Source organism: Lissotriton helveticus, chromosome 6 (genome assembly GCF_964261635.1).
Source record: "Lissotriton helveticus chromosome 6, aLisHel1.1, whole genome shotgun sequence".
In the NCBI taxonomy this organism is placed as follows: Eukaryota; Metazoa; Chordata; class Amphibia; order Caudata; family Salamandridae; genus Lissotriton; species Lissotriton helveticus.
In genome coordinates, this window is record NC_136067.1 from 815046326 (window position 1) to 815623041 (window position 576716).

Here is a 576716-nt window from a genome sequence, read left to right on the forward strand (position 1 = left end):
AGGGCTTGTATGTGCACCACATGTGCACCCATGCTTATTTCAGGGGTGCAACAGGGTGTCCTTTGGACACCCCTGCACCCTTGAAATTATTCTCAATTTGCGATTTTCAAATTGCGAATCGCAAAATTGAGAATACCTTCCCATTCATTCCTATGGGCCTCCTGGCCCATATAAATGAATGGGAAAGTATTCCTTAATTGCGATTAGCAATTTGCTAATCGCAATTAAGGAATACTAAGAATTCGCAAAAAAAATGCGAATTTGTACATACATACCAATTTGCGATTCTGAAATAGCGATTTCCTAAAAATCGCTATTTCAGAATAGCAAATGGGTACCTTCATACTTATGGCCCTTTGTCACTACAAAGCTTTACCCGGTAGCACCAGTTACATCTGGAGAACATGCTGAAAAGTTGCAGACCTATTAGCATTCATGCTATGCACTTGTGCGGCCATGTTCACTGTACTTTATTTCTCTTTAATAATTTTAGGACAGCTTAATATTATAATAGTTTGCACCCCACAGCCACTTTCATCAGGACTGTCGTTCTGTGCTAGCTTGTCCATTTAAATTTTGTTGAGAGCCTTCAGACCTTGCATTTATAGAATCCACAAAGTAAATGCCCCGTACTTGTGGCTAAGGCCCCGTAGTCATGGTGGGAGTCCTGCACTTGGAGCAGGACCTTCTTTCTGCAGTTACGTATTTTGGAGGTCCCGCCATGAGTGCGACCCCTCCACCATGACTTCCCCTCAGTGATGCACCTACCAGTGAGCACAATCATGTTCCACTCTATATGTAAAGTGTCACAGATGTGTGCCCCACCCCCTTTTCTCCCCTTCCATTCAGCAAGACAAAGAGTGCAATACCACCCTCCTGGTTGGGTGATCTTTTCTCACCCACCAGCTGTAGTTTGCTGGTTGATCATTTTCATGTGGATGCATAAGGCAAATGCGATTATATATATATTCACAGAAAAAACCATAGGTTATAGACCATATATAGTTAGGAATTAGCATTTACAAAACCTTGAAAATTCACTGAAAAAACCATAGGTTATAGACCATATATAGTTAGGAATTAGCATTTAGAAAACCTTATTTTACTCACACAAAACCATTGAAATTCCATATATAGTTAGTTGCACTAACTATATATCGCGCACCCGCAATCCACTGCTGATGATGTCACATATTACATCATTCATGACATGGTCAGTGACATCACTGATGACATCACTGATGACATCTCAAATGACATCACTGATGACATCACTGATAACAACATCCAGTGATTTTTTGTTTCTATAAAGTTTAAATATGTCTTACATATTGAAGAATGAGTGGATGTGTAAGTGTCTGGACGAAGGATTTAGTAGGTGCATGACTGACTGTATGAGTGAGTGATTAAATGTGTCTCACTGACTGCATGGGTTAGTGACTAAACTGTCTTAATTTGTGCATCATTATGTCTGTTGTTCTGTAAACTGCTGCATGTGTTGATCAGTAGCTATATGAGTAACTATATGGGTTATTGATTGATTGCCCAAGTATTTGTATGGGAGACTGAGTGTGTGTGTGGCTAGCTGGGAGGTGTGTGACTCTGTGCAGATCAATCTGTACTTGTATCAATGATTGTATAAGAAGGTAAGTATGTGTTAGTATATGTTTGAAAATGTAAGGTGCTCTATGTTTAACTGTATAGACAAGAAAATGGAAGTGTCATTGATTCTTTACAGGACTGACTAGGTGTGTGAGTAACTCCATGGATGAGTGGCAGACTGTGAGTGTCTGTATAGGTGTATGAGTGCATATGATAGTGTTGTAAAGATGAGTGATTGTATGTATGAATGATTGTATGGGTGAATGAGTGAAGGTGTGTGTAGACGTAGCAATCAGTGAGTGCGTATGTAGTAACTAGTATTGGTGTGTCAATGGTTTCAAAAATTATACTCTCTTTTTAACACTGGGTGAAACAGAGGTTATATTAAAATGTGAGGAGATGCATTGTATTGTCACATGAATGATGTAAATGTAAATGTGCAGGAATTTATATAGCGCAAATCACCAAGCGGTTTCTAAGCGCTTGCTTAGGGAACCCGTCCTGGTATTCCCCTGTGAGATAACCCCGGCAGGGTATCCGCAAGGTGAAAGCCAGGCATCCCACCGCGAGGGGCCGTTGTGGAGATTAAGCAAGCTATTGCCCAGAGTCGCAGAGTGTGAACCTGTGAATCGAGTAGGCACCGGAGCGAGAATTGTCAAGTCCATGGACATTTTAGGACTCTAGACCCCGCCGAGCCGGGAATTGAACCCTGGTCCCGGGCTGACCTCTGCTTCCAGGTCTGCCTCCTCTAACCAGTGAGCCACACTTCTCCAATGATATCATCAGTGATGTGGTCATTGATGTCAAATGAGATGTCATCAGTGATGTCATCAGTGATGTCATTTGAGATGTCATCAGTGATGTCATCAGTGATGTCACTGACCATGTCATGAATGATGTAATATGTGACATCATCAGCAGTGGATTGCGGGTGCGCGATATATAGTTAGTGCAACTAACTATATATGGAATTTCAATGGTTTTGTGTGAGTAAAATAAGGTTTTCTAAATGCTAATTCCTAACTATATATGGTCTATAACCTATGGTTTTTTCAGTGAATTTTCAAGGTTTTGTAAATGCTAATTCCTAACTATATATGGTCTATAACCTATGGTTTTTTCTGTGAATTTCATTGGTTTTTTAACAGCTAATATCTGTAGCTGTAAAATGTATTCTTCTTTAAATCCAAAAATATATTTTATATGTTTATGAATAATTTTTTTTTAAAATATTTTTTTTTCTTCGTTCCCGCTTCGCGAATCGGGAAGCTTCCCGTTAGCTGACCTTGATGCCGCGAAATAGACCGCGAGCCGGTAAACGTTTCTTTACCGCAAGTGCCGCGTTAGAAAACAACATCGTGACGCCTCCCGTCCGCATGACGTTTCACGTTGTCGCGTGATACGTCATATGACGTGCTACGTTAGCGAACTGGTACGCGAAGCGAGTCGCAAAGCGCAGGTTTCTGGAAGCAAACCGGGAGGCCCTGCAAAGCGCTTAACGTAAACACAGCAAGTCATGTGACTTGGTAATAACACTTTTCATTGGTTCATTTCACTTTTGGTTTCCTAATGATGTAAGACTAGGTCATATAATCTAAAATGAACACTTTTGATTGGTTGAGAACTCTTGTTTTTCCCAAATGATGAAAATCCCTCCTTCTTTCCTCACTCTGACTTTCATCATTGTGAGAGAAAGACCCTTTGTGATCACTGAGCAATGGCTTCTTTAGTAGCTTCAGCTGGTGCTTCCCCACCACCTCCACCACATCCAAGGAAGAGTGGACCACCTGCTCAAGTTATAATTCAACAAGAAGAAGAAGAAGAGGAACAGGACGACGAGCACGAAGAGAGGCAGTTTTTGCCTGAGCAGCCCAGGACGTCTCACCGGAAAGAAAACTTCATTTGGCAATTTTTTAAAATTCCCAAAGGTCAGAAAAAAGTAAATGCAAGATACGTAACTTGCCTTATATGTCAAGATAGACTGTCCAGAGGAACCGAGAAAAAATACAGTTTCGGAAACTACACAATGCATCGCCATATGACTAGGTGGCATCCTAACAACTACAGTGCTGCACAGTTTCGGAACGACCTAGATAATCTCCCTATTATGGCCATAAGATCTGTTGTACCGGAAGTAACGGGACCAGAGGGCAGGGAGATGGTGCCAAATATACAAATGAAATTTGGTGAAGTAAAACACATCTGCGTATTTTGCGGTGGATTCATTTCCTACGGAGAAAAAAGCATCACTCTGATCAACAGAGCTATTGACTATCATATGCAAGTTTGTACGAAACGCCCAAAATAATAAATACTTCTTTTTTTGTTTTGTTGCTCCTGTTGAGCCCTTTACAATGAATCGTTTTCATTGCCCCCTCCAAGAAAAACCCAAAAAAATATAAAACTGTTCAGAAAAATTCAAAAAAAGTAAAAAAATGTTCCGAAAAATAATAAAAAAAATATAAAACAACAAAAACAATAAAAAAAAAAGTTCTTTTCAGAACTACCTCCCCGTTATTAAAAAATTGGTACAATATTTGGAACTGTGCCAACCTCTATTTCTCTTAGTTCGCTTCCCAGTTCGCTCGCCGGTACGCGAACCAGAAGCGAACCAAAAACAGTAAGTATAAGGGAAGGAAACAGACACTTATGTTAAAAGAAAGACAGCTATAGGGGAGTAAACTAGAGATACTATTACCCGTAATCCACTGCTGATGATGTCACATATTACATCATTCATGACATGCTCAGTGACATCATCAGCAGAGGATTGCGGGTTTTTTGGCAACGTGCCTTATCCACGGTTTAATAACGCTGCCTTTTGCTTTATATAAGTTTTCAAATTGTATGAAATATATACCAATAGGTCGTTATGAACCTTTAGGTAGTGCTTTTCTTCATGAGGTCTGGTCGCTTCCATACACATACAGATGTTTCAAAGATGATCAAGAAGTTTATCTGAATGGAGAGGAATGCACTGAGACGCCAGATCATTCACTAATGTGTAGGCACATACAGTTACACGGTTCATGCAACAAACACCGACCAAATATGGCTTGCGTGTTGCAAGGCACGCCAGTTCCTGCTATCATCCCCACGTTCAAGTTGTTGGAAAATGGTAGTTATTTGATGCTCAATAATGAAGATTGTTCTGAGTTAATTAAAAGTATTCCTTTTATCGTAACAGTAAGTGAACGGGTTATTTGCAGCAGAAATGTTCTATTTCCTCCCACACATGAACATAGGGAGTTTTCAATCTGGCCACAAATACCAACCTTGGGACAGATTTCAACGGCATGGCAAGAATAAGAGCTCTTTTGTCTCAGAGAGAGGTGGCCTTGAGTTCGGCCCGTGAAACTTTCGTGCTTCACATAGCGAACACCCGTACAGAGGTGCAGACCCTTTTCAATTCAGATTTGCCTTTCAATTTCAGCAAGATGGTTCCGACTATCTTTAACACATCCTCCACAAAGACCCTGGCGCACTTTTTTAAAGTTGTTACCAGTGGTCTCGTGACTTCATTTGAGAAAATCTTTGGAGTCATCCCTGCTTCCTTTCATTCTATTTTCTCCACTCTGGTTCGTGGATTGGCATTTTTACTTGCATTACCAGCGGACGCTCTTGTGCTTTTTTACATTTTTAAATATGGATGTCCCTCCTATGCAACCTCCCACCCTGCAGCTGCTGACACTGTTCCGCAATCGCATGCTAGAATATTATGGCACAATGCCGTTGGCGATATTAAGCACGGCATATGGATTATCTTTTCGATTCTCCTACTTCACCTGTGTCCAGCCTGTATTTCACTGCCTGACCTGTGATTTCGATTGGGCCATTGATTTGTGTCTCTGCGGACCGGTTTCTCCTGACGTCGACTTTAATCAGCTGATGACTCCTATCATTACTCACGAGTTGGTTTGTCCTGGCGAAAGGATTATGGCTGTGGCATTGATGCATGGACTACTTGGTCCCTGGAATTTACTGGCGGCAGCACAGTCTTTCTTGGAACAGAGCTTTCTTGAAAACCCACCGAGCTGTCCTCTGATGGTGATAGAGGATCCGGTGCTGGGAGAGCACGTATGTTCTTTTCCGCTTTTAAATTGGATGGCTGAACTGTTTTCGGATGAAGACGGTGACTTCCTATTGGAGGCTGTTGCAGCTTATTTTGCATACACAGTTATGTCATAGACCTTTTTCATGTTTGATATGCTGAGTACTAGCATTTCATTGACAATTCATTGACTTATTTGTCAAGTTTTTATTATTTACCTTGCCTATTGGCTTAAGACTCGATAAAGTACTTGGCTGTTTTATTTTTCTTTAGCATTAAATTTTCCTAGTTTTTAATGCTTTACCTTGCGGACCGTCCACATATAAACTTGCAATCTGCTCTCATGAGATGGCACTTCTATTATCTTATTCAGTTTGTTTCCGGATCATGGGGAGGTGTCATCTAGGTCCTGGATATCTTTACACCGTGTTAAGTTAGCATGGGCTCATTACCGGTTTAAACGCCATTTTTCCTTTTTTGCAACTTTTGCACACGACACTTAGTTGTTGCTTTAGCTTTCCACCTAGTAGTTCATCGTGGTTTACATGAGAATAATATGTTATTGCTCTACTATCTGCTTTGCTTGTTAAACTATATCTGTACAGCGAGTGCTAAAGTTTCAAGAACAACACGATACAGAATTGTTATGAGGTCTGATCTCCACGACTTCATACTCATAACATAAGTGCAACTTCTGCCAATTCTGGGCATGAGGCGGGTTTTATATTGCTTTGCCGAACACACATACACAACAGTTGATGCGGTTCACATGAAGAGAGAGCTGGTGTATGCTGATGTGATTCCTTCAAATCTAAGACACTAAAGTATGGGCACGCCCTAAACCAACACAAAGAGACCTTCTTAGCAAATAATATAATATGTGTATTAGGGAGGGTGAGATATAAGCAGCCGCGGGCCGTGGAGGGAGTTACGGTGAGGCAGGGAGGCGGGGAGGGGGAGAAGCAGGGTGGAGCCCTCTCTACCTTGCCCCTCCCCCTCCCCGCCTCCCTGCCCCACCGTAACTCCCTCCACGGCCCGCGGCTGCTTATAAGTGTTGCTAACTCTTATTCATTTACAGCATGTTAACATACTGTCACCATTCGCTTTTTATGTACTAGTAACTATGCTGGTAATTTTGCTACTGATAATATGTGTACTTGTATTCTCCACCCTGCTTCTCCCCCTCCCCGCCTCCCTGCCTCACCGTAACTCCCTCCACGGCCCGCGGCTGCTTATAAGTGTTGCTAACTCTTATTCATTTACAGCATGTTAACATACTATCACCATTCGCTTTTTATGTACTAGTAACTATGCTGGTAATTTTGCTACTGATAATATGTGTACTTGTATTATCTAAGATACTACGCCTGAGAAGACGGCATTAGTAAATAAACATTTCAAATACACATGTGTTCTTCTTAACTCCATGTTCTGGTTTCTAAGAAATATATAACGACCGACTGTTCATGAGTTCCACGTATCCTGAGGTACTATAAGTTCATATTCTGGATTGTCTAAACATTGAGAGTTTGTTATATCCAATGTGACACTGTACCTAGCTTGCTAAGGAGTTTTTGATTACTAACGTGAGTTTTGGGACACCCTAATTCGCCGAGGTTCCAATCCTCTGTCCACAGTTCTGTGTGAGAACAGAAACCCTGCGACAGGGGCACCCCCGACCATTGCTGGAGCTTCATCACACTTGCGATACAACTCCAGCAATGCGCCACCTTTACGGCACAGATACATCACGCATCTGTGCTGTTTTTGCCCCATGATGCGCCGCATTGTAAATGCAGCACACCATAGGTGACGGAACAGCGGCACAGAATGACTAACACATCCCTGGTGATGCGCCAGTCATCATAAATGTATCCCTATGCTTCTTATCTTGTTAGAGATGAACCGCCATATGTATCATCAAAGTTTTTTGCATTTCCTAAATAGCGAACTTTAAGGAATAAATAGCGATTCTTTACCATTCCTAGTTTGCGATTAGCTATTTGCTAATTACAAATTACCCATTCATTTCCTTCATTTCCATAGGGCGGTTGGACTCACTTTTAGCTCGAACGGCTGAATGGATTTCCACGAAACTTGGCAAAATTGTAGGGACTGGTAGCCCGATGTGCCTTTGCTATGTCTCAAGATATATGCTCCAGTGGTTTTTACGAAAATTAACTTTGAAAAATATATATTGGGCTACATTGGCCTATATATATGTTGGAGCCCAAATGTAGCCCAATGTAGCCCAATGAAGCCCAATGTAGCCCAATGTAGCCCAAAGATGGCCGCCAGACACACAAAAAAACAAATGTAGCCCAAATATCAGCCAGATGTAGCCCAACTATAGCCCAGTGACAGAATGACCAATCAGCTTCGCAAACCTCCGTTACGCGAAGCGGAGCGCTGTTACAGATATATATCTTTTTTTGAACGTTAATTTCTCAAAATCCACTGGAGCACATATATTGAGACCTAGCAAAGGCACATCGGGCTACCAGTCCCTAATATTTTGCCAAGTTTCGTGCAAATCCATTCAGCCGTTCGATTATTATTATTATTATTTTGTTTTGCCCCGCGGGGCCCTTTTAAAACCTCCACATCAAACCTAGGGGGTCAGCGAGGATCTACTATGCCCCCTTATAGTTATTTCCCCCTTTGTTTTGACCTCCTCTTGTCTCTCGATCCTACCGAGAGACAAGATGGCGGCCGCTACGGACTTTTTGGAATGTTGACAGACGCCGGAGAACCAATCAGCTTCGCTTCACAAAGCTCCGTTGCGCGTAAAGTACGCGTCCTGGGACGCTGCCAGGTCCGCTGTTACAGATATATATCTTTTTTTAAACGTTAATTTCTCAAAATCCACTGGAGCACATATATTGAGACCTACAAAAGGCACATCGGGCTACCAGTCCCTACAATTTTGCCAAGTTTCGTGCAAATCCATTCAGCCGTTCGGGCTAAAAGTGAGGCCAACCGCCCTATGGAAAACTCAATGTTAAAAACACGTTTTGGGACCCCCCTTTTTTCTCGGCCCCCCCTTGACAAACCCCCCCCCCAAATTTTCAAGGGCTGCTCAGAAACAAAATGTGCCATTTTCCTGAAAATTTCAGCCAATTCCGTCCACAAACGCCAAAGTTATTAGACATAGAATTTTCAAAAATCCCGTAGAGAAAAAATCCTAACTATATATACCTACTGGCGACCGCCAGTAGGTAATATATATATATATATATATATATATATATTCACTGAAAAAAACATAGGTTATAGACCATATATAGTTAGGAATTAGCATTTAAAAAACCTTTTTTTACTCACACAAAACCATTGAAATTCCATATATAGTTAGTAGTACTAACTATATATCGCGCACCCGCAATCCACTGCTGATCATGTCACATATTACATCATTCATGACATGGTCAGTGACATCACTGATGACATCACTGATGACATCTCAAATGACATCACTGATGACATCACTGATGACATCTCAAAGGACATCACTGATGACAACATCCAGTGACTGTGTATTTCTGTAAAGTTAAAATATGTCTTACATATTGAAGAATGAGTGGATGTAGAAGTGTCTGGATGAAGGATTTAGTAGGTGCATGACTGACTGTATGAGTGAGTGGTTAAATGTGTCTCACTGAGTGCATGGGTTAGTGACTGAACTGTGTTAATTTGTGCATCATTATGTTTGTTGTTCTGTAAACTGCTGCATGTGTTGATCAGTAGCTATATGAGTAAGTATATGGGTTATTGATTGGTTGCTCAAGTATTTGTATGGGAGACTGAGTGTGTGTGTGGGTGGCTGGGAGGTGTATGACTCTGTGCATTGGTGAGTGAATGGATATCTCAGTGCTACATGTCAAAGTAAGTACATATGTAAAACACAGTACATGTGAGAGTTGGCATATATAAATAACTGTGCATAAGAGCCAGTGAATGTGTGAGTGGCTGTATGGATGATTGTGAACTTGTATCAGGGATTGTAAAAGAGAGTAAATATGTGTTAGTATATGTTTGAATAAGTAAGGTGTGTATAACTGTATAGTTGAGGAAATGGAGGTGTGATTGATTCTTTGCATGACTGACTAGGTGTGTAAGTAACTCCATGGATGAGTGACAGTCTGTGAGTGTCTGTTTACACTGAGTGTATCTAAGGTTATATTAGAGTCTGAAGAGGTTCATCGTATTATCACATGAATGATGTCATCAGTAATGTGATCAGTAATGTCAAATGAGATGTCATCAGTGATGTCATCAGTGATGTCATTTGAGATGTCATCAGTGATGTCATCAGTGATGTCATTTGAGATGTCATCAGTGATGTCATCAGTGATGTCATTTGAGATGTCATCAGTGATGTCATCAGTGATGTCACTGACCATGTCATGAATGATGTAATATGTGACATGATCAGCAGTGGATTGCGGGTGCGCGATATATAGTTAGTACTACTAACTATATATGGAATTTCAATGGTTTTGTGTGAGTAAAAAAAGGTTTTTTAAATGCTAATTCCTAACTATATATGGTCTATAACCTATGGTTTTTTCAGTGAATTTTCAAGGTTTTGTAAATGCTAATTCCTAACTATATATGGTCTATAACCTATGGTTTTTTCAGTGAATTTCAATGGTTTTTTAATAGCAAATATCATAAGCTGTCGAATGTCAAGTACGTGGTAAGAAAAAACATTTTCGTGTTTATGCACACTGATCTGCTTTGAATGCTGCCCCCCCTCATTTCTATTAGGAGTACTCTCTCTTTGCAGATAGTGAAGGGTAGTTAACGCAGGCCTTTGCCCCCGTTGTAATCCGTCGTGCCTGCTTCTCTCTCCATTTGATTGATTGTTATCCAAGCATTTACTGTTTTAGAATTGGTTCTCTTTGGTTCATTCTCTATTTACAAACAAGCACAGAGTCGCAATACTCTGTTTAGTCTTTGCAGATAGCGAAAAATCGTGTAAAAAACCAAAAGGAATCGAGCAAAATCAGTAGGCCACTAATGGGATCTCTTTTTGACCTCGCTAAAATAGAAACATTAGGAACAACCCCTCATGACAAATACGAAACTAGTGAGATGAACTGAACTCCACACCATGATGGCTGCAAGACAGCTTGGCTCCGCCACCCACCCCGCCCAAAATAACGATAAATTCTATGCAAATATATACAACACACCAGCAAAGTAACAGGGTAAAACATTTTATTAAACAACTATTTACATAACTATTTTAAACTTTTTGTTGCCCGATCCGGCTAGCTCAATCGATCGAGCATGAAACTCATGCACTCTGATGATTCAAAGTTTTGAAGAGTGCTTGTAACACTGTCTGAAGCCTATTTGCACTTGCTTCATCTTCACTATTCTAAAAGTAAGTGGGGGCTGTTTGAGTACGTTACTGCATTTGTAAACAATGTGATGCGGTGCCACCCCGAACCGCTTAACGGAGGCCCCCGAGGGACGGTGTGATGGCGCGGACTCGGAGGGGGCGCTTGGCTCCGGCCCCCTCCCCAAGTCGTGTTCTCCTGGTGTGGCCTGAGATCGCCCCCGACATAGGTGGCCGGCTCCCGGGATCAAGCGGAACTTTTTGCCTTTTGGTAACTCTTCCATTCTTGACCTTGTCCCACAATCCGTTTCACCTAAAGACACGCTGTAGTGGGGCGCCCCTTTACCATTTCAGTTGCCATTCCGCCCGCTTTTGCTACACGGTGCCTCTTCCGCTATTCAGCTGTTTACCGCCCGCTCTTTCGACTACAACGTCTCGCTCACCATGTAGTTGAGTTGCTCCCGCTCTTGCGGTGCAGCGATAGGCGGCTGCCACAGGACTCTCAAAATGGCGGCCGGCTCTTCAGATTTGGGCGTGGTCCACTAAAATGGCCCTGCGACACCTTGGAAATCAGACGCTTGTCTGCTAGAGCTTGGGCTCCATTCTCGAAAGCGTCCCCTCAGCCTTGAAGATTCTACAAAAGTCTTGGGGGCCCCCGACTCCCGCAGGCTTCTGGTGGGGAGCGGCTAGCATGATTGCTCGTGGAATGGCCACGACGGAGCTACGAAATGGTGGTGCTCTCATGCTAACGCCAGCTTCAGTCTGAAACATCCAGAAACTCTGTAGACTACCAATTCGATCAGTTCCGGTAGCGCCCCAACGTGACCCGGTAGAGAAGAACTTGCCCTCCCCTCTTTGACTGATGGTTCTTGTTGCCTGTCCCTTCTGTTGTCATTTAACAGAACTATTTAGCCTGCTGAAAGGGGTTGTGTTCCGACCGCTGGTTGGTGGAGACATTTTGACTATATTCTGGACCTGCGTTGTCGCCTAATGCGTCATATGACGCGCCGCGTTAGCGCATCCGGAAGTGACCTGGGGCGCGGCGCGCAGCGCGTAACGTAAGCATAACAGATCATGTAACTTGTTAAAACTTTTCATTGGTTCATTTTACTTTTCTTATTCTAATGATGAAAGGCTTGGTCATATGACCTAAAAATTACGCTTTTTATTACTTTCGAACATTATTTTTTCTTAAACATATGTTATAATGTTCCAGGCTAATGTACTTTCCCGGAAAATTTACAACTGTCCTGCAAGTAAAATATATTCCTTTTTCGAGAAAAAGGGCGTTTCTTCGTCCCATGACGGAGCCGTTGAGCAAAAGAGGGTCGGCCTGCTGTCTTAGTCGCCGATACGCCAGAATATCAGATTCTTATCGATCACTTTATGTTGCAGGAGTAGAAAACACAACAACCCTTGACCATTTATCTTTACTGTGTTCCTGCGTATTATACCTTTTACCCTTCATGTAATTCGAATGCTTTATTTCACTTGCCTTTTACTGATTCTAAAACAGTGACTATTATTAAAAACTTTACCAATGTAAATACTACTACCATGTTTTCTTTTAAAAACCTTTATTGTGAAAATGTCAGTATACAAATACGGGCCTATAACCACGTGGGCCGGCCACGGAGCAAACTGTAATCGTATATGATGAGTAGACATTTACACTGTAGAGGAACGTAACGGGCGGGCCATTAGGTTGCAAGAACTAAGGTGTCTAACAGTTGCGGAATCGGTGGACGTACATTTTATAATTAAAATACGACAGGGCCAGTTACAATAAAATTATCTAGATATACATTTGCGGGCAAGTACCATGGGTGACGTTAATTCGACCTTTCAATAGTACAGTAATCAATAACACATCAGAACTTAATATCAATAGGGATGTCGAAATATTCAATCAATTCTCGTCCCCGCCCGCCATGTGCTTCAAAACTGCATACGTATCTCGTGATTTCAATGTTCTGCAACCAGTACACAACAAGGAGTTACGACTCCCATTTATTCTGGCGCCATTTTGGGCGAGGACGGGCAGGTCCAGGATATAGTCAAAATGTCTCTACCAACCATCGACTATGATGATGTTCATATGCTGTATTTATTAGAGTAACACTCATCTGTCCACATGAAATTAATTTGCCACAATCTAAACATGTCATTTTAATCTTTCCAAAGTTCTTCTAAATATTTGGGACCGTTTCCCTTGCCTCTGATGCTGTCAGTGCCAGTTCTTTGATGAATGTACTGGCAGGTCGGGGGTTCTCCTCCAAATCTCTCTTTTATGCAGCACTATAATTAATCGGTGCCACCTCTCCATATGACGATGCATGGTATAGTTACCCTAACTATATATTTTTTCGGTTCCTCTGGAGAGTACATCGTGGCAGATGAAGCGTGTAACGTACCGGGAATTTACCTTTTTTGCATGTAGAGGAAAGGAAAAAAAATTCGAGCGTCCGAGTTCTAAGGTGTCCCAGGGCCATTTTAGTGGACCAGGCCCAAATCCAAAGGACAGGCCGCCATTTTGAGAGTCCTGTTGCAGCCGCCTGTCGCTGTAGCATCAAGAGCGGCCGAAACTCAGCTGAATGGCAACTGAAACGGTAAAGGGGCGCCCCACTACAGCAGACGAGCCTCCACCTGGGAAGGCCCGTTCACGCCGCCTCCCCCCCCCCCCTTCGGGCACCCCACGCCGTTATTCGGAGCAGGAATGTAGGATGGCCACACCAATGCGGCAACTTGCTAGACACCACCTCGGTGCCAACCGAATCTCATCGCCTTGTGGTGTCTTCTATTCAGAAAATATTGTTGTGCTGCCTTCGACCTATTCGCCGCAAGTGCGCACGCAACTCAGCTGCATAGCTTGCTAGACACCACCTCGGTGCCATCCGGATCTTGGCGCGTTGCGCTGCCTTTGGCCCCATTCGCACATCGGTCCGCTACTGACGCCACCTCACAGGCCAACGGGGCGCCCCACGCCCACTTTCAGCATTGTAGGATGGCCACACCAGTGCGGCAACTTGCTAGACACCACCTCGGTGCCATCCGGATCTTGGCGCGTTGTGCTGCCTTCGGCCTATTCGCACATCAGTCCGCTACTGACGCGAACTCACAGGCCAACGAGGCGCCCCACGCCGACTTTCAGCATTATAGGATGGCCACACCAGTGCGGCAACTTGCTAGACACCACCTCGGTGCCATCCGGATCTTGGCGCGTAGTGAAGCTGCAGCAGCTGCAAATAAGCTTCAGACAGTGTTACAACCGCTGCTCAGAACTCTCAACTATGACACCACCTCGGGCCATCCGGATCTTGGCGCGTTGCGCTGCCTTTGGCCCCATTCGCACATCTGTCCGCTACTGACGCCACCTCACAGGCCAACGGGGCGCCCCACGCCCACTTTCAGCATTGTACGATGGCCACACCAGTGCGGCAACTTGCTAGACACCACCTCGGTGCCATCTGGATCTTGGCGCGTTGTGCTGCCTTCGGCCTATTCGCACATCGGTCCGCTACTGACGCTGCCTCACGTGCCAACGGATTTTCTACGCTTTTTATACCCTATGCCGCATAACAGGTCATGTGACTTGTTTATAAAACTTTTCATTGGTTCATTTTACTTTTGGTTTCCTAATGATGGAAGGCTTGATCATATGACCTAAAAATAACACTTTTCATTGGATGAAAACTTTTTTTTTCCCAAACGATGAAAGCCCCACCTTGTTTCTGGATGTTTCAGACTGAAGCTGGCGTCAGCATGAAAGCACCACCATCTCGTGGCTCCGTCGTGGTCATTCCGCGAGCAATCATGGCAGCCGCTCCCCACCGGAAGCCTGCAGGAGTCGGGGGCCCCCAAGACTTTTGTACAATCCTCAAGGCTGAGGGAACGCTTTCGAGAATGGGGTCCAAGACCTAGCAGACTAGCGTCCGATTTCCAAGGTGTCCCAGGGCCATTTCAGTGGACCAGGCCCAAAAAGGAAAGAGCCTGCCGCCATTTTGAGAGTCCTGTGGCAGCCGCCTATCGCTGCACCGCAAGAGTGGGCGCAACTCAGCTGAATGGCGGATTTTGACACAGTGGACCAAAAGCGGACGGAATGGCAACTGAAACGGTAAAGGGGCGCCCCACTACAGCAGACAAGCCTCCACCTGGGGAGGCCCGTTCACGCCGCCTCACCCCCCCCCCCGGGGCGCCCCACGCGGTTATTCGGAGGGCGGCAACTTACTGGACATCACCTTGGTGCCATCGTTCTGCTGCCTTGGAACTATTCGCACAACAGACCGCTACTGATGACCCAACCCCCGCGACGCCCCACGCCGGATACCGAAATCAGTGCGGCTCCCAGGCAACATCACCTGGGTGCCGTCCAGAAATCTGGACGTTGTGCTGCGTTGGGACTATTCGCACAACCGACCGCTACTTCCTTCTTTTTCCCTAAAAATGTTTAAATGTTTTTACTGTTTTTGTTTTGTTGTATATATTTATAAGTTATTAAAGTTTTATAATCCTACTACTTTGTTGGAGTGCTATATATTTTTAATGTGACACATAATTGTAAAAACTTTGATGTACAAAGAGGCATCCCTGGAATCTTCCGCTTCAGGCTCGGTCCCCTCCCCAATCACAATACAGAATGGTTTTCAGATAGTAGGAACGCGTGTGGTGTGACGGATCTCATCGGTGTGGGCCTTGATCTACTATAACTCCTTTGAAGAGGGGTGATTCTTTACAGCTGGGGCCATAAACTACATCTGCAGGGCTAGCTGATAGCCTGGGACCGGCCTAGACAATCGGACACAGAGGAAGAGGAGTGTCAGAGGGTGCGGTAGTGAATAGGGCGAAAGGGAGGTGTCGGACAGGCACAGGGTGTGATTCTCAGGGAAGAGCAGCGCAGATGGGGGGAGGTTTATTGCCCATGCGTAAGACAGAGAGCGGGGGTGACCAGTGCCTGGGGGAGATGCTTGCGAGGGTGGGGAGCCATGCTAAGGATCGACAGCGTGCAGAGAGTGGGTCTGGTCAAGGCATCTAAAATGGCTGCCGTGCACGACAAAAGTGTGGCATTTGAAAAAAGGCAAGATGGCGCAGACAATGTTTATCAACACTTCCTGATTTCCTTCGAATCGAACGTTAACAGACGTTATCTCTACCACACTACCGGTCCCCCTGGGCTTAAACGCCGAGATGGTAGGGACTGCATCCCGTGGAGATAGGCCGAGACGTCACTCAGCAGAAAAAAAAGAAAAAAAAAAGTCTATAAACATACAATAAGTTAAAAGTCAATCATTCTTGTTTCCTTGTAGTACGCTCCCCAGGCCCGCGGGGCCCTTTTAAAACCTCCACATCAAACCTAGGGGGTCAGGGAGGATCTACTATGCCCCCTTATGGTCATTTGCCCCTTCACTTTGGCCTCCTCTTGTCTCTCGATCCTACCGAGAGACAAGATGGCGGCCGCTACGGACTGTTTGGAATGTTTACAGACGCCGGAGAACCAATCAGCTTCGCTTCACAAAGCTCCGTAACGCGAAAAGTACGCGAAGCGGAGCGCTGCCCGGTCCGCTGTCACAGATATATATCTTTTTTTGATTGTTCATTTCTCAAAATCCACTGGAGCACATATATTGAGACATAGCAAAGGCACATCGGGCTACCAGTACCTACAATTTTGCCAAGTTTCGTGCAAATCCATTCAGCCGTTCGATTTTTTATTTTTTTGCCCCGCGGGGCCCTTTTAAAACCTCCACATCAAACCTAGGGGGTCAGGGAGGATCTACTATGCCCCCTTATGGTCATTTGCCCCTTCGCTTTGGCCTCCTCTTGTCTCTCGATCCTACCGAGAGACAAGATGGCGGCCGCTACGGACTGTTTGGAATGTTTACAGACGCCGGAGAACCATCCGGTCCGCTGTTACAGATATATATCTTTTTTTGAACGTTAATTTCTCAAAATCCACTGGAGCACATATATTGAGACCTAGCAAAGGCACATCGGGCTACCAGTCCCTACAATTTTGCCAAGTTTCGTGCAAATCCATTCAGCCGTTCGGGCTAAAAGTGAGGCCAACCGCCCTATGGAAATTAACATTGGAAAAACGTGTTTTGGGACCCCCCTTTTTTCTCGGCCCCCCCTTGACGAACCCCCCCCCAAATTTCCAGGGGCTGCTCAGAAACAAAATGTTCCATTTTCCTGAAAATTTCTGCCAATTACGTCCACAAACGCCAAAGTTATTAGACATAGAATTTTCAAAAATCCCATAGTGAAAAAATCCTAACTATATATACCTACTGGCGACCGCCAGTAGGTAACTACTGGCGACCGCCAGTAGGTAATTACCTACTGGCGGTCGCCAGTAGGTAGTTATAGTTAGGATTGTTTTCCATAGGAAATCCGCAACATTCTATTGGGAATAACTTTGGTGCAGATTGAGGGATCTGCCTGTAACTTTCCAAAATTAAGGCCAGCTCCGCTCTGCTCCTTCCCTGAAAGGTTCGGGGGGATTCGTGAAGTGGGGGCCGAGAAAAAAGGGGGGTCCCAAAACATGTTTCCCCCCATGTTAATTTCCTTAGGACGAATAGACAAGGCTACAGCCCGAACCGCTGAACGGAATTAGACCAAACTTTGCAAAATTGTAGGGACTGGTACGCAGAAGTGCCTTTTCTATATTTGGTGAAAATTGTTCCAGTGTTTTTTTTTTTTTAATTAACTTAAAAAACACATATATATCTATATGCGCGCTTCTAGCGCTTACCGGTACGCGTACCGGGGAGCGCACCCTGCTCGCCACGGAAGTGCGCGAGGGGAAAGCTGATTGGCTCTTGGGTGTCTGTCAATATTCTAAACAGTCCGGAGAGTCCGATATCTTGTGTCTCGGTAGAATCGAGACACAAGAGGTGAAAATAAATGGGGGGAAATGATTAAAAGGGGGCAGGGTAGACCCCCATGACCCCCTAGATTTTCTGAGGGGGACCTAGAAGGACCCTGAAGGGCAAAAAAACTATTTATTTTTTTAAAAATTTTCGCGGGGTAAGCGCTGGGTGCGTTCCCATGTACGCTTCCAGGTACGCGTACCCTGAGCATAGCACAGGGAAAAACAGTGAAAGAAAATAGTGTAAAATAAGAATTTGGAGTGCTTAGAGGTAGGGTAGCTCTAAAAAGAGCTGTTGTGTTATGTGGGTGATTTAAGTACCTACAAGTAGGTACCGATGCAGAGTCTAAAATTCAAGAGAAAGACTCTGTTCCCCTCATCTGAGAAATGTACACCGTGTCCTCTGTAGATATCTTGCATGTTGTAATGCAAGTTATTGTGGTATATGGAACTCATACCATAATCTCTCAGGAAAGCAGGAACTGATCCTTTTGGGACCGCCTGAGAAGGCCTAGGGGGTGAGGGGTACTCTACTTTGCCCCCTTTTCACGTTCTGAACTATTTTATTTTACTCTCTTCTGTAATTACACAAAATGGCAGCGATAGGATGCATCAGAGACAGACAGTGAGAGAAAGGAGGCCGGAGATGAAGAAGAGATGTCAAATACACATTGGAGATAATATAGTGGGAGAAGGGAAATAAATATGAGTAAACTTACTATGTAACATAAAAATGTTGCACTCTATACTATAAGTCTCATTTTATACTACAATCACTTTGCTACAACCTCATAAATTAAAACTAAAAATGAATAATGTCTCAAAAATTTTTTGATTTCTAAATATAAATTTATTCTTCTGAATTTTCATAATTTGAAAGAACTAGTAACATGTCCTCATCAGGAATTTCCTCTTCAATCATCTCATCAGGAATCTCCTCATGAAAAGTCTGCAATGATGATTCTTGTAACTCTATGGTCTCCAAACATTCGATAAATTCGCCGTCAAGAGATTGATCAAAAAAATCATTCAAGTCATCTCCTCCTTGTGAGAATATTTCATTATTGGTGCTGTCAATTTCAATAAATGTAGTGGATAATTCAAAAGAAATTGCCACGGTCTCTTCATTGTGATCCATTTTATTTTGAAATTTCTTGCTGTAAATTGCAGAAAAAAATAATCACTTTCATTTATCGTTTTTAGTAATACATAATATAAAACTAACTTTATCAAGTATTTAGTATAACAGAAGGACTGTAAATAAATAACAGAAAACATTTTTCAAATTATCTTAAAGTGTACAACATAGTTCCCCTTACAAATTAACAACTCACCTTTTTGAAAGTAGGAGAAGCGTTAGTACTGTGTAAATCAAACACCAGAAATTGAGCACCAAAAATTCCTCACAAATGTACCTCAGACAGTAGTATCACAAAATGGCTGTGGTTTCCTCTCATTTTAGATATATACATAACCAATTAACTTTCATCACACACAAATACAAAACCAAAGTAACATTTTAATTGGTTCTAAATTTCAACACTTTCAAATGTGTTTTCCCCATGCAATTTTCCATAGGACATTTAGATACGTCTACAGCCTGAATGGCTGAACGGAATTACACCAAACTTGGCAAAGTGGTACATCAAACCTAGGGGGTCAGGGAGGATCTACTATGCCCCCTTATGGTCATTTGCCCCTTCGCTTTGGCCTCCACTTGTCTCTCGATCCTACCGAGAGACAAGATGGCGGCCGCTACGGACTGTTTGGAATGTTTACAGACGCCGGAGAACCAATCAGCTTCGCTTCACAAAGCTCCGTAACGCGAAAAGTACGCAAAGCGGAGCGCTGCCCGGTCCGCTGTCACAGATATATATCTTTTTTTGAACGTTAATTTCTCAAAATCCACTGGAGCACATATATTGAGACATAGCAAAGGCACATCGGGCTACCAGTACCTACAATTTTGCCAAGTTTCGTGCAAATCCATTCAGCCGTTCGATTTTTTATTTTTTTGCCCCGCGGGGCCCTTTTAAAACCTCCACATCAAACCTAGGGGGTCAGGGAGGATCTACTATGCCCCCTTATGGTCATTTGCCCCTTCGCTTTGGCCTCCTCTTGTCTCTCGATCCTACCGAGAGACAAGATGGCGGCCGCTACGGACTGTTTGGAATGTTTACAGACGCCGGAGAACCAATCAGCTTCGCTTCACAAAGCTCCGTAACGCGAAAAGTACGCGAACCGGAGCGCTGCCCGGTCCGCTGTTACAGATATATATCTTTTTTTGAACGTTAATTTCTCAAAATCCACTGGAGCACATATATTGAGACCTAGCAAAGGCACATCGGGCTACCAGTCCCTACAATTTTGCCAAGTTTCGTGCAAATCCATTCAGCCGTTCGGGCTAAAAGTGAGGCCAACCGCCCTATGGAAATTAACATTGGAAAAACGCGTTTTGGGACCCCCCTTTTTTCTCGGCCCCCCCTTGACGAACCCCCCCCAAATTTCCAGGGGCTGCTCAGAAACAAAATGTTCAATTTTCCTGAAAATTTCTGCCAATTCCGTCCACAAACGCCAAAGTTATTAGACATAGAATTTTCAAAAATCCCATAGAGAAAAAATCCTAACTATATATACCTACTGGCGACCGCCAGTAGGTAATATATATATATATATATATATATATATATATATATATATATATATATATATATATATATGACTTGGCATTAACATATGTTGATGCATGCGTTATAAGTCAAATATCTCATCAATTATAGAACATGACTTATTTCTTTCACCACTTGCACTGTTTTCCTTCTCATTCCTATTGGTATTGAGTAAAGTACTAGAATACTTAAATGCGGGTGCTCATCTTTCTTTGCTCTCTCAATGATTTCTAAAAAGTTTTACTACTGATTTCAAATCTACCACATTTGATCTCTGGAAAATATCTCAGCTTCCAACAAAATTGTTTTTCGGCCAAATAAATCAATCAGTAGAGCTCAACCAATAATTGCCTCCCCGAGATTCACCATTATCTTCTATTATTTTGTTACTTTAGATCAGCCCACCACTGGCTCAACTTTGCAATGAAGGAGTTAATCTGCATCCAAGGTTACTATGAGCCATATGTATCAAAGAAGAGTTTTGCGAGTCTCAAATTGCGATTTTTAGCGAATGGCAATTAGATAATCGTAAAATGCAATGTATATAGGATTTGCTAAAAATTTTGCCAAAAGGACAAAATATGCATGTGTGAATATTTTTCGCACATGCATGCCCTAAGGGCATGTATGTACGACAAATGGCACTTTTAAAAAACCAAAAAATGTTTTTTTTAAAGAAAATCACAAATTACCACCAACTTGAAGTTGGTGGTAATTTGCAATTCCTTAAGGCCAAATAACACATTTCTGGTGCTTCCAGGATTGCATTTAAGGAATCGCAATTTGCAATTCCTTAATTGCATTAGCAAAATAGAGAACAGCACATTTTCCAATTCTCTATTTTGCGATGGCCTTTTGGGATGATACATCCCAAAAGGCTTTTTCCAATACGCAAATGGGCCAATTCTGAGAATTTTCCCATTTGCAAATGGAGAAAGGCTTGATACATATGGCCCATTATAAATACATTATTGGCGGTGAGTGAGTGAGAGAGTTAAATGAGGAGAATCCATAGCACATGATTGTCTCAAAGGGCTATCTGAGGTACGCCAAATCTAATCCAAAGAGAGGTGGGAGATATAACAAGCAAAAAAATGGTACCCATCCATTGTTCAAGTGAAACAATACTCTTGGTTTTCTGCAGCGTCCACTGTAACATATATTTTAATGTCACAAGCTGAAAAATGATATAGCCCTGATAGAGCGCGCAGGTCACCCGACTATATAATTTCCATACTCAACTGGGCCCATAATCAATCAAATATAACTTAATAGGGTAAACTTTGGTCTACTACCAGTTATTTTTATCTACTAGGTCCTGTACCATTAGCTTACCAATCCTTGTCGCTGGTACCTGTAAACCTATTGGATCAGGGAGTTAGTTTGAAGAAAGATAGCAAAAAATAACATTTGCAATCATATAATAACTGCAAACTCGGGAAAGGTTTAAACTCTTTATCTAAGTTTCTTAAATGGTCATGATCCAAAGATTAAACACCTAAAGACTTGAAGATCAGAATCAAAACGTAACTATGCAAAAGATGTATTAAACTAATTTCAATCATCTAGCAATAAGGATAGTAAAGAAAAAGGAACATGATATGCAGACATGCAGCAATTAAACATGTAGCGATTAGGAAGGGTAAGAGAGGGAGCAAATCAATGACACACTCACATAGATTTTATATTTACCCAGAATAGTGTGACAAACTAACCCTGGCCACAGGACAGTTTAAAGGACAGAACCCCGAAAGTTGCAGTCGCCAGTAGGCTAGCAGGGGCGGATCAGAATCAGGACAGGTAAAACCAAATTGGATCAGGACAGGACCACCAAAGGTTAAGACTGGCACCCGCAGTTCAGTTGCAACGCCTGCGCTACTCCCTCTCTGCAGCAACTGCCAGAACCCCGATTGGGATATCGATTTCCCTGAAAAAGTGCTTCGCCAGCACTCCAGCTCTTAGAACCCCGTTTGGATTATCGAATCTTCTGACAGAGTGCTACGCTTCCCTTTGCTCTTGGTCACCTATTGAGTGCATTGGGTCTGTGACAGGTCAGCTATTCGGACAAGTCGGACAAATTAACTAGCTAAGCCTACCCTAGTTCTACTATTTCCCAGGTCCCTACCACCCCCCAATGTTGCAAGTGTAAGGATCCTCAATTTTGAGTGGACAAGGAATGAGGAGAGGTCATCACACCATACTAAAATGAAACTTTTTTTTTGAATATTCTATTAGCGTTCCCGCCCATCAATTTTTATTTTCCCATGTATATTTTATTCCACCCGACAATGAATGTTCCAATATTGGTTACAATGTAGTCCATATTTTTAGTTTAGCTTCCTTAACAGGGGTCATAAGTTGACTTTCCCAGGAACATCTTCTAGCAAGTCTTGACTTGGCCGAGTTTCAATGACAAATTACATAGCTCCTTCTGGAGTTTGACATGCGTGGTGAGGTTTTCCAAGATGGAGTAATAGCAACTCTCGGGCCCAAAGATTACGATATATGAAAAGTAAAAAAGAAACAGTTTTAGAACACGGAATAAATGAATGCACTGTATACCACTTATCTCTACTCTATTCCCATTATTTTATTTTTAACTATTGCGTTAAGGTTAAGCAGAACGAACAGCTTAGCAAAAGCAGCAGTGCAAGCTTCATGCATGCTGTAACACAGAGCAGCCATCTTAGTTTTAATGTGCAGAAGCAAAAGATTCCCTCGAAGCAAAGAGTACGTCATGTCACGTGAGTGTGACAGACACATGCGCAGTAAGAAATCCCGCGTAGCAGCGGCCATTTTAATGTAAGCGGATTAACATTAGTAAAAGCACATATGCAAGCTTCCCTCAGATGTTGTGTAATGCGATATTAGTAATACAAACATGTTGATTAGTGTATTAATGTTATGTCGAGAGGATTGAAACCAATTAAGTCGCGTTACATGCGAATCCTTGTTCCATCAAACCCCTCTTTGATGATATTTTATATCATCACCAATTAATGAAACAGATGCCAACCTTTCACAATTCACCCAACTCAATTGCTTCAATCTTTCTTCTAGGATTTTTCTCATTATTTAAATGAAAGTTTTGCCATTTAACTCTTCAAGCTCCATTTCATTGCGGTTTATTTTCTTCCCTCTTTCATTTATTGTATATCTCTTTCCGTGTTTACGACACTTGCAACATATCATTATCCCTAAAATCAGTAGGCCTATTCCCACTATTGGAATCAGTATTCTACCTACAAAACTTCTCCCTACGTTAGAAATCCAACTACCTATTGAGGAGAGGTCATCAGTCAATCTCTTCCATACACTATCAACCTCCAGTGGTTTGAGCTCTTTTTCCAAATGTGTAATATTTCTTACATATCCTTTTATTTTGAACACTTTTGTCAGGTATGTAAGTACAACAATGTTGCGTTTTCAACATTCTACAGACTCCGCCCTCTTTTGCTAATAATGTATCAAGAGCAAGTCGATTTTGTAAAACCATTGATCTGATCGCCACCAATTCGGTATTGACCATCAAGAACCCTCCAGCAGTGTCAGTTGATAACCGATCCACTACTGTTGACAATTTGCAAACTCTTTGTGTATTCAGAGCCACTCCCACTGTAGGTATCAATGCACTAAATATATTACCTACTATTTCTCCAAAACTAGCTCTTTTCGTATTAATCCATTAGTTTTTTCATTGTTTCCAGTGATTTTATTTACATGATATATCTTTGGGAAAACTATTCCAAAATAACAGCTCCCATACCAATGATCTGGCAATTTGTAATAAGCCTTATTTCCTCATATAAAATAAATTCCAGGAAACATAGGTTCAGTTCCATCTTTGAAACCCCAACCCCCAATTACCTTATAATTGTGTTCACATTCACTGGAACCAAAGAATATATTGTTATAATAACTAGTTAGTTCCCTATGGAGACAGAGTTTCCCTTTCTTTTCTGAATACAGCAACATAGCAGCATGAGTCTTGCCATTTGGGGTGAACCCTATATTCTCAGCCCATTTAGGAATTTTATGATTCTTATCATTTGCTTTTCTTTGGAAACTCTCTCTCCTTTTCTCAACCATATTCAAAAATATTTTCTCTTTTTCTTGTAATAAGCATGTAAAATTATTCTTGTGTGATTCAGCTATATCTATTGTATCTATAGTTAGAAAATATTCATCCATATAACGTGTTACATCACTCTTAGTATGTACAGGATTCAGGTTACTACGTATAGGAAGTTCAGAAAATATCACATCTGAATTTGAATAGTAATACTGCAAAGGTCCTTTCTTATAAAAAAAAAACTAGCTAAGGAGGAGGAGCCAAGATGGCGATCGGGATGGTTGCATAAACGCTGGGCTCCGTGCTCCCTCCCGCCCTGCACGTATATCCTGGTGCTTCTCCTGAGCAGCGTTTGCTAATTTGAGTAGGTGAAGGGTAGCGTTCACTTACCGTCTGCTTCTGAGGCTCCTCCGTGCAGTAGACCCGAAGAACTGTCCCCGATTGTTTAGCGGCATTCGAGGTGTTGAGACCGGGACCTCGAGTGAGGAGAGTGTCCTACCGGAAGCGCACTGCCAACGGCCTCTGGTTGCGCTGGGAATCCGGTCGGAGGGAACCTGAGATCCGTGAGCCGAAGGAGATGAGATCCACCCACTCCCCATAGTGGGTTGCCCGGCGGAAGGTGTGCTATAGCTGGGCCGGAGAGAAACTCGTGATGCCCAGCTCCCCTTCGGTGAGATACCCGGTCATGTCCATGGCCCACCCCGGGTACCCGTGGATGGCTCCTGAGGAGCTACGGGGGCTGGTTTAGCCTTTTGGTGCCTCTCCTTTCTGCCGCCAGCCCCGACTATTGAGATCCCGCTGTGAAGCCTGCGGTGTCCGGGTGTTGGGCCCGATCCCGCGGTGAGGTGGAGGGCAGAGAAACCGGAATGGCTGAGATGGCGGATGATGCCCTCCTGCGTGCCCCTCGCCCGGGCAGGGAAGCCAGTGTGCGAGAGAATCCCGGGGTTTGGCAACATGAGAAAACACCCACTCCCAGAGATGTCCTGGCTCCATTAACAACTCTGCAGACTTCCCTGATCCGGGAGGCCCGAGACTTGGGGAACAGGATGGCCGCCCTTGTTGTTCCGCCATTTTGCGTCGGCGCGGATCGCTCTCATGGAGGCGCCGCTGTGTCTGCCTTTGATACATTGACGTGTTCCCCGGATGCATCTGCACTCGTGGAGACAAGTGTAGCTTTGCTTCATGTGCTGGCTGTGGATACACAGGTTACGCATCTGATTGTCTCCTTGGGGCCTATCTCTAAAACGCGAGTGGGGGAACAGCGTCGATCCATGGTTTGGATGAACCCGGCGTGGTTTCAGCGCTTCCTGCTTCGTGTGATTCCCTTTTCAAGGATGGCGGGACTGTATCCTGATTTGAGACTGTTGGCGCTGTTGATGTTGACACGGTCCATCTCCCGCCATACATCATTGGCGAGACTCCGGTGGCATGTATCCTATGGAACGACGGCACTGCCACGTCCTCCCGGTGTGATCGGACCTTCTGTGCTACTTTGTATCCTGTCTGAGGACTGGTTCAACGTTGGTACTATTGACAGAAGAGGCCAGGGGTGACTTTGTTCGGGACATGGAGAGACTGGCTTATGGTGCTTTACGGCTTACTGGCTTATGGTGCTTTACGGGTGCGCTTCGCGGAGCTGTAATTGATTGCGTTTTACATGACTGCCGTTATTTGTGTTTTTCAACTGCTGCCGTTTAGACGTTTTTTGCATGCGGAGGTAGGAGGGGCTGGGACACTAGATTGAGGGCCCTCCTCCCGTATTTTTTCTCTTTCTTTTTCTCTTTTTCTTCTCTGTATTTTGGGTCTCTTATTTAGGGCGACAGGCACGCTGCTAGGGGGGGTAGGCCATAGCCTTCTGCAGGGGTGCAGGGTTGGGGGTTGGGGGATGGGTGTGTTGTTTTGTTCTCCCTTTTTGTTTCTATGGCCCTTTGCCCTTTTCTTTTTCGATGTCGTTGTCTTTCATGTCTCCCATAGTGTGTTTTGCCTTGATGGGTGGGATTGGTTCGCCATGATTGCTTGGTGCTTACTGCGTCTCTCCTTGCCCTGCTGCCCCTTCCCCGTCATTCTTGATCTTTATATATTGCTGGCATACTTTTTGTTATTCATTAGCTGTGCTGGGGGTGTGTATGTCTCTGCGACATTGATTCTATTTTATTTTTGTTATTGCGAAATGAACCGTCTCTGATCCTTATTATTGCGTGGTGATTTCAATGTATGGCATATCCTGGGTGTTAATCAACGTTCGACCCCCGGACCGCTGCATTTTGTATGTTCTACTGTCTTTTCTCCTGCTTTGCGTAGCGGCCGGCCGGATTGGTTGTAGGCCTATGGTTGTATTTCTATGCTGCAACAAATAAAGGTTCTAAAAAAATAAAATAAAAAAAAAACTAGCTAAAATGCTACATGAAATACCATATGTTTGTGGTAAATGGTGGTAGGTAACACCTTCGGCTACTGAAGTAGGTAACTTCATACAAACATAGCAGTCTTCTATTTCCATAGCTTCTACATAGTGTACTAATAGGTTTGCAAATACATTTAAGTGAGTTCTGTTTTTAATTCCAGTATAATGTAGTCCTTCCTCATCTGATGCTTCTAAATCTACCTTCTATTGTTTAATGCTAAGTGCCTTTTCTTGTGTATCTATTCTTCTAGGTGTATCTATCGTTTGTAGCTCATTAGTATTATTCTTCATGTCTCTACTCATTATGTAAGGAATAGCTATCGTCAGTCCTAACCATACTATGAGTACTGTCGCTATACTACATGTGCATATTCTACAGCATGTTTTCAATCAGTTTCTCTTCGGTCATCCATTAACAGCACGATCAGCCATTTCTGACTAAGGAGATTTAACCCCTCTTTGTAGCTTCCACACAGTCTTTCCCCCTTTGAAATTTTCAAGTGGGTCTCACTTCTCCGTCAGTCTGATCAACAATCAATTCATCATCACTTATTTCTAGGTTTTCAAAATCTTCAAGAACAATGTAAGTCCATTCAGGGCCTCTGGATTTATTATTCAGCATTTTCAGTTGTGGACTTCTCCTTCTTGGTTGTATTACAGACTGCTCAGTTTGACTTGTTATTTCGTTTACTTGTTCGGATTCTTCATGTATGGTCTTTAGACCGAATCTCAGTCTTTTGACAAACCTATGCCATTTGTCTCCTTTTCTGAGTCTTTTAGCTGGCACTGTGCTCTGGCCTTCTTCCAATGCTCTCTTATTTTCATTCAGTTGTGGCACATCTATCTCAATACTGTCTTCTGTGTCCCTCTCTATCTGACTAGGTCTAGGTCTTATATCTGTTTCTTCTGCCTGGTTACTAATCTGGCCTTGTTCAGGTGTTTGCTGAATTTGACTTTGATTTGGTTCACCTTCTTCTTCCTGAACACATTTTTCTACTCCTATCTGGTCCTGCTCAAGCTCTTCGAACTCTTGATTTTCTTCTGCTCGAGCTTTCGCCCTATTTCTTATCTGTCCCTCCTCAGACTCTGGAGCTATGGCAGGTATTTGGAATGTCTGAGTATATTGATTTTCCCTTATCTGATCCTCCTCAAGATTAACATTGGCTTAAATTTCTGTAATCTGAGTACGTTCTTCTAGACCTATCTCATCCTCACTATCACTTTGACTGTCTAGATAAGTTTGACTTCTAGTTCTTACGTATTCTGCAGGTATCTCAACTACTGGAATCCCATCATCTTGACTGGTGCTTGGTTGTTCTTCTTCAGCTACTTCAGGATCGACATCTTGAGACCCCTCAGCTGCACAACCTTCAGCTTCAGTTTCATCAGGTTCAGTCACTCTTTTTGTATGACTGGCATGGATCCAGTGTGGAACTCCTTCGCACTTCACAGCTGTGGTGGTAACCAAAATTACTTGTCGTGGTTTTCCCCACCTTAGTGCAACGCAAGATTTTCGAGTGTGTTTCTTTAGCACTACCCAGTCACCTGGGTTCAGGACATGTGCTGGAGTGGCTTGTCTGGCGACAGCGTCTTCCCCAACCTGGTGAGAGATAGAACGCACTTGGTCAGCCAGTACTTTGCAGTACTCCAGTACTAAATCATCATCAGATATATTTATCAACTTGTGTCCCGGCACTCAAGCTTGCCTCATTGCTCTTCCCATTAGTATTTCATGACGACTCAAGCCTGTGTTTCGATCTGGAATACTTCTGAGTCCCATCAGAACAAGAGGTAAAGCATCTGGCCACTCCAATCGGGTAGACTCATACATCTTCCCCAATCTTGACTTGATTGTGCCATTCAGTTGTTCTACCACTCCAGAAGCCTCTGGGCGGTATGCACAGTGCAGTTTTTGTTTAACATTGAATGCTTCACAGATTAGGCCAATTATTTCATTATTAAAATGGCAGCCTCGGTCTGATTCAATTGTTACTGGAAAACCGAGCCTCGGGATGAGTTCTATGAGTAGGAGTTTGGCTACAGTGATGCTATCATTCCTACGTGTGGGGTAAACTTCCACCCATTTTGAAATTAGGCAGACAATGACAAGAATGTATTTTAGTCCTCGACAAGGGGGTAACTGAATGGAATCAATCTGTAATCATATGAAGAGACCCTCTGCCTTCCCAATCTTTCCTGGTAACACTACAGTTTTCTTTCCAGGATTCATCTGTTGACAAAATAAACATCTTTGGCAAAGTGCTTCTGCTATGTTCCTGAATTTCGCATTGAACCAACTCTGTCTGAACAATCTAATCATGGCATCTCTTCCCAAGTGGGAATCTCCGTGGAACATCCTAGCCATTGGAGCAAGCTTACAGTCTGGTAACATAGGCCTACCATCAAGGTAAACAATGACATCATCTTCAACCCTTCTCTGACAACCCATCTTTCTCCACTCTTCCTTTTCTTTTGGTTCTTCTTCATTTTGCAAGTTTCTCACTTCTTCCCACGTTCTCACACCTTCAAGCAACATAAGTTGGCAGCTATTTTCGCTTACTTCAATTTTCTTGTTAACAGCCATTCTAAATTTGGCACGATGTTGGGCTAACTGGTCAGCATATCTGTTAGCAGCTGTCACTTTGTCATTTCCAGAGATGTGAGCAGCACACTTGACCACAGCCACTTCTTTTGGCAATTGAATCGCTTCAAGTAAATCTTTTACATAATGTCCATTTTTGATTGGAGTACCTGAAGAAGTCAGAAACTCCCCTTGGGTCCATAATTGGCCATAGTCGTGCACAACCCCGTAACCATACTGGCTATCAGTGTATATAGTTACTTTCCAATTTTTTTCAATTTTGCAAGCTTTTGTCAATGCAATCAATTTGGCTACTTGTGCAGACTTGACTCCAGGTAGATATGATGCCTCAATTGGACCCCCCAATGTACACACTGCACAGGCAGCACTTAAACCTCCTTCCTCATGTCTCATGCATGAGCCATCTACAAATAGCTCATACTCAGAATCAATTAGTGGCTATTCTCTTATATTCTCTGTATTCAGTCAAGTCGATACAATCATGTTAGACTTCTTCCTTTACTTCTGCAAAGTGTGAATTAGGTAGCAATGTTGCTGGGTTCAAAATATTACACCTAGCAATAGTTACATTTCCTGCACCTACAAGAATACGCTCATACTTAGTCAGCCGACTAGGAGTCAGGTATTGAATTTTTGTTCTGGTCAGTAGTATCACAACTGCATGTGGAACATACACTGTTACAGGATATCCCATAATGATTGACTCGCTTTGCTCAAGACTCATACAAGTTGCGGCTACTGCTTTTAAGCATCCTGGCAATGCAGATGCCACTGGGTCTAATGTGGAAGAAAAATATGCCACAGGACGTCTCATCAGACCGTGAGTTTGGGTCAAAACTGAAAGTGCACAATTATCTGGAGTGTCACAGAATAGTGCAAAATCTTTCGAATAGTCAGGCATTCCTGATGCTGGAGCTGTACACAGACATTCTCATAATTTCAGAAAAGCAGTCATGCTTTCATCATCCCATTCTACTGGGTCTTTTGCTCTTTTCTTTGTCATCTGTATTAATGGTTTTGATAGGACTGCAAATCCCACAATCCATTGCCTGCAGTAACCTACGACTCCAAGAAACATTCTGATCTCTTTCTGAGTTTGAGGTATATTCATGTTTCTGATTATTCTGATTCTCTCTGAGGTAACCTTTCTGACTCCTCCTTCTATCTATTGCCCCAGATATTTTTCTGATGTGGTACAGAATTGTAATTTTTCAGGTGACACTTTATGCCCCCCTTCACCTAAATGGTTCAGTAAGGCAATGGTATCAACAACACAGTCATTTCGATTTTTAGACACCACCAATAGGTCGTCTTTATACTGGACTAGGACTGACTGTCCGGGTAGCACCAATGACTCGAGGCACTTTTTCAGAATCTGATTAAAAATCGTATAGATGACTGTCGAATTAAAAAGAAAAAAGAAATTTGCTATCTGGGTGCAATGGAATTGAAAAAAATGCGTGACACAAATCAATCTTGGTGAACCATCCAGCCTCCCACGGTATCTGATACAGAATCACCAAAGGCTTTGGCACAACTGGACAGCATGGGACAAAAATGTTATTAATTTTGCGGAGGTCTTGTACGACCCTGTACTTGCCACTCGGTTTCTTTATGCCAATTATGGGCGAATTACATGGACTGCTCATTATTTCTTGTAAAATGCCTTTTGCAACCAAACGTTTTATTTCTGCTGCAACACCTGCTTTTATTTCTGGGCTCATTTTGTACTGTCGAGTATTTGGGTAACTCACTTTCCTTCAATGTCACTTTTATCAGATCAACATTTGCCATTAATCCTACATCTTTTTCAGTAAAATCCCACACTTTAGGATCTACAGTCTGTCGTAATTCTTCTGGTAAGTCTTCTATAGTTAACTTTTTATTTTCAGTTTCCTGTTTCACTATTATTAATTTATAAACTCCATCTTCGTCTGGGGTTAGAATTTCAACACCACTTGGAGTGCAAAAGATTGTGCAATTCATTTTGCACAACAAGTCTCGGCCTAACAAATTTACTGGACTTGAATCACATACAACAAATCTATGCATCTCTTTAAAATTACCTATTCTGATTTCCATTGGTTCTGGAACTGGGGTACTAATTTGTTTATTAGAAACGTCCACTACTTAGATCTCTTCTCCCGAGAGAGGTAGGTTTGGAACGTCTGCTGTTCTCACAGTAGAACGGGTAGCACCAGTGTCCAATAGAAAGGTGACATCATTTCCTTCAACCTTTCCTTCAATGTATGGACCTGACTGATCTACCGTCAAGGAGGCGCCAAGTATGCACTCCTTGTCCTCCCCTCTCAGGCACCGTCAGTAGGTGTCCTCACTGAAAAACGTATCACTCAAAAGAAATTGTGATGTCGCTGTGTCTCTCTTTTCACTTCCCTCCCAATTTGTGGTGTCCACACTCTGTTGTGCTTTGCTCCTATAATTTGGCATAGGTGCTAGGGGTAACTGGCTTTGTATTACCTGCTGCTGTTGCTTTGGTGGCACCTCATTCTGCGTCTGTGAATTCAAATCATTAGTTTGCATATTACCATTTTGCATAGCCTTACACACGTTCTTCCAGTGCCCCAACTTGCCACACCGGTGACAAGGGAACTTCTTTTTTGCTTCTTCTCTTTTGAATTTTCCCCTTGGCTTACCCCCATTACCATCACTTTGATTCTGATTATTGTTTGCTTGACTCAATTGAAGCTCTTGTTGCTCTGCTAATTTCACTTGTGCCCACATTACTTTTTCTTTTAATTCTTTTTGTTTATTGTCTAGGTCATCTTCACAATACTTTGCATATTTTAGGATTTCATCTATCGGCTTGGCCTGCCAACAAGTTTTATGGTCCTTTATCCATTGCGAGATTTCTGGCCTTAATCCTGACACAAACCTGAAATGCGTCATATCCTTCATATCAATGTTGTCCAAACCACTGTACTGTTTAAAGACCTGTAGCAGACGTTTCATAATACGCATGCACAGATTCATCTTTATTCTGAGTGGTTCTATCTATTCTAGTCCAACTTGTCTCCTTAGCAGGCACCTTCCCTTTGACGTAGAGTATTACCTGGTTGTACTTCTTCATTACTTCATCAGAAGGTGCCCCTGTCTTTGGGTCTCTAGGGTACTCATCACTAGGCCAATCAATAGCTATTTTGCATTCTGTCCACAGATCTACAGGTACAACAATGTCAAATAATATATCCAAATCTTCCAAAAGACATTTTGAAACCTACACAAATCTCTTGTCTTGTCTGCATCATTCTTAAGGTTTTTCTCGAAGTTTTGGAAAATCATTTGTAAATGACAAAATATCCTGTCGAGACCCTGGGACATTTACATAACCTCCACCTGGTACTTCTCTCATGGGACACAACCTTTCCACTTTTTCTGTTTCTTTTAAAACATATGAAGATGCAATTTTTGATCAAGCCTCTTCTTTTTTCTTTGCACATCTAGTTCTCCATTTTTTAATATCACCCCATTTTTTTAAATAAGGTCAAAAGCTCCCTAATTCGTTCTTTTCTTCCTGACACATTCATATTTTCCAAATCTTTGTCAGAAAATTCATCTCGATATGGTTTCTATAACACTTTAGACTTGCCAATGTCAATTCCCATATTAGCAGCCATATCTGTTAGTTTTTCGTGCACCACTCTGGTATTTCTAGTAATGATTTTACATATGAATAATAATTCATCTTCACTGAGTGTATTTAACCTGTCCAATCCCACATTCCCAGCCATCAATTCTTCTAATTCGACTCTTAATTTATATATATCTAATACTTTTGGCTGTGACTTGGGTTTCTCTATTTCTCGTGACCATCTCTCTATTTCTTCTGGGGTTACTACTGTGGCACTTCTTGTACCTGAGGATGTCTCAATCTGTACTTCTCTAGAATTTGTAGGAATGGTTTTCCTGACCGAGTCACTCACTGGTTCTCTTATTGGTAAATCCATTAGGGAAATCACTGATTCACATTCACTTGCTTGATCATCGACTATTAAAGGCTCTTTTCTTGGCTGAGCCACAGGTGTAGTTAGAACGGGAATTTTGGGACTAGCCTGTTTGTCTCCCTATAATGGAACAACTGGGCCAATAGTTACCGGAATTGTTAGGGCTTCAGGACTGGTATTTAATTGGGACATTTTCTGAATCAACTCACTTCTTTGTTTATTCAATGCTTCTCTTTCTTTTTCTTGTAATACCTTTTCTAATGAGGTCTCATGTATTACTTGTGGTATCAAAGGCGGTTTTAGAAAAGGAGCTCTAGGATTACTCGTGCTTGGCTCTGTATTATAGGGTGGTGGATTTTTCATTAACAAATCCTCCAAATATTCATCTTCTGGATTATCACCTATCATTAGAATTCCTGCTTTGTTTGTGCTTTATCTACCTGACGGATTCTCTTGTGTAATTACAGGATACAATCCTTCCACCATCATGGACTGTCTCCATTAGAGAACTTTGTACAGCGGCGGCTATGACGGAGTTCCACGCCTCGGCGTAGCACCTGGGATCCTCGCTCCTCCTTGCTCCTCCCTCCCGTGATGCTGATGGCGGCTGGTAGCTGGCATTCCTGGTGCTCCTGGCTCCTTTGATTCTGAGAAGCAGCAGCCTGAGAAGCGTAATCATTTGCAGCGTATCCCCTTGTGCCCGAGTCCTGCTGACCCACGCCTTGCCTGTAAGCACCCTGACAGAGACCGCATTTCAACTTTTATGTCGATTCGGGACTGCAGATTTCGGCGGCTACGGATGAGTTTTTCCAAAGCGCGGGGGCAGCAGCCGCAACCAGCATTCACGGCGGCAGGCTCCAAGCTGACCTCACCACAGCATAGGCAGCCGGAGGCGCGTGAAAGAGTGAGACGAGCCGCGTACTTGCTCAAGGCTCTCTTAAAGTTTAATAGCAGCCGCGAACAGGAATCCAAAAGCGGCAGGAGCCTGACTTGAGCCCCGAAGACGCAGTGAATGAACACTCTTAAACTCTAATGTTAGAGCTGATTTTTAGATGAGAGCATAGAAACTGGAAGAACTGCCATAGCGCGGCAAACACACAAACTTTTCTTTTCTTATGCAACCAAGTGAGCCTTGTTTCATCTAATCAATTATACTACCAACTTCTCAAAGTAACAGCTCCATATAATACATCAACCTCATTAAGCCAACGGCTCCTTAAGCACTTCGGGCTGCACCCTTCAACACAATAGATTCTTGGAGCAGGTATTCAAAGCGGCAGGAGTCGTGAAAACTGAATCTTAAAAGCAGGTCTTTTGATGTGGCACTCACCTGACTGTCGGGGGCATTGTGAAAGCGGCGGAAGTGGCGGCACAGCTCTCGGCTCTTGCGAGGCTGAACGGAGGCATCGTTCCCTTCCTTGGGGGTCAGGACTAAAATATCCAGCACGCCCAGGGTTGCTCACTTTGACCATTATCATCAAGCGGAGGCACTTAAAACAACGCAGGCGCGCCCGGAGGAGGCTGTTTTTTTTCCCTCTTGAAAGTAACGAACGAACTTGTTTGTACTTAAACACTCTCTCTCTCTTTTGGGGGAAAGGGGAGTGCAAAGACCGGACAATATGGGCAAGCTTCTTAACGCACGGAAGAAAGCTAAGGAAGCAGAGGATGCTGCTAAGCTGGCTGATAAAGATTCTGCTGAAAGTTCAGATGAACTAGAGAGATCCTCCACTGAACAGCTTACTCAAACCGGCTCAGGAGAAAATACGGTGTCGGGTGAGACAGGGAAGGTGAACACTGGTTTGGAAGTGGCCCATCCTGTCCAACCTCTTCAAGATGGCCAAAATGATGTTAAAAAGGTTCAAACGCCTGGTGTGCTTAAGGGCCCAAAACAATTCCCTTTGTTTGTAAAAAAAAACAAGCACACATTCTATAAGCAGCCCTGCTCAACCAGTAACTCTTCTGGCACCAATCCATTTTCCTGAAACATCGGCCATCACGGATTCTTCAGGAAACTCTGATCCAGCGCCCAACGTTGTGCCCAACTCTATCTCAGTGCCTGCTAGGACTTCACTACAAGGCCAAAAGACATCGTCATCCTTAGTACAAAGGGAAGATGAATTGGCATACGCAGCAACATCACAAGGATCACAAAGATGTAATCAATCGAGTTCTGGAACTGTCACAGATTCCAATATTGGTCAAGTAATATTTAGTAGGCCACTCTCACCTTCTGTGAATACCCGATCTACATATCTCACTGACCCATTCAGTCCCATCTTAGATATGAACACCGAGACAGCGGGTGAAATCCAGATGTCAGTAAAGGACATGCTGAACTTAATTTTAGATGAGATGCGGGAGCTGAAAAGATTTCAAAAATCCGAACGGGCCTCAATCCATCAGCTACTGGAAAAGATCGAGGATTTAGTCTCCACCTTCCCACTTCGTCTCCAAGAAGCTGAGACTCGAATTTCAAACCTGGAGGACCAGATGACGGAGGCTAAAAAAGATGTTAAAGTGATTTACAAGAGTACACGGGTATTGGAAACGAAATTGGATGATCTGGAAAATTATAACAGAAGATCTAACCTCCGAATAGTGGGGGTCCCTGAAGGGATAGAGGGATCTAACACGGTGCAGTGGGTGACTTCTTTTTAAAACAGAAAGTGATACCAGAATACGGAGGGGACTTGACAATTACCAGAGCACACCGGGTACCGGCCCAACCTTTCCCTAACTCCACTCTCCCCCGTACAATTTTGCTAAATTTTTCAGATGTCCGGATAAAAGAAACTATTCTATCCAAAGCCATTCAGCAAAGACAATTCGCAGTGAATGAGACAATCAAGTGTCTAATTTTTTCTGACATGTCCGCAGCTGCGGCTCGTAGGAGGAAGGAGTTTGTGAAAATTCTTCATCTGTTTAAAACCAATGGTGCCCAAGGCATGATTTCTCAGCAGTCTAAACTGAAAGTGTTGGTGAAGGGCACATTTTATATGTTGTCAGACTTAGATGAAGCACACGATTTATTGAGGGAAATTTCATATGGACAGAAGGGGTAAAAAAGGGGGGAATACCAGTAGTAGGCCAGTAGGGGGAAACAATATACTTCTCTGTTTCGTACGACGTTTTAATGTCTAAGTAGTGTTCTCTTCTAAATTTGAGTTGTGCTTGGTATGGCGAGTTTCGATTGATTAAATTCTCTGGAGTCACATGGTGGTCACTAGGGGGGTCGAGCTGGGGAGGAGGAGGTCTAGGGGTCCCAGGGCCCAAGGGGTGTAACAACAGGACACCCTAGTGTTAGGGGGTAGGGTTCTGTGGCTGGCGTGGGGGAGGGAAGAAGGGCTACAGATTTGGGGGGTTAGGGGGGTGGGAGTCACGGGTAGGTGGTGGAGCATGAGGGGTAGGGAAAGGGTTAGAGGGGGTGGTGGGGGGAAAGTAATGAAAAAATTAAGTCCTTGGTGTTTTTCTGTTTAATTATTTTGCTTTTGACAGGTTCATGGCTAATTGTAAAATGTGAAAAGAGAGATTTGGGTGGAAAACATAGAATTTATTCTGAATGTCTAGTAGGGAGTACCTGAAAATAATTTCTTTCAATGTTAATAGTTTAAATAATAAAAAGAAAATGAGGGTCATAGAAATGTAGATTAAGACTGAAAATCCCTCCGTAATATTATTACAGGAGACACATATTTTGTCGTCAAAACTCAATGAGTTTTCAATGTTTAAAACATGGGCCTCATATCGAGGCTTTTCCTCGATTACGGAATCTCAGCGAGGGGTTGCGATATTTTTAAATAGAAATATCCATGCTGAGATTATACATACTGAAGAGGGTGGCTCAGGGCGTTGGTGTTGGGCCACCTGTAAAATTAAAAATAGACAGAGACCTATTACTTTCGTAAGCTTCTACGCACCAGTAAAAGATAACTCTAGAGCCTATGAAGATCTGTTCCATTCTCTATTGACGGTGGTAGGGGATATTATTATTGGAGGGGATTTTAATGTCCTCATTAATTTAAACTTGGACTCACCTACCCAATTAAGAAAGCAGCATAAACCAAAGTTATTGAAAAATATCCTTAACTATAAAACAACGTTTGACCTCTGTGATCCATGGCGTACACGTTACCCGGCAAAAAAAGAATTCACATGATGGTTAGGGAGATTTAAGTCCTCCTCTCGGATTGATTTTTTCCTCGCTTCCTGACAACTTAACTTGTATCAGCAGGGGACTCTTCATAATGGGTTCTCCGATCACGCAATGTTAGGTATTGAGTTTGTTTTAGAGAAAAATTTAAATACTCCTAAACATTGGGTGTTCAATAAACAATATTTGAACGATGAAGCATGGGTTGACTCATTGAAATTAGAGATTAGAGATTTCATATCTCGCAATATTGAGGCAGCTCCACTTAATATTGTCTGGGATGCTTTAAAAGCTTTTATCCACGGAGTCGTTATAGGTAAGGATGCAGCCTTACTTAAAGCAGTTAGATCTAAAAAGATCTCTCTGGAACAAAGAGTACAAGTGTTAAATAATTTAAGGCAGCTGAATCCCTCAAGAAGCATTCAACATCAACTGGATGAAGCGAAACGGGACCTCGGTGCAAATTTCTATGCCCAGAGCGAGGAGATTTTCCGTAGACAATCCCAGAAAATATATGAAGAAAGTAATTTTTCCGGGAAGTTTTTAGCTTGGCAGGTCAGAGAGCAAGCTGCTGCTAATTTGATCAGAGGTCTAAAGTGCCCAGTTACCCATATTGACACAGTAGATCCATCTGAAATAGGGAAGATAATGCTTACCCATTACAATAATATTTATAGTCAGCAGCATAACATAGACCAGCAAAAGTTAGCAGAATTCTTAGAAAAGTATGAATTACCCTCTCTTTCTCAAAATGAACAATTGACAATGGCTAGCCCATTTTCTATGGACGAAATAGAATTGGTGGTTAAGAAGCTCCCAATTGGCAAGGCTTGTGGTCCAGACGGTCTGCCTGCGGAGTTTTTTAAAGTCTTTTTTTGCGCCTTTTCCGATATTTTGTTTACAATTATTGAACTCTATGTTGGAGGGTGGCCTGATACCCGATTCCTTTCGGGAAGGTACGGTGGTGAGTTTTTTGAAGAAGGGGAAAGATGCTAAAGATCCAAACTCGTATCGACCCATCACCTTATTAAATTCCGATTATAAAATTGCCACAAAACTACTATCAACGCGTTTTAATCAAATTTCGACAGATATGATCCACCCAGATCAGAATGGTTTCATTGCAGGCAGGCAACTGATCACAAATACGCATTATTTGATTGAAGCTTAAGATTATTTTGAGACACGAGGGATTTCAGCGTTAATTTTGTTATTTGACGCAGAAAAGGCTTTTGATTTGGTGGTTTGGGAGACACTTTTTATTATTTTGGAGCATTTTGGTATTCCGGATAAAATAATAACCCTAATTCAAAATCTCTACACCAGTGCCAAAGCTAATGTCATCATAAACATGGCAATGGTTGGGTCAGTCTTAGTCAAGCGTGGCACGAGGCAAGGCTGCCCACTGTCGCCAGTTCTTTTTGCATTTTTTATTGAACCCTTAGCAGTTGCAATAAGGAATTGTGCAGATATTCTTCCCCTGTCCCTTCAATGGCTAAGATTAAACTATATGCAGATGACATCATGCTTCTAATTCAACCTGGATTACGACCGCAAGTGAGAGTACTCCAGATCTTTGAGGAATTTGAAGCCCTGGGGGGGGTACCGTATTAATGAAAAGAAAACGGAAATTTTGGTATGGGGGTAGACACCCAGAACTGCATCCTGATATAAGCTGCTGCAATAATACTAAACCTAAAAGATACCTTGTTTTTTTTCACCATCAGTTAAAGACTTGTATAGGTTTAATTTTGATCCCCTTCTTCAAAAGATTAGAGTAATGTTTGCTTGGTAGAATTCACTGCCATTAACGATTCTGGGTCGGGTCGCCCTGATAAAAATGTCCGTTCTTCCTTTATTCAATTTTTTATTCTCCACTATTTCTTGTTTTTTGCCAGGAGTCTTTTTTTCTAGGGTAGAATCTTTGTTTTCGGCCTTTATTTGGGCAAAAAAGACACCTCACATCGCAATAGGTACTCTTTATGAGGAGTCGGATCAAGGAGGTCTCTCTCTGCCAAATCTTAGGGACTACTAAAATGCATATTTCGCACAGTATTTATCAATATTTAAAAGCCAAACCCAAAGTAAAAATTTATTTATAATTTTTTTTTTTAGTTAATCTGTCTCGATAGACAGGTACCTCCTCCCTGCAGGTACTTAAATCTCCCAAATTAGTTTGTTATAAGACACTGTTATGGTTCTTTAAAAAACGCTGTGCTATGCTTAAAAGATATTCACTTCCCCTGATAAACTCAACAACTTTATTGATTAGCATATTTCCGTTAATGGGGATCAAAAAAGGGTCAGAGATAGCGGGAAATTGGGCCAGGGCAGGATTTATTAAAGTAATCAATTTTTTGAAAAATGGACTATGGATAACCCCGAAAGAGATGGCACATTTAATTCACAGGAATTTCATCTTGTTAGGGTCCTATAATATGGTTTATAAATTTCTGGTGCAAATGGATGCCATACAGCTCAATCAAACAAGCCAATTGGCTAATGACCTTTTCGTGAATGAACTCGTAAGGAAACCTGGGGACTGGAAGCGTTGCTTAGTGCAGAGTAGGGAGATGGATTTAAGCCAAAAAGCAATCAAAAAATGGCAGGAACAGGAAAACCATGTACTGTCTTTGAATACCTGGACGACCATTAACAAATTTACTTTCAGCACGCTGCGAGGCGCCAGCTGGCGTAGAATGTTATTCTTTGGTAAATGGTTGTTGTACCGTACACCCGCGGCTATTTCTAAAATGTATGTAAGTCATCCATCAAATTGTTTTAGATGTCTACACCATGCTCCGGCTAATTGGTCTCATGTAATGGTCCACTGTACTAGAATCGTGGTATTAAATATTTGCTTTTTTCAAACTCATTATAATATCATGATTTCTTTAAACGTAAAATTGATGCTTTATGGTTTCGACTCGGATCTTAACCTCTCAGATCAGCTAGCCAAATTAGTGTACATTGCAATGGCAGTGGCCAGATCTTTGTTATTGCAGCATTGAGGGTCAGAACAGATCCCATCCATGCAGGAATGGCTACAGAAAATGAGGAGTGTTAAGAAAAGTGAACAAATGTATGCATTGTGGGTAGGGGGATTAAGAAAATTTGATAAAATTTGGGGATCTTATTTTGATTAAACTATATACAGGATACTGAGGAGGGAAGCTAATTGTAATTCTTTGTTGTATTTGAAGGTTTGATTTTCTTTTTGTTGAATTTTTCTTTTGCTTTGTTAATCAGTAATGTCACTAAAGGACTTCAATAAAAAATGTCAAAAAAAAAATGGACTGTCTCCATTGTTTCATTTGTTTATCTGTAGTTTCTCGTGGAAACTTGGGGTAGAACTTACTCAACGTTTTGTCACTTCTGGGTCTGTCTCGTTCAAAAGCTTCAACATCCCATTGTTCTAGTGCCTCATACAGCGTTAGTCTAGGTCTGGGGTCTAATTCATTCATACGTGTTCTTAAATTAAACAAAACTCTGCCATTGAAAGTACTATGTTCGGGAAAATGCTAAAACTCCGTCATCTTTAGTGTATTCCACCCAATTTTCTAACCATACACAAGTGTGGTAGTTCCTGTCAAACATCATGTATGATGCGGGCGTATTTGGTGGTGGAATAATAATTCCTTCTCTAATTTTAATCGGTTTATCTTTCTTAAAGAAGTTTTTAACTCTCTTAACAAATGACATTTTTCTTTCACCTCCGTACATGATATAAGGTCTGCCCCTTATCATCTGTTCTTTAGCAAAACCTATGTATCTTCTATCAGGTCGATTCGCTATAAATCCTGGATTTAAATGCCACATATAGTTTGGAAATGTAAACGTTTACGATAACACTCAGTTGTTTACAAAATAATTTCAATACCAGCGTGTCTTTTATTTTCCTGTGACCAATCAAAATTTCGGATTCAAATAAATCCAACCAATAGTTGTGCGGCTTCTCTCGTGAGACTAGTTCTCATGTTCCTGTACTCGCCCCTCCTTTACAATTATTACCTCAGCGACACACCCGCTGTTTCAACCAATACCAGCGCGGTTCTGAGTGACGTCAGCGCAGCTCCGTGACTGACTCCCTCCTTTGGAAGGTAATACAAAACTTAATTTCTTTCACTTTTAATGCAAATTGTATTATTCAACAACGTAAAAACATTCGCCACTGTAACTGAGTGACTAAATCAAAGGAAAGATATATTTGCTTACTATGAGCAAATCCCTTACGCTTACTCTTCATATACTACGAGTAGATCCCTTCCGTCTACCCTTCACGCAAGCATTAGAGAACCTGCTACTCCTTCAGACTTATTCCTATGGGATGTACTAAGGCCAAAGTTTCACTAGCGAACCCCTTTGCTATCAAGCAAGCTCAGACAATCCTGCTACTCCTTCCGTGTGACCCTTTCTAGGTGATATCACACCAAACTTTTTGCTAGCGAACTCTTTGCTATCATTTATTCATACATTCATACAGAAAATCCCTAAATAGTGCTTCCGGTTCTACCTAACCATGCACTTATTTCCTACAGGTAAGTGACCTCACTGCAGTGTGGCTTCCATTTACCACCCGCTATTCTGCCCCCGGGGATTTCAGACAAGACATTTAACAGGTACAAACAAATTTTGGTTAATACATAAATCAATACAATCAATAATACAATTTCACATATGCAAAAATATGTTTCATTTAACTAGCTAACTATGACTACCTACCTATCTTAACCAAACCCTAACCATACTACTGCTACCAAAATAATATAATGATAGAGCACGCAGGTCACCCAACTATATAATTTCCATACTCATCTGGGCCCATAATTAATAAAATATAACGTAATCGGGTAACCTTTACTCTACTACCAGTTATTTTTATCTACTAGGTCCTGTACCATTAACTTACCAATCCTTGTCGCTGGTACCTGTAAACCTATTGGATCAGGGAGTTAGTTTGACGATAGGTAGCGAAAAATAACATTTGCACTCATATAATAACAAAAAACTCGGGAAAGGTTTAAACTCTTTATCTAAGTTTCTTAAATGGTCATGATCCAAAGATTAAACACCAAAAGACTTTCAAATATGAAGATCAAAATGTAACTATGCAAAAGATGTATTAAACTAATTTAAATCATCTAGCAATAAGGAGATTAAAGAAAAAGGAACATGATATGCAGACATGCAGCAATTAAACATGTAGCGATTAGGAAGGGTAAGGGAAGGAACAAATAAATGACGAACTCACATAGATTTTATATTCACCCAGAATGATGTGAAGAACTAACCCTGGCCACGGGTCAGTTTAAAGGACAGAACCCCGAAAGTTGCAGTTGCCAGTAGGCTAGCAGGTGCGGATCAGAATCAGGACAGGTAAAGCCAAATTGGATCAGGACTGACCACCAAAGGTTTAGACTGGCACCCGCAGTTCAGTTGCAACGCATGCGCTACTCCCTCTCCGCAGCAACAGCCAGAACCCCGATTGGGATATCGATTTCCACAACAAAGTGCTTCGCCAGCACTTCAGCTCCTAGAACCCCGATTAGGTTATCGAATCTTCTGACAGAGTGCTCCGCAGCCCTCTGCTCTTGGTCACCTATTGAGTGCGTTGGGCCAGTGACAGGTCAGCTATTCGGACAAGTTAGACAAATTAACTAGCTAAGCCTACCCTAGTTATACTATTTTCCAGGTCAGTGTACCACCCCCCAATGTTTGTTTTTTTGGGGGGCAAAATGTATGCACCGGGCATAGTGCTAAATATCTCAGTGTGCAACAGCTGTAACAGAGAATGCTAAACAATCATAGACTTTATACTACAAATTTTGCAAAAATATATCTTGTTTTTATTTTTATTTCAATTTTTTCATCTTAATTAATGTCAAGTATAAAACAGACACATACTAACAATTACTGATCATAAAAAATGCATATTGAATCTTTCCTTATATATAAGTTACCACGGAAGTCTATTTGAGGTGTGGTCAAACCATAGAGTGCTAGTGGCTTCAACAATCAGACATAAAGATGATCACACATGAAGATAATCACATATGTTCAAAAGATCCACGACCCACCACCACCCGCAACAGGTACCTCAGAGGAATTGGAGCAAGATCACCGCAGACCAGCTCACCACCTCCCTCAGCCAGAGCCTACCCGCCAACACAACAGACCCCAACGAAGCAGCCCGCAACTTCACACAGTGGCTGACCCCCTGCGCCGACGACCTCGCGCCACTAAAGAACCCTCCCAGCAGACCCAGAAGCAAGAAGGCATCCTGGTTCACCGACGACCTCAAGGACTCCAAGAAGACCTGCCGCACCCTCGAGAAAGCCTGGCTCCTCGACCGGACCACCGACAACATGACCGCCCTCAAACACGCTACCCGCAAGCACCACCAGCTCATCCGCACCACCAAGAAGAAATCCCTGAAGGAACGACTGGACAACAACGCCCACGACAGCAAAGAGCTCTTCACTATCGTCAAGGAGTTCTCCAACCCCAGCACCGGCACCAACAACATCACTCCGTCACAAGACCTCTGCGACTCCCTCGCCTCGTTCTTCCACCGCAAGATCGCCGACACCCACAACAGCTTCGGCGCCCCACCCACGCACCCAACCGTCGAACCAATGCCCCCCACCGCCACCCTTCGCACCTGGACCACGGTGACCACCGAAGACACAGCCCGCACGATGAACACCATCCACTCCGGATCACCAACCGACCCCTGCCCACACCACGTCTTCAACAAGGCCGACTCCACCATCGCACCCCAACTCCGGAACATCATCAACGCCTCCTTCAACACCGCCACCTTCCCGGAGAGCTGGAAGCACGCCGAGATCAGCGCCCTCCTGAAGAAACCTACAGCGGACCCCACCGATCTCAAAAACGTCCGCCCCATCTCGCTCCTCCCTTTTCCTGCTAAAGTCATCGAGAAGATCGTCAACAGACAGCTGACCGCCTTCCTCAAGACGAACGGATCCCTTGTCCCCTCGCAGTCCGGCTTCAGAGCCAACCACAGCACCGAGACTGCCCTCATCGCAGCCACCGACGACATACGGACCCTGCTCGACAAGGGGGAAACAGTGGCCCTCATCCTCCTGGACCTCTCCGCTGCGTTCGACACGGTCTGCCACCGCACCCTAGTCCAGCGCCTCAGCAACATCGGTATCCAAGAGAAGGCACTGGAGTGGATCATCTCGTTCCTCGCCGGAAGAACACAAAGATTCCGCCTCCCCCCGTTTCGCTCTGAGGCCACCGAAGTCATCTGCGGCGTCCCGCAAGGATCTTCACTCAGCCCCACCCTCTTCAACATCTACATGAAACCTCTCGCACCCATCGCACACCAGCACAACCTCAACATCATCTCTTATGCCGACGACACCCAGCTGATCCTCTCCCTCACCAGAGACCCCGACACCGCCAGAACCTGCCTACACGAAGGGATGAAAGACGTCGCCGAGTGGATGAAGGACAGCCGCCTGAAACTGAACTCGGACAAGACGGAAGTCCTCATCCTGGGATCTTCGCCCTCCGCCTGGGACGACTCCTGGTGGCCCCCAGCCCTGGGCACCGCACCCAAGCCATCCGACCACGCACGCAACCTGGGCTTCATCCTGGACCCCTCCCTCTCGATGACCAGACAAGTCAACGCCGTCTCCTTATCGTGCTTCAACACCCTGCGTATGCTTCGCAAGATCTTCCGCTGGATCCCGACCGAGACCAGGAAGACTGTCACCCAGGCACTCGTCACCAGCCGACTGGACTACGGAAACGCCCTCTACGCCGGAACCACAGCCAAGCTACAGAAAAGACTCCAGCGCATCCAGAACGCCTCCGCCCGACTCATCCTGGATGTCCCCCGACGCAGCCACATCTCCAGCCACCTGAGGAACCTGCACTGGCTCCCCGTCGACAAGAGGATCACGTTCCGGCTCCTCACCCACGCACACAAGTCTCTCCACGACCTGGGCCCCAAGTACCTCAACGACCGCCTGACCTTCTACACGCCCACCCGCCAGCTACGGTCCACCAGCCTCGCCCTCGCAGCCGTACCACGCATCCGAAGAGCCACCGCCGGAGGAAGATCCTTCTCTTACCTGGCTGCCAAGACTTGGAACTCCCTCCCCATCCACCTTCGGCTGATCCAGGACCATCTCGCCTTCAGGAAACAACTCAAGACCTGGCTGTTCGAGCAGTAGCATACCCCTCCCCCCAAGCGCCTTGAGACCCTCCCGGGTGAGTAGGGCGCTATACAAATGGCATGATTGATTGATTGATGTTTACAATGTGTATTATTCATTTGCATAATCACTTTAACAATAGGTGAATATCGCTCTTATTATCTTATTATCTTATTATTATCTTAGTATCTTATTACATGCTATGTAAAACACCGGTTAATGTCACCAGCGCGTTTCGAGTTTTAGCCTTCCTCAGGGTGTTCTCACCAGTGGTAAACTAGAAATAGAAAGAGATTTTATATCAAAAATGTTTCTATGTTACAGCTGCAAATGCACTAAACAAATTTCAAAACAATACTGATGGACCCTAACCCTGCATTTACTAAGAAACTTGAATTCAAGAATTCGATTCCGCCATTACGCGCACTCTCAGTCATCCATCCATACTGCAAACACACACATCAGCACAACGTTCAAGAGAGAGGATATATATACATATTGAGGTCAATTTATTGTACCACCCCCCAATGTTGCAAGTGTAAGGATCCCCAATTTGGATTGGACAAGGAATGAGGTGAGGTCATCACACCATACTTAAATGAAACTTTTCTTTTGAATATTCTATTAACGTTCCCGCCCATCAATTTTTATTTTCCCATGTATATTTTATTCCACCCGACAATGAATGTTCCAATATTGGTTACAATGTAGTCTATATTTTTAGTTTAGCTTCCTTCAGAGGGGTCAGATGTTGACTTTCCCAGGAACATCTTCTAGCAAGTCTTGACTTGACTGAGTTTCAATGACAAATGACATAGCTCCTTCAGGAGTTTGACATGCGCGGTGTGGTTTTCTAAGATGGAGTAATAGCAACTCTCGGGCCCAAAGATTACGATTTATGAAAAGTAAAAGAGAAACAGTTTTAGAACATGGAATGAATTAATGCACTGTATACCACTTATCTCTACTCTACTCCCATTATTTTATTTTTAACTATTGCGTTAAGGTTAAGCAGAACGAACAGCTTAGCAAAAGCAGCAGTGCAAGCTTCATGCATGCTGTAACACAGAGCAGCCATCTTAGTTTTAATGCACAGAAGTAAAAGATTCCCTCCAAAGCAAAGACTACGTCATGTCACGTGAGTGTGACAGACACATGCGCAGTAAGAAATCCCGCGTAGCAGCGGCCATTTTAATGCAAGCGGATTAACATTAGTAAAAGCACATATGCAAGCTTCCCTCAGATGTTGTGTAATGCGATATTAGTAATACAAACATGCTGATTAGTGTATTAACGTTATGTCGAGAGGATTGAATCCAAGCAAGTCGGGTCACATGCGAATCCTTGCTCCATCAGCCCTCCAAATGAAGAGATCAAATGGAGCAATGGTGTCATGTAACTATTAATCCAGATAGCCAAAAGCATGGACCATTTGCTCCCCGATCTAGAAAGCTGTATCCCACATATATCTTTAATGGAAATCCCTGATTCCATTGACCTTCATTAACTTAAATTACAGGTGTCAAAGGGAAGTATGAATTTGTTCATCAAACACAGAAATGTAGACCTCACTCACATAGGTAGAGGTGACCCTAATCCATGATCCATCATGGTCTCACACATAGAGTGGAAGCATGTCTGAGATATCAATCAGGGTTTAAAAAAAATCATCAGGGGTTTCAATGGCGCGCTACTCACCAGTGTGGGTCTCAAGGCGCTAGGGAGGGGGAGCTGCAGCTCTTGGTCAGCCAAAAAAACAGGTCTTCCTGAAGGTGTGCAGGGTGGGGAACCAATTCTGGTTCTGCGGATACGTTGGGTCGTTGCTAGGGTGAGGTCGGCGGTGGTCGGCGGAACGGAGGCTTCTTTTGGGTGCGTGAAAAGAGATTCTTTCATTGAGGTATTTCGGTCCGATGTTGTGGAGAGATTTGAAGGTGTGGGTGAGTAGCTTGAAGGTTACCCTCTTCTCGATGAGGAGCGAGTGGAGGTCTTGCAGGTGTTGGGTCATATGCTCATGTCGTGGGGTGCTGAGGACGAGTCTGGATGCGGAATCTTTAAAGAAGACTGCTGTTGATCAAATATTTTTTCAGATGATTGACAAAATAGTGATGACCAATGTTTGATAGAATCCCTCACTCCAGGGTGGATTTATTAAGTGATAGATACATTAGGAATTTTAATGACTTTGTAGTGCCACTTGAAGTAAGAATTAAAGATTTTCATGAGAAAGGGCTACATTCAACTGAATAGGGTGGTATTACCAGGCTGAGATTGTACCTACATCATCCTCTTAAGGTTTCATCAGTGGCTGCCTAAATTTTACTGGGGGGCACATATGCACACATACACCTCACACACCAATTAATTTGCACGTGCACACACACCCATTCTTAACACTGACTGACAAATATACATAAATTCATACATACACGCACGCATGCACCAAGCAAAAAATTACATAAAGCTTACCTCAAAGGCAGCTCTTCGACAGGGAAGCCTCAGCAGGCCCAGGAAGATTGAGAAAGCTGACGTACTTCAATGAGGGAAGGCAGCTGTCCCAATATCGTCACACAGTGGGATGAGGTCACTGAGACTTCTCACCCTGCCCCACGCTGTGACAAGATGTCACTGATTGACACTCGGCCCTGCCTAAAACTCAAGTGCCCTGGTCCAAGGCAATCGGTGTTGCTCTCCTCCGTCATGAGGGGGTGGGCTTCAAGGCACTTTTGCCAGGCTGGGGAGGTCACGCCCACAGGGCTGTGAAATCCTCATCCTGACAAAAATCAGTTCAGGCTGCCAGGAGCCTGCGCATTTAGCACATGTCCAGCTCCTGGCTGTCTGACCTGAACCAGAAGAGTGTCTGTGAGGCTGACCTTTGTTCATCCTAACGGACACTCTTCTTGGCTAGAAAAATGTGGGGGCGTGGCCCATCAGCCCATACAGATGGGCCGCTGCTGCGTTTGATATATAGAAAAAAGGTCACAGATCTTGGCAAGCAGTTGGTCATGCTTCTTTGGAACGAGGGGTGTGGGGAGAGGAGAGAGCGTACCTTCCAAATAATTCACAATGCATACTGGTGAGTCAAGTCAATTAGAATCTTCCGATGATACATAAGAACTTGGTTCAGTCCATGCTCTAATAATATGTACTAAAAAAAGAAGTAACCAGATCTTCAAACAATGTTTTAGAGGTCTCTGCACCATTTGTAAAACTTCCACAGTCTGTAAAACATATGTAAAGCTACGAATACCTTTCATGGAAAGCTCTGTTTGTTGAACATTAGCAGGCTGACATTATCCAAATATATCTCCTTCTGTTGGGGTTTGATGCAAGCTTAGATCATACTAATCAGGTGTTCTGGGAAAAGTGTGTGTAACATGCCTCTCAAGTCATCTTCATAGGGTCTAGTTAAGATATTTTACTTTTATTCTCCATGAATTGGTTATTAAATACCACACTCTCGATGGACCAGAACATGAGCATATATTGCACAGGGGCATCAACAAGTAGGGTATGAGCTTTAAATTGCGTTTCTGTGAATAGGTGATTAAAGAAATTACAAGGTATGCCTCATGAATGTGTTCTATGCACACAAAATAAAAATATATTGTGTACAGTTTGAGGAGATTTCTCCAAGTCAATGCTGAATAATAATAACTTTGTATAATGTCAAATTGGTGTACAGTACTATGGCAATGTGAATGCAACAGAAAGGTCGCAGTTCAAAAAAAAATGGGAGAGCTAAATAACTGAAAAAAATCCACAATTTTAAATGCTACTACGTTACCTTTGCAACTACACAGTATAAGAGGGCAGAATGCGAAAATGGGGCCAGATGAATTGATTGGTAAAAGAAGCAAATAGCACAAATAGAAAGACATTACCTAAAAAATGAGGGGCATATTTATGACAGTGTTGGGCCACCCATGCCCCAAGGGTGACGCAACAATAAAGTAGGATTTGTCAAGCCACACAATGACACCTTGCGAGGCCTTGCGTGGCTTGATCAATCTCGAATAACGCAATACAGCACAAATTGCTGTATTGCATTACTCTACCCCAGAGAGGCTTTCCAAGGGTGGAGCGTGGGTGTTCCCACGCATCCACAAATGGATATTAGTGCATTTCCAGATTTACAATTAGTGGTAGCCCTGGGAACGCATCAAAATGCTATGCCTCCCGAGTTGAGGCATAACAAGCAGAAATATCTTTATTTCTACTTGTTTCTTCCTCTTTCTATGTGTGCTGCACTTTTCAGCACCCATGAAAAGTGGAAAATGCATCAGAGGATTGTTTTTGTACAGGAAGGAATTCTTCCTGCACAAATAAACAATCCTGTCTACATCGCAGGCACCCTTGCACCATGGCACAAGAGTGCCTGCGTTGGCACTAGGCAGCCAAAAGGGTGGCAGTGCAAGGAAAGGACGGGAATGCACCATAATATGTTAAATATGGCACATTCCTGCCCTTTCCCTTTTCACGCAGCACAGCGCAGTGCAACAAGGGGGCATGCTGAGCTACATGAAATAAATCTGCCCTTGAGTATTTTGTCTAAAACTGTAAAAAGTAATGAAGCACTTGCTTAGGACTGCAAAACATACAGGTGATAATGAACGACCTTGAGTAAAAAGCAAGATTAAATGAAAATACATTATTTGTAAATTATTGTTTCAAGAGTCCTGTGTTTAATTTTCACATTCCTGTTTACAGTTGGGGTGGGAGCAAGAGGAAGTTTTAATCCCCCCACATATCTGGCTGAATTGTACCCTTTGCAAAGAAGCTCAGGGCCTCATTTATGGGGTTTTGGTCTAGGGCAGTGCAGCATGTCAGCTTGCTGCGCTGCCCTACATCAAAGAGAAAGGGCAGGAATACACTGTATTGATCCAATACAGTGCATTCCTGTCCTTTCCCCCTGCGCTGGAGCCATTTTGGCAAGCTAGCACCAACACATGCACACATGCATCATGAGGTGCCTGTGCATGTGCTGTCGGCAGGATTGTTTTTGTGCAGGAAGGTGCCCCTGATGCTTTTTACTCTTTTTACGTGTGCTGAGCATGCAGAACACATGGAAAGAGGAAAAAACAAAGAGAAATAAAGTTATTCCTCCTCGTTGCGCCTCACCTGGGGAGGTGTAATGTTTTGGCGCATCCCCAGGTTTACATGGTTTTGTAAATTTGGGGAAGCATCAAAGTCCCTGGGTGTTGCATGGGAACACCCACCCCAACACCCATAGAATGCCTCTCTAGCGCAGTGTGAGGCATCTCAGTTTTTTGCGCTGCCTTGCCTTACTCCATATCTATGAGGCCATTCAAAGACACACCAGGTCACGCTTGAGATACCTTTACAGTGGGGTAAGCGCCAACCTCCCACGGTTCATAAATGGTTCACCAGCATGATGAATTGTGATACTAAAAGCTAACTGTATCGTTCTCTTTAACCTCTAGGCTGAAAGATATCTGGCAACCCGTGTGTGACTACCTGCTTTTATTCACTGAGTCCTCACAGGGATCCCGCAACCCCACACCAGAATCTCTGCATTGTGACCAACCAGCTGATTCTTCCCCCCAAAAAACCCGCCTACTCTCTGTACTGACTCTCCTTAGGGGAACTATATGCACTCGGTGTTCCATCCCCTTCAGCTGTGTTCTCCCCCTCCCTTCTTTTTTCTTGTTTCCCCTTGCTTTTCACTGGTATTGCCTGACTGGCATGGGGGTATGCTTATACTCCTCTACTGTATTATGATTGATTGGACTTCACGACTTCTAATGATACTACAGCAAAAACTGCTTGACTTTTGGTTTTGTCTTCTTGTTTATTGTTATTATTGATATTTGATATTGTTTATTGAGTGTACACGGATTGTCCACTATTTGAAACCAAACACTACTCTTCAACTGTGTTACGATATCGATCATAACATATATCCTATTCTCTCAGTCCGCACTTGGCATACCACAGACATGTTATTGTTTATCCAGAAATTGTGTCTAAAAATGCATATGCATACCTTAACATTGTGTAAACTGCATTACTATACAGTGTATACCTGTGCATTTATGTTTATCAAAAACGAATGAAAAGATTATTAAAAAGTTGTTTTATTTGACCTGATAAATATGATTTTGAAGTTTGTACCGCCGGAGGGCCACAAAAAGTATTGCTCCAGTGGCATCAATAGGCCCCTCAGAGTTTTCTACATTTTTCTTAAATCTGCAATAGTTTAAGTTCACACATCCCTGCAGCTGCATTTCCCAAAAAACATGGACTGGCACCAGGATGCAGGGACTTTCTACTGCCATTGCTGCTACATAAAGGAGCCAGGTGAAGGGCCTGGGGTATGGAACTGGGGAATAGCCGGTGGGTGGATGTCCTCCTGCCTGCTCATAGTGTACACCATCCCTGCCAATTGATCCCCATGGGCGACCCTGGAAAGGCACGCCTTGAGAATGATCAAACAAATAAGGCATACCCTATGCTTTCATGACATGTAGTAGAGTTGGATTCACCAAAATGGCGTAGACATCAAAAGTATGGAAGGTGCAGAAGCACCGCAGATCAGGGATATGAGGGGCCGTTACACTTCTATTATGTTTTTTTATTTTAATTAGGGAACAGTTTCCTAGCCCATTTCCCTTGCTTACATTATGGGTTATGCCCATTGGGTTGATTTAGGGCAATATGGCTGTGTCTGGGTTTCTGGTGTCGTAAGACAGTTTAATATTCTCTTGGAGAGTTTTCTGAGTTCTTCCGACCTTGTTGTCATGTGAAAATACCTTAGTTGAAAAGGGGCCACAGGGCAGGCATAAAAGGTCTTAATTATATTATTTCTACACAGGCATGTTGTTCCAGTTCACCTGTCAACTATTTTTTGTGCAATTCCATTAACTAGAGCTTTATTTTTGTTATTTAGCAAGGCGCCTTGTTATGTGTTATTCTTTCCTTTTTTCAGTTTTCACTGCAGAGCGCTTGTGTTGTGCTAGCGAAATCTATTGTATTGAATATATCTTAAAAGGGGATCTTACAGTTCCTATACCGTGAAGTACGATCATCCGCTCTTGTGTGGAACTTTTTTTTATGCAAGCCTGTTTGTCGGCAGCATATTTTGCCATTCCTTCCTCCTGGCCGCCTCTTGCTGTAGCTTAAACGGGGGCAGGGTGGAGAATACCACTTAAACTAACTGCTACTTCTGGCAGAAACTTGGCAGCATAGTGAGATTATTAGGAAAAGGCTGGGATGAGACTGGTTTTAACTAATGTTTGCGTACTTTCATCATGGCAGCAGCAGGGCTTTATTTCTTTGTTTCGCCTTTACTTAACTGTCCCTAGTTTCACACTAAAAGTTCCCTGGTTGCACGCATTTGTCCATGGGGTTCACTTTTTAGAATCTCTACTTGTTTCTTTCTTTGCAACTCATTGTCAATGTAGGGATGAAAGAGAGCGGAAGTGGAGAATGGCAGATTTAAGATGTTCGTCGCGTCATCATTTCTCAGAGAAGTCTACCTTAACCAAGATGGGGCATCACAGCACTGAGGGGCATATTACCAAGGGTGGCGATAGGCAATTATCGCCGGTTTATCAGCCGTTTTTGTCAGCTAAGCGGCGATAATTCTATCGCGCTATTAGCAAGCTGTCGTTAACTGATGTTAGTGACTGCTTTTAGGCGATAGCGAGAGGTTTGGGGCCCGCTTTGCATGTCAGCGATTTATCGCTAATGAAATGCAAAGTGGGCGTACCCAACCTGTTAGCGACTGAAAGCAGTCGCTAACGTTGCTATCGCCTATTAGCAAGGCAGGTGTAGCGATGGAAATATTCCCGCTATTGCCAAAAACCAATGCCTGCTCAGACCAGTTCTAAGCCATGTTATCCAATGGGAGGTGGATAACATGGCTAAGAGCATTTCGTCGCTAATGCGTGAATATCGCTGTATTCTCAGCGATATTCACGCATTTCGCCTGATTTTTATCGCTTTTGAGATAAACCTTGCTCATAGCAAGTTATCTCAGCGATAAAAACCGGTGATGCGCGGCGATTAAAATATTGCCGCTAACCCTCCTTAGCGATAAATATCGCTATTTGTTGGTAATATGCCCCTGAGTTTGCAGGGTTTCTTTCAGCCTGCAAAAAATGCCGGTGGTAACAAAGTTAGTGAAATGAGAAATTGCCTACAATAACGGAGTTACCGCAAACTCCCTCTAACTAAAAATCTGGAGATGTGCAGTACTGACATTATTAACACTCTAGCTTGTGCACACTAGTCGCACAAACCCCTTACTGTATTCATTGCATGTGTTTGTTGTTACCACTTCGCCAGCTGCCGTTCGGTCATGTCACTTGCCATTACTTTTCCATATATTACAGGAGTTTGTCGCTACAAAGCTTCTCCCAGTGGCAACAGCTACATCCGGAAAACATACTGAAAAAGTTGCAGGCGTATTAGCATTCATCCCCCTGCCCACGTCACCGCCCTGCAGTAACTTCTACTGCCGACCGCTACTGATTCATGCTATGCACTTGTGCGGCCAGGTTCTCTGTACTTTATTTCTCTTTAATAATTTTAGGACAGCTAATTATTATATTAGTTTGCACACTGCACAGCCACTTTCATCTGGACAGTCGTTGTGTGCGAGCTTGCCCATTTATATTTTGTTGAGAGCCTTCAGACCTAGTATTTCCATAATCCACAAAGCAAGTCTTAACTTTGGTTAAAAAAAATAGAAGAATGAAGCACATCATTTCCGTTGCACCTCTGTTGTCTTTTCTTCTGCGTGGAGTGGTGTGGCTCACTGGTTAGAGGCGGCAGACCCAGGAGCAGAAGTCGGCCTGGGACCAGGGTTCAATTCCCGACGCGGCAGGGTCGTGGACCAGGGTCAGCGAACTCGACAATTCTCGCCTCGGTGCCTACTCTAACCTGGGGTCCCACTCGGCAACTCTGGGCATTAGCTTGCCTAATCTCCACAACGGCCCCACCACCTTGGGGATTCCCAGTAGGGACCATCCCACAGGGAAAGCCAGGACGGGTTCCCCAGCGGTATACAGTGCCGGGACGCCCCTTTGCTGGGGCAGCTGTGCGCTTTACAAGTATACAACATTTAACATTTAACATGTTAGAAAACTTGAAATGAGTCTTCTTGGCTGGGGATGCATGAATTTCAGTCGAAATATTGTTCTCATAGGTGCCATTTATATTTTGTGTCGAATAGGTGCGACTTTCTGGATGTAAGCAGTGAATTTGCAGTGAGCTCAGTCGTGCTCAGCAACCTTCACAGAAGGCACAAGTGGTTCTGCTTTGTTCTGTTTAAAGGTCTCATGTAAAATGAGTAACAACAGAAGCAGCATGTTTCTTTCTTGACAGGACGATTTACCATTAACTGGCGAAAGAGCCAGCAGGCCTATGACTTAGAACAAGAAGTCAGCATGCCTAAGACAAAATAGGAAGGCCATTGTGAGACTTGATGGTTTTCTTTGTGCCTGCTACTCAAAATAAACCTGAACACGACTCTACTGCAGAATAGCTGGCCAGCTGGCCAATTTAGATTAAATAATAATCTGCACATTAGGTCCCCTCTTCTGTGCATAACAGAGGTACAAATTGTTTTACTCTCTCCATTCCTGCCCTTCTGCCACCCTTCCATTGTAGAGTCCATCCCTTCATTGCATGGCCAGTTAAAACGAGTTAGGAAAATCTCACTTTCGTTCATGAACTTGCTAACTTTTTTAACTTTTTAGGTTTCGCCTGCACTGTACTTGCGCTGTGCTTGTGAAATCTATTGTATTTAATATACATCTTAAAAGGGGCTTCAGTAACTTACATTGCACAATTGCTCACCATGCCACAAATTACAACAAAAAACAGCTTATTATTAATCACAAAAGCGAAACATATTGCATTTACCAATGCATGTTATTACATTGTTTTGGTACATATTGCCAGCGGTATAATTTATGTGATCGCTGAACTGGGATCTCTGGAAGTACGTATGCATACCTAAAATTTAGACACTCAAGCCTGTATTGCTAATTTACATGTTGTTATTGAACTGTTGTAGAGGAGAAATGACGAATATTGCAAAAATATTAATGCACTATGTGCTAAGGAGGAAGGACAGTGTACAAAAACAGTACAACCTCAGATACAATCAAATGCAAAAACACTCATAGGCCGAATATTAATGGCCGCCATATTTGTGGCGAAGGCCCCGTAGTCATGGTGGGAGTCCTGCACTCTGAGCAGGACCTTCTTAATGCAGTTACGTATTGCGTAGGTCCCGCCATGAGTGCGGGACCCTCCACAATGACTGCCCATCAGTGAGGCACCTAACACTGCACACAGTCATGATCCTCTCTACATTTAAAGTGTCACAGTCATATGTTCCACCTACTTTTCTCACCTTCCATTCAGGAAGACAAAGAGCGCAATACCACCCTCCTGGTTGGATGATCTTTTCTCACCCAGCAGCAGATGCAGTTTGCTGCTTGATAATTTTCATATGGATGCATAGGGCAAATGCAATTATATATGTGACTTGGAATTAACATCTGTTGATGCATGCGTGCGTATATGCGTTATATGTCAAATATCTCATTAATCATAGAACACGACTTAATTATTTCACCACTTGCACTGTTTGCATTCTCATTCTTAATGGTATGAAGTCAAGTACTAGAATATTTAAATGCGGGTACTCATCTTTCTTTGCTCTCTCAATGATTTCCAAAATGTTCCACTGCTGATTTCAAATCTACCACATTTGATCTTTGGGAAATATCTCAGTTTCCAACAAAAGTAGAGCTCAACCAATAATTGCCTCCCCAAGATTCACTGTTATCTTCTATTAGTTTGATACTTTAGATCAGACCACCACTAGTTCAACTTTGCAATGAAGGAGTTAATCTGCATCCAAGGTTACTAAATGAGTAAGTTATTGGTTGTTAGTGACTGAGTGAGTTAAATGAGGAGAATCCATAGCACATGATTGTCTCAAAGGGCTAGGTTAGGTATGCCAAATTCAATCCAAAGATAGGTGGAGATTTAACAAGCAAAACAATTTTACCCATCCATTGTTCAAGTGCAACAATACTCTTGGTTTTCTGTAGCTTCCACTGCAACATATATTTTAATGTCACAACATGAAAAATTATATAGCCCTCCAATGAAGAGCTCAGATGGAAAAATTGTGTCATTTAACTATTAATCCAGATAGCCAAGAGCATTGACCATTTGCTCCCCAATCTTACTAACAGTGGATCTAGAAAGCTATAACCCACATACTGCTCTAATGGAAACTCTGACTCCAGTGACTTAAATGACAAGGTGGCACAGTTGAAAGTGTCAAAGGGCGGTATCAATTCATACCCCAATCCATGATCCATCATAGCCTCACACTTTGAGTGAAAGCCTGAGTGAGATATGGATCTTTAAAGAAGACTGATGTTGATCAAAGACATTTTTTTCAGATGATGGACAAAATAGTGATGGCCAATGTTTGAAAGAACCTCTCACTTCAGGGTGGATTTATTAAGTGATGGATAAATGAGGTTTTTTAATCTGTCTGCGCCACTTAAAGTAATAATTAAAGATTTTCATTCGAAATGTCTAAATTCAACTGAACAGGATAGTATAACCAGGCTAAGGTTGGATCTACATCATCCTCTTAAGGTTTCATCGATGGCGGCCTAAATTTTACTAGGGTGGCACATAGGCACACATATACCTCATTAACACCAATTCATTTGCACATGCACCCCCACCCATTAACAACACACACTAACAAATACACATACATTCATAGGTGCAAGCATGCAACAAGCAAAAAACACATAAAGCTTACCTCAATCAATCAATCAATCAATCAATCAATCAATCAATCATATTGTAAAGTGTGCTACTCAACTGTGAGGGTCTCAAGGTTCTGGGGGGGGTCAGCAGTTCTGTTTAGCTGAAGAGCCAGGTCTTGAGTGCCTTCCTGAAGATGTTCAGGGAGTTGGCGCATCTGTTGTCGATCGGGAGTTGGGTCTAGGTCTTGGCCACAATATGGGAGAAGGATCTTCCCCCTAATTCGGATGGGAGGTTTCTTTTGGGTACGTGGAAGGTGATTCTGTCATTGAGGTATTGGGGTCTGGTGTTGTGTTGGCATTTGTAGGTGTGGGTAAGTACCTTGAACAAGATTCTCTTCTAGACGGGGAGCCAGAGGAGATTCCGTAGGTGTTGGCTAATGTGCTTGTGTCGAGGAATCCCCAGGACAAGTCTGCCTCGTCTGGATCTTGAGGATTAGAGACTCATTTATGCCAGTGTAGAGGGCGTTTCTGTGGTCCAGTCTGCTTGTAATGAGTGCGTTGGTGACTGTCTTCCTTGACTCAATGGGGATCCATTTGAAGGTCTTAAAGAGGATGCAGAGGGTGTTTAAGCAGCTGGAGGCGACAGCGTTGACATGCCGGTTCATGGAGAGGGAGGAGTCGGCAATGATGCAGAGATTTCTGGTGTGGTCCCTGGGGATTGGGGCTGCCGAGGGTGGTGGGCCACCAGGTGTTGTTCCATGCCGATGGGGTGGCCCCAAGGACGAAGACTTCTGTCTTCTCTGAGTTGAGCTTCAGTCAGTTGTTGCTCATCCAGGCTGGGACGTTCTGCATTTATTCCTGGAAGTTGAATGTGGTGGTGGAGAGGTCCTTTGTGAGGGAGAGGATGAGCTGGGTATCGTAGGCATAGGATACTACAGTGAGGCCGTGCTGTTGAACGATGGTGGCAAGGGGGACATGTAGATGTTGAAGAGGGTGGGCTGAGCAATGATCCCTGGGGCCCTCTGCAGTTGATTTCCGTGGGTTCAGAGAGGAAGGGTGGCAGCCTGATCCTTTGGCTTCTGCCGGTTTCCGGATTGCGAGGAGTTGACGATGGCGTTGTCCTCGATTAACATTGTCAGTTCTGCGTTGACAGGGAAGGGGAGGAGCAAGATGGGGCTGTAGTTCTTGAGATTGGTCGAATCTGTTGAAGGCTTCTTGAGCAGGGGCCTGACTTCTGTGCGTTTCCAGTCATCGGGGAAGATGCCGATCTCAAAGGTGGTGTTGATGACACATCTCAATTCTGGTGCTATGGCAGTGGCGGCTCTGTGATAGATGTGTGGTGGGCAGGTAGTGACCAGTGACCAGGAGGAGATGGTGGGCTGGCTGGCATTGCTGGATGGCGGGCCGGTTGTTGAGTCAGATGTGTGACCGGTGAAAGTAGGATCTGAGATTGTCGCAGTGGTCCTGGGAAGGGGTGATGTCCATGGCGTCGCTGGGGTTTTGGTGAATTGCTGGATGACTCTGAATAGTTCCTTAGAGTTCCTGGAGTTGGCGAGGATTTTGTTGTAGATGAAGGTCTTTTTGGTGGTTCTGATGTGTTGGTGGTATTCAGTCTTGGTGTTCTTGTAGGCGGCATAGTTTTTGGGTGTCTTGTTGTTTCTCCAGTTCTTCGCCAGGTGTCTGCTGGAGTTGCATAGAGGGGCGAGTTTGTCTGCCCAGTTTGAGACCCATGTGTGGAATTCCCTGGCTGGGAGGTTGGTGTCAGTTGCAGAGGTGGGGGTGTTGTGGTTGAGGGTGGAGTTGAGCTGTTCCTCAGTGACTCTGCTCCAACTCCTTCGCAGGGGGCGCGGAGTGAGTTTGGGTAGCTTGGATTTGTCGACGCTGAAGTGTACGCAGTTGTGGTCAGTCCACGGGGTTGCGTGGTGTGGCTAAAGTGGACGCTGTTTCCTCCTGCAAAGATGGGGTCGAGGGTGTGTCCTCCCTTGTGCATCGGTGTGGTGACAAGTTGTTTCAGTCCGATGTTGGCGAGGTTGTCTCGGAGGGTTGTGGAGTTGGGGTCGCTGGGGTTGTCAAGGTGAAAGTTCAAGTCACCGCTGAGTATGTAGCCCATGAAGGTGATGGGGTGGGGTGCGATGAGGTCGGTGATGGAGTTGGCAAAGGGGGCCCGGGGGCTGGGGGGTCTGTAGGTGAGGGTGCCGCAGAGTGTGGAGTTGGGGCTGGTCTGGACCTAAAAGTGCAGGTGTTCGGGGTGGGGAAGGTGTCGCTGGAGGTGGAGAGGCAGAGGGAGTTCTTGTGAGCAAAGGCGAGGCCTCCTCCTGGGTGGTTGGGTTTGTCCTTCCTCTGGATCTTGTACCCATCGGGGATGGCAATATGGATGTCCGGGGTGGAGGAGGCGTTGGTCCAAGTTTCTGTAAAGAAGGTGATGTCGGGTGAGAGGGTGTTCAGGAGGTTCCAGATCTCCACGGCGTATCTGTGCAAGGATTGCACGTTGTGGAGGACACATCTTAGGGTGTCGGCGGGGTTGGCAGCAAGAGCGGTGGTAAAAGTCTAGCGGCAGTGGCATTAGGAGAATTGGCCGTGGGTCGTGTTCAGCATGGCCTACTGGCAGTTGTTGTTTCTTTCGGGGTTGAGTGCAGGGAGGGCATCTAAGTCATAGCGGTGGATGGTAGGAGATCCAGGGACCCAGGCGCTGATCACTGTCCGGTTGCGGATGGGCGCAGACTGGCTTGTGCAGCAGCCACCATTAAATAGGGAGGGAGGGACGTGAAGCTGTGAGGTGGGTGTGGTAACCAGCAGAGGGGGAGGGCCACAGTTGCAGCAGCAGCAGGCACAGGGAACAGGCAATTGAACCTGAGGGAGTACCGGACAACAGAAGAAAAAAAACAAGAGTCACGAGTAACAGGCAACAATAAAATAAAGCAGGCTGACAGAAACAAAAACAAAAAACAGGCAACAATGGGGAGCAAATTTAAGGCATTGCGAGGTGCTCACTACGATCGGCACAGAGCACAGTGGCCATGATCACCTAGCAGGTAGAGGCGAGCGGGTTCAGCGGCGAGGCACAGCACAGCGGAGCTGCTGGGGAAGAGCAGATCTCAGACCAGACCTCAACAGCAGCTCTATGAGAGGGAAGTCTCAGAGGGACCAGGAAGATGGAGACTGATGCCTTCCCTCAATGAGGAAAGGCAGTAGTCCCAATCTTATCACACAGTGGGATTGGGTCAGTGAGACTGCAAAAACAACTGGCAACAATGGGGAACAAGTTTAAGGCAGTGCGAGGTGCACACTACAAACGGCACAGAGCACAGCGGCCTCGATCACCTAGCAGGTGGAAGTGAGCGGGGTCAGCGGTGAGGCACAGCACAGCGGAGCTGCTGGGGAAGAGCAGATCTCAGACCAGACCTCAACAGCAGCTCTCTGAGAGGGAAGTCTCAGAGGGCCAAGGAATATGGAGACTGATGCCTTCCCTCAATGAGGGAAGGCAGCAGTCCCAATCTTGTCACAAAGTGGGATTGGGTCAGTGAGACTGCTCACCCCACCTCACTCTGTGACAAGTTGTCACTGATTGGCACTCGGGCCCGGGCACTTCAAGACTTAAAACTTGACGGGCCAGGTCCAAGGCAATTGGTGTTGCTCCCCTTCATCATGTAAGGGAGGGCCTCAAGACACTTTTGCCAGGCTGAGGAGGTCACACCCACAGGGCTGTGAAATGCTCAGCCTGGCAAAAATCAGCTCAGACTGCCAGGAACCTGTGCATTTAGTGCATGTCTTGTTCCTGGCTGCCTGACCTAAAACAGATGGGTGTCTGTGAGGCTGACCTTTGTTCAGCCTGACAGATGCTCTTCTTGCCTAGAAAAAGGTGGGGGCATGGCCCCTCAGCCTGTTCAGGTGTGCAGCTTCTGGGTTTTATATATAGATAAAAGGTGAAAGGTCTTTGCAAACAGGTGGTCATGCTTCTCTGGACCAGGGGTGTGGGGAGAGGGGTGGACTCACCTTCCACAGAATTCAATATGCATACTGGTGAGTCAAATGAATCAGAATCTTCCACTGACATATTTGACCTTGATTTGGTCCATGCTCTAATAATATTTACTAAACAATGAAAGAAGTTACAAGGTCTTCAAACAACATTTTAGAGGAAATGATGCGTTACCTCAAAACTGACACTGAATATGATCTTGAATCACTGACAACAGCTGTAGAAATAGATTTGATATTAGTTGTATTTATTAAAACTCTATCTTTCTGAGGCAGTGGCATTATGGAACAGTGAATTTGTTTATGTGAGCTACTTTGATCACCTAGGAATATCCATTTTTCATCATATATCACTTCTGATCATTGCTCACATTACCTGGTATGTGTGACATCAATCAGGTTTCAAATGTAATGTAATCTAAACAATGGGCCTTTGGGTGCAACAAAAAGAATAAAGCAGTAGATGCAATCTCTTGAATGCAAACTCTGGAATAGAAGCTCCAAGGAGGGGTCCAGAATTCATATAATAGAGATCCTTACTTCTTTACAAAGTTGGTCCTATCTTCCATTCCTATGATATCACTGGAGCAGATAGAGAAATAGAGAGTTTAAGAACATACATTCTTTGAATCCATCATCCTAACAACCATCATGAATCATATGACATGTTTTGCCTACAATTGCCAACAATCTAGGAATCGCAATAGATATGCTACAGCCTCCTTTCATTACAAGGCACCAAACAGGTCTATCAGAGCCTCAATTATTACATCAGAACTTGTATCAGAAGTGGATTTTTGATGCTGAACAATATTAGGGCCTGACAACAGAAGATCTTCTGAAAACAGAGCATAACTAGTAGTAATGCCAATACACCCTTAATCAACTGTGGTCCTCTTTCACTTTCTTTGACCCAGGATACAATACAGAAATTGTCAGATGTAACCAGAATAAAAATTGGGACTTTTTTAGAGGGACCGAGTTTTAAATCTTTTCAGAATGTTATCATAGATAAAGATCCTCATAGGCAATATTATTATTTAATGGATGCCCAAATAAAGCAGCCTTATACAATAACATCAGGGAGGATATTAATGACTTTAGGAAGTGGGTGAAGAATTTCCTTAGGGAGGACAGAGTTATCTTTTCACTCTGATTCTGGTATCAAGAGCAGTCCTCCAGTTCAGATAAATTGTTAGGTGTGATGAGAGCAAATTTGAAACATTGTACTGGGATAGGTGTAGACCAACGATTATGGGAGTGGTATATTGATCTGAGCCATTTATATTAAAGGAGTGCAAATTTACAACGAATGGCATTCTTCAATGGCTGGATGCTATATTTTACACCTCAAATCCTGAATAAAATGTTCTGTCTTTAGGCATTGTCCCAAGTATGGACAAGAAAGGGAATGGCTTTACTTGTTCTGGTCCTGTGGCACTTTAAAGGAATTGTTATTGAGGAATAATTCAAGTGGTTAGCACGTCAATCCAAAAGAATATTCCTTCTTCCCTGAGAGGGCTCTCCTAGTCTTACTAGATAATCTGAATCTAGAAGATCAGCAGGCAGAGAATTTTGTTTTTATAGCAATGTTAATTGCTCAGTCTTTACTAACTACATACTGGAAATCGCCAGTCAGTCTCAGTTCAGGTGAATAAGAAGATATAGAAAGTTAGTCAGTGGGAGGCTTAGTATTATTCTAAGCTGAATAGACAAGCTGTTTACCTTAGAACATTGAGAGACTGGGCTTGCAGGGTGTAGTGATTATTTGTTTCCCCTTGCTTTTGAAAAGCTGTTTTTTGCATGGTCACTCACTTTACAGGCAGTTTGTAGGTAGCGTATGATAAGTTTTCCCCTTAGGCTCTAGGGTCTTGTCATTGTTAAGGCCGAAAGCGGGATGGCTAAGCAGTTGGGAAAAAGGTGAGCATTAGCACTTGACCTTGCATGGTAATTATATATTGACGGTTGCCTCCGGTAAGGGGGTTTGAGGCGGGGCTAAAATGTCATATGTAAGTATATGTTAGAAATGGGGTTACAGGTTTACTGACTGGGGTGTGATCCCTAGACAAACAGCAACCACAATCCTACTCAAGGTAAGGCATAAAAAAGAAAGCTCCACATTAACCCTTGCTCCATTCCTCAAACTCCAAATTTACATTTGCTCAGTCCCCTGGCAGCTTTGCACAGAGCAGTTAGCCTTAATTTATAGGCAATGTATAAAGTATTCATTCAACACTTCAAACAGTAAAATAGTGAAAACACCAAACAAAAAGATCCCACACCAGGATAGACAACATGGAGCAAGATGTAATAAATAAAACAACACCAAAATGAAAACAATCCAATCAGTAGAACCAGAGTTATGAATTTTGAAAGAATACATTCCAATATACGGCCTAAAAGCATAAAGCACTAACCGTGGCTATCTGATCGCCTTGCACCTGGTCAAAGTCAAAGGTTCAAGCAAACTGCGATGCAGTGTGGGTTGGATACAGTCCCAGATTAGTCCATGTGAAGGTTTACCTTCTCAAGTTTTGTGCTAGGTTACCCGTTCACATTGGAGAAGATCGAGAGGCGCAAGGAGAGCGTTGCTGGTAGCTGTCAGCGTGGCACAAGGAGAAGGCCGGGTGTGGCTGAAGGGGGGATGTTGCTTTGCTCTGACAGTTCCCCATGAGCGGTCAATGCTCCTGTGTGAAGAGACTGGCTGGTGGTAGCTTGCACTGATTTTCGTGTGACCAGATTGCTTCTGGTGCAAATGGGCTCATTCACAGAGCCCAAAAGCTTGAATTAAGAGCAAGCTGAGCCGCTCAAAGGGTCCAGAACCTGACGGGTCCCTCTTGGGTGCCAGGAATTCATTACAGATGGGTTCCGGAGCACGGGGGAGCCTGCTATGTCCCTGAGGCTCAGTACAGGAGACCAGCACACTGGCCTCCTGATCCCTATGAATCCTAGGTTCAAGATGGGTTCCAGGTCCAGTTCTTCCTTTCCAGGCAAGAGGCAGGTCAGCACAACAAGGCAGCAGCTCCTTCAGAGTAGCAGTCCAGCAGAGTGGCAGTCCTTTCAGCATCTCAGTAGTCCTTCCTTGCAGACTCTTCACAGGTCCAGAATTACTGAAGTGGTGATGTCTGAGATGCTTCTTGTGTCCACTGGTGCACCGGTCCTGGAACATTGGAGAAGCTTCTAGTAGACCACAAGTCTTCAAACATTTGAATGCCGAGGCTTCTCTGTCAAAATTGTCAGGCACAAGGACCCCCTCCTGACAAAAATTTCTACAACTTGGTACTCCTCACCATCAACAACCATAAATACCCTCAGTTCACATGGCAAAAGATTTGTACTGTGGGTGACTATTTTTAAACAGTGTTTAGCAAATCAAAGGTTTGTCGGTGACTGTGGTTCAGAGTCAGAGGCTTACTACATAGTACAAATAGAAAGTCTCCAAAAAGAATTGCCCAAAAATGCACAATGTTCTTTATTTTTCCCAAACAAAACATAATTTGACAAAACCTATTTGGATGATAAAACATTTCTGTACAAATGTGATGGGTGTGCTTATTTCTCCCCAGAGAGACAGTGAATTTGTGGATGTATTCTTGATACTGCCATCCTCAGTTTGTTATCCACCTCACTCTTGAACCGTACATCGTCTTTCACACTGCCAATGCTGAGGACCCAATCTCACATATATATGATGAGCTAAAAGGCAGAAGACCCTTGACTGCAATTTTTGATAAACATTAATGTTCTTCAGACATTTTCAGACAAAATTCCCCCAATGAGATTTGGCTGAATTGCATCTGAAGAACGTGGTCACTTTGGACTTCAATTAGGTCTTCCTGAAGGTGCCCTGGGAGATGAGTACCTGCATCCAGTAGTAAATGTTGAAAGACCCAGCCATTGTTATGATCAGTGTCCTCAGGAATGTCCTTATCTAAACTTCTCCTGAGAGAAGTCATGTAATTTCTTAAGACCTCAGCAGCACTTTCATCCTGTGTCTTCAGCAGCTTCTGCTAAACACAGAAATGTCTCGAGCAGGCCATCTTGAATTACTGTCTTCCACAACTCCAGCTTCTTCTTGAAAGCAGACACTCTTTTGTACATGGTGAAATATGTACTTTCAGCTTATAACAAAGGCATATTCAAGGAATTTAATGTATCAAAGATGAATTCAAGATATGCTAAAAGCACAAGCCAACGGGGATTACACGGCTGTTCTGCTTTGTATGGGTCCAAATGGAGAAGGAAATGTCGCATTTCATTCCTCAATTCAAAATGCGATTCAGAATCTTCCCTCTGGAGAACATTAGGAATTCTGTATGGAAAAGCAAATCATCATGTTCAGCTCCCATTTATGCTCACAATATTGCAAACAGATGAGCTCTAGTGGGGTGAGCATTCATGAAATTAACAAGTTTCATAGCAGATTTTAACACATCTCCAAATTCTCTATCCATGTTTTGGTCTGCAAGGGTTTCCTAATGTTTCATCCAGTGGGTCCATAGAATATGAGAAGCAACTTTTAACAATTTGGCTTTTAAACCTTCCCTAGGCCTACACATGGAAGAAGCACCATTCGTACAGATCCCAACACTGCTGTCCCATTTTAAGTCATGGGAACATAGGAAGCCATTCAGAATTTCAAACAGGTCTGATACTGTTGCCTGTCCCTTGATTGGTTTGCAAAATAAAATTTCTTCCAATATTACAGTTTTGTGGCAGTATCTGACATAAGAAATTAAATGAGCTTCCTTAGATAAGTCAGTCACTTTATACAATTGCAAAGCAAACTCGATTTCAAGAGTGCAATGAGTTGTCGGTGGATATCCTCTCACATTTCAGTGATGTAGCGGCAAAATGTTGTGTCTGAGAGGGGTACCATTTTCAACTTCCCCACTGCTTTTTCACTAAGCATTGTCCTGGCCACGTCAAGATTTGCTGGAAGTATCACTTTTCCCCCATCTGTAAAAGGCTTTTTGTTTTTGGCAATGTGGTACGCCTCTTGGTAAGATGCGTTCAAAGCATTTGTTGGTGTGGATACCACATTTTTCACACCATCTTTTTAGTGGATGAAATCTTCCAGCTTTCTGGCAAAAAAAAATCTGTATTTCCAATCCTTCTAGTGACCCGTGTTTAGTTTCCAAGTGGCACTTTAATTTGTTTAGTTTCAGACTTTTGTTAGCCAAGGTCGTGCCACAAACCACACACTGTGGCCTAATTTCACCATCTATGGTGACGCAGGTGGATTCAAAGTCCAGGTAGGAGGTATCATGCTTCCTAATTTTTGCAGCGCTTTTCTCACCATCTGTTTCGGCCTTTTGTTTGAGTGGTATATCGGCTTTTGGCACTAGGGAATGATCCATGACAAACGTGTGCTTGACCTATCATACAAAATTCCTAAGTTCAATATTAATGACTAAAACAGACTTGCTGCTGCAAGCAGTATAGTTGTTTTTTTGAAAAAAAAAAACTCTTTGCAGTTCTAAAAATGTATTAAAAATCGTCTTATCTTCTGTAAAATGCAAATAACACATTGGGGGGCATATTTTCAACAACTAGCGATATTTATCGCTAAATAGGCTTAGCGAAGTTTTTTCTATCGCCGCGCATCGCCGGATTTTATAGCAGAGATAACGTGCTATTAGCAACGTTTATCTCAAATGCGATAACATTTCCGGCGATAGCGGCTTAATGCGTGAATATCACTGGAAATCCAGCGATATTCAGGCATTAACGCCAATAGGTTCTTAACCTGAATATACACCTCCCATCGGATATACAGGTTAAGAACTGGTCTTAGCAGGCGTTCATTTTCAGCAATATTCACGCTTAGCGCAATTTTTTTAATCGCTACGCCTGTGTTGATAATAGGCGATAGCGATGTTAGCGACTGCTTTCAGTCGCTAACAGGTTGGGTACACCCACTTTGCATGTCATTAGCGATAAATATTGCTGACATACAAAGCGGGCCCCAAACCGCTCGCTATCACCTAAAAGCTGTCGCTAACTGATGTTAGCAACAGCTTGCTAATAGGGCGATGAAATTATCGCTGCTTAAAGCGGCAATCATTTCATTTCGCCTGCCTTGGTAATATGCCCCTAGGTTCCTTCCACATGCTTAAAACAGAAATTGCTGCTGGCTCTAGCTTCCTTGCGTGGGCAGGCACTGTGGGCCATTACTAAGGTTCCTCTTCTCTTGTGCGCATACACATAGATAGCAATAGGTATCACAAGTGGATGATATGCCTAGAAACCACATCTTATCTGCTAATGAGATAAACAAATCTGCTGTTCGTGCCAAAATTGATTACTCTAGTGCTCTCTATGGATGATCTCCTAGCACCTTCATTATGAAAGACAGGATAACAAGGTTGTTGTCCTTGTTGTAATTTATCTCAAAAGGAAGACCACTGCTATCCAGCAAAAGCGACCCTTACGGTGCTAACTTGGAAACTCTTCCAGACAAGTGTTGGCTGTTGTGTTAGACTCTTTGTTACTCAATGATATTCCTCTATTGACATTTTTGTCTTTGCTCTCATATTCCTTCTCCTTTTTTCATTAACCTCTCTTTCTCATCTCTCTTTCTCTTTTCTTGTTTGGAACAAAAGTCCTTACATGCGTAGACAATGGTGGCATTCTGCCATTTTGTTAGAACTTCTGGCTCCTCCTTTTTGCCCCAAAATAACTCATAATCCATTTGAAAACTTTAAGACCACAAGGGTGCTCTGTATGTTTTTGTTTTGCTTTGTCAACAGTGCACGAGGCTCTGCTGCACTGGAGATGCACTAAGAGGCCACTCACACACATAACAGAGGGTGGTCACAGGACTCAAACAAATACTGCCTAAAGGTTTGTTGCCTGATTCAAATGTGGACATGGAGAATGTATGAAGTATCAATTATGCTTCAGATCTTAAAAATAATAGCATACAAAACAGATGGTTGTTGCCTCAGTGGGGGGGAGGGGTACCATCCAAGATTCCCAATACTTGGAGCAGCCCTTAGTGCTGACAACTCTAACTTTGTTTTCTGATTCCCATTTGTTCACTTTCAGTGAAGAGCTCACTTTACAGCCATAAGACATACCTAAAGAGTTTTGATTACCTGACTTTTCATTAGCACACTAAGTATTGGAGGAAGAGGAGGAGCTACGCCGCTGCGAAGCGTTTGGGAGCCGTGGGAGCTGTGTTGGCAGCAGCCGCCGTGAGCCGCGAGCCGATCACGAGCCGCTCTGAGCCCTGAAAAAACAACCTAAATTGAGCGTGGCCGAGCCGGGCCGGGCCGGTGGAGCTTGTCGAGTTGCTGCACTGCCGCAGGTACCAAACACCAAACATCGGTTGCCGCATTGAGTCGGAGAGGCGCTCGAGATGTTTGTGGCACTTAAGTGCTGGGAGGAGTGGAGCTTGGCTGTTACCGGCTGTTACCGGCTGTTACTGACCCTGCTAGTTCAGTATCCAATGGGGTTAACCCAGTATCCCTATGAACCTGGGCAGTAAATTAGTATTATAAACAATTGGTTCATTTGGGTGCAAAGTATTTCTTTTACTGTCTCATAAACATATGTAGCGTTCAAACATCTCTTTACTCAAAAATAATTCCGTCAAGAAATGTTTTAAGAAACAGAATCCGAACCATCTATGTATTTATGTATCGTTTTATAAATTGTAGTCATTCATAAATACTTCCAATGCATGTCATTTACAAAAAGGCTGTAAAGAAGTGAACAATAAGTGCAATTCGTGACTTTTAGTGCTCTGTGCTTTCGGCGCAAGTGTAACATACAAACTATACACACATTATTTACAAGGGGGACACAAGAAAGGTTTATCGTGGCCTATGCTATTTCAACTATCCGACTGTACACTGCAATTGTCAGTATTAAATACAGGATTTTCATGCAATAGGTCCACTATATTATTCGTCGATGTTTCGACCCTCTGGAAGCGCACATGGGGGGTCTAGGCGGGTCTTCCTCAGTACTGTGTGGGGTGGGGGACAGCCTAAGTGATTTAAAGGAAGATGGCTTTAGGAGTGGATTCTGATAACGGACACAGGCCACAGATTGCCTATAATATTTTAAAACACTCACCTTCTCATAAACCCAGCCGGGCTTAAGGTGGAGATCGAACTGTATACATCTGTTCTGTTGAAAAGAGGAGCCTAATTAGTGCTTCATTAAGAATTTTAGGGCATGTGCCAGCCGATAATAATCTTAGGTTAGGAAACTCTACTATAAGAAGTGATTCAAATCAAATAGTTATGTCCGAGGCAAACACCCCAGAACTAATAAAGCAAGGACTAACAAAGCGACAAAGGAAACGAGAACGGAAGGCCAGGAATAAGAAATGTGATGCAGCCTTACAATCAGGCATTGGGTTATTTCCCATTTTTCTAAATTCAAAAGCAAGAATAATAGAAGAAGACCGCATTATGGATATCCAATCAGATGCAATCAAAAATGACTCCAACACCGCCAATGAAAGGCCTACTAATAAAAGGGAACTTAAGAGCTCCCAATCATCTCAAAGCATGACAATCCCTTTAAATGCAGCAACAAATAAGCAAGACACGCTGCGGAGAATACATCATTCGCCCACTACTAGTTCCAGTAATAAGCCCAGCAAAACTACAAACTTGAATAGAAATAGTGATCCTCACTCTAATGCAAACATGCAGTTGAAATCAACCAGGAATAGGATACCTTCTCAAGATATAATTCTCCCTATCGAAAATAACAACACTGAAGTGCATATAATACCTACAGCAATAAAAATTGATTTAGTGCCTGGAATCCCCCAAATAACAAATCAAATAGCAGAAAAATCTGGGGTTCCTGACAGTACCAACAGTCAATTATACCCGGATCATCGAAATGAAGTAGGGGAACAATTAAGCTCTGCTTCTTCTTCACAAACGGTACTAGTAACAGGAAACCAAGAAAAGGTTGATAACTCTCGGCGTGACAAATCAAGATCGCTTTTTGGAATACATAGCAGCTTGACTCAGGGTAAGTTAAGCTTCAGTATAACGAATATAACGCACTCAAACCAAATGGATGGAAAAGAGCAAAGGACTCCAAAGCCAGGTATCGAATGTCAGCAAATTATCTGGACACCGGAGTATAAGACTCAGGGCTGCCATGATATACTGAATAGGGGTAATATCCTGAAATTAATGGCCGAAATTAAGGAGTTAAGAGACATTAAATCCAAAGATCTAGAACTAGTTCAATTTCTAACAGGGTCAAAGGACTCAACAAGTGAACAGACACTGACCACCTGGTCAACCCCGGGGATCATACAAATAATACTAGGAAGATCAGACCTATTCCAAACATGGGGTATTCACCTATCACAGCCCGACACTCCTCGCTATCCATTCCTGTTAAAGAAAACTTGTAGTTTGCAACCCATTAGGTTACTGGCTGAATTGGCTCCCCAATAGCCAGTCTATTTGATCCTATATAATGCCAAAGGTAGAAGTAATGCAGTCCTCACCCAGGAAGGAGTGGAAGCAGAAAGAGGGTGGAAGCAAGATCTCCAACGGAGCTCCGGAAATGGCTTCCCAGTATGTTAAATGATAAGCAGAAGAACTGACCGTATAGAGATATTGTTAAGCAAGAGGAAAAAAGCGGTATACACGTTCTATCATGGAACATTGCCAGAGCTAAAAGATTGCTGTAGGACGGATCACCTTTGGATGAATGGGCAAATTGCAATATAATCGCTTTACAAGAGACATGGCTGCAAGAAGAAATTGCGTTGGCCGGCTTCACGCACTATTCAGTACGCAGAAAAAAGTTAAATCCATGGTAGAACCATTGGCGGTCTCTCAGTCTACATGTCGTCAGCTTTAAAAATTAAGTCTGAACAACTCAATTCTCCCGATCCAAGTATTCAATTAATCAAACTATCGGGCTCAATTGCAAGCAATAATATGACAACTATTCTGATTAATTATTACACGCAACCCAAAAATCGGGTGAAAAAGATAAAAAATGCCATATTGTGCGATGTAATAACGAAACTACGCAGCACTGAGCCATTGTGGAACATAATAATAAAAGGTGATTTTAACTCCAACCTGTTATACTCCGTGGAGGAAGATGACATTTTAACTTCGGATAACATGCACTGGAGTGTTCCGCAACAGATACAAGGCGGGCCAAGGACCCGTGTGGATCGGTTAGGCACCCAATTGGTGAGAGAACTGGAGTATTTAGGCATGCGCATCCTGAATGGAAGGACTGATGAAGATCGACCACCTAAAAATACCTTCTATGGTCCGCATGCCCAATCAATACTGAATTATACAATTGCAAGTGTCTCACTGTTTCCTCTATTAGATCGTTTTTATATATGAGTGATCATGCAATGCAACACACCATATTTAACTTGTGTGTGGAAAGATTCCAACCCTCATACATACTTGAGGGCAAATTATGCACAATCAACCAAAAACGTATATTCTGGTCTAATTCAAATAAAATCGAGTGGTTCTCGATAATTGAGAAAATAATGAATAATCTGGGAGACACACAAATGAACAGCATACAAGCATGGTCTCTCTTTTTAGAGAATTTAAAGCTCAAAATGAAATCGCCCAATGGGAATGGCAATAGTTGCGGTTCAAACAGCAAATTGCCAAAGGAACTGAAAGATTTAAGAAAGGATCTGCAAAAAACACATAAAAAGCTGCAATTGAACGACAAAGACATATCTCAGTTGGACATCTTTCTCTCTCTAGGAAAATTGTATAAAAAGAAGATCTGGGAACATAAAAGAGGAATATACGAGAGTTTTTGGACTAAATTGCTTTACAGCTCCAAACTTCCTAACTCAATTACATTTTGGAAAATTATAAATCAACTAACAAGACCTCGGAATGTATTAACATCAAATGTGCAGGAAAGCGAATGGGGTACTTTTCTTTCATCAAAATTCAAAGAAAATACAATAAAATCTTTAGGGGATCAATTTACTTCGCAACTTCATCATAATAGGATTAAAGTGGTATCGGTTGCGACGCTCGGAGCTTATACTGCGGAGGAGATAACAAAAGTAATTAAAAAGGGTAAAAACAACAGGGCCCCGGGACCAAATGGTATCCCGCAAGCTGTTTTCAAACACGCACCCGAATATTGGAGCACACCTCTTGAGAACCTCTTTTCAGATGTCCAAACTTACAATCAAGTGCCAGAAAGCTGGAAGGGCTCTATAATAATGCCTATATATAAAGGTGGCGATAGATCTAGTCCACTTAACTACCGACTAATTGCACTGCAGGACGTGGAAGCAAAATATTTTGGTAACTTGGTCTGGAGAAAGAGAACTGATCCCAATCAACCAAACAGGGTTTAGAGAGGGGATCGGCACGATTTCAAATATTTTATCCATCACCATGATTGCTGAAAAATGTCAGCGCACAAAACAGGAGCTGAACTTATGCTTTATAGTTTTGCAAGCCGCATTTGACAGCGTGGACCGGGACCTATTGTGGGCAAAACTGAGAGCATGGGCTATTTCGGAGAGCATATTGCGGGGCCTGCTACTCTTTTACACAGATACATGGACACAGGTAAAATTAGGCGATGGTTCCCGTTTATCAAGGAAAGTGCTTACAAAATCTGGCTTAAAACAAGGCTGTGTTTTGGCTCCACATCTATTCAACTTATTTCTCTCGGATCTTTCCGGCAAATTAAACATCTGTAACGCTCACTCACCAAAATTAGGCAATTTGCAGCTTAGTCACCTTGCATATGCTGATGACATTGTCCTCATGAGCTTAACCAAAGTTGGTATGTCTAGGTTGCTAACCGCACTCTCTGGTTTCTTGTCCGTAAATACATTGTCTCTGAATTTATCCAAGACTAAAACAATGCTAATCACCAACCAACGCTCAATCGATTGAAATATCTGTTTTGAAGGGAAAAGGCTGGAAAGAGTATCAAACTACAAATATCTGGGATACTTCATTGATGAAAAACAAGCGTTAAAAGACCAGAAAAACTATTTGACACACAGAGCTGGAGCCTTAATCTTTGCACTCAGCACCCTGTCAAAAAAATTGGAGGGTCCCTCTTTTAAACCAATAATATCTGTAATTGCCAGCAAAGCACTTCCCACTTTAGCTTATGCTAGTGTTGCAATGCATAGTAAGGATTCCGCTCTTTTAAATAATTTAATCACCAAAATCTACAAGAGGGTCTTCCAACTTCCTAATTCTGCGTCACCAGTGCAAGTGCGCTTAGAATTTGGTCTTATGAAGAGACAGTGGGTAGACTGTATACATGCATTAAGGTATGGTACCGGATTAAGATGTATGCCATCGACAATAATTTAAACAAATTTCTATGGCAGAAATTTGAAATACAAAAAAAATCTGAAGCAAACAAATTTGTGTCCAGCGCATTGAAATTAACATGTACTGTAGAGCTTTGGGATAAAAATTTGCCATTTACCTCTTTCAAACAGGCAATAAATAAAGCTGCCAAGTTCGATTCATTGATAATAGATAAGGAAATCTTTTCCCATCGCTCCCACGCTTGGGCCGTGATTAACAGTTATAAATCACTTACTCCATCGTCTTATTTGGCTTCTATTTATTCAGTCTTTATTAAAAAAAGGTTGATGGCCCTAAGATTTGGTAAATATCCAACGATGGCAGACGAGCCTGCCTGGAAACTATTACCATCTGTTGCCTGTCGGCTCTGCGGATATTTCAAGGAAGACCTAATTCATATTACATGTCATTGTAAGAAGCTGAATCAAGAGCGAATGCACTTTTTAAAGAACTGCTTTTTGGTTAAGAGAGTGCGTACATGCAGGTCAGCAGTCATTTGCTGTCTGGATTCAATGTACCCACAAATAAATTGCAAAATGATAAAGTTCCTGCTTGCTTTTGAAAAACGCCTGAAAGTAATTTAATATTTTAAAATGTATTATGTTTTAGGTTTCTGTATTCTTATATCTAAAGTTTTATATTCTTCTGTTTTTGGATTTTATTTCTGCTGTAATTTAATTATTGTTATTGAATGATGAAGATAGAATCATCTATCTTCGAGGCTGAGCGCAAAATCAACTTAGAAACAACCAGGTTTCTCATCAAAGTTCCATGAATTTTATTTTGCTTTCAAATGCTTCAAAAAGTGAATTATAACATCCTTTGTCAACAGAATTTCTTTGCATACATAATTACATTCTTATGTAGCGATGATGATCAAATACGTGTCAGTTTTCAATTCACCCAATGCATTTCGGGTCATACAACCGTGACCCTTCGTCAGGGGTCTGAAACAAGGGACAGACAGGACCGGATTAAGCACTCCAGATACATATATAAATAGTAACAATATAAAGGAATGAGCATGCTATCACTACCAGGTGATAACCAAAAGGAAACGAAGATTAGGAGGAATAATAGGTGAAAAAGCGTGCTGAAAGTAAAAGAATGATATACGCCTCCAAGTGAGCTGCACCCGTCGTGCTCCCAGTGCACTATTATTTAACCGAGCGACGTGGGGCTATGCAAGAATAACCAAATTACCACACCAATGTGACATAATATGATGAAATATACGAAATACACGGACAACAAAGTAACGAAACTTACGAGCAAACGGACGCTGACGCGACTCGAAGAGTTCAGCTGGATACCGACATAACTACACCCGTGCATATCATAGGCTGATTCAACGTCATGTGATCGGAATGTGAACCAATAGTAGAAAGGGTACACAAACCAACCCCCGTCATTGCGTTGTATACTTCTATCCCACACAAAGAGGGCATTGAAGCACTTGAATGGTGTTTAATGAACAGTGATCTTGAAGAGTATCAAAAAGTGTTGATTCTGGAACTAATGCAATTTGCATTATATCACAGTTATTTTGAATGGAAAGGCCAGTTCTTTAATCAGTCCAACGGGACCTCAATCGGTTTTGGGGGGGCCCCCTCATATGCGAACATTTTCATCCATAAATTCGAGACAGACCATATTCTAAGCAATCCTATTTGGACTGAAGGATTAATCATGTTTAAACGCTACATCGATGACATCTTTTTAATTTGGAGAGGATATAAAGAACAATTGGAAAGGAACATAGAGATATTAAACTCTCAAAGTGAAAGGATCAAGTTCACTCATACCATCTCTAAAGAATCCATAGCATTTTTGGACGTACAAGTAATGCTTAACAACAATGACATCAGAACTAAAGTTTTTCAAAAACCCACTGACAGAAATGCGAGCCTTTTATTTCAAAGTTTCCATCCTGATGCTCTAAAAAAACATCTTCCCACTTCACAATATATCAGACTGAAGAGGATCATATCTAGTGGAAATGACTTGCAACCCTCACTCAAGCAACAAACTGTGAAGTATGAACACAGAGGTTATCCTCCTGACATTTTCCAAATGGCTTTGGAAAAAGTGCGAAACATCAGCAGAGAGATTCTATTAGAACGCAAGGTCAAAAGCGTTGAGCAAAAAACAGTCTGCGTGATGAAACATTCTACTGATTCGAGCAAAATCAAACGCATCGTCAATAAACACTGGCACTTAATATAAAATGAACCTGATCTGCATAATTTATACTGTGATATAGTCACATTCGCATTCAAAAGATCCAAAAACCTAAGGGAGCTACTCAATACACCTAAAAAGGAGAAACAAATATGGAAAGGCATGTCAAAATGTTTAAATTGCATTCACTGCAACAATGTGATCACTGGCAAAATCTTCATGCATCCTACTAAAGGTTATCCTATTGAACTGTACCATTCCAGCACTTGCGATACCTCTAATTGTATCTATTCCATCAAATGCCCATGTGGCAAAATTTATGTGGGACAAACCGAACGCAAAATTAAAGTCCGCATCACGGAACACAAAAGTAACATCAGACTTGCAAACATGAAATCGTCCCTAGCATGCCATTGGAAAGAAGCTGGTCACCAAATTTCTCAATTAAAATTCATGGTTCTCAAGACTATCTTGCGACGCCAAGACTTGGATCCAGTTAAACAAAGATTAAGAGCCGAATTCTATTGGATCAAAAAATTGAATTCTAACCATCCGATTGGTTTGAATGATAGAGTTGAACATTCGTGCTTTTTATGATTCAGTACCCACATAACATTGACTTCTGAACAAACCTGATCCTCCTTGACCTACTAATATTGATATGTCTTTTTTCTTTGTAGGAATGTTATCAAATTGGGCTCATTATGTTGTTGTTTTTTGTTTCCTTATGTATGTTTTACCATTTGCGCATTTTCGTGCATGCTACCATCGTTCTCGTACCACATCACGGCTCTTTAGCGCAACACATTTCGGTTAGCTCTGTATTTCCTTGTGATGATGTCTCTATCCTCTTGTCACATGACGGGGTTGGTTCGTGTGCCCTTTCTACTATTGGTTCACATTCCGATCACATGACGTTGAATCAGCCTATGATATGCACGGGTGTAGTTATGTCGATATCCAGCTGAACTCTTCGAGTCGCGTCAGCGTCTGTTTGCTCGTAAGTTTCGTTACTTTGTTGTCCGTGTATTTCGTATATTTCATCATATTATGTCACATTGGTGTAGTAATTTGGTTATTCTTGCATAGCCCCACGTCGCTCGGTTAAATAATAGTGCACTGGGAGCACGACGGGTGCAGCTCACTTGAAGGCGTATATCATTCTTTTACTTTCAGCACGCTTTTTCACCTATTATTCCTCCTAATCTTCGTTTCCTTTTGGTGATCACCTGGTAGTGATAGCATGCTCATTCCTTTATATTGTTACTATTTATATATGTATCTGGAGTGCTTAATCAGGTCCTGTCTGTCCCTTGTTTCAGACCCCTGACAAAGGGTCACGGTTGTATGACCCGAAATGCATTGGGTGAATTGAAAACTGACACGTATTTGATCATCATCGCTACATAAGAATGTAGTTATGTATGCAAAGAAATTCTGTTGACAAAGGATGTCATAATTCACTTTTTGAAGCATTTGAAAGCAAAATAAAATTCACGGAACTTTGATGAGAAACCTGGTTGTTTCTAAGTTGATTTTGCGCTCAGCCTCGAAGATAGATGATTCTATCTTCATCATTCAATATCATATTTCAAGGCACGACTTGACTACGTGCGACGACCAGAGCGCATTCTCTATATATGGAAAATATCCAACAGCAATAATTGTTCAATTGGAGTGCACAGGGATAACATACTTTCTCATTGTTCATCCAGTCAAATCCATCCCTGGTTGCACCAAAACTCTCAAAATGCAGTTAGACGACATAGCGCTTTTAACCACCAACAAAGCCGAAACTTTAGGTTACACCGCAGAAGCAGCCCAAGAAATCTACGGGCTCATACAGGAGACCAGACGAATCACTCCACAGAAAACCACAACAGCCCAATTATTGAGACAATTCGAATACATGAGCAAAAATGAAATAAACCAAAGGCTGCATGCAACCACACTTATTCACTATCACAAAAATCAAAGAATACCCCGGGGACTCAGGATAGCTCTTAAGCCAATGCTTTGCAAAAACAGCAAGAAATTTCTCGAAAAATGGTATCAAATACTAAATAAATGTTCCCTTGATTTGATCCTACTGATAGTAGAGGAACTTTCAAAGGTGCTCCTTGAGATCGAAGAAGAACTCAACAGTCTTAAGGCAGAAATGAATAAAATCCCTGATCTTGATAAAACATTGGAGGACATCAACCAAAAGTTAGACCGTTATGCTAAAGAGGTGAACGAAAGAAAGGTACGAAAATACCATCGTGACACTCTGGACTATAAGCTTGAGAAGGTGTATACTTGGGCGGAAATTTATAATCAGAAGAAATGGCAACCTCAGCAACAACCTCATAAACCTGGTACAGCATCTTCACAGGAAAGTGTCGTTTCTGATTCCGAGATTGCACAATCTAGACCACCAATCAGTACCATCACTAAACAAATCCCTAAACCATCTACGAGCCAAACTAATTCACAACAACCGTCTTTTTTAGCCATAAGTCCGGCAGCAAATGCCCCCCCGACAACAAACAAAGAACAAGAAGGGCAAAAAGAAACAGAAGAGGAGGTAGCCAAAAGGACCAGGAGTCAGATGCAGAAAACAACTTAGTAATAAATATTTCATCAAAACAACTCACTAAATCACATATTCAGCTTCTGAATAAAGGCACTACATTCGTACCCACATATAGATCTAATCCTGGTGAGACCGAAATAGCACTTTTCAAATACTTTAGAAACTTGAAACTGAGATATTTCTTTAAGGATAGTGACCAAACAGGACTATCAGAATCATGGGATAAGGATTTCAAACCGCCCAGTACATTTTGTGCACCTACATCACATAAAACAATCGAAGCATTTGAAAGAGCTGTCATGTCGGAAGTGCAGAAAATTTTGTTCAATAAACGGAACAAGACGAATTTATCAACTAAAGAGTGGAACACGCTCAAAAATTTGAGTCAAGACAAAAGCCTCACTTTTCAAAAAGCAGATAAGGGCGGCGCTCTTATAGTTATGGACACTGAATTCTACACAAGGAGTGTTAACAATCATGTTCATAATCAGGCCATTTATTTACCATTGGAAGGAGACCCTACACGAGATTATCAACTAGTCTTGCAACAAATATTGGATCACGCATTAGTCATGAAATGGATTAGTCAAAAAACACATGCTTTCTTCAATTTGAAATATCCCAGAAGACCGCAACTATACATGTTGCCTAAGATCCATAAGAATCCCACAAACCCTCCATTTAGACCCATTGTCTCGGCGTGTGGGTCCATCTCGGAACCTATCGGTAAATTAATTGACAAATTTTTACAACCTCTGGTGCAGACCAGTGAGACATACATCAAGGACACTACAGCCTTCTTGAACATGTTGAAAACTGTTGTTTTACAACAAGGGAATACACATTGGCTTTGCACCATCGACGTCATTGCGTTGTATACTTCTATCCCACACAAAGAGGGCATTGAAGCACTTGAATGGTGTTTAATGAACAGTGATCTTGAAGAGTATCAAAAAGTGTTGATTCTGGAACTAATGCAATTTGCATTATATCACAGTTATTTTGAATGGAAAGGCCAGTTCTTTAATCAGTCCAACGGGACCTCAATGGGTTTTGGGGGGGCCCCCTCATATGCGAACATTTTCATGCATAAATTCGAGACAGACCATATTCTAAGCAATTCTATTTGGACTGAAGGATTAATCATGTTTAAACGCTACATCGATGACATCTTTTTAATTTGGAGAGGATCTAAAGAACAATTGGAAAGGAACATAGTGATATTAAACTCTCAAAATGAAAGGATCAAGTTCAATCATAACATCTCTAAAGAATCCATAGCATTTTTGGACGTACAAGTAATGCTTAAGACAATGACATCAGAACTAAAGTTTTTCAAAAACCCGCTGACAGAAATGCGAGCCTTTTATTTCAAAGTTTCCATCCTGATGCTCTAAAAAAACATCTTCCCACTTCACAATATATCAGACTGAAGAGGATCATATCTAGTGAAGATGACTTGCAACCCTCACTCAAGCAACAAACTGTGAAGTATGAACACAGAGGTTATCCTCCTGACATTTTGCAAATGGCTTTGGAAAAAGTGCGAAACATCAGCAGAGAGATTCTATTACAACCCAAGGTCAAAAGCGTTGAGGAAAAAACAGTCTGCGTGATGAAACATTCTACTGATTCGAGCAAAATCAAACGCATCGTCAATAAACACTGGCACTTAATACAAAATTAACCTGATCTGCATTATTTATACTGTGATAAAGTCACATTCACATTCAAAAGATCCAAAAACCTAAGGGAGCTACTCAATACACCTAAAAAGGAGAAACAAATATGGAAAGGCATGTCAAAATGTTTAAATTGCATTCACTGCAACAATGTGATCACTGGCAAAATCTTCATGCATCCTACTAACGGTTATCCTATTGAACTGTACCATTCCAGCACTTGCGATACCTCTAATTGTATCTATTCCATCAAATGCCCATGTGGCAAAATTTATGTGGGACAAACCGAACGCAAAATTAAAGTCCGCATCACGGAACACAAAAGTAACATCAGACTTGCAAACATGAAATCGTCCCTAGCATGCCATTGGAAAGAAGCTGGTCACCAAATTTCTCAATTAAAATTCATGGTTCTCGAGACTATCTCGCAACGCCAAGACTTGGATCCAGTTAAACAAAGATTAAGAGCCGAATTCTATTGGATCAAAAAATCGAATTCTAACCATCCGATTGGTTTGAATGATAGAGTTGAACATTCTTGCTTTTTATGATTCAGTACCCACATAACATTGACTTCTGAACAAACCTGATCCTCCTTGACCTACTAATATTGATATGTCTTTTTTCTTTGTAGGAATGTTATCAAATTGGGCTCATTATGTTGTTGTTTTTTGTTTCCTTATGTATGTTTTACCATTTGCGCATTTTCGTGCATGCTACCATCGTTCTCGTACCACATCACGGCTCTTTAGCGCAACACATTTCGGTTAGCTCCGTATTTCCTTGTGATGATGTCTCTATACTCTTGTCACATGATGGGGGTTGGTTTGTGTACCCTTTCTACTATTGGTTCACATTCCGATCACATGACGTTGAGTCAGCCTATGATATGCACGGGTGTAGTTATGTCGGTATCCAGCTGAACTCTTCGAGTCGCGTCAGTGTCCGTTTGCTCGTAAGTTTTGTTACTTTGTTGTCCATGTATTTCGTATATTTCATCATATTATGTCACATTGGTGTGGTAATTTGGTTATTCTTGCATAGCCCCACGTCGCTCGGTTAAATAATAGTGCACTGGGAGCACGACGGGTGCAGCTCACTTGGAGGCGTATATCATTCTTTTACTTTAAGCACGCTTTTTCACCTATTATTCCTCCTAATCTTCGTTTCCTTTTGGTGATCACCTGGTAGTGATAGCATGCTCATTCCTTTATATTGTTACTATTTATATATGTATCTGGCGTGCTTAATCCGGTCCTGTCTGTCCCTTGTTTCAGAACCCTGACGAAGGGTCACGGTTGTATGACCCGAAATGCATTGGGTGAATTGAAAACCGACACGTATTTGATCATCATCGCTACATAAGAATGTAATTATGTATGCAAAGAAATTCTGTTGACAAAGGATGTCATAATTCACTTTTTGAAGCATTTGAAAGCAAAATAAAATTCATGGAACTTTGATGAGAAACCTGGTTGTTTCTAAGTTGATTTTGCGCTCAGCATCGAAGATAGATGATTCTATCTTCATCATTCAATATCATATTTCAAGGCACGACTTGACTATGTGCGACGACCAGAGCGCATTCTCTATATATGGAAAATATCCAACAGCAATAATTGTTCAATTGGAGTGCACAGGGATAACATACTTTCTCGTAATTTAATTATTGAACATTTCTCTTTTATGCAATCTTATTTTTAAACAGTGGTTTGTGAAATGAACAGGAAACTTGTTATGGTTTTAATTAACTAAACAATAAAGATTAAATAAAAAAAAAAAAGATTACCTGACTAGATCTACCTGAAGATAGCTTACCTCTGCTTAATGGTTACTGACTTGTCTGGGGCACAGTTCACATTCAGTGGTCATGAAAACTTCCCTGTTGTATTCTAGAAAAGACTAACTAGCATTCATTAATACCTCACTCAAAGAGTTTGTACTCTCTCACTGGAACTTCACATTTCCCTGACACGTTGGTGCCTGACCATCCTCTCCTTTGAGATTTTCTGAGATGAAAGCCTGTAAAAATTCTCCCTACTTTTGTCACCTTTAGTTATGATTTCTGAACCAGGCACCTATGTGACACTCTGTGGCTTCTGCTAGTGCTACCAAGTGTCGCCTCCCCTTCCCCTCATCACTGGAGCTCACTGAGCTATAAGGGATATTGGGAAGAGTGGACAGTGAAGTTTTCTGCATGTGAGTGCAGCGTATTTAAGATCTAAAGAAGGGGCCCACATTTGTAAAGCAGGACAGTTTTAAGCTTGTAACGGCCGAGCCATATAGGTGTTTTGCAAGGCATGGCAGACTGCATGCATTTGTGCTTGATGCAAACAATATTTGTGGTACTAGCACATAAATCAATATTAAAAACAGTCCACCAGACCCTAAAATAGGCCAGAAAGTAGCCAAAAAAGATCCCACACACTGACCTGACTGCGACCCCATTGGACTCTGCCAGACTGCCCTATAGGCAGGGCTACTGGAAGCAAGGGAGGACCTAATTATTCACCACGGTCGACTAAATTGTATGGTAAGAAAATGTAAATAATGTTATGTGATGCAGCAGATTTTGGGATAGTATTGCTTCCTTATGTTTTTATGCATGGTAGTACTGGACAAAGATTTCACCTTATTAGTGCCAGTCCAAAATAAAACTACTGCAATAAACAACAGAAATATGTCTAGTCAACCTTTGTGAAGGGTCTTCTACTCTCCAGGAATACGTGTAGCCACATTTTAGAAACTTTTGATGTGATTGAGCCAGAAACAATGTTGTTGGGTGAAAATCCTCAGATTATACAGCAGTATTAGGCACTGTGGAAAACACAGTGCCAACAATATTGCATAATTCTAGTGCCCTCCCTTCCTATAACCAGGGCAGTCCAAGCCTAACCACCACTGCTCAACCAGGGTCCTTCGCTGTTCCCTACCAAGCCTGCATGCCAATCTACCCTCTTCCCACTGCTCAGTGCCCCATCCTTTGGACCCTGCAGTCCTCTTCACACCTTTAAATGAAGCCCCAATTGCTCAATGCTACGAGCAACCTTTCAAAATATACAGATATCAAAACAAATATAACTGAAAATGTTTGTTTTCATTTTGGCTGTATTTGTTTTTTCTGCCTCCAACTACATCCATACACTGATTACAGATCCCATAGCTCTGTGGGAACTCCAGGGATAACATTAGCTCATTTCTTTTGGTCCTTCTAGTGGTGCAGGTGGTAGTGTGACTGCTTCCCTACTTCTCCCGTGAGAGCCTGGGACAGCCTATGTAGGCTTTGCTCAAGCCAGCACAACAAACGGAGGCAGGAGAGCGGCAACAGCTAACAGTGGGCAGAGCAGAGGAATCCCAAAGACAGGAGTGGGTGTAAAAAAATAAAGGTGGTGAGTGTAGCAAAAGAGAGATGGTTGAAATGCAACCAGTGTCATCAGCAGTAAAAAGCATTTTTAAATAAGCTCATCCGCAAAATATATATAGATAGAAATGTGTGTGTGTGTGTGTGTGTGTGTGTGTGTGTGTGAGTGTGTGTGTGTGTGTGTGTGTGTGTGAGTGTGTGTGTGTGTGTGTGTGTGTGTTGTGTGTGTGAGTGTGTGTGTGTGTGTGTGTGGGTGTGTGGGTGTGTGTGTGTGTGTGCGATAGGCGAGAAGAAGCCAGGGCATGGTGAATGGGGTGGGAGGAAGGGGGCGAAGCAGCTTACTTACAAGCTCTGCAAAGCTTCGGCTGCCTTGGAAACCAGGAAGCAGTGAGGAGATGCAGAGGCAGCCATGAGGAAGAAAACTAAACACAACTCACACCCTTTAATACACTGCTGTTTGGTAAAAAGCTACTAAAAGCGGACGCATGGGTTGAATACATCATGATCGGTAAAGGGTTTAACTAATTAAACAAACAGGGAGAGATGTTAAGTGGGACATGCAGCACTGTGACTGCTTTGAAAACGGGGAAGAATGAGGGTGGTAGCAGCATGTTGGGACTGAGCGATTTAAGCAGGAGGTAACGAGGGGTGTGTATTTCATGTCTTAAGTTCAAGAAGTAAGCTGTTGAGGGTTTGGCAGAAAGGAAGGGTTTCGTTTATTTAAACAAAATGACCGTTTTTTTAGCATAACGTTGTGAAATGTTTGAGTATAAAACAACAGAGTAATGACAGTGATTGTATTAATTGGAGATTGTTTTTATTGATTGCAGTGACCCCTGAAGAAGTGCTTTTTAGCACGAGATGCATTGGGTTTTGATGAAATAAATACTTACCTGAATGAAGAAATGCTTATGTCGTGTTATTTCAAAGAGGTCCGCATGGGCACAGTGGGAGCACCAGAAACTTAGGAAATTGCATGATCACTCCGCCAGTGGAATCAAAGCATTACATAACTAAAAACAATGAGTAAAATGAAAGAGAAGAAAGATGAAAATGGAGTACGTTTTTGAACTAATTGCTGAGATCGGCACAACTAAGATGTGCGACTGGTTGGGGTAAGAAGTCGCCCCATTGTTATGGTAGACCATATATAAGGCATCAACCATGACATGTTAATTGACATTATTGATGACATCGGTGATGAAAGCATTCTGAGGTACTAATACTCTGCTTTTGACTGTGCGCAAAGGAAATTAGCAAGCAGCCAAATCCGCTCTAAACAGTATTCAGCTGTATGCAGCAGTGGCTGTCTGCAGAGTCTGACTTGTAGCTTACCCAATACCCAACCCTTAATTGGTGACCAAACCCTAGAGCACACAGGTTTTGTTCAAGTGCAGTAAGGTTTGGCCTCAGAGTCCGGCCTTCAGCCGAACAGCTAACCCTCCATGGGTGATCAAACCCCACTATACAAGTCCTTGGGACATGCAAAGTGGGGAAAGATGCAAGACCTTCTTTGAAATGCTCATATGCTCATGTACATGGCCTTCAGACCTGAATAGTAGGGTGAGTCACAGAGCCCCGCATAGAATAGGTACTTCAAAAAACCCATTATAGGCAGCTGATGCCACTGCCTAAAGGTTTCGGCCATGCTCAATGGGACTGACAGCAAGACCTACCCTTTGCCCTTAGTCCAATCGTGTGCCTTTATTTTGTGACAAGTATTTGCAAATGCTCTATAGATTTTGTAAAGTCATAGAGGATCAAGATATTTAAAAAATGTAATCTCTTTATGCCCTTACTAGAACACTTTTTAAATGTTTATTTCTCAGACAATGCTGAACAGAATTACACCAAACCAAGCAAATACACTTTTGTGTGTAAACATCTATTTACATGGCATTTTGGTATTATTTCCTTCATCTGTTTCTTTCTATATTGAAGAGTAAAGAATTCTATGGAAGTTAACAAAGGAAATGTGGCTTTTTTAACCTCTCTTATTTCGGACCCAATCAGATGAAATTTGCTTTGAAGACCTACAGAGCTAATGGTATGTTGATGGCATGATCCATGTAATGGAAAATAGAATGAATGTGCACGCTGGAGAGGTTCTGAGGAAAGATCTGACAGTTGTAACTCGACAGTGGAGCTGAAGGATACTTATCTATAAATGAAGATATGTTTCAACAGATAAGAGCACCTTGTGTTTTTTGAAATATTTTTTTATTGGCATTTCAAAATCCACATCATAGGAAATATAAATGATCACTACAATCATAACAAACAACCTTTGGAATATCAAATGTTGTTAAGGCCAAGTGAAACAAATGAAAAATACTAACAAATAAAATAGCAATATGAATCATTGCAGGCTACCAATGTGCTCAGCTCATTGCAGAGATCGTCATCTAAAGAACACATGTATCATAGAGTAACTGCAGCACTTCATCGGACTATGTGAGTCTGTGGTATGACAATACTGGAGCCAGGATACTGGTGATAATTATATTTATTTATAACAAGAAACCACCCCAGGCAATAAGGCAAAAGTGGAGCACCAGCCTCAGGTAACACATAAGAGTGAAAGTTAAACCCATATTTGTAGAATCCTGACTTCACACCGCATTCCACAAGCAGAGTCATGATCCTCAAAGTAGTGTCTCGAGTGGGTGTGAAGTCTAGGATACTACATTAGTTTTTAACTTCAACCAAAACAAACAAAGAGGTATAAAAAAAAGAGTAGAGAATATATATATACGTATAAATAAATCTAAATAAAAGTAGAACATAAACGAATCCAATATAATAATACAGACCTTTCCTTAAATTTCTAAACATTCTAGAAATTACCTTGAAAACACTGACTGAATAAAATTAAGGCAGCACAAAATAATGTACCTAACACGTATGATCACAAGAGAGTTTCTGTTATGACATTTTAGATAGAACCAGGAGCTTAAACAGCTATGAGAAAGATTGTTGAAGGATGTGAAACCTTCATCTATACTTGACCGTAATTGTATATTGGCATACAATTCTCTGTATATGAAAGGATTTATTCTCAACAGTTTGGGAACCATCAGGTTCTTTGTCATTCTGTGCAGAACCATCAAGTACTTTGTCTTTCTGTGCAAGCAAATGTTTTACAGAAGTATCTTGCTCCACATGAGTATATGAACTACACCATTGGGTAGAGACCCTAACAATTTTAGAACAGTTCCATAAATGGCCACCTTCTACTCAAACAACTATGCCACAAACTTTGTCTACTTTTACAAGCATTGTAAATTTTGAATCTCCTTTCCTGACATGGGAACTTTTCTTTATTCTCACATGGCCAACCACAAACAGCAGATTTGGCCACCACATTTTTCCTAGTATCATAGTGGAAATTGTGTTTACATTGAGCAAAATACACATTCTTCCTCACAAAAGTATCCATATTTTTTACATCAGCTTTTTGCTTTAACCATTTTGAGATCCATGCAGGCCTGAAATCAATAGCAGGTTTCCTACCCTCAAGTAGTTCAAAAGGAGAAACCAAGGTAGAGGACTGAGGTGTAGTACGATAAAATTCACAACATGGTTTGGATGTCCATTCTAAAAATGCACTTGTTCTGTAACGCCCAACGTACACACTCACTCAACACTCTGTTGCAACGCTCAAGAAGGCCATTCATTTGAAGATGGTACAATGAGCTTCTAAGATGTTTAATACTGCTAGTTTAAAGGAATTTCTGAGCTTCAAAGAGACAAATTGTACTCCATTATCTGAAACTAACCACTCCAGTGAACCCTCCCTCATGCACACATCTTTCAAAAAATGTATTTGTTCTCCAATGCATCTTACATCTGGTCAGTTAGCGGCATATGCATCAAACCTATGTTTTGCGATTATCAAATTGTGGTTTTTATCGAATCGCAACATGCAATGCATCAAAAAATGTGCATAATTTTTGCCATTCAGTAATATTCGTAATTGCTATTTGCGATATAGGTATACCGAGTCGCAAAAAAGGTGAATTTGAAATTGCCGAGTCACAAACAGCCATTTCCATAATACCATTAACCATGATGATGTCAGATTCAGGAAGTGGCCACACCCAAGCTGTTACCTGTGTGCTCAGAGGAAGCAGACTTCTGGAAAACTGCAATTAAGAAGAGTTTTGGATTTTTAAACTGGTGCAGACAACAGCATGGCTACAGAAACACCCCTGAAGGAGAGAAAAAGGCAAAGGCAGTTCAATGAAAAGCAGTTGGAGTTACTAATCAAAGAGGTGGTGGGGAGCCATGACAAATTGTTCAGTCACTGTGTCAGAAAAAACATAACTGTGGCTGGCAATGCAAAGGAAAATTAATGCAGTGGGAGTTGCTAAGCGCAGCATTGGAGATTTGCTCAAAAGGTGGTATGACCTGCGTAGTCGTGCCAAAGAAAGGGTTGCAGAAAGGCTTGCGAAAGCAAAAAAAACTGAAGGTGAGCCATCAACCCAAACATCCCCACAGCCATGGAGGACTTGTGGAGTCCACCCTACAGCAGGAGGAACAATGGATTCCTCTGCACCACCCACTACCTTCCAAGGTAAGATGTATGACACTTTATATCCACATTTCAGTGTTAGCAAACACACAGTGTAAGTCGATCTGGCTTGTGCAGGAAATAGTATTCCAGTCCATGTTTTACTTATAACACACTAATGCATTATGGGAATTGTGGTCAGAAAAACCACAAGGGAAGTCTGGTGGCTAGCATACAAGATCAGTTAAAATCTAATGTGCCAGGGAGTCAGTCTACACACAGGTCGATTAGGATGGCGGACGGAAATGGGTACTGTCCGCCATGGTCGGTGAAATTTTACTCCCGGCTGCGCCGCGGAGATTCCGTGGTTGGGATTAGGATAATCATGTCACGAAACTCCGACCGCGGCGGACGGATCATAACCAACACCGTCCGCGGTGGACGGAACACATCCAACTCCGTCCGCGGCGGACGGAGTCCAATGAACAACCACTGCCGTGGACGGAAATGACCGCGGAAAATAACACATGTACCGCCATACCTGTGAATACTCCGTGGCCGCAATTAGGATAAATCCGCCCGTACCACGGAACGCACAGCCATCCACGTCCGCGGCGGAAAGAATGCAACGATAAACACTGCATCACTGCGGAAGGCCAACACGCACAACATCCCTAGCGGCAAACAAATGTTAGAAAGTGTACCGCAAGTCCAAAGCAAACATATGAACATTGACAACACCCCCCCCCATACACCAACACCAAGCACAAGCCACCATGACAGGTCCCAAGTATCCAATAATGCACACTAGTCAACACGCCCACCTACCACCTGACTGCCAACAACCATTGAGACACGACTATAAAATGACACCCACACACTACCACAATCCTTTGCATCACAGCATTGCTGCTAGCAAGAGGCCCAAATCGAGATACTGCTAACTCACATAGAAGACACACAACCACCACCCTACCACACCCACCACACAAAGACCCACCACACAATTCCTACACATCACACACCACACACCTGCACCCCCCAACTCACTCAACTCACACACTGAGCACCACACAGCATGGCACCCAAAAAAAAACCTAAATTCACGGAGACCGAGTTGAGGGTAATGGTAGATGAAATAATCCGTGTTGAGCCCCACATCTTCGGGGCCCAAGTCCAGCAGACGTCCGTGGCGCAAAAGAACCACATGTGGGACAGGATCGTCACTCGGGTGAATGCGTCGGGGACTGTGCCGAGGACGAAGCATGAAATTCAGAGGCAGTGGCATGACCTGAAGACCAGGGTGAAGGGCATCCGATCGAAAAACAATGCAAGAGCCATTCTTACTGGCGGTGGAACACCCCCGGAGCCCATACCCTACACCGATTGGGAGCAGAAGGTGCTGGTGATACTACACCCAGAGAGCCTAGACGGACTTGACGAAGGAAAAGAGGCTGGTAAGTACAAACCAAGCACCACGATCAGCACGACATGGTCAGGCTCACACAACTGAGAAGAAACATCTCCTACGCCCCAACCCATGCACGTTGGACACCAACTCACAAACATGTACATGGCTCCCAACAGGCCCCCATGTTCACGGTGAGGGTGGTGGTGGTGGAGGGTGGGGTGTGTGAGAGGCCCAAACTACAACTCCCAACAGGCCCCCATGTTAACGGTGAGGGTGGTGGTGGTGGAGGGTGGGGTGTGTGAGAGGCCCAAACTACAACTCCCAACAGGCCCCCATGTTCACGGTGAGGGTGGTGGTGGTGGAGGGTGGGGTGTGTGAGAGGCCCAAACTACAACTCCCAACAGGCCCCCATGTTCACGGTGAGGGTGGTGGTGGTGGAGGGTGGGGTGTGTGAGAGGCCCAAACTACAACTCCCAACAGGCCCCCATGTTCACGGGGAGGGTGGTGGTGGTGGAGGGTGGGGTGTGTGAGAGGCCCAAACTACAACTCCCAACAGGCCCCCATGTCCACAGGTAGGGTGGTGGTGGTGGAGGGTGGGGTGTGTGAGAGGCCCAAACTACAACTCCCAACAGGCCCCCATGTTCACGGTGAGGGTGGTGGTGGTGGAGGGTGGGGTGTGTGAGAGGCCCAAACCACAACTCCCAACAGGCCCCCATGTTCACGGGGTGGGTGGTGGTGGTGGAGGGTGGGGTGTGTGAGAGGCCCAAACTACAACTCCCAACAGGCCCCCATGTTCACGGTGAGGGTGGTGGTGGTGGAGTGTGGGGTGTGTGAGAGGCCCAAACTACAACTCCCAACAGGCCCCCATGTTAACGGTGAGGGTGGTGGTGGTGGAGGGTGGGGTGTTTGAGAGGCCCAAACTACAACTCCCAACAGGCCCCCATGTTCACGGTGAGGGTGGTGGTGGTAGAGGGTGGGGTGTGTGAGAGGCCCAAACTACAACTCCCAACAGGCCCCCATGTTCCCGGTGAGGGTGGTGGTGGTGGAGGGTGGGGTGTGTGAGAGGCCCAAACTACAACTCCCAACAGGCCCCCATGTTCACGGGGAGGGTGGTGGTGGTGGAGGGTGGGGTGTGTGAGAGGCCCAAACTACAACTCCCAACAGGCCCCCATGTTCACGGGTAGGGTGGTGGTGGTGGAGGGTGGGGTGTGTGAGAGGCCCAAACTACAACTCCCAACAGGCCCCCATGTTCACGGTGAGGGTGGTGGTGGTGGAGGGTGGGGTGTGTGAGAGGCCCAAACTACAACTCCCAACAGGCCCCCATGTTCACGGGGAGGGTGGTGGTGGTGGAGGGTGGGGTGTGTGAGAGGCCCAAACTACAACTCCCAACAGGCCCCCATGTTCACGGTGAGGGTGGTGGTGGTGGAGGGTGGGGTGTGTGAGAGGCCCAAACTACAACTCCCAACAGGCCCCCATGTTCACGGGGAGGGTGGTGGTGGTGGAGGGTGGGGTGTGTGAGAGGCCCAAACTACAACTCCCAACAGGCCCCCATGTTCACAGGGAGGGTGGTGGTGGTGGAGGGTGGGGTGTGTGCGACAGGAAACAGAAATGTCTACAAATCTATATGACCATGTAATGTCCACATTACTGACCAGCTCTATCTTGTCCCTCAGGTGATCGTGAACTGACTGGGGAAACCAGTACCCGGCCGCCAGCCTCGCCTCCCACACATACAGGACTCTCTGGTGACGAGGACACAGGCAGCTCCGGTGCGGAGGATGGAGCGGGACCAAGCACACAGCCAGGGCCATCTGGCTCACAGGGACTCCCGGGACCGACCACCGTCGCATGTGTGACTCCAGCGACACCTGTCTCTGTGATCTGCACAGTCCCCACCACCACCAGTAACACCAGTACCAAGAGTACCACCAGTACCACCAGTACCACCAGTACCAGGACTCCTGCCTGTGCCACCCAGCCTAACCCAGCGCACGACGCTGGTCCATCGGCCTCACACACAAGCAGGGTGAGTGGGCCACAAAGAGAGGCAACGGGACATCAGCCAATCAGGCGACCCACACACCGCCGTTCAGAGGAAGGACAGCTACCCCATCCAGTGGCAGAGTCCCTACAAGCCCTTGCCAGGTGCCAGACATCATACGACCGGTCCCAGGCAAACGCTGATCGTGCACACCAGGACTCAGTGGACAACACCAACATGTTGCGTGAAATCTTTGGGTTCCTTGGCCAGATGGTGCACATCATGGGCCAGCAGGCAACGATGTGGAGGGAATGGTTGGCCAGAACAACCCCCCCCCCCTCCACCAATTGTCGTAGCGCCACCGCCACCATCACCTCCACCTCCACCGCCACCATCACCTCCGCCTCCACCGCCACCGTCACCTCCGCCTCCACCGCCGCCACCACCACCTGTGCCCCTGGCGACGGATGTGGCCCATCAACAACCTGCCCCCCCAGCTGCCTCTGTTCCACCTCAGAGACGGAGGGGCCGGCCGAGGCAGGAAGTGGCTGAGAGCAGTGTTGGAGCGCCATCCACACGCTCCAAGAGGGGACGCCAATGACAATGTCACTGCCTGTGCCAGACATTCACCCTGCTAAGTATCCTGTCCCACATAGACAATCATTCCCACTGGTCTGCTGGACTACCCTGACACCCCCCAATGTGGTGTCAGCATGGACATTTCATCTGCCATTACCTTCAACTCCAACTCCCTCCACCCCACTTACTTGTAAATATTCACCAGCACAAAAGCACAACCTGTAAATAAATTTCACTTACACACACAATGATGTTTTGCCTCCATGTTTATTCACATGATTGTCTTCAGAAACAGACGTAAACAGGTTCAGGGATCATAGTCGTACATGATCATGGCGCTGCGGGAGTGACCTAGGGAAAATCAGAGACAGCAAACACACGTCAGGAAACAGATTGACACATATCACAACACAATGCACAGCAACATTACACAAACTACAATCATCACAAAAGCATGGGATGAGAGCACACACATCATGGAGACTTGTATGTCCAAAGAAATGAAGACACACATATGCAACCATCACAAACAACACACAGCTGATGCACCCCACATCCACACAACACCAGCAAACATACATGAGGCATTGTCAACCGCCACTAGAGGTAGTTACTCACATTCAAGGGAAGTAGCGATCTATGAGCTGGCGCCTCTGGTCCACACCTTCCTCCTCACCACTATCCTCATCAGTCGACATGGGTGGGATGGGAGGCCGAGGAACATCTTCGTCTTCAGGGTCCAAGAGCAGTTCAATGTCATTGCGTACTGCCAGGTTGTGGAGCATGCAGCAGGCAATCACAATCCTGCATACTTTTCCTGGTGAGTAAGGCAGGGCCCCTCCGGTCTTATCGAGGCACCTAAACCTAGACTTTAGCAGTCCAAAGGTACGTTCGATGACTCTCCGTGTCCTTCCATGTGCATCATTGTACCGCATTTCACCCGCTGTTGTAGGATTACGTAGGGGACTGAGGAGCCAGGGCCGGTTTGGGTACGCCGAGTCGCCTATGTAGGGGGATGAGAGACACAAACATCACAACAAGATATGGTGGGTACCCCATGCCACACAGAGATCACAAGAGTCCCCACTGCACACTCACCAACAAGCCACGCTTGACCGGGTCGCAGATTTGCCATAAGTCGTGGGACAATGCTGCTCCGCATGATGTGGGCGTCATGTGCGGAGCCAGGAAATCTTGCACACACATGGGAGATGATGTTGTTTGCCAGGCACACCACCTGCACGTTCAGCGAATGGAAGTGTTTGCGATTCCTAAAAACTTGCTCACGTGCCCGTGGTGGAATGATAGCGATGTGTGTGCCATCAATTGAACCCACAATGTGAGGTATGTGGCCCAGTGCATAGAATTCAGCTTTGACTGCTGCCAACTCTTCCGGCCGTGGGAAATGTATGTAGTCATTCTTGTACAGCATCATAGCTGTTAAGACATCCCAAAGAACCGTGCTGAACATGGCCTGTGACATCCCCCCGGCATGTCCAACTGTGTACTGAAAGGTGCCAGTAGCAAAGAAATGTAGTACCGCCATGACCTTTGCAGTGGGTGTAATCGAACCAGGATACGTCCTACGTGGCTGCAGATGAGGAGACAATTGAGCAACAAGCTCCAGCAACCGACGTCGATCCAGCCGGAATTTCCTAATCACCTCCTCGTCAACCATATCCTCCAGCACAGTGTATGGCCGATGCACATTTGGAGCCCTCCTGTGTGGGAGAGAGATGTAACTTAGGTCACCTTACAAACGACGCATACTTGTACAACTCCATCACATGTGAACCTTACTGACAAAACGTCAGTCTTCACCCTAATGTTTAGTAGCCACATCACAGACACACATGCAACTGCATGCACACAAACGATAATGATACACACGCCATGTCATCAAGCACCAATGCCAACACCAATAATGTTGTGCATATGGTAATTACATGCATGGTGACACAACGTTCAAAACACATACACGGAATGCATGTGTACCACCACCACTGTAGTCACCTCGCCAGAACCACACACTGACAACAGATGCATAATTTGGCCATACAGCCGTGATGTACTGTGTAGTTGTGAAGATGTAATAACGTCTGTAGGGTCACACCCGACGTCAACACGTCCAAATGCACATCTGTTGCCCATTGTGTGCCGACCGATGGGCATAGTATGGACACACATGCTATATTGTATGACATATGACCTTTCCCTATCACGCTCACAACCCTCATGACGCAACTGCACACAACACATCACGGTGCAGCGTCTGACAAGATAACATAATTGGCGCCGCCATGGCGGTGCACAACTTCCGCTACTTCCCAAAGGCCATACGCGGCCAGCGTCCCTCTTCCCATTGGCTGCATGTGCACGGACCGTCACGGGCACACATCGGCAACCGCACGTGCAAGCTTCAGGCACGGATGCTTCAGTTGCAACAATGTTCTATCACTGGCGCCACCATGGCGGTGCACGTACTCAGCGGGGGAGGTGCAGGCCTATACACCCTTTGGATGTACTCAATGGACATGCCAGTTCATGTCCCCTCTTACAGTCACATTGCATCATCCACCGTACACCGGCCGGAGCGGCCGGGCCAAGGACGGCCGTGCCCGGCCATGTACACACCCGCCGTGCCCGGCCATGTACACAACCACCGTGCCCGGCCATGTCCACAACCACCGTGCCCGGCCATGTACACAACCACCGTGCCCGGCCAAGTACACAACCACCGTGCCCGGCCATGTCCACAACCACCGTGCCCGGCCATGTACACAACCGCCGTGCCCGGCCATGTACACAACCACCGTGCCCGGCCATGTACACAACCACCGTGCCCGGCCATGTACACAACCACCGTGCCCGGCCATGTCCACAACCACCGTGCCCGGCCATGTACACAACCGCCGTGCCCGGCCATGTACACAACCACCGTGCCCGGCCATGTACACAACCACCGTGCCCGGCCAGGTACACAACCGCCATGCCCGGCCATGTACACAACCACCGTGCCCGGCCATGTACACAACCGCCGTGCCCGGCCATGTACACAACCACCGTGCCCGGCCATGTACACAACCACAGTGCCAGGCCCGGCCTGGCACGGCGGTTGTGGACATGGCCGGCCACGGCCGTCCTAGGCCGGGCCGGGCACGGCGGTTGTGTACATGGCCGGGCACGGCTGTTGTGTACATGGCCGGGCACGGTAGTTGTGGACATGGCCGGGCACGGTGGTTGTGTACATGGCCGGGCACGGCGGGTGTGGACATGGCCGGCACGGCCGTCCTTGGCCCGGCCGCTCCGGCCGGTGTACTGTGGATGATGCAATGTGACTGTAAGAGGGGACATGAACTGGCATGTCCATTGAGTACATCCAAAGGGTGTATAGGCCTGCACCTCCCCCGCTGAGTACGTGCACCGCCATGGTGGCGCCAGTGATAGAACATTGTTGCAACTGAAGCATCCGTGCCTGAAGCTTGCACGTGCGGTTGCCGATGTGTGCCCGTGACAGTCCGTGCACATGCAGCCAATGGGAAGAGGGACTCTGGCCGCGTATGGCCAATCGCAAGTAGCGGAAGCAGTGCACCGCAACAACAGGGCCAGTCATTGGCCCATTTCACGAACACGCTTCCAGGGCTGACCAATTGCTGGCGACGTATGCCACTGACACGTGCTGAGGGCCCTATATATGTGTGTTGGCCTAAATGACACTTCCTACCCTGGGGACCAGTGCTGCCTGTTCACCTCGACCTGCTGCTGCTGCTGAGCTGACCACCGACTGCTGCCTGTGACCATCACCTCGATCTGCTGCTGCTGCTGAGCTGACCACCGACTGCTGCCTGTGACCATCACCTCGACCTGCTGCTGCTGCTGAGCTGACCACCGACTGCTGCCTGTGACCATCACCTCGACCTGCTGCTGCTGCTGAGCTGACCACCGACTGCTGCCTGTGACCATCACCTCGACCTGCTGCTGCTGCTGAGCTGACCACCGACTGCTGCTCTAGTGCCATACTCCGTGATCTTGCCATGTCGAGAGGCAAAGAGATCCAGTCTCGACCCTTCACCGCCGCGGAGCTTGATGTCCTCGTGGACGGTGTACTCCGCAACTATGGACGCCTCTACGGCGCACCAGGACGGGTGGTAAGTGCAGTGTGGGACATGTTGGTGTGCATGAGGGGGCCAAATAATCAGGCCTATTTCTATCTTAGCTGTGTAGTGTGGGCTAGACATATGTTCCTGATTGTGCATGGCTGCTGACAGTTACGTCTTGCCCCTATGTGTGTGACAGGCCAACTGTCCACTGACTTAAACCCTTTTGTCTCACATCATGGTAGGTCAAGCTGCACCTTCGCAAGGACCTGTGGAGGAGCATAGCACAGGAAGTACGGGCATTGGGGGTGTGCAACAGACGACATACACACTGCCACAAACGCTGGGACGACATTTCCAGGCTGAGCAAGAATGTAGCGGAAGTAACACTGGGCATGATTCCAAGGACGCCCCGTCTGGCCCGACGCTCCATGACCCCTCTCATGCACCGTATCATTGCAGTGACGCATCCTGAACTGGCCGAACGTCTGAGTGCTGATCAACAGCAAACTAGCGGTGAGCATACTGTCTGTGTAGGAAACCTGTGAGTGCTATGCATGTATTGGTGCACAGACACAGTATTGAGTTCCGTGTTGCGTATGTATCTCTGTGATGCCATTTTGGTCCCATTGGGTGGTTGTCATTTGACATCCAGGTCCGCCATGTTGACACGCCACTTGCTTAGTAGTTGAGTGTTGAAGCACATCCCCTAGTGGTCCATGGCCCCATGGCAGGAAATGTGAGGATGACTGGTAGAGGTGGGCCGTGTGCAGGATGGGGGCTACTAAATCTTTGTCAGCTATGGAATTTGGCAATCCTGGTCCTTCTGTACGTCAGTGTGCCCATGACTCACACATCTTTTATGTGCATTTCAGCTATTACAGAGGACACTCAGCCACAGACGGTGGAGATTAGTCGAGGAAATGAGTCCGGCTCAGACTTCGCACACACGCAGACTGACACAGAGGAGGCCAGCGCCGGAGAGGGGGACAGGACCGTCCCTGAGGACTCGCATGTGGAGACACCATCGTCCTCCTCGTCGGACACTCTTGGTGAGCCTGCACTGTTGTCACAGACTGGGAGTGGGCAATCATCACCTTCTGTCGGAAGACAGCACACAGGGCCCACACTTCCGCCAACTGCACCATGTACTGTTCGTGGCCGGAGGAGTAGGGGGAGCAGAGTGGCGTTCGGTGCAGGCACCGCTGCCCCTGCCACGGTGAGCCAAAATGCACTGTGTGCTGAGGCCGTTGATCTGCTGCGACAGCTGTGTGTGGGGCAGACCAATATGACAAATGCTTTCCAGGACCATGATAGGAAGTTGGGGCAGGTGGTGGCATTCATGGAAGGGATGCATGGCGATCTTGCAGGTCTACACAGGACAGTGCAGTCATTGGCAAGCAGTGTGTCGTCTGCAATAGTACAGTCGCATGAACAGGGTGCTACTTCTGTTTCCCCATCTACACCACTGGATGTCTCAGGGGGTAGTGATTATTCTGAGCAGGACTCAAATACAGGTTATTGCACTAGAAGCAGCGTCAGACAGCACGTCAGGGCACGCAGGGCACAGACCCCATCCCCTAGATCAGCTAAATCTGTTCACGTAGACAACGTCAGATACACTGGAGTACACACACAGGATCCACAAGTGTTGTTGGGGGACATGCCTTCAGGAGCTACACAGGCATTCAACACAAAAGGTACTCCCAAGGCAAGGGATACTCACATGTCCATGGACTGTACCTTGGACAAGGCCAGTCAGAAGACAAAGGCACCTCCTAAGAGCAGGGAGACTCCCAAGGGCAGGCCCACAACAGAGGAAAGGGACACTCCCAAGGACAGTGAAAAGACAAAGGCACCTCCTAAGAGCAGGGAGACTCCCAAGGGCAGGCCCACAACAGAGGAAAGGGACACTCCCAAGGACAGTGAAAAGACAAAGGCACCTCCTAAGAGCAGGGAGACTCCCAAGGGCAGGCCCACAGCAGAGGAAAGGGACCCTCCCAAGGACAGTGAAAAGACAAAGGCACCTCCTAAGAGCAGGGAGACTCCCAAGGGCAGGCCCACAGCAGAGGAAAGGGACCCTCCCAAGGACAGTGAAAAGACAAAGGCACCTCCTAAGAGCAGGGAGACTCCCAAGGGCAGGCCCACAGCAGAGGAAAGGGACCCTCCCAAGGACAGTGAAAAGACAAAGGCACCTCCTAAGAGCAGGGAGACTCCCAAGGGCAGGCCCACAGCAGAGGAAAGGGACCCTCCCAAGGACAGTGAAAAGACAAAGGCACCTCCTAAGAGCAGGGAGACTCCCAAGGGCAGGCCCACAGCAGAGGAAAGGGACCCTCCCAAGGACAGTGAAAAGACAAAGGCACCTCCTAAGAGCAGGGAGACTGCCAAGGGCAGGACCACAGCAGAGGAAAGGGACCCTCCCAAGGACAGTGAAAAGACAAAGGCACCTCCTAAGAGCAGGGAGACTCCCAAGGGCAGGCCCACAGCAGAGGAAAGGGACCCTCCCAAGGACAGTGAAAAGACAAAGGCACCTCCTAAGAGCAGGGAGACTCCCAAGGGCAGGACCACAACAGAGCAAGGTCCATCTCCCAAGGGCAGGGACACACACAGAGAGCAGGTGTCTACTGGAGACAGGTGCACCACAGACGACAAGTCTGCTGGCAGGAACAGGGCGGCGACCAGGGCACAGGCTACATCCAGAGACAACACACCACCTAAGGATAAGGCACATCTTACGGACAAGGCTTCTAGCATGGACAATGGCAAAATCAAGGACAGGCATACTTCACCCCTGGCTGCACTGAGGCTGATGTTTTCTACTGAACGCAAAACAGATGTCTCCGCGGCGGAGTCCCCCCATACCTCCACTCCCATCCAGGCCAGTCAGAAGCAGAGGAGGGTGTCCCCTGTTGTTGCATCCCCCATTACACATGATTCAGAGTCCAGGCGGCAGGCACACAGCAAACGACAAGCAGGCTCCAGCACGTCCCCAGAAACCCGATCCCCGGCTGCAGATGCTCCACCTATGGTAGGTGGTGATTCTTTAGAGTCCCCACCACTTGGCAGTCCTGTCCTGTCCAGGGTGCACTCACACATCCCTAAGAAACGCAGACACACACCATTGACACCTGCCAACCCCGATGTGGCTCAAGGTCAGCTATCCCCAGCTCCCAGGCCCACCCTGCCTCCTGGCCCATACAGCCCTGTGGCTCATCATTTCAGTTGTCCCAGTGGCGCAGGTGCAGTTGACTCTCATGTATCAGATGGTGGCACTGTGTCTGTTGTTGGCTGTCATGCATCATGTAGTGGCACAGTCTCTGTTGTGCCCTCTCCTGTTGCAGGTCCTGGCAGTCTATCTGGGTCTATGGCTCACGTGTCAGTTAGAAGATCTGTGGCTGTGTTGCACACTCCTGTTTCTGGTGCTGGCAGTCTGTCTGGGTCAGTGGGTCACGTGTCAGTGACTACATCTGTGGCTGTGTCTCACATTCCTGTTGCTGGTGCTGGCAGTGTGTCTGGGTGTGTGGCCCATGTGTCTGTCACTCGGGCTGTGGCTGTGTCTCACACTCCTGTTGCTGGTGCTGCCAGTGTGTCTGGGTCCGTGGCCCATGTGTCTGTCACTCGGGCTGTGGCTGTGTCTCACACTCCTGTTGCTGGTGCTGCCAGTGTGTCTGGGTCTGTGGCCCATGTGTGTGTCACTCGGGCTGTGGCTGTGTCTCACACTCCTGTTGCTGGTGCTGCCAGTGTGTCTGGGTCCGTGGCCCATGTGTGTGTCACTCGGGCTGTGGCTGTGTCTCACACTCCTGTTGCTGGTGCTGCCAGTGTGTCCGAGGCAGGTAGTTCACGCAGTCCCCCTGATTCTGTGATGTGAGGTGCTGAACACTTCACTCAAATGTTATTTCACATGGTGTGTCCATTGAGAACTGCGTGGCACTCTTGTGGTCCCTGTGACGGGTTGGTAGGGACACGTACTTGTGCTGCCTCTGATGTACCTGCTCTGTACTCCACAATGCCCTGTTGATGCTCTGATACTGCATTCTGCCCTCTCGTTTACTGCCAATGATGTAGCTGCTCTGTACTCCACATTGCCCTCTTGCTGTTCTGATACTACATTCTGCCCTCTCGTTTACTGCCAATGATGTAGCTGCTCTGTACTCCACAATGCCCTGTTGCTGTTCTGATACTGCATTCTGCCCTCTCGTTTACTGCCAATGATGTAGCTGCTCTGTACTCCACAATGCCCTGTTGCTGTTCTGATACTGCATTCTGCCCTCTCGTTTACTGCCAATGATGTAGCTGCTCTGTACTCAACAATGCCCTGTTGCTGTTCTGATACTGCATTCTGCCCTCTCGTTTACTGCCTATGATGTACCTGCTCTGTACTCCACAATGCCCTGTTGCTGTTCTGATACTGCATTCTGCCCTCTCGTTTACTGCCTATGATGTACCTGCTCTGTTGGGCACAATGCCCTGTTGCTGTTCTGATACTGCATTCTGCCCTCTGATGTGCTGCCTCTGATGTACCTGCTCTGTACTCCACAATGCCCTGTTGATGTTCTGATACTTCATTCTGCCCTCTGATGTGCTGCCTCTGATGTAGCTGCTCTGTACTCCACAATGCCCTGTTGCTGTTCTGATACTGCATTCTGCCCTCTCGTTTACTGCCTATGATGTAGCTGCTCTGTACTCCACAATGCCCTTTTGCTGTTCTGATACTGCATTCTGCCCTCTCGTTTACTGCCAATGATGTAGCTGCTCTGGTGCCCACTTTGCCCATGCTCACGCATACACTGTGATTATACCCCTATTATGTACAATAAAGGTAGTCTATCAAGTCTCGTGGTCTGTCGTTGTCATTCCTGCTTGCGTACTACAAATGTGTATTCGTATTTGCTTCTCATCAGTGGTTTCGGTAACATGACACTCCCCCTCCCTACGTCACGACCCTTGCTGGTATTCCCCTCCAGACAGCCAATGGTTTGTGCCTTACCTGCGTCGTCGTCGATAGTGGGCCATGACTAGGACGTGGTGGATCGCGAAGAGCATCGGGAAAGCGTGTAGCGCTGGGTCCATGGTGGTGATCAGCTTGCGGTGGGTATCTCTGCTATGTCACCTATGTTCGCTGTGGGGATTCCGCCGTGTTCAGACAGGTTGTTTTTCCGCAGCGTTTTTATGTGTATTTTCCGCCATCTTGATTTGGGGGACCGTCTTAGGCGTCAGTACGTACGGCGGAGCCTCCGGATGTGTTCCGTTCGCCGCGTGGTCGTGTGTAGTTCGACGGCGGTGCGTGCTTTCCCGTCGCGGACGGAAATTTGACACGTTTTCCTATCCTGATATGGCGGACGGAGTATCCGCGGCAGGCGGACACGGAAAAGGGTTTTTCCGCCTACTCCAGGGCTGCAGTGGCTCTTCCGTCCGCCATCCTAATGAGCCCCTATGTGTATTTCAAAATAACTTTATTGAACAAAACATTGTACAAAAATGAAAACATGTCCAAAATGCTAACTAATCATGCACTGTTCCACATCACAGATGCACATGACCAAGAGTCTGAGGACAGTGATGGACATGCACCACCAGAGAGTGTGTCTCAGTCAGAAGAAGACACAGCAGTCTCATCAGCACCCACCGCTCCAGCTCCAGAAAAATGCAGGACCACTGTGGCACCATTGCCAGCATTTGAAAAAGGGGATGAGGGGCAACCTGAGCTCATAATAGCACAACCAGTAAATACACCCACATCTAGACCACGTGGACAGCTGCAAAGTGGGAACATGCGAATCAGGAGAAGCAGGGCAGCTGCACTGGTGAGATCTGGCAAAGTTGAGAGTTCCACATCGCATGATGGTCTAGAGAGCGCCATGTTTAGGGTACAGTGCCTGCAGGTGAAACACATGCGGTTAATGCAGGGAAACCTTTCCACTCTTGCATGCAAAATGGGGGACATGAGTGACAGTATCGAGCATCTAACAACAGCTGTTCAGGTAGGTTGCAGGGAAAGCAAAGAACAATTTGGGGAGACGCCTGTAGCACTCAGGGACCTATGCAAAGTTTTGATAGATGATCAGGTGTCCCATCGCAAAAGACACAACCAATTACTTGGACACTTGGATGGGTACACTAGGGCCATCAACTGTCTTAGCACTGCAACTGCACAACTATCCCGACGTGCAATAGCCATGCAGTTGGAACTGAGTCATTGCTGCAGAGATGTTGCCGGGGACTGATCCAAGTCACAAATGCCATGGAGCAGATGCAGACCAATGCTGTTGCGAGGAGTAGTGTCATGGGTGGGGCGGACAGTGAGGATGCCTCCAGCCACAGTAGCAGCTTGGCACCAGTGACGGAATGCAGGAGGCGAAGCACACAGAATAAGGCAGGATCAGAGAGCTCATTGCTCATTGCCCCCCAGAATGGGCAATGGGAGTGAGAGGACGCATGAAATATTGTGGCCATGTCCACGGCAATTGTTTCTGGTGAAGCAACCAGAAACGACATTTTTCTGGACTGAAGTAAAGTACCATGACATACCATTATGTGTAGATATCATTATTTTCAGGCTATGCATGTGTGCATTAACACTATAGTTTACGTTGTTTTAAATAAATCTATTTGGCAAAGTAACAGTGTTGTGTTGGATTTAAATTAATACTCACATCAAAAATAATTCTGTATGATATCTGCACGTCGCGTTCTCCCTCCACCTGCACTTGCTGCACTTCCTGCTTGTTGTGGGTGTATGTTATCCTCGTCCTCATCGAGGTCACTATCCGATGTTTTTAGAGGTACGCCTCTTGCAGTTGCTATTTTATGCAACATGGCACATGTCGCAAATATCTTACAACAGATGTCTGGCCTGTATTGCAACAGTGAACAAAAGGAGGTTATGGGTCCTATCCCTGACCAGCCTGGACCTCAACAAGCGCTAAACAGAACAAGTTGGCTGGTCCGGTACATTATTTAGCAAAATGTAAGCCCTACCTAGCCTATTAATGCTACGTAGGCCACTTTTAATTTTGGAAGTTATTTATTCTCAATTTTTTTACATGTTTTTTGTTGATTTCTCAAATGACATGAAGGACACAGTTGTAAAGCAGTTGAATCAACAAACAGTCATCGGTGTGCACAATATATACAAGTGGCAAATTAATTCAAAAAGCAAACTCAATCACAAAAAGTTCTCAGAATTGAAAACACCAAGTACCACATTGTTATATACAAACATATTGAGACATACCAAACATTTCATAAAAGCAACACAGTCCATTAAATTATGTACCAATGGATAGGCGGAACCTGACAAATGATACAAACTTCCTGCCTATCTCAAAGCACTGTGAAAAGGTATTTTTTAGGATTGGACAGCTGGGGCAAGGTCGGTGGTACTATTTATTCCCTGCTGCACCCTTCTTCCTTATCACAGGTTGGGGGTCAACGCGTTTCGAACCGGTGATAAATTCAAGGTTCTCCTCAGGACGTGGACTGTAGGGGTCCTTTTCTGTAAGAAATGGGACTTGGTGTAAGTATTGTGTGACCCTAAAAGAATTTTTTTGGGTGACCTCTCTGACTGGTCACGAGACAATAGAAAGGGTTACCTGTGGTCAGCGCACTGGGGCTGCTGGGCAGGTGGAACGTGGACAGGGGCTTGTCGCAGTGTTGACTGTCTGCAAAAGCAAGAGTGGTTTAAAAAAATGCTATCGATCAGTGTTCATAGTATTTGTCTAGAATAACCCCAATGTGAGGGTGTTGGTAGCACAAGTCCTACCTGCCAATACTCTTGACTGTAGGCGGACTGAGGTTACCCCGGCCAGTATTGGCTCCGGGGTCGACAGGATTGTAGATTTACTTTCAGGGCACGCTGTTTGAAGAAACGCTGTTTGAGAAAAACGTGCGTTACTGCCAGGCGTGAGAGTTACTCATTAATAATACAAGCGGAACGGGCTGAATAGAAAAATGTACTTACTCAATTTCAAAAGTGCTTCACATGGAGGCCGCCGGCGTCTGTCATGAAGCGCCGCGGTCTGCCTCCGTTGTTATTATTTTACCGGGAATGCTGGGATGGCCATGTAATGGCAATAGAAAGCGGACTGGATAGTCTATGTCGCTCGATCTGGGAGTGGTAGTTCATACCGGGTTACTAGACTTGTGGGCCCGCACACGGGTCATGGGTTATAAACCCTGAAAAAATGAAAGTCACCATGGGGGTGGGTGCGAAACAGGGATGTGCCCTACCTCATAATTTAAGACGCATCAAGTACGATGCCTGTGGATGACCTGTCTTTTAAAAAAAGTGTTTGAGAAAACAAGTTTGAGAAAAGCCCCTGAGAGTCAATGGATATTAAATTCCAGAACACTGTGGAAGTTGCAAATCATATACACTGAAGGCCCATATGACACGTATAGCAGCGGACGCTGTGATTGACAGAGTAAGTTGGTAATTGTTGTACAAGTGATGATAGATGAATATAAATACATAGCATGCATCAGAAAAGGCATGTCTCATAAGACATATCAGGTAGAATATCTGAAGATGTATCTACTCCAGCAGGGCGGCAGAAGCAAAATGCTCAAATGTTGCAGGCACAACTAGGACGGTGGAGGGGCACCATATTAGATATTTATTAGGTTACCTGCTTCAGAGAGTTCGTTCAAGCCTGAGTTGGCTGTATCAAATTTAAGGATGAGGTAAGCCTCTTTCTGCAAGAGGCGTGCGTCTGGATCGCCACTCCCGCCCCTGATTACAGCCAGCACTGTCCATCTGATGTCATTCACTGAGTGCTTGAGTCGTAGGAAATGGGACACCAACGGGGCTGTTAGATTTTTATTGTTGATCCTCGATCTATGTTGGATAATTCTTTGACGGATTTCTTGAGTGGTCTTGCCAATGTACACCATATTGCAGGGGAACTGGATGGCGTATACTGTATTCTTCGTTTTGCAGTTGGTGTGTTCATTGTGACGCCAACATTTGCTGCCATGTGAGAAGAGGGTGCCCTCCATTGTGAGGTCACAGACGGTACATGTCCCACATTTTCGATTGCCCATGACCGGGCTGGCACCGAAAATGGTGTTTACAGTCTCTTTTTTGGCCGGAGGGCGAGTGGATGTTATCAGCTGGCCAATACTCCGATTCTTCTTCAGGGCAAAAAGTGGTAGACCGACATCCGGTAAGATTTCTTCGACCAGATGCCAGCTTTTCCTGATGATTTTCTGCAGGGGATGAGTGTGGGGGCCGAAGGTAGACACACACACTATCCTCTGAGTTGGCAGTCTCGGTCGTTTCTCTAAGAGGTGCTCCCGCGGGGTCCATCTTGCTCTCTTCATGGAGTGCTTCAACAACTTGCGAGGATATCCTCTTTCCTGTAGTTTTGAAATCAATGCTTGACCATGTATGTCAAAGTGCTGAACTGACGAGCAGTTCCGCCTGACTCGGAGGAACTGCCCGTAGGGGAGATTGTTTTTTAAACTTCTCGGGTGATAACTGCTGTATTGCAAGGCATCAAAAGAATTATGAATACAGCGAAAATGACTTTTCAGCAGCCCAAAGGTCCTCTCAACCACATTTTGCATTGTCCTGTGTGCTGCATGGAACCAGTGTTGACTAGGTGTGCTTGGATGCAGGTATGGTGTCAAGATAAAAGGACGCACAGCATATGCGCGGTCACATGTGGAGAAACAGCATATATATTAGTCACAGATATGTTTCACATTAAAATGTAGATATGCATGAGAGAGTGAAATATGTTTACCAAGCAGGAATCCTTCTCCAAATTCACCCCCAAGAAGACGTGTATGTATGCTGTTGTGCCTAAAGATATAGGAAACATGCATACTACCTGGGTATCTTGCCACTATGTCCGTGATTATGTACTTTGCCTTGCATATCACTTGTATGTTCAGTGAATTATATGACTTTCTTTTCCTGAAGATATACTCCACTGAGGGTGGACATATGGCTACATGTGTCCCATCTATGCAACCTATTACGTGGGTGATGTTGGCTATCTGATAAAAGTCCATTTTAGTTTCAAACAATTCCGGTGGGGTAGTTGGGAATCTGATGTGTTGGTGCATCCGCAGCAACATAGCGTCCATTAACGCGTTGAAGAAACACAAAAGTGAACTTTGTGACACTCCGCCAGCTGTAGCTATTACTCCCTGGAAGCTACCAGACCCTAGGAGGTGCAAGGAACACAGGACCTGCACATGGGTGGGGATGGCATGTGTCCTGCGAGATTGATGCTGCAGTAGTGGGTTCAAATCTGCAATTAGATCATATACCATTTCTGCATTTAATCTATACTTCTCATAGATTTCCTCCTTTGTTTGACCCAACAGAGTAACGCGCACTCTCAAAATGCGCTCCTGTATCCTCCATCTCCTCTCTGCTGCTGCTCTTAGTCTCATCCTCCTCGCCATGACGTAGAGCGCTGCCATTGTGAAACATTATGAGGCCTTCTAGGCCTGTTTAAATACTTTCCAAAATCTTTCCCACCTGTTTTGAGTGTTTTCACCTGGTTACTACCTAGTTTGATTTGGTGGATTTTGCGAATGTGAAACTGCGATTCCTTATTTTTTCGCAATTTACTATTTTTCATTCATAGCTTTGCGAATACGCAATTGCTATTTGCAAATAGGGGAGTTTGCAAATGTTGGTAATCGCAAAATTGGTAATCGCTAAAATTAGCGAACACTTGGAATATTCTGCAAATTAGATTGATGCATTGTTAATTGCTATTTTGCAATTGCAAACTCTAATTTTTTGCGATTCGTACTGTTTGCGATCGCAAAATAGCTTGATGCATCTGGCCCTTAGTGTATTAATCAATGAGCACCAAAGCAAACCTGGAATCAGAAGGAAAAGAATTAAAAGGCTCCACCAAATCAAACCCAAGTTTACCCATGGTCCCGAAGGAAGTTCAATGGGAGTTAAGGGAGGAGTGGAAGCTCTCAAAGATTTATTGCCTGTGGAAGCCACAACACAATATTTGACTAACATGTCAATATCTTTGTCCTTTTGATGCTACCAAATTGCATACCATATCAGGCCTTTTGTAAAAGTAGCACCTAAGTGACCTTCATTAGCATGTTTCAAAATGAACGTTCTCATAGTGACAGGGGGCACCAGTTTGTCTAGTCTTATGAATAACCCATCTTCTAAGTGGCAACTCTTCAGCCACCCTGCTGAAAGGTTGGATACTTGACACCAGCATTTTTTCGTCAGGCCAACCCTCCATGGTAATTTAGAGACTTTTCTCAAAACCTCATCCTCAAGTGTGCCCGCTTTCCACCTATACTGAGAAAATGGTCCCTCCTTCCCCAGTTCAATTGAGGCTACTAAGCAACTTTTTCAATCTCATGATTTTAGAGATCACTATCAATGGTGTTAGCTTTACAGGAAAACGAGACAGATAATCAGCTCTTCCATTTTTCCCTCCTGGAATAGGTTCAACATCAAACTTGAATTCTAACAAATGAGCTGAAAATCTCACAATTCTAGGTGTATCGTTTTTAATATTGTCTCAACCATGAATGTACACTTATGGCTTGTGAGCAGTCTGAAGCATAAACCGAGTTCCCCACAACTAAGAACAAAACTTCTCAATAACCCACCAACATGGCGACAACTATTTTCTCAATGACTGAGTAGTGATGTTCCGGTTCACGAAGAACCCTTGGTGCATAACCAATGGTATTCTCAACATTCCCTGCTCTTTGGGTAAGAATAGCATGCAGACCAGGGTTGCTAGCATAGACTGCCAGCACACACTAGAGTGTAGGATCATATGGTTTGAGAGTCTTAACACTTGTCAACTGTGACTTTCTCTAGTCAAAAGCAATTACACATTCGCCACACCAAACAGACTCCACCTCTTTCTTTCGGAGATTCGAGATGGGTCTAACCTTGGAGGCAAAATCTTTGATAAACCATGAATAAAACGTGCAGAGCCCCAGGACACTTTTAACACCACACTTATCCACAGATGGGGGTACTTGGAAAATAGCACTGATCAGCCTCAGTTTGGGACTGATCCCAGAACTTGAGATCACATGGCCTAAGTACTCCACATTACATTCCAAAAACTCACTCTTCTCTCTCTTTAATACCACTCCCTGTTAGAAGAATTATGCAAAAACCTGTCTAAGTGTGTTGTCATGTGTTTGGCGATCATATGCAAATATGAACACATCATCCTGGAATATAGCCACATTCTTAAACTCTTTGAGCAGTGTCAACATCAAACTCTGGAAAATGGAAGCTGCTGATGCCAACCCAAATGGCATCCGGCAGCACTGGTAAGTTCCCCTTGGTGAAACAAATGCAGTCAAATGACTGGATTCTGGCCCCAACTCTATTTCATGGTAAATTGGAGCTATACCCAGTTTAGAATTTGATTTTGCTCCTCCAACCAAAGACAACACCTTGTGGGTTTCGGAAATGGGATGGAAATCAATCCAAATCTCTTTGCTGAGGGCCCGAAGGTCATTACATACCCTAAAATCTCCATTCCTCTTATGTGCAACCATCAATGGAGATAGCCACAGTGAAGACTACACCTGCTCAATAATTGCCTTTTTAGGCAACATATCTGGTTCATTTTCCAGGTCATCATGCACAATAAAAGGCACTCCCATCAGCATATATTTTACAGGAATAGCACTCTCCTTAACCTTGATTTGGTGCATGAACAATTTTATCTTTCCCAGTTCACCTAAAAAAACTCTGGGGGGATGATTTAACAAATCCTCAACTATATCAGAATTTCTTATGATCACTACATGTTCTCTGGATCCAGGCTTCAACACCATACCAAACAACCCTTGGTTAAACTGTTGTAAACCACTTTAGGACACTACTGTAAATTTCCTGATTCATGCCCTTATATAGGTATAAATCACCATATCCTTATATAGGCATCAGAATCATAACCATATTTAGGCATAGCTCATGCAGTCCAAATACGGCAGGGCTACTTCCACTAGTTCCGAAAATCTACAACGATTTCTTGGAAAAACCCACCTTCAGCAGTCAGGGACTTCCCCTTGCTTGAGTATTGATTTATCCATGAACTCATGGAGTTTTCAAAGAACTGACACTTTTTGATGACGTTATTATGTCCAACTATATGTAAAGCTCAGCACCTTCAAGGTATAAATATGCCCACACTCGCCCAAGCAAACACACGGTGGTTTGGAGCAGTTCGACTATCTACTTGCCCAACGCGCCCTGCTACAGCAAGTGCCAAAGGAAGCTGACCCTCCAGCAGACGCACTGAGAGAGACGCTGTCTTTTCTCTTGCTGCGAAATCCAGCTCCAGTGTTTCCAAGCTACCCTTGTGGGTTGTTGGGAAATCGAGCCCTGAGACCGACCTTCTCCCTTCTAAACTGAGGTACGGTGCTGATTAGACCCTTAGACAAATCTTGGGTAGATTCTTGGCAAAAGAATACTAAAACTTAAGCTACACCTCACTTACTTCTTCCCTCGTACTAAGCTTAGGTTAGGTACACCGGGGTAGGCGCATTTTAGACGCACCAGTTGAGTACTTTTAGCCTCTGTTATTTATGTATGTAGTTTGATGATATGGTTTAGGAACCATACAATGCTCTTACAGTATTATTTTATTCTACTATTTATACTGTACGCATTATATTTTACAAACAGTTTTACTATTGTAGCAGTTCATTTCATATGCTTGAGAAAGAAGACTGTTCAATAAATCCTTTTATTGAAAACGCCCGTCTTTCTACTTTCTCTGCACCTCTAGTGAAACGAAGCATGCACAATTGACTGAGTGAAATATCTATCTATTGTTTCCACGACTCTGAAGATACGTTTTATCTTGGAGAAACAAAGTTGGCATGTTTATGCGGTTGTCAGAGACTAATCCCTTCTTGTGAATTCGAGAACGTTTCTAGTGACCTTTGAGCTAGCTAGCACACACAATTAAGTCTAGAATATTCAATAGAGACGTAGTCAACCTCAGTCCTACGTCTAATCTGTAGGATATACTATTCCAATGCGCAGAGCCTATTGGGAATATAGGAACTACACTACATGGCGCCCAACGTTTGTTAAGGCACTAATCTAACGCTGGATACTAGAGTAACTAAGTCGTGCTTTTCACAGAGACCCCTTTATCCCGTAAAGACTCCAATAGATGTCTGCAGTGGGTTAATTGATCAAATATCCGCCTTAAACTGAGAAGGACAAAAAATCCTACGTATTTGTTTTTGGTTTTGTTCAACGTTGAAGGATACAGTGTTCCAAAATATTGTGCACCTTATCTTTATTTCCTTGAAACTTGCTCTGCAAACCTTCATAAAAAATGACGGAGAGTGACGAAGAGTTGGCTAGAGCTGCAGCAGCAGCACTTGCACAAAACCTAGATACTACAGGGTTTAATGAAAATGACCCGGATGTTATACACATCCCGGCAAATGTAAGGAAAATTATAACTTACAAACTCAAAGATAATGGAGTATCATGGAGAGGTGGTAAGGTAATATTTGTAATAGAGGCACATGAATATCGGCAGGCAGAGGTATTCTATTCATGGATTGTCTTTCCCCAAGCAAATCCAGTAACACATGAGTTCCAATTCTACAAGATGGAGGAACATCCAGCGGAATACGTTCCTTTCGAGGACATTGAAATTCCACTAACTTACCAAGAGCATCAGCTCTGGTTTAATGGCACCCTACAACATCAAAATCACATTACCAGGCTCGGTCCACGACCAGGAGCTACATGGCCGGTATTAGCCAGCTTAACACCACATCCTGACATTGAAAGAATGACAGGACCAGAACTGTTAGCTCAGCTAAAACAATTAATTAAAATACATAGACAAACGGTCCAACCTGCTATTAGAATTCTACAACACACCCCTCAAAAAAGGAACAAATTCCATTCTGGTTAGCCCAGAAAACTACTCAAATAGAGGCAGTATTTCCCGATAGTACACCTCATGAGAAACACAGGATTCTAACAATCTGTTTACCAATGGGGATTGCACCACAAGTAGAGGACTGTGACACTTGGGGTACAGTCTTTGCTTCAATCTACACAAAAACACATGGCGGTAATGCCAGACGTTCTGAGACAGATTCAAAATGAATACGGTCCAGAACCGGCCCTGAATCTAGGTATGAAATTACTGAAAGATTTCAAACAGGTCTCAGCTATCTTATTAGCAAACATTAAAGGTGAAGCAGCATCAGTGGCAATCTGCCAAAAATTAAAAGAACTTGATATTACTGAGCAACCGTATGAACTTGCCAGAAACATTGAAAAATCCTTGGAGGAACTAGGAAGAGATAGTTTGGGAGGGAAACCTGTAAAGCCTGAACTAACAGAAAATCCTGAAAAGGTTTTTATCAAAAACAATCTAACTGCTCCTAAAAAGAAATAGGAAAATATTAGACAGTCACTTCCTAAAGAGAAGCGTTCTCAATCCAGAGGTAGATCTCCTCAAAAGGAGCACTCTGAAAAGAGATATACCCTTAGAAATAGGGATAATTTGAGAAAACCTGATAGATATCAAGATACTGATACACGATCCCCTCTTACCTTTCAGACTTCCTCACAGAAATCAGGTAGAAGAGGACGATCAGAACACAAAGAAGAACGCGTGAAGTCCAAAGACGAACAACACGTTCCAAAAAATAGGAAAAGCCAATTCACCAAGAAAAAGGTAGCAGGTCTAAAAAATCAGACATGCCGAGGATCTTGAGGACACAATTCAAGAATGGGGAGTGGGCCCAGACAATGCTGGACAGCGCAGCAGAGGTCACCATAGCTCACAGGATCCTGAAAGATCATCTGGAGACAGTGGATCTGAATGAATACCTTCAGGTTGAAACAGCCGACACCAGGGTTAGTGTACCCCATAAATTATATGAAGTAACACTCCAGATAGAAGGGGACATAACTCGAAAAATAGAAGCACTCTTTTGGGAAAAACTATCTAAGGGTTATGACATCCTTCTAGCTGAAAAAGACTGGGCACCTGAATTTGTCAGGGAGTGTCCACATGGCGAAGAGATCATTATGCCAGCCTTCTCTAAAAACACATATGCCAGAAAATGGGCTGTTGCCCAGGCTCCAGCATTATATAAAAATCATATGGGATGAGGACTCTCCTCACCACAAAATCCAGTTAAAAAATCAACCTACTGCTCGGAGGTAGTATCCAGTAAAGCAGGAAGCTAAAAAGCAAGTCAGGGAGATCTTAGATCACTTGAATACCAGGGGGTGATTGAAACATGCACCTCATCAATGAATAATCCTTTGTTTCCTGTCTCCAAACCAGACAATACATATTGTCTAGTTTTGGACTACAGACATTTAAACTCTTGTAGCAAAACTTTTGCAGTACACAATGCACACAGTGCAGCACTGATGAATAACACCGTGCGCAGAAAATACAAAACAACATTAGACATTTCAAACGGTTTCTTCTGTCAAAACATTGCACCAGAAAGCAGGTACTTGACCGCTTTCTCAATAATGGGGACACAGGGTTAATTTTGCCGTCTCCCCCAGGGATTCAAGAATAGTCCAGGGTTATTTTCAGCCAGAGTAACAGAGTTACTGCAAATGTTTGATGATGTGGCATTATCTTATGTCGATGACATCTACCTTACAGATGATGATTTGGACAGGCACTTGAACAGAGTGAATACCATAATACTTGGCTTCGCTTCTGAAGGGTACAAATTCAATTTTAAGAAATCACGAATTGCCCACCTCAACGTCCTATTCTTGGGATACAAACTTTCAAGTGAAGGCAAAACCCTGGCAGCAAACTTTCCAGAAAAATGTGCGCTGCTCCAAACTCCGAAAACGCTGAAAAACTTACAGTCAATTCTAGGATTCCTAAACTTCGGAAGAACTTACATTCTGAATTACGCAGAAAGGGTTAAACCTCTCTACGAATTAATCAAACCTGATTTCAAACCAACTAATTGGACTCAAAAGCACACAGAAATTTTGCGTTCAGTACAAACAGACATGTTGGCATAAACACAGTTACACACACGAGACAACGTACGCAATCTTGTAATCCGAATCATCCCAGGGAGATGCGGATTCACACACCTAACCTTTAACGAAGGTGAAAATGTACCAATAGGTTACAAATCACACTTGTACACACAAGCTGAGATGAAATTCACTTCAACAGAAGAAATTCTGACAGCGGTTCAGACTGCTGTAGTGAACGAGAGAGCCCTCGCACAGGGTAAACGCTTAAAAATAATTACACCTGTACCTGCCTTAGAGGCAGTGACAAAGGCAAGCATTACAAATGCAAAAGCTCTAAATCCTAGATGGATACAATGGGTTAATTCTCTTGCTGCAACAGACGTTGAATACGTTTTTGACCCTTACTTGAAGACACAAGAATTTCTCCAGTACGAACAAGAAAGTCCTCTACTTACTGAAATTCTACCTCTAGAACATTACGGCTGTATAATATATACAGACGGATCGGCACAGCCCGCGATTGGGGGCAAACAAGCTTACAGTGCTGCGTGCGCGATTGTTAAAGGTCGCTGGCACGATGGTAAATTCATACCTACGGTCACAAAAACTCAATCTCTCTGAGACTGTACAGCTCAGCGAGCTGAACTCCAGGCATTCAAGTTGGCGCTTGAAAATACCAATCGTGAATTCCCCACACTCATAGTGTGCGATTCGTATTACTGCGTCCAGTCTTACAATGAATATCTGCAGACCTGGGTTCAAAATGGTTTTAAAGACGCAAAAGGTGGCACGATCAAGCATGAAATGCTTTAGGAACAAGTATTTCTTTTTGAGAAAGAACTACAAAAGACTCACGTGAGCCATTCACTGAGTCATCAGTGTGATGGAGTTCACGTTGAAGGGAATTCATTGGCTGATGAAGCCGCAAAGGCAGCTGTACAAACGGCTTCCGTAGCTGCAATTACTCGTTCAAGAACGAAAGAAGACAGAGAAATAATGCAAGCAGTCACTGCTTCCATAAAAGACAGTGGTAAAACACTACCGAAGGGCTTTCCATTCAAGTACTCATATATAACTGATGCGAACAATGTTCCTTTTGCTCGGATCCCTGAAGTGGGGAATAGGGCAATCCCAAACATGGAACACAGGTTAGGACTAATCATAGCAGCGCACAAAGGTCTTGCCTCTGCAAAAGCAGGTGTTTCTGCCACAGTTTCATTATTAAAACAACGATACTGGTGGCCGAGCATGAGGAAACAAACTAGAAACTATGTTTTGGAATGTTAAATCTGCCAGAAAATGAAGGTTTCTACAGTGAAACGCCCGGCGCGGACGCCCCTTCTGATTTCAGATAAACCACTCGCGTGTGTTTACCTGGACCACTGTGGTCCCTTACAAAGGGATGGCAACTATAAATATATCATGGTCGCAGTGGATTCATGCTCGAGATTCATTTGGATGTGGCCTCAGCACTCAGCTGACGCCCGAACTGTTATAAAAGATTTGCGAGTCTTTATCCGCACATACGCAATCAGCATGCTACATTCTGACCAGGGTCCTGCATTTAGCTCTAGGGCTTACAAGGAGGCCATGGCCACTTTGGGCGTTGCTTTGCGATTTTCAAGTCCATTCCATCCTGAGGGAAATTGGGTTGTGGAGAGAAAAAAACGTGACATAAAGCAATCTATAACAGCTAGGTTATTAGGTTTGGGTGATGGGTGGGTCAAACATCTAATAAATGTCCAACGTAGTCTTAATAACCTGCCAATAAATTCTCTGGGTGGAATCACTCCATATGAAATCCTTTTTGGTACTAGAATGTTGATTGAGGACCTCGATCATCACATTTCAGTGGTGGAACAAAAACCCTTTGATATCAAAGATCGTTTGGCTGTTTTACAGGAGTTAAATGAAACAAGAAGAAGTCTAAGCAATACCAGCAAAAAGCCAACGACCACTGAAGAAAAAACACCTGTCCAAAGCAAGACCTGTCTGGATTCCAAAGATTGGGGATATGGTCAGGGAGAAAATAGTGGATAAGAAGGAATTTAGGCCTTCTTATAGAAAACCAATACCTGTCATAGCAATCAATGGAACAAGATCAGTGTTACTGCCGTCCCTTGCTGGAAAAAAGGAGAACCGAGTCTTGTCCATCGACCGGGTCAAACCACACTATGTGGCCGATAATAAGTAGTAGGCCCAGTGGACTGCAAAGATGTAGCAGACGACCAAATCTTGCTACAATCCAAGAGGTTCAAACTGAACAACTTATCCCCTTTGATAAACCTGCAGTGAGAAAAGAAGGACTATGCAACAAAGCCATGGAACTTGTGCCTCTTAATACCCAAATAACAGTTCGTCAAGAAACTCCCGTCTGCAATGATGTAGCTTCTGACTATACTAATATGTCAAGGGAACATGCAGCTCCAGCGATTTCAAAAAATCCAGATGGAATACCAACTATTGACAGAACTGCCTCTGGCTATTTTATCAACTTCGATAACTTTTCTGAGGATCCCAGTGAACCTGAAACTATGCCAGCAAATAAACCTTTCAAGGAAAAAGTAAAGGAACTTGGTCAAGAGCTTACAAATACATATCTGGTTTCACCATGGGTTGAACTTTGGATTGTGTTAGGTGTACTTTATCTCCTGTTATGGCTCATTCTTATTTTAAGTCTAGAAAAGCTGATAGATGGAAAGCACATTAAAATGGACATAGCAAGTAAGAACATCAACTTGCTCCTGAAGCCACACAAATCATCTCATCGTGAACAACGAGACCTGTCATCAGTGAACATCACAGCGGTCCCTCTACCTAGTGGAATAGCATGGGATACAACTGATTATGACATTTATGGCCCTGTTGAGCTGCTAAAGATTCTTCATCAATTTAAAGTTTCCTTGAGTGATTTCATTTCGCCCAGCACATTTCTGATGATTGGGTCTTTGAGACTGTTAATAACATGATGGCAGACTTAGAAATGTCAGCAAAATTTACAAAACATGAATACTTAGAAGGTTCATCAAATTATGAAGAAATGTATTCTTTTAATCATTATCATAAATCTGCAAACCCTAGAAATGTTTTTACTTATAATCAATGGGAACATGTCCTACACCTCCAAAAGGTAGTTCTAAAACGTTTCTTAGAAAATGTCCATATTTCACAGGTTTTAATGTTACAAACATAGAGAGTTTTTACTTTAAAAATGTGAATAAGACATGCATGAAAAGTATGTTGACAACCGCTAAACAAATGTATTCTGCTGCCTTTTATGCTCAATTGTCCACCTTAGGCTTTGACTTTTGGAAAGACAACATTGAGACAAAAACTGTTTGGGGCACAAAAAACTGGCAGGTACAAGGTTTAGAAGCATTGTTCAGAGCCTGCATCATCCCAGAACAAATGATGTTCCTAAATGACACTATTCAACAGACATCTTGTCTTGGCATTGTTAAGATAAAAGATTTAAACAAACCGTCCATACCTAGGCCCACACCTGATAGTAATTTAACTTCAGATGAGGAGGTAGACGTAAATTATATTTTACAACAGAACAGAACAAATCCTGAATGGAAAAAATGGTTAATCTGGCCCACAGACACGAATAACTGTCAAGATCAATTCCTGAACAAGACACACAGGTTCACAGTAACTCGGCCTAGTCCAAGATATATCCAAAGTCAACATCCAGGGATAATAACAACTTACAGTGTAAGAAAACTGAGCCTTGAATCGCTACAAAAATCCGCACTTCCAGAAATAAAACAACACTTATCTTTGCTTAAAGATGTCGTTGATTTGCGAGAATTCTTACTTGGACCTCGTAATCCACGTCATAAACCTTTCATATACGCTGGTATATACGCTGCTTAGAAAGTCACGCAAATGGAAACCGCTGAAAGAATACGAGAAATTGATCGTATTCATTTAGTAAATCACTCTCTGTAGTTGACAATGGGTTAACAACTCTGTCGTCCAGAATTTATTCTTCAGACAGCATTGTATCATCTGCCATAGACATAATGGAACAGGACTTGCTAATGCTACAACATGGCCAGTCTCAATTACGTTCTATAATGCTATTAGGCTGGGCATTGCAAAACCTTTGTTCAGGCTATGTGCCTTGGCGTTTAATCAACACTACGTCACCGTTTACTGTATTTAACCTTACAGATAAACAAATCTCGTTGGCACAGAGGGGAGCAGACTATACGGTGCTGAGCATTGAAAAGCTGGAGAGATTGCCATTGACCGTTCCTGAGAAACAATCTGTTGAATGGATAATACATGGCACCATCACGATACCAGTGACGACTTTCCAGTTTCAGTATTGCTTAAAACATATACCAGCAGGCCTGTATGAAAGGTTGGGTAAAGAATACATTAAGTCGACCTGGGATTTACCATACACACACAAATGTTGGAGTGGGGGAAAGGAAGTATTTCTTAGTGGTAAATATTGTGAAAACTCACTAAGCGGTACACTATTGTGTCAAGGTATTAATTTACACGGAGCCTGCAAAGGTTCTTCCAATAACCTTTATTGCCACCTGCAGGGTTCGCCCACAGCGGTGATAGATTCAATTTTCAGGCAGCTTTCCAATGGTAGCTACGTTATGTTAAATGATCACAGCTGTTGTGGAATGATGCCAGGAAAAAGCTATCTCATTACTGTGTCAGCCAGGGTCACTTGCTGTATGCAAGTATTGTTTCCTAAAACTAAGACAGACGGGGAGTTGCCACTATTGCCTACACTGAACATCTCTTCTATACGAATTGATACTTTAAGCAGAATGAAAGCCATTCTTTTGCAAAAAACGGTGCCACTGACCTCGTCCAAAGAGACGTATGATCTGTAAGTTGCAAGGACTTCTGCAGAGATACATGAATGATTATCAACAAACTGCCCATTACATTTCGCAGAAATGTTAGGTCGTATCTTTAACGTGTCTGATACCAACGGTATTGCACATGTATTTAAGACGATTTTTTCAGGACTGTTAGCACCCTATGAGGCAGTCCTGGGCATTTTTCCTAACTTCGTCCACTCTGTGTTCGGCGGATTGCCTCTCATTTTGAGACTCGTAGCAGGGATGTTATTTTTATTCCTCCTGCTCTTTTATGGCAAATCCGGCCACCAGTGATACCCAAGTCAGCATGGAAAATGCTCTGCAGGCTATGAGGTATCGTGAGAGAACAACACAGATCCTTGGCTTGGCTCGTTTGAGAGATCTGAATACCAGATGGTTCCTGTCATTCAGGCCAATCTGGCAAGATTGCATCTTACCTGTTCTACAATGCCTGCTTTGTGGAGAGGAATGCGTGTTAGATGTCTGTCTAACACTACCATCGGTTATGCCAACGGATGCTGACGCATTACTGGGTCCGGTAACGGCTCATGTGTTGAGTTGCCCCCAACGGCTATCAATCTGATGACGGCACTCATTGAGATCTCACCGGCATGTCCAACTGGAGGTGAGATACGCGGACCATCAAGCACACAGGTACATCTGCTATGAACATTGCTAACGCGGCTGACGCTGACGGCGATGCTTCACATCTGTTCGCAATTGACCTCTTAATGTAGTAGTCGAACTTTCATCCACTGTGGTAGACGATTTCTTTGCCAGCCTTGAAGACTTAATGTTTTCTTCTGACACCCAGAATAACTTTTGAAATTAGCACACAGCGTTCTTTTGAACTCTGAAATTCAACCTTCACATTTTTCAAGATAAATGCTTCCATGGTTGGAACTCTATTTCACTACAATTTGATTTGATTTTTTCCAAAACAGACTGAACTTTGGCAAAAAGTAATCTGCTTAAAGTAGAACTATTCTTAGAGAACAAGAATTCCTTGACCACTTCCTAAAAACCAATATTAGCCTAATCCACAAACAATAAATAGTTTGTATATTCTGCTATGGGATGGTCTCAACCTTTTTCTTTTTTCTGTAACTAAGAGCCATTTCATAAATGTAATTTTTGTGATTCATTCAGTTAGCATTGCTAATATCACATCATATGCTTACAATGAAGTAATTTCCTTTAAATGTGTACTGTACAATAATGCTAATTTTTTTGTGTGCAACCATTTCAAATGCATTTTCTATGATTGTTTGGGGGTTGTAAACACATGCTCTAGAATATATGTTTTAGTGTTTACTCTTAGATGAACATAATAGCGTGGAGTGGGTGTTGTAAACCATTTTAGGACACTATTGTAAATTTCTTGATTCATGCCCTTATATAGGTAATAGCAGCCCTTCCCGACGTTGTCCGGGTATGAAATAGAATGTGTGTAATGTGTGTATTTGGCAAGGGCAATTTATTTTAAAATCTCACGGTAGACAACATTTTTTGTTTCATTAGAATAGGGACGGAGAAAGCCCAGCTGCAGCCCTGGTTGATGTTAGAAGGCGCGTGTAATTGGTGTAGTGATCCGCCGCCTGAGCCCTGATACAGCCCTGGTTGATGTTAGCAGGCGCGTGTAATGTCGTTGAATGAGAGAGTTATCAGCCGCGGGTAAATCCATTTAATGAGAGAGTTGAGTGTCAGCGAGTAGGAGAGGCTGCAGTAATTGTCCCCGCAGACACGCTCATTTGCGTGTTTACCCGCTTGAGGCCCAGATGCAGGCCTGTTTGATGTTAGCAGGCGCGTGTTCCCCCGCTTGAGGCCCAGCTGCAGCCCTGGTTGATGTTATCAGGCGTGTGTAATTAGTGTACTGATCCGCCGCCTGAGGCCGGCTAGAGCCATGGTTAATGGTAGCAGGCGCGTGTAATTTCGTTGAATGAGAGAGTTCAGTAACAGCATGCAGGAGGAGCTGCAGTAACGTTACTTACCAGGCCTCCAGGTGAACGCGTTTGTCACGCTCCCAGCACACGGCCACAGCAGACGATCTTCTGATTAATGTACGACCCATATGGCATGAAGGGCGGAACGTAGCACACGCCCCCAGCATTTCTCACGCCCTCAGCGTGCCCCTTGATGCGGCGCAATTGCATTCACATGGCATGAAGGCTGGACACACACCCCCAGCGTTTCTCACTCCCCCACCGTGTCACGCCCCCAGCGTACCCTTTGATGCTGCGCAGCAACGTAATTGGCGCTTGTATGTACGACTCACATGGCATGAAGGGCGGACACATGCCCCCAGCATTTGTCATGCCCCCAGCGTTTGTCACGCCCCCAGCACACGCCCACAGCCCACGATGTGATGGCCGTACCACACGTCCCCAGCGTTAGTCACGCCCCCAGCCCACGCCCACAGCACAACGCAGACACGCCCACAAGGGACTACTTTGCTGGCACGGTTCTTTTACCTTTCAAATGTATAGAGGAGTCGGCCTAACGGCTAAGGCGCTCGACCTCGGACCTGGGGATCAGGGTTCGAGTCTTGGTAACGACGCCAAACATCCTGTGATTCCGGGCAAATCACTTAATCTCCCCCTGTCTAACAAAAATTAATGTGTGTCCTCATGTAACGTAACTGGTGCTATGTAAAGCGCTCTGATACCTGATTCAGTTCGGGTCAAGTTCGCGCTATAAAAAACTCTGCAAAAAAAATAAAAAATAAATATGGTGGCCATCTGCATAGCCTATGTCCTTCTGCTGCAACTGCCCTTTCCAACGCTGTATTGGGTGTTGTGATTAATGCTGTGGTTACTGAGATTACCCCCTCAAAGGTTTGGGCTCTCTCTTTATAATATTAGTATGGATAAATTACCACATCCTTATATAGGCATAAGAATCATAACCATATTTAGGCATAGCTCATGCAGTCCAAATACGGCAGGGCTACTTCCACTAGTACCGAAAATCTACAACGATTTCTTGGCAAACCCTCCTTCAGCAGTCAGGGACTTCCCCTTGCTTGAATATTGATTTATCCAAGAACTCATGGAGTTTTCAAAGAACTGAGACTTTTTGATGACGTTATTATGTCCAACTATACGTCAAGCTCGGCATCTTCAAGGTATAAATATGCCCACACTCGCCCAAGCAAACACACGGTGGTTTGAAGCAGTTCGACTATCTACTTTCCCGATGCGCCCTGCTACAGCAAGTGCCAAAGGAAGTCGACCCTCCAGCAGATGCACTGAGAGAGACGCTGTCTTTTCTCCTGCCGAGAAATCCAGCTCCAGTGTTTCCAAGCTACCCTTGCGGGTTGTTGGGAAATCGAGACCCGAGACCGACCCTTTCCCTTCTAAACTGAGGTACGGAGCTTATTAGACAAATCTTGGGCAGATTCTTGGCACAAGAATACTAAAACTTAAGCTACACCTCACTTACTTCTTACCTCGTAGTAAGCTTAGGTTAGGTACACCGGGGTAGGAGTATTTTAGAAGCACCAGTTGAGTACTTTTAGCCTCTGTTATTTATGTATGTATTTATATATGGTTTAGGAACCATACAATGCTCTTACAGTATTATTTTATTCGACTATTTATAATGTACGCATTATATTATATTATTGTAGCAGTTCATTTCTTATGCTTGAGAAAGAAGACTGTTCAATAAATCCTTTTATTTAAAATGCCCCATCTTTCTACTTTCTCTGCACCTCTAGTGAAACAAAGCATGATTGAAGGAGTGAAATATCTATCTATTGCTTCCACGACTCTGAAGATACGTTTCATCTTGGGGAAACAAAGTAGTCATGTTTATGCGGTTGTCAGAGACTAATCCCTTCTTGTGAATTCAAGAAAGTTTCTAGTGACCTCTGAGGTAGCTGGCACACACAATTAAGTCTAGTATATTTTATAGAGACCTAGTCGACCTCAGTCCTACGTCTAATCTATAGGATATACTATTCCAATGTGCAGAGCCTGTTGGGAATATAGGAACTACACTACAAAACCACGCAAAAATATTTAGTACCTTGACCGCCACTTAAAGTTTGCACTGAATGCACATAACATCTTCAAAGTATCCTAACAAACAGATTTTTCTTCCTTCATAGGATACTGTTGAGCGATCAGGAGGTAGCAGGATTTTGTCATCCCAAATAGACTGGAATAATACCTTAGTGATCATGATAATGTGGGCACTTGAGTCAACCAAAAGATGCAACTCTTTATCACCCACCTTAATATATACATAGGGGTCAATGCAATCAGAGGGGTCACCACTTTTCACTTCACTTTGATCAACTGCTAGAACTATATCTTGCATTTCAGAGACAAGATTTTCAGCAACAGTTTGCCCTTCATCAGCCACAGCCACACGTTTAACTTTATAATGTATGGTAATTTGGCATACCTTAGCAAAAATGACCAATTTTATTGCACAATCTGAAGGATTTGTTATTGATAGGACATCATCTTCTTGCCATTTTGTGACTAGAATTACCACAACCAAAATAGTTTTAGATGGACTAAAGAATTAATTGGATTGATTTGTGCCATACAATTGTGCCATTCTTATCTTCCTTATACCGAATAGAATTGTCTTGTTCAACACTGTTATAATCAACCTCCATCACAAATTAAAGGAGGTTCCTATACTGAAATCCTGATACATTCAAAAAGGACAACAGCTTCTGATGTATAGTTTTATGAGTGCACTGACAACAATACAGGTCCCTAATGAGCTGATCACTGAAATTATCTAACTCTCAATCAGCTACTAGTTTCCGTAAAGGTGAGATATAATTACTCCAAGTCATCAGTAGTGGTCAATGACCTTTTGAAGAACTTATGACTGGAAACCACTAAGTTTCAAGGAACATCAAATCTATTTACTAGTTTATTTTACAGCTTCTTGAAAGTCATCTAGTTCTTCATTATCCTGGCCTGGAAGATCTGGTAGATGTTTAGACGTTTATCTACTTAAAACCCTAGGCAATGAAGCATTAAAAATGTCTTTCCTTTCAGGTCTGAATCTCATAGCACCAATTGCCCCATAAAACTGTTTGTCACCATTAGGAAAAACCTGGTGGTGAGGAATAGAAAAAATAATAATGACCCTCATGCGCTGGGAGAATACTCCCAGGGTGTAGCGTTCGTTAGGATTTTAGAAGCAAACTCCAGCTTTGTGAGTTTGTTTCGGAAAAGTAATAAAAGTTGAACGTTTACTGAACGGCCTTCAAAACTGATGGTGGGTGTCCACCAACAATCTTGTACCTTTCTGGGAACCACAGTGATGCAGTTCCTTTCAATGTAAAGAGATGACTGCTAGGCCAGCGGTCGGCCTTAAATGTGATGGGTAGAGTACTATGGGGATGGCAGACTTAATGAACTTAGCCATTATTATTATTATTATTATTCTGAGTTTTGTATAGCGCCTGGTTACCATTAGGCATCCCAGCGCTCACCAGAGAATGAAACTACCAGAATAGTGCGGAAGTTAAGCAGAGAACAAAAAAGTTTTTAAAAGTTTGCGGAACCGAAGAAGGCTAGCTTCCGAACGTAGATGTAGGGGAAGAGAGTTCCACAGGGTGGCCACGTTTATAGAAAACCTTCTGCCACCAGTTCTTGCCTTCTTCACCCTCCCTACCTGCAGAAGATGTTGATGGTCGGATCGGAGAGAGCGAGGGGCCTTATAAGGCTGAACCATCTCCCCCAGAATAGGTGGACCTACCCCCTGCAGGACTTTATGAGCGATACAGAGTGACTTAAACTTCACCCTGTCCCTCACAGGGAGCCAATGCAGCGCCTTCAGCGCGGGGCAAGCAGACTGATGCCTGGGGAGACCTGTCAAGAGCCTGGCGGCCGCATTCTGCACTTGCTGTAGTTTGTTCAGGGTGGCTTCTGGGGCACCCAGGAACAGCGCGTTGCTGAAATCCAGCCGCGAGATGATAAGCCCCTGGATGAGAAGTCTCCTAGTGGCCGCTGGAAGCAGAGGTAGAATCTTCCGAGCTGAGCGGAGCAGGCCAAAACACACGCCAGCAGTCTTTTTAGCATGGGTTTTAAACGAGAGGTCCTGCTCAAGCCACACCCCCAGGCTCTTAATCTCCTGCTTGGGAGTGGGTGCTGGTCCAAGGCAATCGGGCCAGCTGCTGGGGGACAGAGATGGAAAAGAGTTCCCCAGCAGCATCAGCTCAGTCTTGGAGCCGTTGAGCTTTAGTGCCGAGCTGCACATCCATGTATAGATCTTCTCCAAACACGAGTGCAGCCGGTCAGGATGGTGAGCCGACTGGGAAAGGCCTACCACCAGCTGAGTATCATCAGCATAACTGATGATTTTAATACCCAGCGGCAGTACCACACTCTCCAGGGGGGCCATGTAGACGTTGAATAAAGTAGGGCTCAATGAAGAGCCCTGTGGCACACCACACTGGAGAGGGATTGAAGATGATTTTTCATGGCCTTCCCACACCTCGAATGTACGTCCTTCCAAGAAGGAAGCAAACCACTCGAGGGCCAGACCAGTGACCCCCACCCCCGCCAGCCGTTGGAGAAGCACCTGATGGTCCACGGTGTCGAAAGCAGCACTGAGGTCCAGGAGGATCACTGCCACTGATCCCCCCAAATCCAAAATGCTCCTAGCATTCTCCACGACCGCCAGCAGGGCGGTGTCGGTCCCCTGACCAGGGCGAAAACCCGTTTGGGAGTCGCCTAAGAGGGAGTTGGCCTCCAAGAAGTCCGACAAGCGGCAATTCACCACCTTCTCCGCCACCTTACTAAGGCCCGGCAGCAGGGAGATAGGCCTAAAGTTGGCGAGGTCGGCGGGGTCCAAATTAGGCTTCTTTAAAAGAGCCTTAACCACCGCCCCTTTCCATTATGATGGATGCTGCTCTGACCGTCAAACAATTCAGGCCTGCAGTGTCTTATACAGATGATGTCTGTTAAGGGAACTAAGTGACTCTCATAAGGGATAAATATAGTGATGCAAGAGACTTGGTACACCAGAAACTACCATAAGCAAGGAGAACCACATTTCCAAATATTAGCCTCAAAGTACAGTGCAGGTTGCCTAGTAGGCAGCTTATGCACTTGGGTGAAAACATATCTAGATTGTAACATAAAGCAAACTGAAACAAATGTATTAGAAAAATGAAATGACAAACCAATTTTATAACAGAAGTGTAAATAAGTGTTGGGAATCACCTGCTCTATGCTAATTAGAAGCTGTTTTAAACACACATGGAAAAGACTCTGTAATAATCATTGGGGGTAATTTTTATAGTACTTTTGAACTGTCTGGGCTGTTGAGAGAGATAGCTAAAGACGAAGATGCCTATTGGGGCATCCCTGATTTAATAGCCCTGACACACCCCTAGCTTACTGGAGGGGCCTTGCAATTCATTGATATTTCATTAGTATACAGTTTATGTGCGTACAACGGGTTCTCTATTTCAGACAACCAGGCCGCTTCAACGTTTAAATGAAGTTAATGTAGGAGCAATATTGATAATATTTTGTTAAATGTTCCCCTAAGCAGAAAACTCATTGATATGGAGGTTTCTTCTAGGTATGAACGTGCTCATGACCATCTGGTTCTCTATCTCAAGGGTTCATTGATAGAGGGTAAAACAGATGGTTTATTTAACAAAAGTAGTGAACTAGTTATTACTAACAACTGGAAGAATGTGAAATGGGGAAAGATCATAATGCTCCCCAATTATTTAATCTATCTATAATAATACAGCTTCAGCGCTGGAGTATTTTACAGAAACCTTGGCTAACCCCTTGCTACTCATGAGAGCCATAATCCTCTATTTGAGCAATGTAGGAACTTCTTTGTAAACAAGGAAACATATGGTTTAAGAAGGATTGTAGAACAAGGTAGTCAAATCATGTGGTTGCAAAACAATTAGGGGTTACTGAAAAAATGAAAGCTTCCATGACAAATTATAGGCAGGATTTGCTAGACGCTGTCAGGTGCAATGATAAATAAACATTTTGACACAAAGTATCTCATGTTGATTGAAATCATTCAATGAAACCAGAGGTCCATGTGTAGGCAACTGAATGGGCTATGGTTTTCAATGCCCGGCACAATGTTCTGTCAATAAAGGATTCCTTTAATCTTTTAGCCAGATTTTGCTTGGACAAGACAAATACGAAATTGGTGTACACAGTCAATTTTTCCGCACAGGAAACGGTGATGGCTATTAAAGCTCAGAATAAGGCCAAAGCACCTGGCTTTGAAACAATACCCCTGGCCATTTTTCTCTCTGATTTGGACATCTGGGTCCTCTACATAAATACCAAAACATACCGATGGGGAAAGGGTCTGAGGGAATTTTAAAGACCTAGCCTAGTTTAGCACCCCCTTAAACAGTATATAAACAACAAAGAAACCTAGGGTTCTAGAAAGGAGGAATTATCTCAAACTGGCATCAATAGTATTTAATACATTAATGACTAACATCTAGTTTCGACGAGTGGGACAATAATAACAAATACAATGTCTGCGGTGATTTGTGAGTAGAACCCAAAAGGTATTCGTAGGATTCCCATCAAAATCTTGTGATGATCAATGTTATAATTTGGCCATCCAACCAAGGTAATAGAGTCTCTTGATCATTGAGACCATATTCTTACCTTGTACCATAGTCGGGTCACTGCCCACAAACACTTTTTTCCCAAGTGATATCAAGCTGATGGTTTGAAGTGCAGTGCAAAAAAAATCATAAAGGTGGTGAATGTTAAAAAAGGATAGAGGACACGAGAAATGCATTTATTAGGGATCTGGCCTCTTCCTAATTAAAAACGAGAACAGTGCAAGAAAGCAGTGTTAAGCAAATAACTGCATAGGGGCCAACATGTTTCAGCCTAAATGGGGAAGACCCAAAGCTTTCTTCAGGGCCTCTGTTCTGAACGTTGCTACTGCAAAGTGATTATGTCACACAAAAAAACTAAGGTGACAGAAGAAATAATAAAGTGAAGAATCAAAAAGGATACGATAATTCAGTAGCATATCCTCTGTGTCAGTAGATGATTAAATGCATCTGTAACACAAAAAATAAAGCAAACATAGTATTCAAAATGAAACATGTCCCACTCATACTCCTCCTAGTGAGATAGATGAAAGTTGATAACACTCACCCAGCACGACCGGGGATTTTGCCTCACCTCACCTGGACACATACTCAGGAATGATGAGGCCACGCTCTAGAAAAGTAAGGATTCGGGTGCATGATGCAGATAGGTGAAAAAACCTAATTCCACTCTACTCTGCGCTGATACGAACACTCCTATCGTTATCCGTAACTTAATGTTCAATAACTATTCAAGTAACCTTGAATTACTACGGGCTCACACCTCTCACGAGGTCTCTAAAACAGTGGCCTATAACTTAATAAGCCTGGTCCTGGAAGACTAGCCGGTTAAAAAACAACCTATATTTGATTGCCAAATTCACAAAGTGTAAACACTTGATTGAAGTCTCAAGCACACATCTATAATAGCAGCCCCACTCTTGTGACAACTGAGCATACCTATCCATCGTTGCCTCTGGCAGGTCTCGAGTTTAGGGGGAGGCAACGAACGGAACAGTTGCAACAAGTCAAATAGAGTGCAATGCCAAAGAAGCGGCCAATCACTGACGCGCTCTCTAGTTCAAAATTCAAGACGGAAAACGTCTTTTCACACACCTGTAACTTCATGCTCCTTGTAATGCCTTGGCCAAAGACTGCCTTGTGCAATGATCGAATATGTAATATAATGCCCGAAAACGACTTACCCAAATGAGCAACGGCTCACTGTTTACTCAGAGCCGGAAGACCGGGTCAGGGGCGTAATCCCACGAGACTCGTCAAACTACAGGATGATGTCATCCTGCTGAAAGGAGTAGTTCGTAAGCGAGGCGCATGCGTGCACTGATAGTACAAGCCTCCGATGCAACCAAAAGTTCACGTGCCTAGTTGGATTTCTCAAAAGTAACACCATGACGTCATTGTTGAAAGGAGTGACTCATTAATCGTTTCTAACTCATGCAGATGCTAGTCATGCACATGTCATGGTTATGATATATTTATCCAGATGTACCCCGCCCAGATATTGAATGGCGACATTAACCTGCAACAAAATGGTGAAATGTTATCTAGGTATATAATGTTCACACAAGCTTCACATGACAACAGAGCCTTATATGTGTGGCCTTTATACAAAATAAACGCCAAGAACAACAGTCTGTAAGCAGACTCAATCAGTGTACAACAGAGAACATCTCATATTTACAAGAACGGCAGTGTCATAATGCCATATACAATTCTAAGTGTCATATACAGTTCTAAGTGATGTGCCCACCTGCAGTTGTTGCGTTTTCAGAGAGTGGTCCAGGGTATTTCGTCATTCAAACCGTGGCAATCCGAGCGCAACTTGTATATCCACCTTTGTTCTTTCATAAAGAGAAATGTGGAAACATCCAAAATGTGAGAGGGGATCAACGGTTTATCCAGGACAGTCCAACTAAAATCAGTTTCCTTATGACCATACTCTGAAAAATGTTTGGTAAGTTTAGACACGCTCTTCTTGCATCTAAATGCGCTCTTGTGCTCCAACATGCGTGTACGCACCTTGCGTGTAGTCATCCCAATATATCTCTCATTACAGGGACAGACCAACTGGTAGATGACATGTGAGCTATTACAATTGGAAAAACGTTTTAGTACCCAAGGGCGATTAGTCCCTATGTCAATATGGGTTGTTCTACAGGTCTGGGCACAAACAGAGGACCCACCACAAGGATGAGGTCCTTGTATTGCTGGAAGATCCCAGAGAGTACCACTGGTCTCCGTTAATACCTCCTTGGGAAGGGTGAGTACCAGACAGTCCCGAAGATTCTTAGAATGTTTAAAAGCGAACAGTGGTTGCTCGATCTTATCATTAGTACAGTTCAGTACCCGCCAATGGCGTCTTACAATTTTCTGAATCTGGTTAGATTTGGCATTAAAAGTACTAACAAAAGTCAAGCGAGTGAGAGGTGGCTTCACTACCGAGGGCTCTGTAAGCGCCTCGCCGTTGTTATTGCTGGCTCGTTTTAGGGAACGTTTGATCAGTTGTCTCGGATAGTGTCTTGCTTGGAGTTGACCTGTAAGGTTAGCCGCATGTTTCAAAAAGGTTTCAGTAGTAGAGCAGTTCCTTCGAACACGAAGGAATTGCCCATATGGCATATTGTCGCGGAGCGACTTGGGATGTTGGCTGTCGTAAAGCAGGAGTGAATTCCTGGCCATAGGCTTCCGGAATAATTCACTCTGAAGTCCCGTGGGGGTGGCATATATGGAGAGATCTAAGAAAGCAATTCTCTCTTTGTTCATCTCCACTGTGAAACGTAAAAATCGATTACGGGTATTCACCCACTCGTGGAAGCGAGTAATCGAATCCACCTCACCCCGCCACACCACCAGGATATCGTCAATATAGCGTTTCCACCAAATTATTTACGAAAAGAAACGGTTACTGGCTGTTAGTACTTGCTCTTGTTCAAAAGCATCAACATAGAGGTTCGCCAGACTTGCCGCAAAAATGCTGCCCATACTCATGCCCGAGATTTGAAGGTACAGCATGTCCTCGAACCTGAAATAATTCTCTTTCATGGCGATTTTAGCTAGAGACATTATGAAAGGAACAGGAGTGATAGTGTTCAGGTCCGTTTCTCCAGGATGGAACAGATGGTATCTAAGGTCTCATCCTGGGGGATGGAAGTATGCAAGGATTCAACATCCAGTGACACCAGATGGTCTGTCTCCTGGTTAAACTCAATCTCCGGAATAACTCGTAGGACATCTTTAGTATCCTTGAGGTAAGTGGGCATGGTCTGCACTATAGGTCTGAGAAAGTGGTCAACAAACTCAGAAAGGGGCTCCAGAACCGAGCCCTGCCCAGATATTATGGGCCTACCGGGAGGTGGTCTTTTAGCTTGTTGTACCTTCGGCAAGGTATAAAAATAAGGTGCAAAAATTGCGCTTCCAAGGGTGTGATCCAGCCTTCCAACAAAGCTTCCTCCACTACTGATTGGATTTCGCTCATCAGTCTCCTGGTGGGGTCTACTGAAAGAGGTAAATAAGCTGACCTGTCACCTAGTTGGCGTAGACACTCATTACTGTAAGTGTCCATATCCTGTATCACTATGGACCCCCCTTATCAGCAGGTTTGATCATGATTGAGGGGTCTTGTGATAAGGTTTGGAGTGCCTGACTTTCCTGTCTGGACAAATTGCAATAACCCTTCTTTCTTGAGTCCCAAACTTTGTCAATTTCATCTTTAACTGCCCTCTCAAAAGTAGCTACCTGAGGCGGTACAGTGTGAATGGGAGGTAGGAAATTAGATTGAATCCTAAGGCCTGTATTCTTGTCCAACTGGTCGTCGTTGGAAGTCTCTTTGTCTTTGAAGAAATAATGCAGCCGTAGCTTGCGAAAGAACTGAGCAAGTTCAATTTGCATCTGAAAAGGATCTCCATTATCAGAGGTCACAAAGGCTAAGCCTTTATTTAGCACTATTTCTTCAATGGGTGATAATTCCTTCTTGCTGAGATTAACGACCAGACTAGGTACAGGTTGCATTAAGGTGGTTGGGCATTCTTCGCAGTGTGGCTGCGGGTACCTGTGTGGGATCCGGTAGGGTCTTCCCAATGGACCTGTGCTTGTGGGCCTCTTTTCTTGCCCCGTGATCTGCGGGGGCCAAACCCTAAAAAAGGCTGGTTGACCTGGCCCAGGTTGTTGTCCCCTGAAGTTCTGGTAACTGTGAGATCTCCCACGACCCCTGGTTGGATGTAATGGAGGATTTGTGGTGTCTGAGTCACTATGAGGATCGGTACTGGACCCTGAATAATTAGATCCGTATCTTTTCCCACTATTTCTAAACTCAGGAGCTTTGTAAGAGTCACTCATGTAAGGATACACATGATCTAGTTTGAACTTCGCAAGGTCCTTTTTAAATGTTTCAATTTTGGTGTGTAATATAAAGTCTTTAAAGTCTTTCGTGTTCTTATCAGACTCTTCTTTTGTTTTTTTTAAAAACCGTCGGGTTCACTGTAGTTCTAATTTGTGCCTCTAAGACCTGGATTTCAATTAGGATAGTGTCTGCGATCCTCTTGGCGGTGCTGATGATCAATATAAGCCAATCGCGGGTACACCGCCAAGCGATCAGAGACCAATCCTTCAGAAAGGATTTGTCTGTTAGAAAAAGGCGGGGTATATCTGGATAAATATATCATAACCATGACATGTGCATGACTAGCATCTGCATGAGTTAGAAACGATTATTGAGTCACTCCTTTCAACAATGACGTCATGGTGTTACTTTTGAGAAATTCAACTAGGCACGTGAACTTTTGGTTGCATCGGAGGCTTGTACTACCAGTGCGCGCATGCGCCTCGCTTACGAACTACTCCTCTGAGCAGGATGACATCATCCTGTAGTTTGAGGAGTCTCGCGGGATTATGCGCCTGACCCGGTCTTCCGGCTCTCAGTAAACAGTGAGCCGTTGCTCAATGGGGTAAGTCGTTTTCGGACATTATATTACATATTCGATCATTGCACAAGGCAGTCTTTGGCCAAGGCATTACAAGGAGCATGAAGTTACAGGTGTGTGAAAAGACGTTTTCCGTCTTGAATTTTGAACTAGAGAGCGCGTCTGTGATTGGCCGCTTCGTTGGCATTGCACTCTGTTTGACTTGTTGCAACTGTTCTGTTCATTGCCTAAACTCGGGACCTGCCAGAGGCAACGACAGATAGGTATGCTCAAATGTCACAAGAGTGGGGCTGCTATTATAGATGTGTGCTTGAGACTTCAATCAAGTGTTTACACTTTGTGAATTTGGCAATACGGGATTGAGTTTAACCAGGAGACAGACCATCTGGTGTCACTGGATGTTGAATCCTTGTATACTTCCATCCCCCAGGATGAGACCTTAGATACCATCTGTTCCATCCTGGGGGAGACGGACCTGAACACTATCACTCCTGTTCCTTTCATAATTTCTCTAGCTAAAATCGCCATGAAAGAGAATTATTTCAGGTTCGAGGACATGCTGTACCTTCAAATCTAAGGCACGAGTATGGGCATCATTTTTGCGCCAAGTCTGGCGAACCTCTATGTTCGTGCTTTTGAACAAGAGCAAGTACTAACAGCCAGTAACCCTTTCTTTTCGTCAATAATTTGGTGGAAACGCTATATTGACGATATCCTGGTGGCGTGGCGGGGTGAGGTGGATTCGATTGCTCGCTTCCACGAGTTGTTGAATACCCATAATAGATTTTTACATTTCACAGTGGAGATGAACAAAGAGAGAATTGCTTTCTTAGATCTCTCCATATATGCCACCCCCACGGGACTTCAGAGTGAAATATTCCAGAAGCCTATGGCCAGGAATTCACTCCTGCTATTCGACAGCCAACATCCCAAGTCGCTCCACGACAATCTGCCGTATGGGCAATTCCTTCCTGTTCGAAGGAACTGCTCTACTACTGAAACCTTTTTGAATCATGCTGCTAACCTTACAGGTCAACTCCAAGCAAGACACTATCCGAGACAACTGATCAAACGTTCCCTAAAACGAGCCAGCAATAACAACCGCGAGGCGCTTATAGAGCCCTCGGTAGTGAAGCCACCTCTCACACGCTTGACTTTTGTTAGTACTTTTAATGCCAAATCTAACCAGATTCAGAAAATGGTAAGACGCCATTGGCGGGTACTAAACTGTACTAATGATAAGATCGAACAACCACTGTTCACTTTTAAACGTTCTAAGAATCTTCGGGACTGTCTGGTACACACCCGTCCCAAGGAGGTATTAACGGAGTCCAGTGGTACTCTCTGGGATCTTCCAGCAATACAAGGACATCATCCTTATGGTGGGTGCTCTGTTTGTGCCCAGACCTGTAGAACAAGCCAAATTGACATAGGGACTAATCGCCCTTGGGTACTAAAACGTTTTTCCAATTGTAATAGCTCACATGTCATCTACCAGTTGGTCTGTCCCTGTAATGAGAGATATATTGGGATGACTACACGCAAGGTGCGTACACGCATGTTGGAGCACAAGAGCGTGTTTAGATGCAAGAAGAGCGTGTCTAAACTTACCAAACATTTTTTGGAGTATGGTCATAAGGAAACTGATTTTAGTTGGACTGTCCTGGAAAAACCGTTGATCCCCTCTCACATATCGAATGTTTCTAAATTTCTCTTTATGAAAGAACAGAGGTGGATATACAAGTTGCGCTCTGATTGCCACGGTTTGAATGAAGAAATACCCTGGACCACTCTCTGAAAACGCAACAACTGCAGGTGGGCACATCACTTAGAACTGTATATGACACTTAGAATTGTATATGGCATTATGACACTGCCGTTCTTGTAAATATGAGATGTTCTCTGTTGTACACTGATTGAGTCTGCTTACAGACTGTTGTTTTTGGCGTTTATTTTGTATAAAGGCCACACATATAAGGCTCTGTTGTCATGTGCAGCCTGCGTGAACATTATATACCTAGATAACATTTCACCATTTTGTTGCAGGTTAATGTCACCATTCAATATCTGGGCGTGGTATATCTGGATAAATGGATCACTGACATAATATAGAATGACAAAATATAGACTTACCAAAATATAGTCACCAAAATATAGAATGCCAAAATATCGAATTCCTATCTACAAACAGGTAAGTACAAAAATATCGAATCCAAAATATAGTCTGTAAAAAATATAGTCAGTCAAAATATCGAATTTTTTTAAATGTCTTAAAAGTAATTTAAAATTAATGAAATAATAAATATAATTAATTAAAACATACTTAAAAATACTCAAATAACCTTAAAATTAGGATATAATTAATTTAAGTTATTAATAAAAAATGTGCAATATTTTACCGTAGGATAGCAGGAGGGTAGCATTTATTATTACCACTCCAGTGAGTTCAACAGTAGGGAAAGCGTTGGATAGCGTAGGGGTAAAAAATACTATTCCCACTCCAGAGAGTGCAACAGTAGGGAAAGCGTTGGATAGCATAAGGGTAAAAATTACTATTCCCACGCCAGAGAGTGCAACAGTAGGGAAAGCGGTGGATAGCGGGAGGGTTAAAATTACTATTCCAACTCCAGAGCGTGCAACAGTAGGGAAAGCGTTGGATAGCGCAGGGGTAAAAATTACTATTCCCACTCCAAAGAGTGCAACAGTAGGGAAAGCGTTGGATATTGGAAGGGTAAAAATTACTATTTCAACTCCAGAGAGTGCAACAGTAGGGAAAGCGTTTGATAGCGTAGGGGTAAAAAATACTATTCCCACTCCAGAGAGTGCAACAGTAGGGAAAGCGTTGGATAGCGGGAGTGTGAAAATTACTATTCCCACTCCAGATAGTGCAACAGTAGGCAAAGCTTTGGATAGCGTAGGGGTAAAATTACTATTCCCACTCAGGGAGTGCAACAATAGGGAAAGCGTTGGATAGCGTAGGGGTAAAAAATACTATTCCCACTCCAGAGAGTGCAACAGTAGGGAAAGCGTTGGATAGCGGGAGGGTGAAAATTACTATTCCCACTCCAGTGAGTTTAACAGTAGGGAAAGTAATGATTTAATATATTATTAAAAATAAATTAAATATCAATACCAATAAAACATTAATTGAAATTAATAACCAATTTAATATTATGTAATAATTAATTAGAAATACAACTACATATTAGGTATTAAAAATTAATAACCTATTCATAATTATTTAACAACTAATTAGTTTTCAATACCAAAAACTTATTAATAATAAAAAGTAATACCTATTAAAAATTAACAGTAAATTAATTCTCAATACACAAAAAGTATTTTTAATATGTAATTAATTACAATTACATTACTTCCCACCCTATTCCCCTATAAACCCACATCCCACTACAGAAAAATACATTAATACAATTATTATAAATATCAAATATTTAATTAATACAAAATAATTACCAATTAATAAAATTAATTGCCAATTATTAGAAATTAATTACCAATTAAGAATTAATTAACAATAAATTTAAAATCAATACCAATAAATGAAAAAATTTATTTACTTAATTACAATTAAATTACTTCCCACCCTATTCCCCTATAAACCCACAACCCACTACAGAAAATACATTTAGAAAATTAACATAATTAACAATTAATCAATTAATACAAATTAATTGGCAATTAATAAAAATGAATTACCAATTAAAAAATAACAATACATTCAAAATGAATACCAATAAATAAATAAAAATATTTAATTAATTACAATTAAATTACTCCCACCCTATTCCCCTATAAACCCACAACCCGCTACAGAACTAAAAAGCTAAATTTTATTAAAAATTAATAATAATTGCTAAAAATTAATATTTAATTTAATATAATTAAATTATTCCCACCCTATTCCCCTATAAACCCACAACCCGCTACAGAATTAAATGACGCAAAAATTAAATAACATAAAATTCATTACTTAAATACATTAAACATACATTACAAAATTAATATACACTTTTCACACATATACTAACATACAAAACACTTTAAAAAATTGAAATTATTAAAAAATTTATATTTTTAACCACTATATTGTGTCCATTCGATATTTTGTCCATTCTAAATTTATTTTTACTACGATATTATGTCCATTGTATATTTTGGAATCGATATTATGACTTTACCCTGGATAAATATATCATAACCATGACATGTGCATGACTAGCATCTGCATGAGTTAGAAACGATTATTGAGTCACTCCTTTCAACAATGACGTCATGGTGTTACTTTTGAGAAATCCAACTAGGCACGTGAACTTTTGGTTGCATCGGAGGCTTGTACTACCAGTGCACGCATGCGCCTCGCTTACGAACTACTCCTTTGAGCAGGATGACATCATCCTGTAGTTTGACGAGTCTCGCGGGATTACGCGCATGACCCGGTATTCCGGCTCTGAGTAAACAGTGAGCTGTTGCTCAATGGGGTAAGTCGCTTTCGGGCATTATATTACATATTCGATCATTGCACAAGGCAGTCTTTGGCCAAGGCATTACAAGGAGCATGAAGTTACAGGTGTGTGAAAAGACGTTTTCTGTCTTGAATTTTGAACTAGAGAGTGCATCAGTGATTGGCCGCTTCGTTGGCATTGCACTCTATTTGACTTGTTGCAACTGTTCCGTTCGTTGCCTCCCCCTAAACTCGGGACCTGCCAGAGGCAACGACGGATAGGTATGCTCAGATGTCACAAGAGTGGGGCTGCTATTATAGATGTGTGCTTGAGACTTCAATCAAGTGTTTACACTTTGTGAATTTGGCAATCAGATAAAGCTTGTTTTTTAACCGGCTAGTCTTCCAGGACCAGGCTTATTAAGTTATAGGCCACTGTTTGAGAGACCTCGTGAGAGGTGTGAGCCCGTAGTAATTCGAGGTTACTTGAATAGTTATTGAACATTAAGTTAAGGATAACGATAGGAGTGTTCATATCAGCGCAGAGTAGAGTGGAATTAGGTTTTTTCACCTATCTGCATCATGCACCCGTATGCTTACTTTTCTAGAGCGTGGCCTCATCATTCCTGAGTATGTGTCCAGGTGAGGTGAGGCAAAATCCCCGGTCGTGCTGGGTGGATGTTATCAATTTTTATCTATCTCACTAGGAGGAGTATGAGTGGGACATGTTTCATTTTGAATACTATGGTTGCTTTATGTTTTGTTGTTACAGATGCATTTAATCATCTACTGACACAGAGGATATGCTACTGAATTATCGTATCCTTTTAGATTCTTCACTTTATTATTTCTTCTGTCACCTTAGTTTTTTGTGTGACATAATCACTTTGCAGTAGCAACGTTCAGAACAGAGGCCCTGAAGAAAGCCTTGGGCCTTCCCCATTTAGGCTGAAACATGTTGGCCCCTATGCAGTTATTTGCTTAACACTGCTTTCTTGCACTGTTCTCGTTTTTAATTAGGAAGAGGCCAGATCCCTAATAAAATTAATTTCTCTTGTCCTCCATCCTTTTTTAACATTCCCCACCTTTATGATTTTTTTGCACTGCACTTCAACCCATCAGCTTGATATCACTTGGTCAAAAAGTGTTTGTGGGCAGTGACCCGACTATGGTATAAGGTAAGAATATGATCTCAATGATCAAGAGACTCTATTACCTTGGTTGGATGACCAAATGATAACATTGATCATCACAAGATTTTGATGGGAATCCTACGAATACCTTTTGGGTTCTACTCACAAATCACCGCAGACATTGTATTTGTTAGTATTGTCCCACTCGTTGAAACTAGATGTTAGTCATTAATGTATTAAATACTATTGATGCCAGTTTGAGATAATTCCTCCTTTCTAGACCCCTAGGTTTCTTCATTGTTTATATCCTCTACATAAATGCAATTTCTACTGGTGCTTTGATCCCAGATGCCTGGAGAAAAGCTGAGGTAGTGCCAATTCACAAGTGGACACTCTCATTGATCCTAGCACCTATCAAACTATAAGCCTGATTAATAACTTGAAGAAAATATTCTGAAAGCAGATATTGAATAAACGTTCAGCCTGGGTGACTGACAATAACATATTGAGTGAGATCCAGGCGAATTTAGTTTCAAAAAAGCACCATCAGCCAGGTCTTTTGTTTCCTTTGCTAAGGTAGAAAACAATTGATATTTCTAGAGGCAACCTATATGTCACTTTTGAGGTCCTTTGAGCTGTCTTCGACGAAGTCCCAAGTGTAATGCTGTGGGAGGTTCTATTTGAACTGGGAGTTCCTCAACGTCTGTTGGATATATTCCGAAGCTTAAATATAGACAACTTTGCCCAAGTGAGGTGGGTCCAAAATAGAGAATTGTCCAAAAGGTCAAAAAGAGTGTCCACAAAGGCTGTGTCTTGTCACCCCTCCTTCTTCTTCCCTTTAATAATGCCTGCACTGACTATCTAGCTAACTGAGAATAAGATGCCTGCTCCTTTATTCGCAGGTGACTCGTTATTTATTTCCAAAGCACAGAAAGATTTTGAAATTTTACTCCAAAGTTTTGTCATTTTTTGTTGTTCCCACTTTACAAATAAATACCCATAAAACACATTTTTGGCTTTTAACCTGCACAAAAACTGAATAACATTGGTTAATACTTTTCTTGAAAGACTAACCAAATTTGACTACTTGGGAATTAGGTTATCAGACGTTAAAAAGCACATCACTATCACTTTTAAAGCATAGATCATAGATCAAGTGCCTTAATTAAATGTGTTAACCATGGCATGACTTACCCAGTATTGCTAACTCTCGAGATTTAAAGAACCAGGCTAGTAGTGCAGCTCTCTATGGCTCAAAATGATGGGGATATTTTAATATGGATGGTATTGAGAAAGTAGAAAATGGTTTTGTAAAATCTTTATTGAACCTCCCAATGAGCTTCCCACTAGTCAGTATTAGACTAGATTTAGGCGTGAAACCAATTATTGGATATGCTGAATTACACCCTTTCCTGTTTTGTATAACAGTATGGTCAACGGGTGAGTTTAAAGCTGATAGACAGGACTTATTCTATGTAATAGAATGTCCAAACATTCTAAAGATCCTATGGTTGAAATATAAAAAAGGCTCACTTATTAATGTGGGGTTTGGGGAGTGTTGGTATCCATTAATAGGCACACCTACTGGGTAATTAAGGAAAAGTACTGATATTGTGGACTCGAGAAAGTGTTAAATACACATAAGGTGGGTCATGTTAAAAGCAAATCTATATCAATGAAGTGGGAATTAAGATTTGAAGTATATAAGTATTATATACCATCTCCCAAGGAGAGAAGTTTATATATATCAAGTTTAGGATGGGGATTGTACCGTTATATTGCCTTGAGAATATGGAAGTCAGATACAAGTACCCATATTGTGTTTGTAATTATTGAGTATCTTCAATCAGAATGGCTCATAAGCACCCCAGAATTATCAGGATTGTAATTTGCTTAACTGTGCAAATATATTTCATGGATTGGTTTTTAATGTTTTTTTAATTGAATTTAAGTTCATAATGTTAATGCTTTTGTATAGCACTATTTTAATGTGTTTGTGCCATTGGAGTTTTTGTATTGAACTCGAAAGAAAGATAAAGATTGATAAAAGTAACAAGGAATGTGAAGAAAAGATAAGGGAGAGGTATCTCAATGTATTCACAGTTAAACTGGGTTTAGTGATGGTATTTTCACATACAAATGTGCTATGGAAAAATGCCACACTAATAGTCCACAATGTTGAAAGTACCCTAACATAATGGCAGAACTATAACATAAGTTAGATGAATTTCTGAAGGAAGTAAATATCAAACCTATCAAGCCTTACTAATAGCTAGTGCCTGTAATCGTATAATAAAAGAAGGACGAAATATGGTCTATGCATTAATCTGTGTGATTTAAATAAGAACATATGAGTCAACAGAAAGCTTATTCTGAACATATCTGAGATGTTCAGTGCTGTGGGAAATGGGGTTGTACTCAGTGTAGCAAACATGTCGGCCACATATCGCAGGATACCCTTCAAGCTCACTTTGGCCACAGCAGTTTTTCAAAGAGTAATGAAAAAATATTCAACTTTATAAAAACACAGGTTCTGTGTTTCTATAAATAAATTCTTGTTGTTGGAAAAAATGAGAAAGAACATGATGGCTTATTAGACTAAACTGATGGTGAAGTTGGAGATACACGGACTAGCAAAAAAAAAAGAAAAATGTCAACTAAAAAGACCAACGTTGACTTACTTGGGATGTGAGATATCCTGTAGTTGAATTGGACCTAAAATGAGCATTGTGGTGGCAATTCGAAAAGCCACCAAGACCGGCACACAAAGAACAATTGAAGTCATTTTTAGGCTTAACCGCATGCGTGCGGCCGTTTTCCCCGCGGTATGCGGCATTTTTTAATTTACCGCGATACATGACGAGCTCAGCTCGTCATCAGCACACGGTAGGTAACGCTGATGACGAGCTGAGCTCGTCATCAGCATGGAAGGGGTAATATTTCATGAACTTTAGTATGAACTTTTCAGAGATAGTGGAGCATAGCGAAGTGTTAAAAATAAAAGCTATGGAATGGATAAGTCTATTAGAGAAAGGACGTACGAGTCTGAAGAAATGAGTATTGAGGCACTGACAGTGGGCAATTTCAATGTGAAAAGAAAAACAGGTATTGAGGAGGTGTTAACACAAATTGTGGCGGGAGAAGAACCAGTTATCTGATTTGCATTGAGTTGTTGACAATTCGCTGTAATCTCATGCTCTGTTATAGAAAGGGAAGCCTTTGCGTGCTGCTGCAGTTATTTGCACGTGGGCTACCTTGCAGAGCAAGCATAGGTCATACGCCTTTCAAACTTCTTTTCAAAGGGCATAGAGTTTTAGAAGGAAATGTGACAAAAAAGATTTTGAAATGGATGTAATCTGAAATGGAATAGACATTTGAAAGAGAGAATAGGAGAGCGCTAAAGATTGTAATAACAGATTGTTTGCTGAGAATGAACAGAAAGTACTGAAGAAATGCTGGAGTTAAATGAAAGACGTTATAGTGCGCAATCACAAAGAAATAGCTCTGGGTCAATGGTTGTTGATTTTTTTTTACTTCTGTGGACACCCATTGAATCACTTCTAAAAGCCAGGGACCCCAGCTTAATCACTATCTACAATGTCAACCTCAAAACAATACTCACAAATATATAACCAAGTGAGCAATAAACAAATTCGCAAATTATTAAATACATCATTTAATTCACAAGCAAACAGTTTATAAAAAACAGCATGTTAATTTTCATGGCTATATATGAACATTTCAAAATGTGGCTTTATTTCTAAAAGACAAACCAAAATGCTTCACTCTTCTACGTCACAATGTCTATATGCTCCGATTGCATGCTTTCTTTTTGTTGTGCTTTACTGTGCTTCAATCGATGTCACCATTCATCCACAGTAGATTCTGTTTGTTATGTGTGTGCTGCTCTCTTGCATTAGGCTAAGAATATCAACTTCATTTTCAAGCTTCAAATAAAATTCCTACACATTTATAGAGCTTTTAACATTTTCAATTTTGTTTTTAAGGCTTGTGTCTATATTATTGTGCTAATGTTATTAAAACATTTTTAAATAGTTATGGACCCCGTGAGCAGCTGTAGTGGACCCAAAGGATCTGTGGACATATGTTAAGAATCACTGCTCTGAGTGAAGGGGAATGGTAAGTAGCTGTGAGTGATTATTCCACACAAAAAGAATTGAAAGGGAAAGTGAAGAAAGGATGGAGCAATAATATGAACTTCGATGAAAGATACAATCATCTTAAAATGAAGAATGGGCTAAGTATTCAATACGACAAGTTACTACTCAGTCAAATAGTACCACTGCAGAAATTGAGGGCCTGAATAATCAATATGGCACATGAAAGACACCCCGGTCGTAGTTTGACAAAGAGGAAAGTAGGAAAGTGTTGGACTTGGCCCTCTCTGCAGTGTCATGCCTGAGAGTTATACCTTCATTCCGCCTATTTTGCTGAATTTGTTTTCATTGACCTTAGAACTCTGTGTACTTTGCCACTGCTAACCTGTGCTAAAGTCTGTGTGCTCACTTCCTTAAACATGGTAAAATTGACTTACACCTGAATGTCACACTCAATCTACCTATAAGTCCCTAGTAAAGTCTTATACCATATACCCTGGCCTGTAAATTGAAACCAATTAGTGGACATTTGTACCACCCACCACCCACTTAAGTAGGCCCTTAAAACATGTCCCTTGTCTGCCATTGCAGCATGAATGCAGTTTTAGACTGCCAATTTGATTTGGCAAAGTTACCCCCTTGCTTGCCTTAATATTCCCTTTTATAATGTTTTTACATATGTCACCCCTAAGATTAGCCCGAGGTAGCCTACAAGATAGGGTGCATTCTAATTAAAAGGCTGCACATGCACTTTTCAGTTTTACATGTTCTGGAACTGAAAAACTCACAAATCCGTTTTTCACTACAGTGAGGTGTACCTCTCCCATAGGATAATATTGGGATGACTTATTACATTTATTAAGTGCTACCTTCTGATTTGGAACACATAAACCTTTCATGTTCGGTGTCTAGGAAAATGTAATTTAAAACGCTCTTTAACCCATTGGCTGCGCCGCCCGTTTTGCGGAAGTGCCGCATTTCCGTAAAACGGGTGGAGCCGCGTCGGCCATTGGCTGACGGCAGCATGGATAGGGTTAATGGTAAAATTGACTTTTAATTAACAATTTTAAAAAATTGCGCTTTATAGAATTTGGCATTTTCCTACCCAAGCTTTTTGTACCTGCAGCCTGTTGCTGGGTCACATGACTGGTTGTAGTTGGTAGTTGGACTTTGTTTATTCTTCCCAGACAGCCACACAATTAAGAGATAAGGCATGCCTGCATAGGCTATCACTGGCAGAAAGTGGAGGCGGAGGTGGGCTTAGCTCCACTTGCAACTCAATAGGCTGTGCTCTGCCTTCAGACAAAGGACTTATTACCACTGCATTGTTCAGGCAACTAGGCCGTAGCTTGCATGAAACTTCAAGCACTTCAAAGGGAATTCTCTAGAAACCTCTTCTACTTTGAAGAAGGACCCAATATAAAAACAAAACCCTCAGGCTCATTTTTCAGTTTACTTTCAGGAATTGCGGAAGGACTCTCAGAGGACTGCCTGTTGCTGTGGCCTACTGTGCCGATGTGTACTTCAGAAGATGGCTTTGCTGCACATGGAATGACTGACTTGCTGCCTTAAGCCATCTTGAACCCTCAGATACCTTCCTTGCTGCTTGTGCCTACCTCTTGAACTCATGACTAACAGAGTGACTCAAAGAGGTAGTTGGGTGGCCACCTAATCAGAAATAGAAACAATCCAACCATTTTGAACTCGGACCTAGACACAGCCTAAGTGAGTCCTAACCCTCAAGTGGTGCCCCTCCAGTCCCAGGCCATTGGGAATGTCTGACAAAATGTCGACGACAAAAAATTGACCTACAAAAATATCGACACAGAAATATCGAAGACAAAAATATCGAAATCCTATCTACATAAAGGTAAGTACAAAAATATGGAGAAAAAAAATATTGTTGTCAAAAGTATTGATGTTAAAAATATTGTTTAAAAAATGTTTTAATAATAATGTACAAATAAGTAAATAAGACATATAATTAAAAAAAATATTGATATCAATATTAAAACATATTTAAAAATAATAACTAATACATATAATGTTAAAATTAATTAAACATCTACATATAAATTAGTAAATATACTTACTCCACATTTTGCAATATTAGGGAAATCGTTGGATAGTGTCAGGGTAAAATTTACTATTCCCACTCCAGAGAGTGCAACAGTAGGGAAAACGCTGAATAGCGTAGGGGTAAAAATTACTATTCCCACTTCAGTGAGTGCAACAGTAGGGAAAGCGTTGGATAGCACAGGAGTAAAAATTACTATTCCAACTCCAGAGAGTGCAACAGTAGGAAAACACGCTGGATGGCGGAGTGATAAAAATTACTATTCCAACTCCAGTGAGTGCAACAGTAGGGAAAGCGTTGGATAGCATAGGGGTAAAAATTATTATTCCAACTCCAGAGAGTGCAACAGTAGGGAAAGCATTGGATAGCTTAGGGGTAAAAATTACTATTCCAACTCCAGTGAGTGCAACAATAGGTAAAGCGTTGGATAGTTTAGGGTTTAAAATACCTATTCCCACTCCAGTGAGTGCAACAGTAGGGAAAGCGTTGGATAGCATAGGGGTAAAAATTACTATTCCCACTCCAGTGATTACAACAGTTGGGAAAGCGTTGGATAGCGCAGGGGTAAAAATTACTATTCCCACTCCAGTGAAAGCAACATTAGGGAAAGTGTTGGATAGCGGAGGGGTTAAAATTAATATTCCAACTCCAGGGAGTGCAACAGTAGGGAAAGTGTTGGATAGCGTAGGGGTAAAAATTACTATTCCCACTCTAGTGAGTGCAACAGTAGGGAAAGAGTTGGATAGTATAGGAGTTAAATTAACATACTTATCAATTAAATATGTTTTATAAAATAAATAACATATTATTAAATATTTAACAAAACATTATTAATAAATACCAATTAAAATAAATTAATATTTACTTAAATAACATTAAATTACTTCCCACCCTATTCCCCTATAAACACACAATCAGGGCCGGACTGGCTACCGGGCATTTAGGCATTCTACAGAGCTGGGGGCTGATGTCACTGTGGTGGGGGCTAATTTCGTAGAAGGAGACCTGCGTGTGCCTCGAAATTAACAATGCAAAACGAATTTCATTTTGCACACGCAGGTCCCCATCAACGAAATCAGCCCCCAGCACTGTAGAATGACAAAATGTCCGGTAGCCAGTCCGGCCCTGCACACAATGCGCTACACATAAAAAAACAACACATTAATTGAATTATCAATTAATCAATTAATAAATATTAATTACAATTCTAATTAACAAAAAATAATTAAATTAACAATAACAAAAAATAAAAAGTAATTATACATTAATGATAATTAATATACTTTAAAATGAACAATTAATAATTAATTAACAATACATTCATAATCAATAACAATAAATAAAAACATATTAATTGATTAATTATATTTAAATTACTTCCCACCCTATTCCCCTATACACCCACAACCCACTACACATTAAAAAAAAACATAATTAATTTAATTATCATTTAATCAATTAATAAACATAATTATCAATGAATACATTTACAATAAATTAACAAACCACAATAACTAAAAATTAATATGCATTAATTATAATTAATATAATTATAAATTAACCAATTAATAAAAACTAATTGCCAATTATTAATTAATTAACAATACATTAACAATCAATAAAAACATATTAATCAATTAATTGTAATTAAATTACTTCCCACCCTATTCCCCTATAAACCCACAACCCGCTCTAATACTAAAACGCAAAAAAAGTTTTAAAAAATTACTATTTTCTGAACATTTCATACATATATTTGAAAATAATGAAAAAATATTAAAAAAATGTTAAACATACATATAAAATACATACTAAATACATACCACTACAAAAAATCTATAATATTGACAAAGATATTTTTGCTAACGATATTATTTACTTAGATATTAAATAAATCGCTATTACTTACCTTGCAGTCGATACTCTGGTCAAAGATATTCTTGACTTCGATGTTCAGTCCCTACGATATTAAAAACTCGATATTAGTGTAGGTCGATATTAAAATTTCGATATTTTGACTGCTCACCGGCCATTGGTGGTTGCGTCGAAGGTGCCCAGATAACCAAAATCTGCATGTCCTCTAAATTAGGCCTGACTGCTTTTGTGCCAAGCTATGAGAGGGTTAGGCACAGGTTACTTTAGCAACATTTATGGTTTACTCTGACAGGGATTGTGGCTGTTGCTTGAGTAGGGTTAACACCCCACTTAACCAGCAACATTTCTCATACACAGTCATTTCATTTCATTTCAAGAATCTTTATTCGGTGATTAAAAAACACCATAAAAGCACACATATATATACATAGATAAGAAAACATTAAATCTTAATCAAGATCCTTGTACATGAATAATACGATAAAATCCCAACATACAGGGCCATAAATTTAAAACATACAACATAAAATCCCAGGTCATTCATTCCTCTCCCCTCGTCATCCTTAATCGGACCGCCACCTTGATAAAATTCATGACACAACATAAGGTTAGCGGGTCGGCAGCTTGTTGCAGATAGACTAAAGCATCCCTGGCATGTTCCAATTTGGCTTTTTTTAATATGTCTACTAGAAATCTACGCCTGGGCATAGAAAAATAGGGGCAAAGCAAAATAAAATGAAGGGAATCCTGCGGAGACAAATTGTCGCAGCCGCAGGGTCCCTTCTGCTCGATTGACATAGTAAAACCTGCCGGAATAGCCAACATAAAAGGAAGCAAGTTCAATCTGAAACGACACATAAGAAATCTGTCCTGTGCGTTATGTACAAGATACAGGTAAGGCTCCATACCCTCCACACTCTTCACCAAGTTATAAGCCCTCACGGACTTTTTCTCTCCTTCAACCTCCGCACGACATTGAGTTTTCCGCTCTAGGAAAATTTCCCCTACTTGTTTCTTGTGCTGTGCTAAGATGGTTGTGGGATTCCTGAAGAGATTTCCAAACCCTAACTCTTCAAGAGTGTTTCTCACATATTTGAGCCAAGGGATGCGCATGCAGTGAGTCCTACCCAAGCAGTCCAATAGAATTTCTCTGCTTAAATATGCATCTGGGTTTGCCCAAATTTTAAGCCACGCCACAATTGGCCTGAGTTTTAATGAGTCAACCAGGTGTGGCCTCCCTAGCTCCCTATGAACTATATGTCCAGCAGTACTAGGTGGTACCCTCAGGATAGATTTCATGTATCTATTTTCTTCCTGTTCAATTCTAGCAGTGTTCACAAAGCCCCAAACTTCTGCCCCGTAGCTTACTTTAGAACATGTTATGGAGCTGTACAGGATCATCACCTGTTCAGGGCTCCACCTGCCCAGCCTCCTGCCATAACCAGCTATAGCCCCATTGGAGGCGATCATTTTATTGCAGCGTTCTGCCACCAAGGGGTTAAATTGGAGAGCACCATCAAAGGTTACTCCAAGATAGGAGAACGTTTTAACCTCCTCTAAACGATGGGTACCTATCGTGTAAAAGGATTTAGAAGAAGATTTTTTGCCTGCCACGAGCACATAAGACTTACTTAAGTTGACAGATAGGTCCAGATCACTCATAAACTTAACGAACCCATCTATCAAAGTTTGCAAGCTTCGGGGTGTACGCGCAAGCAAAACCGCGTCGTCCGCATAAAGCAGGACAGGGATATGCCGCGACCCGACCCTTGGAGAATCTGTTTTTAAACCCAAGAGAGACTGTTCCAAATTATTAATGTAAAGGGAGAACAAAAAAGGGGCAAGGATACAACCCTGTCTGACTCCACTTTTACATGAAAAGGAGTCAGACAATCCCCCCTCCCTGTTAAATCTTACTCTAGCCGTGGTGTCACTGTGCAGCTCTCTTAATATGGTGATTAGACCACTCTCAATCCCCAAGCCTGCCATCATGTCCCACAGCTTCCCTCTATTGACGTGGTCAAATGCTGCTGCCAGGTCCATGAATCCCATATAAATGGGTTCATCACTGGCCAGGGTGTATTTGGCAGTCAGCATATATAGGTTCAGGCATTGATCGCTAGTGGACCTCCCTGCCCTAAACCCATATTGGGTATCCGAGAGGATGTTATTCTCTTCGGTCCACTCTGACAATCTATTCAGAATAGCCCTTCCCAAAAGTTTGGCTGAGACGTCAATCAGGGAAATAGGCCGATAACACCTAGGGTCATCCTTGTTGCCCTTTTTAAAAATTGGCACTATAATCGCTTTAGACCATGATGGGGGGAGACCACAGGAGATAGCGGTGTTTAAGACCCTAGTCATCAGGGGGGCCCATAGGTCTATATTACTAAGAAAGAGGTCAGGGGGAATTCCGTCCGGGCCCGGGGCTTTGTTCTTAGTTAGGCTTTCCATCCCTGCAATAATCTCTTTAAGAGTGAATGCTACCGGGGGAGCCTGACTTTGATTTACTGATGGCTCTACAAAGATACCCGGTTCGTGGTTATATAAACTCCTAAAGTGGGTAACCCACTGCTCCGGTAGGATATTGGCCCCTATTTCCGGAGAATCATTTTCTAAAAAGGTTGGTTTATTGATGATACTCCAGAACCCCGCTAGATCCCTTCTTTCCCCTGCCTCTCTCAGATCTGCCCAAGCTTCTGCCTGCAAGGCGAGTTTCCTCCTTTTAGTCTCTTTTCTGTATTTCTCTCTACTTGCCCTGATTTTTTGTGGATCCCGTGGTTTTGACTTAAGAGAGCATTTCAGTTCCCTCAGTGCTTTAGAACAATTCTGATCAAACCACCGGGGATTGACCAGGTTGCGTGTGGGCGCATTGGTCCTTAGTAGCCCATCTATTAAATTTACAATATAGTCAAACGTTTCCAATAATCTTGTGCCCTGTACTTCAAGGTCCAGGCAGTCGTTTATGGGCCCCAGACCCTTGTTGCTCAAGTTTTTATAAAATGTTACCCCATCTATTCTAGACCACTTCAATCTCCTGCCTTGATCAGTGACTCTCTCCCCTATTAGACGGTGGACATTAGGTCCTGGGCCCGCCCTATATATAAGCATTAAAACAAGCGGGTTATGGTCACTGAAGCTGTTCCAGTCTATCCCTACACTAGTTACTTTATTGACCAGGGATCTCGAGACCAAGATGTAATCTATAATAGATGAACAGCCCCTGCCTTTAAAAGTCGGTGGGAGTGTGCCGTCCGACTGTGGGCCCATCCTATTGATGGTATGCTCTAGGTCGTACTTAAGCCGAAGCAACCTAAGAGCATCCCCGGTAGGTGAGTGGGAAAAATGAGGCCCCTTCTCAATTGGGCATTGCGCCCAATCTGTATTTGCTTTAATTAGTGCCGGACAAAGATGACAGTTAAAATCCCCCACCACAAGCAACCCATGGGATGGGCCCTTATTCTGGGATACGATTTCTTGACCCAGCCTTTGGTCGAGTTCAGTCAATACCGGGGTAAGGTTATTTGCTGACTCGGTATTATACACATTAAAAACAGAAAATCGTAGCCCCTTTCCATGGAACCGAACTGCCTGGACCCCATGTGAGGACCAGTCTGGGAAGGACCAGGTGCCTGGGAGAACTAGATCTACATAGAGGGACAAACCGCCCATTGCTCTCCCAGAACTAGATTTTCGGGCGGGAACAAAAAAGCACTTGTACCCCTGCAGATGGTGATTATTCTCCACAGCCCATGTCTCCTGTACGCATATAATATTAAATTTTCTAATGTAGTCAACCCATTCCTTATTATGAAATTAGCCCGCTATACCAGCTATATTCCATGAGATAAGTCTCACCCCCTCTCCACTCCATACAGCGCCCCCCGGGTCCCTTGAACTTATTTCCAACATTGGCCTTTGCGTTGCCTGTTCATGTACCCCTCCTTCATTATTATTTTTAACTATTGCCTCAAATTCTGCGCACATTGAATCCCCCACGCCAATCGCCGGGGTTGGTGGAGCCTTAAAACTTTGCCCCTCCAATATTTCAACCAGGTCGCCCTTTTCAATACAGCCCTGGGGGGTGTTATCTTTATGTCAATCAACCCCCTCTAGTCCATACAAGCAATTGAACTGATTGTGGGAATAAAATGGTTGTTCCAGTCGACCAGCTATCGGTCTGGGATGTAAGGCCTGGTGTCTCCCCCTCCTCCCAACCCTCTCCCAAGTATCATGGGTTTGGGGTTGCTGAGATGGAACCGGGCTAATTGGAAAAAAGAACGACACATGGAGGGTTTGGATGGTGGATTCCCTAGAGCTATTTATGCCCTGACAAATGTACGCCACCGTGCCTGTGTCTCTGAAACTCACTAGTATACAGTCCCCTTTTATGGATTTTTGTGTTCTCCCCACCCATGGTACCCTTCTTACCATTATGATCTCACTATTGAAGTGTGTCGGGAGGGGTCTGTTTATATTTAACCACTTAATTACCCTGCTTTTCAGGGCACAAAAGTCCTCCATTTCGCCTGCCTCAAGTGGGGGGACACCCGCCATGACTACCGTAAAGGCGTTAGTCTCTGGGGGTAAGTTAGGTCTTCGTGGTCTCAGGGTGAGCTTCATTAAAGGGGTCGGGATGGTATTACCTCCCACCTGTGCCGGGGGTACAGGTCTTGGCGGTTGGTTGTGCGTGTTCGCAGGGAGGGGTTTAAATATAACAGGCTCTGGCCTTAAAGGTTGTTGTGAGGGTGCCACATTCGCGGCTTGTGAGGGGACTGGATTGGCAACACTCTTTGCCGTCGGTTGGGGCACTATGGTAGGGAGAATGGGATCTGATTGCCCTCCTTGTCGGCCAGCTTGAGTTTTCAGACTACCTAATGTCGCCTCCAAAATTGTTAGTATGATCTCTATCTTTTTAATACTCTCGCTGATCGGCAATAGCAGGGACCTTAGCAGGAATTCTACATTTCCAAGCGGGACAACAGACAAGGGGATATTAGCAATAACAGCTCCTGTATCTTTTATCGTAGCAGGAGCAGGATCCTTATAAGCAATGGGTTTTGGGTGTGAATCCTCCGGGGGGTTTTCTACTAACACTGGGGTTTTTAGGGACTTACCAAAGTCTGAATGTAGGATCTTGGGTTGGTTCTTTCCTTGATTACCCTTTGATTTCCTCCTACGTTTATTGGGAGGGGGTCCGAAAACTACTTGGGTGTTAGGTGGCTTAGATATGGCTTTCCTAGGTTTGGGCGCTGGGGGGAATTGGGACACTAAATCAATTGTCGCCCTAGTTGGACTAGGACTATTAGCTGGTGCTGTACTCATAACTGCCCCTGGTGAAACATTAGTACAATCCCTCAGCAGTAATGGGACATCATCAATTCTAGACAACTCTTCCCTAGGTGTAATAACTTGATCTCCAAGGAGGGTATTTTTCATGTTATCAATTGAGCGTCTCCGTTCTGCCCTTAACCTGGACAGGTTACACTCTTTATCCCCCTCCCCTACTGCCCGGGAAAAATAGTTTTCAAGAGTCCGGTTTTTAACCACGCCCGGTTTAGATGGAGTGCTCTCTCTTACCGGGGACGGCATGATGTCCGTAGTGAGTTAAACTCTGCCGGGGATCTCAACCAATAGTTGAGCTCAAAAGCTGTGGGCACAATCCAAGAGAGTAGGCCCAGCCCGGCCTCCTTCGGCCCCGGACGGCCACAGACGGTCCCGCCCTTGTCCCGGGCTTCTCCCGGGACGCTCCCGCACGCTCCCGCGTAGCGGGTAATGACCTTCACTGAAATAGGAAGTCCATAGGATTGAAGGCGGGGCGTGGTGATGGCCAGGGAGAGCGGCCAGCTGGTCAGAGGCGCGGTGTGCAGGGGCTTCTGGGATTGGAAGTCCTGCCCCGCACGCTCGCAGCCCTGGTCCTCCCACGCAGGTGTGTTACAAATTACCCTCGACCTCTGGGGCGCAGCGGGACCCGCGAAGCGGGTTCCGCAAGTCGTGAAGGGCTGGCAGGGTCCAAAAGGAGTGTCCGTAGGAAGCAGCAACAGGCAGCAAACAACAAGGGTCTCCCACGTCGGAAAGTCAGTTACCGCCCTTTGAAGGATTGAGGCGGGGCGTGGTGATGGCCAGGGAGAGCGGCCAGCTGGTCAGAGGCGCGGTGTGCAGGGGCTTCTGGGATTGGAAGTCCTGCCCCGCACGCTCGCAGCCCTGGTCCTCCCACGCAGGTGTGTTACAAATTACCCTCGACCTCTGGGGCGCAGCGGGACCCGCAAAGCGGGTTCCGCAAGTCGTGAAGGGCTGGCAGGGTCCAAAAGGAGTGTCCGTAGGAAGCAGCAACAGGCAGCAAACAACAAGGGTCTCCCACGTCGGAAAGTCAGTTACCGCCCTTTGAAGGATTGAGGCGGGGCGTGGTGATGGCCAGGGAGAGCGGCCAGCTGGTCAGAGGCGCGGTGTGCAGGGGCTTCTGGGATTGGAAGTCCTGCCCCGCACGCTCGCAGCCCTGGTCCTCCCACGCAGGTGTGTTACAAATTACCCTCGACCTCTGGGGCGCAGCGGGACCCGCGAAGCGGGTTCCGCAAGTCGTGAAGGGCTGGCAGGGTCCAAAAGGAGTGTCCGTAGGAAGCAGCAACAGGCAGCAAACAACAAGGGTCTCCCACGTCGGAAAGTCAGTTACCGCCCTTTGAAGGATTGAGGCGGGGCGTGGTGATGGCCAGGGAGAGCGGCCAGCTGGTCAGAGGCGCGGTGTGCAGGGGCTTCTGGGATTGGAAGTCCTGCCCCGCACGCTCGCAGCCCTGGTCCTCCCACGCAGGTGTGTTACAAATTACCCTCGACCTCTGGGGCGCAGCGGGACCCGCAAAGCGGGTTCCGCAAGTCGTGAAGGGCTGGCAGGGTCCAAAAGGAGTGTCCGTAGGAAGCAGCAACAGGCAGCAAACAACAAGGGTCTCCCACGTCGGAAAGTCAGTTACCGCCCTTTGAAGGATTGAGGCGGGGCGTGGTGATGGCCAGGGAGAGCGGCCAGCTGGTCAGAGGCGCGGTGTGCAGGGGCTTCTGGGATTGGAAGTCCTGCCCCGCACGCTCGCAGCCCTGGTCCTCCCACGCAGGTGTGTTACAAATTACCCTCGACCTCTGGGGCGCAGCGGGACCCGCGAAGCGGGTTCCGCAAGTCGTGAAGGGCTGGCAGGGTCCAAAAGGAGTGTCCGTAGGAAGCAGCAACAGGCAGCAAACAACAAGGGTCTCCCACGTCGGAAAGTCAGTTACCGCCCTTTGAAGGATTGAGGCGGGGCGTGGTGATGGCCAGGGAGAGCGGCCAGCTGGTCAGAGGCGCGGTGTGCAGGGGCTTCTGGGATTGGAAGTCCTGCCCCGCACGCTCGCAGCCCTGGTCCTCCCACGCAGGTGTGTTACAAATTACCCTCGACCTCTGGGGCGCAGCGGGACCCGCGAAACGGGTTCCGCAAGTCGTGAAGGGCTGGCAGGGTCCAAAAGGAGTGTCCGTAGGAAGCAGCAACAGGCAGCAAACAACAAGGGTCTCCCACGTCGGAAAGTCAGTTACCGCCCTTTGAAGGATTGAGGCGGGGCGTGGTGATGGCCAGGGAGAGCGGCCAGCTGGTCAGATGCGCGGTGTGCAGGGGCTTCTGGGATTGGAAGTCCTGCCCCGCACGCTCGCAGCCCTGGTCCTCCCACGCAGGTGTGTTACAAATTACCCTCGACCTCTGGGGCGCAGCGGGACCCGCGAAGCGGGTTCCGCAAGTCGTGAAGGGCTGGCAGGGTCCAAAAGGAGTGTCCGTAGGAAGCAGCAACAGGCAGCAAACAACAAGGGTCTCCTGGTGGCCCAGCATGGAGCAAGAAGTGGAAGATATGGGGAGAAATTGGTATACATATCCTAACAGCGATAAAACCAAAGTGTTGAGGCAACCTCTAATGAGGTGCATATCATTTCTTGTTAAGGCATGGGAGAGAGTGGTGCCTAATTTTATTTGGGCCCGGTAGAGATGCTAGGTTCCAAATATAGGTATAAACTGATACTGATTCATTATCATCCCAAATGGTTTGTTGTCAAAACTATGGAACATGTGAATAGTTTAAATGTGAAATTGTCATGGATGAAGGTGTTCCGAAAACAATTGTTTTGGATAATTGCGTCCAATTCCTTTCCAGAAACATGACTGAATTTGTGACTAAGATGGGGAATAAGCATGGGAAGGTGGCCTTATTCAGACCAAAAACAAACAGTCTGGTTAAAAGAATAAATCACCTAAGTCACCTAGTAATTGAGAATATGCAGCTATAAATGGCTAATGGACCCCATGAGGGAAGGGAATTGAAAAAAATATTCTTGGCATAAAGGATAACACCTCGTCCAGTAACAGGTTTCTCATCATTTATATCTTTTGAAACAAGTGAACGGCTATGAAGGAAATTCTTGTGTGGTTGAACCAAAAGAGTTGTGCGCATGCATTGACGAGCTGGTAAGAAGGTAGTCATGGACGAACAAGAGAAATCTAAAACATATTACAATATCAGGATGGTAGACAATGATGTGAATATTCATTTTTTTAAAGATTGTTATGCAGAAAGGGGGAGTAGTCAAGAAAGGGAACAGTGGGCTTTTGAAACAATATAAAGTGTCAAAGGTGAAATATAATGTGGTGACTTTATATATTGGAAGGGTGTGGAGTTTAGGAAGTATGTGTAAGTTGATCAGTTATCCTAAAAGTGATGGCTTGAAGGTGGAAGGTGTAAATTATTGTATATAAAAATGTTACAGAGAAAAATACTTTGATTGTGATCTTGATTAAAAATGTATATGAGAATTGTACATGTTCTTCGTTGATTAGACATTTAGTGAGCATTATTAAATGAAGATGTGTTTCATTATGTTCGGGTATAACCTTCATGTATAATATGTATTTGCTATGCTATCTTAAATATAACGGGGTAAAGATGTGTAAAGATTCTGTTATGTTGATTGAATGGTAGCATGTGCTGGAATGTAGAATGTGTAAGAAGAGTAGAGAGGCTCAGAGAAAAAAGCTGACTGTTGAAGCAGGATGGTGGAGCTGAAGGATGAATAACTGTGAATAAAGATACTTTTATACAGCTACGGAGCACCTTAAGATACTACAAGAGCCCGCAGTTGCTGAAATTATTTTTGAAAGTTTCATGCAGATTTATTGAATGGTGCAAAAGTTATTAGTAAGACAAAACATGCCTTTTCAATGGACAGTCTGATTTATTTCTAACTAGGTGGTAGTGTTGCCGTTGTTATCTATTTGGTGCAGAACTGTTAAAAAAGAAGTACATCGGGTACTCAAGGAGCTAAGTGCTGTGATTTATTCAGATAATGAAGAGTTCATTAAAAGGAATTGCTGACAAATTTCGACTGTTAAACAGTCTTCTTCATGCCCAACATGAGTCCTTCCTATCTTTCCTTATTTAAGATATCAAGGCCACGGTCCATGCCCATTAGAGAACAGTCAGCACAGTGCATTGTGGGTTTCAAAGTTCCACATATAAAGTATTATTTTTAGTATCCATGTGTAAGGCATATGCAGAGTTGTATATACGTGAACCCAATTTCCTTCTTATCAAGAGTGAAATACTATTTTTACACTAAAGAGGACTGCTTGTCAGTCATTTTCAGTCAATTACCAAAATAATGCCTTATTAGACAATGAAGGGAGGAGAATCAGACATTGAATTGAGGAGGATGCAAACAGTCTCATATAGAATTCCATTATGCTTTTTTATCGATGAGCTGGTGATTAGTTTTTCTGAGCCCCACTATTTGGTGAGGTGAGAAGGTTTCTAGGTGAGGTTAACCCCACTTTTCTGTCCCTGATAAATCATTTAGCTGGGTTCATGACAGCTACATGCAGAAACCTCACACTTCTTTGGACTTCTGTTGTGGGTACTTCATATTGGAGACATAAAGTGGCAGCTGGTCAACTTAGAAGAGAGTAGGTTGTAAAGCCAAATTCTAAATTTGCCTCCACCACCAGGGATCACAGCGGCCCTATGCATGACTGCAAGGGTGTTTGATGAAAGGAATACCTGCTCACAATTCCATGTTCACCAGTGCCAGCTTTAGCACCGGTGGTGCCAGGCCAACAATCTTTTTTGGTGCCCCCCCTCTCTTGTGACCTCCTGCATCATGGATTTCCTCACTACCCCCTCCAACAATGCCCCTTCTCTCTCTCCATAGGCGCTCTCTCACATACATTTCCTTTGTTTTATAGCACTACTCATAGCATTTTAAGGTGTCAGAGCAATTTGCATCACACACATTATATTGAGACAATGGACCATACAGCTGTAAATCAGTATATAAGAAATGTTACATAATAAAATCAGGACTTTAAGGTGTAAGAGTCATATGAGTGTTTTCATTGGAGAATCACACATTCAGGATTCAACATGTACCACAGTTCATGGGTTTGGCTCTATTACTAAGAATATATTTCTACCCAAGCACCCCTTTTTTGCAACATTATGATAATAAAAGTCAAGACCATGTTCTAAGCTATGCCACTCAGTTTGCATGCAGCTCTTTGATAACAGTTTATACGTCACTGTGCTATATTAAGATTATAACCTATGAGATGTGAGTGAGAAACAGATCTCTGTGGCAAAAGGAGTAACTCACTGAGCTACCCACTTAAAATGCAGTTTGCATCTTCATGGGACAGGTTCTTTGCAGCAGGCACATTGGCCCTCCGTGTTACTTTATGGTGAGTCAGAACTGCCACAAGACAAAACTCCATCTCTCTCCAGCGGGAGCATTATTCGCCAGCGTCATCATAGCACTTTTATTGCTGCTTGAAAATGGCTGGACTCATAACAAACTCTGCAGTGGGTGCATTTACACCCTTAAGTTATTTCTAAGGCGAGCATCAGATCTCAATGCCAGGTGCGGTAAAGCCAGCCCTGACTTACCATAACGATATATAATTTTAAAAATAGAATACAGACATGAACACATCAGACTGTAAAAACATCTGTTCAAGCACAACACATGTGTCCAGTGTGATTAATTTTATGTAACATTTTTTTATTTTTTTTATCTTTGTGGTGAGTGAACATGGTGCAGCAATGCATCAAAAGGAGCAGAAATCACACAAGCATGCCCCCAACTCTGCAAGTCTTCCACTGGGACCAATTAGAGACCCGTTTCAAGGTCCATTTTTTTCTTTGCACTCTTGACCCAAACATCAGCTTGCAACAGCTGTGCGCTCTTATCTCCTTCGTTCACAGCCGTGCATGCACCCTGCACACTTCCCAACACCTATCATGACAGGGTGGGGCCACGGAGGCTTGTCCCCAACCCACCCAGTGATGAGCTTGGAAATGAATGGTTTTGCACTGGTACACAGTGCAGCCTCGCTGACTGACAATCAGCATCAGGAAACCCGGGGCTTAAACTTAAAGTGCCCTGGCTGTTTTCAATAAGCGAGGCTGCACTGCATCAAAGGAGACAGTTGGCCTTTCAGTCATCCACGGCACTAGGGGCCATATGTATCAAGAAGTCATTTTGCGATTCTCAAATAGCGTTTTTTTGCAAATCGCTATTTGAGAATCGCAAAATGCTATGTATGTAGGATTTGCAATAAATTTTGCGAATCCTACATATTCCTTAATTGCGAATCGCGAATTGAGATTCGCAATTAAGGAAAACCTCCCCATTCATTCCTATGGGCCTAGAGGCCCATAGGAAAGAATGGGAAGATGTTTTCAATTTGCGATTAGCAATTAGCGAATCGCAAATTGAGAATGCAATTCCAAGGGTGCAGGGGTGTCCAAAGAACACCCTGTTGCACCCCTGAAATAAGCATGGGTGCACATGTGGCGCACATACATGCCCTAAGGCCATGTAAATGCTTCACATTGCACATTGAAAAATGCAAAAAAGTGCATTTTTCAAGGAAATCGCAAATTACCACCAACTTGAAGTTGGTGGTAATTTGCGATTCCTTAAGGCCAATTAGCATTTTTTTCTGCTTATTACATTGCATTTAAGGAATCGCAAAATGCGAATTTCGGCGTTTGCGAAGGCATTAGTGCTTGATACATATGGCCCAAAGTACCAAGGCTGAAATTAGGTAAACCCTGTAAATCCTGCGATGGCAGGCGCATGCGTCCTGGCACATGTGTCTTTCTAAAGAGCCTGCTTTTGCCTGCTCTCTCACAGAGTGACGATCAGAAGCTCCAAACAAGTTTCCACTTTCACATTTTTTTAAAATACGTTGAGATAAGAACTGTGGCAGGGGGTGCAGCACTTTTGCCCTAATAAAGCAGCTACCGCTGGAGACATCCAAAGGGATGCCTGCTGTGAGCAGCATCACACTATGCAAAGGCTGTGTCTAGAGATGAGCCTGAGGGATAGACTTGAAAAGGTGAACAAGGCCAAACCAGGTCTACAGTTTAAGACAGTGGATTCAAAACTCCTGTCTAGAAGTTGTGCATGAAAATGAGACACAAGTCATCCAACTTTATTCCAGTTCCAAATCCTTTATGAACAGTGAAGGTAGTCCAATGTAGAGTGCTCAAAGGACTGCGGTGCATGCAAGGCTGGTGTCTGCCTGACAGCCAGTCTCTCAGAGGAGATGTGACATCACCTGAAGTCTGTACTTTCTGCTTGAGGAGCTGTGAATCACCTAGGAACATACCTGTCTGCTCTAAGAGGGAAGGACTCTGCCAACACGTGCAGAAGAAGAGACTGTCCAGGAAGAGAGAGGCCCACTGCACCTCCAGTGGCTTTGGGACCACCCATGGAGAGCTGATAGTACAAGAGTGAACTAGGATGAACCATGTGTTCCGTTGGCTCCCTAGTCTTGATCCACAGTTCCTGGCATGAACCGCAACTGTATGATCATTATAGGTCCACGTGGGACTGCAACTGCATGAATACCATAGGCCGGGATGCAGACTGCAACTGTGTGATTACAGTAGGCCCAGGTGGGGCTACAGCTGTGGTGATTGACAAAACCCGGGATGGGAGCAACAACTGATTAACATAAGCCCACTACATGTGATAATGTGATGTTTATTCATGCCTTGGTTAATTAAAACCATACATGGAAGAAGAAATAAATACAAGCATTGCAGCATCGGTTAGCATTGAAAATTCCCTAAAAACTACATACATTCATCATTAAACAGATAATGATTTGATCAGGTATGAAAACAATATCAAAGGAAATCCGATCTGTTAACAAAAATGATCTTGGGTTATTTCTTATCAATCGAATGGGCTGTATGTATGGTCAGCTCTGAATTTTATCCAAAAGCTATGAATAGACATAGATACAATGATTTAACATCACTGATGCTGCGGTGTGGTTTTTTTTAGCGCCATGTTTGCAATGTGATGCTAGAGCCCTTTAGCGTCACTTTCCACTGCTAGCACAATTTATTTTCTACACCAGTTTGGCTAGCAGCACTTACCGAAAATGATATGTAGAGTAGGCATTCCATTATTTGAAAAAAAAACACCGCAAAGCAACGCTGCCATATGTACAAGGATTTACAGCAACTCCGCAATTTTTTCAAAACTGCCTCTAGGTCACATTAGTGACAGGTATTTACTGCTTGGGAAAAGCTGGTCTTAAAAATGATGCTAGCACACTTGTATATGATCAGAACAGACCCAAATCACTTTGGCAAGCTCAACTACTCTACTGCTATTGCATCTAGAAGCACCAAGGAGATCCCCACCACCACCACCACTGCAGAGGCAGCAAAGGTGAAGGGAGCGAACATACCATCATAGGATAACCCCCATTGACCTCAGGGAAGAAGAGGTAATTGTCCATTACAGGCTCAGGAGATCCATTGTTCAGCTCCTGCACCAGATTGCTCCAAGGCTGCAGCCAACATCACAGCGCTCCACCAATATCCCTCCACAGGCCAAACTACTGGCTGTACTCCACATGCTGTCATCTGGAACTTTCCAATCCACCACTGACAGAGTGGCTGGAGTATCCCAGGTATCCTTCTCCAGGTTCCTCCCCACTGTTCTGGATGCAATCATAGGCCTCACAACCCAGTACCTCTACTTCCCCAACACAGTGCAGCAACAGAAGAACAAACAAGGCTTTTATGCCATTTCATGATTCCCACATGTATTGGGGGCAATGGACTGCACACATGTGCAACTTGGGCCTCTTGTGGCTACATCCCATATCTACCTCAACAGGAAGGACACCAATTCCATGAACGTGCAGGCAATCGTCGACCATCTGGGCCTCTTCTTAAATGTCCTTGCGAAGTTTCCTAGCAGTGCTCGTGACTCCTGATCTTCTGGCTTCTGCGGAATGTGACCCATGGGAAGGGCCTACTGGTTGGTAAGTGCACCTCAAGCACCATGACAGACCACAATTCACACAATAATGTAGGAATACATTGACATATCAGTCTGGGTTGAATGAGACATTGCATATTGTTAGTGTGGCCCCAACTACGTGTCCCATACTACATGGCATATGCACAACACATTTCCTACAAGTAACACATTTTCACACTTCCTAAGCCACTGTGGCCCACATGTACAAGTCAAATGGACTGATGGAGTACCACCAATCATGATGCCCTGGTGAGCAGCTACCCAAATCATGTCAATGTTTGAAATGTCTGCATTACATTGAAAGGCCTCATAGGTATGCAGTAGAGCAAGCCACAACAAAGTGCATCTTTAATTCATCCTACATTAAGGATGTATACCATGGGCATTGTGGTGGCCTTTCACATCCAGTACCAATGAAGATCACGCATGTTTACACACATGCTATGTACAGGGACCCTGGGACATGGTACAATTTAATCAATAATCACTTTGTGCCCAGCATTTCGGGCTGGGCCTTCATCAGGGGATTTCTCCCCTGATGAAATGCTTACACCAAAGCATGTCATTATTCACCCTGAATTACCGCACTTATTGAATTACCAGGTGGTTTGCAGTTTCTAAGTTTAGTAAATCATTATATTTGCAGGAGAAATCCCCTGATGAAGGGCCCAGCCTGAAATGCATTGGGCACGAAGTGAATATTGAATAACTTGTAAGGTGAAAGTAACATTACTAGCTACGAATATATAAGGAATGGAAAATAAATAAAGTAAAAAACATCAGAGCATTAAGATTATGTTGAATTATTTTGAATCACTCTGGATTAAAATGAATGAACTTTTAAAGGCATGAGCACAGACTGGGGACATTTTTCACAGTATGAGGAACCACATGAAGTAGTACAAATGCCGCATGAGGACCTATGTAGGCATTTAATTGTGTCAAACACACTCACATATACAAAAAAAGTACAATGAGGCTGCTAAAAACAACATTGAACCACGGCAATCCCTTGGTGAAGTCTGTGTATCACATGTCAATCCCTTGGGCAAGATGTATGAATATATATCACACATCTGTGAAACTGATAAATATGGCCATATATAAACCTCACTGGATACACACAACTATGCTGCATCGCTTCTCAAATCATATACACACATCACATCCACTGTGCACAACGTGTATACGTTTTTGTTGCAGAAACCATTACAGCTGTAATCCAAGGTGCCAGACTGTGCAGCAAAGTACCCCCGATGCACAAACTACATTCACCATGAGAGGCAATAATAGTTTTCACTGAAATATTGTACTGTCATGGAGATATGCTGCAATGCATCTGCCTGCGCAGACACACAACCAATGGACACTTAATCACGTGGAAGATATGATCTACACTGTCCCCAAGATGAGTGGCGCTGTAGTGTACACAGTCTACCTGTTACAATGTACAGTACAACATTACCACACATCTACTAACACTTGTATACAGTCACCATTGTTCATTGAGTTGTATATACTACCATGTCACATATTCAGATGCACCCATTATCCTTCCAATGCTGATGCATAGCAAAATGTTTACTTAAATTATCAATACAAAATATATGTGTCTGAAGAATACATATCACCAGCTACTGTTACTTGTCTGATTGTCTAGAAGCACCAGCACCCTCCTGTTGAAACCTCAAAAACTTCAGAAAAATAAAACCATCAACCGAGGTTTCTCCAGATTGGAATCTGGAACTCCCTGCCCAACTGAAGTCAGACTGAACCCTTCAAAAAAAGAAGACAAATTGCTCTTAATGAACAAAACTCTACCCTGAACCCACCGGCTCGTTTACCTCGATACTGATTTGACGCAGTTCTCCAACGAGAGTCTGAACTCGCCGACTTCGTCCTGGTTTCTAACTTACTGTCATTCTCCTGATTTGCAATGGGTTTTGTCAGCATTTATATTTCTTGATTGTCTTGTTTTCTACTTACCAAAACATGTGTAACGAGCTTTGATGCCCTTCTAGGGTCAAGTTTGTCTACATGAAACTTAATAAATCAAAATAAAATACAAAATGTAGAAATGCATCAGTTCAGGATAGTGACACATGAGAATACTCAATGACAAAGAGACTAACCTCATTGTTGACAAATCATCACCTGCATGGCATTTCCACTCATTTGAATGGCAAATACTAAGCATATAACAGAGGACAGCAGCACACTTGCATGTGTAGCTCTGTGTAAACCATTGCCAAATCAAACTTGCCTGTATGCCACACATTGACATATCATGTTCAAGACAGTTTTCAAGGTGAATGAAACAAGCTGTACACGGACCAGAATGGAAATAAATGTTGGTCTAACCCTCCTCCTGAGTCATGACTAAGGGGCATATGTATCAACATCCTGATTTGCGAATCTAAAATAGCTATTTTTTAGAAATCGCTATTTGAGATTTGCAAATAGGGATGTATGTAGAAAATCGCAATTTTTTTGCACTTTCATAAAATTCCTTAATTGTGATTAGCAAATTGTGAATCGCAATTAAGGAATAATTTCCCATTCATTTATATGGGCCAGGAGGCCCATAGGAATGATTGGGAAGTTATTCTCAATTTGCGATTCGCAATTTGAGAATCGCAAATTGAGAATCATTTCAAGGGTTCAAGGGTGTCATAAAGACACCCTGATGCACCCCTGAAATTCACATGTGTGCGCATATGGCGCACATACATGTCCTAAGGGCATGTATGTGCACCACATGGCACCTTCACAAATGCAAAAAAGTGCAATTGTGAAAGAAATCGCAAATTACCACCAACTTCAAGTTGGTGGTAATTTGCGATTTCTTAATGAAAAATCGCACAACTTGGGTGCTTCATACATAGCATTTAAGGAATCGCAATTTGTGATTCCTTAAATGCTGACACAAAATTAAGGAATTGCAAATGTGGCGATTCCTTAATTTTGCGATGTGATTATCCTCATACATACCGTTTTGTGAATTTTGACTCGCAAACTCTGCTTTTTTGTGATTCGCAGCGTTTGCGAATCAAAATACGTTTGATACATATGCCCCTAATACAACATATCCTTTCTCTTACTGCAGACCAAGGTTATGCACTGATGCTGTGGGTCATGTCTACTGTAAAGATACCACAAAATAAAGCCCAGCAGACCTACAACCATGCCCTAAGCCACACCAGGTCGATCGTTGAATGGAAATTCGGAGTCCTTAGATCACACCTCGGAAGCCTTGATGTATCTGGGGACAGATTGCTCTACTCCCCACCTATGGTCTGTAAAATCATCTTGGTCAGCTTTATATTGCATAATAACATATGTGTCAGGACCAATGTGCTGTGAACATCATCTGGTACAACTGAAATAGTGTGCATGACAACAACCTGTAGCAGATAGTCCGCCATTGCCAGCCATAATGACGATGGTGTGGTAATGTAGATAGTACCCAACAACTGTGTGTGTGTCTCTCCTGATTCTAGCCATGTGTTAGACCTCTTACCGACCTCATACTTGTGGCTGAGAGTAGAGGCCGCTCTTTGTACGATGACTTTGCAGTGCTCATGGGAACACACTCCCTAAACTACAGTATACACATGCTGCAAAAAACTAACTTAGCCACATATTACATCCAGAAAGTTGCCTCACTTTACATATAGAAAATATGCATATCATATTTTGGCAGTGCCAGAGTGTTGCATGTGTACACCCACTGGTATACATAAGCAACACAATCTTGATGCATGGTGTAGGTATGGAATCAGATCGTTGCCTTAATGTCAGCTAAATGTTGGAGGATACACCAAGGCGTGCATGGTGACCTACCATACCACAATCAACATGAATAAGGGTCATTGTGGCCACAAATGATGACACTGTCACTGTCCTGTGCAGAATGCTCCTTGGATGCGAATGGCATTTATGCAAACAATAGAATAGCCCCACCCACACGTCCCCTTCCATGTGTGTGCAGGCAATAGCTGCACACTTTCATGTTTGAACTTCAACCTGATGCCTCCACTGTCCGACATGGTGCTATTTGGGTTTGGACAGACTAGTCGTAGATGTGGTTGCACTCACCTTCTGGCAAAGGTAGGCTCAAGCAACCTACGTGGAAGCATATACAGTGTCAATGGTAGACATCAATAACTTAGCACACGGAGCACCTATGGGAAAGAGCACCAATGTGCTACCACAGTGTTTGCGCACTATGCATAGTTTGATCCATGAACCGGATGATTCCACACATGAGTATACTTTATTACACACATATGACACATGTGCAAACAGTGTAAACAGGTCAACTCTACCCATCACACAGACAACTACATTCACTGTCAATACTAACATGAACTACACATCTCAAAACCTAAAACCAAAAAAAGTAGAGCTCTCACGTCAAAAATGTAAAAAATGACGCTACACCATTGTGGGGAAACAATTTCAGCTGCTGAGTATATATAAAATGACCCTCTTCCGTGGACGCGCAACATCAACATTTTTTCCATTGTTAGGCCTTTAGTGAAATAGATGTAATGAGCGTTAGTGTAAAATAAAATGACTCATAGGCAGAAAACGTGGCACATCCGCATAGGAAGTGAAGTAATAGATTTAGGGAAGTGATGTAATGGATCTTGCATGCTGCAAACCAGGAACTGTATAGTTACTTTCACTTTTACAATCAGTCACAGTTTTATTGTCTGTCCTTGGCAGTGGTGGTGTTTTGATTGTGCTGGAGAGTGGTTTTGGAGATTGAGGATTTTGTGCGTCAAGTCTGATGTCCTTGTTGTTTGCATTAAGCCCTATTTAGTGTATTGTTGTTGTTCATTCTCCTGTAAACTGCTGGGTTTTTGTATTTTGGGGTATATTTGTTATAGGGGTATTAGGCTGTTTGTAGGGGATTTTATAGTAGTAGGATTGTTGTTTGTGAACAGGATCATACCAGGGCAGAGAAGTAGTCTGCCTACGAATGTGCAGCAGTTGGGGACATTCCTGTGGCTGATAGCTTTTTAGGTTGTGTGATCCAGGGCTACCCTGTCAAGGTCCAAAAGCAAACGTGATAAAGCATCTAGGAACAGATGCAGCACATCCATGGCATGGACCATGACACTCCACAATTAAAGCATTGCTCGGCAAATGTAGTTGGCAGGAAGTCCAACCACTTGCAGTATGCGGACATCGAAGTTGGTGGACCAACATGTAAGTAGACATAATGTGTCTGCTCCTTTATGTTTCTCATGTACCCATTGATGCTTTTTGGAACCATTAAATATGGCTCACAATAATGTTTTTCACTAATTAGTCATGCCCCCATCCAAAAGAGGCAACTGACATTCATGTAGTGCCATTCCTGTAGTGCTGACACAATTTGTGACTGTGTAGCCCATACTATTGTCACTATTACAGTAGGTGACAAAGACAAGACCAATGGAAGCAGGGAGTTGATGTACATTGTCATAGGCCGTCCACACAACTTATGTGATGACATGGCAGGTAGTGCAGATGTGCTCCACAGCTGCTTATTTCTCAGCAGGTATTTGTCATGTCCAGGTGTGATGGTGCATCATAAAGGGGCTAAGGTAAAAGGGACTTGAACTGCTGGCATTTCACTTCTAACAACATCAAAATATATTCAGAGGCTGTGTTAGAGCCTTGTAAAGAAACGCCATAGTGATATGCCAATGATACTCCTTAGCTTACCTTCCCTGAGTTGTCTATCATCAATGAGGCTTGCCATGGCTTATACTGCTTAGCTCACCTCTGAATGTAATATGTTGTCATCTGCTTAAGGATGCATGGAACCTAAGTGTACAGTAGCATGCACTCAGCAGCAATAACAGGTACAGTACACAAGTTACTTAGTGGACCAGTACGCATGAATTGAGACGTATGCAGCCTACTTATTTACTGGTGTCTGCTTTTCGGAGGGCCTCTGAATACCATCACTTTACTGAGCATGGTACATGAATTGTGGAGGTGCACAGCATCGTCCAAGTCAGCTACCATTGTGTAGTTAGGTAGTGATGCTGCTCAGCACATGGTTATACTAAATGGCCAACATGTGCATGTGTGATGCATTCAGATGCATGTTTGACTCAGCCAGCCTCAATAATATGTGTCATCCAGCCATGTAAACTTTGTCAACTGAACACTTACAACCTGAAAGGCTACAAAGTCAATAGCCTTGCATATGTATTGTTCTGTTGTTGCTTATCAAATATATGTAATGAGTTAAATTATGTACTTTACTTTCTGTGTAGCTAGACAACCCACATACACGGAACCTGAGATTGTCAACCCCAACTTCGCTGGTGAGTGCTTTAATCTGTGCTATTTGTGTAGTGCAAAAAGTGAGTGTAATGTCAGATGATGTGGGAATTGCCTGATTCCGTGTGCATCCTTCTCACAATTGAACTTTTGGAAGGTGAGAAATAGGCCATGGAAAGTTGTGGTGACGTGTTGCATGTGTATCAGTCTCTGACTACTATGGAGAACACTTTGCCTAGCTAGGTAGGACAACATGAGCTTGAGAGGGGAGCCATGATCCTAGTGTCAGACAATGCTAATATATGTGGTAGTGGTTGGACAATAGATAATGATGTGGTTGCGAATGCTACAATATGCATCTCATTTGCACATGCCATGATATTTGGAGCATGTACTTAGCAGTGGCATGGTCCACCATTAAATTGCTATAGTTCAAATATGAGAAGGCACATTTTACTCTGTATGAACTGATGTACTTTTCCAGCATCTATGCATGTCATAACTATTAATTGGTCTGTATAAGTAGCAATGTGTCCTAATATGGCGCCTTCCCTTATCAATTACTGAATGTTGTGAGGCAAGACGTGTGCTGTCAAGACATGACACTTCTGAATGTGTTCAATGCCCAAGGCATCAAGACCATTTCAGGATGCCCAAGATTCACTACTACACAGTGACGGTGGAAATGTGTACCATTCAATAGGCACCTAGAATGTATATTAACAAACATACGCTGTACGGAAATGGTCATAATTAGATCTGCCAATGGTGTTGCAATTGCAAAGTCTAACAATTGGTTTTCCTTTGCAATTAGGCCTAACAACATCAGATATGCTAGGTAGAGATATGTATATAGTCACTCGAAGCAGCAAGATGAATGTAGGGTGTAGAGGCTCCTACCTTTGGTGTAATGTTAACTAGGAGATTTTATGATGTTGATACCTGTTCCTAGTCAGACTCTGAGTGACATAGGTCCTGTTTGTTTCAACGGGAAACATCCTTTACAACGGAACCGCTACAACGCGGTACCATTACGACGCAGTTGTAACAACGAAAGTCGTTACAATGACTTTCGCTAGAGGGCGCTCTAGGATAGGGGATAGTTTAATTTACTATCCAACACCTTCCCTACTATCCACGGGGACTGGTGTTGGAATAGTAAATTAAACTATTCACTATCAGCGCCCACCCCCCAACGCAAGTCGTTGTAACGACTTGCGTTGTTAAAACTGTGTCGTAAAAGGGACGCGTTGTAACGGTACACGTTGTACCAGCATACATCCTTTCAACGGGAAACATCCTTTACAACGGAACCGCTACAATGCAGTACCGTTACGACGCAGTTGTAACAGTGAAAGTCGTTACAACGACTTTCGCTGGAGGGCGCTCTAGGATAAGGGATAGTTTAATTTACTATCCAACACCTTTCCTATATCCACGGGGACTGGTGTTGGAATAGAAAATTAAACTATTCACTATCAGCGCCCCCCCCAACGCAAGTCGTTGTAACGACTTGCGTTGTTAAAACTGCGTCGTAAAGGGACGCGTTCTAACGGTACGCGTTGTACCGTCATACATCCGTTTCAACAGATAACATGACTTTTGATGAACTGATCAACTTCAACTAGCTTAAGGTGTGTTAGCACAACATTAAAATGGTTGCAAAATCAACCTGGGCCATGAAGCAGGCAGAAAATGCCCTGGGGCAGTGGCCTGTCTTTCCCAGGGGCCCACCAGCCACCACCACTGGAAGCTCTGCCAGTCATGGACAAGCTACTGCAGGGGCCTTTTAAGCAGTAATTCCCAGTACTTTACCCAGTGGTCCTTTTCAAGCACCAGAACCCACACCTCAGACCACAGGAGGGCCCTCAAAATTTGAGATTGACATGAGGAAGGACATGTTGGACATGAAACATCATATGGCAATCCTTGAAAATAAGGTAGACCAGACCTTGTCCCTGCACCAGGACATTGAACAGGCAGTTGGGCAGGGCAAGAGATGAGACCCACTGGGACCCCTTCTGCCATTCAGCCTGCTTGACCGGCAGATATAGGTTAGTTTAGGTTAGAGTAGTTTTAGTTAAGGATCTTTTTGGGTTGGGCTACTTTGGGCTGGTAAGGGGGTGGTGGGTTGATATGTTTTATATGTATGAAAAAAAATATTTCAAAAAAATATTATTGTTTAGCTTTCATATGTAGGTAGTTGATGCTTAGGTGTAGTTTCTGTTGTCCTGTGTAAAAATGTGACTTCAGAGTGGTAGGAGGTTGATGTTTACATTGTGGTGCGAAATATATAGGTTTATCCAAGCTAATTTAAGGCAGTTTAAATTATTAAATAGGCTAAGTTAGTATAGGATAGGGTCGGATAGGTAATTAGCAGAGGGTAGATAGTTTTAGCTATTTAAACTTTTATATTTCCATTAAATCTACTAGTTTGTTACATACAGATGTACATCAACCTCGTTAACAAGTAAATGGTATTTTAAAGACCTGTAAAATACTCAGGTGTGTGCCCAGGAAGCTTTCTCAGCCCAGGCTGAGACACACAATGGGGGGGCTATAGCGCCTGGTGTACAACATGATTTACTGCTTGGGAGTGCTTGTGTGTGCTCAGGAGAAGTTCTGTACTTGCATTAGTCTTAGCTTGCAGTGTTTGGCAACATGTGTGAGTGGGTGGTTTAGTTATGGACAGGGATCTGTCAGACTGCCCATGGCTTGACATGGTGTTACAATCAGACATTATTGAGCAGTGGACGTGGCATGACTGGATGAATGATGACACAGATCAAATTTTGTACTCACATATTAGATCAATGTATGTGTTGTTAATGCAACATGCCTTGGAGGGATGTTGCGCCCCTTAACTTTTGCACAGTTAGTTGGTATTTGGATTCATACAGTAATGGCTGCCATATAACCTCTCAAACTTGCAGCGTGTACTTGTCAACCCAATGTAGTATGCTTGCTACTAACCATGGATGGATCCAACACATTGACTGCATTACACCAGTTGGACTAAATTCTAGCCACCTGAGTATGCACTTACTAGTCATCATACAATTGGTGCTTCCAATAAATGATAAACTCTCACTGCCTAGCATTGCCCCAGACTCGGCAAAAACAATTACGTTCCTTTGGATAGTATTCGGTGTAGTAGCCTCACTGATTAGCCAATGACGAACCCATGCCTGAATCACATAGACACACAACACACAGGTAGTATTTATTAGTCCATTTAAGTGCTAATGTTGTAGGAGTTCACACCTAAAGCTGATTGGACAACAACCCCAAAGGATGTTTACAGCCAGTGGATGTTCAGACAGAGTCCATGCGGGGAACATTTCATGGGATATGTTGAGGTGAGGAATGCTTCAGCCAGGAGGATGACCGCAGTGTCATTAGGGAGGGTAGGACACATTATCAGTCCACAAATGTACAAGGTGAACAGTACTAAGTCAAAATGAGAATAGTGACAGCAGATGTTCCCTGCCACGTTGTTTAGCACAGGGCTATGGATAAACTAGGTTTATGACACAGATGAATGCTACTGGGCACTTCTTCTTTGGAAAGAGGTACCGTCCACATCTTTCTCCTCTGATGTGTGTGGTGTCTCCTATGAGGGTAGTCTTGTAGGTGTGACACGATTAGGGCCACCCGGGTCACTCGTGACCACCTCTCAGCCTTCCATACAAATGAAGAGTCAGTCAGACAGTAGAGAATACAAACCAAGTATATTTATTCAGGTACACTCGAGCGTAGCCCATTCTACCCAGTCTCTAATGATTGCAGCAGAGGGACTGACATTCGAAAACATGGTGATACATTATTTATGATTCAGAACCAATGAAGACATGCCCAGACATGACATTTCCAGAAGGAGGTAGCTACACAAAGGAGGTACAGATGGATAAGTTTTGATCCTGAGACCAGGCACATATTATCTCTCTTCCAAAGTCGTTCTGCCTGCTCCCATCGCTGGATTGGTGGGAGCAGGCCTTTATCTAGTGGGAAATGTTAACGATAATAAGAACAGTGTGTTCATTAGTGCAGCAAGGCTAAAACTTGGAGGAAACTAAAATTACTGTAGCTGCTTCTAGCAGAGACAGAGAGAGATTAGTTTCAATCATGACTCAAAATGGCGGACAAACATAAAATGGTGCAGCGAATGCTAACTTATGCAAAACAATTTATAAACAGCACAGATAAGACATTTTCATTCTAACAGACCCCCTTTTAGCAGAAGCTAACTATTTTACGTTACTATGAAGAAACGTATATCATGTTGCAAGGATAAGAAACATCACTATGAACTGGGTCTTACATAATCAGTATTCAAAGTCACCCTCGTCGATCTGCAGCATGTCTTTAATGTCTCTCTGAAGCATGATCACAGCTCTTGTATAATGAACTGATATTTTCTGTTTAGGGGTGAGAGAAGTGACGCCATACATGCAATAAGCTGGGAGACAGTGCATACAGAGGCAACATGTAAAAATAATACTAGCAACCACAATCAAAAAGATTAGGATATTCCAATCCCATGTTCTTAATATATTCCAGACCCACCCCGATAGGGTCTAGGTACCTGTCTCCTGTTGTATGTCAGACAAAAGTCTGTGCATTTTTTGTATCCCTGCATATACGCTGGGAGCGTGATCAGGTATGTAAACATAACAGCTGCTGCCAATGATGCAACAAGTCCCACCCGTAACCGCAAGTATGACGTCCAACACTATCCTGTTCTGCAAAGTGACTAATCTCATAGCCTGAAGGTCAGCAGTGATGTTTGTCAGTATTCCAGCAGTTGTATTAGTAAACCCCTCCACAACTCTTGTTAGCCGATGAAGTTGAAGACTATTAGCCATGGGGCCCCAAAAAGATAGCAGACCCTTTATGGCATACCCAACTGTTATGCAGTGATATCTGTCTGATCTATATCCTTTATGTCAACAACCCTTCTGACTCGAGGCAAACATGTACTCCTATGCTGCAGCTGATGATCTTTATGATAATTGGATGGAGCAACATACACAGGGAAGGAGGAAAGAGATATAACATCTGCCTCACCTTCCCCTCAGAAGCCAGACATGAGCTTGGGATCCAGAGACAAAATAGACATTATGGGGTATGACCAAGGGCGGACTATTATTCGTTCTCAGTCTGTAGGTGAAATTGCATTTGCTCTCCCCCACTTTTACCAACCCAGTCCCCTGGACACAGAAACTAGCTGTTGTGTTGGCCACGGACACCGGCATCGGTTTGTCCTTAGTAATATTGCGAGCTTGAAAAGATTGAAAATACTCAGAGGTGTTGAACTTTTGGAAATCAGCCATTTCCATTTGAAGCCATGTTTCATTCTTCCCTTTTTCATGCGTGCTCATACAGGATTTTGGGGACAATGTACCAAAGGTCCCTTGTCCTGCCTGTCCTCTGGGAGTAAACCTGTGATGAAAATGTATATATTCTACCATTGTATGAAAATCAGCAGGTGTCATGACCAGAGTAGAGAGTTGGAAATGGTAGTGCATAATGAACAATTCAAACCAACCTTCACAGCGTCCAATATATGACAACGGCATGGACAACAAATTGTCGCTCTTATGAGTAACTGTGGGGAGAAATCCACAAACATAACAATTAGTTGTACTGGACACATAATGGGCTTGATGCAACATTTGTATAAATACATTGTCTGTGTAGGACTTTCAATGTTCTTCTTTGTGAGGGGCCAGAAGTAACAAACACATGCTCAGGGGGAGTGGGCGTTGTACCAACCAAGGAATGTACAGGATATTTCACCTCTAGAAACCAGGATACTCCAAATATTGTTGTTAGTGTAATCACAACAATTAATATGCACGCTATTTTACTCTTTTTCGACCTACCCTTCATTAAATGCAGTGGTGCAAATAGCTGTTCCTCCTTGTCAGGTTCTGATTAATTTTTCAAACAACACAGGAACAGATTGAAGCCTTTTCCCAACTCTCCCCTCAGCACTCCTCCGCTAGGTATTTGTTAAACCGTTGCAGGTAAGTACCAGGGGGGGAAAGGGGGAAACATCCTTTAAAACGCAACTTTTACCACGCAGTGCCTTTACGATGCAACCATTACAACGCATGTCATTACAAGGCATTGCGCTGGGGGGCCCTCTAGGATAGGGAATAGATTTAATTTACTATCCAACACCTTCCCTACTATCCACAGGGACTGGAGTTGGAATAGTAAATTAAACTATTCACTATCCAGCACCACAAAGCTCTATGCATTGTAACAGCATGCGTTGTAAAAACTGCATCGTAACAGCATGCGTGGTAAAAGCATGCATTGTAATGTCATACATCCGGGGAAAGGGAAATGGGATAGAGAAAAGACTGCCCTGTAATCTTCGTTATTCTCTGCCTCTCCTTCTTCTTATTATTGTAGACTGTGAACAAATGAATGCATGTAATAACTTGCTTATCTTTCGCTGTATACAATTTATACATTAAATGTTTATCTTACCAGGAATCTTCTTAGGGTTTGCCTCTCTTCTAAGTAAAAATGTTTATTCTTATTTACGTGTTTCTCTTCTTTAATCTTCAGGTTTGACGGAGTTCTATTGTCGCTTCTTAAAAGAGGAAGACAAGGTAAGTACTTTTTTATTTAACTATCTCTTAATGTCTATGGATACTCTGACCTCTCTTACTGATTAATGCTTTAGCCTATACTTCCAAGTTTGTGTGTAGAAATATGACCAGGGTGGTTCTTGACAGCTTGCTCAGAAAACGAGTCTTCAAACTTCCCAAGAGACTTCTGAGAGGTAATTATGCTAAGTGATAATTTCTCACCTGCACTAAATAATATTCTATTTATTCTCACAACCTTTTACAACTAGTTGCCTATAATGTGACTCGCACCGAGTCTTTCTTAACTTAAAACGTTTGAACACAACTCAATGGTCTTTTCACACGTTAGGGCAAATATTGTTTCTAAATAACACTGCACTCTCTGACTTATATATTCTTAAATATTAAACTGAAAAATCTGCCCACAACTAATTCTGCGCAGTTCCCTAAAATGTGATGCTTCTCTATGAAACTGCGCACAACCTCTCTAACCAAAACAGGCATGCGCTGAATTCAGACTCTAACCTGCTATTTCTTCGATTCAGGAAATCCCGACGTCGAAGACCCGACGTCACACACACGACGAAACCTCGCTGACTAACCACTACGCATTTCAGGTAGGTCCTACTCCGGTTAAGCTCTTGGTGAAGTGTGCCAGAGAACGTTGGAGTGCGCTTCACCTGAGCTACAAAATTAAGGGTCAAGAAACTAGACCGCTAAATGGCGGATGTGTTGGCGGCCATCTTAGATGACCATCGTCGCCAGCACACTCGCCAGCTCCAGGAACAATAGGCTCTGGAATTGGAGTCTTGTAAGGAAGAGGTTGATACAGGAGCCAAAACAGGGCTGTGGGGAGGACACCTCCTGTGAGCCCTGACAGTACCCCCTTCCAACGGGGTTTCCTCCAAACGTGGCTTAGCAAAGAACTTAGTATGGAACGCCTTGATTAGTCGAGGGGCATGTACTTGAGAAGAGTGTTCCCAAGACCGTTCCTCAGGACCATAGCCCTTCCAATCAATGAGATAGAAGAGATCACTGCCAATCTTTTTTGAGTCCAGAATGCTCTTGACCTCATCTTCGACCTCGCCGTCAACAACCACTGGTGGAGGTGGGTGTGTTTGTCTTAGGGTAGGATGGACTTTTTTAAGCAGAGAAATGTGAAAAACTGGGTGAAATTGAGCAGTACTTGGAAGGGTTAACCGGAATGTAACTGGATTGATAATTTCCGCTATAGGATAAGAGCCAATAAAACGTGGTTGGAATTTGCGAGTCCCTTGCAATCTTAGATTTTTAGTACAAAGCCAAACGTTGTCGCCCACCTTGAGTTCAGGCTGCGGCCTACGTTTTAAATCAGCGAAATGTTTGTACCAATCTTTAGCAGATGTCAAATGTTGTGTTGCAGAGTGATGAATTCTACGTAAGTGATGAGCTAGATCCTGAACTGCTAGGACGTTTACATTTTCAAACTCAACTAATGTATCGGGGTGTCTGCCAGTGTTCATAAAGAAGGGGGAATAGCCAGTAGAAACATTTTGTGCATTATTATGAGCATACTCAGCCGTCCTTAGGTAGTCTGGCTAGTCTCCCTCTTCATCCAGCAAGTATAGTCTAAGGTATTGTTCTAACTCTTGATTGATTCTTTTGGTTTGACCATCAGTTTCTGGATGGAAACTAGTAGAACATCGATGATCAATACCGAGACCTTTAGTATGCGCCTTCCAAAAGTGAGAGAGAAATTGTGAACCCCTGTTGTGATCAGGACTTTAGGAACGCCATGTAGGCGAATGATATCATGATTAAAGAGTGTGGAAAGTTGTTTTGCTGTGGGTGTGCCTTTATGAGGAATGAAAATAGCCATCTTGCTAAAAGTATCTATACAGACCAAAATAGTGTCATAACCTTGTGCAGAAGGCAGATCCACTATGAGATCCATTGACACTATGTGCCAAGGGTATGGCGGCGTTGGTAAAGGTTGCAAAACCCCTTAGGAGCCTGCCGTTCTGATTTTCCCCGTGCACAGATCCCGCATCCCAAAACATACTGCTGCACGTCTCGACACATACAGGGCCACCAAATAAGTAATTCTTCAGTTTTTTGGATTCCCTTATGACCAGCCATGGGATGATCATGACATTCTTTTATTGCTCGTTTTTGGAGATCTTTTGTAGGCAAAAACAATGTGGTTCCTTGGTACGGTACACCTGTGCGAATAGTACGTTGAGGATCCTCTGCTGCCCAAGTCTCCATCTCTGTAACAGTCATTGCCCTTCGGACTTGATCCTCTAAAGAGTTTTGATTTATAACTCCAACAATCTTGTCATCTGGATTTATTGGCTGAACATCCACAATCGTTTTTTCGTTATCTGTATCCAGTCGGGATAGAGCATCAGCCTTTCCATTTTTTACCCCTGGTCGAATTGTTATGACAAAGTCAAAGTCTGCAAAGTATAGCGACCAACGTAGTTGTCGCGGGGTGAGGGTGCGGGCAGAACGTAAAAATTTCAGATTGCGGTGGTCAGTGAAACCGGTTACTGTATGCCTAGCACCCATCAAATAATGCCTCCAGTCCTTAAAAGCATCTTTAATAGCCAATATTTCCTTCTCAGTGATGGTGTAGTTGCATTCGGCTGGATTTAATTTGCGTGACCGGAAGGCAACCGGGTGAAGTTGTCCCGTATCTCGATGTCGTTGAGAAAGTATGCCTCCAATAGCTGAATCCGAAGCACCCGACTCCACATAAAATGGCTCAGTTGGGTCTGCATGGAGCAAAACTGGGGCTGTGGTGAAACTTTTCTTCAATACTTTAAAAGCCACTTCAGCTTCCTCTGACCATTTAAATGGAACCCCCTTCTTCAGTAATCGTGTTAATGGAAGAATGTTTTGGGAGAAATCATGGATAAATCGTCGTTAAAAGTTTGAGAAGCCTATGAAGCTCTGTACCTCCTTAATAGTTGTCGGAGATTTCCAATCCATAACTGCTTGAACCTTTGATTGATCCATAGTGATTCCGGCTGGAGAAAGGACAAATCCAAGAAACTCTACAGTGTCAGTGGTGTTAAACAGGCATTTCTCCAACTTTACGTACAGGAAATTTTCTCTCAGACATTGTAAGACTGCTTGAACCTGTGTCAGGTGTTCCTCTTCATTATGTGAATAGATCAAGATGTCATCAATGTACACTATCACACTTTGATCAATAAAGTTGCTTAGCACATCATTAATGAAGTATTGGAATACTAGGTATTCGTAGAGACCGTATCTAGTCCTAAACGCCGTCTTCCACTCATCACCTTCTCGAAGATGAACTAGGTGGTAAGCCCCACGGAGATCTAACCGAGTGTAGACCTTAGCTTGCTTCACTTGATCGATGAGTACTGAAATACGGGGTAAAGGATACCGATTTTTATTGTTATTCTGTTTATTCTTCTGTAGTCTATGCAAGATCTGAGATCCCCTCCTTCCGTTGGAATGAAAAAGAGTGGAGACGACACCGGTGATTGTGATGGTCTAGTGAAGCCATTTTCTAGGTTCTTCTTCAAATACTCTTTCAAATGAAGATTTACTTTTTCAGTCAGAGCATAAACTCTGCTGCAGGGTAAATTAGCCCAAGGTTCCAAGTCTATTCGGCAATCATAAGATCTGTGGGGGGGTAATTTTTCATCTTGGACTTCATCAAATACATCTGCGAAATCTTTCAATTCCTCTGGTAGTTTGTTCGTTTGGATCAGGCTTACAGACACTCCATCTTCACAAAGTCGAGAAGAAGCACTGGATTTGGACTGAAATTCTCTTTCTTTAAAACAATGTTTGATGCAATATTCAGTATTCAATTGGATTGTCTTGGCTGCCCAGTCGATCAGGGGATTATGCTCAGTTAACCAAGGCAAGTTGAGAATTAACTGAAACTGTGGGGCGTCAATAAGATTGAATTGCAAGAGCTCTTGATGTCCATCCATTGTTATTAAAAGCACTTAACCAAAACAGGCATGCGCTGAATTCAGACTCTAACCTGTTATTTCTTCGATTCTGGAAATCCCGTCGTCGAAGACCCGTCCACACACGACGAAACCTCATTGACTAACCACAACGCATTTCAGGTAGGTCCTTCTCCGGTTAAGCTCTAGGTGAAGTGCGCCAGAGAACGTTGGAGCGTGCTTCACCTGAGCTACAAAATGAAGGGTCGAGAAACTAGACCGCTAAACGGTGGTTGTGTTGGCGGCCATCTTAGATGACCATCGTCGCCAGCACACTCACCAGCTCCAGGAACGATGGGCTCTGGAATTGGAGTTTTGTAAGGAAGAGGTTGATACAGGAGCCAAAACAGGGCTGTGGTGTGGAAATCTTCCGTGAGCCCTGACACTCCTCAACCACAGGCCAACCAAAACGATGCCTTATTAGGCACGAAGAGAAATGCAACGAAAATGATAATGAAGGCAAATGTTCCCAGTGGCCATATGAGCCTCACTGGTACAGGCTCCTATTGTTCATCAAACGTTGGCGCTCTTGAGCACTGGCCGTGGAGCTTGCTCAGTCCTAAGCTCAAGATGAATCTCACGATGATCAGGATAATGTACCCCCCTCCTAGGGAGCACATTCGGTCTATCCTGTCCAATGTCAGAACAGTGCACCAGTCTCAGGACATCCTGAACTAACACTGTTGGAACTATAGCAAAGTACACCCTACCTTACACAGTCTATCCCTGGCTAATTTGACTTCTCCTTTGGTGCAATATCCCTTAGCACATTGTACCTGGTAACTCCAGGCACAGAGGGGTCAACAAACAGCAGCTCCTTAACGGCTCAAATTTCTGGAGGGACCGCTGCATTTAGCACTTCATTGTTCTCAGCATCCGTTTGGGTTCATGTTCATTTTGGATCTCTGAAGGGGATGAACTGAGGTACCTTCTCACACTCAGTGTCCCCGATCCAGTTCTTTCGGCCAGCGACTTTCACGGCTGTTCTAGTGGCCAGGAGGACCTGTTCAAGTCCCTTCCAATGGGGTTCCAAGCTCTTCTTCTGCTGGAGGTTCATCACTAATAAATAGTCCCCAAGCCAAATATCGTATCCGTGCCCCTCTGGTGTGGGTGGAAGGGACTCCCGGACCTGATGGAGAATTTTCAGTTCACTGGCAAATATAGTCTGTCAACAATGGCTACTCAATATCTAAGAACTTACGAGGGCACGGGATGCCCCAGACATTTGTAGGGCGTCCAAAATAGTCCTTGTAAGGTGACAATCCAGTTCTAGTATGTGCTGTTGTTCTTGTTAACAAAATGGCCAATTGTAAAACATCTGGCCACTGTAACCCTGTTGTCTCCTAAATCTCTGTCAATATCAGTTTTAGAGTACTGTTGTAATTTTCAACCAAACCTGCTGACTGCGGGTGGTTTGCAGCATGAAACTTCTGTTTTATGTGCAAACCATCACAAATTAACTGAATGACCTTGGCAATAAAGTGACTTCCGTTGTGTGCAGCAGTTTTAGAAATGTTATCATTTTGCCATACAGGGTCTAACAGCTTGCAAATACCCTTAGCGCTGATATGGGCTGGGCCATGGGCCATGGTGACTACGGAAAGAACATATGGATCTGGCAACATCCATCTCTGCTTCCCTAACTTGTTAATACAACATCCTTCATCATTCAATTGTGCTGTACTTTCTTGCCACACTGTTAATCCCTCCACTGTGGACTCACTTTGTATCTCTTTCACGTTCCCAAGAGTTTCCTCAAACATGGTGACCTCGGGCATCCACCAGCGGGACCTGCTATGAACATTCTTTTCATCCTAGTCCGGGCTGTTTCCTTAGCTGTCTGATCTGCAAAAGCGTTCCTTTTACCTACATCATCAGTAACTTTCCTATGGGCTCTACACTTCACTATTGCCAATTTCTCATGGAGAGTCAGAGAGGGCAAAAGCCTATCTATAGGTGACCATGCTGAATCTTTCTACCTTATGAAGTAAGAAACCTTTTCTCTGCCCAGAGTTGCCCGGAATTATGGGCGACTCCAAAAGCGTACTGGCAGTCAGAATAAATATTAACAACTAGTCCCTCACTCAATTTGCTGGCTCATATTAGGGCAACAAGCTCTGCAGCTTGGGCTGACTGATAGGGAACTTGTGATGTCTCAAGAGGGAAATGACCTTTACAACGACTCATTCACAACAAAGTACCTGAACCACGACTCCTTAACAACGACTGAACCTGAATCACGAGTCTTTTAACCACTAATGAATTAACAACTACCTCTGGCCAGTAGATGGCACTATTGGATTGTATATGAAATATGTATAACTATTGAAAAAATGGTGTCTGGCTGTATTTTATATGGTTTTGTAGAGTATTTTGGTAAGTATTAAAGGTACGTATTTTGTGTAATATATATGTATATATATATATATATATATATATATATATATATATTTATACATATGTATATGTATACATATGTGTGTAGAAACATATATATATATGTATGTATATATATATATATATACATATATATATGACGCTCAAACTCTTCGCGTATAGCTCAAAGAGGCAGCACTCACAAACCAAGAGGTGTCCAAGTTATTTATTCGGGAACAAAGAAGCACAGACGCGTTTCGGCGTTAGCCTTCGTCAGTGTGTCACTTGTTAATTTCAAAACATCCCATAGAAATACAAAAGTTTGTAAATGTTGACATAAACATAGGACTATGACCCTTTGTGCCTCTATGGGCGCCATATTGGAAGGGTGTATATCCAAATATTGGATCTGGTACAATTCATCTATTGATGCTAAGGTGAAAATAAAGCCGTGGATCGGCTAATGTCCTATGTTTAGAAGTGAATGTCATATTTACAGAAAAACAGTGCAGAAAATAATAACAATAACTATGGTCTCAAACATATAAAGAGAACGTTCAAATGCAGGGACGTAAGGAAAAGAGTTACATATGTAAGTACGATGTATCTAGAGTGGTCAAATCATATATCAATATATAATCAATATATATATATGGTTATATGGTTGCAAGGGTATTTTTAATGGTTTCAGATGTGTATGAGTTTTTGGGTGGCACGGGAAATTTGGGGATTTAAGGTGGGTATGGGTTTTTGGGTGGGGTAGGTATGGTTTTTTGGGATTGCAAGGGAAATTTTAGGAATTAGGGTGGGTATGGGTTTTTGAGATTCAAAGGCATTTTTAGGGTTTAGGTTATGGATGGGTTTTTGGAAGGAAAGGGATTTTTTAGGAATTAGGGTGGGTGTGGGGTTTTGGGTACAAGGGTCATTTTAGGATTTTGGGTGGGTATAGGTTTTTTGGTGGTAAGGGTAATTTTAAAAGTGGGTATGGGTTTTTGGGTGGTAAGTAAATTTTTAGGGTTAAGAGTGGGTATGGGTTTTTGGGTGACAAGGATAATTTTAGGGTGGAATGGGTTTTTGGGTGGCAAGGGTAATTTTAAGGTTGGTGTGGGTTTTTGGGATTGTAAGAGTATTTTTAGGGTTTAGGGTGGGTGTGGGTTTGTGGGTGTATAGGGAATTTGTAGGGTTTAGGGTGGGTATATATGTTTTTGGATGGAAAGGGGATTTTAAAGGTTTGGGGTGGGTGTATGTTTTTTGGTTGGAAAGGGATTTTATAACATTAATAGGGAATAAAGGGGTGCATGTGGGTGTGTAGATAAATAAATATATATAAAAATATATATACATCAATATTAACTTTACAACGCATATGTCTTTAGCATGCAAGCCTTTACCACGAAATGCAAGTGTTTTACAGGTACATACAAACCCATTACAGATACATACATACATACATACATACATATATATATATATAAACATATATACACACACACGTTTATACTTACCAGTAAAATAGATACATTAATGGGGTAAAGGCAAGCGAGTAAAAGGCATAGTAGTTGTAAAAGATAGTTGTTGTTAATACTGTAGTGGTTTAGACTAAGTAGTGGTTAAGGAGTATGTAAATAATGACCTATATTCTCTCTACATGTAAAATTGTAAATACTATTATGCTACAACTTTTTAAATCTCTAATATAAATATATTTATGTTTTGTATTCTTGTAGTTTGTTGTCCTGTACAGTATACACGCGAATGACGGTCACCTGATGAAGGCAGAATGCCGAAACGCGCGTAGTGTCAAAACTCTCCGCTTTTGCCTACCATTATAGACTATCGACCGATTTGTCTCTTTGGTTTTTCGTGATATATGTTTATGTTTTCATGTTTTTCTTTCTATGTGTATACTTCTAGAAAATGTAATATACAATTTTGTATTATAAACATCCATTTATAAAGTCTATATAGGACAACTAAAAGAATTAGGTAATCAATGATATGAAATAAAAAGATTTTTGTATATCAAATTATATATCTCTCTGCTATTATATACATAGAGAATTGTGTGATTGTTGTAGCTATATACGTCAATATATGAGTGAGAGGTTTTGGCATATAATTATCTGTTTGCTATAAGTCTTTTTCAAAACTGTTATTTCCCTACCTATAGCAAACCTATTTGCGTAGGGGTCCCCTGTTTTTCAAACTGTGGTTAAGGAGTAGTTCTTTAGACTGTAGTTGTTCAAGTGGTAGTTGTTCCATCATACAACCGTCTCAAGAACCATATGCAGCTTAGTAATAGCATATGCAGTAGTTGTAGTGCCATCTGGTAATTTAAAGCAAGAGCCATCAACATATAGTTCCCCTTGGGGATCAGATAAGTGAACATCAGTCAGGTCTACTCATCCTTTCGTCTCTTCCATCTTGAAGATATAATCATGTTTCTCGTTTTCATAATATTCAAAAGGGAGGGGTAGTAACCTGGCTGGGTTCAGAGTGGCACATCGTTTGATCGTAATATGCTTGGCAAAGAGTGTCAATTCATAACCCACCAGACATGCACTGGTGAGGTGCTGTGTCTTATTCAAAAGTGTATCCAGAGCATGGGGTACCATGACTGTGTGATCACTGTCAAGCACGAGTCCAGCCGACTGTCTTATCGAGACGGCCATAGGCATGACCGCTCTTAGACAGTTTGGGAGGGCTCTTGTGACTGGATCAAGCACAGCAGAGAAGTAAGCACATAGCTGTTGCTTGTTTTCAAAGTATTGTGTTAAAACAGAAAGCGCGCAACCGGCCATCTCATGGACGTACAGCACAAACTGTTTAGAATAGTCAGGGGTGACAAGTACTGGAGCCGAACAAAGTGCAGTGTTCAATTGCTCAAAAGACTGCTGACATTCAAGCGTCCAGAGCAGAGGTTCAAGCACATCTTTTAGTGTTAAAGCAAGCAGGGGTTTGATTAACAGTGAATAGCTAGGTATCCACTGCCTAAGTGATACCTATGAAAGCGTGCACATCTTTCTGAGTTTGTGGCACAGGCATTTTAACAATGGTACTGATTAGCTCAAGGGTCAATCTCCTACCCTCTCTCGACATGAGGTGACCTAAGTAGGTGCCCCCCTATTGACAATACTGAGATTTAGCAAGGGATACTTTATGGCCATGCTGAGCTAAATGCAACAACAATTTAATTGTACTGTCTTTGCAACCTTGCTCTGTATCTGAGGCGATAAGCAAGTCATCAACATACTGAAGCAATACATTACCTGTAGGGAGCGACAAGGAATACAGCTGACCTTTCAATGCCTGACTATAGATACACGGACTCTCTGTTTAGCCTTGAGAAGCGTGACGGAATCTAGAGCTTCTACCACCTACGGTTAACCAATACAGATACCTGCTGTCAGGATGATTGGGGATATTAAAGAATGCATTTTTCAAACTGTTAGACCTGGCACCATTGGCGTGGGTCTCCCTTCCATTTTTTGCTGTTGCCTCCTGTGTTTTTGCTGTTTGTTGGACTCAGTTTTGCTGGTCTAGATGCTTAGGGCACTTTGCCACTGCTGTTCAGCACCAAAGTGCAAGTGCTCCCTTTGTATATTGTTTTTATGGATTAGTGATTCTATGATTGGCATATTTGATTTACTTGTCAGACCCTAGTATAGTGCATTGTGTGTGCCCAGGGCCTGTAAATCAAATGCTGCTAGGGTGCTGCAGTAAATAAAAAGTAGAAAACCCAATAGACCCTTGGAGGCCTGGGTCATGTATCAATTAATAGGTAAGCGTGCCTACAAGGGATTTATTTCAAGAGGATTGAATAAACACCAATAACATGAGTGAATCTATTGTTAAGCCCTCCAATAGTGACTGACTAATGAACAATCACATTTCAAATTAGCTAATTTGTATCATGATGAATCTTCAAATTAACAATTTAAACACAGGTGTGCATATTTTAACAACCCAAGTTATTTAATGTAAGCAAATAGAAAGGGTACAAAATAATATAACTACATACAAGAAGGGTCAAGTATGTAAACATCTGTTCCAAAATATTGTTATATTGGAAAACGAATTTGAAACAACAGAAAACAATTTCCAAGAAAACCAAATGACTGTAGAAATAGATGAGCTGGTCGACGTTTCGGTCTCCGTGGCATAAAAGTCTGTTAGACCATCTTCAGGACGATGAATAAAAAGTTATTAATTGACTCTTGAGTCTGGTCAAGAAAATGGTTTGCTGAGCCAGCCAAATCCCAAGTTATTTAGACTTTCAGGTAGCTAACGCAGGAATAGTAATTAATAGTCCAGGCCTGATGGCGTGATTGTGTCATAGAAATCCAACGGGTTTGCTGCTGATATTGCACGCTGTTCGTCAAGCAGCATCAGACGGATTTGCTCCTGCACTGTTTGTGTCACCCACAGAAGCGGCCTGTAAAATGTAACTCTGGCCTGCCACTGCAGAGCCTGTGTGCAGTCTGGGACTGCTATGTCAACTTGGCAAGTGCACACACTTGCCAGTCCCTAAACCTTCCCTTTTCTACATATTAGACACCCCTAAATTAGGCCCACGGTACCGATGTGGGCAGGTTGCACTGTATGTTAAAGGTAGGACATGCCCTGATGTGTGTGACATGTTCTGATAGTTAAATACTGCCAATTTCGTTTTTCACAATTGCAGGGCTACCTGTTCCCATAGGCTAGAATAGGGAGCTTGTTTATAACATCTTATAAACATAACTGGACCTGGAAACAAGGTAGATAAATAAAGTTTAGTATGTCCTGCTGTGCGGCTGCAAGAATCCAAGCATCGTCCCAGATCATCGCATCGCATCGAAGTGCCAACGTTTGTCTCATAGGTGGAGACGCAGTGAGAAACAGATGCATCACCTCATCTCCGGTAAGGAACAGTCGCAACACCTCCCCTGCACTGCAATAAGGAACCAACGCATCACCTCCCCCAAAGCAAAGAACCAACGCATCACCTTCCCTGCGGCCACTTTGTTTGTTTTGCGTGACGCATCCAAGGTACTTTGTGGGAAAAGTGTTGCATTTACAACTTGCATTGAACTGAACTATTTCTACCATTTGAAAGTCTTATTTTTAATACTGTGTTGTGGATTTTTGTTGTTTGGTCTTGTTTTGGTTTAGATAAAGACTACTTCTTTTTCTAAACTGATGTGGTGTCCATTTGTAGTGTTTTCACTGTATTACTGTATGTGTTCACAATGCTTTACACACTTCCTCTGAGAGAAGCCTGTCTGCTCATGACAAGCTACCAAGGGGGTGAGCAGGGGTTATTTTAGGAGTGTATCCCCCTTACCCTGAATAGAAGCAAGGGCACCTATTTAGACAAAGGTACCTACCTCTGCCAGCCAGGGACCCCCATTTCTTACACAAATCAATGACAGAAAAGAATGTAGCACAGGAAGGAATCATTGTCAAAAGAGTGGTAATGTCAGGAACCACTGGAAACTGGGGAATCACTATTTTATTAACTTCATGCAAGTCAATCACAAAGCGATAAACATCTGCATGATCATCAGAGGAACCCGAAGGTGTCCTTTTGAGAATGAGAAGAATAGGGCTATTACAAACATTAGGAGTCGTCTCTTCAACCATGCCTTTCTCAATCAAGTCCTGTACAATTTGCAATAGAGCTTGCTCACTTGCCTGTGGTATTTTATACTGAGGGATGCAAAGGTAAAATAGCATTATTTTTAACTTGAATCGAAACTGGCGGTATCTGTTACAGTCCCACATCTCTGTCACCTGTCTCCTAGAGAGTGGGTGGCACATCCTTAAACTCCACAGGAAGAGGCGCATCCTTGGACAGACACTACGTAGTGCTCACTACATCCGTGCCCATTGTCATCTAAACACCTGCCGGGAATAAGCAATCCTAGCATGCAATTTCTTCCACAAGTCCAAACTCATCAAATTTTCCCTGCAATTATACATCAACAAAAATGGCGAGTCCACAGTGAAAGGACCAATAGTCAATGCAAGGGGTTTCAAAATGGGGCTCACAATCGGTACACCAGAGAAACCTACTGAAACATTATTATGGCCAGAGAGAGCCGCCCCAGGGACCAAGGAACGACAAATAGAATGGTATGTTGCACCTGTATCTACCAAAAACTCCTTAGCCGAACCATGCACATCTGCACTAACATACGAACCGCGTTAATCTACAGGTTTCAGAACTGGTCCCTCACTCTGTCCCTGTAAGACATCTGTCACCTCATCCATTTGATAATCATCATGATAATAGTGTTCTCCCCAAGGGTCATCAAAATAATTTTGATCAGAACACCCCTGCAAGGCCACTGCATTCGGAACCCTGTCCTGACTATGAGCTCCACGAGAACCCCGTCCTCTCAGGACCCCCACCTTCTGCAAAAGCACGGGACACTCGCTGCCCCAGTGTCCCTCCTCCTTACAATATGCACACTGATTTGGCCCTAAAGGCGTGGTACTTGTAGGCCTACTAGTGCATGGAATCTGTTGGTCCAAACCACCACATCCTCTACCGTTATCCCGTAGAAGCCTGCTGCAACAACACCTTTGTCTTCAAATCTTTGTGCTTCTTCTCCATCCCCTCCTTATCCTTGTTTTCCTGGTATTCATAATACTGTGCCAAATTCAGAATAACAGAAGGGTAAGATGTGGACCAGGTTATCTCGGAAGCCTGCAATTGGGTCGCTATCTCAGGAAGCTAATTGGAAATAAATCAATTAACAAACAATCAAACACAACCTTCGTTCAACAAATCCTGCCCACTATAATTTAGAAACACACCTTTAAACCGGTTGAAAAAATCTGACACACTCTCATCTTTCTTCTGATGACAAGCCGATAACTTGTCCCAATCAACCTTCCTCGGAGGATTAAGAAAATGCATATACGTTATGATAAGGCCAGGCAAAGCAAGTATCTATGCCCTAGGCTTATCCCCAGGCTTCCTTTCCTGATCCCATACTTTAATTTGGTCCCAGGTACCACCCAATTCTGCAGCATGATCTTGTGTGTGTACCTGTCTTCCAAATATCAACCGGAACTAGTTAGCCAAAAAACATTTCAATATCAGCAAGTGTCATCACTGTTGAAGAGGCAGCTTCAGTCAATTCTTTATACTAAGCAGTTGGATTCTTTCTAGGATCAGGTAACTGAGTCTTAAGAGACACAACTTCACTCATTCTCCATGGAGTAAAAACCCATTGCTCTTGGAATTGGGGTGCTGCCCCATGTCTAGTAAAACCATTATACTGATCCCTCAGATCTGGTATTTCAGGGTGATAAATAGGATGAACCTCCCACATTAGAAACTGAGATACCAGGGTGGGGCTCTTCTCAAGCAGTCTACCCCAATAAGGAACCAATGTTGAAACATTACTAAAAACTTGACCAGGCGCCATATCAGTAACGCATACATGATCATTAATACCATATAGAATCTGCACTGCTGCATTGCTAAAACACTGCTCCCAAAGACCGATCAAAGTAGCAGACATATGCTCAAGGTATGCTGTTGTACAAAGGGCTCATAGTCGGTCATCACACATAGACTACTTATTTTTGCAGACAACTTCTCTTGAAAAAACACCATTTTTTGTTCTTTAAAAGTGCCCGTCAACGGCCACTGCAACTCAGCATTGTCCCTCGTATATTTGTGCCACAGCGTACTAAACATAGTAGGGCCAAGGCCATGCTTCACATACATATCAAAGTTTGGAGTGCCTTCTGATGGCGTTGGCTGACTTTCTTCCATCTGCAGAGCAACAACAACAACAAGAAATGGCTAAATCCAGGGATTTTCAAAAGTGAGTCAAATTTGTCATGTTGCCTGACAAAGTATTCGCAAACACTTTGTACCAAAATCGGTCATCAGATCAGGCCAAATACAAACCAAAATGGTACCATATCCACAAAGAACCAAAACAAACTCACCTGATGCACACAGGCCAAACAAATGTATTCTCCATTGCCGACTCTTTGGACCAAATGGTCAGATCCAAGGGTTTTGCCATTCAGGACTCCAGTCAGGATGACTGCTGGGCGAGGCCCCGTTCGGCAGGTCAGAAGGGTCAGTTGCGAGTTCAGGAACTCTCTCGTGCAGGGATCCCTGATCCATCCATCTGACCCGATGTTGACCCATCAGCGCCACCCGTAAGCGGGAGGGGATGGGTCAGTAAAGAATAGAAACCAAGTATATTTATTCAGGTACACTCGAGCGGAACCCAGTCTACCCAGTCTCTAATGATTGCTGCAGAGTTACTTACATCAGAAAACATGGTGATACCTTATTTACAATTCAGAACCATTGAAGACATGCCTAGACTGAAAATTTCCAGATGGACATAGCTATACAAAGGAGGTACAGAAGGATAAGTTTTGATCCTGTGACCGGGCACACACTATCTCTATGCCAAGGTCATTCTGCCCCCACCCATTGCTGGACTAGTGGGAGCAGGCCTCTATCTAGTAGGAAAGGTATACGCAAATAAGAACAGTGTATTCATTAGTGCAGCAAGGCCCAACCTTGGAGGAAACGAAAATTACCAAAGCTGTTTCTAGCAGAGAGAGATTACTTTCGATCATGACTCAAAATAACGGCCAAACAGAAAATGGTGCCACAAATGCTAACTTATGCAAAACAATATATAAACAGCACAGCTAATACATTTGTATTCTAACAAGCCAAGGGAGGCACATATACATCAAGGGTGGAAGCTGTGGATACTGTGCCTGCAGCAGCATTTATCTGTGCCAGTACATGAGGCAGCACAGCAGAGAGGAGGATCTGCTGGTTTTGCAACACAGCAGCAATGTCGCGGTGGTTGGCAACCATGGCAGCCATGTGGGAGTCCTGCTTCCGCTCTGTTGTCTTCTAGATGGATCAGATAGCCCACACCTCTCTGGCCACATCACTGGTGCCACTTTGGCAGGGCAGCTGTTGATGCTTCGGCCTCATGACACAGGTGATGTCAGCCAGGGAATGCTGGAGCCTACAGAGTGGGTAGTAGGTGCCTCTGATGGCGGCGGAGTTGTCCCTATTGGGACTGAGGCACCCACGGAGCCCCTCTAGGGTGGCCACCACAGTCTCCATCCCCACCCCCACCTGATCTGCCAACTTCTGCTGGACTCCTACAAAAGTCCGTAGGAAGGTAATGGTTGGGTCCTTGGAGTCTAGGGGCATGGCTGTAGTGTAAGTAAGTAAGTAAGTACATTTTTTATTGTCTTAGGTTAATTAAAACCATTACAAAAAAATACATTAAAAGCACATATTATCAGGTTAAAGATTATAAGAAAGATTTTAAAAACAAGAAAACTTTAGTTGTAAAAGTAGTAGTGCTAAAAACAGTTTTATATGGGAGGTGAGCGTTGTTCATAGCGTCTTGTCTTGGCCATAGTTCAATTGATCTAGTCAGGGCCCAATTCATGGTTTGTTAGTTTCAGCTCCAATAGTTTCAGGAATTTCACCAACTTCCCATTTAATGGCGGAAGACCATGGCTGTAGTGGGAGGTGGGGCCTGTTGATTGTGCTCCATGGGTCCAGAGATTGATGTCTCAATGAAATCCAGGAGCTGTTGGAGTGTGTCATGGGTGATGGTTGGCACGTTGGCATCATCACTGATGTCTGTGACAGGGTATTGGCCTGGAGGTAAGGGTTCATCCTCTGTAATGAGATGGGTAAATACTATTGTGATGTCTTCCACATATTGACATGGTTCAAAGCAGTTGACAAACAAAGTGCATTACCTGACACTTTCAGTTCTTCGATGATGCCTAGGACAGCTGTTACGCTAGGCTGTGGATAGCAGATAGCACTGTCTTTTAATTTCAGATGACAGGACCTTAGCATTGTCATCAGTACCACTGTATGCCTACTCTGCGTAGATGGGACCTGTCCTAGTAGTAAGAATCTAATCACTGATGTTCATGTCATTTCAAAGTAACTACAGTTGCTCATCTGCAGGGTGTCAGACATCTCTTTAATTTTGCCAATGCATTTATATTTGCCCATTGACCCCTCTTGCTGTTTCAAAATAGTTCCTGGCAGCTGACCTACTGCCACACTGTGATGGAACCCTGATCATACAAAGACTCTCCAGTGCCTACACCACATGCATCATTCATGGTATCTCCAATGAGCTGCCATGGCAGGCTGTTATTGAGTGTCATGTGCCAGGCAGCACCCCAGATGGTAGAGTTGCTGGCAATTGTGACATGTACCTATCAAGGGGCATGTTCACAGTGCAATGGCACAACATGATGCAGCAAGCACATTCTCTATGCAACCCTGCGTCATTGCACATACAGAGGACAGCACCGTATTCACAAGGATCAGGCACACCACATGTGTTTACCCTTGCATTGTCACTAATAATAACAGTCAAGCACCAACACAGACAATCTTGTGCCATGGTGTAAGACCATTCAGTCGCTGCAATAAGGGATTGACACTGGATCTGTATCTTTTGTTCTCTGATGGAAAATTCAACACCAATATTGTTAAAGTGAAGATAGTAGAAGTTTTTAATGATGATTATACAAACCATACTGCATTACTAATGACCAAAGAAGCCTTGAGAAAGCCCAGGTCAGACTGAACGCAGAGGGCAAAACTTGTGTCAGCTGGTGCATTTCTAGTAATGTGGTGTTAAGAAATCTATGAAAAACAAGGGTGTTATGCATGTCCTGAACTTCACAAAGCACTCACAAAAAAGAAGAATCAAAAACAGTTCTTTAAAAGGAACTGAGAACTCATTGTGTTTATTTAAATACAAACAAGAAGGAGGGGGTCTTACTCAAAATCATTACCCACAGTTACGATTTAGAAGCTGGAAAGGTCCAGTGCCTCGAGTGAACCCCCTCCCCAAACCTACCCATATCTATACTGGGCAATACCATCCGAGAATGGGATCCTTGGACCTTCCAAAACTAGGATTGGCCATGGTGCAAGAGTGCCTGTGTTGGTGCACAACTGTTCTTTTTGCAGCAGCGCAGGGGTGTGCACAGGGATGGGAAATAATTCAGTGTATACGGCTATTCCATGCATTTGTGAAATGATGCATGTTAGCACTGCCCATATGGATGCATCAACACCCTGAACCTTTTCACTTTAACTATGGCCCCATGTTCCACTGGTGTACGTAGGGTGTATTCACCCCCACAACCGGTCATATACATGTAGATGAAAGGAGTTCAGTCATATATTTGTAGATGAGAGGAGTTCAGGAGGTGCCTACCATGGCAGCTGCCACGTGTGGTCTGAGTCTATATACCAGGGCAGCTGCTTGCCATGTACTGTGTTCTAGGTGAGTATGAAGTGACAATATACATATCCCTATGTGTAAGCAGCAGCCATGGCCAACAGAACCCCCATCCCTCAGGTGAGTTGTTGATCCTGTGAAATACCAAATGCATTCTAGGAATTCGTAGCCTAGGTTAATGTGCATGTGCCCAGGTATGACATAGGGGCATCTTTCATAGACATGTGGTGCAGCTCAGTGAAAATGATCATCTTTCTGAGACAAACTGTGTGAATAGGAAATTGCAGGCTTGCACTGTGTTCAGGACAATACAATGTGTCCCTGTGCTTTCCTTTCTGCTGGTGCACATTCATCTGGGTAGGGCCAACCAATACAGGCTCCCTTGAACTATGGTGCAGGTGTTCCTGTATTGTTGTACATCTACTATATATGTCCATGCACATGCAGTTTCTACAGGAATGTGCTGGATCTTGTAGACACAGCACATTGTTGCTCTTTCAATGTGAGTTAAGATAGCCCAGCTATAACGCTTGTGACACTGCCCTATGCCAACATGTGATCAAAACTCCCTTACGCCTTACGTTGATGTAATATCCAAGCATAGAGTAGACAGGTGGGTGCTATTTGACCTGCAGTCAGTGTGGCAGAGCTCTGGGACATAGATGGCCAAACAGGACAACATTATTTATTTCCCCCCATTGTCCCTTGTTGGTACTTACCCTGTTGCTGATATAATTGATCATAGTCAGCACGGTTGTATGACGTTACAACGCATACTTTTACAACGCATGCCTTTGCAACGCATTTTTTACAACATCCTTAACAACACATTCCATTACAACGAATTGTCTAAAAACTACCTTTACAACACATTCCATTACAACACATACTACCTTTACAACGTAAGTCCAATTGGTCGCACACTGCTTGTCCTATCAGCGTGTTAACCCGGGACATGTATCGGGTCTAGAGATTCATCAGTCCAACAAGTACCGACTTGCACCCACCTGGGTGATCCACGAAAGAACGGCAAGTACCAGAGTCCAGAGGGGCGATCCGGAGGAGGGGCTAGCGGTGTGCGCTCCATTGATGACTAAACACAATATGGCTCCCTTGAGCTTTGGGCCGACGGGCTCTTGGACAACGCACCTGCGTGCCGGTTCTGGCATCGAGGCCTTTGGCTGTTGTGTGGCGGCCTTCTCTTCCACCCCTAACGATCTTTCTCTACTGATGAGGGAAGTTATCCCGAAACCCGAGACATGTCTCGGGCGATATCCTAAAACCCGGGACATGTATCGGGTCTAGAGATTCATCAGTCCAACAAGTACCGACTTGCATCCACCTGGGTGATCCACGAAACAACGACAAGTACCAGAGTCCCGAGGGGCGATCCAGAGGAGGAGGGGCTAGTGGTGTGCGCTCCATTGATGACTAAATACCTTAACAACGCATACCATTACAACGCATATCATTACATTGCATGTATGGTAAGTATTGGATAGTATAGGGGTAAAATGTACTATTCTAACTCCAGGGGGTGCAACAGTAGGGTAAGTGTGGGATAGTGTAGGGGTAAAATTTACTATTCTAACTCCAGGGGGTGCAACAATAGGGTAAGTGTTGGATAGTGTAGGGGTAAAAATTACTATTCTAACTCCAGGGGGTGTAACAGTAGGGTAAGTGTTGGATAGTGTAAGGGTACTATGCGTTGTAATGGTATGCGTTGTAATGACTGCGTTGTAATGACATGCGTTATATTGTATGCGTTGTAGTGTCACGCGTTGTAATGGTTGCGTTGTGATGGCATGCGATGTAAGGGATGTTGAGTTGTAATGACTGCGCTATAATGGCAGTGCTTTGTAAAAGTTGCATTGTAAAGGTTGTTTCCCAGTCAGCACTGTTCTGTCCCATTACTCCAACCACAGACTCCTAAGAGATAACTACAGACACCTGCTCCTCCAAGGTAACAAGCTCCTCCGGGGGTGCTGGACTACCACCTCAGGTCTGCAATGCTGCCTGTAGATTGGTTGCTGGTTTCTCCTTAGTTTTGTGCCTCGCATTGTGCTAGCGCTTCTTACAGTCTGTCACTGTCCTCTTGACTTCAACTACGCAGTTAACTTGTTCACTATGGACTGCCATATGACCTTTTTGGTACCAATAACAGTTTGGAGCTGACCAAGAGCCAGGGTTGATGGTCCATCACCTCTTCATTCAAGATCTCATTCTCCTCCTGATTGAACCTGCATTTCTTCTTCCTCTTCCCCTTGGTCTCTGGCTGGCCATCCTGGCTGGTAGTAGGATTGAGGGGGTTGCTGTTATGTGCTGTGCTCCTTCCTGGCTGTTCCATTCTTCATTCAGGTAAGTGTAATTTTGTTCTCCTTACCAACGTTTTTGGGGGTCGGGTTCACACTAGGCACAGAAAAGTGTTGTGGCTGAATGTCATTGTTGCATCATAGTGTGCATTTTTTTAACTAAATAAATGCGGGTATTCTCATCACTATTTTTGGCCGCTAGCTCTTCCGAACACCATGTAGCGCCGTATTGTAAATAGGATGCTAGCATGGAATTGCCATAGGGCAGTGCAGTGGCGGTGCATCCATTAGGGGTGTTGGGGCCACATTCTTGCTTGTTGAAATCGTGCTGGTGGAGTCAGTCAGTAAACTCAGCATACGTCGCTGAAGATGGTGGGCGGGGCAGCACTGCAGGGTTGGGTTTGTGTTGTTGACTGAGTGACAGCAGCATGACAGGTCCAGTGCGCATGTTCGGGTTTGGGCTGATCATTTTTCTGTTCAGCCCGAACATGCATACTGCAGTGACCTGCATTAGGAGAGCGAGCGAGGGCGAGGGTTTCCAGTGGCCAGTGGCCTCTTCTCTGGGCCGGGACAGTCCCTGCTCAAGCCAATCCTGGTACTGCCAGAGTTGAGAGAAGGGTTGCCAGTGCCAGCGCCGGACTGGGAACCAAAATCGGCCCAGGCAAAGTGCTCGGCCTGCACCCCGGGGGACTGGGGGTGCCGCCGAGCTCTTTGCCGGGGCCGGTTTTCGGCCGATTTTGTTACAGGGCCGATTTTGCAGCTATGCTGCAAAAACGGCCTTGTAACAAAAAACGGCCCCTAGGGGCCCAAAACCGCCCCCGCCCTTGCGGCGCACCAGGGGATTGCCCGGTGCACGCAACGGCCAGTCCAGGCCCGGCCAGTGCCACCAACAGCCACTCACACAGAAGACGTCGAAGGCGCCAACCCGGACTCTGGCCCAGGAGCAGACAGCAGAGGCGGCGCGGACGCGGACCCGGTCAGGTAAGTTTTCCACGTTTTTTACTTTATTTTTAATCCCACCCGACCCTCCTGCTTCCCCCTCCACCGCGCATTTTGCGAGTGGAGCCGTGACTGGTAGAGTAATCCCACATGACCGAAGTATAAAAAGCCCGGAGCAATCACTCTGCAAAATGTCCACAAAAGGATATATGCGAGGCATAAAAGTTGAAAATGAGTGCCCTGTGGTGAGCTAACGTAGTGAGTGAGCCAGACTATCATACAAAGCCCTCTGGGGTTCACCCTCAGAACTTTTTTGAAAAACAAGTGGGCAAATGGTGCATTTTCAAGCAAATATGAGAAAGCAAGATGGGTAATAAAACAATTTTGAAACTGTAGTAATGACATCAATAAATATATTTCATGGTAGCTGTTTATTCAGTATATTCAGAGAATTGCTATGCTAACTCATTGGCCTGTTCACAAGAACACAGTGCATGCTTTCCTTTGCAAATTGCCACTGGTGAAGCACAGGTTTGCGAAGCACTGGAGAGGGAGGGTAAGCACTTTGGAGCTGGTCATGAGACTAGCAGTAGTGCTACCCTGTGCCTCACCCACGCCAAGGTCCATTCTACCATCCAGTTTCGAGCCTCACTGCACATAAACACCACAAAAAAATACAATCCTGTCTAGGTCAATAATCCGGTACAGTGCACACACAAATAAACTGAAAAACATAACTATCACACAAAAAGATGCACAAAAGCGTAATTGGCTTGCCCGCTGATCAACCGTGTTGTTATAAATCATGTGCACATTTTCTTTTCCTGACCTGAGGTTCACTCCAAATAAATTAAATGAGCGATTGTCATGAAATTAGAATTCCAAATCTAAAGTCAGAATACATATTATTATCAACAGTTCTCACTTCTCAAGAATGAGTGCGAAGGAGTGCAAAAGTTTAGAGTGAGAATGAACGATTGAGCATGAGAGAGAGAATATGTGTCAGTGAGTGAATGTAAGTACGAATAAGAAGGTGATGAGATGTTTGCAAGTTTGTCATTGGCCTTGGCATACTGAAGGTCATTATTGTCCTTTAGAGAAACACAGGGCAAAATATTGGGTCTGGCATACTTGCAGCAATTCCTAGCATGACAAACACCAGTGACAAAATACTGGCACTGGTACACTGTGGGTAATTCTTACCATAGAGGGCACCAATTTTAAAATACTGGTAGAGTTAATTCATGGCATACAGAGTACTCGTGGAAACATACCAGAATATTTCAGGACATTTTTGGCATATGAAAACCAGTGGCAAAATGCTGGTACTAGCACAATGGAGGTAATTGGTGCATACAGAGGGATGATTTTGTATATGGCAGGGTGTCAAACAAGACAAAATTCTGGCCCTAAAATAATGAGGTCATTTTTGACATTAGGGTCACCTAAGGTATATGGGTGTATAAATTGCAAAATTCTGGCACTAAAAGATGTTATCTCATTTTTTATATAAGGGGGCACCCATGGAATATGGGGTCACCCATGACACAATGTTGGTCCTTGCACAATGGAGGTAATTTGTGACATCAGGGGGTAACCCATGCCCCCTTTTGGAATAATTGGTATCAACTCCTAGAGAACGTCAGATTTCACTGGCTTGGCACACCTAAAGTTAATGAAAATTTAATGAGTGTCCTTCCAGTGCCTAGAGACTTTTAGCAAACTTATGTGAAATTTGTGCTTTAAAATACACAATTTCACCCGATTCTTGTCAAATTTTTTCGGGAGAAAGAAACCTCCTACAGAGATCTGCCCCTACATGCCCTATGGCCCCGGAACGTTCTCTGATAGCATTACAAATTAAACAAATGTGTTGCTGTGGGACATAGAATAAATTGAAATCTTGTCTTGGCTCTAAAGCATAATAAAATCATTTTTTTTCTTTTAGTAATGCTTGTGAAGTTTGAATTCTTCCAGTTTAATTTAGAGGTTAGCAACATTGAATTGGCTTTTGTCAATTACTTGTTTTGAAATATTAAAAATATATACTCATAACATAGGTGTATGCAGTTAAGGAGCATTAATTGGGTTTTTTGATTAAGGTATACACCTATAAGCTTATTTGAGAGGGGATGTGACAAAATCAGACATTCATACATCTTCAGGATGAGTAAAAAAACAGGAACATTTATTTCTTTGCTCAGAAGCGCCCATAAACATATGCATTAACCAGTTTTCACTCATTACTATTAAATATTGAGCATACTCTTCCTGGAAAGCACACTATTGATACATCTTATTAAATTGGTAATGTATGCAGAGATGTCTTGTTCTTTAATCAAATGCTGAGGGCTAAGATTACCCTAATCAGGTTTACAGTGGCAGGTATGTCACATGCCTTCCTAATGTCATCTTCATTAATTTAAAATTACGGTCTGACAAAACTGCTGATCTGTTATATTCTGCTACTACATAATCTTTAACCTGAATAAGCAGAGAACATTTACTTTGAACTTTTATTTTCCATTAATACTTGTTCCATGATATGTATATATACCCGTTCACTGAAAAAATCAAAGGTTACAGGGACGTTATAGTTATGCTCAGGATTCACATGTACAAAACAAGTGAAATTCAGCCATTATAGTTAGTGAGCTAACTATAACTCACGCCCCCACAGTGCACTGCTTATGAGCTCAAATATTACATCACTCATGTCATTGTCAGTGATATCACAGAAGACTTCTCAAATGACATCACAGATGACATCATCCAGTGACTGAGAGTGTTTTTAAAACGTTTATGGGTGTTAAATATATATACCAAGGTGTATTGGTGTATCAGTCAGTGTATGAGTGCCTGATTGGATGATTCAGCGGATGCATGATTAACTGTATAAGTGAGTGATTAGGTGTCTCAGCGAATGTATGGGTGAATGACTGGTTGTATGAATATCTGTATCAGTCTGTCAGTGGGTGTCTAAGTGGCTGTATAGGTGTGTGAGTGGGTATGTGAGTGGCTGTATTGGTGAGTGATTGGTTGTCCGGGTACATGTATGGTTGTCTGAGTGTCTGTCTGGGTGGGTTAGGAGGTGTGTGACTGCCTGTATGGATGAGTGAGTGAGTGAGTTCGTGGCTGTATGGATTAGTGAGTTCATGTGTGAAGTGCAGTATGGGTGAGTGAGTGTGTTTATGGCTATATGGGTGACGAAGTGGATGTGTCAGTGGTATTTGGGTGAGTAAGTGGATATGTGGAAGGCAGTATTGGTGAGTGATGGGTATATGAGTAACTGTATGGGTGAGTGAGTCAATTTGACAGTGGATGTATGGTTGAGTGTGTGTTTGTGTCAGTGACTGTATGGGTGAGTGAGTATATGCTCATATATGTATGAGTAAGTGAGTGTAACTGTGCAGCAAGTAAGCAGCTGTGGGATTGACTGTATGGCTTAGTGACTAGGTTTGTTAGTGGCTGTGTGGGTGTATGAGTGGATATGTCAGTGGCTGTATGGGTGAGTGAGTGGATGCATGTGTACATCTAAGAATCAGTGAGTGGGTGTGTAAGATCAAGTATGGGTCTGTGAATGGGTTTGTGAATGGTTGTATGGGAGAGGGTGTAGTACCGATTCTATGGGTGTGTGAGTGTGCATCAGTGATTCTGTGGATGATGTCATCAGTGCTGTCATTTGAAATGTCATCAGTAATGTTGTGAGTGATGTCACTGATCATGTCATGAGTGATGTAATATGTGGGGTCATAAGCAGTGCATTGCAGGGGGCACGCGTTATAGTTAGCTCAGCTAACTATAACTGCTGAATTTCACTGGTTTTACATGAGTGACCTTTGATTTTTTTCAGTGAATTTCTAAGACGTTTTTAATTCCATTTCCTAACTAAGTATAACATCCCTGTAACCTTTGTTTTTTCCAGGAATTTCTATGTTTTTTTTAAGTATTAATAGTATTTGCAGAGTGGTGGAGAAAGGAGGGGGTCTCTGACCAGCTCTCAGGAATCCCACTGTGTAGGACTTACAGAAAGTACCTGGAGGGCTTCTTGGCATCCAAGGTAACTCAGCATTCAAGAGGAATTCATTCCCCAAACAGAAGTGCGCCCAGAGATACACTTGCAGAGTGGTGGAGAAACGAGGTATGGCCTCCGAAGACCTCTTAGCAATCCCACTGTCTGTGCCTTAGTGGAGGTAACAGGAGGGGTTGTTCAACTCCAAGGACCCTCAGCAGCCAAGGGGACTTCATCCTCCAACTAGTAGTGCATCACGAGGCATTTTTGGTGAGTCGTAGAGAAAGAGATCAGGTCACGAAGACGTCCCAGCAATCCCGCAGTGTGGGACTAACTGAAGGTAATTGGAGGGATGGTTGGTCCACAAGTCCTCCGGCTGAACTGAATTATACCAAATTTGGCAGAAAGCTATATGTTTGTCCAGAAAGTGTGCTTTTTTGTGATTTTGTGTAAATATGTTCAGTAGTTTAAGAGATATTTAAGTTTGAAAATTATTGATATCTGGGAACGCAAGTCCTTGCAGTGGACTTGTGGATCCTATTAAAGTTTGTTGACTGTCAACACTTCAACCAGGAAGTGTCATCTTTTGACTCTGCTTGAAGCTGCGTCCCACAAAAAAGTTAAAAAATAAAGAACAGTGGGAAGGGTAGGAATACACTGCCCCCCAGCTATAATAAAATAAAAAATAAAAATGTTGCCCCAAATCTGCGTGTGGACAACAGAAAAAAAACGATGCATGGATTCCCATGTGTCTTTTTTATGAAGCCCAGAGTTGGTCCAAATCACGGGGGCAGTATTCATTTAGTCGGAAGTGCCCAAGGGACAGCCACTGCCCCAAGGCAAACAATAAAATTAGTATGGAGGAGGACTGTATGACCTCTCCCACAGCCCCGGGGACTGTCACCTCCCTGTGGCTAATGTTTTAACAAAGCTGGGGCCACCTGGACTCCCCCACATCATCAGGGGCCGCCACCTCCCTGGGGCTTTAGCTAAATTAATGTGAGGGGGCCAAGCAGCCCCCACAGCCCAGTGGACCACCATCTCACAGGGGCTTTAACTTGATTAATAGTGGGGGCCGCGAAGACCCCACAAGCCCCAGTGACCGCCATCTCCTGGGGCAATTAAACAGAAAAATATGGGAGGGGCCTGCTGTCAGACCAGAAAGCACCACTAACCTGAAAAGCCACAATCCACAGGAATGAAGATAGACCCCTAATCTCCCAAAATGCAGTGCTCCAATGAGGCTAAATAATAACTCAATTGCAGGCCAATTGCTTCTGGGAGAGAGGAGAAATATTCATGTGAAGGACCACCAGAAAGGGAGACGGGACTGCATAAACTAACTAAAAAGCGAGAGCCCTCCACCCTCTACATGTAAGGACAAATGTCTACATAGAGAAAAAACAGTTAAAGAGAGAGATAAAAAAAGGAAAAACACTTTTAGTCTTATACTGCCTCCATGTGTGTTTTAATATTGCCCCCCTTTCTTGTGTGTTCTCCGTGTATGACCAAATATTCACTTAACATAAATCTCCCAATCGACAAGTGAGTAAGTTCAAGGAGTTATTCTCACTCCTACAAGGATTCTTGTAGCACTACTATTTTCCAGAAATGCCAATATGATACAATCTCCAAGTAATTAAATCCACTGCAAGGATATATATATAAAATAAAAGGTATTCTTCGTCAGTGCACTGACCTTGTAGGATTTACAGCGTCACAGGTCTCTCCCGTTTCCAAGAAACGTAGCTGTGAATACAGTCACAACAGAAGATAAAAATTAGGATTCTACAACATTGTAGTCGAATCAGATGTGAAGTAATTGGTGCACCACTGGTGGAGCATTTCAAGCAAGCTGGTCGATCTCCTGAGATTTTCAAGTGGATTGTCCTTGAACGAGTTTCCTTGGGCCTTAGAGGTGGTAACATTGGCCCAGTACTGAACATCCGTGAATTAAAATGGATAACATTCTTTGACTCCGTCCGCAGTGGGCTTAATGAATCAGATAGCAGATACACCCAACTGGCAACACTGTAACCAATTTAGAACTATCCTTCTTTAACTGAATTTCCTTCTTCACTCAGGCAATGTCCTATACCAACACGTCTTTACCTTCAAGCTTTGAATGGTACGCAAGTTTGGGCTTGGCATTGACTTTTTCTTCCTTTCCTACTAATAAATCTGACCAGAGCACTGGAGCGTTTTACCACCCTGTGTGGTAAGTAAGCGCCCCGTTCGTGTTTTGACATTGTTTGCACAACTTTGCCTGACCTCTCAGCGCTTTTACCACCCTGCGCGGTAGGTTCGCATTTTAAGCCAATAATTGCATCAATATCTCTTTGGGGCTCTTGTCATCCCAACAGATTTGATGCGTTAAGTCCTCTTATGTCACCCAATACTGGTACCCCCATGCGCCTTTACCAATATGCTTGGCAGGTACGCGCTTTTAATGCTTAGGGGGTTTTGTCAAATTTAGCCAACCCTTCCTTTAGATATGAACAGTGCCTCACAATAATCCTTTTAACTCATTACCCCCAGAGATTGGTTCTTTAGAGTTACCATGGTTACTGATGACTCATAATCCGAGTCATTCTACCATTTCCATCACAACGTGATGCATGTCTACGTGCATACGCTCCCGAGGCACTCGTACAAACATTGCCTGTTTCATCCTGGCTACAGCTCTACAGCCGTTAGCCATGGACACTTTTGGTGGATTCATTCCTGTCTTCAGGTAGAAATTGTAGTTTTTCACTCCGTTTGTCTATTGTAACCTACGCACATTCTCTTGATTACTCCATCGAGTCCTCCTGTTAACTCGTGGTTCCCCAGATCTTTTTCAGCTAATTGCGGTCATTTTGACCGCTTGCCGACAGAACAACTACAAGGTTTAAGCCCCGGTCTCCTCCGCTTGATTTCTCCCGTTTCTAAGGTAATTCGTGTTGTGCCTTGTCCTGTCACGATTCAACCTCCAACTCTCCATAAGACTAACACAAGGTTTTTCCCATCCTTATAGAGGACCGCGGTATTTTTTGACCGCTTCCCGGCAGCCTGATTCCCATTATCCAGCCCGACCATCATAAGCAGTAAGGGCCATATGTTGGTAAAAGTCATTTACCGATTTTAACATACCGATTCATACCGAATCGGTATTCTGAAATCGGTAAATGATATGTAGAGAAAAAAAATCGTAAAAATACCGATTCGGTAACAATCGGTATCGTGTAGATACCGAATCGGTAATGGCAATACAACCGTATGGGCCAAAGGCCCATAGGAAAGCATTGTCAAAACCGATTCGGTATTTCCCGATTCGGTATTTCCCGAATCGGTATTTCCCGAATCGGTAAATACCGAATCGGTAAATACCGAATCGGCAAACACGTGATCGGCAAACAAGGAAGTGAAACTAATGAAAGCCGCCAATGAGGTGGAAGCACCCTCCCCCACCCTAGCAGGGAGTGGCTACCCATGCAGGTGCAACTCAGCAGAACTTTCTGGAAAGGAAGCCAGAGCTGAACAGGGAGAGTGAGCAGCAGAGAGAGTTTTGGGAGTACTGTGTACACAGTCAAAATGGCAAGCAGCTCTGAGAGCCAGAAGGCTGACAGGAAGAGAAAGGTCAAGTTCAGCAGCTTGGAGCTGAAAGTATTGGTGGAGGAGGTGGTGATGGTACACAGGCAGCTGTATGGGAGGCTGTCCCTTACAGTCCCAGAGTCAACGAAGAGGAACCTGTGGAGTGCCATCAGCGAGAGGGTTAATGTAGTTGGTGTGACCCCCAGGTCCATGGATGACCTCAAGAAGAGGTTCTATGACATCCGGAGCCTCACCAAGAGGAAACTGGCGGAGATCAGCAAGCAGGCAGGACTGACCGGTGGCGGCAGGAACCCCGCGCCCCCCCTCACTGAACTGGAGGAACTGGTATCGACAACTATCGAGAGGGAGAGTGTGGTCGGAGTGGGGGACCTGGACAGCTCAGCCAGAGCCAAAGCTAAAGGTAAGAAGCATGCACAGCATGACACACCCTACCAGACACCTCCCCATTGGCCCCCATGTACAGCCAAACCCCAGTCCAGTACTGCTAGCAATATAAATGTGCAATGCATGATGTGAAATGTAGCCAGCTAATGTAGGAACATTTTACAGTGCACATGACACTGCAATGCACCTTAAGAAATAATCTGAGTAATGAACTTGACATGTGCAATGCATTTATTGTAGTGACAGGAAGACATTTCCACTCAGTTGACAAATGCTACTTTATTCCTAGGGCCACCATCAGGTAGTGGAGCAGCAGCTGCACAAGCCTCAGCACCAGCAACAGCAGACAGTGCGGTGGCAGGGCCAAGCAGCATGGCTGAGTCGCAGGAGGTGGAGGACCGCAGCGAGACTGCAATTGAGGATGACTCAGGACATTCCCTCTTGTTTCCACACTCCCCCCATTTGTCGCAATCCCCAACACTCCAGTTCTCCCCAGAGGACACACCCACACAGTACCAGCCAGCACCTGCCACAGCTACAGCCAGGAGGATTAATGTGGCCCCATTGTCCATCATGGAGGGAGATGCGGGTCAGGCACCAGATCCCACACCTGTCACACCTGTCACACCTGTGGCACAGCAGCCCATACAGCAGACCAGCACTGAACGCCGCCGTCCACGCACTTCCAGCAGTGGCAGTGCTATTCCATCACGGGAGGGCAGCGTCTTCCAAGGGCTAGAGGGGAGCATGGTCCGGATACAGTGGATGCAGGCCAAATCCATCCTTGCTTGTCACCGCCAATTGAGACAACACAACCTGCAGATGGGGGAGTTGACAAAGGGGATTGTTGACTTAGTTGCAACCAACCGGGAAATAGCCACAGGTATGGGCAGAATGACAACTGCCATGACACAGCTGTGTGCAAAGTTGGACCAACATGAGCACATACGGCGCAGGGATGCCCGAGTACAGAACCGGGCAATTAACAGGCTTGCGGCATCAACAGCCCTGCTATGCCGCCAAGGGGCAAATATGGAGGAGTGCCTCACTAATAACACTGCTGAGATGACCAGGGGCATGGCCCGCATCACCAGTGCCATGGAGGCACTAATTATTTCTAACACTATTGTGAATCATGCCCTGGACGTGGCAGAGGCTGGGGACAGCAGCAGCCGCAGCAGTCCTGCCAGCGCAGTGTCCGAGCCGCGCCGGAGCACCAGGCGCTCGGCAGAGGCAGCCGGACATGCAGAAGGGGGAGGCGCAATCCAGTGGGTCTGCAAAGCGCAGCAAGAAATGAGACTGCCAGTGTGGGTGAGGCAACCCGGCCCATTTCCTGACCACATATTGTTTTTTTTTTCTCATTTGTTGCACATCAGTGCTGTGACGTTATACCGAAAATTAAAAATGGCATTTCTTCACATTCACAACGTGTCTGTGCATCTGTACTCACTCAGAAATAGTTGTCTGTTATCTCCTCACGTCTGTACCTCCCATCACTTGGTGTAGGCACTCCAGCAGGTTGTGTTAGTGGCACAGCTATGTCATCGTCAGGGTCCTCGTAGTCAGACAACTCTACCTCTGTGCCCTTCTTGACCGCAAGGTTGTGCAACATTGCACATACAGCAATCATCTTGCAGCAGGTGATGGGGGTATATTGTCTTGCACCTCCGCTCTTGTTCAGGCATCTGAACCTGCTTTTCCAGATGCCGAAGGTCCGTTCTACTACATTCCTTTGGCTGGGTGTTGAGGGGTTGAGGTAGGGGGTGAGAATGAATGAGCGGAGGGCATATGCACTGTCGCCTAGAAGAAAAAGGGGTAACATTACTCACATGCATACATGTACTTCACACTGCTATTTAGGTTATGGGGGTCTGACACTGTGTCTTACCTAGGAGGTATCCTTCCCCGAATTCCCCTGCCGTCAGCCGTGCATAAATTCCGCTATTTTGAAAGATATAGGAGTCATGGGTACTCCCTGGAAATTTTGCTACCACGTCAGTGATTACACACTTGGCATTACAAATCACCTGCACATTTATGGTGTGCGTTGACTTCCGATTACGGTATATGTATTCCGTGTCAGCAGGGGGACAAATCGGAATGTGTGTGCCATCTATGCAGCCAATGATGTGGGGGAATCTTGCCATCTGGTAGAAGTCTGCTTTTGTCTGTACCAGTTCTGCATGGGTTGCAGGGAAGGAAATGTATTGGTCCATCCTTTGTATCATGGCGTCTAGGAACTTGTGGAAGAACCGGGACAGGCAGCTCTGGCTCACCCCTCCTACCACAGCTACTGCACTTTGATAGCTGCCAGACGCAAGCAGGTGTAGGCTGCATAGCACCTGCACGTGCACTGGGATTGCGTGTGCCCTTGGGGTGGGGTGCTGCAACAGGGGTTTGAGGTCCCTAATGAGCTCTAAGATGGTCTCTGGGTCCAGCCTGTACCTCTGTAGGATCTCTGCTTCTGTCAGCATCAACAGGGTGATACGCTCTCTATACACCTGCTCCTCTCTCTGCCATTCCCTCTCTCCATCCTGCTGTAGCCGTAGCCGTCTTGCTATGACATAAAAAGCTGCCATGGTGCAAGCAGAAATGCATTTTGGGTCCTTTTTTATAGGTTGCACCTGGTTACCACCTGATTCCAATCTATGGTAAATACCGATTCTTAAATACCGAATTTGACGCTAAATCGGTATTTCAGAGCTTTCCTACATCTCAATCTTCAGTTTTGCACACAGAATCGGTTTTATACCGATTCGGTAATTTTACCGATTCGATAAATTTACCGAATCGGTATTTTTTTTCCGATTCTGTGTTTTTCCGATTCGATATTCTACCGAATCGGTGAATTTTCCGATTTCATATTTTTTACCGATTCGGTTTGTTACCGAATCGGTATATTTGCCGATTCGGGGTCATTTCCGATTCGGTATTCTAACGAATCGGTAACTTTTCCAATTCGGTATATTCAACGATTCGGCCGGTTTTGGGACTGCTACATCCCGAGGGCTCGATACCGGTCGGTAACGGCCGAAAATACCTATTTTCGGCCGTTACCGACCGACCTACATCGGGCCCTAAGTTCCCTTCCGGTTGGCCCCCTTTTTCTGCCCTACTTCAGTAATGCGATTCATTTCACTGTTAAACAATGTGGGTTTGTTTGTGTTTTTATTTTTTCTGGTTCACATCTGTTTTAAAGTACACTACCATTTTGGTAAATACGATATCTTTTATAATAATGCAATGTTCTTGTCAGTACATTTACCCACGCTAGCTACTCCAGCACTTTGTGAAATAGTCTATGATGCATTAATGATCGTCTGCTCTCCACCCGTTCTTCTGGGATCCCATATGAACCTTCTAAACTATGTGTTTATATGCCCCCCCTCTAGGAAACCTGCCCAACACTCTTTGCCGTCCTGATAAAGACCCGTTTGTAAGGGAGCACTTACCCTACACCGTTCAGGGTCGAAACGTGGACTACTACCCCCGTACCAGCTTCTACCCCTAGCACTTATTAGACTGCTGTTTCCAGAAGTTTGGTTGCTTGAAATCTTATGAACATTTGTTGTACCAATGTCTGGCTCCCATGGGAAGCCAGTATAAATTCTGTCTCCCTTGTGTTTGAAAATAAGTATGTTTGACCTGCACCACGTTCCCTTCTTTGCACCATTTCCTACCACTTCACTTTTTCCCTCCCGCCCCTTTCCTCATTTTTGGGCACAAATATATGTCAATTGATATTTTTATGTTATGTACACCAAGATGCAGTAGAGTACTCTGTGAATAAATGACACTGTACTCTATATCTACGTAAAACATGTTGACAATGTTTTTTCTTGATATGTGTGTTTATCTGTCCTCCCGTTCTGGGACCCCTCTTTCTATACTACTGTATACCCAGGCACCAGTGACTTTCTTTTAGGTTGACCCTATTTTGTAACGTGAATACAATCACATCCGCTGCTCAGCTCGTCTCCAAACTGCCGACAAACAGCATGAGGAGGAACTGACAGATGAGGTGCGGACAGAACATCCGGCTGTAGGCATCTAATGGGAACAGAGACACAGAGTCAGCCGCTTCGTCCGCATAGCCTGAAGACAGTACACTGAAGTAGGAAACGTCCCACCACAGGAGTTATACAGGAAAGGAGACGTGGAGTAAGCTGACTCAACAACGGAGCCTGAGGACAACGCATGGAAACAGGCACCAGGAAAATGGCTACCAGATTACATCAGGAAATTCTGGAAACAGAAGACGCAGCACAACATCTTCATAAGAAGGGGCGTGGTCCCAATCCAAAGCAGGAAATGTAAGCCCATCACCGTTTCTGGGCTAAGATGTTATTTATATATGATTCCCCAGGTACGTCAGATAAAGTGTCACAATCCTATTCACAGTATTGGTGAGATTCTGGTCAAAACACAAAGAAGGCACTCTACTCTCCAGGACAAAACTAATATGTACCTTACCGAGGAGCTTACACACATTACAAATGTGTGTATCTGCCCCATGTGATGGTATATACCGCTCGAGGTGTAACACCTGTGCATGGCCTGCCCCCTGAGACCGCCCCCTCCCCAGGACAAATTTGAATAAAAACGAAGGGAGGTCTGTCCTGGATCCCTGGCCCCGGGAACCACCACGTCCCCGGAGCAATACAAAACAAAGGAAGGGAACCCGAACACCCACAAGGCCAACTCCTGCAACGTTCCTGGGTGCCCACCCCTGGGACATTGCAGTTTGCTATGGCTTGGTGGGAGCTCTGCTCCACTTACATACAAACAAGAGCAAGTAAAATGCTCTCACTTTCACGAAGCAGAACAGAATTGCAAAAGCAATGCTGGCTACAGCAGGATGTGGACAGCTGGCAAGAACTGTGGGGGCCTTCAGGCTCCTCCAGCAGTCCCTAATGTGAGAAATTGGGTGCCAAGGGCGGGACTAAGGCACCCACTATTGTGGCCAGGCCTGAAGGATGAGGTCCTTGGATTCAAAATCAGCCTGGGAGAATGATTGTGGCCCCTCACCCATGTTTTAAAGCAATATTTAAAAAAATAAAGGGCAGGCCCTAGGATTGGGGTCCCAGAAGCGAAATGTGCCCCCTTTGTTTGTTACAAAAACTCACAAAAATGAAAAAGCTGGGCTCCTAGGGCTTTAATCGGCTTGACTCAGGGGGCTGTGTGGCCACCCTCCCCATTCTAAAAATACCTGGCCCCGGGAGGGGGGGACCTCACTTCCCCATTCCGTTATAATAAAGAAAACAAAGAAAAAGCTATCTGCATGACGCTGGAGGCACTGCCCACCTTTCTGCACCACTCTGCAATTGCACCTCCAGGTGAACTACTGGTTGGGGGATGAAGTCCCAGTGGTACCTGAGGGCCACATGCTTTTAATGGTCTTCTTCCCCCAACCAGGAGTGTGCCTGGAAGTGGTTTTGCAGAGAAGTGGAGAATGGTTGCGACCTCACATATTACTCATGACATGGTGTTAGATTACAAACTGTTCACATTTGCACATTGCCCTACATAAGCTAGCATCCGCTGCGCCATTTTCTTTGCAGGTGTCATTTTAGGTTCTTCGAAACTGATCTAGTTTGTTTCCGAGAAATGCTCATTATACGTTTTTTCTGCCATTTAGGCCTGTTCCCGTAATGCGTACACTGTCCCTTTTAGTGCATACCTTTCTCCCTAGATAGACGCCCTCTCCCACTTGGCTGGTGGAGGGCCTGAAGGGAACGATCTTGGACTTTGTAGCGTTGTGTAAGATATGAGCGTTGATGCCGTTTCTTTCTGTTTATTGTATTCCACTGCTTAGGTGCACCTGACTGGAAAATTCCACTGTGGGCATGCTTTAGCCCAGTTACTAATTGTACATAATGTATCTTTATGCCTGTTGATTTCAGTCCTCTCTGCAGCACTCCCAGCAAATGGGCAGACCGGGCTCCGATCTGAGTGTATAAGAATAAACAGATATTGGTTTGTATTCTCTACTGACTGACCAACTCTACATCGTCGGGTCAGACTGATGGCTCAGGGATCACTGCAAGAAGAGTAATATTTGCTCGCAGCTGCCCCTTCTGTCCTGTCGGATAGTGCCTTGCCCAGTGGTCATCCCCACTGAATTCCAGAATGGCAATATCCTTGGATCTGACCATTTGGTCTGAAGGGTCGGCAGTAGAGAACTGGTCCGTTTGTGCTACTGTTATTAGGTGAGTTTGTTTTGGTTCTTCGTGGATATGGTGCCATTGTGATTTCAGTTTGGTACGGTCTGAGGATTTTTTTTATAAAAGTACTTGCAACTACTTTGCCAGGTCAAACTAACAAACTTGTTTCCCTTTTAAAATGCCTGGATTCAGGAAGATTTGGACTTTGTGTTGTTGGGGTTGTTCTGCAGATGCTTGATAGGAAGAAGCTCAGTCGGTGCCTCTCGAAGGCAGCCCTAATTTTGATATGTATGTGAAGCATGGTCTTGGCCCTATTATGTTTAGTACATTATGGCACAAATATACGAGGGACAACTCCGAATTGCATTGGCCGTTGACAGGCACTTTTGATGAACAAAAAATTGGGTTTTGACAGGAGCAATTATTTAAGAAAAGAAGTAGACAGTCAATGTTTGATTCTCTCAGAACTTGGCAGAAGGAGGCCAGACAGAGGTGGTTGAAGATGGAGAGGGATGCACAGAAATGGGAAAATGCAAACAGTGACACAGAAAGCTGTGGCATTTGATAGAGAAAAACAAGAGTCTGGAATTGAATAGGAAGATAGGAGATTTGGGTTCCATATTGATAAGTATTATTTGGTCAAAGAAGACAATGATACTTTTGTGGAGGTGTTGTTAGATACTCGACCCCGCACCCTTATGCCCCGCAGAGGATATATCCTGCTGTTCCGTTACAGTCCCAGCAGCCTGTCACGTCTGCTCTGGCTGGTCCCGTATCTATGGCTGTTATTTCGATGGCTTTGGTTATGGCGCCTCCTGTTCCTTCTTTGCCCATGCCATCTTTGACAATTGTGACCCCTAGCACATCTACTGTTTTAACTCCTCCAGTGCAAGCGTTAACAACGATTGTGCCTGTTACCTCTGTTGCCTATGCCTCTATGGTCTTTCATCCTCTAACACCTTTGAATGCTGAGACACCAGGACGTGGGTTTGAGGATAGAGATTGGATGAAACTCAAGGAGTGAAATGGCCCGTTAGTGCGATCCGGGGTGGGGGATGAAGAGAAACAAGTACTAGCTGACCAGGCTGTGCAGTGGGCTCGTAATGCGATTTATAGTGTGGAGGATGTTTGGGAAGTTATGTGAGATTTTGAACCCTTTATACAGCAACATGCCCTTAAGCATATGTCTGCTACATTGATTAGTGTTTGGAAGAAACACATTGGGACAGAAGCGCCTCACATTTTATTTGATATTAAAGATTGTGTTTATTCTACTGCCAGGCCAAGTATTTGGGAATGTTACAACTTTAGTTGCCCAAAGGGGTAGACTACATGAGAGGAGAACTACCCAGATAACTCAGTTTCCGATTCGGGAGGTTCACCCCATATACAACCTAGAAATACCAGAGATAATGGATCAGCATGGTAATGTTACTAAGACGGATGTCGCATCCCATGTTCAGAAGCAATGGGTTTATACTCCGTGGAAAAGGAGTGAGGTTTTAGCCCTTAAAACTCATTTGCCTGATCCTAGGAAAAATCCTACAGCTTATTACAAAAAATTAACAGAGGCTGCCTCTTCTACTGTAATGACTCTTGTTGATATTGAAATGTATTTGGTCTTCTCGTTCCAGTGGAAGTTTGGAGATAGGTTCATACTCAAGATCATGTCGGGAATTTGGTGGTACATTGGATGTGATTAAGGGATGGGATCAGGAAAGGAAACCAGGCGATAATATTACATATATGCATTCCCTTATTCCACTTAAGAAGGTGAGCTGGGATAAATTGATGGCTTGTTGACAGAAGAAGGATGAAAGTGTGTCTGATTTCTTTACCCAGTTTGAAGATATGTTTTTTGGCTATAGTGGGCAGGATATGTCTATCGAGGGAGGAGTTCAATTGCTTGTTGAGAGATTTGTTTCTAACCCTCTTCCTGAAATTACGACTTGTTTACAGGCATCTGAGAGTTCTTGGTCCACGTCTTCTTCCTCTGTTATTTTTGAATATGGCCCAGTATTATGAACACCGAGATCAGGAGGAAAAGGATAGGACTGATTAGAAACACAACAAGTTGAAAACAAAGGTGTTGCAACAAGCGTTTAGGGTAAATAGTAGGGGATGAGGGGGACCTTCTAGACAGCTTCCATGTACCAACAGGCAGACTTCCATGACACATTTAGGGCCAAATCAGTGTGTTTATTGTAAGGAGGAAGGCCATTGGCGTAGCCAGTGTCCTGTGCTTTGACAGAAAGTTGCAGCTCCTAGAGGGCAAGGTTCTGGTGGAAGAGGTCATGGGGCAGAGAGCTCATAATTCTACGGTTTGACAAGGTTCTGATAATAATTACTTTGATGACCCTTGTGATGGCCAGTATTACCATGATGGTTACGATATGGATGAGGTGGCAGGTATGTCTTATAGCTAGGACAACCAGGGACAGGGAGTGGGACCAGTTCTGATACCTGTAGATCAGCGTGGTCCTTATGTCACAGCTGATTTGCAAGGCTGGACTAAGGAATCTTTGGTGGGCACAGGTACGACAAAAGTTCTTTTTTCTCGACATATGGTATCTGGGGCAGCCCTGTCTAGCCACAATAATGTTTCAGTTGGTTTTTCAGGTGTAGCGGTTGTCAGCCCCATTTCGCACCCCCTGGCATTGACTGTTGGTCCTTTTACTGTGGAATCTCTGTTTTTGTTGACATCCAACTGTGCTGAGAATCTGATGGGTTTGGATTTGCTGAAGAAGTTGCATGCTACTATGGATTGCTCTCCTGGGTGTCTATATTATTATTGGTCCGGATGTGAGTACTAAACAGTGTTTGTCCCAGGATGCACCCCTCCCAGCTGAATTTGCCGATGTCCCACCCACTCTGTGGGCTACAGGTGACACAGATGTAGGGCTGTTGCATATGCCACCAGTTTCTATACAAGTTAAAGAGAATGTTGTTTTGCCGCACATTCCTTAGTAGAAGATACAGCAGGCAGGAGAACAGGTTCTTCTTCAGATTATTCAGGATTTGATACAAAAGGGAGTGGTTGAGGAAACGTCTGCCAATATTTCTAATAGTCCTATTCTTCTTATTTTTAAGAGGGCACCCTCAGGCTCTTCTGAGGACACTGATAATGTTTATCTTTTTGTGATCGATCTGCGTGAGGTTAATAAAATAGCAGTTCACAGTTCTCTGTGGTTCATGATATTACTATGCTTTTTACGATGATTCCTTCTAGTGCTCAATTCTTTTCTGTTATTGACTTAAAAAAGGCTTTCTTTAGTATTCCTATCCATTCAGACAATAGATATTTGTTTGGGTTTACACTGGCTGGTAGGAGTTTTAGATTCTGTCGAGCTCCTCAGGGCTATACAGAGAGCAAGAGTATTTATAGTCGAGCATTAAAAGGTCAGTTGTATTTCTTATCTCTTCCTCCAGTTAATGTATTTAGGCAGTATGTTAATGACCTCCTTATTGTTTCTGATGCAGAACAGGGTTGCAAAGATAGTACAGTCAAATTGAGGTTGCATTTGGCCCATCATGGACAAAAGGTTTCCCTTTCTAAATTTCAGTATTGTCTACAGGAGGTCAACTATTTAGATAATCTGCTGTAGAAGGAGGTTGACCGCTGAGCACATCAGTTCCATTGTTAAAATGCCCATTTCACAAACCAAAAAAGATGTGCGCATTTTTATAGGTATCACTTCCTACTGTTGTCAGTGCATACCTAACTATTCCTTACTAATTTAACCTTTGCTTGCAGTAACAATGAAAGCAGTGCATGAACCTTTGCCTCGGATGCCCGAATGCCAGCAGTCTTTTGAGCAATTGCGAATGGTAAACAACCATTACTTCGCATCTTTTACTTCACACTTCTTTTACTTAGCATCTTTTACTTAGCATTGTCTTTTACTTCGCATGCTTTTACTTAGCATGCCTTTACTTTGCATATGCCTTTACTTAGCATATGCCGTTATTTCGCAGGAGAAGAGTGGACCACGGGCAGAGAGAGGTAAGTGGGGCAGTGTAGTTAGGGTAGTGTAGTAGTGTATGTGTAGTGTAGGGGGTTGTGTTTTAGTGTATGTGTAGTGTAGGGGGTAGTGTTTTAGGGTTTAGGGTAGTGTTGTAGTGTATGTGTAGTGTAGGGGGTATTGTTTTAGGGTTTAGGGTAGTGTTGTAGTGTATGTGTAGTGTAGGTGGTAATGTTTTAGGGTTTAGGGCAGTGTTGTAGTGTATGTGTAGTATAGGGTATTGTTTTAGGGTTTAGGGTAGTGTTGTAGTATATGTGCAGTGTAAGGTGTAGTCTTAGGGTTTAGGGTAGTGTTGTAGTGTATGTGTAGTGTAGGGGGTATTGTTTTAGGGTTTAGGGTAGTGTTGTAGTGTATGTGTAGTATAGAGGGTAGTGTTTTAGGTTTTAGGGTAGTGTTGTAGTGTATGTGTAGTGTAGGGTAGTGTTTTATGGTTTAGGGTAGAGTTGTAGTGTATGTGTAGTGTAGGGTAGCGTTTAGGGTTTAGGGTAGTGTTGTAGTGTATGTGTATTGTAGGGGGTAGTGTTTTAGGGAAGTGTTGCAGTGTATGTGTAGTGTAGGGGGTGGTGTTTTAGGGTTTAGGGTAGTGTTGTGAAGAACTCAAATCTTCATTCTCAGGGGTACTTGATAATAAAAGAAGTTGGCACAGAAGCTGAAATATGAAAATACATCTTTATTAAACTTAAACAAGTGAGACTATGTCACACAGAAGCCTTAGCAACTGAATGAGGCAGTCTAAAGAGTACAGAACAAAGAGGCCTTTTATATGCTTAGGGTTACAAACTCAGCATAAAAGTAAGGGGCAGTCCTAGCTTTTGCAAGCATGCAAAATGCCTAATATGGACATACAAGATCTGCTAAATATTAGTGAATAGGAAAACATTCAAAACAAGGTATCATGTAACCAGAACATCCCCCTTGAATCGTGCTTTTGCCCAACCCGAGAAGTCAATCAATTACATCACCTGTAGGTCAATCAGTAATGGCAGCACATGTCTGTATGCTTCAAAAGAAAGGTTGTGTATTAGGAAAACACAGGGAGAGAATAGCGAAGGACAAACGATAAGATACGACAAGAGAAGAATACTAAAGGCTAACAGATAGTTGATACAGGGATTAGATAGTCCAGACAAGAATGAGTTAGGCCAGCTGGTGTCTGAGATTGGTTTCAAAACAAGGACAGAGGGGGTTTTCAACACGTTGCAGTCCAAAGGGCAGAGACACTTCGTGAATCTAGCAGCCTGTGTAAAGGCAACACAAAATGATGACAAATGTAAGATGGAGTCAACATTAAAGAACCTCAGTTGTAGTGTATGTGTAGTGTAGGGGGTAGTGTTTTAGGGTTTAGGGTAGAGTTGTAGTGTATGTGTAGGGTAGTGTTTTAGGGTTTAGGGTAGTGTTGTAGTGTATCCACATCCTCCACACACAGCTCCGAACTCAACAGCCTGAAATGCATCCTACTGAACACCCGCTCGGTCCACAGACATGCAACCGAACTCTGGGACCTAATCGACACTGCGTCACCTGACATCGCCTTCCTTACTGAAACTTGGATGAATGCTTCTTCTGCCCCCGACATCGCCATAGCCATACCGGACACTTACAAGATCATTTGAAAAAACCGCACCAATAAAACAACTGGAGGAGGCATCGCCATCGTCCACAGAAACACCATCAAAATCACAACCACCTCCGACGACAATCTTGCAACCGCCGAACACCTCCACTTCCAGATCCACACCGACCCCAGGACCACCCTTAGAGGCACCCTCATTTACAGGCCTCCAGGCACCCGATCACAATTCAGCGACGACATCACAGACTTCATCAGCCCGCACGCCCTCGCCTCCGAGAACTACATTCTTCTAGGAGACCTCAACTACCACCTTGAAAACACACTCGACAACAACACCACCACCCTTCTGGACAACCTGTCCAATCTCGGACTCAAACAACTTGTTGACTCCCCCACTCACACAGCCGGACACACGCTCGACCCTATCTTCACCTCCAGCAAGCACATCTCCTTCGATCGCACTACAGCTCTCCACTGGACGGACCACAGCTGTGTTCACTTCAACTACAAAACCACCCTTTCCCACAACCGTCCACAACCCATTCCCCGGAGAAAATGGAATAAAATTACCACCGACCAACTCCTCACATCACTCAGCCAAAACACTCCCACCCTAGCAACGGACCCAGACCAAGCGGCCACCAACCTCAGGCAATGGATTACCCACAGTGCGGACAAACTAGCACCCCTGAAATACACCAGTTGAAATCATCCAGCAAAAAGGCTCCCTGGTTCAATGATGACCTTAAAAAATCCAAGAAGACATGCCGCACCCTGGAGAAGAATTGGAGAAAAGAACCAACCCCTGACAATATGGCCTCCCTCAAGACAGCCACCCGCAAACACCACCAACTGATTCGATCCGCCAAGAAATCAGCATTCAAGGACCGTCTCGACAACAATTCTCATAACAGCAAGGAACTCTTCAATATCGTAAAAGAATTCACCAACCCTTCCGCAGCATCCAACGACATCACTAACTCCCAAGACCTCTGCGATGCGCTATCCTCCTTCTTCTACAACAAAATTGCCGACATCCACAACAGCTTCAAGAATACTCCCAGTGACCAACCCGCCCCACCCCCTTCAGATCCCACCCCTCCAACTAACAACCTCAGCTCCTGGAACCCAATCACCATTAAAGACACCATTCGCCTCATGAACTCAATCCACTCCGGCTCGCCCTCTGACCCCTGTCCCCACTACATCTTCAACAACGCTGAGTCCATCATTGCTCCCCAACTCCGCGATGTCATCAACTGCTCTTTCAACTCTGCCACCTTTCCAGAAATCTGGAAACACGCCGAACTCAGCGCCCTTCTGAAAAAACCCACAGCAGACCCCTCAGAACTGAAAAACTACCGACCCATATCCCTCCTCCCTTTCCCGGTCAAAGTCATCAAGAAAGCCGTCAACAGCCAACTCGCCGCCTTCCTTGAATCCAACAACTCCCTGGATCCTTCACAGAACGCCTTTCGAGCCAAACACAGCACCGAAACCGCCCTCATTGCGGCGACCGACGACATCCGAGCACTCCTAGACAACGGAGAAACAGTTGCCCTCATCCTACTCGACCTCTCCGCCGCCTTCGACACTGTCTGTCACAGCACCCTCATACAACGCCTCAACAACATCGGCATACAAGGAAAAGCCTTGGACTGGATCATCTCGTTCCTAGCCGGGAGAACACAGAGAGTCCGACTCCCCCTTTCTACTCAGAGCCCACCGAAGTCATCTGCGGCGTACCTCAAGGTTCCTCACTCAGTCCCACCCTCTTCAACGTCTACATGAGTCCTCTCGCCTCCATCGCACGTCAACACAACCTCAACATCATCTCCTACGCCGACGACACCCAGCTAATCCTTTCCCTCACCAAAGACCCCAACACCGCCAAAACCAATCTTCACGAAGGTATGAAAGAAGTAGCCGAATGGATGAAACAGAGCCGCCTAAAACTCAACTCAGACAAAACGGAGGTGCTCATCCTAGGATCCTCCCCCTCAGCTTGGGACGACTCTTGGTGGCCTTCCGCTTTGGGATCAGCACCCACACCCACAGACCATGCACGTAACCTTGGCTTCATTCTAGACTCCTCTCTCTCAATGTCCAGACAAGTCAACGCCGTATCGTCCTCTTGCTTCAACGTCCTTCGCATTCTCAAAAAGATCTTCCGCTGGATCCCCCTCGAGACAAGAAAGACGGTCACCCATGCACTGGTCACGAGTCGGCTAGACTATGGCAACACACTTTACGCCGGAATTACAACAAAATTGCAGAAAAAGCTCCAGCCTATCCAAAACGCGTCAGCGAGACTCATATTAGACATCCCGCGCCAAGAGCACATCACCGGACACCTAAAAAACCTCCACTGGCTTCCCGTCAACAAGAGAATTACTTTCCGCCTTCTTACCCACGCACACAAGGCCCTTTATAATCAGGGACCCGAATGCCTCAACACCCGACTGTCCTTCTACATTCCCACCCGCCAACTAAGATCATCCAATAAAGCCCTCGCCGCAGTCCCGCGCATCGGTAAAACCACCATGGGTGGCAGATCATTCTCCTTCCTGGCTGCCAAGACCTGGAACTCACTCCCCACCCACCTTCGCCTTACGCAGAACCACATTTCCTTCAGGAAAGAACTGAAAACCTGGCTATTCGACAAATAGTGAACCCCTCCCTCTAGCGCCTTGAGACCCTCTGGGTGAGTAGTGCGCTATATAAATGCCCGAACTTGAACTTGAACTTATGTGTAGGGTAGGGGAAGTGTTTTAGGGTTTAGGGTTGTGTTGTAGTGTATGTGTAGTGTAGGGGAAGTGTTTTAGGGTTTAGGGTAGTGATGTAGTGTATGTGTAGTGTAGGGTAGTGTTTTAGGGTTTTGGGAAGTCTAGGGGCGTTGGTGTGTAGGGAACAAAATGTAAAAAAAATCTTTATCCGTAGTAAAATCCTAGGATGTAAAGTACTGCTAAGTAATGCCAATTTAATGCTTTAAATTGATTTTGCGAAGTAAAGGTATGCGTAGTAAAAAACTGCTAAGTATAGGCATTTGCGAAGTAAAAAATGCGTAGAAAAAGCATGCTAAGTAATTGCATGCTAAGTAATGTCATACATTCATTGAAAACTGTACTTTGTTCGGCTCCAGTGCTTGGTACAACTAACTATGGCAAACTGTTCGTGCTCTATGTCGACGAGATGGCTTGCTGCACTCCTTCTGTCCTAACTCAAAAATGTGGGGATACGCAGAGGCTGTGTGCGTATTTCTCTGCTGTGCTTGATCCCGTCTCAAGGGCACTCCTGAGTTGTCTGAGAGCAGTCGCGGCTGTGGCCACTTCAGTGAGTCACATGGCTGGACTTGTGCTTCACAGTTATGGTACCCCATGCTGTGGATATACTTTTGAATAAGACAAAAACACAACACCTCACCAGTGCACCTCTCCGATTTTGAATTGACACTCTTTGCTATGCATATTATGATTAAAAGATGTGCCACTCTGAATCTAGCCACATTACTACCTCTCCCTTCTGAGAATGATGCAGTTGACAAACATGACTGCATCTTCAGGACGGAAGAAGAGACAAAGGGATGGGTAGACCTGATTGATGTTCTCTTATCTGACCTCCAAGGAAAACTATATGTTGATGGCTCTTTTTTGAAATTACTAGATGGCACCCCGACGGCAGCTTTTGCTGTCATTACTTTGCACGAGGTGGTAGAGACATTGTGGGTCCCTTATCAGTTGCCTCAAGCTGCTGAGCTTGCTGCTCTTATTCGAGCTTGTCAGTTGAGCGAAGGGCTGGTTGTCAATATTTATACTGACAGCAAGTATGCCTTTGGGGTCGCGCATAATTTTGGGTGACTCTGGGCTGAAGGAGGGTTCCTTACTTCTCATGGCACCAAGTTTCAGCATGGGCACCTCATATTGAGACTTTTTCTGCTTTAACGCTCCCTAAAAAATTGGCCATAATTAAATGTGGTGCCCCAGGAAGGTTACTAATGATGTGGGTGGAGGAAATGCTTTTACAGATCAAATAGCTAAGGAAACGAACCGAACAAAGATGAAACCCATGTTTGTAGCAGGTCCAGCTAGGTGGGTCCCTGAAATTGTCATGTTTGAGATTACCCTTGAAAATGTAAAGGAGATACAAAGCAAAGCCACAATGGAAGAATTAGCGGAATGGCAGGAAAGTACAGCACAGTTGAATGAGGCAGGATGTTGGATCAATAAATCAGGGAAACAGAGATGGATGTTGCCAGATGCATATGTTCTACCTGTGGTTACTATGGCACATGGTCCAGATCATATTAGTGCCAAAGGTATTAGTAAGCTGTTAGCCCCTGTATCGGAGAATGACAATATCTCTAGGACGGCTGCGCATTTAGTGAAATATTGCATGGTCTGCATGCATGGGCTGTATGATGCATAATCCATGGAAGGGTACCCCAACACCACCTGGTAATTTAGCACCACCTACTTTTCCTTTTGAAGTCCTTCAAATAGACTTCAAAAGGAATTAGAGATGCAATAATCTAAGTATGTTTTGGTTGTTGTGTGTGCATTCAGTAAAAGGGTTGAGGCTTACCCCACTAAAGATCATACAGCCATTATGACGGCAAAGGAACTCCTGAAGGAGTTCTTTCCTCATTTCGGCTTGCCCCGAGTCATCTGGAGTGACAATAGAAGTCATTTTAATGCGAAAGTGACTCACTTGATTAGTGAGGGTCTCCATGTACAACAAAGATGTCATGCTGCCTATCATCCACAGTCATCTGGTTTGATTGAGAAGTACAATGGTACCCTCAAACTGAAATTGGCAAAAATTCAGGAGACCACAGAGTTAAAATGGCCGGATGCTTTACTATTAGCTCTTTTTTCAACAAGAACAATAGCACATTCTAGGACAGGATTTTCTCCTCACCAGGTCGTGTATGGATGCCTGGCAAACATCTGGGGCGTCCCGCGTCCCCGTAGGTTCTCTGATATTGAGTATCATCTGTTGCTTTATTACCTTGGCCAGTTAACAGAAAGTTTCCGTTTTATTCGCCAACTGGTGTGGTAGTCCCTACATTCTACAACAGAGGGACCCAGCCACGATAGCCAGCTTGGTGACTTTGTTTTACTGCGTAACTTCCAGAGGAAGAAAGCTTGGAGCCGCACTGGAAAGGTCCTGGGTAGGTTTAATTGGTAACACATACTGCCATGAAGGTTGCTGGCCGTAAGAACTGGGTCCATGCCACCCACTGTTGAAGGATTCCTTTACCATTACCCTACGGCCAATGGGTCAAAGAAAGCATTGGGGACACGGAGTTTGAGCAGGTGCCCAGGTTTGTCCCTTTCAATGATGCCCAGCTAACCTGGACACAAACAACAGATAAAGAAAATGAGAATGTGTTGAACGAGGCCATTTCTCTGGAAATACGAGCTGTCCAAGAGCCTTTGTTCACTGACCATACAGTGCCTGGGGCTACCTGGTACAATATGTGCCCTCGGTTGAGGGACACTGAATTTAAGGAGAAAAAAGAGTAGGGATGGACTGAATAAGATAGGTTGTACTGAGTTATGGTACCAACAGAATCTGCTGAAATTAGTGAAGGATGTTTCTGCTTACTGTATTCTAGTTGTTTGAACATTAGTTAGGTATGGCCAAAGTATACTTTGAAGGTATACCATCTTGATTGATGTGGGATACATTAAAAGAGCTTAAGACAGGCAAGTTTCACCACCGGTGTTCAAGAGCACCAACTTATTCAATGACAATAGGAGCCTGTACGACTGGGGCTCTGATGGACAGCGGGAACGTGTATATTTCCTTTGCATTTTGCCCCCTTTTTCCATCCGTTATGCATCCCTTTGGAAGACAGGTTGCTGAGGAAGAACAGCTAGTGATTCTTGTTGCCCAACATAACGAATATGGCTCATTACATCATGCTGTATTACATTGTGTGCTTTTACAATGTGGTCGTTATGACGACCCCGTTGTTAGTAGGTGATGCATTTATATCACAAGTCATTACAATGATTTGCACTAGGGGGAGTGCTGGACTTAGGAATAGTAATAATTACTATTCCTACTCCAATTTGCGTAACAGTAGGGAAGGTGTTGGAATTTATTTCCAATACTACAGCGCCCCCTAGTGCAAGTTGTTGTAATGACATGCGATGTACTCATTGTAACCAGCGCGTTGTAATAGTAGCGCAATGTAATGATAGCATTGTAAACGCTGTTTCCCAGCATAACATGGTGTAGACCCGCAAACAGAAAATAGCACATGTTGCTCTTGAGGTTTTGTTGCTAATAATATTGTTTGGGGTGTCATGGGTTTTGTTAAAAGATCAGGATGTATCTTTATGTAACAAGGGTATTGTTATTCCTCCGACAAGAAAGAGCAGTACAGCCCATTGTAATGTATTTCTAGACACACACAAAAGACTCTTTGGAGAAGAAACAGCATGCTACCCCACTGAATCTGTCACTAATTTATGGAATGCATATCCATTGTCACTTGTAAATTATACATATACTCATCTACCGCAATTTATAGAAGTAAAGGGAGTTTTTGGCTATCCAGGACCTTGTTTATATTATAGAAATACATGGGAAATGGGTTATCCAGGTACTGTTAACAACACATATTGCAACAATTTTTATATGGAAGGCTTGAATGTCACTTTGATAAGATGGCATTACAAGGAATTGATAGTTACTCTGGAGGCTGGTTAATATCCTGCTGTTGCCCTATCGTGAATAGCACAGACACTTCTTTGTACATCAATTGTTCTGGAATAGTGTTGTACAAAATACGATCCTTTTAGTGAATGACAAAGATCCAAGTACTTTTGGAAAGAACACCAGATATGCTGCAGTAGATTATGAAGGGCTGATTTATGCACACCTGGGGTTTTACTGTTTCGTCTATTGGTACATATTCCAATGTTCATAAAGGTACAGACGACGTGGCTCTTGGAATGGTATTGCCCTTAGATGTGCCCTGTAAATATGCTAAGCCTAAGGTCCGTTGGGTTGAAAGGACTTTAACTAAGGAATTCTGTGAGGGAGTGACCAATATAGAGGTCAATAATAATAGTAATGGGATAACTTTTGGATGCATCCCTTCTTCCATTTTCACTTTGGGTGGTACTACAATGGCCAGGGGAGACATCACCACTCAGTTGGAGAGTATGCAAATATATTCACAACAGACTAGGTACGCCGTTGATTTTATCTTAGCGAAGAGTGGTGGTGTGTGCACAGTAGTGGGAGATCAATGTGTGGTCGGGATCAGGAATATGGAAAAGAATATCACCAAGCACATTCTCAATATACTTGGGAATGTCATGGGAATGGAGAGTGGAAATTGGAGTTGATCTCTTTTGAGTAGTTGGAGCCGGATTCTTGAAAAGGTGATTTACATGATTGTGATATTGTTGCTCTGCTGTCTTATCCAGTGTCTTCCCTTCTGTTGCTCCTATTGCACCACGATTCCCACCCCTAAACGGAAAATATCGATTCATGGGACCAATGCTACAATAATGGTACAGAAAGAAATAGAGCACCTCATGAATATTAATGAGGGCACTTGCACTACCACTGAGTCATACTACTTCTAACATATTATGTGAGCGGCTGTGTGGCAGTATGCATTCTTGTGTGTATGCGTATGTAAGGGGCAGTATGGGTGTATAAGTGGGTGTGTGAGTAGCTGCATGGGTGAGTGACATGCTGTGTGAGTCGCTGTATTTGTGAGTGAGTGAGTGTGTCAGTGGCTGTATGAGCGAGTGGCAGTGTGAGTGGCTCTATGGATGGGTATGTGGGTGTGTAGTTACTGTATGGGTGAGTGAGTAGGTGTCTGAATGGCTGTATGAGTGAGTGACTCAGTGTGTAAGTGGCTGTGTGGGTGTGTGAGTGGCTGTATTGGAGAGTATGTGTGAGTGGTTATATGGGTGAGAACTTGTAAAGATGTGTGAATTGGTAAGTAAGTGGTTGTGAGGGTGTGTGAGTGAGTGTGTGAGTATTTGGGTGAGTGAGTGGCTGTGTTAAGAGGCTGTATGGGTAAGTGAGTGGGTATGTAAATACCTGTACAGGTAAATAAGTGGGTGTATGGGTGAATGTCTGGCTATGCGAGTAGCTATATGGGTAAGTAACTAGTTATGTAAGTGGCTGCATTGGTGAGTTAATGGTTGTGTGAGTGGGTGAGTGAGTGAGTGAGTGGGTGTGTGACTACCTCTATGGAGGAGTGAGTGAGTATATGAGTACCGGTATGGGTCTGTGATTGGGTATATGAGTGATTGCGTGGGTGTGTCAGTGGGAGTGCAAGAGTTCTATTGGGGGTGTGAGTGGTTCTCTGGTTGATGTCATCAGTGATGTTATCAGCAATGCCATTTAAGATGTCATCAGTGGTGTCATCAGTAAAGTCACTGACCATGGCATCAGTGATGTAAAATATGAGGTCATAAGCAGTGCATTGCAGGGGCGTAAGTTACAATTAGCTCAGTTGACTACAACAGCTGAATTTTACTTGTTTTGTTCGAGTGACATCTCAGCCTACCTATAATATCCCTGTGAACTTTGCTTTTTTAGTGAATATATATATATATATATATATATATATATATATATATATATATATATATATATATATATATATATATATATATATATACACGGTCACCAGTAGGTAGTTATAGTTAGGATCATATTTCCATAGGAAAATCATTTTATGACTTGCCTATAACTTTGACGTTGTTTGATCAATCTTCTTGAAATTGTCCCAAAAAAGTGTCAGGGTAGGTTCTTGTTATCATGGAAAGTTTGGGGGTGATCCGTGCAGTGGGGACCATGAATTTGGGGTGAAAAATAAGGGTGCGTTTGTAATGTTAATTCCCATAGGATCTTTAGCTACACCTACAGCCCGAATTGTTGAATGGACATACTCTAAATTTGGCAGGGAGGTGGATGTTGGTTCAAGGAAGTGCATTTTGCCTAGTTTGTGTAAATCTGTTCAGTAGTTTTTGAGAAATGTAAGCCCAAAATTATAGTGATATCTCTGCCTATGGACATTTTGTGACGGTTTCGTGATTACTCACAAATGCACACACCTAATGGAAATGCTGTGATTGGCTGGATGCAACCTGAACAGAAAGTTGCAGCTGCCATTTTAATCTTTTGGGAATGGTTCCTAGGGCTTAAGATTTGTGTAAAAGCCCACATAAGGGGTCAGAGTGGAGATTCTATGACTCCACGGTTGAGAAATGGGGGTGTTAGTGACACAAGTTATGTGTTCAAAATTGATTTTTTTTCATTGTGTGTGATATTCTTGATGCCGTCATGACTCGCAGCGCAGCCCCCATGTACCATCATGGGAACGTCATGAATATCAACGTCATCGCGAATATTGGTGGAAATATTACAAATATATCAGTGGCTCTTAATATGTATTATTATAAAGATATTGCGATTCTGATAAAAGTTTTTATAGTTTTTTTATATAGTGATTTATCTACTGTGATGGTTAGAATTAATTATATAGTTATCCTTTTTTAATGTGGTGGTCGCTACTGAATTCCTGCTTTTGCTTTACGTTTTCATGAAAAGTCTGGGGGGATCGCGATTACCTTTGTCATCACGATCGCCGGAGTCACCTCGAAAAGATAAAATAGCTTTTAGATATGGTTTTTATTGAAACTCTCTAGAAAACATGACTACACTAAGAAATCCATAGTGTGTAAAATACTGTAGTATGTGTGAATATATGTGTTTTAGACTTTATTAAAAAGGAGGGACCTTCGTGGTTTCATCATCGCAATATCCGGAATATCCAAGAGAACGGAAAATAGGTCTTAGAGATGGATTTTAGAGGAAACTTAATACAAAAAAATGAATTTATACATGTTTTTAAAGAAATATCTATATAGTGTTATGTGTAGGGTTATGTTCAGAATGGATTTCTTTACATATTGTTTTTTACTGTGTTGGTGGTCATTGAATGTCTGCTTTTGTTTTCTGTTTTCGTGCCTTTCTGCGGGTTTGCGTCGTTGTCATGAAGATTGTCAAAAACTAAAGAAAAAATAACCCTTTAGGAGAAAAATTCACAATATGTCGGGTCCTAGGGTGGCTCTGAAAAGAGTCGCTGTGCTGGTTGTGTGTATATGGTTGCTATACATTAGAACGGATATAGAGTTTCAGGTTACTTAGAAAAACCCTGTTGCCTTCATTTTAAATTGCACTCTATCATTTCTATAAATTCCATGCATATCAAAACACAAAACACAAATTAATTATTGCCTCTTTATTACATTGTGTATTTTATTGAAAAATAACAGTATAGTCTTGTGAAAGTTGCAATGAGAAACAAAGAATGTTTTAAATGTCTAAATAATATGTGCAGGATAGTTACATCTGTTATTTGCATTCTGGAAGTTGTAGTTCTGTTACTAACATTATTAAATAGGAACAGCACAGTGAGAAATAAAAGAAGTAATACTTGTTAGGAATGTATTGTGAAGTGTAGTCATTGTGGTTTTTAACTTATATAATCGCTATCCATATGCTTAGATTGTGAGATATGGTTGTTGTGCTTGCACAGAGCTATACATATGGTTGGACTTTTGAGTTTACTTAAAGATGCAGAGAGGTATATTTTTTTGGAAACATGGCATAAAGGTGTACATTTATTAAGAAATCCTATATATGTTTACATAGTGATCTGTGTTCAGTAAGGCTGATGAAAATGTCATGTATATGGTGAGGGTAGTGTTTTTTGTTTAAAATTGAGAAGGATTAATGGCGCAGAATGCCTTTCGAGTTCTTGTGCTAGCTTCATTTTGAGTGTAACTTCTGTTGAGATATGGTGAATATATATTTTAGAAGCTGAAGAAGTATTTGAGAAATGAGGTAGGTATGCCTTTCGCAAAAGGTCTTGTGCTTAGAAATTTTTCAAGATGTTGTTTTCCATTTTAGAAACTTACTGATGCATTGCACACGCAGTAAGAAAGCAATGTATGTTTCTAGAGAGCAATGTATGCAATTATACATCAAGTGTGATACCTAGACTTTACTCACACATAACCCAGAGAAAAGCATACATAGTGTAAAGCAGGTAGTTTGATACTGACAGAAGGATATCACCAATAAGTCAGAGATATATTGACAACTGTTATGTATCTAGGGGGGCGTGGCTTCGGCGATTAGCGGAATGGCTGCCTGCTAGGGGAGCTCGGCGCGCCGGTACCCTACACTGGGAAAATACCATCCTTATCAACCCGACTGCATGAGAACCCCCCCCCCCCCCAGGATGTCCCGGGACGTTTGGGGCACGTACTGGTGAAGTGTACAGACTTCTGTCCCACGCGCTTCTCCCGGACTGAGCGAGGCTGTGACAGAGGGGAGAGGAGAAAATGGCACCGGCGCGGCAGGAGACCTGAGCGCTGTTCGGCTCGTGGAGGACCCGCCGATTTCCCTTCGTGACGGCAGGCTCTCGAGCGTTGAGTGGGACTCGCAGACCATACTGCCGCTTCTACCGGTCGGACGAGGAGGTGATGTGACCCGGCGACCTGACTGTCTCCTGATGTGGCAATAGGCCTTTGGTGAGGGTGACCGCGGATCCCCCTGGGTGCTGGAATACAACCTGCGGCCTTGTGTGTGGACCTGCCCTGACTCTGCCTGCCCCCAAGACTGACTGGGGCGCTTTGCTGCTGGTGGATGTTGGTGACCGCGGCTGACGGGGTGGAGGAGAGACCCGGAGAACGGACCCGGTGGGGTGAGTGAAGCGCTGGGGAGAGGTGAGGCTAGCTGGCCGGGCCGCGTGGGTCTTGCGGGGCGAAGTGACCCGCTGTGTGGGGGCACCTCGTAGGGCCTACGTGGCGGGGCCGCAGGGGATCTCGACTTGAGCAGTGCTGCTCATCTGTGCCGACTGGCTGCTGGGCTGTCTCTTGGCACTGGGGGGAATACTACCTGGCGGCCATCTCGGTCTTCTGTCGGGGGGGCGGGAGTGGCCGGGGGGCCGTGGTGGGGCCTCTCGGGTGCGGGGGATAGTGAGAGTGCCGAGTCTGGCCTGGAACGCTTGCCCTGAGCCCTGTGCGATTGGCCTAGGATCCGCTTGTTCAGCATCTGGCCATCTTCGTGATACAGGGTCTGCTGGGGCCTAGCTGCACAGAGTGTCAGCACTGTGGAGCGTGACGTGAGGGCTGTGCACTGGATTTATTGTACTGGCAGGCTGCATGAAGACGCTATTTGAAGGCACAGAGCGGAGCCAACGAGTGTGAACTACGTACCGGTACGGTTGCGGTGCTCATAAAGTGGTGTGGTTGAGCTACAAGTTGTGTTCAGGGTGGCAGATCGGTTCTACTGGGTCACTTAGCTGCGCAAGGGCTCATCATGGGCAAATCGGAGCCTAAACAGGCAAAGCTCCAGTTTGAGAATAAAAGACAGACGCACACAACGGACGGTATGGGCGAGCAGAGTGACTCGCGTGGTGCTTCTGGCCTCGCGGAGGATGACACCAGGTCCATACTTCTGGTGCTACATGCGGGGATGAAGTCCATTGATAGCAAAATTGATGCCCTAGCGACTGAATTGGATGTGGTAAAAAAAAAGTGGAGAAGCACGAGAGCAGATTGGATGTTCTTGAGAACCGAGTGTCTGATGGCCATGATGCGCAGGCTGAGGCTCGCACACAGATCCTACAAATGGAAAAGATACTTGAGGTGAGTAGCGCAAAGAATGAAGATTTAGAAGCGCGCTCAAGGCGCAATAACATTGGAATTATTGGTCTTTCGGAAACAGCATCCATAACCAAGATGGAGACTTTCATAGATGGCATGTTACGTGAACTCTTTGGGCCTGCTCTCTCTAACGTGCTGATAGTGGAAAGGGCGCACAGATCCTTGGGACCGAGGCCTAAACCGGGAGCGCTGCCACGCCCAATCATTGCACGCCTGCTCAACTATGCAGATCGGGACTCCATTTTGAAAGAGGCCACGGCCAAGGAACTGGTGATGTACAAGGGAGACAGACTCTCGTTTTTTCCAGATTACAGGCCGGCGGTACAGACAGCGAGGAGGGAATTTGTGCCAGTGAAAAAGTTGCTGAGAGAGGCGTCTGTATCGTACGCCATGCTATACCCAGAGAAATTGAAAATTACGCATGAGGAGCAGTCACATTTCTTTATTGATGCAAAGTCTGCGCTAAAGTTCACCAAACATATATTCGTAAGGTGAAGCCACGGCCGAAACCGCTGGATGAGGGACGAGATGATGCAGATTAACGATGAGACAGTAGATAGATACTTGTGTACCTCACTACGAAACACCTGCTTTGGTTCTGTTTGGACTGATATAGCGCTTGTCAGGTGATGTATTGAGGGAGGGCGAGGGATGGAGGTCACATCTCTGCATTGCTGTTTGTAGCGGGTCCCGGGTAGGGTTGCAGATTACAGTTCATGAACTATGTTGTAGTGAAAATGCAGACGGGGCAGTTGGATAGTTCTGGCAACCGCACTCTGGTGCGAGAACACGTTGCTGAGCCTCTTCCCCAAGAGGGTGTTCCCCACATGGCTGTTGTATTAAGGGAGGGAGGGGAGGTATGGTCTTGAACTGATTGGGAGGTTGGAGTGGGAAGGGGGAGGGGGAGGGGGGAGGGGGGAAGGGATTGGGAATGTGCAGTTTTTGTTTTTGTTTGTTTCCTTTTGCTTTGAAACCAGTCAACTGTGTAAACCAAACTGTGATGATCTCAATGAGGTTCTACTGTATTATAGCAGCATGGCTTGTGCCCCTCTAGGTCCTGACTCGGTAGCTACTGATAATGGGATTGAATGTGTCAGATTGTAGATAAATGTACGATGCTCACCTGGAATGTTCGAGGTCTAAACTCACCAAAAAAGGTGAGACACGTACTGGCATATTTAAACCGGCATGGGATACAAATTGCCCTGATGCAGGAAACGCACTTGACTAAGGTAACTGAGCATGGAGTGATGGGCAGGTGGGCAGCTGGGCAGGTTTTCGACTGGCCGCTTCGTACTCCTCCTATGCGAGAGGGGTGATGATTTTGGTTAAGAAGGGGACGGACTTTCAGGCGCTGCACACATACACGGATGAAGATGGTAGATGTGCAATGGTGTGTGGGAAACTGCGTGGCAGGCTGGTCACCATTATAAATATGTATGGGCCGATAGTTGATGATCCGGGTTGTGTGGACCACATATGTGGGAAATTGAGAGATTGGCCTGCTGCCCCTGTTATATGGGAGGGTGATTTGAACACTTATCTGAACGTGAAACTAGATACATCGAACCCCATTTCGCATCGTACCCCCAGGGTTGCTGGGAGTATATCGCGAGCTATGGAAGAATTTGGGCTGTGCGATGTATGGAGAGTGCGACACCCACAGAATCGAGAGGGCACACATGCGACGCCAATGCATGGAAGTTGGTCACCGCTTGATTATTGGTTGATTGGTGGAGAACTGATGGAATGGGTTGATGATGTGGTGCCCCTTGCTTGCACACTTTCAGATCATAACCTGGTGAGGCTGGTTCTATGATACCCGACGGTGGTGCGCCATCCTTTTACGTGGAGATTGCGCTCTGAGGCGCTCTTTGATCCCGTATATGACAAGGCCATACACAAAGCCATAGTTCAATATTTTGCGTTAAATACAGGCACTGTAGAGGATGCTTCAATGCTCTGGGAGGCCTTTATGGTCACCATCAGGGGGGTTTGTATCAGAACGGTGGCAGGTATATTGAGGGACATAAGGGCACAACTCCAAAACATTGAAAACAAATTACGCGACCTAGAAAAGGAGTATGAGGCTGCGCCCAAGATGCCTAAACTGGCACGGATACAAGAATTGGTCGGGGAGTATGATACACTTGCTGAGGCGGAGGTCAAGTATTTGTCCCGTAGGCATGTAGCTCGACGGTACGGTGAGGCAGGTAGACCAGGCCGTACACTGGCGTTTAAAATCAGGGAGCGTCTTGAGCAGCAGCGAGTGGACAGAATCGTTGATGATCAGGGAGGCAAACATTATGCTCCAGAAGCCATCACGGAGCAGTTCCGCGTGTTTTAAAAGGATTTATATAGCTCGCGAGGTATGACGTCTGAGTCAGAGTTTGATGCATATTTGGAAAGCATGGCATGTGCCTGGCTTTCTGACGTACAAAGGAAATACCTATGCCTGCCCATAGATGAGCAGGATATCAAGTTGGCGATCGCGGCGATGCCTAATGGTAAGGCGCCCGGCCCAGATGGGCTTACAGTAGAATTTTATAAAAATCTTTTGGAGGTGTACGCGGAGGCGTATGATACGGGGATGTTGCCGCCGTCAATGAGAGAAGCGTTGATTATTACTCTTCTTAAGAAAGATAAGCCTGCAGATGGATGTGAATCTTACCGCCCACTTTCCCTAATTAATATTGACGCTAAGATCTTGGCAAAGATCATGGCCACTAGATTGCAGCCTCTGCTGCAGGGTCTGATACTACCGGATCAATCGGGGTTCATTCCGGAGCGGTTCACCTCGCACAACCTTCGTACGCTGTTTTCTATGTTCCATGTATTGTAACCGAGCCTGGAAGCAGCGGCAGTACTGCTAGATGCCGCAAAGGCAATTGATTCGGTGGAGTGGCACTATATGTATCGGGTCTTGCATCGTATGGGATTTCTGCCTTTATTCACACAGTGGATAACAGTACTCTACACGGCACCATCGGCGAGAGTGCGGGTGGGGGGATTGACATCTGAAGTGCTGCGGATTGAGATGGGCACTCGGCAGGGCTGCCCCCTCTCACCGTTGCTGTTTGCGATCATGTTGGAGCCTCTGGCTTGTGTTATCCGACAGCGTCACCGAGCCACTGCACTTAATTTTACTTATAGGCCGGTATCAGTATCAGTGTACGCTGACGACATGCTGCTGTTTGTGCGTGAACCGACCAGATACTTGGCACAGCTACTCCGGGAGTATGTCCGATTTGGTCTCCTATCTGGATTACACATCAATTGGGATAAGTCGCTTATAATTCCTTTGACGGCAGGTACTACGCAACCCAGTCTGGAATACCCGCTGGTCTACGGATCCAGTTAAATATTTAGGAGTCTGGGTACACCGTGATCCAACTGTGGTCATCAGGGAGAATTATGGGAAAGCATACTCTAAGCTGGAAAGTATGGTAGACAGCTGGATTTTGCTGCCGCTATCTTTGGCCTTCTCGCATTGCCCTCATCAAGATGGTTGTATTACCTAGGTTTCTCTATCTGTTTATAAACATCCCAATAATGCTCTCTATGGAGTTCTTTAAGAACCTCCGTGGCCAGTTAATTTGGCTGGTGTGGGCTGGTAGAGCGGCGCGGATACAGTAGGCAATCCTTACCAAAGGTTATGAAAGGGGAGGATTCGCGGCGCCAGATTTCTATGCATATTATTTGAGTGCGCAGGCTCAATATTTATATTATTGGTACAGACTGCATGCCTTTACACCACACGTTGCAGTGCAGGAGGGGGATGTAGCGCCTATCCCGCTGCACAACGTAATTACCCATCACTCACGGGGTACTCCAAAATCAGAAATTAATGCAGTTGATGCCACGGTTTCTGCCTGGCGGAAAATCGGGCACCTAGCACAAAAACTGGCGATATACGCGCCAGGTCTGTACCTGGAACATCACGCACATATGTCGGTCACACACGAAGCCCCATCCATGAGGGTGATGCAGGAGGCTGGTCTTTCTCACATGCAAGACATTTACCCAAATGGCGAGTTAGTTACACAAGAGACTCTGCAATATATCAGTAACCAGTCACTCCTCTTTAGATTTGCGCTCCATAGGCTGCGGCACGCGGCTAAGATGCACTATACTATGTATACGCAATAACCTCCTGCACTGATTTCTTTGCAGTTTGTTCTCACCACACCTACTAATAAGAGGCTGATATCAAAACTATATAAGATGGTTAAAGATGAAACGATGGATACAGTAGACAAGAGTTGGAGTAGATGGAATGAATGCCTGCCTAGCCCAATCTCAGAAGATAACTGGAAGCATGTCTGCGGTTTGCCGGGGAGGCTCTGTATGAATGTTAATCTCCGGATTATACATTTTAAATACATACACCAAATGTATTATACCCCTGCGAGACTGCACAAATACGGCTTGCGTGTGACTGCGTGTTGTGACAGGTGTGGTCAGGATGATGCAGATTTTATGCACTTGGCGTGGGGCTGTGTGAAGGTGGCAGAGTTTTGGACTGCAGTGGTGAATTGTTTGAGGGAGATGGTGACTGCGGATCTACCCTGTACTCAACTTGTATGCTTGTTCTGCTGTGTGCCGCATGTGAAAGGGGCAAATGGTACTTTTGTGCGACTGGCGTTGCTGATGGCGAAGCGGAGAGTGGCGATCACGTGGGGTAATAGGCGCCGCCCTACACTCCGGGCATGGATAAAGGACATGGTGTATTGGCGTGATAACCTTAATACATATGCAGAGGAATTGCCCATTAGTTCGAGACCGAAAGACATCTGGGGGCCGTTACGGACATACTTGCTAAATACGTCCGAGTAAGGTATTGACTTGCATATGACCTCGGGGGTGGGGGGCGGGGTGCGTAGTGAGGGCTGCTAATGAGATCACTCGAACACGACTGAACAAATAATGGTGCACAGTGAATATATACTGTGGTGGGAGATGAGATAGGATTTTGCCTTTTTTTCCCTTTTTTATTTTCATCTGTCTTTCTCTCTCCACAGTGCTGCGTTGCAGAGAAGTGTAAAAAGGGGTATGGCCTGGACCACTTCTCTGCAACGCAGCACAGTGGCGCTTACTGGAAACAACTGGTGGGTTAGTTAGCCCACAGGGGCCCGCAGGATTGAAGGGGAATTATCTCCCCAACTTAAAACGCGCCACAGGGTGTGTTTGCAAACGTCACCTCAGGCCCCGTCCCCACTGTGTAAACACGCCCTGTGCCCGTTTTAAATTGGGAGATTAAGTCCCCTTGATTCCTGTAAGTCCCTATGGTCAAAGTAGTGCACTAGGTACCTCCAGTAAGCTCCGTTGCAGAGAGGTGTAAAAAGAGGTACGGCCTGGACCACCCCTCTACAACGCAGCACAATGGCGCTTATTGGAAGCACCTGGTGGGCTAGTTGGCCCTCAGGGGCTCTCAGGATTGAAGGGGAATTATTTCCTCAACTTAAGACACGCCACAGGGTGTGTTTGCACACGTCACCTCAGGCTCCGTCCCCTCTGTTCGCCCTTGTGTAAACGCGTCCTGTGTCCGTTTTAAGTTGGGAGATGAAGTCCCCTTGAATCCTGAGGGTCTCTAGGGTCACACTAGCCCACTAGGTACCTACAGTAAGCACCACAGGCCTGTCTTGCAGAGAGGTGTAAAAAGGTGCATGGCCTCTGAACCCTTCTCTGCAATGCAACTCCCTGGCGCCCCCTCCCTTCACCACTCTGCAAACCCATGCATTGTTAATAAATGGCAGTTCTTCATTCCGCTTCCTGCCTTAAATTGCCAGTGATCAAGGCTCGAAACGCGTATGCCTGTAGTAAACGCGCGGTGCTTGGAAATCACACTGCTGCCCGCAGTGTGGTGTGTGTCCTTACGTGTGTGGCTCCTCACTTGGGCAATCTGGTGTTTTTTGGTATATAACGGCTTGTCCAGCTGCGAGGAGCCCTGATGCCGGATGGCGGACCCGAAGTGCTGGTAATCATCAGCGTCCTTGGACTTGAGGAGCCTTGCCCACAGAGATATTGGCAGCAGGAAGTCCTGCACACACAGTGTTTTACCCTACAGGGAACTTTATTATTCTTATTTGAAGGGGAGGAGTGGAGACCACTTGGCGAGTGAACTTTAAAGTCCAGTGAAGGCAGGACTTTGGGACTACAACAACCAGCATGCTATGAGCGCCCACTGGGGCGGGACTTTGCATTGTTAATAAATGGCAGTTCTTCATTCCGCTTTCTGCCTTTAATTGCCAGTGATCAAAAGTGTCAATGGCTCAAAATGCGTATGGCTCCTGTAAACGCGTGGTGCTTGGAAATCACACTGCCGCCTGTGGTGTGTGACCTTACGTGTGTGGCTCCTCACTTGGGCAACCTGGTGTTTTTATATATATATATATATATATATATATATATATATATATATATTACCTACTGGCGGTCGCCAGTAGGTATATATAGTTAGGATTTTTTCCCTATGGGATTTTTGAAAATTCTATGTCTAATAACTTTGGCGTTTGTGGACGGAATTGGCTGAAATTTTCTGGAAAATGGAACATTTTGTTTCTGAGGAGCCCCTGAAAATTTGGGGGGGGTTCGTCCAGGGGGGGCCGAGAAAAAAGGGGGGTCCCAAAACGTGTTTTTAACATTGAGTTTTCCATAGGGCGGTTAGCCTCACTTTTAGCCCGAACGGCTGAATGGATTTGCACGAAACTTGGCTAAATTGTAGGGACTGGTAGCCCGATGTGCCTTTTGTAGGTCTCAATATATGTGCTGCAGTGGATTTTGAGAAATTAACGTTCAAAAAAAGATATATATCTGTAAGCGCGGACCGGGCAGCGCCCCGGTTCGCGGACCTTAAGCGTACCGGAACTTCGCGTAGCGAAGCTGATTGGCTCTCCGGTGTCTGTCAACATTCTAAACAGTCCGGAGCGGCCGCCATCTTGTCTCTCGGTAGGATCGAAAGACAAGAGGAGGCCAAAACAAAGGGGGAAATAACTATAAGGGGGCATAGTAGATCCTCGCTGACCCCCTAGGTTTAATGTGGAGGTTTTAAAGGGGCCCCGCGGGGCAAAAAAAAAAAAAATTTTTTTTTTGTTTTTTTTCGTGGTTAGCGCCCGGTCCGCGAACCGGGAAGCGTTCTGGGGAGCGTACTACAATGAAAAATGAATGATAGTCTTTTCAAATGCTGTATGTTAATTGATTGTTGGATTTTTTGATTATTTTTTATTTCCTTTATCTTCCCAGGGAGCGACCCGGTACGCGAACCGTTGAGCGCCTCGGTTCGCGGACCTTAAGCGTTCCGGGAGTCCACCATTTTGTGTTTCGGTCGAATTAAGATACAAGATGGAGGGCAAATAATGTTCGGAATGGGTAGAAGGGGGCACGGTAGAGTTATCTTGACCCCCTAGGTTTTCTGAGGGTGGCTGAGGAGGTTTATATGTGCGAAAAAAAAACATTTTTTTAAAAAAAATTCGCGAGGTTAGCTCCCGGTACGCGTACCGGGTAGCGCCCCAGGGAGCGTACTTTGTTGAAAATTAGTGAAAAAAGTTAGAGTAAAATAATAATTGTGAGTGATTAGATGTAGGGTAGCTCTGAGAAGAGCTTTTGGGTTTATGGTACATTTAGGTACTTATAAGTAGGTACCAATGCACATTCTTAAATTCAGAGTGAAAACTCTGTTGCCCTCATCTGAGAAGTGAACTCCATCTCCTCTGTAGATATCTTGCATGTAGTAACGCAAGTTATTGTTGTACAGGGAGCCCATTCCATGGTCTCTCATGTAAGCTGAAACAGATTTGTTTACATGCTTCCTCGACTTCTCAATTTGTGGACAAAATTGGTTTGACCACCTCCATTTCTGTCTTTGGCATATATTTGAATATACCAAGGCAGTCTGAGGAAAAAGTGCCATAAATTGCTCAAAGGTGTCCTTTAAAAGCATTTCCAGACCTACACCAGTCAAAGTGCCCAAGTCATTACCTCCACAGTGCACAATTAACAGGTCAGGTTTTGGCAAATGCATAAAGGTTTTCACCAATGGTATCAATTGGTGACATTTTAATCCTCTGTGGCCAAACCACTTAATTTCCACATCTTGTAAATTGAGGTTAGGTAAATTCCTGCTTTCAACGTACCTTTGAGCCCAGTTAATATAACTATGACCAACAATCCAGACAGAAAACATGGTGAGAGAAGGTTCTCCTGCAGTCAGATGAAGTGTGGCAATGAAATGGCAGTTGAAAAAATGAGAGTGTAAAATGAAAAAAAAAACTGTGGAGTTTCTGTGTTCATGAAGCAGTAACAGTGATTGGTGGATTTTGATTGATGAAAACAGAAAGTTAGGGTGCACAGATGTGTTCTTTGAAAGATGTATTTTGAGTGGTCAATAAAAAATCATTAAATGAAAGAATGCACTGGATATGCAGGTGCACTGAGAGTTCAGAGTTCAATTGCAACATTGTTGTGTGAACTTGCAAACACCAGAGTTTTTCCAAGAGGTGGTTGCTATGGAAAATAAGCAGAAAGGGCAGAGGGGGAAGGGTTTTCATTTGAAAAAAAGTGAGGGAAGAGTTTTGATTGGGTGACATGAGAAATATGTGTGAAGAATTACAGCATTTCTGTGCTTTTGATAGCTGCAGACTCTGGAGTGCATACCTTTTGCTCTGCTGAAGACAAATTGGTGTGTTTCTTAGACTGTTTTCAAACTCAAAGTATTTGCTAAGGTGAGAAAATATTTCTTTAATTTAGATAGAGAATAGTGTGCTTTAAGGAGAAAATTATGATTTATGTGGCGCAAATTGCTTGTAAATATGCTCTCACATGTGTATGGAAAATTTTGATTTTGAATGTTTGTGTTACATAGCCATGTTAAAAGTGACCCAACCATGCTGGAAAGCCAATCAAAAAATGCTTTCATGTGTTTTAATGACATTTTAAGTCATTTTCCCATGTGCAGTGTTTAGAAATTATGATTTGAAAATCGTTTTTGGGGAAAAGGAATTGTTTTTAAATTCATGACAAGGACATAATGGTGTATGGTTCTTTATAAGGCAATTGACTGTCCCTGATGTTATTTTTCTCATTTTAGTGTAAGACATTTCTCTGTGGCGCAAATTGCTTGTAAATATGCTCCCACATGTGCATGGAAAATTTTGATTTTGAATGTTTGTGTTACATAGCCATGTTAAAAGTGACCCTACCATGCAGGAAAGCCAATCAAAAAACGCTTTTATGTGTCTTAAGGACAATTTAAGTATTTTCCCATGTGTAGTGTTTTGAAGTTATGATTTGAAAATCGTTGTTGAGGTAAAGGAATGTTGTTAAAAATTATGTGCGCCATATGCCCCCAAATTTCTTTTTTAGGGTTGCAGCAGGGTGTTCTTGAGACACCCCTGCACCTTTGGAATGAATTCCTAATTTGTGATGAGCAAATTGTTAATCGCAAATTGCACCTTCATTTATATGAGCCTCCTAGCCCATGGAAATGAATGGGTAAAATAGCAATTAGCAATTTTCTCATCGCAAATTAGGAATGGTAAAGAATCGCTAATTATTCCTTAAAATTTGCTTTTTTGGAAATGCAAAATAGTTATATGATACATATGGCGGTTGATGTCTAACAGGATAAGAAGCTTATGGATTCAATTATGGTGACTGGCGCAATGAAGTAGACATCACTTACTTCATTGGTAGAGCTTTACATGTATTATCTCCTCTGTATTCTTCATCAAGCGTAAATTTAATCTGCAATCCTGAGTAGGCCTCACTTTAAACAAACCTCTGGATAGGCTACATCTTATTGTTATCCTGTATTAATCATTTAAAATGCTAGGGACAGATTTATGATAGGTGTATACCTCTTTTGCGCCACTTAGAAAACATTGTCCATGGGGAAATGACTTAAAATGTCCTTAAGACACATGAATGTGTTATTTTAAAACGTTTGCAATTTTTTTGGGTCACTTTCAACATGGCTATGTGACTGAAACAGTCAAAATCTAAATTCGCAATGCACAGGTGGGAGCATATTTACAAGGAATGTGCTTCATGGGGAAAGGTCTTATAATGTAATATGGGAAAAATGACATCAGAGACACTGAAATGCCTTATAGAGAAGCATACACCATTATGTCCTTGTCATAAATTTGCAAACCATTACTTTTCCCCAAAAACGATTTTCAAATTATATTTTGAAAACACTGCACATGTGGAAATGACTTAAAATGTCAATAATTCAAAATTTGCGATTCCTTAAATGCAATGTATCAAAAAAAAATATGTAAAAAATGATATTAAGGATTTGGAAACTACCACCAACTTCTAGTTTGTGGTAATTTGCGAATTCTTTTCAAAAAGCATTTTTTTCAAAAAAAAAAAAGGTCCCATATGACGCCCATACATGCCCTTAGGGCATGTAGGTGTGCCATATGCTCCCAAATTTCTTTTTCAGGGGTGCAGCAGGGTGTTCTTGAGATACCCCTGCACGCTTGAAAAAAATCCTATTTTGTGATGAGCTAATTGCTAATCACAAATTGCAACCTTCATTCCTATGAGCCTCCTAGCCCATGGAAATGAATGGGTAATTTGCAATTAGCAATTTGCTCATTGCAAATTAGGAATAGTAAAGAATTGCTATTTATTCCTTAAAATTTGCTATTTAGGAAATGCAAAATAGTTTGATGGTACATATGGTGGTTCATCTGTAACAAGATAAGAAGCTTAGGGATACATTTATGATGACTGGCGCAATAAAGTGCACATTACTTACTTCATTGGTAGTCCTTTATATGTATTATCTCCTCTGTATTCTTCATCAAGCGTAACTTTAATCTGCAATCCTGAGTAGGCCTCACCTTAAACAAACCTCTGGATAGGACACACTTTATTGTCATCCTGGATTAATCATTTAAAATGCTAGGGACAGATTTATGATAGGTGTATGCCTTTTTTGTGCCACTGTGCGTCACTTTTATGATGCAGCGGTGGTGCAAAAGATTTGCTATGAGGCGACAACATTACAAATTGATGCATTTAGGCAGATATGTCATGGTGTAAAAAAAACGTACCACATAAAACCCAAGCAGCAGTGATGCAAAAGATGCACCATGTCGCAAGACAGGCCTCACTTGGGGCCATATGTATCAAGCTAATTAGCATTTGCAAAGATCAAAATTCTATGAATTTCGGCCTTTGCGAATGTTAATTAGACAAATGGTATGTATCAAACAAGTTTGATGCAAAATAAGGAGTAGCAAAATTTGCTATTCCTTATTTTGCGATTGCACTGAAGCATTTGCAAATTTTGTGACTACTTAAATGCAATGTATCAAACAAAAACTATGTAAAAAATGACATTAAGGATTTGGAAACTATTGTGGTAAATTGGTGGTAATTTGTGAATTCTTTTCAAAAAGCTTTTTTTCAAAAAAACAAAAGGTGCCATATGACGCCAACACATGCCCTTAGGGCATGTATGTGTGCCATATGCCCCCAAATTTGTTTTTCAGGGGTGCAGCAGGGTGTTCTTGAGACACCCCTGCACCCTTGGAAAAATTCCTAATTTGTGATGAGCAAATTGCTAATCGCAAATTAAACCTTCATTCATATGAGCCTCCTAGGCCATGGAAATGAATGGGTAACTTGCAATTAGCAATTTGCTCATCGCAAATTAGGAATGGTAAAGAATCGCTATTTATTCCTTAAAATTTGCTATTTAGAAAATGTAAAATATTTTGATGATACATATGGCAGTTCATCTGTAACAAGATAAGAAGCTTAGGGATAGATTTATGATGACTGGCGCATCACCAGGGATGTGACAGTCATCCTGCGCCACTGTTCCGCCACCCATGTTGTGCTGCATTTACAATGCGGCGCAGCATGGGGCAAAAACGGCACAGATGCGTGACGCATCTGTGCCGTAAAGGTGGCGCATTGCTGGAGTTGTATCGCAAGTGCGATGCAGCTCCAGCAAGGCTCAGGGGTGCCCCATCTCCACAATGCTGCGTCAAGACCTATGCCAGCTTCAAGCAGGCGCAGGGTTTTGACGCAGCTTTCTCCTATCTGATTGTAAATGCGGCACACCATGGGTGGTAAAGCAGTGGTGCACATTAACTGGTGCATGCCTGGGGATGTGCCATTTAATATAAATCTGCCCTTTAACATTTAAGTATGTGCAGGGGACACAGAGTCGGTGAGGCTTATCCAAGGTTAAGAAGAGATGAGTCCTGTTCAGTGAAAAATTAGACATAGGCTTCACCTGCTCAGCATTGCTGGACATGGCTAAATAATAGCTGCAAAATGTTAATCTTGTTAAACAATTTTACTATTATAATCTCTGAGATTTGTTTCTTACTCTGCAACATCTCATTGTTGTTATCTTTCTTTAAAGATAAAGACAACCTCAACATGAGCGACAATCTGCAATCAGTTGATTTTGACCTCATCATTGAACTTGTAATTGAAACATCAGTGGATGTTGATCCTTTGGATGATTGAAATCCTAAAGATGAAGAAGAGCGTGATGAGGATGCAGATTTGTCCGAATTATATGATATAGGATGGGAAGCTGACCTGCTTGAGCCTTTGGAAATATAAACATTTATTTTTAAAATTTATAATCAATAAAAAGTAAAAAGGTAAACCGTTTAATTTAAAAATAAAGACACCTTCAAAAACAGGTTATGTGTAGTGTCTTCAATAAAATATTAAAATATGCTCATAAAATTAGATCAGATTCACATATAAAATAGCATAGGTAACATAAATATAAATGTCATTTCTTTTCTGGTATTTCTGTATTGTAAAATTGCCAATGACTAAAAAATCTTCAAATTAAAATGTCAAGTAGTGTGTTATGTTTTTGATCACTATTACTGATTTACTGTTTGATAATAATGTTTATTAACATTTTTTATTATATTTTTCCACAGATTCAACTGCAGATCATTTCAAGATTTCACCATGCCTACAATACAAAGACAGATAAAGGCTGCAAAACGTCAAAGACAGCAGGTGAAAAAAAAAACGCAGCAGTCCTCTAACAAAAAGATTTCTCAAGCCACGAAGAAAGCACCGGGTAAGAGCTCTAAATATTTCATAAGAAATATTTGTAATAAAAAAAATATTACTACAGAAAATGTTTCAGTCCATAAAACGAGAAGGAAATCAAATGGAAAGAAAAGGACAATGAAAAATGTTACTGCTAGAGCAAGAGATAAATCTGTGCATGATAGTAGAAGGAAACAACAGTTTAGGGAGATTCGTAAACGAATGTTCCGCAACAGGATAATTGGCAATTTGTTAAAAAATATTAAGAAAGGTCAACAGAAACTAGTTTTTTATAAGAGAAAAAAAAAAGTTGAGAAAGTTATTGATCAGGCATTTGAAATTAAACGTAAGTTATTTATTTTGATAATCAATAGAATTAGGAAGCTAAACAAGGCAATTTTTGATTTCAAAAGAAATAGTAGATGGAAGAGAATAGTTAATCGTAGTAATTTTTGTGAAGTTTTTTCTGGAGAATGGATGCATAGTTCAAGCTGTGAGGCATTTTTTAATGAGGAGAGTTATTTCCAGGATAATGATTTGGTGCATGCAGTTGACACCAGTGGTCATGCTTATGAAGAGAAAGATGGTTGTCCAGTTGAAAAAGAAAAACTTGTGACAACAGAGGCAGAAGAGTTGTTAGGTAATGAGGTTTTAGGAAGACGTGCTAAGGGTCCTGTGTACACCTGGAAGTGTAGTAGTATTTGCAGTGTGCGACAGGATTCCATCAATTTGCTTTGTGATTTTGTACGGTCATTTAACAAAAAAAGTTTGAAGCAGAAAATGATGTTGTTGCAAGAATTAGATCCTTGCAGAGTAAGAGAAGTGACAGGTTTGCATGGTCATTCACTGGCTTGTCTTTCCAGGAGAGTATGCCAGAGTGTTTTTCATCATTTCAGGATGCTAGCAGTGCATCATAACAAAGTGAGGAAATTAGTTAGAATGTTGTATTATGCTAAGAGTCCAGCAATTATGCTGAAACAATTATGCGCTGCTCTTTTGCATGGTTCTGAAATAGATGTGAAGAATATATGTGAAGAAATTGAGTTTTGTTACTTTGGAAGTAAAGAGGAGAATGTTGAAATTGAGCAAGAAGTAGAGGGTCATGTGGAAGATAGTGTACAGGTTTCCAGTACAGATAATTTCCAGAGGGAAATTGCGACGTTTGACGTGAAATCAAGTGAGAGGCCTAATTTCACTTGTGTGTGTTGTAGACGCACTTATTATAAGAATCAAACTAAGTTAGTGGATTTATATGCAAAAAGTGAAAGGGAAAATAATAGTGAATGGAAGGATTTTGCAACATACTTGATGGTAGAAAATTGTTTTGATTTGGGATTGGATCAACGTGTGTGTACTTATTGTTGTAACAAATTAAAACAAAACCAGATGCCTGCTAGAGCAGTTCATAATAATCTGGAATTGGTTGAGATTCCTTCTGAATTGAAGTACTTAAATACTTATGAATCTATTTTGATTCAAAGTATCCATCCCTTTCAGGCTATTGTAAGAATGGAGCCAAAGACAGGGAAATTGCCTCCATCAGATTTACAGAGAGGATTAAAGGGAAGAGTTGTTTATTTGCCTCTAGATTTCAAGAAAAACATTAACACAATTGGAGTAGAAAAAGTGGAAGAGGAACCTCTGGTTATCTTAGTTAATGGGGTTCCGACAAAGAATAAGAAAATATGGCAAGATTTAGTAGATGTTAGGAAAGTTAAAAAGGCAATATTGTATTTGAAAAAAAATAATAAATACTATAAGAATGTATATGTTGCAGAAGAGGAAGTAAGTGAGGAAGAGGATAGCGATTTGTGTGCTGGTCAAATTGAGAAAGTAGAACCCTCTACTAGTGAAGAAATATATGAACATTATAGTGTTCATCCTTTGCATTCCAAGGAAGTCATGGGGAATGCTATTGAGTTGTTTCAAATGAAACAAGCCAAAGGGAGTCCCATTAGTGTTTGGGAGGAAAGTTTGGAAGCTCGGTGTTTCCCACAGCTTTTTCCAACAGGTCAGGGAGGAAGATATGATGAGCGACCTCATCAAATTCCTGCTTCTGAATACCGGACTTTGCGATTGTATGCAGGAGATGCTAGGTTTCGACAATGCATTCCTTATTTGTTTCATCTCCTGTTTGAAAGCGATCTGTCTGGACTGTCATATGCAGTGAACCACATCTTGAAAAGTGGTATACACATGCAAAACATCTCGGCAAGTGATTTTATGGATAAAGTGAATGTCCAAGATAGTATTTTGGATTCTCACCTGATTAATCTCATGGCGTGTCAGCGTGGTACTAATGAGTACTGGTACCGTCGTCATGGTGATTTAAAATGTATGCTGAGGAACTTAGGTACTCCCACATGGTTCCTCACTCTGAGTTGTGCCGAGTATGGCTGGGAAGACTTACTTCAATTTCTACGAGAGGCAAATGCTAACGTAGATAACATCGAATTCAAGACACCCGGAGAACTGTGCTCTTTGGATCCAGTCAATGTATGTAGGTACTTCAATCATAGATTTGAAGCTATGATGTCTTTCATCATGAATAAGAAGAATCCACCTCTTGGAGAGGTGTTGGATTTCTTCTGGAGAAAGGAGTACCAAGCAAGAGGTGCTCCTCATATACATATGTTGCTGTGGATCAAGGATGCACCTAAATTTGGAACGGATCCAGAAGACTCAGTGATGAGTTTCATCCAACAGTATTCTACGTGTGCTGTTCCAAACGCAAAGGAGAAGAAAAGCCTAAGAGAAAAAGTTCTGCGTTTCCAAAGCCATCGATGTGGAAAGTACTGCCGTCGTAAATTCCGAAACAAAGACAAGTTCTACACCAAATGTCGTTTCGGCTTTCCACGACCGGTGATTTCTAAAGGAAGAGTAAACAGTTTGATGTCTTCGCTGCGACATAATGTGATGAAGAAATCACCTAAAAACACATACAATTTGAAGAGGAACGAAGAGTCCAAGTACATCAACGACTACAACCCGGTGATTTTGTCCATGTGGAATGCTAACATGGATATACAGTTTGTGGCTGATAACTGTATGGCTGTGGCTCGGTATGTGACGTCTTACATCACCAAAAAAGAGAAGACAGAATTGAAGGATATGTGGGAGGACATTTCCCATGAAAAGAGCCTCAGCAAGAAGTTGTACAGTTTCAGTCTGAAGATGTTGTCGCATCGAGAAATCGGAGCGTACGAATGTTCTGACCGGTTGTCTTCAGCAAGTCTCTATGCCAAGTCCAGGAGTATCGTTTGGGCGAGTCTTGGTCTTGCTGCAACGCGTAATCGAGTTCTCAAACCTGTGCGGGAAATTGAGTATTTGGCGGAAAAGGAGCCAAACAGTACCGACATTTTGAAGACAAACATGTTGGATACATATTATCCAAATCGAAGCAGTCACCTCGAGAATGTTTGTCTGTATGAGGTTCTGCAAAATTACATATTCAAGAGGAACATCAAAGAAGATACTGAGAAAGGAGTGTATGCTGTAATAGGAAGTGAGGGATGTCTGGTCAAGCAAAGAAAATGCCACTTGGTAAACCATCGAAAATTGAGTGGCGAATCTCCTGAAAAAAAGGAGTTTTTCTATTTAGCACTTTTGCAACTTTTCAAGCCTTGGCGTGCAGAAGAGGAACTGCTTGGAGATTTCCTCTGTTACGAAGACTCTTTCAATGCCGCCAAGGAGACCATAGAATGTCCTGCTTTTCCCAAATATGTAGAAATGTTGAATGCGGAAATTGAGCAGGAAGCAACGATTGCAGCCGAGATTGCCAGAGACAGTTCTCAGGACAGTCAGAGTTCTGCTTCATTGAGTCAGGATCCACTAGGAGGACCTCTTATCGAAAATGAAGCTGCCACTGCTATGAATGAAGTGGAAAGAGCCATGGCACATGCTCAAGAGGATGCGGTTAACTTAGAAGAGTTGGAAAGGCAACTCAACGTTGAGCAGAGGAAAATATATGACGAAGTTACCATGCAAATTGATCATGGATTAAGTCATGATAAGAAAGAGTGCTCATGTACGTCGTTGAAGCCTGTCCGACTGTACGTGAGTGGAGAAGCGGGAACTGGAAAAAGTTTCCTCATTAAAGCAATTTCATGCTATTTGCAGGAAAGGACAGAGTCATCGCTGTCTTGTGTTGTCACTGCTCCAACTGGACTGGCAGCACATAATATTAAAGGGATTACTTTACATCGTTTACTGATGCTGCCAGTGGAGCATGACAACAAATTAGAATATCACAAGCTATCTGGAGATGCTTGTTTTGAAGTTTCAAGAATCTTGAGGAAAATGAAACTTCTTATCATTGACGAAGTAAGCATGGTTTCCAATGTCATGCTTGCCTTTGTGCATTTGAGGATGCAAGAAGTTCTCAAAACAGAGTATGATGTGTTATTTGGTGGCAAACACATCATTGTTTTCGGAGATCTTTTGCAGCTGACACCAGTGAAAGGACAACCTGTGTTCAAAATGCTCACGCATGAAGATACCAGGAAGTGCCTAGGCAGCATTGGCAACGTCAATATATGGTTAAACTTCAATTATGCTGAACTGCATGAAAATATGCGTCAGGCGAAGGATGAAGTTTACAAGACTATTCTACAAGATGTTAGAATTGGAAAAGTGACCGAGCATGGGAAAGAAGCTTTACATGCACGATTACTGTCAAATTTATATCCAGAACAAGATGTTGTGCCTGAGAATATTTTTCAGAAAATTACTGAAAAGAAATCTGGAATATGTTTGATGCCAACTCTTGCAGAATGTGCCAAATTTAACAACAAAATGTTGCATTTAGAAAAGCAAGAGATTGTGAAACTGGAAGCTATTGATAGAGTAGAGCATATGGGATCAACAATTATTTTGTCTGAGAATCTGAAAACAAAATTGGATTCATTAGAGAAGAGTATATCTAAAACTGCAGGTTTTGAAAAGACTCTGAATGTGTGCTTGAACTGCCGTATAATTTTAAGAAGGAATTTACATGTTGAAAGAGGTCTGGTAAATGGATCAATGGGTAATGTTGTTGATTTTGTGAAATACAGAAATAGAGATGGAATTGAATTTTTAAAAATTAAATTTGATGGCATTGAGGAAGTACAGCTAATTGCTCGTTGTTCTGCTAGATTTTTGCTTGTAAAAGACTTATATGTTCGCCGTAAGCAGTTTCCTGTTTGCTTGGCATATGCGGTGACAATCCATAAATCGCAAGGTTTAAGTGTAGACAGTGCATTGGTGAATATTGGCAGTTCTTTGTTCAAGGAGGGTATGGCATATGTGGCATTGTCACGAGTTAGAACTTTATCGGGATTGTACTTGATTGAGTGTGATGTCACAAACATTTGTGCAGATCTAGATTGTGTTAAGGAATACAATAGGTTAAGAAGAGAGTATGCGCCACATTTGCCTCAGTTTCCTTTGTTTGAGAAATGTCTGGTAGGCCGGAAACGAAGAAATGAGAACAATACTGGGGAGGTTATAGCAAAAAGACAAAAAGTGAATGAACCTAAAATTACAAGCAGAAACAAAAAGGATTCTGTTGAAGATGTTGTTGGTTTTCAGTTTGAAAACAGTTCTGGTGTCAACTGCTATGCTAATGTAGTAATTAATGTTTTGTTTTCTCTAAAAAATGTAAAAGAAGAGATTGTGGTCAATTCTGATCAAAGATTTTGCGGTTTGTTAAATTCTGTGTTAGAGAAATGTACCACTGATAGAAGAAACATAGAAAGTGTGTCTGAAATTCGAAATCTGTTAGACAGATGTTCAGGCCAAACACAATTCTCTCAAAATATTCAGCAAGATTGTCAGGAGTTTTTAATGTATATGCTTGATGTATTACATGCTGAAGGTGTAGATGTAGATCAGCTGTTTGGGCTTTCTTATCAATGGCAGCATGACTGCGAGAACTGTATGATATCAAGTACTACTAGTGTAGACTCAGAAAGATTTATATATTTAACTTTGCCAGACAGTAAATCAGTCTCCTTTAATAAGCTAGTAAAAGCTGCTAATCACAACATGGAGTGTAGCCAATGTAAATCTGAAATGATGTCCACAATATTTATACGAACATATGGCCAGTACGTCATTTTAATGTTCCAACGATGTAGGCCTGATGGAACAAAATTGACAACTTTAATAAAAAAAATTGTAGCTTCGCAGTTGTCAATATCAGGAAGGACTTTTGTAACTACAGCAATTATATATCATGACGGCCCTTCAATATCATCAGGACATTACACAGCTTATTTAAAGTCTAGAAATGGCTGGTCATTCTGCAATGATTCTGTTTTAATTTTCAAAAAAAAATTGCCGTATGACCTTAAAAACTCTTACCTGGTGTTTTTAAAACCAAAATTTTAGGGAAATAATCTCGGGATGTGCTCTGTGGAATTTCAAGAAGTTCTAATGGCTCCTACACAATTTGGCCTTGAGGATAAGTGTAGTTCAGAGACTATGGGCCATATGTATCAAGCTAATTAGCATTCGCAAAGGCCGAAATTCTGCGAATTTCGGCCTTTGCGAATGCTAATTAGATAAATGGTATGTATCAAACATGTTTGATGCAAAATAAGTTATTGCAAAATTTGCTATTCCTTATTTTGCGATTGCACTTAAGGAATTGCAAATTTTGCGATTCCTTAAATGCAATGTATCAAACAAAAAATATTCAAAAATTGCCATTAAGGATTCGCAAATTACCACCAACTTCTAGTTGGTGGTAAGATGCGAATTCTTTTCAAAAAGCTTTTTTACAACAAAAAACAGGTGCCATATGACGCCCATACATGCCCTTAGGGCATGTATGTGCGCCATATGCCCCCAAATGTCTTTTTCAGGGGTGCAGCAGGGTGTTCTTGAGACACCCCTGCACCCTTGAAAAAAATTCTTAATTTGCGATTAGCAAATTGCTAATCGCAAATTGCACTTTCATTCCTATGGGCCTCCTGGCCCATGGAAATGAATGGGTAATTTGCGATTAGCAATTTGCTAATCGCAAATTAGGAATGCTAAGGAATCGCGATTGAAAAGCGATTTTGTACATACATACCGTTTTGCATTTCCTAAATAGCGATTCCTTAAAATTCGCTATTTAGGAAATGCAAAATAGTTTGATGATACATATGGCCCTTAACTTCTAATCATAGGACTGGACATCATGGAGATATATGTGCACTTTGAATGAGTTCAGAAAAACTGTTTCTTTTTATAAGCTAATTGAAGCAGCCAATCAAAACATGGAGTAGAGGGAATGTAAGTCTGCAATGCTGTCTACTGTTTTACATTGCTTTGTGATTAAAAGTGATGTAGAGAATTAAATAATTGTTGTAGTCATAGAGGTAGTGTAAGTCTGCTTCATATTAAGCAGTATCAGTGTCATAGGAAATGTAGAACATGACTGAGCAAGAAGGGGAAGATATTACTATTCCAGGATTGTGAAAATGATCTTCAACATTTTAATTCTGAAAGTTGCGGAAATGCCAAATGATGGGATTGGCTAACAAGAAATCCAAGAGTTATACATGGCTCTGACAAGATTTGGCCTTGTGGAATCTTGTGGTAGAGAGCAAGAAGTCATTTATTGTATGTAACATGTTTTTAAAAACGATGGAGATTTTCTTTCAGAAAGTGGCGGGCTGAAAGTAATAACAGCACAAAAGAGTGTAAGCTATTCATAGGACATCCTTGGACGTCATGGAAAGTAAGTTAACTTTAAGGAGTTCTGATTTTTGATTTCTGATGTTGTATGGGTTTTTTAAACACAATCATTTTGATTGTGTTTTTTTTTCCCCGCTGTTACATGATGAATACCTTCAAGTCACTGTTTTTAGTGAATTTTGATACATTCTGAGAACAGCAAAAAGAAACCATTTAACATGTATAATTAATTCTGTACTGTTTGCATTTATGATGTATATGTAGAACTGTGTAGGAGGCATGGAGAAGGTGAGGCTTCTGTAAGTGTCAAAGTTGTTGCATGCAGTGCTGCACTTCTGCGTATTCTTTCATATGCTAGACTACATCTGCACAATGAGATACCTAAGCAAAGGAAACACAAGTGATGTGATTGTGAAATGAGCAAAATAAATTGCATGTATTTCAATTACATCACCTGTGTTTCCTATCATTACGAATCACATTGTGCAGATCAAGTTTAGGTCTGTCCAGGGAAACATAGGAGGTTTGGACTTTGTTGAAGATTGCAGTGGACATGACTCACTTCATTGGTAGACCTTCACATGTATTATGTCCTCTATTCTCTTCAACAACTCGAAATTTCATCTGCAACCCTGAGTAGGCCTCACCTGAAACAAAACTCTGGATAGTAGACATCTTATTGGCATCCTGAAGCAATTATTTTAAATTTTAGTGTCTTGCGACACTTTTCTGAGACAACAGCAATGCAAAAGATGCACCATGTTTTAAGATAGGCCTCACTTCATCTGCATCAAGATAGTGTTAGTTTAAAATGTATATCTTTAGGACTGTGTAGCTTCTGTAAGTGTCAAAGTTATTGAAAAACTGTTTGTCCTTCAATCTTTGCCCTTGTCTTTTGTAATTTTTTAATACATGTTTTTATATTTTTCAAATGTTTGTTCTCTCTTTCACAGATTGAAAGTATAAAAATAAAAAATGAGTAATTTAACGACAATTATAAGGTAAATATTTTGTACTCTTTTCGTTACATTTCTATCACATTGAACTACTATTAGTTCCACTGCTTCATTTCTTTAATCCTCAGTTTCCTGCCTTTGCTACTTCCCTCATTCCTTTCTCTATTACCTACTTACTCAACTCCTTCCACTCTTTTTCTCAGTCCCTTTCTTCTCATAGTTCCTCACTCTTGTTCACTCACTCCGTCTCTATTACTCTTAGTGTCTTTGACTGATCACTGTATCACTATTTGTTCATAATGCTTTCTCTGTGTAGTTGAAGCACACTAAGGGGCATATTATGAATGCAGCCAATAAAATTATTGCTCTTTTTATTGGCAGAAAACTGGTGCAAAAGCGGCTTTAGCGACACATTTCTGCCGATAAAAGCTGCAAAACTTTTATTGCCTATGTTGATAATATGCCCCTATGTTATTTACATTAGGGCTATATTGTCCAGTATAACAATCAAAATTGCTCTCCAAAGACACCAGGCAAAGCAGACGCTCCCTCAAACAGATCACCAAGCGCAATTTACCCTACTTACAGCCTAGCCTGTTCTCTGTCGAGACTTTAGCAATCTTTAGAGCACAAGATAAGATCTTTTCACATGGAAGAGCCAGACGTATTGCAATTCTACTTAAGAAACAAGCATTGGCATAGACAATAGGTCTCGCCTTTGGGACCTTATACGTGTTTAGCCATGCAACAGTTGATGTTGCTGCACCAAGGATATTATGCTGCATAACTAAATACTTAGAAGGTCCCAAAGTCGATACTTATTGGCTATGCCAATGCTTGTTTTTCTTTCACTTCGTTATCTATTTTGTGTTTCACAATTATACCCTCTTCTGTCTGTTCTTTGGTAAATAGATCTATTAAACAGTATCTCTTCTTTACTCCCTATAGCTGTCTTTCTTGAAACATCACTCTCTGTTTACTTTCCTTATACTTACACTTTTTTTTTTTTTTAAATTTTTTTTTTGGTTAGCTCCCGGTCCGCATACCGGGAAGCTAACCCGGGAGCGAACCAAAAGAAATAGAGCTTGCCAGAGTGCTAAACATTGTAGCAATTTTTTTGGAAAGGGAAGGTAGTTCTGAAAAGAACTTTTTTTTTATATTTTTGTTGTTTTATATTTTTTTTTATTTTTTGAACATTTTTTGTTTTTTTTGTATTTTTTGAACGATTTTATAATTTTTTTTGTTTTTTTTTGTGGGGGGGAAACAACAAAAAACAGGCGTTGAAAAGGGCTCAACAGGAGCAAAAAAAAATTACTGGGGGCGGTTAGGGCAATCATGGTGTTCATACGCCAGGTTCAGTGCATTGATGCTCATGTTGCCACAAGCTATTAATGCACGACAGTGCATACATAAGTGAATCATGTGCCCAAAATTTGGTTGGATATTTGGCACAGTTTCCCGTGCCTCCTCTGGTGATAAAGAAACCGATGTTGTTGGTCTCGCCACAGGAGTTGGTCGAGGATTGTCCATCATATCCCTTAATTCCGCCCGGCTGTAATTTAGGGGATGTTTCCTCGTCATGTGCCTATGCATGGTATGATTACCATAGCTGTATTTTTTGTCCGTCCCTCTGGACAATTGTTCCTTGCATATGAGGCATGTTGCGTACCTGGCATTGACCTTTTTTTGGCCACGAGGGATGGAAAAAAACTGCCAGATGAAACTGGGTTTCTTTCTTGAAACCCGGGGCAACTCTTCCAGGAATTGTGGTTGTTCTCCCTCCTCATCCATCTCTTCATCTTCCTCCTCAGTGTTGGTAACCACCTGGGGAGGTGGTCCTCTCTTCCCATGAGGAGGTGGAGGTGGTGGTGGGGGTGCACCAGCTGAAGCAATCAGTGAAGCCATTTTCATACAATCAAAATAGGTCTTCCAAGAAGCAAAATAGGTCTTCCTCTCACAATAATGAAAGTCAGAGTGAGGAAAGAAGGAGTGGTTTTCATCATTTGGAAAAAACAATACTTCTCAACCAATGAAAAGTGTTATTTTTAGGTCACATGACCTAGCCTTCCATAATTATGAAACTAAAAGTGAAATGAACCAATGAAAAGTTTTATTAACAAGTCACATGACCTCTCACGCTCATGTTACGCGCTGCGGAACGCTCCCCGGTTAGCTTCCGGGTCGCTCCCCTTCGCGCCGCGGTCCGCGCCCCGGGACACTTCCGGGTGCGCTAACGCGATACGTCACAAGACGCATTTTGCGGCAACGCGATACGTCGCGCTTTCGCGCCGGGGATCGCTTCCTGGGGAGTTGCGTTTCGCGCCTCGGTCCGCGCCCCGGGGCACTTCCGGGTGCGCTAACGCAGTACGTCATAAGACGCATTACGCCGCAACGCGATACCGTCACTATGTTGATTTGTTACCGGTTCGCGGACCGGATCGCGGAATCGAATTGAGCTAACGGGAAGCTTCCCGGTTAGCGGACCGGGAGCGAAACAAAAAAAATATTAAAAAATAATTTATTAATAAACATATAAAATATATTTTTGGATTTAAAGAAGAATACATTTTACAGCTGTAGATATTAGCTTTTAAAAAACCAATGAAATTCACTGAAAAAACCATAGGTTATAGACCATATATAGTTAGGAATTAGCATTTACAAAACCTTGAAAATTCACTGAAAAAACCATAGGTTATAGACCATATATAGTTAGGAATTAGCATTTAAAAAACCTTATTTTACTCACACAAAACCATTGAAATTCCATATATAGTTAGTTGTACTAACTATATATCGCGCACCCGCAATCCACTGCTGATCATGTCACATATCACATCATTCATGACATGGTCAGTGACATCACTGATGACATCACTGATGACATCTCAAATGACATCACTGATGACATCACTGATGACATCTCAAATGACATCACTGATGACATCACTGATGACATCTCATTTGACATTACTGATGACATCACTGATGACATCATTCATGTGATAATACGATGAAGCTCTTCAGACTCTAATATAACCTTAGATACAGTAAGTGTAAACAGACACTCACAGACTGTCACTCATCCATAGAGTTACACACACACCTAGTCAGTCATGCAAAGAATCAATCACACATCCATTTTCTCAACTATACAGTTATACACACCTTACTTATTCAAACATATACTAACACATATTTACTCTCTTATACAATCCCTGATACAAGTTCACAATGATCCATACAGCCACTCACACATTCAGTGGCTCTTATGCACAGTTATTTATATATGTCAACTCTCACATGTACTGTGTTTTACATATGTACTTACTTTTACATGTAGCACTGAGATATCCATTCACTCAGCAATACACTCATGCACACAGTCAACCGCCCATACAGCTGTTTCCACATGCACTTTTGAACCCATACATCTAGTGAATCAACTGCTCACACATCTATGCACAGAGTCATACACCTCCCAGCCACCCATACACACTCTCAGTCTCCCATACAAATACGTAGGCAACCAATCAATAACGCATATAGTTAATCATATAGCTAATGATCAACACATGCAGCAGTTTATAGAACAACAGACATAATGATGCACAAATTGAGACAGTTTAGTCACTAACCCATGCACTCAGTGAGACACATTTAACCACTCACTCATACAGTCAGTCATGCACCTACTAAATCCTTCATCCAGACATTTATACATCCACTCATTCTTAAATATGTAAGACATATTTTAACTTTACAGAATTATACAGTCACTGGATGACGTCATCAGTGATGTCATCAGTGATGTCATTTGAGATGTCATCAGTGATGTCATCAGTGATGTCATTTGAGATGTCATCAGTGATGTCATCAGTGATGTCACTGACCATGTCATGAATGATGTAATATGTGACATGATCAGCAGTGGATTGCGGGTGCGCGATATATAGTTAGTACAACTAACTATATATGGAATTTCAATGGTTTTGTGTGAGTAAAATAAGGTTTTTTAAATGCTAATTCCTAACTATATATGGTCTATAACCTATGGTTTTTTCAGTGAATATATATATATATATATATATATATACATATATATATATATTGTTGTTGCGCCAGTAGGTATATATAGTTAGGATTTTTTCTCTATGGGATTTTTGAAAATTCTATGTCTAATAACTTTGGCGTTTGTGGACGGAATTGGCTGAAATTTTCAGGAAAATGGAACATTTTGTTTCTGAGCAGCCACTGAAATTTGGGGGGGGGTCGTCAAGGGGGGGCCAAGAAAAAAGGGGGGTCCCAAAACGCGTTTTTCCCATGTTAATTTCCATAGGGCGGTTGGCCTCACTTTTAGCTCGAACGGCTGAATGGATTTGCACGAAACTTGGCAAAATTGTAGGGACTGGTAGCCCAATGTGCCTTTGCTAGGTCTCAATATATGTGCTCCAGTGGATTTTGAGAAATTAACGTTCAAAAAAATATATATATCTGTAAGCGCGCTCCGGGCAGCACCCCGGTTCGCGTACCTGACGCGTAACGGAACTTCGCGAAGCGAAGCTGATTGGCTCTCTGGTGTCTGTCAACATTCTAAACAGTCCGGAGCGGCCGCCATCTTGTCTCTCGGTATGATCGAGAGACAAGAGGAGGCCAAAACAAAGGGGGAAATGACCATAAGGGGGCATAGTAGATCCTCCCTGACCCCCTAGGTTTGATGTGGAGGCTTTAAAAGGGCCCCGCGGGGCAAAAAAAAAAATAATCTTTTTTGTTTTTTTTGCGTGGGGAGCGCCCGGTACGCGCACCGGGAAGCGGTCCGGGGAGCGTACTATAAGGAAAAAAGAATGATAGACTATGATATTTTGAAATATTGTATGTTTATTGATTGTTCTTTTTGTTGTTTTTTTATTTTTTATTTATTTAAGTAGCAGTATTAATGATTATTAAATATAAATGTATTTTTGGAATTGTGCATAGTATACTATAAGTATGAATTTACATTATAATCAATGTGGTACTAGTTTATGAATTACATATAAAAATGATTAAAGACTCAAACAATTTTTTAATATTAAATATAATTTTATTTTTCGGATTGTTTTTCAAAATTTAATAGAACGTCTAACATTTGACTGTCCGATATGTCCTCTTGTTGAGTGAACATAACTTCCCACATTTGACCGTCATCATAATGAAGTAAACAATCCACAGATTCTACACATTGTAGAAGTTCATGGTCTCGTGATTCATCCATGAATTCCAAGTCAATGGGTTCAATTATTTCCTCATTGTTCATGTCTAGGACAATTTCAAAGGAAACGTTCTGTTCTCCTTGCATTTTTGTGCTGAAATTTGAATAAAAAATAAATATATCAGTAGAGATAGGGCACTGTTGGGTTTAAGTTCAGACAGGTACTTTTGAGGCATGAAGTAGTACTATTAAAAAGTGCCTGTAAAAAAGCCTATGTAAATTCATAATTATACCACAGAAACCTAAATTAATCCATAATTATAATAAACAAGCCTTTCTCAATGTCTAACTCTTACAGAGGGATAGTATATAACTATCTGAAAATGTTTTCAAATTTTTAAAATAATATCTTACCTTTTAAAAACAAGTTTAAGTTGTGAGTGAAAATGATCTTGCAATGTAGTTCAGGAAGTAGTAGTCAAAATGACTGTTTTTCTCTCTTTTTTTAAAATATATTCAGGTACATAACCAATCAAATGTCAGGTAAAAAAAGTAGAAAATGAAAGTAACATTTTAATTGGTTGTCAATTCCAACACTTCAGATGTGTTTTGTGAAGTAATTTACCTCAGGGTATTTAGAGAGGTCTACAGGCTAAATGGCTAAATGGTATTCCAACCAAATTTGTGAAAATGGTAGGGATTGGTATGTAGTATGAGTTAATCTATATTTGGTGACATTGTCTCCAGGGTTTTTTCTGTAAATTACTTTCCCACCTTTTTTAATGGAGCGCTTCCCGGTGCGCGCCCCCGTACGCGAACCGGCAGCGTTACGGGAGTCCACCATTTTGTGTTTCGGTCGAATTAAGATACAAGATGGAGGGCAAATAATGTTCAGAATGGGTAGAAGGGGGCACGGTAGATGTATCTTGACCCCCTAGGTTTTCTGAGGGTGGCTGAGGAGGCCCATATGTGCGAAAAAAAACATTTTTTTTAAAAATTTCGCACGGTTAGCGTCCGGTGCGCGTACCGGGTAGCTCTCCGGGGAGCGTACTTTTTTGAAAATTAGTGAAAAAAGTATATAATTGTGAGTGATCAGATGTAGGGTAGCTCTGAAAAGAGCTTTTGGGTCCTGTGGCTGATGTAGGTACCTACAAGTAGGTAGCAATGCACAGTCTTAAATTGAGGATGAAAATTCTGTTCCCCTCATTTGAGAAGTGAACTCCATCTCCTCTGTAGATATCTTGCATGTAGTAACACAAGTTATTGTTGTACATGGAGCCCATTCCATGGTCTCTCATGTAAGCTGAAACAGACTTATTTACATGCTTCTTTGATTTCTCAATTTGTGGACAAAATTGGTTCGACCACCTCCATTTCTGTCTTTGGCATATATTTGAATATACCAAGGCAGTTTGAGGAAAAAGTGCCATCAATTGCTCAAAGGTGTCCTTTAAAAGCATTTCCAGACCTACCCCAGTCAAAGTGCCCAAGTCATTACCTCCACAGTGCACAATTAACAGGTCAGGTTTTGGCAAATGCAAAAAGGTTTTCACCAATGGTATCAATTGGTGACATTTTAATCCTCTGTGGGCAATCCACTTGATTTCCACATTTTGTAAATTGAGGTTAGGTAAATTTCTGTTATCAGCATACCTTTGAGCCCAGTAGATGTAACTATGTCCAACAATCCAGACAGAAAACATGGTGAGAGGAGGTTCTGCTGCAGTCAGATGAAGTGTGGCAATGAAATGGCACTTGAAAAAATACGAGTTTAAAATGAAAAAAACTGTGGAGTTTCTGTGTTAATGAAGCAGTAGCAGTGATTGGTGGATTTTGATTGCTGAAAACAGAAAGTTAGGGTGCATGGATGAGTTCTTTGAAAGATGTAATTTGAATGGTCAAGAAAAAATCATTTTATGAAAGATTGCACTGGATATGCAGGTGTACTGAGAGTTCAGAGTTCAATTGAAACATTGTTGTGTGAACTTGCAAACATCAGAGGTCTTTCAGGAGGTGGTTGCTATGCAAAAAAGGCAGCAAGGGCAGAGGGGGGAAGGGTGTTGATTTGAAAAAAGTGAGGGAAGAGTTTTGATTGGGTGACATGAGAGATATGTGTGATGAATTACAGCTTTTCTGTGCTTTTTATGGCTGCAGACTCTGGAGTGCATACCTTTTGCTCTGCTAAAGACAAATTGGTGTGTTTCTGAGACTGTTTTGAAACTCATAAAGTATTTGCTAAGGTGAGAAAAGATTCATTTAAATTAGATAGAGAATAGTATGGTTTAGGGAGAAAATTATGAAGAAAGTTGTGTATTTAAAATGTTGCTTTGTGTCAAGTGTTTTACAAATAGATTTTGTTTCTTTGTGTTACATAGCCATGTTAAAAGTGACGCAAAAATAGTGCAAGGGTCTTACAAAAATGCTTTCATGTGTCTTAGGGTATTTTAACTCACTTCCCCATGAATGTATGAATATAATTGCTATACAAGATGTGTTTAAAAACGTTTTTTGAAATCAATTAGGTTTCTTGATATGTACTGCTAGAGTTTCATAGGTTGCTTGGGGCATATTTTCAAGGCTTTTGAGTTCCTTTGATGTAATTTTTCCCATTTTAATTTAAGACCTTTCCCTGTGGTGCAAGGTCCTTGTAAATACGCCCCCATCTGTGCTTGGCAAATTTAGATCTTGATCATTTGACTTACATAGCCATGTTAAAAGTGATCCAAAAATGGAGCAAGGGCTTGAAAAAACGCTTTCATGTGTCTTAGGGCATTTTAAGTCACTTCCCGATGAATGTAGGTATATAATTGATTTAGATGATGTGTTTTAAAACGTTTTTTGACATCAATTAGGTTTCTGGATATGTAGTGCTAGAGTTTCATAGGTTGCTTGGGGCATATTTATAAGGCATTTGAGTCTCTCTGATGTTATTTTTCCCATTTTAATTTAAGACCTTTCCCCGTGGTGCAAGTTCCTTGTAAATATGCCCCCATCTGTGCTTGGCAAATTTAGATTTTAATTCTTTGACTAACATAGCCATGTTAAAAGCGACCCAAAAATGGTGCAAGGGCCTTAAAAAAACGCTTTCATGTGTCTTAGGCCATTTTAAGTCAGTTCCCATTGAATGTAGGTATATAATTGATTTAGATGATGTGTTTAAAAACGATTTTTGAAATCAATTAGGTTTCTTGATATGTAGTGCTAGAGTTTCATAGGTTGCTTGGGGTATATTTAAAAGGCATTTGAGTCCCTTTGATGTTATTTTTCCCATTTTAATTGAAGACATTTCCCCGTGGTGGAAGGTCCTTGTAAATACACCCCCATGTGTGCTTGGCAAATTTAGATTTTGATTATTTGACTTACATAGCCATGTTCCATACAGTTCTCACCTTCTGCGTAGTCTTTGATATGCTAGACTCCATCTGCACTATGAGATACCTAAGCAAAGGAAACACAGGTGATGTGATTGTGAAATGAGGAAAAGAAACTCCACATTTTTCAATTACATCACCTGTGTTTCCTAAGTTTACGAATGACATTGTGCAGATGAGGTTTAGGCCTGTCCACGGACACAGAAGAGGTCTGGCCTTTGTTCAAGAGTGAAGTGGACATGACTTACTTCATTGGTAGGCCTTCACATGTATTATCTCCTCTGTACTCTTCAACAAGCGTAAATTTCATCTGCAACCCTGAGTAGGCCTCACCTTAAACAAACCACTGGATAGGCAACACCTTATCGTCATCCGGAATCAATCATTTAAAATGTTAGGGACAGATTTATGATAGGTGTATGCCTCTTTTGCGTCACTGTGCATCACTTTTGTGACGCAGCGGCGGTGCAAAAGATTTGCTATGTGGCGACATATTTACAACTTGATGCATCTAGGCAGATGTGTCATGCTGTAAAGTCCCGTGCCACATGAAACCGATGCAGCAGTGATGCAAAAGATGCACCATGTTGCAAGACAGGCCTCACTTCATCTCCAACAAGATAAGAAGCTGAATCTTCTGTAAATGTCAAAATTGTTGTATACACTGCTGAACTTCTGTGTACTCTTTGATATGCTAGACTCCATCTGCACTATGAGATACCTAAGCAAAGGAAACACAGGTGATGTGATTGTGAAATGAGGAAAAGAAACTCCACATTTTTCAATTACATCACCTGTGTTTCCTAAGTTTACGAATGACATTGTGCAGATGAGGTTTAGGCCTGTCCACGGACACAGAAGAGGTCTGGCCTTTGTTCAAGAGTGAAGTGGACATGACTTACTTCATTGGTAGGCCTTCACATGTATTATCTCCTCTGCACTCTGCAACAAGCGTAAATTTCATCTGCAACCCTGAGTAGGCCTCACCTTAAACAAACCTCTGGATAGGCCACACCTTATCGTCATCCTGAATCAATCATTTAAAATGTTAGGGACAGATTTATGATAGGTGTATGCCTCTTTTGCGTCACTGTGCGTCACTTTTGTGACGCAGCGGCGGTGCAAAAGATTTGCTATGTGGCGACATATTTACAACTTGATGCATCTAGGCAGATGTGTCATGCTGAAAAGTCCCGTGCCACATGAAACCGATGCAGCAGTGATGCAAAAGATGCACCATGTTGCAAGACAGGCCTCACTTCATCTCCAACAAGATAAGAAGCTGAATCTTCTGTAAATGTCAAAATTGTTGTATACACTGCTGAACTTCTGTGTACTCTTTGATATGCTAGACTCCATCTGCACTATGAGATACCTAAGCAAAGGAAACACAGGTGATGTGATTGTGAAATGAGGAAAAGAAACTCCACATTTTTTAATTACATCACCTGTGTTTCCTAAGTTAACGAATGACATTGTGCAGATGAGGTTTAGGCCTGTCCACGGACACAGAAGAGGTCTGGCCTTTGTTCAAGAGTGAAGTGGACATGACTTACTTCATTGGTAGGCCTTCACATGTATTATCTCCTCTGTACTCTTCAACAAGCGTAAATTTCATCTGCAACCCTGAGTAGGCCTCACCTTAAACAAACCACTGGATAGGCAACACCTTATCGTCATCCTGAATCAATCATTTAAAATGTTAGGGACAGATTTATGATAGGTGTATGCCTCTTTTGCGTCACTGTGCGTCACTTTTGTGACGCAGCGGCGGTGCAAAAGATTTGCTATGTGGCGACATATTTACAACTTGATGCATCTAGGCAGATGTGTCATGCTGTAAAGTCCCGTGCCACATGAAACCGATGCAGCAGTGATGCAAAAGATGCACCATGTTGCAAGACAGGCCTCACTTCATCTCCAACAAGATAAGAAGCTGAATCTTCTGTAAATGTCAAAATTGTTGTATACACTGCTGAACTTCTGTGTACTCTTTGATATGCTAGACTCCATCTGCACTATGAGATACCTAAGCAAAGGAAACACAGGTGATGTGATTGTGAAATGAGGAAAAGAAACTCCACATTTTTCAATTACATCACCTGTGTTTCCTAAGTTTACGAATGACATTGTGCAGATGAGGTTTAGGCCTGTCCACGGACACAGAAGAGGTCTGGCCTTTGTTCAAGAGTGAAGTGGACATGACTTACTTCATTGGTAGGCCTTCACATGTATTATCTCCTCTGTACTCTTCAACAAGCGTAAATTTCATCTGCAACCCTGAGTAGGCCTCACCTTAAACAAACCTCTGGATAGGCCACACCTTATCGTCATCCTGAATCAATCATTTAAAATGTTAGGGACAGATTTATGATAGGTGTGTGCCTCTTTTGCGTCACTGTGCGTCACTTTTGTGACGCAGCGGCGGTGCAAAAGATTTGCTATGTGGCGACATATTTACAACTTGATGCATCTAGGCAGATGTGTCATGCTGTAAAGTCCCGTGCCACAGGAAACCGATGCAGCAGTGATGCAAAAGATGCACCATGTTGCAAGACAGGCCTCACTTCATCTCCAACAAGATAAGAAGCTGAATCTTCTGTAAATGTCAAAATTGCTGTATACACTGCTGAACTTCTGTGTACTCTTTGATATGCTAGACTCCATCTGCACTATGAGATACCTAAGCAAAGGAAACACAGGTGATGTGATTGTGAAATGAGGAAAAGAAACTCCACATTTTTTAATTACATCACCTGTGTTTCCTAAGTTAACGAATGACATTGTGCAGATGAGGTTTAGGCCTGTCCACAGACACAGAAGAGGTCTGGCCTTTGTTCAAGAGTGAAGTGGACATGACTTACTTCATTGGTAGGCCTTCACATGTATTATCTCCTCTGTACTCTTCAACAAGCGTAAATTTCATCTGCAACCCTGAGAAGGCCTCACCTTAAACAAACCTCTGGATAGGCCACACCTTATCGTCATCCTGAATCAATCATTTAAAATGTTAGGGACAGATTTATGATAGGTGTATGCCTCTTTTGCGTCACTGTGCATCACTTTTGTGACGCAGCGGCGGTGCAAAAGATTTGCTATGTGGCGACATATTTACAACTTGATGCATCTAGGCAGATGTGTCATGCTGTAAAGTCCCGTGCCACATGAAACCGATGCAGCAGTGATGCAAAAGATGCACCATGTTGCAAGACAGGCCTCACTTCATCTCCAACAAGATAAGAAGCTGAATCTTCTGTAAATGTCAAAATTGTTGTATACACTGCTGAACGTCTGTGTACTCTTTGATATGCTAGACTCCATCTGCACTATGAGATACCTAAGCAAAGGAAACACAGGTGATGTGATTGTGAAATGAGGAAAAGAAACTCCACATTTTTCAATTACATCACCTTTGTTTCCTAAGTTTACGAATGACATTGTGCAGATGAGGTTTAGGCCTGTCCACGGACACAGAAGAGGTCTGGCCTTTGTTCAAGAGTGAAGTGGACATGACTTACTTCATTGGTAGGCCTTCACATGTATTATCTCCTCTGTACTCTTCAACAAGCGTAAATTTCATCTGCAACCCTGAGTAGGCCTCACCTTAAACAAACCTCTGGATAGGCCACACCTTATCGTCATCCTGAATCAATCATTTAAAATGTTAGGGACAGATTTATGATAGGTGTGTGCCTCTTTTGCGTCGCTGTGCGTCACTTTTGTGACGCAGCGGCGGTGCAAAAGATTTGCTATGTTGTGACATATTTACAACTTGATGCATCTAGGCAGATGTGTCATGCTGTAAAGTCCCGTGCCACATGAAACCGATGCAGCAGTGATGCAAAAGATGCACCATGTTGCAAGACAGGCCTCCCTTCATCTCCAACAAGATAAGAAGCTGAATCTTCTGTAAATGTCAAAATTGTTGTATACACTGCTGAACTTCTGTGTACTCTTTGATATGCTAGACTCCATCTGCACTATGAGATACCTAAGCAAAGGAAACACAGGTGATGTGATTGTGAAATGAGGAAAAGAAACTCCACATTTTTCAATTACATCACCTGTGTTTCCTAAGTTTACGAATGACATTGTGCAGATGAGGTTTAGGCCTGTCCACGGACACAGAAGAGGTCTGGCCTTTGTTCAAGAGTGAAGTGGACATGACTTACTTCATTGGTAGGCCTTCACATGTATTATCTCCTCTGTACTCTTCAACAAGCGTAAATTTCATCTGCAACCCTGAGTAGGCCTCACCTTAAACAAACCTCTGGATAGGCCACACCTTATCGTCATCCTGAATCAATCATTTAAAATGTTAGGGACAGATTTATGATAGGTGTGTGCCTCTTTTGCGTCACTGTGCGTCACTTTTGTGACGCAGCGGCGGTGCAAAAGATTTGCTATGTGGCGACATATTTACAACTTGATGCATCTAGGCAGATGTGTCATGCTGTAAAGTCCTGTGCCACATGAAACCTGCGTCAGTTTTCATATAGGTGTTTTGTTGCAGCGTATGCATTTATTTGCATTAAAGCCCTGTAAAACTAACACAGTGAAATTTAGAAGATTTCACTGAGTCAGCTTTATAGCATTGCTGAATCAAATCCTTATGCCTGTTTGAAACAGGCATAAGGAGTGATGCACCATGCAATGTGAGGCTTCCTCCTGTGCATTGCAGTAGACATGTCGCGCTTACGACGTGATTCCTGCAATGTGCTGCTTTTGCAGCACAGATGCGTGACGCATCTGTGCTGTTTTTGCTCAATGGTGCTCCACATTGTAAATGCGGCACACCATGGTTGGCAGAGCAGCGGTGCACATTAACTGGTGCATCCGTGGGGATGCGCCAGTTAACATAAATCTGCCCCTTTACATTTAAGTATGAGCAGGGGACACAGAGTCGGTGAGGCTTATCCAAGGTTAAGAAGAGATGAGTCCTGTTCACTGAAAACTTGGACATAGGCTTCACCTCCTTAGCATCGCTGGACATGGCTAAATAATAGCTGCAAAATGTTACTCTTGTTAAACAATTTTACTATTATAATCTCTGAGATTTGTCTCTTACTCTGCAACATCTCATTGTTGTTCTCTTTCTTTAAAGATAACGACAACATCAACCATGAGTGATAATGAGCAATCAGTTGATCTCGACCTTATCATTGAACTTGTAATTGAAACGTCAGTGGAAGTAGATCCCTTGGATGATTTAAATCCTGAGGATGATGAAGAACATGATGAGGATGCCGATTTGTCAGAATTGTATGACATAGGGTGGGAAGCTGACCTGCTTGAGCCTATGGAACTATAAACATTTATTTTTAAAATTTACTTGAAATGAAAAGTAAAAATGTAAACCGTTTCATTTAAAATTAAACACAACTTCAAAAACAGGTTATGTGTAGTGTCTTTAATGAAATAGTAAAATATGCTCATAAAATTAGATCAGATTCACATATAAAACAGCACAGGTAAAATATAGAAGCATTCCATTTCTTTGCTACTATTTGTGATTTCTAAATTTGCCAATGCACTAAAAATGACAAGTAGTGTGTTAAATTTTTGATGACTGTTATTGATTTACTGTTTGCTAATAGTGGTTAATAACATTTTTCATTATATTTTACCACAGATTCAACTGCAGATCATTTCAAAATTAAAGAATGCCTTCGAAGGACAGAAGGCGAAAGGCTACCAAACATCAAAGACAGCAGCTTAAAAAATTATTGCAGCAGACCTCTACAATAAAAACTTGTCAAGTCACCAAGAAAGGTCCGGGTAAGATAAAGAAATCATTCATAAGAAACATTTGTAGAAAAAAAAGTAGTACTACAGAAAATGTTTTAGTCCAGAAAAAGAGAAGCAATTTAAACGGAAAGGGAAGGCCAATCAAAAATGTTACTGCTAGAGCAGGAGATAACTCTGTGCATGGTAGTAGAAGGAAAAATCAGTTTAGGGACATTCGTAGACGAATGTTCCGCAACAGGATAATTGGCAATTTGTTAAAAAATATTAAGAAAGGTCAGCAGAAAGTGGTTTTTTATAAGAGAAAAAATAAATTGAGAAAGTTATTGATCAGGCACTTGAAATTAAGCAAAAGTTATTTATTTTGATAATCAATAGAATTAGGAAGCTAAACAAGGCAATTTATGATTTCAAAACAAATAGTAGATGGAAGAGAACAGTTAATCGTAGTAATTTTTGTGAAGTTTTTTCAGGAGAATGGATGCATAGTTCAAGTTGTGAGGCATTTTTTAATGAGGAGAGTTATTTCCAGGATAATGATTTGGTGCATGCAGTTGACATCAGTGGTCGAGCTTATGAGGTGATAGATGGTTGTCCAGTTGAAAAAGAAAAACTTGTGACAACAGAGGCAGAAGAGGTGTTAGGTAATGAGGTTTTAGGAAGACGTCCTAAGGGACCTGTGTACACCTGGAAGTGTAGTAGTATTTGCAGTGTGCGACAGGATTCCATCAATTTGCTTTGTGATTTTGTACGGACATTTAATAAGAAAAGTTTGAAGCAGAAAATGAAGTTGTTGCAAGAATTAGATCCTTGCAGAGTGAGAGAAGTGACAGGTTTGCATGGTCATTCACTGGGTTGTTTTTCCAGGAGAGTATGCCAGAGTGTTTTTCATCATTTCAGGATGCTAGCAGTGCATCATAATAAAGTGAGGAAATTAGTTAGAATGTTGTATTATGCTAAGAGTCCAGCAGTTATGCTTAAACAATTATGCACTGCTCTTTTGCATGGTTCTGAAATAGATGTGAAGAATATTTGTGAAGAAATTGAGTTTTGTTACTTTGGAAGTAAAGAGGAGAATGTTGAAATTGACCCAGAAGAAGAGGGTAATGTGGAAGATAGTGTACAGGTTTCCAGTACAGATAATTTTCAGAAGGAAATTGCCACGTTTCAGGTGAAATCAAGTGAGAGGCCTAATTTCACTTGTGTGTGTTGTCGACGCACTTATTATAAGAATCAGACTAAGTTAGTGGATTTATATGCAAAAAGTGAAAGGGAAAATAATAGTGAATGGAAGGATTTTGCAACATACTTGATGGTAGAAAATTGTTTTGATTTGGGATTGGATCAACGTGTGTGTACTTATTGTTGTAACAAATTAAATCAAAACCAGATGCCTGCTAGAGCGGTTCATAATAATCTGGAATTGGTTGAGATTCCTTCTGAATATAAGGATTTAAATACTTATGAATCTATTTTGATTCAAAGTATCCATCCCTTTCAGGCTATTGTAAGAATGGAGCCAAAGACAGGGAAATTGCCTCCATCAGATTTACAGAGAGGATTAAAGGGAAGAGTTGTTTATTTGCCTCTAGATTTGAAGAAAAACATTAATACAATTGGAGTAGAAAAAGTGGAAGAGGAACCTCTGGTTATCTTAGTTAATGGGGTTCCGACAAAGAGTAAGAAAATATGGCAAGATTTAGTGGATGTTAGGAAAGTCAAAAAGGCAACATTGTATTTGAAAAAAAACAATAAGTACTATAAGAATGTATATGTTGCAGAAGAGGAAGTAAGTGAAGAAGAGGATAGCGATTTGTGTGCTGGTCAAATTGAGAAAGTAGAACCCTCTAAAAGTGAAGAAATATATGAACATTATAGTGTTCATCCTTTGCATTCCAAGGAAGTCATGGGGAATGCTATTGAGTTGTTTCAAATGAAACAAGCCAAAGGGAGTCCCATTAGTGTTTGGGAGGAAAGTTTGGAAGGTCGCTGTTTCCCACAGCTATTTCCAACAGGTCAAGGAGGAAGATATGATGAGCGAACTCATCAAATTCCTGCTTCTGAATACCGGACTTTACGATTGTATGCAGAAGATCCTAGGTTTCGAAAATGCATTCCCTATTTGTTTCATCTCCTGTTTGAAAGCGATCTGTCTGGACTGTCATATGCAGTGAACCACATCTTGAAAAGTGATGTACAGCTGCAAAATATCTCGGCAAGTGACTTTATGGATAAAGTCAATGTGCAAGACAGTATTTTGGATTCTCACCTGATTAATCTCATGGCGTGTCAGCGTGGTACTAATGAGTACTGGTACCGTCGTCATGGTGATTTAAAATGTATGCTGAGGAACTTAGGAACTCCCACATGGTTCCTCACTCTCAGCTGTGCCGAGTATGGCTGGGAAGACTTACTTGAATTTCTACGAGAGGCAAATGGAAACATTGAAAATATCGAATTCAAGACACCCGGAGAACTGTGCTCTTTGGATCCAGTGAATGTATGCAGGTACTTCAATCTAGATTTGAAGCTATGATGTCTTTCATCATGAACAAGAGAAATCCACCTCTTGGAGAGGTGTTGGATTTCTTCTGGAGAAAGGAGTACCAAGCAAGAGGTGCTCCTCATTTACATATGCTGCTGTGGATCAAGGATGCACCTAAATTTGGAACAGATCCAGAAGACTTAGTGATGAGTTTCATAGAACAGTATTCTACATGTGCTGTTCCAAACGCAAAGGAGGACAAAAGCCTAAGAGAACAAGTTCTACGCTTCCAAAGCCATCGTTGCGGAAAGTACTGTCGTCGTAAATTCAGAAACAAGGACAAGTTCTACACCAAATGTCGTTTCGCCTTGCCACGACCGGTGATTTCTAAAGGAAGAGTGAACAGTTTGATGTCTTTGCTGCGACATAATGTGATGAAGAAATCACCTAAAAACACATACAATTTGAAAAGGAACGAAGAGTCCAAGTATATCAACGACTACAACCCAGTGATTTTGTCCATGTGGAATGCTAACATGGATATACAGTTCGTGGCTGATAACTGTATGGCTGTGGCTCGGTATATGACATCTTACATCACCAAAATAGAAAAGACAGAATTGAAGGATATGTGGGAGGACATTTCCCATGAAAAGAGCCTCAGTAAGAAGTTGTACAGTTTCAGTCTGAAGATGTTGTCACATCGAGAAATCGGAGCTTACGAATGTTCTGACCGGTTGTCTTCAGCAAGTCTCTATGCCAAATCCAGGAGTATCGTTTGGGCGAGTCTTGGTCTTGCTGCAACGCGTAATCGAGTTCTGAAACCTGTGCGGGAAATTGAGTATTTGGCGGAAAAGGAGCCAAACAGTACAGATATTTTGAAGACCAACATGTTGGATACATATTATCCAAATAGAAGCAGACACCTCGAGAATGTTTGTCTGTATGAGGTTCTACAAAATTACATATTCAAGAGGAACATCAAAGAAGATATTGATAAAGGAGTGTATGCTGTAATTGGAAGTGAGGGATGTCTCGTCAAGCAAAGAAAATGGCACTTGGTAAACCATCGAAAATTGAGTGGCGAATCTCCTGAAAAAAAAGAGTTTTTCTATTTAGCACTTTTGCAACTTTTCAAGCCTTGGCGTGCAGAAGAGGAACTGCTTGGAGATTTCCTCTGTTACGAAGACTCTTTCAATGCCGCCAAGGAGACCATAGAATGTCCTGTTTTTCTCAAATATCTAGAAATGTTGAATGCGGAAATCAAGCAGGAAGCAACGATTGCAGCCGAGATTGCTAGAGACAGTTCTCAGGACAGTCAGAGTTCTGTTTCATTGAGTCAGGATCCACTAGGAGGACCAGTTATCGAAAATGAAGCTGCCACTGCCATGATTGAAGTGGAAAGAGCCATGGCACATGCTCAGGAGGATGCGGTTAACTTAGAAGACTTGGAAAGAAAACTCAACATTGAGCAGAGGAAAATATATGACGAAGTTACCAACCAAATTGATCATGGATTAAGTCATGAGAAGAAAGAGTGCTCATGTATGTCGTTGAAACCTGTCCGACTGTACGTGAGTGGAGAAGCGGGAACTGGAAAAAGTTTCCTCATTAAAGCAATTTCATGTTATTTGCAGAAAAGGACTGAGTTATCGCTGTCTTGTGTTGTCACCGCTCCAACTGGACTGGCAGCACATAACATTAAAGGTATTACTTTGCATCGTCTACTGATGCTGCCAGTGGAGCATGATAACAAATTACAATACCACAAGTTATCTGGAGATGCTTGTTGTGAAGTTTCAAGAGTCTTGAAGACAATGAAACTTCTTATCATTGACGAAGTAAGCATGGTTTCCAATGTCATGCTTGTCTTTGTGCATTTGAGAATGCAAGAAGTTCTCAAAACAGAGTATGATGTGTTATTTGGTGGCAAACACATCATTGTTTTCGGTGATCTTCTGCAGCTGACACCAGTGAAAGGACAACCTGTGTTCAAAATGCTCACACATGAAGATACCAGGAAGTGCCTAGGGAGCATTGGCAACGTCAATATATGGTTAAACTTCAATTATGCTGAACTGCATGAAAATATGCGTCAGGCGAAGGATGAAGATTACAAGAATATTCTACAAGATGTTAGAATCGGAAAAGTGACCGAGCATGGGAAAGAAGCTTTACATGCACGATTACTGTCAAATTTGTATCCAGAACAAGACGTTGTGCCTGAGAATATTTTTCAGAAAATTACTGAGAAGAAATCTGGAATATGTTTGATGCCAACTCTTGCAGAATGTGCCATCTTCAACAACAAAATGTTGTATTTAGAAAACCAAGATATTGTGAAACTGGAAGCTATTGACAGAGTAGAGCATATGGGATCAACAATTATTTTGTCTGAGAATTTGAAATCAAAATTGGATTCATTAGAGAAGAGTATATCTAAAACTGCGGGTTTTGAAAAGACTCTGAATGTGTGCTTAAATTGCCGTATAATTTTAACAAGGAATTTACATGTTGAAAGAGGTCTGGTAAATGGATCAATGGGTAATGTTGTTGATTTTGTGAAATACAGAAATAGGGATGAAATTGAATTTTTAAAAATTAAATTTGATGGCATTGACGAAGTACAGCTAATTGGTCGTTGCTCTGCTAGGTTTTTGCTTGTGAAAGACTTATATGTTCGCCGTAAGCAGTTTCCTGTTTGCTTGGCATATGCGGTGACAATCCATAACTCGCAAGGTTTAAGTGTAGACAGTGCATTGGTGAATATTGGCAGTTCTGTGTTCAAGGAGGGTATGGCATATGTGGCATTGTCACGAGTCAGAACTTTATCGGGATTGTACTTGATTGAGTGCGATGTCACAAACATTTGTGCGGATCTAGACTGTGTTAAGGAATACAATAGGTTAAGAAGAGAGTATGCGCCACATTTGCCTCAATATCCTTTGTTTGAGAAACGTGTGGTAGGCCGGAAACGAAGAAATGTGACCAATAGTAGGGAGGTTGTAGCAAAAAGACGAAAAGTCGATGAACCAGAAATTATAAGCAGAAAGGAAAAGGATTTTGTTGAAGATGTTGTTGGTTTTCAATTTGAAAACAGTTCTGGTGTCAACTGCTATGCTAATGTAGTGGTTAATGTTTTGTTTTCTCTAGAAACTTTAAAACAAGAGATTGTGGTCAATTCGGATCAGAGATTTTGCAGTTTGTTGAATTCTGTGTTAGAGAAATGTAGCACTGATAGAACAAATATAGAAAGTGTGTCTGAAATTCGAAATCTGTTAGACAGATGTTCAGGTCAAACACAATTCTCTCAAAACATTCAGCAAGATTGTCAGGAGTTTTTAATGTATATGCTTGATGTATTGCATGATGAAGGTGTAGATGTAGATCACCTGTTTGGGTTTTCTTATCAATGGCAGCATGACTGCGAGAACTGTAGGGTATCAAGTACTACTAGTGTAGACTCAGAAAATTTATATATTTAACTTTGCCAGACAGTAAATCAGTGTCCTTTAATAAGCTAGTAAAAGCAGCTGATCACAACATGGAGTGTAGCCAATGTAAGTCTGAAATGTTGTCAACATTATTTATACGAACATATGGCCAGTATGTTATTTTAATGTTCCAACGATGTAGGCCTGATGGAACAAAATTGACAACTTTGATTAAAAATTTTGTGGCTTCACAGTTGTCAATATCAGGAAGGACTTTTGTAACTGCAGCAATTATATATCATGACGGTCCTTCAATAACATCAGGACATTACACAGCTTATTTAAAGTCTAGAAATGGCTGGTCATTCTGCAATGATTCTGTTTTAACTTTTTAAAAAAAATTGCCTTTTGACCTTAAAAATTCTTACCTGGTGTTTTTAAAACCAAAATTTTAGGGAAGGAATCTCAGGATTTACTCTGAGGAATTTCAAGAGGTTCTAATGGCTCCTACACAATTTGGCCTTGAGGATAAGTGTAGTACAGAGTCAAAAGTTATTTTTGAGTTTTAAATAGTTCCTGGAAAAAAAGAAGGTTTTCTTACAGAAAGTGGTGGGCACGGATTAGTTAAAGGACAACAGAGTATTTCCCAAAGCAAACGGTGTTCTTACCATAACACTTGACGTCATGGAAAAATAGCTGCACTTTGAATGAGTTCAGAAAAACTGTTTCTTTTTATAAGCTAATTCAAGCAGCCAATAAAAACATGGAGTAGAGGTAATGTAAGTCTGCAATGCTGTCTAGATTATTTGACCAAACTTTTGGTTATAATGTCATTTTAAAATTCCAACTATATAAACCTGATGAAAGTAAGTCTTCAACTTTAATTACAAATGTTGTGGCTACACAGTTGTTTATTTTAGAAAGAACATTTTTAACTGCAGCTATTATATGACATGATGGTCCTTTGACAAGATCCGCTTATTACACAGCTTATTGAAAATGTAAAAAAAGCTGCTGTTTCGTAAATGATTCCTATTTGACTACGATACAATGTTGCCTTTTTACTTAAAAATATTCTTACTTTCTGTTTTCAGAAAAGAGAATTTAGGGTAGGTAACTGGTCTATAATGATTCTAGGGGTTGATATAATTTTATCTACTGTTTTAAATTGCTTTGTGATTAAAAGTGATGTAGAGAATTAAATAATTGTAGTAGTCATAGAGGTAGTGTAAGTCTGCTTCATAGTAAGCAGTATCAGTGTCATAGGAAATGTGGAACATGAGTGAGCAAGAAGGGTAAGATATTACTAGTCCAGGATTGTGAACGTGATCTTGAACGTTTTCTTTCTCAAAGTTGCGGAAATACAAAATGACGGGATTTGCTTAGAAGAATTCCAAGAGTTATAAATGGCTCTTACATGATTTGGCCTTGTGGAAACGTGTGGTAGAGAGCGAGAAGTCATTTATTGTATGTAACATATTTTTCAAAACGATGGAGGTTTTCTTTCAGAAAGTGGCGGGCTGAAAATAATAGCAGCAAAACAGAGTGTAAGCTGTTCATAGGACATCATTCGACGTCATGGAAAGTAAGTTAATTTTAAGGAGTTCTGATTTCTGATTTGTCATGTTGTATGGGTTTTTGAAACACAATCATTTTGATTGTGTTTTTTTTCCCCGCTGTTATATGATGAATACCTTCAAGTCACTGTTTTTAGTGAAATTTGATAAATTCTGAGAACAGCAAAAATAAACCATTTAACATGTATAATTAATTCTGTACTTTTTGTATTTATGATATACATTTAGAAATGTGTAGTAGACATGAAGAAGCTGAGGCTTCTGTAAGTGTCAAAGTTGTTGCATACAGTGCTCACATTCTACGTAGTCTTTCATATGATAGACTACATTTCCACAATGAGATACCTAAGCAAAGGAAACACAGGTGATGTGATTGTGAAATGAGGAAAAGAAACTCCACATTTTTCAATTACATTACCTGTGTTTCCTAACATTACGAATCACATTGTGCAGATGAGGTTTAGGCCTGTCCAGAGAGATAGAGGAGGTCTGGCCTTTGTTCAAGAGTGCAGTGGACATGACTCACTTCGTTGGTAGGCCTGCACATGTATTATCTCCTCTGTACTTTTCAAGAAGCTAAATTTCATCTGCAAAACTGAGTAGGACTCACCTGAAAGAAATCTGTGGATAGGCTACACCTTATCAGCATCTAGAAACAATCATTTAAAATGTTAAGGGCAGTTTTATGAAGGCTGTGTGCCTCTTTTGCGCCGCTGTTCCGTCACTTTTGTGTAAAAGATGCACCATGTTGCAAGATAGGCCTCAGTTCATTTCCAGCAAGATACCGTCACTTTAAAATGTTTATAATTAGCACTGTGTAGGGGGCATGCAGAAGCTGAGGCTTCAGTAAGTGTCAAAGTTGTTGCATGCAGTGCGTACTCTTTCATATGCTGGACTACATCTGCACAATGAGATACCTAACCAAAGGAAACACAAGTGATGTGATTGTGAAATGAGCAAAAGAAATTGCACGTTTTTCAAATACATTACCTGTGTTTCCTAACATTACGAATCACATTGTGCAGATGAAGTTTAGGCTTGTCCAGGGAAACAGAGGAGGTCTGAACTTTATTGGTAGGCCTGCACATGTATTATCTCCTCTGTACTCTTCAACAAGCCTAAATTTCATCTGCAACCCTGAGTAGGCCTCACCTGAAACAAACGTCTGGATAGGACACACCTTATTGCCATCCTGAAATAATCATTTAAAATGTTAGGAACAGTTTTATGATGATTGTGCACCTCTTTTGCGCTGCCATTGCGTCACTTTTGTGAGACAACAGCAGTGCAAAAGATGCACCATGTTCCAAGATAGGCCTCACTTCATCTGCATCAAGATACTGTTAGTTTAAAATGTATATCTTTAGGACTGTGTAGGGGGCCTGGAGAAGCAGAGGCTTCTGTAAGTGTCAAAGTTGTTGAAAAACTGTTTGTCCTTCAATCTTTTCCCTTGTCTTTTCTAATTTTTAAATACATGTTTTAATATTTTTCAAATGTTTGTTCTCTCTTTCACAGATTGAAAGTATAAAAATAACAAGTGACTAAGTTAACGACAATTATAAGGTAAATGTTTTGTACTCTTTTCGTTACATTTCTATCACATTTAACTACTATTAGTTCCACTGCTTCATTTCTTTAACCCTCACTTTCCTGCCTCTGCTACTTCCCTCATTCCTTTCTCTATTACTTACTTACTCTACTCCTTCCACTCCTTTTCTCAGTCCCTCTCTTCTCATAGTTCCTCACTCTTGTTCACTCACTCCGTCTCTATTACTCTCACTGTCTCTGACTGATCACTCTTTCACTACTTGTTCATTATGCTTTCTCTGTGTAGTTGAAGCACACTAAGGGGCATATTATGAACACAGCCAATAAAATTATTGCTGCTTTTATCGGCAGAAAACTGCTGCAAAAGCGGCCTTAGCGGCAGTTTTCTGCCGCAAAAGCGGCTTTAGCGACACATTTCTGCCAATAAAAGCTGCGAAACTTATATTGCCTATGTTGATAATATGCCCCTATGTTATTTACATTTCTTTGCTGTTTCAATTATTCCTTTTCTGTTACTTCTTCTTTTCTGCTTTCTGTTTTTTCTCTCTGTTATTCCACATGTTTTAATCTTATTTTGAACATTCACTCACATTCTCTAAGAAACTCTTCTTTGTTATTCTTCTACTCTCCTTTTTTTCTTTCACTTCCTTATCTATTTTGTTTTTCACAATTATACCCTCTTCCATCTTTTCTTCGGTAAATAGATCTATTAAACAGTATCTCTGGTTTAGTCCCTATAGCTGTCTTTCTTTTAACATTACTCTCTGTTTACTTCCCTTATACTTACTCTTCTTTTTTTTTTTTAAATGTTTTGGTTCGCTCCCGGTTCGCGTACCGGGGAGTGAACCGGGAAGCGAACCAAAAGAAATAGAGGTTGCCAGAGTGCTAAACATTCTAGCAATTTTTTTATAAAGGGGAGGTAGTTCTGAAAATAACTTTTTTTTTAATGTTTTTGTTGTTTTATATATTTTTTTATTTTTCTGAACATTTTTTGTTTTTTTTGTATTTTTTGAACAATTTTATGTTTTTTTGTTTTTTTTGGGGGGAAGCAACGAAAAACAGGCATTAGAAAGGGCTCAACAGGAGCGTTTTGAGCATTTGTGGTTTTCATATGCTCTGTTTATCAAATTGATGCTCATATTTGCACATGAGAGTAAGTTACCACAATAAAGGCACACTATCTTCATGTGCACAAAATTTTCTTGAATGTTTGGTACTGTTTCCCGTGCCTCTGGCCCCGACAGAGTTACCTGTGCCGATGTACTGGCCACAGGAGTTGGTGGGTTGTCTTGGAGGTCACGCATCTCTGCCATGCTGTAATTCAGTGGATGCCACCTCTGCATATGACGGTGCATAGTATAGTTGCCGAAACTATACTTTTTATTTGTGCCTCTAGATAAATCTTCTTTGCATACGAGGCATGTCACATAGCGAGCATTCACTTTTTTTTGTCCTTGAGGAAAAGAAAAAAACTGCCAAATAAAACTATTTTTGTGGTGAGATATCCGGGGCTCCTCACGTAAAAACTGTCTTGGCTGTACTTCCTCTTCCTCTTCTTCCTCCTCTTCCTCCTCTGTGTTGGGAAGGAACTGTGGAGGTGGTCCTCTCTTCCTTGGTGGTGGTGGTGGTGGTGGGGGTGCACCAGCTGCAGCTACTACTGAAGCCATTTTCTACTAAGCAAAATAGGTCTTCCTTTCACAAAGTTGAAAGTCAGAGTGAGAAAAAAGGTGGGGGCTTTCATCATTTTGGAAAAAAAATAGTTCTAAACCAATGAAAAGTGTTATTTTTAGGTCACATGACCTAGCCTTACATCATTAGGAAACCAAAAGTGAAATGAACCAATGAAAAGTTTTATTAACAAGTCACATGACCTGTTACGCTTACGTTACGCGCTGCGGGCCGCACCCCGGATCGCTTCCGGGGAGCTGTGCTTCGCGCCTCAGTTCGCGTACCGGAGCACTTCCGGGTGCGCTAACGCAGCGCGTCATAAGACGCATTACGCGACAACGCGATACGTCGCGCTTCCGCGACGCGTCACGATGTTGATTTCTAACGCGGCAATTCCGCTAACGGAACGTTTACCGGTTCGCGTACCGAGTCGCGGCACCAAATTGAGCTAACGGGAAGCTACCCGGTTCGCGGACCGGGAGCGAACCAAAACATAATAATACATTTTTTTTTATTAATAAACATATAAAATATATTTTTTGATTTAAAGAAGAATACATTTTAAAGCTTTTGATATTTGCTATTAAAAAACCATTGAAATTCACAGAAAAAACCATAGGTTATTGACCATATATAGTTAGGAATTAGCATTTACAAAACCTTGAAAATTCACTGAAAAAACCATAGGTTATAGACCATATATAGTTAGGAATTAGCATTTAAAAAACCTTTTTTTTACTCACACAAAACCATTGAAATTCCATATATAGTTAGTTGTACTAACTATATATCGCGCACCCGCAATCCACTGCTGATCATGTCACATATTACATCATTCATGACATGGTCAGTGACATCACTGATGACATCACTGATGACATCTCAAATGACATCACTGATGACATCACTGATGACATCTCAAATGACATCACTGATGACATCTCAAATGACATCATTGATGATATCACTGATGACATCACTGATGACATCATTGATGACATCTCAAATGACATCACCGATGACATCACTGATGACATCACTGATCACATCTCAAAAGACATCACTGATGACATCACTGATGACATTAGTCATGTGATAATACGATGAATCTCTTCAGACTCTAATAAAAACTTAGATACACTCAGTGTAAACAGACACTCACAGACTGTCACTCATCCATGGAGTTACTCACACACCTAGTCAGTCATGCAAAGAATCAATCTCACATCCATTTCCTCAACTATACAGTTATACACACCTTACTTATTCAAACATATACTAACACATATTTACTCTCTTATACAATCCCTGATACAAGTTCACAATGATCCATACAGCCACTCACACATTCACTGGCTCTTATGCATAGTTATTTATATATGTCAACTCTCACATGTACTGTGTTTTACATATGTACTTACTTTGACATGTAGCACTTAGATATCCATTCACTCACCAATACACTCATGCACACAGTCAACCGCCCATACAGCTGTTTCCACATGCACTTTTGAACCCATACATCTAGTGAATCAACTGCTCACACATCTATGCACAGAGTTATACACCTCCCAGCCACCCACACACACACTCAGTCTCCCATACAAATACTTAGGCAATCAACCAATAACCCACATAGTTACTCATATAGCTACTGATCAACACATGCAGCAGTTTACAGAACAACAGACATAATGATGCACAAATTAAAACAGTTTAGTCACTAACCCATGCACTCAGTGAGACACATTTAATCAGTCACTCATACAGTCAGTCATGCACCTAATAAATCCTTCATCCAGACACTTATAAATCCACTCATTCTTCAATATGTAAGACATATTTTAACTTTACAGAAACATACAGTCACTGGATGTTGTCATCAGTGATGTCATCAGTGATGTCATTTGAGATGTCATCAGTGATGTCATCAGTGATGTCATTTGAGATGTCATCAGTGATGTCATCAGTGATGTCACTGACCATGTCATGAATGATGTAATATGTGACATGATCAGCAGTGGATTGCGGGTGCGCGATATATAGTTAGTACAACTAACTATATATGGAATTTCAATGGTTTTGTGTGAGAAAAAAAGGTTTTTTAAATGCTAATTCCTAACTATATATGGTCTATAACCTATGGTTTTTCAGTGAATATATATATATGTATATATATATATATATATATATATATATATATTCACTGAAAAAACCATAGGTTTCACACCAGTTATAGTTAGGAATTAGCATTTAAAAAACATATTAAATTCACTCAAAAACCATAGGTTTGACACCAGTTATAGTTAGCTGGGAATTTTACTCGCATAAAACCATTGAAATTCCCACGTTATAGTTAGTTGGACTCACTATAACTTGCGCGTGCAATGCACTGCTGATGACGTCACATATTACATCACTCATGACATGGTCATTGACATCACTCATGACATCACTGATGACACCATCCAGTGAATGTGTGTCTTTCTGAAAAATAAATAATAGTGAGTAATGTTTAAATATTTAAATATATGCATTAATGTAACACTTTGTGTATAAGTGGCTGCATGGGTTGGTGTGTAGTTACATGTGTAGGTATATGGGTTATTAGATGTTTTTCTTAGTATCAGTATAAGTGTTTGTATGGTTTGGTGGGAGTATTACTTAGCACAGATGCATGAATGACTGACTCTCTGTTTGAATGTGTTTTCAATACAGCACATGTGCAGGACTGTATGGGTGGATGAGTGTGTATATGTGTATGTTAGTGAGTGAATGACTGTCTCACTAGTGTCTTTATCAGTAACTACATATGTTTTAATGTAGTATATGTGAATATTGATGTATATAAGTGAGTATATGTGAGAGTGAGGGATTGTAAGAGTTCCTTTTTAAATTAGTATGTGTTTCTATAAGTGATTGTTTAAGAGAATAAGTATGTGTAAGTTTCCTTAAAAGTAAAGTGGTAGTGTGTGTATAACTGTATATGCAAATAAATGGATGTTTAGTAGTTTATTTGCATGTGTGAGTATGTGTGACAGTATCTTTTAGATGACTGTCGGTGTGTAACAGGATGTCTAGGTGTATCACTACATATGATGAGTGAGTATATGTATGGCTGACTACATAGAACTGTTGGAGAATGAGTGGATGTGTATATAGATGGTGGAATTACTGAATTGGTTGTTGTAACGGTTGTTGTAACTGGTATGGGTATCTCAATTTTGTTCAAAATTTTTGTTTCTATTTTTGAATATGTGTTTCGAGGGTTACATTACAGTGAAAGGAGGTTTGTCACTCTGTCACAAGGATGGTGTCATCAGTGATGTCATGAGTGATGTCATTGACCATGTCATGAGTGATGTAATATGTGACGTCATCAGCAGTGCATTGCACGCGCAAGTTATAGTGAGTCCAACTAACTATAACGTGGGAATTTCAGTGGTTTTATGCGAGTAAAATTCCCAGCTAACTATAACTTGTGTAAAACCTATGGTTTTTTTCAGTGAATTTAATATGTTTTTTAAATGCTAATTCCTAACTATAACTGGTGTGAAACCTATGGTTTTTTCAGTGAATTTCATAGGTTTTTTAATAGCAAATCTCTATAGGTATGAAATAATATTTTTTATAATTAATTTTATATTGTATAAATATGTAATTTTTTTTTTTAATATTTTTTGCCGGGAGCGCTCCCGGGGCGCGTACCGGTGAACGCACGGGTAAGCGCAATGTTACGGCGCGCCCCGGGGCGCGTACCGGGGAGCGTCCCGTTAGCGCTATTCCCGCAAACGAAAACAACATCGTGACGTATCGCGTAGCCGCGTGATGCGTCATATGACGCACTGCGTAAGCGCACCCGGAAGCACGTGATCGCATACGATCACGCAACGTAAGCGCCCCGACGCGCTTACGCTACGCGCCCCGGGACGCGCCCCAGGGCGCATAGCGTAAGCGCGTCAAGCCATGTGACTTTAAAATAACACTTTTCATTGGTTCAGAACTTTTTTTTTTTCAAATTGTGTGAAACCCACCCATTTCTCTCACTATTGCTTTGTACTTGGAGAGAGCAAGAGCTGTTCTGTGTACTGTCTTCATCTCTTACTTTCCTGATCTACAGCAATGGCTGCAAGGGAGTCATCCAGCAGTGATTCGGATGATTTTTTGGATGAGGACCCTCCTCACCAGAAGAAAAAGGACCATTTCATCTGGAAATTCTATGACATCCCTGAAGGACAAAAAAAAGTCAATGCTCCAAAAGTAACCTGCAAAATATGTGGCAGTACTTTATCCAGAGGCAATCCTCTAAAAAAATATAGCTTCGGAAATGCCAATTTAATCAGGCATGTCAAAAGAAGACACCCAAAAAGTTTTGCCAGGGAGAGTGTCAGGGAGCTGGCACGGAATTTACCCACAGATGGCGGCAGCACCTCCACTGGTGGAGCAACACCTTCGGGACCACCCCGTAGAAGAATGGTCCCTAACATACAGCCGGTGTTTGCAGGCATCAAATTTCTGTGCACTCAGTGTGACGAACTGCTCTGCTATGGGGAGCAGAGTGTTGAACTCATTGCCATAAAGAAACAGGAACACCGCTGCCCTGCCAGTCCCTAAATTTTCAAATTTTTTTGCTCCTGTTGAGCAGTTTTGGAATCCCTGTGTTTGTTTTTCCCCTGAAAAAAATCCCCCAAAAATATAAAATCGATTTAAAAAGTCTAAATAAATATAAAACAACAAAAACAAAAAAAAGTTCTTTTAAGAACTACCTCCAATTTATAAAAAAAATGCTATTTAAAAAAAAAAAATCTGTCATTTTTTATCTCCATGGTACGCTCCCCGGTACGCTCCCCCCCCGCGAAAATCGATTTTTTTTTATTTTTTTAACCCGCGGGACCCTTTTATGGCCCCTACATCAAACCTAGGGGGTCAGGGGGGGTGTACCCTGCCCCTTTCTGCTCATTTCCCCCTTTGATTTTTGCCACCTCTTGTGTCTCAATCCTACCGAGACACAAGATGGCGGCCGCTGCGGACTGTTTCGAATGTTTACAGACACCCGAGAACCAATCAGCTTGCCGTGAGCAAGTAGCGTGGCGCGCCCGGAGCGCTCCCCGGTACGCGTACCGGGGCGCGGCTCTAGATATATACATTTTTTTACCTAAATTACTCAAAATCCTCAGGAGCACATATCTTGAGACATAGCAAAGGCACATCGGGCTACCAGTCCCTACAATTTTGCCAAGTTTGGAGAAAATCCATTCAGCCGTTCGAGCTAAAAGTGCGACAGACCGCCCTATGGAAATTAACATGGGGAAAACACGTTTTGGGACCCCCCTTTTATCTCGGCCCCCGCTTGACGAATGCCCCCCAAACTTTCAGGCAAAGTTGCTGGAAAATTCAGGCTGATTCCTCAACCGGCGCCAAAGTTATTCCAAATAGAATGTTGCGATTTCCCTATGGGAATCAATCCTAACTATAACTACCTACTGGCGACCGCCAGTAGTAATATATATATATATATATATATCACAAAAAGAGCGTTTTCTTCTCCGTGAGTTGGGAATTTCCTCCACGCCACAGATCACGCAGACACGGACCAAATTCAAGTGCAGTTTTATTTATTGAGTGCAATATAGCCGCATGACGTTTCGGCTCCGTGGAGCCTTGTTCACATGACCATATATATATGTATATGATTTGCTAATAACTTTGGAGTTGTTTGATGACTCTTAGTGAAGTTCTCCAAAAAAAGGTCTATCAAGGTCAGCTCCTATGCAAGTTTGGGGGTGATTCCTCACGTAGGGGCTGGGAAAAAAGGGGGGTCCTAGAACGTGTTTTCTTCATGTTAATTTCCATAGGAAACTTTAGACAAGGCTACAGCCCAAACTGCTGAATGGAATTACAGCAAATTTGACAAAAAGGTAGTGCTTGGTTCAGAAAGCGACCTTTTTTTAAATGGTGTAAATCCATTCACCCAGACACTATAGATTTGCACATACAACCACACACAGGCACAACCCTTGCTCTCATCCATTCACTGAGGCCCTAACAATACACTCATGCACTCACCCAGGCACTACTAATGCACTTATCCAATCACCCAGGCAGTATCCATGCAGTCACCCAATCACCCAGGCACTATCCATCATCTAAGCACTCGTCCATTCAATAAGGCGGTACCCATGCACTCATCCAATCATGCAGACACTACATTTGCACTCTCCCATTAACTCAGGTGCTATGCATGCACTCATCCATTCACTCAGGCACTACCCATGCATTCATCCATTCAGAAAGGCATTAACCATGCACATACCAATTACCCAGGTACTACCGTTGTACCTATCCATCCTTCTCACCACTACCCAAGCACTCATCCATTCACTCCAACAATATCCATGTGCTCATCAAATTACCCAGACACAATCCATGCACTCACTCAATCAGCCACATTCTATCCATACACGCATTCCATTTTATAGTTGAAATCAAATCACCCAGGCATTATCCTTGCACTCGTCCATTCAATTAGGTGCAACCTTTGAACTCATTCAATCACCCAGGTGCTACTCTTGAAATCATCCAGTCACCCAGGTGCTACCTATGCATTCATATAATCATCATGGCACTTCTCATCACTAATCCAATCACCCAAGCAGTACCCTTTACTCATCCATTCACTCAGGCACTACCCACACTGTCATGCAATCAACAAGGGACTACCCTGCACTCATCCATTCATTAAGGGGCTATCTATGCACTCATCCAACCACACAGAGGTACTACCCATGGACTCATCTGCTCACACTGGTACTACCCATGCACATATTTAATCACCCAGGCACTACCCTTGCACTCATCCATCCAATGAGGTGCTTCCTTTGCACGCATCCAATCACCCAGGTGCAAGTCTTGCGCTCTCTTCCAGTCACCCAGGTGCTACCCACGTACTCATGCAATCAAACAGGCAGTACCCTTGCACTAATCCCGTCACCTAAGCCGAACCAATGCACTCATCCACTCACTCAGACACTATCCATGCACTTACCCAATCACATAGGTGCTATCCATGCTCTCATCCAATCACCCAGGCACTGCCCTTGCACTCATCCAGTCAATCAGGCGCTACACACACACACTCATACAATCAACCAAGCACTACCCATTTACTAATTAAATCACCAAAGCAGTACTCATAAACTCATCCATTCACTTAGGCGCTACCTATGCACTCATCCATTCACCCAGGCACTAACCTTTCATATATTCAAGCACCCAGGCACTACCCTTGAACTCATCCTCTCACCCAGTGCTATGCAATCCACTCGTCCATTCACTCAGACTCTACCCATGCACTCATCCAATGACCCAGGCACAACCCTTGCACTTATCCATTCACTCACACACTATTCATGCACTTATCCATTCACCCAGGTACTAATCATGCAGATATCCAATCACCCAGGCACTTCCCTTGCACTCATCTATTCACCCAGGCACTACCAATGCACTTATCAACTTACTCAGGCACTACCCATGCACTATGCAATCACCCAGACACTTACCATGCACATATCCAATCATGCAGGCACTCATCCATTCACTCAGGCGCTATCCATGATTTCATCCATTTCCATATATACTACTCATGTACTCACACATTCACTCAGGCACTACCCATGCACTCATTCCATTATCCATTTACCACTCATGCATTCATTTATCCTTCAATATGCCACACGTCCAGTCACTCACTATTACAAACCTTATACACACACTTACAGACATAGTGTAAAAATGTTTTTGGGGGAGTTTTTTTAACTAATTATTTTCTTTTTCTTTGTTAAAGCAGAAAGTAACTGCAACTGGCAGTGGAAAAAATTTAAGTTGCTCTGAAAAACATGAGAATATTGCAAGGACCCAAAGACAAAATCAACAGTTGTGAGTCTTGCAACTCTTGTGGAAAGCTGTTATGCTCTGCTCACCAGCACTAACCCCAACTCCACAGTCCAAGTAATAAGTGGCCCATCCAGCTGCATTCAGGTGTGATGTCTTAAGAGTTAAGACTGTTGTTGAACTTCAGAAGGCACTCTTTTGCTAGGTGTTGATACTCTTGCTAAAGATGTAGATGGACATTTAGCCTCTTGTTGTCTCTTTGCAGCTTCTAGTCGGTTGTTAAACGTTTCCAGAAGGTAGAGCATTGAAGTTGTTTCACAACAGTATTTTTTTTGTACCTCTCGACAACTTCTTCTCACAAATTGTGCATTGCACAATTTTAGCCACAGTTTTGGATTCTCCAGAAGGAATTGTGAAGACCTCCCATGTGATTCTGCTTTTTTCTGTGGAGGCCACTCATCTTCGAAGTCTATAGAATGCAGTTCCTGGACTTCCTGGTTTTCCTGTTGTTGCTGGTTTCCCCCCTTTTTTGTTGCTGTTCTGTTGTTTGAGTTACCATTTATTTAAAAAAATTGTTAACATTTTACAAGAATGTTCCAGACACCTTCTCTCACTGAAGTGCTCTCAGCGAATGAACCAGAAAGGCGTATGGGTGTGTTCTTCCCTATGTTATAGTTGAAAGCAAATTATCCAATCATATTTCTTTGTTTCCCGGTCACCAGATCTTCGCGACGATGTGCGTCATCACGAAGAACGGAAATTGAACAGAATAATATTTTGTTTGAAACTAAATAGTCAAACATAAATGTTAATTGGCTTTTATTAAACCCCAAATGAGTATCATACATTGTAATATGTATAAATATGTGTTATACAATATACCAAAAACACACGTTCATCAGAGTACCAACGTCATCACCACTTCCGGCATTGCTGCGATCACACAAAACATCAAATAAAAGTCTTTTAATTAAAAACTTCAACCAAATCTTAGGTTTTAGGAGTATTTCAATAAACAACTTGTGTCAAATATTATTTAAAATATGTCTCAGTATATGTCCCCAAGTTTTGAAAAAAACACATGCACTTTGTGACTACCAATGATGACGAGGTCTAAAAAGTCACCACGAATACATAAAACATCGCATTGAAGAAGTTTTTTCACAAAACCTTCACACAAACTCCACAAGCTTTTAGATAGAAAATACAATTTAAAACCTTAAAAATTCAGCAACAAAAAATTATAGGTTACATGGACATTATAGTAGGGAAATAGAATTTGAAAAACTTTAGAAATTCAATGAAAAAACCAAAGGTTACAGGCACATTATAGTGAGGATTTCGCATTTAAAAAACTTATAAATTCACTTATGACATCTCAAATGACATCCCAAATGACATCACTGATGGCATCAACAGAATCTCTGATGCACCCACTCACATCCCATATAACCTTTCATACACCCACTCCAACTTCTATACTACCATTCTCAAAACCATTGACACACCCATATCTGTACTTACACACCCATCCTCTGATTCATAGGTCTACACACACATCCACTCCGCACCCATACAGCCACTCATACACCAGCTCGCTCACTAACACAGCCTCTGATATATCTACTAATATACCCATACAGCCACTCAGCCACTCAGACACTGTCAGTCACCCATAGAGCTACTCACACATCTACTCACTCACCAAGAGAGTCACTCCCACAGCCAGTCACCTTTACAGTTAAACACAGTTACTCACTTTTCATACAGATAATAACACATCTCCACAAAATAAAGAACAGAGGCCATATAGGGGAACAGTGGAAGCTTCCTTTATTCAATTGCTCGGTAAATGCATTTAGGCCTATTCCGGCCTTCGTCAGTACCATGATTGTTCAGGAGGCTTTGCGATGAGCATTTTAAAACCATCTTGCCACACCATGATTGGTGAAAGTACGACCACCCCTTTGTTGATGTGCTCACCATTCACAGTTCACACATTTCTTGTGGACCATCATTCCCAGGATGCATCTTGTGGCTCTCAGGTTAGTGATGCATGGAGTGTACTGAATAATGTCAGCGTTCTTGGGCAGAAGGCAGGATAATCCGTATAGTGCTGAAAGTCCCATCTCCTGCTAATTAAAAATCAGGTTGCTTCCTCGGGTCCCCAAGACCGTCTTAGCCTTTGTGCGGGGACAGGTATGTCAGTGCATCCCGCCCAACCGAGGTTAGTAACCTTGCTGTACCACCACCTATTCTCCCAAACATATTAACACATACTCACTCACCTGTAAAGTCACTAACAATAGCACACACTCACCCATACAGACTATCACAATCCTTCACTCATACACACATTCACTCATATACTCCAACACTCACCGATACTGCCTTTCACATATCCAGTTACTCACCTATACCAGTGATACATTCATTCACTCACTGACACACCCATGCACACACTAAGTCACCTATATACCCCCTCACTTATAAACTCACAAACCCATACAGCCACTGACTCACTCATCCATATAGATAGTCATGCACCCTCTCACCCAGCCACACAGAAACTCATTTACCCATACAGGTACACAGACACCTAATCAATTACCCATACAGCTACTCACATATCCAATCACCAGCCTATACAGACACCATCTGACAGACTAATGCAGACATTCTCAAAACCTAGTCACTCACCCATACAGTCACCGAGAGACCTAATTACTCACTTATACAGTCAGTCACGCACCCACTAAATCATACATACAATCACTCATATGGCACTGATTCATAAATACACCTTGTTATATACATTTAACCATCATACACATTTAAAAACACTCATAGTCACTGGATGATACCATCAGTGATGTAATTTGAGATGTCATCAGAAATGCAATCAGTGATGTCACTGTCCATGCGGAGACCACGGCGAGGAGGAGGGCAGTCCGGGCATGATGGAGAGCGGAGACACCAGACCAAGTAAGTGCTGCTTTGCTTTTCTCCTGACTTGGAAGTGGGTGGGCAGGGGGAAACTCCGCTATGCCAACTTTCCAGTCCTATTCTTTTGTCTAAATTGCCAGACGATGTCAGGGAGATATATCACGAAGATGCAAAGAAAAATGGAGGTCCCAAAACGTGATTTGCACTAATGCATTTTCCATAGATTTTGTACTTATGCCTAGCGGCCAAACCACTGAAAGGATTTCTATTAAATATGGCAGGCTTATACATTATAGTGTGCAGATGGTCCTTTAGGATAGTAGAGGTAAGAACAGTAAGTATTTTTAAAAGTATGAGGCATTTTTGAGGGATTTTGTGAGACTACTGTGGTACATGGTGATGACAAGTCAAGGGATTGTCTAATGGTTGCCTTCATATAAATTAAAGGAAGCAATTTGATTTTAAGGCCATTTTCCCTGTGTTTTGGGCTAGGGATTTAAATATATGCGAATATTTAGTATTATAATTTTCCCCCATTTACCACATGACTAAAGTGATAATAGGTAGGGGAAAATGATATATAGTTTCTATATATTTTTTTTACATTTCGCTGCAGTACTACTATGATGATATTTAAAAAATTAAAATATGTAAAGCAACTAAACTAAACAATGAAGTGCATTATATTTCATAAATGTTGTCTACTGCAGTGTATTTTAAATTTTTTATACAATGAATTCTTTATTATAAAAAAGTGCATGGAGTGCCATGGAAATACCAAGGAATTACAAACCTGGGGCATATGTCTGAATGGAATTTTTAGTCGCAAACACTGCGAATCACAAAAAAGCAGAGTTTGCGACAAAAAATTTGCAAAACAGGATGTAGTAGGAAAATCGCATTGCAAAATTAAGGAATGGCAAAATGTGCGATTCTTTAATTTTGCGTAAGCATTTAAGGAATCGCAAATTGCGATTCCTTAAATGCTATGCAGCAAGCACTCAAGTTTTGCGATTTCTACTTCAACTTCAAGTTGGTGGTAATTTACGATTTCTTTCACAAATGCACTTTTTGGCATTTGTGTAGGTGCCATGTGGCGCACAAACATGGCCTTAGGGCTTGTATGTGCGCCATATGTGCACATATGTTCATTGAAATTATTCTCAATTTGCGATTCTCAAATTGCAAATTGCAAATAGAGAATGACTTCCCATTCATACCTATGGGCCTCCTGGCCTATAGAAATGAATGGGAAAGTATTCCTTAATTGCGATTTCAAAATTAGCTAATCGCAATTAATGAATACTAAGAAATCGCAAAACAATTGTGATTTGTTACATACATCCCTTTTTGCAATTCTCAAATAGCGATTCTCAAAAAATCGCTATTTGAGAATCGCAAACAGGGATTTTCATACATATGCCCCCAAGTTAAAAATAGTTTTGAAAGAAGGTACATTTCCAAAAAACATGGTACATACTAGGTATTACTTACTCTGAAAACTTTAAAAAAATGTTTAAAAAATTCCATCCCTTTTAACACATCAATAAAGTGCCGATACATAGGGAACAATAAAAAAAACTAATACTACCTAGAACACAGCTAAAGTATGGCAAAAACAAAACATGCTTGCCTTTTAATTTTTATTAAGGAAGCCATTAGTCAATTATATACTGCCTTTTCATTGATGTGCTCCATAGTTTATCGCAAAATTACATTGGTATACTGTGGCGCAATGAGTAACTAAGACCTAGATGTATTATTGTATTGTGTTACCCTAATGTCACACATAGTCTTGCGTGAGGAACGCAATACTTAAGTCACATTTACAAACAAACACAAGGCCACTATGCTTGCCCCGTGTTTCTAGGTAAATCTAGAGTAATGCAAGGCAGCACAAATTGTGGTCTTGCATTAATCTATACAGCATATTGTTCTTTCCTGACTAATTTCATCTACATCTGTTAGCCATTCCACACTCTACACCACTCCACTTTCTGCCACTCCACTGTACCCCACTCCAGTCTACAACACTCAACTGTACGCCACTCCACTGTATGCTATTCCACTGTTCGCCACTCCACTCTACCCCACTCCATTCTTAGCTATTCCACTATATGACACTCTACTCTATGCCTCCCCAATGTATGCCACTTCACTCTACCCCCATTCTACACACCTCTTCTCTATGCTATTCTACTGTATTCAGCTACACTTTACACTGCTCCTATGTATGGTATTCTTCTTTACCCCACTCCACTCTACACCACTCCACTCTAAGCTACTCCAGTTTATGATACTCTACTGATAGCCACTCCACTATACGCTACTACAGTGTACGCCTCTACACTTTACGACATACCAATGTATGGTACACTACTCTACACCACTCCCTTGTTCACTACTCTACTCTATGCCACTCCACTACACGCCACATCACTCTACGCTATACCACTGTATGCCACTCCACTATAGGCAACACCAGTGTACGCTACTCGACTGTATGCTAGTCTACTCTACCCCACTCCACTGTCTGCTATTGCAGGCTAGGCCATTCTACTATACAACAGTACACTGACACTTCACTTTACTCTACTCCACTCAACGCTATTCCACTCTAACCCAATCTACTCTATGCTACTCTACTCTATGCTATTCCACTGTATGCCACTCCACTATACTCCACTCCACTCTATAGTATTCCGCAGTATGCCACTCCAATGTACACTACTCTACACTACACAACACCACTGTATGCTACATCACTGTATGCCACTCCACTGTGTATATCTACACTGTATGCCACTACACTCTACATAAATACACTCCATGCTATTCCCCTGTACACAACTCTAGTGTATGCCACTCCACTGTATGCATTTCCACTCTACTTTACTCCACTGTACTCTACTCCAGTCTATGCAACTACACTCTACACCACTTCACTCCAAGCTGCTTCACTCTGCACTGTTCCACTCTATGATACTTCACTCTACAACACTCCACTCTATGCCATTTCACTCTATCAATCAATCAATCAATCATACCACTTGTATAGCGCGCTACTCACCCGGAAGGGTCTCAAGGCGCTTGGGGGAAGGTGAACGCTGCTGCTCGAACAGCCAGGTCTTGAGTTGTCTCCTGAAGGCGAGGTGGTCCTCGGTCAGCCGAAGGTGGATGGGGAGGGAGTTCCATGTCTTGGCCGCCAGGTAGGAGAAGGATCTGCCTCCGGCGGTGGCTCTTCGGATGCGTGGTACGGCGGCGAGGGCGAGGCTAGCGGACCGTAGCTGGCGGGTGGGCGTGTGGAAGGTCAGGCGGTCGTTGAGGTACTTGGGGCCCAGGTCGTGGAGAGACTTGTGTGCGTGGGTGAGGAGCCTGAACGTGATCCTCTTGTTGACGGGGAGCCAGTGCAGGTTCCTCAGGTGGCCGGAGATGTGGCTGCGTCGGGGGATGTCCAGGATGAGTCGGGCTGAGGCATTCTAGATGCTTTGTAGTCTTTTCTGTAGCTTGGCTGTGGTTCCGGCGTAGAGGGTGTCTATGCCACACCACATCATGCTATTCCACTGTATACTGCTCCACTCTACGCCATTCCACTCTATGTTACTCTACTGTATGCGACTCCAATCTTTGCCACTCTACTCTATGCTGTTGCGCTCTACCACACTCTACTGTGCACTACTCCAGTGTAAGCCACTCACCTGTACACCACTCAACAGTACACTACTCCACTCTACATTATTCCACTCTACCCCACTGCACTGTAAATCACTCGTTTATATGTAGGCTGTCCTGGTTTAGGTTTATACCTATAATAACAGATAAAACCCAACCGAAAGGAAACTAGCCCTTACCAGTGTATACATATGAACACTGAAAAACACATTCACAACCACAAACTAAATGCCATTCAATGAGAGAAAAAGGTGAGTAAAAGAGTCATTTTTATTCTTTCTTGAAGGGGCCAATACAATGTAACTTTGTTATACAAGGCTGCAGCAAGAACGACTGGGCTAACATTATTCTGCTTGAGTTTTGTTGTTCAGGGATGTCACTAAAATATTGTTTCTTCTTCTTCCTTTTGCTTTTTTCTGTTTTGTGATCTTTGGTCTAAAGATGCTGGGTGTAGAAGCATGTTTTAGGTCAGATTTAATTATTTTATAAACTGTAGAGAATCAGGGAATATCAAAACCATATTTGATATTTTGTCTACATTTGATTCTTTCTTGGAGAGGTAAAATGGCTGGTTTCATAAGAATTTTTCCCAATATGTAGCATCACATTTACCCACAGTCAGAGAATGGATAAAACCCTTTGAAACATCAGTTCTAACACAGTCAGCATTAATAGTATGTGAATTGCCAAATACCCCAAAGAGGGCCAACCAAAAAGTCATTGTGCATCTAGGATTGGGCAAACTACTACTCCCCTGCCCTGCTCCGAGAGCAGAGCAGCCCCACCCACCAGCCCTGGCCGACCCGCAAAAGCAGCAGGAAGCATTAAATGACAATAACTTAAAGTTATTATAATTTCATGCTTTTTCTTCTCACTGCTTAAAAGTTAGTGGGGTGATGCTCCTCCGCCATAGCGGAAGAGCCACCACTGTGGCCACTCCACTACACGCCAGTGCATTGATAATTCAATGCAACTCCACTGTTCGCCACTCCACTCTACCCCACTCAACTCCATGATGCTCTAGTGTATGCCACTCCATTGTAAGCTCCTCTACTCTACTCCACTCCACTGTATACCACTCAACTCTACACCACTTGACTTAACGCTATCCCACTGCTCTATATGAGATTCCCCTCTAAAATACTCCACTGTACCACATTCCGATCTACACCACTACACTGTATGCCACTCCACCCTATGCTACTCCACTTTATACTATTCTTCTCTATGCCACTCTATTGTACAACACTCCCCTTTACAGTATTCCACTGTATACCAGTCCACTGTACATGATTGCACTCCACTGTATACTATTCTACTGTATGGCACTCCTATCTACAACACTCCATTGCTCCATTGTACACTGCTCCACTCTATGCCAATCCACTCTCCGCTATTTCACTGTATGCAACTCAATCTATGCTACTCTAAACTATGCTGTTGCACTCTACCACATTCCAATGTATGCTACTCCAGAGTATGCCACTCCACTGTCAGTCACCCTACTGTATGCTACTCTACTTTACGGCACTCAACTCTACTCTAAACCACTGCACACCAGTGAACTGTACGCCAATCCACTCTATGCTATTCCACTGCATGCCATTCCACGATACCCTATTCCACTATATGGCACTCCACTCCCCTGTACGCTACTCTATTCTATGCTTTTCCTCTCTATATTACTTCACTGTATGACACTCCACTCTATACTATTCCACCATATGCCACTCCACTTTATGCTATTCCAGTATATGCAACTCCACATATGGTGCTCCACTCTACATCAATGCAGTGTATGTCACTGCACACTACATCACTACACTACACTACACTATTCCATTGGACATCACTCCCTTTATGTCATGATACTGCCTGCCACGATACTCTACAATATGACACACTATGACATGACACAGTATGATACTGCACTTTATGCCAGTTCAGTCAATGCCACTCAAGGCCACTCCTCTCTATAAACTTGATTCCACTCGAAGACACTCTATGCTACTCAACTGTACAACACTTTACTCCAGTCTGTACAACACTGTAGTCGACTCTTTGAAGCTCTACTGCACTCTTCTATTCGACTGTGTGCCACTCGGCTTTATGCCCATCTATGCCACCCGACTATACAACACTCCCTTCCACCACACTCTACCATGCACTGTGTTCTCAGAAACGCTCTCACTCACCTACTCACACAACTCTACAGCTACTCACACACCCACTCACAAACCCACACAACAACTCACACTCATACTCAAGCCCAACCCAGCCACTATGCCCAATTTTTAAACTATTCCCTGTTTGTGCTAAAGTCACTGCACTCTAATAATTATTGTCTCAATCCTTCACTTGCCACTACTTTGACCAAGCTAGGAATTATGGACACTAGGCTCTCCTTCCCTGAATGTTCCCATGTCTCCTACTCAGCAGGTAGTACTCTGAGACAGGACCCTCAAGGCATGCAGGCCCTAACCATCATATAGCTAAATACTCACTCCCTGGCTAAACATAAACTAGACCTATTTCATCTATTGGACTCAGCTAAACCAGATATTCTTTTACTAACTGAAACCTGGATTACACAGGAGTCCACTCCCGATATCCTGGCTGCCCTACCCAACAAATATTACATCCTCCAGGCAAATCGTCCCATGGGGAAAGTTGGCAGAGGTGTCACTGCTATCATACACAAGGAACTAAAATTCACCAGACTAACTACACTAGACATCACCTCGGTGGATAACCCTGTTATAAAACTTGAATCAGTTCTGGCTCCCCTAATATTTGTACTGCTATACAGGCCTCCTCAGAACATGCCCCTCTTCCCCCAAATATTGGGCGAGCATATGGCCCATTTAATAATTAACCATGCCAAAATTCTGTTGATCAGTAATTTTAACTATAGGGCCATTGACATGAACCAACTTACTTAGTGGACTAAATTGCATCCAGCACGGAACATCCCCAACACACATCAAAGGACACATACTAAATTTTCACATAACATAACAGGTGTATTTGTAAAGCGCACGCTCGCCCCAGCAATGGGGCATCTTGGCGCTGAAATAACAGATGTATATTGTTACCCAACTCAATGGTACTCATTTTATCGACCTCAAATGGATGAAAGGCTGAGTGGACCCACCGGGATTTGAACCTGTGACCATGAGGTCGAGCACAGGCCCCTGCAGTGGATGCATTAGTACACTGAGCCACCAGACCTCACAGTGTCCGCGTTTACAGTGTCGCCTTGCACTTGGTCAGATCCATTTCTAATAGAATTTGTAATCAATAATAGGAAGACAAACAAGCCCCTAGCAAAGGAAGGACTCAGGGCTAGAAGCTGGAACATCATCAACATTAATGTCACTGGCCACTGTTGTTCCTGCCAAACAAGCTTCTGTTTACCTAAATGAGGGACGCATCATGGCATGGCTTTCAGCAGCTAGTAATGACTATGGCCCCCTGAGGACAAAATAAAGTAGCCAGACGTCATGAGGCCCAGCACTGGTTCTCAGAAGACTTAAAAATTCAAAAACTAGCTCTGCACCAAACTGAAAGGAAGTGTAGACAGAATTATTCTCCTGATAAAAAAAAGGATTTACCTAGCTCAACTCAAGGAATACAATAAATCTATTTAGTTTGCCAAGGCCACCTATTTCTCTGCTAGGATCATGAGTTCCACCAGTAAATCAAAAGAAATATTCTCAATCGTCAAAGAGTTATCTAACCCTGACAGAATTACTACAAAACTCAATTCTTCTAAGGCACTCGGCAATGCGTTGAACACCACTTTTATCAACAAAGTCACCACGATTAAAGCCAGCATCCATGCTAGCCATGCTCATGAGGCACTTCCTACGATGTTAAGAAATGCCTGCCTTCTCCACCACTTTCCGGCACTCAGCATATATACCTTTTTGGAGCTCCTGTCTAAAGTTAAATCTAGATCTCCTACTGATAGCTGTCCTCCCCACCATTTTAAGCGAAACTCGTACTGCAAACTATGAGTTGAATGAATCATTCACTCAGGGCTATTTTCCCGAGAGCCTTTAAAAAAGCCATCATAGTTTCCGTTTTGAAAAAAACAGGGACAGATCCTCTGACCCCTATGAACTATGGCCCCATCTCCCTCTTCCCTTTCCTGGCCAAGGTATTGGACTCCCTTGTGGCAAATTGCCTTTGCTCATTCATTGAACAGTCTCACTATCTGGACCCTAGTCAAGCAGACTTCGGACCTGCACTTTCAACTTAGACAGTAATATTGACTGTATTGGATGAGCTACGGAGAGAAGAAGATAAGGGCACCCAACAGCCCTTGATGTAATTGGACTTGTCAGCTTCCTTTGACATGGTAGACCATGGTGTCAAGGTGGACCGTGTCAGGAAAGCAGGTATTCAGGGGCAGCCCTCAGCAGGATCACGTCCTTTTGGAAGGATTGTTTTCAGTCAGTTTGCCTCTCCCATTTTAGTGCACCTAATATGAAGATCATGTGTGATGTACCCCAGGGCTACTCATTATCCATGCACCTGCTTAACTTGTATCTACTCCCTCTTATACTGTCCTTAAGAGAAAGGAATGTGAGTACATATTCTCCATTGATAATACTCAGCCTCCATATCTGAATTTCAAGCCATCATGCTGCATATTCATAATTCGATGAACAGAAATCATTTGAAATTGAATCCAGACAAAACTGAGCTGGTTTTGATAGGTGGCATCTGCAGCCCCTTGAGCCCGCATTTCTGGCCAGCTCAGCTGGGCTCCCCCTTATCCATCTTCCTTTGCTAAAAGCCTTGGAGTCACAATCAATTTCGACTTATCCATAAAGTCTCAGCTAGGAATTGTAGTCTCCATCTGTTTTTTTCAGCTACTAAAAATAAGCAGATTTCTCGCTAGGGAAGCCCTGGTGCAGGTAGCCTTAGCCCTGGTCATGTCCCACATCGTCCCACATCGATTATGCTAATTCCCTATGCTTCAGCCTGCCCGCATACCTAATAAAGAGACAGCAACTTGTGCAGAATCAGGCCTCATAACTTATTAATCGGAAGCCCATATGGCAACATGCTCCCCCTCTCATGAAAAAACGACATTGGCTCCCTGTCCTCCAACGATGTACCCTCAAAATCGGCTGTCTAATTTTCAAATTATTACATGGCGCATGCCCAGAATTCATCTTCAATATTATTTAGAGATATACTTCAGGCCACAAGAATTTGCTTGTCATTCCGTATTACAAACGGTTAGGTGGCAGCAAATTTGCGGGACTGGCCCCGCTTTTGGAATACCGTGCCCCCTGATATCATATCCTGCACAGAGCTTCTGAGATTCAGGAAGCTTCTCAAAACTTGGCTTTTTACTCATGCATATAATTAATCTCAAACATGGCTGCTCATTCAGACATCTGACTATCCGTCCAGGACTCCGGTCACTCCTATAGTTAGCGCCAATAAATTAATTGGTGTATGTGCACACTATACATAATTGTAACATTACATTTAACATAGCATGACATAACCAACTCATACATCCATACAGGCACTTGCACACATACTCACAGACACATACAACCACTCACAGAGACACACAACCACTCACAGCCACTCAAATACCCACTCACACAACCATACAACCACTCACACACGCACTTACACAACCATACATACACTCATACACCCACTCAAACCACCATACAGCCACTCACACACCAACTCCGACCCACACAACCACTCACGAATGTACTAAACACCCTTTCTGCCACTGACATACCTGCTCACAGAACTAGTTACCACTCACACACCCACTCAGAGACCCACACAACTACTCGTACAACCACTCCCCCATATAAAAGGCACTCACACACCCACTCACAGACCCACACAATCCTAGTCACACAACCATGCAGCCACTCGCATACCTGCTCACATACTGACACAACTACTCACAGATACACGCAACCACTCACATACCCTCTGACACAACCATACAGCCACTCACTCACCCACTCAGACCCACACAACCACTCACACCCACTCACAGACCAACAGAGCTACTCACACATACTCTGATAGACCCAAAATGACACTCACACAATCATACTTCCAGTCTCATACTTACTCACAGACCCAAACGCCCACTAACACACCTATTCCCAAACCCATACATCCACTCACACACCCAGCAGATACTCATACACCCATTGTATTAAATGGTTGTTGTTTTGAATGAGCATTTTTGGTTAGGAACGGATTTGTGGACCCATTCTGGAGCTAGAATATGTGTGCATTAAATCCATGCTTTTAGTTGGAGATCCATGACATTTCTGCGGGTCGAATGACAAATAAAAAAAAGGATTTGGAAACAAAATGAACCAGTGTTTAGAAAAAGGGCTGGCTCAAAAAAGAGTCATTGGCCCTTCTTATGATGTCAGGCAGAAACACATCTGACAGCTCATCAGAGACTTTTCGGCCCACATCATAGGTTTCTGTCCAACTGCCATATTATGATACTGGCGGTTGGAGAGAAACCTGAAGCAGGTGGAATAGTAATCCCAAAATGGTAGCGGAGCCAACCTCGGCTCCGCCATAGGGATTATGATGATGCTTTCCACCTGCCCTTTCATGGCGATATGCCTGCCATGAAAAGGCAGTCAGAAAGTGACTTTGGGGGCCCCTTTCAGGGGTACTTACCCCTTGACCCTCCAAAATAGGGCCTGGGGGGGACGTTGTCCGGAGCCCCCCTAAACATCGTGCCTGCCACACAGTGCAGGGATGTGAGAAAACATACATTTTGCTATTGCAGCTTGTGTTGTGGCCCTTTTCTGGCCGACGCACAAGCTCCAATAGAAAAATGGATGTTTCCTAATGCTGCAGGTTGAACCGCTGACTAATAGACTGGCGGCTCAATTCTGGTATGGTGTCGGTTGGACACTCGTCCAACAGTAATCGTAATCAGGCCCTTTGTGTTTTTGATGTGTAAATGATAGTTACAGGTAAAACAGGATACAGTCTTTTAAGTTGTAGAGGAACCTTTAAGAGCCAAGAAGGAGTAGCACACAGGAAAATGCTGCAGCAGAATGAGGCAGTTTTGCAGATGAAAGGCAGTTAAAATAGAGGAAAGCACCTAAAGAATAAAATAACATATTTCCTGGATGGTGGAGATGTACTGGGAACTAAAATTAGGTAGTGATTTTAAGAAAAAAAGTAATTAACATTGTGATTAGCTTTGGAAAACATAAAAAAAGTTATGTTTTGGGGATATGCTTGGAATTGAAAATAATCAACCACACCTGTTATTCTTAATTTGAAGCTAATATGCTGTTGAGAGAAAGTTTTGTAAACTTGTGGCCTACTGGTAGCCAGAGACTGTTGAAAATTTGGGGCCAGATGTACAACCCTTTTTAGCAGTCACAAATGGAAAATTGGTCCGTTTGTGACCGCTAAAAAGGGTTGTAGCACGTACAAACCCTATTTTGCGAGTCGGTAACCAATTACCGACTCACAAAATAAGGTTTGCGAGTCACTAGGACGACGGGGCATGCCAAGGGCATCCCTTCATAATAGCGAGTTACAGGGGGATGTATGATTGTTTCCAAAACATACAGAGTCACCACCAATTTCAAATTGGTCTTAAGCCAGTTACAAACTGGAAGGGGTCCCAAGGGGACCCCTTCCCCCTTTATATTTGGCAGTGAAAATCGATTTTAAGAGCAGGCAGTGGTCCCACAGACCACTGCCTGCCCTTAAAGAATTAAAAGAAAACTTTTTTTTTAATGTTAAACGCATCCCTTTTTCCTTTATGGAAAATGGACTGAATTTGAAGAAAAATTGCTTTATTTGAAAAGATAACACAGCCATGGCGGACTGCTGTTGCCAGCAGGCCACCATACTTGTGTTATTGCCCATTCCCAATGGATATCAAATTGGGACCCTCATGGATATTGATGAGGCAGGTCATTTGCGACCCTATTAGGAATCGCTAATGTGTTTGAGACACCTTAGTACATTTCATTTTGCGAGTCACAAAAAATCGCAATTTGCAAACTGCAATATAGATCATACATATGGCACTTGGTTACCATGGAAATGGGGCTACATGAGTGTTGGGGGAGGAACAAAAAAGACTGTAGCGTGAAACTGAAAACCGGACTGGTGTACAAAAATTGCACATTAGATTGTGTATGCGTGGTACTCGAGTGTATTTCTGAAGGTAAAATATAAATGAAAAGCATTTTCTCCGGCCGATTGTTAAATGCTTTTAAGGGCTTCCGTTTGGATTTATGGATCTGATGCAGAGTTACACAGGGGGCTGCGCTGAGCACCGTGGATCATTGGTTTTTTTTACAAACAATTTGGAAAGGGTTAAAAAACAGTGACCATTTAGAAGTGGTATAACAAAATGAAAAGATAAAAGTAATTCCGGGATTTGCTAAGGACAGGAGTATGAGTGAAAGCACAGTGGGGAGGGCAGCCATTATTGTCACCTTTGTACTAAGAGTGGAAGAACATTACCATATTTCTATCTTGTGATTTGCACTGAAAAGAGATATTAAGTGATATTAACAGAAAAGTTGGAGAAAATCAAAGAGTTTTTACAGATATGTGAATTTGGGTGTACAGTAAAAAAAAGCATAGATAAAAAAAGATATGAGCATATATAAGCTGAAAAAATTGTGCTGCTTCTAAACACAACAGTAAAAGACAAAATAGAAGGGAGGTTAGATGAGAACATTAAGTAAAAACATAGGGGCTTTTTTACAAGCCCCTTGTGCCACCTGTACATCACTTTTTCCCATATTAAGTGACACACCTGTAGTCAAGGGGATTGTAAATAAGCTGCATAGTGAGCTGCAAAGGAGGATAAGGAATTGCTATACTGAAAATTAATATATGTTTTTAAGCCTGTATGAGTGAATGTGTTTGAAATTAGATGTGGATGCTTGCTTAAAATGTGTAATGTAATAGTATGGCATTTGTACCCACACACACAGTCAGGCAGGCACCTATATACCCAGGTACACTCCCAGAAATACACTTATATACCCACTACTGATATAGCCAAACAGTGATTGATACACTCAGTCACAAATCCATAAAAGCATTCGTACACACCTATTTCCTCACCAATAAATCCACTTACATAGTCATTCATGCACCCATATAGGCACTATCACACCCACTCACACACCAATACAGCTATTCATGGACCCAGCACTCAGAAAGTGAGTTACACATGCACTTACACACCCATACACTCAGTCACCCACCGATACAGCCAGTCACATACCTATTGAGAAAACAATAGTCACACACCCTGTCAGACAGTGACAGTGGCACTTACACATCTTCTCACACACCCACACAACACTTATGTATCTACTAGTGATAGAGCCACTTTCACAAACAGCTGCACACCCGAACACCAACGAACATAGTCAGTTCCCAATTCATTGAGCTATATATATACATATATATATACCCATTAAGACATCAATGCAGTCACTAACATACCCAGTTGCACACCCAGACAGCTACTTACAATTTCAGTAACACAGTCACAGAGCCTCTGAAACAGTCACTCACATATGAACCACTCACATACCCATTCACCCTCCGGTACAGCTACTCATAAACTGATTTACACATCCAAACTGAGACATTTAACCAGTGTCTTAAACACTGACATAGCCACTTATCTTGCTTCTCACTTCCTTAATGTATGTAATTTAATATTATGTATGGTAAAGTTACATCTATTCTATATTTGCTTTTAAGGTAGCTACGCATGTTTAAAGAGGAGGATTTAAATTAAAACTGAAGGAACAGTACTCTCTGCTTAAAAGTGAGAGTAAAAAGGCACATGATGTGGAGAACGTACCAGAAAACAAGAGCTACTGATAAGAGAATAAAGGAGTTTGTTAATACAGTATATGGGAAAATGCAAAATGTGGAAAAAGTTTCAAATCAAAAGTGAAGTTTACAATTAACTCACAACAGAGAAGGAATAAGTCAGATTGAAATTGGAAAATGGTATGAAAACTCCATTTGAGAAGAAGGTAGAAACATTTCAATGAAATATGAATGAGAATGTTTAGAATTCGCTTCGTTATTGGGAAGGGTGGGGGGTGGGCAAGGGGGGAGCTGGGTAGAGGGAGGGAAGAATAGGTGGAGGGTCTTGGTGGAGGGGTAAAAAGGGGTAAAAAAATCCACACTTGCATTTATAGATGGAATTGGAATTTGTAAAAGAATTAATAAAGAATATGGTAGGCAAATTGACAAAAGACACTATATGCTGTCTAGAAGGTTAAATGGGTCCATTCTTGCGGAATCACTAGCTGAGTTTTATGTCTACCAATAGAGATCTTCGAATATGCTCGCTAAATGTCTCCAGGCTAAATAACTTCAATAAACAAAGAAGAGTAGCGGCCGAGCTGCATCATATTGCCGCAGATGTGGTCTGCGTACAAGAAACCCATCTTCCTTGGAATAAACATCAAGTACTAGCTAAATTGGGATTTACTATTTTAGCTTCGTCCCAACAATCTAATATGACGTGGGGAGTAGCCATCTTAGCAAAAAGGGATTTGGTTATGATACGACGGAAAGCGACAGATACAAATGGAAGATGGGCGATGGTTGAATGTGGGGGGGAACATGGGAATTTTACAATATGTAATATCTATGGCTCCAATATTGTTGACTCTGGGGATCTGGTGTGAGTACATGAGGAACTGGCAACATGGGCTTCCCCCCTGATTATTTGCGGGGATATGAATATTAGTTTAACAAAACATGAAATTGATGGGGGAATGAAGACTTATAAAGGCCGGACGCCACAGGTATGCAGGGCCCTCCTTAACTTGTTAAAGGATTATGGTCTGGTGGATGTTTGGAGTACCCTGTTTCCAGCGGATCCCGGCTTCACTTATTATTCTTATCCTCATCAAAAAAAGGCTAGATTGGACTATTTCTTTGTGGAAGTGCCCCACCTAGCCAAAGGAAAGATGCACATTTATCCTAATATTTCGTCTGATCATACATCTATTGTTCTGTCAATTCGAGGCTGGGGGATTCCTGTTGCAATAAGGGAATTCACCTTTGATCGAAAATTATGCTACAACGAAGAATTTATAGTTTATATGAAGAAGTGGATAAGAGAATTTCTTAAGATCAATATAAATTCGGCTCCAGTCAATATTGTTTGGGATACATTTAAGGCCTGTTTTAGGGGAGAGGTTTTAAGTTTTGGGCTTGGTCAGCAAAAAAAACTATAAACAGAGATGGAGAGGCTATACCAGGGATTACAATTGGGAGAGGAGAATCTAGCGAGTCGGATAGCTACCCAGGGTGATGTGAAAGCACTAGAGGTTGAGGTTGCAAAGAAAAGGGCAAAAATACTGGGCATATGGGCTAGCGAAAAAGCCAGGAAATATTTGGTGCAACGCAAGATCTGCCACAAGTATGGCGAAGCAATAGGACAACCTTTAGCGTTAAAGTCACGTATGAAGGAGGCTAGTCGGAATATAGCGTTTATGAAAGATAAAACAGGGATTTTAAAAACTGGACCCCAAAACATATTGGCAATTTTCCACGATTTCTATTCAGAATTGTACAAGACAGAGCAAACTAACTTGGAGGAACTAGATCCTACTTTATTAGGTACACTTGTTAAACTAGACCCATTAGTGGCTGACTTATTGGAGGCACCTCTATCAAAGGAGGAGGTAGCCATGGCTGTTAAAACACTGGCAATGGGTAAAGCAGCAGGGCCTGACCAACTACCAGGGGAGATATACACATTTTTTTTGAGGAACTTAAAGATATGATGCTAGATACATTTAGGGCTGCCCAAGGTGGAGTAGCACCGCAATCATGGGACAAAGCCACTATAGTTGTTTTTAGCAAGAAGGGAAAAGAGATTGATCTTACGGGGTCATATCGCCCCATATCACTTTTAAATTGTGATGGGAAGATTTACTCCAAAATCCTAGCAAACCGGATATCAAAAGTTATTACCTCTTTAGTATCTGATGACCAACATGATTTTATTCCAGGGAGAGGAACAGTAGCACATATTAACAAAGTTATTACTTTGTTTGATATAGCAGAGGTAGAGAAACGCACTTTAGGGTTGATTTTACTCAATACTGAAAAAGCTTTCGACCGCGTAGAATGGAAGTACTTATGGATGTTAATGGAGAATATGGGATTTCCCACTAAGTTTATGATCGCATTGCAAACTTTATATGTGGCACCAAATGTTAGGATTGCGGCTATGGGTATGACTTCAGACATAGTGCAGATAACCAGAGGAACAAGGCAGGGATGCCCCTGCTCCCCTCTTCTTTTTGCATTGTACATAAATCCCTTTATTGGTATGCTTAATAGTAGCGAGGCTATTAAACCTTTTCACGTCCATAATATCCCCTATACTGTGTTTGCCTTTGCAGACGATATCGCAGTGACTACAGAATATCCGGCTCTTGGACTGGTAGAAATAGAACGTTTAGCTAAGATTTTTGGTCAACTGTCCGGTTACAAGTTAAATGCTGCAAAGACACAACTGGTGTGTTCTTTGGCAGCGAAGGTCAACGATCCCAGAGTAGTTGTGGAAACAACCTATTTGGGTGTTAAGATAAGGGCAGCCATGGAGGAGGTAGTTTCAGCTAACTGGGTTTCACTGTACAGAAATATAGCGGAATCTTTAGATAAGTGGGGGAGGCTACATTTTACTCTAATTGGTAGAATCAATATATTAAAAATGAATATACTACCAAGGGTTCTATACCTTTTTAGATCCTTACCACTAGAAATATTACCGGCTCAAATTCAACAATTGAAGGCTTTGTGTGCCAGATTTATATGGACTCCTGGTAAACCACGGAGAGCTATGCGGTTTATGACGCTACCAAAAGACAGGGGGGGACTATCGGTCCCTGGTTTTCTATTGTACTATTACATTTGCTTTTTGCAAAAGATGCATACTTTACTGATGGGAGGTGAAGAGGGAATTAATGCAACAACATCAAGGTCTAACATCTCTATATAATATTTAACCCTGGGAATAGCAGAAATCAGAGTTTGTTCAGGGAGATAGAATGGAGCTATTATAAAAAAACGAAGTTCAAGACGGTTATTGCAGCTAGTAAAGTTTGGAAGAAAGTACGCAAATTAATTAGCTTAGGAAAGGTAACTTACTATAACCCAATAAATTCGATAAAACTGCTCCCAGCTATCTGTGCAGTTAGTGTGGCGAGGACCTGGCAGGGCAAAGGGATTAAGACGTTAGGGGATTTGTATGATCAAACTGGGACTCTTAAACAGTTTTCAACATTGTCGCAGGTTTATGGTATACCACAAACACTGTTTTTTTCAAATTTCTACAAATTAGGCATTTTCTAGTTAAAAGGAACTTAAAATTAATATCGAATCCTTTGATGGAGGCTCTATATGCGCACAGTAGAATTGGTGGCTTATATAAAATCATAAATTCCAGAAAGAATTATGACCTGGAAAAACATATGGCATATTGGGTGGAAACTCTGGGGGAGACCGAAATAGATATATCAATAGAGGAAGCAATTGGAAGAGCGAGGGAAACTCTTATGTCAGCAAATTTGCAAGTACAATTTTTTAAAACTACTTTTAGGTTATATTATACACCTGCGCGGATGAAAAAATGGGGCATCAGATATGATGGTAAATGCTTCCGGTGTGCTTCACCCGATGCAGATATAGACCATATTTTCTATACTTGTGACACATTGCTTCCTTTTATATAAGCTATGGAAAGATTTTTATCAGATATACTAGAGACACATGTTCGGATAACCCCTGCTTTGATGCTGCTAGGGATGGGCCAGGAGGTTTCCAAGGGGGGCAGTTTATATAGGTCTAGATACTTTTTGTTTGTTGCAATGACTGTAGCCCGCTTATGTATAGCCGGGGACTGGCTTTCCCAGGAACCTCCAAGATTTGAGGTGTGGAGGGCTAAGTTATACAGAATTTCAAGTTTGGAATTTAGTTTATATTCGCTAAAGGGAGTAAGGAAACGGAAATTGGGTCTAATGATTTGGGAGCATTTTTTGGCTTACATGAATAATTGATGATATTATGTTGCAAAATATAAGGATATATGTACAAACAGTAACAACTGTGAAAGCTACATTTTTTGTTGAGTTAACGTTAAGAAACATGGGGATTGTTGCAATGTGAAGGTAAATCTATCTTTCCTAATTGACTACCTATATCTTATGTTTATCGGTGGGTATTTTTCTTGATGGACTTCGCGAGAGGGCCCAGTTGGATAGTCGGATACAATAATGTATGATATTTATGTAAAAACTGCAAATGGAAATTGTGTATTGTCAAATGTCTATCATGTCTTGGAAGTGTGGAACAAAAATAAATAAAAAAATAAATAAAAAAAGAGAATGTTTAGAATTAGGGTAGTACAGAATTTGATACAAAACATGAAGCAGTATAAGAGAAGAGCAGCAATTAATCAAAAACAAGTGTGGCTGATGAAGTATTTGCCTTGAAGCACAAGCTATTTATTTTGATACAAAACAGAAGGAGAACACTGGATGAAACAGTGTTGTCTATGAAGAAAAATATCCCAAAAAAAGGCTTATTAATGAAAGTAATTTTTGCAAAATTTTCAAAGGCGAATGGTAGCATATGTCTATTACTGAAACTTTCATTAATGAAGAAAGCTACTTACAACAGAATGGATTAGTGCATGCAGTTGAAACAACTGACTGATGCTATGAGCTAAAGATACCTGAATTCCAAAAGAGGAGATGATTCATAAAAATATAGAGGAAGAGATGGATGAATAGGTACAAGGAAGGCGTAGACATGCCCTAGTGCATATATAAGACTGCAGTAGTATTTGTAGTACTTGCCAGGAATCAAATGATATATTAAAAAAGATTCAACATCAATTTGCAGATACAAGCCTGAAGCAGAAAATTACAATGTTGCAAGCCTTAGATCCATGGAATGTGAGGATATGCTCTAATTTACAAGGACACTCATTGGTGTGTCTATCATTTTCGAATCTTGCCAGTTTATCATTCAAAATTGGTAAACTCAGTTATAAGACTTTACTTTGTAAAAAGTCCTGCATTCTGTTTAGGAGAAATTAGTAAAGCACTTCTGTATGGTACAGTATCACATGTTGAAAATGTTATTGAAGATATTCACTTATGCTTCATTGGTTCTGAAGTGCTGTCTGGCCAAAATGTAGAAGTGTAATGGAGCAAAACATTGATATTAGTACTTACAACTTTACACTAGAAGTAGCAAAGTTTAATGCAGTTTCTACCGAGAAACCAAACTATTGGGCTCCTTATTTTAATGGGCAGTTGGACCACCGACCGCTATCATGTCAGTAAGGAGATCAACTGACAAGCAGGTGGTGGTCTAAACACCAATTAGGATGAGACTGCCGTGCTAGCTGCTTGAAAAGTGCTATTTTATATTACGGCTTGTGCTGTGGAACCAGGAAAAGGGCTGCAACACAAGCTGCAGTGCGAAAGAGCATTTTGTGGACATCCATGCACCATTTGCCAGGCACCATGTGGTGCCTGGCACACGGCACATGAATGTGCATGGGACACTACATGTCAGGCATCCCGGGGCCACTATACAGTGACCCTCAAGGGGCAGGGGCCCTGCTTGGGCCCCCAAAATCCATTTCTGACAGTCTTTTCTTGGCATTCGGATGCCATAAAAAGGCTGTCTGAAAGGAATATCATCATCTCTGCTGTGATACCTGCGTATGCACAGCCTCCATGCTAGGGATACAACTGATTGCTACCCTGACAGAATCCTAGATCATGTCAGAGGCAGAGGTCTTTTCCCCCTGACCTTGCCAGTCTGACTGCTTGCCTCCTTATGCGTTAGTAAGACAGAAGTACTGTCTGTCAGTGGGACTGCCACTGATGGCCTGTCATGGCAGTCATACTGACATCACAATGAGGCCCTATGATTGTATTTGTTGTTGGTGCACCCACTGCAAAGGTCAACTTTAAAATGTGATATGTGCTTGAAAACTGTAAAAGAAAATAGAGAAAAGTGGTTAGAGTTAGCAGTGTATTTATTTGTAAAAGAACATTTTGATTTGTCAACACGCCAGTTTATGTGTAAGTATTACTTTGAAAAATTAGAAGAGAACAAAATGATTGCCGCAGCCATACACAACAAGTTAGAGGTGGTTAAAATTACAGAGGAACTTCAAAATATGAATGTTTATGAAACAGTATTGATACAATCTATACTCCCTTTTCAAGCAATGGTTTGTATGGAACCAAAGCCTGGGAAACTACAACCCACTGAGCTTCAGAAAGGTCTTAAAGGTAGAATTGTGCATTTGCCTTTTGATTTTACATGCAATATTGAAACTGTGGGTTTAGAGAGAGATTTGGAAGAACCACTTGTTATTCTAGTGAATGGTGTCCCCACAAAATCGAAAAATATGTCAGAAATTCTGAGAAAATTCTCAGAATCTGGCCCTTTGCAAGCGCAATTTTTGCATTTGGGATTCATCATCCCAAATGCAAAAATCGCTGTTTGTGAATTCGCATATTTGCGAGGAATTGCATTTGAGGAATCTCTATTTGAGAATCCTTAAATGCAATTCATTAACCAATTTTAAATTGCGAATTCACATTTTTTGGCCGCTATTTACCACGAAGTCAGACTTCGTGGTAAATAGCGACAACTCAGAAAAATGCACTTCAGTGCATTTTTTCTGAGTGGTATGTTACACACACACATGTCCATTGGACATGTGTGTGCGCAACATATGGCTACATTTGCTTTTCAGGGGTGCAACAGGGTGTCCTTTGGACACCCCTGGCACCCTTGAAATCGCATCCTTATTTGCGATTAGCAAGGAATAACTCCCCATTCATTCTTATGGGCCTTTAGGCCCATAGAAATGAATGGGGAATTATTCCTTATTTGCGATTAGCAATTTGCTAATCGCAAATAAGGAAGATGTAGGAATCGCAATATTTTTTGCAATTCTTACATGAATCCCGTTTTGCAAGTCCTTAATAGCGATTCCTTATGAATCGCTATTAAAGACTCGCAAAACGGGTCTTTGATGAATCTAGCTGAGTATTCAGGGGACCCTAGATTTCGATGAAGTATTCCATATGTATTCCAACTCTTGTTTGAAAGTGATTTGTCTGGACTGTCATTTGCTGTTAATAATATTCTTAAGACTGGAGTTAATGTACAAAATATGCCTGACTTTGTTGAAAAAAAACTAAATGAAAAAATGAGAAGCTCGAGTTACCATTTGATAAATTTGATGGCATGCAAGCGTGGGACCAATGAGTACTGGTATTGTCACCATGGTGAGATAAAGTGCGAAATGTAGGTGCACCAACTTGGTTTGTACCACAGAGATTAGCAGAGTATGCATGGGATGAAATACATACATTTTTGGGACGAGTATACTCTAACACTGAGGGCCCTATTACAATGCAGTCGGAAAAGGCTCCAACCATTGGTCGGAGCGGTTCCGCCTACATCGTAATGTGCCGGTCGGATTTGTTTCCAACTGCCTGATTACGATGGAGGCGGTTAGAAAGGAACCTGAGCGATCATACCGACTGGCTTCCGACGGGCTCGGAGAGCCTTTCCACCATTTGGAATACAGCCAATAATCCCAAAAGCGGCTCTTTCCGCCCTTGGGTTTACAATGCCGGTTTTTAGCAGCCTTTCTGTGACAGCCTTTCCAACACAGAAAGGCTGTCGGAACTCGACTTTGGGGGCCCCCAGCAGGGTACTCTTGGGTGCACAGCCTCCAGTTGGAGGCCGATGGGTGTTCCCCTGTTGATCCCTCCACTCTGTGGCAGGCTCCTTGAGGTTACTGCCACAGGGGGAAGGGATGAATTGCACCTCCTATTTTACAAAGGGAGCATGCATTCTGGCCGTTTTATTTGCAGAATACATGCTCACATTGTAACATATAGGAATGCAACAGAACAGCATTCGGTCGCATCCTAATCAGTCCTTCTGGACCGGCTACCAGGTGTCGGTCGGTCCCGAAGGATCTTCATCTGCAACAAATAAATCCACATCTGGAGAAATTACTAATTTCTTTTGGCGAAAAAAGAGTACCAAGCAAGTGTTGCTCCTCATATGTATATGCTGTTGTGGGTAAAAAATTTACATACATTTGGAACAGACTGTACTTTCTTTCATAGAACAGTATATTACATGTAGCATTCTAAAAGACACTGAGAAAAAAGGCCTAGAGCAGCAAGTATTGCATTTCCAATCACATTGTTGTGTAAGTTACTATTGGTGGACATACACAGAAAAAGGAACATTTTACACAACAAAATGCTGTTTTGGATTTCCAAGACCTGTTATTTCAAAAGGAAGAATTAACAGTTTCATATCTGCAGTAAGACATCCACTTACTCGTAAATCACCCAAAAACACATACAACTTCAGGAGAATAGAGGCTTCAAAACTATATGACTGACTACAATCCTCTAATTTTTAAAATGTAGAATGCTCATATGGATATTCAATTTGTGGTAGACAACTCTATAGCTATTGCTCGTTATGTTGCTTCATACATAGCAAAATCGGAGAAGACAGAAATGAAAGATGTGTAGGAAGAGAACTCTTCTGAAAGGTCTCTAACAAAGAAATTGTACAGCTTAAGTTTGATGATGCTTTGACACAGGGAAATTGGAATCTATGAATGTTGCGATCAGCTGAGTTCTAATAGTTGATATTCTAAGTCCAACTGAATTATTTGGGTGAGTCCAGGCCTGGCATCAACTCGAAACATATTTTTGAAGTCTTTTCCAGAAATTCAATACCTTGCTGAATTTGAGCCAGACAGTACAGATATTGTAAAAAAAACATGCTGGACACTTAGGGGCCCATTAGGATGGCGGGCCCGACATCCACACTTGTTTTCCTCCCGCCATATTAGTATGGCGGGGGTATTCCGTCCGCCGCCGGGGCGGAAAAGGAATAATATGGGGCGGTGTCTATCAGACACCGCCAGCCATATTAGGATGGTTGAATTTAGGTGCCTTTCCGCGATGCCGCCACGGAAAGGCATGGGGTCTTCACTATGGGGGCCCCCTGCGGGCCCTCAGAGTGAAGTATAGGTGGGGGGTGCACACGGAGGGTACCTGTGGTACCCCCCTTCATTTGCATTTACAAAGCGGCAGGCACCGCGCGGTGCCTGCCGCTTTGTAAATGCAAATGCTGAAATGCATTTTCAGCATTGTGGCGGGTGGTGCAGAGAGCACCGCCTGCCACAATGCTAAAAATGCAGGATGTGCCCGCCACTGTGGCGGGCACATCCTAATACCCCCCACGGGACCCCCACCCTTATGGTGGGTGGTCCCAAATACCGGCAGGATGGCGGGCGGACAAAGTCTGCCCGTCATCCTAATGACCCCCTTACTATCCAAAAAGGAGAGCACATCTTCAAAATGTCTGTCTATGTGAAGTATTCCAGTGCTACACATATAGAAACAATGGGACAGAAAATATAGCTGAAGGTAAATTTGAAGTAGTTGTTTGTCATGGGTGTTTGGTGTAACATAGCAAAGGCAGGCTAATTAACCACAGAAAACTGAGTTGCCACATTGCTGAAAAAGAGAATGTTTCTATTCGGCACTTTTACAGCTATTTAAACCTTTGTGTTTTGAAACAGAATCACTAGGAGAGTTTGACCGCTATGAAGACTCTTTCAATGCTGCAAAGGATGGCATTAAGTGCTCAGTATTTGCAAACTACTTGAACATTTTGAATGATGTTGGGGTGGCAAAGGACAGTTCACAAAGTAGCCAAAGTTTAGCTTCTCAAATTCAGGACCCACTTGACAGACAATAATTGAAAATGAAGCTGCTATTGCAATGAATGAGGTGGAGGTTGTAATGGAGCAAGAAAAACAGGAAACCATTGTTTTGAAAGATTTAGTTGCACAGCTAAATGATGAGCAAATTGAAATGTATATGGAGATGAAAGCTACACTTGAGCATAGATTGCTGCATGAGAAGAACTAATGTGCATTTTCAATATTTAAAACTATACTGTTGTACGTCCGTGGTCAAGCTGGCACTGGTAGAAGATTACTAAAGCAAGATCCTACTGTTTTTCCTCAAAAGACTACAGAGTGCAATTTATAATGTGTGGTTACAGCACCTATTGGATTAGCTGCTCACAATATCAAAGGTATTCCTTGCATTGACGGGAATGGGTTTGAGTTGGGAGAACAGGAAGCAGTGGCGCTCTAATCGGTGTGATCTTTTAGTTGTAAAGTTTGTGCGATGGGCACGCGGTGCAATACAGGACAGGGGAACACAAACCCAAATGGAAAGACACCCCTGTGTAGGTTCAGGGAGGCTTAGACCAAAGTAGAAGAGAAGCGGATCCTGTGCACACGCTGGAGAGATCGGTTGTCCTGATGTCAGGACGCAATGATACATACGAGTAGGAAAGGTATGTCAAAGTACAAAAATCAAGCACAAATCTTTGTGTATGTGAAGAAGTCTTTTATAAATCAATTGTTGGTCAGTACAGTAAATAATAGCCAGCCGACACGTGTTTCGTCACAGCGTGAAGGAGATGTGACTCATCAGGGCTGCTTTACCCGGACCACGCACCTCGGACGCACGAACCTGCTGTGCTCCCGACTTCTGTTCCAAGTACCCCCGGGAAGTTTTGGACGTACCCATGCGCTACTTCCGCTCCCCCAGTGAGGAACGGGGTTCCCCTTTGTATTTACTCCTGCTCAAGCACGTGTCCACTTCCACCTGTAAGCTTGCCACGACGACCCTGATCACCCCTTCAACAAAGCAGCCATGGGCCTCATTGTACCTGACGTCAGCCGGGGTCCTGGGATTCAGTAGTGGGCTCAGCAGCCATGGACAGCTGGGATATGAGGAGTCACCTGTGAATGACAAACACACATTTCAGTGTTGCATAGGCAGAGGGCAGCAGGTCACACACACAGCACACGATATCACTAGGCATACTCGCCCACAATCCAAGCACGCTCGGGAAGCAGATTTGCCATCATCCGTAGCACCATGCTGTTCCTCAGGATGTACGGATCATGGGCTGAGCCGGGGAATCTTCCACACACATGATATAGTCATGTCCGCAAGGCACACCACCTGCACATTGATTGAATTATAATGTTTACGATTTCTAAAAATTTGCTCACTCGCCTGTGGTGGCACCAGACCTACATGGGTGCAATCGATGGCACCAACAACATGGGGGATGTGCCCAAGGGGATAGAAGTCACCCTTCACAATGGCCAATTCTGCTCCCCCTGGGGAAATGTATGTATCGATCCTTATATATCATCATGGCTGCAAGAACATCCCTCAGCACCAGGCTGAACATGGGTTGCGACATCCCTGCAGCACTGGGCATGGTCTCCTGGAAGGAACCAGTTGCAAAAAAGTGTATGGCTGCCATGACTTTGTATGTGGGTGTGAGTGCTGTTGGGTAGTGGCAATGAGGCTGCAGGTGAGGCTCCAACAGATCACAAAGGGTCTTCAGTGTTGGTCTGCTGAGGCGGAATTTGCGAATAATCGCTATATCCTCCATGTTCTCCAGCACTGTCAGGTGACGTATGAGATTAGGTCTCCTCCTAGTGGAGATGTAAATGGACAAATGTCACTGACAACCCTCATGAGATAGCCACAGCACATACTGTTAAGGATGTCACGGAAAGCCAAAGACTGCCATGAGAGATGCGTGGCACACCAGGGTACATGGGTAGACATTTGAAACACACAGAGGGCACACCTCTCTATTTACAATACACAAGTGCCGCAAACAACACATAGGTCAATGTGAATGCACACATACTGAACCTCACATTTCACAAGTGCACGCCTTGTACAGTACCATCCACCAATGTGTGTAAAATGACCATGACTGTTTCATACCCATCTGCTCTACCTGTCACAACTCAATGCATCATGTGAACTTGACACACATCCACAACCCAATGATCACAGTACCTGGAAAACTGTCACTTGTGTGCATGAGCTGATATGAAGGCACAAGTAAGTAACAACACCATACAGTGAGACAAGCCTTGCCAAGGTCAGCAGTGACCCACAACACATTGATTTCTTACACATTATTGACACCAGCTTAACACTGTGAAGAATCATCAACCATCAAATGATTAAGTGACATGGCAGGGACCACAGACCAATGTGCGTCACACAAAAGGTGCATCCACCAGTGGATTATATGGAATAATGGCATTGAGTGCCCGAAGATGTGCCCTTAACCATTTTGCTGCTGTGTCCTGCTGCAGTGTTCACGATGGACATTGCCATTGCATGTGCCCCAAATCGTGGTAGCTACCGCCTGGCCGTGGCGGTGTGACACCAGCACCACCCCCTTCACAAGTGCGGTAGCCATTGGCATGGAGACATGGGTAGATGGTGGTGGGCATGCTCCACCACCCAAATCGCGGAAGCTACCGGCTGGCCATGACGGTGTGACACCAGCACCACCCCCTTCACAAGTGCGGTGGCCATTGGCATGGAGACATGGGTAGATGGCAGTGGGCATGCTCCGCCACCCAAATCGCGGAAGCTACCGCCTGGCCATGGCGGTGCGACACCACCATGGAGCATTGCCTACAGCCTATGGGAGCGATGATTGCAGTGGCATGATGCAGTTTTGAAAATCACGGAAGGCGTGCTCCGCCATTGGATGCTTTTGAATGAGGCAGACCTGGACAACCAATTGTTGCAGCTTTGCACCTTACAAACGATCCCAGGAGGCTATAAATCTGTGGGAGGGAGCCTCTCATTTCCACTGCTCACAGAGCCTGCTGCCTGGGACCCTCTCCTGCTGCTGCCTCAAGTGCCTGCTGCCTGGGACTCTCTCCTGCTGCTGCCTCAAGTGCCTGCTGCCTGGGACCCTCTCCTGCTGCTGCCTCAGGTGCCTGCTGCCTAGGACCCCTCACCACTCACTTCCACCACATGTGTTCCATGTCCAAAGGGATGGCAAGGACAGAGAAGATCTGTGCCAGTCCATTCACAAGCGAGGAGCTGGAGGTCCTAGTGGACGAGGTGCTGGCACAGAACCCAAGGCTGTATGGTGGTCCCAATGTAGTGGTAAGTCATCATTAAGGGAGCTGGAAGGCAGGAGGGGTGTCAGACATGTAGGTGTGCTGCTGCAGTATATGCCTGAGGGTGTGGGGTTGTGCCATACACTGACAAACAAGCTGTCTCCGGGGCGAGGGAGTGTGTGTGTCCCAATGTCACTGTTTTCCCTGCTTGCAGCTGTATGTGTGAGTGGAGTGTGTTACATTGTCAGCCACACAGAGCCACAGGATGTTGGACATGTAGGTGCCAGGACAGTAATTGCTTGGGTGAATGTTTCTGTGTGCCCCTGTTGTCCGACTCAGTGTGAACCCAGAGACTAGGCCCAGTGCCTGCCCACCCAAACGAGAACACATCACGGAACTTACATGGTCCTTGCTCCTGTTCATTCACACTGAATAGAAGACATGCACCATCTCAGCCCTGTATAATTGCACACAAACGCACTTCTGTAGCTGGCTATTATGTTGGTGAGTCCATGTGCCCCGAGGCCATACACATTACAAACACATATGTTCACAGGAAATGCTCATTGAATGCTGCCCAGTCATGCAGACAGAGCTTCTAGACACAGACACAGGTAGATATGTGAGGCATGTAGTGGGCAGGGTGCACAGTCAAAATATCGATTCCAAATTATCGACCAACATTAATATTGAGTTAAAAATATCGAAGGTGAAGAATATCGAGGTCAAGAATATCGTTGGACAGAATATCGACCCTAAGGTAAGTAATATCGATTTTTTTCATATCGATGTAAGTAATATCGAAGTTAGTAATATCAATATCAATTATATCGATGTTATTAATTTCGAAGTTACTAATATCGATATTTGTTTGTTGTTATGTATTTTATTATGTATTTTATATGTATGTGTTTTATGTTTTTGTTAAGTTTTTTATTTGCTTTGAATTATATGTGTACTATTTTTTATATATTAAAAAAATGTATATTTAAATTAATTTTATGTTTTAGTACTGGAGCGGGTTGTGGGTTTATAGGGGAATAGGGTGGGAAGTAATTTAATTATAGTAAATTAATTATTAGTTTTTAGTAAATGTAAATTATTTTAATTCATTTTTGTGTTTAAGTTCTGTAGCGGGTTGTGGGTTTATAGGGGAATTGGGTGGGAAGTAATGTAATTGGAATTAAGTAATTATTTATTTTTAATTGATATTGGTAATTATTGTATTTATAATTAAATATCAATTGGTAATTAATTATTTTAATTGCTAATTAATTTTTTTAATTGATAATTAAGGTTTGTTATTGGTAATTACTTTTTTTATTGGCAATTAATTGTTTTAATTGGTAATTAAGGTTTATAATTGGTAATTACACTTTGTAATTGGTAATTACGTTTTTTAATTGGTAATTAATTTTTTAAAATCGGTAATTGATATTTTTAATTGTTAATTACTTTTTATTAATTAGGAAATTAATTTTATTAATTGGTATATAATTTGTCATTACAAAAAAAATGTTTGTTTACCATTTTTTAATTGTTAATCAATTTTTAATTATTAATATGTGTTTTGTTTTGAACAATATTTTAGTGTTCAATATTTATTATTTGTTAATCTATATTTCTTAAATAATATTTATTGGTATTTATTGTTAGTTTATTATTAATTAATTATTTAATTGTAATTATGTTTTTAGTAATTATTAATGGGTATTTGCAAATGATGTAGCGTTATTTAAAAATTAATTTTTTAATTCTTTTATTTACAACAATTATTTATAAGTATGTTATATTTAACTTCTACGCTAGCCAATGCTTTCCCTACTGTTACACTCTCTGGAGTTGGAATAGTAATTTTTACTCCTACGCTATCCAACGCTTTCTCTACTGTTGCACTCTCTGGAGTTGGAATAGTAATTTTTACCTATACGCTTATACAACGGTTTCTCTACTATTGTGCTCTCTGGAGCGGGAATGGTAATTTTAAGTTCTATGCTATCCAACATTTGTATTAATGGATTTTTTTTTACTTATGGATTTTGAATAGTATTTTTATTTATTCAGTTATTTAACTTTTTTTTAATTTAGATAATGTAGTATATAATTAATTTAAAAAATATTAAAGGTATTTAATTTTTTTAATGTATTAGACATAATTCTTTACTTTTTATTTATGTTTATGTTTTATGTTTGTAAATGTATTTGTAATTTATAATATTTTTTATTAATTTATAATCTATTAAAATAATTATTACAACTTATTGTTAAGTGCGTATATATTATATATTTTCTGTATGTATTATTATTATATATGTATTATTCATTAATTTTAAACATTATTAGATATTCTTAACTATGTTTATTTTATTTATTAGTGTTATTTACTTTATTTTACATTTATTTTTTTACAGAAAAAAAAGATATTTTTAACATCGATATTTTTAACATCTATATTTTTTTTCCATATTTTTGTACTTACCATGTTGTAGATAGGATGTCAATATTCCTGCCTTCGGTATTTCTGCATCGATATTCCTGTGGGTTGATATTTTCAACGTTGATATTTCGTCAGTGATTCAGTGGGCAGACATGCATAGGAATGGTGATGTCTGCAAGGCACTGAGGGGGTACAGTGCAGTCATCCTGCATGTGTGTGAGATTATCAGGGACCCTTTACGCCCTCATGTATGCATGCAATCACATGTGTTTGGCCCATGCAGAGTGCCCTTGTGAGGTGTCCCCCAGTTTGATATGGCGGGAGATTACAATAGGTCCTGAGTCTGTGTCTTGCTACTGTACTGATAGATGTTGGTACATGACACTGTGTAACTGGTCGTTTACCCTTCTTTTCTCCCATACCTGCAGCTCAAGGTACACCAGCATAAGGCCATGTGGAGGCCCATTGCCGCAAAGGTGCATGCCCTGGGGGTATCCAACCGACAACGCACCCACTGCCACATGAGGTGGGACGACATCAGCCGACTGGCAAAGAACGTGGCAGAGATGACATTGGGGCTGCTACCGTGCACTGGGCGTTTGGCACGGCGCAACATAACACCACTGATGGTACGCATATTGGCAGTGACTAATCCGGAGCTGGATGCACGTCTCAAGGAGCATCGCCAGCAAGACAGGGGTGAGTATTTGGGGAGGGTGACTTTGGCTGGGAGCGGATGCATGTGTACAGGGCCTGTGGCAGCGGGGGCCCAAGTGATGTTCATGTAGTGGTGCTGTGCTGTGTCATGTGAGTGGCTGCTGGGATGTGTGCCAGTGTCAGGCATTGGGCCAAACTGGCCTTACAAAGCTGATCCTCCCTGCTGTGCTTTCTTATAACCAGATGTGTTAGGATCTACATGGTCATTCAGCATTGGGATAGTGTAGGGAATCTATTAGGGGGTGAACAGCAGGGTCCACTATCTGAGCGTGACTTCATGTATGCCCACTTTGCATGCACCATGATCGGTGAGGGCCACACATCTGACAACAAGGTGCCCTAGAGTACCACATGGTGCTTGGTATGGCCTACTTGGCATTGTGGACTGTCATGTCCTAATAGGTGTGTGAGTTGTCCCCTCCTGTTCCCTGAAGGTATGTCAGTGGCAATGAGTGTTGTCCCCACATCATGTCCCTAGGTGTGGGCAGGGCAAGTTGTGTGTCTGGCACACTTCATCCACGGGCAGGGTGTTGTGCTGTGTGGCCTCAACATGGCTCAGTCATGGCAGATATTCAGGGTTCCAGGCACTGTTGTGGTCTATGTACTGTGTTGCTATAATGTGATTGCAGGGTGTGCTGGTCACCATGTTGATTTGGGCATCTCCTGTACTGCATGATTGGATTGCTTTGTCCTGATGATGACACTAACACAACCCTGCATCTGTCTCTCATGCAGAATCGCCAGTGGACACGGAGGAACGGGAGCCGGAAACCAGTGGTGGCGAGAATAGCACCACAGCTGCACTGGAGGCCAGTGACACAGAGCTCACCAGTGCATCTGAGGGGGATCGTAGTTTGCAGGAGGAATCCGTGACTGAGACACGGAGTACTACATCATCTGATGCCAGCGGTGATGCTTCCATGTTGGCAGGCACAGGGGATGGGGCGTCTGCAACATCATCTACCACACAGCGGCCAGTTACCACCCTCCTATCCACTTCATCTGGTGCTGCCTGTGTCCATGTCAGTAAGAGGGGACGAGCTACATTCACACCTGGCACCACTGAGCCTGCACCTGTCCCCCCTGCTGCCCTCAGTGCAGAGTCTGTATAGCTTCTGCGCCAGCTTTGTGTGGGCAAGACCGCCCTGCTCAATGCCTTCAGTGACCATGACAAGAAATTAGGCCAGGTGGTTGCCTGAAAGGAGGGCATACACTCTGATGTGGGTGGGCTACACCGTACAGTCCAGGCTTTGTCATCCGCAGTGACGTCTGCCCTTCAATAGGCACATGCTCCCATCCCTGCCCAGGTGCCTTTGTCCGCCCCCTAGTCAGTGGCCACATCAGATGACAGTGACCACGTTCCGCATGCATCACAGATATGATACAGCACAAGGAGCACACAGCAGACACAACCCAAACGGTCCCGCCCATAGACACCATCCCCACAGAAGAGCAGAGCCAGCCCGAATGCAAAGACAAGAGCCCGTCAGGGAAGAGCAAGGGCAAAAAAGCAATGAGGCTGACATCCAGCTCACATGCCTCAGAGGCATCACCAGCAAAGGACTCTACTGTCCCAAAAACTTCACACAGAGCTAGGCGTGCAGTGTCTGTGCCCACTGAGGAGGTGTTGTATGGCAAGGGTACACCTAGGAAGGGCACAGGGCCACATCCCCCCACCACATCAACTCCAATTCCAAGCCCAGTGGAGCAGGTGGAGGAGGGCACTGTAGGGGCTAGCCCTGGCAAAGAGCCAAAGGAGGGCACTGTTGGGGCTACCCCTGGCAAAGAGGCAAAGGAGGGCACTGTACGTGGGGCACCTGGCAAGCAGGGGAAGGTGGTCCAGAGGCGTAGCCAGACAAAGCGTTCCGCACGATCCAGCATATCACCAGAGGGGGTGCCAGTGTCTGCACCTGATGCGGGACAGTTGATGTGTGTGGCTGTTGTGTCATCACCAGTTCCCATTAACCCCAAGACAGGGAAGCAATTTCGTATTCCCAAGAAGTGGAAGGGCACCCCCCAACCTCTCCCACCCACACTGTGTCACAGGTCTGCATGACTCCACCTCCACGTGCCACTATACCATCTGGTCCAAACAGCCCTCCAGCTTGCCAAACCACTGATTGCCCTACATCACCTGGGCCTCTGTCTCCCCAGTCAAGTGTTCCTGCTGTCCCGACACACAGCCAGCTCCAAGTCTGCCTGACAGCCAAATGTGAGTGGCAGTCCCCCTCATACGCCTGTCTCTCATACAGGTGTGCTAGTCCTGCCCATTGTTTGCCACCCGGGTGTGTTGCTGGTCATGGAAGGGTACAGTCAAACACACTCACTGTGCAACTTCTCATGTCCTGACTCCGCATTTCTCCCTGGCAACTTAAATTGTCATTCACTGCTGTGTTGTACTCTCACCTGTGCCATGGACACTGGCCCTGTTGCTCTGCTGTGTTGGAGTCTCCCCTGTGCAGCCTCTCATGTACTTGCTGTGCCACCTGCCATGGACACTGGCTCTGTTGCTCTGCTTTGTTGTACTGTGCCATGGACACTGGCCCTGTTGCTCTGCTGTGTTGTACTCTCACCTGTGCCATGGACACTGGCCCTGTTGCTCTGCTGTGTTGTACTCTCACCTGTGCCATGGACACTGGCCCTGTTGCTCTGCTGTGTTGTACTCTCACCTGTGCCATGGACACTGGCCCTGTTGCTCTGCTGTGATGTACTCTCAACTGTGCCATGGACACTGGCCCTGTTGCTCCGCTTTGTTGTACTCTCACCTGTGCCATGGACACTGGCCCTGTTGCTCTGTTGTGCTGTACTCTCGCCTGTGCAGCCTCTCATGTACTTGCTGTGCCACCTGCCATGGACACTTGCCTTCCTGTTTGGAGTTTGCCTGTGCAGATTATATTGCATATGATCAGCATTTTGTGCCTTGCTCTTGTCTACTGTTGTTCTACTGTCACATCTGTGCAATATGTGAATAAAGACAGTTACTACTGTTGTGTGTTTTGTCAGTGTCTTTGATGATTAAAGTTATTTTGGTGTGTGCATTTGGTTGCCTGTGCCCCATGCTCTATGTGTCACTCCAACATTGCCAAGCTCTTTGCCCGCATCACATTTTTAAACAGGGGTGACAGGGTCTTCAGTCCATTCAGACATTGATACTTGTGTTATCTGTGTTGCCTCTTTTGCCTGTCGTGCAGTTTTCTTTTTAGTGGTTTGCTATTGTTGGCTACATTGTTGCCATGTCAGCTTAGGGTACACTGCCAGCACAGGGTGTGATGTTGTGCACAGGTTTGCATGCAGGCTGGGCAATGTCATGATGTATGTGTGTTATTCCTTTATATGTGCCCAGCTGTGTATGTTTGTGGTCATTTTGTATTGGCCCTTAGTCCTGGTCCCCTGGCCTACATGAGATGTGCGCTCTTGGGTGGTGAAGAGGTGTGCAGTGTGAAGGGTGTGACTTTGTAGTGGTTGTGGATGTGTGTGTGCCCCTGGATTGCGATAGACACACATGTGTCACCCAGGAGTTGTGTGCCTGTTGTTTGGATTGTCCTGCCCTGTGTAAATGATTGTATGCACTTGTGTGAGTTGTCTGTTGTGCACTGTGCAGTGTGTTGGTTTGTCCATGCAGTTCTGTGTGACTCTTCCTTGTTGTTTTGGTCACTTATGAGTGTGCAATGTGTGTGACTTGCACATCAGTTCTGTGTTTGTTTGATCATCAATGTGTCTTGAGTGTGTTTGTGTACACTGTGTGGCCCTGCTGCTCCTCACTGGCATTGTGTTTGTGTTTGTCATGCAGTGCAGGCACATGGTGCATTTTCTCCTCCTGTATTGCATGGTGTGTGTGGTGTAATGCCATCACCTATGTGTGGCACTTGTGCCTAGCCATTGTGGGTCTGCTCTCCCACTATTTGTGTATAGTACACCCCTTACATGTCTACTACTGACATGCTAGTCAGTTGACTTGGATGTCAGCTGTCCCCTTGGTTTACATGTGTATGTGCCTCCCCATCGCTTCATTTGTGACACCGTGCCTTGTGGTGCAGTTCTTGGGCCAAGAGTGATGTTCCACTCTGGACATTGCCCCAATGGTTTATGTGTGATGTTCTTGAGCTATATATCAGTGAGGATTGCTCATGTGCACTTCAGCTGTGTGTGCTGCCCAGTGCTCTGGTGAAGATGGTTCTGCTCTTGTATCCCAGAGTGATGCATCCTGTTGTTGTTGTGTTGGATGTATGTGTGTTGGATGTGGTATTGATTCACTTCCTGTGTGTGCTGTTGTATTTGTGCTGTGCTGATTTGTGGTGTGTGTGTTGAGGTTATATCATTCATATCTGTGTGTAGCTGTGGTGCTTGGTGTGCACAGACTGCTTGTTGTGCATACAGTGCTGTGTGTATGTGGGCTTGGCATTGACTGGTGTGCATCCCCTGATGTCCTGTGGTGTTTGTTGATGTTTGCTTTCATGTGCATGTGTGGTTGCTTTGATGTGGCAGTGTAGTTCTGTGCAGGTGCACTTCTTGTGTGATTTGTGGTATGTTGTGTGTGTTTTGTTCTTGAGTGATGATGTTGTGCACTCATGTTGTGTTTGTGCTCCCATTGCCTTTTCACAGTTTGGTTGACAGGGTATGACTGCGTCTGTTGGGGTTCTGTGTGTGTTCCTGTGGTCTTTGTGTGTTGTTTTTGGGCAGGCATCTGTTCAGGCTTCCCTGTTTGTGTGTTCTGTTTGTGGCTACACCCAGGGTGTGTGTTTGTTTGTGTGTATATGTGCTATATGTGCTGGGAAGTATTGGCATCCTACAGTGTGTGAGGCACTGGTGTTGTGTGTTCCTTGTCAGCCACTCCTGCAGTGGCTGTCTCTCTAGTTGTTTATTGTGTGGTACAGGGTGTGTATTGTGCTTGCTTGTTGCTGTGATTGTTCCTGGGCATGGCGGTGCACAGGATGGGCACCTGGCCTGTGACATGATGGGGTGTGTGGATGTGTGGTTGGGGGTGTTGTGTCCCTGTGGTGTTTGTGCCCTGCCCATGCCTTGGAGTGGCCCTGCCTTCTGCATTGTGCGCATGTGTTGAACGCGGTGGTTACTTGACCGGAAACGGGACGTTGCTGCTAGTTCGCGGTCGATGTGCGTCCCGGATGCAGAGGGGTGGCTTGGTGGCAGGTGGGTCATGTGTGGGTGCCCTTGTGGATGTGTTGTAACCCCCAGCAGGGTGTCTGTTATGGTTTTCGACCCTCTGTCAGCCCGTGTGTTGTGTGTTGTATTTGTGTATTTGCGTACCTGCGGTGTCGTCCGCAGCAGCCCATTTGATGGTAGTGCTGTAGCAGGTACGTCAGAGGATGCATATGTAGGGTTGGGTCCATGGCGTTCATGACCGGGTGGAGAGGACCGGGTCTCTGCTATCGCGCTCCGCTGTGTAGTTTCCGCCATCTCTGGGTGGGCGGTGTTTCCGCTGCGGTGCGTCTGCCTGTTTGGGCCATCCTAATTTGTGGAGCGGGGTGGACGTCATTCTGCACGGTAGTGAGTCTCCATTGGCTCCCACCGCCGCGGTGGCGGGCGCACTTTCATAGCGGTGCGTGTCGCTTCGCGGCAAATGGGAAATGACCTATGTTTTGCTATACTGATATGGCGGACGTGAGTTCCGCTGCTCACGGGCGGAAAAAGGCATTTTTCTGCCCTGCCAGCACTGCGGTGGTGCCACCGCCCGACATCCTAATGGACCCCTTTGTATCAGAGTTGCCAAAATCCCAATAGCGAACCGTCAAACAATATTTAAATACTAAAGAGTTCAGTATAACAAGTCAATAGTAAAAGCTCAATAAAGAATCCAAGCTTCTTAGTTGTTGGTTCTTGAAAGTCTGATGAGGGAAAAGTTAAATAAACTAAGGAAATAGTCTCATTAAGAACTGTTCATCTCTTTTTAAATGTCAAAGATTAATCATAAGGAAACTTCAAGTTTGATTTCAAAAGGTCAACGACATGAAGACATGAAGAAATGCAGGGCACTTTGCTTGTGAGGATCTGCAGCTGATGCATCCCTTGAGGCCACTCTGCAGCTGAAGAGAGGAATCTCCTTGCTGGCTGATGACAGCTGGTGGAACAGGAACCTCTTGGAATGCTGAAAGTAAGCCAAGCACTGGCATGTGCAAGGCTTGTCTATTTATAGGCAAAGAGACAAGTTTTTGCAAACATGAGGCAAACCCTGTCCCTTCACATGCTGGAACCCCAGGCTTGCCACAGGGAAAGAGCAATGCAGAAAACAACGAGCATTGCTACCTACAATAAACAAGCACTGCTAAAACCAAGGATATTTAGGCTGTGCATAAACACTACGCTTGCAGGCGAATGAAGAAGCCGCATTTAGGAGGCGGGGAAATACACATGGGCTGCCAAGGAGCCCAACGGGTAGGCACAAATGAAGCATGGCGGAGTCCGGTGCACTTTCCTGACAGCACCTCCTCACACACCTGTGCAGTCCCTCACACATTTATTCATATACTCAAACACCCACTAACACACCTATTCATGCACTGATATACCTGCAAACACAAATATTCACACACTGACACACCCACTCACACTCCCATTCACACATACGCTCCCCAATCACACACTCACACATCTAAACAACTTTAAAACCACTACCGCACCTCCTGACAGACTCACACAGCCACTCACACACCCAGTCACACACCCATTTACATACTTATTCACCCACTTACAGACCCACACAGCCACTCACACTCACACATCCATACAAACATTAACACGCCCACTCACTGTGACATATTAGTAGACAGATAGCTGCAGAAGTTCAGAAATTGATAAACAAATATAAATATCGTTTTTCTTTCTTTAAACCAGAATAGGCGGTTCTAATAAGAAATTTTTTTTGTAGTTTTGGAACACTTTTGTTTTTTTTTCTATTTTTTTACTATAACTATAAAAAATAAAGTCCAGACATTGACAGAAGTTGTGCACCAGTGTCTAAAATGTTTTTTTACATTTGTTGCTCATCACAGCATGTACAAATGTTGACATAGTCTGTTCACCAACAGAGATTTTTAGTGCACACTGTGCAATATGATGCAACCTTTTTTCAATTGTCTTTATTTGATTTTCAAATTAAGAACAAGCAAAAGACATTGCATATCATTCAAGAGAGGAAAGAAAAAAGAGACATGAATACATCACCAAGACATGTTAGGTAGACAGCATGGTCAGCTATGAGCGAGTATCAAGGCCCTAAAGATTTTTTTACAGAAAGGTATATGAATGAGTCTCATAGGAAACAAAATAAACCGCTGTATATAATGGGGGATATCAATCTGTGGTATCTTGTTCAGTGGATTGGAGGTAGGTGCGAAAGGGTAGCCAAATATCCTTAGGGCATGAGATGCGGGCTGAAGGCGGGCATAGTCTTTGCCCACTTACTCACATCAGCCCATGTTTCCAATCCAGTCCGAGGGAGTGGGTGGGAGGGTCCTTCAACAGTGTAGTGCCATTTCCCACTTACCCATTAGTAATGCCATGGAGACCAGGCATTGGACGTAGGAAGGTATAGCCTAAGTTTAGCCTAGAAGTATGACTAGAGGGTCAGATGTTAGCTCAACATTCATCATGACAGCGATATGTTCAAACACTGCTTGCCAATATGTGTGCACTATGGGGCACATCCAGGTGAGGTGTGCAAAGTCTGCTCCCCCAGCCTGACACTTCAAGCAGCTATCGGATCTACTGTGATAAAAAAAATCAATATCAAGTGGCGATTGGCTGTAACAGTGTAACAGTGTAGAAATTTAAAATACAACCGTTTACGACAATGGCTGATAGATATACTTTGGGTTTGTGTACATCAGTAAGTCCACATCTCGTCCATGATCGTTATCCCCAGTTCTGTCACACAGATCTCCCACAGCCATGCAGTGGTGTCAGGTTTCAGAGCAATACAGGCTTGGCCTTTTGGGGCGTTCCGCTGCAGTCTTCTCCTGGATCGTTTTCCGGATCTCCGGGTCTGATGAGGCAGTACCGTCCTAGGCTCCCCCATCTTATACTCTTCCAGCCAATCCCAGGCTGCAGAAGCATTATCACAAAAGTGCGTCTTGCCATCCTCGATGATGCGAAGGGAAGAGAAGAGAATATTGGAGACCTTCCGCTCTCAATGCCCTCTTAACCTCCAGGAAGGAGGCTTGATTCCATTGTACTTCCAGGGTATAATCTGGGAATATGGAGACCTTGCTGTTGTTCACTTCAAATGGACCATTGGAGCAAGCTCTCTGGAGCAGGATGTCCCGGTAGTGTAGCAATTTGGCCACCACCAGTCTCGGGGGACGACCCGGCGCCGGTGGCCTCACCGGGACAAGGTGCACTCTCTCTAGAGTATAAAATTGCATTAGTCCCTCCGGAGCTACAACTGTGCACAGCCACGGCTAGAGGTACCGTAGGACATCATGTCACCATTATCAATTCCCTCCGGGAGGCCCAGGACGCAAATGTTGTTCCTTCGGTTGTGCCCTTCACTGTCCTCCGCTCTACGCTCAAGTAGTTTAACCCTGTCAGTGAGGGTCGACATCTGCTTAATCGTCACCTGGTGGGCCAGAGAGAGTTCCCCAAGGATTCCACCACCTTCGCTAGTCACTAAGTTTCTGATGCTTAGCATGCAGGAGGCCCAGTCCCACAGACACTGTGCTGATATCTTGGTGCAGTGTCTCCTTAGTGTCTCCTTAGTGTCCGAAATTGCCTCCAGGATTTTCACCAACTGCTGCTGTACTGGGTCTTTCGTCCCTTGTGTCTCTGAGGCAGTTGGGGTAGGCCCCCGCTGACCCTCTCCCAACTAGGGGGCAGACTCCTGTGCCCTCCCTCTGAGTTTGCCCATGATTGTACTTCAAGACTGTCAGTGCCCTAGCGCAGTCCCAAATGTTCTTCAGTCCACACCTCACAGATCCAGGTACAGTGGAAACAGCTGGCAAGATCCCCGGGCATAGGACCCCTAACCTCTCTGAGAATCAGTGGGGTCACGTCATGCAGGACGCATTCCTTGGGGGGCCAGTCATGTCCCAAGCCACTGTGAGAGTTCACAGAGTGCCCGTAGGTCACTTTAATGCCATGCACCATGTACCCACCGCTCCATGGATAACCTCCTCCTCACCATACGGGTGCATACAGACATTTTCTGGCAACACTAGTTCCACAAGCCTAGGGTGGGCCATACCACATGCCCTAGTCCTCCGCGCTATATTCCTCCAGAACGGGCCCAAGGTCTGGCTTCCCAGAGCCAAGCAATGCTTCTCTATAGGGGTCCGTGTCAGGGTTCTCCAGTATCCTGAGGCAAACGTAGCCCGGGCTTGTCCGGCTACATCTCAATGCACGCCCCAGGCATCAGGGCCCCCCAGTCACCAAGTTTAGACGGGCTATCAAGACCTTTTTATTTGTTTAGCTCATCTGTTGTGTCTCTTCTCCTTTCTGCCCGCTTTTAATGCTGTGTTGTGTTTACCTTCTCAAAGCGCCAGGACGCCCCTTTGCTGGGGCAGCTGTGCGCGGTACAAATAAAAATAACATAACATAACATATGGCCCTCAAGCCACCTCCAATCTGACCGGCCACTTCAGTGTCACAAAAGAGGAGAGGAAGGGAACGCTAGGACCAGCTCACCTCTCACACGCTCTCCCCGTGTACAGCTTCAGTCCAGATGGCAGAGGTGTCCCAAGAGCCAGAGGGGTGGGGGCGCCTGCACCACGCTCAGTCCCTCGCAGTTGGTGGGGCACCCAGAGAACTCCGCTCCTACCAACAGGCACGCCGTCTCACAGACCTGCCCAGTCATGAGTGCACATAGCTCCGAGCACAGCTCCACTGCTCATCCACATCATCACATGCCACACTCGGCCCATGTCGGTACTTGAAACATGTCCTGTGGCTGTGAATGCATCTCAGCACTTTGTTCTCTTGTGGCGCACCTCCACTCAACTTCCAGGTGCTGTAACCCAGCCTCTGCCCAGCCTCCAGAATCAGAGACAGTCGTCACATCGGGCCCCATCTGGCAGCCACGCAGACCTCCGTTGCAGCTGTAAGGCCCGGTCCCTCCGTCCTCAGAAGGTTATCAGCGGGGTCAGCGGGACACCAGAAACACTCCGAGTACAGGAGTCAGCATTTTCCCGCTGATAAATGGACCGTCGGTGTGGAGCTATGTGCTCACATGTCTGCCATTGCCAGCTGCTAAGCCACGCCCACCATGGAAGTTATAGTTAGGAAATAAAATTAAATAAACCTTAGAAATTAACTTAAAAGACCGAAGGCTCCAGGTACATTATAATTAGGAAATAGAATTTTTAAAAACTTAACAATTCACTGAAGAGGGACATTATAGTTAGACTTAGATTTTATACACACAAAACCATAGAAATTCAGCTCTTATATTGTTACCTGAGCTAACTATAACTTACAACCTTGCGATGCACTGCTTATGGCCTCACATATTACATCACTCATGACATGGTCAGTGAAATCACTCATGACATCACTGATGACATCCCAAATGACATCATTAATGACATCACTGACGACATCATCCATTGAGTGTAAGTTTTTCATAAATGTTTCTTAAACTTAAAGATGCATACTAAGCTACTGCAAACGTTAAATTACTATTCTTTTTCTACTAATACGTGATATTGTTGCAGTTAAGACTTGGCCAATGGGCCTGGCCAAAGGGACTCCATCTCTCAGGGGCATAATATTTTTTTAATTATAGGGGAGGGGGGCTGCATCCCCCCAACCAAGCCTTGTTAGTCACTGCAGACCCCATCCACTCAGGACCACTCTTTTATATAAGGGGGAGAGGGCTTGCATGGCCCCCCTCCTCAAGCATTGTAGGCCCTGTGGACCCATCCCCCAGGGCCACTCTTTTAAATATAGGGGAGGCAGCTCTCATGGCCTCCCTCCTCAGGCCGATTATGGCCCTAGTGACTCAATCCCCCAGGGCCACTCTTTTTAAATAAAGGGGAGAGGTCATGCATGGCCTCCATCCCTAGGCCAATTTTGGCCCTGGGGACCTAATACTCTAGGGCCTGTCATAATGTTTATGGGGAAGGGCACACAACCCCCTCCCCAGGCAGATTTTTGCCTCACAGATCCTATTCTTCGGGGGCCCAAAGCATTTTATAATAATAATGCACAATAGTTTACAGAGGTAAGGGGGCATGCGACCTCCCTCCCTGGGATGATATATGTCCCGGGGAGCCCATCACACTGGGCCCAGCTTTATTATCACAGGGAGGGGCATGCATCTCCCTCCTCAGGATGATTCCGGCCCCTGGGACCTAGTGTGCTTGTTTGGGGAAGGGGTATGTGACCCCCCACTCCATGGACCGATTTCGGCCCCTAAGGCCCCATCCCCAGGTCCCAGTACAATTATCATGGAAACGGGGAATGCTGCACCCCTACCCAAGCAAATTGTGGCCCCAGGGACCCCATTCCATGGGGCTGGTGCAATTTTTATGGGGAGTTGGCCATGCCTCCTTGTGCTGACTGTGGGCCTGACACAGTAAAAGTGTGGGTGCTCTGAGTGGCTGGGGGCTGCGCAGCAGCTCTAAGGCCCCGTTGGCTCCAACTAGCTCCCCACATCCAGTGGGAGTCAGCATTGCTCCTACCCGCAGAGCTTCTAATGCTGCTACCTGAAGGAGGGATCAAGATTTAGATCTGTTTCCCTGCCTACATCAATGAGAGATTTAAAAATGCTCCTGCCAAGTGAGAGCAAACACAGATTTCCCTGCCTATGCTGCTGCGGGCAGGGAAACCGCTATGTCCGGGGGGTGGGCTCCTCAGGACATAGCATCTGAGCCAGCCCCCAGGGGTAGTCATCTCCAGGGCAATTAATGAAGTCAGCCCTGGGGGTGGGCTTTGGGCTTTTTCAGGCTTGAGGAGTGGTTCAAGTGGCTCCCCTCCTCATTGTCTTATTTTCTCCTCAGCGCTCGATGCTTAGGGAGGGGAGCTGCATGGTCTGCCTCCCCATAAAAAGTAATACTGTCCTCAGGGTGAGCTTCCCAAGGCACACGACAAGTCGGCACCTCTCCATAGAAGCACCTCTGGCTGCCGTAGCTGTCTCCCATGTGAGCAACACTCTCCTTTGCTGCTGCAGGAGATGGAAGGTTTCTTTTGCCTTGTCCGCTCCTGCGGGCAAGGCCAGTTGGTGGTAGACTCACACTCCCCCCAGACAGGGGCACGAGGAGGTGGGCACTCCCACCACAGATGGGGCAGTGCAACAGTACTCCCCCATCCTTCTTCCATCCATTGGGGACTGGATTTGGGATCCCGGCCCCCCTCTGTCTCTCATCTATGGGAGAGCACAATGGTGCTATCCCATCCCTTGGGTCATCGTTGGCCCAGAGTTGTGTATCCAGCCCCTCAATCCATAAACCAAACTGGGAGATGGGTCCCCGGGCCCTCAGGACACTGGGGAGGGAGACCCATGCCCCCCCTCCCAGCACATAAAAGTGGGTCTTCTCATTTCCCGAACCCTCTGGGCCCTGGCCCATCCTGGGGGTGTAGAACAGGTGGTTAGCAGATCACCCTGTACTCCAGGATCCCACTACAGGTCTACAGTTAAGATGCTTCTTCTGCTGATATTTTAGGCACCTTTTGTCCATTTTGTATGCTTTTGGGCTCATTTCAGTTAGGGTGGTGAGCCCTAGCCACCTGGAGCACTCTCTTCAGGCCACCTGGCCTCTAAGGTGGCAACATGTGCTGGTGTTGCCTGTACTGGCTCCACTCACCAGCTTTTGTCCTTGGTTTCCTCTGGGACTTTTCTCCTCTTTGGCACAGAAGCCCATCCTTTCTCCCAACTAGTCCGCAAGGGTTATAAGGAGACCAGCATCCCTGGTCCATGGAGAACCTACTGGTCCTAGGGGCAGCTGTAGTCAGGGTAATTAGTCCAGATGGATTTCAGGGTGTTCATCCTTCCATTTGTCCATGGTTGCCGTCTCAAGTCCCTGTGTCCAGCATAAGGTCATAATCAAGAGAGAGCTTTCTCCCTTATGGAAGACATTTTAAGTGGAGGTGGAAGGTTCTATAAGTGAGGCATCTCTGGCCTAATCTGGGGTGCAACATCACCAATTTGTCTCTGTCCTAACCCTCCTGCCCAGCCTGCTGGGAAATTTCAAAATGGCATCACCCAGGAATCACTTGTCACATGTGCTTTTGGTACCTGAGCTCCGTCGCTTGCTGACATCACTGCCAGGGCCTTTCCCATCAAATCTTCAAAGGGAGGCCCCTCCTGTGTTAGATCCAGAGGTCTGGGCTTTGTCCTTTTGCTCAGTGGGCTTGGACAGGCCCATTCTTTGTACAGTGTGACAGCTGTTTGGTACAGATCATTCTGCCCTACTCCTTTCCTCCTCTGGAGCTGAGTAAAGCACTGTTAAATGTTCCCTTTGTGTGGGAAGGTCTTTGTTCCTACTGCTGGATAGAAATGTAATTAACTTGTCACAGCAGGGTGACATAAGGCCTGGGCTCTGATCCTAAGCTGAGCTAGAGAAATATAGCAATCCAGGATGACCCCTAAGCTGTACAGTAATCTTTCTGGAACTTGCAGAACTGATTTACCTGCACATGTTATACTCTAATGTGATATGTCACAGGTCACTGTAGGCCAAAGGGAAGCGAAGCTGCACTCTAAAGCAGCTTTTCCCATAGATGTATAATGGAGTGTCGCTGCAGACAATACAGTAAGCTACACTGATTTTTCTTATAAGTGTACACTAATATTATAAGACCTACCCCAGGTGTATATCCAATCCTGCAGAGTCCACTCTGCACCAGGCTACCTTTGCGCATTTACCAGGCTGCGCATGACTGGAGTCTCCCATGCACTGCCCTCACATATGTGCACACTTGTGTGTACATGTGTTCTCGGGTAACCAGCCAAGTGCCCCTTACCCTCACAGTGGCCTTATCTTAAAAGACAGAAAACGGTGGTGAAACATGCACATTCCATTAACCGAGAGTTTACAGTGGGTGAGTCACAGGTTGTTAGGTTCACCTGGGGCAACCACCAAGCACAACTTTGGGAGCTGTGGAGAAGTCCCAGGAACCCTGCAGCCCCAGCCAGAGGGCAAAAAAATGTGCGGGCGCGCGTGCATGCACAGTTTTCTTAAGGATTACCCAGACAGCGAAGAAGAGGAGGAGGGCAGTCCGGGGAAGCCACAGTACAGGTAAGTGGTTTTTAATTTACTTTTAATTAATGTAGAATTACTCGTTAATATAGGAGGTGGAGGCAGGTGGGGTAGCAGAGCAGAGCGGAGTTCCACAGTGTTTGTTCGTAACTCCGTGGACCTCCGCGTTGCCCTGCTACGCCCACTACGCCCAAGGTTAATCAATATGCTGTTCTGTTTCCCTGCCAACATCCGTGTGGGCAGGTACATAGATCACAAATCTGCTCCCAGCCAGCAGGCACATTTATAAAGCTCTCACCCACTGGGAGAACCCTTTCTGTTTACTTCCGTGTGGGAGGAGACCTAAAAATGCTCCCACCAGTTGGGAGCAAACACATTCACAGCATGCAGAAGGGTGGGCAAGTAAACTACTGTTTCCTGAGGTGGAACCCTGGGGCACAGCAAGCAAGCCAGGCCCTGGGACTTGAGTCCATGAGGCATGAATGGCTCAGGGATTTGGGTCAAGTGCCCTCTCCCTTTTATTTAATAATGGTCCTGGGGATAAGATCCACAGGGTTGATGTAAGGCCATTTGGCCCCCCTCCTGAGCCTTATATCAGCCCCCCTTCCCTTCATAAATCATTTTGGACCCAAAGGATGGGGTCACCAGGGTCAAAACTAGCTCATAGAGAGGGGACACCTACCTCTCTCTCCTTATTAAATATACTAGGGCCCAGGGGATGGATCCCCAGGGGAGAAAACAGCTCAGGGAAGAGAAGTCACATGCTTCCTCTCATTAATTAATCCATTGGGCCTGTGGGATGGGTCCCCATGGGATGGGCTGAAAACAGCTTGTGGAGGGCTACTGTGTGCTTCCCTCCCCTTCAATACCACATCTGACCCCAGAGGATGGTATAGCCAAGGCCCAAAAATGTGTTAGGAGAGGGGGCCATATTCACACCTTCTCTGCTTATATAAATTAAAAAACGGTGAATGCCATGTTGTTTTCTGCCAGCATCCCTCTGCAAAATGTGTTGATTTTTATTACATTTTGGCCCCAAGTGGATCCCTCTGGGTCCCCAATATGGTGTCTGGGGGGGAGCCTATCTATAAACTGCTTTCTTTTATATCAAATAATTGTTAATATGTCTTTCCAGACAGGGGACTAAGTTACAGAGACCGGTAATTGCTGCCAGCAACATTTATCCCATGTTACTCATAGACAAACAGGACGCTTGCTTCCACAGGAAGCTGACTATCGCAGGAGTGAGATGGCCCAAGGAAAAAAATCTCCCTGGCCCATCAGAACCCTCTATCTTTAAATTGGTGCTTCTGCGAGACTCTCACCAGACTCTCACGGCAAAACCATCCAGATATGAAAGTATTTTTGTACAATACGTTTTCAAAAGCTATTGAATGGATTTACACAAAATCACAAAAAGCACAATCTGAAGGCCAATATCTAGCTTCCTGACAAACTTGGTGCAATTCTGCCTAACAGTTTTTGTGGTAAAACTTCTTAAAGAACTCTATGGAAAATGTAGGGGGATTTTGCATTTTGGGCCTCCTTTTTTATTGCCCCCACTTGATGGATCACCCTGAAACTTTCCAGGAAGGAACTGAAGTGAGTTTGCTTTCTTTGGAAAGTTTCATGAAGATACATCAAACATGCGGCAAAGTTATCAGGAAACCAAAAATGCATTGTCTATTGAAAAGCAATCCTAACTGTACCTACCCAGAAACCTAGTGGTGATATATATATATATATATTACCTACTGCATGCATTTATATTTGTATTTAGCAAATTCACTGAAAAAACCATAGGTTTCAGGCCTTATATAGTTAGGAATTAGCATTTAAAAAACCTTTAAAATTCACTGAAAAAACCATAGGTTACAGGCGTTATATAGTTAGGAATTAGCTTTTAAAAAACTTTTGAAATTCACTCAAAAAACTATAAGTTTTAGGGGTGTTATAGTTAGCTGGACATTTCACTCATACAAAACCATTGAAATTGCTCCTATATAGTTAGTTGTACTAACTATATTTCGCGCACCCGCAATCCACTGCTGATGATGTCACATATTAGATCATTCATGACATGGTCAGTGACATCACTGATGACATCTCAAATGACATCACTGATGACATCACTGATGACGTCATCCACGTGACAATCACATACACCTTTTCATACACTATTACAATTTTTCATCACTCTTTACAAAATACAGAGTATCATATTTGAATCCATTGTCACAGCAATACAAGTATCTAAAAATCCACTCAGTGATTCATAGATGTATACACACATCTAATCACTTAGCTGTGGATTCACTCATACATGCTGTCAATGAACAATAGAACACTATCAAAAATACTTATACACCTATATCGACATTAAACAACAGCACACATCCTATTCACATATGAAGTCATCCTACTCGCTTATGCAAACAATGGATCATACTTACATATTTACTTAGCAAAACACTTATACAAACACCACTTCATCTATTCATTTAGATAGTAAGTCATACTTAGTGAACTATAAAATCATTATTACAAGTATACAGTTATCCATACAGTCACTCACACAATCATTGAGTCTTATGTATACTTATTTATATACAACAACTGACACATACACTGCCTTTTATTTTTCTAGTTTGTTGGAAGTGTATCATTGAGAAATATATTTGCTCATCACCACACCCATAAAGAGATTCACTCACCCAAACTGTTAGAACATGTAGTTTTAACTTCATATATCTACTGAATCAACTATTCACACATCTTTGGACAGTCACACACACCCCACCGAACCACACACACTTTCACACTCCCATACAAATACTCAGTTAACTAATCAATAACTAATATAGACTTTCACATAGCTAGTAACCAACTGTATAATCAGTTTACACCACAACTGACAAAGTGATACAGATATTCACACAGTTTAGTCACTATCCACTATATTTAGTGAGACATTATAAATTGGTCAAGTAAACAGTCAATTACACTGCTACTAAATCCTCCATCCAAATATTTATTTATATATATCCACTCATTCTTCAATGCAAATTGCTATATATATAATGCATATTTAAATAACAAAGCAAACCACATTCACTGGATGATGTCATCAGTGATGTCATTTGAGATGTCATCATTGATGTCACTGACCATGTCATGAATGATCTAATATGTGACATCATCAGCAGTGGATTGCGGGTGCGTGAAATATAGTTAGTACAACTAACTATATAGGAGCAATTTCAATGGTTTTGTATGAGTGAAATGTCCAGCTAACTACAACACCCCTAAAACTTATAGTTTTTTGAGTGAATTTCAAAGGTTTTTTAAAAGCTGATTCCTAACTATATATTGCCTGAAACCTATGGTTTGTTCAGTGAATATATATATAACTCTATATTTGGCATGGATAAAACCATAGAAATTCAACAGTTATAGTTACCTGAGCTAACTATACCTTATGCCCCTAAAATGCACCGCTTATGACCTGGCACATTACATCACTCATGGCATGGTCAGTGACATCACTGATGATATCACTAATGACATCTCTAATGATATCACTAATGACATCATCTACAGAGATGCTCACACACCCACTCATGCACCCACACAACTACTCACATATCCACATAACCACTCACAAGTCAACTCAAACACCCATACAACCACTCACACACCACCTTACAGACCCATAAAACCAATTACACACCCACACACCCACTCACACACTGTCTCACATACCCAGAAACCCATACAACCACTCTCATTCCCTCTTACACATGCACCATATAACTATTCACACAGCCTCTCAAACACCCAAAAAACCACTCACAAACATCATCACATACCCATACAACCTATATCATACCCACGTGCGGCTACTCACACACCCACTCCCACACCCATACAATTAGTCACTCAGCCACTCAGGTGACATATGTTACAAATAGTATCACTCATTAGTAGAACAGAAAGAATAGCAATTTAACTTATGCAGAAGCTTAGTATCTCTCTTTAAGTATCAGAAATGCTTATGAAACACACACCCACTGGATGATGTAATCAGTGATGTCATCACTGATGTTACTGGCAATGTCATAAGTGATGCAATATGTGAAGTCATAAGCAGTACATTGTGGTGGCATAACTTAGAGTTAGCTCAGGTAACTATAAATGCTGAATTTTCATGGTTCTTTGCCTGTGAAATCTGAGCCTAACAATAACAACCCTTTTATCTTTGTTTTTTCAGTGAATTTCTAAGATGTTTTTAATTCTATATCCTAACAATAACATCCCTGTAACCTTATTTTTTTCAGTGAATATATATATATTCACTGAAAAAACTCACCACCGGGGGGGATTGGCCTTACTCTGTTGACCTTGGTATTGTCAATAAATTAATTTCCTCTTTATAAATTGCTCATTTCTCTCTATCCATCTAGCCAAAGGTGCCCAGATTTCTAAGCCTTTTATTCTTGTGCATATTACCCTCCTTGCACAGATAGCTTTTTCCAGAGTGTAATTTGACAAAAGACAGGAAAGCCACTGCTGAAACCCAGGGGGATTGGGATCCAACATGCCGATGCAATACACAGGCAGAGGATAGCCATACCAATAAACACCAATTCTTCTCTGACTGTCCCCTGCATGTCCTGAGCTACCCAAGCCCTATCAGAGATGGAGATAGAAGACAGTCAATTCCTAGTACCTCCTTAAAAAAACTACTGATTACATGGTCCCCCCCCCCCCCCCCGCCCGACTTCACCGTATTTACCCGGTAGTTTCGGATAGATGTTGGAGGGGCTGTGGCCTACTGGGGGACTTCCGCCACATCTGGTGGGATTGCCCGGTCATCAGACCCTTCTGGGACGAGATTCTATCCCATATTAAAGATATTTTGCAGTATCCCATTGATGACTCTTTGGCATCCGTGGTCCTGGGCCTGCGGGATCCTGGCCTTGAGCACCAGACGCGCGCAGACAAGAAGATTCTATGGCTCTGCCTCGGCGCTGCCAAGCTCACGCTGGCGGCCGCATGGAAGCGGAAAGAGGCACCGGCGATCTCACTTTGGCACGCTAGGCTGTGGAGGCTTCTGAGTCTTGAGAGAATGGCGGACATCTTCCTAGGCAACTACAAAAACTTTAAGCACACATGGGGCCCCCTGGTGTCCTTTCTCTCTACTGGTTTACCCTCGGCAGTTTGCCCGGCATCGCTGAGGACCCTACATCTGTTTCAGTTCTAAGTGTGTGTGATGGATGAATGAGGAATGGATGAGGCGCCGTCACGGGAGGGGGGGGGGTTGGGATGGGGGAAGTTAAGTTTGTGTTCCGCTATTGGGGCATATGTGCCGCTGGGACGAGGCTTAGTTTGATGGCTTTGTGACTCTGAACTTCTACCGGCTGGACTAGACGTATTCCCCAACTGGGGTTACATTCGAGACTACATCTTTTCTGCGGATGTTGGAGCCTGGCATCTACTCGCTTCTCTTGCACTGCATTATTGCCTCGTCTTGCATTATTGCTTTCCCACTGTATGGGACCATCTATGCACCCGATGCGGTGACTTTTGTTTACTGTTTTATCTCTGTGTTTTGCAAAATAAAAAATTTTACAAAAAAAAAAAAAAACTACTGATCTCTTGCTTTAGTTTGCTAAGCGAATCCCAAGAGGCAAAGATGTGAATCAAGTCTGCCTGATAAAATGCACACCGGGAGCATAATGTTCCTCTCACCGTCCCCCATTTGGCAATTCTTTTCGGAGTATAATATAGTGAGAAGCAGGTTTTATAGTATTGTGCTTGCAGCCGGGCAGGGATTGAGATACTCTGTGCCTATTTAATAGAGTGAGAGAATAGGTTGTCAAAGACCCTGACTTCCACTTACCACCTTATTGCACTATACTCAATATCATCTTTTATTAGCGAATTAAAAAGGTTATAAACTACTCATATTGATAATTCTCTATTCTCTCTCAATTTGTCGATGAGAACATTATTGGCGAATCCGATTGGACCACCACCTTTCTTATTTAGACAATCCCGTATTTGAAAATATTTATAAAAATCTCTTCGATCTAACTTGAACCATTCTCTTAGATCTTTAAAAGAAACCAGACCAAGTGGAGAGAAAAAAGCTCCAAACTATGTCAGCCCCGCCTCGGACCACCTTTTAATTATTGTACCTTTGAAAATTTCTGGAAGATTAGGGTTATTGCAAGGGGGTGTGCAATAATTGAACCACCCACTCCTGTCAATCTATGAACAGACTTACAGATTCTAAACCCCCCTTGTAAGGTTTTAAACTGAACTTTTTTGTATTGCTTGTCATTTAGATATAGCCAGACCCATCCCCAAACTTCCTCCCACATTATGAGTTCCAGGGGGGTCGGCACTACATTGATTGTTCTGTCTTTTGGCTTTTCTCGTATTAAAACTGAATTGTTTAATAGTGTGGTGGCCCAGGAGTAAAGTCTTATGTTTGGTAGGGCTAGTCCCCCCTTTACCTGGATATGCCCTTTTTGGCTTAGCGTGAGCCCATATGAATCGAGAGAACAGATGTTCTATTTTCCTCAGGCAATTGGCTGTAAATTCAAGTGGGATTGCCTACAGAAAATATAGAAACTTGGGGAAAATAAAATGTTGGTAATGTTGCATCTGCCGATGATAGACAGATGAAGATTATGCAGTCTTGCCAGGTCCTGTTTAGCTTTACCCAATAATGGATCAATATTAACTTTAACAATATTATCTGTGTTTGCTGATATGTCGATGCCTAAGTATGTTGCGTTTTTGACTACTCTAATGTCATTGATCGTTAAGTTCTCATTGCCCACTATTTGCGTTTTGCCACAATTGAGAGTATACCCTGAGAGTGCCCCATATCTTGTAGCTTCTGCTTCAATTTCACCTATATCAGTATCAGGGTCGGGGTCAAACGGGCAATGTCGTCCCATATGCCAGGACTTTGGTTTCCCAACCATGCGTTACAATGGGCCTGATAACCTTATTATTTTCCAGTTGTCGAACAAAGGGGTCAATATAGATTGCAAATAGCAATGGTGAGCTTGGGCATCCCTGTTGGGTGCCTCTTGTTACTTTAAAAGGATCTGAGAGTGCCCTGTTAACAAATAACCTTGCTGTAGGGTAGAAATGAAGCATTTCAAAAGCCTGTAGTGGCCCCTTTCCAATTCCCACCCTTGACAGGGCCTCCCATTGGAAGGGCAGGAGACCCTGTCAAAGGTCTTTTCTGCTTCTAACAGAATTAGTGCCATTGGATCCCTGGAAATGCTAGTAGCATCTAAAAGTGAAATAACCATTATTGTGTGGTCCGTCATTCCCTGCCCTGGGATAAATCCATGCAGCTAGGAGGAGACACCTTTATGGATAATTGAAGTCATGCGAGTAGCAAGGATTTTTGAGTAAACCTTGCTGTCACTGTTAATCAGTGTTATAGGCGGATACGCACCAGGCTCGCATGGCGGTTTATTTTTTTTTTTAAGGAAAATCACAACTTTTACTTGTGACCAGGAATTTGGTGGCCGTCCACCTTTGAATATATGTGTGAATAATTGCGTCATACAGTCTTTAAGTTGGGATGAGAATTTCTTGTAAAATTTAGGAGGAATGCTATCTAGGCTAGTGGCCTAGGGAGGCTAGGGAGGCTGTTAATGCATTATATTAACTCAATCCGTTGCAGAAGCTCTGTTGGATTTGAGTTCAGATTCGCCTTAACATCTCCTGGATCCCCAGATGGATCCTCTTGATATAGCTTTTGATAGTATGTACAAAACAAAATTCAATTTCCATCTGAGTCTGTCACCACACCCAGGACGGGATCTTTGACTTCCAGCATTATGTTTCGTGATGCTTTTTGTCTAGCTCTAATTGTCAGGTGGTGTCCTACCTGCTCTCTACACTCGTATGCTTTCTATCATCATACTATCAGTCTATCTGCAGCATTTTTCGCAATTACTTCCTTGATCGCTGACTTAGCAGCTGCCACATTTACCTGCGCTTCTGCGGGGTCCCCGCCAATCCGGAGCACGGTAATCAAATCTGCTTCTGTAGCAGCCAATCTACTTTGTATTTCGTTTACCAATAATCATTTTTTTTGTTCAAACATAAAGAGTATCTCAGGGTTTCCCCCTGTATTCCTGATTTAAACGTCTCCCATACAACCTTGATTCCTGCACTACCTGGATTCTCAGTGAGATCAAAGGTATCCATTTCCTCATATGTTTACAGTATTCCTCATTGACAAGCAGAGCTTGTTCAAAACTCCATGCAGAGCCGCCCCCACCTTTTGGCGCTTCCCCCTTAATCTCAACAATTAGAGGATTATGATCAGCCAATATGCGTGGGGCTTTCTCAATAGTGCAGTCATGGAGAAGGGAGTAGGATACTAAAATAAAGTCTAGTCTGGCATGTTTACTATGCGGAAAGGAAAAATAGGTGAAACCGAGATCTGAGGGATCCTGCCAATTCCAACGATCACAAAGCGCATGATCTAAGCAAAGTGTCCTTAATGCCCAAAACACTTTCGGTTTCCTGCCGCTATATATTGAACTAGCTCCTGAACTCAATTTCTTATCAGCTGGTAAATTTATATTAAAATCCCCGCTAAGAATTATAGGGAGGGTCCAAGCTGCTAATTTGTGATTTATATGATCAAACACAGCGGAGTCATCTAAGGTACTGCCATAGATCGAGCACATAGTGAATAAATCCCCATCGGTCTTACAACCTTCTGTTATTACCCATCCCACTAAATGGTCCACAGATGTTTGCTTAAATTGAAGGGTGATGTTAGAAGTCAAAATCGCCAACCCACGTGTCCGTCTATTTTGTGCCATCCCCCACTAACATCTATCAAAAATGTACCTAATAAGTGAAATTAGGCCCTTTCGATGTGCATTTCCTGCATGCATATAACATCTGGCTTCAATAATTGAAGCCCAGATGCAGTATGCTGTCTTTTTTTGGGGTCATTAAGGCCACAGATGTTAATCGTGGCTACAGGTATCTTACCCATCTAGTGTATATGCAAGTAGAAATGAAGAAAGAAAAAGAAGAAAGAAAACAAAACAAAAATAGGAAACAGATACCTATGAGTCTTCTCCCCATCTCTTTATCCCAATCCCAGGTATGCACTTCACGGAAGGCCCCCTTGAGGAGCGAGATTTTATATTTCCTGGGGTCGTTCCCTTCAACTCCTTCCGGAATACCTAATATGCAGAGGTTATTTCAACGTTGTCTCTTCTCATACTCCTCCATTTTCCACATTAGATCCTTCATGATTCCCTCATCTACATCCCCTTGTGCCTTCAGTGAGACTAGATCCTTCTCCAGATTATCAGTCTGAACTTCCACCGAGGCCATTCTGTCTGCTATTTCAGCACATGTTTTACCAACCTTCCTGACGGCCCCTTGTAGCTTTTTTTCAGCCAGGCGTGCTCTCCAGTTATCTATATTCAGCTCATCCCGGAAGCTCCTAATTGATTATAGCACCACTGCTAAGGCAGGTTCGTTCTTGATCCCAAGGCCGCCATCTACAGAGTTGCCAGAGATAGTGCAGCGAAAGGTTTGATCTCCAATAGTAGTAAGTTGCGAAGCCGAATAATCCCATCTTAAATCTTCAGCACTTCCGCAGTTGGGGGTCTTGTGCACCTTCTCCGATTTCTATTCTTTATTTGATGTTGTTTCTTCTGTCCAGAGCACATTGGGGGCATTTCTGAATCAGAGCTACTATTCCAGGTATGCCCCTCTTCGTCACTGGAAGTGCTTATGCTCTAGTCTGAAATTGCAGATTTCTCATTTAGGTAATAGAATTTCTCTTGGGTAGCAGGAGTCTTAGGCAGATGTCGGGGTATGTCTAATTTCATTTCCTGGGTCCTTGCTGGCCAGAGAGCATTGATTCATTCTCGGCTATTTCTGCATTTTTTGTGGCACTCCTGCTGCCCATCCTGTAGACCATGAATAGAATTTCTATAGGCAGTCTCTTCGCTTTCTAGTAGTAAATTAGGAGTAGAATCTGGTTGGAGGTTAGGTCCTGGTGCTACCTCAGGAGTTGATGAGAAGGCCACAAGGGCAAGAGTAATTCGTTCACTCTGCCCTCCTTCTTCCTTCCCTCTTTCTCCCTCAAGAGCCCTATGCGTGCTTCCCTCATTGGCCAAAATATTTTAGTGATTAAGGGCTGGCAGTTGTCTAGGTCCGGTAAAGTCTTGGGCAGAGCTTTCTTAAATATTTCAGACTTCTCAGTGTTATTGCCTTTCTCATTCTTTTCTGCCCCCTTGCCCTTGTCCCCACATGTGTTAATCCGCTTTCTTCGATTCTCGCAGTCATTGTGGTGCACGGGTACTCATAGTACGGCCCGCAGGCTGCCAGCAGCCCGGCAAGCCTTCCTTGGCGGCCCGTGGACCTGTGCAGACATCGTACCGGTGTTTAAAAAAAAAAAAGAATAGTCTGCAAACACTACCGGTTGCAGCAGCACGACTCTAAGAGACTCTGCTGCTCTGTGGGGGCCCGGCGATTCTAGCCATAGTCAGAGTGGAGATGCAGGGGCCTAAGAAGGGGTGAAATACAAAATAGCCTCATTAACATGCAAATGGTCTTTTAAAGACCTGTGAAGTGCTCGGGTGCCGCTGTGTGTGTGTGTGCCCGGGAAGCTGTCTCAGCCCGGGCGCACACAGGTAGGGTGAGATGACAGAGGAGGTAGAGGAAGGGAGACAGAGGGAAAATGAGGGAGGGAGAGGGAGAGGGAGGGAGGGAAGGAAAGGGAAGGAGACAGATGGAGAGGGAGGGAGTAAAAGGGAGGGAGGGAAAGGGAGGGAGATGTAGACAGGGAGAGGGAGACAGAAAGGGAGACAGAGAAAGGGAGAGGGAGGGAGACAGAGGGACGGCGACAGAGGGAGACAGAGGGCAACAGACAGAGGGAGACAGAGGGAAGGAGACAGAGAGAGGGAGGAGGGATACAGAGGGAGGGAGACAGAGGGAGGGAGATCGAGAAAGGGAGAGAGAGGGAGACAGAGAAAGGGAGAGGGATGGGGACAGAGGGTGACAGACAGAGGGAGGGAGACAGAGGGAGGGAGACAGAGAGAGGGAGACAGAGAGAAGGAGACAGACCGAGGGAGACAGAGAGAGGGAGACAGACAGAGGGAGACAGACAGAGGGAGACAGAGAAAGCGAGAGGGAGGGAGACAGAGAAAGGGAGAGGGACAGAGACAGAGGGTGACAGACAGAGGGTGACAGACAGATGGTGAGATTTAGAGGGTATCTAGAACAAATGGAGGAGTATCACCAGAAGTTGAGCTGAAGGTTTTCCAAGGGGAAGGGGGTATTTCTTAGAATAATAAAGAAGAATAGTTATTCTTTTTATAAGAAACCCCTCACTCACCACCTAGTGGTGACATGCTTCATCGGGGTCCACCCTGGTGGCCTAGCGTCACCAGGGTGTGCTTCGACACCTGTAGTACAGTGGAGCAGGTTGTTAGTGTGGGTGCAGAAAAAATATATGTTAAAAATTGGCCTGGTTTAACTTGAAAAAATGATTTTTATTTAAAAGCAACTGGACAATGTTAAAAACAAGGAGCGAGATACTGGTAGGGGAATTACGACCTAAGTATCTCTATATGTGTAATGGTGAGTTGGTCAACATGTTTCTACCATATGGGTTGATACCCGGTATTTGTCAGGACCATATACAAGGAGATGGACGGTGTGAGCCCCCTAAAAGGCACACCCTATCCTAAATCCTAGTTAAACCTCTTGGAAAAATTGCCAATGGTAGTATGCTCAAAAGATGTTGAGCAAAAATCCAAGGAAGCAAAAACCTACTTCTACCTTCCGCTGCTTGGCTAGAATGTTTCTAGCCGAGCAGCGGAAGATAGAAGTAGGTTATAGGCCAACCTCCTCGGCGGCAAACTAATATGTTGTACCGTGAGATGAACCTGCCCCCTGCCCGCCGAAGCACTTGAAAGCACTGCAATAAGTTTTTTTGCTTCCTTGGATTTTCGCTCAACATTTTTTGAGCATACTACCATTGGCAATTTTGCCGAGAGGTTTAACTAGGATTTAGGATAGGGTGTGCCTTTTAGGGGGCTCACACCGTCCATCTCCTTGTATATGGTCCTGACGAATACCGGGTATCAACCCATATGGTAGAAACATGTTGACCAACTCACCATTACACATATAGAGATACTTAGGTCGTAATTCCCCTACCAGTATCTCGCTCCTTGTTTTTAACATTGTCCAGTTGCTTTTAAATAAAAATCACTTTTTCAAGTTAAACCAGGACAATTTTTAACATATATTTTTTCTGCACCCACACTAACAACCTGCTCCACTGTACTACAGGTGTCGAAGCACACCCCGGTGACGCTAGGCCACCAGGGTGGACCCCGATGATGAAGCATGTCACCACTAGGTGGTGAGTGAGGGGTTTCTTATAAAAAGAATAACTATTCTTCTTTATTATTCTAAGAAATACCCCCCTCCCCTTGGAAAACCTTCAGCTCAACTTCGGGTGATACTCCTCCATTTGTTCTAGATATCCTTGACCAGGGGAATAGGAGTATTCTCCGTCCACCACGGGTGGACACTAGCTCTTGCTCTCCCCCTTGTTTTTCAAAGAGATATAGAGGGTGACAGATAGAGGGAGACAGAGGGAGTGAGACAGAGTGAGGGAGAGGGAAGGAGAGAGAGGGAGACAGGGATAGAGAGAGGGATAGAGGTAGAGAGAGTGACAGAGAGGGAGAGAGAGGGAGAGAGAGAGAGAGAGATAGAGAGAGAGAGAGAGAGAAAGAGAAAGAGAGAAGTGTGTATGCCGGGTCTGGTGGCTCAGTGGACGAAGGTGTCTGCTGTAGGGACCTGTGTTCAACCTCAAGGTCACAGTTTTTTGTTGTTGCTCTAGCCACGCCCCCTCCCCCACTGACCCCACCCCCACCGGTGCAGCCCTCAGACACAAACCACACTGTAAATTTGGCCCCTAGAGAAAGTTTGTGAGTACCCATGTTGTGTTGAGTTGGTCAATTATGGTCGTTGTGGGCAGTGAAGATTGTGCATTTTTACCTCTGGTTGTCTTCCCGCCCCGTCCTGTCATCTTTACTTGATTTGCGTAGAGCACTTGCTTGAAACAATGTTTCATCCATGAGCCACTCTGCCTCAGTAGCCAGAAAGCAGGAAACACACTTCTGGGCCAGCTGTGTTGCATGAAGGATGATGAAGGATTTCCCTTCTGAGCCAACAAGGCCCCGAGATCACCGAGAGCATTCTCGCCAGCTGCTCACCGAGATAGGGATCAGGCTGCAGGCCAGAAGACGTCAGTGATACTGGATCAGGCAGCATAGGTGCAGGAGCCGGTGGCGGCGCAAGTTGGTTGCATTCCTAGTATATACTGCATTGATCGTATCGGCTCCCAGTAAAGATCACAATATGAAGGTATTTCATCTGCCGTTCGCTGCGTGTCTCGAATGCTCTTTACTAGGGGTGGGCAGAATTTGCGTAATCACGTTATGCAAATCTCTGCAAAACGGTAAAAAATCTCCGCGAACAGGCAGAAATTCAGCGAACACACGGAAGTGCTTGTTCGCAATGCTTTTTTTCCTGTTCGCAATCGCTGTTTGTGTGCTCAGGGGGAAATATCTCGCAAACATGCATTTTGAGAACGCGAACAAGCAAACAATTTCGCGAAATCGCAGAACGCAGAATTTTGGGCAATTTTGCATTCTCAGCAGATCGCGAAATTACCTGAATTCTGCAAATTACGCAAGCGGAACGGAATTTACCGCCCAGGCCTACTCTTTACAAGAGCATTCTGTAGTTTTCTTGGTTATTTTGGGGGATCAGGCCGGTAGCGTGCAGCGGGGGAAATGCTCACTCAGAGGCCATCTTGCCTCTTATTCAGTCTATGAAAGGTTCTATGGTGGTGTGAGTGGGTGTGTTAATGAGTTTGTGGATGATGTCATCAGTGATGTCATTTTAGATGTCATCAGTGATATCACTGACCATGTCATCAGTGATATAATATGTGAGGTCATTAGCAGGGCATTGTGGGGGCACATGTTATAGTTAGCTCACTAACTATAACAGCTGAATTTCTCTGGTTTTGTACGAGATAAACCTGAGCATAACTATAACTTCTCTGTAATCTTTTTTTTTTGCAGCGAATGTACAAGTTTTTTTATATTAATTTCCTAACTATAACATCCCTGTAACCTTTTGTTTTTTCAGTAAATTTCAAAGGTTTATTAAGTGCTAATTCCGAACTATAATGTCCCTGTAACCTTTGTTTTTTCAGGAAATTTCTATGATTTTTTAAGTAGTAATTGCATTTGCAGAGTGGTGGATAAAGGGGGCTGGGCCTCTGACAAGCTCTCAGGAATCCCGCTGTGTAGTACTTACAGGCAGTACCAGGGGGCCTTCTAGTCCCTCAGGAGTAAAGTGGACTTCATCCCATAACCAGTAATGCTCCACAAGGTGTATTTGCAGAGTGTGGGAGAAAGGGTGTGTGGCCTCTGGAGACCTCTTAGCAATCCCGCTGTGTGGGACTTACTAGAGATAATAGGAGGGGTAGTTGGACCCCAAGAATGCCCTTGGGGCCAACTACCCTCCTGTTACCTCCAGTTAAGCCCACAGAGTGGTCCTCCTGAGACCTCGTAGGAGACCACGCCTCCTTTCTTCACCACTCTGCAAATGTGCCTACTGGCACGCTACTAGTTGGGGGATGAAATCCCCTTAGCTTTTAAAGATCCTTTGGGGCCAACTACCCCTCCTGTTACCTCCAACAAGTCTCACACAGATGGCTTGCTAAGAGGTTTTCAGCAGCCACGCCCCCTTTCTCCACTACTCTGCAAACACACCACCTTGTGCTCTACTAGTTAGGGGAGGAAGTCCACTTGGCTCTTTAAGGACCTTGGGGGCCAACTAGCCCTCTTGTTACCTCCAGTAAGACCCACACAGCTGGATTGCTGAGAGGCCATTAGAGGCCAAGCCCCCTTTCACCCCCACTCTACAAACACGCCTCCTGATGCACTGATGCTTGGGGAAAAAGTCCACTTTAGTCCTGAGGCCCTCAGGAGGCAAGAGGACCTTATCCCCCTACCAGAGTGCACAGACAGGCATGTTTGCAGATTGGTGAAGAAAGGAGGCATGGCCTCCAACTACCTCTCAGCAATCTGACTGTGTGGGGCTTACTGGAGGTAAAAGGAGGTCTTGTTAGCAATTAAAGACCCTCAGCAACAAAGGGCGTATCATCCCATAACCAGCAGCATGCCAGGAGGTACGTTTATAGAGTGAAGGAGAAAGGGGGTGGGCATTCTATGAGTTGCAGGGGTCCCCATGCTCTGGGGCCAGGCATGTTAAGATTGGGGAGGGGGCTGCATGCCCTCTGCTCCCCCGGTGATTTTGGCCCGGGGACCCCATTCCTCAGAGGCCAGGCATGTTAAGAATGGGTAGGTGGGCCAAGTGGCCTCCCTTCCCTGGGCCATTTTTGGCCCTGGGGATCCCATCCCCTGGGGGCCCGGCCTTTTCTTTTTTTATTTAAAGGGAGAGGGGCCTGGTATCCCCCTGGAGGGCCATTTTTTACCCCAGGTACCCCATCCCCAGAGACCTGAACTTTTTAGAATATTATTTTTACAAAAAAATTGTTTTGGGCAGATTTCGACCCTATGGACTCCATCCCCTGGGACCAGGCCTGTAGTGTGTGTGCCCTGTCCGACCCAGGTTAGCCATATTTTAAATGTTGGTGACCGTGGGGGGAGCATCAAGGCCCATGCGGTCCCTGCCTACTGTGAGAGCTGGCATTGCTTTGCGATCAGGGGAGCTGCTGAACATGCAGCTCCCTGAATCTCAAAGCAATGTGTTGTTTCCCTGCTCGCTTGTCAGCCGGCTGGGAAACAAACATGATTCACATTCAGCAAGCAAGAGCAGTTTCTGGAGCTGGCCTTGGGGGTTGCGATTCCCCTGGTGATCTACGGCCTCAGGAAGAGGGCTGTGCAGCCCCCTCCTTTCTTTGTTTCACACCTGGGGAGATGGTTGTCTCCAGGGCTGAGGGAGTCCGGAGCCCCCTGCATTCATGATAAATTTAACTCCAGGGAGCCCCCCGGGGACTGCAGGGAGACCATGTGACCCCCGCATTTCTGTTATGTTTTGACCCGAGGCGTTGGCAGTCCCTGGGGTTGTGGGGGGCTATGCAGATCATGCATTATTAAAAAAAATTACCCTGGGGAGTGGCAGTTGCCAGGGCACGGAGGCTGCTGCAAGGGCAACCCTCACATAATAAAGGAAACATGCCCAAGGGAGGTGGTGGTCCCTGGGGCTTTAGGGATTTTAGGAGTGGGGTCATATGCATCCCCCTCTTATATATATACACATTCCCCAGCGAACTGGCCCACCCAGGGGCCAAACACAAACAAAGAGCGGGAGCTCATGCTTAATTTTTTTAAACATCATTAAATGTCATCCAGATCTATGGATCCCACAAAATATATTTTTTTTAAAACCTTTGAAAATTTTGTGAAGGTTTGTCAAGGGATGCTAAAGTTATTGGGAAAAATCTCTTTTAGTATGGAAACTTTGGCACCAACTATATATCTATATATATATATATATATAGATATATATATATATATATATAGATATATATATATATATATATCTATATATATATATATATATTCACTGAAAAAACCATAGGTTATACACCATATATAGTTAGGAATTAGCATTTAAAAAACCTTATTTTACTCACACAAAACCATTGAAATTCCATATATAGTTAGTTGTACTAACTATATATCGCGCACCCGCAATCCACTGCTGATCATGTCACATATTACATCATTCATGACATGGTCAGTGACATCACTGATGACATCACTGATGACATCTCAAATGACATCACTGATGACATCACTGATGACATCTCAAATGACATCACTGATGACATCACTGATGACAACATCCAGTGACTGTATGTTTCTGTAAAGTTAAAATATGTCTTACATATTGAAGAATGAGTGGATGTAGAAGTGTCTGAACAAAGGATTTAGTAGGTGCATGACTCACTGTATGAGTGAGTGATTAAATGTGTCTCACTGAGTGCATGGGTTAGTGACTAAACTGTCTTAATTTGTGCATCATTATGTCTGTTGTTCTGTAAACTGCTGCATGTGTTGATCAGTAGCTATATGATTAACTATATGGGTTATTGATTGGTTGCCCAAGTATTTGTATGGGAGACTGAGAGTGTGTATGGGTGGCTGGGAGGTGTATGACTCTCTGCATAGATGTATGGGTTCAAAAGTGCATGTGGAAACAGCTGTATGGGTGGTTGACTGTGTGCATGACTGTATTGGTGAGTGAATAGATATCTCAGTGCTACATGTCAAAGTAAGTACATATGTAAAATACAGTACATGTGAGAGTTGACATATATAAATAACTATGCATAAGAGCCAGTGAATGTGTGGGTGGCTGTATGGATCATTGTGAACTTGTATCCAGGATTGTATAAGTGAGTAAATATGTTTTAGTATATGTTTGAATAAGTAAGGTGTGTTTAACTGTATAGTTAAGGAAATGGAGGTGTGATTGATTGTTTGCATGACTGACTAGGTGTGTGTGTAACTTCATGGATGAGTGACAATCTGCGAGTCTGTGTTTACACTGAGTGTATCTAAGGTTATATTAGAGTCTGAAGAGGTTCATCGTATTATCACATGAATGATGTCATCAGTGATGTGATCAGTAATGTCAAATGAGATGTCATCAGTGATGTCATTTGAGATGTCATTTGAGATGTTATCAGTGATGTCATCAGTGATGTCATTAGTGATGTCATCAGTGATGTCATTTGAGATGTCATCAGTGATGTCATCAGTGATGTCATTTGAGATGTCATCAGTGATGTCATCAGTGATGTCATTTGAGATGTCATCAGTGATGTCATCAGTGATGTCATTTGAGATGTCATCAGTGATGTCATCAGTGATGTCACTGACCATGTCATGAATGATGTAATATGTGACATGATCAGCAGTGGATTGCGGGTGCGCGATATATAGTTAGTACAACTAACTATATATGGAATTTCAATGGTTTTGTGTGAGTAAAATAAGGTTTTTTAAATGCTAATTCCTAACTATATATGGTGTATAACCTATGGTTTTTTCAGTGAATTTTCAAGGTTTTGTAAATGCTAATTCCTAACTATATATGGTCTATAACCTATGGTTTTTTCAGTGAATTTCATTGGTTTTTTAAAAGCTAATATCTATAGCTGTAAAATGTATTCTTCTTTAAATCCAAAAATATATTTTATATGTTTATTAATAATTTTTTTTAAATATTTTTTTTGTTTCGCTCCCGGTCCGCGAACCGGGAAGCTTCCCGTTAGCTCAATTTGATGCCGCGACCCGGTCCGCGAACCGGTAAGAAATCAACATAGTGACGGTATCGCGTTGCCGTGTAATGCGTCTTATGACGTACTGCGTTAGCGCACCCGGAAGTGTCCCGGGGCGCGGACCGAGGCGCGAAGCTCAGCGACCCGGAAGCTAACCGGGGCGCGTACCGCAGCGCGTAACATGAGCGTGAGAGGTCATGTGACTTGTTAATAAAACTTTCCATTGGTTCATTTCACTTTTGGTTTCATAATGATGTAAGGCTAGGTCAGGTGACCTAAAAATAACACTTTTCATTGGTTGAGAAGTATTGTTTTTCCCAAATGATGAAAACCCCTCCTTCTTTCCTCACTCTGACTTTCATCATTGTGAGAGGAAGACCATTACTACTATATGAGAAATGGCTTCATTGGTAGCTTCAGCTGGTGGACCCCCACCACCACCACCACCTCCTCATGGGAAGAGAGGACCACCTCCCCAGGTCATGACCAACACTGAGGAGGAAGAGGAAGAAATGGATGAGGAGGGAGAAGAACCACAGTTCTTAGAAGAGGTGCCCCGGGTTTCCAGAAAGAAAGCCAGTTTCATCTGGCAGTTTTATTCGATCCCTCGTGGCCAAAAAAAAGTCAATGCGAGGTATGTCACCTGCCTCATATGCAAAGAACAATTATCCAGAGGGACGGACAAGAAATATAGTTACGGAAATCACACAATGCACAGGCACATGACAAGGAAGCATCCGCTCAATTACAGCCGGGCGGAAATAAGGGATATGCAGGACAATCCAAGACCAACTCCTGTGGCCAGACCAAGAATACCAATTTCATTAACACCAGAAGAGGCACGGGAAACTGTGCCAAATATACAAGAAAATTTTGGCCACATGATACACTCTTGTATGCACTGTCGTGCGTTGTTAGCGTGTGGCAACATGAGCATCAATGCCCTCAACCTGGCGTATGAACACCATGATTGCCCTAACCGCCCCCAGTAATTTTTTTTTTGCTCCTGTTGAGCCCTTTTCAACGCCTGTTTTTTGTTGTTTCCCCCCCCCCAAAAAAAACCAAAAAAAATATAAAATCGTTCAAAAAATACAAAAAAAAACAAAAAATGTTCAAAAAAAAAAAATAATATATAAAACAACAAAAATATTTAAAAAAAAGTTCTTTTCAGAACTACCTTCCCTTTCAAAAAAAATTGCTAGAATGTTTAGCACTCTGGCAAGCTCTATTTCTTTTGGTTCGCTCCCGGGTTAGCTTCCCGGTACGCGGACCGGGAGCTAACCAAAAAAAAAAAAAGAGTAAGTATAAGGAAAGTAAACAGAGAGTGATGTTAAAAGAAAGACAGCTATAGGGAGTAAAGAAGAGATACTGTTTAATAGATCTATTTACCGAAGAAAAGACGGAAGAGGGTATAATTGTGAAAAACAAAATAGATAACGAAGTGAAAGAAAAAAAAAGAGAGTATAACATTAACAAAGAAGAGTTTCTTGGAGAATGTGAGTGAATGTTCAAAATAAGATTAAAACATGAGGAATAACAGAGAGAAAAAATAGAAAACAGAAAACAAAAAATAACAGAAAAAGATTAATTGAAACAGCAAAGAAATGTAAGTAACATAGAGCCATATCATCAACATAGGCAATAAAAGTTTTGCAGCTTTTATTGGCAGAAATGTGTCGCTAAAGCTGCTTTTGCGGCAGAAAACTGCCGCTAAAACCACTTTTGCACCAGTTTTCTGCCAATAAAAAGAGCAATAATTTTATTGGCTGTGTTCATAATATGCCCCTTAGTGTGCTTCAACTACACAGAGAAAGCATTATGAACAAGTAGTGATAGAGTGATCAGTCAAAGACACTAAGAGTAATAGAGACAGAGTGAGTGAACAAGAGTGAGGAACTATGAGAAGAGAGGGACTGAGAAAAAGAGTGGAAGGAGTTGAGTAAGTAGGTAATAGAGAAAGGAATGAGGGAAGTAGCAAAGGCAGGAAACTGAGGGTTAAAGAAATGAAGCAGTGGAACTAATAGTAGGTGAATGTGATAGAAATGTAACGAAAAGAGTACAAAGCATATACCTTATAATTGTCGTTAAATTACTCACTTTTTGATTTTATACTTTCAATCTGTGAAAGAGAGAACAAACATTTCAAAAATAGTAAAACATGTATTTAAAAATTACAAAAGACAAGGGAAAAGATTGAAGGACAAACAGTTTTTCAACAACTTTGACACTTACAGAAGCTTCTGCTTCTCCAGGCCCCCTACACAGTCCTAAAGATATACATTTTAAACTAACAGTATCTTGATGCAGATGAAGTGAGGCCTATCTTAAAACATGGTGCATCTTTTGCATTGCTGTTGTCTCAGAAAAGTGTCGCAAGACACTAAAATTTTAAATAATTGCTTCAGGATGCCAATAAGATGTGTCCTATCCAGAGGTTTGTTTGAGGTGAGGCCTACTCAGGGTTGCAGATGAAATTTCGAGTTGTTGAAGAGAATAGAGGACATAATACATGTGAAGGTCTACCAATGAAGTGAGTCATGTCCACTGCACTCTTGAACAAAGTCCAAACCTCCTATGTTTCCCTGGACAGACCTAAACTTGATCTGCACAATGTGATTCGTAATGATAGGAAACACAGGTGATGTAATTGAAATACGTGCAATTTATTTTGCTCATTTCACAATCACATCACTTGTGTTTCCTTTGCTTAGGTATCTCATTGTGCAGATGTAGTCTAGCATATGAAAGAATACGCAGAAGTGCAGCACTGCATGCAACAACTTTGACACTTACAGAAGCCTCACCTTCTCCATGCCTCCTACACAGTTCTACATATACATCATAAATGCAAACAGTACAGAATTAATAATACATGTTAAATGGTTTATTTTTGCTGTTCTCAGAATGTATCAAAATTCACTAAAAACAGTGACTTGAAGGTATTCATCATATAACAGCGGGGAAAAAAAAACACAATCAAAATGATTGTGTTTAAAAAACCCATACAACATAGGAAATCAGAATTCAGAACTCCTTAAAGTTAACTTACTTTCCATGACGTCAAAGGATGTCCTATGAACAGCTTACACTCTTTTGTGCTGTTATTACTTTCAGCCCGCCACTTTCTGAAAGAAAATCTCCATCGTTTTTAAAAACATGTTACATGCAATAAATGACTTCTTGCTCTCTACCACAAGTTTCCACAAGGCCAAATCTTGTCAGACCCATTTATAACTCTTGGATTTCTTGTAAGCCAATCCCGTCATTTGGCATTTCCGCAACTTTCAGAATTAAAATGTTGAAGATCATTTTCACAATCCTGGAATAGTAATATCTTCCCCTTCTTGCTCAGTCATGTTCTACATTTCCTATGACACTGATACTGCTTACTATGAAGCAGACTTACACTAACTCTATGACTACTACAATTATTTAATTCTCTACATCACTTTCAATCACAAAGCAATGTAAAACAGTAGACAGCGTTGCAGACTTACATTCCCTCTACTCTATGTTTTGATTGGCTGCTTCAATTAGCTTATAAAAAGAAATAGTTTTTCTGAACTCATTCAAAGTGCACTTATTTCTCCATGACGTCCAGTCTTATGGTTAGAAGTTATGTCTCTGAACTACACTTATCCTCAAGGCCAAATTGTGTAGGAGCCATTAGAACTTCTCGAAATTCCACAGAGCACATCCCAAGATTATTTCCCTAAAATTTTGGTTTTAAAAACACCAGGTAAGAGTTTTTAAGGTCATACGGCAATTTTTTTTGAAAATTAAAACAGAATCGTTGCAGAATGACCAGCCATTTCTAGACTTTAAATAAGCTGTGTAATGTCCTGATGTTATTGAAGGGCCGTCATGATATATAATTGCTGCAGTTACAAAAGTCCTTCCTGATATTGACAACTGCGAAGCTACAACATTTTTAATTAAAGTTGTCAATTTTGTTCCATCAGGCCTACATCGTTGGGACATTAAAATGACATACTGGCCATATGTTCGTATAAATAATGTGGACATCATTTCAGATTTACATTGGCTACACTCCATGTTGTGATCAGCTGCTTTTACTAGCTTATTAAAGGAGACTGATTTACTGTCTGGCAAAGTTAAATATATACATTTTTCTGAGTCTACACTAGTAGTACTTGATACCATACAGTTCTCGCAGTCATGCTGCCATTGATAAGAAAGCCCAAACAGCTGATCTACATCTACACCTTCAGCATGCAATACATCAAGCATATACATTAAAAACTCCTGACAATCTTGCTGAATATTTTGAGAGAATTGTGTTTGGCCTGAACATCTGTCTAACAGATTTCGAATTTCAGACACACTTTCTATGTTTCTTCTATCAGTGCTACATTTCTCTAACACAGAATTTAACAAACTGCAAAATCTTTGATCAGAATTGACCACAATCTCTTCTTTTACATTTTCTAGAGAAAACAAAACATTAACCACTACATTAGCATAGCAGTTGACACCAGAACTGTTTTCAAATTGAAAACCAACAACATCTTCAACAGAATCCTTTTTGTTTCTGCTTGTAATTTTAGGTTCATCGACTTTTCGTCTTTTTGCTACAACCTCCCCAGTATTGGTCACATTTCTTCGTTTCCGGCCTACCACACGTTTCTCAAACAAAGGATACTGAGGCAAATGTGGCGCATACTCTCTTCTTAACCTATTGTATTCCTTAACACAATCTAGATCCGCACAAATGTTTGTGACATCACACTCAATCAAGTACAATCCCGATAAAGTTCTAACTCGTGACAATGCCACATATGCCATACCCTCCTTGAACACAGAACTGCCAATATTCACCAATGCACTGTCTACACTTAAACCTTGCGATTTATGGATTGTCACCGCATATGCCAAGCAAACAGGAAACTGCTTACGGCGAACATATAAGTCTTTTACAAGCAAAAATCTAGCAGAGCAACGACCAATTAGCTGTACTTCCTCAATGCCATCAAATTAAATTTTTAAAAATTCAATTCCATCTCTATTTCTGTATTTTACAAAATCAACAACATTACCCATTGATCCATTTACCAGACCTCTTTCAACATGTAAATTCCTTCTTAAAATTATACGGCAGTTCAAGCACACATTCAGAGTCTTTTCAAAACCTGCAGTTTTAGATATACTCTTCTCTAATGAATCCAATTTTGTTTTCAGATTCTCAGACAAAATAATTGTTGATCCCATATGCTCTACTCTGTCAATAGCTTCCAGTTTCACAATCTCTTGCTTTTCTAAATGCAACATTTTGTTGTTGAATTTGGCACATTCTGCAAGAGTTGGCATCAAACATATTCCAGATTTCTTATCAGTAATTTTCTGAAAAATATTCTCAGGCACAACATCTTGTTCTGGATATAAATTTGATAGTAATCGTGCATGTAAAGCTTCTTTCCCATGCTCGGTCACTTTTCCAATTCTAACATTTTGTAGAATAGTCTTGTAAACTTCATCCTTCGCCTGACGCATATTTTCATGCAGTTCAGCATAATTGAAGTTTAACCATATATTGACGTTGCCAATGCTGCCTAGGCACTTCCTGGTATCTTCATGCGTGAGCATTTTGAACACAGGTTGCCCTTTCACTGGTGTCAGCTGCAGAAGATCTCCGAAAACAATGATGTGTTTGCCACCAAATAACACATCATACTCTGTTTTGAGAACTTCTTGCATTCTCAAATGCACAAAGGCAAGCATGACATTGGAAACCATGCTTACTTCGTCAATGATAAGAAGTTTCATTTTCCTCAAGATTCTTGAAACTTCAAAACAAGCATCTCCAGATAGCTTGTGATATTGTAATTTGTTGTCATGCTCCACTGGCAGCATCAGTAAACGATGTAAAGTAATCCCTTTAATGTTATGTGCTGCCAGTCCAGTTGGAGCGGTGACAACACAAGACAGCGATGACTCTGTCCTTTCCTGCAAATAGCATGAAATTGCTTTAATGAGGAAACTTTTTCCAGTTCCCGCTTCTCCACTCACGTACAGTCGGACAGGCTTCAACGACGTACATGAGCACTCTTTCTTGTCATGACTTAATCCATGATCAATTTGCATGGTAACTTCGTCATATATTTTCCTCTGCTCAACGTTGAGTTGTCTTTCCAACTCTTCTAAGTTAACCGCATCCTCCTGAGCATGTGCCATGGCTCTTTCCACTTCATTCATGGCAGTGGCAGCTTCATTTTCGATAACAGGTCCTCCTAGTGGATCCTGACTCAATGAAGCAGAACTCTGACTGTCCTGAGAACTGTCTCTGGCTTTCTCGGCTGCAATCGTTGCTTCCTGCTCAATTTCCGCATTCAACATTTCTACATATTTGGGAAAAGCAGGACATTCTATGGTCTCCTTGGCGGCATTGAAAGAGTCTTTGTAACAGAGGAAATCTCCAAGCAGTTCCTCTTCTGCACGCCAAGGCTTGAAAAGTTGCAAAAGTGCTAAATAGAAAAACTCCTTTTTTTCAGGAGATTCGCCACTCAATTTTCGATGGTTTACCAAGTGGCATTTTCTTTGCTTGACCAGACATCCCTCACTTCCTATTACAGCATACACTCCTTTCTCAGTATCTTCTTTGATGTTCCTCTTGAATATGTAATTTTGAAGAACCTCATACAGACAAACATTGTCGAGGTGACTGCTTCTATTTGGATAATATGTATCCAACATGTTGGTCTTCAAAATGTCGGTACTGTTTGGCTCCTTTTCCGCCAAATACTCAATTTCCCGCACAGGTTTCAGAACTCGATTATGCGTTGCAGCAAGACCAAGACTCGCCCAAACGATACTCCTGGACTTGGCATAGAGACTTGCTGAAGACAACCGGTCAGAGCATTCGTAAGCTCCAATTTCTCGATGCGACAACATCTTCAGACTGAAACTGTACAACTTCTTGCTGAGGCTCTTTTCATGGGAAATGTCCTCCCACATATCCTTCAATTCTGTCTTCTCTTTTTTGGTGATGTAAGACGTCACATACCGAGCCACAGCCATACATTTATCAGCCACAAACTGTATATCCATGTTAGCATTCCACATGGACAAAATCACCGGGTTGTAGTCGTTGATGTACTTGGACTCTTTGTTCCTCTTCAAATTGTATGTGTTTTTAGGTGATTTCTTCATGACATTATGTCGCAGCGAAGACATCAAACTGTTCACTCTTCCTTTAGAAATCACCGGTCGTGGAAAGCCGAAACGACATTTGGTGTAGAACTTGTCCTTGTTTCGGAATTTACGATGGCAGTACTTTCCACATCGATGGCTTTGGAAACGCAGAACTTTTTCTCTTAGGTTTTTCTTCTCCTTTGCGTTTGGAACAGCACACGTAGAATACTGTTGGATGAAACTCATCACTGAGTCTTCTGGATCCGTTCCAAATTTAGGTGCATCCTTGATCCACAGCAACATATGTATATGAGGAGCACCTCTTGCTTGGTACTCCTTTCTCCAGAAGAAATCCAACACCTCTCCAAGAGGTGGATTCTTCTTATTCATGATGAAAGACATCATAGCTTCAAATCTATGATTGAAGTACCTACATACATTGACTGGATCCAAAGAGCACAGTTCTCCGGGTGTCTTGAATTCGATGTTATCTACGTTAGCATTTGCCTCTCGTAGAAATTCAAGTAAGTCTTCCCAGCCATACTCGGCACAGCTCAGAGTGAGGAACCATGTGGGAGTACCTAAGTTCCTCAGCATACATTTTAAATCACCATGACGACGGTACCAGTACTCATTAGTACCACGCTGACACGCCATGAGATTAATCAGGTGAGAATCCAAAATACTGTCTTGGACATTGACTTTATCCATAAAGTCACTTGCCGAGATGTTTTGCATGTGTATACCACTTTTCAAGATGTGGTTCACTGCATATGACAGTCCAGACAGATCGCTTTCAAACAGGAGATGAAACAAATAGGGAATGCATTGTCGAAACCTAGCATCTCCTGCATACAATCGCAAAGTCCGGTATTCAGAAGCAGGAATTTGATGAGGTCGCTCATCATATCTTCCTCCCTGACCTGTTGGAAAAAGCTGTGGGAAACACCGAGCTTCCAAACTTTCCTCCCAAACACTAATGGGACTCCCTTTGGCTTGTTTCATTTGAAACAACTCAATAGCATTCCCCATGACTTCCTTGGAATGCAAAGGATGAACACTATAATGTTCATATATTTCTTCACTAGTAGAGGGTTCTACTTTCTCAATTTGACCAGCACACAAATCGCTATCCTCTTCCTCACTTACTTCCTCTTCTGCAACATATACATTCTTATAGTATTTATTATTTTTTTTCAAATACAATGTTGCCTTTTTAACTTTCCTAACATCTACTAAATCTTGCCATATTTTCTTATTCTTTGTCAGAACCCCATTAACTAAGATAACCAGAGGTTCCTCTTCCACTTTTTCTACTCCAATTGTGTTAATGTTTTTCTTCAAATCTAGAGGCAAATAAACAACTCTTCCCTTTAATCCTCTCTGTAAATCTGATGGAGGCAATTTCCCTGTCTTTGGCTCCATTCTTACAATAGCCTGAAAGGGATGGATACTTTGAATCAAAATAGATTCATAAGTATTTAAATCCTTCAATTCAGAAGGAATCTCAACCAATTCCAGATTATTATGAACTGCTCTAGCAGGCATCTGGTTTTGATTTAATTTGCAACAACAATAAGTACACACACGTTGATCGAATCCCAAATCAAAACAATTTTCTACCATCAAGTATGTTGCAAAATCCTTCCATTCACTATTATTTTCCCTTTCACTTTTTGCATATAAATCCACTAACTTAGTCTGATTCTTATAATAAGTGCGTCGACAACACACACAAGTGAAATTAGGCCTCTCACTTGATTTCACCTGAAACGTCGCAATTTCCCTCTGGAAATTATCTGTACTGGAAACCTGTACACTATCTTCCACATTACCCTCTTCTTCTGGGTCAATTTCAACATTCTCCTCTTTACTTCCAAAGTAACAAAACTCAATTTCTTCACATATGTTCTTCACATCTATTTCAGAACCATGCAAAAGAGCAGCGCATAATTGTTTAAGCATAATTGCTGGACTCTTAGCATAATACAACATTCTAACTAATTTCCTCACTTTATTATGATGCACTGCTAGCATCCTGAAATGATGAAAAACACTCTGGCATACTCTCCTGGAAAGACAAGCCAGTGAATGACCATGCAAACCTGTCACTTCTCTCACTCTGCAAGGATCTAATTCTTGCAACAACCTTATTTTCTGCTTCAAACTTTTCTTATTAAATGACCGTACAAAATCACAAAGCAAATTGATGGAATCCTGTCGCACACTACAAATACTACTACACTTCCAGGTGTACACAGGACCCTTAGCACGTCTTCCTAAAACCTCATTACCTAACACCTCTTCTGTCTCTGTTGTCACAAGTTTTTCTTTTTCAACTGGACAACCATCTTTCACTTCATAAGCACGACCACTGGTGTCAACTGCATGCACCAAATCATTATCCTGGAAATAACTCTCCTCATTAAAAAATGCCTCACAGCTTGAACTATGCATCCATTCTCCAGAAAAAACTTCACAAAAATTACTACGATTAACTATTCTCTTCCATCTACTATTTCTTTTGAAATCATAAATTGCCTTGTTTAGCTTCCTAATTCTATTGATTATCAAAATAAATAACTTACGTTTAATTTCAAATGCCTGATCAATAACTTTCTCAACTTTTTTTTTTCTCTTATAAAAAACCAGTTTCTGTTGACCTTTCTTAATATTTTTTAACAAATTGCCAATTATCCTGTTGCGGAACATTCGTTTACGAATGTCCCTAAACTGTTGTTTCCTTCTACTATCATGCACAGAGTTATCTCTTGCTCTAGCAGTAACATTTTTGATTGGCCTTTCCTTTCCATTTGATTTGCTTCTCTTTTTATGGACTGAAACATTTTCTGTAGTAATATTTTTTTTACTACACATATTTCTTATGAAATATTTTGTGCTCTTACCCGGTGCTTTCTTCGTGACTTGACAAATCTTTTTGTTAGAGGACTGCTGCGTTTTTTGTTTCACCTGCTGTCTTTGACGTTTTGCAGCCTTTCTCTGTCTTTCTATTGTTGGCATGGTGAAATCTTGAAATGATCTGCAGTTGAATCTGTGGTAAAATATAATAAAAAATGTTATTAACCATTATTACCAAACAGTAAATCAATAACAGTGATCAAAAACTTAACACACTACTTGACATTTTAAATAGAAGATTTTTTAGTCCTTGGCAAATTTACAATACAGAAATAGCAGAAAAGAAATGACATTTATATTTATGTTACCTGTGCTATTTTATATGTGAATCTGATCTAATTTTATGAGCATATTTTAATATTTTATTGAAGACACTACACATAACCTGTTTTTGAAGGTGTCTTTATTTTTAAATTAAACGGTTTACATTTTTACTTTTTATTAATTATACATTTTAAAAATAAATGTTTATATTTCCATAGGCTCAAGCAGGTCAGCTTCCCACCCTATGTCATATAATTCGGACAAATCTGCATCCTCATCACGCTCTTCTTCATTCTCAGGATTTAAATCATCCAATGGATCAACATCCACTGATGTTTCAATTACAAGTTCAATGATGAGGTCAAAATCAACTGATTGCAGATTGTCGCTCATGTTGATGTTGTCTTTATCTTCAAAGAAAGATAACAACAATGAGATGTTGCAGAGTAAGAGACAAATCTCAGAGATTATAATAGTAAAATTGTTTAACAAGAGTAATATTTTGCAGCTATTATTTAGCCATGTCCAGCAATGCTGATCAGGTGAAGACTATGTCTAATTTTTCAGTGAACAGGACTCATCTCTTCTTAACCTTGGATAAGCCTCACCGACTCTGTGTGTCCTGCACATACTTAAATGTAAAGGGGCAGATTTATGTTAAATGGCACATCCCCAGGCATGCACCAGTTAACGTGCACCGCTGCTCTGCCACCCATGGTGTGCCGTATTTACAATCAGATAGGAGAAAGCTGCGTCAAAACCCTGCGCCTGCTTTAAGCAGGCATAGGTCTTGACGCAACATTGTGGAGATGGGGCACCCCTGAGCCTTGCTTGAGCTGCATCGCACTTGCGATACAACTCCAGCAATCACTACCTTTACAGCACAGATACATCACGCATCTGTGCCATTTTTGCCCCATGATGCCCCGCATTGTAAATGCAGCACACCATGGGTGGCGGAACAGCGGCGCAGGATGACTGACACATCCCTGGTGATGCACCAGTCATCATAAATCTATCCCTAAGCTTCTTATCTTGTTACAGATGAACCGCCATATGTACCATCAAACTATTTTGCATTTCCTAAATAGCGAATTTTAAGGAATAAATAGCAATTCTTTACCATTCCTAATTTGCAATGAGCAAATTGCTAATTGCAAGTTACCCATTCATTTCCATGGGCTAGGAGCCTCATAGGAATGAAGGTTTAATTTGCGATTAGCAATTTGCTCATCACAAATTAGGAATTTTTCCAAGGGTGCAGGGGTGTCTCAAGAACACCCTGCTGCACCCCTGAAAAAGAAATTTGGGGGCATATGGCACACATACATGCCCTAAGGGCATGTGTTGGCGTCATATGGGACCTTTTGTTTTTTTGAAAAAAAGCTTTTTGAAAAGAATTCACAAATTACCACCAATTTACCACAATAGTTTCCAAATCCTTAATGTCATTTTTTACATATTTTTTGTTTGATACATTGCATTTAAGTAATCGCAAAATTTGCAAATCCTTCAGTGCAATCGCAAAATAAGGAATAGCAAATTTTGCTACTCCTTATTTTGCATCAAACTTGTTTGATACATACCATTTGTCTAATTAACATTCGCAAAGGCCGAAATTCGCAGAATTTTGATCTTTGCGAATGCTAATTAGCTTGATACATATGGCCCCAAGTGAGGCCTGTCTTGCAACATGGTGCATCTTTTGCATCACTGCTGCATTGGTTTCATGTGGTACGTTTTTTTTACACCATGACATATCTGCCTAAATGCATCAATTTGTAATTTTGTCGCCTCATAGCAAATCTTTTGCACCGCCGCTGCATCATAAAAGTGACGCACAGTGGCGCAAAAGAGGCATACACCTATCATAAATCTGTCCCTAGCATTTTAAATGATTAATCCAGGATGACGAGAAGGTGTGGCCTACCCAAAGGTTTGTTTAAGGTGAGGCCTACTCAGGATTGCAGATTAAAGTTACGCTTGATGAAGAATACAGAGGAGATAATACATGTAAAGGCCTACCAATGAAGTAAGTGATTTGCACTTTATTTCGCCAGTCATCATAAATGTATCCCTAAGCTTCTTATCTTGTTACAGATGAACCACCATATGTACCATCAAACTATTTTGCATTTCCTAAATAGCGATTTTTAAGGAATAAATAGCAATTCTTTACCATTCCTAATTTGCAATGAGCAATTTGCTAATTGCAAATTACCCATTCATTTCCATGGGCTAGGAGGCTCATAGGAATGAAGGTGCAATTTGCGATTAGCAATTAGCTCATCACAAAATACGAATTTTTCCAAGGGTGCAGGGGTGTCTCAAGAACACCCTGCTGCACCCCCTGAAAAAGAAATTTGGGGGCATATGGCGCACATACATGCCCTAAGGGCATGTATGGGCGTCATATGGCACCTTTTGTTTTTTGGAAAAAAAGCTTTTTGAAAAGAATTCACAAATTACCACCAACTAGAAGTTGGTGGTAGTTTCCAAATCCTTAATGTCATTTTCTTACATATTTTTTGTTTGATACATTGCATTTAAGTAATCGCAAAATTTGCAAATCCTTCAGTGCAATCGCAAAATAAGGAATAGCAAATTTTGCTATTCCTTATTTTGCATCAAACTTGTTTGATACATACCATTTGTCTAATTAGCATTCGCAAAGGCCGAAATTCGCAGAATTTTGATCTTTGCGAATGCTAATTAGCTTGATACATATGGCCCCAAGTGAGGCCTGTCTTGCAACATGGTGCATCTTTTGCATCACTGCTGCATCGGTTTCATGTGGTACGTTTTTTTTACACCATGACATATCTGCCTAAATGCATCAATTTGTAATTTTGTCGCCTCATAGCAAATCTTTTGCACCGCCGCTGCATCATAAAAGTGACGCACAGTGGCGCAAAAGAGGCATACACCTATCATAAATCTGTCCCTAGCATTTTAAATGATTAATCCAGGATGACGATAAGGTGTGGCCTATCCAGAGGTTTGTTTAAGGTGAGGCCTACTCAGGATTGCAGATTAAAGTTACGCTTGATGAAGAATACAGAAGAGATAATACATGTAAAGGCCTACCAATGAAGTAAGTGATTTGCACTTTATTTTGCCAGTCATCATAAATGTATCCCTAAGCTTCTTATCTTGTTACAGATGAACCACCATATGTACCATCAAACTATTTTGCATTTCCTAAATAGCGAATTTTAAGGAATAAATAGCAATTCTTTACCATTCCTAATTTGCAATGAGCAAATTCCTTATTGCAAATTACCCATTCATTTCCATGGGCTAGGAGGCTCATAGGAATGAAGGTTGCAATTTGCGATTAGCAATTACCTCATCACAAAATAGGAATTTTTTCAAGGGAGCAGGGGTATCTCAAGAACACCCTGCTGCACCCCTGAAAAAGAAAATTGGGGGCATATGGCACACATACATGCCCTAAGGACATGTATTGGCGTCATATGGCACCTTTTGTTTTTTGGAAAAAAATGCTTTTTGAAAAGAATTCGCAAATTACCACAAACTAGAAGTTGGTGGTAGTTTCCAAATCCTTAATGTCATTTTTTACATATTTTTTGTTTGATACATTGCATTTAAGGAATCGCAAAATTTGCAAATCCTTCAGTGCAATCGCAAAATAAGGAATAGCAAATTTTGAATTAAGGACATTTTAAGTCATTTCCACATGTGCAGTGTTTTCAAATTATGATTTGAAAATCGTTTTTGGGGAAAAGTAATGGTTTGCAAATTTATGACAAGGACATAATGGTGTATGCTTCTCTATAAGGCATTTCAGTGTCTCTGATGTCATTTTTCCCATATTACATTATAAGACCTTTCCCCATGGAGCACATTCCTTGTAAATATGCTCCCACCTGTGCATGGTGAATTTAGATTTTGACTGTGTGAGTCACATAGCCATGTTAAAAGTGACCCAAAAAAATTGCAAACGCTTTAAAAAAACACATTCATGTGTCTTAAGGACATTTTAAGTCATTTCCCCATGGACAGTGTTTTGTAAGTGGCGCAAAAGAGGCATACACCTATCATAAATCTGTCCCTAGCATTTTAAATGATTAATTCAGGATGACGATAAGATGTGGCCTATCCAGAGGTTTGTTTAAGGTGAGGCCTACTCAGGATTGCAGATTAAAGTTACGCTTGATGAAGAATACAGAGGACATAATACATGTAAAGGCCTACCAATGAAGTAAGTGATTTGCACTTTATTTCGCCAGTCATCATAAATGTATCCCTAAGCTTCTTATCTTGTTACAGATGAACCACCATATGTACCATCAAACTATTTTGCATTTCCTAAATAGCGAATTTTAAGGAATAAATAGCAATTCTTTACCATTCCTAATTTGCAATGAGCAATTTGCTAATTGCAAATTACCCATTCATTTCCATGGGCTAGGAGGCTCATAGGAATGAAGGTGCAATTTGCGATTAGCAATTAGCTCATCACAAAATAGGAAGTTTTCCAAGGGTGCAGGGGTGTCTCAAGAACACCCTGCTGCACCCCCTGAAAAAGAAATTTGGGGGCATATGGCGCACATACATGCCCTAAGGGCATGTATGGGCGTCATATGGCACCTTTTGTTTTTTGGAAAAAAAGCTTTTTGAAAAGAATTCACAAATTACCACCAACTAGAAGTTGGTGGTAGTTTCCAAATCCTTAATGTCATTTTTTAACATATTTTTTGTTTGATACATTGCATTTAAGTAATCGCAAAATTTGCAAATCCTTCAGTGCAATCGCAAAATAAGGAATAGCAAATTTTGCTATTCCTTATTTTGCATCAAACTTGTTTGATACATACCATTTGTCTAATTAGCATTCGCAAAGGCCGAAATTCGCAGAATTTTGATCTTTGCGAATGCTAATTAGCTTGATACATATGGCCCCAAGTGAGGCCTGTCTTGCAACATGGTGCATCTTTTGCATCACTGCTGCATCGGTTTCATGTGGTACGTTTTTTTTACACCATGACATATCTGCCTAAATGCATCAATTTATAATTTTGTCGCCTCATAGCAAATCTTTTGCACCGCCGCTGCATCATAAAAGTGACGCACAGTGGCGCAAAAGAGGCATACACCTATCATAAATCTGTCCCTAGCATTTTAAATGATTAATCCAGGATGACGATAAGGTGTGGCCTATCCAGAGGTTTGTTTAAGGTGAGGCCTACTCAGGATTGCAGATTAAAGTTACGCTTGATGAAGAATACAGAAGAGATAATACATGTAAAGGCCTACCAATGAAGTAAGTGATTTGCACTTTATTTTGCCAGTCATCATAAATGTATCCCTAAGCTTCTTATCTTGTTACAGATGAACCACCATATGTACCATCAAACTATTTTGCATTTCCTAAATAGCGAATTTTAAGGAATAAATAGCAATTCTTTACCATTCCTAATTTGCAATGAGCAAATTGCTAATTGCAAATTACCCATTCATTTCCATGGGCTAGGAGGCTCATAGGAATGAAGGTTGCAATTTGCGATTAGCAATTACCTCATCACAAATTAGGAATTTTTCCAAGGGTGCAGGGGTGTCTCAAGAACACCCTGCTGCACCCCTGAAAAAGAAATTTGGGGGCATATGGCACACATACATGCCCTAAGGGCATGTGTTGGCGTCATATGGGACCTTTTGTTTTTTTGAAAAAAAGCTTTTTGAAAAGAATTCACAAATTACCACCAATTTACCACAATAGTTTCCAAATCCTTAATGTCATTTTTTACATATTTTTTGTTTGATACATTGCATTTAAGTAATCGCAAAATTTGCAAATCCTTCAGTGCAATCGCAAAATAAGGAATAGCAAATTTTGCTACTCCTTATTTTGCATCAAACTTGTTTGATACATACCATTTGTCTAATTAACATTCGCAAAGGCCGAAATTCGCAGAATTTTGATCTTTGCGAATGCTAATTAGCTTGATACATATGGCCCCAAGTGAGGCCTGTCTTGCAACATGGTGCATCTTTTGCATCACTGCTGCATTGGTTTCATGTGGTACGTTTTTTTTACACCATGACATATCTGCCTAAATGCATCAATTTGTAATTTTGTCGCCTCATAGCAAATCTTTTGCACCGCCGCTGCATCATAAAAGTGACGCACAGTGGCGCAAAAGAGGCATACACCTATCATAAATCTGTCCCTAGCATTTTAAATGATTAATCCAGGATGACGATAAGGTGTGGCCTACCCAAAGGTTTGTTTAAGGTGAGGCCTACTCAGGATTGCAGATTAAAGTTACGCTTGATGAAGAATACAGAGGAGATAATACATGTAAAGGCCTACCAATGAAGTAAGTGATTTGCACTTTATTTCGCCAGTCATCATAAATGTATCCCTAAGCTTCTTATCTTGTTACAGATGAACCACCATATGTACCATCAAACTATTTTGCATTTCCTAAATAGCGAATTTTAAGGAATAAATAGCAATTCTTTACCATTCCTAATTTGCAATGAGCAATTTGCTAATTGCAAATTACCCATTCATTTCCATGGGCTAGGAGTCTCATAGGAATGAAGGTGCAATTTGCGATTAGCAATTAGCTCATCACAAAATAGGAATTTTTCCAAGGGTGCAGGGGTGTCTCAAGAACACCCTGCTGCACCCCCTGAAAAAGAAATTTGGGGGCATATGGCGCACATACATGCCCTAAGGGCATGTATGGGCGTCATATGGCACCTTTTGTTTTTTGGAAAAAAAGCTTTTTGAAAAGAATTCACAAATTACCACCAACTAGAAGTTGGTGGTAGTTTCCAAATCCTTAATGTCATTTTTTTACATATTTTTTGTTTGATACATTGCATTTAAGTAATCGCAAAATTTGCAAATCCTTCAGTGCAATCGCAAAATAAGGAATAGCAAATTTTGCTATTCCTTATTTTGCATCAAACTTGTTTGATACATACCATTTGTCTAATTAGCATTCGCAAAGGCCGAAATTCGCAGAATTTTGATCTTTGCGAATGCTAATTAGCTTGATACATATGGCCCCAAGTGAGGCCTGTCTTGCAACATGGTGCATCTTTTGCATCACTGCTGCATCGGTTTCATGTGGTACGTTTTTTTTACACCATGACATATCTGCCTAAATGCATCAATTTGTAATTTTGTCGCCTCATAGCAAATCTTTTGCACCGCCGCTGCATCATAAAAGTGACGCACAGTGGCGCAAAAGAGGCATACACCTATCATAAATCTGTCCCTAGCATTTTAAATGATTAATCCAGGATGACGATAAGGTGTGGCCTATCCAGAGGTTTGTTTAAGGTGAGGCCTACTCAGGATTGCAGATTAAAGTTACGCTTGATGAAGAATACAGAAGAGATAATACATGTAAAGGCCTACCAATGAAGTAAGTGATTTGCACTTTATTTTGCCAGTCATCATAAATGTATCCCTAAGCTTCTTATCTTGTTACAGATGAACCACCATATGTACCATCAAACTATTTTGCATTTCCTAAATAGCGAATTTTAAGGAATAAATAGCAATTCTTTACCATTCCTAATTTGCAATGAGCAAATTCCTTATTGCAAATTACCCATTCATTTCCATGGGCTAGGAGGCTCATAGGAATGAAGGTTGCAATTTGCGATTAGCAATTACCTCATCACAAAATAGAAATTTTTTCAAGGGAGCAGGGGTATCTCAAGAACACCCTGCTGCACCCCTGAAAAAGAAAATTGGGGGCATATGGCACTCATACATGCCCTAAGGACATGTATTGGCGTCATATGGCACCTTTTGTTTTTTGGAAAAAAATGCTTTTTGAAAAGAATTCGCAAATTACCACAAACTAGAAGTTGGTGGTAGTTTCCAAATCCTTAATGTCATTTTTTACATATTTTTTGTTTGATACATTGCATTTAAGGAATCGCAAAATTTGCAAATCCTTCAGTGCAATCGCAAAATAAGGAATAGCAAATTTTGAATTAAGGACATTTTAAGTCATTTCCACATGTGCAGTGTTTTCAAATTATGATTTGAAAATCGTTTTTGGGGAAAAGTAATGGTTTGCAAATTTATGACAAGGACATAATGGTGTATGCTTCTCTATAAGGCATTTCAGTGTCTCTGATGTCATTTTTCCCATATTACATTATAAGACCTTTCCCCATGGAGCACATTCCTTGTAAATATGCTCCCACCTGTGCATGGTGAATTTAGATTTTGACTGTTTGAGTCACATAGCCATGTTAAAAGTGACCCAAAAAAATTGCAAACGCTTTAAAAAAACACATTCATGTGTCTTAAGGACATTTTAAGTCATTTCCCCATGGACAGTGTTTTGTAAGTGGCGCAAAAGAGGCATACACCTATCATAAATCTGTCCCTAGCATTTTAAATGATTAATTCAGGATGACGATAAGATGTGGCCTATCCAGAGGTTTGTTTAAGGTGAGGCCTACTCAGGATTGCAGATTAAAGTTACGCTTGATGAAGAATACAGCGGACATAATACATGTAAAGGCCTACCAATGAAGTAAGTGATTTGCACTTTATTTCGCCAGTCATCATAAATGTATCCCTAAGCTTCTTATCTTGTTACAGATGAACCACCATATGTACCATCAAACTATTTTGCATTTCCTAAATAGCGAATTTTAAGGAATAAATAGCAATTCTTTACCATTCCTAATTTGCAATGAGCAATTTGCTAATTGCAAATTACCCATTCATTTCCATGGGCTAGGAGGCTCATAGGAATGAAGGTGCAATTTGCGATTAGCAATTAGCTCATCACAAAATAGGAAGTTTTCCAAGGGTGCAGGGGTGTCTCAAGAACACCCTGCTGCACCCCCTGAAAAAGAAATTTGGGGGCATATGGCGCACATACATGCCCTAAGGGCATGTTTGGGCGTCATATGGCACCTTTTGTTTTTTGGAAAAAAAGCTTTTTGAAAAGAATTCACAAATTACCACCAACTAGAAGTTGGTGGTAGTTTCCAAATCCTTAATGTCATTTTTTAACATATTTTTTGTTTGATACATTGCATTTAAGTAATCGCAAAATTTGCAAATCCTTCAGTGCAATCGCAAAATAAGGAATAGCAAATTTTGCTATTCCTTATTTTGCATCAAACTTGTTTGATACATACCATTTGTCTAATTAGCATTCGCAAAGGCCGAAATTCGCAGAATTTTGATCTTTGCGAATGCTAATTAGCTTGATACATATGGCCCCAAGTGAGGCCTGTCTTGCAACATGGTGCATCTTTTGCATCACTGCTGCATCGGTTTCATGTGGTACGTTTTTTTTACACCATGACATATCTGCCTAAATGCATCAATTTGTAATTTTGTCGCCTCATAGCAAATCTTTTGCACCGCCGCTGCATCATAAAAGTGACGCACAGTGGCGCAAAAGAGGCATACACCTATCATAAATCTGTCCCTAGCATTTTAAATGATTAATCCAGGATGACGATAAGGTGTGGCCTATCCAGAGGTTTGTTTAAGGTGAGGCCTACTCAGGATTGCAGATTAAAGTTACGCTTGATGAAGAATACAGAAGAGATAATACATGTAAAGGCCTACCAATGAAGTAAGTGATTTGCACTTTATTTTGCCAGTCATCATAAATGTATCCCTAAGCTTCTTATCTTGTTACAGATGAACCACCATATGTACCATCAAACTATTTTGCATTTCCTAAATAGCGAATTTTAAGGAATAAATAGCAATTCTTTACCATTCCTAATTTGCAATGAGCAAATTGCTAATTGCAAATTACCCATTCATTTCCATGGGCTAGGAGGCTCATAGGAATGAAGGTTGCAATTTGCGATTAGCAATTACCTCATCACAAAATAGGAATTTTTTCAAGGGTGCAGGGGTATCTCAAGAACACCCTGCTGCACCCCTGAAAAAGAAAATTGGGGGCATATGGCACACATACATGCCCTAAGGACATGTATTGGCGTCATATGGCACCTTTTGTTTTTTGGAAAAAAATGCTTTTTGAAAAGAATTCGCAAATTACCACAAACTAGAAGTTGGTGGTAGTTTCCAAATCCTTAATGTCATTTTTTACATATTTTTTGTTTGATACATTGCATTTAAGGAATCGCAAAATTTGCAAATCCTTCAGTGCAATCGCAAAATAAGGAATAGCAAATTTTGAATTAAGGACATTTTAAGTCATTTCCACATGTGCAGTGTTTTCAAATTATGATTTGAAAATCGTTTTTGGGGAAAAGTAATGGTTTGCAAATTTATGACAAGGACATAATGGTGTATGCTTCTCTATAAGGCATTTCAGTGTCTCTGATGTCATTTTTCCCATATTACATTATAAGACCTTTCCCCATGGAGCACATTCCTTGTAAATATGCTCCCACCTGTGCATGGTGAATTTAGATTTTGACTGTTTGAGTCACATAGCCATGTTAAAAGTGACCCAAAAAAATTGCAAACGCTTTAAAAAAACACATTCATGTGTCTTAAGGACATTTTAAGTCATTTCCCCATGGACAGTGTTTTGTAAGTGGCGCAAAAGAGGCATACACCTATCATAAATCTGTCCCTAGCATTTTAAATGATTAATTCAGGATGACGATAAGATGTGGCCTATCCAGAGGTTTGTTTAAGGTGAGGCCTACTCAGGATTGCAGATTAAAGTTACGCTTGATGAAGAATACAGAGGACATAATACATGTAAAGCTCTACCAATGAAGTAAGTGATGTCCACTTCATTGCGCCAGTCATCATAAATGTATCCCTAAGCTTCTTATCTTGTTAGACATCAACCGCCATATGTATCATATAACTATTTTGCATTTCCAAAATAGCGAATTTTAAGGAATAAATAGCGATTCTTTACCATTCCAAATTTGCGATGAGCAAATTGCTAATTGCAAATTACCCATTCATTTCCATGCGCCAGGATGCCCCTATGAAAGAAGGTGCAATTTGCGATTAGCAATTAGCTCATCGCAAATTAGGAATTTTTCCAAAGGTGCAGGGGTGTCTCAATAACACCCTGCTGCACCCCTGAAAAAGAAATTTGGGGGCATATGGCGCACATAAATTTTAACAACATTCCTTTACCTCAAAAACGATTTTCAATTCATAATTTGAAAACACTGCCCACAGGGAAATTACTTAAAATGTCCTTAAGACACATGAAAGTGTTTTTTTATTGCCTTTCCAGCATGGTTGGGTCACTTTTAACATGGCTATGTAACACAAACATTTAAAATCTAAATTTGCCATGCACAGGTGGGAGCATATTTACAAGCAATTTGCGCCACAGAGAAAGGTCTTACATTAAAATGGGAAAAATAACATCAGGGACAGTCAATTGCCTTACACCATTATGTCCTTGTCATAAATTTAAAAACAATTCCTTTTCCCCAAAAACGATTTTCAAATCATAATTTCAAAACACTGCACATGGGAAAATTACTTAAAATGTCCTTAAGACACATAAAAGCGTTTTTTAATTGCCTTTGCAGCATGTTTGTATCACTTTTAACATGGCTATGTAACACAAACATTCAAAATCTAAATTTTCCATGCACAGGTGGGAGCATATTTACAAGCAATTTGCGGCACATAATTCATAATTTTCTCCTTAAAGCACACTATTCTCTATCTAAATTAAAGAAATATTTTCTCACCTTAGCAAATACTTTGAGTTTGAAAACAGTCTCAGAAACACACCAATTTGTCTTCAGCAGAGCAAAAGGTATGCACTCCAGAGTCTGCAGCTATCAAAAGCACAGAAATGCTGTAATTCTTCACACATATCTCTCATGTCACCCAATCAAAACTCTTCCCTCACTTTTTTTCAAATGAAAACCCTTCCCCCCTCTGCCCTTTCTGCCTTTTCTGCATGGCAACCACCTCTTGGAAGACTTCTGGTGTTTGCAAGTTCACACAACAATGTTGCAATTGAACTCTGAACTCTCAGTGCACCTGCATATCCAGTGCATTCTTTCATTTAATGATTTTTTATTGACCATTCAAAATACATCTTTCAAATAACTCATCCGTGCACCCTAACTTTCTGTTTTCAGCAATCAAAATCCACCAATCACTGTTACTGCTTCATGAACACAGAAACTCCACAGTTTTTTTCATTTTAAACTCTCATTTTTTCAACTGCCATTTCATTGCCACACTTCATCTGACTGCAGGAGAACCTTCTCTCACCATGTTTTCTGTCTGGATTGTTGGACATAGTTATATTCACTGGGCTCAAAGGTACGCTGAAAACAGGAATTTACCTAACCTCAATTTACAAGATGTGGAAATTAAGTGGTTTGGCCACAGAGGATTAAAATGTCACCAATTGATACCATTGGTGAAAACCTTTATGCATTTGCCCAAACCTGACCTGTTAATTGTGCACTGTGGAGGTAATGACTTGGGCACTTTGACTGGTGTAGGTCTGGAAATGCTTTTAAAGGACACCTTTGAGCAATTAATGGCACTTTTTCCTCAGACTGCCTTGGTATATTCAAATATATGCCAAAGACAGAAATGGAGGTGGTCAAACCAATTTTGTCCACAAATTGAGAAGTCGAGGAAGCATGTAAACAAATCTGTTTCAGCTTACATGAGAGACCATGGAATGGGCTCCCTGTACAACAATAACTTGCGTTACTACATGCAAGATATCTACAGAGGAGATGGAGTTCACTTCTCAGATGAGGGCAACAGAATTTTCACTCTGAATTTAAGAATGTGCATTGGTACCTACTTATAAGTACCTAAATGTACCATAAACCCAAAAGCTCTTCTCAGAGCTACCCTACATCTGATCACTCACAATTGTTATTTTTCCTCTAACTTTTTTCACTAATTTTCAACAAAGTACGCTCCCTGGGACGCTACCCGGTACGCGAACCGGGAGCTAACCTCGCGAAATTTTTTAAAAAAATGGTTTTTTTTCGCACATATAAGCCTCCTCAGCCACCCTCACAAAACCTAGGGGGTCAAGATAAGTCTACCGTGCCCCCTTCTACCCATTCTGAACATTATTTGCCCTCCATTTTGTATCTTAATTCGACCGAAACACAAAATGGTGGACTCCCGTAACGCTTAAGGTTCGCGAACCGGGGCGCTCAACGGTTCGCGTACCGGGTCGCTCCCTGGGAAGCGCACCATCAAAAAAGGTGGGAAAGTAGTTCACAGAAAAGCCACTGGAGACAATTTCACCAAATATAGATTAGCTCATACTACATACCAATCCCTACCATTTTCACAAATTTGATTGGAATTCCATTTAGCCATTTAGCCTGTAGACCTCTCTAAATACCGTGAGGTAAATTACTTCACAAAACACATCTGAAGTGTTGGAATTGACAACCAATTAATATGTTACTTTCATTTTCAACTTTTTTTACCTGACATTTCATTGGTTATATACCTGAATATATATAAAGGAAGAGAAGAAAACACAGCCATTTTGACTACTACTTCTTGGTGTACATTTCAATAGGATTTTCACTAATTCCTTCAACTTCTTTCTAAAGGTAAGTTTTTATTTTTAAAACTGAAGTATATTGTGCACTATAAGTTAATATGGTAAACTTTTTCTGATAGTTATATACTATCCCTCTGTAGTAGTTATAGATTTAGATAGACTTCTCTGTTATAGTTATGGATGGAGTTAGGCTTCTCTTGTATAATTATGAATTTACTTACGTTAAATCACATACACTTTTTTATATTCCTACTTCCACTCTGATACTATACACTGCCCAAAGATAAATTCACTGATAAAAACTGCCTATCTAAAATTAATCCCAACAGTGCCCTATCTCTACTAATATATATTTTTTTAATCTAAATTTTAGGCAAAATGGAAGGCGAACAGAAAGTTGAATTTCAAATTGTCCTGCAAGAGAGCAGCCAAGAAATCATTGATGAAAATGATATTGAATTTTTCGATGAAACTTTAGACAAAGAACTACTGCAATGTGTACAAGCAGCAGATAACCTCCTTGAAAATGAGGACATTTTACACCCTCAGAGACTACAATGTATATTCAATGATAATTATGAAATTTCTGACAATGAAATGTTAGAAAGTTTAATAAATTATGAAACACAATCACAATAAAAAAAAATGCTTAAAAAATAAAGAAAATAAAAAATAATCAACAAAACCAACAATCAATTAACATACAGCATTTGAAAAGTCTATCATTCATTTTTCATTGTAGTACGCTGCCTAGAACGCTTCCCGGTTCGCGGACCGGGCGCTACCCACGCAAAAAAACAAAAAATTTGTTTGTTTTTTTTTGCCCCGCGGGGCCCTTTTAAAGCCTCCACATTAAACCTAGGGGGTCAGGGAGGATCTACTATGCCCCCTTATGGTTATTTCCCCCTTTGTTTTGGCCTCCTCTTGTCTCTCAATCCTACCGAGAGACAAGATGGTGGCCGCTCCGGACTGTTTAGAATGTTGACAGACACCGGAGAGCCAATCAGCTTCGCTACGCGAAGTTCCGGTACGCTTAAGGTCCGCGGACCGGAGCGCTGCCTGGAGCGCGCTTACAGATATATATCTTTTTTTAAACGTTAATTTCTCAAAATCCACTGGAGCACATATATTGAGACCTACAAAAGGCACATCGGGCTACCAGTCCCTACAATTTTGCCAAGTTTCATGCAAATCCATTCAGCCGTTCGGCCTAAAAGTGAGGCCAACCGCCCTATGGAAAACTCAATGTTAAAAACACGTTTTGGGACCCCCCTTTTTTCTGGGCCCCCCCTTGACGAAACCCCCCCAATTTTTCAAGGGCTGCTCCGAAACAAAATGTTCCATTTTCCAGAAAATTTCAGCCAATTCCGTCCACAAACGCAAAAGTTATTAGACATAGAATTTTCAAAAATCCCATAGGGAAAAAATCCTAACTATATATACCTACTGGCGACCGCCAGTAGGTAATAGATATATATATATATATATATATATTTTCCACAATACGATCCCTTGGACTCCACGCGCTCATCTACTGGTGCTCTGCATAGGGGCCGGATCTTGGCCCAAAACGACAATTTTTCACGAGGGATGCGGCACTCAAGATTTGGTTTTTATTTCAGATATATTGCAGCTTCAAGCCCGGACCAACGCGTTTCAGCCTAGCACAAAAAATATATATATATATATATATATATATATATATATATTTTTGTGCTAGAGGGTGAAAAAATGAGTGCTTTAATTGCAGAAAGCAACAGCAGGCAAACCGGCAACCTCCACAGAGTCTCAGGCCAAGCCTGACGCGTTTCGTGCACTCCTGCTCTTAATCATGGGCTGTTAGGTTGAACACTTGTGTCACCGTCACCGCGCTTGGTATACCTTCAGCACCTGCCTCAGTGGGCGTGAGCGGTGCAGTGCCTGTTGATCCTTGTAGTGCAGTGACCAACATATGGCGACTTATTTCTAATGCATTGTAATGAAGGCATTGTAGATCTAGGCCTCTGTGCTTACCGTTGTATAAACACTGCGGCCAGTGGAATTCAAAACTTGAAGACTTCTTTGCTTTTACATGTGAAAGCAGACAGCATTTTCTATAAGTTTAAAAGAGAAAGAGAAATTATGTCACAGAGTGAGAGAGAGAAAGAAAGAGAGAGAAAACAACATTAAAACTGTCTCGCAGAGTCTGGAGTTGAGATTTTTTCTTGAAAAGTCAGACGTAGATTTACAAGCTGCTTGCGTCACTTTTCCGATGTTAAAAGTGACACAAAAGTGGCGTAATAAGCTTGTAGATCTGTTTGTCAGACTGTTGTAAACTATGTGTTGTCACTGCTCGGAGCTAATTTAACCTTTTAGACAGTGAAGCTGGTGCACACTACCCACTCACTCCTTTCACATAATTTGTTGTTGTTTCGGAAACAAAATTGTTTGTCACCTAGTGACATTGGCGTGATTGAAACATGGTGCTCTACGTGTGGAAGAACCCTTCACTGTAATCAAGAGAGTTAATCATTTCAATTCAGATAAGTTTGTATACAGCAGAGGGGAGATAGCAGCGTCCAGATCTTTAAAAAAGAAAGAGAAATGATGTGAGAGAGTAAGAAAGAGAAAGGGAAAAAAGGATATTACAACGTGGGAGAGACACACATGACAGGGGAGGGGTACGTGAAGCCAGAGGCGCAACCAGTCAAAAATAACGGGGGTGGGGGGCTAGAAATAATTTGGGGTGGGGGCTTTAGTTCAAGCAAAAAGAAGAGTGCAGCTGCAGGGGCTGTAAGCGGGGGGGATTATCAAAGCCTCATTAACAAGCAAAATCTCTTTAAAAGACCTGTCACGTACTCGGGTGCGAGTGTGTTTGGGCCCAGGAAGTTATGTCATCCTTGCTGAAGCCCCGTTAGGCCAATTTATTTTTGCGCCTGCTGCATACGGCATATTCTCTCCTTTGACAGATAACTTGTCGTTGTTTCAGAAACAAGCTTGTTTGCTACCTTGTGCTATTGCAGTTGTCTGTGTTACATAATCCATCCTGAAGCTGTACATCTAAAAGATATTAAAAGAAAGATGTTATGATTGGTAATTCTTGCTATATTAATTTGGAGTTAGATAATATCGCACTTTTATAGACTTTTGTCGGATTTCTACGAAAGGTTTGTATTGTGAATATATTTTGGACATTTCAGCGATTATAAAAACGTTAATGCTATTGGGGGAAAAAATTAAACATATAAATGAATACATTATGTAGCAGTGCGTTCGTCTAAAATACTAAGTCGCATTTTTGTATGTAGTCAGCTACAACGCTTTGAAAGAAAGAAAGAAAGAAAGAAATTATATTTATATAGCGCGTTTCTACCCTAAGGCCTCGTAGCGCTTGTGGACTGCTTAGGACGACAAATCAAATTCGTTATTTGACTCCTTGCAATGCATACGCAAGTCTCACTGCTCACCGTTTCGTGGAAAAGACACCTTCTTCATGAGGTAGTTTCAATCTCCAGCAAAGAAGTCTCATATATGGTGCCGAGTCTTGATAGCTCTATGGCTAACGATATATTCGTCCTCCCATCATCGCAGGTTCTTCACCCACTCAGTGCTGCGGGCACCACTAACTCAGTGAACAAAGAGGCCACGCATGTGGTAGTGGGCCCCTTGTTCGGTGCTTTGGGAACAACTCTAAAATGGCGTAGAACACGTGCGTGTCTTTTTTAAACATGGGATCACGTGTGTAGTGATGGATGTGCTGGATAGGTGTGGTGTGGGTGTATACCAGCCATGAGAGAGTGTGTGTCGATCTGACACCCAGACCTGCTACTAAGAAATCACTACAATGGAAATCTGGGCTTTGTACTGTTGTTGTGTTTTTCTGGTAGCGTTATCACAGTAGGCTGTACTAACGTTTTCAGTCTCGATTAATTTACCACCTCCCCCAGTGAATTTTAAATGTTGGGAGAGCGGTCAATAATTGTGGTGACTTTTCTTCTTTAGTGTGCAGTGCTATATTGTTTTATAAAATGTCTTCAAACTATCTTTACTCTTACGATGTACGTGCGATATTTCCGTAATTGATTTTAAAAGTAATATACGCTTTTTTACAGTTTAAAAAAAATATTTTTATGATTATCCCAGATAATGTTTTCTCTTAATATGTACATTAAATACATAAATATATGTTTTTGAATAATTAGAATCTTACGTGGAGTACGTGTACGGGGCGCCGTATATGACATCACGCGGGATATATATTTTTTTTATTAAAAAGACGCAGGGTACGCATTTTGGGTGAAAAAGAAAAACAAATTGTGAAGCCCGCTTTATTGTTAACTAGCAGCCCATCCCGACGTTGTCCGGGGATGAAATGTAATGTGTGCAATGTTTGTAATATTAAATTCCAAATTATTGTAAGATTTCACGGTATACAACATTTTTGGTTTCATTTGAATGTGGACGTAGAATAAATTGATTTAGCACATTTCCGGACCTATTGAGTTCAACATATAACTGTCCATGAGTGAAGCAGTGAGTAAAGGTTTGTTTAACTTTGAAATTCTGGCCGTACTACATAAAGTAAGTACTCTAACTGTTATCAGTAATGTTTCTTTAATGTGCCTGCGAGTGAATTCCGCGCTTGACAAAGCCACGCCCCTTTTTTAGGGCAGCCCCCTCTGACAACGGGCAAGGTGGACAAATGACGAAAGGTTTGTTTTACTTATCGCCGCAAGTACTGTGAGTGTTATCAGTAATGGAGCGTGATTGGGCGCTTGTGAAAGCCGCGCCCCTTTCTTTAAGCCTGCCCCCTGTGAAAACGCTGAGGCTCACAAATGAGTGAAGCTTTGTTTTTGTTCCCGCCGCAAATACTGTGAGTGTTATCATTAATGGAGCGTGAATGGGCTTGCACAGTGAAATCGGCGGGCATTTATTTATTGTTTCTAGTTTTGGGCCAGGCTCCTCTGACAACGTTGACGCCCACAAAGGCGTAAATGTGGCGCCGAGTGAATAGTGCGCTTTTGAAAACTGCGCCCCTTTTTTGGATGCCAGCCCCCTCTGCCAACGCTGAGGCTCACAAATGAGTAAAGCTTTGTTTTAGTTAGCGCGGCAAGTACTGTGAGTGTTATCAGTATCAGTAATGGGGCGTGAATGTGCGCGCATATTTTATTATGGTTTTTTTGTTTTGGGCCAGGCCCCTCTGACAACGGTGACGCCCACAAAGTGTAGTTTGAGACGCCCATCACTACTTTGACACGCCCACGCTACTTTGACACGCCCATCGCTGACAGCAGAACGCCAATGCCCACAGGGGCTACTTACCCTTAGGTTGTTTGACCTTTGTAATATATATGGTGGCCAGATGTATAGCCTATGTCCATCTGCTGCAACTCCCCTTTAGAATGCTGTATTGGGTGTTGTGATTGGTGCTGTACTTCTTGAGATTACCCGCTTCAAAGGTTTCAGCTCTCTCTTTATAATAGTAGTATAGATTAGCCTCCGGGGGGGTCAAATCTCTGGGGCTATTTGTTTTTCATAATGGAGGGCCTAGAGTGTCTCCCCTGCGCGGGGATCGCTACCCCCCGGATGTTTATCTATATGTATGCGGGGGGACTCATGGCCCCTTCGAAGTTCCGGGGACCGCTGTCTCCTCAACTTGATTCCCTCCCTCCTCCCCCACCTCCGGGGCCTCTTTTTATTAAAAAGAACTGTGCAAAGGTGTTGCAAATGTGGTATTTTGGTTTTGTTTCTGTCTTGTAGAGGATCCAAGGGAAATGTAAACATTTTTTGTAAAGCCACTACCTTTCTGCCTGTTACCATCGTAACAGTTCATGGATCACTTGCGTGAGTAGAGAGGTTAGAAGTTCACCACAATATGTTGGTAATTGAAATACTTACTGTGCTGGAGATTTATATTTATCTTTTTCATAGGAACCGCTAGTCGTAGAAGTTTGTGGAAAAGTTTTATTAAGGATTCCTTCCTGTTCGGGAAGTATTAGGGTAACTTGCTCCAAGCGGGACTTTACGAAGTTTAATGTTCATTGGCTGTAAAGTATTAAAAGTAGAAGGTTTGGCAGTCATTCCTTGGTCGTCTTTGGAGAACATGGTCATTTCATTAGCTAAAGTGTTCTGAACACAAGTTTGCTCCTTATTGGGTGGGAACGGTTCACTGTTGTCAGTGATATTGTGATGCAGTTTCCAAAGGAGTATGGGGAAAGAAAGTAGTAGAGGGTAAGTTAGAAAAACTATTAACTGTGTACAGTGCCCATAAGGTGGTGGAGAGGAATTATGAGGTAAACATGTTTTTATATATGTTTCAAAGCCATTTAGATAATTGCCTTGTGATGTATAAATCACGGCGGAAAAATGACAGTGTTTTGCGCTTTCTTTTATCAAATTTGTAGGCGACATACTTCTTAGTACTACTATTTACTTATAATGTGGTGTTTACTTTCATGATGGGGAGGTGTGGGTGCACGGCAAAAAATTCAGTATATGTTTAAAACAGTTTTTATTAAGCAAATACAAATAAACTTTCTTCAGAAACTGTTGCAGTATATATGAAAGGGGTGACAATTAAAAATGGAATTTCATATAATATCAGTTAAGCGTGGCTATATAGTTCATGTTTGTGCTACAGTTTGTAAAAGTGTAGCCCCATATTCTTGTTGATGTAAGAGGGCATCAGTTACTTTTAGATAAAGTAGAATAGAAGTGCTATAACAAACACTTCTCGCACTACATTATCTCAGATCAAGAGAACAAGTAAAACAGTAAAATCTAAATTGTTTCATATTACATAGAAATGCATGCATTATTATTTTTACAATTTGTATTCTGTACAATTCAGAAACATGCTGTCGTAGTGTTTACAAGTTGCAGACTGTTCCGCTAATAAATCACATACTCACCAAAGAATATATACAATGTTACTTTTATAATATATTGTACACGTCCTATATATTCTTTAGGGAGAAGATGAATAGAAATAGAAATTAGAAAATAACATTCAGAAATGTAGAGTTTATTAATTATTTAAAGTAAGAAAGTATGCATGACAGCTATATTTTAATATATATAAAAATATCTGATCAAGTTTTTATAAATATTTGATAATTATATTACAGATGGTGCTGAAAATCTCCCATTCCTCTTCTGTAGCAATAGGAAAATCTATTATAATATAACGATTGATACCATTGTTACAGTAAAAAGAAAAGGAAAATAAAGTTATGTATTTAACAGAACATCCATAATGAAATAGTTTCGAGCGGTAATTCTTTACTGAACTTCTTTTCTCCTGGAGGTGAAAAATTCGAACTTCGTGGCGACGGGTCATAAACTCCTCTGAGATCATGATGGTGAGAATAATAATATGTATATATTCTCACAGCATATGATCACAAGGGGAAAATAGACTGAAAGCCGCAAGTCGGTAACATTGCTTACTTATCGTTACTCTTTGTGACGACGGATCGTGAACTCCACTAAGATCACCAAGACTGTTAATGTTATAATATACATATTAACAGTATGTGATCTCTAGAGGATAACACAATAATAAGTGGATGATGGTGACATTGATTGTAAATGTTTAGGGTTTACGTCGACGGGTCACTAACACCTCTCGAGCGAAGTACAGTATCAATATTATAATATAAAAAGTAACTATATATATAAGGTAAAAGGAGCCAGAAAAGAAGTAATATTTGTTATAATATATCTGTTTCTAAGAACAAGCTGCTGACGTTACAGAGAAAAAGGGAAAAACATGCAATAACATTTTTTTCTACATGTAAATGTTTAAATATTGACAAATAGTCACAATTTTTAACTAAGTACTATGCCTATGCCATCTTGAAACAACTTGCAACTCCGGAATATGTTTGTTGACGCAAAAAGAGAATCCGATGCTGGAGAATGGAACCTGCAACAGAGATTGGCGATTTAGAAATAACTCGGGAAAAATAAACTAATTGCACAGTAGGTGTGGTTTATATAGTTTTTTGTTGTTTAGTAGTCTATGTAAGGAAGATGTGGCTCCGCCTATGTAGATGGCACGTTTTGCAGTTTACATGTGCTCACGTTTTAACTGTTTTTCGTCTGCACGTGTTCGGAAAAGTTTCAAACTGTGAAACTGTAAAGGTTTCGATTTTGATAGTAACACGTATAAGGTATTATTATCTACATACCTTGGAGAGTTTAAAAAGTGTTACTCGGTAAACTGTGTTCTTTGCATTTTCATGATTAAAACAATATCATAGAAGAAAAAAAAGGTTTAATATTTGTTATTTTTATGGTTCTTAATTTAAAAAATGCTAGCATTTGTAGATCGTAATCCTACCCTCGGAAAGGTGTGCTGGCACTTGGGGCTTTGGGAAGGTTATTAAATAATAAATGCCCTTTTCTATGCACCTGTAGACTTGGCTTTTAAGCTTTCAATTGCCTGATCTGTATATTTACACTTCCTCCAAACATTTTGGTACTGCTATTTTAGTATTGCAGTGAGCCATTCAGCAGTATGTGTTTATGTATACATTGTTCTAAAAGTGAAGCTGCTGTACATTTTGCCAGACACTCTCCTTGCAGAATTGTAATAATTCAGCCAGTACCCAAGTAGTCATGGTGCAAAGTGGGCCCTAGGGCATGGACTGCTTCAAAGTCCTATACACTATGCATGCACTCTTCTATGCACGGGCAAACTTGTCTTTCATAGCTTTTATTATCCAGTCTATGTTTTTACACTTCTAGCAAACTCTTTGTGATTGTTGATTCAGTATTGTAGTGAAGTATTCAGCAGAATGCCCTTATGTATGCACTGTGCTAAAAATGAAGCTCTTCCAAACTCAGACAGACACTCTTGTTGCAGAACTGTAATTATCCAGTCAGTACTCAAGTAATCATGGTGCAAAATAGGCCTTAGGCCATGTACTGCTTTAAACCTGTATAGAGTATGCTCGCACTCTTCTATGTAGGTGTACATTTGTTTTTTATACATTCAATTGTCCAGTCTCTATCATGAGACTTTCACAATCACTCTCACTCTACTGTTTCAATATTGTAGTGAGCCATTCAGCAGTATTTCATTATATATGTACGGTGGTAAAACTGAAGCTCTTATAAGTTCAGTCATGTATTCTCTTTGCAGAACTGTAATCATGCAGTCAGTACCCAAGTAATGCCTTAGTATATGGACTGCTTCAAACCTATTTACTATGCATGTACTGTTCTATGCACCTGCACATTTTCCTTTTATATTTTGAATTCCCCAGTCTCTATCCTTACACTTCAAGCAAACACTCTGTCATTCCTCTTATAGTTTTGTAGTGACTCATTGATCAGTGTGTAGTAATCCATTCTCTACATTCAAACAGTAATCAGGAGATGTACAATAAGTGGTACATTCCCAGAGATATGGCAGTTATTGTACACTGTGATATCAGCACAATGGATGCACCATATCAGCACAATGGATGCACCGTAATTACAATGTAGTGTATTATGCAGCAAAAACGGCACAGATATGTGATGTATTTGTGTTGTGAAGGTGGTGTATTGCTTGACTTGCGTTCCAAGTGCAATGCAGCTCCAGCAATGCTCTTCGGGTTCTACGCTCACAAAGCTGTGTCAATCCTTACACCTGTTTCAAGCAGGAGCAGGGTTTTGATGTAGCATAGCACTAAAAGTGACTGAATAAAATATTATAGATATTCACTCAGTCACTTTTAGGAAGTGTTCCTATGCTAGAACATTTGCACTCCCTCCCCCCTCTCTGCGCAGGAAAGTGTCTTTCTGGCACAGGGCTGTAGAATATGATGCACCTTCCATATGCATCACATTGTAAATATCAAGTACTATGGTACATCTTTTGCAACACTGCAGCATCACAAAAGTGACCGAAAAGATGTGTAAAAGAGGTACAAGGGAGTTGTAAATTCGCTCCTAACACATACAAATTCACCCGGGCAGTTTCACTAGCAGTGCAAATTGAAGTATAGACTTCTAACATATTTATATGGATGTGTTACATTAAAGTGCTTCGGAGGTACTACAGTATAGTATAGGTAAACACCTTATATATTTATGCTGTAGCACTCTCTTATACTTTTTGCACTTTCACATTCACCATACACTACTAATTCATTCATTCATTTATGCACTACACATTCGTTCTGACAAAGTTTTAAACACTAATATAGAAATATAGTTCTTTTTTAAGCCAGTGGAGGTAGTTCTGAAAAGAAGTGTTTTTTCTTTTTAGTTTTCTATTTTTTTTGTATTTTTTCAGGAAGTTTTTAGTTGGGTTTTTTTAAACCAAAAAAATGAAACTGGAAACAAAAGAACTGTGGAACAGGAAGAAAAAAGAAAAAAATATATTATTGTTTTGGGCAACGGTACTCTTCTTTGCTCTTCACAATTAGGTGAATAGACTGCTCACCATAACAAAGGAGTTCTCTGCAAAATTTACAATGAATTGTAAGATTTGCAAACTGAGGCACAATAATAGGATGCGGAATGTTCAGAGGAGGTGGTGGTGCTTTTGAGGTAGAAGGAACTGCAGGTTGAGGGTTTTCCTGGAACCTTTGTGTTGTCATCCTTCCATAATTATTTGGATGCAAATTTTTGACATGGTGAACCATTGAGGCTGTCCAGAAAGAGTACTTTTTAGTGGGGTCAGCCCTGGAAAGTGTAACCTCCCAGATCTTGCATGTTACTTTCGGTACATTCACGTTTTTCTGTCCCACCGGAAATGAAGAAAACTTCCAAATGAAAGCTTCTTTTCTCTTTTTATGAGGTGGCTTAGTAACAAAACGTTTCTTAGAGGAATGTACTAATGAAGTCTCTAAAAGAGCAGCCATTGTAGAGTTTGGTTGTAAAAGACTACAGCTCCACAGAATAGATGTTTTTCCTGGGAAAGTCGAAGTAGGATAATCAAAATGAGAGGGGTCTTTCAACAGTTAGAAAAGGAAGTATTATGAACTAATCAAAACTCTCCTTTTATGGTCAGATGACTTTGTGTACGCTTACAGTGCTCTTAAGATGCGAGTATGTATGACGTACCTTTGAGATTTGCGTAATTGCTTTTAAAAGTAATATTTGCTTATTGAAAGTTAAAAAAAAGTATTTTCATGTTCGTCCTAGATACTGTCTTCCCTTAATATGTACATTAAATACATAAATATATGTTTTTGAACAATTAGAAACTTTTGCCCCGTATGCTTATGGGGCGCCGTATATGACGTCACGCAGAAGCGTTGATGCGATGCGCAAGGTCAAAGTGTATCTGTAACAAGTACGTGCTTATGCACAGAGGACCATTTGCCGTACAAAGTGTGGTGTGATCACTGTACGTGTACGGTGCGATTATCGCCAAAAATATGAAAAAGGAATTATAGAGATTCTGTTTGTAAAAAATGGAGAAAAAAATTGGGATTTAGTTTTGTTATTATTTTACATTAACAATATGAAATATAATTTAAAAAATAAAATTAATATAAATATTTTTCATAAAAATGTAAGAAATTAGTATAAAAAGAAAGAAACTTAAAAATGTATACATTTAAAAATGATCATTTACTAAACCTTTGAAATTCACTGAAAAAAACCATAGGTTTCAGCCACGTTATAGTTAGGAATTAGCATTTAAAAAACCTTGCAAATTCACTGAAAAAACCATAGGTTTCACACATGTTATAGTTAGCTGGAAATTTCACTCATACAAAACCATTGAAATTCCCCCGTTATAGTTAGTTCAGCTAACTATAACTCACGCGCCCGCAATGCACTGTTGATGACATCACATATTACATCACTCATGACATCGTCAGTGACATCACTCATGACATCACTGATGACATCTCAAATGACATCACTGATGACATCACTGATGACATCATCCTTGTGAAAGAATGGAAGACCTCCTCTCAACCTAATATAACCTTTGATAGACACATTCAAAAATAGAAACTAACCTTTTCAAAAAAATGGAGATACCAATACCTGTTACAACAACCTATTCAGTAATTCCAACATCTACATACATATCCACTCATTCACCAACAGTTCTATAAAGTCACTCATACATGTACTCACTCAACATATGTACTCAGACACCTATACATCCTGTTACCCACCGATGCTCATCCATAGAGTTACTTACACACATGCAAATAAACTATCAAACATCCATTTAGTTGCATATACAGCTATACACACACCACTAAACTTACTTCTACAGAAACGTACACATACTTACTCTCTTAAACAATCACTTATAGAAACACATACTTATTTATACAGGAACTCTTCCAATCTCTCAATCTCATATATACTCACTTATAAACATTAATACTCACATATAGTAGTTTAAAACATATGTACTTACTAAAGAAAGTATTAAGACAGTCATTCACTCACTAACACACCCACACACACACTCATCCACCAATACAGTCCTGCACACATGATATCTTCAAAACACATACAAACAGTGAGTTACTCATTCATGCATCTATGCGCTAAGTAATATTCCCCACCGAACCATACAAACATTCATACTGATAGTTTAAAAAACAACTAATAACCCATATAGACACTCATGTAGCTACTCACCATCCCATGCAGCCACCTATACACAAAGTGAGACACTGATACAGATATCTAAATATTTAAACATTACTCGGTAATACTTGTATTCACTAAGATACACTTAATCAGTCCATTATACAATCAATTTTACAAAAAAAATCATCCATTTAGACACTTATATACCCATTTATTCTTCCATCGACCTTGAGATGTACATATATAAAACATATTTAATTTTCCGAAAAACACACATTCACTGGATGATGTCATCTGAGATGTCATCAGTGATGTCATGAGTGATGTCACTGACCATGTCATGAGTGATGTAATATGTGACGTCATCAACAGTGCATTGCGGGCGCACGAGTTATAGTTAGCTGAACAAACTATAACGGGGGAATTTGAATGGTTTTGTATGAGTGAAATTTCCAGCTAACTATACATGGGTGAAACCTATGGTTTTTTCAGTGAATATTTATTTACATATATATATATATTAAGTGAAAAAATTAAAAGTCACAGGGACGTTAAAGTTAGGATCATATTTCACTCATACAAAACCAGTGAAATACAGCCGTTATGGTTAGAGAGCTAGGTGTATTTGTAAATCAATGGGTGTATGAGTGCCGGTATGGATGTTTCAGTGAGTGTATAACTGACTGTATAAGGGAGTGATTAAGTGTCTCAGGGAATGTATAGGTGACCCGATATTTGTATGAATGTTTGCATCATTGTGTCAGTTGGTGTCTAAGTGGCTATATGGGTGTGTGAGTGGGTAAGTGAGTGGCTGTATGGGTGAATGATTGGTTGTCTGAGTATCTGTATGGGTGTCTGAGTGTCTGTGAGGGTGGGTGAGGGTGTGTGTGAATGCCTGTATGGATGAGTGAGTAGATGAGTCAGTGACTTCATGGTTTAGTGAGTACATGTGTGAGGGTCTGTATGGGTGACTGAGTGTGTGTATGGCTTTGTCAGTGAGTGAATAGATATGTCAGTGGTATGTAGGTAAATAACTGCATATGTGAAAGGCAGTATAGGTGAGTGTTGGAGCATAAGAGTGACTGTATGGGTTAGTGAGTGATTGTGAGAGTAGCTGTTTGAGTGAATATGTGCTTATGTCAGCAACTGTATAGGTGAGTAAGTATGTGTTAGTATCTTTATGAGTAGTGAGTGGCTTTGCGTGAAGTTGTATGGGTGAGTATGTGGTTGTATGATTGAGTCTGAATGAGTGAGTAGCTGTGTGAGTAGCTCAATGGGTGACTGATTCTGTGTGAGTGGCTGTATGGGTGTATGTGTGGATATGTCAGTTGGCTCTATTAGAGAGTGAGTGGGAGTATGAGTGGCTTTTTGGGTGAGTGGATGTGAGTGTAGACGTATGAATCAGTGAGTGGTTGTGTAAGTGATGGTATAGGTGTGTGAATGGGTTTGAGAATGGTGGTGTGGAAGATGGAGTGGGTGTTTGAAAGGTTATATGGGGTGTGAGTGGGTGTGTCAGAGATTCTGTGGATGATGTCATCTGTGATGTCACTGACCATATCATGAGTGTTGTAATATGTGAGGTCATAAGCAGTGCATTGTGGGCGTAGGAGTTATAGTTAACTCATCTAACTATAACTGCTGAATTTCTCTCGTTTTGTACGAGTGAAACCTGAGCCTAACTATAACGTCTCTGAAACTTTTTATTTTTTTTTGTGAATTTCTAAGGTATTGTTTATTCAATTTCCTAACTATAACGTCCCTGAAATCTTTGTTTTTTTCCAGTGAATGTCTAAGGTTTTTTAGATGCTAATTCCTAACTATAAAATCCTTCTAACCTTTGTTTTTTTCAGTGAATTTCAAAGGTTTTGTAAATGCTAACTCCTAACTACAACATCCCTGTAGTCTTTTGACTTTTCAGGGAACTTTTTTTTTTAAGTAAATACGTCCCAGGGCCATTATTGGCTCCAGGAGAGTGGCTGCCCATCACCTTCCTTTTGCTTAGAACGGCTGCCCCGTGGAGGTGGTGGTACCTGGGCCATGCTGCCCCCCTTTCATTATGGTATTTTGGCCCTGCACAGGTGATGGTTCCTTGAGACCCCCATACAAGTATTTAAGCCCCAGGAAGTGATGATCCCTGGGGCACAGGGGGGTCTTTGATGCCCCCTAAATTAATTTAAATTGGCCCCGGAAAGGTGGTGGTCCTTGGGGGGTCGATGAGGCCTCCTATTGTAAATAAAACCCCATGGAGTTGGTCGTCCCCTGGGTATATAAATACCCTGGGAGGGGGCGGGGCTATTGTTTCCTCTCCTTTAATTAATTATAATTTTACCGTGTCCCTGGGATTTGGACCACCCGGGGGTCTCCTCATTAATGCATGCAGGAGTCAGCAATTTTTATTGTCTTTTACATTTTTTTTATTTTTAACCTTGCAGGGTCCCTCTGGGACCTAGCCCCCCAAAACCCCAAGAGGCCTAGGGGGTCAGACTGTTTCTACCCTGTGCCTTTTCTTTTTTTAAATGTTTTTTTCTGTTACTCTGCTCAACCTTATCACAAGATGGCTGCCAACACTTCCTGGTTTGAAGTGTTGGCAGCTCAGTGGGAGATCGGGAAGGGTCGTGGATCCACAGCTTCCCTATATATACAACTGGAAAATTCTTTAAAATACTCCAAAACTACTGAATAGATTTACACCAAATCACAAAAAGCTACTTCCTTGAACCAACATCAACATTCCTTCCAAATATGGTCTAAATCCGTTCAGCAGTTCGGACTGTAGATGTGTCTAAAGGTCGTATGGGAATTAACAAAGGGGAAAACATGCATTTAAGCACCTCCTTGTTCTCGACGCCCACTTGATGGACCACCTCAAAACTTTCAAGAAAGCATCTGAAGTGAGCATTGTATCAGTTCTGAAAATATTGTGACGATTCATCAAACAGCGCCAAAGTTATTGGCAGATTAAAAAACGCTCTTTCAATAGTAATATGGCCCTAACTATAACTACCTACTGTCGACTCCCAGTAAGTTATATATGTATATGAGTGAGTGTTTTTCCGTGAGCATTGAAGCAACACGGATGCTGACGGTTGGTGTACGAAGTTGGCAATAACTGCAGGTTGGGACATTATGTCGGTTGAAGAAATGAAGGAGCGGGAAGAAGCGGCTTTATCAATCTTTGATGATACTAAGGCAGGCACAAGTATTACAGCTGGCACAACAGTATCGAGTCATGGTAAAATGTCGGATGTTTTAGTACGCCTGTAACGTTTGGAGAAGTTAAAACGTGGAGAATTATCAAAATGGTGGGAATCCAAATCTTTACAGAGATATCTTGAAGTGAAGAGGATACCCAGAGGTTTGCAAATTTTAGTGGCTCCTACTTACGAGGACCCCAACCCAAATGTGCTCCACGAGTGGGCAGATAATAATCAGGAATTCTCCAGTCGCATGCTTGGTATATTGATTAAATATGCGGAAATAGATTGCACGAAAATGCTGGAAGAAATATGACAGATAAATGAAATGCTGGACAAAGAAGTGAACCAAGAGGTAATAGTGAAATACAAGAAGGACATGATGGATAGACTTAAGAAATTGGAAACCACCATTAAAGAACTTAAAGCTCAGAATTTTCTCCGTGCTAAGGGAGATTATGAGCGAGGACACATTTATACGTTTGCTAGGAAGTTTGAGAATGTTCGCAGGTTGAAAATGAATAACAGTGCTGAAGCTACAAGTGAGATGCAATCAGGCCTGAGTAGACTACAAAGTTCTGAAGTAGAAACCTCAGGAGATGAGGGGCAAAGTGGCATAATGGCAAGTAGAGTACCTTCAGTAATTGACGAGTTTGTTTTTTTACAAGAGGAACGGAGATTCAATCTCCGACCGCGGATTCCAACAAATTACGCCAAACCGCCAAGGGGAAGAGGCAAAGGTGGCAGAGGCGCAAAGGCGCCAAACAACGTAAACTGAAAACGATCCTTGAAGAACAAAATGAGAATGAAATGTGTAATGATAATGAAACATCTGTTATCAACCTGACTAATATTCAATTCTCAACGGAGGAAGAAAAAATCTTGAATCAGGGACTATCCTTTTGTCCACCAGCGGACCTTTACTATGTCCAAACACGTATTGATATCTTTAAATATATAAGACTACTGAAATTAAAAAAGCATTTTGCTATCAATCAAAGCACGAATAAAACATCTGGCAGGACTGTTGAAAGTAATTTAAATGTGATAGGTGATTTACAAGTCAATGACCTGGATTTCATGGTGGAGATGCACCAAATGGCAAGTGAGTCAGAAACCTTGGTCACACTAGAAAGAGTATTAGAAAGTGATCAAGCGACAACATTGGCAATTGAAGAAGGGATTGCAATTGATGAAAGAGAATCAACATCCTTTAGACCAAGTTCAAGATTCATTCCTACATCGGTGAGAGACTCTATTGGTGTTTTTAATGACCTAGTGATCAAAGACCTTAAAAATTTGTAGAAATGCACAAGTGTTACAAATAAAAGATTTACTAAGCAAGAGAAAGAACGGTCTGCTTTAGTTTTTAAATTAAAGAAAGACGACAATGTTTTGGTTCGTAATGCCGACAAGGGTGGGAACGTGGTGTTGTGGGAGAGGAAGAAATATCTGTATGAGGCTTATAAGCAATTTAATAATAAGTTGTGCTATTCTAGAGCAGAGGTCTTGAAACTGTGGGGCGAGCCCCCCTCGGGGGGCGTGGATGGGTTCCCTGGGGGGGCGCGAATGCCTCTGCAATTGCATGTAAATGAAGATGGCCTGGAAGTGCGGCGATGTTTATTTGCTGCATTTCCAGGCTGTCTTCATTTACTTCGAGCCCTTGTGAGAACGGTGATCAGCATGCCATGGGGGCGGAGGTCAGGAAGTGTGCTGGCAGGGACAAAAAGGTTGCTAGAAACAAAAGACATTTATGTATTTTTATTTTTGCCCCATTTCAATTCCTGACCTATGTGAGTATTGATCAAGAATGTATTTAACCAACATCCTGCTAAGAGCAAGAGTACCAAAATAAGTGCTTCAAACCCATTAAATATCACTGAGTTAACAACTGGCTGTATTTATTATGATGCATAAACATCAATCATTTTCAAAGCACCTTATGCCACGTTCCGTGCCCCAGCAATTTTCAAAGTATCAATAAAATGCCAGGATAACTCCAGTGATTAATGTTCTTTCTGGGGAGAGCCCGGAGCTTTGTCTGGAAGTGGAAGTTTCTTTTGACTCATCATAGCGCAGAAGGTTAATATGCCTGCTGCACAGAACATGTCCAATTCAGATCACAAAGTACATACACTATAAATAGGTCAATGGGTTATGGTTTTTCTCAGCGAGATCTTTTTGTTACTTGCAGTTTAAAAGTTAAAATACTAATATATAGCTGAGTGCTATTAACTGTCATCAAAAAGCTACATGCAAACTGCAAGGAGTATATTACAGCTACATTTTTTTTGTCCAGTTTTTCCTTATCCTAGTATTGCAAAAAGGGTTAATTTGGGTAGAAATCAAGTCTTCTTATTAAAGAAAACCACTCACAATGGTGTTACATTTTAAATTCTGAATTTGTGCTTTTCCAGACCAAGGACTCTTAAAATATACTGCCTACCAGTATACATGTGTGCAGAAACAATTCCCAACAGGTATTACGTAGAGACAGTTTCAATTGTGTATGCCATAAGCATTACAAAGGAACAGACACAAGGAGTCAATTGATTTAGGAAAAAGTGATATTATTCACCGAGGAACAGAAGGGAAAAGATTTTTTCTTATGCAGGTACAGTTTAAACGGCACTGTAAAGATCAGATCTTGTGACAACCCAGTGGCACTTGGTGCAAGGTGCTATATACAGTTAGTGCGGTGAATGTGCAAGTGCTTTTAAAAACAGCATTGGCGACGCATTAGTGACGGTATATACATCAGTTTCAAGCTCCAAACAACAAGTTACAATCACTTGGAAAAACAATTATTTCTGTGGGAGCTTTAAGAGTGGTATGCGTCATATGATTCAGGCTGTGTGGTCGACGGCGTTTCGATCCCCTTTGGTCGGGATCGTCATCAGGACAGAGTTGTCGATGAGTACAGTGAGTGCAGCCAAGCTGGAATGCGTGGCTAGCTGTATTCCGTGGCAGAATTGAGTAGCCGAGTGCTGGTCGCGGTATGCAGAAGGGCGGCTCGCAGGGTTTGACAGCGTCTGAGTAAATCAGTGATTCAGAAGGCAAGGGCTCAACTGGCGTGGCGGCTCACGGCAATGAATCCCGTATTCATTGCCGTGAGCCGCCACGCCAGTTGAGCCCTTGCCTTCTGAATCACTGATTTACTCAGACGCTGTCAAACCCTGCGAGCCGCCCTTCTGCATACCGCGACCAGCACTCGGCTACTCAATTCTGCCACGGAATACAGCTAGCCACGCATTCCAGCTTGGCTGCACTCACTGTACTCATCGACAACTCTGTCCTGATGACGATCCCGACCAAAGGGGATCGAAACGCCGTCGACCACACAGCCTGAATCATATGACGCATACCACTCTTAAAGCTCCCACAGAAATAATTGTTTTTCCAAGTGATTGTAACTTGTTGTTTGGAGCTTGAAACTGATGTATATACCGTCACTAATGCGTCGCCAATGCTGTTTTTAAAAGCACTTGCACATTCACCGCACTAACTGTATATAGCACCTTGCACCAAGTGCCACTGGGTTGTCACAAGATCTGATCTTTACAGTGCCGTTTAAACTGTACCTGCATAAGAAAAAATCTTTTCCCTTCTGTTCCTCGGTGAATAATACCACTTTTTCCTAAATCAATTGACTCCTTGTGTCTGTTCCTTTGTAATGCTTATGGCATACACAATTGAAACTGTCTCTACGTAATACCTGTTGGGAATTGTTTCTGCACACACGATACACCCATCCCAACGAGGTTTATGGGTTTTCTCCTGTTTTTCCTATAAATACCAGTATACATGACATGTAACTCCTACAACTTGTAGGCCGCTGTCTTATGTAACATTTCCCATACACGGATTAACACTTGTATGATTGTCTCCAAGCAACGTATGTGTGATGTAACGTGTTCTGACACCTTAAACTGGTATGAGTGGCGCTATAAAACTAAATTAATCTAAAAGACAGTGGTAATGGAGATATGGGGGGCATTGTCAAATGGTGGTAGTGAGGGAATCCGTGGCGAGGTGGTCATTGGGGGCTAGGGGGGCGTCACCAAACATTGTCGCACCGGGGGCCACCAGGACTAAGGCCGGCCCGGAGGCCTTTATTACAGAAATTTCCTTAGTCCCGAATCTTGTGGTAGCAGTTTTAGTCAGCTTGAATCATGATTATAATAAATGTCGTAATTACAGAACAACAGTGTTGGTAAATTCAATTGTTATTTCCTATGAGGTTTAAATGCACACCACACAGGGAGGGACTTGCAGGGCACTGGGTGGATTGGTAGGTACTGCCCTCTTCACCCCAGGAGATTTGGGAGTGGTATTTGTTTCACAGCACTGAATTCACAACCAAGCAGTTACTCTAGGGATGCACTGAGCCTACTAGCCAACTCTGGTACAGGGACAATGGGCTTCAGCTGCAGGTTGAGCACTGGGAAAGAGCTGCAGTCAGTGAAAGAGGTATTAGTTATAGTGGTCTCGCTCATCAAAAGGCACCAATGATGAGTTTAGAGGTAACAGGAAAAAGAGCAACGGAAAGTAAGAGGAGAATGGTGGAATGAAAGGAAGGCGGGCTTGGTTCAGGGGCAGATAGGCTGGTTCGGTGCAAAGAAATATTGGAGTCAGAAGAAAAGCCAAAAGGGTTCATCACTAACGGAAGTTGTCAAGATGAAGTTAAAGAAGAAATTATTAAAGGGGGTGGAAATTGTTTAGTGGCCAAGGGAATAGTTAATGTTTGTTTGAGTGCTGTGAGGACATATTAATCTGAGCGGCAATAAACAGATGGTTTTTTTTTGCACCTGAGCTCAAACGGCCGTATGAACCTGAGCTCAAACGGCCTTATAACAACAGCAACAAGGTGTTCGTGGTGATCCAATCCCAAAGTATGTTTGGGAGATTAAATGGCTGCTGAATCCACGCTCAACATATTTAAAAAAACATGGCAGAAGACCACAAAAGAGGTGAATTGTGCAGCAAAATAAACCGCAACATACATAGAACTAGGTTCACTTAAAAACACAAGTGTGCAACAAGAATGTATTTGTTATGTTATGTTATGTTATGATTTTATTTATATAGCGCACGGCTACTCAACAAGAGTGTCCCGGCGCTTTCAGAGGGCGGCTCAGCAGTTAAAAAAACATAACAGAGAACAGACAAAAAGAAAAACAAAAAATGAGGTGAAAAGAAAAATAGCCTAAAGATTAAAAAGCCAGGTCTTCAGGTTTTTCCTGAACAGGAGCAGTCTCGGAATGCTGCGTAGAGCAAGGGTCAAAGAGTTCCACAACTGGGGGGCCTTAAAGCTGAAAGAACGACCCCCGATGCAAGCCTTCCTCACACGGGGCACCACGGCAAGGAACAAAGATTCCGACCGCAAGGAGCGGGCCGGACGGTAGATACTGCAGATACTTAGCACCGGAGCCAGAAAGTGCCTTGTGCACCAACGTCAGCGTTTTGAACATTATCCGCTTTCGGATATGGAGCCAGTGGAGTGACTGTAGCATCCCCGATGGACTTGCCCGCCTAGGAAGGCCGTAGATGGCGCGAGCCGCAGAGTTCTGCGCCACCTGCAGCCTTTGGATCAGATACTCCGGAAGCCCTAAATAGAGAGCATTAGCGTAGTCCAGTCTAGATCCTATAAGAGCTTGGACAATGATCTTCCTATGCTCCTCTGTGAGCAGGGGTAGGAACTTCCGGAGCATCTTAAGGATGCCAAAGCAGGGGCCCGTCAGACCAAGAATGTGCGATCTGAACGTGAGGTCATTATCGACCTTGACACCAAGATTTTTGGCAGCCACAGACGGCTGGGCGGGGGGGCACATATCAGCCGGCCACCAGTCACGCCATTCCGGTTCCGACGCGCACCCAAAAAGCAGAACCTCTGATTTACTAGAGTTGGCCTTAAGACCATTCGCTGAAACCAGCTAAAGACCCTCTTCAGACAACCCTGAATGCTCTCACCGTCGAATGATTGATCTTTCCTGCAGGTGAAGAGAAGCTGCGTGTCGTCCGCGTAGGACACGATCTGGGCCCCCGAGGCCTCCACGAGTTCCGCCAGAGGGGTCATAAAGATGTTAAAAAGGGTCGGGCTCAACACAGAGCCCTGTGGGACCCCGACTCCCAGTGGCGGCATCTCAGCGGAGCTCGAAGTAGCCCAGACCGTTTGTCGACGGTCCTCCAAAAATGAGGTGAACCATTGGAACACCGTCCCCTTCAGACCGATGTCATAGAGTCTGGAGAGTAAAGCCTCGTGGGGGACGGTGTCGAAGGCCGCCGACAGGTCCAACATGACAAGCACAGCCTTCCCCCCTGCATCCAGAGTCTCGCGGATGACCTCTGACACCTGGAGGAGTGCCGTCTCTGTACTCAGATTAAGCCGAAAGCCGGATTGCGAGGGATGCAGGAGATCATTGGACTCGAGGAAACCCGAGAGCACGCCATGCACGTGCTTCTCCGTGAGCTTCGCAAGAGCCGGCAGAAGAGAGATTGGCCGATAGTTGGCCAGAACCCCGGGATCCAATCCCGGCTTTTTGAGGAGGGGGATCACCATCGCCCTTTTCCAGGACAGAGGGAGCCGCCCCTCTCTCAAAGATGAATTCAGGAGAGGATTCACCAGGGGGTTGAACAGCGGCGCCATCCTGGCCAAAAATTTGGCCGGGCAGGGATCGAGTGGCGACCCAGACTTGAGCGTGGCCAACAGTGCAAGGGAAGCATCTGGGGAGACCGACGGAAACTCCGCCAGAAATACATCTGGCGTAGCCGATGGAATCCGTCCCCCCCCCGATGCCGCCAGCCCCATCCGCAGACTCCACAGAAAAGGAGGCCTGGATCATTCTGATTTTATCAGTGAAAAACCTAGCCAGGTCACTGACCCAGGTCTCAGATGGAACAGCTTGCTGAAGACTCGACCTGGGGGCTGTGAACTCCCTAACCACGGTAAAAATCTCCTTGCAGGAGTTGGCGGCCGCCTCGATCCTCCTGGCGAAGTACTCTTTTTTTGCGCACAGAATGTTATGATGGTACGCTTTAACCGCCAACCGATAGGTGCGTCTGGCCTCCGCGTCGTACTGAGAGCGCCATGCCCTCTCCGCAGCCTTGCACAAGCTGCGTTCAGTACGCAGCGCCCCGGTATACCACGGCGCAGACTGTCGCTCACCCCCTGATCGAAGAGCTCTTACAGGGGCCAGGTCATCCAACCTCTCTAACAGCCATGCTTGCAGAGTCTCCGTGTCCCGGTCCAAGTCACCCCACGATAGGACAGGGATGGTCAGCAAATACCTGCTCAAGCAGATCCGGCGTGACTCTATGTAACCCCCTCGAAGCGGGTCCAGAATGGATCGGAGCGCTGCCAGATGGCAGATCACTCCCTTGAATGGAAAATCTGGCCAGTCTATGATCTGACCAAAGTACAGGGAGGAGTTCTATATTCACCAGGGGAACAGAGGAGAACACCTGATCTAATGTATGCCCTTGCTCATGAGTCGAGCCCGACAACGAAGGAGCGAGACCCAAAGGAGTGGTAATGTCAAACAATTTATTTGAATTCGCGTCTCCCACAGTGTCCAGATGAAAATTAAAATCACCCGCCAGCAGGCAATGCTGAGCAGACAAGGCCAGTCTGGGTAGAATCTCCTGGAGGTCCTCAAAGAAAGAGCCCACCGACCCAGGAGGCCTATAGACCAGCAGGCCCTTCAAGGCTTGGTGAGGGGACAGCCTGATGGCAAAGGCAAGGGACTCAGAACCTGCTATCGTCTCCGTAGGGAGGATAGAGCACGGGGCGCTTTTCTTGACCACCACCGCCACTCCACCACCTCTTCCCTTGGCTCTATCCTGACGGAAGATGTTATAATCCGGAGGGATAGCCGCCAAGATGTCCGGGTTGGACGACTGCCCCAACCAGGTTTCGGTCAGAAGGAGGCATAAAGGTTTCTCCCTGACCAGAAGGTCGTAAATGTCGAGGGCATGTCTACCTAATGAACGAGTGTTCAGCAAAAGGCACAGATGGTTCACCTGCCCCTGTCTTACTGTACTGCACAATAAAGCAGAACTATCGAAAATACATAAATCTGTCCTCCAAAATAGAATGTTTGTAAGTACTAGTTTACAGCACTGATGAATTGGATATGCAGTACTATGCAGCAGATGATGGATTACGTAGCAAATGTGGTAATATAAGTGACCTTTTTTTTCTTTAAAAAGGCCATTCATTAGTGAAGCAGGTACTGCTGCCAGGTGTGTAAGTGGCCACTGCTGATTATCAATAATTAAGCAGATGCAGAAGGACTGAGGCCCATGGGTTTGAGGGGCCCACTGCATCACAGTTATCACTGTCTACCTTTAAAAAAGAGGCATGGGAGCTTATTTTCCTCTTTAGCATTAGGACCGCGGGCACCTTTGCAGAGAAATGGTGGGGAAGAGGTGAAAGATGTAGAGGACATAGCCTGCTACTCAGGACTGCTGTTATCAATAATACAGCAGGTGTAGTTGCATTTGGGGCCAAGAGTGTGAGGGGCTACAACATCCCAATAATGGGGAGCAGTATTTTTGGGACCACACATGTTTTTGTTTGATGCATTTTCTGTTTTATAAGTATCATACTTAGTGTGGTTTATGAGCTATAGAAAAATTATTCCTGAAATCATCTCATAAGCCCGTCCCTTGCACACAGCCATGTCCATCCTGCTCCACCAATCATTGCCTTAAAGTTTTGTAGGGGGGCCCGACCTCAAAACATTTTGCTTAGGGGGGGCTCGGAGCAAAAAAGTTTGAAGAACTCTGTTCTAGAGTAACATCGAACACCATGTTGTTAAGCCACCAGCAATACAATGCAGATTTGAATGATTGGTATGGTCAAGTTCTGTTGTCAATACATGAGTTTAAGTTTTTGAAAATCACTAACCAATTAAAACCGGTTTTTTATCTTTTGCCGAAAGTGAAAAAGATATTGAAAATCCACCTATTATATCGGCCATTGGAAGTGGATCGGAGAATACTTCTAAATTTGTTGATTCCTTTCTCAATCCATTAGTTAAATTGCTCCCTTCGTATATACAGGATACAGGGGCTCTCCTGAAAACCATCTATGACCTACCTTGGGAACAAGTAATATTGCTGGTAACAATAGATTTTACAACATTGTATACCAGCATTAAGCATACAGATAGGTTGAATCCAGTGGGAAATTTTCTGGGGGAGAGGCCCATTAGTTTGTGGTCCCATACCCAGATGCTTTTGACCATGGTATCCTGTTTGAAAAACAATTTCTTTATCTTCAATGACGAATTGTTCCATCAGACCAGTGGTACTGCAATGGGCACCTGCTTTGCCCCCAGCTATGCTAATTTGCATGTGGGCGGGTGGGAGGAGCAGGTGGTCCGGAAGGAGTACCATGAGGAGTGGGAGAATAACATCTTACACTGGAGTCGCTATATACATGACTTATTCATAGTGTGGAAAGGCTCTTTAACATCTGTGAACGAATTTATTGCCAAATTGCAAAAGAACAGTCTGAACTTGAAATTCACTAGTACGGTAAGTGATTCTTCTGTTAACTTTTTAGATCTGACGATCTATGTTAAAGAATGCAAGTTGCAGACAAAACTGTTTAGGAAGGAAACAGCTGGAAGTACACTGCTTCATGCAGCAAGTTTCCATCTGCCTAATTTTGTGGTGAAGAGTATTCCGTACGGTGAAAGTTTGAGAGTGGTAAGGTACTGTAGCGAACCAGAAGTAAAAGAAAAGTTAAAAAATGATTTAGAAAGAGAGGATATACTGAGAATTGTTTGACAACTTCTGTGGCCAAAGTGAAAAAACAGACTAGGGAAGAAGTCCTCTTTAAGATTAAGGAGAACAAAGAAAATAATAATGAATGTAGACTGATTACCAACTTCAACAAAGTACATGGTCCAGTTAGAAACATTTTATCAAAACACTGGCATGTAATTAAAAATGATCCTATACTCGGTACTTTATTGCTGAAGAGACCATTGATAACATTTCGCAGGGCTACAAATTTTAAACAAATGCTAGTAAGTAACATGATTTCCAAGAAAAAGAGTAATGTGAACTCCTCTTGGTTAAAACGTAAAGATGGCTTCGTTAAATGCATGAAATGTAAAGCTTGCCTGCATGGAAAGAATATGACAACATATAGCCACGGTCTGTCAAAGAGAACCAAAAAGATCAAAGGTCAATTCAATTGTAAGACAGAGTATGTTGTCTATGTTTTGAGATGTGCTTGTAATCTTCAGTACGTGGGAAGTACTATACTCCCTGTACACAAGCGGATCTTACAACATTTGAGAGCGATAAAAAATGGAGACAGGGCATATCCGCTAGCACATCACTTTGAAACAGTGCATAATAAAAACATTCAAAGTCTAGTCTACTTTGTAATCAATGCTGTCCCTTTAAATATCAGGGGAGGGAATAGAGAAAAACAACTACGGAAATTGGAGTTGTGTTACATAGTAGAGTTGAATTCAAAACACCCTGCTGGTTTGAATATAGAATATATGCATTTATGAAATAATATGCTGTTAGTAAAGTGATCTGTCTAGAACATACAAATAAGTCCATAATCGTATATGTTGTGTTACATGAAATGCTTCAATTATCTTGTCTCTTTTCATTTATTTTAAAACACTTTTTGTCAATTCACTTTTAACAATGCTGTATTATTTTAGCTGGCGGATTCTTGCCCATTCGGGCTCAATGATGTGATTTTGTGAATTTTGTAAATACGTTTAAAATATTATTAGAATGTGTGCTTGATACGTTAGCCCACTTGGGCAGGACGGTATATCCACTTGCTTTTGTTTTCATTGATTATGAAGCATGTGTTAGCACTTAGTGGCTTTTTGAAGTTTTACAGTGCCATTTATATATTATTGTGTAATATATTTTAAACGAATAAGAATTTGTAAAGTATATTGATTTTACAAAATTATTTCAGAATTTACGCGCAGCAATGGACAGATATGAAAAACTACAAGTCTGTTCTCTAATTCTATGCATTGTGTAGTCTCACGTGATTAACATCACTCTCATGGGTTTTAAAATGGTGTTTTGTAAAATAGATGCTGTTTCAGGCAAAACGCGTTGAATAACCGACAATAAAGGATATTTCATCACCACATGGCGTCGTCTTCCCTGGGGTAATACCAAGGTGAAGTGCTGGATATATATAAATATATATATATTCACTGAAAAAACCATAGGTTTCAGGCACGTTATAGTTTGGAATTAGCATTTAAAAAACCTTGCAAATTCACTGAAAAAAACATAGGTTTCACACATGTTATAGTTAACTGGACATTTCACTCATACAAAACCATTGAAATTCCCCCGTTATAGTTAGTTCAGCTAACTATAACTCACGCGCCCGTAATGCACTGCTGATGACGTCACATATTACATCACTCATGACATGGTCAGTGACATCACTGATGACATCACTGATGACATCTCAAATGACATCACTGATGACATCACTGATGACATCATCCAGTGAATGCGTGTCTTTCTGAAAAATAAATATTTTTTATATATGTATATCTAAAGGTCGATGGAAGAATAAATAGGTAAATAAGTGTCTAAATGGATTTTTTTTGTAAAAAAGATTGCATAACTGACTTATAAAGTGTATCTTAGTGAATACATTTATTAGCGAGTAATGGTTAAATATGTAAATATCTGTATCAGTGTCTCACTTTGTCTATAAGTGGCTGCATGGGTTGGTGAGTAGCTACATGAGTGTCGATATGGGTTATTAGTTATTTTTTTGAGTATCAGAATGAGTGTCTGTATGGTTTGGTGGGTGGTATTACTTAGCGCACAGATGCATGAATGACTGACTCACTGTTTCTATGTGTTTTGAAGACAGCATGTGTGCAGGACTGTATGGGTGGATGAGTGTGTGTATGGGTGTGTTAGTGAGTGAATGACTGCCTCAATAGTATCTTTTTGAGTAACTGCATATGTTTCAAACTAGTATATGTGAGTATTGATGTATATAAGTGAGTATATGTGGGAGTGAGAGATTGGAAGAGTTCCTGTATAAATAAGTATGTGCTTCTATAAGTGATTGTTTAAGAGAGTAAGTATGTGTACGTTGCTGTAGAAGAAAGTGTAGTGGTGTGTGTATAGCTGTATATGCAAGTAAATGGATGTTTGATAGTTTATTTGCATGTGTGAGTATGTGTGTGAGTAACTCTATGGATGAGTATCAGTGTGTAATAGGATGTATAGGTGTATGAGTACATATGATGAGTGAGTACATGTATGAGTGACTATATAGAAGTGTTGGTGAATGAGTGGATGTGTATGTAGATGTTGGAATTACTGAATAGGTTGTTGTAACTGGTATTGGTATCTCCATTTTTTTGAAAATTTTAGTTTCTATTTTTGAATGTGTGTATCGAAGGTTATATTAGGGTGAGAGGAGGTCTGCCACTCTTTCACAAGGATGATATCATCAGTGATGTCATAAGTGATGTCATTTGAGATGTCATGAGTGATGTCACTGACCATGTCATGAGTGATGTAATATGTGACGTCATCAGCAGTGCATTGCGGGCGTGCGAGTTATAGTTAGCTGAACTAACTATAACGGGGGAATTTCAATGGTTTTGTATGAGTGAAACGTCCAGCTAACCATAACATGTGCAAAACCTATGGTTTTTTCACTGAATTTCTAAGGTTTTTTAAATGCTAATTCCTAATTATAACGTGCCTGAAACCTATGTTTTTTTCAGTGAATTTGAAAGGTTTTGTAAATGATCATTTTAAAATGTATTAATTATTATATTTCTTTCTTTTTATTGTAATTTCCTACATTTTTATTATAAATACTTATATTTATTTTATTTTTGAAATCACATTTCATATTTTTAATGTAAAATAATAACAAAAGTAAATTAGAAAAGAATGCACTGCTAGTGAAACTGCCTGGGTGAATTTGTAAGTGTTAGTTAGGGGCAGATTTACAACCCCCTTGTGCCTCTTTTCCACCGCTGTTGCATCACTTTTCTGATGCAGCGGTGGTGCAAAAGATGCGCCATGGTGTGTGGTATTTAGAATGTGACGTATCTGGGAGGTGCGTCACATTGTAAATCCCTGTACCAGAAGGAGACATTCCTACATGGGGGGGGAGGGGTGGCTGAATGAAATCTACAAGATTTCACTTTTTCACTTTTGGGCTCATGCTGTGTCAAAACCCTGCACTAGCTTGAAGCAGGTGTAAGGATTCACACACCATTCTGAGCATAGGGCCCCCAGAGCATTGCTGGAGATGTGTTGCACTTTCAACATAACTCAAACAATGCACCACCTTTACAGCACAGATACATCACATATCTGTGCCGTTTTTGTCCCATGGTAAAACGCCTTGTAAATACGGCGCATCCATGGTGGTGGTGTCACAGTGCACAATAACTGGCATATTCCTGAGGATATGCCAGTTATTGTATATGTGCCCATTAGTGTTTTAATGTAGTGAATGGAATACTACATACCGATGAATGAGTCACTACAAAACTAAAACAACAGTGACAGAGGGCCCGATTCACAGAATGAACTTAAGACTAAATCCTAAACTTACTACTATTTGGTATTCACAGAATGCACTTACTACTTTCGGGATTCACAGAGTGAACTTACTACTTTCGGGATTCACAAAATAAACTTACTACTTTCGGTATTCACAGAATAGATTTAAGACTACTAACTCTAAGTCCGAAATCGGGGAGTAAATTCCGGCCCGAAGGCGGAGCTTCCGGCATGGGGGCGGAGCTTGCGGCCTGGAGGCGGAGCTTCCGACCCGGAGGCGGAGCTTCCGGCTCGGAGATGGGGATTTTCCGGGCCGCACGCTCCACCCCCAAGCCAGAAGCTCCGCCTCCGGGCCGGAATTTACTCCCCGATTTCGGACTTAGAGTTAGTAGTCTTAAATCTATTCTGTGAATACCGAAAGTAGTAAGTTCACTCTGTGAATCCCGAAAGTAGTAAGTGCATTCTGTGAATACCAAATAGTAGTAAGTTTAGGATTTAGTCTTAAGTTCATTCTGTGAATCGGGCCCAGAGTGTTTGTTGGAAGTGTAAGTATACAAACTGGGGAATTGAAGGTATAAAAGACAAATTTGCAAGTACATAGAAGACTGCATGCATAGTCTATAGGTGTTTGAAGCAGTCCATGCCCTAAGGCACACTTTCCACCAAGACTAGGTCAGTACTGGCTGAATGATTACAATTCTGCAAGGAGAGTGTGTGGCTGAATGTATAGCAGCTTTACTTTTACAACAGTGTATAGATAAGCATATACTGCTGTATGGTTCACTAAAATACTGAAAAAGTAGTGTAAGAGTGTTTGGTGAAAGTGTAACGATACACACTGGGTAATTGAAGATATAAAAGGCAAGTTTGCTACTGTATACAACAGTGTATGCATAGTCTATAATGATTTGAAGCAGGGGGATGGGGGGCGTTCCGGTGCAGGAACACCTCCTAAAAGTGGCTGAGTGAAATATACAAGATTTCACTTTGTCACTTTTGAACTCATGCTGCGTCAAAACCCTGCACTTGCTCGAACCAGGTGAAAGGATTGACTCAGCATTGTGAGCATAGAGTCCCCGAGCATTCCTAGAAATGCATATCACTTGCAACGCAACTTAAGCAATGCGCCGCCTTCATGGCACAGATCATCACATATCTGTACCGTTTTTGCCCCATAGTGCTCCACATTCTAAATACGGCACATCCATAGTGATGATGTCACAGTGCACATTAACTGGCATATCCCTGGGGATATGGCAGTAATTGTACATCTACCCATTAGTGTTTTAATATAGTGAATGGATTAGTACACACTGATCAATGAGTCACAACAAAACTATAACATGAGTGACAGAGTGTTTGCTGGAAGTGTAAGGATAGAGACTGGGGAATTGAACATATAAAAGGCAAGTTTGCAGGTGCATAGAAGACTACACGCATAGTCTATAGGAGTTTAAAGCAGTCCTTGGCCTAAGGCCTACTTTGCTCCATGACTACTTAGATACTGACTGGATGATTACAGTTGTCCAAGGAGAGTGTCGAGCTGAATGTATAACTGCTTCACTTTTAAAACAGTGTATAGATAAACATATAGGGCCAGATGTAGGTAAATCTATTTTACCGACACTTAAATACCGAATTTTACCGATTCGGTATTTAAGAGTCGGTAAAATAGATGTACCGAGATGTAGGTAAATCCAGATGTGGATTTACCGATTCTTTAAAAGTCGGTATTTACCGATTCGGTAAATACCGACCTGTAATGCTCCATTCATTCCTATGGGCTTTGAAGCCCATAGGAATGAATGGGGCATTACAGGTCGGTATTTACCAATCGGTAAATACAGATTTTTGGCAAGGGTGCAGGGGGTGTCACTTTGACACCCTCTAGCACCCCCAAAAAAGGTTCGGGGGCCATATGGCAGGCAGACCTGCCCTAAGGGCAGGTCTGCCTGCCATATGGCACAGGTGTGCATGCACACATTTGCATGCTCACCTGAATCGGTATTTCACCATCAAATTGAATTTGATGGTAAAATACCGATTTCTTAGGCCTTGTGGGACTCATCAGAGTCCCACCTACATATCGATTTTACAGAATCTGTAAATTTACCGTTCTGTAAATTTACCGACCGGTATATTTACAGATTCTGTAAAATTACAGATCGGTAAATTTACAGAACGGTAAAATTACCGATTCTGCCCCCTACATCTCAAATTCCTTTTACCGGTCGGTAACGGCCGAATTCGGCCGTTACCGACCGGTAAAACCCTACCTACATCTGGCCCATACTGCTGTATGGCTCACTAGAATACTAACATAGCAGTAGCAGAATGTTTGGAAGAAGTGTAAAGATACAGACTGGGCAATTGAAAGTTTAAAAGCCAAGTTTGCAGGTGCATACAAAAAGTCATTTATTATGTATTAATCTTCCCAACGCCCGAAGCGCCAGCACACCTTTCCGAGGGTAGGTTTACGATTTACAAATGCTAACATTTTTTAAATTAAAAAGCATAATAATAACAAATACTAATCCTTTTTTTTCTTCTAATGATAACGATATTTTTCTTTTATATCTTCTATTTACATGTTTTTAATCATGAAAATACAAAGAACACATTTTACCGAGTAACACTTTTTAAACTCTCCAACGTATGTAGATAATAATACCTTATACTTGTTACGATCGAAATCGAAACCTTTACAGCTTCACAGTTTGTAACTTTTCCAAACATGTGCAGAACAAAAACAGTTATAACGTGAGCACGTGTAAACTGCAATGTGTGCCATCTAAATAGGCGGACCCACAGCTTCCTTCTGTAGACTACTAAACAACCAAAAACTATATAAACCACACCTGCTGGGCAATTAGTTTAGTTTTCGCGAGTTATTTCAATCTATATTGCAGGTTCCATTTTCTAACATCGGATTCTCTTTTTCCGTCAACAAACATATTCCGGAGTTGTAAGTTGTTTCAATATGGCATAGGCATAGTACTTAGGTATACTTTGTGGCAATTTATCAATATTTAAACATTCATATGTAGAAAAAAATTTTATTGCATGTTTTTTGCTTTTTCACTGTAACGTCAGCAGCTTGTTTATAGAAACAGATAGATTATAACAAACATTGCTCCTTTTCTGGCTCCCTTCACCTTATATATAGTGAGTTTTTATATTATAATATTGACACTGTACTTAACTTGAGAGTTGTTGGTGACCCGTCGAAGCAAACCCTAAACATTTACAATCAACGTCATCATCTTCCACTTATTATTGTGTTTTCCCCTGGAGATCACGTACTGTTAATATGTATATTATAACATTAACAGTCTTGGTGATCTTAGTGGACTTCACGATCCGTCCTCACAAAGAGTAACGATAAGTAAGCAAATAAACCAGCTTGCGGTTTTCAGTCTATTTTCCCCTTGTGATCATGTGCTGTGAGAATATATACATATTATTATTCTCACCGTCATGATCTCAGAGGAGTTTATGACCCATCACCACGAAGATCAAACTTTTTCACCTCCTGGAGAAAAGAAGTTCAGTAATAATTACCGCTCGAAAGTATTTCATCATGGATGTTCTGTTAAATACATAACTTTATTTTCCTTTTCTTTTTACTTTAACAATGGTATCAATCGTTATATTATAATAGATTGTCCTATTGCTACAGAAGAGGAATGGGAGATTTTTCAGCACAATCTGTATTATAGCTTTAAAATATTAAAAAGTACTTGATCAGAACCATATTTTACAAAACAGCAGAACTAAAAAATAATAGCTATCATGCATACTTTGTTACTTTAAATATTTAATAAACCCTACATTTCTGAATGTTATTTTCTAATTTCTATTCTTATTTGCTGTTCCTATTCACCTTCTCCCTAAAGAATATATAGGACCTGTTCTTTATATTATAAGAGTACCATCCTATATCTTGAAAACTATACGAAAAGTGCTGCCTTATATCCCGGACGAACACAGAAAAACCCAAATGCCCAACAGGGGCTGTTAAACAAACTCCAAATCCTAAAGAATGCGGCTGCCCGTCTGATAACGGGCACTTCCAAATTCTCTTCGGTAGCACAAGATCTGGTAAAGCTACACTGGCTGCCAGTGCGGAAAAGAATAGCCTTCAAGACGCTCTGTGTAGTTTTTAAAGCATTGAATGGTTTGGGCCCCCACTGTATGACCGCCTTCTTTCAGTGGTATAAACCGACTAGGTCGCTTAGGTCGGCTAACCAAGGACTGATCATAGTCCCTAAAGTCAGGAAGGCTCGTTGAGGGGGAAGGAGTTTCTCCCTTGGAGCAGCTACGGTTTGGAATGCTCTGCCATTGGCCCTTAGGCAGATGTCTGACCTGTTGCCCTTTAGAAGGGCCCTGAAAACCTGGCTATTCACACACTAATCCCTTCTTTCACGCACACCAGTGGTCATTCAGCGCCAGGACACCGTCTCGGTAACAGTGCGCTTAACAAATGTGGAAAATAAATATATAAATCCTATATATTCTTTAGTGAGTATATGATTTATGAGCGGAACAGTCTGCAACATCTAAGCACTACGACAGCACGTTCCTGAATTGTACAGAATACAAATTTGAAAAATAATAATGCATGCATTTCCATGTAATATGAAATCATTTGTATTTAACTGTTTTTTTTACTTGTTTTCTTGATCTGAGATAATGTAGTGCGGGAGTGTTTGTAGTAGCACTTCTATTCTACTTTATCTAAAAGTAACTGATGCCCTCTTACATCATTAAGAATGTGGGGCAACACTTTTACAAACTGTAGCACAAAAAAGAAGCATACAGCCATGCTTAACTAATATTTTATGAAATTCCATTTTTAATTGTCACCCCTTTCATATATACAGCGACAGTTTCTGAAGAAAGTTTATTTGTATTTGCTTAATAAAAACTGTTTCAAACCTAGACTGATTTTTTGCTGCGCAACCACACCTCCCCATCAGGAAAGTAAACACCACATTATAAGTAAATAGTACTCCTAAGAAGTATGTCACCTACAAACTTGATTAAAAAAAACAGCGCAAGACACTGTAATTTTTCCGCCATAATGTATACACCACTTGAAAATTATGTAAATGGCCCTTGAAACATATTAAAAAAATGGTTTCCCTCATAATTCCTCTCCACCACCTTATGGGCACTGTACAGAGTTAATAGTGTTCCTAACCTGCTCTCTACTACTTTCTTTCCCCATACTCCTTTGGAAAATGCATCACAATATCACTGACAACAGTGAACCGCTCTCACCCAATAAGGAGCAAACTTGTGCTCGGAACACTTTAGCCAATAAAACGTCCATGTTGTTCCACAGACGAGCAAGGAATGACTGCCAAACCTTCTACTTTTAGTACTTCACAGCCAATGAACATTAAGCTTCGTAAAGTCCCACTTGGAGCACGTTACCCTAATACTCCCTGAATAGGAAGGAATCGCTTACAAAGCTTTTCCACTGACTTCTTCTACGACTAACGGTTCCTTTAAAAAAATATATTTATAAATAAATCTCCAGCACAGTAACTATTTCAATTAGCAACATATTGTGATGAACTTCTAACCTCTGTACTCATGCAAGTGATCCATGAACTGTTACTATGGTAACAGACAGAAAGGTACTGGCTGTACAAAAAAACTTTATATTTACACTGGATCCTCTACAAGACAGAAAGGAAAGCAAAATACCACATTTATAACCCCCTTGCACAATTTTTTATAAAAAAAAGAGGCCCTGGGGGTGGCCTCGGGGGGGGCGGTCCCCTGAACTCCGGGGGGCCATGAGCCCCCACGCATACATATAGTTAAAGACCCGAAGGTAGCGATCCCCGCGCATGGGGACCCTCTGGGCCCCCCATTATGAAAAAAAATTGTGTGTCCCCGGGATTTGACCCCTCCGGAGGCTAATTAACAATAAAACCGGCTTCGCGTTTTTTTTTCTTTTTTGCCCAAAACGCGTACCCCGCGTCTTTTTCTCAGAAAAAAAATTCTGCGTGACTTCATGTACGGCGCCCCGTACGAGTCCACCGCAAAAGATTCTAATTGTTCAAAAACATATATTTATGTATTTAATGTACATATTAAGGGAAGACATTATCTGGGATAATCATGAAAATAGCTTTTTAAAACTTTAAATAAGCGTATATTACTTTTAAAAGCAATTACGGAAATAGCGGCCGTACGTCGTAAGAGCAAAGATGGTTTGAAGAGTTATACATTTTATAAAACAATATAGTACTGCACGCTGAAGGAGAAAAGTCAGCACAATTATTGACCCCTCTCCCAACATTTAAAAGCCCCTGGGGGAGGTGGTAAATTAATCGAGACTGAATACGTTAGTACAGCCTACTGTGCTTACGCTACCAGGAAAACACAAAAACAGTACAAGACCCAGATTTCCATTGTATTGATTTCTTAGATGCAGGTCTATTTGTCAGATCGACACACACACTCCCTTATGGCTGGTATACACCCACGCCACACCGATCCAGGACATTCGTCACTACACACGTGACCCTATGTATAAAAAGACGGAACACACATGTTTTACGCCATTTTGGAGTTGTTCCCAAAGTACCGAACAAGAGGCCCACTACTACATGCGTGGCCTCTTTGGTCACTGAGTTAGTGGTGCCCGAAACACTGAGCCGGTGAAGAACCTGCGATGATGATGATGGGAGCAGGAGTATATCGTTAGCTATAAAGATATCAAGACTCGGCACCATATATGAGACTTCTTTGTTGGAGATCGGGACTACATCACGTAGAAGATGTCTTATCCACGAAAAGGTGAGCAGTGAGGCTTGAGTACGCATCGGAGTGAGTCAGGGTTGTAGCAGACTAGATACAAAAACGCGACTTAGTATTTTAGACGAATGCACTCCTATATAGTGTATTAATTTACATGTATACATTTTTTTCCCAATAGCAGCAATGTTTTATAATCGCTGAAATGTCCGGAATATTACCAATACAAACAGTTTGTAGAAATGTGAGAAGGAATGTGTATAAAAGCGCGATGTTATCTAACTCCAAATTAATATAGTAACAATTACCAATCATAACATCTTTCTTTCAATATCTTTTAGATGTAGAGCTTCACGATGGATTATGTAACAAGGACGACGGCAATGTCACAAGGTGAGCAAAGAAGCTTGTTTCCGAAAGAACGACAAGTTATCTGTGAAACGAGAGAATGTGCAGTGTGCAGCAGGCGCGCAAAACACACATTGGGCTAACGGGGCTTCAGCTAGGATCCGATAGCTTCCTGGGCCCACACACAGTCACACCTGATTACTTCACAGGTCTTTTAAAGACATTGTGCTTGTTAATGAGGGCTTAATGTCCCCCCGCTTACAGTACCTGCAGCTCCACTCTCCTTTTTGCTTGAAGTTAAGCCCCCCCGGAAAAATGTTCTACCCCCCCCCCCCGTCGTGTGTGTGTCTCTCCCACATTTTAATATCCTTTTTTCTCTCTTTCTCTTTCTTACTCTCTCACATTGTTTCTCTTTCTTTTTTAAAGTTTTGCACACTGCTATCTCCAGTCTGCTATATAAAACCTTATCTGAGTTGAAGTGGTGAACTCTCTTGATTACTGAGAAGGCTTCTTCAACACGTAGAGCACCCTCTTTCAATCACGCCAATGGTACTAGGTGAGGAAAGAATTTTGTTTCGGAAACAACAACAAATTATTTGTGAAAGGAGAGAGTGGGTAGTGTGCAGCAGCTTGAGCGTGTAGAAATGTATAATTACCTCCAAGCAGTGACAACAGATAGGTTACAACAGTCTGAGAAACAGATCTCCAAGTTTATTGCGCCACTTTTGTGTCACTTTTAACATGGGAAAAGTGGTGCAAGGAGCTTGTATATCTGTGTCTGACTTTTCAAGAATAAATCTCAACTCCAGACTCTGCGAGACAGTTTTAATATTGTTTTCTCTCTCTCTCTTTCTCTCTCTCACTCTCTGTGACATCATTTCTCTTTCTCTTTTAAAGTTATAGACACTGCTGTCTACTTGGACGTATAGAAGCAGAGTTGAATTGAAGTTGTGAACTCCGGTGGCCGCAGTGTTTGGCCGCAGTGTTTATACAAAGTAAGAACAGCGGCCTAGATATACAATGCCTCCATTGCAATGCATTAGAAATAAGTCGAGGTATTTACAATCCTGTTGTGCCACTTTTGCGTCAGTAACGCAGTAGGCACTTCCATATAGGCACCACTTGAATGCAGGACTATAACAGAATTGAAATGTACTAAGCACACTGCACACGTAAAATCATAGTGTTACCTTCACTTCTAATGCTTCACCTTATTTAGTCACATCTAAATAACTTTAAACTCTTTTTTTCATTTTTGTTTTGCAGATTACCTACCCAACGTCTTTTGGAGTCCACAGCACAATTTGTTTAAAATACTGTTCTATTAAAGTTATTTTTCTAGTTGTTTATTACATTATCTTTAAGTTATGTTTACAGTTATTGTTGTTTTAATAAAAGTTAATAAAAAAACTATATACTTGTTTTTTGGGGGGGGTCGGTCCATAACAAAAATAATATTTATAATTTGAAATACTATAGTAAGATGTTTGACAGTAGGGTTGAAAAGTACTGGCTGCACAATAAGTTATATTTTCTCGGGATAGACTACAACATAGAAAGGAATTCAAAGTATAAAAAAAAACAATGTTACCACATTTACAATCCTCTTGTGACATTTTTGTGTGCAAACCTAACCCCCTACAAAATTAACTGTGTGGGCCTCAATGATGCCCCTCAAACCACAAAATCGACCACCCCCCCGGAGATTTCTATATGGTGTGAGGGAGGCTGCGTGGCCCACCGCCTGATGCCCTGGAGTCCTCCACACCCATACCCAGTTCCGGCAGTGTCCTGGGGGAAAACAGCGATTACAACGCGGTCATAACCACGCGTGTTCGTCACCACGAGTTCATTAGCACGCATATGGCTTTACCATGCCTTTACCATGCCTTTACCATGCCTTTACCATGCATGCTTTTACAACTAGTATACAATTACCACGCTTGATAAAGGCATAAGCATAATAATGGCTTTGTGGTGACGGACACGCGTTGTAATGGCTGTGGCTTACGTGCTTCAAATGAGTTTTTAGGTATGCGTGTGACCAAGTTTGATAACATCAGAGGCCAAGGACAAACACCGTGGTGCCTGTGGCAGGAAATCTTATCGATCACAGAGAAGATAGGCGGAGGGTAAAATCAAGGTAACAGGTATAATGAAAATAAAGAAGGAAAACTACTAAAATGGCGGTGGACGGAGTATGTAATCAATGTTTGGTGCCTCTGCAATACGTTCCAAATAAATATAGATAGAATATGATTATTAATATATTACAAAAGTATAGCAGCGGATGGCACACACGGCCCGGGAAAAGAAAGCGGCAAATTTAATACCTGAAATGAGGACAGCTTTGCTTGGCGAACTTGAAGAAAAAGAAAGAAACATGGGCTTGGAAACGAGGCTGCGCATGCATAGAGAGTACAATTGTTGCACACAAAAAATGGAAAGTTTTACATACTATCATAGAAATATAGCTCTTTTTTTGACCAGTAAAGTTAGTTCTCAAAAATAACTGTTTTTTTAGCCCCAATGCCCCCAAGATCCCAGACGGCTCCCTGCGTCCTTTGAGAGCCCGCATTGCTTTGTCAGAGAGAGCAGCTTACATGCTGCTCTCTCTGACGAAAAACAATCTGCTTTCTTACTTGAAAGAGAAAGCAGATTAACTTGCTCTCTCTTTCAAATAGGAAAGTGGTTTGCTGTGGTAAAGTGGGAGCCGTGACGGTCCCGCCCCACCATAGCAAACAGCAGGGGTAGGCACCCCGAGACACTGCAAGAGTCGGCCCTGGGAGGGGGTGGTCCCCAGGGCCATCAAGGGTTCCAGGAGGGGGGCAGCCCTACCCCCTCCCAACATTAAAAAGCCCTGGGGAGTGCAGGTCCCCAGGGCTGGAAGGTCATTTCACATATGACTGCCCCAGGAAGGTGGCGGTCACCAGGACGTGTACGGGGGGAGAGGAAGGGGGGAGCTGAAACATTATTTAAAAAAATATATATATTTTAAAAAAAAACAGAGAAGGTGGTGGTCCCATATTTGGTTACAAAACGAGCCTTTTGTGATTTATTGTAAATCTATTGAGTAGTTTGGGAGTTAATAAAGAAAAAATTCATTTGAATATTTTAGGATGCAAATCCTCCATTGATCCTACTGATCTCTTGCTGAGATTGATTGGTTGCCGCCACTTCAACCAGGAAGCAGTGGTAGGCATTTTGGGACTCAGACCTGGCCCACTACCAAGAAAAAAGCACATAAAAACATTAAAAGGGGGATGGTAGGGATATCCTGACTACCTAGACCTCATGGTGGGACAGCAAGTTTTAGTTACCTTAGGGCAGGAGTTATAGTTAAGTAGGATAACTTTACCTATAACTGCTGAATGTCTATGGTCTTGTGTGTTTAGAATGTTAACCTAACTATAACATCTCTGTAACCTTTGAATTTTTAATAATAAGTTATCAAAGGTGAAGATGTCAGTTAAAACATAACTTTTTCAACTCTAAAAATGACTTCAATACCAAAGCGATAGCATGGCACCTAATTTTCTCTTTTTTCCATTCTGGGTACACCAGTCCCACAAATTCCAAGCTTTTTTTTGTTTTCTGGCAGCAGAAGCATCCCACGCCCACAATGCTGCACATTTGCCTTTTTTCTTATGTGGGTGTGCCTAGTACACCCAGGTTACCAAGAGACTTTTTAAAAAGAAAAAGAAATAGTGGCATTGCGCATTGCCCACTTCCACAGTGCTGAGATGGCTTCCTGCCTGCCATCACACTCATTACTGGTACAGGAGCTGGCACCTTCCTGCTCTCTGTCCACTCCATACGAGCACCCCCCAAGTCACAAAGATCAGGAGTACACACAGAAATGTGGTGGGCAGGGGTGAGATGGCACCCCCTTCTCTTTCCTTTTGGGATGTAAGATTGAGATCCAGTACCCTCTATAATTCCACACCACCGCCAGGGATATGGGGCTAGGGGCTTTCTCTACCTGAGGAAGGGTATGCTATGTACATCCCTTCCTGAATTTGTTTTAAAAATGCATGACCCCCTCTTACCCACATGGGGGTTTTAAAAAGGGCAGGCCCGTCCTTTTTAAAAAAATATTTAAAAAATACCACAATTCTACTGTGATACAGCAAAAAAATTGATTTTGGCCCCTACCCTGCCCATATATGTTTTTCTTTTATCTGCCTACAACTGAATCCCCATGTTCAAATATAGCAGCCATATATTTTGTTGATGTTATTGGTAGCCAATCATTTGTTTATTATTTATTTGTGCATAGTTAATTAAAACCTTTACAAAATTGTAAAAACACCAATATGCATTTTAAAAGGGATGTGGACTTGGGCGTATCAGATTAAATTAATCAAAAATAAAGAGTTGATTAAGATCAGTCGGTGCTTGTCCTCGGAGCCATATAATGTTCATCGAGCACTGTTTAGTCTTTTCTTTGTCAGATCAAAGAACCTCACAACCTGGCAGTTCAATTTGGTGTTGTTGGTGTTGAAACACAATTTGACTGCCTGCCTGCAGGACCGAACGGCATGTAGTTTAAAGAAAGGTTGTAGAAGGTTATGCCTCAGGTCCTTTAGACTGGGGCAGATGCAAAGCACATGGACAATGTCCTCCTTGGCAGTTTTACACAGGCGACACTGCTGTGAAGAGTTATTTCTTTCCCAGGGAGGGAGATGGGGGAGTATGGGAATTACTCCTAGGCGTAGTTTTAGGAGCTTTTCTTTGAGTTCCCTTTTCATACCGATGTTAAGGTATGCCTGTGGTTGGATTTTTCCGTAGTCACCCAACGTTATCCAGCCGTGGGCCCTGTTTGCTAGATCCTGCTTGTCTTCGATCACTGAGATGATACGCACTGATAATTTGGCAATTCTTTTTTTAGAGACAAAAGGTCTATTGATGTTTCCCAGATATCAGTCAGGCCAAGGACTTGAAGTGATTCCAGAAGGTAGTCTCTTGGGGAGGATTTGCGTTGCCGACCTAGCTCTTCCCATACGTTGGAGCTTAAGGAGCCCGTCTCTACCAAGCGGATCTTGTGCCAGCTAGCTATGCACACGTTCCGCCTTTCTAGGGTTTGTCTGAGAATGCCAAACTCTAGTCGAATTTGGGCTGGAGAAACATATTTTGGAAGATTGAAGATAGCCCTGTATGTATTGGCTATAACTGTATCCAGTAGAGCGGCATCCTTCCCATGTAGCGATTCACTGCCATATGTGAGAGTGGGCTGCAGTTTTGCATGCAAAATTTCAAGGAATGGTTTGAAGGTGAGATCAGGTAGTTTGGCCTTTAGTGGTTTTAATGCCAGATAGATCGTCGTCGCCTTGCCTCGTAGGGAGTCAAGTTGGAATCTTGATGTGTTGTTGGAGTCCAAGTTAACACCCAGCTATTTGTAAGAGGTCACCTGATCAAGCTGTTTCCCATTCAAATACCAACAGAGGTTCCTTTTTTTCCTGTAATTCACGGCCATTACCTTTAATTTACTAAAATTAAGTTGAAGGGAGTTTTTTGCCAAAAAGATGTAAGTTACGTTCAAAAGGTGCTGGAGGCCCGTTGGTGTCTGACTTATCAGCACCATGTCGTCTGCAAATAGAAGATTAGAGAGTACAATTTTCCCCAATTTGGGTGCGTGATTAGGACATTTATCAAGGACCCCAGGTAGGTCGGCTAGAAAAAGATTAAATAGTAGTGGTGCTAATATGCACCCCTGCTTTAGCCCTTTTGTTGTCCTGATGGCGTTCGAAAGGTGGGTGCCTGCCCCAAGTTTGATTTTAATCCAGGTTTATGAATGGAGCATAATTAAGGCGTCTAAGAGGCGCTTCGATATACCCCAGTGATCCAGTTTCTGCCATCATTTGTTGCGGTCCACATGATCGAAAGTCGTCCACCGCTTTTTGTTTCTGCTTGGGGTGGATGTATATATTAATTATGATTACTCCCTTGGCCTGTTTTTTTGACCGAAACATAATCTTTACCACCTGTATGGCACTTGGAGGAGTTATGTGAAAGTCCATTGTCTCAAATTTGCCTATTGTAGATATTGAGGCGAAGAACATTAAGCCTCCTGACTTTCGCCCAAAGATGGCATTTTTGTTTGCCGGAATGCAGCACGATGTGAACCCTTGGAGCTCAAATGCTTTATCTTCCCAAGTTTCTTGGAGCAATAGAAGGTCAAATGCATTCAGGTATTGAAGAAATTCGGGATTGTTACTTTTGCTGGCTAAGCCGTTGATGTTCCAGGAGCAAATTCTGAGTTCCCTGGGCTTTCCTGAATAGGTAGTAAATTCTTCCCTTTTTTGTCAATTATCGACAGTCGTTGTAATGATTATGCCTTGTATTGACTCCCAGTTGTGCATCCTGTTTGGCGAGAGATGACTACCTTGAGTATGATTTAGGACAGGCCGAGAACTTTTTGTGTCTAGTGGCAACAGCTTCGGCGAGCTGCTCCTTGCTCCCTTAAGTATGGAGTGGGTGATTTTTTGAACCTGCGGTCTTGTTGAAGGTAGGAGAGGTGTTGGATAGCGTGGTCGCTGTTCGAGCCTCAGTTCCATCCCCCATTGCTGGAATGTTGCTCCTTCTCCCATAATTTTATGTGCTATTTCTTGGGAGAGCCATGTTGCTTTTGTTATGTCTGGGCGGTGAGGCTCAGTGTTTGGTTGAAACGCTATTTGCATAAGATCTTTGGAGCTAATGGTTGTTAGGTTGGTCACCGAGCACAGGAGTCTTACTATATTGCTCCTGTTTAATATGTCATCCCTACCTCGAGATGAATATTCGGGGATGAATAGAATTGATGTAGGGTTATTCACATGTTCTTGTGTTGGTGAGTTGGTTTGAGGTCTCTCACGACCCTGTGAAGTTAGTTGAAGGGAGTGACTTGGGCGTATCATGTCTAAGTAATTTGGTTGTTTGCTTTGATCGCAGTCGATCCTTGGTTCCCAAGTTTGGGTGTGCAAGTTGCGTACAGATTGCTGAGTCGACTCTGCACTAGTAGCCGTGGTGTTTTCGTCCCTTCTTGTTATTTGGGCAATTTCGGATGGAGTTGATTCAAATTGCTTAGTTGGCTCCGCATTGTTAGCCATAGCATTTTCGTCTCTTCCTATTATTTGAACCCTTTCGGGTGGGATTGGTTCAGCATTGCAAGCGTTGTGTGCTATTTGAGCAGGTTTGAATTGTAAGAGTTTCTGTTTCAGTTTGTTTGGCTTTTTTGATACAGGTTTCTTGGTAATGCTAGCTGTCAATTTTCAGCGATGCGGTGGAGACTCTGACAAAGCATTTGCAGCGACTTTGCATGTGAAGGGCGATTGTTCATCATAATTTAATGTCCTGCCGTCGGTGGCTGTAAAGGAGAAGAACTTAATTGTATTTCAATTGGATTTATTCTTGAATCCGTTAGTAATCGATTTCTTCCTTTTCTTTTATTCTTCCTACGGATCCTACTAGAGACCTGTTTCTCTGCTGGCGATGGTTCAAATTTGGTCGCAGAAATGGTCGTTAGCTCTGTTTCCATCGGTCCAGACGATGGTATTTGGACTGAGGGCAGAGCAGTTACTGAGCTCTGTTCAGCCCACTGCTCCGTTGTCAGGCATGTTGGCACCACTGGGGGCTCTAGAGCAGGGCCCTAAGTTTGCAGGATCCCAGTTTGTTGGACTGTCAATTTTAAGTCTGATATCAAGTCGCCTAACATGGATGGTAGGAATGATAATTTATCTAATATTGGATCACACGGTAATAATTGTGATGGAGCTAACTGAGCAGCAGAGACGGCGTCTTGACCCCTCCTTATCAGACCGTTTAGCTCTGATATTTTCCAGTCGATTCCTGAAATGGAGTCGGCCATAGTCTGCAGAACAGAAAGCTGCAGGTCCATTTTATGAGACTGGAACTCCAAGGCTGTGGCCGAGAGTTGCACGGTGTTCAAGATTGTTACTCATCATTCATTGAGGAGGGAGAAGGAAAAAATGGGTGATCCATCCAGTTTCCTTGGAATGTAATCTCGTAAATCAATTAGGGGGAAGGATCACTTGTCCTGCGAACCTGGATTTTTCAGGTAGGTAGTCTGTCCCTTGGTAAAAAACCCTCATGCACGTGAGTAGATGTTTTATGGTAGCGGTATATCTTGGTTCTCCGCTATTTTACTCATGTGTCTGCATAATCACAGGGTTAGTTGGTATGCAGCCTCCACCAGGAGGTATTAACCCAAGGTTAAAAGCAGTAGTGTCCAGTGATAAGTGGTAAGTGTGAGATTAAAATAACTCGGACAGCCAGATGCCATCATTTATTATTCTGGATTCGAGTTAAAGATGAAAATCCGGTAGATATGCGTAGGGAGAATTGTTAAGATTCTCACGCTATCCTTTTTCATGATACTAAAAGGTCGACATGTTTCAGCCCTATATGCCTAGGTAGGTCGGTGGGCTTTCTTCAGGACCGTGTGGAGTGTGTGTGATAAAGCGACGTATTAGTCCTTTACTTCTGAGAGGTCAGTGCTGTGCCTGTAAATAAAAATGGTGTGGGTAACCCTGAGGAACGTAATGGGGCATAAACAAGTGTGCTGTATATAATGCAACATAAAAATGGCAATACTTTATCGATCACTACATCCTGCAAACAAACACCACATACTCAGGTGCCTGGTTTTCATCAATGTTCATTCTCGTTTTCTGCGATCAGTTGGCATATTCCCTTTCTCATTATCAATATATTCCCACCGAACGGTAAAGGTGTGTATACTGTGGGCCTTATTTTCAGTAAAGATAGAAGTAAGCATATGGCTGTTTGCTCATAGTATTAGTAAAAGACTGGCGGCCTTAGCGCAAAAAATCATGCTGCTCGCTAGTTAGTTTCGATATCAAATCAGTTCAAGCCCTTTTGCATGTCAAGTTATTTCGTTATTGATGCGCCGGCTGGTTCTGGCGTTGCGTAAAAATGATTAACAGCCTTGACCGGATACATATATGCTCACTGCTTATTGTCAGTGCTCAATAGCGGTTTTCAAAATACCCAGACAAGGCGGTCGTCAATATCATTTTGTGCCTGCACTCATTGGCGTTATGCAGTTAAAAGTTATCAGGAAATAGGTGCTGTTTGGTGATCAAAACGCGCTTGCATATTTTAAAAAATATTTTAAAAAATAGAGATGTCTGATTGTTAGCTACATGCGTGGTTTTCGCTCAGGCATTACTTATAAAGATCCATTAAAGTACAGTCACATGCATCACCGGAACTTGTCTTACTTATGACATTGATGCCTTGTACCTCTGCGCATTGATTAAATGCTTCCTCAGGTGACCAGGGAGTCTTTGGGAAGGGGGCCCTTTTCTAAAAACAAGGGGTAGGGAATTAGTAATGGAGGATGGTACTTATCCGTTAAGACGCCAGACAGGGCTCAGTCCTCGCTGAACCTGTAGCTCCTCGCCTCCTGCGCCACTTGTGCTGACTCTGCCGTCCTGGACCTGGTAGGACTAGTTTACTTCTTGGGTTGATTATATTACTTTCCCGGATATGGGAAGTGTAGAGAGACTATGATATGGGTGAATATTTATATTACGATGTGCTTTTTGTGTTCCTGTGCAATAATAAAGATTTATAATAAAGGTTTATTGACTCTAAAAAATGTCTATGTCGTGTTTATTTGCCAAATTTTGTTTACCAATTATAAAAGGCTCAGGAATTTCAAATCTAATTATGGTTAATCACAGGGTTTGCTGGGTGATTATTTAACAGTGTTCCAATGGTCGAGGTGAGCTGGTATTTGCCAAGGTACCTGGTGGTTACATGATGGTATCCTTTTTGTTTGTACCTGCCACATGAGCATTGGCTATGCAATGGTACTACAGATGCAAGTTGACAACTTGGTGGGGTGTATATGTTAATTGACAGCAAATTAGTTTTAGGATGTTGCAAGGGAGTGTAACTTTTTTGGTACCTTTTTAGTGGGCTCTGTTCACAAGGCAGGTGGATGGTGTAATACGTTTAATAATTACTATTAAGTTCTTACGGTGCAAGGTGCTGGTCATAGTTCTTAGTATGTCACCCTAGGTCTGTGTGATACTGAGAGGGTGTGCGGTCCTTCTTCTATCTAGTCAGACTAGACCATGGGATATTGTCATTGAGACCTCGTACATCGGTGCCGAGTCTATGGACCCACCTTTGTTCTTTTTTATAAAGGATGCGTTCCGCGTTATGGTCCTTGGTTTTCAGAGTTTCCATAATTACCCACTGTAGGTCATTCACCGTGTGGCCTTTTTCTAGGTAATGCATAGCCATCTTGGTCGTTGCTTTTTTGCATTTGACGTTACTGCGATGCTCGCAGATTCTTTGTTTTGCTTTTCTGCACGTCATGCCTATATAGATCAAGTTGCATGGACATGTAATCATGTCAACTACATGACTTGTGTTGCAATTTGTATGGTTCCGCATAGTCCATTTCAACTGCGGTAAGAGCTGTAGTTCTTTTGTGGGTCTGGTTAGTGGGCAGACAGAGCAGGATCTGCACGGGAAGTGTCTCATGGTAGGTGGGAGATTCCATAGGGTCGATTGGTTCTGTGGTGTGGTGGGACTGGGTCTCGTGTGGACCAAAAGGTCTTTCAGATTTCTTGTTCGTTTGTTGGCAAACCGTGGTTTTGGCCAGGAAATGTTTGCAGAGGTAAGGATGCGCCAGTGTTTATTTATGATTTTCTTAACTTTGTTTGAGGCAGGGCTATACGTTGTTACACATGTTAGTAGGTCTTCTTAGGGGGCTCTGGTGGCTATTTCCAATAGGCCTTCTCGGTTTTGATTCCTGGCTCTCTTCTTGCATTTGCTGATCACCTTCTTGGGGTACTGTCGTGCTTCTAGCTTCTTGCAGAGTTTGTTAGCTTGAGACTTGTAGTATTCGGTCTTGCTGCAGTTCCTCCGTAACCGGAGGAACTGGCTGTAAGGGAGGTTCTCCCGTAGTAGACGTGGGTGGTAGCTGTTGAAGGATAGAATGCTGTTTTTGGCAGTGGGTTTAAAGAAGGTCCTGGTTTGAAGGTGGTCGTTTTCGACAAAGATGGTTATGTCTAGAAAGTCTAGGCTCTTCTTGTCGGCAGTATAAGTGAATTTTAACCACTCATCTTGTGTGTTTAGCCATGTGTGGAAATTGATTAACTTTCCATGTCGCCTTCCCAGATGAGAAGAATGTCGTCTATATAGCGCTTCCAGAAATGGATTTGATGTTGGTAAGGATTATCCTGGTTGTTGACGATCAATCAATCAATCAATCAGGTCATTTGTAGAGCGCACTACTCACCCGTAGGGTCTCAAGGCGCTGGGAGGGGGGGGGTGCCGCTACTGCTCGAACAGCCAGGTCTTGAGCTTCTTCCTGAAGGAGAGGTGGTCTTGGGTCAGGCGCAGATTGGTCGGAAGTGAGTTCCAGGTCTTGGCGGCCAGGTAGGAGAAGGATCTTCCTCCTGTTGTCGCTCTTCGGATGCGGGGGACGGCGGCGAGGGCGTGGTTGGTTGATCTGAGGAGGCGCTTGGGAGTGTAGAAGCTGATCCGGTTGTTGAGGTAGCTCGGGCCTTGGTCGTGTAGGGCTTTGTGCGCGTGGGTGATCATTTTCTCTAAATTGCTGACATATAGGCCTGCCACACTAAGGCAAATGTGCTGCCCATAGATGTTCCATGGCACTGTCTGTACATGGTGGTATTATACTCAAAAAAGTTTTCAGTCAATGCAAGTCTACAGCACTCCAGGACAAAATGTTGTGGAGTTTTGTAGTGCCAGTCCATATCAAAGAGCAGGCTCTCTAGGGTATTTAGAGTCTTTTCTTGTGGCAAGCTTGTATAAAGACTTTCTACATCCATCCCTACCAGGATCATTGTACTCTCTGAATAGTTTACTTGTGTAAGTTGGTTTAAAAGGTACCTCGTATCTTTCAAATAAGTAGGGATTCTCTGTGTTAGGGGTTTGAGGTATTTGTCAGCGAATTGGGAGATGGGTTCCAGGATAGACCCAATGCCGGAGACAATGGGTCTGCCTGGAGGTGGGGGGCGTGCCTTGTGGGTTTTTGGGAGGGAGTAGAAGTAAGGTGTCCTTGGTGTTTTTGTCTCCAGGAAGTCCCCTTCTTTCTTTGAGATCCAGTTGTTGGTTTCAGCCTCCTCAACCATTAGGGAGATTGTTCGTTGTAACCTGGGTGTAGAGTCGATTGTTATGATTTGATAGAACTTGCGGTCCGAAAGGAGGTCCAGACATTGTTTGTGGTAGCCTTCTTTGCTGAGGAGGACTATCCCACCCCCTTCGTCTGCTGGTTTGATTACGATTTTGTCACCATTTTTCAATGCATCCAGGGCCTTCTGTTCCAACTTGGTTATGTTCTGGAAGGGTTTCACTGTTCGATCAGTTAAATCGTCCATTTCCTTCATCACAGCTTGTTCAAAGGTCACGATTTCTATCTGTACCTGAGAATTCAGCGGGCAGAATTTCGATTTGTGTCGTAGTGAAGTGTCCCCGTCTGTTGTTGGTGGTGCTTGATTGGTGAAAAAAGCTTTGAGTTTCAGTTTTCGGCAAAATTCTGATATTTCACATTTAGTCATGAAGACATCCAGATTGGGTGTCGGTACGTAGCCTAGGCCTTTGTTTAGGACTCTTGTTTCATCAGGGGATAGTATTCTGTCTGTTAAATACACAATGAGGGAGCTGTACTCGGTCCTGCCTTCGCTTTCGTGACACTTCTGGTCTGCACCTGGCGCGTCTGGTCTGACCATGTTACTCTTCTCCGCCTTTGTCTCTGGGGTGCATGGTCTCCCCCTAAAAAAGGAACACGTTGGTTGAAATTTTGACCTGATTGGGGTTGGTGCTGATGACTCATCGGTGGTGGTCCTTGGAAGTATGGGTTCATCCATCCTTGGAAGCGAGGGTTAAATGGTTGAAATGGGATACTTGGTGGACCCATTTGGTAATGTGACCACATATTGCGTCCTCTTCGGTTGCCTCTTCGATTCTGGTTACCTCTCCTTCCCATGGTGGGATATTCATCTCCACTGGAGTCGGTACCGTCTCCTGACGTACCACTGTTGGAGCCATAGTTGGAGGCATTATCGTTACTCTTGTAGTCTTTACTACTGTACGGATGGATCCGTTCAATAGAAAAAAAATTCAGTTCTTTAGCTAGTTTCTGTAGTTTGGTCTGTGTGAGGAATTCCTGTGTGTCACTCATCTCTTTGTTTATTTCGTCAAGCTTGATCTTATAGACTGTAATGTGTACCATATTGTTAAATTGGGATTTAATCAGTTGGATTTTGATGGTCAGTTCATCCGTTAATCTGGTACCTGTCTTGATAATCAAGACTAGATAATCTCTGGTACATTTCAACGATATTTCGGACCAATCTTTTCAGAATGCTAGATCTTTCAGGAAGATGCGTGGCGTATTTGTCACCCAGAGACCTCGGGGTGCCGCGTTGACCCTTAAATACTCAGTCATGATGATCCCATGGACTGCTGTTCTAACTTGTTCTTTTTTTAGTTCAGAGAGTTCATCCCATTCATTGGTGTTGGCCAGGGTTTGAGTCAGGTTTCTGTCTGCTAAGAGCGGTGGTCTGGCAAGTATTGCATCGATTTCCTCTATAGAGTAACTAAGGCCGAAATTCTCCGCCATAGTGATGTCTGTTTTTGTTACTCTATGAATTTGTGTTACAGATACCTATCTTCCGATAGTGTATAGGTAGCTCCCACTGCTGTACGCAGCTAGTTACTCATCAATCATTGAGGAGGGAGAAGGAAAAAATGTGTGATCCGTCCAGTTTCCTTGGAATGTAATCTCGTAAATCAATTAGGGGGAGGGATCACTTGTCCTGCTAACTTGGATTTTTCAGGTAGGTAGTTTGTCCCTTGGTAAAAAACCCTCATGCACGTGAGTAGATGCTTTATGGTAGCGCTATATCTTGCTTCTCCGCTATTTTACTCTCGTGTCTGCATAATCACAGGGTTAGTTGGTATGCAGCCTCCACCAGGAGGTAGTAACCCAAGGTTAAAAGCAGTAGTGTCCAGTGATAAGTGGTAAGTGTGAGATTAAAATAACTCGGAAAGCCAGATGCCGTTATTTATTATTCTGGATTCGAGTTAAAGATGAAAATGCGGTAGATATGCGTAGGGAGAATTGTTAAGATTCTCACCCTATCCTTTTTCGTGATATTAAAAGGTCGACATGTTTCAGCCCTATATGCCTAGGTAGGTAGGTGGGCTTTCTTCAGGTCCGTGTGGTGTGTGTGTGGTAAAGCGACGTATTAGTCCTTTATTTCTGAGAGGTCAGTGTTGTGCCTGTAAATAAAAATGGTGTGGGTAACCTTGGGGAAGGTAATGGGGCATAAACAAGTGTGCTGTATATAATGCAACATAAAAATGGCAATACTTTATCGATCACTACATCCTGCAAACAAACACCACATACTCCGGTGCCTGGTTTTCATCAATGTTCATTCTCGTTTTCTGCGATCAGTTGGCAAATTCCCTTTCTCATTATCAATATATTCCCACCGACCGGTAATGGTGTGTATACTGTGGGCCTTATTTTCAGTAAAGATAGAAGTAAGCATATGGCTGTTTGCTCATCGTATTAGTAAAATACTGGCTGTCTTAGCGCAAAAAATCATGCTGCTCGCTAGTTAGTTTCGATATCAAATCAGTTCAAGCCCTTTTGCATGTCAAGTTAATTCATTATTGATGCGCCGGTTGGTTCTGGTGTTGGGTAAAAATGATTAACAGCCTTGACCGGATACATATATGCTCACTGCTTATTGTCAGTGCTCAATAGCGGTTTTCAAAATACCCAGACAAAGCGGTCGTCAATATCATTTTTTGCCTGCACTCATTGGCGTTATGCAGTTAAAAGTTAGCAGGAAATAGGTGCTGTTCGGTGCTCAAAACGCGCTTGCATATTTTAAAAAATATTTTTAAAAATAGAGGTGTCTGATTGTTAGCTACGTGTGTGGTTTTCGCTCAGGCATTACTTATAAAGATCCGTTAAAGTACAGTCACACGCATCACCGGAACTTGTCTTACTTATGACATTGATGCCACGTACCTCTGCGCATTGATTGAGTGCTTCCTCAGGTGACCAGGGAGTCTTTGGGAGGGGGCCCTTTTCTAAAAACAAGGGGTAGGGAATTAGTACTGGAGGATGGTACTTATCCGTTAAGACGCCAGACAGGGCTCAGTCCTCGCTGTACCTGTAGCTCCTCGCCTCCTGCGCCACTTGTGCTGACTCTGCCATCCTGGACCTGGTAGGACTAGTTTACTTCTTGGGTTGATTATATTGCTTTCCCGGCTATGGGAAGTGTAGAGAGACTATGGTATGGGTGAATATTTATATTACGATGTGATTTTGTGTTCCTGTGCAATAATAAAGATTTATAATACAGGTTTATTGACTCTCAAAAATGTCTATGTCGTGTTTATTTGCCAAATTTTGTTTACCAATTATAAAAGGCTCAGGAATTACAAATCTAATTATGATTACTCACGGTGTTTGCTGGGTGATTACTTAACAGTGTTCCAATGGTCGAGGTGAGCTGGTATTTGCCAAGGTACCCGGTGGTTACATGATGGTATCCTTATTGTTTGTACCTGCCACATGAGCATTGGCTATGCGATGGTACTACAGATGCAAGTTGACAACTTGGTGAGGTGTATATGTTAATTGACGGCAAATTAGTGTTAGGATGTTGCAAGGGAGTGTAACTTTTTTGGTACCTTTTTTAGTGGGCTCGGTTCACAAGGCGGGTGGATGGTGTAATACGTTTAATAATTACTATTAAGTTCTTACGGTGCAAGGTGCTGGTCATAGTTCTTAGCATGTCACCCTAGGTCTGTGTGATACTGAGAGGTTGTGTGGTCCTTCTTCTGTCTGGTCAGACTAGCCCATGGGATATTGTCATTGAGACCTCATACATCGGTGCCGAGTCTATGGACCCACTTTTGTTCTTTTTCATAAAGGATGCATTCCGCGTTATGGTCCTTGGTTTTCAGAGTTTCCAGAATTACCCATTGTAGGTCATTCCCCGTGTGTCCTTTTTCTAGGTAATGCGTAGCCATCTTGGTCATTGCTTTTTTGCATTTGACGTTACTGCGAAGCTCGCAGATTCTTTGTTTTGTTTTTCTGTACGTCATGCCTACATAAATCAAGTTGCATGGACATGTAATCATGTAAATTACATGACTTGTGTTGCAATTTGTATGGTTCCGCATAGTCCATTTCCCCTGCGGTAAGAGCTGTAGTTCTTTTGTGGGTCTGGTTAGTGGGCAGACAGAGCAGGATCCGCACGGGAAGTGTCCCATGGTAGTTGGGAGATTCCATAGGGTCGATTGGTTCTGTGGTGTGGTGGGACTGGGTCTCGTGTGGACCAAAAGGTCTTTCAGATTTCTTGTTCGCTTGTTGGCAAACCGTGCTTTTGGCCAGGAAATGTTTGCAGAGGTAAGGATGCGCCAGTGTTTATTTATGATTTTCATAACTTTGTTTGATGCAGGGCTATACGTTGTTACACATGTTAGTAGGTCTTCTTGGGGGGCTCTGGTGGCTATTTCCAATAGGCCTTCTCGGTTTTGATTCCTGGCTCTCTTCTTGCATTTGCTGATCACCTTCTTGGGGTACTGTCGTGCTTCTAGCTTCTTGCAGAGTTTGTTAGCTTAAGACTTGTAGTCTTCGGTCTTGCTGCAGTTCCTCCGTAACCGAAGGAACTGGCTGTAAGGGAGGTTCTCCCGTAGTAGACGTGGGTGGTAGCTGTTGAAGGATAGAATGCTGTTTTTGGCAGTGGGTTTAAAGAAGGTCCTGGTTTGAAGGTGGTCGTTTTCGACATATATGGTTATGTCTAGAAAGTCTAGGCTCTTCTTGTCGGCAGTATAAGTGAATTTTAACCACTCATTTTGTGTGTTGAGCCATGTGTGGAAAGTGATTAGACTTTCCATGTCGCCTTCCCAGATGAGAAGAATGTCGTCCATATAGCGCTTCCAGAAATGGATTTGATGTTGGTAAGGATTATCCTGGTTGTTGACGATCATTTTCTCAAAATTGCTGACATATAGCCCTGCCACACTAGGGGCAAATGTGCTGCCCGTAGATGTTCCATGGCACTGTCTGTACATGGAGGTATTATACTCAAAAAAGTTTTCAGTGAAATGAAATGAAATGAAAATGATTTTTGTAGAGCGCACACAGGTGCCCTGAGGCGTCCAAGTGCTAAGACTGAGAGTGTTAACTGGGGGGACATAGAATTGGGGAGATCTTTATTTATTAAAAAGTAATGTTTTTAGTTGTTTCCGAAAAGATGTCAGTTCCGGATTGGACCTTAGATGAAGAGGGAGAGCGTTCCATAACTTAGCAACATTAAAGGAGAAGTAACGACCCCCAGCTCTGGTTCTTCTGACCATGGGCACTACAGCCAAGAAAGCATTGGCTGAGCGTAATTGTCTTCTGGGATGGTATGGGGTGATTAGAGGGATGTTAATTGCTGGACCCGTCTCCCAGAAAGCCTGATGGCCAATGCATAGGGACTTGAAACTAATTCTGTCCTTAACGGGAAGCCAGTGCAGTTTCTTCAGGCCAGGTTTGGCAGACATCCTGCGTGGGATTTGCAGTAGCGTGCGCGCAGCGCAATTTTGAATTATCTGCAATTTTCGCAGGGTAAAATCCGGAGCTCCCAAATAGAGGGCATTTCCAAAATCCAAACGTGATTGGATCAAACCTTGTATCACCATTTGTCTGGCTATAAAAGGTAGAAGGGGAAGAATTTTCTTGAGAGTTCTGAGTAAGCCGAAGCAGGTCGCGGCTAGCCTAGTCGCCTGGTAGTCAAATGTCAGGGGCTTCTCAGGCCAGATACCCAGACTCTTGATGGCAATTTTAGGTACAGGAGGCGGGCCTAAATTGGAAGGCCAAATGGAGCTGATTGATGCTGGGGCTGTCCTACCCAGTAGCATGAGCTCTGTCTTGTCCCCATTGAGTTTGAGACAAGACAGAGTCATCCAGCTTTTTACCTTCTCCAGGCAACCTACTAGGTCCACTTTGGTAGAATAGTCATTTTCCTGTGCCAGCGAGACCACCAGCTGAGTGTCGTCCGCATAGGTAAAGATCTTAATACCATACGGTCGGACGATCTCAGACAGCGGTCTCATATAGACGTTAAATAACGTCTGGCTCAGGGACAAGCCCTGTGGGACTCCACAGCCAAGGGGTTTACTGGAGGAAATACTATTTCCTTCATATACCTGGAAGGTTTTGCCACTGAGAAATGACTTGAGCCATTCCAGCGCCAGTCAATGCAAGTCTACAGCACTCCAGGACAAAATGTCATGGAGTTTTGTAGTGCCAGTCCATATCGAAGAGTAGGCTCTCTAGGGTATTTAGAGTCTTTTCTGTGGCAAGCTTGTATAAAGACTTTTTACATCCATCCCTACCAGGATCATTGTACTCTCTGAATAGGTTACTTGTGTAAGTTGGTTTAAAAGGTCCCTCGTATCTTTCAAATAAGTTGGGGTCCTCTGTGTTAGGGGTTTGAGGTATTCATCAGTGAATTGGGAGAGGGGTTCCAGGATAGACCCAATGCCGGAGACAATGGGTCTGCCAGGAGGTGGGAGGCGTGCCTCGTGGGTTTTTGGGAGGGAGTAGAAGTAGGGTGTCCGTGGTGTTTTTGTCTCCAGGAACTCCCCTTCTTTCTTTGAGATCCAGTTGTTGGTTTCAGCCTCCTCAACCATGAAGGAGATTATTCGTTGTAACCTGGGTGTAGGGTCGATTGTTATGATTTGATAGAACTTGCGGTCCGAAAGGAGGTCCAGACATTGTTTGTGGTAGCCTTCTTTGCTGAGGAGGACTATCCCACCCCCTTTGTCTGCTAGTTTGATTACGATTTTGTTAAAGAATATGGAGGTCTCCTTATGAATCCAATAAGGGACAAGGAGTAATGGAATAGAAATACACAGGAGTCCCAGATTTACCAAGAAATTGGGAAAAACACATCTACAAGATAATGCAGAAGGAATAACTCACAAACCCTTTGTTGCCATAACCACAAGTATAATAATTCACAACAATAGAGGAAATGAAATCAAAAAACAATTAAAATGGTATATAGAAGATTGGTTTTAGTGAAAGCAGTATTGTCTACGTAGGTTACCTAAATCTGTAACACTTAGCGACTCTCGGTTTACCTTATACATTCGGAATATTCTTTAAGAGTCAAGGGAGCTACCGATTTTTTGTAGATAGTCAAAAGGTGTCCTAATAGAGACAACACAGAAAAAAAAGGAAAATTGGTTGCTCCTTAGGAATTCATATCCGGTACTTATTTTACTTTGTGGCTCTAAAGAGAAACAGATACACCACTTACCCACTAATATGGGAAAAGGGCCAAAAAACAGCGCATGGCTGGATGCCTTGATACTTGTGCCTTTCGAGAAGCGCTGTGGTTAATTAGCGCGACCTTCTTCCAATTCCTCAAGCACTGATTTTTTATCATTTATCATGCTCTAGAAGAGAGAAGTTTTATTCCATCAACTTGAGTATTATTAAGGCAGTCTTGTTCTATCACAATCCACTCCCCATATAAGGTACAATCAATTGAATAAAGATGTGGCTTTTACAAGAATCTCTTATAATAACGTTAAATCCCTAGCGGGAGAACTTAACCCCCCCTCTCATTCCCAAACCCATACCACATGTTTAATAAATAAAAAGAGGATGTACCTGTGCCATTAACGTTTAAAGACTGTCTCACTTGTTTTTCCTACCAATGTTACCGATGTACTTTGTAAAAAAGAAAAAACAGTGACTGTATCTAATTGTATGTTTCTTTTTAAATTAGAATCTTGTCCTGATGAAGGTCATATCATAACACCGAAATGCTGCGTCGACAACTTTGTTAATAATCTTTTTAACTGTACTTCATGTGGATTGACACATTTGTAATTGTTTTAATTGGCACAAGAAAGATTTTTTTATGAATGTATAAATCTTTTGAATAAATTGTACCATTTTCTATATACCATTTTAATTGTTTTTTGATTTCATTTCCTCTATGGTTGTGAATTATTATACTTGTGGTTATGGCAACAAAGGGTTTGTGAGTTCTTCCTTCTGCATTATCTTGTAGATGTGTTTTTCCCAATTTCTTGGTAAATCAGGGACTCCTGTGTATTTCTATTCCATTACTCCTTGTCCCTTATTGGATTCATAAGGAGACCTCCCTATTCTTTAACAAAATCGTAATCAAACTAGCAGACAAAGGGGGTGGGATAGTCCTCCTCAGCAAAGAAGGCTATCACAAACAATGTCTGGACCTCCTTTCGGACCGCAAGTTCTATCAAATCATAACAATCGACCCTACACCCAGGTTACAACGAACAATCTCCCTCATGGTTGAGGAGGCTGAAACCAACAACTGGATCTCAAAGACAGAAGGCGAGTTCCTGGAGACAAAAACACCACGGACACCCTACTTCTACTCCCTCCCAAAAGCCCACGAGGCACGCCTCCCACCTCCTGGCAGACCCATTGTCTCCGGCATTGGGTCTATCCTGGAACCCCTCTCTCAATTCACTGATGAATACCTCAAACCCCTAACACAGAGGATCCCAACTTATTTGAAAGATACGAGGGACCTTTTAAACCAACTTACACAAGTAAACTATTCAGAGAGTACAATGATCCTGGTAGGGATGGATGTAGAAAGTCTTTATACAAGCTTGCCACAAGAAAAGACTCTAAATACCCTAGAGAGCCTACTCTTCGATATGGACTGGCACTACAAAACTCCATGACATTTTGTCCTGGAGTGCTGTAGACTTGCATTGACTGGCGCTGGAATGGCTCAAGTCATTTCTCAGTGGCAGAACCTTCCAGGTATATGAAGGAAATAGTATTTCCTCCAGTAACCCCCTTGGCTGTGGAGTCCCACAGGGCTTGTCCCTGAGCCAGACGTTATTTAACGTCTATATGAGACCGCTGGCTGAGATCGTCCGACCGTATGGTATTAAGATCGTTACCTATGCGGACGACACTCAGCTGGTGGTCTCGCTGGCACAGGAAAATGACTATTCCATCAAAGTGGACCTGGTAGGTTGCCTGGAGAATGTAAAAAGCTAGATGACTCTGTCTTGTCTCAAACTCAATGGGGACAAGACAGAGATCATGCAAATGGGTAGGACAGCCCCAGCATCAATCAGCTCCATTTGGTCTTCCAATTTAGGCCCGCCTCCTGTACCTAAAATCGCCATCAAGAGTCTGGGTATCTGGCCTGATAAGCCCCTGACATTTGACTACCAGGCGACTAGGCTAGCCGCGACCTGCTTCGGCTTACTCAGAACTCTCAAGAAAATTCTTCCCCTTCTACCTTTTATAGCCAGACAAATGGTGATACAATGTTTGATCCAATCACGTTTGGATTTTGGAAATGCCCTCTATTTGGGAGCTCCGGATTTTACCCTGCGAAAATTGCAGATAGTTCAAAATTGCGCTGCGCGCACGCTACTGCAAATCCCACGCAGGATGTCTGCCAAACCTGGCCTGAAGAAACTGCACTGGCTTCCCGTTAAGGACAGAATTAGTTTCAAGTCCCTATGCATTGCCCATCAGGCTTTCTGGGAGACGGGTCCAGCAATTAACATCCCTCTAATCACCCCATACCATCCCAGAAGACAATTACGCTCAGCCAACGCTTTCTTGGTGTAGTGCCCAAGGTCAGAAGAACCAGAGCTGGGGGTTGTTCCTTCTCCTTTAATGTTGCTAAGGTATGGAACGCTCTCCCTCTTCATCTAAGGTCCAATCCGGAACTGACATCTTTTTGGAAACAACTAAAAACATTACTTTTTAATAAATAAAGATCTCCCCAATTCTATGTCCCCCCAGTTAACACTCTCAGTCTTAGCGCTTGGACGCCTCAGGGCACCTGTGTGCGCTCTACAAAAATCATTTTCATTTCATTTCATTTCACTGAAAACATTTTTGAGTATAATACCACCATGTCCAGACAGTGCCTTGGAACATCTACGGGCAGCACATTTGCCCCTAGTGTGGCAGGGCTATATGTCAGCAATTTTCAGAAAATGATCGTCAACAACCAGGATAATCCTTACCAACATCAAATCCATTTATGGAAGCGCTATATGGACGACATTCTTCTCATCTGGGAAGGCGACATGGAAAGTCTAATCAATTTCCACACATGTCTAAACACACAAAATGAGTGGTTAAAATTCACTTATACTGCCGACAAGAAGAGCCTAGTTTTTCTAGACATAACCATATATGTCGAAAACGACCACCGTCAAACCAGGACCTTCTTTAAACCCACTGCCAAAAACAGCATTCTATCCTTCAACAGCTACCACCGACGTCTACTACGGGAGAACCTCCCTTACCGCCAGTTCCTCCGGTTACGGAGGAACTGCAGCAAGACCGAAGACTACAAGTCTCAAGCTAACAAACTCTGCAAGAAGCTAGAAGCACGACAGTACCCCAAGAACTATGACCAGCACCTTGCACCGTAAGAACTTAATAGTAATTATTAAACGTATTACACCATCCACCTGCCTTGTGAACCGAGCCCACTAAAAAGGTACCAAAAAAGTTACACTCCCTTGCAACATCCTAACACTAATTTGCCGTCAATTAACATATACACCCCACCAAGTTGTCAACTTGCATCTGTAGTACCATCGCATAGCCAATGCTCATGTGGCAGGTACAAACAATAAGGATTCCATCATGTAACCACCGGGTACCTTGGCAAATACCAGCTCACCTTGACCATTGGAACACTGTTAAATATTCACCCAGCAAACCCCGTGATTAACCATAATTAGATTTGTAATGCCTTAGCCTTTTATAATTGGTAAACAAAATTTGGCAAATAAACACGACATAGACATTTTTTAGAGTCAATAAACCTGTATTATAAATCTTTATTATTGCACAGGAACACAAAAAGCACATCGTAATATAAATATTCACCCATACCATAGTCTCTCTACACTTCCCATAGCCGGGAAAGCAATATAATCAACCCAAGAAGTAAACTAGTCCTACCAGGTCCAGGATGGCAGAGTCAGCACAAGTGGCGCAGGAGGCGAGGAGCTACAGGTACAGCGAGGACTGAGCCCTGTCTGGCGTCTTAACGGATAAGTACCATCCTCCAGTACTAATTCCCTACCCCTTGTTTTTAGAAAAGGGCCCCCTCCCAAAGACTCCCTGGTCACCTGAGGAAGCACTCAATCAATGCGCAGAGGTACGTGGCATCAATGTCATAAGTAAGACAAGTTCCGGTGATGCGTGTGACTGTACTTTAACGGATCTTTATAAGTAATGCCTGAGCGAAAACCACACACGTAGCTAACAATCAGACACCTCTATTTTTAAAAATATTTTTTAAAATATGCAAGCGCGTTTTGAGCACCGAACAGCACCTATTTCCTGCTAACTTTTAACTGCATAACGCCAATGAGTGCAGGCAAAAAATGATATTGACAACCGCTTTGTCTGGGTATTTTGAAAACCGCTATTGAGCACTGACAATAAGCAGTGAGCATATATGTATCCGGTCAAGGCTGTTAATCATTTTTACCCAACACCAGAACCAACCGGCGCATCAATAATGAATTAACTTGACATGCAAAAGGGCTTGAACTGATTTGATATCGAAACTAACTAGCGAGCAGCATGATTTTTTGCGCTAAGACAGCCAGTATTTTACTAATACGATGAGCAAACAGCCATATGCTTACTTCTATCTTTACTGAAAATAAGGCCCACAGTAGACACACCATTACCGGTCGGTGGGAATATATTGATAATGAGAAAGGGAATTTGCCAACTGATCGCAGAAAACGAGAATGAACATTGAGGAAAACCAGGCACCTGCGTATGTGTTGTTTGTTTGCAGGATGTAGTGATCGATAAAGTATTGCCATTTCTATATGTTGCATTATATACAGCACACTTGTTTATGCACCATTACCTTCCCCAAGGTTACCCACACCATTTTTATTTACAGGCACAACACTGACCTCTCAGAAGTAAAGGACTAATACGTCGCTTTACCACACACACACCACACGGTCCTGAAGAAAGCCCACTGACCTACCTAGGCATATAGGGCTGAAACATGTCGACCTTTTAATATCACGAAAAAGGATAGCGTGAGAATCTTAACAATTATCCCTACGCATATCTACCGGATTTTCATCTTTAACTCGAATCCAGAATAATAAATAACGGCATCTGTCTGTCCGAGTTATTTTAATCTCACACTTACCACTTATCACTGGACACTACTGCTTTTAACCTTGGGTTACTACCTCCTGGTGGAGGCTGCATACCAACTAACCCTGTGATTATGCAGACACGAGAGTAAAATAGCGGAGAACCAAGATATACCGCTACCATAAAACATCTACTCACGTGCATGAGGGTTTTTTACCAAGGGACAGACTACCTACCTGAAATATCCAGGTTAGCAGGACAAGTGATCCCTCCTCCTAATTGATTTACGAGTTCAAGATTGTTAGCCATATAGAGTCGGGAGCTAGCTTTCCTGGGTTGCTGTTCCTCTCTTGTGTTGGAGATGCGTCAGAGGATGGTTTCCCTTCCGTTGATTTGAGAGTATAAGTAGCAACTAATTCCTCCCACTCCTGTGTTGCTATGGAAGATATATCATTGTTTGTGGAATTGTTTATTAATTGAGAGCCATTGTATGGCGGTAAGGTACGGCGTTGTGGTGGATTTGATGTTGCTATTTTGTTGTTTGAGACTGTTTGGTCAGGAGCATTACACGAGTTTAGTTGAAGTAACTTAGTTTGGGACGAAGAGATGTTTATGAATGGAAGTGATTGAGTGCCGACTCCTTGCTCTTCAATAGCTATAAAAGTTTCTGGTCGTGGGTCTCTGGTTTCCCTCGTTGCATTGAGTGAACTGCTAAGTAATTGAGAAGAAGATATGTCTTCTCTTTGCTCCACATTGTGGATCAAAACCTTGACTTTCACTGACATGTCTTGATTCCGTATGGGGGGGAGCTGAGCTTCCCAGGATGAGTCTCTCCCTGATGCATTGGATTAGTAGCAGTTACTATCTCTGAAGGCTGAGCTTTTTTTGATGATCTCCAATCGTTGCTGGAGATTTTTCTAGTAGACGCCATTTCGGAAGTGTTGTAATCGGTGGGGTCTAGTTCAGCTATATGAGTATCCGCCAAGAAGCGGGTGGTACTGGTGTTGGTGTGACAGCGGCAATCTCAATTCTGGGTGAATAAGGGACTGCAGCTGGTCGAGAGTCAACTAGTTGATCACTAGTGGTCTGACTACAGTCAAACTTGCTTTGTAGGAGCGGTGTATGGAGACCACTAATGTTTCCAATCTTGGAATAAATAGCTGTCCCAGGATCTTTTAGGAACGAGAACTTGGTGTAGATCTTTGGTTGGTGAAAACATATCCTTTTCTTTACTTGCGTTTCATCAATAATTACCAGGTTATCTGAAACCGTTGGTGCTGGCTTTGATGCCAAAGGTAATGAGGTTAGTATAGGTCTCTGCGTTTGCTGAAGGGCTGTAACTAGACAAGGAGATGCAGCAGAGGACTTGGTTTGAGCATTTTTTATTGTTGTCTGAATTGGGTTTGAATTTTGGTTTACTATTGATGTTGGCTTTTCCACCAGTGCGACGGTTGTATCCTCTTTTATTTGGTGACAGGCGGAATGACTGTCTTCATGCAGATTGTTTGAGTGTGATGGGGATGGTGAATCCAATTTCCCCATTTTCTTTCTCCGTGGTTTAGTTTTGAGTTTAGAATTGGATTTTGGTTTTGGTATCTGTCTAATTTTTCCAGATCTCATTGTTCTGCTCCTACCTACTACCTCTCTTCCCTCTTCCCTTCTTTTTTTTTTGGGCTTATTATGTCCTTGCCTGGTCACGCACCCTGTCGGTTTGTAGAGTTGGACGAGCAAGTTGAAGCAGATCAAGTGGGAGCGGGCGCAATGTTCCTGCCTCGGCTTCCCAGTTTTTCCCAAATTAATGCCCGGTTAGTGCTCTAATTCCTGACTGGTAGCAGATTGGTGCCTGCTGGTAAGTACAGCGCTGGGCGCTAGCAAGTAGCTGAGGGCGTACGCCGAGAGGGTACAGAGAGTATACAGAAAGGGTACAGCGGAGGCAAGCGGTGCACACGGGGGGACCACGGATCAGCTGGACCTAGCCAAGCTGTCTTACTGTCACTCCCCGGGCTCTTACTTAGCAGCTGCCCCTATTGGTAGCCGCGCTCACACTCTTCTGCCCTATGGTCCTGTAGCACCTGGTAGTGGTGGTAGCTAGTGGTGGTAGCGCTCACTCCTTGCCCCCTCTACCTCCTTCCTTCCTTCCTAGTATCCCTGTATTTGCTGTTGGAGCTACCACAAAGAAAAGCCGAGGACCGTAACTCTGTCCAGCTGTCTGTGATGTTCTACTATCTTTTACTCTTTCTTTTTTTCTTATGTGGTTTTAGGAGTTTCTTTGTTTGCTGAAGGAAAAGTTTGGCGCTGGTGCAGGTACTGGTGCAGGTGCTGATGCTGGTACTGCTGGTACTACTGCTATAACAGAGCTCCGCGACCCCCCGTGCTCCACTGCCCACCCAATGCTCTGTGCTCTGAGCTCCTAATACCTCCGGATGCCTGAAGTCTGGGCTGGTTTGCTCCGGTGTCCGGGGGTGTACTTTAATCCCCCCTCAGTCCACAGGGGAGGGGACGCTTGGGGGCAGGGGTGAGTGAGTGGCAGGTGCTGCAGCAAGCTGCTGTGGCCAGAGGGTATGGCTTGCTTGAAAAGGAGGAAAAGGAGGGGGATCAAGGTGCACGGGGGCAGGGAATTGAGCCGGGAATTGAACCGGCTGCAGAACCAGCCACTCCCGCTCTGCCCAACCCACCCCAGAGAATTGCAGGTCCCTCAGAAGTCTCGCAAAAACAGATATCAATACATTTTTAATCTTCATTTTTCAAAATCTGCAGAACACATTTACACCAAATCACAAAAATCACACTTTCTGTGTGAAGCCCTAGCATTTTGCCACATTTGGTGTTAATTTTATTCACCCATTTTGGCTTTAGTGTTGTCTAAATTTCCTATAGAAAATTGTATGTGGAAAATGTGTTTTAGGAGCAACACTTTTTCTAGGCCCCTACTTGATGGTTCACCGAGAAACTTTCCAGGAAGAAGCTACGGTAGATGAACTTTTGTTTGGGAAGATTTGCAAAGATTCGTCAAATGGTTTTAAAGTTATTAGCAAAACAAAAAAAACAATTTCCTATGGCAACTCTGTCCTACCTGTAAGTAAACAGTGGCACCCGCCACTATGCAGCATATATATATATATATATATATATATATATATATATATATATTCACTGAAAAAACCATAGGTTATAGACCATATATAGTTAGGAATTAGCATTTACAAAACCTTGAAAATTCACTGAAAAAACCATAGGTTATAGACCATATATAGTTAGGAATTAGCATTTAAAAAACCTTATTTTACTCACACAAAACCATTGAAATTCCATATATAGTTAGTTGCACTAACTATATATTGCGCACCCGCAATCCACTGCTGATGATGTCACATATTACATCATTCATGACATGGTCAGTGACATCACTGATGACATCACTGATGACATCTCAAATGACATCACTGATGACAACATCCAGTGACTATGTTTCTGTAAAGTTAAAATATGTCTTACATATTGAAGAATGAGTGGATGTATAAGTGTCTGGACGAAGGATTTAGTAGGTGCATGACTGAATGTATGAGTGAGTGATTAAATGTGTCTCACTGAGTGCATGGGTTAGTGACTAAACTGTCTTAATTTGTGCATCATTATGTCTGTTGTTCTGTAAACTGCTGCATGTGTTGATCAGTAGCTATATGAGTAACTATATGGGTTATTGATTGATTGCCCAAGTATTTGCATGGGAGACTGAGTGTGTGTGTGGCTGGATGGGAGGTGTGTGACTCTGTACAGATCAATGTGTACTTGTATCAATGATTGTATAAGAGAGTAAGTATGTGTTAGTATATGGTTGAAAACGTAAGGTGCTCTATGTTTAACTGTATAGAGTAGAAAATGGAAGTGTGATTGATTCTTTACAGGACTGACTAGGTGTGTGAGTAACTCCATGGATGAGTGGCAGAGTGTGAGTGTCTGTATAGGTGTATGAGTGCATATGATTGTGTTGTAAACATGAGTGATTGTATGTATGAATGATTGTATGGGTGAATGAGTGAATGTGTGTGTAGACGTAGGAATCAGTGAGTACGTATGTAGTAACTAGTATTGGTGTGTCAATGGTTTCAAAAATTATACTCTGTTTTTAACACTGGGTGAAACAGAGGTTATATTAAAATGTGAGGAGATGCATTGTATTGTCACATGAATGATATCATCAGTGATGTGATCATTGATGTCAAGTGAGATGTCATCAGTGATGTCATTTGAGATGTCATCAGTGATGTCATCAGTGATGTCACTGACCATGTCATGAATGATGTAATATGTGACATCATCAGCAGTGGATTGCGGGTGCGCAATATATAGTTAGTGCAACTAACTATATATGGAATTTCAATGGTTTTGTGTGAGTAAAATAAGGTTTTTTAAATGCTAATTCCTAACTATATATGGTCTATAACCTATGGTTTTTTCAGTGAATTTTCAAGGTTTTGTAAATGCTAATTCCTAACTATATATGGTCTATAACCTATGGTTTTTTCAGTGAATTTCAATGGTTTTTTAATAGCAAATATCATAAGCTGTCGAATGTCAAGTACGTGGTAAGAATTTTTTTTTTCGTGTTTATGCACACTGATCTGCTTTGATTGCTGCCCCCCACCCCTCATTTCTATTAGGAGTACTCTCTCTTTGCAGATAGTGAAGGGTAGTTAACGCAGCCCTTTCCCCCTTTGTAATCCGTCGTGCCTGCTTCTCTCTCCATTTGATTGATTGTTCTCTTTGGTTCATTCTCTATTTACAAACAAGCACAGAGTCGCAATACTCTGTTTAGTCTTTGCAGATAGCGAAAAATCGTGTAAAAAAACAAAAGGAATCGAGCAAAATCAGTAGGCCACTAATGGGATCTCTTTTGACCTCGCTAAAATAGAAACATTAGGAACAACCTGTTGAAAATAGCAATGCGTATGTATATAAGCGGCGTTCATTTGTGTTCACAGTACCCCTTGTTGATTGTTTCAATCGAGCATTGAATTGTTCGAAGTTAATTCTCTTAACGATCTTCTCTACCTGCAAACGAGGAAGAATAGGAATATTCTATCTCCCTTTGCAGATAGTGAAGGGTAGGTAACGCAAGCCTTTAACACGTCGTACCTATTTCATTCCTCATTGATTGATTGATTGTCCGAACATTGACTGTTTGGGAATTAGTTCTTTTTGGAGGTATTCCCTGTTTGCAAATAAACGTAGGAAAATCTTTGCAAGTAGTGAAAGGGTACGTAATGCGGACCGTTCTCCCCCGTTGTAATCTGTCATGCCTATCTACTCCCCACGGATTGATGCACCTTTTTCACCCGGACCATTTACTAGAGATACGTCATCTGGCCCGACCAGAGAGCACCCCTAGTGAAAAGGACATATGCAATAATAACGAAGTGATCACTGTATCCTGTTAACAGAAACTTTACCATGAAACAACCTGGAAAGAAAAAAATAGGAAAACGAAAATCAGTAGGCCACTGATGAACATGAACTTTTATTAAACAACGAACAAAGAAACGATAACATAACGTAATGATAAAACCTATTAATGTCCTAGAAACAAGAAAACGTTAAAATATGCCAGTGGTGAGAGACCAGAAAAACAGTAAGAGAAACCAAATCACCCCTCGCTGTCCCACCGCCTGCCACGCCAAAAAAATCGATAGACTAGGGAGTAGAACATCCACCCCCACTCTGGAAACTTCCAAGGTGGGGCAGGGTTCCGGCTACGCCCAGCCGGGAGCAGCCCATATAAGGCAGGTCCTGCTGCCACGCCTCGGCCAGGAGATCCTAACGTAGGGTGTAGCCGGAGGAGAGGCCGAGACCAGCGGGACCCGGCCAGGGGATTGCCTTTACAACGCTGAACAGTTGCAGGGGGGGGGAATGTCTCCTCGACCCTCCCCTCTCTCTCCCAGTCCGGCCGCGGTGGCCCTTGAGAGTTGCAGGTAGTCCCGCCACATGCTCTTCCGGTCCGACCACCAACGGTCGGGGGGCCGAGGCCGACGGGATCCGGCTGCAGCCGATAAACCAAGAAACCCGTTCATGGGGCCAGAGCCAGGGGCGTCCGGCCGACATCCACCGGAAGCCCGGCCCGAAGACGGACGGGACACTTCTTTCTTTTATAATGGCTGCGACAACACTGGAGGGGGATGTCTTGCACATGCCTCCGACCCCCCCCTCGTCCTCATCGCCTGGTCCGGCCATAACAAATCTCAAGCGAGACGCCGTGGGGTGCACTGGGAGGGAGAGACGGTGCGAACAGGCCTCTCCCGCCTCCCCAGGTGGAGGCTTCCCAGCTGCACCCTCAGCGCTCCAGGCGGTGGCATCCTAACAACTCCAGTGCTGCACAGTTTCGGAACGACCTAGATAACGGTTCTTCCACTGTGGCCATGCTGCAACGTCTCGCCCGGCAGGGTGGAGCCCGTCCGCTCATGTGACCCCGCGATCGCCGGTAGCTGCCGAACTCTCAAAATGGCGGTCGACCTGGCAAGAGCGGGCCCAACATAAAGAAATGGCCCGGTCACTGGTTGACTCCACCACCGTAGTCCTCCACGACCTTGAAGATTCTAGAGGAGCCGCGGGAGTCTCCGACCCCCGATGGGGAATGACTGCCATGATCGCCCGTGGAGTGACGAAACTGTATCCGCGGGACGTCGGCGCTCCCATGCTGGCGCCAGCCTCACTTTGAATTACTACAATCCTGCAGACCTCACTTCCGGTGAAAGCACAGTGTGACCCGGTAGGAAAAATTATTGCACCCCCTCCCCTTTTTGACTGATAGTTCAAACCACCGATCCTTTCCTTTGCCCTTTTAACGGAACTTTGGACTGCCTCCCCCTCTTTTACATTTTCTAGAGAAAATAAAACATTAACCACTACATTAGCATAGCAGTTGACACCAGAACTGTTTTCAAATTGAAAACCAACAACATCTTCAACAGAATCCTTTTTGTTTCTGCTGTGACCCTGCTACAGCACAGGCATTGTCCCCAGCAGTAATTCTGCAATGCCGGTAAGAATAGCTGTGGTGCCTACTGGACTCACTCACCCCCGCGGCGCCCCACGCCGTTATTTGCTGGTCGGCAACTTGCTAGACATCACTTTCGTGCCATCTAGATTTCAGCGCGTTCTGCTGCCTTGGAACTATTCGCACAACAGACCGCTACTGACAAGAATATTTCATTATTGGTCCTGTCAATTTCAATAAATCTATTGGATAATTAAAAAGAAATTGCCACGGTCTCTTCGTTGTTTAAATGTTTTTACTGTTTTTGTTTTGTTGTATATATTTATATGTTATTAAAGTTTTATATTCCTACTACTTTGTTGGAGTGCTATATATTTTTAATGTGACACATAATTGTAAAAACTTTGATGTACAAAGAGTCATTCCTGGAATCTTCCGCTTCAGGCTCGGTCCTCTCCCCAATCACAATACAGGATGGTTTTCAGATAGTAGGAACGCGTGTGCTGTGACGGATCACATCGGGTGTGGGCCTTGATCTACTATAACTCCTTTGAAGAGGGGTGATTCTTTACAGCTGGGGCCATAAACTACATCTGCAGGGCTAGCTGATAGCCTAGGACCGGCCTGGACATTCGGACACAGAGGAAGAGGAGTGTCAGAGGGTGCGGTAGTGAATAGGGCGAAAGGGAGGTGTCGGGCGGGCACAGAGTGTGATTCTCAGGGAAGAGCAGCGCAGATGGGGGAAGGTTTATTGCCCATGCATAAGACAGAGAGCGGTGGTGACCAGTGCCTGGGGGAGATGCTTACGAGGGTGAGGAGCCATGCTACGAATCGACAGCGTGCAGAGAGTGGGTCTGGTCAAGACATCTAAAATGGCTGCCGTGCACGACAAAAGTGTGGCATTTCAAAAAAGGCAAGATGGCGCAGACAATGTTTTTCAACACTTCCTCATTTCCTTCGAATCGAACGTTAACAGACGTTGGGGCATATTACCAAAGTTAAGCGATATTTATCGCTAACGATGCTTACCAACCAATTTTTTACCACTAAGCATCGTCAGAAATTATCGAAGATAAACCTTACTATTATCAAGGTTTATCGCAAATGCGATAATAAACGGCCGCAATGCATGAATATCGCTAAAAACTCAGCGATATTCATGCATTACCGAGCTAATGCTCTTAGCCATGTTATCCACCTCCCATTGGATAACATGGCTAAGAACTGCTCAGGGCAGGTGTTACTTTTTGGAGATATTCGCGCTTAGCGCGAATATCTCCAAAAGTTGGTAATAGGAGATAGATATCTTGCATGTTGTAATGCAAGTTATTGTGGTATATGGAACTCATACCATAATCTCTCAGGAAAGCAGAAACTGATCCTTTTGGAACCGCCTAAAAAGGCCTAGGGGGTGAGGAGTACTCTACTTTGCCCCCTTTTCACGTTCCGAACTATTTTATTTTACTCTCTTCTGTAATTACACAAAATAGCAGCGATAAGATGCATCGGAGACACACAGTGAGAGAAAGGAGGCCGGAGATGAAGAAGACATGTCAAATACACATTGGAGATAATATAGTGGCAGAAGGGAAGTAAATATGAGTAAACTTACCATGTAACATAAAAATGTTGCACTCTATACTATAAGTCTCATTTTATACTACAATCACTTCGCTACAACCTCATAAATTAAAAATAAAAATAAATAATGTCTCAAACAATTTTTGATTTCTAAATATAAATTTATTCTTCAGAATTTTCTAAATTTGAAACAACTACTAACATGTCCTCATCAGTAATTTCCTCTTCAATCATCTCATCTGGAATCTCCTCATTAAAAGTCTGCAATGATGATTCTTGTAACTCTATGGTCTCCAAACACTCGATAAATTCGCCATCAAGAGATTGATCAAAAAAATCATTCAAGTCATCTCCTCCTTCTGACAATATTTCATTATTGGTGCTGTCAATTTCAATCAATGTAGTGGAATCATTCAAGTCATCTCCTCGTGACAATATTTCATTATTGGTGCTCTCAATTTCAATCAATGTAGTGGAATCATTCAAGTCATCTCCTCCTTGTGACAATATTTCATTATTGGTGCTGTCCATTTCAATCAATCTAATGGAATCATACAAGCCATCTCCTCCTTGTGACAATATTTCATTATTGGTGCTCTCAATTTCAATCAATGTAGTGGAATCATTCAAGTCATCTCCTTGTGACAATATTTCATTCTTGGTGCTGTCCATTTCAATCAATCTAATGGAATCATACAAGTCATGTCCTCCTTGTGACAATATTTCATTATTGGTGCTCTCAATTTCAATCAATGTAGTGGACAATTCAAAAGAAATTGCCACGGTCTCTTCATTGTGAGCCATTTTATTTTGAAATTGCTTGCTGTAAATTGCAGAAAAAAATAATCACTTTCATTTATCGTTTTTAGTAATACATAATATAAAACTAACTTCATCAAGTATTTAGTATAACAGAAGGACAGCAAATAAATAACAGAAAACATTTTTCAAATTATCTTCAAGTGTACAACATAGTTCCCCTTACAAATTAACAACTCACCTTTTTAAAAGTAGCAGAAGTGTTAGTACTGTGTAAATCAAACACCAGAAATTCACCACCAAAAATTCCTCACAAATGTACCTCAGACAGTAGTATCACAAAATGGCTGTGGTTTCCTCTCATTTGACATATATACATAACCAATTAACTTTCATCACACACAAATACAAAACCAAAGTAACATTTTAATTGGTTCTAAATTTCAACACTTTCAAATGTGTTTTCCCCATGCAATTTTCCATAGGACATTTACATACGTCTACAGCCTGAATGGCTGAACGGAATTACACCAAACTTGGCAAAATGGTACATCAAACCTAAGAGGTCAGGAAGGATCTACTATGCCCCCTTATGGTCATTTCCCCCTTCGCTTTGGCCTCCTCTTGTCTCTCAATCCTACCGAGGGACAAGATGGCGGCCGCTACGGACTGTTTGGAATGTTGACAGACGCCGGAGAACCAATCAGCTTCGCAAAGCTCCGTAACGCGAAAAGTACGCGAAGCGGAGCGCTGTTACAGATATATATCTTTTTTTCAACGTTAATTTCTCAAAATCCACTGGAGCACATATATTGAGACCTAGCAAAGGCACATCGGGCTACCAGTCCCTAATATTTTGCCAAGTTTCGTGCAAATCCATTCAGCCGTTCGATTATTATTATTTTGGTTTTTTTTTGCCCCGCGGGGCCCTTTTAAAACCTCCACATCAAACCTAGGGGGTCAGCGAGGATCTACTATGCCCCCTTATAGTTATTTCCCCCTTTGTTTTGACCTCCTCTTGTCTCTCGATCCTACCGAGAGACAAGATGGCGGCCGCTACGGACTGTTTGGAATGTTGACAGACGCCGGAGAACCAATCAGCTTCGCTTCACAAAGCTCCGTTGCGCGAAAAGTCCGCGAACCAGAGCGCTAACCGGTCCGCTGTTACAGATATATATCTTTTTTTAAACGTTAATTTCTCAAAATCCACTGGAGCACATATATTGAGACCTACAAAAGGCACATCGGGCTACCAGTCCCTACAATTTTGCCAAGTTTCGTGCAAATCCATTCAGCCGTTCGGGCTAAAAGTGAGGCCAACCGCCCTATGGAAAACTCAATGTTAAAAACACGTTTTGGGACCCCCCTTTTTTCTCGGCCCCCACTGGACGAACCCCCCCCAAATTTTCAAGGGCTGCTCAGAAACAAAATGTGCCATTTTCCTGAAAATTTCAGCCGATTCCGTCCACAAACGCCAAAGTTATTAGACATAGAATTTTCAAAAAACCCATAGAGAAAAAATCCTAACTATATATACCTACTGGCGACCGCCAGTAGGTAATATATATATATATATATATACAACACACCCTCTTCACTCGAAAGAAAGCAGAGGCCACACGGGGAACATCGAGGAAGCTGCTTTATTTCACGAGTTGTGGCGAATGCATTTCGGCTTGTTAATGCCTTCTTCAGCGCCCAAGCAGTAAAAGTCTTGTCCCTTGCGCCACTGCGCGTCCAAACATATGTAGGTAATCCTAAAACAAGCTCCGCCCCCAACAAGAATGTTGACACACCGGATGCAAGTCCGTGATCTTCCGTGGACTGCAGGACCCAGAATGCACGATGAAGCTGCCAGGTAAGGTGTGGGTGGGGGAAATTCTGCCATAATGGTAGCGCTTAATGCAGGACACAGCGCAAAGTTCAAGCGAAATCTTCCTGCTTGACAATCCAGGAAAAGCACCTCCTCGGGTCCCCAACTACTCCAGCCTTGATGCTTGGGAATCATACACCTATAAAACACAGTTAAACCGAAGTTACAGTTACGAAATGAAACAAAGTAGTACAGTACCCACAAAAATCCTAAGATTCTCCAGACTTAGCAATTTTAATGAACTCTTTGGGGCAGATTTATGTTAACATGCGCAATAGTGCGCCACTGCTCCGCCACCCATGGTGCGCCGCATTTATGATGCGGCGCACCATGGTGCAAGGCAGTGAGGATGCGTGACGCATCTCTCGGCGTAGGGCGGCGCATTGCAGGAGTCATGTCGCAAGTGCGACATGACTCCTGCAATGCACAGGAGCCACCTATTCAATGCATGTCGCGTCACCCTTACGCCTGCTTCAAGCAGGCGTAAGGTATTGACGTAGAAAGTGGCTGAGTGAAATCTCATAGATTTCACTCAGCCACTTTTAGGAGGCGTTCCTGCGCAGGAACGCCCCCCCTGCGCAGGAACGCCTCCTTATGGCGCAGGGGTTTCCAACGTGACGCATCTCCTAGAAGCGTCACGTTGTAAATAGGGCGCATTGTGTGCGCCACCGTTTCATCAGATTACGTGACGCAATTGCGGCGCAAGGAGGCGCAAGGGCATCATAAATCTGCCCCATTGTGTCTCGCTTAATTATCTATACTAATAGGCACCACACATCAATTTTTTTCTAGCAACATAAAATAGACCTTTCATTGTATCTTTAAAGGTACTGCTCATACTCTATTAATGGCTACAGTAAAACTTCAGAGTAAATTGTGATACCTAATTCCACTTAGTGCTTTGATTTAGTTTGACTGTCAGAGTGGGCATTAAATAGTGTAAAGCTGCCTTGTGGTGTGATTCTCGCATTTGGTTGTTTAATTTGTAGATAATTTTGGATTGTATTTTCATCTTTTTTTGCTTAGATGCAAGTAATAACATTGAAAAGGTATTAAAAATTCCTCAACATTAAGCAAACTGAACATACACAAGTGCATCTTATGAAACTGCCAGGAGTCCAACATCATTGAGCCTCCATACGGGGCTCTCTAGCCATGGATAACCTCCTGAGTTACACAGGAAACGGGGTGAATTCCTTTGTGAAACCTCTGTTTCTGAGCCGATTGTAAGCACTCGTACCAGCACCTGCAGATCCTCCCGTCCTCACTTCCGATCACCAGCAGGTGGCGCTCCAGGACTTCCGATTTCGGGTTGCCGCGGGCGCGTTTACCGGCCGTTTTTTGGCCATTTTTCGGCCGTTGCTGTTACCGCCATTGCCGCCGCGGCCGGTGCCAGAGTGGTGCTGGGTTCATTTGGGGCACAGCTGGAGCCCTGGTAGATTGTCGGATCCCTCGGGAGGCGGCAAGTTTTGGAGCTGTGAAAGGTGGTTGCCGAGGATCCGAGGGAGCGCAGCGCTGCACCTCCAGCGGCCGTTTAGAGGCTGTGTGTGGCCCAGGTCAGCGTGAGGAGTCGCGCATAAGACGTGGTGACCCCCAGGAGAGTGCCCAGAACAGTATCCAGGGAAGTAACTGGGTGCCTCCATCAAGAAGGGGCAACGTCTGGACCAGAACTGAGAGTGGAGCAGAGAGGAGCATATGATCTAATATAAAGCTGCTGCTGCTGCAAATTGGCAACATTATGGAATAACCAATAGGAGCCTAAGTGAGGAGGAGGAGGAAAGAGTGCTGGCTCATAGAAACAGAGGTAAGTGAGGTTAACATTGTACTTCCCCTTATAAACATATAGATATATAAATAATAATTATCCAGGGGAAGCTTGTGCGGAGTGGGGATTGCTGTGCACCAAATAAGTGGTGGAAGCCCTAAGGTGAAGGAAACCCCTCCGTAACCTGCGGGAAGCTGAGAAGAAGAACGCAAAGTAAGAACACAGGAAAAACAATGGCCCTAGGGAAAACTAAACCACGCAGAGTGGTAAGAAATAGTAAAAAAACTGCAAATAAATCGGGAACAGTGAATGCGACAGGCTCACCCAAAGGCTTGGCTGACGTAAATAATGAGATGGTAAATAATGAGATGGTAACACCGATTGCTGGCAGAACAATATCCATCAGAGCAACCCCTTCCTCAAGCACAACCCCGCAGCCAGCGCCGGCATCTGCCAGGTCAACAGGCGCAAAAGGGGGGTCGGTGGTATCAAAAACCATTAAGGATTTTATCGGTAAACATTTCATGGGGAAAGAGAGAGCAGAAAAGGACACAATTGAAATTGAGACCACGCAATCTATCGAGGATCCGGCCGCATCAAGCACAGAGGCCTTGAATCAGACTGACTTTAATATCGCTGAGATACCAATGGAACCGCGTCTTTCATCTTCCCCAAGGATGTTTCAGTCGATTTGCACCCAGGATTTAGGTGCAGATATGGCGAACGAAGAACGAGTAGTCTGTAGTGACTCCTTGGGAGAAGGGAACATTACTGGGGAGACTCCCTGTCAAAAGGATCATGAGAGTCTAGGATCCCCAAAAATAGTGGGATTAGATGCATCCGGCATATCCTTATGTAGCCTGGAGGTGACGGGTTCTAACGGCCAATCCATGCTCGAAGTAATGCTAATGCTCCAGAAGACTCTGCAGGGCATTCTGGAGGTTACAGTATTAAATAATGACATTCTGAAAAGACATGGTGATCAATTTAAGGGCATAAATGGGGAATTAGCACAGATTAAAAACTTGATGCCCTCAATTGTAAGACCTGTAGAAACAAAGGAGGATAATAAAGTGGATAGGGGGGAAGAAGTGGAAGAGGTGACTAGCCCCCCAGAGAATGAACCAACAGAATATGTATCCTACCGCCCCATGCTTATAAAGAGGTATGGGGATGAGAGATATAGAAGGTCTAATATACCAAGGAGAAGGAAAGGAATTAAGGCCCGACCCAACTGCTACTCTAAAAAGTACCAGGATCACAGGGGGGGGGAAACGCCAATATATAAGTCAATAAATAAGATAGCAAGGCAAGGATCTAAAAAGTTAGATATCGTAGAGAAAGGGGCAAATAGCAGCCGACATGAGGTACAACGCAAGGGGATAATGAGGAGGGATATGGGAGAGAACAAAAAGGCTAATAGGAGAAATCCCCCAGGGGTGAAAAAGAGTGTAAGAGTAGAGCGGGAGAGGGAGATGTCCCCAAGTGCGGAGGGACCCCACCCAAGTAACTGGAAAGGGGTCAAAAAAGGGGGAGGAGAAGAAGCTAGTTGGCACTCAAGGGGAGTAACAATAGGAGGGAATCGCCAACATCAACAGACAGTATTACCCACTGACACTTGGATATTTGTAGAGTCAATAGGACAGGCGAAAGGGGGGAAAAGAATTAAGAAAATAAACCCCTTGAATCGCTCCCAGCTACTATCCTCATTTGGGAAGTGCCCCAGTCTAAGAAATGTTAGCACTAAAGATCTAAAAGAAGTGGGGTTCACAGTAAACAGTAAGGGGGAGGAAATAACTAAGGTTTTACTCCACTCAGCCCTAATAAAGGATGCTATAGAAAAGGCAGAGTCCGAGATGCTAAGGGAAGGCATTAGAATACTAAAAAGGAAGGATGTATTCTCGGATAAGTTAGGGACTCCTTTCCTTAGAATTCACGCAGCTCTAGGGGACAGACAAATAAAAATGATCAATCTGGGGAGAGGTACCAACGACGCCCTAGAAATCACGATAAGACCCAACGACCAAAGGTGGGACATGGAAGAAGTACTTGCTGGGAACAGATACAGAGAGCTGGCATATATGAGTAGTGAGGAAGATGGTTTTATGAGTGAGATCGACTAGGAAGCAGGAGCGCCGCACAGCCTATCAATAATGACCTGGAACATAAATGGGTACAATAGAATAGCGATACAGGAAAATTTTAAAAATATCTTGAGGAAAAACGATATCGTTTGCCTCCAGGAAACTTGGCTGTGTGGCGAAATCCCAGCTACGGTAGGTTTCACTCATTATGTAAAAGCCGCTAAAAGGAACACGGTGGGCAGACCCTCAGGGGGTTTGATGACGCTGATTTCTACAAGGATTGCCAAGGACATTGAACCCCTGGAACTACAGTGTAACTGGGCACTGGGCAATAGAGTGCGAACAACAAACAACATGTTGGGGGGTGAAAGCCTATGCATTATAAATGTATATATTCAGAAAGGGAAAGTAAATGAATATAAGGCAGACTTGGAACACTTAAAAACTGACCTAGATGGGGTGTGTAACCGGTTTCCAAAGGATGTGCTCGTAATATTGGGAGACTTCAACCATAAATTGAATCCTAAATCAATGGATTCTTGGTTGAAGGACTTGTTGGATGCATATAAAATAGAGCAGGCACAATTCCCCAGCTGTGAAACCTCAAGTAAAGATGATAAGCTCGGGCAACTGTTGGGGGTTATGGGATTTGTATGTACCAACGGTAGAAAGGAAGCAGACAGGCCTGCGAAGCGCACCTTTAAGGTAGGGCAACAAATGTGCCCCATAGACTATGTATTCATACAGGCCTGGCATTTCCACCTTATCAAGCAGTTCGAAATTTTGGGGGTGGAGGGTAGTGATCACCATCCACTGCAGGTTGAACTTCAGGTAAATAGCCACCCGCAAAGACAAAAAGTGTTATCAGTAGATGTAGAATACCCCAAGCGGTTAACAACACGAATCACCGAGGAATATATACAGAAACTAAGTGCATATCAGCTAACTGTGAATTTGGGTAACCTTGTACCAGAAGGAAGTATAGCCTGGTACGAGGGCATAATAAGGCAATTGGTGGAATGCCTCCGGATTAAGTTAAAGTGCAATATCCAAAAACCAGTAAATAATGCGACATTATACCCTAATAATAACAAACACTGGTTTGATGCCGAATGCCGGAAATTAAAGGCCGGTATTAGGAAACAAGAAAGACAACTCAGAGGTAACTATAGTGAGGAAGTGGTATCAGATCTCAAAAAAATGAAGCTAAAATATAAGTCAGTTATTAGAGATAAAAAAAGGTGTTTTAAGGACAAATGTTGGGATAATTTACTCGTGACAATTGAAGACAAAAATGTGAAAGGCTTCTGGAGGCTAATACAGGACTGTATGGGGAAAGCACAAGGGACCATGCAGTGCGCAGTACCAGAGGACAAGTGGCTGGCCTATCTAGAGGAAATTTATGGGAAATGGCCAATGAGGGAGGGAATAATGGTAAATGCCTGGCCAGGAATAAGTGAAGAATTAAAGACCCATTTTCTCCCAGATCAAATTAGAACCATAATATCTAGACTAAACCTAACACGGGCAGCCGGCCCTGACAACCTGCCAGCTGTCATAATAAAAACAAACATAGAATGGTGGGCAGAGTTCCTTTCAAATATGTTTTTATGGATCCTAAATTCAGGTGAATTCCCTGCAAATTGGAAAGGGGCTATTGTTAGGCCAATCCATAAAAAAGGTGATGTAAACACCCCTAAAAATTACCGCTTAATAAACCTCTTGGATATAGGCGAAAAGGTTTTTTCTAAGGTAATCCTAGGGATTCTAAAGGAGTGGGTGGAAGACAAACAGATAATACCCCCAGAGCAGGGGGGGTTCAAAGAAGGCCACTCAACGATTGACCATTGTTTTGCCCTGTGGTCCATCGCACGGAAGTCAATTGATCAGAGGAGTAACCTATTCTGCTGTTTCGTTGACTTCCGTGCAGCCTTTGATCTTGTGGACAGGGACCAGCTGTGGTCAACACTAACAGGGTATGAACTACAGGATGACCTGCTGGCCCTTGTCCAAGCATTACATACAGAAAATTGGGCACAGATAATATTGGACACGGATGGAGGACTGACCAGGAGAATCCCTATTGGAAACGGCTTAAGACAGGGGTGCGTCCTAGCCCCCCTGCTGTTTTCCCTGTTTTTAGCTGACCTACCCCAAGTATTAAGAGATGTCAGAGGGGCGAACCCGAAGTTGGGAGGAAGGCACATATCGTGCCTCCTTTATGCCGATGACCTAGTAATAATGGATCAAACAGAGATAGGCCTCCAGAGAAAACTCAATAGGTTTAAAGATTACTGTACGAGTAAAAAACTAGTGGTAAATATGGATAAAACCAAAATAGTATGTTTTGGGAGAAGGAAAGTGAAGTTCTCGTGGTATCTTGGCACAACCTTGCTTGAGAGGGTGACCAACTATAGATATTTGGGAATGTGGTTCTCAGGTAACCTGAAATGGCATACACACCTGCAAGCACTAAAAATAAGGGCATTGGCATCGGTCAAAGGCCTAAAAAGCTTTAATAACACCTATGGTGAAAGGTCAGATAGACCGGTCCTAAAAGCTTATCAAGCAATGGTCCCCCCACAATTTCTGTATGGAGCCGAGGTTATTTATCTCAGTGGCAAGACCTCCTGGGATAGTGAAGAGGGAAATATATTAAAAAGCTTATTCGCTCTGCCAAAATCCTCTATGGTGCAGGCAGCACGACTGGAGCTGGGAATAACCTCCTGGGCTATTACAGTTTGTATGAGCCTTGTACGCTTCTGGCAGCGGTTGGGAGTAGGGGAAATTGCTAAAATCTCCCAATGGGCTAAGGAGGAAATTATCAATAGTGAGCTCCCCTGGGCAAAAAAGGTAAGAGCCTCAATAAGCAAGGCTTATGGGGTGCTAGATTTGAGGGTATGTTTGCCACAAGACCCCATAATATTTGGGAAAAAAGAATTAAAGACTCAGGGGGTCAATATGTCCCGTAGTTATGACCAGGAATACCTTGCTCAAAAGACCTCGGTAGCACACATGAAAGTGGCTTGGGAGAGCAGTCAACACTTCCCTTACGTGGACCGGTTACCCAGCCATAGTCTGAGGCGAGAAGTCCTGAAAATGCGAATTGGCATAAACCCATGCTATGCAAATAACGGGGTTCGAAATTCAATGATAGGAAGTAATGGGAAATGCACTTGCACTTTAGGAACCACTTGTGATATGTCACATATTTTATTAGATTGTACGAGATTTTTAGACTTTCGAAAGGAGTTTTTATGTCCGATTTTTAAAAAATATAAGATTACGCACAGAATGCAAGCTGCCACTCTTTTGGTGGAAATGGAGACTTTAGACATAGCCTGCGCGTTGGGGAAATATATGAATAAAGTTAGGTGGTTCCTCAAATGCGCAGAAGAACATGTATAGTGTAGCCCTTATCCCTGAATAAAGGTAGAGATACTAAGGGACAATAGTAGTAAAAACTGCATTCTGAAGAAGGTATATATAGGAAATTTTAGCGATTTTAACAAATAATGTTATAGTACTCCGTTTTAAAAGGAATAAGAGAAGTTAATTTTAAGTATCTTGAGGTGTAATTGTGGTTTTAATATTATCTTGTTATGCTGCTGCTCTTTTTCTTGTTGAATATTACCATGTTTTCTGTTGTCCTTTCTCTTATCACGGAAAGTGGAATGTACTTTTAAGGTTTTAACAAATCAAATAAAGTTTTGTTTGACTGACTGACTACACAGGAAACGGCAAATTAATGTTAAATAGTGGCACTGGTGGTGGAGTTTTTCGTATGAAGGAAACAGATGCATTGCAGCATGATTTTACGACCAAATCCAACAGATTTCATAAAACACCCTTTATTCCGACTTTTAGATTTATGAATAGGTTGATTTGTGTACGTGCTTGCCCTGTCTGAATATTGCTTTTAGTTCTTCAGATGGATCCATGAGTGATTTTAGTTGCAGTCCATCGCCCGTTATATAAAGAAGGTTCACTTTTTACTTTACACACACGCGCGCACACATACACACTCTCTCTTGTACACAAAACCACATACAGATACAAACGCTCATACGCACTCTGGGCACTCAAAAACACGCACACGTACACACACAAACATGGTGATACAAAGACACACAAAACCACTGTGATACACAAACACAAGCACGCACACACACCAACACACACTCACACAACCCCACGCACAAACTCACCTACAGACGCAAACGCTCACAGGCACATTAAGCCATGCTCAGAAATACGCACTAATACACGCACAGCCACGCTTTCACGCACACACAGACACACAAACATTCGACGCCTCGTCGGGGGTAGGAAGAGCAATACAAATGAGTTTTAATTTAAACACTACACACACACATTTAGCATAAAAGCACATAAAAACACAGTGATACTGACACGATAGCCCAGTACCGCACGCACCAACACACAGCTGACACACACTCACAAACACACACACGCTGAGAATGCGTCAGAAATGCTGCCTGATAAGTTTATGCTCGCCAGCTCTTACTGTTGTGCCAGCTGAAGGCAGGGGCAGGCGCTGTTGCGGCTGCAGCATCCATGAAGCAGGATTTCATCACTGGCTGTGTCACAGCACCCCCTCAGGCAGGCAGCCAGGACAGTCGGAACATCTGTGCCGCTTCCTCCTGGCAGAGGTGTTCGGATCAGTTCTATTTATTGTCTCCGCGTGGCGCTTGGTTAGCCTGTCTCTTAGAGCTTTATCCGAACAGCTGCTTACATCTCCCGCCAAGATCACCGCATGTAAGTTCTTGCGATTTCCACCTGTGAAGCAGCGGTTTATATTGCCAGACTTTTCTGCTTCGCGCGCGCTCCCGGTTTTCTAATGTTTAAATCGCAATACACTGGGAGACGGTTGTATAAAAAGCTGTATTTTGTATTAAAACGAGACAAGTTTGCAGTTTAAGTTGTTTAGCTATAAACCGTCTGGTCTCACACCCCTCACAAAATTTGTTGGTAACTTGATGGACATTCTGATGGTTAGCTTCACTTTTCTGCACGCTTTGATGCCCTTGCGCTGTTCTGCAGATGCACTTGCCTTAAACGAGTAATTAAGTGATTAGCGCCGCTTCTTTTGACACACCTTCCTCTCGCCACCTTTGCATCCTCAGACGTGGACGTGGATTCGCTGCCTCGCGCGTGAGATTGCTCGCCTGGCGCAGAAGACTCGCAGCTGCGCTCCTTCAGGATCCATTGGAATTGTTTTGCGCTGGAAACTGACCCGTGATGCGCAGCTCTAGGCGATGACACCGCAGCTCCCCCGGTTCCTCGGCCATCCCGCGCAGTAAGGTAGGACGATCCAATTTAGCAAGGCAAATATACAGTTGTTAGTGTCAGTTTCCTAGTCATTGAACTGGATGCCAGACAGGTGCTTGATTTGGATATACAATACCGTAATACTGTGTACACTGTATCCTGGATATTTGATGCTGGATGGTTGATCAGCGCAAGTCAGTGTGCTGTCTTTACAAGGGGGAGACAAGTGTGCGAGGGATTATTTGATGCAGTTTGGCATGATCAATGTTAACTTGTGAACTCTTGCATACTGTACAATACAAAGCAGATAACTAGCATCGTCACCTGTGCGCTGTAGAAGTGAAACAGTAATGATGACAGAGGACCAGTTGCAATGATGCCCTAAAATTCAACATTGATAGGAACTATAGGATTTATAGGATAACAGAGAAAATTAATTACGAAATTTGTATGAAGCATCCGTGCTTGGTTTTTTGATTGTCTACCATGTTGTTATGTTAGAAATGTCATATAAATAATGTCATGTTTTATGTTCTGTGTTATGTTAGTTCAGTCATGTTAAGTTATGTTAAGCCATGTCCTGTGATGAGAATTTATATGTCATGTTAGTTGTGTCATGTCATGCTATTTTATGTTAGTGTTGTTATTATTTGTGTTATTTTCTGGTGCTTATAATTGACCCGATCCGTGGTTTTCTGATGTCATTCTTGTGCGGTGTAATGTTTTTACTGTATATAGCATTTTAGAGGTCGGCGTCTTTCTTCACAAACAACGTAAAACATAGTTTTATCAGATTGAAAACACTCTTCAAGATAGTGGCCCTACACTTATTCATCAAGCTTCCGAGCGTTATCATCTTGAAGCATTTGACCGAGGTTGGCATGTGGGGCGCCCAGACATGTTGCAACTCTGCCAAGCAGCTACAATCAGAAACACCAGGTGCAGTCACATCAGGACTATGGGGCGTGAGGGACCTCTGCACCCCAATTCTGATTCTCTTTCACTACCAAACGAAGTGGTCGGGACAACCTTGCTTCTCGCTGTGACGTGTGACAGGTTATTAGCAAGCACCGCCATAGTGTAGCAGTACTTGGGAAGTCAGTGTAATCTTGCCCTTTGATATCACATCCCACCGACAGGACCACCTAAAAAAACCCGTAGCCTAAGGGCACCTTACCTAACTGACCGATACAATGGTATCGCAACTGGCCGATGCAATGGTATCGCGAGAACATATGTTTTAATATATCACATGACCCGTTTTGTGTATTTGTGATATATTCATGCAACTTGTGTACTCCCTGTATGTTACTTCCGATGACGGAATATTTGACTTTTAAAGCTTCAGGCTTTACAAAACAATTTACATGCTTTGGTTGAATTTAGCTGGTTATTGGATTGGATTTTTACTTGCTTCAAATGGTTTATAATTGTCAGCTAAAGCGCTGTCAAAAAGTGCCTAACGGAGAAAAGATTGTTATTGGGGATATTATAAAGTGGGTGATTTCTGTGTCATAAGATGATATGTCGACTTTTTTGCCTGAATTTGGAGATCTGTGTTGATGTGCACATTGTAATATAGGAATTCATATCAGGGACATCTTAATAATTTGGGGGGCCCTGGTCCAATGGTGTTTTTAGGGCCCCTGTTTGGAACAACTTTGAATTCATGATCCATTTTCAGCTCTTTCAAGCCCTCTTTGGCCAGCTCACTGACAGTGCACATACACACTTGTCCACATTCTAAATGTGTTTACATCTAATATTCAGGGATAATGATGTGTGGTTTAATATTGTAACACAAGAGCCCACTGTTTCCATGCCTTAAAACGTCTCCGATTAATATTGCAAGTCATTTGATGTATCATTTGAAAAATGTATTGTTAGAAATGGGAGTCCCTAGTTGGTAGAGGTAGGTACCTTTGTCCAAATAGGGGCCCTTGCTTCTAGTCAGGGTAAGGGGGATACACCCCTAAAATAACCCCTGCTCACCCCCTTGGTAGCTTGGCACAAGCAGACAGGCTTATCTCAGAGGCAGTGTGTAAAGAATTTGTGAACACATACAGTAATGAAACTACAAATGGACACCACACCAGTTTAGAACATAAGTATTCTTTAATCTAAACAAGACCAAACGGCAAAAATCCACAATACAGTATAAAAAATCGTATAAAATCAATCGTAGAAATAGTTCAGTTCAATGCAAGTTGTAAATGCAACACTTTTCTAACAAAGTACCTTAGATGCGTCACGCAAAACAAACAAAAAGGTATACAGACAAAATATCGAATCAAAAATAGAGAATAGCACTAATATCGAAGTGAAAATATAGAATGGACAAAATATCGAATGGACAGAATATAGTCAACGAAAATATCGAATTTAAGGTAAGTAATTTAATGTCGATTTTCATAAATATAGAAAGTCAAAATATCGAAGTATATAATATAGGTATTAAATAATATCAGATTTTTTAAAGTGTTTTGTATGTTAGTATATGTGTGAAAAGTGTATATTTATTTCATAATTTATTTTAAGTAATGACTTTTATGTTATTTAATTTTTGCGTAATTTAATTCTGTAGCGGGTTGTGTGTTTATAGGGGAATAGCGTGGGAAGTAATTTAATTATAATTAATTAAATATTTAAATTAATGTATTGGTATTTATTTTGAATTAATTGTTAATTTATTTTTAATTGGTAATTAATTAAATTTCATTTGGCAATTAATTTTACTTAATTGATTAATTGATAATTATGTTAATTTTACTAATTTATTTTCCGTAGCTGGTTGTGGGTTTATAGGGGAACAGGGTGGGAAGTAATTTAATTATAATTAATTAAATATTTTAATTTATTTATTGGTATTTATCTTGAATGAATTGTTAAATAATTTTTTATTGGTAATTAATTACATTTTAATTGGTAATAAATTTTTATTAATTGATTAATTGATAAATATGTTAATTTTGTAAATTTATTTCCCGTAGCGGGTTGTGGGTTTATAGGTGAATAGGGTGGGAAGTATTTTATTTGTAATTAATTAAATATTTTAATGTATTTATTGGTATTTATTTTGAATTGTTAATTAATTAATTGTTAATTGGTCATTAATTTGTATTAATAGGTAATGGATGTTAATAATTAATTTGTATTTGTATTTTTAATTGATTAATTCTTATATTATATTAAATTGGTAATTACTTTTAATTAATTTTTTATTGGTATTAATATTTAATTTATTTTTATTAATATATGAAGTATTTACTTTCCCTACTGTTGCACTCACTGGAGTGGGAATAGTAATTTTTACCCCTATGTTATCCAACGCTTTCCCTACTGTTGCTCTCTCTGGAGTGGGAATAGTAATTTGTACCCCTACGCTATCCAACGCTTTCCCTACTGTTGCACTCTCTGGAGTGGGAATAGTAATTTTTACCCCTACGGTATCCAACACTTTCCCTACCGTTGCACTCACTGGAGTGGGAATAGTCATTTTTACCCCTACGCTATCCAACACTTTCCCTACTGTTGCACTCTCTGGAGTGGGAATATTAATTTTTACCCTTACGCTATCCAACGCTTTCCCTACTATTGCACTCTCTGGAGTGTGAACAGCCGCGGTCGGTAGGGGAGTACCTGCCGGGGCGGTGACGTAGGGAGGGGGAGGGGCAGGTTGCGAGGTAGTAATGTATGGATAATGGTAATTCGCAGGTAAGTAAACATATAAATAAATCAAACAAATTTCGTTGCATGCACTGCATTGCATTTGGGGATGCAGTGAATGCAACGAAATTTGTTTGATTTATTTATATGTTTACTTACCTGCAAATGTCCATTATCCATACATTACTACCTCCCACCCTGCCCCTCCCCCTCCCTATGTCACCGCCCCGGCAGGTACTCCCCTACCAACCGCGGCTGAGTGGGAATAGTAATTTTTACCCCTACGCTATCCAACGCTTTCCCTACTGTTGCACTCTCTGGAGTGGGAATAGTATTTTTTACCCCTACGCTATCCAACGCTTTTCCTACTGTTGCACTCTCTGGGGTGGGAATAGTACATTTTTACCCCTACGCTATCCAACGCTTTCCCTACTGTTGCACGCACTGGAGTGGGAATAGTAATTTTTACCCCTACGCTATCCAACGCTTTCCCTACTGTTGCACTCTCTGGAGTGGGAATAGTAATTTTTACCCCTACGCTATCCAACGCTTTCCCTACTGTTGCACTCTCTGGAGTGGGAATAGTAATTTTTATCCCTACACTATCCAACAATTTCACTACTCTTGCACTCACTGGAGTGGGAATAGTAATTTTTACCCCTTCGCTATCCAACGTTTACCCTACTGTTGCAGTTGCTGGAGTGGTAATAGTAAATCTTACCCTCCTGCTATCCTACAGTAAAAATATTGTATATTATTAATTAATATTATGTTAATATATATATATATATGTGTTAAAAAATGTAATTGTATGTTTATTTTTTTAACTTAAATTAATTATTTAAAACTTTTAAAGTTATTTAAGTATTTTTAAGTTAATTATAGTTATTATTTCATTAATTTTAAATTACTTTTAAGACATTTTAAAAAATTCGATATTTTGACTAACATATATATTTTTTCAATATTTTTGTATTCGATATTTTTGTACTTACCTGTTTGTATATAGGACTTCGATATTTTTGCTTTCTATATTTTTACTTTGATATTTTTAGTATTCTATATTTTTGTATTCTTTATTTTGTCAGTGATCCAACAAAAGGGTCACAGGGAAGGTGACGTGTCAGTTCCTTGTTTCGGGGGAGGCATTGCACCTGTTCCTAACTGCAGCGCAAGGGAAGCGATGCGTCAGTTCCGTACCGGAGAAGCGGGGATGCGTCAGTTTCTTACGCAGTTCCGGTCACGATGCGACAAGATGGCGCTTCAATGTGTACCGATGATCCGGTGTAATGCAACAAAATGGCAGCTTGATGCGATGCGACGATCCGGTCGATGCATGAACGTTTGCAGCCGCACAGCAGGTGCTGCGATGATCTTCTCGGTGATGCGTCGGGACTAGGTGTGGATGCAGCGTGCTTCTTCTCTGGGGGTCGGCAATGCGTCAGGACCGGGTGCGGATGCGGCACGCGTCTTCTCTGTGACTCGGTGATTAGTTGGGAATCGGTGCGGATGCGACATGCTGCTTCCTCGTTGCGTCGATCTTCCAGCTCCCAACAAAAAACAGTCTCTGGAGGTCCTAAACAGCAGCCGGCACCTCTTTGCAGGTTGGAATTCCCAGCAAGGGAATTCAGGGGAGCTGGGGTGAAGTCCTTGTATCCCTGAGACTTCAGACTGGAGGCAAGCTCAATTTCAAGCCCTTGGAGATCTTCCTCAAGATGACAAAGCAAACAGCATAGTAATTTTCTCCTTTCCTTCGTAACAAGTAACCACTATCAGGACATGCCACACACACCAGGGCATGTCCTACCTTTCACATACAATGCACCCTGCCACAGGGGTACCATGGGCCTACTTAGGGGTGACTAACATGCAGAAAGGGGACGGTTTATAGACTGGCAAGTGGGTGCACTTGCCAAATCGACATGGCAGTCCCAGACTGCACACAGGCTCGGCAATGGTAGGCCTGAACCACATTGTACAAGCTGCTTCTGTGGGTGGCAAAATCAGTGCTGCAAGCCCACCAGCAGCATTTGATTTAAAGGCCCTGGTCACACATGGTGCACTGTAGGGGTACTGACAAGTAAATCAAAAAACCAAACATGGAATCACTAATCCATAACAGCAATTTACAATAGGGAGCATTTGCACTTTGGCTCTGAACAGCAGTGGCAAAGTGCCCAAGGCATCTAAACAAGCAAAAACAGATGAGGCAACAGCAAAAAGTGGAAGGGAGAGTCTCGCTAATGGTGCCAAGTCTAACAGTTATGAAATCCATTTGTTATGATTTTTTATATATCAATGTGTATTTGTGGTTACTTATATGAAAAGACTAATGAAAGATGAAATTAGAATATATTATTGCGGCTGAGATAATTGGCTCACCTTGCACATCTGCAAGTTTTAAGTAAATATTATAAGCTATGTGATATCATCACTGTAAGTTACTGTCCAACAACTCGTTGATTAATTGTAAATCTATTTGGATTTATTGCATAAAATGATAAATTACGTTGACTAATACCAAATATAGTCTACACAGTCACTCCTATATTTTCCCCAGAAACTAGTATGGTAACATTGGGCAGCTATTTAAAAAAATGTGTTACTATTTTTCTTAGAGAGCCTGCCTCCAGGCCCTTAGCCGAAGGCAACAGAATCCCGGTTCGCTCCTTAAGGGTGTGTTTTTAGTTGTGCTTGTTTTTTTTATTTGTTTATAAAGTGCTGGCAATTACTAGAGACAAATCTAGTTTCACATTTCCACCCAATAAAGGAAAAAAAGATAAAAACAACAGAACGGCAGGAAGGGTAAGAACGGGGTAGTGGGGCAGGGGAAAAGATTGCACTAAGGAATCATGTAAGTGAGCTGGAACTGGTCCGTTTATTAGGCGGTCTCTTATGACAAGGATGATTCAACCGGCCTAGGTTAATTGAGTGAGAATGGCTTTTCAGTGTTACCTTGTGCTTATTGTGCTTGGAGGCATCTTTTCTACAGCTGGGTGATGTGTTCCATAGTGCGACTCCTACAGTACTCAGGTGTTTTCTGCCAATTATATCAGTGTTAATGTGGAGCTAGTTTCTTCTTTCAATCTTAATTTTATTTATGACATTTTTTTCTGGTGCCTACTGTACTTGCACCCTGGATGTTTGGTTGGCTGCACAGGAAATGCCTCCCTACTGCAGAGCCCAAGGGAGGATTCAGAGGTTTGTCTGCATCCCACCTTCCATGTACGGCTCACATAGTCTCCTATAGCTTTTTGGAACATCTGTGTCTTCATCCACTCTGTCAGGAGAGGCAGAAGAAGCACTTATAAATATGTAGGTGTCCCATCTGATATATCCTTAGATACACAGACTTATTTAAGACCAAACTTAATGTGGTCGACCTCCATGGGAATGCCTTATAGCATTTCAACAATGTATATGATGGATACACTGTCAAGCCCTCAACCAAAGCCATAATTACTCCTATACAGTACCCTATATAGCTTCCCACATTTGATTATTTAATCAATAGGATGGAAGGACTGGTGGTTCATACGTTATTGGCCTTTGTAGATGTCGTCATTGGCAATGATACAACCAGAAGTAGTCCTGAGATCTAGCTTGGTAGTAGGATTATTCTTGGCATTGATGTCGTTTTTTATGATTAGTTGGGCTGTAGCTCTGCTATATTATATCCTCATGTAAGTATTTAATATCATGGCCTAGATTCGTGATGCTGCAAAGTAAGTCAATGCAAATAATCGCCAAGCAGAACACTGCAGTGACATATCAACTTTTGATCATAAAAGACATTTTAAACTGAAAATTAACCCTTAACCAGCTGCGTCCAAACCCCATTTTTCTATCCAGCTGTTAATTTATGTAAAGTATGGGGGAGGGATGTCTGGACTGGGCCAGTGCAAGAACCTTACCTTTTGGTGCAAAGCCAGAACTATTGAGTTAGTGTGATCTGACTTTGTCCCAAGCCCTGATTTCAATTTAAAGCAGGTGCAAGCAAGGGGTCAAGACGTTTATGGCCTGCTATAGCTCCCATGTAACATGTGTTCTTTACCCCAAAGTACACTTTTACATGTCTGATACCTGTTCTGATGTCTCCACCAAGGAATTTGTATTGAAGGATCAACCCTCAGTACATTTTCGAGGCCACACACTCCTGGCTTACCTTTGCACAACAGTGTAGTTCGGCACTGTTTGCTGCATTCTGAGCAACACAGTGTCTTATTTTTCATTAGTTGGAACATGTTCAAGGAAGATCTGCACTACTCTCATTATCTCATATCTTACATTCTCATTTGCTTTTCCTAACCGATTCTGCCTAGATGCCATCTTTACATCTAAGTATTGCTCATTGCCACCAATCTCATCATAGGTAATATTTAAAGAACATTCTTGTCTCTCAGTTGCTGGAGCATGTTCACTCACACCAGTACCTCTTCTGTATGCAAATAGTTTTAGCTGAAAAATTGAATGGATGAGACTCTGCTCACCTTAAGGTATAATACCCTCTGCATGTTGGATGAAGGTGATGTCTGCTTCAGGTCATGTAGGATCTCCCACAGCATACAACCCTGTGGAATATCAGATCCTACTGGATACACTGGTTGAAGATTTCCATGAAAATGTTCCAACTAACATATGGTTCAGTTCGTTTTTGAAGTATTTCTTCACTTAATAAGACTGGGTACATTTTCCTCGGTGGAAAACTTTCCTATTTGTGGAGTTACACAGGTCTCCCAATCTCATCAGTCCAGTTTAATGACTATCTGACCTCTATGTTTGACATCTTACAAGTCCAACGTGTCACGTTTCAATCTTAGGTTATTGATGTGGTTTAACAGCTAGATCAGTTGAACTCGAAGCTGGGGGTCTGGGACTGGGTTTGAGTCTCGGCAGGGATGCTGAACATCCTGTGATTCTGGAAAAATAACTTAATTTCCATTACCTAACAAAAAACATGAATTTGTCCGTCTGTTAGCGCTATAAAACTAAAAAAAAAATGGACACCTGGAGTACTGAAAACTCTCTAAAGATGATATTCTCACGTCTACCCTGTGGGATGTCCCTTTAAGGAGCCACACCTGAATTACTAGAAATGACTTAAAGCTTAACAGTAATAGAGTGTATTATCTTTAGTATTGGATAAAGAGATTCACTAACCTCACTCCCATACTTGAATTATATGACCAATACATCTTACCCATGCTTAAAGAAAAGAGTCACAGTGTCACAGAGTCCTCTTTGACCCTGACTGGTCTGGTAGTTTTCAAGTTGGTCATGTGGTCAATATCAGTTTCCAACAAATTAGCAGATCGTGACATGAAGACATTCATCATCATCTAAGTTAGTTGTAAGATTAGCCATGAACTTGTACCTTGACTGCTACAATGTCCTTTACTCAGGGTTGCTGGACTCCCAGATACATACGATTCAAAGGGTATGGAATGTAACCTTACAGCTATTTGGGGACTAGAAAAAGTGCTCTTACAGAAGGGCTCCCGTTACAAAATGTCTTCAAAGTTTCAAATTGTCTACTTTATCTTCAAATGTACCCATTATGACATCCTATCTATCTTACTGAGAAAGCCTTCACTTATTGTCTTGATCGAGACTCCAGAGAAATGACCATCTTAGATTATACATTTGTCTCTTGAGGAGAGCCATTTCTTTTACCCTTCGATCTGCTACACTTGAATTCACTAGAAATCTTCTAAAAAGTGCTAAAGATGCTTCTGCCCCTGACAGCGTTTGTTTGACCGGTATCCAGAGCCCCTGTTTCGGGTGGTGTACATGTTACAAATGTAGTAAGGCAGTCAGTCATCTCCACCCAAATCCTTACTTCTCTTAACAAGTGTTCCCATTGCTTGCATCATGCTATTTTCATGTCCTTCACTATTGTTCTGAGTTTTATAGTTTTGGGGCCAGATGTCTGACTCTTTTTTGCGGTCGCAAATGGGAAATTGGGCCGTTTGCGACCGCTAAAAAGAGTTGTGGTGTGTGCAAACTGCATTTTGCCAGTTGGTAACCCATTACCAACTCACAAAATAGGGTTTGCGAGTAGCTATTAGGAAAGGGTGTGCCAAGGACGTCCCTTCCTAATAGCGAGTGGCACTGGCATATACAATTGTTTTGTAACCGCAAATGCAGTCGCAAAACAATTGCAGTTATCACCAACTTCAAGTAGGTGGTAAGCCAGTCGCAAATAGGAAGGGGTCCCCAAGGGACTGTTTCCCCTTTGTGAATGTATGCAAAAATGACTGCCCTTAATAAATTAAAAGAAAACTTCAATTTTTTTTTAACTCATCCTATTTTCCTTTAAAGAAAGCAGGATACATTTGAAAAAAAACAACTACTTTATTTAAAATAGCAAATACAGACATGGTGGCCTGCTCTCCCCAGCAGGCCATATTCCCTGTGATATATCTGAGGCCCCTAACTGATCACAAATTGCGCCCTTCCTCATTAATATTAATGAGGTGGGTCTTTAGAGACCCCATTAGGAATCACAAACAGTGTCTGATACAGCAGTCCATTTGGCGAGTCGCAAAATGACACAATTTGTGGCTGGCAAAATGGAATGGTCGTACATCTAGCCCCTGATTCTTTCAACTACCTACAAAATTAAAAGGAAGCATAACAATATATGAAAACTGTGTTGCAGTGGATTGTTTATGCTTGGCATCAATAAAGCACGGTGCTATTTTTGCTTGACTTTTGTTAGCAGCAGAAAGTACTAATACATTTTACAATATTTAAGACAGCAAGGTAGTTAAATGGCTTTTCAAGTCTCCTTAGAGGTGTGCGAAAAATGCCAGAAACAGCATCTCTGATGGATCATCTGCTGGAGTTCAGTCTATTCATTGTGTTAATAATTCCAAGAAAAAACAAGCTTCCCAAACGGCGATGGTTCCTCTGTGTCATTAACCGTTTCCCAGTGCTTGCACCAGAAGGATTGGGAGGCATATTATCTAGATGTGCGTTATATAACGCACATCGCACATTGCCATATCGCCAGCTATCGCCGGATTTTTTCGCCGTGTTAGCGCGTAATTATCAATGCGCAACACGTAGGCGAAATTAAATCCGGCGATATGGAACATTAGCGCATGAAAACAAACGTTGTTTTCACGCGCTAATGTGTGCCTTGATAATATGGTGGGGTGGATTCAGCGTTATGATCCACACCCCCATGTTATCAATGCCTTAACACCTGGTCAGAGCAGGCATTGGGAGCTTCTCCCAACGCCTGCCTTGGTAATAGGGTGTTCCCGGATGTATGACGTTACAACGCACACTTTTACAACGCATACCTTTACAACGCATTTTTTACACCGCAACATCCATTACACCGCACACCATTACAACGCATACCATTAAAACAAATTTTTCAAAAATACCTTTACAACGCATTCCACTACAACGCATACTACATTTACAACGCATACCATTACAACGCATTATATTACATTGCATATAAGGTAAGTGTTGGATAGTGTAGGGGTTAAAATTACTATTCTAACTCCAGGGGGTGCAACAGTAGGAAACGTTTTGGATAGTGTAGGGGTTAAAATTACTATTCTAACTCCAGGGGGTGCAACAGTAGGGTAAGTGTTGGATGGTAAGTTTTGCGTTGTAATGGTATGCGTTGTAATGACTGCGTTGTAATGGTATGCGTTGTAGTGGTGTGCGTTGTAGTGTCATGCGTTGTAATGACTGCGTTGTAAATGTATGCGTTGTAATGGATGTTGCGTTGTAAAAGTTTTGTTGTAATGGTAGTGCGTTGTAAAAGTTGCGTTGTAAACATTGTATACCGGTGTTCCCACCTCCAACCACATTTTACATGGGGTTGGACGTGGGAACGCCCACTTTGCATGTCATTAGCGATGTTTCTCGCTGACATGCAAAGTGGGCTTGAGGCAGGCGTTAGCATGCCCTTGTTAATAGGGCGCTGGAAGTATCGCCGCTTTCTCGGCACAATTCGCCGAAAAAGCGGCGATACTTCAGCTTGCTAATATGCCCCTATGTCTTTTAAAAATAATTTCAGAACATAAAGATAGAGTTTCCTTCACTTCCTGAATTTATTAGTTTACTGTGATACACAGCGTACACAGCACACTGATCTTCCAGGAAATAAAGTGGTAGCATAAGCTGTCATTAGGTGCCTGTTTCTTTCACTTTCTTCAGTACTTGGTGGGCATAATTTTGCCCACTGAATACTAATTGGTGCAGGGGATCTTCCAAATGGATCGATACTCAAATCCCCAAGTAGTATCCCCCTACTAGATACCAGGGAAGGCATTTGATTGGTTGCAGGCCCCAGTCAGCCCTGGGGGTAAGGGGGCATAAATCCCACAAGGGTAAATTATAAAAAAAAGAAGGGGTAGAGGCACTCTTCTATCACTTTCTGCCATGTCCCCCACCCACAATGCCCCAAGCCTTTCTGACTCCCGGGCGGAACAATTGGGGGCTTCCACCAAGCTCCATCCAGAGGGTGGGGGGGGGCAGAAAGTCTACTAGACACCAGTAAAAAAAATTAAAAAGGGTGAGGGATGGCGAATCGTGGCAATGAGCTGTGCCCCGACCCTAAATTATACCTAGCATTCTTTTTGCTCAACCCAGGAGAAGACTGGGGGAATACCTCTAATTTGCCCAAAAGCCTACTGGATACCAGGGAGAATAATACCAGATAAAAGGGGTTGTGGCTGCCAACTTTGGCATCAAGCTCTGCCCCACCCCAAATTTGCCTAAACATGCTTTCTGCCCCATCAGGGGTCATTTTGAAGGGTGTATGCCCAATCTGCCCATGGAGGGGGGGAGGGGTGTTAGAAAGCCCACTATATATCAAAGAAATGTGGTAAAAAATGAATTGGACGGGATTGCCTGTTAAGGCATCAGGGCATAATGGCCCTAGCAGCCTTTCTGTGCCCCATGGAGCAGATTGGGGGTCTTTACCACTGTCTGCCCTTGGGGGCGGAGGGCCCACTGGACACCAAGAAAAATGGTCACCTAAAAAACAGGTGAGGGTAGCGTACCCAAATACCAGCTGTGTCCCTACCAAAGAATGGGTCAAAGAGACTTTATGCCCCACAAGGGGCAAATTAATTCGAACATGCCAACCCTGGGGTGTAGAAAGTCCAGTATACACCAACAAAGCTCTGCTTTTTTGTGGAAAACCAAACTTATAAACATGAACTTTAAAGGCAATAATACAATGGAAAATAAATAGTATATTTTTAAAGATTTATGTGGGACAAAAATATGAATTAGTCCAGGCACCAAATTAGCACAAAAGCCCTGATTGGAGTGGGCTGGTAAATTCCAACCAGTACATAAACCCCTGTTTATGCACGGGTCAGCATGACACCTTTGGCTGTAACGCATCCGAAAATTATCGGATGCATTAAATTCCTGAGCTGTCTTTAAACTTCAGGGGGAATTGTATGGTATTTACCGTACCATGCGGATTTAGGAGCGTAAAACACCAAAATCCACATGTTATTCCCCACAAATTCATGAGAAATGTTATTTATCACACACAATATTTAACTTACCTCATGGTGTCATTATTTAACATGTGCAACTCAACTTGTAATCGGAGCTTACATGTACTAAGGGACCTCTCCCTGCAGTTGTGGTGTGATGACTTGGCACACTCTTAACTCCATTTATGAATGAAGGTACGTTAAGATAGGTCAAACAAGTTAAGGTACTTCTGATACAATTCATGATGTAGCCCAAGCACTTCCAAGGATAATAGGCATGTGGGCATACCACGTGCAAATTAAACACAAACGTTACACAACATTTCTCTATTATAGAAGAGGCCACCGACACCTAGATAGCCCCTTCAGCAGTATAGCCCATTTTATAGGTGCTTCCTTTGTCTGTGCATCATCACAGGGGAAGTCCTTCGTTTTCATGGTGAATTTTCCCAATGCAAATGGGGCAACACCTTTATAATGCTCCGGCACTACAAGCGAATGCGAAAGCAGGGACAACAAGGGTCATGGGAGGTACACTGAGTTTGCACTGCCTATGAAGTGGCACACAGCTAGCATAAATCTGAGAGTGCCCTTTGGGAGCAAGCACGAAGTGCCTCACGATTACCATAGACATACCTGTAGACCCCAGGGGTCACTGTCTCCCTCTAAAGACAGACTTTGCGGCCTGCATTGAAAAGCAAAAGGGCAGGTGCTCTGTCTTTCATTGTTATACTCTCACCTGGGATGTAAAGGTCACTTATATTTGCACAAGTGTGTGGATCGAGACCATGTGCTCCATAGGTAACTGGAAACCTGATACACAATTTAAGCTTTTAAAAAATGCATTATAATAAAACATTTTTTTCTTATACATGACTATATTTTTTACATTTCACGTTGTGAGTTGTTAGCAATAGGCATAAGCAATTTACAGCATCTTGTATAATAAAACACTTATCTGTATACAAGGAGTATAAAAACCTCAATATTACACTTTGAAACATCAGGCCGAAATGTTCAATAGACCCATACCCGCTATACCATACTATACCTATCATACTTAATATACTTACCTATCATAGCTAACTCAACATGCCAGTCTACCACACATCACCTACAGTACCTAACCACAATACTTACCTACCATACCTACCTAACATACCTTGTTATTGTTATTGTTATTTGGTATTTATTGAGCGCATTATCACCTACAGGTGCTGTCAGAGAGATCTTGGCCTAGCCAGGGGAGTGGATTATATCCAGGCTTTTAATTTTTTCCTGAATGGAAGGAGGTCGTGTTCCTTCCGAAGACTCTCCGGCAAGTTGTTCCAGATGGAGGGGATAGATGATGAGAATGCTCTGCCGCCTTTCATGGACAGGTTAAATCTTGGGCAAACCAGAAGGTTAGCATCCGTGGACCGTAGTGCCCTACTGGGGATGTATTTGGCAAGGCGGTCCTTGATGAAGTTAGGAGCTCGACCATAAAGGGCTTTGTGTGCAATACAGAGGCCCTTGAATTTAGCTCTCTGTCTGACAGGGAGCCAATGCAACTGTTTGAGGAGGGGTGATGCATGTGCTCGCCTAGGAGCTTTGAAGATGAGCCTTGCGGCGTCATTCATAACCACCTGAAGTCCTGACATAAGGTTCTCCGGGAGGCCTATGTATAGGGAGTTGCCATAGTCGAGGCGTGATAGTATCAAGGTGGAAACTGCGGTTCGAAGTGTGTTGAATGTAAGGATGGGGGCAAGCTTGCGCAGTTGTCTCAACAGACCAGTACATGTTCCTGCCACAGCCGAGACTTGCTTGGTCATGGTAAGCTTAGCATCAATTTTAATCCCCAGACTTTTTACCACCCTAGCAGGTTCTGGAGGTGTGCCCAGCTCATGTGGCCAGAAGAGCTCCTTCCATGGATTGGAGTCTGGGGTGACGGCCAGTACTTCCGTTTTGTCTGGGTTTATTTTCAAGGAGTTAGCCGACATCCAATTCACCGTGAATTTTAGGATGTTTTGAAAGCGTGAATGGGCTGAGGACGCATTGTCTATCTGAATAATTATTTTGGTGTCATCAGCGTAGTTATAAATTTGACACTCCAAATGGTTTAGGACCACTATCAAGGACTGGAGGTAGGCATTGAAAAGGAGTGGGGATAATGCCGAACTCTGAGGTACACCACATGAGAGTGGTCCTGAATCGGACACAAGGTCATTCAGTTGCGTTCTCTGTGAACGCTCTTCAAGAACGGAGGTCAGCCATGCCAAGGCTGTGCCCTGGATCCCCAGCTCCGAAATCCGCGAGATTAGTTGGTCATGATTGACCGTGTCAAATGCCGCGGAAAGGTCTAGTAGAACCAAGGCACATGTTTTTTTCTTATCGGCCTTTAGTCTAAGTTCATCTAGGACTGATAGCATCACCAACTCCGTGCTGTGGTGTGCCCTGAAACCAGCCTGATTTGATTGCAGGAGGTGATTGTTTTCAATGTGGTCAGTCAGGGATTTTAGCACATGTTGTTCAAGTACTTTAGCAAGGAACGGTAGTTGTGAGATTGGCCTGAAGTTTTTAAGATTTTTTGTGCTCGCCCCAGGTTTTTTCAAGAGTGGGATAACACGGGCTTCTTTGAAGTTGGAAGGCACCTGCCCTGTAGCGAGGGGTCGATTAAGGAGTGCGAGTACCTAATTTTCAATGCTTGTGAATGCTAGCTTGAAGATTTTGGGCGGGCAGGGATCCGTTGAGGACCCTGATTTCACTCTCCCAATAATGTGGGTCAGGGAGTCGTGCGTTAGGGCAGGGAAGGCGATGAGTGGTTCGGAGAAGGTGATGGGCGGTGGCGTAGGTGTCAAAATGCATGGGAACTGAGGTGTGGACTGAATATCCATCAGTAGATAGGATTGCTTTTTTGTAAATTGCAAAGGCCCTACAGTAATCCTGGCGGGCGCATGGGTCGTAGGTTTTCCACCAAGCTCTCTCGCTTTGGCGGAGGATTTGTTTCAAGGTTCTTAGGTTATCATTGATTTAAGGGGCCCCCTTGCCTTTGTCCGAGACTCTGACCCTACGTGTCGGGGCTACTTTGTCGATGGCAAGCTGTAGACTTCCTGTCAGGGCATTGCTTTCAGTATCGATGTTTCCCTGCTTGGGTATAAGCGGGCCGATTTTTGTAGAGTAGTGGTCAAGTCAATGGCGCAGATTTTGTTCCAGCTCCGTATCATTTTCCAGTCAGGGGGTAGATTAGTGGTTTGTTTAGGGAAGGGGAGCCGGCCACTAAGTAAAAAGTGGTCGGACCAGGAGCATGGGCTAATGGATATAGGACTAGCGAAGGGACGGGTGGCCAGACCAAATCCAAGGTATGCCGTTTGTTGTGTGTGGGCCCTTGGACTAATTGTAGGAGCTCTAGGGCATTTAATACCTCCTCTAACTGTTCGGCCTGGCTTCCTTTGGGAGTTAGGTCCCAGTGTAAATTAAAATCCCCCAGCACCACCACACATTGGTACCGGGACCGTATGTCGTTGGCTAGTTCTGCGAACCATTCTATGAACCTATGTGGTGTACGTGGTGGAAGGTAAACTGCTAGAATGACTAGACAAACTGATTGAAAGTGGAATTTGGCCCCAAGGACCTCCGCCCCTTCAATATGTTCCGCACATATAGTCTCTGCTTTCAGTTGGCGATTGTATAGCAACGCCACGCCACCCCCTCTGGAGCTACCTGATCGATTGTGGCAGAGTGCTGCATAGTTGGGGGGAAGGGCTACGACTAAGTCAGGTGTTGACGAGTCGTCTAACCAAGTTTCTGTAATACCTATGATATCAAGAGTGTCATCTTGAAGTAGCGAGAAAACCTCAAGACTGTGCTTAGGTAGGGAGCGTGTGTTAAGGGTAGCAATCTTGAGTCAAATAGGGCTTTCATTCAGGGTAGGTTTCAGGATCTGCGTTTTGTGGGATCGGGGGTCTGAGTGGGTTCTTAATAGTCCGAGGGACCTTAGTTTGGTGGCTGCAACGTTGTTGAGTTGGGTCGTACCTTTGTTTAACCGTCGCAGGTCGTCCATGGTATAAGGGGAGTGAGGGCCAGGGGTCATGGCCGCTGGTCCCGGTCGGGCGCGGACGGGCGCAGAGGGATTGCCTTACCTTATGTATGATGTCTACCTATCTACAATACCTGTTTATCGTACCTACCGACCATACTGAGCATACCTGCCTACTTTGCCTAACCAACTAGATCCACCATAAATAACCTATCATACTTCATTATCATACCTAGCCTCTCCACTGCATATAACATATCTTACTTTCCTATCATAATCTACGTCTCATAACAACATACAAACATACCTTCCACACCAATCTACCACACATATGTATCATACCTAACGTACCATAACTAACCCACCAAATCTATCATACCTACCCATCCTCTCAACCACCACTTACCGACATACATTATCATGTCTAACGTGTCATACCTAATCTACCATTCCTGCCATGAATCCGCCTCTCCAGTGCGTATATCTGGTACCATTCTTGAGGTGGTAGTTTTAGGGAAAAGGAGAAAGTTATGCCTGGACACTTCTAGTAATAGCTTACGATACTGCAGCCCTCATTTAGAAAATACTAAAAGCAGCTTTTGAAAGGCAATACAACGGAAGTGCCATTGCTTCTTTAAAAATAGCAAGACCTATTGTCTTTGCCTATGTTTATTTCTTTCTGTGTCTGTTTGCAAATTCTCTGAGTAATAGTCATTGTCTTGTAGCTTCCATCACCATGCGGGTGTCTGTAGTTTCACTACGGATGACACCGTCTAAAACAAGGGCGGCTCCTACATTTGACCGGAGGACTGTCACCTCACAAGCCCCAGTGCTGAAATATAAAATGGTAATAACGTTTATGTATTACCATTTTAATTCCCTGCAACCCGTAACCCGTCCTGAATTGTCAGGATGGGGTGGGGCCAGTGCTGCTGAGTGGCAGCAGGAGGGAGCTGTATGCCTCAAAATGTGCATGTCTCTTTGGCTGGCCATCATGGGAGGGCAAGCCAGGCATGTGCATATTAAAGTTCTCTTACCTGTCTTAGGCAGCTGGGTTAGAGAAAGCGCAGGCCTCCAGTGCTCTTCTTAGGAGCGATGAGAAAGCCTACTCTATCCAATCCTGGCACTGCTCTCATACTGTGAGGGCAGCACCAGGATTGGGTAGTGCAGTTTCCTGCTCCGGAGCTTCCAGAAGGAGAGTTGACATGGCGAGGGAAGACGCTGTCCCACGGCAAGTGAGAAAGGTACGTCAATTCATTTTTGTATTTCTTTTTTGTCACCACCCTTCTTGGTACAAGTCAACCACCACTGGTTGAAACCGAGTCTATGTAGGCCAAAGTGGAACTCCCATCCCATTCCAGGATTCCTAGAGAGAAACTAATTGTTAACTTTCCTCAAATATTTGTTTGCAAAATCAACAGGTATTAAAATATTATTTTTACTGTGGCTGTCCACGTGAAAGGAGCATGTTCCAGTGATGATTCTTTTGTACTGGATAATAGAGAGAGCAAGTACAGTGAAATATGGTAGCCATGCACCTTATATTTCTACACAATGCCACCCTCCTTTTCTCCAAGTACGCATCTGCAGCATGGCCCTCATTGCACAATTGAAATGAAAACTAAGAGGTTTGTGTTCCTGGATGGCTGACCAGATGAAAAACATCCCCCGTCTTCCTGTCCATTCTGTCAGGGAAATTACAGACATTTCAGATAAAGCAATTTTCTTGAATGTGCAATAGAGCACTCGAGCCTATGGTGTAGCTGTTAGCTGTTTCTATAAGGACATGTGCACTTGTACTGTACCTTTGTGGCCCTTGGTGGCCTGATGACATCACACTGACCTTCTATTCATCACTCATAAAGGTAATCGATAAAGGGGACAGTGGTGATGGATGGGAGGCTGGGAGGCAGACGTTCCTATTAAGGAAAACGTAATGTAAACTATCTTCCTATATACTGTCTCGATCCTTTGTGAAGAGAACCAAGCAGTACCCCTGACAGAGCAATATTTTTTAGAAACCATAAATCTGACTATATCTGTGAAAGTCTAATATTGTTAGAAACCAATATCATTTGGAGTTAAAGTATTGCCAGCCGTTCTGCTATAATAATAAGTGTAAAAAATGTTGCCTTTGCTTCGAATCTGGTAAAAATGAGTTTTGAAAGAATCTGTGGCGTATTTTAATGTTTTTTGACAGTTCAATCAGTCTTTTGGATTATTACTTAAAAACATTTCGAAGCGGGCAAATAGGGCACCTTGCGTTGCCCCACACTACAAACTGGGTGGTATGCTTATCTCAAGGAAGTAGTCATAATTGTCTTCCTGTTACACGTGGCCCATTGAAGCTGAGCCGTGTGGTGCAGAGTTTCGGTTGTCTTATTGGTGGAGCACAGAACTAAGCTCAAGCCAATAGATTTGATTGAATGAACAGGGTGGGCTGCTTGCTCCAAATGTGGGTTGCCATGGCCACCAGCGACACCAACTACAAAATATGTTTTATGACATAGCAGTGCTGGGGAGAACCCTGCCTTCAATTAAGCTCAATTTTTAGATTATCGGCTCTACTGGCCGCTCAGTCTGATTTTCTTCATTGCCTTTGTTTTCCTTATATGTTTCTTCCGTCATAGAATATGTGGCGTAACGGCCGGAGCTGTTGGAACTAGGGAGCCGGGTGCAAGTCTCGGCTGTATTTTAGCAACCCGTGATTCTGGGCAAATCACTTAATCTCCCTGCACCTACCAAAAATGAATATGTCCTTGTGTAATGTAACTGGTGCTCATGTAAAGTGCTCAAATACCTTCAGGTCGCGTATGCGCTATATAAAACTGCAACAGCAAAAAAACTGAGAGGGTGTTATGCCGTGAGCAATTCCTGCAAGGTAATGGTCGCTAAATAAAGAGCTCAGGGGCATATTATCAAGCCTGTGCGATAAAATTATCGCTGCTTTATCGGCCGAAAACGGCCGATAAAGCGGCGGTAATGGGCTTGATAATATGCTCTATGGAATTCCAATCGAAGCCCATGTTAGATGTCTTCACATCTAAAACGGGCTTCGATTGGAATTCCTTAGAGCATATTATCAAGCCCATTATCGCCGCTTTATCGGCCGTTTTCGGCCGATAAAGCGGCGATAATTTTATCGCACAGGCTTGATAATATGCCCCTCAGTTCTATATTTTGATAATTTTATGTGTGAAAACATATCACACCATGAAGAACTGTGTTATCTACAGAACAGGGTGAATATCAAAGTAATAAATGGCTACAATATATACAACACACTCCTTAATATATACAATTCTATATGCCTACGTTATAACGTTATGCCAATGTTAAAGTGTAAATTGACATTATAGCATATCCTTCAATCTTCTCAGTTTAAAAAGGCTTTTTAAAATTAGGATATATCTTTCAAAAGAAATGCTTTGCACTGAAGACCAAAAGTGACCTAAAAAATCATAGGTTCTCTGGTATCACTGTTGACACAAAACCTGACATCGTTCATTTAAATTATCTAACACATCAAATACAATACTTTTAATATCAGTTTTACATTAGAACACAACTGCTAAAGTGTTTTATACACACAAGGGCATGGCACCTTTAGAAGCTCCACGCACCAACATGCTTTCCACAAGCAGTTATGACACCTGGATGCCTTACAGATACACGTCACTGCCAATGTGTGCAACTACCACGCACACACTCCTCATAACATCAATAAGTCCACAATAAAACCCTTCTACCTCTGTGCATCTGATATCCTGGTGTGAATAACAGTCTCTCCTAATACATGTTGCCTTTGGCATAAATATGCGTTACTCAGATACGACCAGCCGTGGCCGGCAGTGGGAGGACATGCAGGGTGGTGACGTGGGGAGGGGGAGGGGCAGGGTGTGGGGTAGTAATGTATGGATTACGGAGTTTTACAAGTAAGTAAACATTTCAATAAGTAAAACGAATTTCGGTGAGCGCACTGCATCGCATTTTGGGATGCAGTGTACTCAACGAAATTCATTTTGTGCCGAGCAGCCTGAGCCAAGATTGTCTGGGCTAAAGATCTCACAGCCTTGAGAGCAGTGACACTATCAGCCCAGCATATCCCTGTGAGGATCATCCCCCTCAAGACAACAGTGAGAGTCAATGATAGAGTCATCCCTGGGCACTACAGGTTTAGGCCCTGAAATGCCCAGGACGGACTGTCCATCACTGATACCTCACAGCACCCAGATTGGGTGTCGCCTCCTAATGACCTCTAAGCCAAACTATCCGTTGCTCATCTGGGTTCAATGCAGTGTTACTCACATAAAAAAAAACACAAATGTAATGAGCATTGATGTCTATAAGCGGGTTTTAGTTCATGGCCAATTCCAGGGTAACAGAGAAGAACCTATGCTTGTGGCACAAGTGCAACACCGACATTTGACAGAGTAGTGTTATTCAACTTTATATGACATATATGCAAGAGCTTAGGTGGCACCATGAGGTTAGGCCATAGGAGGAGTCATCAGGTTTACGTGTCTTGCCCCACAGTTCCCAGGGACTCCACAGTCTGACCTGACCAAGCAAGTGGTTTTCGAATGGTAGCCATATGTCCCTTGGGTGGGAGAGGGAGACTCAATGTCTATATATGCTTCAAGTTGCTCCTTAGTGTATATTAAATCCCCAGCCAGTGGTCATTCATGGGTGTGCAGCCCCTGACCCAGTGCATGGCAATCTGCCTTTTGGTGAGTATTAAAGATATTGCTGTGACTCTTCTTGTATTAGAAGGTATTTCCCTCACTAAACATTTTCTAGGATCAGAGTCAGTGAGGAATTCGTTCAAGATCGTTAATGTCTCAAGGATTTAGCTCCAGTAGGCATCTATGTGGGGGCATGACCACACAAGATCTACATTTGAAGTGGATTATTCGTAGTCAAGTGATGGATTGTAGCAAATCCGTCTGTGTGCAGCAGATTGCACATACAGTCTCTGACAGTGGGGTGTACAGGTCCAGATTATTTGCATCCTTGAATGTGGTGTAGTGATAGGGTCCTCACACTGCATAGCATTGTATAATTGTGTGAAGCAGCCATCAGAAGTGTTGTTAAAGTTTTGAAAGAGGGTGGGCTGCAGGGGTACATTGTAAAGGCAGCCTTACTGGCTGCAGGTAGCTTACTGTAAAGAAAAATAATTATTGTCCGTTTACGGTGTGCCCCAAAGGCATCCTGTATGGATGTGAAGGGACCCTCCTTAAACATGTTCCCAAATGTACACAGATTGAGTTCTTGCATTAACTGCAACAATATGTCTTCACATGTGAGGATAAGCTGTGGGAGATTTAGGCGCAGTATTTCTGAACAGTATCATGTATTCATTCACGCTCAATTACCCAACTTGCGCCAGGCCATTAGAGGGCATTCATCTGTGTTTTGACCACAGTGAGGCAACTCAGTGGTTTTTGATATGTAATTACCTGTACTGGGATTGGATCCACATTGTCACTTCCCATTGCTAGGAGTTGCAGGTGTGGCAGCAGGTGACACGAGTAATATGCATATTGTACTTGAGCATAGTAGTAATACAATTCTACGCCTGTGTTGGACTTGGCCCTTTTTGGTAGGTTCAGCCCTGAACTTTTTGCCTAAAGCTCTGACATGGTGGAAGTGGTTTTAGGCCCCTAGGCACTTTAGCACTGTGGCCCAGTGTAAAGTGCGTGCACGCTCTGAGTGCGTGTGGTGAGATTGTCCTGCCCTCCCATAGGAATGCATGGGGGATATGTGTGTCCATGGTATTTCCTGATATGAGAGGAGTGCAGGGGCGAGTTTAGTATGTATAAACACATGAGAATAAATGCTGCGCAATGGTTTGCGCAGATTTATGGTGATTGGTGGTGAAATGCCACTTTTAGAAGTTGGCATTTCTGTGTGCCATGTGTCTGCCTGCCTGATGTGAATTGCATGTCTGGCTTGTGAGTGACAGGGGCTGAGGGGTGTGGGTGGCTCCAGGAGACAGGGTGAGTCAGCCCAGTGATGAATAGAGAGATCTGCATGCAGATGGGAGGGAGGAGTTGCACCTGGGACCTGAATAGGGCTGTGCCTTCCCTCCACAATGCTGGCTCCGCGCCTCTGTGGTGTGTCTAATGATGAGCCCCCACCTAACAATGCGGAAAGAGGAGCCTGGTAAACAAAGTGCTCCAAAACCAGTTGCATCTGGTTTCCCCAGCCCTGTACTCTACAGACAAAGGTAAAAGTGGTATCAATTCAGGGGCTGTGACCCCATGAAAATGTTGGGTTTTTCTCTTGACTTGAGGGGGGCCTGCTGCTGCCGGGCTCCAGGAGGAACCACCATGAGGAACTGCCTCCCTGCTGGAGGGCCCTGTGTGCTGGCCTGCCTGGGCCCAGCCTTTGCCCCTTCATCCTAAAGGACTCCCCTGGACTTTTGACTCTAACACCTTGGAGTACTTTTGTATTTATTCCAACAGAGCGCTTGGCTCTTTGCCAGCTGAGAAGAAGCGCTTCCTGTTGCTGCCTGCAGCGCTGAGTTGCGATCATTTTCGAGGGAATCCCGACATAGGGATTCCTCCGCTCTTCCTGCTTTTATAGCGGGTGCCCACCCCGCATTGCGGCATTGGAAGGGATTATATCCGCGGGAGCCTACCCCGTGTTATTGCCACCTTCTTAGTTTATTTTTACCTAGCGGGTGCCAAGCCCGCTTTGCAGCAGCCGGTTGTTGCTGGTTTTGGCAAGAGGGTGCCTTACCCGCTGTTCGTGTGCGCTTGGCGGGAGCCCACCCCGCAATCACAGCCGCATCAATATTATTTTATGAGAGGTGTCCACCCCACTTTTATGCATTTTTTAAGGAAGCGGGTACCCACCCCGCATTGCTGCCGCTGAGAGGAAGAGCCATCGAGAATCACCACGTGGCCCGGAAGTGAGGCACAGTGCCGCCTGACTGAAGGCGGGGCCTCACGATGGAAGCAGGAAAAGGAAGTTGCCGGACGGTGAGGAAAGGGAGGACGGGAGCCTACCCCGCCTCTCAGGACGTCCCGGTGCAGGAGGAAAGAAGAAACCGTCAAGTCTGCTTGGGGCTCACGAGAGCCCTGCCCACCGTCCGGAGGACCCCCATTGAAGGGGGGCTCCACGAAGCCTTCGGGACCAAAAGCAGCACAAGAGGAAGACGAGCAGTCAGACAAGAGCCCGGTGAGAGGGGCTCAGCTGCATGGTGGTTGGGGGGAGTGTCGGGGCACATTGACGGTGGCCGTCCCCAGTGTAAGTGCGTGTGCGATTCTTTCCAGCTGCCCCACCTGGTAGCGGGCAGCTGCAACAAAGGCACCATTATTTCCAGGAGCCCCCATGATAGCCCAGAGAAGGCACGGTTGTGCCAGAGTTTGCCACAGCTGCCCCATCTGATAGCAGGCAGCTGCAACGTGACGTGGTTTCAGCTCCTCACAGTGGCGCCGCCGTTGTGGGCAACTGCATCTTGGGGGCATTTGTGTTTTGTTCCCTGCATTCCCGCACGGGCCCCAGTTGATTAGACACATGTAGTGCCAGTGCCATTTTGTCCTTCCCAGCTGCCCTGCGAGGGCGCAGGCAGCTGCAACGTCTTGGAGGCATTTTTATTCCTAAGGAGACGAGATAGGGGTGAGAGACACTCCTGCCCTGCCCCCAGCCCTTTGCGCACTTTTGCTTTTGCTGCTTTTGCAGCCAGCCCTGACTTTGCGGGACATAGGGCATTTGAGCCCCTGCGAGAGGCCAGTTGGCCTGGGGCCAGTTTCCGTGTGTTGTGCCCCCAATCGGTACAAAAGGGGATGATGGACGGAGCGTTTGAGCAAATCAAACACTCACCCCCAGTCCACTGATCTGAGTTTAATCCATCACCATTCTTTAGCCCACTCAGTCACCCCATTTCAGACATGGCTATATGCAAATTAGTCTGACCCTGTGCCTCATGGGAACAGTCCAGCCCGAACTGCCAAGCCATGTCTTCCATGGACCAGAAACAAGCATCCTGGGACTAGTTTCGGATTCATAATCCTCATCAGCCAGGCTATCTTGAATCCAGTGGCCAAGTGAGCAAGGGACTCACGTCTGAGCATACCCTGCCACACTTAGGGCGAACAAAGCGATACAAAAGGGGATGATGGACGGAGCGTTTGAGCAAATCAAACACTCACCCCCAGTCCACTGATCTGGGTTTAATCCATCACCATTCTTTAGCCCACTCTGCCACTCCATTTCAGACATGGCTATATGCAAATCAGTCTGACCCTGTGCCTCATGGGAACAGTCCAGCCCGAACTGCCAAGCCATGTCTTGCATGGACCGGAAACAAGCATCCTGGGACCGGTTTCGGATTCATAATCCTCATCAGCCAGGCTATCTTGAATCCAGTGGCCAAGTGAGCAAGGGACTCAAGTCTGAGCACACCCTGCCACACTTAGGGCGAATAAAGCGATACAAAAGGGGATGATGGACGGAGCGTTTGAGCAAATCAAACACTCACCCCAGTCCACTGATCTGGGTTTAATCCATCACCATTCTTTAGCCCACTCAGCCACCCCATTTCAGACATGGCTATATGCAAATCAGTCTGACCCTGTGCCTCATGGGAACAGTCCAGCCCGAACTGCCAAGCCATGTCTTCCATGGACCGGAAACAAGCATCCTGGGACCGGTTTCGGATTCATAATCCTCATCAGCCAGGCTATCTTGAATCCAGTGGCCAAGTGAGCAAGGGACTCACGTCTGAGCATACCCTGCCACACTTAGGGCGAACAAAGCGATACAAAAGGGGATGATGGACGGAGCGTTTGAGCAAATCAAACTCTCACCCCAGTCCACTGATCTGGGTTTAATCCATCACCATTCTTTAGCCCACTCAGCCACCCCATTTCAGACATGGCTATATGCAAATCAGTCTGACCCTGTGCCTCATGGGAACAGTCCAGCCCGAACTGCTAAGTCATGTCTTCCATGGACCGGAAACAAGCATCCTGGGACCGGTTTCGGATTCATAATCCTCATCAGCCAGGCTATCTTGAATCCAGTGGCCAAGTGAGCAAGGGACTCACGTCTGAGCATACCCTGCCACACTTAGGGCGAACAAAGCGATACAAAAGGGGATGATGGATGGAGCGTTTGAGAAAATCAAACACTCACCCCCAGTCCACTGATCTGGGTTTAATCCATCACCATTCTTTAGCCCACTCAGCCACCCCTTTTGTATCGCTTTGTTCGCCCTAAGTGTGGCAGGGTATGCTCAGACGTGAATCCCTTGTTCACTTGGCCACTGGATTCAAGATAGCCTGGCTGATGAGGATTATGAATCCGAAACCGGTCCCAGGATGCTTGTTTCCGGTCCAGGGAAGACATGGCTTGGCAGTTCGGGCTGGACTGTTCCCATGAGGCACTGGGTCAGACTGATTTGCATATAGCCATGTCTGAACTGGGGTGGCTGAGTGAACTAAAGAATGGTGACGGATTAAACCCAGATGAGTTGACTGGGGGTGAGTGTTTGATTTGTTCAAATGCTCCGTCCATCATCCCCTTTTGTATCGCTTTGTTCGCCCTAAGTGTGGCAGGGTATGCTCAGACATGAGTCCCTTGTTCACTTGGCCACTGGATTCAAGATAGCCTGGCTGATGAGGATTATGAATCCGAAACCGGTCCCAGGATGCTTGTTTCCGGTCCAGGGAAGACATGGCTTGGCAGTTTGGGCTGGACTGTTCCCATGAGGCACAGGGTCAGACTGATTTGCATATAGCCATGTCTGAACTGGGGTGGCTGAGTGAACTAAAGAATGGTGATGGAATAAACCCAGATCAGTTGACTGGGGGTGAGTGTTTGATTTGTTCAAACGCTCCGTCCATCATCCCCTTTTGTATCGCTTTGTGTGCCCCCAATCGGGGCACACTGTGTTCATGCTAAATATTGCCTGAGGTGGTTAGGCTTGTGATGCCCATTGCATCTTGTGATTTGATGCCTACTGTGGTTTATGTTATGAGATAATTGCATATTATGTTCTTGGCCTAATGTGAGGAATTCTGAGGTCAGTTATTTACCAGTAGTAACTGGTTGTGTGCTATTTATGATTACTACTTGTGCATTTCTGAAGGTTCTGACCGTTGCCCGATTGGCCCGGCCTGTTGTAAATAATCCCCTGTAAATATTGCCCAGTGCCAGTTGGCACATTGTATATCGTGTGATTACTATTCTATGTGTTTACGATAATACAAAGGCTATTTTTTATATAACCTTGTGTGGAGTTCCTTTTGTGGTGAACCTAGTGGGTTGCTGCTGTGTGTATGTGTTGCGCAAACGCTTTACTCATTGCCTCCGGGATAAGCCAGACTGCTCATGCCAAGCTACCAAGGGGGTGAGCAGGGGTTATCTTTGGCGTGTAACTCCTTCGCCCTGACTAGAGTGGTAGTCTCTGCCTGGCTTTATCACAAGCCTTAGCCCAACCAATGATCCCATTTCTAACAGCCTGGCACCATGAATTCAGCCTGGTTATATGGCAGAGTGAGACTCTCCCACTTGAGTCTAGGGTGATTACTGGCCCAAGCTAGTTGAATCAATAAAGATTCTTCCTTTTTAAAGGAGGATCGATGCATTGGTATAGGAGTGCTGTTGAACAGTGTTGAACCTATTCTTCTCTGCAGGGTCACTCACAACCTTTTGCCTTCACCCCTTTTTCCTTGCTGAATTTGTTTGCATTGGCATTAGGACTCTGTGCACTTTACCACTGCTAACCAGTGATAAATTACTCTCACCCAAAAACAAGGCAAAATTGGCATACACCTGATTGGGACACTTATATATTTATTTATAAGTCCCTAGTACTTGGTCCTATATGAGTGGGCCTGCAGCACTCATTGTACCATCCACTAGAGTAGCACTTTAACCATGTCTCTGGTCTGTCATTACAGCCTGTAATGAGGTTTAAACTGACATTTGACCTATAAAAAGAACACTTTGCAAGGCCTAAGCCTTTCTTTTTAATAAAGAAATGTCACCGCTGAAGTAGGCCTAAAGGCTCATAGGCTAGTTGCATTGTATTGGAAAAGTTTGACCTGTGGGTTTAAGTTTTACAAGTCTTTTGAGTGAAAAAAACTCATAAAGTCCTTTCACTGCTGCCATGCCTATTACTCCAGTTGGCCAGCACTGGGTTACCTTATTACATTTATTAATTGCTAAATTTGGTTTGGGAGCAGGTAGAGATGTCATGTTGAGACTCAAATGAATCGTAATTTTGAATCCCCTTAATGGTAAAGTTGAATTTAAGTTGCAATTGTCCTAACCATTTGCACCTTCTGCTAGTGTCGTGGGTCACTTGACTGTGAATGACTCTGCTGTTGGGGTTTGTGTATTTCTCCCAGACAGGGACACAGAGGGGATTATGTGTGTGCAGGGTGGGCCATCCTGCCAAGATGGCTGGGGGTGGGCTGTACCTTTCCCCACTTGCACTTCAAAGGACTTACCTCCAGCACACACAATAGAACCTGATTCCAGCCTTTTGTCACCCTAGACTTCCTGGACCCTTGGCAGGGGAAGGAAGAATATTTCAGAACCAAATGTCAGGGTAGGCCAGGGTGTTCTCACACACACAAAGACTGGCACTAGGTATATATACATATTGAATCCACAGACAAACTCTTCTGTACACTCCTGGACCTGTAGAAGAATTCAGAAGGACTGCACTGCTGCTAGAAGGACTGCCTTACTGTTAGAAGGACTAACTTGCTGCTTAACGGAGGACAGGACCATCTCCATGGAACCCAGGACCACCGGAAGTGACTCCAAGTGTTAGTTAGCTGGCCTACTGTGTGAGCTACAGGGATATAACAAGCTCCATAGGTCTTGAACCCTGTTGGTGGCATCTGTTGGAGTGAGTCCTACCCCCTAAGTGGTACCACTCAGATCCTGGACCCTTGGTAATGGTGGTACTTCTTCAAAAGCTAAGACTTGGACATTTTTTCATGCAAAACTGCCTGGAGTACTAACAGAAGACTGGAATCAATTTGCCAGCCGATCCAAGGTACATTGCGGGTCAGTCTGACTTTGTGATAACTCCTGCTACCTTCTTCTCTGAACAGCGAATCCTTTTCAAGTGGACCTGTCAGCCGCAGTATCTGACCCCGTAAAGACCTCTTCGGCTACAGTCTACAGCTTTGTCCTGCTTGAGATTTTCAACTTCAGAAAAGTTGTCAAAGTCTAAAAATGGAAATCTTCACCACATCCTTGTCTAGCGGTTCCCCGACGGTGACGTCTCCTCCTAGGACACCTCCTACTGCTTTGTTCTGGTGAAGAACCTTTCCCAAGACTTTTTTTCAAGAAATGTTTCTAAGTCTAAAGGTAAGCTGAAACCGGGCTCAATCCACCCTATTTAGCTGATGCGTACTTCGTCGTGGTCAGCCTTAACTTTTGACTGTGACTTGGACTCGCACAGCCAGATGACTGTGGTTGGCGGTTTGATATTTTAGATCCAATTCTATTGTAACAAAATAAAAAATGCATCACTCTGGCTCTACTGATTGGATTTAATTAGTGTTGGTGTTATTTTATTATTAAAATCTTCTCTATTTTTCTAAATTGTTTTGGGATTTTTCTTATGTATGTTTTCACTTTATTAAGTTTTGTGTGCTTCAAAAATGCTTTACACCTTGTCTCAAAGTTAAGCCTAACTGCTTTGTGCCATGCTACGAGAGGGTAAAGCTCAGGTTAATTGAGGGACATTTGTGGTCACCCTGAGATGGATTCTGGTTGTTGCCTAAGTGGTTCTTCCATCTCCCTCAACCAATAAAGCAATCTCTTATAAGCTTGTATAAAAATGTCAGCATAATAACAATTTGTATTAAAGCTATTCTACCTGCCAAGGACAGTGGCAGAGAGATCCATCTGTCCATCTGTGGCTCTAGTTGCATAATCCCAGAACCATAATTTCCCCTGAAAACAACTCAGTACCTTTGTGAAGCCATATTCCAAGGTATTTTACTGATTTCATAGTCCATATAAGACGATGTTCAAGTGTACAGGTCTTAGTCGCTGCAGTGATGGGAATATAAGAGATTTGTTCCAATTTATTTGCAGGCCAGAGAGATGCCATATTTTACATATTCTCCAAATATGGGGGATAGTTTGTCCACAGGGTCCCTCAAATGCACAACCATATCATCTGGTAATATTGTAATATAAGCAGTTTCTAACTAGTGAATTTAAGGTGACAGTGGAAAAAGTGCCACCAAAGCCTACTTGCCCAGGGCTCCAGTGCAAAGCCAAAAACAATGGGTAATAGACAGAAACCCTGTCTCATGCTCGTGATATGGCCATTGGGTCGAAGACTGGTGAATTAACAGATTGACGTGCCATGAGACTTGTATACAGTAGCCTGATCAAGTCTATAGGATACCCATGTGAGTGACTACTAGGAAGAAAATCTTCCATTCCACTAAGTGGAAGGCCGTGTCCGCAACCAAGAGTACAGCTGTGGCCAAAAACTCTGGGTCCAGTTGGTGTAAGAGAGCATATATGGTCCTCAGTTTGTGCAATTTAGAGCTTGCAGAGATGAAACCAAATTGATTGATCCATAAGATCTGGTACAGGGAGAGAAGCTGATTGGCCACAATCTTGATGAGAATTTATAAATGTGTGTTAATGAGGGAGTGTAATCTGTAGGGTCACACACATGTGATAGCTTGCCTGGTTTGAGAAGCATTACAAAAAGGGTTTCACACATTGTATGGGGAAGAACATGTTTTTCCCTCAGCTCCTTAAATACCACCAGCAGATGTGGGGTAGTAGAGGTGTGTACTCCTTATAAAATTAGCCCAAAAATCCATTGATGCCTTACTACGCAACATGCTTTCAATAGTTGTCTCAACTTTCTCTATATTGATCAGTTGTGTGAGCAACTCACCATGCCCACTCTTAAGCCATGCCAAGGCAATTGTCTCAAGGTAGTCTAGTATCTGTTGTTTCGTGGTGTATGGCTTACCTGTTGTTTTGTGGCGTATGGCTTAGTTGCATAAATGTGTCTTAAATGTTTCAAGGATATTTGCTTGGTCATTAAAGACTTGGTCTAGTACCTCAGCAATTGCAGTACCAGCTTCTTTGGCCTAACGATATTTAAACCTTCCGGATATTCTTCTCCAGGTTGTCTTATCCTATCCAAATGAGCATGTTCTCATATCCTTTGTAAGTTGTTTGATCTCCCTAATGTCATTGTATTTTGAAATTTTATGTCAGAATTTTATGTTAGGTGAGCTAAAGCTGCCTGTTGTAGCTTCTGTTCAACTATGTGGATTTCTTGTTCTACACTACGAATATGTGCCCCTGAGTGTTTTGAGGATCCCATTATGTTTTGCTATACAGCTGTTCCAAACAACAACCTTAATTGCCTCCCACATGTGCTTAAATTGACAATAAAGGAACATTATCCGTGAAGTACTCTGTTATGTTTGTTCAAAGTTTAAGAGAACTGGTGAGTGATCTGAAAGTGTCTTAGATACATGTTTTATGGTTTGCATCCATGTGATAACATCCTTGGAGGCCAGTCAATAGTTCAGTCTAGACCCGAAGCTATGTACTGTGGTTGCTAATGTGCCCTCCCTCACTGTTGGGTAACTGAGTCACCAGGTGCCTAGGATAGCATGTACTTCAAGTATATCCTCAGAGGTCAAGGCGGCAGCATGTATCTGGTCTAGTTGTGTTAGGCCTTTCTGGCAAGGGATTAGGAGCAGTATTAAAGTCGCTCCCCCTTCCCCTACCCCAAAGGATACACACCAGGGACAGTGCATGTACCCAGTTTTATGTGTCGCTAAAGAAGTTGGGTTCATTAGTATTGGGAATGAATGTGAAGGTCACAAATCTCCTACAAAATGTGCTCCGAATGGCTGCAAATATACCCTGTTTATCTGTGACAGAATGAGCTGGAATGAATAGGGATCCCCTTCTTGACTAGGAATCACAGTCAGAAGAGTAGGATGATACGTAAATGAATGAGGCGCATTGTGGCACAACCAAGATCACTGAGGACTTAGTGAGCTAGGTTTCCCATAAGAAGACTACATTGACCGTGTAGTGATTGAGGTAAGCCAAGACCTGGCATGTATGTCAAGGTTATTCAGGCCTCTAACATTCCAAGTGACGAGGTGTACTGTAGCCGCATGAGCGTTGTCTGCTAAGTCATGTTTTTCAGTGGTAACCGCCATGTAGCATGTTGACAAGTGCAGATAGTAATAATTGTGTGTATAAGGCATTGTGAATTTAAACATAATTGATAGTTCATAACATAATGAAAAAATAACCCACCACCCAGTCACACCGACACCCCAATTGTGCCTGTAAATTTGGCACCATCCTACCCCTAATTGACATTCAAAACAGACATACCAACATATACTTGCATAAATATGTAAAGTAATACTCTTATATCTGAGCGCTACTATATGTGTTCCAGGGGAGTATCACCAGGGCTATCTGGAACCACATACACTGCGGTGAAGGAATCCATGTGAATTCAGATATAGAGTAACCAAAGTGAGCATTTAACCATGTTTGAAATTTAGGCATCATTAGAGTCTATGGCAACAATTGACTAAGTAAGGAGATGCAATGAAGGGACATGCATAAAAGATATGAGGTCACAGGTGACCAATGACCATCAAAGCATGTAATGGTAGTGTAGTTATGGGTGGCGCTTGATAAGACAGGCCAGGAGGACACAGTAAGAGTGTATATTGTATACAGTCTCAAAGTCTACTCCACATCACTTATGGCAGGCGTAGCAGAAAATATAGCTGGACCCTCGCTTGCATCCATTCTGAAGCACTCTTTCCCTCTTTTAGAAATGAGGATGCCTGCTGTGTGCTGGTGAAGACATGCTGTCTGCTTTTAATGGTTACCCTCGGCTATTCAGGACATGGAATGGCAGAGGTTGCTCCACTTTGCTGAAGCTTCTTTTTAAGTGGTAGATATTCATGTCTATCCTCCTGACCTGCTGCCGGGGAAAAAATGTGACAAGCCGTTGTAGGGTAGTTTCTTCTGCTCTTTTGCTAACTGGAGAACCCTGTCCTGTTGCGGGAACTGTACAATCTAGAAATAATGGAGCACGCCATTGCACCCATCAGTGGGTGCAGGACCAGGGATCTATGCACACATTCCCCACAAAGGTTAAAAGGTGAAATTGTATACCCCAACCCGTGTAGACGGTAGGTTCTCAATTAATGTTTTCAGTTTGTCAGTGTTGGTTTACTCTGGTATGCTCAGAATGTGAAAATTGTTGCATCTGACCTACACGAAGTCCTTGTCCTTGGCCCTGAGTGATCACAAAACGTTCTCCATATTAAGTAGCTTTTGACACCTGCCCTACACACAATCCCATCAATATCTGAGATACATTGTTCAGTTGTTGACAAGCCTTGGTGTTCTTTATCCATTCTGGCAGTCAGGAAGTCAATTTTTGGGTCACTAGAGTGAAGGCTCTGCTGCATGGACTTAAGCAGCGATATCATGTCCTGTTAATCTTCATGTACAGGAACTCGCAAGGCATCTCCCCGCTCACTAGGGTTTCCGAATCCACCATCTTATGTTACTGGTGGAGCTTTATTGTTCAGCACGCCTGCTTATGATTATTTTTCCATGTTGTTTCACATCATGGTGTAGTGCCCGGTCACTGAGGAGAGCCACTAGGAGATCAAAGTTGCTTTAATTATATAGGAGCAATGGTCCACACAAGAAGGGGTGCTGCAGGAGCAGAGCATCCTAGGCCGTGTTTATACCATCCTTTTTGTGGCACGGACGCAGTTGGCACAGGCATTCGCAAGACCAGGAAATGAGGTGCACACTGGGCTCACGCAGTCCAACCCTGTCTCAATGCTCCATAATGGTAAGAAACATGCAGCAGGTTACAAGGAGGCAACAAGTCACTTATGCAGCATGCTAATGCCAATTTCATCCAGACCCCCCCCCCCCACCACCAGGGGAGAGCACAGCCACATAATGCCACACAGCACACAGTGTGTGGGGCCCCACCTGCAGTAAAAAAGCATGAACACATCAGCAAGCCACCCAACCAACCAGGAGGGGTCATGGGTGCATCATAGTTGTACTTGTTTCCCGGCTGGCTGTGCAGGAATATCCTTGAATGTGTCTTCCCTCTGCTGCCGGCTACGCAAACCAAACATGGTCCTGCAAAACATCTCAGCACCAGCCACACCTGTAGTCCCACCTGGTTCCTTGGCCTCACCTCTTCAGAGGACCTGCCGCGACAGGATGTCTAAGACCAGCCTCGGACTTAATCATCTCTCCTGCCCCAGTCATCCATAGGGGCCAGTCAGCCCATAACATGCTTCCTCACATCAGAGAGACCAAGTATGTGACTTCTTTCATGTAGGTCTCATCACTCCTTGCTGTCTTAATTGCTGCAAACAGCAGTCCGTAGAGTCTAACCTGCTTTTAAATCAACATTGCCGAATTGAATTTGGTGTCTATAGAAACCCTAATTAGCACAGGGTTATAGACAATAGTGTCTTCCCGATCCGCAGAACCTTACCAATGCGATTCAATCCTGGGATTTGGCACTCTTTCCTAATCCCGCAAATTACCAGCTGCCACTGCTTGCTCATGCATCCACCTCACATCTGTCTTTCCTCATATTTCCAAATGATCGTAAATCAGCAGCAAGTTTTATGAATGTGGAGCAGATGTTTCCATTGTAGTACTGTGTAGGGATACCAGTTTGCATTTAACCTGAGCACCAGGTTCTCTCTCTCTCTCTCTCTCTCTCTCTCTCTCTCTCTCTCTCTCTCTCTGTGTCAATGACAATTTACCAAGAAGAGTCACAGATTGTCAAAACAAGCATCATGCAAGGAACAGCGGATATACTTCTTAACCCTTTTAAAGAAGGTCACTAGTCATGTGAATCACAGTAGTTATATGAAAGATAGAAATATGTAACCTTCACACAATAAAGAGAATTCAAAAAATGGTGTGCTTAACTACATGATGGTAATTTAAATTATGTGCATAAACTGAAAGCATGCACACTGCCAATTATTGTTTTTTTGTGTAATCTCACTTAGAAATGTATTGGGAATATTTCATAAGGACTGTCATTTTCTATTATTTGTACCAGTAAATTGAAAGGCATTGCAGTGGAACAAATATATATTTAAAAGATTTGTCAATAAGTGGATTTAAGTCTTGAAATTCACAGTTAGAAAGAGTAACATGCTTGTGTGCTTCAAACTTTCTGCTCTACTGTGAATTAGCCGTAGAAGTATCTTCATTAAAGAAAGACGCTAATGCTATTTATTAAGGGATATGGTTATCCTGCTTTTAACAGGGGATACATGTGTCAGTAAATACGACACTTAAACTTGAAATGAATGGGATATGACAGGTGATAAAGCATTGGTAAACTAGTACATCAGCGTAAACTAAGAGTCTTAATGACAGACACAGGTGCTGTAAGTTCCAGGCCCACAAGTTTAATGTAATGGCCTCAGTGATGCTATTGACAATGCGAGTAGGTGATATTGAATACAGTGACGTGGCGATGTCATCACTAATATCGTTAGTGAAATAGTCGCTTAAGTCATTCATGATATGATCTAAGATAGTGTGTGAGGTTGTGAGATGTACATTGGGCAGAGGCGATGTTGTGCGGCATCTTTAACTTCGTAATTTCATCACTAGACTTTAATAGGGTAACTGTAACATTGCTTACCAAAGTATTTTTAAAGACTGCTTTTTTTGGTTTTACAAATATTTTTGGATTATGGTGCAAAGAGAGATTGTGGATAGATGTGCCCTGTAGCAGTTTTTTTTGTTTAACCAAATATAATAAAAACAACTTTATTTCAATATATAAAATGATCCTATAGTCAAGTCATAATTTATTAGCATCCAGGGAAGTTACACACTTAAAACATAACAATAAAATGAATCTCATCTTCTATCAATATTGGGAAAAACTACAGATTTGAAACCACACATATATATTTCAAATGTGCACTTAAAACACATTTTGCATCACAAACTCTTCTAAGAAAACCCTTTTGTTCCCCTAATAACCGAGGCATGGGGCCATTTTTACAAAAACTATTACATTTATACTCAGGTTAACATGAAACTCACACCAAGTTTATGCACAGTGTTTCCACTTACTAAATTTGCTTCCTTGAGTACTGTAAGATATTGGGTTATTGGTAAAGGGGGTGGAAATCCTTCTCAAGTGACAACTGCAACCCTTGTTTTGGTGAATGTTAGAAATAGGATTTCTGGTTGGCTAAGGCTTGTACCAAAGCCAGGCAGAAACCACCACTCTAGTCAGGGCAAGGGAGTTACACGCCAAAGATAAGCCTTGCTCACCCCCTTGGTAGCTTGGCACGAGTAGTCAGGCTTATCCCGGAGGTAATGTGTAAAGTGTTTGCGCAACACACACACAGCAGCAACACACTATGCACACCACAAAATGAACTCCACACAAGGTTATATCAAAAATAGCATTTGTATAATCATAAAACACATTAGATGGTAATCACACAATATACACTATGCCAACTGGCACTGAACAGTATTTACAAACGAATATATACACATGACCGGGCCAATCGGGCCACGGTCAGAATCTTTAGAAAAGCACAAGTAGAAAATGTAAAAACACAACCTGTAACTACTGGCAAAATTAGGAACTTAGCATTATCTATCACATTAGCGTTAGACACCATCCCAATATATCATAACATAAAGGAAAGATCACACCAAGTACTCCAGTCAGAAGATTGGTCATGTCTAGCAAAGACCATAAATCGATAAGACGAGAGCACTTGACTCAGGCGAAAACAAACACTGCCAGGGGACACTTACGTACGAATTTGCTCATGGAACATAAATGGTCTGGGCAACAAAGCTTCGGATAAAGAGCTTCTGGATTATTTTCAAGGCTTAGACCTTATTCTACTCCAAGAGACATGGTTAGAAGAACCCTTCTATTTACTTGGTTTTAAAACCCATCACAGTCCAGCAGTGAAAAGCTCCAAATTTGGACATCTAAAGGAGGGTCTAACAATTTATTCTTCAATAAAGACCATAACATCGACTAAAGACGTTGACACCTTTACATCATCAACTAATGCAATTAAAACGCTTAGAGTGGACATAAGGGAAGGAAACATCAAACAACAACTATTACTCCTAAACATCTACATACACCCTCGTGACAAAATCAAAGTAGCGAAAATAGTGGGGGCAGAGATAATTAGATTACTGACAGAAGAATCCACGACTAATCTGCTACTGTCGGGGAACTTTAACATGCATCTGATGGGGCCACAGAAAAGGGATGAGCTCCTTGATGAGCAATACATCACCTGGAACATTCCTTGTCAGGAGCCGAGTACCAAGAAGCGACAAACACCACACGCTAAGAACCTTGTAAAAGAGCTGGAACATCTAAGCCTTGTGGCTCTAAATGGGTGCTTTCTTGGAGACCAGCCCCTGGCGGCAACATTCTACAGCGCAACTTCAAGCACGTTGATAGATGTATCCCTCTCATTCTTCAGCAGGATCACAGGCTTCCCGATCGGGGCCCAAGATCAAAGTGATCATTTGTCACAAGAAATCTCTACAAGACTATCTCGAGCATCATTAGATATGCCAGTAGAGGAGCCAGAGTCTATTTATACAGACAATTTCAGGAGGTTAAAAATGAAAACGAATCATCCAGAGGAACTATTATCAACAGCAAAGGCAATATGGGAGCAACGGGAACAGACAGACGTAAACGAAAATATGATAGCATACTGGGAACACCTAACCAAAACATTGGGAGCAGTGAATAGGGAAAGTGCTCCCCCAGCTTCAATCACAAGCAGTTTGCCAGTCCGTCAGGAGAACCAAGCTCTAAATTTCAAAACTCCAAACCTCCGTAAGCTCAAGAATGCAATAAATAAATGAATACGTAATCTTCCGAGTACAGGCCATGATCCCATTTTGCAAAGGGAGTTATCACAACTAAAATCAAAAAGAAAAAAGAAATTTGGCAGGCAAAAAGGGAAAAGGATGACAACCTGTGGGCGAGGCTATTGCACGATTCTAAGACGGACAATAGCGCACGATTTTGGCGAACAATAAATAGCTTAGCCAACCAGAATGTGCAAGGAGTAAATTCCCACCTGTCAGACGAAGCCTGGGCCTCGCATCTGCACCAACACTTTAACACTCCACGGAGGCAGATCTCCAGAAATATACTAGAGGCATCCCATCTACATTTAAATGTTCCAACTGGAAACGATCATCTTTCATTTAAAACTATACAGATCAAGAATAGGATAGCCAAGGGCAAGAGGGATGGCGCTCCGGGCCCTAACGGGATTCCACCAATTCTATTCAAAATGGACCCGGAATACTGGGCTTCCACTCTATTACCGCGTTATGGCCAAATAGCAGAAGGAGCCATCATCCCATACTCCTGGCGGGGGTCAATCATATCCCCAATACACAAGAAAGGGGACAAGAACTTAGTAAAGAGTTATAGGCTTGTGGCCTTAATTGATCTTGAAGCGAAATATCACGCTGGCCTCCTTCTGGACGACCTCACTGCCTGGGCCGAAGATCAATCAATTATACCAATCAGCCAAAAAGGCTTCTGGAAGGGCATGAGGACAACTACTAACATTCTTGCATTATTCCTACTGATAGACAGGGCTAAGATAGCAAAACTTCGTCTATTCATGTGCTTCATCGACTATTTGTCAGCTTTTGACAAAATCGATAGAAGTAAACTCTGGCACAAACTCAAGGAAATGAAAATACCATCTGCTCTCCTAAACCAGTTAATACTCATTCATACAAATACTTGGGTCCAAGTAAAGCTAGGGGATGGAAAGTACCTGTCCAGGAAAATTCCAACAACCATGGGGTTTAAACAGGGGTGCGTTATGGCACCTACGCTCTTCAACTTATTTATGTCTGACCTTTCGTCAGAACGGGATATTTGTAATTCTCATTCGCCACAGCTGGGAGGGCTTTCACTTTCTAACCTCTTGTACGCAGATGATCTCGTACTGGTCAGCCAGACCCCCATCGGTCTCCAACACTTATTGGACACAACCAGTTGATATTCAATATCTAACGGATTAACCATAAATCATGATAAAACGAAGGTTATGAGGATACATCTAAAGAAGGAAACCTCTAAATACTGCTGGTATACGGCAGATTCTCCAATCGAAGTAATTGACCGATATAAGTATCTAGGTGTGACCATGGATAATAAGGGGACTTTTAATTTACAAAACGAAGCTATTAAAAGAAGAGGCAACACGATAAAATGAAATAGATCAAACAGAAAACGGCCGGCCCTAGCCTTATCCCACTGCTACAAGTCTGGCAAGCGAAACTCCTCCCAGCAATCACTTATGGGAGTGAGTGTCTGAGGGGAAGAGATGCACTGACTTTGGACATAACTGTCTCAAGAGCTGCCAGGATAATATTTAATTTACCAAAGTACGTCTCACCAGCCCAAATAAGGCTAGAATTCGGCATGCAAAGTCAAGAAATAGCCCTCAAAGGAGCCTATGCTAAGGCCTGGTATAGGATAAAAAAATCTGAAGCAGGCACACTGAACTCACATTTATGGAATGAAATACACCTAAAGAGAGAGTGTGCAGCAAGGACTTATTTGACAGCATCAATAGATTGTCTACGACTCAAGGATCTCTGGGCCGCCTCAGGGTCCTATCATTGTTTTAAACAAATTGTTAATAAGACAGTGAAAAAGATATCACTAGTAGAGGACAAGGCGATACTTACAAAAAGAGCCCACGGATGGTTTGTGGTTCACTGCTATGATAAATCCTCTCCACAATCATACTTAGGCACAGGATTAAGAAAGAAAAATATCTTCACATTTTACCATCTTTACCGCACCTTCCCCCATGGAAGCGACTCAAGGGTCAGTCAATATGCCGCCTTTGTGAGGATGCTAACGAAAGTGTATTACACCTACTATGTATATGCAGAAATGCACAGGCCTAACGGTGACAGTTACTAAAGCCAGTCTTTGTAAGTAAGCGGATAAGAACCTGCAGACAAGCAGTGAAGGCATGTTTCGGAGGTAGAGATGTACAGTTAGCGTGTCGCTTTGTTCAATTCACAGAAGTGGCAGGGTCAAAAGCTCTTGCGGCAAGCGACCAGACTGCTTAATCTTTGCATCTCATGGCCCCTTAAAGCGTTACATTAAAGCAAATTCTAACAGCAAATCTTCTTCTCATTGCTGTTAACAACCAACTGATGACGGAACAGTCCCTCTATCTCTCCTTGAGAATTGAGCTTTGCTTTTCTTAACTTCTGTGTAAACATTTACTGACAACTTCTCTGTGCATGTTAATATAACTTATGAAAGTTTTATATGTTTTACTTAAATGGTTTTAGAATATGAATTCTGCTGCTATTACATTTTTTATATGGAATTTGTAAACGTTTTAATTAACCAAACAATAATTATTACTTACTTACTTACTTAATACATCATAACATGACATTAGGCAGTATCACATTAGGCCCCAAACCTCCTTAGTATAATCACAATATGCAGTAACCATGAAGCCTAAATCACATTTGTCCAAGGCATCACAGTAGGCATAAAAACACCCTATGCATTAATCACTTTGGGCAAATCATTATACCATGACATTTGTATTAGGCCTGACCACATTAGGCAATCGCAGTAAGCATGAGCGCCTTCACATAAAAACATTAGGCATCACATTAGGCCTAACAGTACGCATGAATCACGGTGCCTAGCATCACCCAACTGTTGTCAGGCCCATTGGCCTCTCACAGGGGCTAAAGGAAGCCCCATGTCCAATAATGTCGGGCTGGCTGCAAGAGCAGCGAAAGCAACGTGCGCAGACGCGTAGCCTAAATGTGGCAGCTGCCCACTACTTGCTGGGCAGCTGTGAAATCACAGAAAAGGTCTGGCACCACTGTGCCACCTGAGCCCCACTCCGGGACTCTTAAAGTCAAAGGTGCCATCTCGGAAAATGACCACAGGCACCACTGTGCCGACTGGGAGCTCCACTCTGGGACTCCTAAAATCAAAGGTGCCCACTCTGAAAATGAGCACAGGCACCACTGTGCCGAATGGGAGCTCCTAGTTGCCGTGGCCCGCTCTCTTTCGGGGCCGCGGAGACCAACAGGCACAGGCACCAAACTATTGGCCAGACTCAGCCCCCACTGGCAGAAAGAAGACACGCCCCCCTCTGACTCACTGGGGGTGCACTGGCAGATTCCCCTCTCAGCATTCGGCGTCTCCGTCAAGATGGCGGGGCAGGCACTGGCAATGTGCCTCGCGCCCCCGTCGTCATCACCGCATTCACCTCACTGCTACTGCATGCGGAGCTCTCCCTCACGCAGGGGAGCTCTGCGTCCTCTGCCAGCCGCCGCTTCCAATCAGGCACGGTTGCCTGGTTTCAGAATGCAGGGTCCCCTTCTCCTGGGCCGACGTGGGGCTTCACTCAGCTCACTGGAGCCCCGCTTGCTGATTTCTGGCCGTGCTCGGGAAAGCCCATCGGTCTTCCGCTTCCTGTCGGCCGGCCAGCCTACAAACAGGCAGTCTCCTTTTTCGGGATCTTGGACTGCGGCGGTGATTTCTTGGCAGCAAATGCGGGGTGGGCTCCCGCTAAGTAAATAAGAGAGAATGCGGGGTGGGCACCCGCCAATAATTAAGAATAGAAATTGGCCAAAATGCGCGGGGGTGGGCACCCACTCCCTATTAATAATTCGGCAGAAGATGTGGGGGAATACCCAAGCAGCAGCCCAGAGATGCAAATGCAAAATAGTAGCACCCTCTAAGCACTAGGGCAAAGTCACCAGCCCTCTCCCTAAAAAAAGCGCTCCCAGGGGTAAAAGTCAAAGGTCCAGGGGGAAAAGGCTGGGCCAAGGCAGGCCAGCAGGGAGGCAGTCCCTTGTGGCAGTTCCTCCTGGAGCCCAGCAGCAGCAGGCCCCCCTAGGTCAGGAAAAGCACAACAGAGCACACTTTCATGGGGTCACAGCCCCTTCATTTATACACCCTTTTCCCTTTGTCTGCAGGCACAGGGCTGGGAAAACCAGATGCAACTGGTTTGGGGGAGCCTTGGAGCACTTTGTTTTGCTCAGCACCTCTCTCCTTTGTCAGGTGGGGTCTCAGGGATCAGACGCACCACAAGGGGCAGAGCCGGTATTGTGGAGGGAAGGCACAGCACTATTCAGGTCCCAGGTGCAACTCCTCCCTCTCATCTAGATGCAGATCTCCCTATTCACCACTGGGCTGACTCATCCTGGCTCCTGGAGCCACCCACACCTCCCAGCTCCTGGCAATCACAAGCCAGGCATGCAATTCACATCAGGCAGGCAGACACACAGCACACAGAAATGCCAACTTCTAAAAGTGTTATTTCTCCACCAGTCACCATAAATCTGCACACACCATTGTGCAGCATTTATTCTCATGAGTTCACACATACTAAACTCGCCCCTGCACTCCTCTCATACCAGGAATTACCATGGACACACATATCCCCCATGCATTCCTATGGGAGGGCAGGCCAATCTCACCACACACACTCAGCGCGTGCACCCACTTTACGCTGGGCCACAGTGCTAAAGTGCACAGAGGCCAAAAACTAACAATATAAGGTCACAGAAAAGGCAAAAAGTTTAGGGGTGAACCTGCCAAAAGGGCCATGTCCAACAGTGAACCTTGAAAGCTAAATTAACTAGAGCTTAACCCTCTAGTACCTTGGCATAAAAGTAGTCGGGTAGTCAGGCATACCTTAGAGGCACTGTGTAAAGTATTTGTGTGAAAACACAACACAAAAAAGATTCCAAACCAATGTAAAAAAATTGAGAACATTTTACTGAATAAAATGACACCAAAATGAATTAAATCCAGTCAGTAGAAATGGAGTTCGAAATTTGTAAACATAAAGATAAATCTAGTGCCTAAAAGATCAAAACACCAACCACGGGTATCTGGTCACGGCAGACCATGACAAAGTTGTGTGAGACCGAGGCAAAGTCAAAAGTATGTGATGACTGCAATGGAGTGTAGGTCGGATAAAAGGGATGAATTGGGCCAGGTCTCAGCTTACTTTTGGACTTAGAAAAAATTCTGAAGAAAAGTCCAGAAAAAGGTAGAGGTCAGCGGGCAATTAGCAGGCTGTGTCTGAGGAGGAGTCGTCATTGCAGAGGAGCTGCTACACAAAGTCACTGTGAAGCCACTTACAACTGTGGGAAAAAGCTCCAAGTGAGAAAAGCTGGATTTCCAGGCCGAGTAGAATGTTGTCATTGATAGGGAGCTGGTCACCATTGAGACTAGTGAAGAGTTTTACCTTTGGACTTGGGATACATTTTCAAAGTCAAAAAACTCAAGCAGGATGAAGTTGAAAGGTGTAGCCAAAGAGGACTCCGCTAGGCCAGATACCATCACTGAAAAGTTCAACTGAACAGGATTTGCTGCTGTGGAGAATAACATAGCCAGCGCTACCAGGAAGTCTGGCTGACCGGCATTTGCACCCTGGGCAGATCAGTTAGTCTTCAATCCATTCTCCAGGAAGGTTTTGTTGAAAATATTTCAAAGTCCCACGTTTTAAGGTTAGGCAGGAGCAGTACTACTAACCCCACTACCAAGGAATCAGGACCTGGGGGGTACCACGTAGGTGTTATGAATGACCCCAACAGAGGCCAGGTGCAGGATTCAAGGCCTCGGGTGCTTGTTATGTCTCTGTACCTCACACAGGAGGCCCACCAACTAGCCCTTGGAGTCACTTCTGATGGCCCTGTGTTCAAAGAGCTGGCCGGGTTGTCCTTCAGGTAGCAAGGCAGTCATTCAAGCAGCAGGACAGTAGTAGCAGGGGAATATATGACAGTACTTAGCATGCCATTACTTCGCATGCTTTTAGTGCCATGTTTTTACATCGCATCTACCATTACTCTGCATATTTTTTATTAGCAAACCATTACTCCGCAAATGCATTAGTAAAATTAGAAACTGCTTTTACTGAGCAATTAATTACTTCGCAGACCACTACTCCGTAAATATGTACCATTTTAAAAAAATGTTTTTAAATAAAGTAACCTAGCCCCTGAGACGGGATTACAGGGAAATAGGGGTTTTGGGTGGGGGAGTATTTTTAAATATAGTTTTAATAATAATAGTTTGTTATTAAATGTAATAAACATATTTTTTCACATTTCTTTTTCTTTTTATAAACACCCAAACACTTTGAAAGGTTTAAAATTATTTTTCTAACTTTTAATAAATAAATAAACACCCATGCACTACGAAAAATACAAATTGCCAATACACTACACTACACAAACTTTTCATCACTACTCTAATCCCTTCAACACTACCTTTAGCACAACCCTACCCTGTGCCACAGTCCTGCCCCTACACGCAAACACTTCCCTACATGTCCCCCTGACACTACCCTAAACCCAAAAACACTACCCTACACTACATAAACACTACAACACTACCCTACACCCTATAGCACTACCCCCAGTATGACCCTACCTGTAGCCCCAGTCCACCCCTTATACTGATACACTACCCTACACGTCCCCATTACACTACCCTAAACCCTAAAACACTACACTACACAAACACTACAACACTACCCTAAACCCTAAATCACTACCCCTATCACAAACCTACCCCTACTACCAGTCCATCCCCTACACTGAAACACTACCCTACACAACCCTCCGAAACTACCCTAAACACAAAAAACTACGCTACACTACGCAAACACTACAACACTACCCTAAACCCTAAATCACTACCCCCAGCACGACCCTATCCCTACTACCAGTCCGTCCCCTACACTTAAATACTACCCTACACAACCCTCTGACACTGCCCTAATCCCTAAAACACTACCCTACACTACACAAACAGTACAACACTACCCTAAACCCTATAACACTACCCCAGCACAACCCTAACCCTACTCCCAGTCCGTTCCCTACACTCAAACACTACCCTACACGACCCCCTGACACTACCCTAAACCCTAAATCACTACCCTACACCACACAAACACTACAACACTACCCTAAACCCCATACCACTACCCCCAGCATGACCCTATCCCTACCCCCAATCCATCCCCTACACTGATACACTACCCTACACAACCCCCTTACACTACCCTAAACCCTAAAACACTACACTACACAAACACTACAACACTACCCTAAACCCTAAACACTACCCCCAGCACGACCCTACCCCTACTACCAGTCCATCCCCCACACTTAAACATTACCCTACACAACCCTCTGACACAACCCTAAACCCTCAAACACTACCGTGCACAAGACAAACACTACAACACCACCCTAAACCCTGAAACACTACCCTACAGTATACAAACACTACAACACTACCCTAAACCCTAAAACACAACCCCCTGCACTACACAAAAACTAAAAAAACTACTACTTAAACACCCTTAAAAAAATACACACTCCTACTTACTTCTCTCCTATTTGCAAATCCCGCCGTAGTAAAATAATGCGGAGTAATAGCATTTGCAAAGTAACAGAATGATATGTAAAAACATGCGAAGTAAAGGTAAACGCAAACTAAAAAATGCGTAGTAATAGCAAACCTTAAACACTACCCCCAGCACGACCCTACCCCTACTACCAGTCCATCCCCTACACTTAAACACTACCCTACACAACCCTCCGACACCACCCTAAACCCTGAAACACTACCCTACAGTATACAAACACTACAACACTACCCTAAACCCTAAAACACAACCCCCTGTACTGCACTAAAACTAAAAAAACTACTACTCAAACACCCTTAAAAAATACACACCCCCACTTACCTCTCTCCTATTTGCAATTCCCATCCTAGTAAAATAATGCGCAGTAATAGCATTTACAAAGTAACAGAATGCTATGTAAAAACATGCGATGTAAAGGTAAACGGGAACTAAAAAATGCTTAGTAATAGCACTTTGTAGTAATGCCCGCGTAGTAATGGTGTCTTACCGTAGCAGGGCAGTCCTTCAAGTCTTCCACAGGTCCAGTAGTGTACTGATGAGTGGCTTAGGAGGTCCAATTTTTATACATGCTGTCAACCTTTGTTTGTGCGGGAACACCCTGTCCTACTCCCCACATTTGGGTCTATGAAGTTTTTCTTCTGTCAAAGATCCACACCGCCTAGGGTGACAATAGGCAGGTGTCAAGGTCCTTTTGGTGTGCTGGAGTAAATTAAATGTACCAATCAGGTGTAAATCAATTGTACCATATTTTAGGGAAAGAGCACAAGCATTTTGGCACTGGTTAGCAGGAGTAAAGTACACAGGGGCAGATTTACAAGCCACCAGTACGTCACTTTTTGTAACATACTGGAGCCGCCTTTCACTTCTCCATATTTACAAGAAGAGGAAAAGCCACCTTGCGTGGAAGGGGTGTTCCATGGATGTTGCTGTCGGTGTTCCCAAGCAACACCCATGAAACAAGACCCATTTCCAGATTTACGATGAATTGTAAATTTGGAAATGCATGTCAATGCTACGCCCGCAATGAAGAGAAATTTTTTAATTTCTCCTCGTTTTTTCCCTCTTTCAATGCCTGCTGCATTCTACAGCACGCATTGAAAGAGGAAAATGCCTGTAGTGAATGTTTTTGTGCAGGTAGGTGACCCTTCCAGCACAAAAACAATCTCCCCATGACGCAGGCATCCTTGCACCATGGTGCAAGGGTGCCTGTGCCGGTGCATGGCTGCAGTTTGTGTGCCAGCACAGGGGAGAGCACAGGAATGTAACATTTTATTGTAAATATGTCCATTCCTTAGCTTTGGAAGTGCCGCAGCGTGGCGCAGCCAAAGGGCTAGTTTTGCCATGCTGCAGCACTTCCTTCTAGATCTACCCCACAAAGTTCTAAAAGCCAACAAAAACTGGTCCAGCAGAGGTTTTCTAAGAAATACCTTGTTGATCCCCATATAACTCAGGCTTGGGACCCTGATTACAAAAACTATAAAATTATTACTCGGGTTAACAATGACACTCATATCCAGTTCATGCAATGTTTTTCCATTTACACATTTCTCTTGAGTACCAACTTTAAAACAATATGTGTACATTTTCCTTGAAGTTCCTTAAATGCATACACTCAGAGAATCTCGAAAAGACTAAACTTCACACTCTTTAACCTCATCGCTGCGGCGGCTATTCCACCGCAGCGCTAAGGGAGCGGGGGGCCGCGTGGCGCACCCATGCTGGTGACGGAACCGCTCCGTCACCAGCCGCGGTGGAGCTGTGTTCATGACGGAACGGTTCCGTCATGGCCCCACCCGCTTAATAGAATGTGCCACGCAGGCGCAAAATCAGCGCCGCGCAGGCTTGTTGGGCTAGCCATGGCGGAACCGCTCTGTCATCAGCACAGCGCCACCGCGGCTGATGACGGAGCAGTTCCGTCATCAGCACAGAAAGGGTTAAAAGTAGGCTGCAGGTGACGTTTCTGAGAGACATTAGGCAGGGACAAATGTTGATTTTAAAAAACGCTGTTTCTTTGTCGAACTGACAAGGCCCAAACAGCAATCTGGGGGCGTAGCTTCCATTTCGCCCTATATACCTCAGTTGTCTGATTTGTTCAAAACGAACCTTCATAAATATGAATTGAGAAAGAAGATGAATTCTAAAGTGCAGGTATGCTTGAGCAGACTGGGGCCCATACCCCTCCCATGGGCCAGTTTTACAATTTGAGAGCAGAAGATGATCATCACTGAAACATTGATGATAATTTTGTTTCACTGTCAGTGTAAAGATGCTTCTAAAGTCAGAACTCTAGGTGGATGACATATTATGAGTTCAGCAAGCATTCTGACCAATCAAGTCATATTGGAACCGTAAATGTGACAAGCTCCTACCAGAGTATTACGGTAAATAATGTTGACCCTAGATTTTTGTTTTTTCATCTACATAATTAGAAATTAAACTCTGGACTAGCCATCGTAATTTGCACCAGTCATCTAGAGTGGGGAACTAATATGCAGTAGCTTCCTTTATCTGTTGCACACCAAAGTGTCAAATTGCTTGGCAAGCATCTTTGCAAAAATAAAGGACTAATAAGGAAACAGTAAAACAACCTTTGCATCATAAACTTCCAGATGGTATAAGAGAAGTGCCTTCATAAAATTGATCAAACTTGATAATTGCTATACAATTTCTCACTGTGTTATTTGCCAGGTACTCAACTTGATTTTATCAATGTAATTGACAATCAAAGGAAACACTCAGCTACTTATTTCTGAGACAGCATCCAATTTGACTCTATTCCCATGCCAATATTTAGTGTATTTGCCCTGTCTGTATGTCACGACCTTTCTTTTTTTCGTTTTCATTGTTAAGTGATTCTCCTGGTTGTACTGGCATGCGGCTTCTAAAAGTCTCTGGAGTCCAATTGGGTCTGATCTGAGCGTCAGGTGCGTTTGTCTCTGAATCTTGGGGAAGAATATAGAACACAGGTCTTTGAACTGCTGATTGGACTTGATCTCAGGAGGGATGCTCGACACTGGCCAAGAGAAGCATCGTGCTGAAAACAGAGATGTGTTTATAGTGGAAGAAAGACATTTTCATTGAGTCACTCAGTATCCTCTTTCGTCACTCATGTTCTGGCTTGAAGTAGGTGTCAAAAGGGAGATTGGGGATCCATATAACTTTCAAACCCCTCTCTGAGAGTGGATCATACTGTGGTTACTTTTACACCTTTACACTTTCGGGTGATCATGCTGCACGTAGCATGTTGGCAATCATGTATTTGCTTACATTATATCATTAATAACTGGACATTAGGGCAATGTTTAAATTATTAAAAGTCTTTAGAACGGATAATTTTATAGATTAGTTGTGAAACAAATAGTTTGTCATTCTGGAAGTTCTGATTACATTTTTTTATCATGAAAGGGAGTGCGTAACATACTTTGTTATACAGGCAACTGACTTCAAACATTTCAAATATTTATATAGCATTTCCTCCCTTACTTCTAAGCATAATAAATCACAGATGCTATCATTACCCTTTTTGATGTGTACTCAATTATCCGACCTCGGATTGGAGACTGAACCGGTCCTGCAGGGACTCAAACCCATGGCTTACGCGTTGCACCAAAAAAAAAAAAATAGGAAATCTGCCCCACTATGAGGCATTAACCAAAATGCTTCTGTTTCCTGGACTTGTCATTTGTAAATGTACCTCTGAATGTAGCACTCACGTGAGAACTCATATTTCAATGCTGGTGTTTGACGAAACTAAAATGACATATTTGGTCTTAGAATATGCTGCTAGGGTCATCGGAGACCCAGATTGGTGCAGGCTGCGAAGAAACATGTCTCAAATAGTCTGTGTATATGTGTGAATGCCTGTGTTTGATATCGTCAGCACATTAAAGCTTGAGTTATTGGCTTTGCCAATGCTTGCTTTAATTAAATTCTGTCCTTCACAGCTAGTAAAATCAAAAAAGTATTCCTGCTGTAGCCCAGGGACATCTCTGACTTCTTGTGGGCTTCTACACGTCGTTCATCTAATGCTACCCATCAAAATGTTGTCATTTTAATTAGGTAGGCATCAGAGTTACAAAATAAATGTTCCAATAAGTTTAAACCAAAACGAGCAGCAATATTTTGTGCAATGCTTTATGGAATTGTTTATTTCATGTTATAGGACTCTATAAATAGAACATCTAAAAATGATCCACAGTATATTAAAATCAGCAAGAAATGTTCAGCAGAATCCTAAGTGACTTCCACAGAATATTACATTCAGACATCAATCGACCTTTCACAGTTACCGAGGTAATTTTACAAAAGTATACAGATGGAACATGATCCCCTTCAGTCTAATGTCGAAAATATAAAAAAGCTTGTTCCTCACACTTTCATTATCATTGAATTAAATGGAAATTTCGTAAATCAGTGATGAATTTTGCCTCCAGTGTTATTTTTTGTTTAAAAACAGTCTTTCCACAATAATATATTTTATAATCACAAGAGTATTAATTCTTTCCTATTGTAGAACGTCATCCTTTTTGCCCTGATCACCCCCATTTTTTGACTGATGCTGATGGTTACTGACTGATACTGTCCTGGGCTCTGCTATCCAGGCCCAGAGCCAGTGTTCTGTCCTCTAAAAGGTACATGGCATTTGACAAAGACAAACTTCCTATAAGTGCCTAGTATGTGGTAGGGTATGTAGGTTTAGAGATCCCGGTGGACTTAAAGCACTTAAGTGTCCACTGCTGTGCTGTCATATTAAAGCCAGGCCTACCGTGCAGGCTGGTTTTAAAATAAAACAATGTCCAAATTCGACTTTGGAATTAAAAGTACTTCCAAAGTCCAAAATCTACCTTTTTTATAATTTACAACTCACCCCTAAGGTCTGCTTTAGGTGCACCAAGTGGAGGGTACATTGCTAATAAAAGCAGGGATAATATAAAGCTTGCTTTATAGGCCCTGGTAGGAGAAAACAACCAAAGCTGTTTTCCCTACTGTAGTGCTGCTAGCCCATAGCTAGCATGGGAAGGCTTTATTAAAATGAATAAAAGTCTAACTATTGATGGGAGCAAGCTAGGAATGTGATTCAAGGTATCAAAATAATAGTTACAATAAATCCAGTACCTTGCCAAAGTTGGAAATATTATAACTATTACAGGAAAGTAGTTTTAAAACTTGCTATCCTGAAGTTCCCTGAAGCAGGCCTGTAGCAGCCTTTTCGGATTGGCCAGCTTTTGACAGCCTGAGAAAAGCTGCTCCCTGAATAAGTGTGAAGATGCCTGGGGCTGAAACAATGTAGGCATTTTGTGGGAAGAGATTTGCTTCCTGGAGAAGCCAGGGAGAGTAATGAGGGCTGGGGAGCAATGTTCCCTATAAGGTGCGCACATGCGCACCTTCCCTTCCCCCACTGCACAGACAGCAGTGGCAAGTGCACACTTTTCGGCCACGTTGCATCCTGCATCACGCAAAATTTCCAAACCATTCGTCCGCAGTGCGGCGTCTAAAAACCAAACAGCGTAAAACATGATCACTCTCTTCAAAGCAGAGCAGGCCAAGAAGCGACAATCTGTCCAGTGAAGATTGCGGTCTGGTTGGGCCGTGACAATTAAGCACTTTCAGCTATGCGATTCTGCCTTGCTTTACCGTTTCACAGCATCATGGTGAAACACTGCCGTTTTTCAAAGAGAAAAGTGCGCATTTCCATTTTTTCCCAACTGCATTTCCCTTTACTGTATGCATGTCCTTAATATCTACCAATTCCTTGACATTCATAAATAGCATTTCTCAGATTTTATTTCCTGTTTCTTTAGTGTTTCCTCGTCGTCCCTAACCATTCCACTGCTCTGCCCCAGGTATTGGTCAACTCAGTGCCCAGCTGTGGATTGCTGCTATCATTCCCTATAATGTTGTGCAAGTACTCTCTCTTTCCCTCACACACATGTTCCCACAGCGTGTCTGGGCGCTGTGTTAGCAAGTATATTATGGGCTTTAAAGCTGCTGTGTTCCTGGTCTCCAGCAATTTTCAGGCAACAATAAAAATGTCAAGATAATCCAGGTGATTAATGTTCTTCTTGGAGACAAATGGAGTTTTGTCTAGTGAAAATTTGGACTCGTCTTAATGTAAGGCAGAGGGTTAGTATGCCTGCTGCAAATAATGTGTACCATGCAGATCACAGAGTAATGTAAATTGGTCAGTGGGTTACTGTTTTTGTCGGAAAGATAATTTTCTTACTTGCAGTTTATTTAAGTTAAAATCCTTATATAGAACAGTAACCTAATAATTTTCATCAAAGCGCTGCAAGAAAATTGCAAGGTATAGATTAGATAGTTATGATTTTTTCCCAGTCATTCATTATACTAATGTCGCAAAAAGGGTTCATTTGGGTAGGAATCAATTCCTCTTATTAATGAGAACCTCCAACCATGGAGTTATATTTTAAATTTGGAGTTTGTACTTCTCCAGAGGAAGCTTTCTTAAACGATACTGCCTACTAGTATGGATGATGTGACTTCTTCACCATGTATTCCTCTGTCTTATGCACCATTTCCAATACACTGATTTACACATGTCTCATTGATTGTCTCTTCCTTTTTTCTGGAGTTTTATGCAGCGCGAACTTGACCCAAATGTATTGGGTATAAGAGCGCTTTACGTGAGCACCAGTTGCTTAAACAAGGACACATTCATTTTTGTTAGGCACGGGGAGATTAAGTGATATACCCAGAATCACAGGATGCTGAGCTTCATTGCAGAGACTCACACCCGGTTCCCCAGAGTTGAACTCGACCGCCCAAGCCGTTAGGCTACATCCTCTCCCAAAATGTTGAATTTGTGTGTGATGTAAAGTGCTCTGACACCCTACACTGATATGAGTGGTGCTATAAAATATTAAAATGCATGTGAGAGAGAGTGGTTATAGAGACTTAAGTGGCACTGTTAAAGGGTGGTAGTGAGGGAATCTGTGGTGGAGGTGGTCATTGGGGCACCAACTAACAATGGTGCACCTGGCTCTACAAGCACTAAAGCCAACTCTGATAACAAATATAAATAAATGCAAATAAATGTAAGGGCTTTGCAGTTGACACTAGGTATGAAAAGATGCTTTTTGCAACTGAATTTTCAGAGATTTTGTTAGAGAAGTTTGCACAACTAATCTCTAGGTTAAAGGAAGCAGCAAATTGTAAGAAAGCATAAGTTGGCATGGACTTCTGTCTTTGAACCCACAGCAATGTGACAAGATAAAATCAAGATTTAAATGCACCTTTATTGCTCATTCATGTTTTTAAGGAATAAAACACCTGATTTGTCAACTCACTAGAACGGGTCAGTAGAACCTAAAATGCTCACCCAGCTAAAAGCTGACTAGTCATAGCCAGTGGGCGAGCAGATCTTTCGAGGCCTTTAAAGGCTGCATCACAGAAGGTCTAACGTGTGAGGCAGGTATTTAAATGGCTGACAATATGGAACCATGTGAGCACTCAACATGAGTTTAACTAAACCAAAATCCCAGGTAACTATTCAGTTGCTTTTTAGGTCGAGCCTGGGCAGCGCATCCCGTGGTCTGTGGGATGCTGTATTGGAGTAAGGAATAGAAGCCCTGCCCACATTCTGCCCATATTTGTCATTGGCTTATGTCATTTCCCTTCCTAATTGCTTGTTTCTGATTCAATAATAGGCTTGTTAGTCCCTCCTTTGTATCACCTTGTCTTCATTTGTAACCTCCTAGGAGGACTAGCCCTTTTACTTCGGTTGTTACATGTTATATCTTTTTTAGTCTGTAAGCACTATTTTATTTAATGAGTTTCTCCTGCTGCAGGCAACACATGCTTTCCTGCAACATTCAGTGTGCCAATGTGTGCTTTCACTTTCTGAGCAGCCGGGACAATGACAGCGCTTCTTTAAATAGGTCTCACGTTTACAAGAGTTTGAGCGATTGGGATTGTAAATGACAATGCCTTTTATTTATGTGTTAATTAGCAAAACAGATAAATAAAGGGCATTGTCATGTCAATGCCAATAGCTTAAACTCTCACAAATCTGAGACCAATTGCATCGCAAATCCGTGTTCTAGTGGAGCCTCTGGATCGATCATGCACATTGTTTTTGTAACATATATAACCTGTGCTAAATATCTGAATTTGGTAGTTGCGTGCTGCACTCACGTGAATGTTCAGCTTCTTGGCGTATGTCCCTTGGATGCAGCACACAGAGACCTTACACTGCTGCACATAGTGTAAAATAATTGGTGGGAGCATTGCTGGGGAGATAAGCTGGACTTCAAAGGCAGGAAAACAGATATCACAGGACTCAGGTCAGCCCACACTTCCTTGAGTCCAAACCAGATGGATTAGGAAAAGGGATGGAAGGGGAGTGTAGTAAGTTGTTAGCCACACCTTTGGGATGGGTTACACCGACACAAGTAATTAGGAGATATTTTATCCATTTTGCTTTTTTGTGAAAAGAGTGCATTGTTGGTCAAAAACATGTCACACTTCGAAGGAGGTGGTCACAACAGAGGGAGGTTACTTTACCCTTATTGGTGGGGTGTCCCCCCTATCGTGAGCCCAGAATGGAGGAGAAAAATGGGGCAGCTGCAGGAGCTCCTCAGAACACCTCCTGGGAAAAATGAAGAAAAATGACTGCCCTGCTGGGCCCTTGGGCTGCACCACAGAAGGCTTGCTCTCCAAAGGACTGTACCTGCTGCACTCTCAAGATACCACAAAGAACAGTGCCATACTCAAAGGAAAAAGAGTTGACTCCCTGATCAGAAACAGGTGCAACAGAGCTGGAAGAAGTCACCTGCAAGCCTAAAGAGAGGATCACCCTTGCTGACCAGTTGAAACTGCAATTTATTGATAGGTGTAGGTGTATTGTGGGAGATTGAGTCCTAGTACCCAAAAGCATTCCAGATACTCTGAACAAGATCTGAAAGTTTGGAAATTTTCTACAAAGTTTTGCTGAAAGGCTCCAGAAGAAGACCGGCTCAAGAAGCACGTCACCTTTGTCAACTCGCGAATTGGTCTGACCGCCCTGGTGTGCCACTCTCAAAGCTCTGGAGCTCCTCGCCATCACAATGATTGACATACACTTTCAGAGGCTCATAATGGCATCGCACTGTAGCAGGTCCCCTGTCATTGAATTGAACTTCAGATCGGAAGAACATGAGTAAGACTAAGTTATATGAGTTTAGCTGTCCTCCTGCAACACCACCACTGCTGGCAGGAGGACTATCAAGCCCGTAGTGCACCCGCCTGCCAGATTATGAGTGTATTCCAGGGCGGGTGAGCATTGCTGTGGCAGCTCACGGCAGCTGTATCAAGCTCATAGGAGAGCCTTCACAGCAGACTGCTGCCGTAACAAGCATTCCACACAATGCAGGAAGGGGGAGCACTCCCAGAGGGGGCGCAACATGTTCCCCCAGCATGCATCCGCAGGCCCAGAAGTGGCAGGGGACCATGTGAGGACCCCCTTAGTTTCCTTTTCATGGATGGCTCACCCCCATGAAATAGTCATTGGAAAGCCAACTCGGAATATGCTCAGTAGTGCTGCAGTGGTACCACCGGCATATTCCTGCCCCTTTCTGCTGCTTGACTGCAGCCGGAACCTGGATTCCTGTCAAACGCATCAGTCCTGTGGTGGTACAACATTCACACTCAGAATACTGCGGATGGACCCATAGTGGTGGTGGTCGGGCTAAAACCCTCGAGTACGGCAGTCCTGAGGCCATTTCGTAATAAGTCCCTATGTTCGAAACACTTTCTTATTGTGTTTTTGTAGTGATAACTCATTTTGTTATTTGCATTAAAACTGGTATTATGAACATTTTGAATGTGTGCTGTTTATTTGGGGTGTTCAGCACTCTTCTACTTAGGTACATTGTTCTCTTATTTTATTTGCATTTGTTCAATTTACAATCTTGGGAGTGAAGCATAATGCAGAATGTTACTTCACTACCCTTTTTCCTACCCTCGCCAGTAGAACCATTGGATGGGCAAAATGGAAAAAGGTTTTTGGGAATTATGCACGTCTTTGTGGCACTAATCTTAGTGCGGAGCGGAAACATGCATTATTGGTACATTGTTTGGGAGCAGAAGAACAGGATGTCTTAGAAAATTTGCCTCAGCTTCCGCATGCTGAAGCGTGTGAATTGAATACATTTGAAATATCATAGAGCTAAGTTGGATCGACCTTATTTGCCATGAGTGAGTACAATTTTAGAAAGGTACCATTTTGGTCTGAGAGGTCAGGGTCAGATTGAATCTGTAGAAGCGTTTGAGACTGCGTTGAGGAAATTGGCGTCAAAATGCAATTTTGGGGGTGCAGTTGAAGAGAGGATTAGGGACCAGTTTGTTTTACGCTGCAACAGTGATAAAATAAGAGAGGAAATATGGATTAAAGATGAACCTCCCCTTAAGGAAGTACTTATTGTTGCAAAACAGGTGGAGCAAATGATGAAGTATGTGGGAGAACACAAAGCAGGGAAATATATGAATTCTACTGAAAAAGAAAATACAACAGAAAATAATTCAGTCAAGACTCAGAATGTTCCAGAGGTTAAACAAAATGCTGAAGCCAAAAGTGTCAAGAGGTTCGAGCAGAACATCAAAGGGAGTTGTTTCAGGTGTGGGTTTGAAGGTCATTGAGCAAATGACAAGTTTTGTAGTGCTTTGTCTCAAGTATGCAATTCATGTGGGATCAAGGGCCCTTTAGTAAATGTTGTAGAAACAAGTATAGGAAGTACAACAAGGTTAGAGGCAAAGAAATATGTCATGAAATAGTTTTACAAGTTGAGGAGTTCAACAAGTTGGTTCCGCCTGAAGTTGTGAACATTGATGGTAAGGACATTATGATGAAGTTTGACTCATGTTCACATAGCACATTAATTTCTGAACAAATGAGCTTGAAAATGTTTTCTAACAATAAGGCACTCACTAAGATGGACATACAAGCTGGAGGTTATGGGGGGGTCTAAGATTGATATGCTAGGGTATTTTGAAGCGTTCATAGATGTGAATGGGAAAAGTACATGTGGAAAGGTTTATGTTTCTTGCCATGGTGACGAACTCTTGAGTTGGGGTCATCAGAAGGAATTGGGGGTCAGTTTATACCCAAACAAGGTACCACAAGTACAAATAGATGAAATTGAATGTGGTCAACACAAATTTGCACAGAAATTTAAGGAATTGTTTCAAAATAAACTGGGAAAATTAGTTGGCTACAAACACAGGATCAAACTAAGACAAGACGCAAATCCTATAGTGGCTAAAGTGAGAAGGATTCCCATACATTTACAGACGGTGGTGGAAAATGTACGAAAGAGATTGGTGGAGTGTGGAGTCATTGAAGAGGCTGAAGCAAAAGAATGGTTGGCTCCCAATGTTGTTGCATGCAAAGGAAACGATGACATTTGTCTTTGCGTGGATCTGAGGGCACTAAACAGAGAGGTAGTTGTTGACAGATTTCCCTTGCCCAACATTGAGGAAATGATTACTAATTTTTCAGGTGCAAGAGTATTTAGCACGTTAGACATAATGTCAACTTATCACCTGGTTGAATTACACGAGTGCTCACAGGATCCTACTGCTTTTACAACTCCCTCGTGCCATTTTCTGCTTCAAGAGAATGCCATTTGGCTTAATTTCTGCCGCAGCAGTTTTTCAAAGGATCATGTCAAACATGTTAAAAAATCAAACTGGTGTAAACTTTTATCAGGACGATATCATTATTTTCGGATCCAACAATGAGGAGCATGATCAGCGAGTTCGTGAAGTGTTACATAAACTTCAGATGGCTGGTCTGACATTGAAAGCTGACAAGTGCAAGTTTAGTGTTAGTGAAGTCAGTTATTTATGGTACAAAGTTACTTCAACAGAGATAAGACCAAAAAAGAACTGATCGAGACAGTCAAAACCCTGCAGGAACCTAAATCCAAAGAGGAGCTTTCTTCTTTTATGGTTATGGTTTAATATAATAGTCGTTTCATCAAAGACTTTGCAAGTAAGACATTTAATGAGAATTATGTTAAACAAAAATCTGACTTTGTCTGGGGTCTTGAATGTTCTCAGGAATTACAAAACATCAAACAGGAGCTTAGCAATGCTCCTTCTCTTCAGTCTTTTGAGGCTTCCTGTGAAACTAAGATTGTATGTGATGCCAGTGGAAAAGGGTTGGGAGCTCTTCTAATTGAAATGCAAGATGGCAAGGAAAATTTTATAGCATGCATTTCAAGAACTCTTGGAGATACTGAACATAACTACTCTGTTATTGAGGGAGAATCTTTAGCTGTGTATTGGTCTCCGATGAGATTTAAACAATTCTTTGGGGTATCAGATTTGAAGTACAGACGGATCACAAACCGTTAGTTGAAGTGTTCACCAAGAAAGGTCTAGATTCCATTCGGTCATGCATTCGAAGATGGGTTGTGGGTTTGCATGATTTATTTTTACTATTCAGTATGTTCGAGGGAGGAACAACTACTCAGCTGAATGTTTGTCTAGACTAGTGGATAAGTCTGACACACAATTTGATGTTGATGATGAGCTGGATGAGGAAGATGACGGGAGTGTTTGTGAAGTGACAGAAGGAACCATAAATGAATATGAGTGGTTAGCTGAGCTGCATAAGGATGTAATCTTGTGTAAGGCGAGGAACCTAGTGAATTTGGGTAAGAAGAGCTCAAGCACTGCAAGGGAGGATGGGAGAAAATTGTGGATGAGCTTGCAGTGGATAAGGAATTTTTATTGAGAGGTACAAGATTAATTCCACCTGAGAAGTTGAGTACAAAGATATTACAATTAGCTCAGGAAGGCCACATGGGTATTGTAAAAACAAAAGGAAGACTTTGCAGAGATTTTGGTGGCCTGGACTTGATCATGATGTGGATCACATGATCAGAGACTGCACAGAGTTTGTTTGTAGTGATAAGTGGTTGAAAACCAGTCAGGCACCCACGGTCTGTAGGACACTCCCTAAATATCCTTGGGAGGAAGTAACAATGGATATTATGGGACCAGTGAGTGGGGAGCCTTCCACACCCTATGTCTTAGTTCTCATGGATCTGAACTCAAGATGGGTGGAGGTTTAGTGTGTTCATGACATTTCTTCCTCTACAGTGATAACATTTTTAGAAAACATTTTTAGATGCAAATGTTTTCCATGTTACATAATAACAGAGAGTAGTGTACAGTTTTGCTCACGAGAGATGGCAAACTTTTTGAAAGGTTGGGGAATTGTGAATAAAACCTCTGCTTTATATTATCCTGAGACCGGTGGTGCTATTGACAGAGTGATCAAGACACTTAAGGAAGGCATTCAATTGGCAAGGCTCAATAATTTAGACTGGAAGGATGGGTTATCCAAAGGTTATCTGGGTATTGCATGTCACCACAGACAACCACTGGTAAATCTCCATTTGAATTGTTCAAGAGAAGGGCACCTTCAACCAGGGTAAATCCTGGTTGGATGCATTGGTCACAAGGGTGTATGGACAACATGGTTGGAGAGTGGTGAAACAAAGAGTTAGCTGCACAGAAGCAGAGGAAAGAGATGTTTGACTTGTCATAAAGAGTGAAGAGCGTTTCTGTTAGAGTGGGGGATTTTGTAAAGGTAAAAGCGCCAAAAGGGTGTGCAGATTGGTCAAAGTTCACCAGGAGATTAGAAGTGGTGAAATGTTTTAAAAATGCTGGAAAAAGCAGAGTAGTAGTTGTTCCTGGCCCTAAAGAATTTCCTGTTATCATTCATGGAAGTGATCAAGTGGCAAAAGATTTGTTCTTCAATGGTACTGACAATAATCATGAGGGTGGTCATGTGGTACAAAGGGGGAGTAAGAGAGTCATTAGAAGGCCAACATATCTTAGAGATTTTGTAGAATGACTTGTACTCAATTTTAACTTATTTCATCTTTCTCGCCCTTTTCCTTTATATATTCTACTCGTTTGTTCTCAAAGTATTTAATGTTATGCAATTATTCATAGGTCACTTTTAGTTCATCTCTTACATCTCAAAGATAAATTCCAATCTCTTTGAGTTTGTTTAAAATATTTAAGTATTTATGTGGGGATTGAGAAGTGTGGCATATTGGCCATCAATGTCATCCTGCCTCCCCAGTAGAGGGTTGTGACCTCAGAGGCAGTGATGACATGGTAAAACCTGGGAGAGTGAAGTGACAGTTGATGTGTCGTTGTTGAAGGTGCTTAATAAAGTGTACCTCTTACCTCAAGTTGGCTCCGACTCATCTATGAGAAGACAGCACATCCTTCTTTTCTTTTTTTCTTGTTGACCCTGGAGCCTCCCTTGCTTCAATCATAAGTAAATGAATAGCTATGAACATATCCAGCGCCTTGAGACCCTCATGGGTGAGTAGCGCGCTATATAAACCCCCCTGATTGATTGATTGATGCTAAGAAAATATGCCGCCACATTCCCAGGCAAGCCTTAGGGAATCTAGCGAGGAAAAGAAGACTGAGTGTAATGAGGCTGGCCTCACCACCACACCTTCAAGTTCCTCACAATATTTATTAAATCTTGGATATTCTCAAGAATATAATCCTAAAGTGGAGGCATAATCCCCATGCACAGCAACAAGAACCAACATCCTGTGAAATGCAAACACATGTGAAGGTTCTAAAGGAGAAATTATGCATAACAGGACACAGATGCATATAGCACTGTTACATTCACCACCGAAACATCAAATGTGTGTATCTGCAAGTCATAATGATGAGTGGACAAGGAGGCCAAAGTTGCAGTCCGAACCCTATCTAAAAGAGGAATACCTGGAGCTGAAACTCAAAAAGCTGCAGTTCCCAATGTATAGCAGCCCTGTTTGAAAGAGGATACATCAACATCTTTCAATTCATATGCCTTGAAAAGGAGAGCATGGACGCAACAGTTCAGAGTAGTATTAGCCAATTTCAGCCCTTACTTAACTGGCCCAAATTTAAATGAAAGAGATTGGCATGCTCTAAAATCCACAATGCACTTTACATAACATAATACTCCATTACTGGCATCTAAGCCCAGCTGTGTAGTCACCACGGCTCCATCTCCCAATGAAGATAACACCCCCTCCTGATCCAATACGGAGCAAAATGTAACAAGCATCCTTAAAATCCCAATCTGATTGCAAGGCTCAAAAGGATCACCTTGTAGAGCAAGCACAAATCCCATGTAGGAACAAAAATGTTCTGTGGAGGATGTAGTATCAGGAATCACTCCCATAATCTGGAAACCTAAGCTTCTATCATATCCAATTCACCCCAGGGAACATTGAATGCCTTCACAGGTGCCCATTGTACTGATGGAGCAAGGATCCAAGAACACGGAACTTGCTCGGATCATGCCTTATTAACAAGTACTAATCTTTAGCTATAGAAAACAAGTGAAAATTAACATACATATAACATTCACATATGGGGAAGAAAGCTTTTTGCATGGTTAAATAACAAAGAACAATTTGCAGTGCAATCAAATCCTGCTTTAAACCAAACATGCTTCTGCGCATGAGCAAACCAAACCCTACGTAAATACCCATGTGATTAACTCGTGTGAGAGAGAAACTCTCACACATGCGCAAGAATTACTAACCTCAAGTCTTGAGGCACCGCGTGCCTAGCATATGGTTGCCTGAACTTTAAAAGAAGACTTTGCTGCTAATGCTTTTGCTTAAAGAAAAGGAATTAATATGGGATAGAGCAGAAGTGGGTGGTGAACAGTGACAATCACATATTTGAGAAAATACCATCTGTTTATGTTTCTTTTAATAATAGTGTACGTTTGGTCCGGTGTGCTTGACAATGAAAGAAATGGCGTTGGAAGAAAGATTGTACTGTGCATGTCTGGAAAAAGACGGAATGTGACCTAGTGACTGGAACATTAAGTGCCTGCCAAAGATCAAGGACAGCAACTGTGTGATCATGGGAACGTGTGATATTTGTCAATGGAGTTTGAATAAATTGTTATTTAACAAGTTAAAAATTGTGTATGGGAATGAAAGACATTGATGAGCTAAAGGGGAAGGGTTTATAAAACAAAAGGGTCTTAATAAATTGGCCGTGTCAGCATAGTATTATGTGAACCAATGTTCCCTCTAACTTTTTTCCCCTGGCAGTGTAAGGTCTCTGTGCGCTGCAGCCAAGGCTATGTGTGCCAGGAACCAGACCACGTGTGTGGCTGAGGCGTCTATAGACAGGGGCGCGACCAACATTAAAGTGAAAGTGCCTATTGGGTGCTTTTACACAAAGTGTAATAAAAAGAAAGAAAGAAAGAAAGAAAGAAAGAAAGAAAGAAAGAAAGAAAGAGAGGAAGAAAGAAAGAAAGAATGAAAGAAAGAAAGAAAGAAAGAAAGAAAGAAAGAAAGAAAGAAAGAAAGAAAGAAAGATTTGTAGCATGGCTGCTTAAGTGGAAGCGGTCACGCTGCAAATTAAATAAATAAATAGGCGCAGACGCGATAGTCAAAACGCACTTGTGAATGAAAATTTACCTGAGTAAATGACATGATATAAAATGTGGCGGCGTGCTGCAACGTCGTGGGTGAAATAGGGAAGATCATTAAAGAAAACAGTGCTCACCCACTAGATAAAGCAGACCTTGCAAGAACACAAGTAAAAAGTCCAGTCCTCATGGAAGGTTACAAATGCAGACAAGGCGTTACTAAGGAGGGACTACTAAGCCTATTCATGAATCAAAAGCAACCATTTAGAAATGACATTAACCGCAGCCAATTGAAAAGATGGACAGGAAATGGATGGAGCTTCGATGCAATACCTCAATGCAGCAGCCTCACAGAGCAGCGCATGCGCTGCCCAGGCTCGACCTAAAAACAAACAGGTGATTGGCCTAAAATTACGTAGCACTGTTTGAAGAAAATGGGCATATGTGCCAGTAGGGTCCCCAAGGTAGTGTATATATTATGACCCCCAGGGGCGGATCCTTTCAAAGAGAGGAGGAGCGTATCCCCGCCTGCTGCAATTCTCCCCCACCCTTTAGACCATACCATTGTTACTACTTTATAATTATCACAGGCAGTCACGCATAGGAGCACTGTTCTAGCAGCGAGCGGCGGAGTTTCAGGGCAGGGGCAGGGCTGATGGCGGCCACAGGACCAGGTGATTTTTTAAGTTGGCTGCCCAATGCGCATGTCGGATTGGCCGTCCATCGTGCGATGGCCAGCTAGACGTGCACTTCACACTGCAAAACGCACAGCTGGTGTTAAACTGTCAGGGATTACATGCACAGGAAGCTTGGCTCAAAAAGGCTCTTGGTTAGCCTGCTAATACTAATCCTGGGGCTTCTCTATGCTGAGAGCAGCTCCAAGATTGGTTAGGTTCACGATGCTATGAAGTCAACGTGAACCACCTTCTGTTTCCTTCCTACCCTGAGCACGTGCACTACACACCACCTGGGTCTTCAGGGAGAGCAGGGGAGCTGGGAGGAGGAGGAGAAGAAGAATCTGACCCAGATTAAGAGACAGAAACTTGGGAAGGGGCAAGAGAAAAAGAACAAGACCGTGATTAAATAAAAAACAAGGGACGATAAAGAACGTGCAAGAGTGAGAAAAAGTGACAGAAAGTTTACGGTGGTGGAAGAAAGAGGAATGGAGTGGAATCAAGACCAGGGAACTTGTAAATTATGCATCTCAAGCATGCAGCAGTGCCAGCGACGGGTTCACAGAAACACTTTGTACCGCTGCACTTACTGTGACTTACTGTGTTTGTACAGATTACTTTAGTTTTGATATCAGGGAAATATAGAATGTGATTTTGTTTGTCTAAATGGCTAGAAAGAGTTATACATTAAATTCACTTTAAGGGGTTTCAAGGACACTGGGAGACACTGGCAAAATGACTAGGCAAAATATAGTCTTTAAAATGTGATTTAAATAGCCAAAGTAAAGTTAAATAAAGTAGTAGGATCTATGGATGTCTGACTGTTGAAAAAACTCAATGCAATCTAAAACTGTCCCAAGAACCCCCTGGCTGCCCCAAGAGAGCAATGCTCACTGCCCTTGAAACACATTCAAGCTGATAGAAATAAGATAAAAAGGCACAAGGGAGCTGCAGAATGAAAGCAATTCAAGATTCCACAAAGACGAGGGCAGCTGCAGGCTGTTTGTGGGGCTTTGTGAAAGTATTCCTGTTAATCATAGCACCGTCATGCGCTGCAATTACCATAAATATTTTCACAATGGCGCACAATCAACCCGCAGCCCCACTTCATTAAAAAAAGAAACGCATCAAGTTCAAAGCACGACGTGTAAAGCACACGTCATGCTTTTGGACTTGCTGCATTTCTTTCCTTAATAGAGGGCTGCTGCGGGCTGATTGTGGGGCTTTGTGAAAGTATTCCTGTTAATCGCAGCACTGTCATGCGCTGTAGTTAACATACATATTTTCACAATGGCCCACAATCATCCCACAACAGTGCTCCATTAAGAAATGAAATGCAGCAAGTGCAGAAGCCACTTGCTGCTGAATGCGTACACAGGCCCGTAAAAGGGAAACTTACCTGCCATTCCAGGTAGCAACAAAGGCTCTCAATGGATGTGCTGTGTGTGCGCTTCACACAGGACAGTGCACGCTCAGGATGCAAGAGGTGGGTGGGTGCCCATTCGCGCACCTTCCTGGGAACACTGATGTGAACTCCCCTAGTTTCAACCAATCAAGTTTGTATTCCAACATGCATTGCAACTGGGGTGGGACATTCAGAATCAAAGAGTATAACTATAGGGAGTTAAGTAAAGAGGTTGTTGTTGGTTGATGCAGATGTTAATGCTGAATGCGGTGGGGGGGGTGAGAGCTGCTGCTGCAAAGAAGAATAGACTGGGAATATTTATTCTTGAAAGACAGCCTGATTAGATTGAAGATTGTGGAAGAATATTGAGGAGGGAGAGAGAGCAAGAGAGGGTTTGCGCTCCAGTGTGTCGGAGTTCTAAATAAGTTTAGGAAGTATTATCCTATCCTGATCCTGTCTCTATAGTCTTTGTCTCCTTATTCTTAATTAGGAGACCTCCACCAGTCCTTTGGCCAGAGGGTTGGTTTTTCCTGTTTCACCAGTTGGTAACTATTAGTCTGTTCTAAATGTGCATATCTTTTTAAAATATATATGATGTATTATGTCTTTTGTCTCTCCGTCTATCCACTCCAAATGCATTGAATTGTTGAATGGATCTGTGAATTGAATGTATTTGATAAATTAGTTTTTCTCTCCCATGAAAGTTGATGGAGTTTGCACTGGGAATCTGTATGAATGAGTGTTCATTTGACTGAGTTATTAGATAAAATTCTTAGAATCTTTACCGGTGTCTGTGATTATGTAATTGAAAGATATAGGTTAAATTAGTTAAAATTGTTAATATCACCATCAACTACTCAACTAATGGTCCATTGACCAAAGGAAGAGTGTTGATCTGTGACGATTAGTTAGGCATTGACTAATCAAGATCAAAGTAAATATAAAACTTGACCCCCAGCTGAACAGCCAGGAAACTTGAATGTGTATATGGGCCCAATTTGAATTTATTATTGACTGTGAAGTGTTAATCCCTGGCCTTTCGCTGGATCAGTACCATGAGAATGAAAACCGCCAAACCTTTACTGAATCCATCCAGTAAGAAATTGAAAATATTGTCATGAGGAAAATGCAATCAGAAAACATCAGGTTTGGAAAGAAATCCAGTGATGTGTGAATACCCTATAAGTGGCTAGAGAACACGACTGTTCAAAGCCAAGTTCATTTTCTAAAATAGTCCCGTTTGAAATAAACCCAGCCTTGCAGCATCCATGCTGTTAACTTCAACTTGGCTAATAGAAGGTGAGAAGGCATGTTGTAGAGATGGCAACATGGCATGGGAAGAATCGAAGGTGGTGTCCTTGCTGGCTTCAACAACATAGGAATCCAGCCCCTCCAAGCCAGTAAAAAAGACCTTCAATGACCAAAGCTGTCTTCCTCTGAATTTTGCAAAGGGTTGACAGATTGGGGAAAATATAGAAAAGCATACAATCAAGCACTGGGCCAGAAAACCACCAATGCATAGACCCTCTCCATCAATGGCTGTTGAAATCTAGACATGGACGGGAGTGCCACCCCTTTGAGTGTTGGGTGAACAAATACATTCTCCTGAATCTTATGAAAACGGTCAGGAAGGTACATTTAGCAGGTCACAAACAGAACTGTGGCCATTTGCCTTTGTATTCTTCACATCTATGAGATGAATAGCCAACAAAGAAGGACAGACTGTTCAGCCCACTGTAATATCTGTGCAGCCAACTGATATCAGCTCTGCACTTTGCTGTCTCTTTGCATTGACTATTGCCTCTGCATATCAAAACTGTTCAACTTCTTTTCCAAGGGGCAGATGCCAACAGGTCCTACTTGACAACATGAACAACTTTCCTGTTAGTAGGACAGATTTCGTCCAATGAATTCCGAAATTCTTGTGTGTTCATTTCCCTGTAACATTGCTCTCCACCTCACCTCAGAGAACCGATATGACACTTGGAGCTGAAAGATCCAATTCTACCACCCTTCTTCAAGTGGTTTGTATCTAATCCAAGTGGTGGCACACATCCTCAGGGTCTTAAAACTGGGTTGGACTGTTGTGGCACTGGACTCCGTACTTTGAGAAAATGCTGAATTTGTGGCTTTATGTGATACATGGCCTATCATATCAAGGACACTGTTCATGCCATATGCCCTTGCTCTTGTACTTTAAGCCAGTCCCAGGTAGGAGACCTATATACACAAACCAAAACTCCTACACAGGCGTGAGGTGTTTGGATTCTCCTCTCTGGAAAACCACACATTGCCTAGCTTGATATGAAAATTAGCATAAATAAACTCTAGTGTATGGACTTGGGCATTCCAGCTCACGCATATATGTTTTCTGTTGCAAACCCTATCCAAAAGAACTGTCACAATGCCTCCTTGATGCAGGCACAAGGATTGAGAAATATATTTATTTCTCCAAGCATTTTATACTTTGCATGTGCTGCAATGTACAAATCACATCCAATGTATAAAATGTTTAAGATTTGGCTAGCCGTAGGATTTTGACCTTTAAGTGTAAGCTTCCAGTACAAAACATATGCTAGATGTCACACCCACATGAATTGAAATGAAAATGAAATGAAATGAAAATAGGCATTTATATAGCGCACGGCTATTCACATAGAGTGTCCCGTCGCTTAAACCACCAGAAACCGCTACAAGAGGAACTCAACCTTGCCTACCAGAGTGCTTTTGCTGAAACAACCACATTTTTAGTTGTTTCCTGAAAAACAGCAAGTTCTGGACCTGTCTGAGATGTAAGGGTAAGTCATTTCACAGACGTGCTGCTAAAATCTGACAGGAGCGTCCCCTGCCAGAGAACGGGCAAACTTAGGGATGAGCATGAGGGACTGCCCTGAGGACCTCAAGGACCGAAGGACTTGAAATGTTGGATCCTCCTTCTCAGATAAACAGCACAAGTACCATGGAATGCTCAATACGCCAGGACAGGTGCCTTAAGCTGGATCCTCTTTCTGACTGGGAGCCAGTGCAGTGCCTTCAGGTGAGGTGTCATATGTGTTCTGGGATTCACCATAAGAATAGCTTTGGCTGCAGCGTTCACAACAACCTGCAGTCGATTAAGTACATATTCCGGTAATGCCAGATATAGGACATTAGCATAGTCCAACCTGTATGAAATTAAGGCTTACACTGTAGTGTGTTTATCTAGGTACCTGAATCGATATTCCTATTCTTTGCCCTTGTCCGGTTATAAATCAATAATATCCCTACAACGGCATAGAAACCCTTTTCATAATTCAGTCATAGCGCATGCTGTCACATTAAGCAAGCCTATTCCTCCAGCCCCCTAGAAAGCACACCGAGTTCTTAAACAAATCCAAGCCTCCAGCAACCTGGGAAATCCCCGCTGCTTTGTTTTGATTTCGTCCAAGAACTCCTGTAAAGCACTGTAAGAACGACCAGTTCTTAGTGACATCTTTATTGACGTCTTATGTCCAGCCTTACGTCAAACCCGGCACCTTTCAGGTATAAATATACCAACGTTGCCTTAAGCAAACACACGGTGGTAATCCTGGAGCAGTGCAGCTATCTACTTCCGAAGAGCCCAGCTGATGCGAGAGCCCACGGACGCTGCCCCTCCCTTCTGACGCGCTGAGAAAGACGCTGTCTTTTCTCCTGCCGAGAAATCCAGCCTCCGGCGTTTCCAGCTTACCCTTGCGGGTGACTGGGATACCGAGTCCTGAGAGAGAGATACCAGCCCTCCTGCCTTCTAATACCCAGGTACTGAACTGACTAAACCCTTACAGAGAATTCTTGAGTCAGATTCTTGGTAAAACAAACTTAACTTAAACTGCTACTTACTTACTCCCTCCCACGTATTAGGCTTAGGTCAGGTACACCGGGGTAGGCGTAGTTAGAAGCACCAGTTGAGTACGACTAGTCAATGTATATATGTATGTATCTATTTTATCCATTTTAAAGTATCATATGTCTAAGAAACCATATCAATGCTTTTACAGTATTATTTCATAATCCTGCTTTTACTGTATGCACTTTACTTAACTATAAGTATTGCAATTGTAGCAATTCATTTCTCTTGTATGAGGAAAGAGACTGCTCAATAAATAACACCTTTTATTGAAAACGCCCCTCTCTCTTTTTCTCTGCAACCTGGTGAAACTAAGTACGCACTATTGACTGAGTGAAATAGCTGTCTTTTGTTTTCACACGACTCTAGAGATACACTCTTATTCAGGGAGAGCAAAGTTGTCATGTTTTATGGTTGTCAGAAACTAAATCCCTTCTTGTCTATCCAGGGAGGTTAAACTCCTCCTCGCTTATTCGAGAAAGTTTCTAGTGAACTCTGAGCTAGCTGGCACAAAAAACTTAAGTCTAATATCGTCAGTAGGGACCTAGTTAACCTCAGTCCTACGTCTACACTACTGAAGATATTATTCCAATGCGCAGAGCCTATTGGGACTATAGGAACTACACTACATGGCACCCAACGTTTGGTAAGGCGATAAATCTAACGCAAGACGTTAGAGTAACTCAGTCCTGCTTTTTCACACAGACCCTTTCTCCCGTAAATACTCCAAAGACGTCTGGAGTGGGTCAAAGGTAAAAATCCGCCAGAACTTAGTAGGAAGAGATTTCTATGTATAGTTTTTGGTTTATTCAACGTTGAAGGATACAGTGTTCCAAAATATTGTGCACCTAATCTTTGTTTCCTTGAAAACTTGATCTGCAACAAAAAACCTTCCTGTCAGTAAAATGTCAGACGGTGAAGGAGATAGGGAGACAGCTAGAATAGCAGCTCAACTCCTAGCAGACGACACAAGTCTCCTACAGCAAGACCCGGATGCAATACTCATCCCGGTCAGCATAAGAAAAACTATAACTCTTAAACTAATAGAAAATGGACTAAAATCACTCAAATAGAGGCAGTATTTCCGGATACTACCCCTACTGAGAAAAACAGAATTCTGACTATCTGCCTTCCAATGGGGATCACACCACATGTGGAGGACTGTGACACTTGGGGCACAGTCTTTGCTTCCATTTACACAAAAACACATGGTGTTCCGTCCATGGCGGTAATACCCGATGTGCTAAGACTGATTCAAAACGAATACGGTCCAGAACCTGCTTTAACTCTGGGTATGAAATTACTGAAAGACTTCAAGCAGGTTTCAGCTTTATTGTTATCTAACATAAAAGGAGAAGCAGCATCTGTGGCGATCCGTCAGAAATTGAAAGAAACAGATATAGCAGAACAACCATTTGAACTTGCCAGAATCATAGAAAAATCCTAGGAAGAACTAGGAAGAGATAGTTTGGGTGGGAAACCAGTAAAACCCCAACTAACTGAAAATCTTGAAAAGATATTTATTAAAAATAATCTAAACACTCCAAAAAAGAGCTGGGATGGAAATAAACAATCCACTCCCACAGAAAAAAGATTCAAGTCCAGAGGAAGGTCTCCTCGGCGGAGAGAAAGATCTCCGGACCAAGGACACAAGTCTCCCCAGAGGGAGCCCTCTGAGAAAAGATACAACCTTAGAAATAGGGATAATTTGAAGAAACCTGATAGATATCAAGATATTGATACACGTCCCTCTCGATCTTTTCAGACTTCCTTGCAGAAATCGGAAAGAAGAGGACGGTCAGAACACAGGGAAGAGCACGTCAAGTCCAAAGACAAGGAACCTGCTCATCAAAGTAAAAAATTACAATTTCCAAAAAAGAAGGTAGCCAGCATTAAAATAATCAAACATGCCGAGGATCCTGAGGACACAGCTGAAAAACGGAGAGTGGGCTCAGACAATGCTAGACAGCGCAGCAGAAGTGAGCATAGCTCGCAAGATCCTGATGAATCATCGGGAGACAGTGGACACGAATGAATACATTCAGGTGGAAACTGCAGATACCAGAGTTAGCAAACCTCATAAAATATACGAGATAACATTACGTATAGAGGAAGATAAGACCAGGAAAATAAGGGGTCTATTTTGGGATTACCTCTCCAAAGGCTATGACATCCTTTTAGCTGAAAAAGACTGGCCACCGGAGTTTGTCAGGGAGTGCCCTCATGGCGAAGAAATGATTATGCCTGCCTTCTCAAATCACATTCCAATTCATAAAAAATATACACTTGCAAGAAAGTGGGCAGTAGCCCAAGCTCCTGCATTATATAAAAACCATGTTGGATGGGATGAGGACTCTCCTCCTCACAAAATCCAGTTAAAAAGTCAACCAACTGCACAAAGGGGGTACCCAATTAAGCAAGAAGCTAAAAAACAGGTTAGGGAGATCTTAGATCAACTTGAATACCAGGGGGTGATTGAAACATGCACCTCACAATGAACAATCCTTTGTTTCATGTCTCCAAGCCAGACGATTCATATCGTCTAGTTTTGGACTACAGACACCTTAACTCATGTTGCAAAACCTTTGCAGTACAAAACTCACATAGTGCAGCACTAATGAATAACATCGTAAACAAGTAAACACTGGAACGAACTGCCCATAGATCTTCGTATGGAGCCCTCAGAAACAAGATTCCGTTCAAAACTTAAAACCCATCTTTTCCCTGCCAATTACAATTATTGTTTCTAGCTTAATTTTCCCCCTCCCTCCGATCTTCTGCCTTCTAGGGTCTTACAGCAATTTACAGCGCGGGGACACACTGTTTTAGTGTAACCAGGCGCTCTATAAATGGCAATATTATTATTTTATTATTATCGTGCGCAAAAAATACAAAACAACATTAGACATCTCTAATGGATTCTTTTGTCAAAATATAGCACCTGAAAGCAGGTATTTGACCGCTTTCTCAATAATGGGCTTGCAGGAAAATTCTGTCGACTCCCACAGGGGTTCAAGAACAGCCCAGGATTATTCTCAGCAAGAGTAACAGAGTTACTACAAATGTATGATGATGAGGCATTATCTTATGATCACATGAATATCAATACGAAATACCCAGGAAAAATGCGTCCCTTTAATAATTATTTAAGATTAGTTTCACTTAAAATGTAGACCACAGCTTTCGGCTGACGTCTGAACTGTTATAAAAGATTCGCGAGTCTATAGCGGCATAGACGCAATTGGCATGCTACATTCTGACCAGGGTCCTGCTTTTAGCTCTCGAGCTTGTGAGGAGGACGTGACCAGCATGGGCATTGCATTGCGGGAATCTTATCACTTCCTTCCTGAGGGAAATGGGATGGTGGAAAGAAAAAACCGAGACATAAAGCAATCTATAACGGCTAAGGTATTAGGTTCGGGGGTTGGGTGGGTCAAACATTTAATAAGTGTTCAACGTAGTCTTAACAATCTGCCAAGAAATTCTCTAAAAGGTTTCAGTCCGTATGGACTATTGTTCGGGACTAGAATGCATATCCAGGATCTCGATAGTCAGACTTCAGTGGTAGAAGGAAAATGCTTTGATATCAAAGATCGTTTGGCTATTTTACAGGACTTAAATGAAACAAGAAAAGACCTGAGCAACATAAAGTTGAAACAACAGCCAACAGCCACTGAAGAGAAACCACCTGTCCCAGCAAGGCCTGTCTGGATTCCAAAGATTGGGGATCTGGTCAGAGAGAAAATCGCGGTGAAGAAGGAATTTGGGCCTTCTTACAGAAAAGCAGTACCTGTCTTAGCTGTCAACGGAACAAGATCAGTTGTACTACCGCCCCTTGCTGGTAAAAAGGAGAACCGAGTTGTATCCATCGACCTGGTTAAACCACGATCATGTGGCCAATAACAAGTAGTAGGCCAAGTGGACTCCCAAGAAGTAGCAGAACACCAAAGTTTGCTACAAATCAAGAGGTTCAAACTGAGAGACTAATCACATTTGATAAACCTACAGGGAATCAACAAGGACTGTGCAACAAAGCCATGGAACTTATGCCTCTTGAAACCCAAATTGCAACAATTCGTCAAGAAACACCTGTCTACAACGATGTAGCCACAGACTATACTAATGAAACAAAGAAAAATCCAGAAGCAATTCCAATAATTGACAGAACTGCATCAGGTTACTTCATCAACTTCGATGACTTTTCTGAGGATCCGAGCGAACCTGAGGAACAGCCAACAAAAACAAAAACTCTTAAAGACAAAACTAAAGAACTCTTTCATCAACTACAAGAGACCTATCTGATTTCCCCATGGATTGAATTTTGGGTGGTGCTAGGTGTACTTTTCCTCCTGCTTTGGCTCATCATGGTGCTATGCTTGGGACACTTCATTGAAGGAAAATATGTTACAATGGACACAGCAAGCCAGAATATCAACCTGGTCCTGAAGCCACACAAGTCTTCACACATCGAGAAAAGAGAACTTTCTTCAGTAAACTTCACAGCCAATCCAATACCCGGTGGGGTAGCATGGGACAAAACAGATTACGATATATATGGCCCGGTCGAGCTCTTGAAGTATCCTCATCAATTTAAGGTTTCATTAAGTGACTTTGTAAAACCGAGTACATTCTCAGATGATTGGGATTTTGAAAGTATTAATGATATGATGTCAGACTTAGTTATGTCAGCAAAATTTACAGAACATGATTATTTACAAGGTTCATCGAATTATGATCAGATGTACTGCTACAACCACTATGGTAACCATTATTTGCATAAATCTGCTCAACCTAGAAATGTTTTAAATTATAATCAATGGGAACATTGCGCAACTCCACCAAAAGGTAGTTCAAAAACATTCTATGAGAAATTCCCATACTTCTCAGGGTTTAACACAAATGATGCAGAAACATTTTATTTCAAACTGTTAAATAAGACAGGAATGAAAACCATGCTGACAAATACAAAATTAATATATTCAGATTTTTTTGTTGAAAAAATGAATACATTTGGATTTGATTTTTGGAACAATAACATTGAGACAAAAACAATCTGGAGTACTAAAGATTGGCAAGTCCAAGGTATAGAATCATTATTCAGAGCCTGCATGATCCCAGAACAAATTATATGTTTGAATGACACAATTCAACAAACAACCTGTCTTGGCCTAGCCAAAATTAAAGACTTAAACAAACCGTCTGTTCCAAAGCCAACACCTGACAGTAATAGCACTACAGATGTTGAGATAGACGTATCCCATATTTTAAACCAAAACAGAACACATCCTGATTGGAAAAAATGGTTGATCTGGCCCACAGACACAAATAACTGTCAAGATAGATTCCTGAACAAAATACAGGGGTTCAAATAGACCAGGCCAGACCCTAGATACTCCCAGAGACAACATCCAGGGATAGTAACAACATACAGTGTAGGAAAACACTGCCTTGAATGGCTACATACATCCACACTGGCAGAAATTAAGCAACACTTAACTTTACTAAAAGAAGGTGCTGACTTGCGTGATTTCATTTTGGGACCACGCACACAGCGTCAAAAACGTTTCATAGCGGCCTCTATATATGCAGCTTATAACGAAGTTTGGAAAGAAACTCAAATTAAAACAACAGAGAAAATACGGGAAATTGACCGTATTAATTTGGAAAAATCACTTTCTGTTGTGGACAATGGGTTAATGACTCTGTCTTCCAGAATATATTCACTGGGCAGTATTGTATCATCTGCAATCGATATAATAGAGCAGGACATGCTAATGTTACAACATGGTCAGTCCAAATTACGTTCTATTGTACAACTTGGCTGGACGTTACAAAATCTGCGTTCAGGCTACGTGCCTTGGCGTTTAATCAACACAACGTCACTATTCTCTATCTTTAACCTTACTGATATACAAATCAGCTTGGCACAAAAAGGAGCAGAATATACAATTCTGAGCATTGAAAAACTTGAGAGATTACCATTGACAATATCAGAACGACCTGTCATTGAATGGATAATACACGGGATAATAACTATTCCGATAACAACTTTCCAATTTCAATACTTTCCAAAGTATATACAGGCAGACCAGTATGAAAGGTTGGGTAAAGGATACATCAAGTCATCATGGAAATTACCTTACACTCACACGTGTTATAGTGAAAAAGGACAGTATTTCTTAGTGGTGATAATTGTGAAAAATCACTAAGTGGTACACTTCTGTGTCAGGGTATAAATCTACATGGGGCCTGTGAGGGGACTTCAAATAACCTTTCATGTCACCAGCTTGGCACACCTGCAATTCTTTAGACGGCTTTCGAACGGGAGCTACATTCTAATAATGGACCACAGATGTTGTGGCCTGGTGCCAAGAAAAGCTTATCTGGTAAGCGTAACGTCCAGGGTCACTTGCTGTATGCAAGTATTGTATCCGAACGACACTCCAGACAGGGAGGGAAAAATTTGGCCCAGTTTGAAAATCTCTTCTATTCAAATTGATACTTTAAGCAGAATGAAGTCTGTTCTTCTACAGACGCCAGTGCACTTGACGTCATCAAAAGAAACGTATTATCTCCAAGTTGCAAGAACAACGGCAGAGATACATAACCTTTTATCAACAAATTGCCCCCTACACTTCGCAGAAATGCTAAATGACATCTTAAACATTTCTGATACGAATGGTATCGCAAGTGTATTTAAGACAATTTTTTCAGGACTGTTGACACCTTTCAAAGCAGTCCTGGGCATCTTTCCTAATTTTGTCCATTCACTCTTTGGCGGCCTTCCACTCCTGTTGGGACTCGTAGCAGGCATTTTATTTTTGATACTCCTGCTTCGTTATGGCAAGCCACGTCACAGACAAGACTCCAGCAACAATGGAAGAAACGATCCTAGCTATACGCTATCGGGACCGCATAACTAAAGTCCTTGGATTAGCCCGGCTAAGAGATCTGAATATGACCTGGTTTCTTTCATTCAGACCCATCTGGCAGAACTGTATCTTACCTGTGTTAAGATGTATGCTGTGCGGAGAGGAATGCGTGTTAGACGTCTGTCTTACACTACAATCAGAAGGACCATTGGATACAGATACTTTGCTAAGTCCAGTAAAGGCTCATGCATCGTGTTGTCCCCAGCGGTTACCCATCCTGATGACGGCATTCGTTGAGACTTCACCACTGCGATTAAAGGGTAGTGAAGTGCAAGATGAGAGCAGCATCAACCAGGTACGACCTTCTGTGAGCACTGCTGATCCTGTCATCGATGATAGCAATCATTCTCACGACTGCACAGTTGCGGCATTTTCCAACTTGGTCGAACTTTCACCTGAAGCGGTAAACTGCTTTTTTTAAAGTCTGTCTGAAATGATGTTCTCCCCTGAACAAAAAGAATAAACTTTTAAGCAAACGAGCACTCAGCGTTCCCTGAACTCTGAATTTGGCCTTCAGCTTTGAAAAACAAAAGCTTCTGAAAATATTTGGAACTGTTTTGACTTCTTCCCTTGAAAAACGAAATTATTTTTTTCCCGATTCCAAAATATTTACCTATTTTTTGGCACTCATCCACTGCTTAAAGTAGAACTATTCTTAGAGAACAGGGCTTCTATTTTTAGAACTCTAGAGACAATATATTACCTCAGCCTCTAGCATATTTACAAACAACTGTATTTATATGTGATGGAATAGTCTCGCGCTTTTCTTTTCTGTATTAAGAGCCATTTCATGTGTAATTTTCGCAAATCATTCATGCTGATATATATATGCATCATTTTTTATGAATGATTACACTGCTTGAAAGCATACAGTACCTATACTCATTTTTCGTGCATTTCGCATATGCCATTTCAGATGCAAAAAAAAAAAAATGTATTTTGGGGTGGATCGGTATACACATGCACCGTTAGATATGTTTACTATTGCTTAGTTTAGTAATTATGGACATGAATTCGTGGAGTGGGTGTAGTGTGTTTATCTAGGTACCTGAATCGATATTCCTATTTTTTGCCCTTGTCCGGTAATAAAGCAATAATATCCCTACAACGGCATAGAAACCCTTTTCATAATTCAGTCATAGCGCATGCTGACACATTAAGCAAGCCTATTCCTCCAGCCCCCTAGAAAGCACACCGAGTTCTTAAACAAATCCAAGCCTCCAGCAACCTGGGAAATCCCCGCTGCTTTGTTTTGATTTCGTCCAAGAACTCCTGTAAAGCACTGTAAGAACGACCAGTTCTTAGTGACATCTTTATTGACGTCTTATGTCCAGCCTTACGTCAAACCCGGCACCTTTCATGTATAAATATACCAACGTTGCCTTAAACAAACACACGGTGGTAATCCTGGAGCAGTGCAGCTATCTACTTCCGAAGAGCCCAGCTGATGCGAGAGCCCATGGACGCTGCCCCTCCCTTCTGACGCGCTGAGAAAGACGCTGTCTTTTCTCCTGCCGAGAAATCCAGCCTCCGGCGTTTCCAGCTTACCCTTGCGGGTGACTGGGATACCGAGTCCTGAGAGAGAGATACCAGCCCTCCTGCCTTCTAATACCCAGGTACTGAACTGACTAAACCCTTACAAAGAATTCTTGAGTCATATTCTTGGCAAAACAAACTTAACTTAAACTGCTACTTACTTACTCCCTCCCACGTATTAGGCTTAGGTCAGGTACACCGGGGTAGGCGTAGTTAGAAGCGCCAGTTGAGTACGACTAGTCAATGTATATATGTATGTATCTATTTTATCCATTTTAAAGTATCATATGTCTAAGAAACCATATCAATGCTTTTACAGTATTATTTCATAATCCTGCTTTTACTGTATGCACTTTACTTAACTATAAGTATTGCAATTGTAGCAATTCATTTCTCTTGTATGAGAAAAGAGACTGCTCAATAAATAACACCTTTTATTGAAAACGCCCGTCTCTCTTTTTCTTTGCAATCTGGTGAAACTAAGTACGCACCTTTGACTGAGTGAAATAGCTGTCTTTTGTTTTCACACGACTCTAGAGATACACTCTTATTCAGGGAGAGCAAAGTTGTCATGTTTTATGGTTGTCAGAAACTAAATCCCTTCTTGTCTATCCAGGGAGGTTAAACTCCTCCTCGCTTATTCGAGAAAGTTTCTAGTGAACTCTGAGCTAGCTGGCACAAAAAACGTAAGTCTAATATCGTCAGTAGAGACCCAGTTAACCTCAGTCCTACGTCTACACTACTGAAGATATTATTCCAATGCGCAGAGCCTATTGGGACTATATGAACTACACTACAACACTACGGTTTTACGGTATTCAACCGGCAGCAGAGGAAGAACATGTTTTACCAATTTTAGCAGACCAAAGCATGTGCCAGCAACAGTTTTAATTTGAGTCTTCATCGCTAAATTAGCATCCAATTTAACTCCCAAGTTCTTTACCGAACTAACTGGAGCACAGGGAGGAGACATATCATGGGGCCACCATTGGATCCACTCCTCACATGAAGGACAGCCCAAAAAATGATTTCGGATTTTTCTGGATTGCAATTTAGTTGGTTGAATCGCATCCAAGAAAAGACCTCCGACAAACATCTGTTAGTCTCATTCCCTCTGAAGTTCGTCCCTTTGTCTCATGTGAACAGCAGTTGCGTATCATCTGTGTAAGAAATAATCTTTGCACCGTGCGACTCTGCTAAGGGGGGTCATATAAATGTTAAATATAGTACGGCACACATTTGCACAATGGTTCAAAGGTGAATATGTGGGGATAAGCTGCATGTTTGTGCACGATAGTAGGGGTAAATGAGGTGAGATTTGTACACACTTATCAATAATCCATTTGCCATCAGATCTGCATACATCCTGTGCAGATTTGCCAAGTTATAGCACTGTGCAAGCATTAACAAGTCAGTTAGGTTCATTTTGCTCAGCAGCTCTCTGCTGGGGATACTAAATGTCTATAACAAAGAAGCTAGATTGTTCCTTGCCCACATACATTCCATTAAAATAGCCATGAATAAACCCTTAGAGGCAAAACCTGTCATTATGATATGTGAGAGAGCGCAAACTGATATAAATATATGAGTACATCACACTTACCTATAGAGAGCATAATTCATGAAGAGAAATGCCATGAGTGCTAATAGTATATGAAATTATATTCTAAATGTATAGCTAATATAGAGATTTAAGTAGAAGTGGAACTAATACAGAAATGTGTGACATTATATGATTTTATTAGACGTGATTATTTTGAATCTATGTCGTGTAGCTGTTAACATATAAGATGGTCTGTGGTAAAACGCAGAACGTGGTAGGCCTCAGGGCCAGAGCTGGAGCTAAAAGGGAAGGTGTTTCTTTTCACGACACAGATTGTTTAACGTTTTGGTCATTGCATTAATGGGCCATGATTTAGAGTAATGTTTTCTAAATAATAGAATAAGAGTTTAACATGCTTTAATTAAATGAAGAAATTGAATGCTATAATCATAATGTGAAATATTGTAGGCCTGAAATGTTTTAGCATTGATTTACACGTACATGTCTGGGCTGAGAAATGTTGCAAGCCTTTTTAGAAGTCTATGAGAGTTGGGTTCTTGGCGGCAGATATCTGTCTGCAACAGGAAAGGGGGGATCCAATTATAAGTGAATGAATAGAGGTCTGTTCAGTAGACGGCCCAGACATGGAGGAGGGTTCTGGAATGTTTAAGGGGTATCAGCGGGCCGGAGAAGAGACTGAGAAGCAAGGTCAACTCTAACGTCTGAGGCCCAATACAAAGCATCATGGAAAAAGCCTGAAGTTGCACCACGTGAGAGGCGTTTCGCAAGGGGCGTCTCAAATGTTGTTGACTGTTTTGTATTAGGGACAGCACCCCTGGGTGGAGTTAGAGCAGAGACCTGAGGACCCTTTAGAGAGCGGATGGGTAGGCAGTGAGGGGTCATGACTGGAGAACTTTAGGTTTTCACCAAGAGACTTAGAGTGGGTGACTTCCCTTGGGGGTCATTCATTGCTGACACCTTTGTTAGGTTGGGATTTGGTTAAGTAGGGATACCATCTAGAACAGGGTAGGGACGCCTAACCTGTGTTTGTTTTCCTCCAATCTAAATGAAGGAGCGATATGCGTCTATGCTTATAGCTTTGCTATTTTTAGAACTTGTGTTAGTGATTTCTGTTGCTCGTCTGAGGGCTTTTCGAGAGCACATGTATGTAATTGGACCTGTGTATCTCGTGAATCTCATTCTGAGATGCTTGTATTTGCAGCTCATTATATCTTTACAATAAACTTTTGAAACCTAGAAGTTGTCCGTGATCTTTGAGAGTAGAGTCCTTTCTTGGGTGAACTAATTTGCAGATAGGTGTACTGTTTCCTTCCAAGACAGGCAATAAAGGTTCAGTCGACCAGATCGAGGTTTGGATCAATAGATATAAGGTATCGATCAAAATCTCGCCCTTTCAGTTGGTAGCTATAGAGGATGGTTGCCTTCTTGAGGACGGTGACCTAGGACAGGTTAGCTTACCCCAAGGCCCCTAGAAATCGATGATCGGAAGAACAGCCCGCAGATGAAGATCCGGATGACGTGAGACAGAAAAAGCAGCAGTATCGGTTGAGAGTGAGTATAAAGGGTTATGCGTGTTAGATTGCGGTGTTTTTGTATTGTATCTATGTTGTAATGTCTGGCGGAGTTGAATGTCTGTAGAGTGACTGTGGAACAGGTTGTGAGCGCGCGCAACCGGTGGAAATCTTAAGTTCAAGGAGAGCTTAAGTGGTTCGGGTGTATCGGACACCCAGAGTAATTGTCAACTAGTGTGAAGGGGGTCATGAGGTACCATTGATCACCCGAGAGACCGAGATAGGGGGAACGTAAGAGTGAGTGCGTGAGTAACGGACGCTGGTCGGAAGTTACTGTGTGTGTAAGTAACCTATCAGAAAGACGATAGACATCTCGTCAGTTGTGTTGACAATTACAGATAGACTGTGGACGTACAGTCGAGAGAAGTGACCGCTTGGTCGGAAGTAGTCATTTTTCAGTGTATGAATGGGACGCATGCATAACCGGGAGACGAGTTGAGAAAGGAGGGGTGCTGCTGCGAAGCGGAGAAAAGAGACGTCAGGTGGTGTCGCGCAGTGATTGGCTGACCGGAGAAAGACCGCGCTGTGATAGGCCAGCTAGCGAACACGTCATACAGGGTCGCGACGTGATTGGCCAACAGGAGAAAGACCGCGCTGTGATAGGCCAAGCTAGCAAAGCCGCGACAGGATTGGTGGATTGTCATCAGGAAGTAAACAGAGTAGCGAGGCTGAATTTTGTGCGCATAATTATGAAGTGTTTTAAATGGTTGAAAGCGCTGTTTAAGAAAGAGAGGCGAGGATCGTATGAAGGGGAAGAAGCCCCGCCGGAGGGTACGCCAGCTCGTTATATGGCAGTAAATGTTGGGTTGCATACGATCCTTTGGATATCAGAGTGGAGTAAGATTACTGAAGGAAACGAGGAACTGACGTTCCCGAAGTACGGGACGTTCAGATTAGAGGTGTTACATCGATTGAAATCAGTCATGACCTCAAAGAGACCCTTGCCTAGACCAACCCAGTTTGAAGCCCTTGAGGCATGGCTTAGGGCAGCGCATGAAAGGAATATGAACAGACGACAAGAAAGGGTGAAACGCTCGGTAAGGGCAGTACAGGATGCCAGGTGGGATGCGGATGCTAAAAGATGGAGAGTGCATAATTTGGAAATAAATAAACTGTACCCAGTGTTAGAGGCGCCAGTAAATAAAAGCCCCCTAGAAGAAGATGATGAGAGCGAAACAGAGGACAGCCTGATAAACAGATTACTGACAGACAGGCCACCCCCGTATAATAGAGCAGGGGGAGAGGTCGAGAATACTGAAGGAGAAAAGGGGGGCAATGCAGGAGAGCATAGACTGCTTCCCAGTTCAGAGTGGGATCCTGAGCCAAAGAAAGAGCTGTCCCAGCCTAGTCAGGTGCAACAGGTGGTCGGTAGGTTTGTGGTACAAAGAGCGCCGGAAACGGAAAGCGCCACATCCTACCCATTGCCAGATGCACTACAGGTACCTGTTACCATAGGTCCTATAATATCGATATATGACCAAGAGAGAGCAAAAGGGGAAGAACGGAAACGGAAAGACAGAGAAAGAGCAGAGCAGGCAAGGAGGAACGATACCACTAATTCCCCAAGTCAGATGCCGATACCCAGAGAGTGGAGCACCCCGATGCACACAGCAGGGGACCCAGGAGGAGATCCTGGGGGCCCTAGATGGCCAATGGATCTGAGGGGATCTGGACGAAAATCCTTTCAAGAGCTAAATGAGTACATGAAGCAGTGGGATGAGGCAGTGAAGGCTCAAAAGTGCATCAATGCTGCAGAAGCAGAAAGGGAAAGTCAGGACAGCAGAGCACGAACTCACTGCGGGGCTGGGGAGAGTAGCCCGGAGTGGGACTGTAGAGGGAGTAGGGGAGTCACCCATTGGGCCCGGAATGGAGGTAGAACAGACCTGGAAAACGGGGGCCCCGGGAGTGAAGGGGTGGCGTGCCCAATACTCAGTGAAGGGGAGAGGAGAGCGCAAGAGTACAGGAACAGCTTTAAGTGTCCACACTGTGTGCCTGGCACCAGAGAACAGAATGGGAGTTGTGAGAGGTCGCACCATAGTCCCTGTGATGACAGAAATGAGCGCAGCCCAGGGAATATGGGGAACCAGGAAGGATCGTATCGGATACTGAGCGATACGAGGCAAAGGGAGTGTAGCGACCAGAGGGAAAATAACAGAGAGATGTGCGGTGAGAGGAGAGAAGAAGACGAGAGTGGGCAGAGAGAGAGCAGGGATAAAAGGCCCGTGTTCCATCACCTTCCAAGATTGGATGGCCGAGCATGGGACCTGGAGAGATGGGAGCAAGGGAGGCCACCCATTAATTCTCCTGAGCCCAAACGCAGAGCTCGAAGTTGGGATGGTAGGGAGACCAGTGAGCCCCCTTCAAAAGACATATTGCGAGCTGAGATAAAAGCCAAGAGACTTGATGTCTCCAGCTTAAGGTCAGATCTGGATGACATGGTAGATGGTACCCTGCCTTTAGAAAGAATGGAAATGTATGAACAGGATGAAATACTGTATATGGCAAAGGACATCACACGAAAGGCGAGAGCAGTCCATGAGAAGTTAGTCGAACTAGCAGGCAAATATATGGTGGACTTGTCAAGAACCAAAGCATTACAGGGTAACCACAGGCTACATTACTCAGATCGAGATCTAGATGAGAGGAGAACGATTGGGCTGAAAACACACATAAGGGAATTGATTACTGGAATAAGGACATGGAGGGCACTAGATAAATGGGAAGAGAGGTGGTCCAAGAAAGGGACCGGCAGAAGAAGCATGATTGGTATAACACCAGGACAGCAGGGAATAGAAGCTTACCCTTTGCGTGAAGTTGCCAATGGGAGCTATGTACATGTCCCTTGGAGTAGGGGAGATTTAGCTGCTTTTACCACATCTTTCCCCAAGTTACGAGAGAGCCCCGTGGAGTGGTACAAGCAAGTCGAGAGGTTTGTAAAGATCTCAAAAGTCCTATGGATAGATCTGAACACGCTGTTTGACATTGTAGTACCAGGAGATCTGTGGACAGCATGCAAGGTTAGCGCTGAGTGGCCCACAACGGAGCCAGAGAGAGATGCTAGGACTAATGGGCCGTCCGAGATCGTGATGGCAAAATTCGAGAGAGTGATGACTTGGCTGAAAGAAAAAGTGCCAATGCAAGACATAGATTGGGTCAGAATAGACAGAACGAGACAGGAACCCAAAGAGACAGTCCATGAATATTACGAGAGATTGCTGAAGGCGTTTAAACAGTATAGCGGCTTGGATGTAATGGATCCAAAGGACATAGGGCAATTCGTGTCCAAGTTCGTCCTGGGACTGAGACCGGATATTAGTTTAATGATTCAGCAACACTCGATTTGTTGGCAAAGTAGACCCCTAGATGAAATACTGAGATATGCCAGGTACTGCTGTGATGAGGTAGACTCCAAGGCTAAGAAACTAAAAGAGAAGCTGATGGTGGTACAATTGCAGGCAGCAGGAAAGGGGGGACCGCAACAACAGCAGCAAGGGACAGGTACAGGAGGTAAGAAGCAGTACAGTCAGAACAAGGGTAATGAGGAGAGTACTACCTTTAGACCCAGAGTAGACATAGCTACCTTGAAGAAAACGACTAGGTGCCACCAGTGCAACGAGTTGGGGCATTGGAAACGCGAGTGCCCTTACAATGTAGAGATCGGAGAGCAAGAGATAGAGGAGGAAGAGGTCCAGAGCGCACCTATGAGAGGGGCGACGCCATACCAAGGAAAGGTGCTCAAAGGGGGGGGGGCTCCTCCCCGAGCCCAGTTCCCGCAACCTCCTCGAGTAGGGAGTATGGGTAAGACCTATAGACAAATGCCCCTGTTTGTGGAAGGTGAAGAGTGCTATTATGTGGACCCATTAACCGGACAGAGAGTGGAAAGAGAAGACTGCACCCTTGGGGCAGCCTTAGAGGTAGATCAGAGGGGACCCTATGTTGAAGCAGAAGTAGCAGGGTGCCCTACGACATTTCTGGTGGACACAGGAGCCACTAGATCCACGATCAGATCAGCTGCAGTTCCAGACCTGCCCATGTCTGGAGAGACCATACAGGTGGTAGGGGTCGCAAACAGGAGAATAACCAGCCAATTGACAGAACCGGTACAGGTGAAAATAGGGAAGTACAGCGATGAGCACCAATTTGTGGTTTGCGATTCAAGCCCTGTGTGTCTGCTAGGAAGAGACCTGTTGTGCAAATTGAATTGTACTATATATTGTACACCCCAGGGAGTGGAGGTATTGACTAATGATGATGATGCAGATTTCAAAGTTGCAAACTCAAGAATATGTGTGGAGCTGTACCCTACTTTGACAGTAGACGAGCTTCCCTGGGATTTGAGAGAGACAGTGGCATCAGAGGTATGGGATTTCACTGGGGAAGAGATTGGATTGGTCAAAGGGGTGGACCCAGTGAAAATTGTAGTGAAACCGCATGCTGAGTTCCCAAGAACACCCCAGTATAAATTGACTCCAGAAACGATTGCAGGCATAAAACCCGTGATCGAGTCCATGATTAAACAGGGAATACTGAAAGAAATCGTGGGTAGTCCATGTAACTCCCCGATTATGGGTCTGCAGAAACCAAATGGGAAATTTCGGATAGTGCAGGACCTTCGAAAGATTAATAACATAGTCGTTTCATGTTGTCCAGTGGTACCGAATCCATCAGTGATACTGTTTCAGATTCCATTCCAAGCTGAGTGGTTCACTGTGATAGATCTTTGTCAGGCTTTCTTTTCGATCCCTTTGGACGAAGATAGCCATTTTCTTTTCGCATTTAAGCTGGAAAATCGTGTCCTAACATGGTGTCGTATCCCTCAGGGGTATACAGAGAGTCCATCGATCTTTAACCAGCTTCTGAAGAAAAATCTTGAAAGTCTAGTGCTGCCCCAGAAGTCAGTTCTGGTCCAGTACATAGACGACCTCCTTGTGGCGTCAGACACAGAAGAAGCTTGCAGGGAAGACTCCATTGCTTTGTTAAATCACCTAGCTGCCAATGGGCATAAGGTATCCCCGGGAAAATTGCAGTACTGCCTGACAGAAGTACAGTACTTGGGACACAGAATTGAGAAAGGCAAACGAAAAGTGTCACCAGATAGGATAGAGGCGATCATGAAAATGAACGCGCCTCAGACACAGAGAGAGGTCAGGATGTTCCTAGGGATGGTGGGTTATTGCCGACAGTGGATCGTGAACTTTTCACTGAAAGCAAAGCCCTTGCAAAAACTGACGCACAAAGAGGTGAGTGATCCGGTACCATGGGACAAAGACTGTTTGATGGCATTCTTACAGCTGAGAGAGGACCTGTGTCGTGCTCCGGCATTGGGAATGCCTGATTACAATAAACAATTCTTTCTTTACTGTTGTGAGAGAGAAGGTTGTGCGTTGTCTGTGTTGGTCCAAATCCATGGGAATGCCCGTAGACCAGTTGCTTATTTCTCAGCTACTTTAGACCCAGTAGCCGCAGCGTTGCCCGGATGTCTCAAATCCGTTGCTGCAACGGGTGTCAGCATTGAGAGATGTGAAAATATCGTCATGGGGCACCCGTTAGAGGTGTGCGTGCCACATTCTGTTGAACTGTTGATGACCAGGACCAAAACACAGCATCTGACCAATAGCAGGCTCACGCGCTATGAGCAAGTTATTCTTGCTGCAGAGAACGTGACCCTCAAGAGATGCTCTGTTTTGAACCCTGCTACCTTAATGCCACTTCCAAATGATATTGATGATGATGATGAATATACAGACCATGACTGTCTCGATGTGACTGAACTATGCACCAAACCCAGACCCGACATCGTAGATGAGCCACTGACCGACCCAGACGAAGTTTTCTTTGTCGATGGCTCATGTGTAAGAGACGAAGTTGGGCAGTTGAGAGCAGCTTATGCTGTTTGTACAATTGAAGGAGTTGTGGAAGCAGGGTGCCTGGAAGGAGTAAACTCCGCTCAGGTAGCCGAGATTATTGCCCTAACACGTGCTTGCTTAGCAGGCAATCAAATTCGAGTCACCATCTACACCGACAGCCAATACGGGTTTGGGGTAGTTCATGATTACGGGCAGTTATGGTCTCAAAGAGGGTTCATGACTTCCTCAGGCTCTCCCATTCGCAATGGAGAGTTTGTGCGCTTGTTGTTAGAAGCATTGCAATGTCCAGCAAGTATCGCAGTTGTAAAGTGCATCGCACATACCAAAAATGAGGACTTTGTTTCGAAAGGCAATAGATATGCTGATGAAGTTGCGCGGTATTGCGCAGAACAAGGTTACTCTTTCACAGAGGTGGATGTGGGTGGAATAAATGTGAGAACTGAATTAGCCATGATACTGGAAACTGTTGATACTTGGGATGAATTGTCAACCATGCAAGAAAATGCTCCTGATTCAGAAAAGGAAACATGGGTAAAGGCAGGATGTGTAATGGGTGAGACTCATTTTTGGGTCTCAGCAGACGGCAGAGCAGTGTTGCCCAATGAGATGGTGAGTCCAATGGCTAGACTCATACATGGTCCCGTACATTTAGGGAGAGATGCTATGCTGAGAGTGTTTAGACAGACTTGGTACAATCCTAAGTTTAGAATAGCAGCAGAAGCAGTGTGCCAGCGTTGTGTGACCTGCCAGCAGCTGAATGTAGGGAAAAGAACACCAGTTGCACTAAGTCACATAGGAAGGTCTGGAGGTCCATTCAACAGAATGCAGATAGATTTCATTGAAATGCCAAGATGCAACCGCCTCCGCTATGTCCTGGTGGTTGTTTGTGTGTTCTCCAGATGGGTTGAGGCATACCCTACACGTAGGTGCGACACCCTCACAGTGGCTAAGTTACTGCTTAGAGAACTTGTCCCTCGGTTCGGGGTGCCGGCCTTTTTGGAATCAGATAGGGGAACACATTTTAACAGCGAGCTTGTGAAGATGATTTGTGTTGCACTGAATATAGACCAAAAGCTCCATTGCAGTTACCGACCAGAAGCCTCAGGAATTGTGGAACAAATTAATGGCACGATCAAGTCCAGAATAGCGAAAGTTTGCTCCTCAACGACCCTGAGTTGGCCTGATGCCCTGCCATTGGTACTCATGAGCCTTCGTAGTACCCCAGACAGAAGAACAGGGTTGTCACCACATGAGGTGTTAATGGGGAGAGCAATGAGACTGCCATCTATTCCAGCTACTGCACTGTTAAATATCACAGATGATATGATCCTGGACTATTGTAAGGGGCTGTCTGACGCCATGCGTTCTGTGTCCCTTCAGGTGCAGGCTGCAGAGGTTCCAGCGTGCCAGGGCCCTTGCCATGACCTGTATCCTGGGGACTGGGTCCTGGTGAAGAAACATGTGAGAAGAAGCTGCTTGGATATTCGTTGGCGTGGGCCCTACCAGGTCATCCTGATCACAAGTACAGCTGTAAAGGTGGGAGGCCTGCCCAACTGGATACACGCGTCGCATACGAAAAGGGTTCCAGCACCTCTGGAAACAGCTCCTCTCTCGAATGGACGTCCAGCTGAGGACCAAGAAGCCATAGAGGGGGCTAGCCAAGCTGTAGAGGTGCCAGTGGAAGCAGGGAACGAGTCTGACCAAGCTGAGGACGGTCAGTACAACAGCGAAACAGAAGACGCTACAGAAGGAGAAGACAGCTGGGAGTACGAGTCTGACCCTGACAGGTCTGAAAGAGAGCGAGAACAGACCAGAAGGAGAAGGAGTAGAAGGGCACGTGGAGAAGCAAATTGGCCGCAAAGAAGAAGTTCTAGCCTGAGGTCAACTCCAGAAGCAACCCTTCCTCCGATATCAGAAGACTCAGACCCAGAAGAAGGTGCTCAGGGCGCTGAGGCACCGAACCGAAGGAGGTCAAGAAGAGTGCGTGTGCCTAACAGAAGATACTCCACACCTGAGTGGACATATCTGGCGACAAATGTCTGTGAAACCGGAGACAGGGAGGATCCGAGCGGTGGTGGTGTCCAGTTCTGAGCCCATTATCACCGTGGAAATACAACTGTTGGTACCCGGTGTCGAACAAGAAGGGTCACTAACATTCGTGCTCCCCAGACCTCCCCGCCTCAGCAAGTTAAAACACATGTTTCTTACAGAATTGAAATTCCCCGACTTTGGTACCACGATAACAGCACATGAAGAGCATACTCTTCGCATGGAAATATTGAACTATGCTATTGAAGCTGCAACCACAAATTTAATAGTCGATTGTTAAAGGACTTTGTAAATAAAGCAAGCAGAAGAAAAGAAGATTACCTAGCGCCCAGGAAGCAGAGAATTTTAGGGAACCCCTTGAGTGGATGGAGAAGGGCTAGGGTTGTCTTTTTGAACTGTGAAAGGACTTTTTGCGAAAAAGGCTGTCAGCCTCCAGCTGTGTGGATTCTAAAGACAAAAAAAGGATTGAAAGAGACTGTAAAGGAACGAGAAGAAAAGAACTTTTTGCAAAGAGAAAGGGAAAAGCTAGATTGTCTGACGAAATGGAGGCCGGCACCCCGAACCGCAGAGCTAAATGTATAATAGGTACACTAATAGTAGGAGTGATAATATTAATAGCTTTAGTGGTAACAATTTCTTATGTAAAGGGACATGAGGAAGAAGTAAAGGTAACTGATGCGAATTCTGTAGTAACACTTACACCCACTGTTGCAGGTGAGAAAAGGGAAAACACTCAAGAGAAAGCGTTATTGGCTGCAGAAGCCCGCAGGTTACATGTAGACGAGTCCCAAGGAGACTTTAGGTCAAATGCTTATGCTAAACTTTTGTATGAATACGTGGATGCCATGGAGGTTAAGGATTGCTACGTCTGCATGCAGTTGCCTGCGTCTGTAGATGAAGGAATTCGATATCATCACCTCCCTCTGACATATGGCATTACATGTAGCTTATTGCTTAGTATATTTTATGAGAGAGATAGTTTTGAATACTATTTCTCCAATTATGATTCTGTGTTGCCAGAAGTCCCAAATTATAAGCAGATGAATAAATGGGATTACTGGAAGAGTGAAGACAGATTGGCCAAGTTCTTCATTCCTTGGATTACCTTAGATACTTCACATGCCCGTAGAAATAATCTGACATGCAAGGTGTCAGAAGTCGAGAAAAAGTTCATAGGGCAGGTGGATGATCGTTACAGGAGACAAAAGATTTTGAAAAAATCAGGACAAGGGAAATTAGATTGGACCGAGGAAGAGAAGTCACACAAGAGAAAGGGTAGTAGTGGTCCAATAGCTTTAGATAAAGCGCAGAAAGGAAAGTTATGTCTTCACCGAGCCAAAACGTATTATGAAAATGTATACGTGGGTGAAGTTGACTGTGAACATGCTTTTAATTTAGAGTACTACACTAAGGATTTCCTGAAGGGAATGCAAGTGATTCCAAATGTGTATTTTGTATGTGGAGGAAATGCTTACGTGAGACTACCTGACAACTGGTATGGATCATGTTACTTGGCAATTGTCTTCCCCAAAATATATCATGCACAAGACTTATTGATCATTGAGGGCCAGACATCATCGAGGGGAAGGAGAGATTTAGGCGATGCAGAAATGGTTGGAGATGTCTTTGGAGCTATGTTCCCTCTTTTGGGAATAATCCTTAATGATGTTAAAATTAGACGACTGGCAACAGTTGTCGACAGGTTGTCTGCCAGCACTGCTCAGTCCTTAATGCTGGTAGAAGGAGAGATGCAATCGATAAGGGCTATGGTTCTTCAAAATCGGCTTGCATTAGATGTTTTATTAGCAAAAGAGGGCGGAGTCTGTAAGGCTTTGAAGGTTCAGGAATGTTGCACTTACATTCCAGACCTTTCAAAACCCCTTGAGAAAGTTATTAAGAACATAACTAATATACACAAAGAGATCGAAGACTTGAGTAGAGAAAATGTCTGGGAAAAGGTGGGCCACGGAATGAGTGCAGTTGGAGGGTGGTTTTCCACCTTAGGCAAAAGCTTTATTTGGTATATCCTAAAGCCTATCATCATAATATTGATCTGTGGGATAATATTGTGGGGATTGGTGAGGGTATTCAAATGGTACAGAGCAAGAAGGTCAGAAAGGGCCCAAAGAGAACAGTTGCAGAGATTGGCTGCCATACAAGATAATCAGTACAGGAGCCTGAGAGCTCTGGAAGCGCAGAGAATGCCAGCAATAACTGCAGTTTAAATGTTAGTGATGACCCCGAGAGGTCATCAAAGGGGGGAACTGAGAGAGCGCAAACTGATATAAATATATGAGTACATCACACTTACCTATAGAGAGCATAATTCATGAAGAGAAATGCCATGAGTGCTAATAGTATATGAAATTATATTCTAAATGTATAGCTAATATAGAGATTTAAGTAGAAGTGGAACTAATACAGAAATGTGTGACATTATATGATTTTATTAGACGTGATTATTTTGAATCTATGTCGTGTAGCTGTTAACATATAAGATGGTCTGTGGTAAAACGCAGAACGTGGTAGGCCTCAGGGCCAGAGCTGGAGCTAAAAGGGAAGGTGTTTCTTTTCACGACACAGATTGTTTAACGTTTTGGTCATTGCATTAATGGGCCATGATTTAGAGTAATGTTTTCTAAATAATAGAATAAGAGTTTAACATGCTTTAATTAAATGAAGAAATTGAATGCTATAATCATAATGTGAAATATTGTAGGCCTGAAATGTTTTAGCATTGATTTACACGTACATGTCTGGGCTGAGAAATGTTGCAAGCCTTTTTAGAAGTCTATGAGAGTTGGGTTCTTGGCGGCAGATATCTGTCTGCAACAGGAAAGGGGGGATCCAATTATAAGTGAATGAATAGAGGTCTGTTCAGTAGACGGCCCAGACATGGAGGAGGGTTCTGGAATGTTTAAGGGGTATCAGCGGGCCGGAGAAGAGACTGAGAAGCAAGGTCAACTCTAACGTCTGAGGCCCAATACAAAGCATCATGGAAAAAGCCTGAAGTTGCACCACGTGAGAGGCGTTTCGCAAGGGGCGTCTCAAATGTTGTTGACTGTTTTGTATTAGGGACAGCACCCCTGGGTGGAGTTAGAGCAGAGACCTGAGGACCCTTTAGAGAGCGGATGGGTAGGCAGTGAGGGGTCATGACTGGAGAACTTTAGGTTTTCACCAAGAGACTTAGAGTGGGTGACTTCCCTTGGGGGTCATTCATTGCTGACACCTTTGTTAGGTTGGGATTTGGTTAAGTAGGGATACCATCTAGAACAGGGTAGGGACGCCTAACCTGTGTTTGTTTTCCTCCAATCTAAATGAAGGAGCGATATGCGTCTATGCTTATAGCTTTGCTATTTTTAGAACTTGTGTTAGTGATTTCTGTTGCTCGTCTGAGGGCTTTTCGAGAGCACATGTATGTAATTGGACCTGTGTATCTCGTGAATCTCATTCTGAGATGCTTGTATTTGCAGCTCATTATATCTTTACAATAAACTTTTGAAACCTAGAAGTTGTCCGTGATCTTTGAGAGTAGAGTCCTTTCTTGGGTGAACTAATTTGCAGATAGGTGTACTGTTTCCTTCCAAGACAGGCAATAAAGGTTCAGTCGACCAGATCGAGGTTTGGATCAATAGATATAAGGTATCGATCAAAATCTCGCCCTTTCATATGAAAAGAGTTTAACTTCCCTACGGAAGAGAATTCTTTTTTAAAGAAGCTTTTATGTCTCCCGGTCTCAGCCTCCTCTGAACTTATTCACTGTGAGGTTGGTCTTAACTATCTGATGGATTTAATAGCCAAGAGACCACTTCAGTTATGGAGATCGTTATGGTCGAAAGAGGAGACTATATTTACCAAGTCTATTATTAATGATTGCCTGCGTTTGGATAACTATTTAAAGATACCCTGGCTCAATTATATAGCCAACTCTTTGTGGGTCATATTCGACTGAACTATCCTGGGAAATCACAATGAAACATCTGCTTTGTCCAAACAGGAGTTAAAGAGTACCTTCCTATCTTATAAGAATGAACGCAGGATGGAAATAGAAAGGAAGCAAACTACGTATCGGCTTTATCATCTGCATATAGATACGGTGGGCTTCCAAACATACCTCTCTCTTGTCACAAGACCTTCCCATCGCTATGTATTGACTAGAATGAGGTTAGGCCTTGTGCATCACTTGGTTGCGTTCCCTACGATGAAACAGCACCCTGTTTCTCCATGCCTGTTTGCTAAAGAATAGAAAATCATCTTCCGGGCTTAATCCTGTATGACTTAACTTGGATAAGGTATCAAGGAATGCTGTAGCTTCTTTCCCAGAGTGAGGTGTCTGCTAGAAGGGAACGCTATCAGCAGAAGTATACATTTAAATATAATGTCAAGAATGCAGTCAAGGTGAATGAGTGGAAGGTTGGTAAGAAACTGTTTGTGTTAACACCTGGCTTTGTTAAAAAGGTAGATTTATTGGTCAGTTTTTGATTAGTGTAGTAAGAGGAATAGGCTAGTTCTTGATTCTGGTGATGCACAGCACATGTCTTAACTTGTGAAGTATATAAGGAGTGCACAAGTTCGGACTTTGAAATTGATGATTTTGAGAGAAAAGGAGAATTTGATGGTTTCAGGCCAAGAAAGGGTGTTTTAATTATCAAATGCAAATGTGCTTCGTTTATCTTCACCTCTGAAGATTTTACTGGGGGGAAATTGGTAACAGGGATTTGTTTATGTTAAGTATTTAGGAGTATATTATCAAGGCAGGCGATACAATGATCGCAGTTTTAGCGGCAGAAAACGGCCGCTAAAACGGCGATAATGGGCTTGATAATATGCTCTATGTAATTCCAATTAAAGCCCATGTTAAATGTGAAGGACATCTAACATGGGCTTCAATTGGAATTCCATAGAGCATATTATCAAGCCCATTATCGCTGTTTTAGCAACAGTTTTCTGCCGCTAAAAAGGTGATCATTTTATCGCCTGTCTTGATAAAATGCCCCTTAGTTTTTTAAGTAAATATTTACAGGTAAGAGCGGTGGTGTGGCGGGGGGGAGTCAACAGATGACGGAATAGGGAAAATGAAATAAAATCACTTACCTTGCGCTTGCTGCATTGCTGACTCAGCGCCACACCCCACCGAGCCACTGCTCTTACCTGTACCAGCCACACCCGCAATTACCTACTTCGATCACATTTTAAAATATTTCTGCCATGTATCCCTTAACTTAAATGTACATCTATGATTTTATGTGATGTGTTATTTTTGGAAACGTCCAGACAGAATCAGATATAATTTGGCATGTGTTTTGTGTCCAAATATACATTTACCATTGTGAAATGGGCTTGATATGTGGAGAACCGCATTGTCTACTTTGCACTTACAAATGCGTGCAGAAATATTTCTGAACAACAATGATGGCATTCATCTCAAGATTATATATTTGTTTTTTTGTAAACAGACGTTATTATCCTTCAGTAAATCGGCATGATATAACCTGTGGTACACACATAATAGAGCAGAATAAAGTGCACAACTGTGGGCATGGTACCTCCCCTGTCGGCCAGTAATAAACAATAAACAGCAACCAATGCCCAGGTTTGTGTTCCACGTAACAGTGAGCAGCAACTTCCCCACAGATGCAAAGGGTTTCTATTGGTTCCATCCAGGCAATGAGGGTATTCATCCCCCGGTCAACTATCGAACCCACCCTAACCATAATTTCCCCCGTCTCAAGATTATATTTATTTATTTATTAAATTCTAAGCTAACGGGATCAAAATATATACAAATATGGCATCAAACTAATTTTGTACAGACATGCACTATTTGTAAGAAGGTAAAAGAAGTTACACGTTTTCTGAGTTAACAAATATATAGAACATTTACTTTTTAATGATAATGCGTTTCAGTTGTGTTTGGAGTTCCATGTTGTGCTGTCTTGGCAGATCGGGTATTATGGGTGAATTGAGGGGCATATTACCAAGATTAAGCGATATTTATCGCTTAACACGGTTAGCGGCAATATCATTATCGCCGAGCGCCGCCGATTTTTATCTCAGATAAACCTTGCTATTATAAAGGTTTATCTCAAAAGCGATAAAAATCGGCCGTAATGCATGAATATCGCTGAAAAGTCAGCGATATTCATGCATTACCAAGCTAATGCTCTTAGCCATGTTATCCACCTACCATTGGATAACATGGCTAAGAACTGCTCTGGGCAGGCGTTAGCTTTTGGAGATATTCGCGCTTAGCGCGAATATTTCCAAAAGTACGCCTTTGTAGGTAATAGGAGTTAGCGATGTTAGCGACTGTTTACAGTCGCTAACATCTTGGCACAACCACTTTGCATGTCATTAGCGATAAATATCGCTGACATGCAAAGTGGGCCCCAAGATGATCGCTATCTCCTACTAGCTGTCGCTAACTGGTGTTAGCGACAGCTAGGTAATAGGGCGATTAAATTATCGCCGCTTTAGGGGGAAAAATTCCCGCTAAAGGGGCGATAAGGCCCTTGGTAATATGCCCCTGAGTGAACGTCTGCACTTTAAAGCTTTGGTGATAGCATGTTTCCAGGCGCTGGTGAATGCCAGTTAATGGGCGCTACCGACGCTCTGCCACAGGAGAGATGTTGCGCTGCATTATTTGTCATGTTTATTCATTCCATCATAGTCATTATTTTTTAATGAAGGAAGTGAGCCGTGACTTTATTTATTTGTGTAGAAACCAAATATCTTGTGAGGTATTCTTTTTGCTACAGAAAACATTGCTCATCGTTTTATAGAAGTGTCATAAAGAAATTTATATCTGGTGCCATATTACAGTAGGTGCCCCAGGGGTGCAGTGGGCATTTGCACCCACTTTGCGTGTCCTCAGGGCACTTTGGTATTACAGAAGAGCCCGCAGACACTTGTGCAGCCTCTTCTGTAATACAGATGCCAGCTCTATCCAGAGGGTGTTTTCTCATCTGAATGGGGGCGTGCCCCAATCAAATGAGGGAATCACTCAGCCGCGGTCGTCAGTAGGAGTTCCTGCACGGCAGTGACGTGGGTAGGGGGAGGGGCAGGGTGGGGCGTTGCAATGTATGGATTACGGAGTTTAACAGGTATGTAAACACATACATAAATAAAATTAATTTCATTGCGTGCACTGGATCACCAAATGCGATGCAGTGCGCGCAACGACCGACCGCAGCTGGAATCACTTTGCCTCTGCGCGCGAGCTGTATTACAGATGTGGACGCAGAGGCAAACATGCCCCAAGAGGCACACTGACAGGGCTCCACAAAATGGTGGCACACTGTCAGTGCGCTCGCCGAGGACTGCCCTCTCGAGGGATAAAAAGGGGTCCCGTGGATCCTCAGACCTCCCCTTGCAGGTGGGTGCAATCACTCACTGCTCCCGCCGGCAGGGGGATCTCTAATCCCTTTTGGAAGTGCAGGTGTGTTGCCACCTGCACAGAGATACATGGAGGGAATTTTAAATATTTGCTCTGCATTTGTCTTGAATGTTCTGCCCGAGAGGCATTGCGTGTTTGTGACTGCGCATTCTTCATAATAGGGTGCACTTTTCCTGTTTGTACCCTTTGCACCTACTTAAATGTGCGCCGTGGCACAAACAGGAAAAAGTGCCCTTTCAGTGAGATGGGCCCAGGAGTCTTCTTTGTTACCTATGCACGTGCACTTAAGTAGATGGATTCAGTTCACAGGTTAATAAATTAACTACCTCTTCTCATGTGCTTGAATCCAATTCTGATGGTACAGGTCTTGCCATTGGGTGGAACGTTTGAACACTGTCCAGATGTTTTTACTGTTCTGAGTGTCTACTGCTTCACGTACATTGGTGTCACACAATAGGTTGGTTATTTTATATGACCCTGATGGAGCGAGAGTCTTTAAACCAAACTCTCTTGTTATAGTTATCAAACAGACTCCCCTAATGATCTAATGGATCTTTGCTATTTGACTACAAGGACTGGGGGAGAGCTAACATTACAAATTTAATTTGTATTAACAACAACCATAAAGGTTTATTTTTTTAATTAGTAATGCATAGAAATCAGCACAATTGACAAAGATGAATGACATGTATTTTGTAGGAAAAGTATTATGGTACCTAAACGCTCTGAATTTCAGTATAATGAAATACAGATTGCAAATAATCAATGTGTAAAGAATGCAAATTATCCAAACTGAGTGTTCCATTAGGAACTATCTCTAACAAAGTTAAGAAATTAAAGTATGGAGGGGATTTCTAAAGGGGAAATGAAGAAGGTGTCATCATCATATGAACCTTAGTAGATTTTCAGCAGAACAGAAAGTGTGTTTAGCATGAAGCTTCACACTCTGGGGAAATCAAAAAAGGTAGAGAGATCTGCCTCTTAAAGTCAGGATAGGTTCTCTTGTCTAACTACTATGGAAGACCAATTAAAAAGCACTATCAAAAGTCCCAGAACATCCCATATCCCACTTCTATAGTCCAGAGCCAATCCCAAGGTGTTATTTGCTGGGAGGTGATAACATCCTAAATTCACATCCCAACACAATTAAGTACACATCTGCTTGTCCTTACGTGCTGCATCTTCATGGTATCATGGTAAGCTGAGCACAGGAGACTCCTTTATTTGTCATGTCTAAACATCTGCCGCCAACCTTTCCTCTCACTTTGAAATAAGGAGCCTTTCTCTAGCTAATGAGGTACTTGATATCGCACCTGCGGAGAAAAGGATAAGCAGCATACTAACAGTGTAAAAATGTGGACTAATGCCAAGATAAGTTAGCTCAAATAATCAAAATGGAAGCATGTTGAAACATTATTAACCATTAGGAAAGCAAGATGTCATCATTATTACGCATATATTTAATAAATGAGACTACATGGGTTATTTATTCACTTTAATACAACTACATTGTAATTTTTAAACCTGCACCGCAATGATATCCACAATAATGCATATAAAAAGCGACGCAAATGTGTTTGGTAACGTTCCAATTATTTTTGTTCAGATTTAAGAGTAGTTGGATTTGTGTCCTGCCCCAGTGCATAGTGCGGTACTTACGAGCATTTTTTAGTGGCACAGTCAATTCCCTTGTTATAAATAGTGAGATAAAAGGCATAAAACATTATTTATGAAGCAATATCAGAGCTTGTCAACCGAATCCTGGAGTATTTTATCGAGATCTCTTCCACGTTTCTCAGCACTTTTTAAAGTTAAGTATGTAATTGCTGGTGAAATATAGATATTGAAGACATTAAGAATCTAATCAGAAACTAAGTCCCAGACTGTGCCTGCAATATTAACCGGGGATCCGCCATGTTAGAATGGGGCTGTGCATAACACTTTACTAGAATGTCATAGCTGTGTCACAGCTGCCCCTTAGGGGATATATGAATCCGAAAGCTAATTTCTCAGCTTCGTGATTCATCCTCTCGATGATATTGTCAATTAGAGTCGAAGCATGTACTGGCTTATCCGATGCCATGATGTGAGAAAGCTGCTCCCGCTTTCCAATGTGCAAATAACATGTTAGGAGCCTCCATGTAACGCCACACAGCATGCCAGGGGCAGGTGCAGCCCACACCACTCCGCCACGTGTGGAATCTGCAGTTTGGTAATCTGGCAGTGTGAGGAATACATTTACCAGCAAGTTCATTCTAGGGGAAATTTATACACACCTTTTAGATCAGCTCAGATATAGGCAAAGAACACATCCCGCCCAACAAATATACAAATCAAGTAGGTTTCTTTTTAGTGAAAGAAGTAGGCAATCCACCAATTGCAATAGGCAAAGAAGCTATGTCTGTACACAAAGAATTTATACAATGCGAGAATCCAACTTTGTTTTAACATCATAATGCTGTGTTTCTGAGCTTCTGTTATTTATGTGAGTGCCCAAACTGGCGACTATAATAACTACAGGGGACCCGTGATTCACTGCATGACATGTTACATCTGGAATGTCAACAGCCACTAATAAATCCTTCTTCGTATGCGGTTCTTTATCCGTTAGAATATGCTAAAACATTGTGAGGTCAATTTCACCATCTGTTATGCCAAGAACTGTCGTCTAACTCGTGTCGATTTTATTCATTAGACACGAAAATAAAAACATGAATTGAACTTCTGTAATGTAATCGTGTAGTCATGTAAAGTGCTCCAATTTCCTTGGGCCGAGTTTGCGCAATAAACAACTGCACACACACACATGGCGTGCGTGTCTGTCCATTCAGTGTGAGTGAGGCCTGTTAGGAGAGGGGCTCGTAGGAAGAGAGCCTGGAACTATCTTAGAGAGGCTCCTACTCTCAGTCACATTCACTTCTCACGTGTGGTACTCGGAGTCAAGAATCGGAACACGTGTTCCACCTTACTTATATTATTCTGCGATATGTTATATAATATCTGCTCCAGCATCCAGGATTAGACGTTTAAGGCTTGAAGCAATGCTCTGGAAAGTTTGAAACCAGGATATGCGCGAGCAATGGTTGACATTGTGAAATCAGTTCATACAAACTAGACCTTGAGAGATTAAAGGGTTTGATAATAAAATGCTTTGAACCCTGATGCTTTTGCATATCATTCCTAAATTGCTTGAAACATGGATGCAAAATTCTGAGGATGTTAAAGTGACGTCATGTGAGTAGCAGATAAGCCATTCTTCCTAAGTATGCAATGTATTTGGTATGGCACAGTGGTAAAAAACGATGTGTGAGGAAGCTACCCAGAGCAAATGCCGGTGGTTTGGACTATTTGCAAGCAATCCTCCCATCACCTTTTGTGTGTTTGCTATGCACTTCCCAAGTGGCCACTGGTATGCCCAGGCATAGGTACCCTGCTCACTGCACCCCAGGATCCAAGCTATTCCTCACTAACAAGGTCTAATATGGCCGGGATGCCCGCCACCCCCTCCCAACACATTTCCCCAAGAATGGGAAGTCGGACAATAGTTGAACTTTTGGAAGGCGGGAGGGAGTCACCCTCCCGGCCGTATTTATTAAAATATGAAACAAAATGTAAAACATTAAATAAAAGTTTCATCATTATGCATTATGTACAATTTGTCATTTATTACATTTCGATGCAGTCATGTTCTTTTGGCTAACATCCTGAAAATGCATACACTCTAACTCAAATTGTACATCCTAGCATTAAGGGCCAACGGCAAGGTCTTAACCGGTGTCAGATCCCTACTACCAGACTCCCGCACTCACGGTGTGAGCGGCGCATGCGCAGAGGACTGTACCCTCATTGCCAACTGTAACTTCCCTTGTCGTGGTGGGGGCCCCCTTTCTACTCGACGCCATCTTAAGGGTCGTCCGAGTTCCCGTATGAGGTCTCTGTAGGAAGGACAGCGTGGACTCTCCCCCCATCCCCACACTCTCTATCCGCCGTCGCAGATATCCGGCCCCGGGAAATTAGTAGGAGGGGCATCTAACCGCCTCCCCCCCTGGGAGGGGCCCCATGGCCATCTCCCCCTAGGCGCCCCATCCTTAGTGGGTGCCGCCTCCCCGTGGAAGGGGCCAATGGCCGTCTTCCCCCGGGCGCTCCCATCCATTGTGGGTGGCGCCCCACTCTAGGGACCTTGAAATTACTGCTCACCGATCATGACCTTACCGCCCGACAAATAAATACGACAGTTGTTTACCTATTAAGGAAAGAAAAAACTCGACATCATCCTACTGTGCCATCAATTGCTCTTTCCTGCAAGAAGACATCTATGCAAAAGGTCAATCTTTATTCTCAACATTCCTTCATTCTTTCTACCAAGGAAAAAGGCCTATACTTCCTTCTCTCTGCAAGACTTTATTTCTCCAAACATTTGCCATAAGGGGCTGGTGGGTGGGTCAAAATTGCTGCTTGTTCCGTCGAGGGCTCACGGGCAACGAGTGGTGCAGCCTTCCGATCCGAGGAACAAGAGGACGCTCCTATGGATTCCCGCTCCTTTATTCTTCTACGGGAGGGCGTGTACCCGTCCCTGGTACGCCTACGGGGCGTGGTCGTCTTCCGTTGAGGTGTCTAGGACAACCCCTCTTGGGCGGGGGAAGGCGCGCCCCGGCTACGCCGCTTCGGGCATACCAGCCGGGCCACGCCCACCCCGCCCAAAATGGCTTCCCGGGAGGTTCGGGGCACCCATCCATACGTTCGGGGGGACCGAATGGTCGCCCCTTTCCATATGGCCGGGATGCCCGCCACCCCCTCCCAACACATTTCCCCAAGAATGGGAAGTCGGACAATAGTTGAACTTTTGGAAGGCGGGAGGGAGTCACCCTCCCGGCTGTATTTATTAAAATATGAAACAAAATTTAAAACATTAAATAAAAGTTTCATCATTATGCATTATGTACAATTTGTCATTTATTACATTTCGATGCAGTCATGTTCTTTTGGCTAACATCCTGAAAATGCATACACTCTAACTCAAATTGTACATCCTAGCATTAAGGGCCAACGGCAAGGTCTTAACCGGTGTCAGATCCCTACTACCAGACTCCCGCCCTCACGGTGTGAGCGGCGCATGCGCAGAGGACTGTACCCTCATTGCCAACTGTAACTTCCCTTGTCGTGGTGGGGGCCCCCTTTCTACTCGACGCCATCTTAAGGGTCATCCGAGTTCCCGTATGAGGTCTCTGTAGGAAGGACAGCGTGGACTCTCCCCCCATCCCCACACTCTCTATCCGCCGTCGCGGATATCCGGCCCCGGGAAATTAGTAGGAGGGGCATCTAACCGCCTCCCCCCCTGGGAGGGGCCCCATGGCCATCTCCCCCTAGGCGCCCCATCCTTAGTGGGTGCCGCCTCCCCGTGGAAGGGGCCAATGGCCGTCTTCCCCCGGGCGCTCCCATCCATTGTGGGTGGCGCCCCACTCTAGGGACCTTGAAATTACTGCTCACCGATCATGACCTTACCGCCACAGACCGGATAGTTGACCGACTATCCGGTCCCCCCAAATCCTCCTAAAGGTCATGCTTCCTCAAACCCCTTAGCCATGCTACGAAGTCTCCTATGAGTAAGTCATTCCCCTCCCTGGACAGGTGAACCCCATCGTTCAGATACATTTGATCACCCCGAATACACCCATGAGGAATGTTATGCAACCGCGCAGAACGGAACAATCTACCTATTTTATTATTGACCCGTTTAACTGAATGGTTCAGTGCTGACACCGAAAGGCCCCCCTGACACATCTTCCTAGGAATCATGTGGGACCAGGCAATCGTACACCCCGGGACTCTTTTAGCCAACCAGCTAACCGCCGACAAAATTCGTTCAAGTAACACTCGTCTACCCAGTGTCACCAAGTCGTTGCCTCCCAGGTGTACTATGACTACAGATGGCGGTGACCTATACCGCCCTAGAAGCCCCTCGAAAAATGATTCAAAGTGGTCAAAAACGAGCCCACCCTTCCCATGGAAGGACACTCTGAACCCGTATTCCCCCAGGTGCGTGAATCGCGTCACCTTCCTTGAATACGTCGCCGGCGCGCCTTACGTATGAGTGGCCCACGACCCATACCATCCTCTCTCCAGTCAGTGGCCTCTGACCGCTGGTCTCCTGGTGCTGGGTCGACCTCAAATTCCGCCCCGCGTGGCAGGCTCGCGAAACTGTAAAGTAAACAAAGACAGAAAACGTGAGTGCATGTCAATTGATCACTCACAACATGTGCAATTGCACATACCTCTTGAAGCAATTCGAGGACCAACGGCCCAATTGTTTCACTTCCTCAGCACTCTGACCCCTGGCTGTAGCCTCAGTAGCAGCCCCTATCCTAAAGGAGTGGGTCCCAAAATCGCACGGGTCCATGCCCGCGTCAGCGATTGACAGTGCTAGCACCCTCTGAAACTGAAATCTTGTCAGTGGAGTGCCATCCTTGTGTCGGAGCAAACTCCCCCCCCCATGTGGCCGCCCTTAGCGCCAAATAGTCTTCCACACACTTCAACGGGCAGATGGGGGACCCACGCTTGCGCTGTACGACCACACTGTTTCCCATAGCCCACTGGTCAGTCTTGGACCTGGCTATCACGATCACCATCGAATCCCCCCTTATTTGGATGTGATCCCTGCACAAGCCTCCCTCCATATCTCTCTTGTTCCTTGCGACAAGTTCGCTCACCCTCATAGCCCCATGGAATGCCAATGTGAACGCTGCCCGGAACAGAACTACTTCAAAATGGGAGAAACACGTCTCATCCAGCTTTGCTAAAAGCAGAGACAGTCTGTCTAAGCCAATCGGGTGCCTCGTATCTTGCTTGCAACCCTCAAGGCGCTGCCAGCCGCGAAGGGCTTTTTTCACCAAAAAGGAACCTGTAGGGTCTTTTATGCCGTGTACCTGGGCCATGAATGAAATGGCCGCCCTATGCCTACTGGCCGTTGCCGCTGATCGGCCCTCTCTGTGCAGCGCTACCAAGTACCCCAGGAAGGATTCCTCCTGACCCCAGTTCTGACACTCTGTGGGACCCAAATATGTGCAATAGGAACGAAACGCTCCTTCGTATGCTTTCCTTGTCCTGGGGGCTAAACTCGCTGCCACGAGGTCTTGTAATCCGGGGCACCGATTAGCCATATTGTTTCGGGGAATGGTGCTGCCTCTAGGTCCGCTGTGGGTAGATAACCCCTGAATGCCTGCATATGTGAACGAGAGAGTGCCGCATGATTCAGTACACCTGGCACATGTTTCGCCCTGAACTGTACATTCAATCTCATGCAAAGCAGCACAATTTCTTTCAACAATCTCAAGATCAATTTGCAGCGTGCTGCCTGTTGGTTAATGCACTCAACAACAGTCATATTATCAGACCAAAACACCACTGAGCGGTCCCTGAAGTCGTCAGACCATGTCATCAGAGCAACCCAGATGGGGAATAACTCCAGGAAACCAATGTTACTTGTGAGACCGTTGGAGTGCCACCATGTTGGCCATGTTTGTGCCGACCATCGATTACCTAAGATGCCGCCAAAACCCACACTCCCTGCTGAGTCGGTCCATAGACCTAGTTAGTCTGAAGATTCCGGCGGGGAGTTCCACACGACTCGACCGTTGAAGTCCGCCAGAAATGCCATCCAAATACGCATATCCTGGCGAACCTCCCCTGACAGTCTCGTACGGTGGTGACCCTCTTTGAGACCTACCATAGCTTGCGCGATAGAGCGCGAAAAGGGGCGGGCCATAGGCATCACACTCAAGGCAAAATTAAGCTGGCCCACTGTTTGTTGTAACTGGTGCAGGGTCACTTTATCCCCACTCAGGCATTGCATCAAGGAAGCCTGAAACTTGACCACTTTTTCCATTGGCAATCGGAAACACCCCTCCACAGAATCGAGTTCAATTCCCAGAAACTCCAGTGAAGTAGATGGTCCAACCGTCTTACCTGGTGCCAATGGGACTCCAAATTCACTCATGAGGATGCAGAAATCATACAGCGCCTGCGCGCAGTTCGTATCACCGGCTGCCCCCAAAAACAGGAAGTCATCCAGATAATGCAAAACATGTCTATGCCCTGTAGCCTCGGTGAATGCCCATTCTAAAAAACAGCTAAACATTTCAAAATACGCACAAGAAATGGAGCAACCCATGGGCATGCATTTATCCATGTAATAACTTCCCTGAAATGCAAAACCTAGCAGGCGCTGATCCTGCGGGTGCACCGGAAGCAACCGGAACGCTGATTCGATATCACATTTCGCCATCAGCGCCCCAGGGCCTAGGTGGTTCAACATGGCCAAGGCATCGTCGAACGATGCATATTGTACTGCACAAACTTCTGGGTCAATGCCAATGGCATCATTCACCGAGGAACCCCTAGGAGCAGAAAGGTTATGTATGAGTCTAAACTCCCCTGGGTCCTTCTTCGGGACAACCCCCAACGGGGAACAGATGAACTCAGCCACCGGCGGGCAACGAAAGGGCCCGACCACTCGCCCTAAACTGACTTCTTTTGCTATTTTCTTTTCTGCCACGCCTGGGTTGTGCTGTACCGATAACTGGTTTCTACAAAAGGAGTTCCCCCGAAAATCCCCCGCCGGGATGTGGAAGCCATGTAAGAATCCCTTCCTCAACACCCCAGCAGATACATGATCAGGGTATTTGTTTAACCAAGGAATCATAACCATGAGATCAACGGGTGTAGGCAATCGGTCACAAAACTCTACCTCACTCCTGCTTAGACCCGCCTTTACCCCCCGTCCCGCCAATTTTTGATCTACATGCACTTTCCGGGTGTGAGGAATTCCCACAGCCGGCACACACATGCTTAAACTTGCATGTCCCCTGTGGTCTGTTACAGTTGCCTCTATTGAAGCCCCAACAGACCCCCCCTTTTCCGCCATTCCCGCCAACTCTAGGCTGGTAGCCCCCCCCTGTGCCTGCCCGAAAGGGCACCCCGGGCTTTTGGCGGACCACTCCGGACCCGCTCCCGCCTGGCGAGGACGTACCTGTCGCCCCTGGCAGGAGCTGCTTGTGCCATGACACCGAGTCCAAACAATCCCAAGACATAGAAGCGTCAAATTCTTTTGCTTTACGGAATTTCATGTCATAGCCTTTCCATTCTTCCCCCTCATACATTGAATAGAAATCCATAATACGATTCTGATAGCAAATCAAATCAGTCATAACCTCGGGTTTACGTTCCCCCATCACTGCGGTAAATATAGAGAAGGCCTTAACCCAGTTCGTCACTGTCTCGTCCACCCTGAACTCGGCCATCTTGGCGCGCCAGACACTCGGGTGCCACAAATCTTTCTGCGTTTTAGCATACTCCATCTCGCGATGGTCAGTTAACAATGAAAACATGTTGACATACTTGTCTCCCCATATTAACTCTTTCGTGGCCATGGGAATGTGCTGTGCAACCTTTTCTCGCCTTGAGGGTATTGAGCCCTCCCCCGCCATCGGCAATGCGAGCTTACCCGGATCGGCCGTTGCTGCCGCCGTCTTTTGCTGACCAGCTGCTGGTACTCCAGGTGCCACCTGTGGGGGAACAAGAGGAACACTCGCCTTTGCGACATCTCTCGATTGCCGCAACTGCTTTATTAATACTCTGGCTTCTTCGGCCGGATCTCCCAGGGTCACTGTGCCCCGACCTTTGTTTTGAGCCATGCCGTCAACTGTGCGGCCAATTCTGGGGGTATTTCATCATCCTCGGTCGAGGTGATCACCACCGGGATAGGCTGGCCTAAATCTGGTTCCTGAACCGGGTTACCAGCCGGTACGAGGGGGACGATGGAGGGTACCTCTGGGACCGGGACCCCCCCCGAAACCGCCCTTTCTTTGACCCGCTTCCCTCTTACCCCGGGGACGACTCCCGGCAAGGCCGGGCCTATCACCTTTTTCGGCTGACCTGGGTCGTTCAATGCGGCCAATTGCTTCTTCACCTCCGCTAGACCTCTCCCGAGCGACTGACTTGTCCGAGCTTTCGGTCCATACAAGCCATCCGGTTCGACAACAGGCGTAACACCCTCTCCGTCTCGGAACCCTTTCCTGCTTTCTTGTTAGGCATGGTTTTGAGTCTTCCGCCCTTGGTCGATCCACGAGGTCCTGAAATCTGTGGGCCCTCGAAACTGAAAGAGAAAAAACAATATTAACAAGTTCAAAATTGCTGCTTGTTCCGTCGAGGGCTCACGGGCAACGAGTGGTGCAGCCTTCCGATCCGAGGAACAAGAGGACGCTCCTCTGGATTCCCGCTCCTTTATTCTTCTGCGGGAGGGCGTGTACCCGTCCCTGGTACGCCTACGGGGCGTGGTCGTCTTCCATTGAGGTGTCTAGGACAACCCCTCTTGGGCGGGGGAAGGCGCGCCCCGGCTACGCCGCTTCGGGCATACCAGCCGGGCCACGCCCACCCCGCCCAAAATGGCTTCCCGGGAGGTTCGGGGCACCCATCCATACGTTCGGGGGGACCGAGTGGTCGCCCCTTTCCATAAGGCAGTCACAGATCTGAGGTTGCTTATGTTCCCATTTTTCGAAGACCTCACCTGGTAGTTCGGGATAGACTGTTACCATAGGAAGAAAGGTCAGTACTGATTTGCATATAATGGGTCTCTGCCTAGACTCGCATAGTGGGTACAAAATTATTAGTTGTAATGCTACCCAAAACAATTCCCAGCAGCTTGGACTATTTGCAAGGATTCCTCCCACCACCTTATGCATGTTTGATGTATTTTTCCTAAGTGGCCAAGGATATGCCTCGACTGCAAAGCCTACCTCTCCCATAGGATAACATTGGAGTTACCTTATTACATCTAATAAGCTGTAATTTCCAAACGAGAACATATAAATAGTACATGTTTGGTGTGTTTGGAGTTGTAATGAAAAATCACAACTTATGAATTTGAATTTCAAATTGCAATTTTGAGAATTCCACTTTTACAAAATCGGCTTTTTCCAGCCTTAGCCATTAAGTGCCTGCAGCCTGTTTCGGGGTCACATGATGTAGTTGACAGTTGGGCATTGTGTATTCCTCCTAGACAGCCACACACAATGTAGAGCTTAAGGGTGCCTGGATGGGCTGTCGCTGGCAGGAGGGGAGGGAGGAGCAGGGCCCAGCACTACTTATACTTGAATAGGTTGTAGCCTGTCTCTACACAAAGGGCTGTGGAGATTATTGCTGTGATTTTTGTTGCACATGTTAGTCAAGTGTAGCATTTGTAACTGAGGTAGTGAGCTTTGAGTTTTAGAATTGCATGCATTGCTTTAGCATTATGTGCCTACTTTGGTTTGCTAAGCTGACTTTCAGGAGACTTGTGCCAAAAGTGTTTGTGTAGTCAAGATGGCAGTGGCCAGCATATTAACTACAATTGTACAAGTGTAAGGTAAGCAGTGAGTAGGTGAGAATACCTGCACTGCAGTCAGATAGCTCATTTAGCTCCGATGCTTTTAAAACTACTTCTTTCCAAATACACCACAAATACATTTAATCCTTTGGGGGAATGGTCTTGCTCCTTGTTGAGTATATGATTGTGGTTTGCATTATCCTAATGGAAAGCAAAGAAAATATGGCACAAGTGAATGGTCTTATGAGGGTGGGGGGCATTCAAATATTAAAAGCATAGGCAAGAAAGGAAGGTAACTGTGAGATGTGAAGGTAAGGACGATCAGCTAGGCGGGAGCCCAGCTGGACCCACTTTTCCTTGTTACAATGCACATACCTCACCATCTGATTGTCAATAGGCACCTGGGGCTCACTGCAGTCTGTTAATGATTTTGCGTTATTAGACTGTGTGATAAGAAGAGCGTGGGCCACAATTTCCCAGGATTCTGTTTGCACCATTGCAACAATTTTTGCAAAATGTAGCCCACGTACATTTACTGTATGCCTAATTCACATAAAACAAAACAGGATAAAAAAAATGCCAGGGCAAAGAAAGTAGAAATGCTAAACTTGTGCCTATTTAATATTTTGACATTGAGCACATATATACATTATCGCTTCCACAGCAAATTGTCACTTTCTTGCTCATGAGAGATGTGGTCCTCACCCTTAGAACAGATTAAGAGCTTATAAATAGGACAAGTCTTAATAAAGGCATTAGGGAGCCAACCAAATAGAACGCATAATTATCCTTCACTGAGGACATATGAGTCACAGCTTGAAAAATTGTTATGATAAGCTGTAGGCCTTAACTAGATTGAACATGAGCTATTGCCTTGACAGACGTTCTTATTATATTTTGGCATAAATGTGCCTCTTTTGTGACATGGGTGCTGTTTTGCAGAATCAGCTTTGCAAAATCAGCTTAATGAGGCAGATGAACCATTGGAAGGCAAGGTTCAGCGTTGTTTAAGCAACTAAAAGGTCTTCCGTCCTTGGTGTTGATGGTGGTTTTGCATGTGCAGCAAAGAAAGCATAACACAGGTTGTGGAAAACCTCTGTATAAGAAAGAAGAACATGTGTTCTCTATTCTCAAACCTCCTGCCCGCTCTGTTGTATTTAAAATCCCTTCATCAGCACCTTGTGCCTAGGCCCCATGTTCATGGGCTCCATGTATCAGGGCGCCCAGAACATGATGTGTATAACCTTTGGTTATGCCCATTAGGCGCTTGGCGAAGATCATGGCCTTCAGACACAGCAAGAGTCCAGCACCATAAAATTCTGTGCACTCGCTTTGGACATATGCAGCAGGCTCTCGGTGCAGGCCATAGTGCATAGTGATTTCTGGGCATAGGTCATGATGTATGGCCATGTTCTATGCCCAGCCCCTCTCCTTCAGACTCAATTACATATGAGTCCTGATTCACAAAGCCTTTCAGTGAATAGTTGTGCCTAACTCATGTCTTAGGTGTGAAGTACATCTGGTTGAAAATTGAAACCTGATTCACAAAGCATTCTTTGTGATAAAGACTGACATACTCAAGAATCTCCAGGAATAACACATGATTACTGAGAGACCTGAGTTGCAAATATTGTTTCCATGAGTATGCTTCTTTTACTCCTGAAAATTGATGAGTCAATCACTGAAGCCTGGACATAACTACTCATACATAATGTTTTGTCAATTAGGCCTAGATGCCAGGTTTGATTCATAACACAGAAGTAAGACAGATGACAGGTGCAAATAAAACAAATGCATGTGTATGTGGGAAACAGAAATGGGCTTTTGAGATGGTAAACAGACATACTATCGACTACAAAATATCGAATGGACATAATATCGAGTACAAAAATATAGGCTGTACAAAATATCGAATGGACAGAATATAGACATCAAAAATATCGTTTTGAAGGTAAGTAATGTAATATCGAATGTTAAAATATCGCAGTATATAATATAGGTTATTAAAATTATCGAATTTTTAATATTATCGAATTTTTTATAGTGTTTGTTATGTTATTATATGTGTGAAAAGTGTGTATTTATGTTATATTTAATTTTAATTAATGAATTTTGTTTTTTAAATTTTTGCATAATTTAATTCTGTAGGTGGTTGTGGGTTTATAGGGGAATAGGGTGGGAAGTAATTTAATTATAATTAATTAAATATGTACATTTATATATTGGTATTCATTTTTAATTAATTGTGAATTAATTTATATTTGGTAATTAATTTATTTTAATTGGCAATTAATTTTAATTAATTGATTAATTGCTAATTATGTTAATTTTATTAATTTATTTTTTGTAGCGGGTTGTGGGTTTATAGGGGAATTGGGTGGGAAGTAATTTATTTATAATTAATTAAATATGTACAAATATGTATTGGTATTTTTTTAGAAATAATTGTTAATTAATTTTTTATGGGTAATTAATTAACTTTTAATTGGCAATTAATTTTATGTAATTGATTAATTGCTAATTATGTTAATTTTACTAATTTATTTTCTGTAGTGGGTTGTGAGTTTATAGGGGAATAGGGTGGGAAGTAATTTATTCATAATTAAATAATTCAATTTATTTAATTGTATTTAATTTGAATTAATTGTTAATTAATTTTTAATTGTTGATTATTAATTGTTAATTTGTAATTAATTTGAATAGGTAACTAATAGTAATAATTAATTGTAATTTGTAATTTTAATTGATTCATTATTATATTATATTAAATTGGTAATTACTTTTAATTAATTTATTATAAATATTAATTTATATATTTTTAAATAATTTATGAAGTATTTACTTTCCCTACTGTTGTACTCTCTGGAGTGGGAATAGTAATTATTACCCCTACGCTATCCAACACTTTCCTTACTGTTTCACTCTTTGAAGTGGGAATAGTAATTTTAACCCCTACGCTATCCAATGCTTTTCCTACTGTAGCACTCTTTGGAGTGGGAATAGTAATTTTAACCCCTACGCTATCCAACGCTTTCCCTACTGTTGCACTCTCTGGAGTGGGAATAGTAATTTTTACCCCTATGCTATCCAACGCTTTCTCTACTGTTGCACTCATCGGAGTGGGAATAGTAATTTTTACCCCTACGCTATCCAACGCTTTCCCTACTGTTGCACCCACTGGAGTGGGAATAGTAATTGTTACCTCTACGCTATCCAACGCTTTCCCTACTGTTGCACTCACTGGAGTGGCAATAGTGATTTTTACCCCTACGCTATCCAACGCTTTCCCTACTGTTGCACCCACTGGAGTGGGAATAGTAATTTTTACCCCTACGCTATCCAACGCTTTCCTTACTGTTGCACTCTTTGGAGTAGGAATAGTAATTTTAACCCCTACGCTATCCAATGCTTTCCCTACTGTTGCACGCTTTGGAGTGGGAATAGTAATTTTAACCCCTACGCTATCCAACGCTTTCCCTACTGTTGCACTCATCGGAGTGGGAATAGTAATTTTTACCCCTACGCTATCCAACGCTTTCCCTACTGTTGCACCCACTGGAGTGGGTATAGTAATTGTTACCTCCACCCTATCCAACGCTTTCCCTACTGTTGCACTCACTGGAGTGGGAAAAGTAATTTTTACCCCTACGCTATCCAACGCTTTCCCTACTGTTGCACCCACTGGAGTGGGAATAGTAATTTTTACCCCTACGCTATCCAACGCTTTCCCTACTGTTGCACCCACTGGAGTGGGAATAGTAATTTTTACCTCTACGCTATCCAACGCTTTCCCTACTGTTGCACTCTTTGGAGTGGGAATGGTAATTTTTACCCCTACGCTATCCAACGCTTTCCCTACTGTTGCACCCACCGGAGTTGGAATAGTAATTTTTACCCCTACGCTATCCAACGCTTTCCCTACTGTTGCACCAACTGGAGTGGGAATAGTAATTTTTAACCCTACGCTATCTAACGCTTTCCCTACTGTTGCAATCTTTGGAGTGGGAATAGTAATTTTTACCCCTACGCTATCCAATGCTTTCCCTACTGTTGCACTCTCTGAAGTGGGAATAGTAATGTTTACCCCTACACTATCCAACCCTTTCTCTACTGTTGCACTCTCTGGAGTTGGAATAGTAATTTGTACCTCTACGCTAACCAACCCTTTCTCTACTGTTGCACTCTCTGGAGTGGGAATAGTAATTTGTACCCCTACGCTATCCAACGCTTTCCCTACTGTTGCACTCTCTGGAGTGGGAATAGTAATTTTTACCCCTACGCTATCCAACGCTTTCCCTACTGTTGCACTCACTGGAGTGGGAATAGTAATTTTTACACTTCCGCTATCCTACGGTAATACTATTGGATAATACTTAATTATATTATGTTACTATATATATATGTTTTAACAAATATGATTGTAAAAAATTTTTTTTTATACCTTTCATTAATTATTTAATTATTATAAGGTAATTTAAGTATTTTTAAGTATATTTTAGTAATTTATTTTTAATATTAATTTAGTTTAACATTGTTTTTAATAAAGTCGATATTTTTATAAACTATATTTTTGTAAACAATATTTTTTACTCGATATTTTTGTACTTACCTGTTTGTAGATACAAAGTCGATATTCTGTCTGTCGATATTTTGCCGCAGATATTTGTGATAGTCGATATTATGTCCCTCGATATTATGTCAGTGATCCTCTGAGATATGTAGTCCCATTCTAAAACTCCCACACATGCATGAGGACTTTTTACTTTCAAGCTGCATGTAGCCTCAGAAAGAATAGAAGGGGCGATGCAGGCAGGAAGACAGAATTGGATAGCCACAAACTTCATGGACCTATCATCCTTTTATCTGGGTGGCCCAAACCCCTCAGCCTTTCCACCTCTTAAAGTATACATGGCCCTGAAACGGTACTGACAGGCTAGTGAGGGCAGAAAATAGGAAGGAGCAGCCATAGATTTCAGTTAGCCGCGAGATCTCGCGGCAAAACGAGAAACGGACGAAATTGATTTCTGCCCCCGGTCGCCAATGCACGGCTGCCATTGAATGCCAGCATTTTCCAAACTTTATAAACAGCGAGGGACTTCAAAACAAGGTCCTCGCCTAAAACAAAGAGCATAGACTAATTTCACTGCTGAAAGCAAATTGTCCAACGTCGAGGTATTAGAGAAAAGCTTCTTTTATTGGAGCTTCGGTCCTGAAGAGAACTTAAAAATTATCATAAGTTCGAAACGCGTAGACCATATTTGTTGAGCCATAAGACTATAAAAAAACGTTCATTATTTGCTCCAAATCTATGTAAACCATCATATTATCTGTCTATGGTGATTTTGTGAACAATGTAAATTGTAATGTAAATGTAAATAATTTGTGAAGAAGTTATGTATGTATGTGAGCGAATGTTGGATGGATGAAACGGTGATGAGCTTGAAAATTCATATGAATGTGTATAATGTGTAATTTTATGATTATGTAACGACATTTTTGTATGTTGAGTTTATAGGTTGAAAAGATAAATTTGGTGAAAATTAACCAAACAATGAATTGAAAATACAAATAAAGAAAGAGATAGATTCTGCCCAACAAAGTGTGGTCGTACTTGTTGTTACAATTCGCATGTTTCAAAGAGTAAGAAAATAAGTAGGGATAATAGTATTGGCAGTTGTTTTGTTCTATATTGGTCAGTGGCTTGGCCTTACTGTGGAAAGCCCAAACCCAGTGGTGGTTTTTTGATACTCACATGCCACTAATGACATTATACTTAACATTTATGACCCTCCATTGGTATTCTTGTCTGTGGCCACCCACCACACGTATTCAAAACAGATGCATAGGTAGCATACCAAAATTAGTTTACATTTCTTTCCCAAAAAAAATCCAAAATTATGCTTCTTGGTAATCATTTCTGGAATATCACAATCTTGTATTATAAAAATGTATGAATTGCAAATATTTCACAATCTTATCACATATGTGGAAAGGGCCAATACCACATATTTAATCAATGATCTAACTTTATTAAAGCAGGACCTTTCCTTATGACAAATCACTGTCTACTCATGAAATGCCTGGATAGTACATGAAGAGTGCACTGTTTGAGTGGGAATGCCCTCTGCAAAGTAAACAGGCATGTACCCCTGACCTGAGTTCCTGACTGCATGTCAAACTAGTGTCCTTGCCTTGTATTATTCCCTGGTGGGTCATCTTGTGTTTGCACAGACGGCTTGGCCTATCCCCCACAATGCAAGGTCTTGTGACCTCAAGGGGTCAAACCAAGCATGCCAACTTAAAAAGCAGTGGAATACAGCCCATCTCTGCAGAGTAACATGCTTTGTGAATCTGTAGAGTAACTAGACCTTTTTCTCATTGTCAGTGATATGGGGTCTAGTGACACACCTTTCCACTGTTATGTGAAACTTGGGGGCATATTACCAACAAGTAGCGATAATTATCGCTAAATAGGCTTAGCGACGATTTTTTCATCGCTGCCTATCGCTGGATACGTTAGCGGAGAAAACATGCTATTAGCAAAGTTTTTCTCTATTGTGCTAAAATATCCAGCGATAGCGGCGAAATGCGTGAATATCGCTGAGAATACAGCGATATTCACGCATTAGCGTCGAAATGCTCTTAGCAATGTTATCCACCTCCCATTGGTTAACATGGCTAAGAACTGGTCTGAGCAGGCGTTGGTTTTTGGCGATAGCGGGAATATTTCCATCGCTACGCCTGCCTTGCTAATAGGCGAAAGCGACGTTAGCGACTGCTTTCAGTCGCTAACAGGTTGGGTACGCCCACTTTGCATGTCATCAGCGATAAATATCGCTAACATGCAAAGCGGGCCCCAAACCGCTTGCTATCGCCAAAAAGCTGTCGCTAACATCAGTTAGCGACAGCTTGCTAATAGAGCGATAGAATTATCGCCGCTTAGTGGCCAAAAACGGCCGCTAAACCGGCGATAATTGCCTATCGCCACCCTTGGTAATATGCCCCCATGATCCTTGTTCTGATGGTCAGTGGGCATGTTAAGTAAGTGTGATTGTATAGTATGTGTGTAACACATTCTTGTTAGTAGGACTAAGTGCCAGATTCCGATTTCGTTCGGTAAGCATTCCGACTGAATCGGTTCCGGAATGATTTCCATGCGACTCGGATCATGGGAGTCCGACAGATCAAGTGCGATGCATCCGTATGCATCCAATCTGATTCAGTCGACCTCCTATTGACTTCAATGGGAGCCTGTGTTCCGAACGATAATACAGGCGCCCATTGAAGAAAGGGGTGGTTGGGAGAAACCTTGCAACCTGTTGCAGACACCACATGGTGCCTGCCACACTGTGCATGGTTGGGAAGAGGGGACCCATGGGTACACCCACAGGCCCAGTTCAGAGGGTACCGGGTGAAGGGGGCCTGCAACGGCCCCCAAAGACCAATTCCAGCAGCCGTTTCATTCCAGGCAAACTGCATTGGAAAGGCTGTCCGTATCGGTTATTGTACTATCTTGCTCGGAAACCGAGTCCACAGAGCTGTATGAATCGGATCTGGAAAGGCTCGATCTCTCCGAATGCCTTTTGGAACCAATTCAGTCAGCCCTAACGGTTTCTAGGCATCGTACTTGGTAGTTCACAACTGGGAACAAATTGGTCGTAAATAAGGGCTCCGGATTGGGTTCAGCAAACCCGAATCCGATTTGGAGCCCTGCTGAACAACATTGGAATCGACCTCTTAGTATGAGTCTGAGTACTGAGGCCAATGACATCCACTGTATATGTCTCTGGTTTAGCATGGTAGTAGCTGGAGGGCGAGGCTTGCTTCTACAGACAGTAAAAGCGTATTGCGTGCATTATTGCGGCTGAAGGGTGGAGTGTCAGACATTGAGTTGAGGAGGGCGGAGACATGGCTACCTTTTGAAAGTCCATAAGGACATTGCTAGCAAAGGACAGCTGATTTGTTCTTCCTGATTACCACCATTTGGTGGATGGGAGAGTTGGGGTGGGGCTGCCGTTTCTGTTGGTCAAGTTGAGGAAGGTTCTAGGAAAAGTTTGCTCTTTTTTCTGTCCCTGATTACTGCTTCATGAAGGCTGATGATAGCTTTGTGTAGAGAACTCACACTTCATTGTGTCAATGTTTGAGTACTCCTGCTTGGAGACAGCCGCATTGCTACATGCTGTGAGAGAAATCATTTTGCACAAAGGCTGTGTCTAGGGAGTAGTCTGGAAATTACATTTGAAAGAGAACCAGCTAAACCAGTTATAAAGCCTTAGACAGTGGATCCATATCCTTTGTATGGAAAATGTGTAGAAAAGTGGAATTTAAACCACACCACTTTGTTTCAGCCCCATGTTCCTCTTGATCATGGAAGAGAGTGCTGTATAGAGTACTTAAGAGCTGGTATGCAGCCATGGCTGGGTGTTGCCTGACAGCCAGAAGCCAGTCTTCTCTCCTCACCATGTGAAGTCAAAGATTTCTGCTGGAGAAAATGAGAAGGAAACAACCTTTACTACACGGTGCAATTAGCACGCAATCTTTACCACACATCTGCTTTTACAACACATACCTTTACCACACATGTGTTCTCCCTGAATCCCTTTACCACACATGCCTTTACCATGCACTGTTGGTAAGTATATTGATAAGTATATGTAAGTATGAGCAATTATTATTTTTTAAATTTTAATTTAATGGCTAGATAGTTAGATTGATAGATAGATAGATAGATAGATAGATAGATAGATAGATAGATAGATAGATAGATAGATAGATAGATAGATAGATAGATAGATAGATAGATAGATAGATAGATAGATAGATAGATAGATAGATAGATAGATAGATAGATAATGGTTGTGGAAGTGTATTAATACTCTAGTATCAACTGTGATATCTGAGTATTACATTTGAAATCATAATCATTTAAATATTTTTAAAATAATTATAGCATGAATTTAAAACGTTTTATGAGAGGGATGCAGGGGATATAGGGGTAGTGGGTGTGGAAGTGTATTAATACTCTGGTATCAAGTGCGACTAGAGTATTACATCTGTAATCCATTTAATAATCATACAAATATTTGTAAGATAATTATTACAATTTTTTTTAATATCAAAGTAAAGTTTTAGGATCAGAATGCCAGCAATGGAGGTAGGGTAGTGGATTTGAAAGTATATTAATACCTAGGTATCAACTGTGCTACTTGAGTATTATTTTGTAATCCATTTAACAATAAATTACATATTTTAAAAATAATTATATCAAATTATTTTAAAACTGTAAAAATATTTAAATAATGTTTAAGGAGCAGAAACTAAGGACCATAGAAGTAATGAGTGGGAAGTGTATTAATATTCAGGTGTCAACTGGTATTCCCAGGTATTAATTTTGAAATCAATTTAATAATAATTTAAATATTTTCAAACTAATGATTCAAAAGAATCTAAAACTATCAAAATAAAATGTTATGAGTGAGATGCAAGGGATATAGGGGTAACGGGTGGGTAAGTGTATTAATACTGAGGTATAAACTGCGATACCTCAGTATTAATTTTGTAATCTGTTTAATAACAATGTATAAAATATTGGAAATGAATATAAAACATATTAAAATAAAGTTTCGGGAGCAAGATGCAAGGAATATAAGGGTAATGGGTGGGTAAGTGTATTAATACTCAGGTATAAACTGTGATGCCTTAGTATTGATTTGTAATCTGTTTAATAACAATTTATAAAATATTGGCAATCAATTTAAAAAATAATAAAATAAAGTTTTGGGAGCAGGATGCATGTGACATGGGGGTAATGGGTGGGGAAGTGCATTACTACTCAGGTATCATATGTGATACATGAAAATTACGTTTGTAATCCAGTTTATAAATATCTATATATTCTTAAAATAATAATTATATATATTTTTTAAATAATTTAAAAAGGAACTCAAATAAATGTTAATAAATACAGTATTAATGTTAGCATTTTTTTCAACCTCAACAGACTTTCCAAAAATATAATAAACATTTTTTTGAAAATGTAAACATGTTCTCCCCCACTTTTGTATTAATTTCAAGTGAAGAAAATGTCCTTTTTTATTTCTATTGTTATATTTCTTATCGGTACCCTGATATAGGTCCAGGGAACATCATACACTTTCCCTACATCAGTGGTTCCCAAACTTTTGACTCCTGAGGACCCCCATTGAGTCACCACTGGAAGCCGGGGACCCCCAAGCAATTTGTATGAGTTAAATTTCAAATATTAACCCCTTGCGTGCGGACGGCCGCCGGCCGTCCGACGTCATGGTGGGCGTGTGCGGAGGACGGCCGGGGGCCGTCCGAACCACGCCCACGCTATAAATCACCCGCACCGCGGCGGAATTTCCGCCGCGGTTAAAGGGTTAAAACAGTAATTCAAAAACAATACACACGTGTGCACACAAAACAAATACTCAAAGTATTTAGGGGCGGATTTACAATAAGTGACGCATCCATGCATATCAGCAGGGATGCCCCACTTATTGTGCGCCATGCCTCCGCCACCATTGATGCGCAGCATTTACAATGCTGCGCCTCATGGGGCAAAAAAGCACAGATGCATGACGCATCTGTGCCGTAAAGGTGGCGCATTGCTGGAGTTGCGTCGCAAGCGCGACACAGTTCCAGCAATGCTCTGAGGGGCCGAATCTTGTTAATGCTGCAACAATCCTTACGCCTGCTTCAAGCAGGCGCAGGGTTTTGACGCAGCATGGGCCCCAAAGTGACTGAGTGAAATCTTGTAGATTTCACCCAGCCACTTTTAGGAGGCGTTCCTGCGCCGGAACGCCTACTTCTGGCGCAGGGCTTTACAACGTGGTGCATCTCTCAGATGCGTCACATTGTAAATACCCTGCACCATGGCGCATCTTTTGCATCGCCGCTGCATCACAAAAGTGACGCAACGGTGGCGTAAAAGAGGAGCAAGGGGCTTGTAAATCTACCCCTAAGGATTTTGGGGCTTGATGTACGACCATTTCATTTAGCGCCTCACAATTGGCGACACATTGCAAGTGGCAAATTGCAAGTCGCTAAATGAAATGTACAACAGTGTGTTTAACTCTGTTTCGGATTCCCAATGGGGTCGCAAATTGCAAGGTTCATTAATATTAATGAGCCTCTCGCAATTTGCGAGCCTATTGGGAATGCCAGCCCACCTAGGTATGGTGCCTGCTGGGCTCTGCAGGTCACCATGTCTGGGACTGCTTTTAAATAAAGCAGTTTAAAAAAAATGCAGCCCATTTACCATGCATTTAAAAAAAAAAAAAAAATGAAACGTTTTCGTTTCTTTTTCTAAGGGCAGGCAGTGATCCCTGGGACCACTGCCTGCCCTTAAAAAATAATTTTGCATGCATTTGCAAAGGGGAAGGACCCCTTCCCATTTGCAAATGCATTACCACGTACTTCAAGTAAGTGGTAATTGTGAGTGGTTTGCGACCGCAAAACATTTGTACATGGTTTTAAGACTCACTATTTGGAAGGGAATGCCCCTTCCAAATAGCAAGTTGCAAAACCTATTTAGCGAGTCGCAAACAAATTGCGACTCGCGAAATAGGCAATGTACATGGCCCAATACTTTTTTGCGTGTGAAAGCGGGTTCACAAACCCGTTCACGAATATAAAAACGGATCGTACATCTGGCCCTTAGTATTTTATATTGAAGTAATAGCCCCTCTGTCACATGTATTTCATTTGTTTCATAGCATCTCTCATACCATTGTAGGATGTCTTTACATCACACACATATAGAGACATTGAATCGTACATGTAAAACAGTGTGTATATAAAACGTTTAAAGAGTGTTTGGTCTGGAAAAGCACAAACTCAGGATTCAGAACATAACACAGTGGCTAGCACTGACTTTAACATTAAAAATGTATTTCCACCCAAATACATCTTTTTAGCAGCATCAGGATAATTAATAACTGGGAAAAAATAAGTTACTAACTGGTACCATGCAGTTTGCAAGCTGCTCTTTGATGACAGTTTATAGGTCCCTCTGACACATTACGATTGTTACTTATGAAGTGCACAGTAACAAAAGAATCTCTGTGACAAAAGCAGTAACCACAAACCTATGCACATAAAATGCTGCGTTTTAAAATGCATGTTGCACCTTCTTTGCAGTAGGCACATTAACCCTCTGTGCTACATTAGTTAAGTCAAAGCTGCCACTAAACAAAACTCTCCTCACGCTCCAGCAGGTACATTAATCACTGGCTTTATCTTGACACTTTTATTGCTGCTGGAAAGCTGCTAATTATACAAGAAACTTTTCTGTGTTTTTAAAACTGTTGCCTGCGGACCCCCTGGGAATGTGTCACGGACCCCTGGGGGTCCGCGGACCACAGTTTGGGAAACACTGCCCTACATCATCTACCCGTCATTTCATATGAACAAGCCTTAAAAGGACATAACTCCAAATAAGGACAGAATGCCTTGTATGGACATAACGCCTGATAAGGACTGCAGCCTTTTATAGACTACACCTTATACCTAGTTCCATGCCGAGGGTGGGTTTTCCCAATCAATATTGCTAAGACGTCATCCTTAGCACATATGAATAATTTATGAGTACACTCTCCACTGAGTACACTTCACCTCTCCCATCGATGCACAAGGTTTAATCCCCAATGTCATCCTCATACTGAGCAATGGGGAACACACCCACACAGACTGTATAAATACAGCAACTCTTGATATCAGGAGGCCGGAGGGAACCGAGATTTCAAGGCTGACACACTGACCAGAGATGCTGCGGCTCCAGCATGCCATCGCTCCAGCTGACAGTGGTCTGACTCCCTTGCACGGTGTCAAACTCAAGTCCAGGATGAAGTCCCACACTCTCACTATACAGGTATGGGAGATCGACTAAATCCTAATGGGATTCTTGGCTCTTAGACTCTTAGGCTGCTAGGCGTAGGCTCTTACGCACCTGCTCACATGCTAGGTACATTTGGGTACATCTAGACAGGCACAGAGTACACACTTTATTTTATAAATGCATTTTATATTCATGTATGTGTCCATGACTATTGCAGAATAGTAGAACAATACTATTTCTTTTTATTCACTGTACTGCTGATTCTATATCTCTGCTATTGTGTCACATTTGTAGCAGCACATTTGTTTTACATGAGAAAAGAAACGGTGCGATACATTCTTATTGTAAACACGCCCGACTATTTCTTCTGTGTATCTCTCTGAGAGCAAAACAAGCAAGCACGAGTGACTGGGTGAAAAATAGTATATTGTTTACACAAGTCTGAGGAATCAGGGTTTGTTGTGTTCTGAGGTTCCCAAAAACTAATCTCTCTGATGATAGGAGATACTAGTGGCACTGCGAGCTAGCTAATGCAAAACATATGCTAACATATTTGGTGGGGGTGTACAGAATCGGTCTACCACCAGACCCACAGTATATGTTATCCGTAAACAATACTGGTCCTGCCTGAAGGGTATAATAGGAACTACACTACATGGCGCCATCATGGTCTAATGGCACCCAGCTGTTTGGTTTGGTACTTATTTAACAGTAGAATCTGAGTAGCTCAGTCGGTCGTGCTTATTCTCGGAGGCCCTACTTACTAAACCCAGAGATGTCTGGAGTGGGTAGGCAAAAAAAACTCAGCCACAGCTGAGTAGGTGAGATATCCTAGTTATTGCCTGTTGGTTAATCAACCTTGAAGGACAACTTTTCCCTAAATGGTGCATAAAAACTTTTTCTTCTGTTTCCTTGGACAGTTATTCCATGTGTTAAACACAATGATTACTGAAACAGGAAACGTAGACCAGATACTTGATTATTCAGAGGGTGAGTAAGATACCAATGTAATACAGATTGCACCTAACGTAAGACATACTCTGACAGTTAGACTACTCAAAAATGGGTTAGCACGCAGAGGAGGTGTAGTAATATTTGTGATAGAGGCACACGAAGATTTCAAAACAGAGGTATTCTACTCATGGATTACATTCCCAGCAGCGAATGCTGTAACAAAACTTTTAATTATTACAAACATGAAGAAGTTCCAGGGATCTAAAATCCATTTGAGGAGATTGAGATAACACTTACTCACCAGTTACATATTTTCTGATTTAATGGCGCCCTATCACATACAAAAACAAGAGCAAGGCTTGGTCCTTTACGAAGAACAGGAACAACATGGCCGATATTAGCGACCTATGCACCTCATCCTGACATTGACAAAATACCAGCTGATGAACTGCTTGTTCAACAAAAAGGGGCAGATTCCGATCTGGGTCAGAAAGCTCTCCGTCCAAGCCGGATCCGGGTAGTTTTCCGACCGATCCGGACTCCTGCAGTCTGACCGAGCGAGTGCGATGCGGCCGGATGCTGTCGAACTCGCATAGAAGTCAATGGGAGCCGATCGCACGAGGGGTACATGGGCTCCCATTGACTGAATGGATACATCGCAGACAAGTGTGCCCCCTACAGTGGGTACATGTCCCTGCCATCCACACCATACATGCCTGTGTTGGAGAGACCCATGGGTCTCCCCCTGCATCCGAGTCGTAAGGCTGCAGGTAACAGGGGGTCCAACGCGGAGCCCCGAAGTCCAACTCCGGAAACTATTGCGATCCAGATGCTCCAACTCGATCCGGCTGTCCGAATCGAGCATCATACTAGCTTGGTCTCCATTGCGTACCACGGTTTGCTTGTGACCGAGTCGTACGGAGCGGTTCGGACTCGGAAACAATTCAGACGGAGATTTCACGCTTGTTCGCATCATACTTCGACGTCCGGACCCACGTGCGACTCAGACGGAAATTCAGCCTCCCGATCGGATCCCCTAATGCTGCACACGGTTCGCTGCCCTTGCAACCGAGATCGGAATCTGCCCCATAGAGTTGATAAAACTCTACAGAAACATGACACACTTCGTCTTGAGGACACTTGCTGTCCAACCAACAGTAATTACACCAAATGTAGCTCCTACACGGAGCACAGGTGCTAAAATGATGTCACAAACATTACACGCAGTAATGGGCAAAGTTCCCGCAAAATATGAACAAATTCCTTTCTGGGTTGCTCAGAAAATTACCCAGTTAGAAGCAGTATTCCCAAATACAACACCATTTGAAAAACACAGAATGTTAACAATCTGCTTAACCATGGAGATTACACCACAGTTAGAGCATTGCACCTCTTGCGGTACAGTCTTTGCTGCATTATATACCAGAACTCATGATATTCCTTCATTAGCAGTAATACCGGATGTATTAAGACAAATACAACATGAGTACGGAGCAGAACCTGCCCTAAACTTAGGGTTGAAGTTATTAAATCACTACGACCAGGTATCAGCCATAATACTAGCTAATAATTAAGGGGTAGCAGCATCAATGTCATTCTGCCAAAGCCTACAGGAGTTTTCTCCACTAGAACAAATGAATGAACTACCCAAAATAATTCAAACTGTGTATGCAGAATTAGGCAGGTATAGTTTGGGGGGAAGAGCTTTAAAACCTCAACTACAGGACGGGCCCAGAAAAGGGCACTTCTAAGCAGATTCCTACTTCTTCTAAAAAGAAGTGGGGTAATAAAAAAGAAAACTCTAAAGACAAGAGATCTCAGTCCCAAGGTAGGTCTCCTCCACAGAAGGTATAACCTTAGGAATAGGGATAATATTAGGAAACCTGACAGGTATCAGGATACTGATACATGTTCCTCTCATTCCTTTCAGGGCTCGAAGAAAAACTCAAGAGAAGGATGTTCAGAAAATAGAGAGGAGCTCACACAGTCCAGAGACAAGCAGCGCGCTCAAGACTTTAATTCTAAAAAAGAAGACAAGCAAAATCCAAAACCTCAATTTAAGAAAAAGAAAGTTGCTGGTCTGAAAAACTGACATGCCCAGAATTCTGAGGACACATCTTCTGAATTGGGAATGGGCTCCGACGATGCTAGACAGTGCGGCAGAAAAAACAATAGTTCGCTTGAACCTGAAGGAATTTCTGGTGACAGAGAAGTTGAATGATTACATCACAATGGAAACACCAGACACCAGGGTAAGCGTCCCACATAAGTTATATTAAATAACACTCCAGATGGAGAGGGACAAGCCCAGGAAAGTAAAAGCTATTTTTTGGAAGAACGTGTCATCTGGTTATGACATCCTGTTAGCAGAACAAGATTGGCCGCCTGCATTCGTAATGGAGTGCCCCAGGGGAGAAGGTATAATTTTTCCTACATTATCCAACCACATGCCTGTTCACCTTAAACATACATATGCACAGGAGTGGGCAGTAGCCCAAGCTCCGGCATTGTACAAAAATCACGCAGGGCGGGAAGAGAACTCAACCTATCATGTGATCCCGTTAAACTTTTCATCTAATGCTCAGAGGCAATATCCAATAAAGTAAGAAGCTAAAAAACAGGTCAGGGAGATCTTAGATCAATTTGAATACCAGGGAGTCATTGAAAAATGTACCTCTCCAATGAACAATCCTTTGTATCCTGTCTCTAAACACGACAATACATATCATCTAGTTTTAGATCACAGACATTTAAAATCATGCACAAATACATTTGCTGTCCAAAATGCACATAGTGCCACATTAATGAATAACATTGTGTGCAAAAAATACAAAACCACACTTGATATCTTAAATGGATTTTTCTGCCAAAATATAGCGCCTGAAAGCAGGTATCTGACCGCATTCAGTGCGTTAGGGTCACAACAACAACTTTTTCGACTAGCACAAGGGTATAAGAATAGCCCCGGTGTATTTTCAGAAAGAGTAACAGCGGTACTTCAAAAATTTGATGAAGAAGCATTGTCCTATGTGGATTTGCCATAAAGGGCTACAAATGTAACTTTAAAAAATCAAAAATGCGCCACCTCAATGCTCTATTTTGGGGATTTGAGCGGTCAAGTGAAGGCAAAAGATGGGCAGCTATCTTTTTAGAAAAGTGTGCACTGCTCCAGCCTCTAAAATAACAAAAAATTACAATCAATACTAGGATTCCTACATTTTGGCAAAACATACATTTTAGATTACGCACAAAGGGTAAAACCTTTCTATGACTTAATAAAACCTGACTTTTCAGCCAGAGATTGGACACAAGAACATACTAATATTCTTTGTTTACTCCAGGAAGACATGATTGCTTCCAAACACTTACAAACATGCGTGAACATACGCCACTTAGTGATCCGAATAGTTGTGCGTCAATGCGGGTAAACTTATTTGACCTTTAATGAAGGAGAAACTTTACCAATCGCTTACAAATCACACCTGTACACAAATGCAGAGATGCGTTTCACTTCAACAGAAAAAATACTGACAGCTGTTCAGGCTGCTGAAGCAAAAGAAAAAGCACTGGTTCAGGGAAAATGCATTATTGTCATAACTCCAGTACCAGCTTTAGAAGCAGTTACAAAGGCCAGCATCCTAAACGTGAAAGCGTTACATCCAGGATGGATACAATGGGCTAATTCTCTTACTGCAACAGACGTTGAATACAGATTTGATCCAACGAACAAGAATATCCTCTACCAAATGAAATCTTGCCTCTAGAACAATATGAATGTATTATTTATACCAACGGATCTTTGCAACCGGCCATAGGAAGAAAGCAGCAATATTTTTCTCCATTCTGTTAAAGGTCGCATGCGTGATGGCAGTTCCATCCTAGTTGCACAAAAACGCAATCTCTAGGAGACTGCATGGCCCAGTTGGCAGAATTGAAAGCACTTATACTGGCACTTGTAAATACGATAATGAATTCCCCACACTAATTATGTGTTATTCTTTTTACTGTGTACAGTCATACAATACTTACAGCATTGGGAACAAAACATGTTTAACCCCTTGCATGCTGATGACGGCCCCCGGCCGTCATGCATCCCGGTGGGCGTGTGCTGATGACGGCTTGGGGCCATCATGATCCCGCCCACTCTTCAAAACGGCCGCACAGCGCGAAAATTCACGCCGCATGCAAGGGGTTAAGGACGCAAAGGTGGCACAATTAAGCACAAAATGCTATTGGAACAGGTAGCTGAATTGAAAGCCGAGCTACCGAGGACTCACGTGATCCATATGCTGAGTCATCAACGCGATGGCGTTCACGTTGAAGGGAATTCATTGGCTGATGAAGCCGCAAAGGAGGCTGTTCTCACGGTTTCCGTAGCTGCGCTGACTCCTTCAAACACGAGAATAGATGGAGATATTATGGGAACTGTCATCACATCACGCAAAGGCAGCACAGCAGTACCTAAAACATTTCCACTCAAATACTCCTACAAGTTAGTTGCACAAAACATTCCATATGCTCAGATTCCTGGAGTGGGGGATAGAGTAATACCAAATATGGATCGTAGACAAGGTTTAATACTAGCTGCACACAAGGGTTTGGGCTCTGCACACACAGGCGTTACAGCGACTATTTCTTTACTGAATCAGCGCTATTGGTGGCTAGGGTTAACTAAGCAAATGAAAGACTATGTCTTCAAATGCGACATCTGCCAGCAGAGGAAAGGCTTCATCGTTTCATGCCGGCACAGAAGCCGTTATTGAAGTCAGACAAACCTCTCGAATGGACCACGGCGGCCGCTTACAAACGGACAGGGCTTACAGATATATCATGGTTGCAGTGGATTCATGCTCGAGATTCCTATGGGTATGGCGTCAGCGTTCGGCTGACCCTCGAACTGTTATAAAAGATTTGTGAGTCTTTATCAGCACATATGCAGTTAGCACGTTACATTCTGTCTGCGGCCCTTTGTTTAGCTGTCGGGCTTACAAAGAGGCCATGGAAGGAATAGGCGTAGCATTACGGTTTTATCTCCCTACCATCCTGAGCGAAATTCGGTTGTTGAGAGAAAAAGCTGGTTCTTAAAGCAATCTTTAACAGCTAGGGTAATAGGCAAGGACGGTTGTTGGGTCACACACCTTTACGGGGTACAGCATGCATCAAACAACCATCAAGAAGCTCTCTAGGGGGTGTCACTCCATATGAGGTCCTCTTTGGGACACAAATGTGGGTACCTGATCTTGATTGTGAAGGCGCAGTAGCGGATGAAAAGCCATTTGATATCCATGATCGTTTGGCTGTTTTACATGATCTAAATTAATCCAGGACAAAACAAAACAATGTCCATCTAAAGCAGACCGCCACTGAGGAAGTCAATGTAGTCACAGCAAGAGTCATGGATCTGGTCAGAGAGAGAATTGCAGACAAAAAGGAATCAGCACCCTCTTACAGAAAACCTGTACCTGTCCTTGCAGTACACGGAACAAGAACTGTGCTGCTCCCGCCTCTTGCTGGAAAATAGGAGAAAAGATTTATCTCAATTGACTTAACCCAACCACACTATGTGGCTGATACTAAACAGTGGGACTAGTGGACTCCGCTGTAGCAGATGCCCTCCTCTAGCTACAATCAAAGAAGTTCAAACAGAAAGACTCATCACGTTTGTAGAGCCACCTGTAAGGAATGAAGGACAACGCAACAATGATATGGAACTTGTTCCACTTGAACCAAACATTCAAAATCAAAATGAAAA